This window comes from Xenopus laevis, chromosome 4L, assembly GCF_017654675.1.
Source record: "Xenopus laevis strain J_2021 chromosome 4L, Xenopus_laevis_v10.1, whole genome shotgun sequence".
In the NCBI taxonomy this organism is placed as follows: domain Eukaryota; kingdom Metazoa; phylum Chordata; class Amphibia; order Anura; family Pipidae; genus Xenopus; species Xenopus laevis.
The window spans coordinates 138,325,177-138,874,473 of NC_054377.1; the positions used below are offsets into that span (position 1 = coordinate 138,325,177).

At 41.0% G+C, this 549,297-nt stretch overlaps 9 protein-coding genes across 26 annotated transcripts; 5 read left to right on the forward strand and 4 right to left on the reverse strand.

Annotated features, from left to right (window-relative positions):
• Positions 1 to 37,735: 37,735 nt before the first annotated feature.
• ccdc71.L (coiled-coil domain containing 71 L homeolog) lies at positions 37,736 to 64,987 on the reverse strand. 6 transcript variants are annotated; one of them, XM_018259110.2, is made up of 3 exons: positions 64,885 to 64,987; positions 63,883 to 63,930; positions 37,736 to 38,955 (listed from the first exon to the last, which is right to left on the reverse strand). In XM_018259110.2, the coding sequence occupies exon 3, from the start codon at positions 38,895 to 38,897 to the stop codon at positions 37,779 to 37,781; it is 1,119 nt and encodes a 372-aa protein (XP_018114599.1). In that variant the 5' UTR covers positions 38,898 to 38,955; positions 63,883 to 63,930; positions 64,885 to 64,987; the 3' UTR covers positions 37,736 to 37,778. The 6 variants fall into 6 exon arrangements, with proteins under 6 accessions (XP_018114599.1, XP_018114598.1, XP_041446796.1 ...); XM_018259109.2 differs by lacking the exons at positions 63,883 to 63,930; positions 64,885 to 64,987 and adding an exon at positions 51,421 to 51,917; XM_041590862.1 differs by lacking the exons at positions 63,883 to 63,930; positions 64,885 to 64,987 and adding an exon at positions 51,201 to 51,363.
• A 34,702-nt stretch (positions 64,988 to 99,689) lies between these two features.
• On the reverse strand, positions 99,690 to 108,516 carry LOC108714685. 2 transcript variants are annotated; one of them, XM_018259114.2, is made up of 3 exons: positions 108,369 to 108,516; positions 105,418 to 105,541; positions 99,690 to 100,985 (listed from the first exon to the last, which is right to left on the reverse strand). In XM_018259114.2, exons 1-3 carry the CDS (start codon positions 108,420 to 108,422, stop codon positions 100,390 to 100,392), a joined length of 774 nt encoding a protein of 257 aa, XP_018114603.1. In that variant the 5' UTR covers positions 108,423 to 108,516; the 3' UTR covers positions 99,690 to 100,389. The 2 variants fall into 2 exon arrangements, with proteins under 2 accessions (XP_018114603.1, XP_018114605.1); XM_018259116.2 differs by having other exon boundaries at positions 99,690 to 100,982; positions 108,369 to 108,515.
• A 12,887-nt stretch (positions 108,517 to 121,403) lies between these two features.
• On the forward strand, positions 121,404 to 147,605 carry LOC108714686. Of its 2 annotated transcripts, XM_041590863.1 has the most exons (7): positions 121,404 to 121,516; positions 126,406 to 126,773; positions 131,760 to 132,145; positions 135,125 to 135,285; positions 135,547 to 135,679; positions 138,376 to 138,616; positions 146,957 to 147,605. In XM_041590863.1, exons 2-6 carry the CDS (start codon positions 126,536 to 126,538, stop codon positions 138,577 to 138,579), a joined length of 1,122 nt encoding a protein of 373 aa, XP_041446797.1. In that variant the 5' UTR covers positions 121,404 to 121,516; positions 126,406 to 126,535; the 3' UTR covers positions 138,580 to 138,616; positions 146,957 to 147,605. The 2 variants fall into 2 exon arrangements, with proteins under 2 accessions (XP_041446797.1, XP_018114606.1); XM_018259117.2 differs by lacking the exon at positions 146,957 to 147,605 and having other exon boundaries at positions 138,376 to 138,805.
• Positions 147,606 to 154,680: 7,075 nt separating this feature from the next.
• LOC108714687 (kelch domain-containing protein 8B) lies at positions 154,681 to 277,012 on the forward strand. Of its 2 annotated transcripts, XM_041590864.1 has the most exons (7): positions 154,681 to 156,005; positions 193,302 to 194,003; positions 234,648 to 234,812; positions 245,747 to 245,971; positions 254,938 to 255,039; positions 262,754 to 262,828; positions 275,836 to 277,012. In XM_041590864.1, exons 2-7 carry the CDS (start codon positions 193,613 to 193,615, stop codon positions 276,030 to 276,032), a joined length of 1,155 nt encoding a protein of 384 aa, XP_041446798.1. In that variant the 5' UTR covers positions 154,681 to 156,005; positions 193,302 to 193,612; the 3' UTR covers positions 276,033 to 277,012. The 2 variants fall into 2 exon arrangements, with proteins under 2 accessions (XP_041446798.1, XP_041446799.1); XM_041590865.1 differs by lacking the exon at positions 262,754 to 262,828 and having other exon boundaries at positions 154,942 to 156,005.
• A 6,979-nt stretch (positions 277,013 to 283,991) lies between these two features.
• LOC100049756 (uncharacterized protein C3orf84) lies at positions 283,992 to 305,237 on the reverse strand. Its single transcript, XM_018259120.1, has 4 exons — positions 305,143 to 305,237; positions 299,302 to 299,415; positions 286,293 to 286,370; positions 283,992 to 284,653 (listed from the first exon to the last, which is right to left on the reverse strand). Exons 1-4 carry the CDS (start codon positions 305,167 to 305,169, stop codon positions 284,210 to 284,212), a joined length of 663 nt encoding a protein of 220 aa, XP_018114609.1. The 5' UTR covers positions 305,170 to 305,237; the 3' UTR covers positions 283,992 to 284,209.
• Positions 290,737 to 336,480, forward strand: LOC108714688. The gene is made up of 12 exons (XM_018259119.2): positions 290,737 to 290,802; positions 292,309 to 292,376; positions 297,547 to 297,651; positions 301,197 to 301,318; positions 307,508 to 307,563; positions 315,003 to 315,059; positions 316,277 to 316,445; positions 323,475 to 323,635; positions 329,593 to 329,641; positions 331,422 to 331,509; positions 332,969 to 333,072; positions 334,908 to 336,480. The coding sequence occupies exons 6-12, from the start codon at positions 315,010 to 315,012 to the stop codon at positions 336,150 to 336,152; spliced, it is 1,866 nt and encodes a 621-aa protein (XP_018114608.1). The 5' UTR covers positions 290,737 to 290,802; positions 292,309 to 292,376; positions 297,547 to 297,651; positions 301,197 to 301,318; positions 307,508 to 307,563; positions 315,003 to 315,009; the 3' UTR covers positions 336,153 to 336,480.
• A 9,892-nt stretch (positions 336,481 to 346,372) lies between these two features.
• LOC108714690 (NUAK family SNF1-like kinase 1) lies at positions 346,373 to 377,936 on the reverse strand. Its single transcript, XM_018259122.2, has 8 exons — positions 377,781 to 377,936; positions 375,581 to 375,914; positions 361,907 to 362,027; positions 357,040 to 357,191; positions 352,905 to 352,970; positions 349,694 to 349,813; positions 348,009 to 348,141; positions 346,373 to 347,477 (listed from the first exon to the last, which is right to left on the reverse strand). The coding sequence occupies exons 2-8, from the start codon at positions 375,839 to 375,841 to the stop codon at positions 346,519 to 346,521; spliced, it is 1,812 nt and encodes a 603-aa protein (XP_018114611.1). The 5' UTR covers positions 375,842 to 375,914; positions 377,781 to 377,936; the 3' UTR covers positions 346,373 to 346,518.
• Positions 377,937 to 450,916: 72,980 nt separating this feature from the next.
• On the forward strand, positions 450,917 to 513,682 carry LOC108714692 (proline-rich transmembrane protein 3). 6 transcript variants are annotated; one of them, XR_005967073.1, is made up of 5 exons: positions 453,842 to 454,091; positions 482,648 to 484,207; positions 484,573 to 484,719; positions 507,398 to 512,910; positions 512,941 to 513,682. XR_005967073.1 is itself a non-coding variant. In XM_041590866.1 (4 exons), the coding sequence occupies exons 2-4, from the start codon at positions 482,722 to 482,724 to the stop codon at positions 509,446 to 509,448; spliced, it is 3,684 nt and encodes a 1,227-aa protein (XP_041446800.1). In that variant the 5' UTR covers positions 450,917 to 451,015; positions 482,648 to 482,721; the 3' UTR covers positions 509,449 to 513,682. The 6 variants fall into 6 exon arrangements, 5 of the variants coding, with proteins under 5 accessions (XP_041446800.1, XP_018114612.1, XP_018114613.1 ...); XM_041590866.1 differs by lacking the exon at positions 453,842 to 454,091 and adding an exon at positions 450,917 to 451,015 and having other exon boundaries at positions 507,398 to 513,682; XM_018259123.2 differs by having other exon boundaries at positions 507,398 to 513,682.
• Positions 513,683 to 521,238: 7,556 nt separating this feature from the next.
• On the forward strand, positions 521,239 to 542,936 carry LOC108714693. 5 transcript variants are annotated; one of them, XM_041590870.1, is made up of 8 exons: positions 521,239 to 521,319; positions 527,759 to 527,910; positions 530,358 to 530,403; positions 531,118 to 531,248; positions 534,094 to 534,239; positions 538,932 to 538,991; positions 539,089 to 539,278; positions 542,717 to 542,936. In XM_041590870.1, the coding sequence occupies exons 3-8, from the start codon at positions 530,394 to 530,396 to the stop codon at positions 542,825 to 542,827; spliced, it is 648 nt and encodes a 215-aa protein (XP_041446804.1). In that variant the 5' UTR covers positions 521,239 to 521,319; positions 527,759 to 527,910; positions 530,358 to 530,393; the 3' UTR covers positions 542,828 to 542,936. The 5 variants fall into 5 exon arrangements, with proteins under 5 accessions (XP_041446804.1, XP_041446803.1, XP_018114614.1 ...); XM_041590869.1 differs by lacking the exon at positions 521,239 to 521,319 and adding an exon at positions 522,980 to 523,336; XM_018259125.2 differs by lacking the exon at positions 521,239 to 521,319 and adding an exon at positions 526,079 to 526,179.
• Positions 542,937 to 549,297: the final 6,361 nt, after the last annotated feature.

A 549,297-nucleotide genomic window follows, 5' to 3' on the forward strand; every position in this document is an offset into this window, starting at 1 on the left:
TCTATAGTAACAGTGGATAATAGTCTCTGGGAAGGGAGTGTGACTGTGGGATAACAGGTATAGTAGGGAGAGATGGTGTCTATAGTAACAGTGGGATAATAGTCTCTGGGAAGGGAGTGTGACTGTGGGATAGCGGGTATAGTAGGGAGAGATGGTGCCTATAGTAACAGTGGATAATAGTCTCTGGGAAGGGAGTGTGACTGTGGGATAGCGGGTATAGTAGGGAGAGATGGTGCCTATAGTAACAGTGGGATAATAGTCTCTGGGAAGGGAGTGTGACTGTGGGATAGCAGGTATAGTAGGGAGAGATGGTGCCTATAGTAACAGTGGGATAATAGTCTCTGGGAAGGGAGAGTGGTCGTAGGATAGAAGGTATAGTAGGGAGAGATGGTGCCTATAGTAACAGTCAGATAATAGTCTCTGGGAAGGGAGTGTGACTGTGGGATTGCAGGTATAGTAGGGAGCGATGGTGTCTATAGTAACAGTCGGATAATAGTCTCTGGGAAGGGAGAGTGGTCGTAGGATAGAAGGTATAGTAGGGAGAGATGGTGCCTATAGTAACAGTCGGATAATATTCTCTGGGAAGGGAGAGTGGTCGTGGGATAGAAGGTATAGTAGGGAGACATGGGGGCAAATTCACTAAACGCCGAAACGCTAGTGTGAATTTGCCAGCGTTGGGCATTTTCGTTAATTCGCTGATTCACTAACGGACGCTGGCATAAATTCCCTAGTGTTACTTCACACCCTTACGCCTGGCGATTTTGCACAACGGACGTAGCTACGCAAATTCACTAACGCGCACATTGTTCTGAACGCTACCTTTTACACCAGACTTCCTTCGCCACCTCAGACCAGGCAAAGCGCAATAGAGTAGATAGGGATTGCTTCAAAAAAAGTTAAAAAAATTCTAAGTCCCAAAAATCGCTGGCGTTGTTTAGTTTTTATGGGTGATAGGCTGAAAAAGATCGAAATTTTTTTCACCCTCCTTCGCCCCTACATTTCCTATCTCATGGCAACTTAACTATACAGTGGGCACATGTGTAGGGCAAAATAAAAATGTTATTTGCTGTTTTGAAGGTTTCCCAGGCTTGTGTAGTGCTGCTACATATACATCCATTGTAACTTGAATTTGGCGCCGTATGCAAATTAACCATCGCTAGCGTAACTTCACTTTGCTTGGCGAATTAACGCTAGCGCAACTTTGCAACCTTACGCTACCCCTGAGCGTAACTTCAGATTTTAGTGAATTTGCGTAGCACTGGCGAAAATACGACTGGCGAAGTGCGGTGAAGCGGACGCTGGCGCAATAACGAATCTTAGTGAATGTCCCACATGGTGTCTATCGTAACAGCGGGATAATAGTCTCTGGGAAGGGAGTGTGACTGTGGGATAGCAGGTATAGTAGGGAGAGATGGTGTCTATAGTAACAGTGGATAATAGTCTCTGGGAAGGGAGTGTGACTGTGGGATAGCAGGTATAGTAGGGAGAGATGGTGTCTATAGTAACAGTGGATAATAGTCTCTGGGAAGGGAGTGTGACTGTGGGATAGCAGGTATAGTAGGGAGAGATGGTGCCTATAGTAACAGCGGGATAATAGTCTCTGGGAAGGGAGTGTGACTGTGGGATAGCAGGTATAGTAGGGAGAGATGGTGCCTATAGTAACAGTGGATAATAGTCTCTGGGAAGGGAGTGTGACTGTGGGATAGCAGGTATAGTAGGGAGAGATGGTGCCTATAGTAACAGTGGGATAATAGTCTCTGGGAAGGGAGTGTGACTGTGGGATAGCAGGTATAGTAGGGAGTGATGGTGCCTATAGTAACAGTGGATAATAGTCTCTGGGAAGGGAGTGTGACTGTGGGATAGCAGGTATAGTAGGGAGAGATGGTGCCTATACTAACAGTGTGGATAATAGTCTCTGGGAAGGGAGTGTGACTGTGGGATAGCAGGTATAGTAGGGAGAGATGGTGCCTATAGTAACAGTGGATAATAGTCTCTGGGAGGGGACTGTGACTATGGGATAGCAGGTATAGTAGGGAGAGATGGTGCCTATAGTAACAGGGGGATAATAGTCTCTGGGAAGGGAGTGTGGCTGTGGGATAGCAGGTATAGTAGGGAGAGATGGTGTCTATAGTAACAGTGGATAATAGTCTCTGGGAAGGGAGTGTGACTGTGGGATAGCAGGTATAGTAGGGAGAGATGGTGTCTATAGTAACAGTGGGATAATAGTCTCTGGGAAGGGAGTGTGACTGTGGGATAGTAGGTATAGTAGAGAGAGATGGTGCCTATAGTAACAGTGGGATAATAGTCTCTGGGAAGGGAGTGTGGCTGTGGGATAGCAGGTATAGTAGGGAGAGATGGTGTCTATAGTAACAGTGGATAATAGTCTCTGGGAAGGGAGTGTGACTGTGGGATAGTAGGTATAGTAGAGAGAGATGGTGCCTATAGTAACAGTGGGATAATAGTCTCTGGGAAGGGAGTGTGACTGTGGGATAGCAGGTATAGTAGGGAGAGATGGTGTCTATAGTAACAGTAGGATAATAGTCTCTGGAGTGGAAGCAACACTTATTTTGACCCCTAGGCAAAAGGATATGTAGTGTGACCTTCTGAAGGGTGAGGGAGTTAACCTGGGAATTGAACCCATGCTTCATCTGATGTAAGATTTATTGCAGAAGAAACCACACCAGCCTGAAATGTTTTATAGGATTGTTTGTGCTGAGCAACTTGTGCATTTATCTGATGATATCACTATGATTTATGCTGTCAGATTTCTTCTTTCTCTGTTCTTTCTGATCACTCTCATATCGTTAATATCTTTAATGTATGTGCAATTAAAGCAACAACACTACATAAATAGAAGCAGAGTCCCCGTCACATCTGTTCAGCTGCAAACTGACGGATAATTGTCATTTTTACAATGGTGCCCTCCCTGTAGCCAATTTCTCATGACAGATAAAGGTCAATTGGGTGATGCAAAAGAACCTCAGTGTCTGTCTTTCCTCACAATTTTAACATGGGGATTAATAAATATCATATATACCACCCCAGGCCTTGAAGTCATCTAAGGACACGTGGAATGTGATAGGCCGGGATCAAACATTTCACATTATCCAGATCTATAGCTAAAGCCCTGCAGGGCTGGTTATCAGATCTCTCCTCTAATTATGTTTAAAATAGAATTTCCCCCATGACTGTGATTTGCTCATTTAAAAAAAAGTAGGGGTCATGTAGGTATAATAACTGTATAAATGGGTAATATTATAAGAAGTGCAAAGTTTACCTGGCCCTGGTAACCCACAGCAACCAATCAATATTTTTGTTTTCATAGACTTGCTGCCTGCTAATTGTCTAGTACCAGTGGTGTAACTAACGTGCGCTGGGACCCCCCATAAAAAAGTATTCAGAAGGGCCTGGCCCATAGCAATCGCTACCTGACCCTCCTACTCGCTGCCCCCCTCCGGCATCTTCCACCTGTCTGGGTCCTCCCTTTCTTCTTGCAGGTAGGAGACCTAACACTTCTGGCTTCCAGAGCCAAAATTTATTCACTTGCACCCGCCCCTTTTGTGATGTCACTGTCGGGCAGGTTGGGTCTATAAATAGAGGGGCAGCAGTGGACTGGATGCGGATTGGGAGGGGGCGGGTTAGGGTCGGGTGCAGGTCAAGAAATTCTCGACCCACACATCACTAGTAGGAGAACAGATTGGGAGAATTGAGTTATTTACAGCTATAGAAGAAGAAGACTCAGAAGTCCAGGCCCCTCTGTCCCATGCCCATAGTTTGTTTTCTCTATACAGTGTTGGACTGGGGTTCAAGGCCCAATGGGGGCCACCACCTAAGGGCCCACCACCAGCATCCAATTCTCTAAATCTGCCTCCCCCCAATGCCCCACCATGTACCTCCTCTCTCTTCTTGGGACTCGCCAATTTCAGCAGTAGGCCCTCAGATCTCAGTAAGCGGGGGTGTGGGCCCACAGATCTTGGCCAGCAGGTGGGAATACAGCAGACCTAAATTGTGGGGCTCACCAGGTTTTTTTTCCAGTGCTTCGCTGACCCAGTCCAACCCTGTCTCTATAGTGAGCGCTACAAAGGCAAATGCAGGAATGGGCAACCATAAAGCACCCCCAGCACCCTAGAAAAGGAGTGTGGGATAAATCTAAATGTAGCCCACCCTTGAGTGCGCTTTAGCTGTGTATATGGCAGTGTGTGACCAGGCTAGGGCTGCTAGTACTGTGACACTGACCTACTGGTAACTCCCAGCAACTCCCAGTACCTTGGGTTGTTCCAGGTAGAAAGAATCCATTTACAGAAAAGGTTTTCTTGCAACAAAATTAACTAGGTTATTGACTTGCTGCCTGTTAATTGTCTAGTACCAGTGGTGTAACTAACGTGCGCTGGGACCCCCCATAAAAAAATGTTCAGAGGGGCCTGGCCCATAGCAATCGCTACCTGACCCTCCTACTCGCTGCCCCCTCCGGCATCTTCCACCTGCCTGGGTCCTCCCTTTCTTCTTGCAGGTAGGAGATAGTGATGTGCGGGCCTGGCCCAGGACCTACGGGTCGGGAGGTTTCGCGTTGGCGAGTCCCAAGAAGAGAGAGGAGGTACACGGTGGGGCAAGATAGAAGAAATATTCTCAGTCACTTTAGTCACAGCAAAGTCAAATGCAGAAACCACAATCCCTCTCAAGGGTAAATAAACAGCATACAAACAATCACACTCCTGGGTAATTCCCTCCTGAAATTTAAGGGCTGCTCATGAGGATTCTCAGCTTGGAGTCTTGTATCTTGGCAAACTGACTGTCCTCAACTCAACCACTGATGTCCCTGAGCTAGTGGTTCACATACCATGGGGCATTAACCCCACTAGTTCTCCTCGTTGGAGTGAAAGCTGCTCTCTAACTCTCCTGAGCTTTCCTCTCACTCCTAGAGCGACTGTAATTAATCTAATTACCACTATCTGGCTGTCAGGGCCCGAAGGCTCTGTTGTAGTGTGGACCAAGGAGGAGACAACAACACCAAGTTCGCGGTACAAAAGGATTTATCAGAAGAATAGTCGTAATCAGGCAAATGGTCAATACAGGCGGCAAGGATCAGAATCGATGAAACAGGCAAGAAGTCGGTACACGGTTTGCAGAATATCAAGAAATCACACCCAGGAACTATACAAGATAGACCTATAATTGGGCAAGGACAGAAAGGGCACTTGGAATTAAATAGTCCAAAAGTTGGCGCCAAACTTGACGCATTGACGTCATGACGCCGGCGTCCACACGTTGGCGTCCTGACGCCGGCGCACATTCTGACGCCGGCGTCCATTCCGTCGCCGGCGACCAATCCTGGGGCGACACGTTTCTGACGCAGTCATATTACGACCAGGAAGAGCCGCATGGTGGAGCAGGAGGTCGCCATCTTGGATGTCCCGTGGGGTAAGTTCTTTACTTTCCATTACACTGGCCTAATATAAACTTAAACAGCTGAACCCTGGACCTGTATCAAACGCACAGAGAGTTGAGGTCCCAGGGAAGACCCTTAGCACATGGGGCTAAATCCCTTTATACCTTTACATGCTGCCATCTGGTGGGCAAACCATATCCTAGACCAGGGATCCCCAACCTTTTGAAGCCGTGAGCAACATTCAGAAGTAAAAGGAGTTGGGGAGCAACACAAGCATGAATAATGTTCTCGGGGTGCCAAATAAGGGCTGTGATTGGTCATTTGGCAGCCCCTATGTGGCTTGTCAACCTACATTGAGACTCTGTTTGGCAGTACACCTGGTTTTTATGAAACCAAAACTTGCCTCCAAGCCTGGAATTAAAATATAAGCATCTGCTGTGAGGCCACTGGGAGCAACATCAAAGGGGTTGGAGAGCAACATGTTGCTCACGAGCTACTGGTTGGGGACCACTGTCCTAGACCTAGAGAATATACCGATGTATTCAGGAAGGGAGACATAGCTGGCTGACTATCCTAAAGGACCACCTAGGTGTCCAATTACAAAGGGGGGAACTGCCTGAGTAACTATACCTAAATCTTAGGGTCCCTACATAAAATATAAAAGGATTAAATTTTCCCATTTTTGGAAACTGGTTCAGTGAGCAAAGTGCAATTCCGAGTGCAATCGGCATGTTTTTCCTCCCACGGTGCAGTGTTTTTTCCCAGAATTTCAGTGCCATGTTGAATTACACCTGACACAATAGTATCTTATGTGTCAAAATGACAACAATTGCATGTGCACTTTGATGTGAATTGGGCACAATTGCTCTCTGTCATGCCCTGGACACCCAGCACCTGTAGGAAATATCCAACTAGCAATGATACATCTCCCTGATCACTCTATACAAGTGCGATTAGTTAGTAGCTGAATGACCCAGGCAAGATGTTGCATAATGGTTTATTTTAATTTTACACGAGTTCCAGATCTCTATTTAGAATCCTGTAAGCAGTTAGTAAACATCGAGGAGTAAACACCACGTTGTTGTCTGGCGAGTCCTGACGTAGGATTAAATTGACGTGAGATAGTTCTTGATTCATGGAGAATTATAAGTGTCCTGTGTCAATTAAACTATCACGACCATCAAAACAGACCCTGGCATTTCAGGTACACAGAGGCCCATACAGCCCCCACTAGCCCAATAAATAGTGACTTTCTACGGCATCTTACAGCAGCCCCTTTGGCATTTGCCAAAACCCACAGATTGCCAGTCCAAGCCTGATCACAAATAACTCCCAGCATCCTCTGAGTAGTCACAAAGAAAAAGGTTTGACTTTCATTCATCCCCAGGCTGATTCTACAAGGGATAAAGTAGCAGAATACATATGAACTATCCAGTTTTCCTATAGGGATGCTATAATGACACAAAAGGAATGATGGGAGCTGTAAATTGGTCCCCCAAATTCCTGACCCTTCAGTTGCCGGTACGATTCAAGCCTTAATTTTGCAATCTTGGCCCTTTTTTTTAGACTATCTCTTTTTCATTCTAGCCTTTGACTCTGGGCCATTTACAGGGCTCTATGTATTGTGCAGGGGTGTAACTATAGAGGATGTAGAGCCTGTGGCTGCCCAGGAGGTATAGGGGCCACATGAGGCCCTAATTCATATACAATAAATATTGGTAAAGCAAATTAACCTCTAGACATTTTAGGGGCCTGAAAAATAATTTGCTGTAGGGCCCAGTAATATCTAGTTACACCACTGGTATTGTGCCTGAACTGTGTGTTTACTGAACCTGTGTCTTCTACTTTGGCCACTAGCCTGCTTGCTAGACTCTTCTTTGTCTTGGTCTTTGGCCCCGTTCCACATGGGATACTGTAACACTCATTGGCACAATCCCAGGGACTCTGCAAGTGAATTGGAGTTATTAGACGCTCATGGTGGCTGCTGATTGGTCAGTGTTACTCGGGATACAGACAGAAGCCTTCCGGCACACAGGCACCCTGTAACTTTAGGGCCAATGAAGTAACCAAGAAAGCCCCACTAAGTAAATGGATATACAGATAGGAATCCAGTATGTACAATAATAATGGTTGGATGAACCCAAAGTCTGAGCCCGTACTTGCCTATACATGTTTTGTGGAGTCTCTTGTGATTGGTCTGTACAAATACTGTGCACTTCACTCTATCATTTACAACATATTTCAAGATCTGTCAAGTTCTGCAGTAGAAATGATGACCAGACAATGTTCTTTAGTAAAGCTGACAAGTCTCCCAGTCCCTACATATACCTTTAGGGCAGAGACGCACGCTCAGATTCGGGGAGAATTGTCTTCTAGGCGACTTATCTCCCTGAACTGCCTTCCCACGCGCTAGAATGAAAATTGCTGGTGGAGAGGAAACTTTGGGCGACTTCGGAAAACGAAGAGATCCAATTGCCAGGAACGCAGTTCGGGGAGATTAGTCTCCCGGAGAAGAGATTTGTTGCCAAATGTTGGTCCTGTAAGCAAAAAACTGCACCAGTCTGGGGCACTTGCAAACAAGTGATTTTCTTCTTCCCTTCTTCAAAATTCAGTGGCCAAAGCATGGACAGCATAGCCATAAAGCTGTTTTTTTCTTTGCACTTCCAAGTACCTTGGTCTTGTGCAGTTTTCTGCTAACAGGAGCACCATCCCAGGGTATCCAGTAAGTCATTACAATCCTTGGGGGTGCCATAACTTTTTTCACCCCTCTTGATTTGGAGCTTTGCTTCTCCTTTAGGGTAAGTCCACACATGGCATTTTGGGGAGATTTAGTCGCCTCGTTTTTGCGGCGACCAATCTCCCCAAACTCACCCTGGATTTATAAAAAATGCTCAGATGGAATGATTTTTATTGGTAGATAGGTATGTCTGTCTGTTGACAGTTAACCCTTGTATGGATCTCTCCAGGCAGATTGTGGGGTGCAGGAAGAGTGTGTAGGAAGGGTGGGTGCAATATAAATGAATATATTTATTACATGGGCATGGAAGTGAGGCAGGATTTGTGTCCCTGTTGGGATTAACTAAATCAGGACAAGATGTGATATGGAGCTGCATCTTTTGTAGAGTTTTTTTCTTTGGTATGCAGTGAGTACATAGTGTAAAATAAACACAGGCTCCCAAGGCTTGTACCAACATCTGCCTCAGATGTGCGTGCGATGCTTTCATCTGGGACAGCTTGTATATACAATGTGTGTGTACAGTGTGTGTACAGTGTGTGTGTACAGCGTGTGTGTACAATGTGTGTCTACATGTTATACACAAAACTCCCCCATGCACTTGGAGCACATTTGCAATTCACATTATTTTATTGTTCTTAGTTTTCTGGATAATAACAGTTTGTAAACCGATAAAATGAATTTAAAGCAACAGCGCCACCTGCTGTTCATTTCAGCTGACTACGGCACACAAAATGAATTTTCCTGAGAAATGGGAAAGGCTTGTGACGTCACTTTGCTTACAACGGACAGTAGAAATATTAAGATTTATTAAGGTTCGAGTTGTGTTGTCAACCAAAAAAATTTTTGAGGTTATCTAAAAAATAACTTGAATTTTTCTACTTTTTTTCTAAAAACTCTTTAGAGATTTTTAGAGATTTGTTATACCCCGACCCTGGAAATAGCTGAACCTGAAAATGCACCATCTAAAACCTGTCGAGGTCATGTAGAAGTCAATGGCGGAGGTCCCTTGAATCATTTGAAGATGTTAATAGCCTCCATGATGCCATACCTCCTAACATTTTGGAAACAGAAAGAGGGACAAAAAGATATGCCATGCTCAGCGTGGATTCAGGCAGAATCCCGATCCTTTATGAAAAGATCCGGCCGAATCCTGAAACAAATCCGAAACCCTAATTTGCATATACAAATTAGAGCCAAGAACAGGCCAGATTTGTGGGCAGGCCACAAAAGCCCGGGCCTAGGGGGCTTTTGAAACAACGGTTTAAATCTCCCGCCCACCCAGTCCCCAAAGGAAGCTATCGCACTGGGCCAGTAGCATCAGAGGTAAGACAATTGCGAGCGACAGGGGTAGGTTGAATACGAGCAGGGGGTGTCGGATCACGGGCGAACAATTGGGGGTGAACAGGGGAGGCGCCCTAGGGGTGCAGCAATTTAAAATCAGGCCCAGGCCAGGAAGGTTTATAGAGAACCAGTCAAAAATGTTCATTTGCTTATGTGGCAAAAAGTCATGTGATTCTAAGTATTCTTTTCAGCCAGGCACTTGGATTTAGATAACTCTGAAGAAGTGCCAGTACACGGGCACGAAACGCGTTAGTTAGCACCTTATCCCACTGCTGTATAATGTATTTGTGTGCACCAATAAAGCCACTTTAAAATTATCAAGCTTTCTCCGTTGGTTCAGCGCTCGTAAGCTACGAGGTAAATGATACAGGATACTAACCGGCTGAGAAGAAGCCGGGATCTCGCGGGAGCAGCGACCTGAGGAGAGTCAGCACAACAGGGTGAGCTCCGCCATTATTACGCAAGATTTGTTTTGCAGGCACTTGGATTTGGCTGATTCCTGTTGAAAAAGGCAGAATCCCAAACTGAATCCTGGATTTCATGCATCCCTAGAATAAACCATAAAGTCATGAGTGCATATTTTGTCCCAAATCAAAACGACTGATTTTGATGGCCATCATCTGGTGCAGCCGCAGCTGATATATAAGCCAAGTGCGATCATTCACAATGCCCTGAAAAGTGCAAAAAGCCTACTATTAGGCATTTTTTTCTTTTTGCACTTTGCTCAATTCGTGTGGCATTGTGTAAATATCTGCAGATCTCTACACTCCATATTGGTATAAAGTCCTGTCGCTGCGCCCTTCACTAAACGCAGGATTTTTTATCTGGCACTCCATGGGGCCACAGGTTCTCCTAGAATGAGCACTAGAGGGCGCTCTTGCTCTTGTCTACCCAAATTACCAGCCACAGGCCAGGCTCAAGTGTTTGAACCCCATACTTACTGCTGCCAGTGGGTGCAAAAAAGCAGGGGCAAGGCATTGTTAGTAAAAAAAATTGCTCTTTGTTCCTGTTTGTCTGCCGTTCCTATGTGAGCCCTTAACTGTTCCTCTTAAAAATAATGCTTTGTGTCAGAGGTTGAAACATGCTGCCACCTAGGGGTGACTTTGAAGAATTACATCAATGTAGAAGCTTGAAAGTACCGTTATGGGATCTGTTATCCAGAAAGCTCTGAATTGCAGAAAGGCCATCTCCTATAGACTTCATTTTAATCAAATAATTCACATTTTTAAAAATGATTTCCTTTTTCTGTGTAATAATAAAACAGTACCTTGTACTTGATCCCAACTAAGATATAATTAATCCTCTAGGTAGAGTTAGGGAGTGGTGAACTAAATTATGGAAAGACCCTTCAGCTGGAAAACCCTAAGTCCAGTGCATTTTGGATAACGGGTCCCATACCAGTATTAATGAATGCTAAATAAAAGGCTCTATTGTGCCGCAAAAAGTGGAAGTATGATATGTCTGAAAACTGTATTTCAGACATCTGTGAATTGTCGCTGAAGGTTTTCTGGCTTAAAGAAGAAGGAAAGGTAAAATTACTAGGGGGTGCCAAGTTGCTGGGCACCCCCCATTATTGATAATCTCTTACCAGTTACCAGGTGTCCCCTTTGGCAATACTACTTTACACATGAACCTGCCCAAACTTAAACAGACACCCGTAGATGTGGATGATGTTTTCAGAGTGGTGGTCAACAAGCCGTACCCCAAGCTGGTGTGTCTTCTTTAAGAAGAAGAGGATCGCTGGCCTGGAGTAACAGGTAAGCTGATTGAATTCCTAGGGGTGCCCAACAACTTGGAACCCCTAAATGTTTTTTTCTTTACTTTTCCGTTGAGGGGGTTTTTCACCTTTAAACTAACTTTTAATATAACGTAGAGAGCGATATTCTGAGACAATTTTCAATTGGTTTTTATTTTTTATTATTTGTGGTTTTTGAGTTATTTAACGTTTTATTCAGCAGCTCTCCAGTTTGCAGTTTCATCAGTTTGGTTGCTAGGGTCCAAATTACCCCAGCAACCATGCACTGATTCGAATAAGAGACTGGAATATGAACAGAAGAGGCCTGAATAGAAAGATGAGTAATAAAAACTAGAAATATAATATTTATAGCCTTGCAGAGCGTTTGTTTAAATGGGGTCAGTGACCCCTATTTGAAAGCTGGAAAGAGTCAGAACAATTCAAACTACACAAAAGAAAGCATGAAGACCAATTGAAAAGAATTGGCCATTCTATAACATAAAGGGGCACATTTACCTAGGGTCAAATATCGAGGGTTAATTAACCCTCGATATTCGACTGTCGAAGTAAAATCCTTTTGCGCTATTCCTATGATCGAACGATCGAAGGAATAATCGTTCGATTGAACGATTAAATCCTTCGAATCGAACGATTCGAAGGATTTTAATCCATCGATCGAAGGATATTGTTAGGAATATCAGCAATTGTTAGGAAGCCTATGGGGACCTTCCCCATAGGCTACCATTGGCCTCAGTAGGTTTTAAGTGGAGAACTAGGGGGTCGAAGAATTTTTTAAAGAGACAGTACTTCGACTATTGAATGGTCGAATAGTTGAACGATTTTTAGTTCGAAATGTTCGATTCGAAGTCGAAGGTCATAGTCGAAGTAGCCATATTCGACCATTCCAAATCCAAAATTTTTTTTCCTCTATTCCTTTACTCGAACTAAGTAAATGGGCCCCCAAACGTTCACTTGAAGGTGAACCACCCCTTTAAAGGAAAATTTTGCTCCTTCTTTGCTTTAGCCACTTTGTGAATCTGACTCCCAAGTATTGTATTATGTATTGCTATAAATCAGCTCTTCTCAAAACCAGTGTTACCCATTGGGAATCTTAAATATATATTAAGTATCGTTACGAAATATTGAATCACAATATTCTTCAACTGTAAAAGTTTAAACAAATAAAAAACCCTTGGAAAATCCAAGGCATACCCCTCAACTGATCATATAATGCAGATCCTAAAGTCATACTGGAAATGGGATGGGGTTTCAGGCAGCTCAGGGGCTGGGCTTAACTGGGGGAGTGGCTTGGTAGATCAGGGGTGTAACTTAGAAGAGGGAAGGAGAGGAAGAGAGAGTGTCCTCTGCCCTAAATCAAGAGCTAATGGATTATTTGGTAGGATGGTTTATTTAGCCTGGGTATATGATGGTATCTACTGATGGTTTAAGACTCCAGTGCCTGATGGTTGTATCCAGAGGAACCCAATTCTTGGCCAGGGCTTGAGTCAAGGATTGGTTTGTTGGCCAGCAAAAGGCTACTCATGTCTGTGTAAAAGTCCAACGCTTGTCTGATGTAACAAAGATGGTGCCGTTTCCTGGACACCTTCTGCATAACTGGCCGCTGGGCAAAGTTTTTCAGCACACTCTCCTTTAAAGCAACAACAGACAGATAGGAAAGAATGATATTTAATAAATTCATATATGCAGTATAACATTTTATATCATGGATGGGCCACCTGTAACCCTCAACCGGCAGCCAATTGGAACAGACCATCTACTTTAATAGTTATTAGTACTTTATTATTAGTTCCATTGAGTAACTACTACCAAAAAATGTGGCACCAAGAGACCACCCACACCATAGCATTGTTGTGAATGTAGATAAGCTTTCAGGGGCAGGAGCTAGGAACTCTGGGTAATAAATGATTATACCAACTATATGCAGGGCAGCCGTTGGGGGAGTACAGTTTAGTGTCCCCTATAATTCTGGGGGTCCTATGATGCAATTAATATCATTCTGCATTTTATATATTCCTGGCAGGCAGAACAATTGCAATTCACCAGTATTTACCCAGTATATATATATATATATATGTGTTAAAGTACTTTCATTACCAGGAAGGAAGAGATGAAACCATACAATTGTGCTGATCATCTCAGCTGAAAGCAATGGTTGTTCAGACATTAATCTTTAAATTGGCAATCCAAGCTAATGGCCCTGCCAGCTCAGCCAACAGAACATCTTTGTGTTTTTCTGTCCTCGAACCCCTCACCCTTCCCTTTCTCCAATTTCCTCTGCCATTTCTACGGCCAGGAAAGAGGCTCAGTTCTTGACGGCAATATTTTTAATTTGTACACAGAAGCGCGGAGGAAGCCAATGTTCAGGCCGGAACAAAGGTGCCTTCTGTGAAATGAATGTGACATTTCCAAGGCACGGGGCTAATTTTGGTGTGAGAAGTATAATGCACATGAGCTCTGCAGATCTTCTTCTTGCACACAATGTCTATGCTGTGTCCATGCTCTGCTAGTTGGCACATCTCTGCTTTACTCCACTTATTAACCCAATGGTCCCGCTGCAGCCACAGAGCCCCACATTGGAAAGTCCATGCTAAACAGTTTACTATACGGAAGCAATAAAAGGATACTCACATGCCCACTATCCTTTTTAGTAATGCATTGTGCTTTGTTTAAGCTATTATACATCAACGGCATCATGGTGTGATATAAATTGCTCACCATACATTTGTGTCCACAGACATCCCTTTAACCAAATGTGTTAGTTCATTTTACAGTTATTTTAAGGCCTATGGTTCAGCTTTACAGGTGACTGGCCAGACTGTCTCCTGTGTTCTTGTCAAATGTCTCCTTTTTAGTTTTTACTTAGGTATTGAAAAAAATTGTGCAATGAATAAAAAGCCTGTTAAAGGGCCCCCAGAAAATAAATTGAACTGAACTGAACTGAAAAGGAGTCCAGATGTAATAACATGAACTTAGTACTTATTTAAAGAGCACAAACTGCATAAAACTTTGTAACATTGGTGGGCACAAGCACTGGACTGGCATTGAAAATGGGCACTAGTATTTCAGGCACAACAAGGCCTAAACAACATCCCACCAGCCCACTAGATACTGGGCCTGGGCACAAGGAGTCCCTGTCTATACCACCTGCAGGAGCTAACACAGGGCTTCATTGTGGCCTGCTATATCTAATTGACACCCACGTTATGGCAATGAAAAGGCATCCAAGGCACAACCCCCTGCTGAGGTTGACTTACACCCCTTCCCCCTATGCTCAATAATCCACCCAAGAAACTCCCCCTCACTGATGCATTGATGTCCAGACGTCATAACACCCTTACCAGTTGACACCCTAGATCAGTGATCCCCAACCAGTGGCTCATGAGTAACATGTTTCTCACCAACCCCTTGGATGTTGCTCCCAGTGGCCTCAAAGCAGGTTCTTATTTTTGAATTCCAGGTTTGGAGACAAGTTTTGGTTGCATAAAAAACAGGTGTACTGCTAAACTGAGCCTCCTGTAGGTTGACAGCCCACATAGGGGCTACCAAGTGGACAGTCATAGCTCTTATTTGGCACCCAAAAACATTTATTATGCTTGTGTTGCTCCTCAACTCCTTTTACATCTGAATGTTGCTCACAGGCTTAAAATGTTGGGGACTCCTGCCCTATACACTTGTCTGTTCTGCCCTAATTCCAGCCCTATCTCTGTGCTCCATTTTGGATGCAGAGACTTATAGCAATCCTTCTATGTGCGCAGTAGGGGGTCAAAGTGCAAATTCATGGAGAATTGCGCCCAAGTTTACACTTTGCACCTTGCTCTGCACATAATAAATGACCCCAAACATGTGCACCATTTACAGCTGATCAACCTCCCCATTATGTCATGCCACTTGACACCAGCCCATGCCCTTAGCTTCTTGTGAATTAATTAAAAGTACAACAGGAGCTCTGGGAGATGTGAAATGGCGTTTGCCTATTAGGCAGCCTCACGTTAGAATTTTATATACTCACCGAGTATTCAGGGGTCTCTTCAGGGAAATCTTCATGTAAATGCTGTTGGGAGTTCTCCCTCAGAATGTGCCACATTTCTTGTGCTCCTGGTGAATCTGAAAGACACGGCCAGTGATCTTGGTTATGCCCAAATACACAGGAGGCAAGTGGGCAGCTTAATATGCAAATATGTATTTATATTCCGTTACACATTCCCATGTATCAATATATTTCCTGCATGTGTAAATTCCAGTTTTCTGTTACTAATGTATTATGCCACCAACCCATTACTAATATACCAACACCCAACAAAGGAAATGCTATATAAAGTTCCTATTTGCCTATGGCTTCCACACTATGGAATCTATTGCTCACTGGAAATGCAGCACAAAGACCAAGTAGGGTGAGATATGGGACAGTTGCTCATAAGATTTAGCTAAATAATGTGCAGGTTGACCCAAAACCTGTAGTGACCTGCGGGTTGACCACTGATTGGGCAGGTTTGGGTTGAAATTTACCCAACCATTTTGGGTTAGGGTTAGGTGGGGGTCAGATTGGGGAAGTACACTCCTCCCTGATCAGGAAGATTCTTGATCTTGGAGCCAGGGGTGCGAACAGAAGTATCATACAGAGCGAGAAAATGTGGTTACGGTTTTGGCACAGGTCCTACAGAGGCAATATTTTGTGGGTTAAGTTTGGGTGGGAATCAAGGCTTTGCAGCTTAGGGTCTAGTGTAAGTTGAGTTTTTCCTGACCTGCACATAACTAGTCTAGCTATTACTGGAAGTTCAGGCTGAAGGCTAGGGAAAGTGAGATTTGGGGTTTATGCTTAATTGCTGTCCTGGTAATTTATGAAAGTCTGGAGAACAATTAGAGTCTTATAGGGCAAATGCTTTTTTGCTGTTCTAGACGATAACAGAATATCTCAACATCTTCATCTCAAAACTATCTTCATTATTACATTCAGGTAAAAACATGCAGCATGACGCATTTTAGGCGCTTCCGCAATTAAAGGGCATGTAAAGTCTAAAATAGAATAAGGCTAGAAATGCTGTATTTTGTATACTAAATATAAACATGAACTTACTGCACCACAAGCCTAATCAAACAAATAATTTATGCTTTCAAAGTTGGCTACAGGGGGTCACCATCTTGTAACTTTGTTAAACATATTTGCAAGACTAAGACTGTGCACATGCTCAGTGTGGTCTGGGCTGCTTAGGGATCGTCATAAACAAAGCTGCTTGAGTTCTGCATGGCTGGGAAGTAAGGCGGGGGCTCCCCCTGCTGTTCATAAGTATGATTGTTTCCCTGCAGAGCAGTTAGGGACCGTCTGACAATTCCTATCCACAGCAGTAAATGAAGGGAGAATTTCACTGCATACAGTCCGGTTTCTTATAAAAACAGTGCACAGTTTTTTAATTAAAGTATATTGGAGATAGGTTTCTTTTTCATGAAAGAAAGTAAAAATGGGATTTTATTTTTTTGCCTTTACATGCCCTTTAATCATAGGAATAGCAGCAAGATCGATAGTAGACAAATATATAGACATAATAAACAGAGTCATCTGCTGGCACTTGCCAATAAACAACTGCTAATGAAATCAATAGAAAACCAGTTGACCAGTTGCCCACAGCAAAAAATATTTTTCTCACTGGCGCATGGAAGGGTACAAAGAAAGCCTTCCCCTTCCCAACTGTGGAGTCTGCTCACTATTCACTATACTTCATTGTCCAGCACCTGTCTCCCTGGACTCATTGTTTCTTGAGCAAGTACATTGTATTAATATGAAGTTTTGGAATGAAATGTAGGACAGGCAGGTGTCCATACTTTTGGCTATATAGATGAATAAAATAAAGCAGATGTTACACCAAAACAATAAGGAACACAACCAAACTGATCTTATTTCAAACCCTTATCCATGCGTCTAATGTTCTAAGAAACTTACCTTGTGCCCCATCCAAGATTCTCTGTAAGGCAGAGCTTATCTGGAAATCCAGCGGTGGCGGGTGTAAAAAATATTCAGCTTTTTCATAACCCAGTACACTTGGAAGAGATAGAGGCATAAGATTAGATCAGTCACATTGCTACTCATTAGGGCTTCATGTACAGAGACTAAAGGTGGCCATACACGGGCGATAAAAGCTGCCTCCCTGCAACCCTAAACCCAAATATAAACTTTTGCCTAATAAAAAGAAGGATTATTCTAAGCAAATTTCCAGTCTTCCTTGATTAAAGTTTAAGTGGGTTTGAGATAAGCTGGCCCTAGATGTAAAGATTTTTAAAAGATCTTTTCGTTATCGTGAGACCACGATTATCTCGTTTAAATGTACGATTTGTCCATCAACTAAATAGTGATATTGCCAAGGGAGCTGCCTGCTTGGCCCTACAATCATAGATAGATTGCACTGGGACCGATACATTTTTTTGATTAATTTTCTGAAAGACGTCGAACGAAAAATTGTGAGATGTACGATCATTCGATTCCCACTAACCTCACGATAATTTGACGGATTGGACAGGTTGCACTAAAATTGATCGTTCGCCAACAAAAATCTTTGCGTCTATGGGGACCTTTACTTGTAAATGCATTAAAAGCACATATATTTACAAATAACTTTAAAACCACTGAACATTTGTAATAATTGTACAATGGAAAGTTGCTCAGCACTACTCTTTCATTGGGGAGATTTTATTTTTGGTTTTACATCACCTTTAGATTGAAATAACTCACCTGTGCAGCTGCCGCACATAATCTGGCACGGGATTGGTGGGCTCCTCTTTCTGCCCATGTTCTTGCACTTTAGGGCACTTACTTGATTCCGGGAACGATTTGCACTTTCCAGTAAAGACTTTGTCGCTGTGGGGTCCTGTATCTGAACCGGTAGAGTCACCCAATTTTTTGTTCATGATTTTCTCAGCACTAAATTCACTGCTTCGGCAGATCTATTTCTAATAAAGACGTCCGTTTAAATCCTTTTTTTTTTTTTGTTCTTTCCAGAAATGAATACTGTACAAACAAAGCCAATGATGGTTGTAAGAAATGTCTTCCCGTTTGGCATTAAAAGTCTTATTCAGGGATTGGCAGTCTTAAATTAAAGGTACAGGGGATGGAGGAGGGTGACAGTTTTTGATGTACCCAAATTTGTTCCATTGTTCTCTAACAATGATAAAGCCTCAGGAGAATTAAGAGTTCCACTGGAAGCTTCAGCATCCACCTTTCTCCCCAGCAGAAACGTCTAATAGGTTTAACTTTCCCTTGTGTGTGTGTCTGTGTGTGTATCTGTGTGTGTGTCTGTGTGTATGTGTGTGTATCTGTGTGTGTGTCTGTGTGTATGTGTGTGTATCTGTGTGTGTGTGTGCCGATATAGAGTATAAAACATTACACAGCTCACCGCTCCACTTATCGTTAAGAATATTGTTGCCATGGGGATATCTTTGTCACGAAATTGTCCTCGTCGTCTCTGTGTAATTATTAATGACACAAAACCCATATCTACGAACCCTTTATGTTTCCAACTACGGCTCAACTGCACTGAAGGGCGTCTGTCTGCGTCAAGATCCGAGCAAACAACTCAGGGAACATTACACAGGGCAACAGTCCCATGCGTTATTAGTGTTAAAGGGAAAGCAAACATTGACTGTTATCGCCAACGGCAAATAAAAAAAAAAATGTAAGACTGGTATTTAAATGAAACATTTAGGGGGTTATTTATTAAGACTCAAATGTATCTAATTTTTTCTTAATTTCACCTTGAAATTAACTTTTATTATGTTATAGAATGGCTCATTCTAAGCAACTTTTCAATTGGCCTTCGTTATTTATTTTTTATCGTTTTTTAGTTATATGGCTTCCTCTTCTGACTCTTTCCAGCATTCAAATGGGGGTCACTGACCCATCTAAAAAAACAAATGCTCTGTAAGGCTACAAATGTATTGTTATTGTGACTTTTTATTACTCATATTTCTATTCAGGCCTCTCCTATTCATATTCAAATCAATGCATAGTTGCTAGGGGAAATTGAACCAGATGGCTAAAACTGCAAACTGGAGAGCTGCTGAATAAAAAGCTAAATAACTCAAAAACCACAAATAATAAAAAATGAAAACCAATTGAAAAAAATTGAATCAGAAAAAAATTGACTCAGAATATCACTCTCTACATCATACTGAAAGTTAATTTAAAGGTGAGCAACCACTTAAAAACAAAGACGACCTAACTCAGCTCATTGATCAATAATTCTTAGGGATGCATCGAATACACTATTTTGGATTCGGCCGAATCTTGAATTCATCGTTCGAATACCGAACCGAAGGGGAAAACATTTTTTAATTCCTTGTTTTGTGACAAAAAGTCACGAGATTTCCCTCCCCACCCATTATTTGCATATGCAAATTAGGATTCGGTTCGACCAAGCAGAAGGATTCGGCCGAATCCAAATCCTGCTGAAAAAGGCTGACTCCTGGCCGAATCCCGGATTTGGTGCATCCCTAATAATTCTTCTTGAAAAAGTCAGAGTGAAGAAATGTCGCAACAAATTCATGCATCAATTTGCTCTGAAAAATTGAATTATCGTCCGCGAAAGCCCCAACTTAATTGGATTATCCGGCGCAGATCACGGTGTGAAGAAGCAACTCCATGGACATCTACCATTGGCTTCTACATGACCTTTACATGTAAAGGTATGTGTTTTTAGCAGCTTTAAGGTGTAATAAATCTTTGAGGTGTAATAAATCTAAAAAGACAGTTTTTTGCTATAAAAATGTTCCCCTTTAAAAACTCGACCAGAAAATTCAAAGCTTAATAAATGGGCCCCTTCAAATACATTGCACCAGTTCCTTAAGGTTGCTCACCTTTAAATGAAATTTTAGTATGATGTAGACAATTTGCAATTGGTCATCATTTTTATGGGTTTTTTTCAGTTATCTAGCTTTCTGTTCGGCATCTCTCCAGTTTGGGATTTCAGCAGCTATCTGATTGCTAGGGTCTTATTTATCCTAGCAACCAGGCAGTGGTTTGAACAAGAGACTGGGATATGAAAAAGAGAGGGCCTGCACAGAAAGATAAGTAATGAGAAGTAGCGAAAGCAATAAAATTGTAGCCTTAGGGCCGGGACACACTGGGCGACCCCACGGGGTCTGCTTCCTCTATAGTTACGCGCCTGTTAAAGGTGAACCTCCCCTTTCATTTGGCAAAAGCGCCAAAGAGACTCCCCTGCCTATAAAAACAGATTAAAGTTCTCCGTGTATGGTCCTCTAAGGGCCACAATTTGGTACAGAGACCTGTTATCCAGAAAGCATAGGACCTGAGGTCTTTCTGAAATTTGGATCTTCACACCTTAAATCGACTAAAAAATCATGTAAACAATAGGTTGGTTTTGCTTCCAATAAGGATTAATTATATCTTAGTTGGGATCAAGTACAAGGTACGGTTTTATTATTACAGAGAAAAAGGAAATCATTTTTATAAAAATTAGAATTACTTGCTTATAAAGGAGTCTATGGGAGATAATAGAGCTTTCTGGATAATGGGTTTCCACATAAAGGATGCCATACCTGTACAGTCAGTAACCAATGACTTGAGGGGGGCCACATGGGTCATAACTGTTGCTTTTGAATCTGAGCTGAATGCTGAGGATTAATTGCAAACTCACTGAATAGTTATGTCCCATGTGGCCCCCCTTATAGTCGCTGACTGAAAAGCAGGAAGTAGTGTTCTGTTCTGTTCTGTTAGACATTCAGTCACTCCAGCCTTTATACATTTTTGGCTAACTAATTATATTAAAAATATTTTTTATTTTGCACAGCCCATCCATTTACCCAGTTTTTATTTGTACACTGAACTGTTTCTTTAAGGGTATGTTTTAAAGGAAAACTATACCCCCAAAATAAATACTTAAGCAACAGATAGTTTATAAAAAAATTAAGTGACATATTAAACAATCTTACCAAACTGGAATATATATCTAAGTAAATCTTTCCCTTTTACATCTCTTGCCTTGAGCCACCATTTTGTGATGGTCTGTGTGCTGCCTCAGAGATCACCTGACCAGAAATACTACAACACTAACTGTAACAGGAAGAAGTGAGGAAGCAAAAACAGAACTCTGTCTGTTAATTGGGTCATGTGACCTAACATGTATGGTTTGTTTGTGTGCACTGTGAATCGTACGATCCCAGGGGGCGGCCCTTATTTTTTAAAATGGCAATTTTCTATTTATGATTACCCAATGGCACATACTACTAGAAAAGTATATTATTATGAAAATGGTTTATTTACATGAAGCAGAGTTTTACACATGAGCTGTTTTATGCAATATCTTTTTATAGAGACCTACATTGTTTGGGGGGTATAGTTTTCCTTAAATATGACTTACTTTTTTCACATATGAGTGATGGTGACATCTCTGCAGTGAGCAGCAACCCTTTGTTTTTTTTAGTGTGCTACCTTGATTAATATGGACATGGTCTTGTGGTAATATGGGTGTGCCTTAAAGTGGGTGTGGTTTAAAAACAGGGAGTGGTCAACACTGGCTTCCATTATCGGCCCTCCACCATTTAGGCCCTCTGTACCACAGAAGTTGGACAGCACTGGTCTAGGCATAATCGGATGTGAACTGGTGGATTTGGGAAGTGGCCTATTTTCTCCCAATACTTAAATCGGGGGGTCATCCTAAGGTTAATGTTTAGTATGTTATAGAATGGCCAGTTCTAAGCAACTTTTCAATTGGTCTTCATCGTTTATTTTTTAGTTGTTTAATTATTTGCCCTTTCCTTCTGACTTTTTCCAGCTTTCAAATGGGGGGGGGGTCACTGACCCCATCCAAATAACAATTGCTTTGTAAGGCTAAATCTATTGTTATTGCTACTTTTTATTACTTGTCTTTCTATTCTGGTCCTTTCTTATAAATATTCCAGTCTCTTATTCACCTTAGAGCATGGTTGCTAGGGTCATTTGGACCCTAGCAACCAGGTGGCTGAAATTGCAAACTGGAGAGCCGCTGAATTAAAAGCTAAATAATTTAAAAACCACAAATAATAAAAAATTTAAAACAATTGCAAATTGTCTCAGAATATCACTCTCTACATCATACTAAAAGTTAATATAAAGTTGAACAACCCCTTTAATTTTACAATTCTGAAAGCTATTGCAGAACCAGATTTATATACAAGTATAGAATGTATTGCCCTGGACTAGACTATACATGCCCAATCTTTCCTGGGGTTTCTTCTGATTTTTTTCTGATTACACTCGAGTCCTTTGTTGGGATGTTTCTGCATGAGATGAGGCAAAGAACATTAAAGGGAAATTATAGGCCAATTATAAGCCGGGTTTGCATTCAAATTATTTTCAATAACTGTTCAGCAAAGCATGATAACATAGATTATTCTACTTAAGGAACCATAATGATCTGCCTGTCTGTGTTTATCTATATGACGGAGTTGCCATGATCACTGTGACGAGGAAACTTCATCTGAAGATTCTTATGCATCAGCGCTGTCCGGTAGCCAAATTATCATGAAATTCCAGTTCAATGCTTGTTTAGTCTTAGTAATGACTTTTAAATAAACATTTCTCAGACATTAGTTCTTATTACTCACAGTCATGCTTAGTTTCTTTTAATTACACCATAATAATAATAACACCATCTCACCATTATGTATCTACTATTCCAGGTCCCTTCCCAGAGACTATTATCCCACTGTTACTATAGGCACCATCTCTCGCTACTATACCTGCTATCCCACAGTCACACTCCCTTCCCACAGACTATTATTATCCCACTGTTACTATAGACACCATCTCTCCCTACTATACCTGCTATCCCACAGTCACACTCCCTTCCCAGAGACTATTATCCCACTGTTACTATAAGCACCATCTCTCCCTACTATACCTGCTATCCCACAGTCACACTCCCTTCCCAGAGACTATTATCCACTGTTACTATAGACACCATCTCTCCCTACTATACCTGCTATCCCACAGTCACACTCCCTTCCCACAGACTATTATTATCCACTGTTACTATAGACACCATCTCTCCCTACTATACCTGCTATCCCACAGTCACACTCCCTTCCCAGAGACTATTATCCACTGTTACTATAGGCACCATCTCTCCCTACTATACCTGCTATCCCACAGTCACACTCCCTTCCCAGAGACTATTATCCCACTGTTACTATAGGCACCATCTCTCCCTACTATACCTGCTATCCCACAGTCACACTCCCTTCCCAGAGACTATTATACACTGTTACTATAGACACCATCTCTCCCTACTATACCTGCTATCCCACAGTCACACTCCCTTCCCAGAGACTATTATCCCACTGTTACTATAGGCACCATCTCTCCCTACTATACCTGCTATCCCACAGTCAAACTCCCTTCCCAGAGACTATTATCCACTGTTACTATAGGCACCATCTCTCCCTACTATACCTTCTATCCCACAGTCACACTCCCTTCCCAGAGACTATTATCCCACTGGTACTATAGACACCATCTCTCCCTACTATACCTGCTATCCCACAGTCACACTCCCTTCCCACAGACTATTATCCCACTGTTACTATAGACACCATCTCTCCCTACTATACCTGCTATCCCACAGTCACACTCCCTTCCCAGAGACTATTATCCACTGTTACTATAGACACCATCTCTCCCTACTATACCTGCTATCCCACAGTCACAGTCCCTTCCCAGAGACTATTATCCATTGTTACTATAGGCACCATCTCTCCCTACTATACCTGCTATCCCACAGTCACACTCCCTTCCCAGAAACTATTATCCACTGTTACTATAGACACCATCTCTCCCTACTATACTTGCTATCCCACAGCCACACTCCCTTCCCAGAAACGATTGTCCCACTGTTACTATAGGCACCATCTCTCCCTACTATACCTGCTATCCCACAGTCACACTCCCTTCCCACAGACTATTATCTCACTGTTACTATAAGCACCATCTCTCCCTACTATACCTGCTATCCCACAGTAACACTCCCTTCCCAGAGACTATTATCCACTGTTACTATAGACACCATCTCTCCCTACTATACCTACTATCCCACAGTCACACTCCCTACCCAGAGACTATTATCCCACTGTTACTATAGACACCATCTCTCCCTACTATACCTGCTATCTCACAGTCACAGTCCCTTCCCAGATACTAGTATTCCACTGTTACTATAGACACTATCTCTCCCTACTATACCTGCTATCCCACAGTCACAGTCCCTTCCCAGAGACTAGTATTCCACTGTTACTATAGACACTATCTCTCCCTACTATACCAGCTATCTCACAGTCACAGTCCCTTCCTAAAAACAATTATCCCACTGTTATTATAGGCACCATCTCTCCCTGCTATACCTGCTATCCCACAGCCAAAGTCCCTTCCCAAAAACTATTATCCCCACTGTTACTATAGACACCATCTCTCCCTACTATACCTGCTATCCCAAAGTCACACTCCCTTCCCACAGACTATTATCCCACTGTTACTATAGGCACCATCTCTCCCTACTATACCTGCTATCCCACAGTCACACTCCCTTCCCAGAGACTATTATCCCACTGTTACTATAGGCACCATCTCTCCCTACTATACCTGCTATCCCACAGTCACACTCCCTTCCCAGAAACTATTATCCACTGTTACTAGACACCATCTCTCCCTACTATACTTGCTATCCCACAGTCACACTACCTACCCAGAGACTATTATCCCACTGTTACTATAGACACCATCTCTCCCTACTATACCTGCTATCCCACAGTCACACTCCCTTCCCAGAGACTATTATCCCACTGTTACTATAGGCACCATCTCTCCCTACTATACCTGCTATCCCACAGTCACACTCCCTTCCCAGAGACTATTATCCCACTGTTACTATAGGCACCATCTCTCCCTACTATACCTGCTAACCCACAGTCACACTCCCTTCCCAGAGACTATTATCCACTGTTACTATAGGTACCATCTCTCCCTACTATACCTGCTATCCCACAGTCACACTCCCTTCCCAGAGACTATTATCCCACTGTTACTATAGGCACCATCTCTCCTTACTATACCTGCTATCCCACAGTCACACTCCCTTCCCAGAGACTATTACCCACTGTTACTATAGGCACCATCTCTCCCTACTATACCTGCTATCCCACAGTCACACTCACTTCCCAGAGACTATTATCCCACTGTTACTATAGACACTATCTCTCCCTACTATACCTGCTATCCCACAGTCACACTCCCTTCCCAGAGACTATTATCCCACTGCTACGATAATGCTACTGTAATGTTCTCATCACCTGCCCATTCTCGTCTACAAGTCTTCTCTCAGGCTTCTGCTTTTCTCTGGAACTCTGTGCCTCGAGCGGTCAGACTTCCTCCTTCTTTCCAAACGCTCCTTAAAGTGGAACTCTGGCTTCCAAACCAAGATTTGATAGAGGCCCACAAAACACAGAAACCCCTAATATACCTACCACAGTTACCTGTTTCTTCAAAAAGTATGAATAAATTCAATTTTCTATGCTGAAATCCAGTTGTTTACCAGCTCTTTCTGCATCATTTGAAATCCTGGCAGGGAAGGAGGGACTAAACACTGATGTTACAAATTGTAACAACTTCTCCACAGCTTACAGACAGTATGCAGGAACTACATAACCCACAATGCATTGCACTGGGATGTACCTTTCCTTATTAAAATCATGTGTACAGGGAATTTGGAGGATGCAGGCTGAGGACAGATGGCTGTTGATACAAAGTAACAGTAGTCAGACAGGTCAGCAAAGTAGTCAGGAGAGCAGGGAACTAGGCTCCGGGAACTGTTCCAAACCATTAAAAATCATGAAAAGTCTGCATATTTTATAATTGATGTATATTGCAAAGTTGCTTGAAATTACGTTTACTTTTCATAAAGCATGTTTGTGTGGAGTTCCCTTTTAAAGATCCACCTGCTTGAAGAAGCTTAATCAATGTACCTTAATTAATCAATTCTTGCTGTATTATAAATCACAAAATTGTTTCTAAAATCCCAATGTCTCAATTGTACCCAAACCTTTAGTTTGTAAACTCTCACATGCAGGGCCCTCTAATCCCTTTGTTCTCTGCAAACCCTTGTTTGTTATTTGCCGTTTATTCCCCGTTTGTTATAAACAAAGGTAAAGCACTATATCACCTGATGACCCTATATAAATAAATGTGATTATGATGATGAATGTAATGGGGATATAATGTAATGATTTTGTGTATAATAAAGTCTTGTGTAGCAAGGAGTTTTGCCTTTATGGTATTATATAGAGAGGGTCCAGAATTTTCTTTTTTTTATTGTATCTTATCTACTGTTTCAGCATGATGCTACACTTTGCTGGGTTGTCCCAACTGTTCTCTGGATCCCTATTTACCTCTGTTCCAATCTCTGGTCAGTCTGGAGGTTGTTTAGTGAAAAAGGTTGTCAACAATTCCTTCCAACTTCAGGGCGGATGGATGGTTGCCTGTCCCCAAACAGAGTGTGTATAAACATAAGCAAAAAAGCAGACCATGTGGTTTGACAGTGGTTACCCCAGAGATACAACTGTAGTAGTAGTCCCTGCCTGTAGCCAATATGAACAGAAGAACATTTCAAGACAAGCAGTGAAAGTAAACAACGCTATTACTGTTGCTGTCTATGCTGCTCAACAGGAGTTATTTACAACACCTATTCACTTGTATGAAGCAGCTATAGCACAGTAGCAGCCACAAAGTTCAGCTCACTGATCAATGTTCTTTTATATTGATTTATGGTCCAAGGTTGTGCCCATGATACTGATTGCAATGGTTTGGGCCTACAAATATTACTTCAGGTAGATCATTGGGTCCACTACCAACCAAAAAGGAACTTGATGGACGAGTCTTCAACTAGAGTTCTGCGCGGGTCCATTTTTGGGAACCCGTACCTGCAACCTGGACCCGCATTCTTACCCGCTTTGACCCGTTACCCGACCCGCAAGTACCTTATTGCAACCCGGACCTGCTGACCATCAATAATCAGGAAGTGCTGTCATTGTAAACAGGAAGTGACATCATCGGAAGTAGGCGTGATCAGAAACAAGGAGTAAAAAATCGCTATTGAGATGACCAAAACCCGACCCGCAGAACTGTCAACCTGCGGAACTTCTACCCGCAACCCGCATGGTACCGCAGGTTTTTGCGGGTAACCCCAGGTACCTGACCCACTGCAGGACTCTATCTTCAACATCCTTCAACCTCACCTACAAGATTACGATTAGGGATGCACTGAATACACTATTTTAGGATTTAGTCAAATACAGACTCCAACTCCTAATTTACATATGCAAATTGGAGACATGGGGGTGAGAAGAAAACATTTTTTTTGCTTCCTTGTGTGAGGAAAAAGTCACATGGTTTGTAGGATTCGGTGAAGCCAGACATTTGGATTTGGCAGAATCTGAATCCTGCTGGAAAAGGTCAAATTCCGAAACAAATCCTTTTACTATATATTATCAGCTCTCTCTCTATATATACATATATTTTTTTTTTTTTCTCTTCTAAATGATGGTTGACTTTTCCGGTACACACGAAAATAAAGGACACAGACCTCTTGGAGAATTTAGAAAGCACCATTTTTATTAAAGAATGGCAAAAAAAAAAAAAAACTTGATGATTCGCTAAGTTTCAATAACAAAATAATTCACATATTAAAAAAGTGAAGATACTGAATCTGCCGTTAACAGAATACTAAAATTGTTTTTTTTCCCACTTAACCATGAAAGTTGAAAATCCACAACACTGAAAGTGTAGAAGAGAAGCTTCAGAGCAAACATTAAATAGCAATATATATTCTGAAACGTTATTTACAACAAAAAAATATATACAGTATAAAGTTCACTTTATGATTGTGTTTTATACAAGTCTTTTGCCTTGTTTAAAAAAAAAAAAAATCGACATTCATCCAAAAAAAACTTTTCAGACAAAAAAAATTGACTGATCAATTTTCACCTACATGGCACTGCTACTCCAGCATCGATTTAGCAAAGCCCTTGTTTGTTAATGTTGTTACCTACGTTTACAGGTCTTCTTTTCTAGAAAAATACAGATGCACCGCTCCCTCCCCGCCCCTAATTTGTATATGCAAATTAGGATTTGGTTAGGCCAGGTAGAAAGATTCACCCGAATCCTTCTGAAAAAGGCGGAATCCTGGATTCGGCACATCCCTAATTTAAATGAATGATGCCATCAACATGCTTCCTGGTTTCTGACAGTTATAATAACCTTTATGCAGACACTATTGTATAGCATATTCTAAGTAGGGATGCACTAAATCCAGGATTCGGTCAGGGTTCGGCCTTTTTCAGCAGGATTCGGATTCGGCAGGAATCCTTCTGCCCGGCTGAACCGTGGGGAGGAAAATTGCGTGACTTTTTGTCAGAAAACAAAGAAGTAAAAAATATTTTCCCTTTCCCACCACTAGTTTGCATATGCAAATTAGGGTTCGGATTCAGTATTCGGACGAATCTTTCCTGAAGGATTCGGGGGTTTGGCCGAATCCAAAAAAATGGATTCTTTGCATTCCTAATTCCAAGTAGTGGCCGATTTAGCAGGCAAAACACATGTTCATAGGTCAGATTAAATTTACCCTTTGCCTGCCAATATCTTTTGATCGTGCTGTGCCATATGCAGCCAATAAACACACGGCATTGCATAGGTCGAAAGCAAACTTGCAAAGGTAGCATCTACAGTGGTGACACTTTAAGAGCAGTAGTAAAAAGTATGTTCCCTGGCACATAAAGAGTTAAACTTCTATGTTTTGTTTCATCCACCAAAAAACGTTCTGACTCGCAGTATTTTTTTGTGCTGCACCTGGAAAGTGGATTTATGTAAGCGGCTGGAACACACATTAAACAATTACTAGCCTTAAAGTGGTTGTTCACCTTCCAAACACTTTTTTCAGTTCAGTTATCTTCAGATGTTTCCCCAGAAATAAAGACTTTTTTTTCAATTACTTTCCATTATTTATTTTTTACTGTTTTTCCAAAATCTAAATCTAAAGATGAATGTTCCTGTCTCTGGAGTCTGCACCTGAATTACCGAGCAGCCAGACTCAGACTCTAAACTGTTACAATTCATTTAGTTGACCCATTTCTCAGCAGCATCTCTGGAGTATTAGCAACTTTTGTATCAATTCTAACAGCGGTCTGTAATGAAACACAGAGATTCTGCTCAGCAGGGACAAAGATAAGAAATGTATCAACTAAATGTATCAATTTAGAACAGTTTACAGGGTCGGCGACCCCCTCCCCGAGCTGCTTTAGAAGGTTAGAAATGACACTTTACACTTCAATATTTGAAAAATGGTCGCACATAGAAAATATAAAGTTTTAGGAAAACGTCATTATTTCTAGTGATCTATTGGAAAGCAACTAGTTGTTTGAAGGTGAACAACCCCTTTAAAGGAGAATTCAACCCTTTAAGAAATAAACCCCTACCCCACGTAGACCCCCCTCCCTCCTTCCCCCAGCCTAACTGCCCCCCCCGGGGAAATGCCCCAACTTTATTCTTACCCCTCGGCGTAGATTCAGGGATTGCAGTTTACGACAGCCATCTTCCAGGTCTTGGGTAAGCAGAGACAGAGACCGGCGAAGCAGCGCATTCGCTGAAACTACCAAAAATTGCCAAAGCGCCGGAAGAAGACGAAGACCCGGAAGATGGCTGGATGGAACTTGGATGTCAGAAACAGCACCGAGGGGTAAGTATAAAGTATGGGGCATTTCCCCGGAGGCAGTTAGGCTGGGGGGAGGAGGGAGGTCTACGTGGGGTGGGGGGTATGGGTTTATTTCTTAAAGGGTTGAATTCTACTTTACAGGAGAACTAAACCCCCCTAATGTGAAAAGCCCCTTCCACTACCCTCCATAGTGGCTCCCTCGCTGCTTCTGTATAGTGCATTAGTGAAAAATGTGCCCCTAATTGTGAAACTCGCATATTTGTGCAGAGTAGCGCAGCGGAGCTCAAGGGCATCTTCTGCATCTTGGTTTTCTTCCAGAAGGGACCACCGACACAGAGATATTCGGCACATGCACAGTCTCCGCCGGAAACTCCGTACATGGCCGAGGGGGAAGAAAACAGATCAGAAGAAAAATGCGGAAAATGGCGCCCTTGAGCTCAGCTACTCTGCACAGATACAGGAGTTTCACTATGCTGGGCAGAATCAGGGAGGGGGCACAATGGAGGATAGTGGAAGGCCGGGTCAAACTACGGGTTTTTAGTTCTCCTTTAACTCTGATGGAGCATTAGCAACACTGAGGACAAGGGCACATCATTTTGTCACCTGCGATAATTCTGCACTGCCACAAGCAACAAAACGTTCCTAGATTCCTTGCCAGTGGGGAAAAGTTGCTTGAAGTTTCCTTCTGAGGCAACCTTGGAAAACAGAAATGCCGAACAGGTTTTCCCATTACTGCCGGTGCGAAGGAAACTAAGGGTGTTTTGTTGTATATGGCAGCTAAGGCAGTGACAAAATGTGCCATGGTCCCCTTGCCCTAAATGGTTTTAAAATGTAGGTGTGCTTTTTTTTCACTAATTAAACCATGTGGTGCACGCAAACAGAACGGCGGTATCAGAATCTTCCCTTTTCAGAGGGTAGGAATTGCCGCCGAAAAAAAAAACCAGTCACAAATAGAAAGTATTTGGAAAAAGTCTTTATTTCTGGCGAACTATCTGAAAACAACTGAACTGAAAAAAAAAATGTTGGAAGGTGAACAACCCCATTTAAATTTATATAAAAAAAAAATAATAATAATAAAACAATACTATGGGCTTTTGCACCCGCTCAGAATCCCAGAGAGCAACCAATAAAAGCCTTTATAAATCTGCTTTAGGAAAAATAGTTAAAGATCGATTTATTTGTTGGTCTTTATGGATGACTGCCCAGTCTCGTATTACCAAATAAACTCCAAGAACACGTGAAATGTACAAATACTTTTTTTTTTTTTTTTGTGTGTGTGTAAAATATTGAATTTGCAGATTTACTTGGCATACCAGTTAAACCTCAACATGACCACTGAAAATAAAGCTGCCCATACGCCTTAACATCAACTCATTTGGTAAGTTTGAGAAGATCTTGCCTGATTTGGTTACGGACACACTGACCCAAAGCAGGTTGATCTAATTATTGGCCAAGTGAGCACACTTTTGGCCTGTGGAACAGATGAGGACCACATTACTACTTCCCCCACCACTCAGGCCAAAGTAGAAGACACACAGCTAATGCTACCAGCTCCTGTAACTATTATTCAATTAATTTCCCCGATCAGTCCCGGGTATGCCCCCCTTGAGGTGGGTGATATCGGGCTAATCCGATCATGGGCCCTAGAGTCAATTATTGGATACAAACGAGAATAATACGGGCGGTTGGATCGAGGACCAGATGCAGTGCTCAATCTGACGGGATTTTTAAACCCGCCTAATATTGATCGGGGAAGGGCTCAATACACTGGTCAATAAACTGCCGACTTAATCTGTGGCAGCTTATATCGGTTTGTGTATGGGGAGCTTAAGCCATTTGTTGAAGGCATATTAGAATCCTTGCAGGATCAACCCCAGCAGGTTTACAATCCCTGTTCGGAATACAATTGCATTGTGGCACGCAATCTGGCAACATCAACTGACTTTTGTGTAACCTTAAAGGTGACCATCCAGGGGCAGATTTAAGATGCTAATTCAGCCCCTTAAAGGGGACCCGTCACCCAAAAAAATATTCAAAATCCTATTTTATCCCATTAGTCAAGCAAAATTAACTTTAATTACACAATAAAAAAATAATTGAATCTGGTTTCCTTCAGTCTGGGATTTCAAAATTACAGCAAGCAGGCAGCAGCCATTTTGTGCACACTGTTATTAAAGCAAGTCTTGTATCATCTCAGAATCTTGTTTGTGCACCAAAATGGCGGACCTGATGTCCATCACCATTTCCTGGCTACACAATTAAATAGTAAAGAAAACGGGGGAATGTGGGGAGAGCAGTGACATGTAGGAAGCGCTGAATGGAAAGTGAAAGTAATTGTCTGCCCCGCCTCTATGCCCAGGCTTTAGAGGAGTGGCAGACAATATTTGATTGACAGCTGAGATTTTTAAATGAGCTTACAACAGCTATGAATGCTTTAATAAAAAATAGAAATTGGATTTCATGTTTAATTTGAAAATGACTTTTATTATACAGATTTTTGTGTCTGGGTGACAGGTCCACTTTAAGACAGAGTCTGAACTTAATTGCCCTTGTATAGGGCCCTCAGATGGGCCAGTTATTGAGCAGGTATAAAGGTCTTGTTGGGACGAGGCCAACATCAGCTTGTTTAAGTGGTCTTCGACCAAACAGTCTGCATTTCCTGTTGTTTTGAACCAATGTTTTGCCCCCCAATATCACCCATCTCAAGGTGGGCGTATTACATTCATTCTTTCAATGTATGGCCAGCTTCAGAATAGCATTTAAACCTTTGCTTCTCACATCATATGAGAACATATGAGAAAAATGTGGATATGGTAGTAGGCAGTATATAAAATGGCACAAAAATACAGAAATTAACATTACTTAAGGCTATGTGTAAATGTAAATACAATAATATAAAAAATATAAGGACGAAGTCCATGTCATCTTTCAAAGCAACGGCTCTCAATAACCATAATGGAAACATTACAGGAATGCTCCAAGAATAACAAGTTCATTACACAAAAGTAGTCTGTGCAACTGCTCAAGAGAGAAATGTTTTGGAGGTCCCTCACAGAGGCTATGGAAACACCATAGAAAATGGGAACAGAAACACTCCAAAGTAGATTGTTACAGTCATCACAAAAAGTCCACAAATCAGAAAGTAATTTATGAGACAAAAGTTACAAACCTAAAGGCTGGACCAAATAATAAAAAAAAAAAAACTTTTATAGGTGCAATACTTTTTCAGGAACTTATTGGCAACAACAACAAAGAGAAATCTCCTAAATACAATAATGATCCCATAATGATCAATGCAAATTGAAAAAGTATGGGCTCAATAACCTCCTGAAAATGCCTTTACAAGTACCGGTATACCCCGGCCTCGGGGAGTTCCCATGAATTATAATGGCACACAATCTGCACAATCTTTTTCCTGAGAATGCTGTCAGAAGCATAACGGAATAGAGAAACGTGTGATATTACTTTAAGGCCAGATATTTACTTTTAGGGCCAGATGGAGCCAAAATCAGCCTGCTAAAATCTGCAGGCCAATCTCAGCCACTCCCACGAGCAGTATCGTCCTTCTTCATTCTGGTCCAGAACCCTCGAGTTGGCTCAGGCGCCAATACACTTGGCGGATTTAGGCACGAAGAACGACTTTGAGGCATCCATCTTCCGGGTCCTCGGTAATCTGACTGGAAGATCGGTATGTTGGCGCATGCGCAGTTGGAGCAATTTGCCGGTTTTCGACAACTGCGCATGCACCGAAGTTGACGGCGATTGCTGATCTCCCAGTCAGCTTATCGAGGACCCGGAGGATGGATGCCGTGAAGTCTGCTGCCAGGATCTGCGACGAGGGGTAAGTATAAAGTATGGGGCATTTCAATGGGGGGCAGTTAGCCTGGGGGGTGGAGGGACGGGGTTTTTTTCTACAGGACTTCCTTCTCCTTTAAAGAGAAACAAACCCTTAATAAAAAAAAAGACCCCCTGCCTCCTCCCCCAGCCTAGCTGCCCCCGGGCAAATGCCGTTAACTCTTTACTTACCCCTCCATGTAGATTCTGTCCAGCGGAGGTCACAGGCGCCATCTTCTCCTCTTCAGTAATCTTCGGAAAGAGACTGGCGAATCGGGGCATGCTCAGTTGGAGCAGTTTTCTGTTTCTCAAAAACTGCACATGCGGCGAAACTCACGGAAATTGCTGAAGCGCCAGTCTCATTCCAAAGATTACCAAAGCGGCTGAAAATGGCACCCGTGAACTTCGCTGAACAGAATCTGCATGGAGGGGTAAGTAAAGAGTAAGGGGCAATTGCCCAGGGAGGCAGCTAGGCTGGGGGGGTCTATGTAGGGTAGGGTTTTTTTTTTTTTTTAAGGGTTTGTTTCTCCTTTAATGGATGCTGTGGGCTGCCCCTCCTTCATTGTTCTTTCTATTCTGAGTGTGCATGTACAGAAAAGCCAAACTTAAAGCAAAAAAGCTTAACTTTTACTCTATTGCACATATGGACCCAGCCCAGGGCAGAAGTGAAGCACTAAGAAGAATTAAAAGATAGAGGCACGGTTCTCTTACAGGAGTGTCCGGACCAGTCCCGTTTTCATTGCACAGATGCAAGGACCCAGGTTATCAGGCAAGTGAGTAGAATCAATGAGGGGGGCAGTAGTTAGAACTTTCCTTCTCCTTCCTTCTTTATCAAAGGAACACAAACCACTGTCCTTTATCACCATTTATTTTACCATTGGAGATGATAAAATGTAATTAGCAAATAGAACACAAAACGTAGCATTTTTCTGCCGCTTAGAAGGCCAAAGCACCACAAATCCCCTGCCTCCATTCAAAGTGAACGGGAAGCTTTGTCCTGTCGAGTATCAGGTGTATATGGGCCAAAAATGCAGGGGAGCTACAAATATCTGCGTGTGCCATTAACCCAACCTCAAGCACGGTGTCGCCCAAACAGGTTAAAGAGCAAGTAAAAAGATGTAAGGACTACAAAAATAATCTGTTTAGTTTTAAGTAAAGAAAACATCCACACAATTTTGCTATATACATGTTCACTGTACATTTACTGCCCGTTACAGTTTTTCCAAAGCTCAAGTACAGACAGCGACTTAACAACGGTATAAAATATATTAACACAACTTTGAAACATTACAAGCCTTCACTTGGTTTACACTTTGTTTAAAAACACATTCCACATTTTTTGGGCTGTAGCTTAATAACTTAAGAGAGGACAACGTTTATTTTGAAATGCAATAAATGTACAACTGTGGCGGTGTCTAACAATGACAAACGAACAACAAACTGCCATGTCTGAACTGCCATACAGTAGGCATTAGTTCAGCAAAAGCAGTTCAGAAAATAAAAATTTGATCTCCCCATTTTATAAAATGTTCACAATTGGATTAGGGTTGTGGTCTGCTGGTGCCGTATATGGAATCAGCCAACTAAATTTATCAATTTTGGGGGGCGGGGGGGATGTTATATTCAATCATGTCAAGTCTTACAATCTAATACATCATTATGTTAAAATGAAAGTATAGTTTAGCAACAAATCTAAAGCCAACATACTGCATTAAGCAATCATTTTATCCACTTTTATATACAAACACTTTTAATCAGCATTTTCATCAAGAGATTTTTGTGAATAAAATCATTCATTCACCAAGGCACAAATCTGCATTTCCGTTTTTCTACATTCTTTCAAAGCTTATATGAGGAATGTTTTGGACCCCAACACGGACTCGTTTCTCTTACATTACAGTGCAGAGACATTTTTGATTACAGCGTTAGAGAACAAAGGCAACCACTTCCCATAATGGTGGAAGGGCAACGGCTCCTCTACGGCACAAACCAAATGGGTATGCCTCAAGAAAGCACTAGCGTTCCAAAGAGACGCCTACTTATTGAAAATGGGGTGGGACAAAGGACAAAAGCTTCTATCAAAGCGGATAGAATACAGCTTGAAGCAATGGTAAGCATTTTTATTCCTATAAATTAAAGACAGTTAGTAACCCAACATAAGAGAGATGCAACTGCCAGTACTCTCAGGTGAGACTAGGCCATTCTGCTCTATAGCGAAGCAAGATTTCCTGAAGGTGTTCGAGACGGTTGTAATGGTTTTGGCTAAAGGTGGCCATACACGGGCAGATTAAAGGAAACCTATACCCCCAAAATGAATACTTGAGCAACAGATAGAACTCTGTATTTTAATTAGCTCTTGTGACCTAACATGTATGGTTTGTTTGTGTGCACTGTGAATCCTAGGATCCCAAGGGGCAAACCTTATTTTTTTAAAATGGCAATTTTCTATTTATGATTTCCCAATGGCACATACTACTAAAAAAGTATATTATTATGAAAATGGTTTATTTATACGAAGCAGGGTTTTACATTTGAGCTTTTATGCAATATCTTTTTATAGAGACCTACAATTAGTTTAGTATAGTTTTCCTTTAAAGCTGCTGATATCCGTCCTTTAGACCGTTTCAGCAGTTTTTCTGCCCGTGTGGGGGTGTCAGACGGGTCACCCCAATTGATATCTTGCCAAAAATCATCCTTATATCGATCAGGCACGTTTGATATCAGATAGTTGATGCGGCCCCATGATCCGTCGGTGCCTATTTCCTTCATATAATCCAATCTTTTGGCCTTAGGGCTGAACGTTCGGATTAACCCGATATCGCTGGGCATATCGGAGAAAGATCCGCTCCTTTTGGCGGATCTTATCACGCATGGCCACCCTAACATTTTGTGGATAACTAGTAATGGATTCAAGGAAGGCACAACCCATCAGTAAAATAAATCAGATAAAGTGTGTAATTGGGACAGTAGTCTCTTCCTTCATATTACATCATATAAACAGGAAAGCAAAATGCTATTATAGGAATAGAATAGAGTAACAGGCATTGGCATATGTTCATGACAAATTTCACCTTCTGCCTAGAGTGTGGTGTTAGCCCAGAGCCCTCTATGTGCAGGAATTGAGGTCTATCAGAGCCCAATGTGCTGCACCTCTTGCCAATGAGATTTCACTAACAGAGGGGAACTGTACACTGTAATGTGCTTCAAGTGTGTTAGCAGTGGTCTCAAAGCCCTGAATGTGCTACAAAATGGGAGTGTACAATGCAGTCAAATGCTACATTGCAGGGTGGGAGGAAATTTATGTATATGCTACCCCCTGCAGACTCCTAGATCAATCTTGTATGCTGATCCCAAATATTCTGCACATGAAATAAGTAAAATAATGTGATTTCTATTTACAGAATGTAACCAGTGAACAAATCGAAATTGCACAGCTGGAACAGCTAAATGAACTCATTTAACAGTTAAACATACACATAAAAATAAAGTGCCACTAACAGTTCTTAGGTCATGGAGTTAAGCCACTCCTCCTCAAAAAAACAAAATTCAGCCATACCCTGCTGTGGCAGAACTTCAACTCCAAACAATCCCCCTAACCAGATACTGAGAGTTGCAGTCCCACAGTAGTGCTGAAAGTTGAGTATCCCTAGTATAAGACAATTTTGCAATTCAAGAGAAGCCAAAAAAAAAAAAAAAGTCACAGTGCATACACTTCAACAAACTGTTCTTTTCTATTGCACAAAATATACATACTGTCATGTATTAACAAACTTGACTAAAAGACTTGTTACCAGATTGTTTCCCCCCCCCTGCTCCAGCACCACCTTTTCCCTGGCTGTATGTTCTTTAGGTTTAGCAGTGCCAGGGATTCCGAAAACAAAATGCATTCCAAATATTGTTTGTCAGAGTCCCTCGTGGGATCATACGCTGTTCTCCAAAAACAGTTTAAAAGGAAAAAAATATTTATTTTAATGAAATGGACAGAATTTAAGAGATTGTTAGTGACAAGGGGTGGATTCTGATAACAGGGGAGAGGTCCACTTGGAGAATGTTTTGGGCTCTTCTCCTTAGCTCGTCATCAGAAAATGATCTGTCCACTTTTATGACTTTAGATCTGAGTGAATCCAGTTTTTCCTTGCTAAATGTGGCTTGTTTATCCAAAGAAGCAGAGTCATTTATTTTACTGGAGTGATGGTCCTGAATGTCATTGGCTAACTTTCTCTTTTTGCAGGTAGCACTGTGTAAGTTCTGGCCACCTAAAGGTTGGGCTTTACCAAAAAGATCTTTCTGTACTTTAGAGTTGTGTTTTGTCTGAACCAAACAATTGAAGTTCTTGGAAGAACTAATTACATTTTGCCCATTCAGTATCCCAGAGGCTTTGCTAGCATTGTTCTCTTTTAATACTTTGCCATTGGGTCCTTTCAGGGGTTTTCCATTTAGAGGGCCAATATGGTTTTCCAGATCTGTTGCATTTTTTAGCAAACACTGATAGGCTTTGGCATCTACCATTTCTGATGTACATTTGGAGACCATTCCCTTAGAGGCAACAACTATAGAGTGTTGATTAAATTTTGACTCCAAAGATGATGCAGTTTCGTTTAACGGTACAAGGGTTTCAAGGACAACAGACAATCTCATTGCAGGGTAAACACCAGGATGCATATTGGTTGTGGATGACACATTTGAGTTATCAGTCTTCTCCTGGTTTAAAGATTGCAACAAAAGATTTGTAGAGCTTTCAGAAGAATCTTTCGTGACTTTAGAAGAGTGTACAGAGATATTCACTGGTGTACTTGATGTTTTGCTTGTGCTTTTTGATTGAGCTTTAGAGGCATTCTTTGGTGGACATTTGGAGACAGATGGAGGAGCATCTGCAGTTGTGGAATTATAACCATATACATCCTTGCTGCTCAGGATGGTTGGCTGAAAGCCTTCTTCTCGAAGGCCTTGGAGGAAGGTCACCAACTGTGTCTCAGTGTCTGTCAAGTCTTTTGACACTGGGTTGAAAACTCTCAAGGCTTCTTCAAAAGCCCTTTTTCCTGCAGATGAAATTCTTGACCAAGAGTGCACTGCCTTTTCCTCCATATGGGCCACCTCAAGGTTCATGGCATTAGGTTGCAGGAAACTTCTGAAGTTTCACAATGTAAAGGCCTTTCTTGAAAACCTCAAAAAGAAAGGTGAAAGTACAGTTAAAAATTGCAAGAAGAAAATGACTAACCATTCAAGAATAGTACAGGAGTATACAATGACTGTTGTTGCATCAGCTCATGGTGTACTAAACCAGGGCCTTTCGTTTGAATAAAGGTACTTGTTTTTTCAGTCTTTGTTCAGTAATGCAATGAACTCCAGGGTTCTAGAATCTTCACCTGACTGTGTACCCAGAACAGAAGCAAACACAGCTGACGTAGCTGTTCTAAACATACAAAGGCTCCATGTAACATCCACAACTGCACCAGTAAATCTCTTCTCTGCAAAGTTGCAACCATATCAAACTGCTATGGTGGATTGTCAAACTGCACTACCTCGATAAAAGACAACAATTGTCTCATGGATTTTTGGGTAATTTATTATCCATAGCATGATACAAAGAAAAACAATAATTAATGACATGAATACAGTTTGAATCACAAATTCCCAACAATGAAAAAAAAAAAAAAACACATTATCAGTTATACCAGACATAAGAAAATATACAATTGTACCCTGTAAAGAGGCATAGAACGACAATTTAAAAGATTAACCCTGTATAACATGCGAAAATTGTATAACACAAGGTACCTTAAAATATAAAATGAATACCATAAATGAAAACCTAATATACATGTAAGCTTTATCATACTGAAAGAAACTTTCTAAATACAAGTTTATAGTCACTATTCCTCTTTTAGCATCTATTTGTCTTCATTTTGTCTTCATGCAGCAGTTGGGTGAGAGATATTCATTGACGGTTCAATCCAATATATCTTATAGGGGGCTCCCTTTCCTAGCAGATGAATTAAAGCTCCCTCAAATAACTGATTCCAGTACAAACAAAATCGAACAAAATAACTGCCTTTTGCACAAATCCTACATGTAGAGAGACATCATGTCCAATACATCTTCTAAGCAAAAGGAGCCCCCTATAAGATATATTGGATTTAACGGTCAATGAATATCTGACACCCAACTGCTGAATGAAGACAGAATGAAGAGAAACAGATGCTGAGAGAGGGATAGTGAACATAAACTTGATTATTTCAGAAACGGTACAGAATATTTAATTGCTTATATTTAGAAAACGTCTAATTTCAGGATGTTGAAGCCAATATTACATTTTCATTTTAAAGATTCAGGTATTTGTTGCTTAACTCCCTGTATCACTCATGTGAAAAATAAACTGATAACACAACCTATAGCAGCTATAATTGAAATCAAATTCTTCTAAGATTTGATATTTTTTTACATCACTTTTAAGCGATTAAGCTCATTTTCTCTCCAGAACTGCTTGAATTCAGAAACATTGGTAGAAAACCTTATTTGAGGTCCATAAGCTGGCCATAGACATGTAGCTATAATCATACACGTCTGTTTCGTACGAGTTTTAGACTGTGTGCAGGATTCGAATAATAGTCCTGACAATTTTCATACCCTAGAGGTCGTTTGGTCAGACAGGTTAGAAAATTTCGGAAACGATAATATTAAAATATATTGATCTATACGTGTATTGCCTATCTGATGAGATGCATGGGTGACCGTGACTACTATTTCCAGGAGATTGCAGTTTATCAATTAATGGCCAGAACATCATCTGCTTTGTTACTTTTCCTACTTAATCTTACAGTTGAAATCTGAATGGTTAGTCTCCAATATACTTTACTTAAAGGAAAACTATACCCCCAAAATGAACACTTAAGCAACAGATAGTTCATATCATATTAAGTGGCATATTAAAGAATCTTACCAAACTGTAATATATATTTAAGTAAATATTGCCCTTTTACATCTCTTGCCTTGAGCCACCATTTTGTGATGGTCTGTGTGCTGCCTCAGAGATCACCTGACTAGAAATATTACAACTCTAACTGTAACAGGAAGAAGTGTTGAAGCAAAAGACACAACTCTGTCTGTTAATTGGCTCATGTGACCTAACATGTATAGTTTGTTGGTTTGTTTGTGAGTACAGTGAATCCTACGATCCCAGGGGGCGGCCCTTATTTTTTAAAATGGCAATTTTCTATTTATGATTACCCAATGGCACATACTACTAGAAAAGTATATTATTATGAAAATGGTTTATTTACATGAAGCAGGATTTTACATATGAGCTGTTTTATGCAATATCTCTTTATAGAGACCTTCATTGTTTGGGGGGTATAGTTTTCCTTTAAAAAAATGTGTACCATTTTTATAAGAAACCTGACTGTATGCAGTGAAATTCTCCCTTCATTTACTGCTGTGGATAGGAATTGTCAGACGGCCCCTAACTGCTATGCAGGGAAACAATCATACTTATGAACAGCTGGGGGAACCCCCCCCACCTTAATTCCCAGCCATGCAGAACTCAAGCAGCTTTGTTTGTTTCCCTGTAGAGCAGTCGGCGACTGTGTAGAGATTTGTATTGGATTTTATTTTTGCCTTTACATCCCTTTTACTGTTTCCAACTCCAGCTGCAGGGACCAAGATCATGGAGCCAGATTTAAACAGATAAACTGGGATTCTATTTGGAGGATTATTTTGCTGCAGCCACTGGTTCTGCAGCATTGGAGAAAGTTTGTATTAAACAATACAAAAACTATAAAATTCACATTAGATTACATGACAACACAGGACCCAGTGCAGTCTGCATATTCTGATTATTAATCAGTAGTGATGGGAGAATCTCTCCCGTTTCGCTTCGCCGCAAAATTCGCTAATTTCCTGCAAAATTTGCGAAACTGCGAAAAATCTTGAAATTGGAAAGTTCACTAAAAAAATCGTGAAAAATCATGAAAATTTGTGCCAGGCGAATTTATTCACGCATCACTATTAAACAGTCTTGCTGTATCGGCTTCTGGCAGATATTATTTTATTTGTTTTGATAAGTTATGACGAACCCTAAGCACAGTCCTGGTGTTGCAAAGATGTTTAACAAATTTACAAGATGGTGACCCCCTGTACAAACTTTGAAAGCATAAATCATTTGTTTGATTAGGCTTGTGGTGCAGTAAGATCATGTTTAGTATACAAAATACAGCATTTCTAGCCTTATTCTATTTTAGACTTTACTTCACCTTTAAAAGGATATGGTTTTCAAAATGCATTAGTTAATAGTGCTGCTCCACAAAATATTGCAGCACTCCCAGATAATAAAACCGCCTTTATTAGCACTTTACATTGGCACAGCAACGTTTCGGACCTCCTGGTCCTTTCTCAAGCTGACAAAGTCAGCTTGAGAAAGGACCAGGAGGTCCGAAACGTTGCTGTGCCAATGTAAAGTGCTAATAAAGGCGGTTTTATTATCTGGGAGTGCTGCAATATTTTGTGGATTTCGTATGAAAAGATGTGGAGGTGAAAACATCATTTGCGTGCACCCCAAGAGAAAAAGTAAGCTCCATGTGAGATAAGTGCTGGATGATTGTTTATATAATAGTGCTGCTCCAGCAGAATTCTGCAATCTGACATGGGGCTAGACATATTGTCAGTTTCCCAGCTGCCCCCAGTCATGTGACTTGTGCTCTAATAATTGTTACTTTCAGCACATGCGTAAAGAACAGGAAGATTCCTCCAACTGCGCATGCATCAATACGGCGTTCAAGAAATGGAGAATACCGAAGCGACGAAAATGGCGCCCGTGAGCTTCGCTGACTCTGCATGTGTGGTCATTATTTCAAGAGGGGACACAATTCAGGGGTAACACTGTGCAGGGGGGAGGCAAGGAAGGGGGCCAGCGGAGGGGGCCAGTGGGGACTTTTGTCTAAAGGGGGGTTAGTTTTAAGTCATAATTCGGTCAAAACTGGTAATTTGTTCAGATCTTGAAATAGCAAAGCATGCTACATTACGCCAGACATAACAGAACCTGTGTTGTCCAAAGGCTTGTCTGTCCACAAAATGGTCTAAGGAACCATACAGGTTTTTTTTGCAAATGTGAACAAGCACCGGTGACACTATTGAATAGCAGTGGTCTCTTTCTTACTGTGGAGCCAAGAACAGGCCTAGGCTAAAGAGGCCTGCAGTTCATTTACTGAAGTCATTTTTCCAGACTGGATACACCCAGAAGATTCGCCACTGTTCCAAGTTGTATCCCTTTAGAGAAAACTGCCCTCATTGTGGTTTGATCGAGCCCCAAGGTCTTAAAAAAAAGGCTGTGTAACCCTTTCTAGACTGCTAGAACACATTTTTTCTAGAACTTCCTTTGAAATTCTTGCTGTGACTATATATATATATATATATAAACTTAGAAACAATCAAGCAGAGCTGTGGCCTCTGAGTTGTAATTAATTTAGGGTATCTGAAGTCGGAGTTGCCAAAAATGTACCGACTCAGACTCCAAATAACTTTATATACAAGCACTGAAAATAATCAAATTAGTTTCGAGAAGCCAATGAAGTAGTATATGGCAGAAGTAATTCTGTTTCTAAGAACACTACTTTAGTTGATTTTGGGTTGTATTTAACAGCTAATCTACAGCTATATGCCAGGTTCAATTAATATATAAGTTGTTTGAGGTTTTCCAATTGTTTTTGTTTTATGTAATTAAATACATTTAACTTTGGTAACCAAAGGGTGCTGTTTATATTTTTGAGCTTTGGCAGTGATAAAATGCCTATGTTGTGTACTTAACATGAAAAATAAATTAGTATATTAAAGGAATAGCATCACCAAAATATGAAAGCATTTCAAAGTAATTAACATAGAATATACTGTTCGCATGTACTGGTAAAAGCTGAATATTTGCACAGTTTACATAATAAATAACAGATAAAACACCATTGTATTGGACAGGGCTTATCTGTTATGTGATATGTAACCTGAAACTTTTCTCTGAATTGAAGAGCAGCCCCATGGCTACATAACAGCTTGTTTATATAAACAATAGTAGTCTTTCTGAAGCAAATGCACATCTTTTATCAGTGTAATTATATTTTGGTTAAAGGGATACTGTCATGGGAAAACATGTTTTTTTTCAAAATGCATCAGTTAATAGTGCTGCTCCAGCAGACTTCTGCACTGGAATCCGTTTTTCAAAAGAGCAAACAGATTCTTTCATATTAAATTTTGAAATCTGACACGGGGCTAGCTATATTGTCAGTTTCCCAGCTGCCCCAGTCACTAAATCAGTCTCAGTGGGACTTGGCTTTTACTATTGAGTGTTGTTTTTAGATCTACCAGGGAGCTGCTATCTTGTGTTAGGGAGCTGCTATCCGGTTACCTTCCAATTGATGCAATGGGCTGTTAAGGGTGGGGGGGGGGGAGGGGGTGATATCACTCCAACTTGCAGTACAGCAGTAAAGAGTGACTAAAGTTTATCAGAGCACAAGTCACATGACTGGGGGCAGCGGGAAATGACAAAATGTATAGCCCCATGTCAGATTTCAAAATTGAATATAAAAAAATCTGTTTGCTTTTTTGAAAAATGGATTTCAGTGCAGAATTCTGCTGGAGCAGCACTATTAACTGGTGTGTTTTGAAAGAAACACGCTTTCCCATGACAGTATCCCTTTAAAGGAGAAGGAAAGGTTAAAACTAAGTAAGCCTTATCAGAAAGGTCCATCTAAATATACCAGTAAACCCCCAAAGTAATGTTGCTCTGAGTCCCCTGTCAAAAGAAACACAGCATTTCTTTCCTTCTATTGTGTACTCATGGGCTTCTGTATCAGACTTCCTGCCTTCAGCTTAAACCTCATTGCTCTGGGCAAGAGCATGCTCAGTTTGTTCCTCTCCCCCCACGCCTCCCTTCTCTACTGTAATCTGAGCCCAGAGCAGGGAGAGACTCAGGCAGGAAGTGATGTCACACCACATTAATACTGCAGCTCCTATCCTAAACAAACAGAGAGTTTCTAGAGCTTTTTACTCAGGTATGGTAAAACATTCTACAGAATAAATCTAGCATTCTAGCTTGCACTATTGCAGCTAATCTATTGGCAATAAAATGCCTCCGTAGCTTTCCTTCTCCTTTAAATATTTTCGGTTTTTGGTGCTACGGTTCCTTTAAAAACAGAGTCGGAGGTACCATTAAAGAGTCGGAGGGGAAGGATTTATGCACTGACTGCACAGCCATGTAATCAAGCTTGGCTGCATAATATAGGTGTTGGACAGCTTTGTTTCTTAAATGATGAAAAGTAGTTTCCCAACTTATATTTTCCAAGGATCACGTCAAAAAACATACATTCTGGGAAAATGCAAAACCCGAGGTCATACAACCTGGTTTCTACTGTAGTTAGAATTTTAAAACGGTGTTCTGGACCAGTAACATCAAAAAATGAAATTGTTTTAAAGTAATAAAAATATAATACAGTGTTGCCCTGTACTCAGTGTGGCAACTTCGGGCGACTATAGAAAACGCATCGCCGTGTGTGCATTAGCGCAGGCGACTTTTCATTGTAGCCTATGGGGAAAAACGCTGAGGCAGTCGGGGAGATAGTCGCTCAAACGACGAGGCGATTAGTCGCCTGGCGACAAAATCTCCCCGAATCTCCTGCTTCACAAACACTACTATTGTTTATACAAATAAGCTGCTGTGTATCCATGGGGCAGCCATTCAAAGGAGAAAAGGCTCAAGTTACACAGCAGATAAGCTCTGTAGAACATAATGGTGTTATCTGTTATCCACAAATTATCCTGTGCCATATAGACTTTTTTCAGTTTCCACCATTGCTACTAAGCAGCTTGTTTATATGAACTATAGACATGTTTCTGAAGCAAACACATCAGTTTAACCAATGCAGGGCAACACCATGTTATTTGTATTACTTCAAAACACTTTGGTGTTACTGTTCTTTTAATTTCCCTTACACAACACTTGTATTGAAATATTAGAAACCATTCAGAGGGACACAAACTCAAAAACAGCAAAGGAGCAATGAGAAGGGGACAAACAACTTTTAAATTACTGAATGGAGAAAAAATTGGAATAGCCAGCCAACGTTTTACAGAAAAGAGGTTTTTTTTCTTGTGTATGAAAAGCTTATCCGAAATGGGGCATAGTTTAATAGACAAATATTGGAGCGATAGCAAAGTGTGACTCTATAACAACGAAATCAATTTGAATAAATATAAGAGTCCGACTTAGGTTAAAGTCGAATCTTTCTTCTGGAAGGCCGTTAATGAAAATCTCCTGACAATGACTCAGCATAGACCACTATATCAACAGCGCCACCCTAAATCAGAAAGGCTACATGAAGTACTCCATCCATCTCCACCCACATAGTGCTGTAAAATCCTGCTACACCGTAGATCTTGCAAATGGAAGCCTCTGGCATTAAGTGGAGATATTAAAAATTCTATAAGAGTCCCCTGTGTGCTTTAGGCTATTTGTAATAACTATTTAACTGCCAATAAAGGAGTTAACAAATGGAGGCAAATGCATTAGGATTCACCAAAAATGGTCTACTTAAACAAGGTCTTGCTGTTCAGATGCCATATCTTATGTTCTCTTTAAAAGGGCTCGAGGGAACAGGTTGGGTAAGTGCACTCCGGCAGACTAGCCATTTAAAACGAAAGTAAGGTTCTTAGAAGAAAAGCATTAGGGGTTAATGCTATGGTAATTATTTGGGCTGTGTATCACACTAAAAGGATGGACTGTCCACCCATTATCTGGTTAGGGATAAGGTTGCCACCTCCTCTGGAAAAAAATACCGGTCTTCCTATATTCCTACTGTTTTTTCCTATTAATTACATTGGCATCAAGCATCATTTTTACCGGCCAGGCCAGTAAAAAAAAACAGTCAGTGGCAACCCAAGTTGGGGAGCATCCAGGTTTGTAAATGATGTTTGGTAAGGACCTCATTAGGGCGTTTATGCAGTCCCCTCCCAATAGGTCTATATTGTACCTTACAGTGATCTGATCGCTTGCTTGAGAGCAAAATTATATGATTTGGCCACATCGGTGGCCAAATCGGACGTTGCCAAACAGACATGGCAATCGTAAATGAACCCTGCACCAAGGGGTTGATATATTTTCAGAGCAGGTATCAAGACCAGGGTCTGTTCATACCGCCACCCCTTCCACAACTGGTTTGTCTCCCGTCCCCACCCCCACGTCTAGCTTTCTGACTTCCTACCTGCCAGTTAAGCTGGCCATAGACGCAAAGATCCGATCGTACGAATCCTCGATTCGTATGATTTTCGGACCGGGTGTGGAGAGTCCCGTCATTTTTCGTCCCATGGTCGTTTGGACGTGTATTGCTGACGATTTTCAGTGGGAGACTATTAGCTTTTGTCGGACATAAACTTTCGTACGATTGCTGTAGGGGCAGAACATTGGTTGATCTGTTCTTTTACTACTTTATTTAAACTGAAGGTTAGTGGCAGGTCGGGAGGTGGGGAAGTCTGATCGTTCGAGGATTCGAATGTTCGGATCTTTGCCGGATCTATGGCCAGCTTTACTCGCTACCTCACTTCTCACTGTCCTCCTTCCCCATTTCTTTGGTTGAGCTATCAGTTCATCAGACTCCAGTCACATTGGGAGCTGCGCCCTAGGCACATGCCTTATTCTACCTATCCCTAGTTCTGACTCTGGTGTAAGAACCAGTTGTGTCCAGCTGTGACTAATATGCATAGACACAAGACGTGAATTGGAAATGCCCACACCCCAGCATGTAGACGTGTTGAAGTGCTACCAACCATTTCATATTTTGAATTATTTAGTCTGCCTCCTGAGATACGATTGTCAAGATCAGTTGGTTAAAACTAAGCAACCAAAAGCCAGATTTATTACAAGGCCAATGGCTACTATCAGCAGGTTTATTCAGAGGCTAGACCTTCCTTCATTAGTATAGTTTTTCAATATGAATCATTCTGTTCATGCACCACACATTTCAGCCCACCATTTGTTTGGTAGCTAGGGTAAGTGGAACCGTAGCAACCAAATAATCATTATACTTTATTTATATTGTGCTCACATGTTACAGTTCATCCTTCACAACTCTGCCCCTGTGGAGCTTACATTCTAACGCCCTCCTTACTTTCACACAACAAGATGGAAATACCTTGATAGACCATCATGGCCAACGATACAGCAGGCAAACAAACAAATGTTGGTGCAAGGCACTCTGGTAGGCCACATATAGATCAGACAAAAAGTTGGTGGATAAAAATAGAAAACCTTTATTTATACAAACATCTCTCGTCTTAACGATACAGTAGGCCAAATCTGGCTGATGCGATCATTTGGACCACATGGGCAATCATTGAAGCATAAGAAGGTTTATGCCCATCCTAAAAGAGTCAACTGCATCAATGCTCAGATGCTGTCCTCACCTAATTGGATTTTCAAACTTGTCCGATACCTTGCCAATTTTTTGCCAAATATTGGAAAGTACTGACTACAGGCCAAAAAGCTGCCAATTCAGTATGGAGAGCCAAGTTGGGAGCTTTTATTGGTCCATGTATAGCAAGCTGAAGGAAAACTTTACCCCCGAAAAATAAATTTTTAAGCAACAGACAGTTTATATCAAATTAAGTGGCATATTAAAGAATCTTACCAAATTGGAATATATATTTAAGTAAATATTGCCCTTTTACATCTTACCTCAAACCACAGTTTCGTGATGGTCTGCGTGTTGCCTCTGAGATCACCTGACCAGAAATACTACAACACTAACTGTAACAGGAAGAAGTGTGGGAACCAAAAGACACAACTGTCTTTTAATTGGCTCATGTGACCTAACATGTATGGTTTGTTTGTGTACACTGGAAATCCTAAGATCCCAGAGGGTGGCCCTTATTTTTTAAAATGGCAATTTTCTATTTATGATTACCCAATGGCACATACTACTAAAAAGGTACATTATGATGAAAATGGTTCGTTTACATGAAGCACGGATTCACATATGAGCTGTTTTATGCAATATATTTTTATAGATACCTACATTGTTCGGGCAGTTAGTTTTCCTTTAAGGCCAGTTTCATAAAGAGCCATCTAACCTGCCAGTATGTTTCTAGATTGTGGAAACAAACAAGAGCTCTTGTTCTGCTCAAATTCCTAATGAGCGAGTTACAGCACAGAAAGTACTACACAAATGAAGACCAACTGCAAAGGCACCTAGTATTCCATAGCTTGTAGCATACTGAAACTTAAAAAAGAGAGCTATATTTTAAGAATGTAATCAACCAACTGATAATTTATGTCCTAAAAAAAGTAGCTGGTCGCCGAACCTTTTCACACTGGCTTATTATGTATATTAAAAGAGAATAAAACCTTTGCTAATAAAAAAAACCTACCCTACAGTACATAAACCCCCTTCCTGCTCCCCCCAGCCTAGATGGTACCTTTGGTAAATGCCCCTAACGCTTTACTTACCCCTCGGTGAAGATTCAGGGCATCGATGTTACCGGGAGCCATCTTCTAGCTCTTCGGTAATCTTTGTGTCTTCTTCCAGTGCTTCGTGATTTTCCGGGACTTTCGGCGCATGCGCAGTTGTGGCGAAACAGAAGATTACTCCAACTGCATATGCGTCAATATGCTGATTTATTCACGAAGCTTATCGAAGAGAAGAAGATGGCGCCCGTGAACTTAGATGCCCTGAATCTGCACCGAGGGGTAAGTAAAGAGTTAAGGGCATTTACCAAAGGTACCAACTAGGCTGGGGGAGGGGGGGTCTATGTAAAGTAGGGATTTTTTATTAGCAAGGGTTTGCGTCTCCTTTAATGAATATTGTCACTCTACATCATTGCATTTAGCCGCCATTTTGGAAATTCAACTGATCAGAAATGCAGTTTAGGTCTAACCAGGAGTGCAATAAGCAGTAAGTGCAGGATAAGGTATAAAGAGAGGGTACAGAGAAGGGCAACTAAGCCGGTAAAATGTATGGAAAATCTTTGCTATGAGGAAAGACTGGGCAAATTGGGGTTGTTCACGCTGGAGAAGAGGCGCTTTAGGGGCGATATGATAACTAGGGATGCACCGAATCCACTATTTTGGATTCGGCCGAACCCCCGAATCCTTTGTGAAAGATTCAGCCAAATACTGAACCGAATCCTAATTTACATATGGGGTGGGAAGGGGAAAAACATTTTTTACTTCCTTGTTTTGTGACAAAATTTACATGATTTCCCTCCATGCCCCTAATTTGCATGTTTGAATATGCAAATTAGATTCAGATTCGGTTCAGATGGGCAGAAGGATTTGGCTGAATCCGATTCCTGCTGAAAAAGGCCGAATCCTGGATTCGGTGCATCCCTAATGATAACTATGTATAAATATATAAGGGGATCATATAATAATCTCTCTAATGATTTATTTACCAGTAGGTCTTTCCAACTGACACAAGGTCACCCATTCCCATTAGAAGGAAAGTGGTTCCTCCTAAATATTGGGAAGGGGTTTGTTACAGTGAGAGCTGTGAAGTTGTGGAATTGTCTCCCTGAATCAGTGGTACAGGCTGATACATTAGATAGATTTAAGAAGGGGTTGGATGGTGTTTAGCAGGTGAGGGAATACAGGGTTATGGGAGCTCATAGTACAAGTTGATCCAGGGACTGGTCCCATTGCCATTTTTGAATTTGGAGGGAATTTTTGCCCCTGAGGCAAATTGGAAAGAGTTCACATGGGTTTTTTTGCCTTCCTCTGGATCAACTGGCAGTTAGGCAGGTTAAAAAAAAGTTGATGGACGTGTGTGTTTTTTTCAACCTAACTTACTATGTATTAAGCTGGCCATAGATGTTGAGATTTTTAAAAGATCAGCTCCTGATCGTGAAACCACGATTTTCTCCGAACGATCGTACGAATTGACCATCAACTAAAAAATTTCGAAGGATTGGTAGGACTTCCCTAAAATCGGTCGTTCGGCAAGAAGAATCGTTGCGTCTATGGGGAGCTTTAGAGAGATGTGGGGCCAACATGCTTAGGACCTCAATGAGTCTTCTCTCCAGCGCATCACAGGGACCAATGTAAGTCTGAAGCAGGTTGGCACCACATTCATCTCTTTGACAAAGAATAACTTCTATTTAACAGTTAATTTAGCACACAAATGACTACAGATGAGGAAGCCCAGAGTGAGTGATAGAGCTCAGGGCTGACTATTTGAGCACTGGCCACTAGCACATCATAGATGAGGACGGAACTGATTCGCGAGGACTGGTATTGGTATCTGATCAGGGCTGATAACTGTCAATTCCAAAAAAAACAAAAAACTTTCCTGTCAGGAATAAGCTCCTGAGCCTAAACACGAGAGGACACACGCACTGTACGAGCCCCCCTCCCCTCTGTGTATAAACAAATACCTGACTAACCAGCAGCAGCCAGACACACAGACACACAGACACACAGTCCCCAGTCGCATCGTGACGCACGTGCGAGCGCTCCAGTCCCTGCGGAGGGGCAGTGCAGCTTTGCTGTGAGGAGTTAAACCGCATTCTAACGCTCGAGCACATTCCCCCCCCCGCCCATCTGGGGCCCTGGGAGGTAGCGAATCCCCCGGGGAGGTGCGAGTAAATCGCGCCGATTTCCTACCTGCACGGGGGCCGCTGCCTCACACTGCGATTCCTGGCGGCTACTGACAGCGTCTCCTCACGTTTCCCCCCTGCGTGTTGCTCACGCCCCAGGTCACTCCTGGGCTCGCCCTCCGACGCTCCGAAAAAATAAAAAAAATTAAAAATAAAAAAATAAAATAAAAAAAATGGCCGCCCCACGGAGCACCGGAAGTGGCGCATCGCTTCCGTCCGAACATCTAGCGCCCCCAGTTGTCTATGGTGAGTAACATTGACCCCGTTAGTTATTGGTGCAGAGGCCGCGGTGTGTGGGAGCGCCCTCTAGTGTTTTGTCTGACGCTTACATTGTTCTCTCTGTTAATGGTGTTGGGCAGCAGCCGGCCATAATGGAATCCAACAACTTTGCCACTTGCTCCTCCCAAACACTTAGAAATAAGACACCCTCCTTCTGTGACCAGCCAGTGTCCTCCTGGGCTGTGTGAGGGTTATTTCTCCTGGAATCATGGATTTTGGTGACAGAATTTTATGATCTAGTTTTCCATCAGATAGATCCAGTTTTCTGAGCAGAGATGGGGTTGCCACCTTTTCTGGAAAAAAAAATACCAGCCTTCCTATAGATTTAGCTTTTTTCCCTATTAATAACATTGGGATCAACCATCATTTTTACCTGCCAGGCCAGTAAAATAGAAGCCAGGTGGCAACCCTAAGCAGAGAAAGGCTTACTGTCTCTTGGCCAAATGCTTTTATACAGGTCCTTGAGCTACAAGCGGTTCCAGGAGTGTTCGAGAAGAGTCTGCTTGTGGTAGATATTAAAGGTGACCATACACAAGCAGATATTCTGTGTTTGTGTGGTGGGAGACGAGACGACCAATACCGGCAAAAAAAACATAGATATTGGTCGTCTCGTTTACCGCCCAAGACCAAAAAATATTATCGGGCGCCTTTGAAGGTGCAGAGGTAGGCTTACATTGAGCTACAAGAGTTCCAGGAGTGTTCAAGAAGAGTTTTAAAGGTAGATATTAAAGGTGGCCATACACAAGCAGATATTCTGTGTTTGTGTGGTGGGAGACGAGGGCAACCCCATATCGGCAAATAAGTTTGATATTGGACGTCTCGTTTACCGCCCAAGATGGAAAAATATTATCGGGCGACTTTCAAGGTGCAGAGGAAGGCTTATGTCTCTTGGCAAAATGCTTTTATACAGGTCATCGAGCTACAAAGCAGTTCCAGGAGTGTTCGAGAAGAATCTGCTTGTGGTAGTTCTTAAAGGAGGCCATACACAAGCAGATATTCTGTGTTTGTGTGGTGAGAGACGAGGTGACCAATACCTGCAAAAAAAACATAGATATTGGTCGTCTCGTTTACCGCCCAAGACCGAAAAATATTATCGGACGCCTTTGAAGGTGCAGAGGAAGGCTTGCATTGAGCTACAAGAGTTCCAGGAGTGTTCGAGAAGAGTCTGCTTGTGGTAGTTCTTCAAGGAGGCCATACGCAAGCAGATATTCTGTGTTTGTGTGGTGGAAAATGAGGCGACCAATACCAGCAAAAAAAAACCCGTATATATTGGTTGTCTCATTTACCGCCCAAGACCGAAAAATATTATTGGATGCCTTTGAAGGTGCAGAGGAAGGTTTACATCGAGCTACAAACGTTCCAGGACTGTTCAAGAAGAGTCGGCTTGTGGTAGATATTAACGGTGGCCATACAAAAGCAGATATTCTGTGTTTGTGTGGTGGGAGACGAGGCGACCGATATTGGCAAAAAGCTTCGATATTGGTCGTCTCGTTTACTGCCCAAGATGGAAAAATATTATCGAGCACCTTTGAAGGTGCCCGAACATTGGCAGATATTTAATGCTGAATTGTCAGATAGAGATGAAGTTCTATTGTTTGCATCCGCATATCTGATGATTCAGCTCTTTTTTTCCATAGTGGAAACGAGGGATCTTTTTGCAGGGAAGATCATAATCGCAACATGTATGGCTACGCTAGGGCAGTGGGTGGCTGACGGGGAGATTTGTCGTCTGCGATTATTTATGCACGAAAATTAGTCTCTATTGGCTGAAATTGCCGGCAGAAAAACCAAAATATCCCAAAGTCTTACGATTTCAATTATTTCCAATGGAGACGCATTTTCTCGGCCCTAGGCACACATAAACAGTGTCGGACTGGGATGCCAGGGGCCCACCAGAAAACCATAGACCGTGGGCCCATTTTCTAAACTATTATTCCTCCTCTCCTCTCTCGACCTCTTTATTCTTCTAGACTTTTATCTCTACTTACTATACTCTATTCTTCCATTATTAAGCCTCTTTTTCCCCATAAAGAAATATGGAATGACCATGAAATAGGACAAATGGTTAGAAGAAAGAAGCCCACTGACACCTGGGCCGACCGGGAGTTTTCCTGGTATCCCAGTGGGCCAGTCTGACACTGCGCATAAATAATTGAGGGAGACATATGTCCCTGTTGGCCACTGCCCTTAAAGGAGAAGGAAAGTCTCCTATCAGCAGAAAACTGCACCGGCCCGGGGTTATACCAGTGAGCACCACGGAGCGATCCTCTTTCAGATTCTTCAAATTTCCCAGGGCAGAAGCATGCGCAGTTAACCGAAATAGCCGACTTTTTAGTTAAACTGTTTGTAGAAATAGAGCAGGCACTGCTAGGAACCAATCTTCCAAGCCGACTTTTTCAATTACAAAGTAATTATTTAATGGAGAACACTAGGACACAGCCTAACGCGTTTCGTATTAACAGGATGCTTAAACACAGCCTTTGATTAAGTATCACGAAACGCGTTAGGCTTGGAAGATTGGTTCCTAGAAGTGCCTGCTCTATTTCTACAAAACGGTTTTCTGCTCCCTCAGCTGAAGGTTCAGGGTGGTGCACCTGGACCCCTTCCTTAGACTGGTGAGTGCTTTTCACTTTGAGGCCTGTTTTACTGCACATGCGCAGCCACGCGAAGAAAGAGAATGACGTAGTGCTCACTCGTATAACCCTGGGCCGGTGCAGTTTTCTGCTGATAGGCGCACCGGCCAGGGGTTTCAGGTAAGTCAATTCAATCACTTGGGGGTGACTAACATTTGGCCGTTATCTGGAATATGAGACTCTGGCCAGGTAAGAAATACCTAGAATTATTGGTTTTAGGGGAGCGCTTCATCCACCCTTCTGTTCCAGGTCATTGAAGTGAACTAACTATTAAAAGAAAAAACTTTCACTGGCACACAGGATTTTTAGCTGCAGGGCAAGCCCTTGCAATTTTTTAATGCAGTGCAGGTGCAACGTTTCGGGGCCACGCCCCTTTGCTTGACAAAAAAATTGCAAGGGCTTGCCCTGCAGCTAAAAATCCTGTGTGCCAGTGAAAGTTTTTTCTATGGAATTTTGAGGTGGCCGAAGCCTCTATTGTTGTGCACCAGGTGATTAATACTTGAAGGGTGGTGTTGGTGTGCGGTTAACCGAAATTCCTTGACTAACTATTAAAAGGACTGCAGATATGGGGCCTTTTTTCCTAATTAATGGGGACCCGTGCATTCCTAAATTATGTGTGTTTCCATAATGTTCTCCTATGGAGGACCTCCCTTCTGGAGACTTTAAGGAAGTCTCATATTGCACAATGTGAACAGGTAAGGGGAAAGCCAAATTTCACTAATCCATTCATCCAGCTAATGTGCTCAATGAGCAGATCTTTAAGGAAATGGGAAGGAGGTGTAGATGTGCCACTTCCTGGATAGCTTTTGTCCTCTCTATTTGCCAGGTGGAATCCATTAGTAGACTTGAAAGGTCATTTATGAATGCAGTGAGATGTGACAAGTGCAATTATTGATGCAAATTGCCATTGTTTCACCCAGTGTAATTACAGAGATGTTTTCCACAGTTGCGTTTAAAGTTGCCATACACTGGCAGATTAAAGATGCCGATATTGGTCCTTTAGACCGATTCGGCAGCTTATCTGCCCATGTGTGGGGGCTCCCGACGGGTCCACTCGATCGAGATCAGGCCAAAAATCATCCAGATATCAATCAGTGAAGTTTGATTTTTTTTTTGTACGATCCAGGACCGCATTGGAAAGAATTGCATTCGTAGAATTGTAATCCGATTGTTCGGCCCCAGGGCAGAACGTTCGGATTCATCCGATATCGCCCAGCCGTTTGTGGGTATATCGGGTTAAGATCCACTCGTTTGGCGACCTTGCAAAACGAGCAGATCTTATAGTGTATGCCCATCTTTATACGTCAAAACTTGTGTCTGATTCTTTCGCCGCAAGCAGGCCCAGGTTTCTAATTCAGGCAACCTTAGGCCAGAGGTTCCTGCGACTGCTCCTCGCACACAGGTTTCTGCTGGAGCACAGGGGATTAGGCACGCAGGAGATTTAAAGAGCACAGATTGTCCCCAGTGCTTCCCAAGTGCGGGAAGGGCTACATGCTGCCCTGGGCCTTTGTGGCCTTCCTACAAATCTGGGCCTGGCTGCAAGCCTGCAGCAGGAACCATGCCAAAACCACAATGTTTAGGGTGGCAGAAGCTTCATAGTGCCTTATTAACACCGCTCTCTAAAAGCATCATTTAAAAACACAGCTCAGTCTCAGCATGCAAATGAAAGCCTGGACTTAAAGAGGTTGTATATCTTTAACATTTAGGGTCAATTTTGCTGTGTCAAAAGAAATTTGCCACAAAATTTTGTAAAAATCTGTGTAAAATAAACAGGAATCTATCAAGGTGTGTGGAATTTTACGCCATGCGAACACCAGATTTACCACTACACACCATGCACTGATTTTAATGAGAGACTGGAACCTGAATAGGAGAGGCCTAAATAGAAAGATGAGTAATAAAGTAGCAATAACAATACATTTGTAGCCTTACAGAGCATTTGTTTTTTTATATAAGTGACCCCCATGTGAAAGCTGGAAAGTGTCAGAAGAAGAAGACAAATAATTCAAAAAGTATAAAAAAATAAATGCAAATGAAAAAGTTGTTTAGAACTGGCCATTCTATAACATAGTAAAAGTTAACTTAAAATCTGGCCAATGGCAGGTGTGCAGTAGAGGATTCCTTTATAGGTGCAAAAGCAATATTCTACGCCGTAGCAAGGTGCAGTTGCTTTCCTTATGACATTGTATAAGCACTAAATTGTGCCAGTAATGCAGGGTTCAGTGCATTGAACCCAGCATTACTTACATTATAAAAAGTGGACAAGTGGATCCATATAAAGAATCGGTGCTGCGAATTCGACCCTACCTTTAACCTGCGCAACGCTCAAACCTCCCTTTGCACTAAATTGTGCGAGCTTGTCACTGGACCTTTGTAAATTAAGTCCACAATGTATTTAGGTATAATAAAGGGAAAATCTCTAGTCTAAGTAATTCTAGAGCAGCTGGACTTACTGAGTAATCATTGAAGACCTTTCACTACTCATCCGATCGGCTTCTCCAGTTCAATTGACTGGTATGGGAAGTCCCTGGCATATAAACTCTAATCCAATCTCAATGGCGCATTGTAACATCAGAGAGGTGACAGCTGTCTTCTTTATGCAAAATTTGAATGAAGAAGATCGCTGGTTTGAACGAGGCGTGAAAGAGGCGATTCATGTCAAGGTGGAGAAACCATCCCTGAACAGAGGCGGGGGCCTTCTACACCACCTGTCTGCTACATACAATGCTGTTCTAACATCTGTACCCTGGCAGTTTTCAGAACACTTGTTTCTAGGAATTGCATGATACCTTGGTAATCCTATCACAGTAACAACACAGCATTCATATCTCTGTGAGTTTCAACTGTCGCCTCGCTGTAAAGTTACAATGGGCCATTGTGATCAGATTAGTGGATGAGTTTATATGCATGGGACTTCCCATACCACTTAATTGAAGAAGCTGCTGGGATGATTAGTGAAACATCTTCAATGATTACTCAGCAAGTCCAGTTGCTCTAGAATTACTTACACTAGATCTACCAGGAACTGGATGAATGAAAATCTGCATAGAGACATTTCTAAAGGGAAAACATGCTAAGGGCAGAGACACGCTCAGATTCGGGGAAATTAGTCGCCCAGCAATAAATCTCTTCTTCGGGGTGACTAATCCCCCGAACTGCCTCCAGCAGGATAGAACGTAAATCGCCGGCGGGATGGCAATCAGTGCGCTTTGTTTTCCGAAGTCTCCAGAAGTTGCCTCATGAGGAAAATCGGGCAACTTTGGAAAACAAAGGGCTCCGAGTGCCATCCCGCCGGCGATTTACATTGTAGCCGGCGGGAGGCAGTTCGGGGAGATTAGTCGTCCTGAAGAAGAGGTGATTTATCGCTGGGCGACTAAATCTCCCTGAATCTGAGCATGTGTCTCTACCCTTAAGTAAACTAACATCACCCTTGTTTGGCAAAATGCAATCGTACATGCTTGGCTTTACCAAAGTAGAAACTTTTAGACTTGTTTTTCTATGTATTATTAATTATTTTAAGAATAAATAGCCCCTTAAAATGGGTTAAAATCAAATATTATGCCAATTAAGCATATTCATTAACTTTAAAACATTTATCCGGTACAACAGGTGCTGTTCAACAGATTATAACTTTTTACATAGCATCTCTGTCATATACTTTTGGCAGCAGCTGTAACTAAAAGATTTGAATTCTAAAAGGTTACAGCAGGTCACTTTCCCCGATTCCAACTTTCTCCAACTTGGGCTTGGCACGTGTGCCAGCCAATTCAGTTTTGGCAAGCACGTGCACAAACATTTAAAATAAATTTTCTTCTAGAAGAGCTAGAGATGGTGATGTAAGCGCAGGTCAGTGGGCGCATGCACAGAATATAGGGAGCACACATAGCTAGAAACAAGATTGTGGCCTTATTCTCAGACTATTAAAAAATATATGGGGTGAAAAAAATGAAAGAGATAATTTACTGCGGGTAAGGCAAGGTGCAAAGTGCAAAAAACATGCACAATCAGGACTGGATTACCATTCAAAATTGTGGAGCGAATGTAGGTCATTCAAACACTCAATTTTATCAAGAAGCTAGAGACACAGGCCACAATGAGGACCAGTATTTGCATCTGCTCTATGGCAAACAGTAACAACAAGGCTGGTCTGCAACCACTGATGCAGCACTAGGGTTACCACCTGGCCGGTATTTTACCAGCCAAACTGGTCAAATACCAGCCGTGGCTGGTATGAGAAACTTGCCGGCAATGTACTTGCTGGTAAATTTGTAAAAGCTGGTCTTTCCTAGGGTTGCCACTGGTTTCCGGAATGGCTGCCCGGGTGAAAAGTTCCTGTCTGGATTTCCAAATTAAGAAATCCAGACAGGACATTGAAGTGAATAAGAGGTGATCGACTGACCCGTCACTCGCCCCGCCCACTGACGTGACCGGTGTGGTGTTCAAGTAAATGGCCTGTAGATGTCACTGTGCTCATACTTATACTGTGCATAATTCCTGGTAGCTTAAAAGTGAAAGCTTACTGTTGTGTAATGCCTCCATGACTCTACTAATAAAGCACTGTTATACTCTACTCATCCTCGGCTACCAAAACATAACAACCGGCTCACCCACTGCCTGTTTTCGGGGGAAAAGAAAGTGGCAACCCTAGTTCTTCTGCCTCACCCTCTTTACTCAGCACCAGGCTAACCCCATTTTCTTCTCCTAGCTCCCAGGTACTTACCAAATCCTCTCCCGATTAAATCCTTGAGGCCATTGTACCACCCCTTCATAAGCATAATTAGTGATAGACGAATACATTTGTCATGGATGGATTTGCGGGAAGTTTTGCGTTTTGCCGCCTGCGAATGTTTCTACAAAACTGAGTTGAAAATGAGCCAAAAAATTCCATGACAAAAGATTTTTTATTGCGCATCAACATTGCCGCAAAATTGTCTCGTGTCAAAATTATTCTGACTCCCATTGACTTTAATGCATTTGGACAAAATAGTCGCGCGCATAGAAATTGTCGTTCGCATTAAAAATTGTTGCATGTCTATAGTCAGCCAGAAAAGGTAGCAACCCTAATGAACACTAAGGGGTGTGCCCTTGCACCCCTTAGAGGCACAGCATTTGCATGTCCGGGGTCTTCTTAAATTAGCATAGCATTTCAGAAGCATCACCAAAGGGCTATCATAGGTAAATTATGGGTTGGGGGACTTTCCTTGACTTTTAAAGTTATTTGCAAAGGTAACTGCAATTGAAAAAAAGTTTCTATCTGCCCTTTGCTGTTCCCATCCTTGCTTGCCTGACTGCAGGAACAATATAGCATACATCAATTCTGGAGGAGAGCTGACTACCCAAACTGTGTTTCACCATAGCCAGTGGAGGGAAAAGAAAGAGACAGAGAGAAACAGCTTTCAATAAAAATCACATCTAGCAATACATTTGAAATCCCTATGTATTATTATTGCTAGTTGATGATTATTATTATTATTATTATTAACAATTTGGTGGTACTTACAATTTATGTAAGAGTGTATTTTATTCATTATGGCTAATTAAAATAAATCATATAAGTATGGATATTTTACACTAAGGTTTGCTCAATACAGGTTTTTGTATTTATGCCAGTGCTAATAGCTAATGGTCACTGTTGCACTGGGGGTGATAAAAGCATTTCATCCTTGCAAAAGCATTGCAAGAGGTCTTCAATGGGATTCTGTAGTATAACTGTGGAATATCACAGATTAGGATGTACTTGTAGTTGACAATGCGCAGGGGCGTAACTATAGAGGAAGCAGACCCTGCGGCTGCAGAGGGGCTCAGGAGGTATTGGGGCCCCATGAGACCCTAATTTATATACCATTTCAATAAATATTAGTAATACTAGTCAACCTCTAAACATTTTGGGGGCCTGAAAAATAATTTGTCGTGGGGCCCAGTAATATCTAGTTACGCCTTCCTATGGGACATCTGATGCCACACACCAAGTTTTGTCGTAAAGTTTTGGTCTCCAGCGCTGAAACAGACATTATTGAATTAGAGAGGGTACAGAGAAGCTGGTATAATGTATGTAAAATTTTAGCTATGAGGAAAGACTGGATAAATTGGGGATGTTCACAATGTAGAAGAGGCGTTTAAGGGGTGATATAACTATGTATAAATATATAAGGGGATCATATAATAATCTCTCTAATGTTTCATTTACCAGTAGGTCTTTCCAGCTGACACAAGGTCACCCATTCTGATTAGAAGAAAGGAGGTTCCGCCTAAATATTCGGAATTGGTTTGTTACAGTGAGAGCTGTGAAGATGTGGAATTGTCTCCCTGAATCAGTGGTACAGGCTGATACATTAGATAGCTTTAAGAAGGTGTTGGATGGTGTTTAGCAAGTGAGGGAATACAGGGTTATGGGAGATAGCTCATAGTACAAGTTGATCCAGGGACTAGTCCGATTGCCATTTAAGAGTCAGGACGGAATTTGTTTCTCCATCTAAGGCAAATTGAAGAGGCTTCAAATGGGGATTTTTGCCTTCCTCTGGATCATCTGGCAGTTAGGCAGGTTAAAATAGAGTTAAAAGGTTGAACTTGATGGTCATGTGTATTTTTTCAGCCTAACTTAAGGTGGCCATACACAGGCAGATTCGGCAGCTTATCTGCCCGTGTGTGGGGGCTCCCAATCGATAGGCCCAAAATCAGCCAGATATCAATGATTTTTGTTGTGATCCAGGACTGCATTAGCTAGTTGATGCAGTCCTGCAACCTGTTGGTGCCCAAACGAGCAGATCTAATAGTGTATGGCCTTTATTACGTTACTATGACAGGACATTGGCGGATAAGCTTTTCCACTTGGACAGACAGACTGAGATCTATTGAAACAAACCCCTCTGGGTCCCTTCGAAGCAGATGCTTTGTGTTTGGATCAGTATATGAACACAGATGCAGCACATTAACACAGATGCTGAAGTTTCCCCATGGACAGGAAACAATCAGATAAGACAGACACTTATACAAGACTTCAGTGCACTTGCTCCAGACTCCCCTCTTTTATTTTTATACATTCTCTACCCTAAAGCCAATTATCAATGTTATCATCCATATAGGCTAAAGGTTACTTTCCTGAGATCTCGCAGCCAATTAGAATACATTTCATTACTCGGAGGAACAGAAAATTCTGCACAGCGGAGATGCCGAGCAATAAAGCAAATGATTTAGTCTATTAGAACTTGGCTTTTAAACACTGCGCGTTCCTATATGCACGCCTGGAAATCAGATTACACCCTGCTGTTATTGCTGTCATAGGGAAAATCATCACAGCTGTAGTAAGGCTGGATTTTTAAATAATCTCATATATTTTCTCAAAGGCTACAGGTGATTTCACTCACATATCTAAATAAACGGCCTTCAGAGATATTTCCCTGTTCCATAAATACTCTTTATTCCAGCTAGAGCTGTAAGTCGGGGATGAACGCATGCTATTTATATACACGGGTGATAATACCTGTTGTGAAATGGGATTATTTGCATATGTGCTCTTCTCGCTGCTTTCTGATCACTAAATCAGTCATTGGTCATTTGAATATTTAAATGTCTTCTCTGCCTACACAGTGAGAGTAACCTTGACTGCCTGCCAGTATCTCACCCTATGCTTAATATTCCTCTTCATGGTAATTGTACTATGCAAACAAATGGAATTCTTTTTTTTTTGTCTCTAGTTTATGAACATTTTGTACATGGACATTCAATTCCATTTGTCACGTCACTGCTATTTTCTGTTCCACCCAACTCAAATGAAGTATAGTTTTTCCTATCTTGGCAAAGATAAAACAGGCAACATGGCAGTTGCCCAACAGATTAACCTGCAAGACAACTTAGATATTGTCTCACCCATTCACATGCTGAAAAGGGGTATTATTCCGTATTGGTCTGAAACCAGCCTCCTTCAAGGTGCTGTACATTCAGGCTGTATGGTTAATTCTGCCAAACTGCCCAATTCTTTCATCATGTATGGTGGCCAACTTAGAGCTTATAATGAAAGTTATGGAGATCCTAAATATGCAGATTTACATTGTAACATAGTAACTGAGGTTGAAATAGGACACGTCCATCAATGTCATCCTTTTATATCCATATAAAACCTGCATAACTGATGCAGAGGAAAGCAAAAATAAAACATCTGAAGCCCCTCCAATTTGCCTTATAGGGGGAAATAAAATCTTCCTGACTCCAGATCAACGTTTACTAACCAATAACCCTTTCACTAACCAATAACCCTTTATTTTCTCAGTTGCTTAAAAGCCAATTCCAACCCCTTCTTGAAGCTATCTACTACATCTGCCAGTACAACTGATTCAGGGAGAGAATTCCACAACTTCACAGTACTCACCGTAAAGAACCTTTTCTGAATATAAGATGGAACTCCTTTCTTCTAATTGGAATTTACTAAGATCTGAGCAAATAACAAAGGGTTATTCTATCATTTTTTGGATCTGGGTCAATACAATTTCAATAGCAGGAGGCTCGTGAATGCTTAGTGTTTTAAGAAGGCTTCTACTGTACTTTGTTGTACTTAAGGTGGCCATACATGGGCCAATAAAAGCTTCCAATAGACGAAGACGGCAGGTTATTGGCCCGTGTAGAGGGCCCTCTGACAGGCTTCCCCAAAAATCGGCCACATATAGGGGCGAGATCTGCTCATTTGGCGACCCAGCAGATCTTTGCATGTATAGCCAGCTTTAATCATCCTTCTACTTACATTGTAAATGGAAGATGGGCCATTCTAAAGCCCTCCATAGACATATCTATATTGTCATTAAACACACGTTTTTGTGTGATTTTTAGTATGTGTCCAAGGAACAATTGACACACACTTCCTTTGTAGAATGGACATTGATCATTATTTGGATTGGGCCGTTTTGGCAGAAATAAACAATATCTGTTAATGTATAGTCACAAGAATAGAATGATCATGGTAAAGGATGGCATTCCAAATTGGTCTACGACCAGTCGCATGCAATTTTATTTCCAAGATGACCCTTTTCATGTTAACGATTCATTGTTCTGTATACCAAGTTATGGGCTTTATGCCAGTTTGCCTTAAACATACTTGTTTTTTAACATTTTTATGAGAGCAAATCTTTATTTGTTTCTGTTTATTACATTTGTCTGTAAAATACTGCAAGCCGTGTGGGTTAGGTTTCCTGGGATCATAAGTCAATAACAAGCACCATATCTTCTTGGGATGCCCACCACCTGCTCTCCACTAGTGGTAACAAAGCCAAGTAGTAACATAAAAATTGTATTCCCAATGTCAGTATCAGCTGGCACCCCTACTTGTGTTAAAGCATTTCCAGCTATACTCCAACATTTCAAATAAACGAGACAGGCAAAGTGCTATGTCAAAGCTGTGATGTCAGCATTGGCATCCCATGGACTACTTGACTACCTATTGATGCTAAGATGCTCAGTAGGCCATGGTGCTTTGCAAAGACAGATTTCTTAACTAACTGCCCAGGGGACAAAAAAGCAAGCTTGGTGTGAATATCGATATTAGAGATAGAATATTGTAAGTTGCCTACCCTCTTGCAGTCTTGTTCATCATGCTTGATGGGTATCCATGACCTGGACTTTATAAAACAAAACAAAAAGATGGTGTGTGAGAGCAATATGGTGTCCATATAATTTCATTGTCTTGTCTGAGTTTAACAGACTCCTAAATGATTTATATGGCAAGATATACTTGTTTCGGTAGCTTGGCAAAGGAAAAATTGTGGGTTAGGATAGACTTGGCCAGTCATTTTGCTCTAAGATCAATTATTAGATTAATTATTGGATCACTGGGGGGGGGCTGTTCAGAGCTGCTGGACATAGACTTTGTTCACAAAACAGAGCAGTATGCAACTATACATCTTGCCAACATAAGAGCTGACTGAGGTCAGATCAGATATTTATTGGGGTGGGAAGAATACAAGCCAATCGGCTGCTGACTAGGTCAAGAATGTCAGCTACTAGTAAACCTGTAAGGGCACATTAGAAGTGACTAGAGATGGCCTGACCACCAGTAGATGGTTTGAACAGACAGATGTTGGGAATTATAGCTGGCCAAATGCAATATCATTTGCAACCTTAATTCGGCTGCCAAACAGAGCCAAAAGACCCGTAGATGCAGTTCTGCTTCAGCCCATCATGCACAACAGCTAAGATATTTAATTGTGTTGTTTCAGCATCTGCCAGATGAAAAAAAAACCCATCACCTCTAGAAATTAGCCGCCTGCCTGGGCCAATGAGCCTGCCTCATTATCCTGCCACCTGTAAGCCATTGCTCTGTAGAACACGCTCAGCTCTTTTCTCTTGTGTCTTTTACTCCAAGCCATTCTTCTCCCCCTATCTGCCCCTGTCATGGCAAAGCTATTAAATGGAGTAGTTGATCAATCAATACAGAAGAAGAAGGAAAAAAAGAAAATCCACCCCCAGCTTTTAAAGCTCATCCCCTTATTCTGTTGCATTCTTTATGTGTGACAAATGATCCCATCCTTCACCCCCATTTATACCCCTGGGATATCTCAAAGGCACAATCATACCTCTTCTTCTTTCCGGCAGAGCGAAGGGCACAATTGCTGAATGTTAATGTGCTGTCAGTTAGGGAATGTATCAAAGGAACAGCCACGGGGTTTCCGGTAGAGCAAGGATAGCACTGAATTCCCTTCCCCCACCTCATACTGCAGTTTCCCTCCCCCTCCCCCATGCACTAAGCTGTATTCACACAGCCTGGAGCTGCCTTTAACTATGTGCACTTGATTGGTGGCTGGTTCCTGGCTTCTCAACAGCCCCCTGAGCTCTCAGGGAGACATCACTCACCATATTTGGAACCACATTGCACAGAGGAGGATCTGTGGGTTTGACACAGATGTAAATTGCTTTTGCCAAAGCAACATTTGTTGCCTAAGAAGATTAGATGCTCATTAGAATGACCTCCATGGTAACACGCCATGCATTACAATGTTATGTCCACACACAAACCACACCCCAGTTGGAGGCCAATAATTTTTTAACTCTAGTTCTCGTCATAGAAGCCCAAGAACACACAACAAGAACACAAAGTTGTCTCAATGGTTTCTAAGACACAGCATAGGGTTAACCATATGCTTATAAGCGAATAGAAGGTCAAAATACGTTATACGGCACCGTTTCTTCACCTATCTCAGATGGGACCTCAAAATTTCCATGCATGGGCTGATGTTGATGTTATGAAGGTAGAGGCCCATCTGGCTTAAAGGAATACTGTCATGGGAAAACATGTTTTTTTTCCAAAACGCATCAGTTAATAGTGCTGCTCCAGAAGAATTCTGCATCGAAATCTGTTTCTCAAAAGAGCAAACTAATTTTTTTATATTTAATTTTGAAATCTGACATGGTGCTAGACATATTGTCAGTTTCCCAACTGCCCCCAGTCATGTAACTTGTGCTCTGATAAACTTCAGTCACTCTTTACTGCTTTACTGCAAGTTGGAGTGATATCACCCACTCCCCCCCCCAGCAGCCTAACAGCAGAACAGTGGGAAGGTAACCAGATAGCAGCTCCCTGATACAAAATAACAGCTCCCTGGTAGATCTAAGAACAGCACTGAATAGAAAAAAGGCAAGTCCCACTGAAACATATTCAGTTACATTGAGTAGGAGAAACAACAGCCTGCCAAAAAAGCAGTTCCATCCTAAAGTGCTGGCTCTTTCTGAAAACACATGACCAGGCAAAATGATCTGAGATGGTGCCTACACGTCAGTATTATAAATTAAAAAAAAATACACTTGCTGGTTCAGGAATGAAATGTTCCATGGTAAAGTGAAATATTTGCAGTGTATTTTAGAAATAAAAACTACACCATAAAAATCATGACAGAATCCCTTTAATGAGTTGATTTAACGGATCGGATTTAAGCTGGACGTAGACATTTTATTCCATTTATTCCTTTTATTCCATTTTATTTCCTCATATGATCAACGTTCAGATATTGATCGTTCGTTTTAATGCAGCGATCTAAAAGTAACCATTCAGATTTAAATTGTAGGATTAAAGTAGGAAAAATAATAAATCAGACAATGTTCTGGCCATTAATTGAAAGCAATTGTACTAAAGTTATGTCCAGGAAATAGTAGTAACGGTCACCCATGGATATAATCAGCTATTTATATACCAATATTTATATATATATATATATATATATATATATATATATATATATATATATATATATATATATATATATATATATATCGTGGGCTGACATAATCAGACACAAATTTTCTACCTGTCGGTTTGATTGAACGACCGATTACCATGGTACCAAAATTGCGGGGACGATTATTTGTAACCGAACAAGAGGGATCTGAATGTGGCAGAGAGCAGAGTTCTGGAAATGTGACTGCTTTATACATACTCCTGAGGGCCCATCTATCCACTGATGATTAGAAAGAAATGGCAAAATAGGGCACAGTACGACAGTCAAACCGTCCCATCATATTGGATGATAAACCTTTGTAATGCAAAATACAAACAAACATAAATGATGTATGTCCTTATAATACACAATAGCCATGAATATCCTGGAAATTACATCCGTAAATCATCTGTTGTAATCGGAGCTTAGTGATGTCATTTCTGTCACATGACTAACTGAGATGTGTATTATAATAAATAAAATACCCATGTTGCAAAATATGAGGATAGTAGAAGTCACCTCAGAGTTCCAAGACCTTCGGCCTCGTGTTTTTATATGGTCATGGTCATGCAACTCCTCAGTAACTTATAATATCCTTATATTGTACAAAAAGGGGTACTATATTCACTATATAATTATAACAATTCCCAAACAAATGTATTGCTATAAGAGGAAATTTCACTTTATTATAATGTATTATGCAGACTCACAGTAAACACCATAGAGACCCATTTTTGAGCCTAAGGGTGGTGGCAGGCGGGAAGATTAGTTGGCCAGCGACAAATCTTCTCTACTTCGGGCGACTAATATCCCCAAATGCCTTCCTGCCTGTGGTGAGATTATTCGCCCGAAGTAGAGATTTGTCGCTGGCCGACTAATCTCCCCGTCTGCCACCACCCTCAAGATTAATAGCTCAATATATGGAAGGGCCTGCCAAAAATACAGGTTTAAATTGTCCTTCATGATAAACCAGGAGATCTGCCTGTACAGAATAAGATAACCCGAGTGCTAGAGACCTGGGGATTTCTGGATCAGTATCACTTATGTTTTATAAGGCATAATGTACCCCCTACTTTAAATTATAAGGATATAAGAAGTCATTTAAGGTTTCTGTGACCATAAAAAGGCTCAAGGCTGCAGGTTGAATTATACAGGGAACTCTGAGTATCACTCGTATTATAAGGGATAATGTACCCCCTACTGTAAATAAGAAGGATATTAGAAGTCACTGAGGGGTTCTGTGACCATATAAAGGCACAAGGCTGCAGGCTGAGTTATATGGAGAACTCTGAGTATCACTCATGTATCATAAGGGATAATGCACCCCCTACTGTAAATGATAAGGATATTAGAAGTCACTGAGGGGTTCTGTGACCATATAAAGACACAAGGCTGCAGGCTGAGTTATATGGAGAACTCTGAGTATCACTCATGTATTATAAGGGATAATGCACCCCTACTGTAAATGATAAGGATATTAGAAGTCACTGAGGGGTTCTGTGACCATATAAAGACACAAGGCTGCAGGCGGAGTTATATGGAGAACTCTGATTATCACTCATGTTTTATAAGGGATTATGCACCCAATGTTGTAAATTAGAAGGATATCAGAAGTCACCTAGGAGATCCTTGACCATATAAAGGCAAGCAACCACAGCTAAAGTGCTTTTATATAGGTAATATAATATTATTAATAGGTGAATTTTGCTATCCTCATATTTTAAAGCAGGGGTCCATGATTTATTTATAATACACACGTTTCAGAAATATTTTAGATGAAATTCATAGCTCTTGTGTATTATATTGTTATGTATGTCAGTATATGTATATATTTACAATGGAGTGTGTTTAAAGTGATTGAACTTAATGGACTTTGTTTTTTTTAAAGGAAAAGGAAACCTATGGAGGCATTTTATTGCCAATAGATTAGCTGCAATAGTCCAAGCTAGAATGCTATATTTATTCTGTAGAATGTTTTACCATACCTGAGTAAACGGCTCTAGAAGCTCTCTGTTTGTTTAGGATAGCAGCTGCAGTATTAGCTTGGTGTGACATCACTTCCTGCCCGAGTCTCTCCCTGCTTACTTATAGCTCTGGGCTCAGATTACAGCAGAGAAGGGGGGGGAGAGGAGCAAACTGAGCATGCTCAAGCCCGGGGCAAGGAGGTTTAAGCTGAATGCAGGAAGTCTGATACAGAAACCCATGTGTACACAATAGAAGGAAAGAAATGCTGTGTTTCTTTTGAAAGAGGACTCAGAGCAGTGCTACTTTGAGGGTTTACTGGTATTTAGGTGGACCTTTCTGATAAGGCTTACTTAGTTTTAACCTTTCCTTCTCCTTTAACCCAAATTAACTATGTAACTATAGAACTTTATAAATGCTTAAAAATACACCATACAATTGCTTTGCCACTAGCATGGATTTTTGCTGTTTTTTTTTTAATGCTGAATACAAAGTAAGGATAAAAGGGAATCAGACAATAAAGAATAGTTTATTTAACCAGTATCCAGCCATAGATTGTAAAATATAGGGTGTCTGTTCCAGTTGCTTTAGATTCTACAGATCCTGGCTGTTTGTTATTCTATGTAAATTGCCGATGGGGTTTGACACTGTGGGTTTTCAGATGAAAGCGCTCATACCTGTATATATGGAATTGTGCTTGTCTATAACTTTCTTTCACTTTAACCACAATTAGAAGAATATGTCTGATGAGCAACCCCATTTAGGCTTAAAAGCTTGCAGTTTTATCTAACTTCCCACAAAATTCATAAAGGAAGTTGAGCAAAACTGCACAACCACCTGCTGCCAACACTTATTCACACATCTCCAATAATTGGCAAAGGGATATAGTACATTCAGCCCTATTGCATTGCTGCTCAATTTCAGCCTAAAAAAAATCAAACATTGGATATGGCATTACAATATGATCAGGGATGGGAACATCTGTGGCTTATACTAATCCCCCAGTTGGACTGCTCCCTGTCTTATATTAAATACAACCGCCACTGTGTGAATTGGAAATACTCCATTAAAAGCATTTAGAATATCCAGGCAGAACGTAAATCATCCTCTCTTAAATTCTTTATCTTGATTCAGTATCCATGTGTTCATTTATACCTGTACTTCAGTGTAGATAATTCTGGATAACCTATGGGAATCAGTAATAGCCCGTAGTTATCAATGGCCCCTCACCTAAAATATTAGCTGCTAGTTTTTTCGAGTTAGTTTGCTGTTTGGTGAACCAGTTGTTTTAGTATGATTAATCATGGCACATATTTTTTATACTTACCGTATATACTCGAGTATAAGCCGTCCCGAGTATAAGCCGAGGTACCTAAATTTACCTCCAAAAACTGGGAAAGCTTATTGACTCGAGTATAAGTCTAGGGTGAGAAATGCAGCAGCTTCTGGTAAGTTTCAATCAAAAAATTGAGGGTTTCTGCTCCCATTGGAGGTGCCGGCGTCTCATTTTTGGATGCCGGCGACCATTCTTGGACGCCGGCGACTATTCTTAAGCTGGCCATAGATGTTGAGATTTTTAAAAGATCAGATCCTGATCGTGAGACCACGATCTTCTCAGAACGATCGTACGATCGTACGAATCTACCATCAACTAAAAAGACCAATTTACCAGGAAAACAAAGGGGAGCTGCCTGCTTGGCCCTGCAAACATAGAGAAGATTGCACTGGGACCGACAAAGATTTTTGACCTGGCCGATCAATTTCCCGACAGATGTCGGCCGAAAAATCGTAAGATGTACGATCGTTCGAATACCACTAACCGCACGATAATTTCGAAGGATTGGTCGGGCTTCCCTAAAATCGGTCGTTCGGCAAGAAGAATCGTCGCGTCTATGGGGACCTTTAGAGTCGCGGGCGACTATTCTTAGACGCCGGCGACCGTTTTTGCGCTTGACCCGAGTATAAGCCGAGGTAGAGTTTTTCAGCATATTTTGGGGGCTGAAAAACTCGGCTTATACTCGAGTATATACGGTACTCCAAATTTCTGTTTATTGGTGTCACTACTTGTTCACAGCTTAGAGCAGGGGTGTCTAAACTTTTTACAACGAGGGCCAGATTTGGTGCGGTGAAAATGTGTGGGGGCCGACCATTGAGCCTGACATTAATTCGGAGGTAGCTAGCTTGTGATCAGGATCATTCACTCCTGGAGATGGATGTGTACACGGCGTTTAGGAAGTGGAGTCTGTTTGGACTTATTCTCCGCCCCTCATTTAAACAAGGAATCACGCAGCCATAATATTTGGGCACATTAGTGAAATGATCTGCCACTGGGTCTATACATTATTATTAATTTCATGACATAAGGCTGAGGGCCAGTGACTTTGGACATGCCTGGCTTAGAGCAAGGCTGACAAACAGAAGGCCCCATAGGCTGAAAGACTCCCCATTGTCTTTGTATGACATCATCACCTTGCCTTACAAGGAAACTCCTGGCAACTTCGGAGAGATGAAACAACTTCCACTTTTTCCCACTAGTGATGTAGAGAACATTGACCGTTCACCCCTGCACCATGCTGAGTTGAAAACATTTCGTATCATTAGTTTAGGTCAGTGGTGCTCAGTCTGGGACCATATACAAAGTAATAATTTCTAATCTTTGACTCACTTTTATAGAGGTTGAATCGTTTTTATTTAAGTGGGTTTGGCCACAGTTTCCACAGACCTCATATTGTGATATAACCCCTTACCAAACATGCCTTGGCCTCCAGTATGGTCCTTGTACACACTGATCATGGACTTATGACTTTCATCTTTCTCCAGACCCAGCAGCTGCAGATAGGGAAGAGCCGTTAATTGAATTATATCGGTATGTGGTCTTGGCTAAGAGGGATCGGATTGAGATGGTGTGGGGGCTGAAGGTATCAGGTATCTAGATTTATTGTGGTCTTGGGAAGAAACACATCTAATCAAAAAAATCCAATTAGTCACTGTTATTCATTTTAAAGATGAGAATCCTGTGTTTAAACAAGGAAGATTTCCTGACAAATGGTAGAGGGAGTCTTGCAACGGAAAGCCTGCAATGAAGAGCAGCTAGGGTATGAGCCGAAACAAAGGAAAATATTAGGTAAAGAAGAGGGGTTGGACTTGGCCTGGGGTAGTTGGGGGGAAGGGAACAATCTGCGTAGAGGAGATTTTATTGGGCGGGCAGAGAATTTGGAATGAAGCAAGGAAGGAGTCTGGAATGTGTAAATAAGAGGACAGATTTAGACACAAGGAGAATATTATAGGTGGAGCACAAATAAGAACGTATTTAGAGATGAGGACATAAACATAGATAGTTCTAAAGGGCCTTGTTATTGATTGATATTATTATGCATTTAAAGTTGGAGGAAACTGGGAGCCAGTCACGGAAATGAGAGATTGGAGCAGAGAATCAGTAAATATGACCTTCCTGTTTATAATGGTTTTGCAGTATTCAAACTATCTCTTCGCAGCCATAAACATGTGAAGTAAGAGCATATTTTACTGTATGCTTGTCTCTTCTCTGCATATTGCACTCATATAAACTGTATTGCCTGGCTAAGTATATATAAAACAGCAAAAAACAATGTTGTCTGCTTGTAAGTAATGTCAACCTGTCTGTAGACAATGTCTTCTGTGTCACAAGCAATTTACAAAAATACTGTGTTTTTCTAAAAAAAAAACTGACATATAAGATTCCATATTGCTTGCCACAGACATAACTATAAACATGTAAACTTACTGAGGGTGCTCCTCTGAGCACTTTTGCAATTCACACACATTTTTTATATTTAGCTTGTTCTGAAATATTAGCTGTTTTAGATTGAAAATATCATGTTTTTGCTGAACAACTTTCTTTGCAGAGCCAGAGTTTCAGCAGCCTTAGGGTTAACTGACTGTGCAGGCAGTTCCAAGTCTGATAGGGTTGCTGATTCTGTGCCACAGGCTGCATTTGTAATTATGAAATATTTTGTTGGAAAAAAAAGTTGCCTCTGTAGTTTTGGATTGAAAAACATAAACCTGAGAAATTATGAAAAAAAGACTTCAGGGGTCATTTATGACCACAAGTGCATCATCATCATTATCATTTATTTATATAGTGCCAACAAGTAACACATCCATTTACATCCAGTGTGCAAACTGCAATTTCAGATGCAAGTCGCCAGTTTTCCCTCAAAGTTCAGTGTTTTTGCCCCACAAGTCCAACATAATTGTGGCGGAGAGGTGATTGATTGGGGGGTTAAGCACCCGCAAGTGATTGTATCTACTTACCTGCACATACAGTAGTAGGAGAAAACTGCAACGGCCCAGGATTATTCCAGTGAGCGATACCTGATTCCTGCTTCTTCTTTCTTCACATGCGCAGTAGAACTAAATAGCCGGCTTTTTCGTTAAAATTCGGCTTTTCGCTCCACTGAGCATGCTCAGCCTCGAGAAGAAAGAAGAAGCAAGAAGACAATCGCTCCTGAGCAACATGTTCCTCACCAACCCCTTGGATGTTTCTCCCCAGTGGCTTCAAAGCAGGTGCTTTTTTTTTAATTCCAGGCTGGGAAGCAGGTTTTAATTGCATATAAAACAGGTATCCTGCCAACTAGAGCCTTCTGTATGCTGCTAGTCCACATAGGGGCTACCAAATAGGCAATCACAGCCCTTATTTGGCACCCTCAGGGGCTTTTTCATGCTTGTGTTGCTCCCCAACACTTTTTGCATTTGAATGTGGCTCACGATTAAAAATAGTTTGGGGACTACTGCGCTGGAAGAACCCCGGTCCTGTGCAGATGTCTCCTGATACGAGCTCTGGCCTGGGGTGTAAGGTAAGTAAATACAATCACTTGGGGGTGCCTAACTTTTGGCACCACCAAGTATAACATGCCTTTCCTTCTTATTTAATTAATGCAGGCCACTATGGGAACCCTACAGAGTCAATAAGTGAACTACTGTATGTGTGATTTGCAAGAGGGAGCGAGATAGAACCGAGCGTGTCTATGTGGAGGAGTCTATTTAGATGCAAGTTCCTTAAATGAATTGAGACATTCCCACAACAAATTCACCTAAAGTTGCACATGCAGATTGTAAATGAGTCCCCTTTGTACTGGAATGCTTAAAATAAGAATAACTATCATCTTCATTTTAGACAAGAAACTGCACCTTCTTACATATGTAAATAACTGTAACCCCCAACTTGCCTTTTGCTCAAATCATTCATAGCTCACATTGGATACACATCAAATGGAAACAATAGAGTTCACAATAATGGAAATCTAAGGTTTGGGTGTGGTTTTTCTTAATCATGGACTAAAGATGGCCATATACCTAAAGATCTGCTCATCTAGTGCCAAACAAGTGGATCTTTCTCTAAAATGTCCTCCTTGAGCTGGGTGATATCCGATTGTTTGGCTTTCAAAACACGTGATTGGATCGGAATCAGTGTCGGACTGGGACACCAGGGCTTGCAGGTTATTGGTTGGACAGCGCACTCCAAGGTCCTTTTCAAAAAGAATCGCTTGTTTCCAGAGTATAGTTTAAAACAAATTTCCTTTATTTAATTAAACATCTTGGTACACCATTAACATAGCGCCATGAGGTCTGACGCGTTTCGTGTCACTGCACTTCATCAGAGACCTGATGTGAGGGGAGTTTCTACCGCTCCGAATTTACTAGTGTGGGGTCCGGGGCATGAGGCACCCGGGCCACAGATTTTGAACGTTGAGCGAGTGTGAACCTGATGTGAGGGGAGTTTCTACCGCTCCGAATTTACTAGTGTGGGGTCCGGGGCATGAGGCACCCAGGCCACAGATTTTGAACGGTGAGCGAGTGTCAAAACTAGAAAATGTCTATACCAGGAACTGTTGACCATAGATTGTGAACTGGGAGTTTTCCTATTTCAACGCCAGCATTTGTGTTTGTCTAAGTTTGAACCTGGGACACCAGGAGCCCACCAAAAGTTTTTAGACCAGGGACCTCTAAAAACTATTTTCTTCCTCTCCTCACTCAACCTCTATTCACCTAGTCTCTTTTCTTTCAATACTATAATCTATTATTCCACCTATTCAGCCACTTTGTTCTCATAGAAAAAGGGAATGGCCATGAAATAAGCCAAAAGTTTAGCAGCCTGAGGGCCCACTGAAATCTGGGCCCACCGGGAGCTTTCCTGGTATCCCAGTGGGCCAGTCCGACACTGATCACAATGATGGGTGAGCCAATGTAGTCCTTCTCCAAACGTGATTTTTAAACCTGCCTAATTTATATCTTGTCAATTGTTGCCCAGATATTGGTCTACCAGGCATGTCAGAGAGTCACTCTCCAGTCTGGAAGGACCCAGTTGGAAGTTTTTTTCGGCACTGTGTATGGCCACCTTCAAGCTTGCTTCACATAACCTATCAGTATTAAAAGACTACAAAATATTCAGATGTAATTGTCCACCAGTGCAGGACCTAAACACTTAGGGGGTTATTTATCATAGGTCGAATTTCGAATTGATGTGAATTTTTTTTTACTCTTAATAAATTCGAATGTACTCACAACTCGAATGGGAGGTCTGTGAAAAAATTTGAATGTCTAAAATTCAATCGAATGGGAATTACCCGAATGAAACTCAAATCAAATTTTTCTCTGAAAAAAACTTGAATCTTCAAATGGGTTAACGGACCTCTGCCATTGACTTGTAAATGAATCCTGCAGGTTTTAGCTGGTGAAAATTTGAATTAGAACTGTTTCCGTGTGTAAGGAGTGCCCGTTGGCAAGATGGCGGCGCCCAGGTGACAGCCGTGGTACATTCTGATGCTAATGCAGCAAAACGTGTGCAGTGTCATGACACCTGCGTGTTATAACACACAGCGCCAACGCGCAACGTCAGCGCATGAAGCATGACGGCATCACGCTCGTTTGGCGCAAAAATCAGCCTATAAGGACCCTTACATACGGGCGTTTTGAGCTGCGCTCCCCTGTGTTCCGGTTTCATGCATTCAGCCACAGGGAAGCACAGGAGTTAGTGCACGTCATTACTGTCATGGAGGCTGTACTTACACAGACGCATGTAAGCTCCAAACGCAGGTTGAAATGCAGCATGTTGCATTTTACCTGCGTTTGGCGCATACATGCGTCTGTGTGAGTACAGCCCCCTTCAAAATAATCGAGTGCGTCTACTCCTGCGCTCCCCTGCGGCTGAATGGAAGAAAGAGGAACGCAGGGAAACGCAGGAAAAACCACCCGTGTGTTAGAGCCCTAAGACTCACATACTGAAAAAGTAGACTGAACATAATGCAATTCAAGGTCAAATTGCTGTTACGGGAAGTAACACGGCCTTTGACTAAGTGTCCCAGTGACATGAAACGCGTTAGGCATGAGATGTTTACATAAATAAGTCTTTCATACTTTTATCCACTATCAGTCTGATCTATGTGTGACCTATCAGAGTGCCTTGCTCCAACATTTTGTGTTTCTACATATAGACTGTCTGCTCCCTTGGGCTGAGGGCCTGGGGCAGGAGCACCTGGGCCACCTGTTCAACTTGGTGAGTTATTTCACTGGTGAAGTTTTTCTGCTTAAAAACATTTGGTTTGCAGTAACACGGCAACCACGGCCCATTTTTATGAAGCGGCCATGTTGTTTTTCTCCTTATCAGTGAGATATTGTTATTAACACTTGAGCAAAGTGAGTAGCGTGAGGATTAGGCCATTCAGGCTCACACTAATGTGCTACCTTCCATTAGATTAGACCAATCCTGTCAGAAACCATAGCAACAGGAAACAGGATGTTGTTGTCATTCATATTAGTACAGCTGGCAGGACAAGGAAAGCAAAAACAGTTGGGGTGCTATTTGTAATTTGTGATAGTAATTAGAAATCACTTACCTTTTATGTTTCTTCTTTAAAAAAAACACAGATGGGCCCAGGGTACTTTACTGCATTCCTCCCACTCCCAGGTTTCCCTTCTGCTTTTTTAGTCACCAGAGGTTGGATCCACCCACAGTATTTGTTACTTTGTTTAATTACGTTTTCTGTTTGCATACTTTTAGTCTCATTAGAAGTTTATGTATGAAAGCCTTCATCACTTTATTCCTGTCTGGCCAGCCGTATACACTCAATAAACAAGCTCCACTAGTTAATACAGTTAATTGCACTGGTATGTGTTTCATGGATTTACTAATTCAGAGAAGACAAAACACATCCAGACATGAGAAACACCTAATGGAAACTAAACCTTCCCAAGATTCACCCAGTGACCCTTCTTTGGGAATCAATATGTCACACGGTAGAAGATTATACCAGTTATCCTTCATTCTAAGTGAATGAGTAACATTTAACATAATTACAGGACGTGAGGAACAGATCTTATAAACAATTTTATAGGCCAAACCCATTTTATCATTCAGTTTCATTGGTTTCTTGGTTCAAGTCCACCTTTGAGCTACAACATTCCTTTGGGTTCACCCTCCCCTTATATCCTTTCAGCCATAGTTCTGAGGATATTCAGGACAGTATGTATTTACCCTGTCTCCAAAATGCAAGCACTTTGGGACCCAAAACCCTTTGGGGCACATTTACTAAAGAGCAAAGTGGCTAGCGCTAGCGTTGCCACCCGCAGGGACATCGCCAATTCGCTAGCGAACCAGACGATACTCCGCAAATTTACTAAAATGCGGATCTTACTGAACATTACCTCTTTCGACCAGGGTTGACTTCGCCTCACCTCAGACCAGGCGAAGTGCTATATAAAGCAGCTAGATTTTCCTCAATCCACTTACATCATATCCTGTGTGCCGAAAATGCACAAAAGTTCAAAAAACGCTGGCAACTTTTCCTTTTTTTAAGTGGGATTGGCTGCAAAAGTCCTTAAGGCTCCCTGGACATGTGTAATAAAAAGTGGTAACTTAAAGCGTTTGCAAAAACATTTATAATAAAGACATCCATACAACTTTAAATTTCCCGTCATATGCAAATTGACCTAAGAGAAAGATCACTAGTGAATTTTCACTAGGCACAAATGAGCGCTAGCGCATCTTCGCTATTAAATGCTCGCACAGCCGCAGTAACTCTAGCAAAAAGTCACCAGCGTTCGTACACCCGGGACAAAACTTTGAATTTTAGTGAATTAGTGTATTCGTAGCGCAATTGCGCCTGGTAAAGTGGTGCAAGGGGTTTCTAAGCTGACGCTGGTGAAAATTCGCCCGTTAATAAATCTGCCCCCATGTCTCCACTTTTGCTTTATTAACAATTTTTCATAACTAAAGCTGCTTTCTGACCCCTTGTTACTAGAAGAAATTCACATTATTCTGTTGGCTTACATCAATTATTCTGTGCAAGGAAGGATAATTGGTGTAGGGTCGGACTGAGCTAGCAGGACACCAGGAGAAAACCCAGTGGACCCCTGCCCTCTCCCCAGCCTATGCCACTGCATCAAAGATTAGAGTAAAGCTGGCCGTAGTCGCAAAGATCTGATCGTACAAATCGAGGATTCGTACCATTTTCGGGCCGTGTGTGGAGAGTCCCGGCATTTTTCGTCCGGCCGAGATCGTTCGTTTGGTCGATCGGACAGGTTAAAAGATTTCTGTCGGCTGCCGATAATATCTCTGCGTGTATTGCCGATCGGACGATTTTAAGAGGGAGACTGTCACCAGATTTGGTCAGACATAACTTTTGTACTATTGCTGTCAGGGGCAGAACATCGGCTGATCTGTTCTTTTGTACTTTATTTGATCGGAATGGTTAGTGGCAGGTCAGGAGATGGGGAAGGCCGATCGTACGATGATTCGTACGATCGAATCTTTGCGTCTATGGCCAGCTTTAGAAGGTAAGAGAAGCATGGGTGCTTATGTCAGGAAGGGGGCCCTGAAGATTGTGATGGGGGCCCTTCAAGTCACAGCCAGGCCTGGATTTACATAGCGGGCACCCCTAGGCCCGCTGCTGTTTGACGCCCCTGTCCACCTCCCTTTTATTCTTGCAAACTTTCACCATTGGGACCTGAGCAGTGGATTGCCATTGTATCTCCTACACATCCCCAGTGTTTCTGAACCAATGTGGGTGTGGTTGGGCAGCATGCCGCCCCCTAAAATTCTGCTGTCCTAGGCCTTTCCACAAATCCGGGCCTGGACAGCCCAGGCAGGCCACCACTGACTTAGAAAGACAACACCCATAGGCCAGAGTGTGAAATTTGCAAACAGACCCTCTGCAAGGCATTAACTCCTTACTGATATTGCATGCTGCTGCATGGTCCCAAGAGGGATCAGGGCATGGTGTAGTTGCACTCCCTGCAACCTGGTAGTTAGAGCACTCTTTTTCTATTCCTAATAAAGTATGTATTGCCCCAATATCAGCGTAACTGCAGTGGAAGCAGACCCTGCAGGGGGTCCAGGAGGTATAGGCGCCCCATGAGGCCCTGATTCATTTATCATTTCAATAAATATTGGTAAAACAGGTCAACCTCTAGACATTTTGGGGGCCTGAAAAATAATTTGCTGTGGGGCCCAGTAATATCTAGTTACGCCACTGCCCAATATCTCACCCTAAATTGCCAACGGGGTGTCCAGTTAGGATGCTGGAACTGCAATATGCATTTTCCCACAATCTTATCCTAATTATCCTTCTGGTTGGGCCCTCCACCACTGCTTCAAGCCCCCTTATGGGCCCCCAACCCCACAGTTTGGGAACTATGATTTCAAATTGTCACTTGACCAATACATCTGTAAATAAGGTACACCTTGTATGGTCTCCTTTTCCAAGATGTCATGTGGGGTAGTTTTCCATTTTTTTTAATATCATTAAAAATCTACTTTTCTTGGTGCAATAATTTGCATCCGTTGGTGCATGGGGTATCTGTTATTAACTAGCTGTGTGAGTCAGTTAGTTGCACAATAATAGTATGAGCGGCTTGCAGTAGGAAAAAGGTTAATTAAGCTAAGGGATCACAGTAACAACAACAACACTACACACATACAGAAGGAATATAACAATATCTCCATTTGTCTATAAAAAAAGGGAGAAAATATGTGTATGTAAATATTCAATACCTGTTATTCTGCAACTAAACACAGTTGTATAATAAAGCGTGTGTAATTTAGGATCTGGTGGGCACTTAAAATATAAACCAATAAAGGTATTAATGTCCAGATAATACTAACTGAGCAGTTTGTCTTTGACCTATAGCACAAATGGCGTGTTGTCCTTGTAGCAGAGGTAGGTGCTACTGGCTGACCAGATGAGTAGCCTCAAGTGGCTAATCAGGAGCCCTTAAACCCCAGGCTGGTCAGTCTCTGGAGATCTCTGACTGGGAGAGACACAAAGGGGCAAATTTACTTACCTCCGAAATTGCGGCAGCGACGCCTTTGATGACATTGCAACACTTCGCCAGGCGTAGATTCGCCAGGACAACATTAATTCACGAAAATCCGAAGTTGCATCCAGGGTTCCGAACGCTTGCAAAGTTGCGCTAGCGATAATACGATAAGCAGTTTGAAGTTACGCTAGCGATGCCTGATTAGCATACGGCGTGAAGTTAAAGTACAATGGATGTTGCAGTAACTACATTACACTACACAAGGCCAGGGAACCTTAATAAAATAAAATAGAGGTGTTATATTGCCCTACACATGTGCCCACTGTATAGTTTATGTGCCATATGTTAGGAAATGTAGAAGAGAACCCAAAAAAAATGTACGATCTTTTTCAGCCTATCACCCTGTATAAAGTAAAAGACGCCATCGTTTCTTGGGACTTAGAAAAATGTTTTACTTTTTTTTGAGGAAGTCCTATCTACTCAATTGCACTTCGCCTGGTCTGAGGTGGCGAAGGCAAGTCTGGTGCAAGAGGTAACGCTCAGTAAAATCCGCAACTTAGTGAATTTGGGTAGTTACACCTGCCGTTAGAGCAGTATCACTACAGTCTATCTCCTTCACTAGCAAATTTACACCAGCGCCCCTTAGTACATCGGCGAAGTTCTGAAATGAGGTCACGTTAGTAATTTCGCCCTTTAGTAAATTTGCCCCACAGAGAGGGTCTGGGATTCTGACCTTAAAGTTTCTATGTGCCTGTACACACAAGGACACTCATGGGAAGTTCTGTAATTTGAATGCCTTTTTGTTGTTATTGAAATGATGCTGCTGCAGAAAGCTATTTTTGTTGTTTGGAAAGAAAAACTGTCTTTATTTTGTACCTGTTTGCCTCTGGCTGAAATAAAAGCCATTTTTCTTTAAGAGACTTTTGCTGTCCTGACGCTTACTCTGTGGGAACCGTCCTAGTCCTTTCTCAGAGGAACATGACTTTTAAGACAGGATTCCCTTGTGCCACACACTGCCTTTGTGGAAGTACAAGATCCAGATGCATTGCATTTTGCATAGGATATGAATGAACAAGTATAAAGACAAACTAAAAGAGGCAGCTATTAATCTTCTTGTGAGATGGAAGTGGGTAAAGTTTCTAAATTTGGCCAGCACAATCAATTTAGACATCAACAATTTTTGTAATTGCTTTGGGTGATGGTTGAGTGGGTGCTTGATGGTGCATAGAGAGACCTCTGGGCTGTGGTTGGTTTTAGTGCACTTCAGATTGAAAGAAAATGCTGTGCTGACAGTTTTAGCAATTATTTGTTGCTTGAGTGTAAAAAGTCACTGGTGCTTGCAATTCTTCTTCTTGTCTCTACATGTCCTGTGCCTTGGGGACAATTGGATGAGAGAGACTAAAGTACCCTGGAAATAAAATATTAACAGATGGGTTGTTCAATCGATAACTTTAAAGGCTAACCATGTAAGGAATCACAGCAAGCGTCATTAACTCTGGAGCTGTCTTCTGGCAGATGATTGGAAAAGATTGAAGGGGCAAAATACCTTTACTTTAAATGTTTATGTTGAAGGGAATGCAAACGTAAAATTAGATATAGTAGATCTAAGAACAGCACTCAATAGTAAACTCCAGGTCCAACTGTGACACATTCAGTTACATTGAGTAGGAGAAACAACAGCCTGCCAGAAAGCAGTTCCATCCTAAAGTGCTGGCTCTTTCTGAAATCACATGACCAGGCAAAATGACCAAAGTTGGCTGCCCACACCAATATTACAACAATATTTTCTGCGGCTGAACGCAGAAAAACGGAACGCAGGGGAGCGCAGCTTCAACCGGTCGTCAGTAAGAGCCCTAAGAGCCCTTAAAACCAAATACACAGCCTGCACGGCTAATTAGCAATTCATATAGATGCATGATACATGGCTGCACATAATCAGTTCAGTCTGCAGCATGCATCTAAATGAATTGCTAATTAGACATGCAGGCTTTGGATTTCATGTGTTAGGTGAGGTGGCAACCCATCACCAGGGCTGATTTACAAAGGTAGCTGGCCAATTACGTCAAAGTCATGCCTGGTCTGGCCAGTCCTACAATAACTTTCATCATTAAAAATTCTTCTGCTTTACCCTTAACATCTACTGCTTAATTTTACATTTTTTCACAGATGGCTGCGTATTCCCAGTTTATCTCTTGAAGTAATTCAGGTCTGCTAATCAGATGGCTTTCTGCTACATTGTTTGAGGAGTCAGGACCAGCAAAGCAGAAAATGTAAGCAGCCAGGTAGATACTGCTTTCACTAGCAATTACATTAACGAAGAATGATGAAACCATTAATAAAAGTCCATGTATAGAGGAATATTCTGTTTATATACCTAAAACATTTTTGGTAGAGTTCTGCTTTATTATGAAAATAACAACAGTTTTTTTTTGCCCTAGAGCAGTATACATGGATTAATGTTGGAAACATCTGTTACATTAATTTTTAAAAGGCTGTAGCCACATTTTTGCTGGTTTATTCCTGAGAGAAGACCAGCACACTCAGACCAACTTCCATTCACATTCAAAGGTGCATTTATTAAGAGTGATAGTTTGAGCAAAGTTATACAAATGTATGCTTCTGTCTGCATCCTAAAATGAAGCTTTCTATGGAACTTTCAAGAGGCTTAAATACACAGATTAATAAATCCAGTATGGGGGGGGGGGGTTAAATGGCCAATGAGCTGACAGTATTTTCCAGTAAATGACCAGCATAACCAAGCAAACTTGTACATTTATTTGAAGTGTTGCTAATTTTGCCAAATTTGTAGAAATTATAACTTCAATTATTAGCACAAAGTGCCTTTTTTCACTTGCAATTATCACCCTTCCCCATGCTTTGCACCTTTAAACAGTCTTCAGAAAATTAATTAAGCTTCATCATAATGAAATAAGAAACTTTCTAAATTGATTCAATTAAAAATTCTGCATTGTAATAATCAAGTTTATAGTCATTATTCCTCTCTCAGTATCTGTTTCATTTCATTCTCTCTCCATGCAGCAGTTGGGTGTCAGATATTCATTGACAGTTAGATCCAATATATCTTATAGGGGGGCTTCTTTTCCTAGCAGATGAATTAGAGCTCACTCAAATAACTGATTCCAGTACAATTAAAATCTAACAAAATGACTGCATTTTGCACAAATTCTGCACGTAGAGAGACATGATGTCTGGTGATTTTAATAGAGTGAGCTCTAATACATCTTCTAGGCAAAAGGAACCCCCCTATAAGATATATTGGATCTAACTGTCAATGAATATCTGACACCCAACTCCTGAATGAAGAGAGAATGAAGAGAAACAGATGCTGAGAGAGGAATAGTGAAGATATACTTGATTATTTCAGAAACGATGCAGAATATTTAATTGATTGTATTTAGAAAGTTTCTTATTTTAGTATGCTGAAACGTATATTACATTTTATCAGTCGTTCCCCCTTTAAGATCATATGGGGTGCCGTTTGTCCCAAATACATTCTGTATACAAAACTATCCCTAATACACAGAATGAATGCCTCTCATGGTATATAAGTATTTGTGACTATATACACAAAAAATATATATACAAAAGACTTATTTCAATTAAAGAATGAGAACAAAATCTGGTTAGTGCACAAAAAGATGTCCAATTACAAACTCCATTCTGTACATCTTAACAATCAATCTGTCTCACAAATTGAAAAGACACAGTTATGTGCAAAGTAACTTACAGAATGAATTATGTAAAAAAAAAACTTGGACATAATACTGTATTTAACATACCTCCCAACTGTTCCATTTTCAGCAGGACAGTCACGATTTTTACAACTCAACCCGGAGTCCCGCGTTTGTACTGCAAAGTCCCAACTTTCTTTTCACTGAACAGCCAGTAAAAGAAACAAAGTTTCTAACTTAATTGGCTTTTGGCAGAGAGCCCAGAACAGCCACCAGGTGCAATGAAGATACTTTGTAACAATTTTGAGATAAGCAAATAAGTAATTAACAATATAAATAAGGAGGTCCCTTAGGAGAAGTTAGACTCACATCTTAAAGGGCAATTCACCTTCATTAGCAAAACTGTAATAACAACTGGAAAAAAAAAACCACAGAAATATGTTAAAACTTTCATAACCTGCTAAGTTTTGTAAAATGAAAATGGTAATTAGGGTGTGTGGCCTCCCTCTTCTTTTTATTTCCAAAAAGTTGGGAAGTATGTAATAGTGCAGGGGTGTCCAAACTACGGCCCGCGGGCCAAATGCGACCCAATATCCATTTTTAATTGGATTCAGCGGCGCAGGCGCAGTAGAGGCATTTGCCGGTACGGAGCTACTGCGAATTCGCCCATAAGTCTGGTGAATGACTGTTGTGCCACGAATAGGCTGCAAGAAAGGTTGCTACCGCGTATGAATTTGGAGGTTGAGGCGGTGGGTTTGGGCTGATAAAGGGAGGACAGAGAGAACAGTACAAGTGCGGGGATGCAATTTGCGTACAGTAAGGTAAGGACGCCAAATCTACGCAGTGGGCACTGAAACCAAGTTTGTTGATTCTCGCTTGAAACTACACTACCCGATAGACTTTGCACAGCGCGTCATGAGGCAGAAGTTATGTCAAATGTGTAGCCATCCTCCTAAACTAAGTTGATTGTTACCAATAGACAGGGTTGTGGGGGTTTATCAAGAATTAAAATATGCGCAGCGTTTGGCACGAGATATTTAGATCCTGCTTTAATCGTTTTCGTCTTTCATATATATTTCTGCTGTTGACTTGAGAAGGCAGAATAAGTACAACAGAAATTTGGTATAAACTGGGAGCTGTGCTTGTGCTTTCCCTCTGCAGATATATGCTCATTGTATATTCAATGGAAAGGACCTGCACGACATACATACGTACTTCACCTCGAGTGAGTGGCCCGGCTATTTGTGTATTTTACCTCATATGGCCCTTGGTGAAAAAAGTTTGGACACCCCTGTAATAGTGTAACTAATTAGTGCATGCCAAGCTAGATTTGAATGACAAAAAGCAAGACTTTATAGTATAGGATTCACTTTCAACAAAATTAAAGTTCAGTTTCATATAACATATCCAATACCGTCAGTCACATGACTGAACCAATAAGAACAAAGCTTATTGCCATATAACAAACAAGATGAGAAGTTGCCAGCTCTGCTCCACATGGCTGCATCATCCCTAAAGGTGGCCATAGACGCAAAGATCCGCTCGTTTGGCGACATCGCAAAACAAGCCCGATCTTTCCCCGATATGCCACTAACGGGCATGGCTATATCAGGGGTAATCTGAAGGTTCAGCCCTATGGCTGAACAATCGGATTACGATGAGAGCGCAATGGGCTCCGGCGCGACGGTCGGGACAAAATCAATCCTGTCCGATCGACCAATCTCCGCCGGACGAAAAATGTCGGGACTCTCCACTCACGGTCCGAAAATCGTACGAATCCTAGGATCTTTGCGTCTATGGCCACCTTAAGGCATAATGTCTGGCCTGCTATAGAGGGCGCCCTCTAATGTCCCCTGTGCTGCATAGTAATAAACATGAACAAACATTTCCTAAAAGGGCTGCTGTTAAACGCTACAGGTTCATAATTGGAAGTTCTTACAAATGAGAAATGTAATGCTGCGCTGATAATAATTCTAGAGAAAGAAAAGTATGCAAAACATAAATATGATACTTTTAGGTGATATGACTATTCTTATGGTAGTAACCTGCTTGTGTGGCCATTTTGGTTAAGGGCATTCCTGCTGTTTTGCCATTGTCTTATGATTCACATTCCTATTTCCCTCTTCCTGTCTAAGCTGAGAGCAATTATAGGGCAGGCCACACCTACCTGCCATGTTGTAATAAATGTACCAGAAATGATTGTTAGGCTCCAATATCTCCTCCTAGCTGTAATCTTGCACCAGTTAGCTTTTAGCACTCTCTTAATAATGTGCTTAGCCATACCTCCCCACTGTCCCATTTTTAGCAGGACAGTCCCACTTTTAACAGCTCAATCCGCAGTCCCTTGTTTGTAATGGAAAGTCCCGATTTTTCTCTTCACTGAACAGCTAAAAAAGATACAACTTTTCTTACTTAATTGGCTTTTGGCAGAGAGCCCAGAAAAGCCGCGAGGTGCAGATAAGATACTTCTGTAACAATTTTGAGATAAGCAAATAAGTAATTGTAACAATTTAGATAAGGAGGTCTCTTGGGAGAAGTTAGACTCACAGCTTAAAGGGCAATTCACCTTCATTAGCAAAACTGTAATAACTGAAAAAAAACACAAATATTCAAGTTGGGGGACTGTGACGACCATTCCAGAATATTGTACTTCTCCCTCTGCATAAATGATTTTGTGTGTAGATTTTCAAGTGTGTTTTTTGTCATTGTTGGAATATCCAAACCCTGCGTAACTTGAACTTTGTGACTGATGCTTGAACATTATCCTGAAGATTTTGTTAATATTGGGTTGAATTCGTCTGACCCTGGACTTTAACAAGGGCCCCAGTCCCTGAACTAGTCACACAGCCCCACAGCATGATGGAACCTCCCCCAAATTTGACAGTAGGTAGCAGGTGTTTTTCTTGGAAAGCGGTGTTCTTCTTCCGCCATGCAAAGTGCTTTTCGTTATGATCAAATAACTAAAATTTTGTCTCATCAGTCCAAAGCACTTTGTGCCAAAATGACTGTGACTTGTCTAAATGAGCTTTTGCATACAACAAGCGACTCTGTGGCGTGAGTGCAGAAAGGACTTCTTTCTCATCCCCTGCCATACAGATGTTCTTTATGCAAATTGTGCTGAATTGTAGAACAATGTACAGATAAACCATCTGCAGCAAGATGCTTTTGCAGGTCTTTGGAGGTGATCTTTGGGTTGTCTGTAACCATTCTCACAATCCTCCGCATATGCCACTCCAGACCTGGGTTTTACAGCAACTGTGCCTGTGGCCTTCCATTTCTTCATTACATTCCTTGCGTTGAAACTGACAGTTTAAACCTTTGTGATGGCTTTTTGTAGCCTTCCCCTAAACCATGATACTAAACAATCTTTGTTTTCAGATCTTTTAAGAGTTGCTTTGAGGATCCCATGTTGTCACTCTTCAGAGGAGAATCAAATAGAAGCACAACTTGCAATTGGCCCCCTTAAATACCTTTTCTCATGATTGGACACACCTGCCTATGAAGTTCAAGGCTTAATGAGCCAATCCAACCAATTGGGTGTTGCCAGTCATCAGTATTGAGCAGTTACATGCATTCAAATTAACCAAATTTTTGCACAGCCAGTTTTTCACATTTGATTTAATTTCATACAACTGAATATTGCTTCACTAAAAATCTTTGTTCAGGAAGCACCCCAGTACTCCCAGTGTTCCTGGGAAATGAAAGACATACCACTGTCAACTTGTTTGAAAGTGGAGTAAATTATTATGCAGGTTGAGAGGGGTTCCCAAACTTTTTTGACTGTGTGTGCATGTGTATATATATATATGTGTGTGTGTGTGTGTGTTTTGAAATTGTAGTTCTGTGTTTCTATTGACACCCAATCTAATCCGGTACTGTAATTTAAGGGTAAACTCAATATTCCCAGGTAGACAGCACCACACATCCAATCATGTTCCTTAAAAAGCCTTTATTGGCAAATAAATGCAACACCACATACAATACCACATTTCTCACCCACTTAATTCAATCTTGCCCACTCCCACACCTTGTGTATTACTCCCTTCCCTTTAGACTGTATGCCTATGCATAGGGCCTTCCTCACCTTTTTGTACCTGTATTGATTGTGATGTTTGTTACTCCATATATTCTATGTATGTAATTCATGTGATGTAGTTGTATAATCACATTTACTTTACAGTGCTACGCAATATGTTGGCGCTATATAAATACATGTTAATAATAATAATAATAAAAGGGCTTAAATCAGACAGAAATACAGCGACGTTTCAGGCCGACAACAGCCTTTCCTCCTGTAATTTAAGGGTAAGGTCACACTGAGCGTTTCGGGGAGATTTAGTCGCCTGGCGACTAATCTCCTCGTCTTTGTGGCGACCAATCTCCCCGAGCCCCTTCCCTCACTCTGCGCTGGCTAAAATGAAAAATTGCTGGCGCTAATCACATGCGCTAATTCTTTTTCCGAAGTCACCCGAAGTTTACACAACTTCAGGCCACTTTGGAAAATGAATCGCAATTTTTCATTTTCGCCAGCGCAGAGTGAGGGAAGGTGTTCAGGGAGATTGGTCGCCACAGGCGATTAGTCGCCTTGTGACTTTCTCCCCAAAACGCTCAGTGTGACCTTACCCTAAAAGAGAATAACCGTTAAAATCACAGCAGGGGTGCTGAGCTCTGAGACATGAAAAGGAAGAGAAGAATATGAGAAACTACAATGATGCGCTTTTTATTTTTCAGTTTGCATATCTGGTGCTCATGATAGTAGCTTCCTGCTAACTTATATATCTGTTCAATGATTTACTAAGCTGTAAAGCAGAAATGGAAATGATATGGCGCCTGGCATATAATAATCGGCTTAGGGCGTGACTGCGGTGATTACTGTAGGTGTGTACCCTGCAGTGGGGAAATCAGAAAGCATGTATTCATATTGCACAGAGTTTCTTTACTTTATCTCCTATAAAAAAAAGAAATAGCTCTCTTATCTATTGTGGCCATATGCTAGAGGAAGCCATACAGAAAGTCACAGAAGACGATCTCACTAGGGGATATAAGAACATTTTTCTGCATTAATCCATATTGGACTCCCAATATTTACCACGGTATCCACATGTGAAGTCTGTCTCTTTAGACTTCCATTAAAGGGCAAGTCAACCCCAAAATAAAAAAATTGCCTAATAAAAGAAAACATAATTCTAATCAACTTTCCAATTTGCATTTATTAAAGATTTCCAATGCTTTTAAAGTTATTTGTAAAAACAATTGTATTGAAAGCAGCATTCGCTTAACTCCTGGTTGTTACTTTTTAAACTATGTTGCAAAAGTCTTAGTTACCCAGCAGCAAAGACAGGTCTTTTAATCAGCTGCCTTGTCTTTCATTGCATCTGTAACGTTCTGTTACCTGGGATCCCGTAGGAAGATGGCTGGTCCACGGAGGACTGGTGGCAACGGGAACTCCTCTACGGTTCCGGTCTTCACCGACGCCCTTTTGGGGCCCCGGGCTTTCTGCGGCGGAGACAGCAAAGAAGCCAAGCGTGTTACCAAAGCGTAGTACAAGGGATCAGGCAAGAAGGTAGTCAAGTTCAGGCAAGGTCAGTTCCAGAAGTCAGAGAAGCGAGGTACCATAGGATCAAACAAAAGCATAGTCGAGTTTCAGGCAGAGGTCGGTTTCAGGCAGCGAAGGTTCGAAGGTCCAGGAAAACAGGAAGAGGGTCAAACAGGAACACAGACAACCAGGGCTTTAGTGGGAACAGTAGAAAACTGAAGCCAGCTTGGGCAATGAGAGGAGGAAGAGGAAGGTATTTAAGGGAGCAGGAACCAATCAGGAGCAGGTTGAGGAAGGACAGGCACATCAACAGCCAATAGGAGAATAGACGCACCATTATGAGGTCATTACACATAAGTGTTTTGGCGGGAGTGTCTGTGCGCCTAAATTGACGCACGCTAAGTTGATGCACACCAGCGTTTAGGCGATGGCACGCAGCGGATGTTACAGCATCAACACGAACACATAGGGGAGAGCACTCACCTACTTCCTCACCACAGAACGACCGGATTCCCTGTGCTAGCACGTGACCTTGCCCCTGGAACCACACGAATTTGTGTTATCAACTTGTACATTTTCACTGAGCACCAGGCGGCTTCAGCTCATAAACTCTTCATTTTATTAGATTAGCATTAAAACCAATCAACAATCCGCAGCAGTGTAACATACCCCACACATGCCGCGTTTCGTGGCTTCCCGCCACTTACTTAAAAGCATTGTGTCAACAGTCTGAGCCACCAGGATAGAGAATAGAAAGGGACAAACACTGCTTTCAATAGAAATACATATAGAAATACAGTAATGTAAAAATCATAAAAAAATTTATTGAATGTATATTGTTTTGTAAGTTGCTTTGAGTTATGTTTTCTTTCATTAGGTAACATTTTTTTGCATTGGCATTGGCATTCCATTGAAATAGAGACCAACACCAGACGTGAGTTCCTCAAAAAAATTTTAGGCAGCAAGTAAAAAAATACTAAAATTTATTAGGACATGTTAGGACCAGAGCCAAATTTGCTGGTTCAGCGCCCCTAGGCCGCAGGCGCAAGAGCTCTTCCGTCCCCAGTGCTCCCCATAGAGAGGCTGGGCGGCATTCTGCCCCGAAAAATGTGCTGCCCTTGGCCTGGGCCTATGTGGCCTCGCCGCAAATCCGGACCTGATAAGGACATGGCCTGATGCATTTCGTGCCTATTGGGGCACTTACTCATAGGCAGTGATTAAGTGAGTAAGTACCCCAAACAGGCACGAAACAAGTCAGGCCATGTCCTAATATGTCCTAAGAATTTTTTGTATTTTTTTTACTTGCTGCTAGGGATGCACCGAATCCACTCCTTCACGAAAATACAAATTAGGGATGGGAAGGGGAAAACATTTTTTACTTCCTTGTTTTGTGACAAAAAGTCTGCTGATTTCCCTCCCCACTCCTAATTTGCATATGCAAATTAAGATTCCGATTCGGTTCGGCCTGGCCGAAGGATTCGACCGAATCCGAATCCTGCTGAAAAAGGCCGAATCCTGGCCGAATCCCGGATTCGGTGCATCCCTACTTGCTGCCTAAACATTTTTGGAGGAACTCGCATATCTGGTGTTGGTCTCTATGTATATGCACCCTTGAACTGGGGTGAACTGGGAGTATGTCCCTCCAACCTATACTCTAATTTGTATTGATTTAGTAGTGCTTTCACAGGTTGGATGCATCATACTCTTTCTCTGCAATTCCTTTAAAATAGCCTGTGTGACGTGCAGTTTAGGAACGTGCTTACCTGGAAAGATAAGAGTTAATCATCTTGATTAGTTCCCACAGAGGAGCTGACTAATCAGCCATATTAGTGAGTGCCCTACACTAATGGCACAGCTGCATGCCCACGCCAGGCTGCCCTACCAGGAGGGATCTAATTAGCCCCTTCACGCCTTTGAGATGCCCAATTAAACCAAGCGCTTTCTATGCTCTTGTTTATTTAAATGGATTTCTCTGTTGGAATAGCACTGGCATTCTGCTAAGTGACTTGTGGCGGAACTGAACACCGCAGCCCATAAACAAGAGGGATTATTATGGTTTGTTTGCATGGGGATGCTGCTTCTATAAATAACAGAAATAAATGGTTCTCGCCTCACTTGTTTGCTTTTGCTGCTTTGGTTTGATCTTATAGGCCCTTAGTATAGGGGAAGCTGCATACAAAGATACCAGACAGCTCCGATTCCATTCCAAATGGAATAAAAATGAAAGGAAAAGTTTCCCAGAAATGTTGCCTTTTATCAAGGGTCCTTTCTTGTACTCGGAACAGGTTGAGGGGCCCACGTTATTATTTCAGAAAATGCAGCTGCTCAGCGCTATAAAAGCTGAATTTCTAAATGGAATTTTCCAAAACTCTTGTTAGCAACAGCCAGTCATTTTTTTTATTTTTTACTGGATTCCACTTTAAAGGAGAAGGAAAGTCATCCTGCACTTGTGGGTGCCAAGTAATTGTATTGACTTACCTGAAACCCCGGGCCGGTGCTCCTATCAGCAGAAAAGTGCACCGGCCTGGGGTTATACCAGTGAGCACCATGGAGCAATTCTCTTCCGGCTTCTTCTTTCTTCAAATTTCCTGGGGCAGACGCATGCGCAGTAGAGCAAAATAGCCGAATTTTTAGTTAAAGTTCAGCTTTTGATTATATTGCACATGCGCAGCCGCGCAAAGAAAGAGGAAGACGGAAACTCGAATTTTGACGCTTGCATCAATTTTGACCTTGGCAATGGGGTCCATATAGTGTTGACACACAACGGTTTTGATTGATTGACTTTTTATCCCATCCGGCGGCGAAGCTCGGAAATTGGCACTAATTTGCACCTTGTGAATTTATTCGCCCATCACTACTGGCCAATAAACTATTTACTTGGTTAAGAGTAGGGATCAGCAACTAATATTGGCCATGCATGACCTGCTTAAGGGCTCTTACTCACTGGCGTTTTGACCTGCGCTCCCCTGCGTTCCGTTTTTTGGCGTTCAGCCGCAGGGGAGCGCAGGAATAGACGCAAGTCATTATTTCAAATGGGGCTGTACTCACTCAGGCGTGTGTAGGCGCCGAACGCAGGAAAAATGCAGCATGTTTTGTCTGAACCTGCGTTCGGCGCCTACACGCGCCTGAGTGAGTACAGCCCCATGACTTGCGTCTATTCCTGCGCTCCCCTGCGGCTGAATGCCAAAAACGGAAGCAGGGGAGCGCAGGTCAAAACGCCAGTGAGTAAGAGCCCTAAAAAGGTCGTTCACCTTTAAATTAACTTTTAGTATGATCTAGAGAGTGATATTCTGAGACTATTTGCAATTGTTTTTCATTATTATTTGTGGTTTTTGAGTTATTTAGCTTTTTATTCAGCAGCTCTTCAGTTTCCTATTTCAGCAATCTGGTTACTAGGATCCAAATTACCCTAGCAACCATGCATTGATTTGAATAAGAGGCTGAAATATAATTAGGGGAGTGTGTGAATAGAAAGATGAATAATAAAAGTAGCAATAACAATACCTTTGTAGCCTTACAGATCATTTGTTTTTAGATGGGGTCAGTGACCCCAATTTGAAAGCTGGAGTCAGAAGCATTAGAAAAAATGCATGTTGCGTTTTAAAACCGTGCTGACGAGTGTAAATATGATATGAAACCACATGCACATAATATACATTTCAGCTTGTAGTTTTCTTTTCCAAACATGTATGTGGTTTTCTTCCCCCACAATTCCACTGTTACGTGTGTGTTTATAACACGCAATATGCTGTCATTTCCAGTGCCACTTCCCTTTTCCTTGTAGTGTCACATGCTCTGTACAGTGGTAACACTTTGCTGCGGATGATCTTTTATTCTGTGTATAAAAAAAATTAAAAAATAAAGCCTTGGAGGAAGACATCTCTGAAGAACTTTAGTAAACTTTCTGTGAAAAAAGCCAAGCGGAAAAAGCAATTTACATACAAAATGTTGCCAGTCTGATCGTCAATACGCAGCATAATTACGTCACCACATAGCTCCCAACTGTCCCTTTTTCGGAGGGACAGTCCCTCTTTTGACAGCTCAACCCGCAGTCCCTCATTTGTACTGGAAAGTCCCTCTTTTCTCTGCACTGAACAGCCAGAAAAAGAAACAAAGTTTCTCACTTAATTGGCTTTTAGCAGAGAGGCCAGAACAGCTAACAGGTGCAAATAAGATACTTTGTAACAATTTTGAGACACAAAAACACAGTTTAGATAAGGAGAAATATTTTCAAACTTTCATAACCTGTCAAATTTTGTAAAACAAACATGGTAATTAGGGGGTGTGGCCACAGAAAGTGGTGTGGTCAAAAAATTGGTGCGCTACGTGCGTAAATTTTTTTTTTGTCCCTCTTTTTACTTCCAAAATGTTGGGAGGTATGTCACCAGTATGCAATGCCGCAAATACATATATGACCAATCCATCTCGCGACAATTTGCCCGCCTTATTGAAATGTGTATTTCAGTGAAGTGTATTTCCAAACCTGCGGATCCCATAGAGTTGTATGACGGGGCAGATGTTGTCTTGCAAGCGCCGTGTGGGAATTGCTATAGTTCTAAATTCTGTTATTTTCATTAGGACTTTATTTTGTGTGTATTTATGCTCAATTACGTCGTTTAAAAAACGCAACATAAAAATGCCCTGTCTTACTTCGCCCTTAAAGGAGAATTCAACCCTTAAAGGATCAGTAACATAAAAAATGTTTTGGAAAAAATTAGTTTCGACTTAACGAAAAAAAAACACCAAGACAGTTTTAACTTTTAATTCTCAAAGTTTTTATTAAGAAATTTCTTACCGATTCTCTGCTTGCGCTCCTCGTCAGAAACGGCGACAGGGCGACGATCCATTGTGCGGCGGTCAATTTCTCCTCCCTGGCTTTCTCCTATAGAAGACAGGGAGGAGAAATCGAGTGCCGCACAATGGATCATCGCCCTGTCGCTGTTTAGTAAGTAATTTCTTGATAAAAACTTTGCAAATTAAAAGTTAAAACTGTCTTGGTGGTTTTTTTTTTTTTTAAAGTAGAAACATAAATTGATTTTACTGGTCTTTTAACTAAAAAAAACCCTACCCCCAACCCTACGTAGACCCCCCTCCTTGCTCCCCCCAGCCTAGCTGCTAACCCAGGGCAAATGCCCCTAACGTTTTACTTACCCCTCGGTGCAGATCCAGGGATCACAGTTCACTGCAGCCATCTTCTGGATCTTTGTGTCTTCTTCTGGCGCTTCGCAATTTCCATCTATTTCGGCGCATGCGCAGTTGACACAAACCGGGAAATTGCTCCAACTGCGCATGCGCCGGTACGCGGTCTCAGTCTCGGATTACCGAAGACTCGGAAGATGACTGCCGTCAACTGCGATCCCTGAATCTGCATGGAGGGGTAAGTAAAAAGTAAGGGGCATTTCCCACGAGGGGACAGCTAGGCTGGGGGGAGGACGGGGCCTACGTAGGGTAGGGGGGGCCTACGTAGGGTAGGGGGGGCCTACGTAGGGTATGGTTTTTTTTAGTAAAGGGTTGAATTCTCCTTTAAAGGAGAACTCAATCCCCCAATTCAGAAAAGCCCCTTCCTACCAACCTAGATAGTCCCCCCTCCCTGCCTCCTCCCCCTCAAGCTCATAAGCTCTGCTGCACTTACTCTGCACTGATAGGTGAGAAATATTTTAGGGACATTTTCAGAGCTATTGAAGTATGCGGGGGACTATCTAGGTTAATAGGAAGGGGCTTTTTTTAACTGGGGGGTTCTCTTTAGGGATGTAGCGAACGTCGGAAAAAATGTTCGCAAACATATTCGCGAACATGCGTCCAAAAATGCGAACGGTTCGCGAACGTCGCGAACCCCATAGACTTCAATGGGAAGGCGAATTTTAAAAGCTAGAAAAGACATTTCTGGCCAGAAAAATGATTTTAAAGTTGTTTAAAGGGTGCAACGACCTGGACAGTGGCATGCCAGAGGGGGATCAAGGGCAAAAATGTATCTGAAAAATACATTGTTGACACAGCGCTGCGTTTTGTGCTGTAAAGGGCAGAAATCACACTACGTCACTCAGGTGATGTTTCTGGACACGGAATGTGAAAAAGCTCACACAGCTAGGTGGCACTTGGTTAAAGACTGGGCAAACAATGCCTGCAAGGGCAACGTATACAGTAGTGGATACGGAATATATTATTGCTGCTGTAAAAACATCACTCAGGTGATGTTTACGGACACGGAATTATTATTGTTATTTAGACAGAATGTGAAAAAGCTCACACAGCTAGGTGGCACTTGCATACCTCCCAACTGTCCCTCTTTTGACCACTCAACCCCCTGTCCCTCTTTTGTACTGGAAAGTCCCTCTTTTCTCTGCACTGAACAGCCAGAAAAAAACCAGTTTCTAACTTAATTGGCTTTTGGCAGAGAGCTCAGAACAGCTAACAGGTGCAAATAAGATACTTTGTAACAATTTTGACTCTGGTTGGTGCTGGTAGTGGCGAACTACTAGGAGGAGCAGCACACCAGTCCCTCTTTTCTCTGCACTGAACAGCCAGAAAAAAACCAGTTTCTAACTTAATTAGCTTTTGGCAGAGAGCTCAGAACAGCTAACAGGTGCAAATAAGATACTTTGTAACAATTTTGACTCTGGTTGGTGCTGGTAGTGGTGAACTACTAGGAGGAGCAGCACACCAGTCCCACTCCCCAACACAGCTCGACTAATAGCACTGGGCTCTTATAGTAGCAAAGTAAAAAAACAAAAAAGAAAATAAAAGCAGTCCTTATAAGGACTATTGGGTTATTACAGCAGTCAGCAGATGAGATCAGAAGCAGTGCCCACAGCAGCTACATACAGAGCACTGCAGTAGAAGGTAGATTACTAGTCAGCAAAGCTAACTAACCTAAACTCACTGTCCCTCAAATCCCTGCAGAGTTCTGTCCCTACAATACAGAGCAGTATCAAGTAGATTACTAGCCAGCAAAGTTACAAATCAACTGTCCCTCAAATCACTAACAGCTCTCTCCCTACACTAGCTCTTGCAAGCACACACAGGCAGAATGAAAAAACGCTGCAGGGCTTCAGTTTATATATGGAAGGGGAGTGGTCCAGGGGGTGTGGGGGTGGTCCAGGAGGGAGAGCTTCCTGATTGGCTGCCATGTATCTGCTGGTCTGGGGTGAGAGGGCAAAAATAAGCGCCAGGTAAGGCGAACCCAAATTGGCGAACGTCGCGCGACGTTCGCGAACATTCGGCGGACGCGAACGGTCGATGTTCGCGCGAATTAGTTCGCGGGCGAACAGTCCGCGACATCCCTAGTTCTCTTTTAAAGGACAAGGAATAGCATTTTGCACTTGAAGGTGCCAAAAGTTAGGCACCCCCAAGTGACTACTTTTACTTACCTGACACAGAAAACCGAACCAGCCCGGGGTTCTTCTAGCGACCACCATGGAGAGATCCTCTTCCTGCTTCTTCGGCTCTTCTTACAGTTGAGCATACGCAGTGGAATGCCGACTTTAACGAAAAAGCCGTCTATTTCGCTTTACTGCGCATGCGTCTGCCCTAGGAGATTTGAAAACCGATGAAGCATGGAAAAAGATCTCTCCGTGGTGCTCCTTCCTGGAGTGTTGGGTAAGTAAAAGTAGTCACTTGGGGGTGCCTAACTTTTGGCACCCCAATTGTAAAATGCTATTCCTTCTCCTTTTAAGTTACCAGAGACTGAGAGGGTGGTGGTGTAATCCTTGGATAGGTTTAAGTACTTATCTTGAATTACAGAAGCAGCTCCTAAGCCTCAGCGGTGAGTCAGAAGGGTTAAGTACCTCTTGGTTGGGGGCAGCTCAAGGGCAGTTTTGTAACGACAGAAGATATCAGTCTTTCCTTTCTACTAATACTGACACATCCCTAAAGATTATAGGAAGGTGTCAGTATCACTGTCAGTATAATTACCACCTCCAGTTATCTGCTAAAATATCACTCTCTGTGTCAGGAGTGTCCTGGCTGCAAATTCAGGGAGTTGTATTTCCACAACAGCTGGAAAGCCACAGGCTGACTGCGCCCAGTTTAGATCAATCCCTTGCTAAATATAACCTTCCAGTGTCACATTTGACGATTCTATTTCACAGCAGGTACATTTCCGTGAATTGATCACTGTGCTCTGTTGTCGCAGCTTTTCAGTTTCTGTAGTGAGGCTTCTAAAGAAAAGTAATCATTTAATGTTCTAAGGGTAACGCTATTATAAGCTGGGCTTAGACATTTGTGTTTAGGGTAGGGAAATAATTATGCAGGTATTGTTTGTTAGGGTCTCGTTATATGTGGGCTGTTCCTGCAGAATTGTGCAAATATGATGTCATAGTGCTATGGTGTCTAGTGATGGGCGAATTTATTCGCCAGGCACGAATTTGAGGTGAATTCCAGCGATTTGCTGCGGGCAAATAAATTCGCGAAACCGCAGCGAAAATTCGCCGGCGTCAGAAAAAATGCCTGGCGTTTTTTGGCGATTCGAAACGCCCCAAATTTGCCCGTCACTAATGGTGTCTCTGTAGGGGCTATGGACAAACTAAGGGGTTTGCAATTAGGGAGGCACCAAATAGGGTTGCCACCTGACTTACAGTTTTTACCTGCCTGGTTTTTGGGAGGGCTGTTCGGGCAGGACTCCATTAGATTAACATGGCAATCACCACATCATAGCCCTGTCCCAACGTCACCTGCGCTGCCCACAACTTCACCTGCACCTCCCCAACTCATACCTCCCAACTGTTCCGTTTTGAGCGGGACAGTCCTGTTAACAGACCCTCGAAGAAGTGTGCAAACACGAAATGTGTCAGACCTCAGACGCTGTTTATAATTAATCATATGTTTAAATAAAGTATATTGATTTTACCTACGGTCTGGAGTTGAGCGATCTGTGAAAAAGACCCAGGAGTGCGCTGCTTCTTACTACAGTCCGGCTTTTGGCAACTCAACCTGCAGTCCCGGATTTGTGCTGATAATTCTCTTTGATCTGCTGCACTGAACAGCCAGAAAAAGATACAATGTTTCTAACTTAATTGGCTCTTGACAGAGAGCCCAAAATAGATACTTAAAGGTGTGGTTCACCTTCAGGTTAACGTTTAGTATGTTATAGAATGGCCAATTCTAAACAAATTCTCAATTGGTCTTCATTATTTATTTTTTATAGTTTATGAATTATTTGCCTTCTTCTCCTGACTCTTTCTATCATTCAAAAGGGGGGCACTGGCCCCATCTATAAACAAATCCTCTCTAAAGCTACGCATTTATTGTTATTGATACTTTTTATTGCTCATCTTTCTGTTCCGACCCTCCCCTGTTAATATTCCACATTCCCATTCGAATCAATGCATGGTTGCTAGGGTAACTTTGACCCTAGCAACCAGATTGCTGACACTGCAAACTGGGGAGCTGCTGAATAAAAAGCTAAATAACTCAAAAACCACAAATAATAATAAATGAAAACCAAATGCAAATTGTCTCAGAATATCACTCTCTACATCCTACTAAAAGTTAACTCAAAGGTGAGCAAGCCCTTTAAAATACTTTTCTAACAGTTTTAGATAAGATAAGAAGTTTAGACTTGCAGCTTAAAGGGCAATTCACCTTCATTAGCAAAACTGTAATAACACAGAAAAACCACAGAAATGTGTTCAAACTTTCATAACCTGCCAAGTTTTGTAAAACGGACATCTTAATTAGGGGGTGTGGCCACAAAACAGGCGTGGTCAAAAAAATTGCCACGATACACGCAACAAATCTTTTTTGTCCCTCTTTCTGTTTCCAAAATGTTGCCTCAGATTCAGTGCATACCCCCTATCTGCTAGAGTTTAAATTTTGGTCCTTTTCAGATAGCCACACCCATGGGTTGCTAGAACCCCTTATAACTAGACCAGAATTAGAAATATGTTCTAATGTAATGTAATTGCTATTCAAAGCAGAATATCCGGCTGCACTGCTGTTTTCCCTCCTGAAACAATGTAGCACAAGCTCGGGATTTAGAGACCTGAAGGAAACCACTAGCAGGAGCCAGACGCAGAGAACAGAAAGGGATAAACAAACACTGCTTTCAATTGCAATTGAATTTACAAAATGTTTTAAAACAATGATCATTTTTTTTTAGTGAATATGCAGAGGAAAGAATTACATTTTCTTTTGTTTTGCAATAAATATGTTTTTGAGTGGAAAACTCATTTAATGGAGAACTAAACCCTTTAGTAGCTAAAAATGCCATATTTTATATACTGAACTTATTGCACGAGGCTAAAGTTTCAGCTTGTCAATAGCAGCAATGATCCAGGACTTCAAACTTGTCACAGGGGGTCACCATCTTGGAAAGTGTCTGTGACACTCACATGCTCAGTGGGCTCTGATTGGCTGTTGAGAAGCTAAGCTTAGGGCTCGTCACTAATTTTCCAGCAGAAAATGTGGTTGGCTTGTAATATAAGTTGATGCTACAGGTTTGCTGATTATTAAATTCTGATGCTAATTGCACTGGTTTCTGTGCTGCCATGTAGTAATTATCTGTATTAATTACTAATCAGCCTTATATTGTGACATTTCTATTCTATGTGTACTGTATATTGTGAGTGGGTCCTTAAGCTCAGTAAGTGACAGCAGCACAGAGCATGTGCAGTGAATCAGCAGAAAAGAAGATGGGGAGCTACTGGGGCATCTTTGGAGACACAGATCTTTACTGCTAAAGGGCTGTGGTTGCCTTGGGCTGGTACAGAAGCACAAAACATAATGTACAACATTTCTAGCTACTTCTTTAATAAAGCTTTAGTTCTCCTTAAAGGATGACAGTCTACCTGCTAGGGACAGTCCGATATATGGCTTCCATCGACTGCCCATTTCGCAACTGAGTTCATGTCAGGGCCCCTAGACTGCTAAACCATATTACTCTCAGGCTTCTTATTATAAGAAACTGTAAAACAATAGAAGGGCAATGGGACGTGATACCAGTGTTAGACCAGAAAGCCTGAGGATCAATGGCAAGGGTAAAACTGCACGCCACAATCTCACCTCATATTGTTTTCATTAAAAAAAAATCCATAGAGACGCTAAAAATAAAGGTATATAAAGGTCCCATAAAGTTACCTGGAGTATAGCCACTACTTATAAATATACAGATATAAAAAATACAATAACCCACCCCCCTTCCAAAAAATACAGTCTGGCTGTAGTGAACATCAATTCCATCACGCTTCTCCTTCTAAAGTCTTCATGGGAATCATCTAATTGTATAATCATGATGCGTTTCCTATATTTAAATCCTCATTATGTGCTGTAGTTATGGGGAAGTCAGGCGTCGCTGGTTTTTAACTCTCCGCTTTGGTTTATAAATGTATGGCAGATCGATAATGACTTGTAGCCCTCGTGGGCAAGTGTCCAAGTCAATTCATTTAGAAGTTAAGGAGGCCAGCATCTGTCCATGTTTCCCGGCTTCCCAGATCTTTTCTCTAGAGGACCATTCCCTCCTTTGGAAGCAATTTGCTTAATCTCACCGTTTTGCGAGGCTAAGCTTTGTTCTGTGTGTTGATGGGGCTCGAGGGAGCTGCAAGCATTTGAATCTCTTTGTTTCCTTTTAAGCAGTCCCAACTTCTGCAAGGCCTCCTGCCTCGGAGATTTTGGATTCCAGGGGACGGGCGGCTGTTTGGCCCCTGCTGCTCCTGAACTCTTTGTATGATCTCCCATTGGTGAAGGCTCTTGCTCGCTAATGAAACGAGCCCGGAGTTCCTGCACGTTCACCCCCGATCTCATGATGGTATCGAACTTCCTCAAGTGGCTTGGGTGTGAGCTGGTTGACTTGTGTCCCCCGTCAGATGTGACAGTGATGGAACGTCCTGGAAAATCCTCTGAAAATGACTTTATAATCCGCATTTTAGACACAGATGGCTCATAATCTGTTTTATCTGCTGTCTTGGTGCTTTCACTCAACCCCCTTTGGTTTCTATCCAGGTTTCCTTCATGTTGTGCTGAGTTGGCAAAATCATCGATGGTATCTGCTGGGAGACAGGGATTAAATATCTATTGACCAATTTTGGATATAGAAAACAAAACAAATTGGTGGTTCACCTTTAAGATAACTTTTAGTATGGTTATATAATTTTTTATAGTTTTTTTTTATTATTGGCCTTTTTCTTCAGACTTTTTCTAGCTTTCAAATAGGGGTCTCTGACCCCATCTAAAAATGCTCTGTAAGGCTGTAGCAGCAGCAACACATTTATTGTTATTGCTACTTTTTATTACTCATCTTCCTATTAAGGACCTCTCTTATTCATAGTCCAGTCTCTTATTCAAACCAACGCATGGTTGCTGGGACATTTTGGGTCTTAGCAACCAGATTGCTGAAATGACAAACTGAAGAGCTGTTGAATAAAAAGTTAAATAACACAAAAACCACAAATAATAAAAAATTAAAACCAAATACAAATTGTCTCAGAATATCACTCTTCGCTAGCGAAGTGGACCTACTCTAGCGCTACTTCGTACCCTTACACCAGGCGAAGTTGCGCTATGGCGAAGGGACATAACTACGCTAATTCACTAACTTGCGCATTTTACTGAACGTTAGCTCTTGCGCCAGACTTGCCTTTGCCACCTCAGACCAGGCGAAGTGCAATAGAGTAGATAGGGATTGCTTCAAAAAAAGTTGAATACGCTGGCGTCTTTTCCTTTTTTAAGGGTGATAAAAGGCTGAAAAAGATCGTAATTTTTTGGGGGGTAACCTCCTTCCCCCCTACATTTCCTAACATATGGCACCTAAACTATACAGTGGGCACATGTGTAGGGCAATATAACAACTCTATTTTATTTTATGAAGCTTTCCCAGCTTGTCTAGTGTAATGTTTTTGCTGATACATATACGTCCATTGTACTTTAACTTGGCGCCGTATGCAAATTAGACATCTCTAGCGTAACTTTGCTTTCTTTGACGAATTAACGCTAGCGCAACTTCGCTACCTTTCGCCTCCCTAAGCGCAACTTCGGATTTTAGTGAATTAGCGGCGCCCTGACGAAACTTCACCTGGCGAAGTGTGGCGAAGCCTGCGCTAGCGCAACTCCACAGGTTAGTGAATTTGCCCCTAAGTATCTTGTAGTTTAGAAACTCTAGAATTAATCTGCACTGTTATTTTCATTTTTTTGCAGTTCAATATGCTATCTGGTTGCTTAGGTCTGGGTCCTCTACAACCATAAAGCACATTGTAAAGCTAGGTTTTTATTACTTTTTTTTTTTTACTACGTCTCCTACTCCTACTGTAAATTCACTGCCTGGTTTCTAGGGCTTTTTATTGACCATTTTTAGGTAAACTTTCCCTTTAATTTGCCTTACACCTTACAAAAAGAAAAGTTCCACTGGCACATTCATATTGTCAAGTAATACCTGTGCCATCTGCTGCCCTGGGTGGCTTGTCTCATGTTACCACAAAACAAACCACCGCCATTCCCTGTATATTCACGGACTATCAAAGTCATATTTTCTTTTTACTTTATTTTGTTGCTCCATCTGTGAAGGAGACAAATCTTTTTCATGGAAGAATCTCATTATCCAGAACATTAAGTCGGAAGGAGCTGCAATGCCTCAGTGAAGCCCTTCGTGTGGAAAACCCAGCTATCTCCTTCAGCCATCGGTTACTATGGATTTTGGCAGAGTTTCCCAGAATAAAGGGCTTAGTAAGGTCAGTGAGTGAATGCAAAGAAGGGAACATCAGATAGAGAAGTGGGTTCTCTTGACTTTACAGCAGATTGTTACCTAATACTCCTTTTTGCCCTATGATCTGTGAAGCAAGGAATTTAAAACACAGAACTTAATAGAGAAATAAACCATTTTAAACAGTGTGTCCCCTGCATAGGCCTCTCCTTCTCTAACCATTGCTCAGACTCCTAAAGGGGCCCAAGTAGGGTTGCCACTGGCCGGTATTTTACAGGCCTGGCTGGTAAAAATGATGGTTGATCCCAATAGGGAAGAAAAGATGAATATAGAAGAAGGCCGGTATTTTTTTTCATAGGAGGCTGAGTGCATTGACTACAAGCGACACCCAATAAGGGCTGTGTGCAGTAACATACCAGACGACACCAGTCTGAGTGGTTTTGTCCCTTTATATTCCAAAACTAATTATGTTGTCTGAGTGGTTATTTTGATTACTGTCTTATGGCAAAATTTGGTTTTGGGTTTTAGCTTTGAGTCAAAGGAGGCAGATTACACACTACAGACCTTATAGAAAAGGTGGCAACCATAGGCCCAAGTGACTCCATATCTCGGGGCCACAGCAGAGCTGCACAGTATCTACAGTATCTAGTCTGTACCTCTGCTTCTGAGCATATTCACTGAAAGCCAGGATGTGGTTGTGGTGGGGGCCTGTGCAGGAGTTTTAATGCATAAAAGGGGTTTAGTTCTCCCTTAAACCTATCTACTAAAGCACAGATATTTCATACAGATTTGCCTTTTTCTGAACACATAAGCAGGGTCAGAAGCCCAGAACTAGGGGTAGGAAGTTGCCTAGGGTGCAATTGAGTGGAGAAAATGGCACAGAGCATGTGGCATAAAGGAATGGCGCTGCAGCTAACAGTGGCCATGGGGAAGTAGGGTCGGCTCTAGCGGCTTGTTGGGAAAGGAGAATCAGGTCTAGCTGCTTGTTGTTGGGGCAAAGTGGTATTGGGTCTAGTGGCTGGTTGCAGGGAGATTAGGATCAGGTTTCTGGGGTCTGGTTGTGGGGGGAAGGGGAATTGGATATAACAGATGGATGCGGGGAAAAGATGATCAGGTCTGGAGGTTAGTTGCAGGGGAATGGGGGATCAGGTCTGGCCGTCGGTGGCTTCTAACAAGTGGATGAGGTGGGGACGGCAGGGGCAAAGCTGGGGGTTTGGGTGCCAGAATCTGTCAGCCCAGGCATAACCTGGCAAAGGAAACTCTGGCGAAAGGGATAACGTAATGGAAAATTTACACTTTAGTAATGGTCGTTCGTCTGAACGAAAATTCGTCTGGCAAAAGGGCACGAAACTTTGTTGTAATCTTTCGCTAGCGACTTGTCCTCTATGCCTGTTAGTAAATTGCCAATAGATTTCTGGTGAATTTTCTCTAACGACGGCCACTTCCCCCTTTGGTGAGTTTTCCCCATTATATTGATACAGGATACAGTAGATAAATGGTATTTTATACCATTTTTTGTTTTTGTTGTCATTGAAAATTATAAGGGTACTGTCATCGGAAAACATGTTTTTTTCAAAACACATCAGTTAATAGTGCTACTCCAGCAGAATTCTGCACTGAAATCCATTTCTCAAAAGAGCAAACAGATTTTTTTTATATTCAATTTTGAAATCCGACATGGGGCTAGACATTTTGTCAATTTCCCAGCTGCCCCTGGTCATGTGACTTGTGCCTGCACTTTAGGAGAGAAATGCTTTCTGGCAGGCTGCTGTTTTTCCTTCTCAATGTAACTGATCTACCAGGCTGCTGTTATCTTGTGTTAGGGAGCTGCTATCTGGTTACCTTCCCATTGTTCTTTTGTTTGGCTGCTGGGGGGGGGGAAAGGGAAGGGGATATCACTCCAACTTGCAGTACAGCAGTAAAGAGTGATTGAAGTTTATCAGAGCTCAAGTCACATGACTTGGGGCAGCTGGGAAATTGACAATATGTCTAGCCCCATATCAGATTTCAAAATTGAATATAAAAAAATCTGCTTGCTCTTTTGAGAAATGGATTTCAGTGCAGAATTCTGCTGGAGCAGCACTATTAACTGATTCATTTTGAAAACATTTTTTTCCCATGACAGTATCCCTTTAAGGTATTTGCCTCAAGCTTTCCTTGTACCCCAGCACTATTCAAACAGAGAGTTCTTTCAGGTTCTATGATGCCTGGTATTTAAAGGGCATGTAAAGTCTAAAATAGAATAAGGCTAGAAATGCTGTATTTTGTATACTAAATATAAACATGAACTTACTGCACCACAAGCCTAATCAAACAAATGATTTATGGTTTCAAAGTTGGCTACAGGGGGTCACCATCTTGTAACTTTGTTAAACATCTTTGCAAGACTAAGACTGTGCACATGCTCAGTGTGGTCTGGACTGCTTAGGGATCGTCATAAACAAAGCTGCTTGAGTTCTGCATGGCTGGGAAGTAAGGCGGGGGCTCCCCCTGCTGTTCATAAGTATGATTGTTTCCCTGCAGAGCAGTTAGGGACCGTCTGACAATTCCTATCCACAGCAGTAAATAAAAGGAGAATTTCACTGCATACAGTCAGGTTTCTTATAAAATCGGTACACATTTTTAAATTAAAGTATATTTAAGATATATGAGATAGTTTTCTTTTTCATTAAAGAAAGTAAAAATGGGATTTTATTTTTTTGCCTTTATATGCCCTTTAAAGAGTGTAATAATATCTGTACCTGTACTCTTCTACTTAATATAGTTCCCCCTTAAATATCTCATACCTTGATTTGTATTTGGATCTTTAGAGTCCTCTTGGTTATCATCTTCAAGCGAATCAATGGTTTTGAGCAGGTACTGGAGACATTCTCTTTCCTCCTCAGTGAGTGTTAGGAAGAAGTCTTCACTCTGCACACACAAAACATAAATTTAATGGTAAACTCTGCAATATTATCTCATGCTCTGCGAAATATGTTGCGGGATGATTTGTTGCCCAAGGCAACCACAGCCCTTTAGCAGTAAAGATCTGTGTCTCCAAAGATGCCCCAGTAGCTCCCCATCTTCTTTTCTGCTGATTCACTGCACATGCTCTGTGCTGCTGTCACTTACTGAGCTTAGGGACCCACTCACAATATACAGTACACATAGATTAGAAATGTCACAATATAAGGCTGATTAGTAATTACTACAGATAATTACTACATGGCAGCACAGAAACCAGTGCAATTAGCATCAGAATTTAATAATCAGCCCTGTAGCATCAGCTTATATTACAGACCAACCTCATTTTCTGCTGGATAATTAGTGACGAGCCCTAAGTTTAGCTTCTCAACAGCTGCTCAGAGCCCACTGAGCATGTGAGTGTCACAGACACTTTCCAAGATGGTGACCCCCTGTGACAAGTTTGAAGTCCTGGATCATTGCTGCTATTGACAAGCTCAAACTTTAGCCGTGTGCAACAAGGTCAGTATATAAAATATGGCATTTTAGCCACATTTATTTTTAGGGTTTAGTTTTTAGCTCCTTTAAGGTGTGAAAACTCTAGAACCCCTGTCACTATGCACTATATTTTGCACTTAGCACATTATCCTGCCCTTTTGAATAAGCCCTCATCTCTTCCAGTTCTGGAGAAGTCTTTCCATACTACAGTGGCTCATTGATGTGACACTACTTCCTTACTGTGGATTGACAGAGTCAGGGTCAGACTGGAGTATTGGGGGCCCACCAGGGCTCCAACACGAATAGGGTTGCCACCTGTCCGGTTTTGACCCGGACAGCACAGTATTTTGAAGGGCTGCCCGGGTCAAAACTTGGCGTCATGGCCTGCCCCCTGCCCGGTCTCCACCGGGAGAAAAGGTGGCAACCCTAAACACAAAGGGCCCTCTTGGCAGTCAACGGGGGACTTCTAAACCCACGTCTCATGCACGCGTGAAAGACACTCGGCAAGAGCTCTTTATTTATGGGGCAGCGATTGGGGGAGCAGGTCTGGGCCGGTGGGGGCCCATAAAGGCCAGGGCCCACAAAGGCCAGGGCCCACCAGGTTTTTTTCCTGTATCCCGCCAGCCCAGTCTGACCCTGGACAGCGTAGACCATCTAATCAGTTGACCATCAAGTCATTCAGTTCTAAATGTGACATATATTTGGCATCCATATCCCAATTAGCAAATTATGTGGTTGGACCTTCGGAGGGGCTTAAAATGGAATGTGCAAGCACAGGCTAACTGAGAGTTTTGGGGACAAGTACCAGGGGTGATTCTGAACCCTCTACCGCCCTTAGGCGGCTTTCCTACTGCTGCTTTTCTCTCACCACATTCATCTTTTTGGTGCTGGAGGGAATCCACAACGCTCGTGCAGAGAGCACAATTGCGCTTTATCCACCAAAAGAGACACATTTATGGCTTTATGCTGCTCCTGGTAATGTGGGGATGCTTCCGCCTGAGGCAAGTATCTAAACTCACCTCATTGGCGCAGCGCACTGCAATCTCTTTACATATAATGAATCATGGTTTAAGCTCATGATTCTTGACCAAAAAATAAAGGGGCTTCAAAATTGATGCCGGCGACAATTTCGACACCGGCAACATTTGACATGCATTAAATTCAATGGGCGTCCGTTTAATTGACGCTGGCATCAAAATTGTCGCCAGCATCGGAATTGTCAAAATTTGAAGCCTGGCAAATTTTTGTGAATTTATTTGCTAGCGGCGAAACACTCAAATTTGCCGCGGATTCGCCTGGCGAATAAATTCGCCCATCACTACCTGTCAGTTAAAGTTTCCAATGCTAACGGACTCCTGCTGCACAAATATGGCAGCTCCCTCATCCAAGAACATGGGGCATCAGACAGGTAATGTAAAAGCATTGTGCAAATACTTTATGACAAAGTTATAAGTAGCTTTCAAAGGCAATATTATGATAGATGTAAACAAGAGTTTAATTTCTGGTGTCAGTATCCAGTTCCAGTTTGTGAATATAAGATATGACGGTTGTCAAAAAGAATCAGTGGGCAGCTCAAGGGGAAATGATGGGGGTCTTTAACCAATAATGTTTTTAAAAACAAGGCAGTCTTGAAACTTGTAAAAGTAGAATTTAATATTACTTAATTCAGCAACAAATGCATTTACGGTATGTATACTATTCCTTTTAACAGAGGTACAGGTATGGTATCTGTTATCCGAAAACCTTTTATCCAGAAAGCTCCAAATTTTGGAAAGACCGTCTCGCATAGACTCCAATATAATAAAATAATCCAAATTTTTAAAAATGCCTTCCTTTTTCTCTATAATGATAAAACCGTATCTTGTACTTGATCCGAACTAAGACATAATTAATCCTTATAGTAAGCAATACCGGCTTACTGGGTTTATTTAATTTTTACATGATTTTCTAGTAGACCCGAGGTACGAAAGAGCCGTTATCTGGAAAACCCCAGGTCCCTAGCATTCTGGATAACAGGTCCCATACCTGTATAAAATTTAAGGCATGGGAGAATTGACTTAGAGGGTTGAAATATTTTAATTTTCTGTAGGAGCAACTTTTACAGAAAAACTGTATCAGGCAAAAACGGTTCATTCATGCCTACTGTCCATTTTGAGTAACTAGATGATCTGTACATGTGCTGACCCTGATCAGCTTGGTATAGACTGAGTGAACTAAACCTGCTGAACATGGTAGGTTGGGGTGAGGGAGACATACATTAGTCGGAGCCAAGGAGATTAAGGAAATAAATGCCTACCTCAAGATTGCTCTTCTCATCCGAGGCTTCATTCTGGTCTACTGCTTTATCCATAATTGTCTGTTAATGAGTGTAGATTGCCCAGAGACCTTATATATATATATATATATATATATATATATATATATATATATATATATATATATATATATATATATATATATGAATAGATTCTGGATTTGCCTGCTACTGATTGACTTCCAAGGAACCCTGCAAAGAATAACAAGCATTCAGCAAAACCACCAAATCTCTGCTTACACGCATTGTTCCCTCACCCATTGTATATTCTTTCTGCACAGACCTTATTACAGGCACACAATTGCTCTTTCAGTGTACCTTTTACTGCTGTTTTGTTTCATAATACTGACAGTATTTATAATAATAAAGAACCCTGGTACATTGTGGGCTGCATGTAAAACAAAGGAGTATGTATAGTGACGCACATGAGGTCACAATGAATACAGCACAAAGCAGTTATTAGGGCAATGATCCAATCTTTATTTTACAAGAATCTGCCCAGGCAAAGACAATTGGCCTCCTTTATTCATGGAAGAAGCAGGTGCATTACCAGCAAACTGCTACTTGCCTTGTTTATACAGTTGTATTGATTCCAGACCTAGAGAAAACTAGTTATGTGGTTACAGTACAAGCCTGCAAGTTCAGATTGATTTCTGCTGCCTTACTTCATCTCCACTCTTCTCTGCTTTACCCCTTTTTTGTTTCTTTTGTTCATCTATTCCCTCCTATCTATTTCATTTCCTACTCATTTTGCTCAAAGTAGGGATGCACCGAAACCACGATACGCCCAAGATTCTGCCTTTTTCAGCAGGATTCGCTGCCCGAACTGAATCTAAACCCTACAAATCAGGTGTCTTTTCAACATACAAAAAAGGAGTTATAAAATGTAAATTTTCTTTAAAGGAGAACTAAACCTCCTTCCTAAAGAGAGTCCCTTATCTACTAGCCCCCATTCGCACCCATAGTCCACTATTTCAAAAAGTAGCACAGACTTATCCATGTAGAGTAGCCCAACAGCTACAATGGAATAGTGGAAAATTTGGGTCTCACATCACTGGTTGCACCAAATCCATCATCAAAATGCTGAGTTTATATTCAAATATTAGAAAATATACTCATACTGTATGTTAACAAAAAAGATGTTGCTATCAGTAGACCACAGCTTTAATGTCATGTCATGTGACTTAATGGGTTCGGATTTGTTTTTGTTTAACACAAGGGATTCGTCCAAAATCCTTGCTGGGATATAGCCAAATCTTGGACCAAACCATGGTCCAAGATTTGGCTACATCCAACATAAACCTTAAAGTGGACCTGTCAGACATAAAAAGCTGCATAATAACAGTCATTTTCAAATTAAACACAAAACCCAAATGTTTTTTTTTTAATTAAAATATCCATACCTGTTATAAACGGATTTAAAAATCTCAGCTGTCAATCATACACTAAGGGGCAGGTTTACTAAGCTCGAGTGAATAGTTCGAATAAAAAAATATTCGAATTTCGAAGTAATTTTTTGGGTACTTCGACCATCGAATTGGTTAAATTCGATCGAATTCATTGAATAGAATGATTCGAACGATTCGAAGTAAAAATCGTTGACCATTCAATAATCGAAGTACTGTCTCTTTAAAAAAAACTTCGACTTCATACTTCCCCAAATTAAAGCTACCGAAGCTTCCCCAGCACTTTTCTTCTTCTTTTTTTGGTCGATCGCTTAAAATGGTTCGAATTCGTTCTTCGATCGAAGCTTTTGCGCTAAAATCCTTCGAATTCGATATTCGAATTCAAAGGATTTTACTTTGAGGGTCGAATTCGAGAGTTTTTTAACCTTCGAAATTGGTCCCTTGATAATAAATCTGCCCCTTAGTGTTCACAAAATGGCACCTGTGTGCTTGTTATGATTGTGTAATTCAAAGGCAGAAGGAATCACAATTAAAATAATGTATATATTGGAAGTAAGGTTTATTTTGTTTGACAAACCCTATAGAAAAAAAATTGGAATTATTTCTTAGGGCGACAGGTCCCCTTTAAGTCTATGCCAGTATAGGTGTCCTCTTTAGTAAGTACAATTCACCTGGAACATTTTAGTTTGAAGAGGGCCTTTCACATTATTTCACAAATCACTTAATCAATTCAGGATCAAATATAACTTATTATATTAATCCTAAAGCTGCAAGAGTGGAAATGTGATTTTGTCCAGCCATGATTGCCATTACCTCTGATTGCAGAAATGATTGGCCCTCTTTAACTGAGCACAAAAGAAGAGTTTGAATGTTTTTAAATAAATTTTTGATACAGGGATATCTGATTACCTTATTTACACTAATACGAATAGAAAGATGCACACCGATCTGGCACCCCAGGGGTGGCGGAATAAGAGAGGATTCTCATACAAAGTAGAAAATAATAACAATCAGGGCTCTTGTCCTATATCTGTAGGACACAATAAAGAAAGGGAAGGAGTGATGTATCCTGGGAACAGGTACCACAAACAGAGGAGTATTGAATGATGTTCTTCTTCCCCTTGGCTCACCTTCACTAAATGCCCTTCCCTTTTCAGAGAACTTTGCAACAACCACAGTATTGTTTTATGATTCCCAGTATCTGCCCCAGAGCTACAGTTCACTGATCACAACAAAGGCACATTCTTTTCCATGTCTGAAATAGAGAGAATGGAATACAGAAAGGGGTATTTGCCCCACAAACCCCCGGCAAGATTCTACCTACTATTTTTTAGGGATGTACCAAATCCACAATTTTGGATACAGCCGAACCCCCGAATCCTTTGCAAGAGATTCGGCCGAATACCAAACCGAATCCAAATCCTAATTTGCATATGCAAATTATTGGTGGGAAGGGGAAAAATTTTTTTACTTCCTTGTTTTGGGACAAAAAGTCACCAGATTTCCCTTTCCGGCGCTAATTTGCATATGCAAATTAAGATTCAGATTTGGTTCGGCCAGGCAGAAGGATTCGGCCGAATCCCAATCCTGCTGAAAAAGGCCGAATCCTGGCCGAATCCCGAACCGAATCCTGTATTCGGTGCATCCCTACTATTTTTGGGATGGAATGCATCTTTTTTTTTTCTTTTTTGAAGGTCTTATATTTTTCCAGGACTTTAAAGGGGGATCTGTAAAGTGCTGATTGTTTGGAAAAATATTATTACCACATTAGGGTGTATAGCATGTCACATTTGTTTTTTTTATATTTTTGTGGCACAACAACAACAGCATAATAAACAATGAATAAAATATATTAAGGTCATCAATTAAAAATTAGACCAAAAAAAAAAAAAAGAGAAAAAGAAGAGAGGGTGAAGAAAAAACAAAGCGGATATAAAATTAACCTGGGGAGGATCTAAAAATACTTATTAGGGGGCTAGACTTGTTATTTATACTGACTGAAGTTCTTCAACGTGACTATACCTTATATCTTGCTCCTCAAACCTATTTATCTCATTTCAAAGCAAATGCAAGAATTTCCAGTGCAAGTATATTAAAGTGCTGGTTCATCTGTAGATTAACTTTTATTATGATGTAGAGAGTGATATTCTGAAACAATTTGCAATTGGGTTTAATTTTTTATTATGTATGTTTTTTGAGTTATTTAACTTTTTATTCAGCAGCTCTGCAGTTTGCAATTTCAGCAATCTGGTTGCTAGGGTCCAAATGACCCTAGCAACCATGCATTGATTTGAATAAGAGACTGGAATATGAATAGGAGAGGTCTGAATAGAGAGATGAGTAATAAAAGTAGCAATAACAATAAATATGTAGCCTTACAGAGGACTTGTGGTTAGATGGGGTCAGTGACCCCCATTTGAAAACTGGAAAGCATCAGAAGAGAAAGGCAAATAATTAAAAAACTCTAAAAATAAATAATGAAGACCAATTGGAAAGTTGCTTAGAATGAACTACCCCTTTAAGTTAACTTTTAGTATGTTATATAATGGCTAATTCTAAGATATAAAACTTCAAAGTTCAATTGTCCTTAATTTTTATTATAGTTTTTCAATTATTTTGACTCTTTTCAGCTTTCAAATGGGGGTCACTGACCTCCATCTAAAAAACAAATGCTCTGTAAGGCTACAAATGTATTGTTATTGCTACTTTTTATTACCCATCTTTCTGTTCAGGCCTCTCCTATTCATTTTCCATTTTGCATGGTTGCTAGGGTAATTTGGACCCTAGAAACCAGATGAATGGAGCACTTGTCCAAAGCCGACCAGGATGGGGTACACTTCCAATATTAGTATTAGAACATATGTCCCCACAAAGTGGGGAACTTATACACCCAAATATAAAATGAATAATTAAAGTGGTGGTTTGCCTAAGCAAATGTTTAGTATGTTGTAGAAACTTTTCAATTACCTTTCAGGCCTCTCCTAGTCATATTCCAGTCTCTTATTCAAATCAGTGCATGGTTGCTAGGGTAATATGGGCCCTAGCAACCAGATTGCTGAAATTGCAAACTGGAGAGCTGCTGAATAAAAAGCTAAATAACTTTTTAAATAAGTTAAAAAATGAAAACCAATTGCAGATGGTCTCAGAATATCACTCTCTACATCATATTAAGGGGCATATTTATCAAGGGTCGAATTTCGAATTGAAAAAACTTACAAAAAGACCAACTGAAATTAAGTCGAAGTTTTTTTTTTTTGATCAAATAGGTCCGTGTTCGGCCAAATCAGCCGAATCTAATTAATAGTGCATTCGATCGAATTCGATTCAACGTTTTTCCCAAAAAAAACTTCGATTTTTCCAAGTCCACCAATTGACTCCAAGTAGGTTCTAGGAGGTCCCCCATAGGCTAAAACAGCAATTCGGCAGGTTATAGATGGCGAATGGTCGAATTTGAATTTTTAAAGAGACAGTACATGATAAATTTCAAAATTCAAATTTTTTAATTATTCGCAAATTCGAATCGAATTTGGACTATTCCCTAGTTGAGGCACACAAAAATAATTCAAAATGCTAATGTTTTTTCATTCGAAAATTCACCTCAACTTTTGATAAATCTGCTCCTAAAAGTTAATGCCAAGTTTAACAACCACTTTTATTAATTATATATCAAGGGGCAGATTTATCAAGGGTTGAATTTTGAAGTAGAAAAAGCTTCGAAATTCGACCATCGAATTGGAATACTTCGACTTCGAATATCGAAGTCGAAGTTTTTTTAAATCTAATTTGGCCATTTGCGGTCGAGGTAAAATCGCTCGATTTCATCCATCGATCGAACGATTTTTCTTCGGCTTCAAAAAACTTTGAAAAATGCTCTCGAGGGTCGCCATAGGCTAACATAGCACTTCGGCAGGTTTCATTTGGCGAAATAATGAAGTCAACGTTTTTTTAAAGAGACAGTATTTCAATTATCGAAGTCGAAGTCGTGGTATCCTATTCGATGGTCGAAGTATCCAAAAAAAATTACTTCGAATTTTGAATTCCCTCAAATTCACTTCAACCCTTGATAAATCTGCCCCTATGTATTTAATATACAATTAACTATATATTTTTTATCATATGGACACAACCAGTTACATCCATAATGTAATGCCATAAAAGGCACAGCTATTGATCCTCTTCTACTAACCCACAGCAACCAGGTAACACTTGGGGGCAAATTTACTTAAGGTCGAATATCGAGGGTTAATTAACCATCGATATTCAACTGTCGAAGTTAATAGATTTAACGCTATTCATTTGATCGAACTAATTTTAATCTATCGATCAAACGATTTTTGTTCGACCAAAAAATGCTTAGGAAGCCTATGGGGACCTTCCCCATAGGCTAACATTGACTTTGGTAGCTTTTAAGTGGTGAACTAGGGGGTAGAAGTTTTTTCTTAAAGAGACAGTACTTCGATTATCGAACGGTCAAATAGTCGAACGGTTTTTAGTTCGAATCGTTCTATTCGAAGTCGAAGGTCGAAAGTAGCCAAAAAAAAACGTTCGAAATTTGAAGTTTTTTTCCTCTATTCCTTCACTCAAACTAAGTAAATGGGCCCCTTGGTCTATTGTTTGAAATGAAACATCTGGCTCCTATGGGTTTAGCAGTTCAAAAGTTACTATAGAGTTCTGCACAAGTTCAAGCAGTATTTCCCACATCTATAAAAATATACTGTGCATGGCGGACTATATAAAAAAGTGTGACTTTTGCTCCTCTTAATAAACAGTAGAACCCATGAGACCACCCCAGGGAGCATGGATCTGCTGAAATATTAAGTAATGATGAGCTGACCTTTAATGTGCTTACATATCCAGATTGCTCGGGACCTGGGGTTTTCCGGATAAGGGATCTTTCTGTAATTTGGATCTTCATACCTTAACTCTACTAGAAAATCATGTAAACATTAAATAAACCCAATAGGCTGGTTTTGCTTCCAAATGGCCTTTCTGTAATTCAGACCTTTCTGGCGAATGGGTTTTTGGATAACAGATCCCATACCTGTATATCCAAAATGATTGCTCTCCAGTCCCCAAGTCTCCTGTAGGAATCACCTTGATTTCTTCCAGGCAGTTTAAACAGTAGGTTTGGGCTTTCACCTTAGTCTGTCTCTAAAAGGAAAGTTCCAAGGGGAAATTGGAGAGAATATGCAGTAGAGCAAACACATTGTATCCATAGCACCCGGGCTTTAAGCCAACTCACCAAGGTGTTTGCAGAAGTCTGACTCAGATTATCGCTAGGGTTCAACATTTGTAAGGAGGAAAGTTCCGATTTTTTTTTTCAGTTCAGAAAATATAGATGATTTGGGATTTTTATGAAATGTAATTAAATATATTTTGAAAGATTATTTGTTATTTAATTATGGTTCCCAATTGTTCCTCAGTAATTGTAACACTGAGGGGAAGTGGAAAATACTTCGTAATTCGACCATCGAATAGAATCCTCCGACATTAGAATCGTACTTCGAATCGTACCATTCGAACGATTTTATCGTACAATCGTACGATTTTCCTTCGAATACAAATAACGTAGAAAATTGCTCTAGAAGGTCCCCATAGGCTAACATAGCACTTCGGCAGGTTTAAGTTGGCGAAGTATTAAAGGCGAAGTTTTAAAAAAAGAGACAGTACTTTGATTATCGAATAGTCGATTTTTACTTCGAATCGAAGTAAATTCGAAGTCGTAGTATCCTATTCGATGGTCGAAGTATTCAAAAAATTCCTTTCGAATTTCGAATTTTTTTACTTCGAAAATGTTATCCAGAATACTTGGAACCTGGGGTTTTCTGGATAACGGATCTTTCTGTAATTTGGGTCTTCATACCTTAAAGGGGTTGTTCACCTTCCAAACGTTTTTTTCAGTTCCGTTGTGTTTAGATTGTTCCCCAGAAATAAAAAGTTTTTTTTAATTACTTGCTATTATCTATTTTTTACTGTTTTTTTCAAAATGTAAGTTTAAAGTTGAATGTTTGTGTCTCTGGTGTTTGAGTCTGGCAGCTCAGTAATTCAGGCGCAGATTCTGACCTGTTACAATTTTGCAACATTTAGGGGCAGGTTTACTAAGCTTGAGTGAATAGTTCGAATGCTAAAATATTCGAATTTGAAGTATTTTTTTGGGTACTTCGACCATCGAATTGGTCAAATTTGATAGAATTCGATCGAATCGAACGATTCGATAATCAAAGTACTGTCTCTTTAAAAAAAACTTCGACTTACATTAAAGCTACCGAAGTGCAATGTTAGCCTATGGGGACCTTCCAGAGCACTTTTCTAAGTTTTTTTGATCTAATAAAAATCATTCTATCGATCGCTTAAAATCGTTCGATTCGAAGGATTTTATTGTTGGATCGAACTATTTTTATTCAATTGTTCGATCGAACCTTTTGCGCTAAAATCCTTCGAATTCGACCCTTGATAAATCTGCCCCTTAGTTGATGCATTTCTGGAGTATTAGCAACTATTGTATCAATTCTATCAGCTGCCTGTAATGAAACCCAGAGATTCTGCTCAGCAGGGACAAAGATAAGAAATGTACGGTAATTTTAATTAATTTTTAAATTTATCAATTTAGAACAGTTTACAGGGTCGGCGACCCCCCCTTCCCAGAGCAGCTTTAGAAGGGGAAAAATGACACTTTACACAGGTTGTTCACTTTCAACTAGTTGTTTTCAGATGGATCACCAGCAATAAGGAATTTTTTCCAATTACTTTCTATTTTCTATGTGTCACTGTCACTCTGTTACTCTGATCTGAAATCCCTGAGCACCTCTGGGTGGATTCCTTTAAGCCAGGGATTTATAGACTTTGATCCTATTTAATAGTTTGTTTATCTCTAACTGTCAGGCTGGCCATAACTCTTGGACAAGCATAATATTACAAGCTGTTGTGATACAGGTAAGGAACCTGTTATCCAGAATGCTCGAGACCTGAAGTTTTCCGGATAACGGGTCTTTCCGTAATTTGAATCTTCATACCTTTAGTCTACTAGAAAAATAATGTAAACATTAAATAAAACCAGTTTTATTATTACAGAGAAAAGGGAAATCGTTTTTAAAAATGGGAGACAGCCGTAACTCTGAGCTTTCTGGATAACGGGTTTCCAGATAATGGAAAGTATCAGATAATGGACCAATTATTAGAGGTATTGGCCTATATAATTTCTGTTGGTTAATGGAGGGGTCAGTGTGAGTGGGTGTATGTATGGACCGTGGGTTTCATTTGGAAGGGTTGAACTTGATGGACTTTGGTCTTTTTTCAACCCAACTTAATTATGTAACTATGGCCGTTCACGGGCAGATTCATGATGCTGATTTGGCACCTTCAGATGGAGCTGGCAGCACATATGGGCCCTGCATAACGGACTCCCTGATAGATATCTGGATAAAAATCAGCCAGATATCTATCAAGCAGAATAGAAAGTCCTGTTAGAAGGGACAGTATTGGTACATTGTCCTCTCATAATAAGCCTGAATGGGTTCAAATTATGATCCGATCATTGACCCGGGGGCCAAATGATCAGTTTAGCCAGGGAGAACATCAGCTTGTTTGGTGGCCTCGCTAATGAGTTGGTCTTAATGTGTATAGTCAGCTTGAGGCAGGTGATTTGATGTAATGTACATGGGCTGGAACTATACCAAGGACTATGGTTCCTGGGTATTTTCATTGGCACTTCCCTCTGGCAGAGAACAGTCACAACACCCTGTTCAACATTCACCTTTGGGCCTTGGCACCAAAACATGGAAGTAAAAGGTTTCAATCATGCCAAGATTCTCCTGCCAATCCTCTGTAGATGGTGGTAACTTTTATCAGGAGAAAAAAGGAAATCATTTTTAAAAAATGGGAGACAGCCGTAACTCTGAGCAGACAGACCGAAATGTAAAAAAAAAATGTTAAAAATCGAAAACATATTCACACTTCACTTTCAATGTTAGCAAATCAGTACTTTCTGATATTTGTTGCTCTCTGGTAAATAAGGAAATGAGTTGCACTTTGCCTTATCTCTGTTTGTTAAGCATTCTGATCCGATTGCTGTGGCACACATAGCATTTTGGGGAGATTAGTTGCCCAGTGACAAATATCCTCTTCTTCGGGTGACTAATATTCCCGAAATGCCTTCCCACTGGGTAGAATGTAAATAGACGACGGGATGGCACTTGGATCGCTTCGGTTTTCCGAGTCGCCCGAAGTTTCCTTGTGATGCAAGTTTTGGGGAGATTAGTCGCCCAAAGAAGAGATTTGTCGCTGGGCGACTTATCTGCCCAAAGCATTACGTGTGCCACCACCCAAGCATATAGAACTTTTCTGGAGAAGCCTTATGTATTATAGCTAACTTTGCAGACTTGTAGAAATATTCCTGGGACACATTTATTACCCTGAAGGATTCCCAGCATCTATTTCACATTTTATCAGAACATTTCTGACCATCGGCAAAGCCTTTACCAAAGCGGATACCTGTATATCAGTCCATGTTCTGCTGCTTTGAGCAGTTGAATGCCATTCTGCCCTAAGGAGTGATAGAGGTCAACCGTGCTCAGCAACAGCACCGAGCGCTTTCACCCACCTGAATCCTCGTTCCCTGATGCAAATCGCATTCAGTGATAAAAGATTTGGACAATTATTTTCCCCATTGGTACATATTGTTACTATTGTTACTACTCAGTAGTAACTTATCAGCATTTCATAATTTCACACTCTATGTCACACATCATTTTTCCTGGCTTTATTTGTATTATCGTCCCTTTATAACTGCATATAGTTCCCCTGAATTTCCCTGGCTGTGGAGAACGTCCCTTGTTTCTCACCGGCACCTGCCTGACTTTGGAATGTTCCGTTTGTATTGTTGCCATGACTTTCAGTGGGGGAATACCTTGTGCCGCAGGCAATACCATGCAAGACAAACCATGCAGCATGCACAATATCCCTAAATTACTTCCTTTTTTTTCTACAGAATTTGCATTTTATCAATTTAATTAATATATTTACCTTTAATTCCTATAAGAGGTACATTACCTGGAATATCCCTGTTCTTCTCAGGGAGTCTGCATCTCCTCTACTCCCTTCTCCGACGCATTTGTTCTCCTTTTCATTCCAGTTCAGATATCAGACTTGTGTTGATGCAAATCCCCCGGGAAGTACAATCACAAGGAATCAAATGTCTCCCTTTATGAAGGATCTGGAAGCAAATGACAGAGATAGAGACTTATCTGCACCCACAGTCGGGCGGCTCAGCACATGGGAAGAGACTTTGCTTTGTGGCATTGGCAGACACTCCTGGTATCGTATTTATAGTGCAACTTTCATGCAAATAATACTCTTTTAAACAATGGCAGGGAAAAACATGTGCAAACATAGGCGTCACCTTCACAAATGTAATTGCTCAGCAACAGGCCTTACAAAGCTTGGGGACATTCAAAAAAAATCACCTGCCAGTGAGATAAAAAGGAATGTTTACAGGTGTATAAAACTACAGCTAAAAGCTACATTGTAGCTCAACTGGAAAGCCATAGCATTGGGAGCTAAAGTTAATGTAACTTGGTTCAAAGAATACAGGTATTAAATCGTGCTTATTTTCCTGCTGGACCATAGAAATACAATACGTTTCCTGGTGGTGTATCTAGAAGCTCCTGGGCACCATAACAGCATTTTAGGTCTCCCAAAAAGTTTAGAAAGATGGATCTCAAAGATATAGTGAAAATGTTGGGTACTCTGCAATTCGGAGCCACTCTGCTTCTGCAAAATATGCGGTCTGCATTGTTATGCCCATACCTACCAATGGTTCCTATATTGGACAGTCCCGAATAATGACCTCCAAAAGGGGTGTGGATTTTGGCAGGATTCCAGATTGATTTGGGTTGGACCTAAATTAAAAATGTTTTTATAAGAAATGTTGTGAGTTACTAATGGCCCCATCATAGTTTACTAGTGGGAGTATTGGTAAAAATCATTACATCGTTACACAACAAATATGCACAATACAAAAAAATTTACATTTGTGCAAATACCTGAAACACCAACCTGGATTTGTTTGATACCTGGGTGTATCTTGGCTAAGCCTGCCATTGCCACTAATGGCCCCACCATGTGACCGGGAAGTCCAGTCCACTCATAGTTTATTAGTGGGAGTATTGGGGGAGTGTAATAAAAGTAATTACATAGTTACACAACAAACATACACAATGCAAACAAATTTACTTTTGTGCAAATATCTGAGACACCAACCTGGATTTGTTGAATCCTGGGTGTATCTTGGCTAAGCCTGCCCATGTCACTCATATTCTTTCCAAGCCACTGTCCCACCCTGCCCAGGCCACACCTCAGACTGTGTGTCCTACGTTGTGTGGTTCTGAGGATTAATGAGGTTGGTTTTTGAAGCTTTACAGTGGAGGGGGTACACTCAATTTAGTGGAAATTTCTGCCAGCGGGTGACTGAGCTGTTACTGTAGGTGGAAAAGCCGGACCCGCACATCACTAACAGACGCCACTCGCATGGCAAAAAATGGAAATTATATCACACAGGCCTCCGTGCAATTGTGTTAATTTTGTTTAAAAATACATACACGGTTAATTTTGCAGAATTCAATGCGATTGTACTAGGTGCAGCACAACTGCGCAGTACGACCACAAAGACGCTGGAATTCTGGAGAAAAAGTGCTGCATTGTTGTATGTGGGGGGGATGGACATGGTAATTGGGCTTGATTAGGGGTTTTTTAGGGAAATTAGAGATTTCATGGGTGTGACACTGACATTGATCACCACACCTTTGGAAAACCAGGCAGGCAGTTTTGAGCCAGGCAGCCCTTTCGAAAACTGGGATGTCTTGGTCAAAACCAGACAGGTGGCAACCCTAGGCTTGATATTGCTCACTGCAATAAAGGTCTGCAAAGTATAGGGCAGAATAGGGACTATGCAGAATAGTCTATGCAGAATGCATTTCTGTGTTCATTGACGGGGACTACAAGGTTTGCTCTCTTGAGTGCACAGCCCTGCCCCTCTGCATTACACCCCCTCGCCTGGTCTCCACTGTGGGAAAAGGCGGCAACCCTATGCAGCACTTGCAGTGGTGTAACTACCAGGGGTGCAGGGGATGCAATTGCACCAATTCCCCCTGCTCCCTCTCCATGCCCGCCAGAGATCGCACCGCGGGAGGTAATAAGAACACGCGTCTATCGCGTCTAGAGGGGGGGACTGCTGTGAGTAAACCCTGTGAATGCTCAATAAACACTTTGTTTTGTTGTTTTCAAGAACCTTCTGGCGTCCAATTCTATTATTTAATCACACAGCACAAGTGAGGTGTAGTTTCACAACACCATTCCTTCACCCTTTCATGTAGCAAAGACCCATCCTGTGGAGAGAGGGTCAAATGTAACCGGTGCTCTACCTTTTTCCTTGGTTTAGCCTAGACGGGGTTACATGGGGGAAACAATTTTTAATTTGCACGTGTAATTAGTCCATGTGACCCCTGTAATTCATCCGTTTGCAGTGTTCTTTATATCTCCTTCATATAAAAGCAACTTGTCCTTTAGTATTACTGTGCCTTTAACTCTCATCCTCTTGTGTGCACCGCCAACTGCTTTCAATAAAGTTTGTTGACAAAAAAAAGCCTCCCAGTACACAGGTCCCTTGATTTGTGCATAGTAGGAAGCAGAGAGACGGAAGAGAGAAGCCGGCAGATGCAGAGCACATCAGTAAGTCTGTTATCCCTCCAACCCCCTCTGTGCGCTTCCCTGTGATTATACAGCAATGTTTGTATTTAAAGGATAAGTAAACCTTTAAAAGAAGTCAATGTAAAATTGAAGTGCCATTCCAAGCAGTGACTTAACTAGATATTGCTGGGCCCCACAGCAAATTATTTTTCAGGCCCTCAAAATGAGGTTGACTTGTTTTACATATATTTATTGAAATTGTATATGAATTAGGGTCTCATGGGGGCCCTATACCTCCTGGGCCCCCGGCAGCCGCAGGGTCTGCTTCTCTCTGTAGTTACAGCCCTGCTTCCAAGCAATTTACATTCATTATTTGTTTTTTTTTAAATTCCATTGGGGACATGAAAAAGAGTAGCCTAATAATACACTGGGGACGGTGCGGTGGTCAGAATACCCATGAGCCTTAGGTTCATGGCACACACAGATTCTCTGGGCATTTTTCTGCTTTCCCAGACTTAAAACGTGATGTTGAAATGCCTACAATCACCCCAAAAAGCAGCGATAATCTTGTCTGGAATGCCATTCCCTGTTTTTTTAGGTGTCGTTAGACCAGTGGGTCTTCAGTTGGTGATCACTGTACCCAGCGATGTCACAAACAAACCTTTTCTAGTCATTTCCATTATTGTTGTTAAGGACCAGTAACAGCAAAAGGATTTTTTTAAAAATTCGTTAGTATGCTACGAAAAAAAGACACCAACACATATTAAACTTTAAAGTCGCTAAGTCTTTATTATGAAATAACTTACAGAAACTCCGCTACCGCTCCTCTTCAGAAAAGGCGATCCATCATGCGGCGCTCCATTCCTCCTCCCTGCCTTCCTTATAGGAAATAGTCAGGAAGGAGAAATGAGCACCGCACGATGGATTGACGCCCTGTCGCCGTTTCTGAATATGAGCGCAGGCGCAGTTTCGGTAAGTTATTTCTTAATAAAGACTTAGCGATTTTAAAGTTTAATATGTGTTGGTGTCTTATTTTTGTACCATACCAACAAATTTTCTGGTCCTTTAATCGAGTCAAACACTTTCCATTTCTTTCCTTTTACTGCAATGAAGAAACGTTTGCCATGGCAGTGCAACATACCAGGGGGAAGACCCTGATGCCCTTATTTTACATTACAAAAAGTCATGGTATGATCTGGGCACCCCTGTATTAGAACGTCTAATTTTTTTTTTTTTAAGAAAATGTCTTTATTTTTTTAAAGGAAATATTTGCTTCCAGTCTTTATTGTGTCTAAACTATGGAATGGAATAAACTATTCTGTTTTATTACGAAAAGATTAAGGGGCAGATTTATATAATAATAAATAGAAACTCACCCATGTTCTATTTATTCCTATGGGATTTTTTTAGAATTGTATTTATCAATGGGTGAAAGTTCGAACTCACAATTTCATAAATACCGTTCTGAAACCCCCATGGCAATGAATTGAATATAGAATTTTTATTTATTAAGCTCTTCATTCACATTTTGATATATCAAATCACAAATCAAAAATTTTCTCTAAAAATTTGTGTTTTTTTTTTATATCTATAAAACTCTTCTCGTCAATGGGAGCTGCACTGATCCTATTGGACCTTTTTTTTTTTTTTTAGCCGTTAGGACTTTTAGAGGTTTGATTTTTTTTTTCGCTAGTAATTGTCCGAGAAGCTCAGATTTTTTAGAGGTTTTCATATTTTTCATGATTTTGATCATTTAATTCTTTTTTCGTTCATGCTTTTTATTTGGATCTTACAATAGATTACATGTAGGGATGCACTGAATCCAGGATTCGGTTCGGGATTCGGCCAGGATTCGGCCTTTTTCAGCAGGATTCAGATTAGACTGAATCCTTCTTCCCAGCCGAACCGAATCCTAATTTGCATATGCAAATTAGGGGCGTGGAGGAAAATTGAGTGGCTTTTTGTCACAAAACAAGGAAGTAAAAAATGTTTTCCCCTTCCCACCCCTAATTTGCAAATGCAAATTAGGATTCGGTTCGGTATTCAGCCGGATCTTTTGTGAAGGATTCGGGGGTTCGGCCGAATCCAAAATAGTGGATTCGGTACATCCCTAATTACATGACATTCACGTAGAAGTCAAGGGAAGATGCAGTTTTTCTGTTTGACAAGAATTCGAAATTTAGCTTGTTGAAAATGAAGGATAGAATGTGATTTCACTGCATTCTATTTTTGGTATTTTTACGTGGTGACGTTTTCAAGATTTAAATTTTTTAATAAAACAGTGTACATTCCAGACATTTAAGTATTTGATGTTTGCCAATATTTTTTAAATTTGAAAAAAAAAAACACTTGAGAATATTTGAATTAATTTTTTTGGTAAATATGCCTGTAATGGTTGCTTTGTAAAACTTGCACCAATTTTTTTTATAGGCCAAACTGGCAAATTATATATGATCTTTTAGTCAAGGAAGACGTAAATTCCGACGTGCATTATACTTGGTACATTAGTAACATTATATTTCCCATCGGTCTGAAACTGTTATTGTGTTATCAATAATAAGACCCCAAATTGGCTACAGCTAGGTCACATGACTATGGAGCATGTATAGGGTGGCCATGGAGAAACCAAAGAAATGTATATGACTGCAAGTAGTTTCTAGACAGGTAGAATTAGCACTCGCTATTTGTTATAGAGAGAACAAAGAAAGTACTTGCTTACATTGAAATGTCATTGTTATCAAGGCTTTAGCCATAGGTGGGATGCTGGGAGCTGTAGTGAACAGAATAATGAGTCCTTTGTGCTTGTGTCAACATTGTCCTACAAGGGGCCCCTGGTCATACTGGGGGCTCAGCACACCCCCTAAAATTGACACTGTTCACAAATCATTTGTCAATTCTCTGTGTTTTCCTGCTGCACGAGGACTTTTTAATTCCTTGCAACAAGCTAACGCCTCTTCAATAATTATAGAGAATTTTACCGTAATCAGACAAAATGCTCCAAGAATTTTAGAATCAAATGAGATTTCAGTTAGGGCAGAGACACACGCTGCGATTCGGGGAGATTAGTCGCCTGGCGACAAATCTCCTCTTCTTTGGGGCGACTAATCTCCCCAAACTGCCTTCCCGCAGGCTAGAATGGAAATTGCCGGGATTGCACTCGGAGTGCTTCGTTTTCCGAAGTCAGCTGATCTCCAATTTTCATTCTAGCCGGCGGGAAGGCAGTTCAGGGAGATTTTGTCGCCCTGAAGAGGAGATTTGACACCGGGTGACTAATCTCCGCGTGTCTCTGCCCTTATATAACTGTACAGAAACCAAAAGCCTTGCCTTCTCTTTTCCACTGTAATGATTTAATATATGATTTTATGAGATAGTAGGGTTCACTTACGTCCAAAATTGCAGTTGTGGTCCCCTTGATTTCCCTGCAGTCAGTTGCATATAAAACTACTTTTATTGAAGGTACTTGGGGCAAAATACACTCCTTGCACTTCTATATAGTTGCACTCTGTGCCACTCAGTTCTTACTGCCTTCCATTGCTTCCTATATTGGCGCAGGTAATGGATCCAGGGTCACCTTTGTGCCTAGTGTCTTAGGTGCAGCACACTTGCCGCTAAAAATTCGGCACAGATGTCACTCGCGTCCCAAACTCTGGAACTAATGTCAGCTGGACTTACGTGCACTTTGGTCTGATTTGTTACAAAATGCATGCACATTTGTGTTAATTCTGGCAAATCTGACCCAATTGTGTTAGGCGCAGCTGCGTCAAGAACTTCACCCCTCTTGCGACCACAATGATGCTGGAATTCTGGGAAGAACCACTGAATTGTGGGACATAACATGGCGATTGCACTTGATTTTGCACTTCACTCACTGCACATGCAGATTTATATGAACCCTAATATATATTAGTAAAAAAATACAAACAAAATAAATAAGTTATTTTTTTAAGAAACAAAAGCAGCATTCCTTTTGGACAATAAAAAAAAAATCTGAAAAAATAATTATAAAATAATTATATATAACATAGTTATTCAATTACTACAGGTATGGGATCCGTTATCCGGAAACCCGATATCCAGAAAGCTCTGAATTACAGAAATGGCTGTCTCCCATAGACTCCATTTTATCCAAATAATCCAAATTTTTAAAAATGATTTCCTTTTTCTCTGTAATAATAAAACAGTAGCTTGTACCTGATCCCAACTAAGATATAATTAATCCTTATTGGAAGCAAAACCAGCCTATTGGGTTTATTTAATATTTGTGATTTTCTAGTAGACTATTTGGCTTATTTATCATCTCAGTATTTTCTGCTACAAACTCAGATCTAATCCACTCTGGTTTTCTTCGCTTATATATTATTACATTTTCCCGAAACTTTGCTTTGTGGGAAAAAAATCCAATTTTCACGATTTTTTCCGATATTTCATCCAGTTTTCGGATTTTTTACCCGAAAACTTCGGGGTATTGCACGAAACCCAGCGCACATCAAAAAAATCATTGGTACTTCTCTCATTGACTTATATGCAACCTCGACATGTCTGAGATACCAGATTTTCTAATTCGGACTTCCATCCTCGAGGTTTAATGAATTCCTAAAAATTTGTGGTATTTTAAAAGTCCAATTTTATATAAAAAAAAATCACAAATTTTTTGGGATTTTTGCATTCGGAGTTTAGTAAATAACCCCCTAAAGGTACAAAGATCCAAATTACGGTAAGATCTGACCATTCTGGATAACAGGCCCCTACCTGTATATGGTTATATTAGTTATATAATTAGTTATAGTTAGTTATAAAATATACAGAATTCTATTTTATGTATACTGCCATTTTTTATGTATTTCAAAAGAAATTTTGCATGTGTATTTTTCCTTTTTTTGTTTTGTTTGTAATATGTATTTTATTTTTATTTTATTTTTTCCATTTTGCAGCCTGTACTGAGCCAAGTGGAAGTTCCTATAAGTCATCATATATCCTATATCTGAATCATATATTACACAAATCTCTATAAATATAAAAATTCCTGCTGCCATTAAAAGGACATTGTGACATTACTGAGCCATGACTGATTGCCGTTGTCAATTACAAAAAAATGGGGAAAAAGACGAGGAAGCGAATGTGGGATTACCTGTGCAACCGCCAAACCTGTCCCTACAGCAACCGAAGAAGCGCAAACTAGTTCTACATTTCGATTTGAATAATACCATCCTGGTCTCTGATGCTTCTACTGGCCAAGGGCCCAGAGCTGCTCTAAACTCTTACCTGAGCACCGTTACATGGGGACAGATCAGTGAAACAGGTAAGAAAAAATGATGCTAAACTCATTTTATTATCATATAAGGGTATGTGCATGTGAGATATAAAATGACTAAGGGGACCTTTTATTAAACCTCAAATTTATCTGCTCGAGTTTTCAAAGGAGAAGCAAAACCCCTACCCTACATAGACCCCTCCTCCCCCCAGCCTAGCTGCTACCCTGGGCAAATGCCCCTAAGTCTTTACTTAAAGGGCACCTATCACAGCCAAAATCAAACACATATTAACAATCTGACCAGTACAAGCTAAACACGTTTAATCAAACTACATATATAGTTTTTTGAAAAAACTGCAGGTTTTAAAAAAATCCCTTACTTTGTCAAATGGGTTCTTTCACTGAGGGAGGCCATACTGTGACTATAACAGAGACTCTAATATGCAAATTTCAGGAGCATGCTCAGATTGTAACACTGTTTTGAGTATTCTACCCAGAATGCCTTGTTTTAGTAAACTCCTCCACTAGAAGTATCAGGAGATTTCCCTATCTTGTCCCCTGCTGGTAAAGTCATTATGCAAATGAAGGGCACACAGTAACTTCCAGCAGGTGGCAGCACTACTGAACAGCAGCTAACACACAGGTTTGGCTGATTTGAAAATAGCTTAGAAGGGTTGATAAGCAACAGGGAATTTCAACTGAGCATGTGCGAGATTTCAGAGCTACAGTTGGCTGGGAAGATATAGGTAGGAGGAGCCAGTGAAATCCAAGATGGCTGCCTCAGCTAGAACTGCAGGGGAGATAGGGGAGATCTTGCAGAAGGAATAGTGAGCTGATCATTTACATTATACAAACAATTCTAACTGTTTTAAAAATCGGATTTCTTGAACTTTCACATAGTGTATTTACTTAGTAAATGATTTTGGCCATGATTGGTGCCCTTTAAATCTTTACCCCTCGGTGCAGATTCTGTCCAGCGGAGTTCACGGGCACCATCTTCTTCTCTTCGGGAAGTAAGTGCCGTATCGGTACATGCGCAGTTGGAGCAATTTTCTGTTTCGTGACAACTGTGCATGTGCCAAAACTCACGGAATTGCAGAATCGCCGGGAGAAGACCAGAAGATTACCGAAGCGGCTGAAGATGGCGTCCGTGAACTCCGCTGGACAGAATCTGCACCGAGGGGTAAGTAAAGACGTAGGGGGAATTTCCCCTAGGGTAACAGCTAGGCTGCGGGGAGAGGAGGGAGCGGGGGTCTATGTAGGGTAGGGGGTAGGGTTTTTTTAACTTTAGGGTTTGCTTCACCTTTAAAGGGAAAAACTCACATTTTTGTACTGAAAAAAAAACCTAAAATTGTTGGAGATTTATTATACCCGAAAGCTTCTAAAAATCCTAAAATACTTGATCTCAAACCTATCATGGTCATGTAGAAGTCAAAGGCAGATGTCCCTGAAGTTGTTGACGTGATCCGCGCCGGATATCCAATAAAGACTGGGTTTTTGTCCGATAATCCAATAAAGTCAAGTTTTTGTAGCGTCAATTTTATGATTCAAACCGACTCTTGATTTTTTGCAACGTATTTTTGCTCTGACTTTTTCGAGAATAATTATTAAAAAATGAGTTGCATTTGTGGATGGGAGTTTGGTAGGCCTTTTTTTAATTAAAAAATTAGATTCATTTGAGTTTTAGTAAATAACCCCCTAAATGTGTGCAAAAATAACCAAATAGATCTAGCTGATCTCCATTATTTTTTTGTCTTTTTAAAATGAACATTTTTATTTGGTTAAATATTGAATCCCCCACAAAAAGATTTAATTAAACTGATTCATTTTTTTTTTTTCACAATCTCTGTTTTTTTTCTTGATCGCATGCATATTTACAGGAAAAAAATCTATAATAGGAAAGCTTGATCGTGGGGAAAAAAACTTGAATGTCCAACATACATCTCCTATATTCTATAAAAGGTTAATAGGTTTTAGTTGGTGAATTTTTCCTTTAACAATTTTTGAAAGATTGATTGTGAAGAAAGAATTGATTGTTAGTTCAAGGAAAAATTGCGATTAGAAAATGTAAATTAGAAAAATTGCGGATTGCACAAGGAAAAACCTTGATCCCAAATTTTAAAATTAAATTTACCCCTTGAAATTCGAACAAATCTATATGTTGTCAAAAATGCTGCAATTTAGCCCAAATTCTGAAATTGCAAGCCTAAATTGTAGGATCCCTCTTCATCTATTCATCTCTTCATCTATTATATCTGTTATTGGCTGCTTTGTATATAATCCTGTATGTTTAATCTTTTTGTACATCGCTGCCGAATATGTTGGCGATTTATAAATATGTATTTTTATTATTATTATTATTACTACTACTATTAATAATATAAAGCCTTTATTTTAAAAAATATATAATATGCTGTAAAATCATTTTAACAGATCCACCAATTACAGTATAGACTGTGTGGATTTTAAGCCCTGGTTATGCTCTTTTAAGAGGGTGCTTTTGTAGATACCATTCGAAATTCCCAAGAAAGGTAAAGGCAATACACACACAGCGCAAGAGAAAGGTCAGACACTCCACAAACACAATGGCAGAATATACAGTAGATTAAGACACCTTTATTACATATATGGGTGTAACGCCATGAAGTGTAAATGTTTTATTTCTATTTAAAGGCTTTACCTATTTGTCCAGTGCCAGCAAATAAAATGTTTCTTGGCAGCAGAAGCCGTCTTACTTAAAGGGAAACTCCACAGTAATAACTTAAGCTTTTTGAAAAGTAAACATAATTTCAAGCAACTTTGCAATATACACCAATTATAAAATATGCAGACTTTTCATGATTTTTAAAGGTATGAAAAACAGTTCCCTAAGCCTAGCCCCTTGCTCTCCTGCTGATCTGTCTGACTACTTTGCTGAGCTGGCTGACTACTGTTACTTTTTTTTATCAACAGCCATCTGTCCTTAGCATAAACTCTCCAAACCTCACAATTCCCTGCACACATTATTTCAATAAGGAAAGGAACAGATCACAGTGCAATGCATTGTGGGTTATGTAGTTCCTGCATGCTGTCTGTAAGCTGTAGAGAAGTTATTACAATTTGTAACATCAGTGTTTAGTCCCTCCTTCCCTGCCAGGATTTCAAATGATGCAGAAAGAGAAGAACTGTTAAACAGCTGGATTTCAGCATAGAAAATGGCATTTATTCATGCTTTTTGAAGAAACCGGTAACTGTGATGGGTATATATAAGATGCACACAGATTTGGATTGGGGGCCTAGGGCCCACCTCCTGGGTCCTCCACATCCTTTGCCCAAACCCACCTCCACACCTTTGAGCCTAATTCTGTGGGCGCAATCGGAACTGCTCCGCCCCAACAACAAATTCCCTGGGCCCCCACCCCATCCGCAACCGCCCCCCTGCTGCAACCCCATTTTCAGGCAGTAAGCGGATCTGGGTCATCGGGTTTTTTCCTGGTGTCCCATCTGCCCAATCTTACCCGGAGCACACAAAATTGTGCATTGCCCATGATTTTATGTCCATCGCTGGTCAACCATGATTTTGTGGGGTGGGTCCAATTTTTTATTTTTTTTAAATTAATAATCGGAAACGGCTGTAGCACAAGTGACTTTTTGAGGTGCTTTAAATACTGCTTTTTTTTAGTAGCCCGACTAGTGCACAAAGCAGACCTCCCATTAATTTTATTGTATGTCACCTGACTAGCACTCTTCTATGCTCCTTAGACAATAGATTCAAACAAAGTAGGTGGAGACAGGGGAGGTGAAGAAGTGAGTGACAGCTTGGGGGGGGAGGCATCAGCCACAACGAAACAACAGTGGGGGAGGTTTTGGGTTCAACTGTACTGGGAGCAGGACTTCTGGCTTGGACAATTTTTGATCTGGTATTTATCCAAATCTGAATGGATTCAGTGCCTTCCTAGTTGGCTCATGTTTTTGTGATACTTATTTAATTCTCCGTGTTTTCCAATGGTGGATTAATGATATGTGGGGCCCAGGGCCGCCATCAGGGGGGTACAAGTGTTTTGGGCCCAGGCATGAAGGGGAGCCCGGCAGTGCTGAACTTTTCAAAAGAACCGGACCCCCCTTGACAGTGCCAAAGCCATACCGCCTCCTTCCGAAGTCCTGAACAGCCGAAATGCGGAAGTGCCGAAAAAGCCAAACAGCCGAAGTCCCGAAGCGGCAAATAGACTGAAGCCACGAAAATAGCTGAAGTTCCGAAGCGGCGAAAAGTCTCGAAAATAGCAGAAATTAAAGTCCTGCAGCGCTGAAAAGACCCAATTCACAAAAGAGGCGAAGTTGAAGTCCTTAAGCCACGAGTTCAATTCCTTTGAACAACAATGTTTTTTTAATCCCCTGGCAACCAATGTATTATTTTAATACTCTATAGGCCCCTGCCACCAATGTTTTTAAAAAAAATATTCTTTGGGGCCCCAATTTTTTTTGTAACTTGTAAGGGGGCCCTGGCACCAATGCTTTTTTAAAAAAAAAAATTTATGGTGGGCCCTGGTGCCAATATATTTTTTTAACTTATAGGGGGCCCTGGTCTTTTTATAACTTGTGTGTGGGGGGGTTACCTTTTTTTTTAGCGCTGATGTCTGTGTGATATTTTAACTGTGGAGTAGGTTGGATCTGGGGTGGGGCTTGGGTGGGCAGGGGCCCAGGGGGCCCCCAAAATTCTGTTGTAAGGGGCACCCGTGATTTCTATTGGTGGCCCTGGTGGGGCCCCCAGGCCACATCTACATAGAACCCCCACCACCACATTTAAGCTACTCCTGGGTCCAGGCATGTGTATATCTGAGCTTTCTACACTGGGTCCGGTTCAGCACCTAGCCTGCCGTCTCCCAACAGGTGCATCAAACCAGCCCCGATAAAGGAAATAAAAATAATAAAAGACAATAGAAATAATAATTGAAAATAAAGCTAGATGTGCCCCTGGTCGCACTGGGCAGGAAGACAGTCCATTAATCTGTCCCTGGTTTTCTCCTGGTAACTAAAACTCTGATGAATTTGTTTCAGGTGAATGGACCTGGCTGAGCGACAGTGTTTCAGTGACGGCTCCATGCAACAATGCAGTCAACTATTTTACACAGTTTGGTCGTAATACACAATTCACCGACTCCACAATGGGGAAGAGATTTAAAGAGATCTTCAACTGTCACATGCAGATGCTGGAGTGGCAAGGAGAAGCAAACACAACGTTCACGCAAAAAGAAGAGGACGGAACAGTCTATCACTGGATCCTCCCTTCCTTCTTCCACCTGTTAGAGAGTCTGTATGAGCAAGGGCGGGAGTTTTCTGTGATATTACGGACCTTTGGCGTTGACCTTCCGCTTGTATTGCCGGCAATTCACTCTGCATTAATGGGAGGGCATCCCTATTTCCCTCAGCTGAGCAAAGTGCCAGTAAGTTGAAAGACTGAAATGCAAAGTTCTTAGTTATATGGCGGTTTTGTGAGTTTAGTGAGACCATTATAAAAGCAGTGATTTATAATATTTAACTGTGTGAGTTGCTGCTTTTTGGGTGAGCAAGTTTCCCAAAGCACAAGCAGTCCATACACGTAGCATTTCTGCACACAAATAAGGAATATTAAGGATTACCAGACACTTAGCATGATATTCCATAGATACAATGGAGTATTTAAAAAATTGGGTTTTTCATAATCTGGTTGGCCCTTGATTTGCTCTCAGGAGCTGCAGCCCTGCTTAAAATTATAATGTATGATATGGGTAACCTCAGTTTACATGATTTGTGTCCAACCGAGGGGTAGGGATAAATACTTGTACTTCGCTGTGATGGAAAAGGTGGACAGCTGTCTTTGCATTTCCTACATGTGCCCAGTACTAGAGATGGGTGAATTTGACCCGTTTCGTTTTGCCAAAAATTCGCCGGCAGTGAAATGTCGCAGACGCCCATTAATGTCTATGGGCGTCAATTTTTTTGACGCGCGTCTTTTTTTTTTATTTATTTTTTTTTTTTACGCACGACGCCATACAAGTCTATGGGCATCATTTTTTCGGCAAAACGAGCCAAAAAAAATGTGCCTATCCCTATCCAGTACAATTAATCCTTAAAATTACTACTTAATAGATACATCAAAGGTCAGGGCTCAAACTAGGGTAGGCAGAAGAGGCTGAAATTGCTGTATTTGCTGTAGAAACACTACTATAGTTTATATAAATAAGCTGCTGTGTAGCAATGGGGGCAGCCATTCAAAGGAGAAAAGGCTCAGGTTACACAGCAGATAAGCTCTGTAGAACATAATGATATCTGTTATCCATTATTTATCCAGTGCCATATAGACTTTTTTCAGTTTCCACCATTGCTACTCAGCAGCTTGTTTATATGAACTATAGTAGTGTTTCTGAAGCAAACACATCAGTTGTAAGTGAAGGGCAACACTACATTAAATTTTCATTACTTTAAAACACTTTCATTTTTTGGTGTTTCTGTTCCTTTAAGTGTGCCATTTAATAGGGCACTATACAGTCACTGGGCCTTTAATCATGGGAGTCACTGGGTTTTTTAATGCTGTGAGTCACTGTGCCTTTTAATACTGGGAGTCACTGTGCCTTTTAATACTGGGAGTCACTGGGTTTTTTTAATGCTGGGAGTCACCGGGCCTTTTGATGCAGGGAGTCACCGGGCCTTTTGATGCAGGGAGTCACCGGGCCTTTTAATGCAGGTAGTCACTGGGCTTTTTAATGCTGGGAGGCACTGGGCCTTTTAATGCTGGGAGGCACTGGACCTTTTAATGCTGGGAGGCACTGGGCCTTTTAATGCTGGGAGGCACTGGGCCTTTTAATGCTGGGGGGCACTGGGCCTTTTAATGCTGGGAGGCACTGGGCCTTTTAATGCTGGGAGTCACCTGGCCTTTTAATGCAGGTAGTCACTGGGCCTTTTAATGCTGGGAGGCACTGGGCCTTTTAATGCTGGGAGGCACTGGGCCTTTTAATGCTGGGAGTCACTGGGCCTTTTAATGCTGGGAGTCGCCGTGCCTTTTAATGCTGGGAGTCACTGGGCCTTTTAATGCTGGGAGTCACTGGGCCTTTTAATGCTGGGAGTCACTGGGCCTTTTAATGCTTGGAGTCACCGTGCCTTTTAATGCTGGGAGTCACTGGGCCTTTTAATGCTGGGAGTCACTGGGCCTTTTAATGCTTGGAGTCGCCGTGCCTTTTAATGCTGGGAGTCACTGGGCCTTTTAATGCTGGGAGTCACTGGGCATTTTAATGCTGGGAGTCACTGGGCCTTTTAATGCTGGGAGTCACTGGGCCTTTTAATGCTGGGAGTCACTGGGCCTTTTAATGCTGGGAGTCACTGGGCCTTTTAATGCTGGGAGTCACTGGGCCTTTTAATGCTGGGAGTCACTGACTGCATTAGGACAAAAAAAGTCGCCATAAGAACAGGCATTGACTTTAATGCATTTGGACAAAAAAGTCGAAATTAAAAAAAACGCCCATTGACTTTAATGCATTTGGAGAAAAAAAGTCACCATAAGTAAAAACGCCCATCGACATTAATGAGTTTGGAGAAAAAACGCCCATTGACTTTAATGCATTTGGACAAAAAAGTCGCCATAAAAAAATGCCCATTGACAATGCATTTGGAGAAAAAACGGGCATTGACTTTAATGCATTTGGAGAAAAAAAAGTCGCCATAAGAAAAAACCCCATTGACTTTAATGCATTAGGACAAAAAAGTCACCATGAGAAAAAATGTCCTTTGACTTTAATGCATTTGGAGAAAAAACGCCCATTAACTTTAATGCATTAGGACAAAAAAGTCACCATAAGGAAAAACGCCAATTGACTTTAATACATTTGGAGAAAAAACGCCCATTAACTTTAATGCATTAGGACAAAAAATCGCCATAAGGAAAAACACCAATTGACTTTAATTCATTTGGAGAAAAAACGCCCATTGACTTTAATGCATTAGGACAAAAAAGTCGCCATAAGAAAAAACGCCCTTTGACTTAAATGCATCTGGAGAAAAAAGTCGCCATAAGAAAAACAGGCATTGACTTTAATGCATTTGGAGCAAAGTAAATTGTAGCGAGCGTAAAATTTGTCGCACGATAACTTCAGTGCTTATTGTGAAATGTCACCGTTTCGCAAACTTTTCACAGTTTTGCAAATTTTTCACTAAACTAATGTAGATTGAAGGAAATGTAAACCTGGGAAGCAGAGCAGCATCACAAGACTTTCCTCTGCTCACTAATTCAATTTTCTACCAAATGTGTCTGATATGGTAAAGGTATGTATGTAGTGTAATTAGCAGAGCATATAGAGCATAATTTGGCTTTTTTGCTAAAATGAATCTACTTTTAATTAAAATAAAGATGCGTGTGCCATTCATCATATTCATTGATTTCACTTCTCTAGTTGAAGGTGGATCTGACCCCAGGAAAGATTCGCTGCAGCGCAAGGGAGGTGGTGATGACCTGGGGCTCCGACCGTATCTCCACCAAGGAAAAGAAGGAGAGTATATATGAATACTTCAACACTATTACTGGAATAGGAGGGATTCAAGATCACTTTGATTGGTAAGGAGCAGGGTGGAGTTATAAAGCAATATCAGACTCAGCACTTGTTTGAACCCAGGATAATCCCATTCAGGCAAAGCACATTGTTTTGTACTCACAAAGGCTTCTGGGATACGGGAGCAGATAGGAAGGATCACACCCAAACTGGGCAGAAAGGATTATGAATGAAATGTTTGTCTCTCTGTAATACTTCTCTCAAAGGTTTATGGCTAAACTGCTTAGTATTTCCTTAAAGGGGCAATATCAACTTATGTTTCACAGGTGGGCGAGAAATCATTTCTCTGGCGATGGTGGGAAACCATTTTGGATTGAGCCCAATGACCGAGACGTTCATCATATATTTATAGATGACAACATAAGGCTAAATGAAGATGATACTATCGTCAATTGTCAGGTATGGCTCCCAGAATATATTATGTCACTGTTACTATAGGCACCATCTCTCCCTACTATACCTGCTATCCCACAGTCACACTCCCTTCCCAGAGACTATTATCCACTGTTACTATAGGCACCATCTCTCCCTACTATACCTGCTATCCCACAGTCACACTCCCTTCCCAGAGACTATTATCCCACTGTTACTATAGGCACCATCTCTCCCTACTATACCTGCTATCCCACAGTCACTCTCCCTTCCCAGAGACTATTATCCACTGTTACTATAGACACCATCTCTCCCTACTATACCTGCTATCCCACAGTCACACTCCCTTCCCAGAGACTATTATCCCACTGTTACTATAGACACCATCTCTCCCTACTATACCTGCTATCCCACAGTCACACTCCCTTCCCAGAGACTATTATCCACTGTTACTATAGACACCATCTCTCCCTACTATACCTGCTATCCCACAGTCACACTCCCTTCCCAGAGACTATTATCCACTGTTACTATAGGCACCATCTCTCCCTACTATACCTGCTATCCCACAGTCACACTCCCTTCCCAGAGACTATTATCCACTGTTACTATAGGCACCATCTCTCACTACTATACCTGCTATCCCACAGTCACACTCCCTTCCCAGAGACTATTATCCACTGTTACTATAGACACCATCTCTCCCTAATATAACTGCTATCCCACAGTCACACTCCCTTCCCAGAGACTATTATCCCACTGTTACTATAGGCACCATCTCTCCCTACTATACCGGCTATCCCACAGTCACACTCCCTTCCCAGAGACTATTATCCACTGTTACTATAGACACCATCTCTCCCTACTATACCGGCTATCCCACAGTCACACTCCCTTCCCAGAGACTATTATCCACTGTTACTATAGGCACCATCTCTCCCTACTATACCTGCTATCCCACAGTCACACTCCCTTCCCAGAGACTATTATCCCACTGTTACTATAGACACCATCTCTCCCTACTATACCTGCTATCCCACAGTCACACTCCCTTCCCAGAGACTATTATCCACTGTTACTATAGGCACCATCTCTCCCTACTATACCTGCTATCCCACAGTCACACTCCCTTCCCAGAGACTATTATCCCACTGTTACTATAGACACCATCTCTCCCTACTATACCTGCTATCCCACAGTCACACTCCCTTCCCAGAGACTATTATCCACTGTTACTATAGGCACCATCTCTCCCTACTATACCTGTTATCCCACAGTCACACTCCCTTCCCAGAGACTATTATCCACTGTTACTATAGACACCATCTCCCCCTACTATACCTTCTATCCCACAGTCACACTCCCTTCCCATAGACTATTATCCCACTGTTACTATAGGTACCATCTCTCCCTACTATACCTGCTATCCCACAGTCACACTCCCTTCCCAGAGACTATTATCCACTGTTACTATAGGCACCATCTCTCCCTACTATACCTGCTATCCCACAGTCACACTCCCTTCCCAGAGACTATTATCCACTGTTACTATAGACACCATCTCTCCCTACTATACCTGCTATCCCACAGTCACACTCCCTTCCCAGAGACTATTATCCACTGTTACTATAGGCACCATCTCTCCCTACTATACCTGCTATCCCACAGTCACACTCCCTTCCCAGAGACTATTATCCCACTGTTACTATAGGCACCATCTCTCCCTACTATACCTGCTATCCCACAGTCACACTCCCTTCCCAGAGACTATTATCCCCACTGTTACTATAGGCACCATCTCTCCCTACTATACCTGCTATCCCACATTCACACTCCCTTCCCAGAGACTATTATCCACTGTTACTATAGGCACCATCTCTCCCTACTATACCTGCTATCCCACAGTCACACTCCCTTCCCAGAGACTATTATCCACTGTTACTATAGGCACCATCTCTCCCTACTATACCTGCTATCCCACAGTCACACTCCCTTCCCAGAGACTATTATCCCACTGTTACTATAGGCACCATCTCTCCCTACTATACCTGCTATCCCACAGTCACACTCCCTTCCCAGAGACTATTATCCCACTGTTACTATAGGCACCATCTCTCCCTACTATACCTGCTATCCCACAGTCACACTCCCTTCCCAGAGACTATTATCCCCACTGTTACTATAGGCACCATCTCTCCCTACTATACCTGCTATCCCACATTCACACTCCCTTCCCAGAGACTATTATCCCACTGTTACTATAGGCACCATCTCTCCCTACTATACCTGCTATCCCACAGCCAAAGTCCCTTCCCAGAGACTATTATCCACTGTTACTATAGGCACCATCTCTCCCTACTATACCTGCTATCCCACAGTCACACTCCCTTCCCAGAGACTATTATCCACTGTTACTATAGACACCATCTCTCCCTACTATACCTGCTATCCCACAGTCACACTCCCTTCCCAGAGACTATTATCCCACTGTTACTATAGGCACCATCTCTCCCTACTATACCTGCTATCCCACAGTCACACTCCCTTCCCAGAGACTATTATCCCCACTGTTACTATAGGCACCATCTCTCCCTACTATACCTGCTATCCCACAGTCACACTCCCTTCCCAGAGACTATTATCCCCACTGTTACTATAGGCACCATCTCTCAAGACTCAAAAAGACAGAACTGATTCACTTCTTCCTTTCTCATACTTTCCAGGTGTTCAATAATCCACAACACAGATCCAAATCCAGGAAGGTTTCCACCTCTGAGCTGTATGACATCTGCTTGGTGCAGAACGACCTTCTCCGGGCGATTGCAGAAAAGGATTATTTTCTCGATTGTATCAGAGTTTGTGAAGAGAACTATGACCGTTATGTGGCCAACTTCCCGCTCCAGCCGACGCACGAGTCCCAGATGTGAAGTTGATTAATACAGTAGTTGTGCACTTAGCTGGGAAGTACGTTAATGCTGCGGTGTCCTTTTACATTACACTTACTCAGGGAGCCTAGTGATGGCATTAATGGGAGACTGTAGCTATAGTTTTGCTTGCACTTTGTCTTATTCTATTTAGGATTTTTTCATTTGAAAAAAAATGTATGTAGCTTGATAGAATTTAATTTTTAAACAGAAAAATAGAATTTTTTTGGACGCGACAGATTTTTCGCCGGCAAATAGTTGCCGCAGTTTTGCGAATGAATTTGCTTTTGGCAAAATGCAGAAATTTGCCACAAATTCATATCTGGCAAATGTATAAGCTAGTGATGTGTGGGTCGGGATTTCCCAGACCTGCACCGACCCTAATCTGCCCTCCCTTGGCCTGCGGCCGCCCACATCTGACTTCCACCTTACTTTTATAGACCCGCCCTGCAGATGACATCACAAAAGGGGCGGAGCAAGAAGGTGCAGCATCTATAAAAGACGAAGTAGGAAGCCGACTTTCGACGGCAGCGGGCGGGGAGAGCTCAATCCGCACCCACGAGGAAAAGTGCGAGGTCAGCCCAAACCCGTGGGTATCGGTCCGGCCCACACATCACTATGTTCACTATTATTCGCCCATCGCTATTCATTATTTATTTTTTCTAGTTTTTGAATTGTTTACCTTCTTCTTCTGACTCTTTCCAGCTTTCAAATGGGGGTCACTGACTGGCCCATCTAAGGCCACAAATGTATTGTTATTGCTTTTTATTACTCATCTTTCTATTCAGGCCTCTACTATTCATATTCCAGTCTCTTATTCAAATTAATGCATGGTTGCCAAGGTAATTTGGACCCTAGCAACCAGACTACAGAAACTGCAAACTGGAGAGCTGCTAAATAAAAAGCTAAATAACTCAAAAACCACGAATAATAAAACATGAAAACTAGTTGCAAATTATCTCAGAATATTACTCTCTACATCATACTAAAAGTTAATTTAAAGGTGAACAACACTTTTAAGGAAATGGTTGCTAAGGTCATTTGGACCCTAGCAATCAGATGGCTGAAAATGCAAACTGGAGAGCTGCTGAATAAAAAGCTAAATAAATCAAAAACCATAAATGATAAAAAATGAAAAACCAATTGCAAATTGTCTCAGAATATCACTCTCTACGTTCATTTAAAGGTGCAAAGGTAATGACACAATGGGCAAAACCAGAACATGGCTGAACACCCCTTGACGTGTTATAGACATGTAATTAGACATGGCTTATGATCAAAGACAGTTTAGCTTTTGCTGCTTGAGCCTGATGCTCCTTGAATCACCCGCCATGCCTAGGACCCCACCCAGGGGCGTAACTATAGAGGAAGCAGACCCTGCGGCTGCAGGGGGGCCCAGGAGGTATAGGGGCCCCATGAGGCCCTAATTCATATACAATTTCAATAAATATTGGAGAAACAAGTCAACCTCTAGACATTTTGGGGGCCTGAAAAATAATTTGCTGTGGGGCCCAGTAATATCTAGTTACGCCACTGACCCCACCTTCAACATATGCCACATTCTGCACCCTGGCATGCTGGGTAAACTGGGCTCATTTATAAACAGCTCAGAGCAGTGATGCTGGCAGAGAGTAGCACTTTAATTTTTCTCTATATACATGAACCTGTACATGTAGATCTAATTGCTAGGGATGGGCGAATTTCTCCCGTTTCGATTCGCCTAAAAATGTGCGAATTTCCCGGAAAAATCGTGAAATCGGAAAGTTCCTGAAAAAAACGTAAAATTTGAACGGTTTCATGAAAAAATCGTGAAAATCAGACGTTTTCATGCAAAAATCGTGAAATTAGGATTCCACTCAAAAATCGTGAAATGTGAAGGTTTTCACAATAAAATCGTGAAAATCAACGTTTCACTCAAAAAACGTAAAATGTAAAGGATTTCACTCAAAAATCATGACATTTGAAGGATTTCACTCAAAAATCGTGAAATTTGAAGGTTTTCACAAAAAAATCGTTAAAATTGTAATTTTCACGAAAAATTTGTGAAAATCGGAAATTAATGCCGGCGAATTTTCACGGGAGATTTGCAAATTTATTCGCTGGCGGCGAAACAAGGAAATTCACGGCAAATTAGTGCCAGGCGAAATTATTCGCCCATCACTGCTAATTGCAACTTCTAAACCCTCACTCTTAAAATTCTCTCTCTCCTTGAGTAGGAAGGCGTCAGAAGATGCCTCCTGCACCAGTCATTTCAGCTTTCGCTCTTCTACTTTCTAAGGTTTATTATTATTTATTATACATTCATGTATATTTATTTATTATACATTCGTGATATTAGCAGTATAAAAACTGATCCTTTATCTATTTATAAATCCCATCCCATATAATCCTGTGACTCCTTCAGTTTGTAGCATTGAGCTCGGAAGTGTCAAAGCCTTCTGCATTAGTAATTTAACTTTTGCTGTCCTGCTCGCTCAGGATACACATTCTTGATAATGGCATTAAAAAACCGCTAATATCATTACATCAAAAATAAAAAAATGAATGCAAATTCATTTTTTCAAAACTTTGAGAAATGTTTACATTGCAGTTGTCCTATTTAAAACTGAAGATTTATTTTTTTTTACCCCCCCCCCCACCCATAAAGTTCTAACACTCCTGCAGTGGAAGTATTGAGCTGGGAAGTATCAGGAGATGCCTCTTGCTCAGCAAGCTAAGCTTTTGTTGTTCTGCCCTCCGGTTACTCATTCATGATACTGGCAGTATAAAACTGCTAATATCAAATCTAAAAAAAAACCAAAACAAATGCAAATTGTAAAAATGCACTCTGAGCATTTTTTTACATTACTATATGGAAGGGTATGTGTCCCCTTTGAAACTTGAATTCAATTGTGGTTTTTCAACAAGAAAATATTGTTCATTTTTAAATTAATTTTTAGTATGATAGAGTGATAATCTAAGACAATTTACAGTTGGTTTTTGTTTTTTATTATTTGAGTTATTTAGCTTTTTATTCAGCAACTCTCCAGATTGCAGTTTCAGCAATATGGTTGCTAGGGGCCAAATTCCCCTAGCAACCATGCATTGATTTGAATAAGAGGCTGGAATATGAATAGGAGAGGCCTGAATAGGAAGAGGAGTAATAAAAAGTCACAATAACAATAAATGTGTAGCCTTACAGAGCGTTTTTTAGATGGGGTCAGTGACCCCTATGGAAAGATTCAGAAGAAGAAGGCAAATAATTCATAAAAAATGAAGCCATTCTATAACATACTAAGGGTAGGACTACAACAAAACGCCGGCGGAAAATTGCATGCAACGGAAATAAGGTAAGTGAATGCATTGTCGGATGGTGTCGCAGCGTCTGCATCCGACAGTCGTGTCGCGTCGCATCAACGCTCCGACCTCATCTGACATTTCCATTACTTACCTTATTTCCGTCGCATGCAATTTCCTGCCGGCGTTTTGTTGCAGCGCGTCGGATTGCCCCGAAAACGTCCATGTAGTCCTATCCTTTAAGTTAGCTTTAAGATGAGCAACCCCTTTAAAAAGAAAAAAAATATCACTCTTTTTATAATAAGAGAATCCCTTTAAATTCACAGTGGGGACAAAATGATGATAATTGAACATTTAGGGGCCCATTTACTTAGCTCGAGTGAAGGAATAGAGGAAAAAAAACTTCGAACTTCGAATGTTTCTTTTGGCTACTTCGTCTTCGACTTTGAATTGAACGTTTCGAACTAAAAATCGTTCGACTATTCGACCATTTGATATTCGATGTACTGTCTCTTTAAAAAAAACTTCGACCCCCTAGTTCACCACCTAAAACCTACCGATGTCAATGTTAGCCTATGGGGAAGGTCCCCATAGGCTTTGCTAGCTTTTTTTGGTCGAAGAAAAATCGTTCAATCAATGGATTAAAATCCTTCGAATCGAACGATTTTATCGAATTTAATCGATTTTTGCGGTAAATCCTTCGACTTCGATATTCGAAGTCGAAGGATTTCAATTCGGCAGTCAAATATCGAGGGTTAATTAACCCTCGATATTCGACCTTAAGTAAATTTGCCCCTTAGTGCTCCATTAAAGTGGCTGACTAGGGACTTTAATTCTTAGCACTGTTAAGGGTAAGGCCACACTGGGCGTTTTGGGGAGATTTGGTCACCTGGCGACTAATCGCCTCGTCGTTGCGGCGACCAAGCTCCCCAAACGCCTTCCCTCAATCAGCGCTGGCTAAAATGAAAAAACGCTGGCGCTAATCACACACGGCGGTTCGTTTTCCGCTTCGGGCGACTTCGGAAAACGAAAATCTCCCCAAAACACCCAGTGTGGCCTTACCCTAATATTACGGGTTTGTTGAGTTAATCCATAGAGAGTCATCCAGTACTTGAAGGCAGCTTAGAGGCCCGGCAGGGGGTTGTTCTACCAATGTATTGAGCCAGGAGAGAAATGTGTGAGTTCTCTGATCTGTCTTGTGTTGTAGAACAAGCAGGAGCTGCACCTTTATTCAAGTGATGGGTGAAGAGGTGGGTGATATTTTATTGATTGTGAAGACCGAGACATTGGGATCAAGGTCAGTTTATTATACAGGTATGGGACCTATTATCCAGAATGCTCAGGACCTGGGGTTTGCCGGATAACAGATCTTTCTGTATAGTTGGGATCAAGTACAAGCTACTGTTTTATTATTACAGAGAAAAAGGAAATCATTTTTAAAAATGTTGATTATTTGGATGAAATGGATTCTATGGGAGATGCAGGGCTTTCTAGATAACGGGTTTCCGGATCCCATACCTGTACAAAAATGAACAGTACTGTAAAACTAGCTCTATTTTACTTTATTTTAGCAACACTGGATTTCTAATGAAAGTTACTGAAACCTGTTTATTTAGAGATAATAAATTTGTATCTCCTCTTTTTTTATTTGTGGTTTTTGAAATATTTATTCATTTATTTATTTTTTGCAAGTCGCGATTCTTCTAACTTGAAGTTTCAACTGCATACCTCCCGACATTTTGGAATGAAAAAGAGAGACAAAAAAGTTTGCGCGCTAAGCTCACTGAAAATGGTTGACCACGCCCATTTTTGTGACCACACCCCCTAATTACCATGTTAATTTTACAAAATTTGGCAGGTTATGAAAGTTTGAACATTTTTTTCAGTTATTACAGTTTTGCTAATGAAGGTGATGTGAGTCTAACTTCTCCCAAGGGTCCTGTCATCTTATATTGTTACAATTACTTGTTTGCTTATCTCGAAATTATTACAAAAGTATCTCATGAAGCTGTGGCTAATCTGGGCTCTCTGCCAAAAACCAATTAAGTTTGAAACGTTGTTTCTTTTTCTGGCTGTTCAGTGCAGAGAAAAACAGGACTTTCCAGTACAAACGAGGGACTGCGAGTTAAGCTATCAAAAGAGGGACTGTCCCTCGAAAAACAGGACAGTCGGGAGGTCTGAAACTACTTCGGGCTGACCATGCGAGTCCTGGTTGAGCTCTTCTTCCTGCTCTCCCCACCCGCCACCTTACACTCCCGACTTCCTTTTTAATAGACTCGCACCTGATTGCCCTCCCCTTTTGTTATGTCACCTGCAGGTTTTACCCGACCCGCGCATCACTACCGATGACTAGGGTTTAGTTAGAAAATCAGAACGGAAAATCAAAGGGAGAAGGGCTAAAAAAGTAATTTTAGGTTACAATTCAAAATAGCAACAAGAATCTGAAGCCTCACACTCGATATGTTTTTGTTGGGGGTTGGTGACCCCCAACAAACGGATTTTATTTTTAGACTCAGATAGGAAGTAGCAATAGGAATACGTCACTGTCCAAAATGGCCTCACAGCCTAGGGTGTATTTATAGAGGTGTCCGGTGCATAACTATAACTCTCAGTAAGGTGTACATGGAGAAACCCAGATCAGCAACTCGTATTGTCACCCACTACTGCATCTGACCTGCAACTGTCACTTTCATAGCTTAAAGTAGGGTCAGACTGGGCTGGCGGGACACCGAGAAAAAACCTAGTGGAACTCGGGAACCCAGACCTGCACCTTGATGAAGACTCTGACCTCACCCAGTCACGCCCATTAAGGGCAGAAGTTAAAGTAATGAGAAGGGGAGAGTTGTGGTTCGGGTACTGCCTGGGGGCCCCCTGAGGGGGTGTGGGGGCTCCTGAGGTGGCAGCCCTGGACCCCCAGTCTGACCATGACATAGAGACCTATGAACCCACAGCAATTCCTGAATCCTGCAACCTGCAAAATACCCTCTTTACCAAAATCAGTGCAAAGCAATTCAGCTGCGAGGACATGCAAATTAAAGGGCACACATCACAGGTACATTGTGTCCCCCACCAGGCTAATAGCCCACACTTCAACTGTGGGGAAAACAATACTATTTGCCAAAAACTGCTTGGAAATGGACAATCCCATATGGGGACCCTCAGCCTTAAGGTGGCCATACACGGGCCGATAAAAGCTGCCGACATACCGAGTCTGCAGCTTATTGGCCCGTGTATGGGCCCCCGACGGGCTTCCCCGATCGATATCTGGCCGAAAGTCGGCCAGATGTCAATCGGACGGGAATAAAAATCCAGTCAGATCGCGGCCGTATCTGTTCGTTGATGCAGTCCCGCGATCCGACCGCCCGTTAGCCATCGTTGGGCCCTAGGGCCCATGATCGGATCAGCCCGATATTGCCCACCTCAAGCTGGGCATATCAGTGAGAGATCCGCTCGTTTGGCGACATGTAGAGCCACCTGTAGAGATCTCACTGATTTACTGTATGTGCATGCATGTGTTGTCACTCGGGTGCAAATAAGACTTAAGTAAGTAAATAAGACTCATTAACCAATAATGGACAGGAGCTCCCAGTGTGGGTGGCTGCCATGGGCATTTTCATGCAAATATAGTATTGTTTCCCCCAACTGGGGTTCAGACCCTATTAGCCGTATTAGTGATGTGCAGGTTGAGCACCCTCATACCTCCCAACTGTCCTGTTTTGAGCGGGACAGTCGCACATTTGACAGCTCAACCCGCAGTTCCGGATTTGTACTGATATTTCCAGAGTTTGATCTGCTGCACTGAACAGCCAGAAAAAGATACAAAGTTTCTAACTTAATTGGCTCTTGGCAGAGAGCCCAGAACACATACTTAAGATACAGTTTTAGATAAGATAAGAACGAAGACTCACAGCTTAAAGGGCAATTCACCTTCATTAGCAAAACTGTAATAACATATAAAAACCATAGAAATGTTTTCAAACTTTCATAACCTGCCAAATTTTGTAAAATGGACATGGTAATTAGGGGGTGTGGCCACCAAACTGGTTGTGGTCAAAAAATTTGCGTGGCAAATCTTTTTGTCCCTCTGTCTGTTTCCAAAATGTTGGGAGGTATGCAACCCTAACCCGCCATGGCCTCCCACTTATACGGATCCACAGGACCAGTGAAAATTAGTTATAAAAAAATATCTTTTATTTATACAAAGTTAAACATTTATATTTGCATCTCCATCCCCCCTACACGTTTTGCACCCACCTAGGGTGCTTAATCATGGGTTCTGAGCCCACAATCAGATCAGCCCGATATCACCAACCTTGAAGACGATTTCACCAAACGAGCACTTTTCTATGTGTATGGCGATCTTAAAGGGCATGTAAAGTCTAAAATAGAATAAGGCTAGAAATGCTGTATTTCGTATACTAAATATAAACATGAACTTACTGCGCCACAAGTCTAATCAAACAAATGATTTATGCTTTCAAAGTTGGCTACAGGGGGTCACCATCTTGTAACTTTGTTATACATCTTTTGCAAGACTAAGACTGTGCACATGCTCAGTGTGGTCTGGGCTGCTTAGGGATCGTCATAAACAAAGCTGCTTGAGTTCTGCATGGCTGGGAAGTAAGGCGGGGGCTCCCCCTGCTGTTCATAAGTATGATTGTTTCCCTGCAGAGCAGTTAGGGATCATCTGACAATTCCTATCCACAGCAGTAAATGAAGGGAGAATTTCACTGCATACAGTCAGGTTTCTTATAAAAACTGTACACATTTTTTAATTAAAGTATATTGGAGATAGGTTTCTTTTTCATTAAAGAAAGTAGAAATTGGATTATAATTTTTTTGCCTTTACATGCCCTTTAAGGCAACTGCATCTGTCCATTAACCCTTGAGTCAGCCCTTCTAGTCAGAGCAATCATGTCTGTTTCCACTGATATGATTAAACACAGATATGTAGATAAATAGCGGCGCATGAGCTATTATACCTGCATCATATATTACAGTACAATGTGGATAGATTCCATTACAGAGCAGGTGCCAGGAACAAATCACAATAGCCCAGCACTTTTCCATCAGCCGCTCTTTCTCCCACTTGATGTTTTTACAGGACTGACGGATTCTTTCATCGGCAGGAAGATAAAGCGGCGCTATTGTAGCTCACAGAATTAATGGCCGTTATGTCTTATCGACGGATCGTGCGCAAGTTTTACAGCCGTTTGCAACGAGCTTATCAAAACTGTTTCGATGGAAAGGTCAGAGAGAAATCAATAGCGATGTCATTTAACAGAAGCAGCAGAAATGGGCCGTACCCACCAGGGATAAAATCACACATCACATAAAAACTCATCGCTTTTAAAACTGTAACCTCTAGTAAAGAATCTAGTTATTGTCATGGCTTCATGTGCTGCCTGTGAGCACTGGCTTAGGGGTTGTCAACTGTGTATTTATAGACCCATGCCCGACCCACCCTGCTATGCAAGTCTATAAAAACACTCACCGGAGACAGAAGCCGGCACAGTAAGATCACGGGCAGGGAGACCCAGCAGCCCAACAATCGTGTGAGTAAGTCGGCCCAATCCCGCCTGATACCCGGGTCCCACAGGTTTCGGACCAGCCTGCACATCACTACTTAGGGGCACTTGCCTTGAGCCCTATCCTCACAAATGGCATCATACGTGTTACATGGTGTTGACTGGAGTAGCTTCTGATTCACTTGGCTCAATCAGTTGTGACTATAGACACAACCTTCTAAGGATCCATATGTTATTAAAGGGGAACTATTGCGAAAATGAAAATTTAATATAAGCATCCTCATACTAAAATAAGAAGCTTTCTAAATACAATCAATTAAAAATTCAGTACCGTTTCTGAAATAATCAAGTTTATGTTCACTATTCCTCTCTCTATGTTCTCCTCATTCTGTCTTTATGCAGCAGTTGGGTGTCAGATTAATGATCCAATATATCTTATAGGGGGGCTCATTTTGCCTAGAAGATGTATTAGAGCTCACGCTATTAAAATCCCCAGAAATCCTGTCTCTCTACATGCAGGATTTGTGCAAAAGGCAGTTATTTTATTAGATTTTGTTTGTACTGGGATCAGTTATTTGTGTGAGCTCTTAATACATCTGCTAGGAAAGGAAGCCCCCCTATAAGATATATTGGATCATTCATCTGACAGCCAATTGCTGCAGTTGGCGATATGACGTCACTTCCACTGAATACCTGCGTGCCGTCAGTGTGCATGATGTAGGGGTGTGTTGAGGTCCGATACCTAGGGCAGCATTGGACCTAAATACAGTCTACAAGAAGAAAGTTACCAGCACTCACGGTCAAGCATGCTTGATAAAGGGGCGTGGCCCCGAAACGTTGCATCACCACACTAAAATAAAGCAAGGTTTTCCTGCAAACTAAGACCGTGAGTGCTGGTAACTTTCTTCTTGTACATTGAATAGGAAGCTGCCGAAACTTCCATTACCAAGCACCAGGCTACTCTACAGGAGGGTGTCGTGGGTGTGCATCGGCTCACACTAATTTGTTTGACCTAAATACAGTCCACATAATATGGGTCCCATCTGATAAAGAGGGACAGTGATCAGATAGTTGTACAAAGCAGCCACATTGGTGAATGGCTGATTACATGTCTGTTCAGATTTGGGGGTGGATAGTGATTCCAAGCTTGGAAGACTTGTGGTCCCACACTTGCAGTGAAGATCATAGAGTTGGATCAGAGTTTTCTGGACCTTTGGTGCATTTGTACTTTCACATTCTGCTCTCTCTATCCCAAATGCATTGACTCTTAGATCCTCTGGGGTAGGAACTCAACTATTTCTAGCTGTATGATTGAATAAATGAGATGAAACTTCATGGACCCCTAACTATTTGTTCACCCCTCCATGAAGCATAACCGAGACATCTCTACTGTATGACTGCTTCATTATCTCATACCTCCCAACTCCTCCTGTGTAGTTTTTTGCGGGACAGTCCCAATTTTGACAGCTCAACCTGAATTGTTACTGAAATGTCCCGACTTTCTCTTTTATCTCCTGCACAGCCAGAAAAAGATCCAACGTTTCTAAAACTTAATTGGCTTTTGGCACAGAGCCCAGAATACATGGCAGGTGACCTTCGATACATTTGTTACAATATAAGATTATCAAAGAAACAATTGTAACAATTTAAGATAAGCAAGTTTCTTTGGGAAACTGTGACTTGCAGCTTAAAGGGCAATTCTCCTTCATTAGCAAAACTATAATAACATAAAAACTATAGAAATGTGTTCAAACTTTCATAACCTGCCAAATTAAACATAAAATGAACATGGTAATTAGAGGGCGTGGTCACAAAAATGGGCAAGTCCCTCTTTCTATTTCCAAAATGTTGGGAGGTATGTTATCTGCATATATATTTATATTGTTTTTATAGTAGCTTGGCCCCTGGGACAACCCTTCCTGCTGGATATCGCTGAGCTAGAAGAATACCTTCATTTATTTGCCTCTATTTTAACTTGTTTTATTTTTTAACTAGTTCCACACACAGAGCAGGGTGTAACAGTGATCAGTAATGATTGCTGTGCAGTTTTGCCCATTTTGGCCCATAAATGGCACTAGTAGTTGCCTATGATATTCTCCTGCCTACTTGTTCTCTCCATCAGGCCCGGACTGACAATCTGTGGGTTCTGGCAAATGCCAGAGGGGCTGCTGTAAGGTGCCATAGACAGTCACTATCTAGTGGGCTGGTGGGAGGCTGTTTGGGCCTCGGTGTATCTGAAATGCCAGGGCTTATTTTTTATTATTTCCTTACAAATAATCACATACATCAACAGTGAGATTGTACTTAAAATAACAGCACAGTATATAATAACAAGCACATAAAAAAATAAAGGGGGGGGTACCTGTTTCCCATTACTCTTCCCTAATTCTCTTGATGAGATTAGTCTACATCTAATCCTTCCTGTGTTAACCATGGCTCCCAAATCTTTGTAAATTTAGCCATGTTGCCCCTTTTTTCAAATGTTAGCTTATATAATGGAAGTACCGTATTTACCTGTCTCCTCCACTTTTTCATGGTGGGGTTATCCCTACCCATCCAGTGTGTAAGGATTGTTTTCCTACCATAGTGATGTAGAATTTTAATCAAAGTATGAGTGCCCTTACTTGTATTTGGGAGATCACCAATAGCATCCAGTAATACCTGCTTTGGTTCTGTCGTCGGATGTAGTCCCAGATCATTAACCATGTACCTAGCTATTTTATCCCAGTACTTTTTAATAAGTGGGCAATCCCACCACAAATGTATCCAGTGAGCAGGGGTCTGATTGCATCTATGACAAGCATCATTTTCCCTTTTTCCTATTTGATGTAATTTCTGAGGTGTTATATATATACTCTGTGCAGGAGTTTACATTGAATAAGTTTATCTCAGTCTTCCCAGTCTTCTTCAGTCAGATTAGGTATATCCGCCTGCCACTTTACATATAGTGTTGGGAATTTTGAGTCCTGACTCCATGTCTGCTCCTCAATTTTGTTGGGGTGGGAGGGCAAAGATAAAGTGCCGAATTGTTCCCTGAAGGCATGCCTTAACTGTAAATACAGATATTTACAGTTAAGGCATTTACAGTCAAAGGGGATTTTATTCCCCGAAACATTGCATTTGCAATCCGCTTTAAAATAAAAATTTGGAAGAATTCCTGTAGTCCTGTGTGCCATCGGATTTTGTTGAGTTGTATCCTGTCGTGAGGTGGCCGAGCCTCTACCCTTGTGCACCAGGCGTCTCTTATCTTCTACAGGGTGTGCGAGGTCTTGTACTGCTTTTCATCACCAGCTGCCATATTTTAATTGGGGTAGTTATAGAGAGAAGTTGAACTGGCATATTTACCCCTAACCTATATGTGTCGTTACGTAGGGATTCCCAGGATCCTACCGCTAGGGCTTGAAGGACCAATAGTGGACAATTCGTGTCTGGATTAAACCAAGCCTGTAGGTATGAGATCTGCAAGGCCACATAGTACTGATGTAGATTTGGGAGCGCCAGGCCGCCCATATCTTTAGGCAACGTGCCAGGGCTTATTTTTAATCCCAGTCCAGACCTGCTCGCCATTCTATGTTTTATTTGCAGACAATAAAATAGAGGCAGATTCACATTTGTTGTAAATCCCGATTCCTGGAGTAAGGACAATATAAAAAATAATCACTAGAGGGAGCAGGAGTGCTTAATGTAATTTATGGCCTCCTTCCGAGGACCGGTCAGTTCTCTCTGTGTCTATTTCACAACTCACGGCACATCTTACAAAGGTGAGAAGCCAAAGTGTTACACAATTTAAACATAAGGAAACAAGTACAAATAAATCTGATGCTTTTGCTGCAGGGTCCTGAGAAAGAGCAACTGTCGGAGGTGAACTTCTTTGGTCACAGTAAAATCCTCAGCCCTTAAACCTGCAGCTATAAGTTACTAGGCCCCACGTCAACATCCCCCCTAAAACTTTGGGAAGATGACATACATTAAATTACTTATGGTTCAAGGGGTCACTGGGGCACCTACATTCTTGCTTGGTCAAACCACACACTCCGTGCAGTTTAAACTGAATCAGTGATGTGCCACTTGCATTCTCTTTATTCTCTTCCCCAGTGGTATAACTAGATATTACTGGGCTCCAGAGCAAATTACTTTTCAGGCCCCCAAAATGTCTAGAGGTTGATCTGTTTTACCAATATTTATTGAAACTGAGTAATAATTAGGGTCTCCCCTAAATCTCCTGGGCTCCCCTGCTTTTCTGTTCTATTGTTCTTCCATTGAATAAGAGTCCGAATATGTGATCCAATACACTGACTGCTTCCCTTTTGTAGTTCTGGCCGGACTGTAGTTAAAGAAGTGCCCCCCATGGACATGGCAATACTAAAAGCTGGGGGATCTTATGAATAAAGGATGTTCAATTCCAGTTGCTGCTGAACTACAACTAATGTACATTATAAACACATCTGTAACAGTGTAATACATCTAGAGAAGTATATCCGTCTTCTTCGTTTCACGGGACCCTTCTGATGTTTGGGTCCAGGGCAAATGCCTTTTCTCCCCTGCCCTGAGTTACAGAGATTTATCTATAAATTCTCTTATCTCCTGCTTTATAGATTTCCGCCCTGTCAGTTGCAGGATGAGAGAAGATGAGACTCCAGAGAGGAGATGGGAGTTGGTACAAGTGTTTGATTACTTTAGGTTGAGAAACCTACGTAGCCTTGCTGCATTGCAGTGGTTTTATTCACATTGCCCTGCCCTGCCATGCTGATGAGATATCTCATTTCTTGCAGACAAAGGGGCTTTGTGGTTAAGCACTAAGCTAAAATAGATAAGCTGGATTTGACTCCTGCAAACTCCCTAGTTATAAATGGAGCTATATCACTGGTCAGCCTATGTGCCAACTGAAGGTCACACCAATCTGTACCAATCTAGTTATTTGTCCTCTGGGATTGTAAATGAGGTGACCTATCCTTACTTTAAACTGGTCAAGGTGCAAGTAGGGTCATCATGGTAGCCAATCAAATGTTTTGTTTGCACCATTATATCAAGAGTATGACCTTTCAGTACAGTGAGATAGGGATCCTAGACAGAGTACCAATGGGTTAGAAATGAATAAACCTCTGATTTGGTAACATGGAACATGACCTGTGCCTTGGGGCCTAATGCTGAGTTTGCTTTAAGGGGTCCCAGATCAATCTATATATTTGGAAAAGATTCTACACTTTTTATATCCCCAGCTGGCCAATAAGTTTTTATGTGATTTTATAAAGTCTTTATGTAGCTAGTGTAGCCAGCACTTATATGAGGATATTAGAAGTAACCTTAGAATTCCATGACCTGTATAAAAAAAACTCATCCTTCGGCCTTGTGTCTTTCTATGGTCATGAAACTCCTCAGTGACTTATAATATTCTTATAATTTACAATAGGGGGTATTTTATTCACTATATAAACTATAATATATATATATATATATATATATATATATATATATATATATATATGAATATAAAATGCTCATGGACCCTTCTATAGCACCTATTTCTGCTCTTAAGCAGCTCTTAAGATTGCAGCCTCACTCACAGTGCACCCCAAAGCACATCCTTGATGTATACATTGCACAGGGCATGGACCAAGCCACTCTCTGGAGTTAGCACTAAAGGGTAACCCGGAACCAACAGGAGCCGTAATAACTACAAACGTTGTACCAACACAAGTTTGTTTTCTCTTTATTGTAGAAAGTCATAATAAATCCCTCAATGAAGTAATCCCAAAATACATCTTTAAGTAGGTCAGTGTGATGATGGATTTTTAAAGGGACATTAATACGCCAACGGCCCTTATCAGATCTGCCCTAGGGGCTTGTTTTCATTTGAACTTTTATATGCTGGAGGTAAGAGCAGAATATTCAAGGTGAAGTAGTCACAAGGCACTGGGGTTAGGTGCTGCAACATCCCTACTGGGGAGTGAATAAAGGCCTTTGTCATCCCCAAACATAGACAACTATAGGGCAGGGGTGTAAGTTGCTGCATTGCTGCACTAGGGCTGCAGTGATCAATGTCATACTGCTGTATTTGCCTTTAAAAGTGTAAGCTAGTAAGTGTAAGCTAGTAAGTATAAGCTAGTAAGTGTAAGCTAGTAAGTATAAGCTAGTAAGTGTAAGCTAGTAAGTATAAGCTAGTAAGTGTAAGCTAGTAAGCATGCCATTGGTTATGATGCTAATTTTACTGCACCAGGGCCATGGAGAGTGGGGAAGGTCAGTGGTCACTGTACATTGCTGTATTACCCCTATAAAGTAAAGCAAATCTGTTAACATCTTTGATGCATGCCGTGAAGCTCATGGCTGACCCAAAAGAATAAATAAAATATTTACTACATATTCTTTGGATCCTGCAGAAAGCTGCATTTACTGCCTACAACTGCACAGCCAGAAGGGGATAAATAAAGGGATGTCTGTGGTTGAACCATAACAAGCCCAACCCTAACCCTAAAGTCCTTGAGCCGTGACACTAAACCCCTCGTTTTGATTGGTTCTACCCTTCTGATCAGTAATGTGCCTGATACACCCCAGTCATTGAATTACCTACCCCACAAACTGTCCATAACTACATGTGGAGAATACAGTGAGCACGGCTAGAGCAATATTTAAGTCCTATATAAGAGTATTTCATGGCTTGTTAAACTTCCATTTCTAATATCAGTTATATCGGGAGAGACAGCCGTCTGTGGGAAGCAATTCATCTTTATTCTCCGGCCCAGACGTCTCCTCTAATGTCTCCTGCCATCTATACTACTCTGGGGCTGAACGTCCCCCTGGGAGTTGACCTTGCGGGGAGTCAGTTGTATGTTCTCTAATGTTCTCTCATATACAGTTATACAGTACATCTATTCTAATTCTAGCTCCTGATTTAAAGGGGGCTTTACTAGTTACTTTTAGTATGTAATAAAATGGCCAATTCAAAGTAACTTTTCAATTGGTCTTCATTTTTTCTTTTTTTAAAGTTTTTGAATTATTTGCCTTCTTCTTTTGCAGCTTTCAAATGGGGGTCGCTGACCCCATATAAAACAAATACACTGTACGGCTACACATATATACAGTATATAGTGTATTTGCATCTTTCTATTCAGTCCCTCTCCTATTCAAATTCCAGTCTCTTATTCATATCATTGCATGGTTACTGGGGTAATTTGGGCCCTAGCAACCAGTTTGCTGAAATTGCAAACTGGAGAGCTGCTGAATAAAAAGCGAAATAAATCAAAAACCACAAATAATAAAAAATGAAAACCAATTGCAAATTGTCTGAGAATATTACTCTCTACATCATACTAAAAGTTAAATTAAGGGTGAACAACCCCTTTAGTTTTGTCACTTACTGTATGCCTAAGCCCAATTTAATTTCACAGTGCCCTATTATGAACTACTATCTGAAAGTGTTCTGCTCATATACCTTAAGATCTTTGACTATTTTTATTTAATATCTAAAGCCTACCATATTTGTTGACTTAATATCCATAACCATAAAAATTACGTGAAGCTGTCCCTGTAAATATAAGGCTGTGGGAGTATAAGGACGGACACTGGTTTCCAGTATGGGTTCCATTCTTCTTTAAATCTAGCCTGCTTAATATGGATGTAATACAATATGCAAAATGAAAAAAGAAGGCTCAATATACCTTCAATGTACTACATTTCCCTTAGCCATGAAAGTGGACATATCACTTGATACTGAGATGGTTTATGTAAAGCTTTTTAAAGATGACTTTGTAGCTTGTAGTACCAAGTATCACCATCACTGGCAGGAGATTACTTTCAACACAACAGCGCCACCATCCGTGCCAACCCAGCGGCCTATACAATAGCGATAGCTGCATGTTTCTTGCAGATCACTCATTTTTTATTAATCAGAGAGAGTTTACCAGTTTCTCCAGCGATGAGAATTTAAACTACAACAGAACAATTGATATAATAAATATTAGTTATTATATTATTGTTCAAGAGCTGTTCCAAAACCCAGCAATAATCTGAATGTACAGCCAAATAAGCACAGTAGGGTGGACACATTTTAACGTAATTGATTTGAGAACCCAGGGAAATAAGAAGAAGCCTCCTGTTCCCGCTGAGGTCATAGGATAATCAGGTAGAGAATCATTTATAAGAGAAATCCTACCCTGGAAAATTCAATTATAATCTGCAAAAAAAAAAAATTGTTTGCACAGTTGCATGAATTAAATATAGGGGGCCCCAAGGACAATAAGAGTTTTGTCATTTTTATTCTTTTTCTTTTTTTCTCTCCCCTCTCTCTTGCCTCTAATTCTGAGCTTGCAAAGGAGAGAAGCAGGGATTGGAGAGAATGAGAGAGAGAGCGAGAGGAAGAGTAAGGAGGGGGGAGAGGAGGGACAGAGAGCCGGATAAAACGGTATATACAGAAGAGAACGCATTACATGCACAAATCTCTCATCCCTTTCAACCTTCCAGGCATCACCGCAAACGACCGGACTGATTATTGGAAACCACTAAAGGCTCTTCCTCTGGGACTAAGAACTAAAACCCTTAAGGGGCATCATATTCCTCTCTGGACAAAAGTTCCGTCTCTCCAACTGGAACCCAAAAGTCTCCAGATACAGATGCAGGATTCACCCCCAGGTAAGTACTTTAGGGCTTTGAACTCCAATTTATCTGTTAATGGTAGAAGCAGACTAACATACAACGGTAATTATAATAGTACAGGAATGGGACCGGTTATCCAGAATGCTCGGGACCTGGGGCTTTACAGATAACAGATCTTCATGCCTTAAGTCTGCTAGAAAATCATGTAAACATTAAATAAACCCAATAGGCTGGTTTTGCTTCCAATAAGGATTAATTATTGTTTGGGATATAGTACAAGCTACTGTTTTATTACAGGATTTTTTTTTTTTCCCAAAATTGGATATTTAGATAAAACTGTGTCTAAAGGACAGCCTTTCCTGATTCGGAGCTTTCTGGATGATAGGTTTCCAGATAACAGATCCCATAGCCTTTATTATGGAACTCTTTGTACATAGGAGCTTACAATCTAATTTCCCTACAGTGAACAGTTTGGCTGGAAGCCAGATAAGCTGCTTGAATGTTTTTGGGGTCAATATTTTACTTATGATCCTGTACTTAATACAATGTTGCCCCGTGGGGAGAATTGGATGCAGTGGTTAGCTTGGCTGCCTGGGTTCAATTCCAGCCAAGGCTCCCTGTAAAGAATTGGTAATCTTTAATCTTGAACCCAGGCAGCCAAGCGTCCAATTCTCCCCACCGGGCACCATAGTGTTAAGTACACAATCAAAAGTAAACACTCCTGCTGGATTTAATAATATCAACGAATTAAACATCACTGGGGGCTTCATTATCGGGATGTGGTTGTTTTGCTGAATATATATATATATATATATAGGAATATATATATATATATATATATATATATATATATATATATATATATATATATATATAAAATGTAACAAGGGTTAAATAAGAATAACAAAGTAGTAGATATAAGTGTTGCTGAGAGTTTAGGCACAGGGATTGGCACCACCGTGCAGAATGATACTTGTAGTTCAACAACAGCTGCAGGCTGCTGATACCTGAATAAGCAGATAAATAATAGGCATGCTCCTAGTTATTATTACTCCAGGCATACTGTCATATATTCACTGTATATAGGAATTACACCTGAATGCCTCTTGCTGCAAAGAGCAGATAATATATTGTGTATTGACTATAAGGTCCCAGTGGTTTCTGGTCCCAGAGGTCAAGTTCTTAATCAGCTTCTGTTACTTTTCCCTTTCCCCACAATGGAGGTTCAGGGGTTATAGACTTGGAGAAGGTACAGTATAGGTGAATATAGACAGTATAAAGATAAAGCTGAGAATATGAGATCCCTGCAGCAGCTCTGAAACTTCCCGACATACAGTGATTGAATCGCCTTCTGCCTGTGCAATGGGCTGAAACCCAACCGCCCAGAGAGTTCAATGGCAGCCTCTCACGCTCGCTAAAAGTGCCAGTACCATCAGTTTCAATTAGAGATCTCCTGCCGGGAGCCAGATGGGGCCCTCTAAAGAATTTTCAAGAACCCAGCCTTCCCCAGTTTTTTATGACATCATCATTTTAATAGAATCCCAGGCATATGACGACATCATTTAATATAATCAAACCTATTTTAGGACATTGGAATCTTAAAGGGGTTGTTCACAGTTGCGTTAACTTTTAGTAGGATGTAGAGAGTGATATTCTGAGACAATTTGTAATTGGTTTTCATTTTTTATTATTCGTGGTTTTCAAGTTATTTGGCTTTTTATTCAGCAGCTCTCCAGTTTGCAATTTCAACAATCTGGTTGCTAGGGTCCAAATTTTCCTAGCAACCATGTACTGATTTGAATGAGAATATGGATTATGAATAGGAGAGGGTCTGAATAGAAAGATGAGTAATGAAAAGTAAAATCACAATAAACATGTAGCTCACAGAGCATTTTTTAGATGGGATCAGTGACCCCCTATATGAAAGCTGGAAAGAGTCAGAAGAAGAAGGTAAATCATTAAAAAAACTATAAAAGATAAATAATGAAGATCAATTGAAAAATGTTTACTTTAAACATTAATTAAACCCACTAGGATTATTTTGCCTCCAATAAGGATTAATTATATCTTAGTTGGGATCAAGTACAAGCTACTGTTTTATTATAACAGAGAAAAAGGAAATCATTTTAAAAAATTTGGATTATTTGAGCCCAATGATGTCGAAGGGAGATAATTTGAAAACTTATGGATAATGGGTTTCCGGATAACAGATTCTATACTTGTATAATATAGGGATTTCAAATCAGAGGCCCTGCAGATATTACAGGTCTACAAATCCTAGAACCATGGGACCTGAGATACCGGGATAAATAGGTAAATAAAAGCTGAGGGACAACAATAGGTAATAGCTGATTTGGCAGATCTAGGGGTACTCGCAGTAAGAAGGGGATATTGGCAGTATGTTTAAAAATATAGGAGGCGTATGACCATAAGTAGCCTTTTCTGGTTTCATACTATTATTTTTATTTCAGTTAAATGTTTGCAATATTGTCAGGGGCTCATTTACTGACTCTAAGAAAGTTGGTCCAGACACCATAACCCAGAGCAGCCTATCAGAGATTTGCTTTCATTGTTCTTGTTTTAGTACATTGATCAAAGCTAAATGCTGATTGGTCGCTATGTCCTACTGCACTGGGGGATGTTTATTATGAAGTCCTACTACACCTTGACATAGTCGGACTGGAGTAATAGAGGCCCACTGGGACTGGCACATGAAGGCCCCTCCAGGCAGTAAACGCTGGTTCAGATGCGCCTGCTCGAACTCTACTGCGGAGTGCACCTACTTGAACTTTGGTGTGGCGCGCGCCTGTGCGGATGCGCAGCATCGTAAGTGTTTTACAAGGGGGAGCCTGATGGGGGGGGCATGGCTGGGCCCCGGCCCACTGGGTTTTTTCCCGGTTTCCCGCCGGCCCAGTCCGACCCTGCACCTTGAGGTGTACCGATATTTTATGACATCAAGGGATGCACCGAATCTTCTATTTGGGATTCCTTCATGAAAGATTCGGCCAAATACCAAACCTAATCTGAATCCTATTTTTTCATATGCAAATTAGTCTCTGATGTGCATGTGTAAATAAGTTTCAGATTCGATTTGGTATTTGGCCGAATCTTTCAGTGAGTGAGAAAAAAGAGAGAAAAACATTTTTTACTTCCTTGTTTTGTGAAAAAAAAGTTAAGTGATTTTCCTTCACGCCCCTAATTTGCATATTAGGGGCAGGAAGGAAACTAAATCCCGTATTTGCATATGCAAATTAGAATTCAGAAAAGCCAGGCATGAGAATACAGCTGAATTCGAATCCTGCTGAAAAAGGCCCAATCCTGGCCAAATCCCGGACTGAATCCCGGATTCGGTGCATCCCTAATGACATCCCAAAGCCTGACATTGGAGCTGGCTCCATCCCATCTAACTTAAAGTTATTCTGAGCAATTAAGGAGACAGAAAGCACATTCCCTCATGGCAGACGCTTCCCTGAAACATTGCTAACTGTAGAGTTAAAAGTGTCAGTTTGTATCTGACAGTTGGTAGAGTCTGATGTAGATCAGGGGCATTTCTGCTCATAAATAGGCATAACCAGCTTATATGGGGTTCACAATGAAAAAGTAGAATTTCAGTGTTGCTGGAAATATATCATGAAAAAAAAGCCAAAGTTGAAATAACGGGTACAACTGTATACAATCAACTGCACGTTCCTCGCAATACTGCCTGCAGCACTTTATTTCTACTGGTGGGCGGCACATGGTCATCCACACAAAATCCCCCCAAGTTTGTGCGACATTCACAAGTTGCCATCCATCTTGCACTCCTTGTTGCTCTTGAATTTGCACATGGGCAATAATAAAAAACATATTTCCCTATCACAATTTTCCCTTTTTGCTGTCAGATTCCTTAATATTCAGAATTGTATTGACTCAATATGATACATGATGCCGATGCTATTGAGAGGCAGTAGAGAGAGAAGAATGTCGGATCCACGTCACTCCGTATAAAAAAACAAACATACAATGGTTGTACCCAATGCTTGAAAGGGGTTTTGATTCAAATATCGGCCTGTTCTGTTCCCATTTAATATATAGTTGCTCCGGAGAAGGGACACGTCACACACCAGCTGTGTTTATGCACCTTGTCTCTTTCTGATTTCTCACATGGTTGAACCCGCAGCGCTCCCTCCATTCTACATTCACATTGCCTGCGGTTATTATTTATCTGCTCAGTTGCTCTGTGTTTTTCATATTGTCTTGCGTTTTTCTTTTTATAGTTATATATAGTGTCAGCCTCCAGGGTTCTTAATCACTTACTATTGGGCTCTTAGCCCTAGTGCCTCCCCCGTATTAGGAATTCAATGCTCTTATGATAGACATAAGCACTAGCTTCTAGCATGGATCCTAAAGGGGAAGTAAAGTCTAAAATAGAATAAGGCTAGAAATGCTGTATTTTGTATACTAAATATAAACACAAACTTACTGCATCACAAGCCTAATCAAACAAATAATTTATTCTTTGCAAGACTAAGACTGTGCACATGCTCAGTGTGGTCTGGGCTGCTTAGGGATCATCATAAATTATCAAAACAGCACAAGTCAAATAATATCTGCCAGAAGCCGATACAGCAAGACTGATTAATAATCAGAATATACAGACTGCACTGGGTCCTGTGTTGTCATGTAATCTAATGTGGATTTTATACTTTTTGTATTGTTTAATACAAACTTTCTGCAACTCTGCAGAACCAGTGGCTGCAGCAAAATAATCCTCCAAATAGAATCCCAGTTTATCTGTTTAAATCTGGCTCCATGATCTTTGTCCCTGCAGCTGGAGTTGGAAACAGTAAAGGGGATGTAAAGGCAAAAATAAAATCCACTACAAATCTCTATACAGACGCCGACTGCTCTACAGGGAAACAAACAAAGCTGCTTGAGTTCTGCATGGCTGGGGAGTAAGGCGAGGGCTCCCCCTGCTGTTCATAAGTATGATTGTTTCCCTGCAGAGCAGTTAGGGACCGTCTGACAATTCCTATCCACAGCAGTAAATGAAGAGAGAATTTCACTGCATACAGTCAGGTTTCTTATAAAAATGGTACACATTTTTTAATTAAAGTAAATTGGTTTCTTTTTCATTATTTAATTTTTTTGCCTTTACATGCCCTTTAAAGTGACAGGACAGTTTGCTTTTGAGTTAAGCTCCTCTGAACTAGCTCACTCACTCTGAACATTAGTGCGAAAGGAGTACAAGGTTGGCTGCAAGGGCTTAGCTGCTTTCCGATGCTATGTACTTTGATTTTTGGGTTAATTTCTCTTGAAGTGCTGGAGTTATGAGAATGTTTGGGGTAAAGAGGACATCATGCACTTGCAGCTAAGACTAAGAAGAGTACCCAGTATTCATAGCACAAAATATTAGAATTAGAAAAAAATAGTTGGGTTTCAAAATTGGCACGCGCATAAATATTGCTGTGCGTCAAAGCTATTTTGACGCTCATTGACTTCAATGCGTTTTGTGAATTTTTCGCCGTTTCCCGAATATTTTTACTGGGACAGATTGATCCATCACTGTATACAAGCACTTTGTGTATGACATAAAAGCCCTTGTTTATTATTAAAAAACATGATTTAATTGGATCAGGGGAAAAACCCGAAATCGCTCGATTTTATCGTGCTCTTTCCTGAAAAGCCCAAATTTTTCTGATTTTTCCCATAAAAGCCCAAAATAGTCGGATTTTGGTGCTAATTCCAGTGTAAACTTGCAAATAGAATACAGACCTCTCCCATTTACTTATATACAACCTTGACAGGTCTGGGATGGCAGATTTTTGGATTCTGACTTTTTGCAGCTCCCAAATGTTTTCTGGAAACTGCGGCGAAAATTCACTGCGACAAAAAAAATAGTTGCGTGTCATAATTGGCACACGCATATAAATTGCTGCACGTCAAAGCTATTTGGACGCCCATTGACTTTAATGCATTTGGACAAAATAGTCACGCGTATTAAAATTGTCACTGGTGTCAAAATTGTTGCGCGTCAAATTATTTTGACGCTCATCGACTTCAATGCGTTTCGCAAATTTTTCACCATTTCCCGAATTTTTTCACTGGGACAGATTGACCCATCACTATATACAAGCACTTTGTGTATGACATAAAAGTTCTTATTTATTATAAAAAAAAAACATGATTTAATTGGATCAGGGGAAAAACTTGATCAAAAAGAGCGAAAATCCAAATTGTGCGATTTTTTTTTCCCAATCGCTCGATTTTTTTGGGGCTTTTTCCTGAAAAGTCTGAAAAGCCCAAATTTTTGGGATTTTTCCCATAAAAGCCCAAAATAATCCGATTTTGGGGCTTATTCCAGCGCAAACTTCCAAATAGGATAGGGACCTCTCCCATTGACTTATATACAACCCGGGAGGTCTGAGATGGTGGATTTTTGGATTCTGACTCTTTGCAGCCTTGAGGTATAATAAATATGGAAAAAAATACAGTATTTCCACTAAAAATTTGGATTTCATAGTAAAACAAAATCTAATTTTTTGAGTTTTTAGCATTTGGACTTTAATAAATAGATAAATGCACAAAAAAGCATGCACTTTTGCATCAGTTAGTAAGCGAGGCTCCAGCACTTTATTACCTATAGATTTTATCTAAAAGAAATGTGCACAATCTGCATCAATAAAGTTCTCCGCTCCATAAGGGCAGAGACACATGTGGAGATTCGGGGAGATTTAGTCGCCTCTACTGCGGGCAACTTCGGAAAACGAAGTGATCCGAGTGTCATCCTGCCAGCGATTTAGATTCTAGCAGATAGGAAGGCATTGCGGGGAGATTAGTCGCCTGAAGAAGAGGCGATTTGTCGCTGGGCGACTAATCTCCCCGAATCTCCAAGAGTGTCTCTGCCCTTAAGCATGGCCGGGGGGCCAGGGGGGGGGCAGGAATCCTCACCCAAGGGAATATTCAAGCCTGTTCACCTTTAAATTACCTTTTTGTATTGTGTAGAGAGTGATATTCTGAGATAATTTGTTGTTTTTGAGTTATTAAGCTTTTTGTTCAGAAGCTCTCCAGTTTGCAATAACAGCAATGTGGTTGCTAGTGTCCATATTTCTCTAGCAACCATGCATTGAATAAGAGACTGGGTTATGAATTGGAGAGGCCTGAGTAGAAAGATGAGTAATGAATTGTAGCGATAACAATACATTTGTTATGTAGATGGGGTCAGTGACCCTCATGTGAAAGCTGGAAAGAGTCAGAAGAAGAAGGAAAATAATTCAAAAACTATAAAAAATAAAGGTGAACTGAAAAGTTGCTTAGAATTAGCCATTCTGTAAGATACTAAAATTTTACTTAAAGTCGAACCACCCCTTTAACATAAACTTAAGTGATCTATTGCTCTCAAGTTTGGACTGACCCGCTGGGGCACCGCTGGCTGACCCTAGTCTTGATGGGTCCCACTGGCCCCAGCACATTGGCAGGTGAATGAGTGGTGAGGTGCAGTGTGGCTTGCAGGGCCCAAATTGTTTCGGACAGTAATTGGCAGCAGCGAGTGGTAATCATGGTGCAACAAAGGGGCCCTTGGAAAGGTTTTCTGGTGGACCCTGGCTACTCTACTTTGATGCTGGTTAAAGTCTTAATTTAAGGCTGCATTAGTTGATCACATTCCTTGCTGGAGAATCAGGTTGGAGAAAGTAAACTGATTTATCTTTTTATTTGCAATTGAAGTCATTTGAAAGTATGTCCCCTGGCTGCCAGGCCACACCGACGTGATATACTAGTGAAAAGTGAGCCTGAAAAGCTTGTAGTCTTTACAGCACTAGTTAGGGTAAGCCTTTGGAGAACTGTTATCCAGATTTTATTAAATATCTTATAAATAAATTCTATCTAATCAAACACACATTTATGTATGATGGGCAAGGACATATGGGGTTACTAAATTTCCTTCTGTGACCCCAAAGCCAAGGGAAAGCTCTATTTGCACACATTGAAAGATACAAGCATCCTAGTTTTTGTTTCTATAAGTGAGAATTTACAACTGTACAAAACAGAAAGGTCCAATAAGACAAGCACTTGTTTGTCCCTACAGTTCCATCTAGAGTCCTGCAGTGGGTCGGGTACCCTTGGGTTGCAGGTAGAAGTTTCAGGAGCGGTGGTCTCCAGGTTTGCGGGTCTTCTCAATAGAGAGTTTTACTCCTTTATTTCTTATCAAGCCTACTTCTAATGATGTCACTTCCGGTTTCCAATGACAATGTTTCTTGATGGTCAGCAGGTCGCGGATCGGGTTGTGGATAAGGTACTTGTGGGTCAGGGCTGGTAGCTGGTCCAAGCGGGTAAGTCCGGATGCAGGTTGCGAGTCACAGGTCGGGTTCAGGTTTAACATATTGGTTCCACGCAGGATTCTAGTCCTTAGTATGTGTATTATATGTGTATTATATACAGAGCCCAATAGATCAATCGATTAACCAATAACCATTGACACTTACCAAACTTACATCTTGAAGGGCGTCTGTGATTCAGATCCTTTCCCCTGGAATCCATCTAATACTTGTACTAGAGGAGATGCTTTTGCATTATATCCAGGTCCTTTCTGTGCCAATATGCTGGTCCGCATGGCTTGTTCCTCTGGCAGAGCAATATTTGCTCACAAAACATTACTGTTTGTTCTATGAAGCATTGTGGGCAAGTGACTGGTACGGAGCTCTCGGCCTGTGATGTACAGGTGTGACCAGGCATTGCATATGTTGATGTAACGTCAGATGTGATCACCCAAAGCAAACACTGATTGCATTAGTCGTGTCCAAGCCATTAGTCTCATGTTTTGCTGATGATGAACAGCAGTGAAAAAACAGAGGTTGGAAAGCGTTCTGAGCTGATTTACGAGACATGATAAGCATTCAAACGGATGTGCCGAGAGAATACTAATTGTGCCATTGGCATGGATTCTCTACAGACACATTCACTCAATTGAAGAGCCAGCCTTCCCGTATGGCATGAAATAAAGGTACTTTGGCCAAAGGCGCATGTGGCCAACATATTAGTTAGTCTCTCTCGTCCTCTTTAAGCACTAGAAAATGATAGACCAGAAAAAATTAATAAGCGTGTTCTATGGGCTGGTTTGAGTATGATATCAAGATCGGTACTGAGTTGCCAATGAAGTGGCACAGAGTTACTGAGTAGAGTAAATGTAAATAATTTGTGGTCATGATGTTAAAAATTATTACTAACTAACTTGTAGTTGCTCTAGGGAAGGACTGTCCAACTGGAGTCCCTCCAAGGTATTTCTGTGACCTTTATTCTACCAGCCTCTCTAGATTTCAATCAAATGTGACCCACAAATGTTTCTTCACTTAAGCTATTGGCCCAAAATACGCTGCACAATGCTGATATAAAGGAGAGGGGGGGGGAAAACCTCTGGAGGTGTCTTCTTAACTTGAAAATGGCCAGTCCCAGGATCAGTGATCAGTAATTTAGCCATTACAAACAACATTACTAAGACTGACAGACATTAGAAAGCAGTTGTTTGTCGGCCATTGTATCAAACACTTTTGATAAATCCATTGATCACATCTACTGCACCCCAACAGTTAACGTCTTACTAACCACTGTCAAGCTTCTTACAAACAAATACAAAGTATCATCTTCCAAGGTATCAGGTAAACCAGGGCCAGTTGTGGTGGGGTCCACTACAACCTGACTTTGTGGAGCTCCATTAGGGCTGTTCAATCTAGGCCCCCTCAGCAGTGGTTGAACTAAAACAACATCTAAAGAAGTGGTTGTCAGAAATTTTGAGCTCAAGCTCTCTTTGGAGATCCATCCTGGGGTCATGGACCCCCTTAGCTCGTAACAAGGTCACAGACATAGGAACATATTGGTGTGCCATTCATCCAGAGTTCCAAGACTATCTACAACAAGAAGTACATTTGGACCTTAAATCTCACTCTAACTGACCCTAAACTGGGCTTTTAGGTGTATTTAGTCTATCTCTCCAAGTCTTATGTTAACTGGCACACAGGCTAAGCCCCACTGCTAGTGATGAGCGAATTTGTCCCGTGTCTGTCCGCCTCAATGGGCGTCCGAATAATTTTGACGCGCTGCAATGTTTTGTATTTTTTGGAAGTAACGTTTTTTTCGCCGGTGAATTTTCGCTGCAGTTTTAGCTAATTTATTTACCAACGGCGAACCATGGAAATTCCCAGCGAATTCCCAGCGAGTTTATTCGCCCATCGCTACCTACTGCTACTGCTCCAATCCTCCCAAAGGGAGTCAGCCCCAAAGTTTGGGAACCACTGTTCTAGAGGGATGACATTTCTGCAATACTAATGTAAAGTGTTACTGTCCCAATCTTACCCAACTGTCACCATCTAGAGAAACCTGCTGTCCACCACCCTTCCTACTTACAACCTCCGCTCTTGTTAGTCTCACTAGGAAAGCTGCCCCTATTTTTACCCCTCGTAAAGACACGTGTGATTCAGGCCCGGATTTGTGGAAGCCCACCAAGGCTCGGGCCTAGGGCGGCAGGATTTTAGGGGGCGGCATGCTGCCCAACCACACCCACACTGGGGATGCGCTGGAGATACAATCATTTTTTAAATTTCCCATGTGCCAATCCCCATTGATCCAGTCCAGATGATGAAAATTTGCATGAATAAAGGGGAGGAGACAGGGGCGACGAACAGCAGTGGGCCTAGGGGCGCACACAATGTAAATCCAGCCCTGGTGTTATTTGTACAGCGGGATGTTTGCAGCCTTGTCTTTTCTTACTGTATGATACACACCTGCAGTGAATCACCTGAGGTGGCTTCATAAAACCTGCACAGATGGACAAAGATGGAGCATAAAAAGCCTATTAAAAAAAACACAAGTAGCTTCATTGACCAAATGGAGACAGTCATTGCTTTCACCCTGTTCCCTTTCAAACCGGAGGCTTATTAAATACAGTAGAAACCAACTCCAACTCTACATTATCCATTTCTCCCATATCTTACATTAAACTAGAGGTCGGGTGACCTTATCCGCATGATTCATATTACATTTTGCACTGCTAATAGCAGTGGGTTTTTTTTTAAAAAAATGAATCATACTTTGCCCAGACGTATATTTTTTTTGAAGTGAGTTACTTTTTGTTACTTGATGGAACAATACCCCTTTTCCGGCCTAAATGACTCCGACTGTGAAACTACGGAACTGCCGGCACAAGCAATTTTCCTTTGACCGGTCCCTCGGAATTTAAATGCAAAAGTAAATTGATTTCCTGAGGTGCTACACCTGCAATCTCATTCATATTAACTCCTGTCAAGGAAGGGAAGATGGTGTACACTTCTATAGCAGCAGTCTGTATTCTGTAAATCACGCTTCAGTAATGATTTGGTCATTATGTGACTCAAAAGTGATGAAGCATGGAAAGCAGTCATGAATTATTTTGGCTTTATGTTTGCATGGAACTTCTCCTGCTCTTAAAGGGCATGTAAAGTCTAAAATAGAATAAGGCTAGAAATGCTGTATTTTGTATACTAAATATAAACATGAACTTACTGCACCACAAGCCTAATAAAACAAATAATTTATGCTTTCAAAGTTGGCTACAGGGGGTCACCATCTTGTAACTTTGTTATACATCTTTGCAAGACTAAGACTGTGCACATGCTCAGTGTGGTCTGGGCTGCTTAGGGATCATCATAAACAAAGCTGCTTGAGTTCTGCATGGCTGGGAAGTAAGGCGGGGACTCCCCCTGCTGTTCATAAGTATGATTGTTTCTCTGCTCAGCAGTTAGGGACCATCTGACAATTCCTATCCACAGCAGTAAATGAAGGGAGAATTTCACTGCATACAGTCAGGGTTCTTATAAAAACTGTACACATTTTTAAATGAAAGTATATTGGAGATAGGTTTATTTTTCATTATAGAAAGTAAAAATGGGATTTTATTTGTTTTGCCTTTACATGCCCTTTAAGGCATAACGACTAGTACACAACACAACAGAGATTGTTCAATAACAATGGAGCTTACAGGTCCCAATGGCATGTATACAACACACTAAGTTCAATATCAGGAGAGTATTAACTAGGGATGCACAGAATTCAGGATTCGGTTCGGGATTCGGTCAGGATTCTGCCTTTTTCAGCAGGATTCGAATTTGGCCGAATCCTTCTGCCTGGCCGAACCAAATCCGAATCCTAATTTGCATATGTAAATTAGGGGTGGGAAGGGAAATCACATGAAAACAAACATTCCCTAATTTGCATTAGGATTTGGTTCGGGAATTCGGCCAAATCTTTTTGGGGGTTCGGCCGAATCCAAAACAGTGGATTCGGTGCATCACTAGTATTAACCCATGATGCATGTTTTTGGGGTGTGGAAAGAAACTGGACTTAGGCCCTTGGTTAGAGTCCTACATCATGTTGAGTACCCGCATGTTCCTGCTCCATACTTCTGTATCTCTGGTTCCAAGAGGGGCAATTTTCGGTAGCAGAGAATCAGAGTAGTTCCCTAGTCTGACACACACTAAAACCTGCAATGATCACCCAAATTTCAACCCAAAGCGAGTTTTGGGTCTACCCAGACATCACTAGTCTCCCGGCCTGCAAGGCATCCAAAAATTGGATTATTTTTATAAAATGGAGTCTATGGGAGACAGTCTTTCCAGAATTTGAAGCTTTCTGGATAATGGGTTTTCCAGATAACAGATCCCCTACCTTGATTGAGAATTTATAACGTTTTTATGTGCATTATACAATTTGTTGTGCCTGCTGACATCATAATCCCTGTGTGAGGTCACAGTTTAGAGGGAACAAATCCTGGTCTGTATCAGTGATAACAGTTAAAAACTAAAATACCAGAATAACTGTTCAAGAAATACAGCATTGAATTGATACATTGATCAAAGCTTTAATGCTTCAATAAATGTGTCGATTGGTTAAACAAAGTGTTAATAACTTGGGAAAAATATTGAACCTCTAGAAATCCCTCCTGATGCCTCCGTTCAATCAAATCTGCCCCTGAGTCTTCCCTTAAATATAGCCAAGAAATAACCAAGAAAGACGTAAGAGGAGATGAAGGTGTGTAAGTGAGAATTTGGGATTACAGATTAAATACAGCAGAATAGAGACCCTGAGGCGGAGCTCAGTCTGTATTTATTGCTGCTAAACTGTATCCAAACCCACACAAAGGCAAAAAAAAAAAAAATCCCATTTTTACTTTCTTTAATGAAAAAGAAACCTATCTCCAATATACTTTAATTAAAAAATGTGTACTGTTTTTATAAGAAACCTGACTGTATGCAGTGAAATGCTCCCTTCATTTACTGCTGTGGATAGTATACCTCCCAACTGTCCCTTTTTCGGAGGGACAGTCCCTCTTTTGACAGCTCAACCTGTAATCCCTCATTTGTACTGAAAAGTCTGTATTTTCTCTGCACTGAACAGCCAGAAAAAGAAACAAAGTTTCTCATTTAATTGGCTTTTAGCCGAGAGGCCAGAACAGGTAACAGGTGTAAATAAGATACTTTGTAACAATTTTGAGACACAAAAAAACAGTTTAGATAAGGAGAAATAATTTCAAACTTTCATAACCTGCCAAATTTTGTTAAATAAACATGGTAAGTAACACAGAAAGGGGCGTGGCCAAAAATGTGCTATTCTACGTGCGAAAAATTTTTTGTCCCTCTTTTTACTTCCAAAATGTTGGGAGGTATGGGATAGGAATTGTCAGATGGTCCCTAACTGCTGAGCAGGGAAACAATCATACTTATGAACAGCAGGGGGAGCCCCCGCCTTACTTCCCAGCCATGCAAAACTCAAGCAGCTTTGTTTATGATGATCCCTAAGCAGCCCAGACCACACTGAGCATGTGCACAGTCTTAGTCTTGCAAAGATATTTAACAAAGTTACAAGATGGTGACCCCCCTGTAGCCAACTTTGAAAGCATAAATTATTTGTTTGATTAGACTTGTGGTGCAGTAAGTTTATGTTTAAATTTAGTATACAAAATACAGCATTTCTAGCCTTATTCTATTTTAGACTTTACATGCCCTTTAAGCAATATAACTCAATAGACAGACAGACAGACAGACAGATAGATAGATAGATAGATAAATAGATAATAGATAGATTGATAAAAGAATATAGATAGACGATATAAGGATAGATAAATAATAGGTAGACAGATAGATAGATAGACAGACAGACAGACAGACAGACAGACAGACAGACAGATAGATAGATAGATAGATAGATGCTCTAATTTAATTTCCCTACAGAAATAAGGGTTGGTAGCACTAGATAGGTGCTTAATTCAAGAGGACAGAGACAAGGGGAAAAGTTGGAAGGGTATTTATTGGTACATGTGGCTCTAGATTTGTACTATATAAGGAGAGGCTAGAGCAAAGCAGTGCAGGGGTTACTGTCTTCTCTGCATTCTTTTCACCTACAGAAGGGAATGTGGATAAATGCCACCATGCCTATTTGCTCTTCTAGATACTCCTGAGAGCGCAGCTTGAGGATCCATTAGGGTAAGATTTTAGGTAAACAGTTATTTCCCACCATATTCTTGAAACTGAACTTGAACTAAATGGCTAATATAGTAGTGTTATCATGTGTCATCATGTTCATTTTGGGGTAAGGGGCGCCCTCAACAAATGTCAAATCTTCAATCAGGACATGAACTGACACCAGTAGCCTCGGCTAAATCACAAGAGCCATGTCCCTTGTCTGGTTCCATTAGCCCCGAAGCTTTGTCCCACCAGGAGCTCTACTAGTAACCTTGTAAGCCAGTCTGAACCACAACAAGAAAAACACTTTTTCATCCTCTTCCTTTTCATTTCACATTTGAATCTCCAAAGCACAAAGGACATAGTAGTGAAACATTATGGTAATTGTGAAAGAAACAGAAAATCCATTTAGCCAAAATGTTCAGCCGTCTGCGCACAGAACAGGAGAGAGCTGTCAGAAAACGCTGTCCGGTATTTGCAGAATCACTTCCAGCGTAAAGTGGTTGAACCTACAATATCGTTCTGACAGTTTGCTTATCTCTGCACATGGGTTTCCCTCCGAGATAAAGCCGCGACGCCTTCATTATCAAATCTTACCCAGTGGAAAGAAAGAAAAGAAGGCAATTCAACAGGGAGAAATATTGTTTTGGGCACAGTAAAAGGAACGTAGCACTATAGATACGGGACTACTAGGGCCTCCATGTGAACTCAAGGGCCCTCATCTTGGTGTCTGCCATTCCCCCTCTGCATGCCTCCCCTCCCTGTACCCCTTACCTATGTCCTGCTCAAAGGAGAACTGAACCATAAAGTTAAAAAAACCCTACCCTCCCTACCCTACATAGACCAACTCCCCCCCACCCTAAGTGTGCCCCTAACGTTTTACTTACCCACCCGTGCAGATTCAGGCATCGGAGTTCACGGGCGCCATCTTCAGCCGATTCGGTAATCTTCAGAATGAGACCGGCGCTTCTGCACTTTTCGTGAGTTTCGGGGCATGCGCAGTTGTTGCGAAACAGAAAATTGCTCCAACTGCGCATTCACCACCACGCTGGTCTCATTACGAAAATTCGAATATCGAAATTTATTATGTACTGTCTCTTTAAAAATTCGCCTTCAACCATTCACCATTTAAAACCTGCCGAATTGCTGTTTTAGCCTATGGGGGAACTTGGAGTCAATTGGTGGAATTTGAAGAATCAAAGTTTTTTTGGGAAAAAACTATGAATTGAATTCGTTCGAATGCGCTATTCCGACTCGTACGATTTGAATTTGGCTGAATACAGACCTACTCAATCAAAAACAGACACATTCGACAAAAAAACCCAAAAAACTTTACATCATTTTGGTTGTTTTTTCAATTCGAAATTCGACCCTTGATAAATATGCCCTTTAGGCTGGCAGGAGGAGGGGGGGTCTATGTAGGGTTAGGGAGGTAGGGTTTTTTTTTAACGTTAGGGTTGAATTCTCCTTTAATTTTCCACTTAACTGTCCAGGAGGTGGACCGAACCTTGGTCCGGTTGGGGTGTGTGGGCCCTGGGTTAGCTGGGCCCATGAAGTTCAGGGGCAACTGGGTTATTTCCTGGTGTGTCTAGTCCAACACTGGCCCTAGCAAAATAGTGGATGTAAAGGGCCTCCAAACTGAACTAGTCTATAACTTGGGTGTTAGTGGTTCCAGAACAGGGATAATTTTTTTTTTTACCAAAGAGAAAACATAGGCAAAGAAAGTACTTCACTTAGTAAACTGGCATAGTTTCATACATCTCACAAATATATCACACAAATAGCTCATTCACTCTCATTACAGTGGATATATATTACAGTTCCTTCAAAAAACTTATTTACACACTGAAGTCCCCGACTCTCTAACTACTAACTGAACCTACACTGTCCCTACTCTGTGAAAAATAGGACTGCTTATTCTAGCTGTTCCTGTCTACTTTAAACTTCTATCCTATCCTATTCAAGCCCTCATTCAAGGGGTTCCTTCCTACAACTTCCACTAAGTTGTCCTTTTTATCTTATCGTCCGACTGCTGACTTCTTCTTCACTGATGCCTCCCATCTCAAGATCTCCGGCAGTGCCCATCCTCATATAGGGACCCACAGAGTTAAATCTCCTACTAGTTTGGGAATTCTCCTACTGAATCTGGACAGGGGCAGAACAGCAAAAACCTGTGGTTAGAGGGGTGTAGAGGGTCCAATAAGGTCTTAATCAATGAGCAATTTCAATATATCGTGGTTGATCAGATGAACTTACCAATGTTTTGGGGCTCTAAATTGCATTTGTTGTGGGGGCTGGTAACATCTAGTTACACCACTGGCTCTGAAAACTTCCTAATGGCTAAGGAAGTCCTGGCCTGTGCAATCTCTGCCCCAGATTGCAATGTTTTTACCTAGTGGCCTATGATAATAAAATAGGTGGAGCACAAAGCTCCTACTCTTTGGCTTCTACCTGCTGCTGGAGAGCCTGGGACACAAGGCCTCAGTAAAGAAGGTTACCCTGAGAGAAGCAAGCCCTTAATCAGGGAGTCAGGGAACAGGGACCCTGTGAATGAGGTATCTAGACAGGGACAGATATATAATAGGGCATACTAGCAGGCAAGTTAGAAAGAGCAGCACTGAGCTCCATCGTAAAATTGATAGGTTGGAGGAAGTTCTCACAGGTGATAGGGATCAAAGTTGGAAAGGGACTTGGGCTAGAACTTTTTCCTGAGATTTCCATTGGAGAGAGGCAGATCACTACAGGTTATATCCATCTCCACAGTGGCGCCTTTTAAAAATGTAATTGTTCCAGCATATGAATTTGTTCACTCAAAGCAGTGGGTTATTCTTTGTATTGGAGAACATGTGGACCACCTGATTGGTTGGAAATGATGGGAGCCAAGAGTTGGACACTGCTCCTAACCACTAAATATTTTTACATTTGCACGAATAAAGGGGAGGGGACAAGGGAGACGGACGACAGCGGGCCTAGGGGTCGCCCACTATGTAAATCCGGCCCTGACGATGGACTTGTTCAACCTAACTTACTATGTTACTATGTAACAGTGGGACCTAAAAGGGGTTGAACAAGTGCAGCCATTTAAAGCTGTAAGGGTTTGTAAGTACCAAGACTGTGTTACTGCTCTACAATGTAGGACCTGGGATTATCTGTGATGAGGTTGAGGAAGAGTTCTTTATGGAGGCATTTGGGAATGGGATTGCAAAGATAGGAGTCAGGTTAAAGGTCAGAGACAGTAACTGACATGGTGTGAAAACGGGATGCAGAAGATGATGAATAGTGATGGGCAAATCTGTGGTGTTTCGCTTCATAGAATAATTCGTGAATTTGCATCGAAATTCGCAAAACGTCGAAAAATTCACAAAACGGTGCTGGCGTCTTGTTTTTGACGCCAGCGTCCGGTTTTTTGCCTGCCGGTGAATCGCGGCAATTCGCACCTGCCAAACAAATTCGCCCATCACTAATGATGAAGAATAGTTTATTCTATCCCACTATATCTCAGCATTCTATCCTAAATTCTTTCTGTTCCATGCAACACATTGTTTACACTCTACTGTAACCAACCTACCTGTCCCATTCTTTCTATTATCTTCAACTCCATGCTACTCTCTCACTCACGTTCTTATACATATGATCAAGTACACTGAGGTGATCAGTTATACTCTTAGATTTTGCCTGTACAGTTCCTCCCCTTATACATATGCAAGGGGAGTATATCATGTTATATATAACATATACAGTAGGTATGTTTGTTTAATTACAGTTTACAGTTTACAAAATATACATTTCTTAGCAGATATAGTTAAATCCTATTGTATTTTTCTGCCAGAACATAGGAGTGATACAATGAATAGTGTCTGCATAGTGTGTGTATATCTATTGATTCCCTAACAATGCACACCTCTTGTACAAAGAAATACAATTTGAGCATGATTGCTCCCCTGGTTCCAGGCTTCCAAATATTAATCAACGTTTTCAGCCCACTCTGTAAATCAATGTCATATAAAATAACAAGAGGATATATTATTTGCTGATTATGTCTCCCCTGCTGCCGCGATTTACACTGGTAACTACTTGTCTGGAACACTGATCTGAAAGTGACCTGTTTTCTCTGTAGCAGAAATGTAAAAGGGGAAGATATCTCTAAAGATAATTTTAATGAATATTCCCTATAGTTAGATTGACCCTGATAGCTACTGGTGCATCTCATATACAGGTACGGGATCTGTTATCCGGAAACCTGTTATCCAGAAAGTTCAGAATTACAGAAAGGCCTTCTGCATTAGACTCCATTTTATCCAAATAATTAACTATTTTAAAACTGATTTCCTTTTTCTCTGTAATAATAAAACAGTAGCTTGTACTTGATCCCAACTAAGATATCATTAATGCTTATTTGAAGCAAAATCAAAACCTATTTTGGTTTATTTAAATTATTTTCTAGTAGATCTAAGGCAGAAAGATCCAAATCACGGAAAGATCCCTTATCCGGAAAACCCCAGGTCCCGATCATTCTGGTTAACAGGCTATATACTTGTATATGGCTCACCTGCCACCAAAAGTGATTTTTTAAAATTTTTCTTTTAAGGAGAACTAAAGCTTAACCAAAGAAGCAGGGCAGAAATGTTGTACAGGTATGGGACCTGTTATCCAGAATGCTTAGGATCTGGAATTACCTTTCCATAATTTGGATCTCTATAACTTAAATCTATTAGAAAATCATGTAAACATGGAATAAACCCAATAGTCTGGTTCTGCTTCCAATAAGGATTAATTATATCTTAGTTGGGATCAAGTATAAGCAAAGTCGGGCCACACCGGGCAGGCACCCTAGGCACCCTAGGCAACCTGGGAGGACGCGGCACCGGCTGAGCGTGCGCATGTGCTAGTTGACGCCAGCGCGCATATGCAAGTTGATGCTGGCGCAGAAGCGCCAATCGCAGTGCAGGAAGACAGGGCGTGAGGATACTGGACATGGGGTAGGCGACAGAGCAGGTACATGCCTGGTGCCCCACCAGCTTTGAGCCCTAGGCACGTGCCAACTCTGCTTACCCCTAGTCCCAGGTAAGATCTGTGTCTCCAAAGATGCCCCAGTAGCTCCCCATCTTCTTTTCTGCTGATTTACTGCACATGCTCTGTGCTGCTTTCACTTACTGAGCTTAGGGACCAACTCACAATATACACACATATATATATATATAGAGAGAGAGAGAGAGAGAGAGAGAGAGAGAGAGAGAGAGAGAGAGAGAGAGAGAGAGTCACAATGGTAAGTCAAAACCCAGCACAATTATTATCAGAATTTAATAATCAGCCTTGTTGCATCAGCTTATATGACAAACCTAATTTTCAGCTTGATGATTTGCGGCGACCCCTAAGCTTAGCTTATTAATAGCTGCTCAGAGCCCACTGAGCATGTGCAGTGTCACACCCCTAAAAAAAATTCAAGATGGGAAACTCCTGTGATAACTTTGAAGGCCCAGATAATTACTACTATTGAGAGCCTGAACCTTTAGGCTGGTTTGATAAATTAAATTTATAAAATATGGCACACACATTAACTTTTAGAGTTTAGATTACCTTTAACCCTTTGAAAATGGCGGTACACTTCAACTGAATACATTTGTGGCGTAGACATTACTATGTTTTGGTATTGCAGAGAGTCCAGTCAGGTTTATATTTGGACACAAATACGGCAGACAGAGCATGATCAAGAATTCTCTCTCTCTTGATCCACTTAGGAGCCTGGAAAAGAGATTCTTGTGTTCTTTGAAAGACAAGAGATGGGGGAACTGTTGAAGAAAGATACTGGAGAAAGATAGACAGATTGGTGTTCCATTGATCAGGGTCAAGCTGAAATGTACATTATAGTGCAAAAATGTCTGTAGAAAGCCATTGCTGTTGTGTACGCTGTTTTATTGCAGTTGTGCCTGTCATTGCTCCATATTTCATTATAATTTGGCCACTAGGGGAGTTGTTCTAGAAGATGAGATTTTAGGTCTACAGAGGGACTCATAACACTAAACCCAATTATGCCAACAAATGAACGTAAACTTTATCCATAAAATATAACTGTACATAAATGTGCTATAGTAAGTACCAATAATCGGAATGTCCTATATTTGCCTTAACTGCACACCGCAGACACACTTCTCAACCGTCTACATGAATAATTAATGACGCCTCGTGGAACAGACAATATGTCTTCATTCTAGGAGCCATAGTAGCCAAATGTCTTTGTTGTACTCGTTGACTACAGTGTTCCTTCATTGGGATCTAATATCACAGTAAACGCTATGAGCTATTTCTAATTATCTCCCTTATGACCATCTGTGGTCTGAGAACGTGCTTGCCAAGGAAGCTTTATGTGTTTATGTTGTGTGATTGGAGGATGGCGGATAAACCGTCTCATACACATACAAAGTAGACAAAGGGAAAAACATAAAATAGCTAAGTATCTGCCCCCCTGGTGGGGAAAAAAGCTTGGATAAAAGAATGCAGTGAGTATAATATGTGTAGAGTTTGCCTCTTCCAGTTGTTAAAAAAGGACTCTAACCCCATTTCCATGAATCTTCTGCTGGAAAGGGTGTCTCAGCAAATGTTTGTGTGTTCAGCAGAGTTGCTGGTTGCCCAAAGTTAGTATATATGAAATCATATCATAGTAACATAGTAAGTTAGGCTGGAAAAAGACACACGTCTATCAAGCTCAAACTTTTAACTCTATTTTAACCTGCCTAACTGCTAGTTGATCCAGAGGAAGGCAAAAAACCCCATCCAAAGCCTCTCCAATTTGCCTCAGAGGGGGAAAAAATCCTTCCTGACTCCAAAATGGCAATGGGACCAGTCCCTGGATCAACTTGTACTATGAGCTCTCCCATAACCCTGTATTCCCTCACTTGCTAAACACCATCCAACCCCTTCTTAAATCTATCTAATGTATCAGCCTATACCACTGATTCAGGGAGACAATTCCACATCTTCACAGCTCTCACTGTAAAAATCCCCTTCCGAATATTTAGGCGGAACCTCTTTTCTTCTAATCAGAATGGGTGACCTTGTGTCAGCTGGAAAGACCTACTGGTAAATAAATCATTAGAGAGATTATTATATGATCCCCTTATATATTTATACATAGTTATCATATCTCCCCTTAAGTGCCTCTTCTCCAGTGTGAACATCCCCAATTTGGCCAGTGTTTCCTCATAGCTAAAGTTTCCATTACTTTTACCAGCTTGGTTGCCCTTCTCTGTACCCTCTCTAATACAATAATGTCCTGTTTGAGTGCTGAACTTTTATCAAGAAAATCTTCCAGGGTAAGACAGCAACTTGGTTTTTTTTCTACCCTTCCCTACTATCTACCACCACCCATGGTCAGACTCTGTAGTCTTTTGGTCCTTTATAAAGGGGACCATTTGACCAATAAGTGATATTTTTATTTAAAAGCACCAAAACTCATTTACACACTAGGTGCATTTCAGCCTGAAGTACTTCAGCCCCCTGAAAAATGCATATTATTGTTGTCCAACATTCACATGAATAGGAAAGTCTAGATGTCAGTGCTTTTTTTGGCACAAAGATCATCATGACAGAGTTTTCAGGCTGAGAAAAAGCTCACACCTTCTATGCGGGAGGTGATAATGGGCATTTTTCAGGAGGCTGAACTACACTATGTGTGGTATTAGCCTAAAAACATTCTCAATAAGTAAGTACAATACAAAAAATCTGTACAAAACAATATCCAAGTGTTTGGAGTGCTAGGGTACCTTTGGTTCAATTATGAGAAAGTGGAAACTAGAAAACTGCCTAGATCTCTTTGGGTGCAAACAAAGTGACTTGCAAGAGAAGCCACAAAAAAAAGTCAATACAAATCATGTTGAAGAAGATAAGGCTAGAGGGAAAGTGCACCAGTCAGTCATAAAGATCTCTGCACATCACTGCTCCGTGCTGGAGGGTGGCTCAAAAGAAGGCAATATTTAAATAGAGCCAAATAAAAGAAAGTTTGAAGTTTGCCAAACATGATAGTAGAAATAAACACCACGCAGAACTACAGTGATGTGGTGGTAGCACCATACTGTAGGCTGATTTTGATCCTCAGGGATAGGACACTTTGTTAAAAGAGAATGAAGAATCCATTATACAAGATACTTGGAAATGCTACAAGAGGATATATTTCAGGTTATTATGGTTAATCCTTCCATAGAACATTGACCCCAAACACAGGCCAAAGTAACACTGGAGTGGCATGGACAAAAGAGGTGAATGTCCTACAATGGCGCCTTAAAGACCTGATCTCAATCCCATTGAGAATCTGAAGACCTTTTTGAATATTGAAGTGGCCAGGTATCATCCAACCAACCTAAACAACCTCAAGAAAATCTGCCTGACAGTTTGGGCCTAAAGGTCAACTTGTGGATACAAATCTACCCCCCAAAAAGCTGTTATTGTCACAAAAGGGCTTTCTACATATATTAAAGTGCAGGGATTTGATACTTATGCAAACAGCATAGTTCAATGAATAAAATGTCAGTTTAAGATTTGTTATTCAGTAAAATGAGACAATTGGTGAAGGGTTTGAATACTTTTGCAAGGCATTGTGTAGATGACCACTTCTCAGTTCCATATAAATAGCTAATTTTTTTTATTAGAGGGGTTGTTTACCTTTAAATAAACTTTTGGTATGCTGTAGAGCAGGGATCCCCAACCTTTTGAACCCGTGAGCAACATTCAGAAGTAAAAGGAGTTGGGGAGCAACACTAGATTGAAAAATGTTCTTGAGGTGCCAAATAAGTGCTGTGATTGGCCATTTTTAGCCTCTATGTGGATTGTCAACCTAAATTGAGGCTCTGTTTGGCAGTACACCTGGTTTTTATACAACCAAAACTTGCCTCCAAGCCTGGAATTCAAAAATAAGCACCTGCTTTGAGGACACTGAGAGCTACATCCAAGGTGTTGGAGAGCAACATGTTGCTCACGAGCTACTGGTTGGGGATCACTGGTGTAGAGAGTGATATTCTGAGACAGTTTGCATTTGGGTTTTAATTCTTTTATTATTTTTAGTGATGGGCGAATTTATTCGCCAGGCGCGAATTTGCGCGAATTGCTGACAGCGAATAAATTTGCGAAACGCCCGCGAAAATTTGCGTAAATAAATTCGCCGGCGTCAAAAAAATTTTTTCTAAAAAACGGACGCCGGTGTCAAAAACGAGACGCCGGCGCCGTTTCGCGAATTTTGCGCGAAATTCGCACATTTTTCGGCGAAGCGAAACGGCGCAAATTTGACCATCACTAATTATTTTTATTATTTTTTGAGTTATTTAGCTTTTTATTCAGCAGCTCTCCAGTTTGTAATTCCAGCAATCTGGTTGCTAGGGTCCAAATTACCCTAGTAACCATGCGTTGATTTGAATAAGAGACTGAGACATGAATAGGAGATTCCTTTTATATCCACATTTGATTCTAATTCAGGGGCTTGTCGGAAAATTATCTTAAAATATTGGGACCTTCTCAGTGCAGATCCAAAGTATGGACAGTTGTTTCGTAGTCCCCCACTCTTTTCCTACAGAAAAGGGAAAAGTATAGGGGACTTGGTTAAAACTAGGTCTCCAATGGTAGGAGATAAATCTGGATTGACTTTGGAAAAAGGCACGTTCCCTTGCAGGAACTGTGGCCATTGTAACAGTATTGTGAAAGGAGATTATGTTACACATCCACTGCAAGGTTCTAAACATCATATTACAAGATTTTTTACCTGTGATAGCAAAAATGTTGTTTATTGTCTTGAATGCCCGTGTGGGCTGGCTTATGTGGGCCAGACTACCAGGCCTATAAAGACCAGACTAAATGAGCATAAATCTACTATCAGAAATTTCCAGCCGGTAAAATTGGAAACTATTCATAAAGAAGGGACAGTGACATGAAAGGATGAGAATAAGTATAACCGGGAAACGTTGCTGGCTAAATACTTTCATGCACATAACCATAGAGTGGCCCAGTTACGCTGGCAAATCTTGGAAGGGGTTAGGGACAGGATACAAAAAAGAAACTGTTGCAAAGAGAATGTTACTGGATTTGGTTATTGCAAACCAGGGCTCCCAGGGGACTTAATGAGGAATATAACTTGTCATGTTTCTTATGATAACTCTTTACTTAGGAGAAGGAAAGCTACAGAGGCATTTTATTACCAATAGATTAGCTGCAATAGTGCAAGCTAGAATGCTATATTTATTCTGTAGAATATTTTACCATACCTGAGTAAAAATCTCTAGAAACTCTCTGTTTGTTTAGAATAGGAGCTGCAGTATTAATGTGGTGTGACATCACTTCCTGCCTGAGTCTCTCCCTGCTCTGGGCTCAGATTACAGTAGAGAAGGGAGGGGTGGAGGGAGAGGAGCAAACTGAGCATGCTCTTGCCCAGGGCAATGAGGTTTAAGCTGAAGGCAGGAAGTCTGATACAGAAGCCCATGAGTACACAATAGAAGGAAAGAAATGCTGTGTTTCTTTTGACAGGGGACTCAGAGCAACATTACTTTGAGGGTTTACTGGTATATTTAGATGGACCTTTCTGATAAGGCTTACTTAGTTTTAACCTTTCCTTCTCCTTTGATACATATTTAATAGCAGATAATCTGATTTAAGTAATTGCCCCACAGGGACAGGTAATTTATTATGTTTCCCTTATGTCAATGCGGATAGGGCTCCTTGTTACTTAATCACAGTATTGGATACATTTTAACTTGATACTTTTTAACCTTTTAATCTTTTTAGGTATTTTGTGTGTTTCTTCTATTCACTCATACACAATCATGGACTTAATACAATGGACTTTATTGCACTTATGAGAGAGTGTTTTGGACCACAAGCAGTTACATAATTTTTTATAAATTGTGTTCTATTTATTATTCACTGTTTTAATATGGTTTATAGGTAAATTATTACACCATGCACTTTATGCTAATTAATTGATTGCCTTTATAAACCACCTTGCTTCACGTCTGTACTATGCTTGACAAAGGGGCGTGGCCCCGAAACGTTGCACCTTTAAAAAATTGCAAGGGCTTGCCCTGCAGCTAAAAATCCTGTGTGCCAGTGAAAATCTTTTCTATGGAATTTTGAGGTGGCCGAAGCCTCTATTGTTGCGCACCAGGTGATTAATAAATGAAAGGTGGTGTTGGTGTGCGGTTAACCGAAATTCCTTGATGAATAGGAGAGGCCTGTATAGAAAGATGAGTAATAAAAAGTAGTAATAACAATACATTTGTAGCCTTACAGAGCATTTGTTTTTTATATGGGGTCAGTGACCCCCATTTGAAAGCTTGAAAGAGTCAGAACAATAAGGCAAATAATTAAAAACTATAAGACATAAACAATGAAGACCAATTGAAAGATTGCTTAGAATTAGCCATTCTATAAAAAGGTGAGCCATCCCTTTAAAGGGCATGTTACGTCTAAAATAGAATAAGGCTAGAAATGCTGTATTTTGTATACTAAATATAAACATGAACTTACTGCACCACAAGCCTAATCAAACAAATAATTTATGCTTTCAAAGTTGGCTACAGGGGGTCACTATCTTGTAACTTTGTTAAACATCTTTGCAAGACTAAGACTGTGCACATGCTCAGTGTGGTCTGGGCTGCTTAGGGATCGTCATAAACAAAGCTGCTTGAGTTCTGCATGGCTGGGAAGTAAGGCGGGGGCTCCCCCTGCTGTACATAAATATGATTGTTTCCCTGCAGAGCAGTTAGGGACCGTCTGACAATTCCTATCCACAGCAGTAAACGAAGGCAGAATTTCACTGCATACAGTCAGGGTTCTTATAAAAACTATACACATTTTTTAATTAAAGTATATTAGAGATAGGTTTCTTCTTCATTAAAAAAAAGTAAAAATTGGATTTCATTTTTTTGCCTTTACATGCCCTTTTAGGGAAGCCATGCCACAATTAATCACGATAATAGCGGGTCATAATTCTCTAATTATATCCTAGGATATCACATTGGGATGACTACTATATTGGTGTATCCCAGTACCATTTCTCATTATATACATTTCAATGGGAAAATATTTGCTAAAGGGCCACGAGCGAGTCTGCTTGTATTGATATCAAAAGACATGTAGTAGTTCTGGGTAATAAAGTTTTAATTACATTATAGAAACAGGATAAGAGCAGAGAAAGAGGGCTCCCTCCTCTAAGCGCATGGTTATTTGAGAAGGATGGAGACGGCCGTGAGTTCCAATTCTTGCTTGGCCCACAGCAGATTCATGACACATTCATGCGAATCTGAGAATATCAAGGGTCGGATAGACTGAACCAGAGCGGGGGGGGGGGGGTTCCTTGCTTTCCTAGTAGAGAATTCAGAGGGATGATACAGCTGGAGGCAGGGAGAAGCTGTCCTGGTTTCACTGACAGCCCAATCACACTTTCTCGTCAGTGGAAAAACCTCCAATCCGCCCCAGGGCTCCCACTAATCCTCTTTAATAACGGAAAGAATCCTGTGCATTTCATTCTGCTTTAATTGATAACTGAACCTTCCTCCTCCTTCTCATGGGGCAGTTCCTTCAGCTCAGAAATAGTGCAGCCACCCAGACTTTTCGGTTCCATCTTTATACAGATTCATAATGAAGAGGCTTGAAACAGAGCAGCTCGGCTCATTGCGTAGGGAAATCTTGGGCCTGTAAAGATAATTGGTAGCAATTTCCGGCAAGACTAATGTCATTGTGTTCCTGTGCATTAAAGCAGGCTCGGCATGAGATGATCTTTCTTGTTATTTTGTCTCTTATGCTCAAAGCCCCAGTGAAATCAGCCAATGCTTCACAGGCAGGTTGGCTAAGGGTCAGAGTATGTCTCAGGCGCTTAGTGATTAAGCCGTAATATAAAATCGTTGGCTTAACATATGGGTTTTTTCCATTATAAATCTCTTGCGTTGAGGGATTTTTTTTGTAGGCCTTAGACTTTTTGTTTTATCATTGTTATATAATACATAAGCTCCCCCGACTATGGTTTGCTCCTTGTTGAGTCCTGAGAGTTGTTCTTGAACAACAAATGAACGGTTACAGGTTGGGGAAGTTGATGGATCCATCTAGAGCTGCTATTTCTGCTATCCAGAACCCTTTCAACTTGTTGCTTGGGGCCCAGGGCACATACCTTTATTAGGACCCCTACAAAACACTATGGCTATAGTTCTAGGATTAAACATGACACCTGCAATCAACCCAAATCCTGCTCCTCCATCCATTGATTAGAGACAGCTCCACAGGTTGGAGACCTATTATCTAAATCTATTGGCCTCATCAAGAAGTCGCAGCCATGATGGTGCACTAAGTATCCCAGGAGATTAAGTGATTTGTCCAGGGTCACAAGGGGTTACTACAGGGAATCAATCCAGGTCTCTGTCAAGAGATCCATCACTTAACCTCTAGGCCAATAGGGTTCATTTATTAAGTGGAAGTCACGGTGCAAAGTGCAAGAAAAAGGGACAATCGGAAAAATTGAAGGAGCTAAATGCAGAGTTCTGCCTTCCTCCCATGAATACAGTGCGGCCTGCATGCAGCAGTGCTGTATTCATAAGCAGCAAATAAAGGTATATAGGTGCCCCACCTCCCACTCTTCTCATTCAGGCATACAGCTAAAACTTAGGGAGCTAACAGTCGGTGGTAAGGACAGTCTGCCATGCATCTATAGGTGCTGCCAAATCTCAAATCCTAAGGCTACGTGGAGATTAGAGCCAGACCCCAGATGCAAGTGTCCTGTGAATGAGCACTAAGGGGCGCAGATTTGCACATCATAATGCTCTTGCACTTGCATATGGGGTTTGACCTCCTAGTATGAACTTGCTTCCCTGTCCTAGCTAACTTCCCAAGCCTGTTTAACCCGAGCATCTGATACATCTCACGGTAATGATTTTATTGGCATCTCAGTAGCACCGTGCACTCAGGCTGAGGATTGCTGATGTGTATCGGAAAGACACGGCTATCTGTCAGAAGGAGCTCAGTATGGAGCCGGATCTCTTGGAATCTGGAACTAGTCACAGAAATATCAGAGAAGGAGGAGGAAAAGAGAACATTTTTATTATAATGTGACAAAATCCCATGGACTATTGGAATTGTCCTTACCCATCCACTCCAGCCCCCCTCTTGCACTTCTGCCCAGGACCACGGTAAATGCCTCCTTAGTTGTTTCAGGAGTAAGAACCAGTAGTGCACATCTTGTTGTTTTTTTATAGAAAATATCTTCCCCAAGGTTTAGGGGGAACAGACCATTTTTACTGGGGGGTAGGTGTAACTAGTTGCCCGTGGAAATCTTTAGATGTAAAATGACAGTAAAACATTCCTCTGTATGCCTTGATTTTTCTATGATTTCACAGAACATAATGAGATATAGGGAGCACGTACTTACATTTTTAGCAGGGATCAAAAAAGCCAGAAAAAGTATCTTTGCTAGTTGTCAAAAATAATAGTTTCTTCTTATCTCAAGTTCACGATGTAACAAACACATCATTATTTTGCTAAATGTATACAACCCAGATGCCGCCCCCCTCTCCCGATACACTCGTCTGCCAAGGTCACATGGGCAGATCTTTGCCTGATCTACCCAATCACATGCTCCAAATTGGGATAATTTCATTGTTCTGCCCCAAGACATTTTCTACACAAAATTCCCTCATAGTATCCCAGGGCCAGTTCCATGTATAATACAGGTATGGAACCTGTTATCTAGAAGGCTGGGGTTTTCCGGCTGAGAGATTTTTCCAAAATATAGATTTTCATACCTTAAGTCTACAAGAATATCATGTAAACATTAAATAAACTCAATAGGCTGGTTTTGCTTCCAATACGGATTAATTACGGTATATATTAGTTTTGGTCAAATACAAGCTACTGAGAAAAAATAAATAATTTTTACAAATTTGAATTATTTGGATTAAATGGAGTCTACGGGAGATGGCCTTCCTGTAATTTGGAGATTTCTGGATAATGGGTTTCCATATAACGGAACCCATACCTGTACCCCAGATCACATGGCAGGATAAATGTAGTGTTATATTCATGTAAGAAAAAAACACAGAACGCACAAGGTGCATAAGGTTCCAACTTAATACAGTGCTAATTTCACATAAAATGCCCCCAGAACACACAGTAGTATAAAAACAGTGCTACATTTATTGTAATACCCCAAAAACACAACACGTTTAAAGCAGTGCCAGCTGCATATATAATAACCCCAAAATGTATTACTAGTTAAATATAGTGGCAACTTCAAGTATAATAACCCTAGAACACATAGCAAGATGACTGTAGTGCCAACTTTATGTATAATGCCTCCATCCTGATTGTTGATACTGAAAATGAATTGGCATTGGTTTGGAGAGGTTTAGCCACTCTAAGCCTTCATGCCATAGTTGGAAACTGCTTTAAATGTCAGTAAAACGAATTAACATTTTATCCTGAATAGTAAGAGAAGCCAAGGCAGTGATTGGTGTAGCAGGGGGCGCTTGGTGAGGTGTAGGAGCATAACAGTGGCATTCATTATAGAGTGTTGACAAACCTATGGAGGGGAAGGTCAATCAATAGACAGTTGCAGAAGTCAATATGTGACATGGAATGGCAGTCAATCAGAATTTTGTTGGTATTTTGTGTGAGTAATGGTTGTATTTTAGAATTATTCCATAGGTGAAAGTGACATGATTTAGTTATTGATTGGATAAGAGGAGAAGGAAGAAGAGAGTAGAATCAATAATAACACCATTAAATGGAGCGGGGAGAGATAGTGGAGCTGGTTACTGTAATTTATTTACTGGACAAGGGAGGAAGTATACAATGAAATATAAGAAGGGATGAGGGGCAGAGCCTTGAGGAACTGGGTTGTGTTGGTATGGAATGTACAGGTATGGGATCAGTTTTATGGGATCGGTTTTTATGGCTGTCTCTCATGTCTCCCATAGACTCCATTTTTTCCAAATAATCCAATTTGTAAGAAAATGCTTTCCTTTTTCCAAACAAAAATATAATGAATGCTTATTGGGAGCAAAACCAGCCTATGGGGTTTACTTAATGTTTACATGTTATTCTAGTAGACTTAAGGTATAAAGATCCAAATTACGGAAATATACTTTATCTAGAAAACCCCATACCTGTACTGAGATGATTTTGCCAATAATTAAATTCGTTTTCACAGGTCTATTTCAGACACAAATAAACCAGCCATCCAGGCACTTCAGGGGGGTCGGAGGGGGCCCTGGACATTAGTCCCGTTGGGTCCCAGGCCCCCCAGTCCGACCCTGGGGTTGTCCAACTTCCCACACCAATGTCACACCTCTCTTTTATGCTGTTTTAGGAGTCAGAACCAGCAGTGCCAAGAATACAAATAGTCAGATAGGTACAGTACTTCCTTAAGACCATTAAAATGTTTAACACATATTGGAATGACATTTTCTTTCATTAGGAAGAAACATTTTTTTAGGAGGAGTTTATATTAAAACAGGAATTAAATACAGTCCAGCTCTGCATGGGAGATAAAGTAAACACACTTCAATGCAAGAAGAGTTGAAAGTTGTATAAAAGAAAACGTCTCAATTAACCCCAGGTCTCTAAGTGATCCGCAGGAGGGAAGTACTCGAGGAGGGTTTGTAATGAAATTAAAATTATCCCTCTCCAAAACATGCCGTCGCTCCGATTCATTTACCTGCAGCAAATTGTTTCCAAGTCTAATTGGGAAACAATAGCGCAAAGGGGAAGTCTACCCTGTCTGCCCCCTCCATGCTGTTTACTTGGACTTGGTGGGGCTCCACGATCTGCAATCCGTCATGTATATTTTATGGACTCCTCTTGTAAATAATATATCTCTGGGCTTTTAAGCTGTTAGAGCTCCTAATTTGGAGTTGCTCGAGACAAATGAGATGGAAAATCCGTACACAAGCCAATTATCCATGATTTATACAGGTGTTTTTTCAAATGCGCTTCTCTGGCTGCCTCCCTCCCAGGTTCTCATGCACAGACTCCCAATGACTGAATGTAATGCCTCTAACTGCGGACCAGGACCAGGAGGTTTCTGGGTCGTGAGAAGGAACAACATGCATTCATGTGAATAAGAGACTGGAATATGAATAGGAGAGGCTTGAATAGAAAGATGAGTAATAAAAAACAATAGCAATAACAATACATTTGTAGCCTAACAGAGCATTTGTGTTTTAAATGGGGTCAGTGACCCCCATTTGAAAGCTGGAAACAGTGAGAAGAAGAAGAAGGCAAATAATTCAAAAACTATAAAAAATAAATAAAATAAAGATCAATTAAAAAGTTGCTTAGAATTGGTCATTCTATAACATACGAAAAAGGGTTATTTACTAAAGCTCAAATTTATCTCATATTTTTATTAAACCAAGCTCGACCAGACTCCAATCCACGATTTTTATCTTATTTATCAATTAAATAACTTGAAAAAGTTGGGTCGGGAAAAGAGTTGATAAAATAGACCAAATCGTACACATTTTTTAGATGTGACTCCGGAATCACTTGATTTTTTTCAGGTTATAGACCAAAAACCCGAAATATTTTGGTTGATCAGACGAAACCCAACGAGATTACGATATCTTAAAATCGTAAAAGGGCCATCTGGCAATTGTACATAAACTAGGCAGGTTTGGTGGATTTTTGGATTCAGATCTTTAGCAGCTTCGGGGTATAATAAATCTATAAAAATTCGAGTTTTTGCCTACAAAACACCAACCAGAAAAAAAATCGAGGTTTAGTAAATAACCCCCTAAAGTTAACTTAAAGATGAACCACCCCTTTAATGTGGCTGTCTGATGTAGGTCTCAGCAGATAAATAGAATTTAGCAAATGTATGTCTCTATAATGGCCCACGCACAAGGCCTGCACAACTGATATCTGGGCACGGATTGGCCACATAACTATAGGCCACGTCTGAATCAGGTTCCTCACCTGATAGGCCCATTTTATGATCTGATTGTTGGCTTTGGATTTTAAACGATTGCATATGCCTGATTAGCCCTCCACTTGGGTGGCCAAATTGGGGAAATATTGGTTCCTTTTGTGGCTTAAGCAAACAAGCAGTTTTAGAGCAGAGACACACATTCGGGGAGATTTAGTCAACCGGCGACAAATCGCCTCTTCCTCGGGCAACTAATCTCCCCAAACTGCTAGAATCTAAAGATTCCTCGTAAAGGGAACTTCGGGCGACTTCGGAAAACGAAGTGCTCTGAGTGCCATCCCACCGGTGAGATGCTAGCCGGTGGGAAGGTAGTTCAGGAAGATTAGTCGCCCGAAGAAGAGCCGATTTGTCGCCGGGCGACTAATCTCCACTTGCGTCTCTGCCGTTCGGTTTCTGGTCAGCTGAATTAGAACAGCATAGGAGTCATGTCACCTGTCACCTCTATGGACATGGAGACGGCTAAGCTGCATTAAAACACTCTGGAACTCTGGGAAGAAAACCAATCTCCTTTAAACAGATTTTCCTTGCACGGAGGAGAATTGATTTCTCTACAAATAGCTCTACATGCTAAAGACACAGCAGGGGGGCTTTTAAACAGAAACCATCCTTGGTACATTTAGAAATTACACATTATTGCACTGAGTAATTGAGATATTTTTAGCATTTACGTCAGGGATACCCCTCCTTGCGCCCCCTGGATGTTATTGAATTGCCATTCCCAGCACCCTGGCTATTGTAAAAATACAACTCCCAGCTGAAATTTAACAACCATCGATGGCAGGTTTGGCACCTCACTCCTTTAAAACTGGAAACCAACGTCCTGCATGGCTGGACTTATTTCTCTACAGTCTGCAGCATGCAAATTCATCAACGAATTGGTCATTTAGCAAGTGGAAGGTATATGTGCCTAAGGGCTCTTATACACGGGCGCTCCCTTGCATTGCGCTTTCTTCCGTTCAGCTGCAGGGGAGCACAGGAGTAGACGCACTCAATTATTGTAAAGGGGGCTGTAGGTACGCATTTCACCTGCGTTTGGCGCATACATACGTCTGTGTGAATACAGCCCCCTTCACAATAATTGAATGCGTCTACTCCTGCGCTCCGTTGCGGCTGAACAGAAGAAAGCGCAATGCAGGGGAGCGCAGAAATAAAACCGCCGTTTGTAAGAGAAAGGTAGGGGGGAGAGAGTGAGCGTTTGCTTCAGTATAACTATGCAGCTTGTACTGATATTAACGGCTATGCAGAAAGTGGATTTTATAGATATTTTGTTTTAAATTAAGCAAAATTCCAACAGTGGCTGGAGAGACACAGGTTAAACATCCTTCATTTGTATCATTCTTTCCATTTCAAGTATGGCCCCAGCATTTCTGCATAGCCATACCCACCTCCATTCTAATTAAAGTTAGTACAGGTATGGGACCTGTTATCCAGAATGCTCAATCAAGACCTGGAGGGTTTTCGGATAATGGATATTTCTGTAATTTGGATCTTCATACCTTAATTCTACTAGAAAATCATGTTAACATTAAATAAACCCAATAGGCTGGTTTTGCTTCCAATAAGGATTAATTATATCTTAGTTGGGATCAAGTACAAGCTACTGTTTTATTATTACAAAGAAAAAGGAAATCATTTTGAAAAATTTGGATAATTTGGATTAAATGGAATTTATGGGAGACGGCCTTTCCATAATTCTGGATAAGGGGTTTCCGGATATCTGATCTTTCTGTAATTTGGATCTTTATACCTGAGGTCAACTAGAAAATCATGTAAACATTAAATAAACCCAATAGACTGCTTTTGCCTCCAATAAGGATTAATTATATCTTAGTTGGGATCAAGTGCAAGACAAGAAAATCATTTTAAAAAATTTGGATTATTTGGATAAAATGGAGTCGATAGTTCCATAGTTCTGGATAAGGGGTTTCCGGATAACGGATCCCATTCCTGTATAGGTAATGCAATAAAAATTGCAACTGTCTCACCTGGTGTAGTAACCCATAGTAACCAATAACCCGACAGTTGTTGGTCACCTTTTAAAAGCAAATAGCTGATAGGTTGTTCTAACTTGCTAGACTTGGTGCAAAGTTTCTGACTTTTACAATGTTTCCCTTATACAGATAAGTGGTTCAGTTAGTCTTGTACAGTAGATGCCATGCTCCCATCACTTTAACACTTCCACACTCAGCGGCTGGCTCCATCTCCCCTTACCTTCCAGTTGGTATTCCCCCAATTCCCTCGGAAGCCCGACAATTTTTTTCTGGGATCTTGTAACCATTAACACTTCTGCCCGAGTCTCGACACATTGTGAAACCAGAGAGATCATAGGACGGCATTCAGCAAGGAGCATGGCTGGGCGATTAATTATTCAACAAGGAACCAGGGCCCGAGAAGTGGAGACATTTGTGTCACTTAAATTATGTACCAAGAAAACAATTTAGACAAAGTGCTCCAGTAAAACCTGGAGACAACATATGAGACGGATTCATTCCCATGAGCCAGTTGGGCATGAATTGGGGCGATTATACACCGTGGCTGTTAACTTAACATCAATGGCACAAATGGGGGAGATGGAATGATGTTCACTGATACAATGGGCTGGAGTTGTTTATTGTCTTAAAGGGAAACTACAGCTAAAATGCAAAGCTCCATGCAAACTGAACATCATCCATGCACATACTTCACACTATACATGTACAGCCCATGCATGAAACATTCAAACTCTATATAGTATGTGTGAGTGTGATAGGGACTTTAGATTGTAAGCTCCATTGGGGCTGATGGCACCAGCACTGGGCCGGCCACCATGCTCCCCCTCGACTGACTGTACACGGATGCGCTGGAGGGGAGAGAGCATCAGAAGGTGCGCGCGCATGCACAGAAGGGAGTGTTGGAGGGCAGAGAACGTCGTGAGGGGAGTGAGCATTGGAAGGGAGGGAAGGGGAGAGAGTGCCGAAGGGGAGCGAAAGCAGCGAACATGGACTAGGGTAGGCATACCTCCCAACATTTTGGAAATAAAAAGAGGGCCAAAAAAGTTGGCTCACATAGCGCGGGAATTTCTTTTGCCCATACCCCTTTTTGGGACCACCCCCTAATTACCATGTAAATTTTACAAAATTTGGTAGGTTATGAAAGTTTGAACATATTTCTGTTTTTTTTTTATAATTATTACAGTTTTACTAATGAAGGTGAAAGGACAGGTACCTGCCCAGCGCCCCCGTTTTGTTGCGCCCTAGGCAGGTGCCTCTTCTGCCTACTTCTAGTTCCGGCCCTGGATGGGACTGATGTATAATCTCTGTACAGAAAATGTCAAGATTATAAATAAATAATAATAATATCAGGGTTTACATTATTACATAATACACAAGGTCAGACTCATGTCCATCAGGTCCAACCTTTTCTCCTAGTAAAATCTGTCTTACTTCTAGAGACTATATACTATGTTCCATGTTCCACATGACACAAATTAAGTTGTGGAATTACCTGTATGACCCAAAAACTGGCTTAGAACAAGTTCTGAGCCACCTTTTAATTATAATTTATTATAGGGAGAAATTCCCACCCTAAACAAAATGGTAGTCTTATATTGAGTCTCAACTCTGGTTGGACTCAGTTGCTACATTTGGTAGCTAGAGATGATGACAATTATTATTGTAGCGCTATAGTAAATTGACACTACTGTGGTCAATTGTAGCTACTTTTCATGTGATGTGGTACCACAAATGAGACCCTCTTTCCTCAGGGGTAAGCCCTCGCAACGGGGTGGAGGCAGGGTGTAGTGTTACTGTAACTGTGTGCTAATGCACAAGAATTGGGTGCCAGAAGTTCTTTTATGCTTAACCAAGAACAGTATTTATTTACAGTAGCACAGATCCACAATGGAGCATAAAGCACAGATAGCATAAAGGTAGCATATACTCACAGTACCATTATAGGCTGGATCCCTACAGGCAAGGGACACATCAGCAGAGGGTTACGCAGCTTGAGAGGAGGTATTCCCAGTTTTCAGGATCACCTTAAGTGGAATCTAGGGGAATCCTATCATCCCTAGTCTCAACACTTGGTCCCTACTCTGGGTTGTTAATACCCAGGGATCTTAATCCCTCTAATATCTTCGTCTGAGCCTTGAGCTGCTCAACTACATAACCTGTCTATCACTCCTAGAGTGATTTATAAAAGAGTATGCTATCACTTTACTAGGGCCAATGCTCCTAGGATCCACTACCCATTCCCTTCCAGCCTGCTTGGTTGGGCTGAAGTAATGGACCCAGACCGCATGGTTTCCAGGACCTTTATACTATGCAACAGTGCCATCTTGCGTACACTGTGAGAACTACAGTGGTTTCATAAGCAGAGCTAAAACACAAGGTCCCCATTAGGACCCATTTAGGCGTCCATATTACTAGGGATGTGCCTGTCAATAATATGTGAGGGTGTCTAAATTTTCACATCCCTACATTATGATATTTATTCTGTATGATATTATGTTATTTTACCATAGCATTTTTTTTCTTCTTGTAATAAAAGTGTCTATTTTTCCCTAATTCCCTCCATGCAAAACGAGGCTACAAAACCCCTGGAGATGCCACCAACCACCCCGATTGCTGGGAAAACTTCAGCCAAGAATTGCATAAAAACTCCCTGGTTATGGAATTTTTATGGGTTTATTTATTATTTGAAATGGAGCCTCTGGTGATTTGGGGCATTTTGATGATGCATTTTGAGCAGGGCAAGGGGCTACAGGCTTTAAGCAGGTGAAATATTCATATTTGTAAATATTGACCATTTTGTTATGAGTAAGTATTCTTTATAGTGTATAATGAAGATCTAACGCATTACTACTTTTTACTTTAGTATTCACATTGCACTTTATTTTATCTTGATTACTACACACCACTCCCTTTCCTTGTGTCTCCGTAGGGAAAGTCAGCGGCCAAGAGCAGATGCCCAGCCACCTGTCCCACATCCCATCCTGGCTCGGTTGGATTCAGAGCACGTAACTCAGAGAAATGTACCTGTCACTGCTCATTTGCAGCTTGTTCTAAACGATGATTCTCAAGGATCCATATGGTGACAGAAAATAGAGGACAATACTGCAAACACTGCAAGTGTCATGTTGCCTTGAGGCCCAGTTAACTGAAACAGATGTGGAGGACTATACTTAACTCCTTGGGAACTACAGCTGGACATAGATGGGAGATCTGCCCCTGGTTCCTCTCTACTGACAGACAATGCCGGTTTCCATCATGGCCTCTGGTAGCGTCATGTCCCTCTACTGGGAAGTCTTCCCTCCAATGCCCACTTGCCGTGTCTACTGTACTCCAGCCTACCAAGATGGGCACCTCTATGTCATGGGAGGCTGCAGCAAGTCAGGCCTTCCCTTGGATGCAGTGGAAATGTTGGATGTGGTCTCACAAACCTGGACTGTGCTGCCACCACTGCCCACTGCCCTGGCAGGAGCTGCTGCAATTTCTCTTGGAAAGCAGGTCATGGTAATTGGTGGTATGAACTCGGAGCAGTGTCCTCTGGCAACAGTAGAAATTTACAACAGTGACGAAGGCAAATGGGAAAAGAAAGACTCGCTCTGCCAGCCATCCATGGGAATCAGTGTGATAGAGAATGGTAAGACTTTTATGTGTCTTCTTGTAGGCCACATTTACACCTTGGTGTGAATATATATTTGTTGTCCTAGATATTCTTGAAAATATGTTTGACTGATACACCAATATGTTCCTATATCTACTCATTTCACAAGTTCCTTGACCAAAGGTTGGACCTTTAAGTGGAGGCTTGAAATGAAAAAGGGTTGACAGCCATAAACCTAATTTCCTTAGGGTTACATTGTCATGTAGCCTTGAGCTTTGCTCTCTGAAAGGACACTCTACTCCCAAACTATCTATAAGAGCTGATCTTCTTTCCAGCTGAGACAATACTGTAATGAGCATAAAATTCAATCAAAGGAATGGGAGACGCCATTTATGAAGACAGATTAGTCACAATGGGATTGTTTATGCTAAATTGATGCTATGAGCACAATATTTCCCATTTTGGATTCCTTTTTACCCTTCACAGACTCCTGAATGAACAAGGATGAATTTATTAGAGGAAAAGACTGAACGTCAAAGATGCATGTCCTCTTTCAGCCTCATCTACTAGGTAGCTATGGCGACTGATGAATAAAATCGAGTCCTGATTTATAACAGGGTCTAGGGTCTCCATCTTCTCAAATCTCAGTACCAATGCTAATGGCTGGATATTGATTGGGCTACATGAGCCTCTTGCATCTGGCTTCTATTGTTTCCAATGGAGAAAGCTATTGCTTATAGTTACATACAAATGCCCTTAAAGGGATACTGTCATGGGAAAAAATTTTTTTTCAAAACACATCAGTTAGTGCTGCACCAGCAGAATTCTGCACTGAAATCCATTTCTCAAAAGAGCAAACAGATTTTTTTATATTCAATTTTGAAATCTGACATGGGGCTAGATATTTTGTCAATTTCCCAGCTGCCCCTGGTCATGTGACTTGTGCCTGCACTTTAGGAGAGAAATGCTTTCTGGCAGGCTGCTGTTTTTCCTTCTCAATGTAACTGAATGTGTCTCAGTGGGACATGGGTTTTTACTATTGTGTGCTGTTCTTAGATCTACCAGGCAGCTGTTATCTTGTGTTAGGGAGCTGTTATCTGGTTACCTTCCCATTGTTCTTTTGTTTGGCTGCTGGGGGGGGGTAAAAGGGAGGGGGGTGAAATCACTCCAACTTGCAGTACAGCAGTAAAGAGTGATTGAAGTTTATCAGAGCACAAGTCACATGACATGGGGCAGCTGGGAAATTGACAATATGTCTAGCCCCATGTCAGATTTCAAAATTGAATATCAAAAAATCTGTTTGCTCTTTTGAGAAATGGATTTCAGTGCAGAATTCTGCTGGAGCAGCACTATTAACTGATCTATTTTGAAAAAAAATTTTTTTTCCCATGACAGTATCCCTTTAATTAATAGGCCTTTTATAGTGATTGGTATAAAATAGATATTTTTGTGGTTAAAACTCTATTACTGACATTGTTTCCTAAATAATAGCAAACATATTTAGAGTCTCAGCTCACATAATAAAAAAGTGTTTTTTTTATAGCTTATACTTTTGGACGGAAACAACTCACCACTAGGCTTTATAAAAAAAAAACCTACATGTTCTTACAATTATTAATTTGATACTGTGGAACGTGAATTTTCTGTTCATTGTTGCTAGAGACAGGCAGAAAGATTTCTACCTAAGGGCCTTTTAAATTGCTTTTGACATGCGTTGGATTTTAATGCATAGAACTTAATGGCAATACAAATGTAGGGTTAGAGGCTGCCCCTGCCCTCCAGACATGCGAATGCAAAAAACCCCTCTGTTCCACCTGAGGTATGTCTGTATCATGGCTCCAGTGGGCTCCAAGGTGAGATGGGCCTGGGTGCCATCCCCTGTACCCCTGGTAGTTATACCAATTATCCACATCACTAACACAATTAGAGTGTTTGCTTTCCTGTCACATACTTCTGATGCGCTTAGCAGAAATGTATGGAAGGCAGATTTATAAAAAGGGCATTTTTTAAAATCTAAACTGTTATGTAGTGTTGCTTAGTAACAGGTGGTTTAGCAGTCACGCCAAGGACATGTGTTAAGAATTTTAGCAATCATATAAATATCTTTCCATTTCCAAACAGAAACGGGAAACGTGGGGATTTTTTGTATCTTAACCTTGCCACCATGGGTGTGTTTATGTGTGGGGGCCCTATAATACCCTTTAAATCTCTTTACATTGATCACAATGCTAAACAAAGGAGAATAGGAATTGGAGTGGGATCAAGACTAGATTTACTGGGTAATAGTCTCTAGTTTTTTAACCCATGAGTCACATTCAAATGTAAAAAGAGATGGGGAGCAAAACAAATATAGGGGACTGATAAAAGTATTCCTCGTTTATATTGCATTCCCCTAAAGTGTAGCCACAGAAGGGCCAATCGTCGGACTGGGGGGGCCTGGGGCCCACTGGTGCTGCTGTCTCAGGGGACCCCCTCCGGACCCCATGCTCCAGATGGAAAATGATTCAGGGAGTGGGTCGGTGGGGCTCACAAGCCGGGGCCCACTGGGTTTTCCCGGTGTCCCGCCGGCCTAGACCAACCCTGAAAGAGCCCCTTAGTTATACAGGAGCAAGGCTCTTCGTTCCTGGGTCAAAACATGACCCCTAGCTTTCCCCAGTTTAGCCACTAGATGGCATAGTGTTATAATATATAAGTTGAGCACGCATGCTCATTGCCAGACCTCTTACCTGAGCAGGTAGGAAAGGTTTGCACTTGGAACCTAAACAAGGTCAGTTCTAGTAAATGATAGGCTACTTACTTTAATAGATCACTTTAGGAGTGATAGATAGGCAGGGCTATTTATCTGAGCAACACAGGCTCCCCCAAGGAGTGTTGAGTGGGCCTAGGATCCCGGATACTAATTGCCCAGAGTAGGGACTATGGGGCACATTTACTTAGCTCGAGTGAAGGATTCGAATGAAAAATACTTCAAATTTCGAAGTATTTTTTTGGCTACTTCGAACATCGAATTGGCTTCTTCGACCTTCGACTACGACTTCGAATCGACCGAGCACCAATGTTTGCCTATGGGGAAGGTCCCCATAGGCTTTCTAGGCAATTTGGGGTCGAAGGAAAATCGTTCAATCGATGGATTAAAATCCTTCGAAACATTCAATTCGAAGGATTTAATCGATCGAAGGAATTGCACTAAATCCTTCGACTTCGATATTCGAAGTCGAATGATTTAACTTCGAGGGTCGAATATCGAGGGTTAATTAACCCTCGATATTCGACCAATAGTAAATGTGCCCCTAAGTGTCAGCACTAGCTCCACTTAGGGAAAAGGCTGGGAGTACTCCTATGTATGCTGTGTATTTTCTCTTTTACCCTGGTGCTGTGAGTATATGCCTGTCAGGTTTGGGTGCTGATGAATGGAGCCTATATGCTGGATAACCCAGGTGATACACATTTACTGCAGGTTTAACAGCAAAAGCCATGTTATGATAAAGGAGTTTTTAATGGAGATAAATGAAATATCAATAACAGTATAAACTGAAAGATACAACCTGGGTAAAGGCAAAGCAAGTCCAATAAACAGGCGGAGAAGGTCTGGGCAGGCGGCAGGCAAGCAAGGTCCAAAGAGAAGGCAAGGTCAAAGGCAGGCAGAGTTCAAGCAGGGTCGAGATAACAGGCCGAAGGTCAAACCAGGGAATCCACAGAGAAAGGAATCAGGAACCAGGTAGGAACAGGAATCAGGAGACAAGGCAGGGAACACAGGAACCAGGCAGGGGACACAGGAGTCAGGAGTCGCAAGTAAGGGGCTGGATCGAGTTCAGGAGCTCAGATAATCAAGCCAGGATCTTAGGGCAGGGTCAGGCTTATAAAGGGTCATTAATTGGGAATGGAAGACACTTGTGGATAATGAGGCAGGGGAGAAAGAATATATTTCAAGTCTGTCCAGAGCAGTGTCTAACATGAGGACCGAGATCCTCCAGTGGCTCACCCTGGTAATGCAGACCTCCCAACAACAGAGACCAGGGTTCGATTCCTGGCTGTTCCTGACATGTGCCTATCCACTGATGTTCCCTGTTTCTGCGAATCTCTAATAGAACTCCTATGTGGAAAACATTCTTTAATAAATAAGTGGCATGGTTATTTTATAAGAACCACTGGCACCAGTGATGGGCAAAAAATTTGTGAAACGCGCCAATTCCGAGGCCGCGACAATTTGACACGAGCCTGGTACATTGTCGCCGGCGTCAGAATTGTCGCTGACGTCTGAACTTTCTCTGCAATTTCTCAAATTTATTCACCAACAGCGAAACGTGAAAATTTGCCGCAATTTCACGCCTGCCGAGTAAATTCGCCCATCACTAGTGATGGGCGAATTTATTCGCCAGGCGCGAATTCGCGGCGAATTTGCGCGATTCGCGCCCAGCGAATAAATTCGCGAAACGCCCGCAAAAATTTGCGGTAAAAATTCGCCGGCGTCAAAAAAAATTTTTTCGTCAAAAACGGGCGCCGGCGGCGGAAAAAACGGGCGCCGGCGTCAAAAACGGGCGCCGGCGTCAAAAACGAGACGCCGGCGCCGTTTCGCAAATTTTTCGCGCAAATTCGCCCATCACTACCCATCACTAACTGGCATCCATTTTATATTGATACCACTGATTACAGTGTGTTACACCCTGCCTCCACACCATTGCAAGGGCTCATTCCCTTAGTATATGAGGTCTCGTTCGGAGCAAATATTGGGGTAAAGCTACTAGTTACAGTAATGGTGCCGCTCAAGTTACTATAGCCTTGCATGAGCATGAAAATAATTTCTATGAGTGCTAAATATGGATTGTGATTGGCTATTTCATAGCTTCTGGTTTTTATGCAACTAATGCTTAACTTCAAGAAAGGAATTCAAAATTAAGCACCTGCTTCAAGGCCACTGGGAGCAGCATCCATGGGGTTGGTGAGCAACTGAGCCATGGTTGGGGATCACTGTTCCAGGGAACCTAAAGCAGTGTCTTATGGCAGGTCTACAGGTCTATGTTGCTCCTGTTGGTGCTACACTCTACTAGATTTTTTTTATTCAAAGCAAGGTGCAGAGTGCAGCTAGACCCCAAGCACAAGTGTTGCTTGAATGAGCACTAAGGGCCCTTAGTCCTCTTGTACTTGTGTCCATAGTCTCTGTAAATAAGAGGCTTCCCAGATGGTGGGGCTGGCCTCACTAGGGTAGCTTGAAGCTGTGGAGAGGGGACGAGTCTGAAGGTGAAACTTGGGGTACATGTTCATTTACTCTAGTGGATACTCTTGGAACTATAAGTTCCAAGAGTATTCACAAGAGCAAATCAATATGTACCCAAAATTTCACTTTCAGACTCTTCCCATCGGGAGATGATCACTATAATGCTTCAACATATCTGTAATCTTGTACCACCAAGATTCCTCATACCACACTAGGTATGAACACCATTCCGTGGAGAGCTCCTACACTCAAATTCCAATATACTCCTAGTGATCATCACTACAACGCAACTCAACAAACCATACACTGATATCGTGTTCGGCAACACATTTCTGATTACTTTTACTTTTATCCAAACAGATTGCTAGATTACTAATGCTCCAACATCTGTGGTTTTCTCACTTGGATGCAAAATACAATCTAATTTATGTACTGACACTGATAGTTACATAAAAAGTGATGGAGGTGGCAGGAGCAAGGAAGCCATGAAGGTATGCAAAGGGCACATGATGATTATATCAAAATATAAACAGGCCTGGGGTGGTCTCCATGGCAACATAATTGATGGTTGCTATGGTGATTTCAGCACTGAATTACACTGACCCTGGCTCACAGTATAATTATTCTGGGTGTCAGGTGTCTTATTAACCTCCCAGAAGAGCTACGGATGGGTCAATCTTGTAGGTTCTGCAGCTTCTTCCATTATACGCATGAGTCAGATGGTATTATATTAGTTCTGCTCTGACTTTCACTCAGATGGTACATTTTATGGAAACGCAGTTGTGTTTGGTCAAATCCTATAAAGCAGGGGTCCCCAAACTTTTTTACCCATGAGCAACAACCATAAAATACTATAATTTTAATAGTAGAACCCCTGGTTTGTTCATAAGTAGAGCTATTGGTAAGTCTCATGACCACAACTACCTCTATTAATGGCACTTACTACATGAGTGCAGCTATCAGTAGATGGAGCCAACCTTGAACCTACTAATGCATATGTGACTAACACACACCCGATGCCCCCATGGGAATCCAATTCTGACACTCAGTCAATGAAGCCAACAGTTTTGACGTTCAAAATTTTATTACAAATGTCTACCGAATATAAACCACAGGCCAAGGAGCAAACCCAGCCAACCAATAACATTTCTGTTTCAATTTTTCTCAAAATAAATATGACTTTAATTGGACAAAATAAGACACGCTAAGACTTTTTTTAAAGGGAATGTAAACCTAAACATAAAATTCTATCTGGAGCCAATTAACCTGCTTTTATAGAATCCTGAATAGAATAGGCTTTGTAACAAAATGTGTCCCAGCCGCACACTGATCTCACTAAGGAAAGGAAGGTTTATATGGTCTTCTAGTAGAATTAAGGTATGAAGATCCAAATTAGAGAAAGATCAGTTGTCTGGAAAACCCCAGGTCCCAAGCATTCTGGATAACATCTCTGGATACATATATATCAGTTACCATTTCCTACATTAAAGGGAATCTAAAGGCCATCAATATTTAGGATTTTCAGAGTGCTCTTCTGAGCTGTGAATAAATATCTATAGACTCCAATATATTCTGAGCAGAAAAAGGTTGTCACAAAGAAAACCCATAGACGCCAATTTTTTTTGCCCTGAAAAAGTCACCGGGAATAAATGCCCTTTGACAACGCATCTCGTAAATTGTCCCCGTTTGCCAGATTGAAGATGAACAGGACAGAATCGGTCATCACTACTGCCAATCTAACCATTTGATAAGAAGGGCGATACCAGTGTAGAGTGGTAACCCTCTGGTGACCAGCTGGGACAAAAGCTCAGAGCTGCTCTGCCAGAAGCAAGGTACTAGCAGTGTAAAACTGCAAATATATTACCCAATGAAAGAAATTATTTAGAAAATAACATCAATTGCAAAAGAGCTCAGAAGAGCACGTTGAACAATTCTATATTTTTAACCAAATGTGCTTTATAGAATTGACCACATATGTCAATAAACAGTATAGCAAAAATAAAGAAAATGTTTGCGGATTCAATAGAGTACAATTCAGCTAGGTTATATGCCATCAATTTTGGTTACTAGGCTAGGGTGTGAGGAGTCTGAGTTGGCAGTTGTTGTGTACCTCTGGATCTAGCCATAAAATGCTGCCACGGCATCCATATGAGGTCATGAGCTACTCATTTGTTTTTCTCTTTTCTCTTCTATATGTTCATGACTGGTGATTAATGCGAGTAGCTCCTGTAAAGAGTAGGTAGTGTTTAGCTTACACTTTCGTGATATAATTGTGACAGCTGCTGTAAATATTTGGAACAACAATTTCCGCTGTGGTGGTTTTACAGAAGGTGGAAGAACATTAAGTAGAGCTACTTGTGGTTCAAAGGGTATAGTTCAGTCTAGCTCAGTTTGTAGGAATGCAAATACAGACTTCCAAAATTCAGACACTTGAGGACAGTCCAACCACATTTCATCACCTTCATCATTTATTTATATATTGCCGACAAGATACGCAGTGCTTTACCTTAGTTATAACAAACAGGGAATAAATGGTGGATAGTGGCGTAACTACCGGGGGAGCAGTGGTGCAGTTGCACCGGGGGTTCGCTCCCCACCGGAGCCACTGACTTTTTTTTTTAGGGTTTTTTTTTACCTTCCTTTTTTTGTGCTGGATGGGCGGGATCCCTCCGTTTGTTTCTTTGTGCTGGCTGAATCCTCCCCCTGCTGTTGGGCAATTTTATGTCCAGTTTCTGTGGAGCTGCTCCGCTGGAAGGTGTGGGGGGTTCAGGGGCCCCGAATGCAGTCTGCCGATTTCTCCTTATGATAGCAATAGCTAAATCTTCCTCCACCCCAGCTATGCCCCTTAAACTTGACATAATGAAAACTTTTGATACATGATACCTTATATAATATGCAATACCTGTTACCACTAGCATTAATAGTTCTGGATGCTGCGTGGCTATTATGGATAAATAAATCTGCGTCAGTTCAGTTAATACTCTGATTCTGCTCACAACATGTATAAAATATATATAGCGAGCCACAAGCCCTAACACTGATAACAATTCCTTTACCTTCACAATGCAGTGATATAATATACATATCTGAGAAGACTTAAACTGTGACTGTGGGATAGCAGGTATAGTAGGGAGAGATGGTGCCTATAGTAACAGTGGGATAATAGTCTCTGGGAAGGGAGTTTGACTGTGGGATAGCAGGTATAGTAGGGAGAGATGGTGTCTATAGTAACAGTGGATAAAAGTCTCTGGGAAGGGAGTGTGACTGTGGGATAGCAGGTATAGTAGGGAGAGATGGTGCCTATAGTAACAGTGGGATAATAGTCTCTGGGAAGGGACTGTGACTGTGGGATAGCAGGTATAGTAGGGAGAGATGGTGCCTATAGTAACAGAGGGATAATAGTCTCTGGGAATGGAGTGTGACTGTGGGATAGCAGGTATAGTAGGGAGAGATGGTGTCTATAGTAACAGAGGGATAATAGTCTCTGGGAAGGGACTGTGACTGTGGGATAGCAGGTATAGTAGGGAGAGATGGTGCCTATAGTAACAGAGGGATAATAGTCTCTGGGAATGGAGTGTGACTGTGGGATAGCAGGTATAGTAGGGAGAGATGGTGCCTATAGTAACAGTGGGATAATAGTCTCTGGGAAGGGAGTTTGACTGTGGGATAGCAGGTATAGTAGGGAGAGATGGTGTCTATAGTAACAGTGGATAAAAGTCTCTGGGAAGGGAGTGTGACTGTGGGATAGCAGGTATAGTAGGGAGAGATGGTGCCTATAGTAACAGTGGGATAATAGTCTCTGGGAAGGGACTGTGACTGTGGGATAGCAGGTATAGTAGGGAGAGATGGTGCCTATAGTAACAGAGGGATAATAGTCTCTGGGAATGGAGTGTGACTGTGGGATAGCAGGTATAGTAGGGAGAGATGGTGTCTATAGTAACAGAGGGATAATAGTCTCTGGGAAGGGACTGTGACTGTGGGATAGCAGGTATAGTAGGGAGAGATGGTGCCTATAGTAACAGAGGGATAATAGTCTCTGGGAATGGAGTGTGACTGTGGGATAGCAGGTATAGTAGGGAGAGATGGTGTCTATAGTAACAGAGGGATAATAGTCTCTGGGAAGGGACTGTGACTGTGGGATAGCAGGTATAGTAGGGAGAGATGGTGCCTATAGTAACAGAGGGATAATAGTCTCTGGGAATGGAGCGTGACTGTGGGATAGCAGGTATAGTAGGGAGAGATGGTGCCTATAGTAACAGAGGGATAATAGTCTCTGGGAATGGAGTGTGACTGTGGGATAGCAGGTATAGTAGGGAGAGATGGTGCCTATAGTAACAGTGGATAATAGTCTCTGGGAAGGGAGTGTGACTGTGGGATAGCAGGTATAGTAGGGAGAGATGGTGCATATAGTAACAGTGGGATAATAGTCTCTGGGAAGGGAGTGTGACTGTGGGATAGCAGGTATAGTAGGGAGAGATGGTGCCTATAGTAACAGTGGGATAATAGTCTCTGTGAAGGAAGTGTGACTGTGGGATAGCAGGTATAGTAGGGAGAGATGGTGCCTATAGTAACAGTGGGATAATAGTCTCTGGGAAGGAAGTGTGATTGTGGGATAGCAGGTATAGTAGGGAGAGATGGTGTATATAGTAACAGTGGATAATAGTCTCTGGGAAGGGAGTGTGACTGTGGGATAGCAGGTATAGTAGGGAGAGATGGTGCCTATAGTAACAGTGGATAATAGTCTCTGGGAAGGGAGTGTGACTGTGGGATAGCAGGTATAGTAGGGAGAGATGGTGTCTATAGTAACAGTGGGATAAAAGTCTCTGGGAAGGGAGTGTGACTGTGGGATAGCAGGAATAGTAGGGAGAAAAAGGAGGTATCACATCCTCTCCAGCATTTGTTGGCGTAGTTGGGATTAATACTATGTATTTTAGTGGGCGTGAGGTGCCAACGGACCAGCACCTTTTTGTTAATTTCTATTTGATTTGTGCATCTCGTGGCTCCTTTAGGCACTATGGATACTCTGTCCCCTTGTTGGGGTGAATAATTCTAGATTTTGATGGCCTTAAGATCCACTTTAACCTTGGAAATTGATATTTTGCACAGTCCACAGTGCTTGATAGGGATCTTTTCTTAGAAAAAATACTATTGTTTCCCCCATCCAGAGTATACCTCTAGTAGGAGAAACACTTTTAACATGATAGGCTAATAGTATGGCTACATGAGCGCTATCTCTCTCTCTATACCTATTCAATGTATATACATATATGACATGGAAGAATAACTGCAGCACCTGCTTCTATATAAAATCCAGTAACAGCAGAGATAAAATAAACTTCTAGTTTAGTGTATAAGATCCCTGATAACATAATACATGCCAGAAATCAATTTTGTGAACCAGTGGCGTAACTAGAGTGCGCCGGGCCCCTCTGCAAAAAAATCTTCAGAAGGGCCCAGACGCACTTTGATCCCCATCCTCCCACCTGCCTCTGCCCCACCCACATCCCACCTCTGTCCCACCCACTCCCCATCCTGACTCCGCCTACTCCCACCAGACTTGCGTCCCAGGTAAAAGAGCGGCTGGGGAGGAGGGGAGTTTTATTAGCTATAGAGAAAGCAGACCCCACAGCCCGGGCCCCCTGTTCCCCCAGGCCCCCTCCCCTGCGACTGCGGGGTCTGCTGCCTCTATAGTTACGCCGCTGTTGTGAACCTAGTAGAAGCCATAACTTTAGAAAATATATTTTCCCCAAAATATAAAGTTAAGTGCATAAAACAAACAGATAGAGACATAGGCCGGGCTCTTAAAAATAGACACACACACAGCGTTTCCATGGCACTGCTTCCCTCACCTTCCACCTCCCTGTACTCTATGTTTTGCCATCAGGATTCCATTGTGACAATTTGACATTTTGGCACTTCAGTCAAGGATGGAAGGGGTAAAACAGAGGCAAGCTGACACAGATTAATAAATTCTGACCATGGGATAAAGGGAGCTGCAAATAGATGTCACACACACACACACACCAAAATCACTTTTTATATGACACTCAGAGTGTCCCTTCTAATTGCCTAGGACTCTGAATAGAACTAAGGGAAATATATATATATATATATATATATATATATATATATATATATATATATATATATATATATATATATAACTACTTGGGATCACTCACTGTAGTCCTATAGACAGCTGTACATGGTGGGTAAGCATGATACTTCTTCCTAGGAAATCAGCTCTGAGCTCATCCGATATTCAGTGCGTGTATGGTGGGTGACAAGCAGGGCCAGAACTAGGGGTAGGCAGAAGAAGCAGCTGCCTAGGATGCAACGATTGAGGGGGCACTGGGCAGTTACCCCTTCTGCCTACCCCTAGACCGGACTCATCTTAATTATGCGAGTTTCATTTCCGTGCATGCATGTTTCCGTGCATGCGTGCTGTGCTAACTTACTGCGAATGCGTGTCCAAGCCAAGTTACCGCACATGCGCACGACGGGGAAAGGGAGGGAGCAAGCTGGCTGGCTGGCTGGGCTGCCTAGGGCGCCCGGCCGCCTCTGGAGACGAGCCGACACATATTTGTAGAAGACTTGGATATCGGTCGGCTCGTAGATCAGGCTGGCCAGAAAATTTTGATTGGGCACTTGTGAAGGCACCAGAACATCGGCCATTGTTAGTGCTGAATCAGCTCTACTCGTGTGTATTGAAATGAACAATCTTTCCTGGAAATATCTTTTCCAGGAAAGATCTTAATTGTAACATCTATGGCCACTGCTTTCTATTAAATAATGTAAAAGTTTGAATCTGACTGTTGTTCCCCTTGTTTTAAGGAAACTTACTCTGCTGGTTTGCAGAGACTTTGCCTCCCCAAGCCTTCATTAAAATCAGCACATGAACCCAATTATTTTTTTCGCTAATCTAAAAACAGTTTTTTTCCCTGATGCCCACATTAGTGTCCTGTGCACGCAAGGGCCTTGGTCTAAATCCCAGAGCTCATCAGGAGACATCATTTCCATTGAGATGGACGTTAAACAATAGCCTAATTATATCAGTGATTCTGGGACATTATCTGTACAGAAACACCACACGCCGGGATCATATTGGCCTCTGCTTTTAGCACAAAATTAGAAAATGAGTTTGAATGGGGCTCATTAAGAGATCTGAGGAAGAAATCCTCATTTTTAACAGACACAGGATCAGAAGGAAAGACAGAAGACTGCGAGTAATTTATGTGCAGACAAAAAAAATTAAAAACAAATGAGGGTAAGTAATTGGGCTTGACACATCCACATGCAAAAAGATGATCTCAGGGCAACAATAAAGTTCAAATTGATATTTTGCACAGTCCACAGTGCTTGATAGGGATCTTTTCTTAGAAAAAATACTATTGTTTCCCCCATCCAGAGTATACCTCTAGTAGGAGAAACACTTTTAACATGATAGGCTAATAGTATGGCTACATGAACGCTATCTCTCTCTCTATACCTATTCAATGTATATACACATAAGACATGGAAGAATAACTGCAGCACCTGCTTCTATATAAAATCCAGTAACAGCAGAGATAAAATAAACTTCCAGTGTAGTGTATAAGATCCCTGATAACATAATAAACGGCAGAGATCAATTTTGTGAACCAGTGGCGTAACTAGAGTGCGCCGGGCCCCCCTGCAAAAAAATTTTCAGAAGGGCCCAGACTCACTTTGATCCTCATCCTCCCGCCTGCCTCTGCCCCGCCCACATCCCATCTCTGTCCCACCCACTCCCCATCCTGACTCCGCCCACTCCCACCCGAATTGCGTCCCAGGTAAAAGAGCGGCTGGGCAGGAGGGGAGTTTTATTAGCTATGGAGAAAGCAGACCCCACAGCCCGGGCCCCCTGTTCCCACAGGCCCCCTCCCCATTCAACTGCGGGGTCTGCTGCCTATCACATTGGCTGGCCACAATTGCTGCTAACTTTATTATGTTTAATGAATTATCCCTCTGCAGACTGCTGGCCATCAAGATAATTATGTCTCTAGATAATCTTTCTAGGCTTTCCCCTGTTACAGTATTCTGTATATATCTCTTCCAGGCCAGAGAGGCATTTTGCCTTGTGCATGTCAGGGAGAATATAGGGCACTTTCATTTCTCCGCGAGCAAAATGTCAGAATAAATAAAGGACAGTGTGGGGTGGGCAGGCGGGCGTCAGTTAGTAAGCATCCGCTGGTAAGAAGGCAGTCACGCCTCTGTCTGAGAGTCTAGCGCTGTCTCTTGGAATATGTGTCTGCTTGTTACATTGTAGCAGGAGTCAGAATTCTGCGTTTGCAATAAAAAGTCAGTGCCTCCGGCATCACATTGACATGCTGCACGCTGAATAATGTCATCAAAACAAATGTCTTAGGAAGGCTCAAATAACCCAAAGATACTAAGACAGGCAGATGGCATCAGCTAACGATGTTGCTAATTAGATTTCCTGCATTATTATTAGTAGTAGTCCCTATGTAGCCCCATTATAATACAACTCTGGCAGCCACGGGAAAGTGATGATGTTAATTTTAGTCCAACACAGGTTTTGTTTATGTCATGTTAATCCCGGCATCTTTCTTTCCTCTTACAGAACAATAATAAATAGAAGTATGGTGTTCTGCATTGTAGGTAACTAGTCATCTACTGACAGATTTCTACATCTTTACTCTAGGTTGTGTTTTTCAGTAGCTGCTTCAAGGGGTTGTTCACCTTAAAATAGTCAATAAACATCCCATTGTTGCTGTGGGTTCCTAAATCCAATGCAAACATGATGATTTCTATTGCATAACCCCAAATGTGCCCTGGAGTAAGCACACTGATCATGCTGAATATTTCATTAATTGAGCCATATTAAATTGTGCAGGTTTTATAGGTCTTATAGTCACTTTCACAGCCGGGTCACATGCAGGCCCAGATTTGTGGTGAGACCCGGGCCTAGGGCAGCAAAATTTCAGGGGCGGCATGCCACCCAGTAGGGTTGCCACCTCACCCCCTTAAAACCGAACAAATATGTAATCCACAGCCTGCATGGCTAATTAGCAATTCATTTAGATGCATGATGCAGACTGAACTAATTTATGTGCAGCCGTGTATCATGCATCTGAGGGCTCTTACAGACGAGCGTTTTTAGCTGCGCTCCCCTGCTTTCCGGTTTCATGGGACGTTTCAGGGGAGCGCAGGAGTAGACTCACTGAATTCTTTTTAATGGGGCTGTACTCACACAGATGCAGGTAAGCGCCGAACGCAGGTTGGGACACAGCTTGTTGCATTTTTCTTGCGTTCGGCGCTTACATGCGTCTGTGTGAGTACAGCCAGTGTCGGACTGGGGGGCCTGGGGCTCCTGTATGAATGGCGCTGCGGAACGCAGGGGAGCGCAGCTAAAAACGCTCATCTGCAAGAGCCTTAAATGAACTGCTAATTAACCAGGCTGTGGACTACATATGTGTTCAGTTTTAAAGGGGTGAGGTTGCAACCCTACCACAGAGCCACATTATAGAGAGCTCCAGCTCCAGAATGATCAGGCGTATGTGCGCATGCTCGCTTGCGCGGGGGTGGTAGGAGCAGGGGCGCTCCACCAATGAGGTGAGTTGAGACACTCGCCTCAGGCGGCAGCGCCCCCCTGGTTGCCAGGGGAGGCAAAAATGCCGCTCCTGGTAACGAAGAGCCGAATTTCCGGTTTTCAAACTGGAAATTTGGCTCTTCTAGTGCAGAGAGCACAATCGCGCTCTCTGCACTAAGCGTTGCGGACCGCCCCTGCCCTCTCCGGCGCTGTAAAGGTTAGTGCCGTGGGGAGGGGTGGGGGCTGCAAAATAAGGCCGCCTCAGGCGGCATAATAACAAGAATCACCCCTGGGTGGGAGCATGCAAAATTGGGTGAGTGCTAGGACCTGCAGGCCTAGAGGCGCTTAAAGGGCATGCAAAGTCTAAAATAGAATAAGGCTAGAAATGCTGTATTTTATATACTAAATATAAACATGAACTTACTGCACCACAAGCCTAATCAAACAAATAATTTATGCTTTCAAAGTTGGCTACAGGGGGTCACTATCTTGTAACTTTGTTATACATCTTTGCAAGACTAAGACTATGCACATGCTCAGTGTGGTCTGGGCTGTTCAGGGATCATCATAAACAAAGCTGCTTGAGTTCTGCATGGCTGGGAAGTAAGGCGGGGGCTCCCCCTGCTGTTCATAAGTATGATTGTTTCCCTGCAGAGCAGTTAGGGACCATCTGACAATTCCTATCCACAGCAGTAAATGAAGGGAGAATTTCACTGCATACAGTCAGGTTTCTTATAAAAACGATACACATTTTTTAATTAAAGTATATTGGTGATTGCCCTTTACGAAGGAAATCTGGGCCTAGTCACATATGAGTTCTATGCCTATCCAGTCTATACAGCTAGCATCCATTCCTTCCAAGCTCCAAGCATTTTCGATTAGGTTCTAAGTGCAATTAAGTTATGTGGGCTCAGCTGGAATCTCCGAATCTAAACCTTTTGCAGAAAGAAAGTCATTATGTGAGGCAGGAGCAATAACATCACTCTGTTCAGAGAATAATAACACAGAACAATGGGATTCCAGCCAAAACCCCATCATCATTTCAGTATACATATATATATATATATCTGACTGTAAAATAAACTCAGCAGAAGTCTGCGACTTCGCTGCAATGGCGAGATTAATCAGGGCCGAGAAGCGCAGATCAATGGCAGTCGTGCTTCTTTTGAAACTGCGCTGATTTGCAGGATCAAATGTTCGTGGCTCTTCTTACAGTACAAACTGTCGTACAAACATGTAAGAATCGGGGGGCTGCGTGTCTGCAGTTTAACATAAATTCTCGAAAGGATTCGCTTCCTGTAGTCGTGAGAATTAATTGTGAGAAGAATAAAGCCCGATGCCTACAAAGTGCAGAAACAGCAGTGCATCATTACGATGTGCAAAAACTCATCATACATTCTGTTGTTTCTTTTAAAGGTTAATATGTTATACAAGTATGGAACCTGTTATCTAGAATGCTCAGGACCTGGGGTACTACGTACAAGAAGTCTTTCTGTATTTTGGATCCCAATACCATGCTAAAACATTTAGGGGCACATTTACTTAGCTCGAGTGAAGGATTAGAATAAAAAATACTTTGAATTTCAAAGTATTTTTTTGGCTACTTCGACCATTGAATTGGCTACTTCGACCTTCGACTACGACTTCATCTTCGAATCGAACGATTTGAACTAAAAATCGTTCGACCATTCGATAGTCGGAGTACTGTTTCTTTAAAAAAAACTTTGACCACCTACTTCGCCACCTAAAACCTACCGAGTACCAATATTAGCCTATGGGGAAGGCCCCCATAGGCTTTCTAAGCAATTTGGGAATTTGGTAAGGAAAATCGTTCGATTGATGGATTAAAATCCTTTGGATCGTTCGATTGAAGGATTTAATCGTTTTGATCGAACGATTTTTCCTTCGATCGAACAAATTGATATTCGAAGACGAAAGATTTAACTTCGATGGTCGAATATCGAGGGTTAATTAATCGACCCATAGTAAATGTGCCCCTTAATCATTAGAAACAATATAATAGTTGGGATCAAGTACAAGGTAATGTTTTATTATTACAGAGAAAAAGGAAATTGTTTTTAAAAATGTGAATTATTTGATTTCAATAGTGTCTATGGGAAATAGTCTTCCTGTTGTTCTGAGCTTTCTGGATAATGGGTTTCTGGATAATGGGTTTCTGGATAACAGATCTCATACCTGTACTTACCCACTTAGTAAGTTTCAGTAAAAAACAAACCATCATTTGGATCTAAATTTTTTTTACAAAAAAAAAACACAAAACAATTTAAACTTTAATTAAACCAAATATGATTGATTTTCTTCCAATAAGGATTAATTATATCTTTGTTGGGATCAAGTACAAGCTAATGTTTTATTATTACAAGAGAAAAGGAAATCATTTTTAAAAATTTTAATTATTTGATTAAAATAGAGTCTATGGGAGATGGTCTTCCCCTTATTCAGAGCTTTTCGGATAACAGGTTTTTGGATAAATGATCCCAAGTACGGCCAAGGAAAGCATGTGAACTAGCCCATGGTGAGGTTTCCAGCCTGTGAATATATGTACCTGCCAGCACTCCTTCATGACTGTGACTAACAGAGGATTCTGGGAGTTGCAGTTCTGCCCCAAACTGCCTATTTTATAGATTCATCACAAATCATTATTTGCCTCTGTTCAGTCTAGGGCCCTGTAGCTGTGATTTGGGCAAGGTCCTTGGCTCACAATAAAGAGAATTAGCCCACTATAAACACTCCAAGGTAACAAGACAATCACTCCCGGCAATCCTGTTTAATGCATAGTAGTCACGTTGCTATGGAGTCTCCAGGGAGACAAGTGATTAAAATTAGATCCGATCTTCTTCTGTTCTGTTTGTAGTATTTACATGGGGGCTCGGAGTAGAGAAAAGAGGGAGAGGGTTCCACTCCTTGTAGTGCCTGATTAATTCTGATCTTCTGACTGTAACAGTGAAATTATTATTTACTCACACATACACACAAACTACTCTGTATTGTTACGTTCAGGGAAGTCTCACGCTAATGTTACACTGTACAGACGTATTCATTCGTTTTCTTTACCTGAGCAATGTCTTCTCAAAGGTATTTTTTTGTATTCTAAACAGTAAGATTTATATTGGAGGGATTCTCTAACTTCTATAAAGGTGTAACTTGCTCTTTGTGCTGGGGTTCACGTCATTGTCCCGGATATTTCTTAATCCGGATTAATTACTCCCAATTGTGACACTGTCACAATTAAAGGGAATCTAAGGATTAGAAGTCACTGAGGGGTTCTGTGACCATATAAAGGCACAAGGCTGCAGGCTGAGTTATACAGGGAACTCTGAGAATCACTCATGTATTATAAGGGATAATGTACCCCCTACTGTAAATGATAAGGATAGTAGAAGTCACTGAGGGGTTGTTCTGTGACCATATAAAGGCACAAGGATGCAGGCTGAGTTATACAGTGAACTCTGAGTATCACTCATGTATTATAAGGGATAATGTACCCCTACTGTAAATGATAAGGATATTAGAAGTCACTGAGGGGTTCTGTGACCATAAAAAGGCACAAGGCTGCAGGCTGTGTTATACAGTGAACTCTGTGTATCACTCATGTATTATAAGGGATAATGTACCCCCTACTTAAATAAGGATATTAGAAGTCACTGAGGGGTTCTGTGACCATATAAAGACACAAGGCTGCAGGCTGAGTTATACAGGGAACTCTGAGTATCACTCGTGTATTATAAGGGATAATGTACCCCCTACTGCAATGATAAGGATATTAGAAGTCACGGAGGGGTTCTGTGACCATATAAAGGCACAAGGCTGCAGGCTGAGTTATACAGGGAACTCTGAGAATCACTCATGTATTATAAGGGATAATGTACCCCCTACTGTAAATTATAAGGATATTAGAAGTCACTGAGGGGTTCTGTGACCATATAAAGGCACAAGGCTGCAGGCTGAGTTATACAGGGAACTCTGAGAATCACTCATGTATTATAAAGGATAATGTACCCCCTACTTAAATGATAAGGATATTAGAAGTCACTGGGGGATTCTGTGACCATATAAAGGCACAAGGCTGCAGGCTGAGTTACACAGGGAACTCTGAGTATCACTCATGTATTATAAGGGATAATGTACCCCCTACTGTAAATGATAAGGATATTAGAAGTCACTGAGGGGTTGTTCTGTGACCATATAAAGACACAAGGCTGCAGGCTGAGTTATACAGGGAACTCTGAGTATCACTCATGTATTATAAGGGATAATGTACCCCCTACTGTAAATGATAAGGATATTAGAAGTCACTGAGGGGTTCTGTGACCATATAAAGGCACAAGGCTGCAGGCTGAGTTATACAGTGAACTCTGAGTATCACTCATGTATTATAAGGGATAATGTACCCCTACTGTAAATTATAAGGATATTAGAAGTCACTGAGGGGTTCTGTGACGATAAAAAGGCACAAGGCTGCAGGCTGTGTTATACAGTGAACTCTGTGTATCACTCATGTATTATAAGGGATAATGTACCCCCTACTTAAATAAGGATATTAGAAGTCACTGAGGGGTTCTGTGACCATATAAAGACACAAGGCTGCAGGCTGAGTTATACAGGGAACTCTGAGTATCACTCATGTATTATAAGGGATAATGTACCCCCTACTGTAAATTATAAGGATATTGGAAATCACAGAGGAGTTATGTGACCAATTAGCACAGGGTTACAGGAACAGTTAAACATGTTTGCCAGGGAAGGTTAATTAGCTCCTGACATAAATGATTATACTGTGTGTGAATGTGATAGATTGTAAGCTCCCTTGGGGCAGGGGCTGGTATGAATACTATATCATCTCTGTAAAGCTCTGCAGAATATGTTGAAGCTATATAAAAAAGGATAATAACAATAACAGTATGAATCAAATATTATTGCCAGCAGAATTGTTAGGTTCGTTTTTAGCGGCTGCCATTACACTGTACATTGTGGAAAAAAGAAGTAATTTCAGGTGCACAATACATGTGAAAGGGGCATTGGTTTTAGGAGCAGTGAGTGACAGATTCCTATTCTTTCCCATTGGCAGAATCAATAAGACAGCGGGTTTCTGTAATTAGTCACTAGGGCTGACACCTCCTTTCATTTGTAGGATTAGCTGCTTACGGTCAAGGTCCGGGTAATGGAGTAAAGAGATAATAAAACCTATACCTGTAAGCAGAATTTAATTTGTTACCTGTGCCCCCTTAGCTCTTATTGTCAGAGCAGATTACAATGGGCCCCTCTGTGGCCCCTATCACACACTAGGGTCAGTTTATCAGGCGGCAGTTGCAATCATTCACTAGTGCTTTGTAAGAGAATAAAATAAATAGCAACGCACCGAATCCAGGATTTGGTTCGAGATTCGACCTTTTTCAACCAGATTTGGATTCGGCCGAACCGAATTTGCATATGCAAATTAGGGACAGGGAGGGAAATCGCAAGGCAACAAGGAAGTAAAAAATTTTTTCCCCTTCCCACCCCTAATTTGCATATGCAGATACAGATTCGGTATTCAGACTAATCTTTCGCAATGGATTTGGGGGTTCGGCTGAATCTTTCGCGATGGATTCGGTGGTTCGGCCGATCCAAAATAGTGGATTTGGTGCATCCCTAAAAATAAAGATACCTGATTTAATTAAAATAATAGGCAGAATATATTTCCAAAGACTTGTGCTCTTGTTGAATGACACATATAAGATGCTACTGCCCACGGGGTTTGTTTTAGGGCCTAGCAGAGAGTGCCTGTCTGGAAAATGTCACAAAGTATACAAATAATATATCATGAGACTATACTGTATAATAGCTGCTGATATTATTACTATAGATCATGGGTACACAACTTGTGAGCCTCCGGCTGAGGATAAACTACAACTACCATCAACCCCTAACCACCTCTTGGCAGCCTTATGGGCAGGAACAGCTGGTACAGGTATAGGATCCATTATCCAGAAACCCATTATCCAGAAGGCTCCGAATTACGGAAAGGTTGTCTCCCATAGACTCCATTTTATCCAAATAATCCAAATTTTTAAAAATGATTTCCTTTTTCTCTGTAATAATAAAACAGGAGCTTGTACTTGATCCCAACTAAGATATAATTAATCCTTATTGGAAGCAAAACCAGCCTATTGGGTTTATTTAATGTTTACATGATTTTCTAGTAGAGTTAAGGTATGAAGATCCAAATTACGGAAAGATCCATTATCCAGAAACCCCCAGGTCCCGAGCATTCTGTATAACAGATCCCATACCTGTACTGAGTTTGGTTTCCCTATAATGCACAGTAGGTGGGGTAATGCCAACATGTTACTGTAGAGGCAAGTCATTAACATCTAACTAAATAGGCCCCTCGGGAGCCATTTCCAATTAAAATGAGCTGCACTGAATGTTACACCCAGCATGAGAAAAAAAAAGTCTTCTCTCTCTGAATGTCCGTTTATTTATTCAAACCCTAGATGGGAGCTTGTGGCAGGGCACAAATATCTTGTATGGGGGAAGTAGGTTACACAGTAACACACTGACAATATGTGACTCAGTATTAGGAGTTGGTTTAAATGTTTTATTATTTGTGGTTTTTGAGTTATTTAGCTTTTTATTCAGCAGCTCTCCAGTTTGCAGTTTCAGTGATCTGGTTACCAGGGTCTAAATTACCCTAGCAACCATGCATTGATTTGAAAAAGAGACTGGAAGATGAACAGGAGAGGCCTGAATAGAAAGTAATAAAAAGTAGAAATAATAATACATTTGCAGCCACACAGAGCTTTTGTATTTTTTTTAAGATGGGGTCAGTGACCCCCATTTGAAAGTGTCAGAAGAAGAAGGCAAATAAATCAAAAACTATAAGAAATAAAAAAATGAAGGCCAATTGGAAAGTTGCTTATAACTGGCCACTGTATAATGTAGCACACCTGTAGGTGGGGCTAAGATAGGTGTTAATAATAATAATATGGCTTGCTGACAGTGTACCCCGGCTACCTTTAGGCTGTGGGCAACTCCCTGCTCTTTATGGCCGCTTATGCACTTTGCCCTCTGGTGGGTCCTGGTTTGTCTCCTAGTACATAGATCAACCCACTTGGAAATAAGCAGTCCAGGGGGTGCTTCAACCCAAATGAACTTCTTTATTGAACAGAACATGCAGTTTAGCTATATCACAGGGGTCCCATAGCAGACATTTCGATCACATTCAGTTCACTCAGTAGAAAACCTTCACACTTTGAGATAGATTCAGATCTGTAGAGACTTGTGCAACGTGTCTTGGAGATTTTCCGCAATACTAGAGATCCCACGGGGTAACTTGCTCCTTGGCACTTTCCCTGCTCCTGAGCTCACACTCGTGCCCCTGTCTGGTGGCTTGATCACCGCAAGGGTACTAATCCCAACTACTGTACTTGTTGGAGCGAATAGCTGCTCACTAAATACACTGCCTCTAACTTTCACTCCAAGAATGACTATGACATAAACTCCTATCACTAAATAGAACTGTCTCTAACTTGGGCCTGACACAAACTCAGACCCAGTCCTGTACTCACCTCCCTGTAAGGTTGGATCCAGGAAAAAAGCCTTGAACAAGTCTGCTTTCCCTTTTATCTCTTTAAACACTGCCACCTACTGGGCAAGCAATGAACCAGATCAAGTTACTGATATCCCTAGTCAAAGGAAATAGCTGCCTATGGTGAACCAAAGGACCAGCTTAGGTGGACAAACTACAGGGGAAATACAGGTAAAATACACTTAACCTTCAGGGTCTCTACAATAATATTCTAAGCATTAGCTTAAAGGTAATCCACCCCTTTAAGCACAGAAAAGCTTGGCTTTAGGGTTGGATAGAGAAAGCTTTTGGTCTGGGTGTCCAGCATTAGAAGAACTCCTTGGTCAAGACTTCCAAAGACATATATGTGATGTAACATTTGTTAAATCATTTCATTAAAAACATTAGTCATGTCCAAGTCCAGCCTGCAGCTCTTCGGGTAAACTGGAACCCCCAGCATCCTACTATTCCCCCATCATCACTATTTAATTGCTAGGACCCCTTCTTTATTAACTGGGGCACTGAGCACAGTGTGACACTGGTAGACCTTTAATTGCCGCCGGCTTTTCCCCTTAATGGGGAATCAATCACATCGCAACACTATTGTTCATAAAGAAATGCCGGTGCCCATTGCATTTGTACCCCCAATATGAACAGAGAGGGGTGCTGTATGCACTGCCGGCAGGAGATGACACTTCATAGGGCCCAACGGCTCCATTATGTGTTTGTGCTGCTTAGTTTAGAGAGAGAGAGAGCTGCGGCCAATGTCAAATCAAATGTTGTTCAGTCCATTTAAGGGGCAGGGGATTTAAAAGCAACAAAAGGTCAATTACTGACTCTACTCAGAACAGTTTAATCAATCTTTTTCCCATTTCTGCTGAGCTATCTACTGGAGAGCAATAGGGCCTGGCACACAGTCAAACACCCACAGCACAAACCTTAATGGAAATGAACAGAGGTTTCTTTCTTGCCTCCGAAACTGTACACTCTGCACAATCGCCAGTACCCGTTGTGCCTTTCGTGCGGTTGTTTGACATTTAAAAGATCCTACTCTTAAGGGGAACTATCATGCTCTGTACCTCGTTGTAACAAGGGATTATAAATCACTCATTTTATTGTACATCAGTTTGTAAATTGTTTTGTTATTGTGTTGGCATGACAGTAAACCAACAGGGTGCAGCATGCTTTCATTTTAAAGGAACAGTTCATTGTAAAAATAAAAACTGGGTAAATAGACAGGCTGTGCAAAATAACAAATGTTTCTAATATAGTTCATTAGCCAAAAATGTAATGTATAAAGGCTGGAGTGTCTGGAACATAATAGCCAGAACACTACTTCCTGCTTTTCAGCTCTCTAAGGGGGGCCACATGGGACATAACTAGTGATGGGCAAATTTATGTGCAAAAAAATTTATGTGCGCAGCTATTCTGACTCAAAATTCACCTCAAATTTTCAGTCAGAATAGCTGCGCACATAAATTTTTATGCACATAAAAATTATTCGGACTCCCGTTGACTTTAATGCTTGGACTAATAGGCGCGCCTATAAAAAATTGTCGCAGGTGTCGAAATTGCTGCATGTCAAAATAATTTTGATGGACATTGACTGCAACTCTTTTTGCTAATTTTTCGCTGTTTTGTTGGAAATTCACGCATTTTTCGTCGAAACCGGACAAATTCGCCCATCATTAAACATAACTGATGAGTGAATTTTCAATTGATCCTCAGCATTCAGCTCAGATTCAAAAGCAACAGTTATGACCCATGTGCCCCCCTCAAGTCACTGATTGGTTACTGCCTGGTAACCAGGGTAACCAATCAGTGGAAACCAAGAGAGCTGCAAAGCAGGAAGTAGTGTTCTGGCTATTATGTTACACATCCAGTCACTCCAGCCTTTATACATTACATTTTTGGCAAACTAACTATATTAGAAACATTTTTTATTTTGCACAGCCTATCTATTTACCCAGTTTTTATTTTTACACTGAACCATTCTTTAAAGGGGTGGTTCACCTTTAAGTTAACTTTTAGTATGTTATACAATGGACAATTTTAAGCAATTTTTCAATTGGTCTTTATTATTTATAATTGTTTTTAATTATTTGCCTTCTTCTCACTCTTTCCAGCTTTGAAATGGGGGTGGGGGGGTGCAAGGGAAAATACTTGGCTCCCTCTCTGCCCCTGTGTGTGTGTCTGAGAAGCACTTCATCACTGGAATCAACTCCACCTGCTGAACATTTCATTTCAGATTTTTTTATTCGATTTGGCTGCATATTGTAAGATATCTCTTTTTTATTAACATGCAACGTGTGATTGAAGCTGCAACTCTGGCTGCTGTGCCATGTAATTAGCTTTTAATATGAGGATTTTAATTGCTGTCTTCCAGGTATAAGCCTCAAACCACTGACACGCTCTGGGCTCTAATCTAATGCTTGAATTATAAAGATGTAATGGGGACATATCCGCAGTGTTATTGCAAGCTGTTGCATATGATCAAAATAAATAGTGCCCCATTTGCCTTCATTTTGAAAACCTATAGACACTTTTTTTGCTTTTACCTTCCATGTTCACATATCACGCGATTCTTGAGAAGTGACTGAATTGTAGGGAATATGGTAAAATATAAAAGAACACTCGACATTATTAAATAGTCCTAAGGGAACTCTGAATATTACTTGTATATTATATAGAATTATATAGAATAATATATCCCCAAATGATAAGGATATTAGAAGTCACTGAGGGGTTCTGTGACCATATAAAGGCACAAGGCTGCAGGCTGAGTTATACAGGGAACTCTGAGTATCACTCATGTATTATAAGGGATAATGTACCCCCTACTGTAAATGATAAGGATATTAGAAGTCACTGAGGGGTTGTTCTGTGACCATATAAAGGCACAAGGCTGCAGGCTGAGTTATACAGGGAACTCTGAGTATCACTTATGTATTATAAGGGATAATGTACCCCCTACTGTAAATGATAAGGATATAAGAAGTCACTGAGGGGTTGTTCTGTGACCATATAAAGGCACAAGGCTGCAGGCTGAGTTATACAGGGAACTCTGAGTATCACTCATGTATTATAAGGGATAATGTACCCCCTACTGTAAATGATAAGGATATTAGAAGTCACTGAGGGGTTCTGTGAATATATCAAGGCACAAGGCTACAGGCTGAGTTATACAGGGAACTCCGGTCTGTATTAAATCACTTGGCAACCTTTATATGGTATGGTATATACTAAAATAAGTATATTTTACAGCAGGGGGTATGTTATACCCTTTCTAATCTTCACATGGTCATGTGACATAAATGATATCACTAAGATAAAATAAAGATATATTTTCCAGTGTATTGATGTTGTGTATTATAAAAACATAAACACTCATTACACCAAGGACAACTGCCTGGGTTTTCTCATCGCCTGTACAGAGAGATAACGTAAGTCTAAGATAACTGGATTATATAATGGTTGATGAAGGAACGTGGAGTGTAGTGCAGAGGTTACTGGTTACTGGGGAGGATTGTTTGAAACCCATTCAGAACAACAACTGCCAGAATCCAGAATAATTTAACAAATATGTCCTGTTACTATGTGGGAAAGAGAATATTCATCATGAGTGTAATAAAATCACTTGTCTTTTATTTATATTACCTGAGAGCTATAGATTTCCAGGCCATCAAGCAGCTGATGACCCCAAATAATAGAGAGAAAGAGAAATGGAAGAGCCTGGGTATTGTTGGGATATACCAGTGTAACCAGGGGTTTCCCAGACTCATTTCTGAGATTTAACCAGATTATTAATGTATTACCTGTGTCCTTAGGTATAATCAGACTTCTGTAAATAAATTAAAAATGTTTGTTGTTACATTAAAGGTCACAAGCAGAGCCGTTTTAATACTTTGGTGGTCCCTGGGCAAAGAGCCAACTGGTGGGCCCACATTACTGTGCTGCACTTTTTGGCCACAACCCTAAATACAACACTCATTTTACTACAACACAACCCACATAGGGCAATATAGTTACTATGCAAAATTAATAATGAAGACATTAACCCCCAGAAGTGCCAATTTAGTCCCTATGTAAAATGGATGACGGCATTTTAACCCTACAGGTGCCAATATAATACTAGAGAAAATGAATAGTCGTCATATTAACCCCAGGCATGCCAGTATTTATACAACAGAAAATAAATAACAAGTATAATTACCCCAGACGTGTTAGTTCAATTACTGTAGAGAATGGATAATCAGCATATTAACCCCAGCCGTGCCAGTATAATCACTGTAGAAATGTCCAGTAAGCAATCTGCAATCTGCCAGTAAGATCAATGAAAAATGTCCAATTAAGCACTCCATTAACCCCCCACATGCCAGTAAGATCACTGAAAAATGGTCAATGAGCATTCCATTAACTCCATACATGCCAGTGAGATCAGTGGATTGATTGAAAGCATTACTGTCTGTCTGCCTAACTGCTGAGTACGCTGCAGGAAAATCCAAGATGGCCGTGCGTTCCACAGTGGAACAAATGGCCCTTTGTGAAAGCCAGAAAGTGTCAGGAGTAAAGAGGGCAGAGGGAGGCAAATAAATTAAATTAAAAAACCTTCTGGCACAGTAGCCCCCCTAAAATCAGTGGGCCCTGGGCAAATGCCCAGTTGGCCTTCGGGTAAAAGTGGCCCTGCTCACAAGAAATAATGTAACGTCATTCTTAAACCAAATAAGGCCAGTTCTTTATGCCAATAGAATTTTATCCAGCAATTAAGTACTGGCATTGTATCTGTATAATAAAAGTCCTTTTCAAATTAAACATGAAATCCAATTTCTATTTTTTATTAATACATTCATAGCTGTTGTAAACTCATTTAAAAATCTCAGCTGTCAATCAAATATTGTCTGCCCCTCCTCTATGCCTTAGGCAATTACTGTCACTTTACATTCAGCACTTCCTACATGTCACTGCTCTCCATGGGGATGGACATCAGGTCCCCCATTCTGGTGCACTAAAAAGATTCTGAGATGATGCAAGGCTTGTCTTAATAACAGTGTCCACAAAATGGCTCCTGCCTGCTTGTTATAATTATGAATTCCCCGACTGAAGGAAACAAGATTCATATAATTTATATTGTGTAATTAAAGTTCATTTTGCTTGACTAATGTGATAAAATAGGATTTTTATAATTTCTTTGGGATGACAGGTTCCCTTTAAAGGAAAACTAAACCCTAAAAATGAATATGGTTAGAAATGCCATATTTCACATACTAAACTTATTGCACCAGAATAAAGTTTCAGCTTGTCAATAGCAGCAATGATCCAGGACTTCAAACTTGTCACAGGGGGTCACCATCTTGGAAAGTGTCTGTGACACTCACATGCTCAGTGGGCTCTGAGCAGCTGTTGAGAAGCTAAGCTTAGGGCTCGTCACTAATTATCCAGCAGAAAATGAGCTTCCCCTGTAATATAAGCTGATGCTACAGGGCTGATTATTAAATTCTGATGCTGATTGCACTGGTTTCTGTGCTGCCATGTAGTAATTATCTGTATTAATTACTAATCAGCCTTATATTGTGACATTTCTATTCTATGTGTACTGTATATTGTGAGTGGGTCCCTAAGCTCAGTAAGTGACAGCAGCACAGAGCATGTGCAGTGAATCAGCAAAAAAGAAGATGGGGAGCTACTGGGGCATCTTTGGAGACACAGATCTTTACTGCTAAAGGGCTGTGGATGCCTTGGGCTGGTACAGAAGCACAAAACATAAAGTACAACATTTCTACCTGCTTCTTTAGTTAGGCTTTAGTTCTCCTTTAAAAGGACCCCACCATATAAAATGCATTGTGCTTTTCACCTGAGCTGGGACTGGAAAATCATTTCTAATTAGTGCTTCCCTTTCATATCAGCTTGACAAGATTTCCGTGAGATCTGAGCGGAGGATAAAGGCTCATATTCTGCATATTTCCCACAGGTTCAAAAAAAGCATCAAAATCATTGACAGCGGAATAAAAGATTTACACTTAATTAGTCTGAAGATCGACATATTTGCCAGCAGATCGTTTAATAAATGAGGGGCCAATCATAAAGCCATTGCTGGAAATCGATATCTCGCTATAGTCCAGCGGCCTGTCACTGCAAATGAGCAAAATGAGCAAACCCCAGCGGGATCTCATCTAAACCTAAAACGCCTTTTAATTGCGTTCGATCTGAAAAGCGTTACTTTATTAGCAAGATAAAAGGACAAGAGGTCCTGGGAAACAGCGACGGAGTTAAGTTTCTGCGTCACAGCGGCCAGAAGGTTCTCCCTTTTAAAAAGGAAAGTAACATCAGAAGGAATTTGTGCTCTTTTTAAAAATGTGCCATTACCCTGCACTGGTGTTTCACAAAACTGCAATTTATGTAAATAAGCTGCTGTGTGGGCATGGGGGCAAACTTTCAAGTCTCAGTTAGGCTGTAAGGCTCCCATTTGAATACCAGATTAAGGATAAACTATGTAGAATCAAATAGCTTTAGGACTGTGGCACACTTTTCTTTCTTTAGTGTTAAGATATGTATTAACATATTAATATGTGTGTGCTCTCATACAGATCCCATACTAAACTAATACTGACATGTGAAATGTTCTTAGTCTGCTAATGCAGAAGTGTTAATACAGTTATGTCTTCTTAAAGCAAGAGAAGCATGGTGTCTGTTTCTCCTCTGTTTAAAAGAAAGCTGTAGGCTCACGTGAGTTTGAGCTACCAATTATCCCATCTCTTAAAGGAGAAGGAAAGACTTTGTGCACTCTGGGGTGCCAAATGTTAGACACCTCCCCAAGTGCTTGTATTGACTTACCTGAAACCCCGGGCTGGTGCTCCTATCAGCAGAAAACTGCACCGGCCTGGGGTTATACCAGTGAGCACCACGGAGTGATCCTCTTCCTCTTTCCTTTGTGCGGCTGCACATGCCCATAAGAAAGAAAAGCCGAACTTTAAAAAGTCGGCTATTTCGTTCAACTACGCCCTGGGAAATTCTACGAAAGAAGAAGACGGAAGAGGATCGCTCCGTGGTGCTCACTGGTATAACCCCAGGCCGGTGCAGTTTTCTGCTGATAGGAGCAGCAGCCTGGGGTTTCAGGTAAGTCATACAATCAAGTGCAAGAAGCCTTTCCTTCTCCTTTAAGCAAAATGGCAACATTTAGGGAAGAAAAAAGCCAGTGGAGAAAAGGTAATGCGCCAGGTTTGGGGTTGAAGAGCTTGGCAGATCAGAGATTAGAGTCCTGCGGGGGTCCATTTTTTGAAACCCGTACCCTACCCGCAACCCGCAATTTGACCCACATGTTCCTGCTACCCAACCAGCAATAGGCCAACGAACCTTGCAACCCGGGGGACACGCAAAACCAGAAGCGATGTCACATTTGCCCAGAAGTAACATCACTCCGGTACCAAATCTTCCCCAAAAAAATGTAAAACTTGAAGAACCACAAGGATGGGTGGGAGGTATCAAGCCTGCATCTTTGCTGGGTACCCAGCCAGGTTACCTGCGGACTGCATGGCCAAAGAATCGGGACAACTCCTTTTTGTTTCCTGCTTTAACGGAGAAGGAAAGGTTAAAATTAAGTAAGCCTTATCAGAAAGGTCTATATAAATACACCAGTAAACCCCCAAAGTAATGCTGCTCTGAGTCCTCTGTCAAAAGAAACACAGCATTTCTTTCCTTCTATTGTGTACACATGGGCTTCTGTATCAGACTTCCTGTTTTCAGCATAAACCTCCTTGCCCCGGGCGTGAGCATGCTCAGTTTGCTCTGCTTCCCCCTCCTTTCTCTGCTGTAATCTGAGCCCAGAGCTATAAGTGATCAGGGAGAGACTCAGTCAGGAAGTGATATCACACCAAGCTAATATGACAGCTGCTATCCTAAACAAACAGAGAGCTTCTAGAGCAATAAAATGCCTCTGTAGCTCTCCCTTCTCCTTTAATGCTATAGTAAAGGAGGCCACCAAGGCTCCCAGATCACCATGAGCTTTACTAATAAATTCCTGACTGTCACAGGCGTGCCCAGAACCTGGCTGTGGACAGTCCTGAACTGGGCTGCCGAGTCTTGCCCTCAATTAACACCGGCGCTCCCCAATTGGACATGCAGTTGCCGCTGCATCCCCCGACCCCCTCCTGACCCCTCCCGGCCACTATGACCCCCTCCTGACCCCTCCCGACCCCAGCCCTGGTCCTTGCAAAAAATATTTTCCTTTACACCGGTCCCTGAGCCAAAAAAGGTTGGGGACCCCTGGTGTATGGCATCTTACATCCACACATTGTCAGTCTGGGCCTGATGTGATAGCCGCTCATACAGTAAATTTAAGTTTTTGGTTGGGTGCACCCCCTTATATCCTAGTCATAACCCAGCCTCTGAAATCCCTTTGGGTTATAGACTTTTCTATGTACTTTCATACCATGCTATACATTGTTATTTGGGATTCTGTGTTTGTTGTACGGAGTCTTAAAACTTTAATTAAAAAATGTGTTTAAGGGCAGGCCGATTCAGCCACGATCCGATGCGCTGCGCAAAATCGCAGGCGTCAAATGACGGAAATAAGATAAGTAATTCAAACTACTTGTGTTGCAGCGTTGATGCGACGCGACACGTCTGTCGGATGCAGACGCTGCACGCTGCGTCTGCACCCAGCAGTCGTGTCGCGTCACATCAACAATGCGACACGTTCCGACTCTGGCATTACTTACTTATTTCCGTTGCAACCGACGTGACGCCTGCGATTTCGTATTTATTACCTTATTTTAAATGTAGCAACCATTTAACTTTTAAGGCCCTCTGTTGCCAATGCATCAGCTTCAGCTTGACCTCTAGATAACCAGTTCAGCTCATGAACACATTAAATATGTTAAAATATAACCTTTAATTTAAATCACTTAAAGGGGGCATAAGTTTAGATACTACCACTGAACATGTGGCTGGGAGTTATAGTCCAACACCCTCTTGTAATCAATGTTACTCTCTAGCTACTTTTTAACAACTTAATTGTGGCTAGCTGTTCACACCACCTGTCCACTCCATGGGGCAAATTCACTAAGATTCGTAGTTGCGCACAGGGGTAGCGTAAGGTTGCGAAGTTGCGCTAGCGTTGATTCGCTAAGTGAATCGAAGTTACGCTAGCGAAGGTTAATTTGCATACGGCGCCAAATTCAAATTTAAATGGAGGAATACGTAGAATCACTACAAATGCCTGGGAAACCTTCAAAACATCAAATAATTTTTTTTTTTGCCCTACACATGTGCCCACTGTATAGTTAAGTTGCCATGAGTCAGGAAATGTAGGGGGGAAGGAGGGGAGCCCCAAAAAAATTTTTGATCTTTTTCAGCCTATCACCCATAATATAGAAAACACGCCAGCGTTTTTTGGGACTTAGAAAAAATTGTAACTTTTTTTGAAGTAATCCCTATCTACTCTATTGCGCTTCGCCTGGTCTGAGGTGGCGAAGGAAGTCTAGCGTAAAAGGTAGCGTTCAGTACACTGCGCGCGTTAATGAATTTGCGTAGTTGCGTCCGTAGCGAAAAATTCGCCAGGCGTAAGGGTGCGAAGTAACACTAGCGAATCTACGCCAGCGTTCGTTAGTGAATTTGCGAAGTGACGAAAATGCCCAACGCTAGCGAATTGACGCTAGCGCTCGGCGCTTCGGCGCTTAGTGAATTTGCCCCTATGTGTTTTTAATTGTGTGTTTTTTATGGACATTGTCCAACACTACTCACAAAGGCTGTGTGTAGTGAATCGTTTGTTATAGGGCAGCATATGTTTTAAGTAAATTAAAGGTTATATTTTAACATACTTAATGTATTCATGAGCTGAACTGGTTATCTGGAGCTGATGCATTGGCAACATTGCTTGTAGCCACTGAGGGCCTTAAGGGCTGTTACTGACAAGCGGTTGTAGCTGCGCTCCCCTGCGTTCCGTTTTTCAGCGTTCAGCCGCAGGGGAGCGCAGGAATAGACGCATTTAGCTTTTTTCAATGGGGCTGTACTCACACAGGCGCATGTAGGCGCAGAACGCAGGTTGAGAAGCAACATGCTGCATTTTTCCTGCGTTCGGCGCCTACACGCACCTGTGTGAGTACAGCCCCATTGAAAAAAGCTAAATGCGTCTATTCCTGCGCTCCCCTGCGGCTGAACGCAGAAAAACAGAATGCAGGGGAGCGCAGCTTCAACCGCTCGTCAGTTAGAGCCCTAATTGTTATATGGTTGTTACATTATAATTCACCTGTGGCTTCTGACACACTAACTGAATTCTTATGCTCTCTCGTCGTTGACTTATTTTAAATGTACCAAGTTCTGCTTTTAATAAACAATTTGTGCCGACTCAATTAAAAAAGAAATAATAAGAAAAGCCATAGGGGGAAAAAACAGAAAAGAACAGTTAATTACAGGAATAAAACTAGAGAAATGGGACATTAATGCAAAATAATGCACCTGGGACATAAAAATGCAGGCATTGAATGTACCTTAGTTAGAACTTTAGTGGAAATAAGAGAAGTAAAAAAAGAAACATGAGACATATTATAAAATAAATTTAAAAAAAACTCAAATGCAAAAAAAATGTTTGTTTCATCTTTTTCATCGTTATCTGGAAACCCATTATTCAGAAAGCTCAGAATCTGTGTCTCCCACAAACTCCATTTTATCCAAATAATAATCCTAATATATAAAATACAATTAATCCTCATTGGAAGCAAAACTGTAGATTTAAGGTACACAGGTCCAAATTATGGAAAGATCTGTTAACCGGAAAACCCCATTCTGGATAACAGGTCCCATACCTGTACTAGCATATTTACTAAAATGCAGCACTAAAAGCGGGAAAAACACATTAAGGGCTCTTACTCACTGGCGTTTTGACCTGCGCTCCCCTGCGTTCCGTTTTTTGGCGTTCAGCCGCAGGGGAGCGCAGGAATAGACGCAAGTCATTATTTCAAATGGGGCTGTACTCACTCAGGCGCGTGTAGGCGCCGAACGCAGGAAAAATGCAGCATGTTGCGTCTGAACCTGCGTTCGGCGCCTACACGCGCCTGAGTGAGTACAGCCCCATTTGAAATAATGACTTGCGTCTATTCCTGCGCTCCCCTGCGGCTGAACGCCAAAAAACGGAACGCAGGGGAGCGCAGGTCAAAACGCCAGTGAGTAAGAGCCCTTAATCATCTTGATTGCAGCAAAAACCTTGCTGTTCCATTCATTTTAATACGAATGCTTAAGAATAAAACTCGACAAACCGCATATCTTGAATGCTGAAAACACACCTCCGATTGACTTCTATAGTAGCTTGCCTTGGTTTTAGCCAAATATTTTCATTTGAATGTTCTTGATGTTTTTTCATCTGAACATCAACATCTGAAAACCTGAATAAAAAAATATATTGTTTTTTTATATAATACACAAGAGCCATCAGTATCGTGTAAATTATTTCCTTCTAAACGGTGCTTAGTGATGTCATTGGTTATAATTGGAGCTTAGTGATTTCATTTCTGTCACATGACTCACTGAAACTTGTGTATTATAATAAATAAAGTAGCCCCTGTTGCAAAATCTGAGGATATTAGTCACCTCAGAGTTCCATGACCTGTATAAAAATACTCTGCCTTCAGCCTCATGCTCATGGTCATGAAACTCCACTGTAACTTAGAATATTCTTATATTTTACAAGAGGGGATAGTTTATTCACAATATAATAAGCAACAGGATCACAAAAGAGCTGAGGACAGTTTGCCCTTCTGAAAATTATGCTCAGAGAAGCACAGTTCAGATAACCCATGTGAAGCAATTGTTTGGCTTATGGAGCAGTTGATAAGATCAATACACTATGCTCCCCCACAGCCAAATGGCACATGGTACAAGAAGCTTTAAAAGTCTAAACATAGAAATATAGATTTCCAGTACATAAGAGAAGATTAGCCCATCTAATTTGTACTTAAAGGGCATGTAAAGGCAAAAAAATAAAATCCCATTTTTACTTTCTTTAATGAAAAATAAACCTATCTCCAATATACTTTAATTAATAAGTGTATATTTTATAAGAAACCTGACTGTATGCAGTGAAATTGACTCTTCATTTACTGCTGTGGATAGGAATTGTCAGACGGTCCCTAACTGCTCTGCAGGGAAACAATCATACTTATGAACAGCAGGGGGAGCCCCCGCCTTACTTCCCAGCCATGCAGAACTCAAGCAGCTTTGTTTGTTTCCCTGTAGAGCAGTCGGCGACTGTGTAGAGATTTGTATTGGATTTTATTTTTGCCTTTACATCCCCTTTGTCAGGGAGCCCGGATGCTCCCACCAGGGAGGTTGTCAGGATCAAGGAGGAAGCCCACAAGGGAATCAAGGTCGCGGTGTCCAAAAGGGGTTAACCAGAAGATTTATCAGAGTCCAGGCAAGAGTTCAAGGGCAGGCAGAATAATAAGCAAAGTCCAAAGTCCAGGCAAGAGGTCAGGCAACAAACGGGAACAAGATTTGGTCACAAATTAGCAGACAGGAAACCCAGGAAACACACTGTAATGAATCCTATACTTGGACGCCATTCTGGCGTCTTTGTAGGGTTTTTATATTTGAATTTGGCGCCATAGTGACGTCATCGGCGTCCTTGCGCCGACGTCGACACGCTGACGTCATCGCGCCAGCGCCGCTACCCACGTGGCGGCCATGGGCGCCGCCATTTTGGGAGCGACGCCGGCAGGGGAGGACATGCCGCCCGGAGCTCCTGGAAATGCTCCGGGCGGCGATCGTGACACCCTTTACTGTTTCCAACTCCAGCTGCAGGGACAAAGATCATGGAGTCAGATTTAAACAGATAAACTGGGATTCTATTTGGAGGATTATTTTGCTGCACCCACTGGTTCTGCAGAGTTGGAGAAAGTTTGTATTAAACAATACAAAAACTATAAAATCCACATTAGATTACATGACAACACAGGACCCAGTGCAGTCTGTATATTCTGATTATTAATCAGTCTTGCTGTATTGGCTTCTGGCAGATATTATTTGACTTGTGCTGTTTTGATAATTTATGACGATCCCTAAGCAGCCCAGACCACAGAGCATGTGCTTTTTGTGGGCATCTGCCACCCTGGCTGCTGCCGTCAATAGTGATGAGTGAATTTTTTTCGCCAGCCATTGCTTTGCGATGAAATTCTGCATGTCCCATGTGCAAATTATTTCTCAAAACTGCGGCAATTCGCCATACAAAAAAATGCCCATAAGAAAAAACGCCCATTGACTTTAATGCATTTGTAGCGAGAAAAATTGTGGCACTCGTAACAAATTGTCGCACGTAAAAAGAATTTTGACGCCTATTCGTTTCAATGTGTTTCCCAAACAGCTCATCTCATGGAAGCAGCTCCCCTGATCTTTTGCCAGCTAAAGTCTGTTGTTTCCAAGACTAATTTTGGTGCTTTAATCTTATCCAGCACAGTTCAGCTATCCCATGCGATTCAATTGTTGGCTCATGGATCAGCTGATCGAGGGCAACACACTAAACTCAACCACAGCCAAATGGCACATGGAACAATCAACTTTAGAAGTCTAAATACAGAGATATAAATCATTTGAGGACACAAAAGATCCATTAAGCCCATCTAATCTGTTCTTGATCAATTTTTCTCGTTTTAGTTTGAAGTTCTAACTTTGGACTGATATTGTCCCTACAGCTTGGTCTGGAAGGCTATTCTTTGTATTTATCACCCTATTTGTAAAAAAATTCCTTATCAGTTTTCTGTTCTCTATCTCTATGCCATGTTGTTTGGTCCCATCCATCTTCTGCCAGCTGAATTCTGCTATTTCAACTCTTATGCCATCTCTCTTCTGCTTGCTACATTAGAATGTTGTAAGGGCAGAGACACATGTGGAGAGTCAGGGAGATTAGTTGCCCAGCGACAAATCGCCTCTTCTTCGGGCGACTAATCTCCCCAAACTGCCTCCCTGCATTGCATTTGGAGCGCTTCATTTTCTGAATTCACACGAAGTTTCCTTGTTACAACTTTGAGAAAACAAATTGCTCCAAGTGCCTTTCCGCCGGCGATTTACATTCTAGCCAGCAGGGAGGCACTCGAAGAAGAGACGATTTGTCACCGGATGATTACATTTCCCCGAATATTCTTGTCTATCTCTGCCCTAAAGTGACTTAAGTCACCCTTGTTGACTTTTTCTGGACTTCTTTTTAAATGTATATTTATCTTTCTGTAGAATATTCTACTTGAGGTTTTACCTTACAGTTTCTGAGATTTATCAATCAAAAACTATCTGGAAAATTTGAAAGAAAAAATTTGTCAAGCTTCTATAGAATGTAGAATTTGGTAATACAGTTATGGGATCCATTATCTGGAAACCCGTTATCCAGAAAGCTCCGGATTACGGGAAGGCTCCCATAGAATCCATTTTATCCAAATAATGAAACAGAACCTTGTTCTTGATCCCTATATAATTAATCCTTATTGGAGGAAAAACCAGTCTATTGGGTTTATTTCATTTTAAATGATTTTCTAGTAGACTTAAAGGGCACCAATCATGACCAAAATTATTTACTAAGTAAATACACTATGTGAAAGTTCAAGAAATCCGATTTTTTAAACAGTAAAATTGTTTGTATAATGTAAATGATCAGCTCACTATTCCTTCTGCAAGATCTCCACTATCTCCACTGCAGTTCTAGCTGAGGCAGCCATCTTGGATTTCACTGGCTCCTCCTACCTATATCTTCCCAGCCAACTGTAGCTCTGAAATCTCGCACATGCTCAGTTGAAATTCCTTGCTTACTTATCAACCCTTCTAAGCTATTTTCAAATCAGCCAAACCTGTGTGTTAGCTGCTGTTCAGTAGTGCTGCCACCTGCTGGAAGTTACTGTGTGCCCTTCATTTGCATAATGACTTTACCAGCAGGGGACAAGATAGGGAAATCTCCTGATACTTCTAGTGGAGGAGTTTACTTAAACAAGGCATTCTGGATAGAATACTCAAAGCAGTGTTACAATCTGAGCATGCTCCTGAAATTTGCATATTAGAGTCTCTGTTATAGTCACAGTATGGCCTCCCTCAGTGAAAGAACCCATTTGACAAAGTAAGGGATTTTTTTTAAACCTGCAGTTTTTTCAAAAAACTATATATGTAGTTTGATTAAATGTGTTTAGATTGTACTGGTCAGATTGTTAATATGTGTTTGATTTTGGCTGTTATAGGTGCCCTTTAAGGTATAAAGATCCAAATTATGGAAAGATCTGTTATCAGGAAAGCCTCAGGTCTCAAGTATTCTGGATAACAGATCCCATACCTGTAATCAGTGCAACAAAATGACAGTATCAGCCACAGCTTTTCTTTCTGCCACTCACAGCCTTCTTCTACCACCCAGTATTTTTCAGCCATTTTACTGCATTAATTGCTGCCTTTTAAGTCAGAATGTGAGATCATAATTAATTGTGTTACACTGTTATCTGTATTGTGCATTAGGGTTTCTATGCTAATTTTTTTTTGCATTATGTCTTGATAAATTTAAGATCCCAAACTCTTGTTTGTTCCTCCTTCCTCTATAAATTATTTAAGGCATTAAATGGACTCTAAAAAAAATGAAGGCCCAAATAATATCCATGTTCAGGTTTAGCTCATACAGTATTAAAGGCAACTGAAGAGCTCAAATGTTAACTGGAGTGCGAGGAAGTCAAGTGCATCGGGTATTTTTGGATGAGGCTGATGTAAAAGCCTGTCAGTTTGTTCCTGGATCTATTGACGTGTTCCGTAGATAGAACACCGAGTGGAAGAGCAGTAAATGCTAATTACTTGTGCTTGCATGATTTTAGTAATTAAATCTAAATAAGATAGTTCAGCCAAGCTGATTTCGCTATTGCTTTTCATACTCAGCGCTTTAATTACAAGCAGGAAACAACAATGACTTGTCTTCTCCGCATTTTGTAAGCAAAATTGAAATGCTCCTCATTTTTCTTGAAGTTTTGGTAAACATGCAAATCATGTAGTTATACATAAACATCATTTTCTGATCCTGTATTTTGCATGTACAGCAATGAATGCTTTGATCTAGCTTTAATTTGGGGGGGGGGCTAATATTCATGTAATTCTACTGGAGACAGGGGGCCTACAAATTCACATGAAGCTAACATTAGCTAGAGCAGACCCTTTTGCACTCTGGGCAGGCCTGGACCATTGCATACAGTAACATATGTGTTGGACAGTTTGGTGCATACCTAACTCCAACAGTACATACTTACTGGGTGATAGTGGTTCTTAAAGGGATACTGTCATGATTTTTATGGTCTAGTTTTTATTTCTAAATTACACTGTTTACACTGTAAATAAATCACTCTACCATATACATTTTTATTCCTGAACCTACATGAGTATTTTTTTAGCTGTAATATTGGTGTGCAGGTGCATCTCAGGTCATTTGTGCTTTCAGAAAGAGCCAGCACTTTAGGAGAGAAATGCTTTCTGGCAGGCTGTTGTTTCTCCTACTCAATGTAACTGAATGTGTCTCAGTGGGACATGGGTTTTTACTATTGAGTGTTGTTCTTAGTTCTACCAGGCAGTTGTTATCTTGTGTTAGGGAGCTGCTATCTGGTTACCTTCCCATTGTTCTGTTGTTAGGTGTCGCGGCCGGCACCCGATACCAGAACAAATGCCAAGCACCCTGGTCTCGGCTCGGCTTCACCAGTAGTGTGACCACCGTTGGGCTTCGGGAGGGGCCCTCAGCTTACTTGGGTGCCACCTGGACTTAAGGTCACAGTACAAAGGTCAAGGCAAGCGGATCGTCAGACAGGCTGGGTCAAAACCGGGAATCAATCAGGCAGAAGGGATCAGGCAAAGAGTGGTCAAAGTTCAGGCTGGGTCAATATTCAGAATTTAGAGTAGTCAGTATACAGGCAGGGTCAAACACGGAATAGCAAACAAGATCAAGGTTCAGGAACAAAAGCACAAGGCTGCAAAGCACCAGGATAACAATCCTATCACGGGCACAGTATAAAACTAGAGATCCCTTTAAACACTGTTTGAATTTCGCGCCACTGCGCGCTGACGTCATCACGTCAGCGCGCATGCGCATAAAATCCAGGAAGAGGCGCCTGCCCTAACTTACCAGGCGCCTGCAAAGGATGTAGATCGGTGCAGCGTCCCCGTCGAGGGGGCGGCAGGCGTCCCTGCCGTCCCCCCACTAGACCACCAGGGTAAGATTCTCACACATTAGGCTGCTAGGGGATGAAAGGGAGGGAGATGACATCACTCCAACTTGCAGCGCAGCAGTAAAGAGTGACAGAAATTTATAAGAGCACAAGTCACATGACTGAGGGCACCTGGAAAACTAACATCATGTCTAGCCCCAGGTCAGATTTTAAAATTTAATATAAAAAAAAATCTGTTTTCTCTTTTGACAAAATGGATTTCAGTGCAGAATTCTGCTGGAGCAGCACTATTAACTGATATTTGTCCCTTTGATGTTTTCCCTTGACAGATACCATATAATGTCTCTTTATCAACAAACAGACATATCAGTATAGTGCATAGTGCATCAATATCATGGTATGAACAAGAGAAGCCAACTCTTCAGCAATCTAGAACTAACTACCTGGTACCTAAAGCAAAACTGAAATCTTTAACTGCACTGGGTAATCTGTACTCAAATGGCACCTACCCCAACTTCAGCTGTGCCTGGGGCCTACCTGCCTCTGGAACACATATCCATATTAACATTGGGATGCCAGAAAATATCTAGTCCAATCCCTTCCTATAATTCACTTTGCCACCTTATTCTTGCTGACCACCAACTCCTTGTTGATTAATCTCATCTGTGCAGTTCGGACCAAGCTGGCCCAATGCAGATGGCTTTAAAAAATTTATAGATCAACCATCATCATCAACCAACCAATCTCACCATGTATGTTCAGCCTCAGGACAATCATAGGATTTCACTACTGCCTTTCACCATTGTGTTTTCTTATTTTTTGTAATGACTGACTTCAATAAAACGTTCAATGGCATAGCTCATTTTAAAAATGGGCAAATTCATACTTTTATTGGAGCAGCGGCAGCCATATTGGTAGTCTTGTACAAATCATAGGCATCAATAAAACAAAAATGCTCTACAAATCAAGCAGGTCCCCTGTGGTCACAGAAAGCTTCATCTATACCCACATAACGCTTGTCTACACAACTGAATAAAGGATAAACTCTTATTTCTTATAAGGTATAGTCTTTGTTGTTTAGTAAAGAAGTTCATTAGTGCGTGTCCACCAAGGTAGTTGATGCCTATTTTAAGCAACTGTCAGATTCTGTTTATCCGTATGCTTTGCTCACTTGCAGAAGGGAAGATTTATGCACTCGGAGGAATGGCTGCCGACACGTCCCCTCAGGCTTTGGTTAGAGTCTATGAACCAGCAAAAGACATATGGCTGCAGCTCCCTTCGATGCCTACGCCGCGCTATGGGGCCTCCACCTTCTTGAGTGAGAATAAAATCTATGTCTTGGGTAAGTTACCACATCATGGAAGAATAGGACGCACAAAGAGAAAAAAATGTTAAAAATAAGCTGGTATTAGAATCAACTGACAGTTTTTTTCTTATCCCTATCACCTTTAATTATTTTACTCCCTTATATTTTTGATCTGGTGCAGCCAACTCACATACAGTATGCTACTGATCAGGGAGAAACAGCATGGTACAAAGGAATGAGCTGGTTAGAAGGAACTGCAGTCAGAGATCCATGCTGTTATCTTTCACGAAGAACTGAGACAGCTCGTTTTATCAGCAAAATCAATGACTCAGAGCAATGTTAGTGATTGTTAGTTTCACTGTTCCTCTTTATGTCTCATTCTCATTTTCTCCAGAAGTGATAAGACAGGACCAGATTTTACATCAGCTGTCTCCAAAATTAAGCCTTAAATAGAGTCCTATAATGTCCGACACATTGGGCAAGTGAAAGGTTTGAATTGGAGGTCACCCATCTGAGTCTTCCCAGCTGCAATTGAGAGGCAAGGGTGCCAGTTGTTGTTAATTATCAAATGGGTTTATTAACAGGTAGCAGTAGGCACTGCCTTGAGTACTACATATGATGAGGCAACATTCAGTATATAAATTACAAAGGACTGGTCTTTATCTCCTCCAGTGGAAGCTTCTCTGGGATTTAAATATAGCCTGAGTTCCTCTCCAGCTGAGTGTCCCATCACTTTAGGCAAGGGATAGCCCAGGAGAAAGTATTTCCAAACCACTTCTGCGTGGAACTGATGATGCTCTTGCACACTACTCTAACTAACTCCTCGACTAATTCCTAGAGCAGTGATCCCCAAAAAGTGGTTCATGAGTAACATGTTGCTCACCAACTCCTTGGATGTTGCTCCCAGTGGCCTTCAAGCAGGTGCTTATTTTTGAATTCCAGGCAATTATTGGGTGCATAAAAATTAGGGATGCACCGAATCCAGGATTCGGTTTGGAATTCGGGCAGGATTCGGCCTTTTTCAGCAGGATTCGGATTCGGCCGAATCCTTCTGCCCGGCCGAACCGAATTTTAATTTGCATATGCAAATTAGGGGCGGGGAGGGAAATCGCGTGACTTTTTGTCACAAAACAAGGAAGTAAAAAATGTTTTCCCCTTCCAACCCCTAATTTGCATATGCAAATTAGGATTCGGTTCGGTATTCAGCCGAATCTTCCGCGAAGGATTCGGGGGTTCGGCCGAATCCAAAATTGTGGATTCTGTGCATCCCTAATAAAAATCAGGTGTAGTGCCAAACAGAGCCTCCTGTAGGCTGCCAGTCGACAGAGGCTACCAAATGGCCAATCACAGCCCTTATTTTGCACCACCCAGGAACATTTTTCATGCTTGTGTTGCTTCCCAACTCTTTTTACATCTGAATATTGTAAAAAGAACGGGTAAAAAAAAGTTGGGGATCCCTGTCCTAGAGCGTGCTAGACAGAAATGCTATCCACTTTTTACACTTTATTCACAGGGTCCCTGTTCCCTGACTCCACCAAGGGGTTGACTTTCTTTAGGGCTCAAGTCTTCTTACTTGGTCCTCATGCTTGAAGCTTCCCAACATATCCACCCCGGCACCAAGTGGAGTCCAAAAATGAAGAGTCACATGCTCCCTCCCTTTATATAAACTATGGATGGAATCTACTCAGTCTACCTCTGGCCTATGGGAACAAACCCCTCTCCAGGGCATAGATTGCAGACATTGGGAATTCATAAGTCATTAGAGAATTAACAGTTTGGATAATCTACAAGTATAATCGTTTTTCCTGCACTCACATTGGTTAACATTGACAGCATATGTTAGAGAATATGCAGAGTTTCTTTATTAAATAAATACATCACTTATATATAACTTAATTATAATTAGGGAGAAGTAAATGAGAAACATGGTATCACCTAAATTAAAAGATTGTAAATAGGCCACCCCATCTAGCCCCAAGATTCCTCATTGACTTTCCATTTAAGACAATCCGCATCCTCAAACAGGATTTCCATATAAGAGCCAAAGACATTCTGTAACTTCCGCTTTATTCATATAGATTTACACAGAATCCCGCTGAGTTAACATCTATGCTCATTGCTATGGGATTGCTACTTCTATTAAAATTTCTAGTCACAGATCAATTCACGTATAATCTTTGGCGAATTACATATCCAAGCTGGAGGCAATGATTATGTTGTCATGATGTAGAATGTCTGAAAAAATTTGAATTGTAAGTGGTTTTCAAGCCTATTTTGCTTTTATGGCATAACTTGTAGGCCTCCTGTAATTTCATTTGATTAATGGGAGAATTAAGAATGGAAGAGAGCAGACGGAGAAGCCGGGGAAATGGAGGTGGGTCTTTGATGCTAGATGAAGAAGTCCTTTGAGAGGGGGATATCGTGTATTAATGGATTAGGTTAATAGGGAAAATCTATATTAAAATGACATATTCTTAAAGGATAGTCTATCCATAAGCAGATATAATTGACCCCTTTTCAGTAAATAAGAGGGTATAGATGGGGAGCAGTTTCCCACTGCTTACTCTTGTCAGTGTTGGAGATCTTCAATGAATACAATATTTAAATCTGTGAATATTTGATTCCTTTCATTGTTACAAAGAATAGCTGAGGTTCAAGACACGTCCATCAAGTTTTTACTAAAAGTATAATCTTAATAGCTTTCAGTTGGGCCAGAAGAAATTTAAACTCCTCCCCCCCAGTTTACTTCAAAAGCAGAAATGTATTTTCGATTCCAAAACTACATCAGATCAATCCATTATTCACCCTTGTACTTTGAGTACTAATATACCTGAAGGCTCACTTTTAATTATATGGCCACAAGCGTTGAGTGCTAAAAAGATTTTATCTCTTTGGGCTTCAGTCCTTAAAAAAGTAATTGTTTTGCTGAAGAGAGGGCAGAGACTGGCTTCTAGACTAGAAAAAAAGAATGGAAAAATTAAAATATGAGGAAAGACCGGTGGGCCCGGCTCTTGTGGGCCCTGCCGGCCCATGTCCGTACAAATATCTGCCTCTTAATGCCGCAACCCCCTTTATCGGAGGTAACGGCAAAAAAAAATTTCATGCACACAACCAAGGTGCCGGTCGCATGCACATAAACGCGGTGCCGCGCGCATGCGCAGGGATGCAGGGCACATGCCAGCGCTGAGACGCGGCTAACACGCCGGCCCGGCCCCCAGTCCGACCCTGGGAAAGACTGAAGAAAAGGTGCTTGTGAGGGGACATGATTGCTCTTTTTAAATACATTAGAAGACCTTTTCGACAGTGATCAATTATAACAAGTACTCTGGAGTAAGCCATCTGTGAACACTGCCCTAGAACCTAAATAAAGAATATAATACTACAAGCAGGGTCCAAATACATTAAAGTCAACAGACAATTTTTCATATGGTGAATTTTTTGTCCAAATGCATTAAAGGAGAACTAAACCCTAAAAATTTATGTGGCTAAAAATGCAATTATATATATATATATATATATATATATATATATATATATATATATATATATATATTCTATTCTATGTGTACTGTATATTGTGAGTGGGTCCCTAAGCTCAGTAAGTGACAGCAGCACAGAGCATGTGCAGTGAATGAGCAGAAAAGAAGATGGGGAGCTACTGGGGCATCTTTGGAGACACAGATATTTACTGCTAAAGGGCTGTGGTTGCCTTGGGCTGGTACAGAAGCCCAAAACATAATGTACAACATTTCTAGCTACTTCTTTAGTTTAACTTTCCTTGTCCTTTATAGTCAACGGGCATTTTTTCTTATGGCGACTTTTTTGCCCAAAAGTTTTAAAGTCAATGGGCGCTTTTTCTTATGGGGACTCTTTTGTCTCGGCAACATTTTTGTCTCAACGACCTTTTTGCCGTGGCAAATTTTTCCGCTGCGAATATTTCCCACATTTTCGCAAGAAATTTGCAGATGGCAAACTGTGGAATGCGGAATTCATGGCTGGCGAAAAAATTCACACATCACTATTCATGATCTTAGTTCCAAATAAATATCTCATGTGTGACACTGCCTACTCAGAGAGATAGAGAGGAGTCTTTTCTCCCTTAGAGAAGATCAAAGAATGAGAGGCCAACCCTTTTAACTTCAGCAACTGTAGTTTCATTTGAAGGAATATAGGTGGTTCTTTACGGTGAGGAGAGTGAGGTTGGGGAATGCTTTGCTGGGTGGTGTTCTCTTGATAGAATCTCTTAATGCATTTAAGAGAGGATTGGATGGCTTCTCAAACAAACAAAATATCCAAGGCTAGAGCGATATAGTGGTTAGTTTAGTACAGATTTTGGGTCAGGGTCTGCCTTAACCTTCCTTGGGTTTCTATACACTGGTTTTAGACCCGGGCAATGGGTCCAACTCCCAGCAACTCCCGGTAGGCCCAATTTAATTAGACTCTTTATCTTCAGGTGGGGTCCCGCTTATGGTATGGAGGAAGGGATTACCACTCTGGTATAAACACACAAAATTCACTCTTGATCAAAATAACTTTGGGCCCCAGTGGTTCTTTAAAACAGCAGAACAATTTATTGAACAGATGGTGCACTTCTCAATGGTCAATAACATATTCTGGTGCATGTTTAGATAGTTCACTCCACAAACAAGTAGTGGCAGCTGGTCATTTACACAAATATATTACTCACAGATACTGTCTGATCCTTTGTTAGTCATAGTTCTGAATTGAGTAACCTTGCCTGCCTTTGGTGCACAATCCTCATTGAAGGTAAATCTCACAGCTGGTCTTGCGCTCCAAGTATCTCTCTATCCTTGAGCCTAACCACTTAACCTGGCGGCCTTGTCACCACAGGGTGCTAACCCTTCACTAAACTCCTCTTGGAGCCTTAGCTGCTCACTAACTTTCCTGACCCTATCTGTCACTCCTATAGGGACTTATTACAGTTTCTGACCTGTCACTAAACTACCATCTGAATACTTTCACATAGGAATAAGGAAACAGCTTCCCTTCTAGAACTGAGGACTAGTGATGGGCGAATTTATTCGCCAGGCACGAATTTGCGGCGACTTTTTGCGTGATTCGCTGCCAGTGAATAAATTTGTGAAACACCCGCGAAAATTCGCCCGAAAAAATTCGCCGGCGTAAAAAAAACGGACGCCGGCGTAAAAAAACGGCCGCCGGCATCAAAAAAACGGGCGCCGGCGTCAAAAACGAGACGCCGGCGCCGTTTCGCGAATTTTTCGCCGTTTCGTGAATTTCGTGAAATTCGCCCATCACTACTGAGGACCCAATCTATCTGACTAAATTATCTAGTGGACCAAATATAACCCCCGTACTATACAAAATGAATAATGAAGATATTAACCCCAGACGTACCAATTTAATCCATAAGTAAAATGGATATCAGGCATATAGTGCTACAGAAAATGCATAATTATTATATAAGCCCCAGCTGTGGCAGTATAATCACTATAGTAATGGCCAATACACAATCCATCTATCCCAGACAAGGCAATGAGCAGAGTCGGATGGGGTCGGCAGGACACCGGGAAAAAACCTGGTGGTCCTCTGGCTGTAGTGGGCCCAGATCCGCACCCTGCACTTCTTCCTGACGCTTGCACAAGCAGAATACCAGTAGCTTTCTTCTTCTCTTGTGCTCCCACAGCGTGTTTTCTCTCTGCTGAAAAATCCAAAATGGCCGTGCATACCACAGTGGAACACACAGGCTTTGTGAACAACAGAAGAGCGGTGGGCAGCGGGAGAAGGAGGGAAGCAGAGCAGCGGCAGCAATGGTCCGCAATAAATTCAGTGAACCCTGAGCAGATGCCCAATCAGCCCTATAGATAAAGCCGCCCTGTTATAGATAGGTCTGTTAATGTATGTGATACATGTGCACTGGGGTTCAGTTGGAGGATTTTAACTTTTGTCTTTTTTTCAACCCAAATTGACTCCGAAACCCCTTCCTTACATTGCATGAATCAAACTTGCAAGGGGATATCCATATAAATCCTGTATGATTGCAATGTAAGTTTTCAAACACTGTTTTTTTTAAATTTTATTTGCACGTAACCAAACTATTTACATTTTTAACAGACCACATTAGGAACCCTCATCATTTTATTGCTGACAATAATTTTTGGGGATGGGTGTTAGCATGTGCAGCAATCAGTTCCTTGTTTCTGCCTTGATTGTTGTTTTAAACATATCTCCAGTTTTTAATAATATTTTAAAAAAACAACCATTCCCGTTCAGTGGGTTTATCTGAAAATGAATCAACATTATTTATGTCTTCCATATATATTAAATTATATTAGCTTACAGACACTTATGTCCTTCTTTAACCAGCAGTGATACTGCAGGCTAATAGCGTATCTCTCATTTGAGAGCAGGTGATGGAACATTTTAAATTAAAAATATAAATAATGCAAAACACTGTTTTTAACTTAGCCATCAAAGAGGGTTGGTACTGATGTTGCAAAGCTAATAATAAGCCTGCGTATTTGCTCACAATAAGATTATCTTGTTCCATGTTTCCCACTGGGTACAATAAAGTTGATTAGAGCTGTATAGATTTTATATTTAGAAATGATGATGCTGCCTCTCTGACTTTGTAACACAACATACTGTTATTGTATGGAGAAGTATTATTAAAGTGCTCACAGAATATTATGTAAATGACCCACTCTTTCTCTAGTAGAAATGAAAGAAGAGGCAATAGGATTCCTTCCAGTACTTTAACCCTATCTCTATTCCTGGAATTCAGTGGTTGGGGACTTTTTTACACTACAAGTTTTTCTTTTTGACCTCTGACCAGAAATCCTTCATAGGTCATGTATCTGTTATTCAGACATAGTTTTGAGGACAGCAAAGATTTCACCCCAAATCTCACCCTAGTTGTCCTTCAAGCTGAGCTTTCAGGTATATCTAGAAGGGCAGATTCGCCACAAATGATTGCCTAACTATCCTCCAGACTGAACCCTCTCAATTGCTGAAGTCACTGCCCCAAGCATCCACCCTACATTTGGGAACCACAGTTCTAATTGAGAAACCTACCATGTCTAGTCTTTTCAACCCTTAAGCTGGCCATAGATGCAAAGATCCGATCGTACGAATCATCGTACGATCGGACTTTCCCATCTCCCGACCCGCCACTAACTATTCAGATCAAAGACTTACCAGTCAGATTAGTTAAAGAACAGATCAGCAATGTTCTGCCCCTGACAGCAATCGTACGATATCTATGTCCAACCAAAGCTGGTGACAGTCTCCCACTGAAAATCCTACGATCGGCAATACACGCAGAGATATTATCGGCAGCAAAATGTCGGGACTCTCCACACACGGTCCGAAAATCGTACGAATCCTCGATTCGTACGATCAGATCTTTGCGTCTATGGCCAGCTTAATTTGAGTATTGAAGATGAAAGAGAGGAGGCAGTAGCCCTTCCAAGATTTTTTCTCTCTTGTCACCTATTTACTCCTAACTAACAATCTCTGTTTGTATAAGGGAGATGAAAGCAGAGCAGGCAGTAACTTTTCCACCCCTTTTTTCTTATCCTAGTCACTGTGAATTAAGGACCTTGCTAATGGTATCCTATTTCTGTAGAATAAATTAAAGCAGAATAGGCGATAACCCTTCCATTTTTTGCCCTCTTATTTCAGTATAATAGAAGATCTGGAAGATTCTTGCAAATAAGCAGCTTGTGTTTACATGCCTCTGAGCAGTTATGCAAAACTATTTATAAAGTATATATATATATTTATATATATATATTTTTATATATATATATATATATATATATATATATATATATATATATATATATATATATATATATACTGTTTACTGTACAATTAAATCCCATTGAAAAAAAAAACATGCTACAGCTGAATTCTAAAAATAATTCTAGTAGTACCTAGCCTTATTCTTGCACTTGAAAGAAGAGCAGGCAGTAACCCCTTTCTTCACTCTGGTCTCTGTCTCGATGCATTGGTGCTACCAATCTCTTTTTGAAAATCGAATGACTAGCAGGTAGTAACCCTTCCCTTACAGTATATCTCAGCCTACATAATTAAGGATGCTTGTAAGGAGACAAAATGGGAATTGTTAAATAGTGAATGTATAATTATTTTGGCCTCTAGATGGCAGTGCTTCCTAAGTTGAACTGTGAAAGTTGTTGGTACTGAAAAGTAAATAAAGCATACAGGAACAGGAAATATGGTGGCCATTCTGGCAGTGATACAGGAAGGGACAGCAGTCTTTGTTAGGGAGAGGTGAGAAGAAAAGGTTAAGTAGCAGTCTACCTGTTATGAAAGAGTCACCGCAATAAACTACAACTGCTTAAGAGAAAGTCTTCCATAACTTGTGTCTTACAGTTATATGCTTTTACTATCCATTACTATTTCTGCAGGGGAAATTAAAGCAGAGCAGGCAGTGACCCTCCATTCTTTCCTATTAGGTACCTATCTAGGGTCTAACCGGGGGGCCCGAAGCCCACTGGCACTGCCACCTCAGGGCCCCCTTTGACCCTCCTCCCTGCACCGTCTGTGTGCGTACTTCTGCGCGCACGTCTGCTCACGCCGTGTTCTTCTTGCCCGAGGCCCATCGCAGCTACCACCTCAGGGCCCACGCCACCCCCCTGCACCGTCCATGTTCTTTGGGCCCTTCTTTGAGCTGGTATTGGCAGTCCAGGAGAGCAGGGTGCAGATCTGGGCAGACGGCTCCACAAGAGCAGGGAGCCCACCAGGTTTTTTCCCAGTGTCCCACTGGCCCAGTCCGACCCTTTACCTATCTCAGACTACTAATCCCTATCAGCCTTCATTTTGTTACTAAGCTACACTAGCCCTATCATTTTATCCCATGCAGCAACTTTCTCATAAGTGTGACGCAGGACTGTTTAATAAAACGTATCTACAGTGTGGAAGTATAATATGTCTTCTGCCATTGCTGATTAAGATATGATGCCAACTTTCATGTCATTAAAATGGCAAATATATAGTTATGTTGTTCCTATGGGGTTAATTAAGGCTAAGTACTTTAAGTGCTGATTAACAGATTGGAAATTTAGATTTAAACACAAGCCTTGACTCCACTCTGCCTGAAGCTCAGACACATTTCATTATTTAATAGTGAATCCTGATTCCCCTTGTTCCAGTTCCTTGCGCTATTCTGCTGAAGGCAATTTTCACCCCAAGCCCCACAGGGCACTCAGGGCTGCCAAGAAAAGCTTCACCAATTAAAGTTTAACTTTTGAGTTAGAATTAAGGAGTCTCCAGGGTGAATGTGCTAATCCACTGAACAGCAGGGCCTGTAAGATCCTTTTCAGCAAAGAGGAGATGCAAAACTGGGTTTAATGGTTATAGCACACAGGGTAAATTCTTGGCCAAAACTTTATGGGACTTGGGATTTAGGGTCCATTGACACAATATGGTTTTCCGGAATAACATCATCTAGGGTGCTTTGAGTGCTATAACAGAAATAATAAGGTTTAGAGTAGACTGTTAACTGCTAACAGGCAAATATATTATTAGAACATCCCTAATAAAAACTTTTTTTGATAAGATTGTTAACCAACGGCTATTAAAGGAACAGTAACACAAAAAAATTAAAGTGTTTTAAAGGAATGACAATATAAAGTACTGTTGACCTGCACTGGTAAAAGTGGTTTGCTTACTACAGAAACACTGCTATAGTTTATATAAACATACTGCTGTGTAGCCATGGGGCAGCCATTTAAGCACAGGATACTCAATAAATTACAGATAAGTTCTGAAGAATCCCATTGTATACTACAGAGATTATCTGTTATCTGCTGTGTATCCTGTGCCTTTTCTCCTTTTTCAGCCTTGAAGCCTGCCCCCATGGCTACACAGCAGCTTGTTTATATAAACGCTAGCAGTATTTCTGAAGACTACACACATGTTTTACAAGTGCAGGACAACAGTACATTATATTGTCATTACTTTAAAACTTTTTCATTTTTTAGTGTTACTGTTTCTTTAAATACAGCTCTGCAACTGACTAGCTGTGTACTGACTAGTTCCTTATTCCTGCTGTGCTGGAGACACTGGTCATCCCCCTGTATGCTATAGAATGGTTAATTGTAAGCAACTTTTCAACTGGCCAGTGGCCTCCATTTTTTTCTTTTTTTTATACTTTTTGACTTATTTGGCTTCTTCTGCCTTTTTCTAGTTCACTGACCCCCATCTAAAAAAAACAAATGCTCTGTAAGGCTACACATTTATTGTTATTGCTACTTTTTATTACTCATCTTTTTATTCATGCCTCACCTATTCATATTCCAGTCTCTTCAAATCAATGCATAGTTACTAGGGTAATTTGGGCCCTAGCAACCGGATTTCTGAAATTGCAAACTTGAGAGCTGCTGAATAAAAACAAAATAACACAAAAACCACAAATAATAAAAAATTAAAACCAATTGCAAATTGTCTCAGAATATCACTCTGCGCATCATACTAAAAGTTAATTTAAATCCCCTTAAAATAAAGGCAAGTCAACTTTAACATCTTCTTTTAATGTTACTTTTGTCAGGGTAAGTTTCCATCTCTGCCCTGTCCTAAAATCCTTCACTACTATCCATTGCACTTTTTGCTAGGGATGCACCAAATCCAGGATTCGGTTCGGGATTCGGCCTTTTTCAGCAGGATTCTGATTTGTCCAAATCCTTTGCATATGCAAATTAGGGGCAGGGAGGGAAATCGTGTGACGGAAGTAAAACATTTTTTAACCTTCCCACCCCTAATTTACATATGCAAATTAGGATTCGGATTCTCTTCGGAATTCGGTTGAATCTTTCGCGAAGGATTCGGGCGAATCCAAAATAGTGGATACGGTGCATCCCTACTTTTGCAGGTAAATGTTTATCTGTAGGATTTAATTTGTAAAAAGATGTTGCACAATGTCTCTAAGTATCTCAGCTGAACTATACACATGTTCCTTCCCTTGGCAGGAGGACGTCAGGGAAAGCTTCCGGTAACAGCGTTTGAAGCCTTGGACCTGGAGATGAAGAGCTGGACTCGATATCCCAGCATCCCAAGCCGGCGTGCCTTTGCCAGCTGCACTATGACTGACAACTGTTTTTTCAGCCTTGGTGGACTGCAACAGCCCGGACCCCATAATTTTTACTCCCGACCTCATTTTGTCAGCACGGTAGAGATGTTCGACTCAGAGCAGAGTAAGTTTCTGAAACCCATGATGTGCAAAAAGCCTGATGCCATTGCCTTTATAGAATAATGGTAGAGGTGACATTTCATAGCCACATTGAGAAATATCTCAAGTTGTTCCACTTAAAAACAGAATAATCAACCTCTTTTGGTAATTGTTGCTTAACGGTTCCACAAGTCATATCTGAAATGGGAACAATAATAAGACAATTCCTGGTATTATATTGATTTCAGAGGAAAATAGTCTTACCAATTGAATAAGAAAAACAGCTCAGACTTGCCGTAGGTAACTGTCCCCTTCCCCTAATACTAGTGTTGGCTCGTGAAATGGATCCTGTGGAAGGAAAAGTCTTGCAGGCCCTGTATGGACCCTCACATTCCTAAGCCCCCCTCCATGGTGGACTAAGCAGTTTCAAAGTGCCCCCGGGGCCCTTCTAGGAACTGTTTCAAGACTACCCAGGAGACAGTGTGCCATCCGAGAAGGTTCTTATCAGTAGTCTGTTATGTTATCCTTTTGCTTCTACCAGGTGCCCTGGCCTTGAAGCTCTCCCACTGTGTTACTCCCTTCTCGTTCACATAACTAGCTAACACTAGATAATTGCACACTGAGACACTATGACAGATACCTGTTATTCCCTAACAATCCTTTTACTCCCATGTAAGAACAGGAATAAAAAGATTTGGCAACTCAAGGGTTTTATCATCTGCCCATGATAACACCACATCTGCCACCTTCATTTAATTCACCGGTTTGTAGTGAGAGCCTCTTGCATAATATTTGGCAAGGTCCAACCAACTGCATTAGGAATCACATCCCCATTCAGCTCTAAGGTCTTGCATGCAAATCAATTTCTATATGCCCAGGTGATCAGTAAAGTGTGGAAAGTATGTTTCCTTTTAGTGATGGGCGAATAAATTCGCCTGGCAAATCTCCCGTGAAAATTCGCCAGCGTCAAATTTTTTTGGACACACGTCCGAAAAGTAGATTGCATCAAAATTGGCGCGCATCAACACTATTCGGACGCCCATTGACTTTAACGCCAGTATCAGCTTGGACGCCGGAGTCAATTTCAGATTTTTACAATTTTTTCGTGAAAATGTTTGAATTTCATGATTTTTTCGTGAAAATGTACTAATTTCACAGTTTTTTCATGAAACTTTCCGATTTCATGATTTTCCCGAATATTTTTCGATTTCACTGATTTCGCCTTTTTTTGCGTGAAATTCACACATTTTTCGGCGAAACAGAAGAAATTTGCCCATCACTATTTCCTTTTAGTTGTAGATGCATCAATTGTTTGGTGGTAAAAATGGAGCAGAAGACCAAACACCCAACATTTTACAAATGTAGAATGTGCTGCGGAATCACACAAGAGTAAAAACATTCCTAGTACATTCCTAGCAATGGCTCTGATTGGCCATTTGTTATTCATAGGTGGACTACCAGCCTGTAGTCACCTCTGTTGACAATATTGTTATGCCTTTGTCCCTGCAAGACTTATCTCCAAGCAAAATAATTAAAAAATGGCCAAGAAGAAAACAGCTTCATATCAAGCCCTTTAAATGCATTTTATCCTGGTTCATATTCATCACTATATTTTTTTGCTCCTGCAAAATTGATGAGGTTTTCCATAATCAATTAGAGGGATTGGGGGGGTTGAGGTGTGCTTAGGGATTGCACTTTATTGAAACCTGCCATTTAATAAGCTTATTAAAAACAAGTGCAACACTTTTATTTCACTCTACAAATGTACTCAATGGTACTAAAGTTTCATATATATATACACATAAAGATGTTCCATTAAAGTGAAATATTGACATCATCTTATACATGTGAGCTATAACATTACAGTAGAGTTACACATGTTATTTATGCAGAGTGGATCCCTTTGTTGCCCAGGGCGACTATGTAATTGGCATGTAATTCTGTTAGTGCCACCAAAGTTGATTTTTATTCTGAGTAAAGAAGAAAAGATTATTTTTCAGTACATGCCACTGAGCGTAGAACTTGCCTGGGGGCAAACGTCTCCCTTCGCTACATTATTTATAGCAACAATCATATGAAATCATAGTTCAATCAGCATCAACATAACATTTAATCAGAAGAACACAGCCATTAATCAGCCTAATGCCCTGACTGCCAGTTGGAGGCAGCTATTGGGGAAGAAATTTATAGAGATTCTTCATGTTCCAGTTTATACTCTCAGCTATTTTACCTGTTGTATTTCTATATAGCAGGTAAAATAGCTGAGAGTATAAACTGGGACATGTATGTAGAATATATCTGTTGCTTAAAGGACAAGTTATAATTACAGGGTGGTGCCAAATGTTAGGTACCCCCTTGTGATTATAATCACTTACCTAATACCCCAGACCATCCTCTTTTAGCAGAAAATTACATTGGTCAAGGGTACCCCTGTAGGAGCACCACATTGCCATCTCCTTCTACTTCTAAGATTTTCTCTTCATCCCCAGGCTAGTGAGCATGCTCAGTAGAGTGAAAAGGCCGATTTTTTCAACCTTCTATGTAGGGTATCAGGTATGCAATCATAATCACTTGGTGGTACCTAACATTTTGGGTTACTGGGGACATTTTGTCTTCCCCACTGATTTTCCCTTTCCTTCTCCTTTAAAGGAATAGCTTACTTATGCAAACTCTATAGTAGTGATGCAGTCAGTTTCATGACCCATACCATAACAGCACCGAATGTCAAATTGATGCAGCCCCTAGGCTGCCGATTGTGCTCCCCACACATGCATGCATGCACATGTACTGGAACCACTCAGGCTCACCTTTACACCCATCAACCCATGCATGAGCCCCCATCGCCCTCTACCTAAAAAAACAGGAGCAGTTTGGGAGGAAATTCTAAAGTTGGCGCAGTCCCCAGTGAATTCTATCAATGTGGCAAGTGGTTAGCATACCCCCCCTAAAACTTTGATGCCCTAGGCCTGGGCCTTCGTAGCCTTACTTTGGGCCTGATGCCCAACCCTAACCCATCCTCTCCTAGCCCACATCCAACTTGACCTAAAGTTCCCCACCCACCTCTGTTGACAGATTTAGGCAGAGTAGCACCTTCTTCTGGAAGGGTTGGTGCAGGGACACACAACTGGAAGAACTAGTAAAGGAGTCTGACACCACCAGAGGGGGAGGCCCCTGCAACAAGCCTCCTTCCGCTTCCTGTAGAGAATGGATCTCTATGCATACAAAAAACCTTCATATACTTTCATGCAATAATATTGCTTATGGAGCCCATGTTGTACATGGTCCAACCTGTGATCAACCCATAGTGTCATAGAATGTAATGAAAACAGACCTGGGGAAGAACTATGTTATTTAGATATGCATCTCGGAATGTTGGGTTTTTATCTCACAGTCAGGTCAGGCCTCTCAGCTGGTTAAGGGCTCTTGCATGAGTAGTGAGGAGACAAGGTACCAATTAAATGTTAAATTTACATGTGACTGGTTTCCATGCAATTCAGTTGAGGGTGGGTTATCCACCAGCCATAAACACTGGGCCTCCTTTATAAACAGTGGGCAAATTTGTACCTGGGCAGTACTCCATATCAACCAATCAGTGATTAGCTTTTCTTTCAAACAGCTGCAGGTTGAGCACTGAAATCAGTCATATGATTGGTTGCCATGGGTTACTGCCCAGTTGTAAATTTGCCCATTGTTTATAAATGAGCCCTAGATGAAAATATGAGATTATGGGGTGCACCTAACAAGAGCCCCCATGAGAAACTTGCATGTTTCCGGGTGTTTGGAAACGGGAAATCAGAATTTTGAGGGAGATACCTGTTTGTTAATGCAAAAAGTATAAAACTGATAAAATAAGTGATAAGTGGCAGTCCCACCCTATTGTAATAGTTTTACAAGCTTTGTGTGTCCTTGTGTAGACAAATTCATGAAATTGTGGCAATGTTTGAAACATTTTCATTTTCACTCCAAATGCATTGAAGAAAAAGGATGATTTTGTTCCCAGATCTGACTGTGATGCCCGTTCCCACAGGGTTGTTTCTCAGGCCTTTGCCCTTCCTATATCAACAAGCTGCTTTCAACCTGCATTTGGCAGTAGCCTTAGAATCCAAAGTCCCTGTCTTATATGGTTTTTGGAATGCAGGAGGAAACCAATGCAAACACACATTGGCACAGTAAAACATACAAACTGCTTGCAAATATTGTCCTGGCTGAGATTAAAGCTAGAACCTTAGTAATGGTAACCACTGTGCCTCCATGCCAACAGCAACAATTGCCAAATGAAATCGGAGTAGCAAAATCTGTACAAAACCTCTCTATGTCAACCATAATTCTACTCTCACACATAATTTATACAGACAGTACAAGATTGGTGTGCTTCATGCAGGAGACACCATACAGACTCTCATCCAAGGCTTCCTCCAAAGAACCTATTTATTTTCTGATGATTGGCTTCCCATGATAAACTCAGAAAAATAGGTAATTTACCAGCACCGTTTCCGATCCCTTCATCCCGCTGCTTCATCAGTTTATTGGCTTTGCCACTACAGGGGGAAAAAAAATTACATGGAAGCAGAATTTGTTTTGTAAGTCATCTATTTCATCTTCTATTATCAGAATTATATTGCGCAGCATTTCTATTAGAAAGCAAAACTGTTGTTCCTTAATAACAAGTTCTGGGCTTGCAAGCTCTCCGTGTAATTTGATGTTGCGAGACCCAGGGCAGCGCGGGAAATAGCAATTATCTCTCTGGCTGTGAGACCTCAAATGTGCAGATCAATCACTGACAGTGACTGAGCTATCAGATATACTGGATGTGTGAGGCTATGGCAATCTAGGAAGAAAGTCACACCGCAGAAAGATTTTCATAATTGCTGGTGTTGGACGCTGGACATGACGAAAGCAACCAACGTAGTCAAGGGATTGGCATGAGGAGATGTACGTAAATCCTAAACGACTTTTTAGATCCGTCAATATACAACTGAATATACTATATATAACAGATGCTATGGGGTAGTCATGTAGGTGTGCAATGTTTCCCAGCAGCCTCAGGCCCTAACCTTTTCCCCCAAATTAGCCAGAGCCTGTAGGGCAGTGATCCCCAACCAGCAGCTCAGGAGCAACATGTTACTCTCCAACCCCTTTAATGTTTCTCAAAGTGGCCTCAAAGCAGGTGTGTCGTTTTGAAATCTAGGCTTGGAGGCAATTTTTGGTCGCTTAAAAAACAGGTGCCTCTTGTAGGCTGCCAGTCTATTTAGGGGCCAATCACCTAATTTTGCACCACCCAGGAATATTTTTCATGCTTGCGTTGCTTCCCAACTTTTTTTACATCTGAATGTTGCTCACAGGTATAAAAGGTTGGGGACCCCTGCTGTAGGGAAATCCTGTTTCTTGAGTGGTCAGTACAGGCAGCAGATAATGAAGTCAGGGGCAGGCAAGGGTCAAAAGCAAGGATCAGACAATCTAGAAAGCATGCAGCAACTATGGAAAATAACTTTTGTGGTCAATTGGACATATGTGCCTTTAAATATTTGAATTTCAAGTCAACTGAGATTAAGTCACGCGGTGCACAGAAGAAGAAGAAGGCGGCAACCTCAAAGTGAGCGTCCCTGCCGCCTCACTAGACAACCAGGTATTCTTATAGGCAGGTGCTGTTTTTTTTGTGGTGGGGGCAGTGCCAGGTTGCACCCTCTATAGCGCAGCTATAAAAGGCAGAAAGAGCATATGCCCTGGACCCTTGGTGACCCTTGGGGGAGGAACTGTGACACTAGGTTCCTATTGTATTATGTAACCATTATAATGTGCTTTCAGTAGTAGTATTTGAGAAGGGTTGAAGGTTAGATATCAGTAGTGTAACTATAGAAGAAGCAGACCTGCAGCCACAAGGGTCGGACAATGGGGTCTGCTTTCTGTATAGTTTTTATAAACTCCCCAGCTGGTCTCTTACCATCCCCGGAACATGTATAATCAGGAGCATAGGACTTGACCATTGAGACAGGTGGAGGACTGTTCTCGACAAGCCCCTCCAAAGGGCCTTACCAGTGCTCTATACAGTGGAAGAATGACCCCCTCCTCCCGTGACTCTATGCCCCTTTTATATATATATATGTGTCCTTGTTAAGGGGGGGGATAAAGAGGTGCTGAGCAGAAAGGGGGTGCTTGTTATCAGGATCATTCTCTCATGCTGTTTACTCCCCACTAATTCCTTCAATGGCAAGAAATTATGGTTGCACCCTAATCCATCTCCTGTGCTCTCACTCTTGCACCCATTGTACCTGGGGTAGCCAGACATCAAATACAAAGATCCCGGTCACCTTCTTTTTTGGGGTCAAGGTGCATTATATGCAACTGTTTTTACCCCATTCACAAATGAGCCTTTATATGCATGGCATTAGCATGTGTGCTGGGGAAGTTAGAGTGTTAGCTCTGCTAGGAAAGGGATATGAAAGAATAATAAAGACATAAAGCTCAGGTTGAACAGCTATACCCTACACTGTCTCCTTCTAAGTGCCAAACAAAACTTTTCTAAAGTTATTATGACATTTATCATCTTTGCTGTTGAATTATTACAGCTGCAAATCATCTCCAGGAGGACACTGGATTCTGATTGATTCTGTGATAATAAGCTAACATTTGAATATCATTTCCATATTTCTCCCCCGTTCTCGCTGCCATTCACCAGCTGTCAGCTCCTCGCCGCCTCTCTGAATAAATGTTATGGACAGAATCCATCTTCAAAGTCGATCGGTGCTGTACAGGGCGCAGGACAGTACTTTGTGCCGATACAGAGGAAGAAGTAAACATCTGTGATTTATATCAGACGGATCATGATGATGTGCCGGGTTTAGCAATATTTTCAGAGGAAGAGATTTATATCTTTACAAAAAGTTACTGCGAATCAATAAAAATCACACTCAATCATCTAAAGTAGAGGGCACCAGGGAATTAAAGGGAACGCATACACTATTAATAAGTATACTTTACTTTCACTTTATCTTTGCTAGATGTAGGGTATAAGTTGGTACTGGTTATTAGTGATGGGCGAATCTGTGCCATAAAATTTGTGAATTTACCGCGAAATTGGTGAAACGGCAAAAAATTTGCAAAACGCATTAAAGGCAATAAGCGTCAAAATAATTTTGATGCGTATCAATTTTGACGTGAGTGACAATTTTTATACGCGTGACTATTTGGTCTAAATGCATTAAAGTCAACGGGCTTCCAATTTTTTTTTTTACGTGGCGGATTTTTTGCTGGCAAATTGTGTCAGCAGTTTTGCAATTTAATTTGCTTGCGTCAAAATGTGGAAATTTGCTGCAAATTCGTGTCTTGCAAATTTATTTAGCCCATCACTACTGGTTATGTTTCCCTTGAAATAAATAAAGGTGGGTTGTCCAGTTTATGCTAGCTAGAACTGTGTTCCTCTATTATCCTTCCTTATATTATCACAAACGCATTGCAGTGTGCATAGTACAAATTCAGGGACTTGCAGCTGTTAAAGTTACTGAAACAAACATGGTGGTGGTGGTAGCTCCAGGGTTCCCCAGCGTTAATAGGCACACTTGTAGAGATGGGCGAATAAATTCGACAGGCACGAATTTGCGTCGAATTTCCATGTCATCGAATAAATTGCCCAGCGAAAAATCCATAGTATCAAAAAAAAAATTGGCACAAGCATTAAAATTGACGCTGGTCAAAATTATTCGTACACCCATTGGCTTTAATTGGCTTTATTGCATTTGGACAAAATAGTTGCACGCATAAAAACAGTTGCTTGCGCGTCAAAATTATTTTGACACCCATTGACTTCAATGTGTTTCGCTTGCACACATTTCAGTATAGAGGTATATACTATACTAAAGTACAATGACAATGAACATGGTCATCCCTCTCTCTGTCATCGACAATCATACTCGTGATGGCCGAATTTCTCCCATTTCGCTTCGCTGAAAAATTTGCGAATTGCTCACAAAATGGCGAAAAATTCACGAAACTTGAAAATTGATGCTTGCGTCAATTTTTGGCGCCAGGGTTAAAGTCAATAGGAGTCTGAATAGTGTTGACACGTGCCGGTTTTGACGCAATCTTCTTTTCAGACGCTCGTCCAAAATGTTTTGACGCTGGTGAATTTTCGCAGGAGATTCGCAAATTTTGTAGCAAAATTAGTAGCAATTAGTTCTCCTTCAGGTTTATTAATCAGCTGGTTTCTGCTACATTTAGTGCAATACTTACAATGACATTTTAATCATGCCTAAAACACTTTTCGGGTGAATGACGGGCTGCGTAACAATGAATAAATACAGTTCAATACAATACAATGGCAGATGTTCACCATATTGTCATTGTGTCAGAAAAGGGACGAGTGAAACATTTTTAAGCTTCCATTTCCAATCTGGCAGACAGTTTATTGGTGTCATTCATTTTCTGTCTGCAGCCGGGGTGATAACAATAAAGCTGCATGGCAATTTCTGGGAGTGATTCAAAGAGACATGAGTCCAGATGCCACCGCCCTTCCTTCTCCATATTTTTATGACCCCCAAAGCCTCAGGGTAGCGTTCTGAACCCTGAAGTTAGGAAGTAGGAGGGAGGGAGGGATTAAGCCAATTTTAACAGCTGGTAGAAAGCGATTGCTGCCATTACCATGACAACTGAGAGGAGGACATCATAGTCCAAAGAAGATGATTGAATTGGACTCACTGCAGAAAAGATTACAGCTGGTTCTTCCCAGGGGCCCTTGAGATAAACACACTCTGCTATTGATGTCTTGACATATCTCTCCCACCGCTTGGTAGGGCATTTATGGAACTCATTGATCTTTCAGAACCGAAAGACTATTTGGAAGGGGCTTGAGATTAATAGCGGCAGCCCAGTCATCTGAGTTACCTCTGGATCAAGGGAATCAGAACCTGGCCCAGATAAGGAGATCAATGTCTAACACTTCTCTGTTGCTCTAGCAAAGCAGACCATAGAATATAAACATTATCCTTTTTCTTTCAGGTATCTGGAGCAAGTCGGCTCGCTCTATGAGAATGAGAGAAAAGAGAGCTGACTTTGTAAGCGGGTACTTGGGTGGACGAGTGGTGGCAGCCGGAGGACTAGGTACTGTCTCATATTTTATTAAAAAAAACACAACCAAACTTCCATGCTTGATTTGACCTTATTTATTAATAAAATAACAGCATTAATCGGATTGAAGAAACACTAGATAAAATCTAGCGAAAACACGAATTGCACAAATTTCTCAGTCTTTTTTTCCAAAATCACACAATTTTTTGAATTTTGATTGGTATCTCTTCCATTGACTTATAAAGGACTTCGACAGGTCTGAGATGGTGGATTTTTGGATTCTGGCTTTTTGCAGCATCATTGTATAATAAATCTCGAAAAAAAAAAAATTCCACAAAAATTTTTTGCCGCAAGAAGCCCAATCAGATAAACTCGAGGTTTAGTAAATAACTCCCTTAAAGTATGGAGATCCAAATTACGGAAAGATCCGGAAAGCCCCAGGTCCTGAGCATTTTGGATAACAGTTCCCATACATGTACAGTGTTCATTATCCCAACATGCAGGAAGAGGTCGGGGGAGCACGGTAAGTGCACAAAGTCTTTGGGGGGGTGCGGGTCTGGGTCGATGCGTCCCACAAAGACCCAGTCCTACCCTGTCATAATATAGCCTAAAACAGGAGTGCCCGCACTTTACTAATGCAAGGTCTACTTTTAGTGATGTTGTCCCATTATGATCTACATCCATAAAAGCAGTGTTATCATTCCGTTCCATGGAAAATATTACTTAATTATTATATTGATTTATGAGAATTTATTCTATTAATTCTATTTCTTATGTATTTCTTAAAGTAATAAATGTCTTAATGAAAAGCATGAAACAGGAGGGTGATTTTGACAAGCTGTTTGTTGACAGTATCTTGAGATCTACTGATCACCAGCTAAAGGTCTACTGGTAGATCCCGATCTACCTTTTGGGCACTACTGGCCTAAAATATTTGGAGGTGTGGGCTTGTGCCATCTCTGTGTGTCAACAATGGGTGTTGATGATTGGAGCACAAGTAAAAGTTTAGGTCCCAACATGTACTCAGATTTTTTAGGTAACAACATAAAACTTGCAGAATTTCTAGTAACTAACAGCAACCAATCAGATGTTTGCTTTCAATAGATCAGTAAATGCCACCTGCTAATTGGTTACTATCGGTTACAATAACTGGAGAAAATGTTGTGCCTATGAATTAAAACTTTGCAACGTTCTGCACCCCTCAAGGACCTCTATATTACTTCAGCCACCCCTGAATATTGGGTGATATGTTACAAGAGCATTTTTTTGTTATGGCTAGACAAATAGAAGGAATATTTCACAAACAACACAGATCGGTTCTAAAACCCCAACTGAAACCCAAATTATTCAGCAGCATTGCTGGGCCTGTCGGAGTGCTCTGGGCTTACTAAATGGCATAATGAATACTTGTCTGGTGGATAAAAATAACAGTGCATCAGATTTAATTTAAGCAATTATCTTCTAATTTATCATGGGACCAACATATCCATTTTTAACTTGCATGTTGCATTTAATGACATTTATTAAACACATCTCCCCTTCTGGGCTTTTAATCTTTATCGAGATTGTGTCTGCGTAAAGCGCCTTGAAGGGGTCACGCTTGCCATGTCGCGGGCTCCAGCACAAAAGAGAGAGTGAAAATAAGTGACAAGAAATATTAATGCTGCACAAATGCAACTGAGAACAGATTGCAATAGGTTGCCCAAGGAAGCCCAATGGAAGCCATTTCCGGGCCTTTTGTAAATGGTGGTTTAATAAGGAGGAACCTATGGACCCGGCTCAAACTTTGCAACTCTGAACTCCCCACAGTCTGTTTAAACAAGCATCTTTCCCCTGCACCCCAGATATTTTCCCCCAGCCTCCACATCACCACCAGATTCTCAGTCCCACCATCCTCTGAAGTAGTGATGGGCGAATAAATTTGGCAGACGTGAATTGGAAATTCGCCGGCGTCCAAAAAATCAACAATATTCGGATGCCCATTGACTTTAACGCCAGCATCAAAATTAACGCAAGCAACTTTTCGGACGTGTGTCGAAAATTGACGCGAGTTTCGCAATTTTTCTGCTAAGCGAAACGGGAGAAATTCGCCCATCACTACTCTCAAGCATCATTTATACCAGCTAAATGACAACCTTATCCTCTCATATGCCTTACAGAAACATCACTCTCCCAGATCTGAAACAAGGTTATTTTTGCCATATTCCTCTTCTGCCCTGACCATGTCCCATTTCACCGTGACTGCTCCCCCTTTCCTAAATATTGATCCCATCAACCTCCTGGTAAAAAGACCCCCTCTTTAATCAACATCATTTTAATTTCTTTTGTTTCTTCACTTTCATTTTTTTGGTAAAAAAATAATTTTTTTGTTGTTATTAAAGTTCAACAACTTTTATAACTGTTGGTCCAGGGTTTTGCACGTGGATCTCACATGTTAATTAGTAAGCACAGACTGTTTCTTTATTGCCTGCCTTATTATATTTAAGTTCACCTGATTGAGGTTAGTTCTATCACAAATTTCTTGAGCCTCTGTGGCCCACAAATGAGATCTTTAATCTGGGCCCACTGGTACCTTAATAAGGGGTTGGTTGTGACCAGATACCACCACCACCACAATCCAACAGAAGCTCCAGCCAGTTTTGGCTTTTGAGTGTATTCTGCCATCTGAAAGTAGAGATTGTAATCACTGGGAGGGAGTATTAGCAACTTGTCACCCCCCCCCCCCAGTAATGAACCCTTTCATTGTTCTTTAAATTAGTTTAGTTTGGGATTCTGTTCCTTTTATTAGACCCTGCCATTGCCTTATAAATGATTTACATAATCCTGTAGGCACTCTCTAAATGTCTTTCCAATGACCTCCCTCAATATAGATGTCAGATTTACTGGCTGATAATTCTGTGATATTGATTAGTTTTTTTAATAACCTATCTACATCCACTCTACCGCATTCCCTGCTTCTGAAACTTGGGCATATTTAGTCTACAAATAGAAGAAAAAAGATTTACTATACGGGGGTTTGTCTAAAACATACTTGGGCTAATTTACAGTAAGCAGGGGGGGCAAGCACTTAAGCGCAGCACTGTCAGGTGCAAGGCCAAGGATGTCTGTACTTTGAAATTGAAATGATGCTCCAGGTATCTAATAGGGTAAAGTCTGAAGCAACTGGACTTTCTGAGTTTTTTTTAAAACATTTCACCACTCATCCAAGTATCCTTGAACTGAAGAAGCCCACCAGGTCTGCCTCCTGGGACCCCACGCCCCAGTTGCCTGCTGCAGTTCTTCTAATTGGCACCAGCCTCCCCCTTCCCGCAGCTGCCACCTCGGCTAAACAGAGGCAGCGATCAGGCTGGGTGGTGGGCCTGGGTTGTCAGGGGCCGCAAGGGTTTTTTCCGGGGTCCCGACCAGTCCAACCCTGAAACAGTTAATCCTACAGAGAGAGAGATAGGCAAAAAGAGCACTTCTAATCCATTCAATTGAAAAATTTCAAATGTTTTTAGGTGCAAATACATTTTTATATCTATAATAGTGTCCATTTAACAGGACTGGAAACATTTCTGTCTTGCTAAAACCTGATTGGAATTCTATATTCAGGCATCAGTAGTATAAGAATGTGTCACACACATTCAACTTCCACGAGTAAGAACGAATCATCTGAAATAAATGCCTTAATCCTTTGATTTAACTACTTCCATAAAAATGCTAATCTGTGGGCTAAATCCTTCACGATTAATTAATACCTTTAAAGGGAATGTATTATCAGGACTGCAATATGTAGCATGTTCTGGAGCATAAATAATACTAAAACCAATCTATTTTTAACATTTCCATTGCTCGCAATTCTGACAAATCTTTATTGTGAAAGCCAATGTTTCTTGCCGTAGTTGGTGAGTGCAAGCACAATAGTCTCACAGACCATCTCCTAATGTAAATACGATGCTCCTGATACTCACAACCCTATCGAAAATAGATCTGAGATTTTGAATGACGACACCACATGGAAAGAGGTGATCTCTGCCCCATCTCAATATCTTCTGTAGTCAATGACATACTTAGAAATAGCTTATGTTTTGTAGAGATTATGGATTCCCTGTAAAAATTCATTTTATGAATGTTTTTCATTTTATCACTGTAATTCCTCATTTTGTGACAAGGAAATAGCCTAGAGTAAGGCTTTCTAAACCTAACGATTTAGTTTATGCATGCATTAAAACTAGCAGTGGTGTTGGCTGAGTTTATTTCAAAATAAAGAAGATGAAGGGAGCCACAGAAACTGCAGAGTTGTGCTAATACTTTTTATGGCACATTTTGTAGTGCGATAAAAAAGTAGCAGCACCGCTCTGCAATTTGTATGACTCACTTCATCTTCTTTATTTTGATGTACTGTATGCCTGGTCTTTCCAGTGTGACCATGTGGAGGTTGAAGCATTTTGAGCTACTACAGTTTTATGCTGGGGTTATTGTTGCCCACAGGCAGCCATTGACCTTGTGTTTCAGGAAGCACTTACTTGAGGATGTTGGGATGCAAAAAGGCAAAAGAATAGGTCTAGTGGTACACAGTCATTGGCTTCTTTGGGTCTATTGAGTGTCAAGTTTAAAAGGTTCATTAAGAATTTTAGCTTCAATTGCTTAAGACTCACACTGACTCCATTCATTAAAGGTCCAAAGACATTCCTTATATTCCCTATAATTGTGCTTGACACCAGTGTATTCATCCTGCCTACTCATCTAAATCATGCGCAAGTGCACCTATTGACACCTTGGAGCTACTGCCACCTTCAAGCTGACAGTAATTCCAAAGTGTCCTCTACAGGCTGCATCAATTGGCGCAGCAGACTTCCACCCATGTAATTATGTGCAACCGTAATAATGCCAAGCATAGAATATGACGCATTTTAACAAACTTTGTCAAAATGTGCATCTTTATTATTTATTTATTGCTGTTTATATAGCACTGGCACATTTCCACAGCTCATTATAGAGATCATACACAAGTCTCTGCCCCCAGAGGATCTTAATCTAAGACCAAGCAAGACACTTACAATCACCATTTAAATCAATGAGAAATCATCTGGACTAGTATAAATGAACTGTTTATGCAAACTATATGATCCCAATGCCAGAAGCATCTTACAAAGGGTCCTGTGGCCCTAATATATCATCATGTTGGCAGTTGTGTAACAGAAAGGACATAAGTCCGCAAGTAGCTTTGCTTCCTTCTGCATATCCACCCTACTGCAATCTTCTCTTCATTTTGCTCTACAAATTAACCCTTTTAAACACAATAACACTAACATTCCTTCCTAAAAAATATAGGTAATAAGTCATAAAAACATGCAGAAAGAGATTGGAAGAAAGAACTTCTATCCCCAAACCCACAAAAGAGTAGTAAAAACACAAAGACTTTGTAGACCATTTTCCATACTTGCTTTGCTCTATACTCAACTCTCTTCTCATTCTACTATGGAAGGGATCCCCAACCTTTTTTACCCATTAGCCACTTTCAATTTTAAAAAGAGTTGGGGAGCAACACAAGCATGAAAATAGTTCCAGGGAGTGCCAAGTAAGGAATGTGATTGGCTGTGTGGTAGCCCCTATGTGGACTGACAGCCTACAGGAAGCTCTGTTTGGCAGTACATCTGGTTTTTATCCAACCAAAACTTGACTACAAGTCAATAGCTGAAAAATAAGCACCTGCTTTGCGGCCACTGTGAGCAAAATCCACAGGTTTGGTGAGTAGCATTTTGCTTCTGAGCAACTGGATGGGGATCACTGTGCTATCTCCTTAGTATAGCTCACTGTATCTCCTTCCTTGGGCCACAGTGGTATATTTAGGGAGTCTGAATTTAGGCAACTGCCCAGGGTCCTGAATATTATAGCTTCCTGTGCAAAATCAGTTAGGCAGGTTTCATTTAGAAAAGAAGGGTGAACTCAATGGCTGTGTCATTTTTTCAAACTAAATTACAATGTTACCGTGTAAGTTGAACATAGAAATAGTGAGGAATAACAGAAATTGTAGATTCAGTTTACACCTTAAGGGCAAAATGATGGCAAAATGGCAATATTGCAACAGAAGAACAAGATGCTCAGGGATGGATTTGATATTGTCATGGTCAGACTGGGCCAATAGAACCTGGTGGTCCCAGTCCGATGCTGGATGTTGTACTCCCCACTGCTCACACCTTTCTCCCCAATCTGCTGCTTGTACCTTGCACCTGACCAGCAGTACTTTAGACATAGCCTGGACAGCACGTCACCCATATCATCCTAATGCTATAGACCTGGGCTTTTGTGGCTTTCCCACAAATCTGGTACTGAAGATGGAGGCAGTAATATTTTCTTTACACACTAACAACAGTGAAAGGGGTATATAATAGTCCTAATTTATAGAAATACATTTCTGTTGCCCAGGTCTGGGCCCCTTTTCTTCAGCACATTTCAGAACTGCAACTAACCCTAATGCTCCTTACAAAACATGGAACACAGTGGGAGAAGGCCATTTATGAATATTAATAGTTGAATTTATCTCTATAATTTGATGTATTTCACCCTTTGTTCTGAAAAGCCACCCGATCCTGACCTGATTTGTCCTGTTGATTTGCCAGGGTGCCATGCTGACATACATGTCATTGATTGACTGTCTTAAAAATAGATTAGTTACCGGTAAGGAGGAAATGCCTGTGGCTGCTTCTGATTTTGCATATTTACAGACATAACCTACATGGGTAAATGATCAAGCTGCACTATGCCCACTGATTCAGGAAATGAGATGTATATATGCAGGATTTGGAGCGACCTCAAATGCCTGATTTCTTATTTTCTCAGCACAGCACAGTTTGTGCAGGTGTTCAAAGCAGGTCCTCTATCAATCACCAGCGTTAAATGAGTCTTGTTTTTTAGTGTGAGCAAAGCGAATGGCTTTATTTTGAAGTAGATGAGAAAGACAATCTCTTTTTCATGTAGATTCCAGTTCTGAATAAGAAGAATCAATTGCCTTTGTAGGTTTGGAGCTGGTAAATTTGAGAAGATTATTTTGTGGCATGAAAAGTGGCTCGCTAACAAAAAAAAGGGACTGATTTACAAATGATAGATAATTCATTCATTTCAGATTTAACAATTATGTTCCAGGGAAGGAAAAAATTATCTGAATTCTTAATCCCAATTTGCACTGGTTTGTTAGGGCTCAGGCCTGTGGCTACATTTGAACATCCCATAGAGAATAATTTAGGATTCCCCAGTAGTAAATAGAAGACGAACCAGACATCAGGGCTGCCATCAGGGGAGAAGAGAAGGGACAGTTGTCCTGAGCCCAGAGAAAGATTCCAGTGAAGAGGGGCCTGGCAGAGCTGCAAAAGTTGCACAATATATCAAGCAATGACATGGCAGAGCAGTCTGACGGCAGATAAGTCTAAACTTAGGGCAAACTCTGCTGACCCCCAATGAACTAATAAGGAAGCAAAATATGAATCATTGTTAATGGTTAATGTATAATTAGTTTGGCCACTAGGTGGCAGTGAGTCCTAAGTAAAACTGTGAAGAATAAAGTTAGGGTCAGTGAAAGGTAAATAAAGCAAAGAAGAACAGGGAATAAGGTGGTCATTTTGGACAGTGATAGAGCACGGGCCGCAGTCTATGTCAGGGAAAGGTGAGGAAACAGATTGTGCCACAACTGAGCTGTTAAAAGGGAAAATAAGTCACCCAATAAAATGGAACTGGTTATAAGAAAGTCTTCCATATCTTCTGCTTTAAGGTTTAATTTGGCGTAGTCGGCAGGATGGAAGACTCTGGAGCAGTGAATTCACTGGCATTGATGCTTTTCCTATTGGTGAGTGCAACATTGGCCAGTATACCTAAGTTTGATGGAAGGAATCAGACGGTTGTGGACTGGGCTGAGTGACTGCAAGGGGTGGTCCGCTTGTACAAGGTGCCCACTGAGCATGAGGCTGACTTGGCACTCTGCTTACTAGAGGATGATGCCAGAAAGGCAGTGCTTCTGCTACCAGTGGCAGAAAGAGATGAGATAGTGAAATATTTTTTCTATAGAAAGAAAAAGAAAAAGTACCTCGCAAAACACCGTTTATTTAATATCAGTCACTAATTAGTTACCTCACTACTAATCTGATACAGGTACTAATTTTTATGGTCAGTGATCAGTGATTGATGCAATACCACTGTGTTGATTGAACCAGCAATCATATACCTTATGTATACTTCTGATTGGCTGGTCTGTGAAACAACAAACATCCTTATTTATTAAATTAGGGAAATTGTTCATTCTAAATAAAATATCAATTATTGCTTCGTATACTCAATTGGAGAATTAATTAATTAATTTTAAAGTGAATAAATTATTTCATTTCCATCAATTGATTATGAATTCAATCAGCTAAAGTGCAGTGCAACCAATTATCGAGGAATCAATCCACAATTAATTTTAATAAATATGTAAAATAAATGAAATAGCTCTTAATATAAGCTTAGTTCACCACAATGAAATAGAAATAAATCAGTCTAAAGTGCAATGCAATAAATATAGCTACGATTCCAATCCCCAATTAAAAAGTAGGTAGGTAGAATGCAACCACTTCGCTCAAGGTCATAGGAAAATAGTAGGAAATGGAAGTGAAGGACGGTGAAGTTGTCCCAAAACTTACTACCTAATATTTTTCTATCCCTGTGACATCACAAAGTAAAGGCAGGCAATGTAACCGTGACTGTGGTCTTGTAAATTAGCTTGTACTATGCTTCAAAGAGGCTAGCTTGCCCTATAAAACCACAAATCATCTGCCTCTTGAGTATAAGGTAGTGAGAATTAAGAGTGTTATGAGCTGAGCTGTGAGTTGTAAAAAGCCAACCCTCTAGGACCAATTACGGACTGAGTTTAAAAGTATTCTGATTGCTCCGTAGCTAAATTAAAACCAAACTGGACAATAAGCGTAAAGATGGCTGATGCGCGTTTCGCAAATATGCTAAGAATATTTGCAAAATGTGCGTCTGTGTTTCTTTACTCTTATTGTCTGGCTTGGTTTTAATTTAGCTATATAGACTTTTCAGCAGTGGAATGACTGGTTATTGGGCCCCGAGACTTTGGGAACAGGACATTTTCCATGAACATATATCACAGCTACTTATCAGTCCCTCTATAGTTCCTGTCCCACAGCAGTTGCAGAGTCTGTACCCCTACCCCTTGCTTTGGGAATGAGTTGTTGGATTGGAAGGGTAATCTGAAGCACTTCTTGTCTAGAAACTGTCATAGGCAGTTTTCATCTTCAGTTACACAAAGAGATGGCTACTTTTTGGTAAATATTTGGGAATACAAGAGTAAATAATTAATACGCATTCAGATGTCATTTGCTTTTATGTACTGCATGAATCTGTTATGTGCAGGACAATTAGAAAGAGGATTTAGAGAGGATTACAGAGCGCATATCCTTGTTCCTTATTGGGTGGGTATCCTCTTTGATCGATGTCACGCCGTTTGTGTACACTCATTGTGCCTGCTAAAGACTTTTTTGCTATTCCAACAATGTGGTGTTCTATGAATAGCATGGTGCTTGGTGTAGTCCATTATTCAGTATAGCACACTTATATTTATTATACATTTATAATACACAAAAGCCATGAATATCCTGTAAATTATATCCTTATAAACGGTGAGTAGTGATGTCATCAGTTATAAACGGTGAGTAGTGATGTAATTTCTGTCACATGACTAACTAAAATTTGTGTATTATAATTAATAAAGTACCCCCAGTTGTAAAATATGAGGATATTATAAGTTACCTCGGAGTTCCATGACCTGTATAAAAACACTCGGCCTTCGGCCTCGTGTTTATATATGGTCATGAAACTCCTCGGTAACTTATAATATCCTTATATTTTACAAGAGGGGGTACTTTATTCACTATATATTCCTTCAACAAAACTTTTACTTTGGAATTATCTGCCTTCTGGTTTTGTTTTCCCTATCTGGTATTAAGGTGTTTTTGACTCAATTGTTGGGGGCTCTGTGGCCAGAGACTTCTTTACCACTTCTGGTAGTAAAATAATTGGGTTAGACCAACATGAGTGTAACCCTAGACTTCAAGAATTCCAAACCCACCCATTAGTGCAGGATCCCTAACCTTATTTATCAGTTAGCCACATTACAATGTTAAAAAAAAGTTGAAGAGCAATACAAGCATGAAAAAGTTCCTGGGAGTGCAAATTATGGGCTGTGATTCGCTATTGGTAGTCCCTATGTGGACTGGCAGCCTACATGGGGCTCTGTTTGGCAGTACACCTGGTTTTATACAACCAAAACTTGCCTCCAAGCCTGGAATTCAAAAATAAGCACCTGCTTTGAGGCCACTGGGAGCAACATTCAAGGGGTTGGGGAGCAACACATTGCTCACGAACCACTGGTTGGGGGATCACTGAAATCGTGGGTGTAATTTACATTTTAAGACAGAAGATATCTACACAAATGTGAAGGAATCCAATGGGTAAACGTCTTTATGATTGCATTGTATTATGCTGCAAAAATCTGAAGTCAGGAGCAAGAGTTGTACATGGGTCATCATGTGCCATCAAGGTAGAACATGTTCAGTAGACATAATAGATTTATGTACTTTAGATGCAATCCAGTGGGACTCATTTAACAACACTGGGCAAATTCGCACCTGAACAGCAACCTATAGTGACCAATCAGTGATTCGCTTTTTTTTCAGCTAGCTGCAGGAAGAACAGGAACAGACAAAATTTGATTGACAACCAACCAGGCTTAAAGGGGTGGTTAACCTTTAAGTTAACTTTTGCTATCTTATAGAATGGCCAATTCTGAGCAACTTTTCAATTGGTCTTCATTATTTATGTTGTATAGTTGTTTAATTATTTATAACCTTTTTCTGACTCATTCCAGCTTTCAAATGCGGACCCCATCTAAAAACAAATGCTTTGTAAGGCTACACATGTATAGTGACACAGTTTTAAATAAAATAAAAGGTCTAGTGTATAAATAATATATGACTAGGAGCTGTTCTGCATACATCACGCTCATTTCATTTAAAAAAAACACATTGTGACACAAGCTCTTTGATAAAATAAAAAGGTAAATTCCTGGAAACTTCAATGCAGAAATCTATTTATAAAATGTCCTTTCTCACTTTGTCATTGAAGGCTCCAGCATCTGCCAATTTGCAGCACTCCTGCTACCCAAGAAAGGGAAATGTTTTTATCATCACCATCAATAATACATAAAGTGCTGACAGCTAAATATACATTAGGGGAGGACATCTTCCCTGTGAGCTAAATGTCAGGCACTTGTGCCAAATGCCAATGAGGGTCAGCTCTGAAACAAGGGACGTTTATGGGAAACCTCATATCAATTTTGCAGGAGGAGAACAATATACTGTAGTGATGAATATGAACCAGGATAAAATGCACTTAAAGGGCTTGGTGTGAAGCTGTTTTCTTCATGGCCACATGCACCAATATTGTAGAAATGTAAATGTTGCCTTTTTTTAATTTAACTAATTTTCCTATTTCTAAAGGGAGTCCTTGGGGCCAAATGTCAATAGATACTTGTTCTGCAGTGCTATCATTATTAAAGGAACAGTAAAACCAAAACATTTAAGTGTTTGGAAGCAATTCAAACATAATATACTAATGTGCTGCACTGGTAAAACTGGTGTGTTTACTTAAGAAACTCTACAATAGTATATATAAACAAGCTGCTGTGTAGCCATATGGGCAGCCATTCAAGCACAGGATACACAGTAGATAAACAGATAAGTACTACTATAGTTTATATAAACAAGCTGCGGTGTAGCCATATGGGCAGCCATTCAAGCACAGGATACACAGTAAATAAACAGATAAGTACTACTATAGTTTATATAAACAAGCTGCTGTGTAGCAATGGAGGCAGCCATTCAAGAACAGGATACACAGTAGATAACAGATAAGTTCTACTATAGTTTATATAAACAATCTGCTGTGTAGCCATGGGGGCAGCCATTCAAAGCTGAAAAAAGAGAAAAGGCACAGGATACACAGCTGAAAACAGATAAGCTCTGTAGTATACAATGAAATTCTTAAGAATGTATCTGTTATCTACTAAGTATCCTGTGTTTGAATGGCTATAGTAGTGTTTCTGAAGCAAAATCACCAGTATTACCAGTGCAGGGCAACAGTACATTATATTTTCATTACTTACAAACATTTTCATTTTTTGATGTTACTGTTTCTTTAAACACTAGTGTTTTTCAGGAGGGGGTGCTGCCTGTTTTTTTACGGGAAAGGGTGCAACAGGGTGTGAGTAATTACAGAGAGGAAAGGGCTGAAAGGCTTAGTCTGTTTGCTTTCACTTTATGTATTAAATGAGTTGTACACTTTTGAGTTTAACTTTTAGTATGACATAGAGAATGATATTCTTTCACCCGTGTGTTCTCTCAGATTGGAATCCACAAAGTAACTTGTTAAAGGGGTAGTTCACCTTTAAATTAACTTTAAGTATGATGTAGAGAGTGATATTCTGAGACAATTTGCAATTGGTTTTCATTATTTATTATTTGTGTTTATTTTTGTTATTTAGCTTTTTATTCAGCATCTCTCCAGTTTGCAAATTTAGCAATCTGGTTGCTAGGGTCCAAACCCTAGCAACCATGCATTGATTTGAATAAGAGACTGGACTATGAATAGGAGAGGTTCTGAAAGATGAGTAATAAAAAGTAGCAATATTTGTTTTGAGCATTTGTTTTTAGATGGGGTCAGAGACCCCCTTTTGAAAGCCTGACAGAGTTTGAAGAAGAAGATAAATAAATTAAAAATGACAAAAAAAAAATCCAGGCTATAGTATTGCTAATTGCAATTAACCCATTTTCATTCTGTTTTAACCGCAAATGGATACTTCCTTCATTGTTCTTAATTTTCTGTAAATTTGGAATTGTAATAAAAATATTTAAAAAAAGAAAACAACAACAAAAAGAAATCCATACATTTTAGCAAATTCCAGAGGGGCTGCTGCTGCACGGTGCCATAGAACATGCCTTATATTGGGTTGCTGATTGGGCACTTGATATGCCAGGCCCTATTAGCAATCTTAAATCAGACATGAAGGTAAGATGTGCTGCTTGCAGTTTTTTTGCACAATCCATAGAGCCTTTGGTAATTCATCGGATGAAGAAGCCTGGAGTTTGGAATGGTTCTCTACATCTATGTGTCTATGTTAGCTACTATTTTCTATTTACTCAGCACTGGCATGTGGCAGAATGTTTACCAGTTTAATTTCATATGCCTGGAGCTCCCTGGTCAGCTTGCTGTCAGTCGGATTTATGGTGAAGCCTTTGCTAAGGGTTTCAGTTTGGATCCCACCGAAGCAGCCCTAATCATAATTCTGACACTAATCTGCTGCACTGCCAATAACCCTTTGTTTAAAGGACAAGGAAAGTCTAAAATAGAATAAGGCTAGAAATGCTGTATTTTGTATACTAAACATAAACATGAACTTACTGCACCACAAGCCTAATCAAACAAATGATTTATGCTTTCAAAGTTGGCCACCGGGGGCTGTCATCTTGTAACTTTGTTAAACATCTTGGCCTGACCCTGCACATGCTCAGTGTGGTCTGGGCTGCTTAGGGATCGTCATAAACAAAGCTGCTTGAGTTCTGCATGGCTGGTAAGTAAGCATACCTCCCAACTGTCCCTTTTTCGGAGGGACAGTCCCTCTTTTGACAGCTCAACCCGCAGTCCCTCATTTGTACTGGAAAGTCCCTCTTTTCTCTGCACTGAACAGCCAGAAAAAGAAACAAAGTTTCTCACTTAATTGGCTTTTAGCAGAGAGCCCAGAACAGCTAACAGGTGCAAATAAGATACTTTGTAACAATTTTGAGACACAAAAACACAGTTTAGATAAGGAGAAATATTTTCAAACTTTCATAACCTGCCAAATTTTGTAAAACAAACATGGTAATTAGGAGGTGTGGCCACAGAAAGGGGTGTGGTCAAAAAATTGCTGCGCTACGTGCGGAAAAAAAAATTGTTCCCTCTTTCTACTTCCAAAATGTTGGGAGGTATGAGTAAGGCGGGGGCTCCCCCTGCTGTTCATAAGTATGGTTGTTTCCCTGCTCAACAGTTAGGGACCATCTGACAATTCCTATCCACAGTAGCAAATGAAGGGAGAATTTCACTGCATACAGTCAGGTTTCTTATAAAAACTGTACACATTTTTTAATTAAAGTATATTGGAGAAAGGTTTATTTTTCATTAAAGAATGTAAAAATGGGATTTTACTGTTTTGCCTTTCCTTGTCCTTAAAGGGTAACACTAGGAGGGTTGTTTGCTAAAATCCAAATGTATCAAATTTTTTTATTAAAGGAAAACTAAACCCCCAGAACAATGTAGGTCTCTATATATAAAACAGCTAATGTGCAAAACCCTGCTTCATGTAAATAAACCATTTTCATAATAATATCATTTTTAGTAATATGTGCCATTGGGTAATCCTAAATAGAAAATTGCCATTTTAAAATATAAGGACAGCCCCCTGGGATCGTATGATTCACGGTGCACACAAAGATGCCAAACAAACCATACATCTTAGATCACATGAGCCAATTAACAGAGAGAGTTGTGTCTTTTTCTTCCCACACTTCCTGTTACAGTTAGAGCTGCAGTTTTTCTGGTCAGGTGATCTCTGAGGCAGCGCACAGACCATCACCAAATGGGGGTTCAATGTAAGAGATGTAAAAGAGCAATATTTACTTAAATATATATATACCAGTTTGGTAAGATTCTTTAATATGCCACTTAATGCGATATATATATATATATATATATATATATATATATATATATATATATATATATATATATATTGTGAATGAGAGTTTCTTCGACCTTTGTTTAAAGGAAAACTTTACCCCCAAAATGAATATTTAAGCAAACGATAGTTTTATTGCTTAAATATTCATTCAAGGGGATAAAGTTTTCCGTTAAACAAAGGTCGATGAAACTCCCATTCACGATTTTGCCTTATTTATCATTAAAATAAATCAGATCGGGAAATAAACTAGAGAAAATTAGTGAAAAAAACTGAATTGTATGTTTTTTGGACTTTTTTTCCAAATCGCTAGATTTTTTCGGGTAATTGCCCAAAAACACGAATTGTATTATTTTTTCTGACTTTTCTCCCGAATCGCTTGATTTTTTTATTTTTCAGATTGTCGGACTAAACCCAGCACAAACCACATCATCTTCAAATTGGGATAGGGACATCTGCCACTGACTTATACATGACCTTGACATGTTTGAGATGGTGGATTTTCAGATTCGGGCGAGTTTTTTTTTTCCATTTTTGCCCCAAAAAGCCCGACCAGAAAAGTTTTAGTAAATAGACCCCCTAGGTCTGTAGTTCAATATTCTCTTTTGCTCCTGTAGTTCTTCATCTGCGGATTTACTTGCCTGGATCCCATTAATTCCTTTAGCTTGAGCCAAACCACTGCTCAGCCCATTGTTCAAGAGCATCTGCAATCAGCTCTAGAGCAACAACCCCTTGGACCCTAACCACAGCTACAACATATATTCTATTTCCAAAGGCAAAGAATGCAGAAAGTTCTGTTGTGTGCATTTTTTAAAAAAAACTATAACCCATAACATTAGCACATTGAGTGGGGCAGAGCAAGAACTTATTTGTGTATGATGATTTTTAGTTGGGGTATGGAGCACCGTGGAACAGAGGGGATTCAAAAGAGGCTGCCATGCCACCTTGCTATGCCCCTGAATTACTCGTTTGGACATTAGATTTTCCAGTGTATGACTAAAAGCTGATCACAAGAGACTATATTTAATAACATTTAGTTGCTTGTGTCCTTACATTGTCAAATTGTCAATTTCTCCAACCCAGTATCTAGGGCAGATCTTTTGTGATGACAGGTTTGTGGAACATCATATTATTATTTTTTTCTTTTCAACTTCTGAATGACATAATACATTGCAGGCAGACAATTTAGATCAGGGTCGAACAACCCTCTGCTCAGATTAAGATGATATGCAGCCTAGCAATGTGGGAAGTCAATTTAAAAAAGAAGATAAGCTCATGTTGTATAACCTATACAGCATAGGCTTATCTTCGTAATTACGTCAGGTACTGTTCATTTCAGCATATATATATACCTGTTGTCCTAAAGCCACAGTCTCTTCCAAGAAAAGCTATAACCCCCACTGCTACTATAGGCACCATCTCTCCCTACTATACCTGCTATCCTACAGCCACACTCCCTTCCCAGAGACTATTATCCCACTGTTACTATAGGCACCATCTCTCCCTACTATACCTGCTATCCCACAGTCACACTCCCTTCCCAGAGACTATTATCCACTGTTACTATAGGCACCATCTCTCCCTACTATACCTGCTATCCCACAGTCACACTCCCTTCCCAGAGACTATTATCCGACTGTTACTATAGATACCATCTCTCCCTACTATACCTGCTATCCCACAGTCACACTCCCTTCCCAGAGACTATTATCCACTGTTACTATAGACACCATCTCTCCCTACTATTCCTGCTATCCTACAGCCACACTCCCTTCCCAGAGACTATTATCCACTGTTACTATAGGCACCATCTCTCCCTACTATTCCTGCTATCCTACAGCCACACTCCCTTCCCAGAGACTATTATCCCACTGTTACTATAGGCACCATCTCTCCCTACTATTCCTGCTATCCTACAGCCACACTCCCTTCCCAGAGACTATTATCCCACTGTTACTATAGACACCATCTCTCCCTACTATACCTGCTATCCCACAGTCACACTCCCTTCCCAGAGACTATTATCCCACTGTTACTATAGACACCATCTCTCCCTACTATACCTGCTATCCCACAGCCACACTCCCTTCCCAGAGACTATTATCCCACTGTTACTATAGGCACCATCTCTCCCGACTATACCTGCTATCCCACAGCCACAGTCCCTTCCCAGGGGAAACTATAACCCTGTGCTGGTGTTTGCACAAACAAGAGGCTACTATTCCCATGACTGCTGGGGAAACAAATATAAGTGGGCGATGCATGGTGCTATACTGGCTTCTCTGCTATTTCCCAACCAGTAACTAATGTCCAAGGCAGAGGCACCTGCTGTGGACAGTCGTTCAAAGACCCCCAAAAGACAATTCTGCAATCTGTGAGTTCAACAGAAGCCACAGGGACAACACTGCAATGATCCTTTTATCTCTGTTACGAGTGATCTCCAGAACTGTGCCAGGGAAAGGTTACTGGTGTGTACAGCTGCTGGTAGAAATGTGCTGGAAATACAACAATAAAAGGCATATTGTTATTTGTCAACCTTTTTCACCAAGATAAAAATAGGAATACAAATATGCTATTCTAACATACTGACGTTGGTAGAAATTCATTTAAAGCCTCTCAACTGAGCATCATCAGGGAAAACATGAATTAAATTGGATTATTGAATAATAAACGCTGGCCCTATGGATTTCCATAGCAACAGTGATTGTCTGAAAAGCTACCTGGGGGGGGGGGTGAGTCAGTGCATCATGAGAGCGAGGGAGAGGGCCCCATTTATACACTAAAAGATGTGACCTTTTTCATACAATGAACATTTCGTTCTGTTGGTGAGCTGCTTTTACTTCTGAAGCTCAATACACTGGGGATGCATATTATTGAAAGGATTTTCAATCCTTTGAAGGTTGAAATATGTCTAGATTTTTTAACTAACACATTTTTTAATTGTTAATGAACACCACTAGAATATATTCTTGTATTGCCCAATCTAGTTCCTGGAGCGGATTATAACACAATAGTAGGGTTATGGAAGGTAATAAGGAAAATTGCTACCATCCCGAGACCATGCAGCTTGTACAAAACTTAAATTGCAAGGTTGGCTGGTATCACCTTCACAGATGCCAGGGGGACCTCTTTATAGTTCCAACAGATGTCCAAGGCTTAGATAAGAGTCATTGGAAGGAATGATATGCCTCAGTCAGTTCAGTTCTAAAGCAGGGATCCCCAGCCAATGACTCATGAGCAACATGTTGCTCACCAACCCCTTGGATGTTGCTCCAAGTTGCCTCAAAGCAGGTGCTTATTTTTAAATTAATGGATTGGAGACAAGTTTTGGTTACATAAAAACCAGGTGTACTGCCAAACAGAGTCTCCTGTAGGCTGTCATGCTTGCGTTGCTCTCCAAATCTTTTTACATCTGAATGATGCTCATGGGTAAAAACGGTTGGGGGCCCCCGGTCTAGAGCCTAGAGTTTCCAAGACAACCTTGACACAGGGATATTTATCTTCTTCCAGAAGACCAACAACTATTAAACACTGAGCAAATCTCTGCATTAAGATCTTTCCCTTTCCCAAGGCATTATAAACTGTTATTTTATCCATTATCTTGGGACATTGTGGGTACCCCTCCACAGTCCTAAAACCAGGCCCGGATTTAGGGAAAGGCCCCCTAGGCCCGGGCCTAGGGCGGCAAGATGTTAGGGGCGGCAAGAAGGCGCTCCCTAACATCTTGTGTAAGTCGGCTGCTCCTGATAGATCTGGCTGGCTTTAGGACCGCTCTTCCAGCCTACCTCCCGCTGTGGCTCCGCCCACTCCTCTCTGTGCTCGTGATGCTGCTGCCTCTGCTGCGTGTCCCAGCAAGGTGATATGTTCCTGGTATGTACATTTAATATTCCCCCTGCAGATCTGCTGTATATCGGCCAGATTTGCTGGAGGTGCAGAATCACAAGTGTTCTAACTTCTAAACCTGTTACAGATTTTTTTATGTCCCTTTCCTGCTTCCTACAAAATGAAAACCATTTCAGTTCTTGTATTATAAGGGATAATGTACCCCCTACTGTAAATGATAAGGATATTAGAAGTCACTGAGGGGGTTCTATGGCCATATAAAGGCACAAGGCTGCAGGCTGAGTTATACAGGGAACTCTGAGTATCACTTATGTATTATAATGGATAATGTACCCCCTACTGTAAATGATAAGGATATTAGAAGTCACTGAGGGGTTCTGTGACCATATAAAGGCACAAGGCTGCAGGCTGAGTTATACAGGGAACTCTGAGTATCACTTATGTATTATAATGGATAATGTACCCCCTACTGTAAATGATAAGGATATTAGATGTCACTGAGGGGTTGTTCTGTGACCATATAAAGGCACAAGGCTGCAGGCTGAGTTATACAGGGAACTCGGAGTATCATCATGTATTATAAGGGATAATGTACCCCCTACTGTAAATGATAAGGATATTAGAAGTCACTGAGGGGTCCAGTAACCATATAAAGGCACAAGGCTGCAGGCTGAGTTATACAGGGAACTCTGAGTATCACTCATGTATTATAAGGGATAATGTACCCCCTACTGTAAATGATAAGGATATTAGGAGTCACTGAGGGGTTGTTCTGTGACCATATAAAGGCACAAGGCTGCAGGCTGAGTTATACAGGGAACTCGGAGTATCACTCATGTATTATAAGGGATAATGTACCCCTACTGTAAATGATAAGGATATTAGGAGTCACTGAGGGGTTGTTCTGTGACCATATAAAGGCACAAGGCTGCAGGCTGAGTTATACAGGGAACTCGGAGTATCACTCATGTATTATAAGGGATAATGTACCCCCTACTGTAAATGATAAGGATATTAGGAATCACTGAGGGGTTGTTCTGTGACCATATAAAGGCACAAGGCTGCAGGCTGAGTTATACAGGGAACTCGGAGTATCACTCATGTATTATAAGGGATAATGTCTGCTGAGAAATAGGAACTACAAAGATTATGATGCTGCCAAGATTTGACTTTTTTATTTTATAATAAATATTTAACTGATGCTGCGGCTTTCACTGTAGCACAATTGACAAACTTATCAAAACAAGGGACACATCTCTCTCTGCATCTATGTATAAAAAGGTGTCTATATATAGAGAATATATATAGATATATCTCAAACAAGCCTAACTGCTAGTTGATCCATCTGATCCACTTTTGCATAAATATCCTGATTGGAAAAAGATTCACATCCAGAAAATGCGAATGCGTGCGGGGGGGGGGGCGGCACAGTAGCTGGGCCTAGGGGGGCAAGGAGGGTAAATCCGGCCCTGCCTAAAACATGAACCCATTATCTGCACTGCTTCTTTTGAGGCACACCAGAAAGAAATAGAAAGGCCATTCTAAATGGTCATCTGATGTTTTAAGGTCAGAACTCTTACCTCAATGAAGCAGCTCAAAGCAACCAATCAAGTATTTCTTTCATAATAGTAAGAGGGTTAGTTACTAAAATCCAAATTGTTCAGATTCTTTAAAGAAAAAAAGTTAGACCAAACTAGAATCCATGATTTGACCTTATTTATTATTAAAAAAGCTGCTTGATTTAATCAGTTCGGGTAAAAACGCGATTAAACCAATTGAAACCCCGAATATTACAATTTTTCTGAGGTTTTTCCCCCGAATGGCTCGATTTTTTTTTTTTTTGGGAAAAAGCCCTAATTTTTCAGATTTTTGCCCTAAACCCCTGAAAATCCGGGCTAATTCCAGCACAGACCACAGAAACTTCAAAATAGGATAGGGACCTCTGCCACTGACTTATACATAACCTTGGCAGGTCTGAGATGGCAGATTTTTGGATTCTGTTTTTTTGCTGCTTTGGGCTTTAATAAATCTCAAAAAAAAAAGTTAAAAAAAAATCTTTTTTGCCCCCTAAATGACCTACACAAATCAAATATGTGTTATTTGGATGCTATGGCTTATGGTGCACTTGCAAAGTTGCAGCTAACTAAATTAGTCTGATGTATCATATTTTGTTTTACTTTTTTCAGGAAACCAGCCATCTCCTTTGAGCTCAGTTGAAGGTTACAACCCAGAGAAGAAAAGATGGGAGACTTTGCCATCCATGCCAACAGGCCGCTGTTCATGTTCAAGTCTTCAGTCGAACAATATGCTTTTTGTGATTGGAGGTGTAGCACAGGGACCCAGCAGTGCAGTGGAAGCTCTGTGTGTTTTAGAAGATGTCTGAGGGACTTATCTCCTAATATGAAGTGACAAAAATGTGGCCCTGGCTATAAGATAAGTGCCTGAGCATCTCTTGTTAAGCAGACGGCCGGCCGAGATGCTGGAGAACGTCAAGACCTACAATAGATCGCTGGGCGCATCGTGATAGCATTTCAGAATTTAGTTCCATTGTTCTACAATGGTACTTGTAAGGAAGCTCAATGCGAAATATGAGGTTTCTTACTAGGTAGTCAATTGGTCAAAAACGATATTATGTCTGTATAATATACTTGACTTCATATATAATTTAACCAACAATGGTTAAATCTTATGGTTTCATGTGCAGAAAGTGCACTTGGCAATGGTGGTGTAGTATTTATTCACCACAAAATGTTTCCGCCATGATTTTTATGCTGTTCAAACAGGCAAATCTCTCAAGGGAACAGTTTTTTCTAAATGTACCTCGTGCTGTATGGTACAGTGTACCCTCCAGGTCCAGATCAGAATTCCTAAGAGCAGTAAATGGAAATTACTACTTAGAGCTCTATCACATGCCAAGAAAATGGCCTTGGGTGAACTATAAAGGACAACTTATTACATTGTGTATTAGCTGTTAGATAATTCTGTGCTCATGTCCAAATGCGGGCCCCCAACTGTTGTCAAAATACATCTCCCATCATCCAACCTAGAGTTGGTTAAACTGCAACTTCCAGACCGAATCCCCTAGTGCATGGAGTTCATCAGCAACCAGAAGGCCACGATATGACTATCCCTTAAACTAAATGGGAAAGGTGGAAATAGTTTAGCTCTCAGTAGTTGTTAATTAAAAACTATTTATTCATAGAGGCTGCCAGAGTTTTGAACATTTTGAGTCCCTCTCTTCCCTGTCTTTAGATAAATCTGCCTGAGCATGATGTATATGGCAGTATCGTACAGGTATATGATCCGTTAGCCGGAGACCCATTATCCAGAAAGCTCCGAATTAAGGAAAGGCCGTCTCCCATAGACTCCATTTTATCCAAATAATCCAAACTTTTAAAAATTATTTCCTTTTTCTCCACAATAATAAAACAGTAGCTTGTACTTGATCCCAACTAAGATATAATTAACCCTTATTGGAAGCAATAATAATTTATTCATAGAGGCTGCCAGAGTTTTGAACATTTTGAGTCCCTCTCTTCCCTGTCTTTAGATAAATCTGCCTGAGCATGATGTATATGGCAGTATCGTACAGATATATGATCCGTTAGCCGGAGACCCATTATCCAGAAAGCTCCGAATTAAGGAAAGGCCGTCTCCCATAGACTCCATTTTATCCAAATAATCCAAACTTTTAAAAATTATTTCCTTTTTCTCCACAATAATAAAACAGTAGCTTGTACTTGATCCCAACTAAGATATAATTAACCCTTATTGGAAGCAAAACCAGCCTATTGGGTTTATTTAATGTTTATATGATTTTCTAGTAGAGTTAAGGTATGAAAATCCTCAGTATCATCAGTTAATGGTAATGTATAGAATATACACTGTCCCTCTGCTCCCAGGCAGTGAATAAGTAAAGTACACTTTCTAGCAGCAGGAATCTCCCCTTGGTCAGCAGCAATAATGTAATTTTCAAACATACGGATCCAAGCAGTAAAATGTATGGTAGGCTCACCAGGGTTTGGAAGAAAAGGTGCAGGCTGATGCAGAGGTAGAAGATCCATCTCGTTGTCATTTTGTTATGTTTTGGGTTGCCAAGGATGAGTAGAGTATACCAGTGATTTATTAGCAGAGTCATGCAGCCATTACACAACAGTAACTTTCACTTTTAAGCTGCCCAGGAAGTATGCACATTATGTCTGAGCACAGTGACATCTACAGGCCATTTTTATAAACACCACACCAGGCATTCTGGATAACAGATCCCATACCTGTACTGTGCCATTTCTATGTTGCATAGAATTAGGATTAGACTATCTGCATCTAAAATGTTGCAACTGTCATTTTAACACTACCCCCCCCTCCCCATATATCATAAAATGCACTGCTTTTTGCCCAGGAGCAGAAACCAATAGCAACCAATTAGATGCAGGTGATCAGTAAATGCCAGCTGCTGGTTGGTTGCTATGGGTTTTTGCCCCTGGGCAAACTTAATGTATTTTATTACATTACCCCCAATTATGTTCAGAAGTCTGCAAGGTCCCTCTCAAAGCCTGCATATATTCAAATGTGCCCCCCCATTCTGCAAATCCATGACATTACATGAGCATGGTCATATTGTTCTCTATGTAAATAGACAATATAATGTAATGTTCACTAGGAGCCATATAAATAGAATGCCTGTTTATGCTGTTAATTATCAGTAGTTAAACTATCCATGAAGGGCAAGTAAACCCTCAAAACAACTTAATCAGGAGCAAAGATTGGTTTCAATTTATAAGCAAAACAACAGTAGTGCATTTATTACAATTCTTTTGAATATTTTTACATGGTGAGATTTTTTCCTCCTATGGCATTTAATGGCGCTTTGCTTCAAGTATAAGCTATGTTGAAGCCCTTGGGTATAGCCTCATATATTGAGAGACTACAATAGCATTTAAAAATAAGTAATGAATAATACATCAGAAAGCAAAAAAATCATGTTGTTGCTCATCAATCTGTCTCTCAGCTGATCTGTGTTGACATGATAGCTCTGTCTTTCTAAGTGACGGGTTACTTCTTAACAAGGATAATGGATTGAAGGAGTTAGTAGTGCCTTCAGAAAGATATTACTGTATTAGAAAAATCTCTTCTAAAAAAAACCCTGACATTCTGAAAAGCAGACTAACTGCCAACTGCGACGCAACCTTGCCTCTAGGAAAGAAAACAAACTTTTAAACAGCCCTTGGGGAATTCATTCTGGCTGAGGTTTCTTAATGCAGAAGGTTTGAGAAGTCACGTTATAGAGTGTTTTCAGATGTGAACAAGGTTTGTTAATGCTGGCGGTTTCAGAAGTCATGTTGAAATGTTTTCAACTGTCACTAATGCTCAAGGCCAAATTGAGTTCTACAGCAGAATGGCACGATGGACCTCTAATATAGTGCCAAAAATAAACCGTTCTGCTCAGATCAGCTGGTTCCACGCAGGCAATTACATCGGTAAAGCAAAATGGACTGGTAGGTCAGAAGCTATTGTGTCTTACTGTAGCTAAAGGGATAATATAACTGATGTATCACATATATTTATAGACGCTGCAGAAAAGAGCTCCCCTGAAGCCTTACAGACTTTTTGGCACTGTGCTAAGATGGATTATTCTGCCAAAAAAAGCCACAAGACCTTCTAACACGTACAGTACCACTGTTGACATCAAACCAGAAATGAGCAACAACTTCAGATTTGCACCTTAATTGCTAATTAGGCAGCGCCATTCGCCATCTCTACGGTTCTGCATTATTTGTTAGGGTGGGGAAGATCTGTCAAGCAAATGTTTTTGAAACACAACCACCCACCTGATTTTGTACAAGGGGCATCAAATACGCACACACACACATATATATAAATATATATATATATATATACTGTATAGTATATTGCCCCAATGGTTAAAGAGTTTCCAAGCAATGATGCAGGTGATTCTGTAGGAGTAACTGAGTTGTTTAGTTCCAGTCTGTCTGTGCTCACTTGTGGCTGTGTTCTACGATTCAACGAGCAGTAGCTGTGAAACCAAGTGCTAGTTTATTTCAGTGGGTGCCCTGTGCTTGAGTGCCTATGAGGTTAACAAAAGACCTCATTCAATAATTAAAGTGTTTTATTCTCTTGCCTTTGTCTGCTTGCCTTATTTACAGTTCTGTAGAGCTCAGAGAGCTCAAACAATAGCAATTTTGCATACACACCATATTCAAAGTGTTTCAAACGACCAAACAGGTAATTTGCCCCATGTTCCACCGTACACCGAAATGGAGCAACTGTTCTGGCCCTTCTCGATCCAAATGGTTTTTAAAGGAAGAAGTGTGTCTGAAATGGACAGTTGTCAGGATTTGATGGTGAAGAGAAAACTGATTGCCTCCAATTTTCTGTATGCTGGGAATGAAGTGGAAATGAGAAATCAACAACAGAGGGTTTCTAAAAATAGACAACATGATGGGCAAACATGAAGAACTGTGGTCAATAATGGTACCCAGGTGGTGGACCAAACTAGCCAGTAAAGGTTTGTGGATGTTTCTCCGTGAGGCAACTTTGTGTTTGGGTTGCCATTCCGTTATTTACATTCTAGGCATTTAGGGGAGATAAGTCGCCCTGAAGAAGAGGCGATTTGTCACTGGGTGACTATTCTCCCCCAGTAGCAACATGTGCCACTGCCCTTTAAGAACTATAGCTTTAAAACCTATAGCTATATCTACTGTAAAGAGGAATGAGAATAATCCAGAATTAATAGGAGCCTAGGGTTTTCCACATAAGGGATCTCTCCATAATTTAAAGGGATACTGTCATGGGAAAAAACATTTTTCAAAATGAATCAGTTAATAGTGCTGCTCCACCAGAATTCTGCACTGAAATCCAAACATATTTTTTTATATTCAATTTTGAAATCTGACATGGGGCTAGATATATTGTCAATTTCCCAGCTGTCATGTGACTTGTGCTCTGATATCAATCACTCTTTACTGCTGTACTGCAAGTTGGAGTGATATCACTCCCCTCCCTTCCCCCCCCAGCAGCCACACAAAAGAACAATGGGAAGGTAATGAGATAGCAGCTCCCTAACACAAAATAACAGCTGCCTGGTAGATCAATAGTAAAAACCCATGTCCCACTGAGACACATTCAGTTACATTGAGAAGTAAAAAACAGCAGCCTGCCAGAAAGCATTTCTCTCCTAAAGTGCAGGCACAAGTCACATGACCTGGGGCAGCTGGGAAATTGACAAAATGTCTAGCCCCATTTCAGATTTTAAAATTGAATATAAAAAAATCTGTTTGCTCTTTTGAGAAATGGATTTCAGTGCAGAATTCTGCTGGAGTAGTACTATTAACTGATGCGTTTTTAAAAAAACATGTTTTCCGATGACAGGATCCTTTTAAGTCTCTTTAAAATCATATAAACATTAAATAAACACAATATGATTGTTTTACCTCCATTAAAGGGGACACTTCACCTTAAGAAATAGTTCCAAATCATTTTCTAATGTGTAAGTTGAGCAAAGTAAACTTTATTTACTCTATATAAAATGTTTTCCTTTTTTCAGTCTTGGAACACAGCAAGTAGGTGCTATTTTTTGGAGACTATTATTTTGTATCATCCAAAAATGGGGTCCTAATAGCTATGTCCATGCACAGGCTACAAAATTATAGATGGCAAGCAGTATGGGAGAATGTCAGGAGTGCAGCGACATCTAGAAAGTGCTAAATGGAAAGTATGCCTCAGGCATAGAGGAGGGGCAGGCAATATATGATTGACAGCTAGGGTTTCCACCTTCTGTGCCATGAAACTCTGGACAGGGGGTGGAGCTATGACCTAATGGGGGCAGGCTTGTGACATGGTGGGGGCGGGTCATGACATCAGGGGCAGATCGATTGGCTGATCGCCATGTCAATTTGGTTTTCCTAATTTGGAGAACCTGGCAGGCAGTTTTGACCCAGACAGCCCTTCAAAAAAAAACAGGCTGTTTGGGTCAAAACCAAAGAGGTGGGAACCCTATTGACAGCTTCGATTTGTAAATACATTTATAACAGGTATGGTTTTTTTAATGAAAAAAAGGGGTTTCATGTTTAACTTACAAAGGACTTTTATTATACAGCTTTTTATGAATGGGTGACAGTTCCCCTTTAAGGATTCACTATATCTTAGTTAGGATCTAGGACGAGCAACTGTTTTATTATTAAAAAGAAAAATATATCATTTTAAAAAAATTTAAATTATTTAATTAAAATTGAGCCTATGGGAGATTCTTCCCATAATTCTGAGCTTTTTTGATACAGAAGTTCCAGACTACAGATCCCTTACCTGTATATATAACTTCTTGAAAGATTGTCTGATAGCTTTCAGACAATCTAAGTTGAAGACATCAGTACATAGATATATAGACCCATGCACAGTACATAAACATCTGAATGGTTCACCATCTTGACTCCTACTGTGCGATCAGCACACCAGTAATTTCAGCAGAAAAAAAAAGGGTTTTGTCAAAGGTCAAACTAAAGTGTTCTGTATCCATTCCTTAACATCAAAACAATGTTTTCTATTGGTGCTTTTAGAATAATTGTAAATGTAAAATTATATTTCTAACAAGAGAGAAAATCAACGATAGGTGCAGAGTACTTTTATTGTAGATTCTGAAAAATAATTAGAGGTATTTTTTATGAAATTTTGCTTTCATGTCACAAAGAACACTGTCAAGCCAGCACTTAGATAATTGTATACCGCAGCAGCACAATTACTTGCCTTGGTGCATCTACAAGTGTGAAAATCCAGCAGTCATTTCAAAATCATAATGAGCAGTGTTTGGTCAGGCATAAACCATATGTTCCTTCTCTTCAGTTTCTACTTTCTCCTTTATAAGACAAGCTTAAAAAAAAGTCTAACACAGGTAAATGTGGTCATAACAAAACGTTAAATGGAAATATGCTATACTGAAGCGATACCAGTTTATCAGAGAGAATGCTTTAAACTTTAAGAATAAAGGAACAACATCTAACCTATACACTAATTATGTCTATACAAAAATGTCACTAATTATAACATACAAAAATAGGTGTAAAGATTTCAGAAAGGTTGCCAGAAGCAGTTAAAAGTTTTGCCTTTAAAAATGTAGACTGTATTCAGTTTCTACAAACTAGACACTGTTTTGGACTGCAAACATATACAGGTATAGGACTGTTAGAATGCTAGGAACTGGGGTTTTCCTGCTAACGGATCTTTCTGTAATTTGGATCTACATACCTTAAAGGAGAAGGAAAGTCCTGTTATACTAAGGGGGTGACCAAAGTTAGGCACCCCCAAGTAATTGCATTTACTTACCTGATACCCTGGGTCGGTGCTCCTATCTGGAGAAACCTGCACCGGCCCAGGGATCTTCCAATGAGCACCACAGAGCGACAGGTTTCCGGCTTCTTCTTCTTCGAACTTTAATTAAAAAGTTGGCTATTTCGTTCTACTGCGCTTTTGTCTGCCCTGGTAAATTTGAAGAACAAAGAAGCAGGAAAATAATCGATCTGTGGTGCTTGCCGGAAGAATACCGGGCTGGTGCAGTTTTCTCCTACTAGGTGCTCCGGCTTGGGGTGTCAGGTAAGTAAATGTGATCACTTGGGGGTGCGTAACTTTTGGCACCCCCAATTAAAAAGACATTTCCTTCTCCTATAAGTCTACTAGAAAATCCATGTAAACATTAAAGTAGAAGCTACTGTTTCAATATTATTACAGAGAAAAAGGAAATAATTAAAAAAAAATCTGTTTAAAATTGGTTTAAATGGAGTCTGTAATTTGGCACTTTCTAAATAATTGGTTTCCGGATAACAGATCCCATACCTGTATACCTGCATACCTGGCTCTGGTAAGTTTCCACCAAAAAATGTGTATGATAACAGCCGCATGTGTCATCAGCATTAATATCATTCATAAAACCAGAAAACACATTCAGCAGAAAAATATATGTTTTCCAATGGATAATACATGAAATCTGTATATACAGTAAAAACCTATAAAAATAATTTCAGCAGATATATTATGAGATTGAACATATTTCAGTCTTCAAACACTATATAATTAGCTTGTGTAGGGTATTGAAGGGGAACTATTGCAAAAATTTTAAATTTAATATACGCTTCCTCATACTGAAGTAAGAAACTTTCCAAATACAATCAATTAAAAATTCTGCATTGTTTCTGAAATAATCAAGTTTATATTCACTATTCCTCTCTTAGCATCTGTTTCTCCTCATTCTGTCTTCATTCAGGAGTTGGGTGTCAGATGAATGATCCAATATATTTCATTTTCACATATTTTCTAATTTACTGTATCTAGAAAGTTTCTTATTTCAGTATGCTGAAGCGTATATTAAATTTTCATTTTCGCAATTGCTCCCCTTTAAAAAAGGCCACAAACAAACAGTAAACCCAGAGGATACATGAAGGTTTCAGAAAAACAAACGGTCAAGTGTGGACCCTGACTAGTTAGCAGTTTCAAAACCATTTGCAAAACAGAGTGTTCTTCCCTGAGAGCAGAGACACACAAAAATATTATCTTCTACTTCTTTTCTATATTTTTTATGCTATTCTGATGCATATTTTCTTGCCAAGTAAGGCAGTCAGACACAGTCAGTCTTCTACAAGGAGCAGACAAAGTTCTCTGCAGTGGAGAGCTTGATATCCCAGGATGGCCAGTCACCTTCAGTGATGTCTGTTCAGGAACTCTGCTATGAGCATGTTCTATGGTGAGGTTCTGTCTCGGCTGTGGACTTGGAAATAGCTGTGTGTGGGTTGTTGCCCCAGCATAAGAGGCAGATGACATTCCATTCAACCTTGGCACAAAGAGCTGAGGAATCTTCTCTGTTCTGTTGCCATGTTCCCAGAAGTCCATCCTGTAGGTGCTAAGGAGAGGTCTCTGCTTCTCCAGTTCCTTCTCCAGAGGCACCCAACGGAAAATATTGTACGACTCCCTAGCTTTAAGGATTTTCTTTTTGCCCATGCCCTTAATGACAAACAAATACACTGTCTTTAGACGCATCCGTTTGCTACATTATATTTACAGTAAATTAACCACCCATGCATGAAAATCCTTTCTTTTCTAAAGCTGAATATAATCATTATAGTAATTATCATCTCATCTCACAAATAATTTGCAAGAAGCTGCTATTCCTTTTCTCCAAAACCCTTATTATTTCTACACTCTTAAAACATACAGTTTCTAACAGTAGTAAAACCTAATTATCATATGAATCATTTCAGAAGCAAAAAAAATCCCTCATTGCGCCACCCATAATCATTCCTTTTTTTTTTTTGTATGGGGTAATTCAGTCTTTTTTTTTGGTTTATAGTAAGAACGAATGTAATGGATTCTTACTAGAATTATAAAAAATTGGAGATAATTGGAAGTTCAGCCGCTGCCAGATTCTAATTTTATATCAGTTTAATGTCACACAAAAAACAGATATTTAAAGTTTCTACAGTCAAGAACCCATTTAAAGGAGAAGGAAAGCTACCACGGCAGTTTACTGCCAATAGATCAGCCACAACAGTGCAAGCTAAAACACCCTTTTTATCTTTGGAATGCTTTTCCATACCTGAGTTAGAGTCCTGCGCGGGTCCATTTTTTTGGAACCCGTACCCGACCCGTATCTGCAACCTGTATTCTTACCCGCTTGGACCCACTACCCGATCCAACCCACAAGTACCTTATCCACAACCCAGACCCGCGACCCGCTTACCATCAAGAATCAGGAAGTGCTGTCATTGTAAACCGGAAGTGACTTCATCAGAAGTAGACGTGATCAGAAAAAAGGAGTAAAAATCGCTATTGAGAAGACCTGCGGCCCGACCCGCGACCCACAAACCCGCAGAACCGCATCTATACCCGGAACTTCTACCCACAACCCGGGGCGTACCGCAGGTTTTTGCGGTAATCAGCGGGTACCTGACCCGCTGCAGTACTCTAACCTTGCAGTACTCTAACCTGAGTAAACAGCTTTAGACACTGTCTCTGTTTGTTTAGGATAGCAGCTTCAATATTACCTTGCTGTGACATCACTTCCTGAGTCTCTCCCTGCTCGCTCATAGCTCTAAACTCAGATTACATCAGGGGAGGAGGGAGGGGGAGAGGAGCAAACTGAGCATGCTCAAGCCCAAGCCCTGGAGGTTTAAGCTGAAAACAGGAAGTCTGATACAGAAGCCCATGGGTACACAATAGAAGGAAAGAAATGCTGTGTTTGTTTTGACAGAGGACTCTGAGCAGCATTACATTGAGGGTTTACTAGTGTATTTATATAGATCTTGCTGATAAAGCTTACTTAGTTTTAACCTTTCCTTCTACTTTAATATTGATCCAGCCCTAGAAATAAAACTAGACGTAGTTTAAAATACAAATTCTATGTTTGTGAAACCACACCCTTATCCACCAGGACCATGCTCATATTTACCTATAGCCCATTTTCACTTTCCTGTAAGCTCTACTCATTTAGATTCCTAAATTTTAGGACTGCCCTTAAAAAACAGTATACCGTAGATGACAAATGTGCCTAAAGATGTAAGCTGCTCACATCTAGATAAGTAATTGAGAATACCCAAAGAAGAATCTTAATGATGAAGGTTCAGTGCATACGAATAATACTTACATTTCCAAAAACATCGACTGAACTTGGAAAGATATGGCGATTATCATGCTCTGAAAATATATGGTTTGTTGAATGCTCCTGGAAGAAAATAACATCTTGTTTTAGAAGAAATTTTTTGATGTGACTCCAACTGTAGTTGGGTAAAATATGTTAAATCAACATTACTGTAGGCAGAAAATCTATATGCTTAGCTCTACTTTTATAAATGGCAGTGGCACATACTGTAGGGGTGATTCCAATGTCACTTGGGCGATAAGTATATTCTTGGGTAGGAAAAAAATGCATAAATTACTACCGTTCACAAGTACGGAAATGCTTACACATGCTAGTATGCTTGCTTGTCAGGCAATTGTCATTCTGAAACATAAGCAACATGGCAGAGGGACAATTGTCTGACACATGAGTGCACTTGAAATTCCAGGTAATTACTGCTCAAATATCCCCTTCTCAGACTATCAGTTAGCAGTTCTAATTCTAAAGGACTGCTACTACTGCACTAATATATCAGTCCCTTATAGAGGAACATGAGGATCTGATAGGTAGTGTAAAAGCATCAGGTAAATACTTTATGCCAAAATTATTAACAGCATGCAAAGACAATGTAATTCTAGATGTTAAAAAAACATTTAAATTAATGGTGTCAGTATTTCTTTAAGGACTTCTTAATGTTAAGTAAAATATTCACCCAATGAATATTTCCCTTTAGTTAAACATCTAGAAAAAGATTAAGCGGTCACAGATAATGATGATCGATGGAGCCATTAATGTAGCAGAGTTTCAGCTCCTTCAGCCAGATCTAAATGTTACAAAGTGCAGTTTCCAATAGAAAGTTCTATGATACTAAATCTTTCTTCTTTGACCTTTGCAGTAACTTTTATTATGATGTAGAGCAGTGCTGTCCAACTATTGTGGTACCGAAGGCCGAAATTTTTCCATCTTAAATACTGGAGGGCCGATAATGGAAGCCAGTGTTGACCACTCCCTGTTTTTAAATCACACCCACTTTAAACCGCACCCATGTTACCATATGACCATATCCACATTATTTGTGGTAGCACACAAAAAACCCAAATGGTTGGTGCTCACTGCAGGGATATCACTTATCACTCATCAAGTTGTCATATTAAGACATACCCTTAAATCCATATGCTTCATCTTCCCCTTGGATAACACAGCACCCCTAGCACATGATTAAACACCTTAGGGGCCCCTAGCAATAATTTATTTTCAAATGCTAACAAACCCCAAGAACAAATACCAGGCTTATGTTCCACAGGCAGAGCAGGACACACAGGCAGAGCAGGGCACACACAGGCAGAGCAGGGCACACACAGGGAGCATATGGAAGGTAGAACAGAGCAAGGGACAGGTAAACATATCAGGACCACTCTAATATGTACTACATGCAGTGCTGGTGCCCCATTAGCATTTTGTATAAAGTGTGAACAGGTGAACAATGTGTCTGGGTCTCAGTGTGAACAATGTAGGGGGATTACAGGTGTGAATAATACATGATATTAGTTTGAATTTGAGGTTTAAACAATGCAGGGTCCAATTAATCTCTGTAGTGATACCATTTAAATTTTACACATCGTAAGCAAACATAGTAGGTAGGTGGGGGGGCCACAGAAGGGGAGGTCCACCAGTTGGACAGCCCTGATGTAGAGAGTGATATTCTGAGATAATATGCAAATTGGTTTATGTTTTTTTTATTATTTGTGGTTTTTGATTTATTTATCTTTTATTCAGCAGCTCTCCAGTTTACAATTTACCCTAGCATGCACTGATTTGAATAAGAGACTGGAATATGAATAGGAGAGGCCTGAAAAGAAAGATAAGATATTTAAAAGTAGCATTAACAACAGTAACGTAACTACATGCTACCGGGATGTGCACCCGGGCGCAGGATGTGATCCCGGGCCCCCCCCCCCGCCTCCGGCTAGATGCGCTATATTCACGTTTTTCTTACATCGATGTGGTGCGATCTCCAGTGGGCCCCTAGGGGGAGCAGGGGACAGCTTAACTTTGAACTTAAAGTTGAACCACCCCTTTAACCCTGCTACTGCACTAGAGTTGCCACTTGTCCGGTTTTGACCTGTATAGCCTGGATTTGTGAAGGGTCAAAGTTGGCTGCCCGGTTTTCCAAATTAGGAAAACTGGGCAGGATATCTTGAGATTGATGCGGCGATCGACCAATCGCCACGTCATAGCCCTGCCCCCTATGCCGCAGTCCCGCCCCCGACACAGCACGACCCCTCCCCGATATATATCACGACCCCATCCCCTGCTGTATCACGACCCCGTTTCGCCCCAGAGTTCGTCGGGGGAAAGGTGGCAACCCTATACTGCACATATTCAAAGTGTAACTAAATGTTACTGGGTCCCACAGCAAATTCAGTTCAGGGCCACAAGTTGATAAGTTCTATTCTATCAAGGTTTATTGAAAACGCTCAATAATTAGGGCACTACAGGGCCCACTACACTCCTGGCCTCCCTGCGACTGCTGAGTCTACTTCCTCTGTAGTTACACCCAGGCCCAGATTTGTGGAAATTTTAGGGGCAGCATGTCACCCAGTCTCATTCTAGTTTTATCAGGAGCACTGGAGATGACAGCCCTTTAACGCTGCTGCACGCGTTATCCCCAGTGCTCCATCGCAAACTGGAGCATGGGATTCCGAGGGATTGACGCGCTTGCATGGGGGTGGGAGCTAGACTCACAGGAACGAAGAAAACAGGTACCGGCACACAGGTGCAATTCAAGTAGGGGACTTAACCCTTACGTGTTTATTAAGTCGACACAACGTTTCGGGGGCAACTCCCCCTTCGTCAGGTGATACAGCCATGCATGTGAAACAGGTTTAAATACCCAACAGAAACTCCCCCCCAGGATCCCGTTGTCCAATGTCCAGAAGGGAATTCAAAATTATCCAATCCTGGGGAACTCCCAATTAGAATGTTCAACACCGTATGTGAAAAATCCTACTTCCCAAACGAAAAAACCTATTTCCCAAACAAAAAACAGAGTACAAAAAATAAAAAATATAAGCAGAACAAAAATTTCCAAAAACAGTTATAAATATATCAAAAAAAATTGTTTTTTTCAATTTTTTTTGATATATTTATAACTGTTTTTGGAAATTTTTGTTCTGCTTATATTTTTTATTTTTTGTACTCTGTTTTTTGTTTGGGAAATAGGTTTTTTCGTTTGGGAAGTAGGATTTTTCACATACGGTGTTGAACATTCTAATTGGGAGTTCCCCAGGATTGGATAATTTTGAATTCCCTTCTGGACATTGGACAACGGGATCCTGGGGGGGAGTTTCTGTTGGGTATTTAAACCTGTTTCACATGCATGGCTGTATCACCTGACGAAGGGGGAGTTGCCCCCGAAACGTTGTGTCGACTTAATAAACACGTAAGTGTTAAGTCCCCTACTTGAATTGCACCTGTGTGCCGGTACCTGTTTTCTTCGTTCCTGTCGTATTGTGGAAGTGCCGACTTCCTAGGGTCCGAGCACCGGGTCTACCACTTCATAGGGCTCGGGTGTGCACGTGATTGTGTTTCTATATCCAGCTAGACTCACAGGCCCAGTTAGAAATCTGGGCTTGATTACACCCTTGTACTCTATGTTACAAAGTACTCAAGTAACCTGGCAAAATAAGCAGCCCCTCCATACTGATTTGACAGCTTATTATGGCAAACTGTCGGCCAGTCTGACTGATACTTTGTTGTAGATTGGTCAGATATCTCCCTGGTGTTTTCCTCCCAAGGGTCCTGCATAAACCTGTTATGATCATATTTTCGCTACACACAGAAGGTCACAAAATGGTCGCTTAAAGTAAAATATGTAAAATGGAAATATTTATTGATTCATTTGCCGGTCACTGATTAGGGCCTATATCTACAAAGTCTACTTTTAGTTTGTTATACTAATGACCAATTCTAAGACACTTTTCAATTGGCCTTCATTATTTATTTATTTATTTTTATAGTTTCGGATTTATTTGCCTTCTTCTTCTGACTTCTTCCAACTTGGGGTCACTGACCCCATCTAAAAACAAATGCTCTGTAAAATCTACAAATGTCTTGTTATTGCTACTTTTTATTACTCATCTTTCTATTCAGGCCTCTCCTATTCATATTCCAGTCTCTTATGCAAACCGATGCACGGTTGCTAGGGTCATTTGGACCCTAGCAACCAGATTGCTGCAACTGTAAACTGGAGAGCTGCTGAATAAAAAGCGAAATAACTGAAAAACTATAACTAAAAAATTAAAGCCAATTGCAAATTTCCTCAGAATATCACAACCTCATTAATGTAAACACAGAGCTGGGTCATTTCTCTCTGACTGAAAATTGACCAGCTCCCTGTTTCCTGCATTGAGCTGACTGACCAATCTGAAGCCGGGAGAGCTGGTCACATGGCTTCCCTGCAGGGGGGGCGGAACATAATGCTGTGCTGAGAGACAAGAGGGAAAAGAGAGGGAAGGTGTGACTGAGAGGGAAGCTTGTGAGATTTACTCTTATTATGTTTAGTTTAAAGCAACGTTTTATTAACAACAAACAGTCAATGCGTATAGTTATCTAAAGATTATTATTGGAATCGCAGGCCTATAAATTCTGCCCCCTCCCATCTAGCTCTGTACTCTTGTACAATAAACCTTGCAATCAGCATAAGGGTCAGGGCACACAGGCAGATGTGAGGAGATTAGTCGCACGGCAACCCCTCGTCTTCGGGGCGACTAATCTCCCCGAACTGCCTTCACGCCGGCTAAAATGTAAATCGCTGGCGGGATGGCACAATTCGTTTTCCGAAGTCGACTGAAGTTGCCTCACGAGGAGGTTCAAAAACCAGTTTTTTTACACTTTGTGCTCAAAGCCGCAGGTCATTGTTCACTAAAATGGAGCACAATGACCTGCATTTCCCAGATGAGTACAGCTCTGTTTGTTTTTAGCAGTGCCATAGTAATGAGGGGTGGGCAAGGGGAAGATGTAGATGTAGATATCTCTCACACTCCTTACCCGTCTCCAAATTTTCGCCCTGTTATTACTAGGGATGCATCGAATCCAGGATTCGGTTCAGGATTCGGCCAGGATTCGGCTTTTTTCAGAAGGATTCGGATTCGGCCCAATCCTTCTGCCCAGCCGAACCGAATCCGAATCCTAATTTGCATATGCAAATTAGGGAGGGAAATAGCGTGACTTTTAGTCACAAAACAAGGTAGTTAAAAATGTTTTCCCATTCCCACCACTAATTAGCATATGCAAATTAGGGTATGGGTTCGGTATTCAGCAGAATCTTTCGTGAAGGATTCAGGGGTTCGGCCGAATCCAAAGTAGTGGATTCGGTGCATCCCTAGTTATTACCCTAAACCCTGTTTAGGGTGCATTTCGCTGCATCTTAAATTCTGTAAAGGAGCATGAAGCCCCATACTCTCAGTCGTGCATTTTTTTCCTGACCATGCAATACAGACTGAAGATAGGCTTGCCACCTTTTCTGGAAAAAAATACCGGCCTTTCTATATTCTTACCGTTTTTTCCTATTAACAACATTGGCATAAAGCTTTATTTTTACCGGCCAGGCTGGTAAAATACCGGCCAGGTGGCAGCCCTAACTGCAGATGTAGGGCCTGTTCCGAGTTATTTGTTATTTGTCTCTGATTTGAAAATCAAAAAGAGGGATAAAACGTTCTGACTATATTATGACCACACCCCCTAAATACCATGTTCAATTTACAAAATTTGCCAGGCAAATATGGAAAGTTTGAACACATTTATAGCGATTTTAAAATGTTATTACATTTTTGCTAATAGCTGAATTGCCATTAAAGCTGTAAGTCTCAATTCTCCCAAGAGACCTGCTTATCTTAAATAGTTACAATTGTATCTTTGCTTATCGAAATATTGTTACAAATGTCTCTAAGTGCACGTGCTGAGTATTTTGGGCTCTATGCCAAAAAGTCTCTATTTTAATTAAATTTTAGAAACATTTTATATTTTTCTGGTATCACTGCAGATCAAACAGAAGGTCGGGACCTTTCAGTAACAATCCAGGACTACGGGCTGAACTGGCACAGTTGAGAGGTAAGTTTTATAAGAAGGAGATAAAAATACAGCAGTAAAACACTTCTTTATCTTTTTAGAAAAAAAAATTCTGGAATTTCAGCTGTACAATTCTTAAAGTATTGTTCCTCGTGCTGCAGAGTGCGGTGATACCATCAATACATGAGAAGCATGAGGCTGAATCAATAGGAGAGGTCACACGAAATCTGCTCCTATTGAAGAAAGGAATTGTTACCTTAGCTGCAACAAAATTGTCCCTTTCAACTGAGATGAATACCTGATGGAATACAGTATTTCTATGGCCATCAAAATTGTGTGCAAACAATATTATAATTTACGGGCCTTATGTATCATTTGGATTTCTATCTCCTAATAGTTTTTACCTTAGTTCATTTTGTAGGGGGGGGGGTATTGTAAAGTTGTTCTTATACTTAAAAAAGACTTTTGCCTCATGTTTAGATAACAGCAAGAACTCTAAACATTACTTACTCCCAAGCATGCAGATATAATGGAAAACTCCATTTATCATCTATAAAGCAGGACAGGCAAATAGAAGTAGACTAATAGGCATATTACTTATTACTTGGAATAAGTAAGTAGTAATGGCCAAAGAAAAACCTAATTTGAAGGTGAATGAGTAGAAACCATAAATAATAATAACAATAATAATAACTAGCATTTCTTAAAAACGCAGCTTAGTGCTTGTGCATGGCAATAAAATCTCTCTACTAGCAGTCGTTTCACTTTCTCTTTCTTGCAAAAGCACAGCAACGCTGTCTTGCTTTATGGCAAGGGTATGATGCAATCAACAATAGAATAGTCTAAAGCTAGACTAAGTCAGGAAAGTATTGGCCTGTGCACAGGGCTAAAATTACAACCTGCTCAGCTGATACCTAGTCAGGGATTAACCAGATATTTCTGGGCAGATTTGAAAAACTAGGGGTAGGCAGAAATGAGGAGGGTGCTGGGCATGTAGCACTTCAGCCTGCATTTCCCAAGTATCAGCTCCTCTATAATGGTGGCAGCAGATTAACTGCAGTTGTGGGTGAGTGGCACAGTTATCTCGTGAGTCACATTTAGATGAAATAAGAGCAAAATAAGTTCTGTGATTGGCCATTTGGTAGCATCTATGTGGACTGGGAGCCTAAGGAGACTTTGTTTGGCAGTACATCCTAAACTTGGCTCCAAAACAGGAATTAAAAAATAAGCACCTGCTTTGAGGCCACTGGGAGCAACATCCAAAGGGTTGGTGAGCAAAATGCTGCTCACGAGTCTATGGTTGAGGATTACTGCATTAAAGTAGAACTAAAGCTTAACTAAAGAAGTAGCTAGAAATGTTGTACATTATGTTTTGGGTTCCTGTACCAGCCCAAGGCAACCACAGCCCTTTAGCAGGGAAGATCTGAGTCTCCAAAGATGCCCCAGTAGCTCACCGTGTTCTTTTTTGCTGATTCACTGTACATGCTCTGTGCTGCTGTCACTTACTGAGCTTAGGGACCCACTCACAATATACAGTACACATAGAATAGAAAGTCACAATATCAGGCTGACTAGTAATTAATACACATAATTACTACATGGCAGCACAGAAACCAGTGCAATTAGCATCAGAATTTAATAATCAGCCCTGTAGCATCAGCTTATATTACAGACCAACCTCATTTTCTGCTGGATAATTAGTGACGAGCCCTAAGCTTAGCTTCTCAACAGCTGCTCAGAGCCCACTGAGAATGTGAGTGTCACAGACACTTTCCAAGATGGTGACCCCCTGTGACAAGTTTGAAGTCCTGGATCATTGCTGCTATTGGGAAGCAGACATTTTAGACTGATGCAATAAGGTCATTATTTAAAATACAGGATTTTTAGCCATATTAATTTTTAGGGTTTAGTTCTCCTTTAAGTTGTATGCACATTAAAGAAAAGTAACTGACTAACTCAACCAAAACATAGAGCAGCCTCCTTTTACTGAAATGTATTCCTTGATTTTCTTCAAATAACCACATACTCACTGAGCCAACGTGTGTACTAATATCTAGAAAGTGGGATACAGCTTAAAATTATTAGTGCTATCATCAAGACATATGCACCAACAAATGAGCCTGTAGGGGAAAGGGATATGAACAGTAATAAATTCCCAAAACCCTACTCTGGGGACACCAGTAAAAAAAAATCCACAAGATAATAATATACTAATTAGGAAGCAACAATGGCAGTAGCACATACATGGAACAATCCAATCCCAGAGTGTTCAATTCTGACCCACCATGCTTTTCCAACTATAACAGCTGTCCTTAGTCTTGGTCCTTCGGTTTTGGATATGGCCATTAGCTATTTCTGCTATATAGTTTTAATGGACTAGATTTTCAGTGCACCCACAAGGGCAGACATGTTTACAAAGCCTATAGTTGGAAATAAAAATATATTTCTATTCAAGGTTGTTTACAGGGTCAGACTGGGCCAACGGGACACCAGGAAAAAATCCAGTGGCCCCGGCCCAGACCACCTGCCCAGTTTTGCGGGCCCACCCCTCCAAAAAAACAACTGCGGTAGCACACGTCGGACTGTGCGCATGCACGGCTGCATTTGCAAATGCATGCTGGCGTTCACGCACGTGTGCAAGGGGCAGAGTCGGACTGGACCCTTGGGGGCCCACCAGGGCTGCAAAACAAGGGCCCTCCTGGCAGTCCCGGAGGCAGTCCCGGTGGCCACCTCCTACCTGTAAACCTGTCGGCACCGGCACTCTCATCTGCGAATGTGCGGCATGCATGCGAAAAAGAAGTGCGGCGAGCATGCACAGAAAACGCGCCGTGCCTACACCGCCGCGGCTAAATATTTTTTGGGGCAGCCAAAGGAGCAGATCTGGGCTGGTGGGGGGCACATGAGGGCCGAGCCCACCGGGTTTTTTCCTGGTGTCCCGCTGGCCCAGTTTGACACATGCTGGCAGGGGGGCCCCAGAGGTTTGGAACCCGGTGGGCCCCACAATGTCCAGTCTGACCCTGGCTGTATAAGCCAAATCATGGGGAAAGACAGGGAGGTTATAGACTTGCCATAGTGACTGTAGGTGACAGATAGTCAAAGGTCAGCTCTGGTCTTAGTGAACTTACCTCCTTGGGCACTGGTCACCTATGAGGCACATTCTCTCTTCACATATATATCTACATTAGTCACAACCCTACTCAGGGTAGAATAGAATAGGCCAATTTATCAATATATTGGGGCCCTAAATTGAATTAGCTGTGGGGCCCAGTAACATCTAGCTACACCACTGACCCTACTAGACCACCTGTCCTTGGGTCTACATATTCCACTTTCCCCCCTTTTATCCCTAAATTTTAAAGAACAGTGCAACCGTCGGCATATATTAGTCAGGCAATAAACTATATGATGTACTTACAATAGATGCTAATGTATTGTAAATGTAATAAAAAAAATCATTGATAATGCAACAGAGCATTCAAACGTAAGCTCTGGGCAAGGTAGGAAATTTAAGAACACTCACAAATCTAATCCCTTTGAGAGTATTACTTGATGCATGATTTCATAGACTGCAGGTTAATGAATGAGGCAACATTGTCTATTTAATCAAACAGCCCCAAAGAACATTCTTATATAGAATGTTTTATTTTTTACAGGTTGGTTAATCAGCAGAAATCACAAAGCCTTTATGAAACTGACAGATTCTAAAACCCCTTGTTTACTAAGGAAACAGATGCTGCTGTAGCTTGCTAATTGTGAAAATGAAAATTTAATATAAGCTTCATCATATTGAAATAAGAAACTTTTTAAATACAATCAATTAAACATTCTGCATCATTTTTGAAATAATCAAGTTTATCTTAACTATCCCTCTTTCAGTATCTGTTTCTCTTCATTCTCTCTTCATGCAGGAGTTGGGTGTCAGATATTCATTGACAGTTAGATCCAATATATCTTATAGGGGAGCTTCCTTTTCTAGCAGATGAATTAGAGCTCACTCAAATAACTGATTCCAGTACAAACATAATCTAACAAAATAACTGCCTCTTGCAAAAATTCTGCATGTAGAGAGACAGGATTTCTGGCGATTTTAATTGAGTGAGCTCTAATACATCTTCTAGGCAAAAAGAGCCCCCCTATAAGAAATATTGGATCTAACTTCTAATGAATATCTGACACCCAACTCCTGCATGAAGAGAGAATGAAGAGAAACAGATGCTGAAAAAGGGATAGTGAAGATAAACTTGATTATTTCAGAAATGGTACAGAATTAATTGATTGTATTTCGTTCAGTATGCTGAAGCTTATATAAAATTTTAATTTTCACGATAGTTCCCCTTTAATAGAATGTGTAGCCTTTCCTCATTCAACTCTTGCTTATTAAAGGGCATGTAAAGGCAAAAAAAATAAAATCCCATTTTTACTTTCTTTAATGAAAAAGAAACCTATCTCCAATATACTTTAATTAAAAAATGTGTACTGTTTTTATAAGAAACCTGACTTTATGCAGTGAAATTCTCCCTTCATTTATTGCTGTGAATAGGAATTGTGCCTAACTGCTCTGCAGGGAAACAATCATACTTATGAACAGCAGGGGGAGCCCCCGCCTTACTTCCCAGCCATACAGAACTCAAGCAGCTTTGTTTGTTTCCCTGTAGAGTAGTTGGAAACTGTATAGAGATTTGTATTGGATTTTATTTTTGCCTTTACATCACCTTTACTGTTTCCAACTCCAGCTGCAGGGACAAAGATCATGGAGTCAGATTAAGATGATAAACTGGGATTCTATTTGGAGGATTATTTTGCTGCAGCCACTGGTTCTGCACAGTTGGAGAAAGTTTGTAAACAATACAAAAACTATAAAGTTCCCATTAGATTACATGACAACACAGGAACCAGTGCAGTCTGCATCTTCTAATTATTAATCAGTCTTGCTGTATCGGCTTCTGGAAGATGTTATTTGACTTGTGCGTTTTTGATAATTTATGACGATCCCTAAGCAGCCCAGACCACACTGAGCATGTGCACAGTCTTGGTCTTGCAAACATGTTGAACAAAGTTACAAGATGGTGACCCCATTGTCGCCAACTTTGAAAGCATAAATCATTTGTTTGATTAGACTTGTGGTGCAGTAAGTTTATGTTTAGTATACAAAATACAGCATTTCTAGCCTTATTCTATTTTAGACTTTAATTCCCCTTTAATGCATTTGCAGGTGGAACCTGCTAATGAACATTTTGAAATACATGGGTGGAAAAATGAATTTTCAAGAGTAAAGAAACACAAGTCAACTCAATATTAAACACAGGAAAAGCCACAGGTAGCTATGAGTTACAGTAGCATACACAGTAGTTGTCGTGATCTATGAACCCATTTTGGAACGAGAATCTGCCAACCAAGACACCATCTAAAAAAACAAATGCTCTGTAAGGCTACAAATGTTTTGTTATTGCTACTTTTTATGACTCATCTTTCTATTCAGGCCTCTCCTATTCATATCTCAGTCTCCTATTCAAATCAATGCATGGTTGCTAGGGTAATGTAAACCCCAGCAACAAGATTGCTGAAATTGCAAACTGGAGAGCTGCTTAATAAAAAGCTAAATAACTCAAAAATTACAAATAATAAAAAATGAAAACCAATTGCAAATTGTCTCAGAATATCACTCTCTACGTCATGCTAAAAGCTAATGCAAAGGTGAACATCCCCTTTAAGATATTTTTTCTTCTTGCAGTGTCCCATATACAGATGGGCTGTAAGATTCTGCTTTTTTTCCAAGTGTTAATAAAATACTGTATTTTTACACTTCCAGTATGGTTATCTTCCATTTTTTATAGTCTACGATGACACATCTGGGCATCACACCTACTTTATTAGACAATGTAGTTCAGCCTTATTATAGTCTAGTTCACCTGATTGTGGACAGTTTCAACATAAAATTATTGTGGTAATCTTTCCTTGGTCTTAACAGTTGCCCTTAACATATCACTGTTGTGTGTACGATGGTGTTTAGAAGTAAATCCAACCACTGTAAGCCTTCCTGTAATGTAAGTTATGGTAGGGACTAACCTTTCCTATCAAACCCAAGTTACTAAAGCTAACTATAATGTAGAAGATCATAACCGGAGCTATCTATACCATAGGGCAGGGGTCCCCAACCTTTTTTATTCGTGAGCCACATTTAAATGTAAAAAGAGTTGGAGAGCAACACAAGCATGAGAAAGTCCACGGGGATGTCAAATAAGGCCTTTGATTGGCTGTTTGGTAGCCCCTATATGGACTGACAGCCTACAGGAGAGTCTGTTTGGCAGTACATCTGGTTTTTATACAACCAAAACTTGCCTCCAAGCCTGGAATTCAAAAATAAGCTCCTGCTTTGAGGCCACTGAGAGCAACATCCAAGGGGTTGGAGAGCAACATGTTGCTCGCGAGCTACTGGTTGGGGACCACTGCCATAGGGTGACAAATATGACCCTAGCCTTACTCAGGTTACGAATTACAGGTATAGGATCCGTTATTCGCTCAGAATTCCGGAAAGGCCATCTCCCATAGACTCCATTATAATCAAATGATCCAAAATTTTAAAAATTATTTCCTTTTTCTCTGTAATAATAAAACTGTCCCTTGTACTTGATCCAAACTAAAATATAATTAATCCTTACTAGGAGCAAAACTAGCCTATTGGAATTTATTTAATGTTTCCATGTTTTTCTAGAAGACTTTATGAAGATCCAAATTATGGAAAGATTTCCGTTATCTGGAAAACCTCAGGTCCTGAGCATTCTGGATAACAGGTCCCATATCTGTACTAGTAGTTGGCAAGGCAAACAGTCAGTGCCTAAGATACAATGTTCTAAACATCTAGTGTATTCTGCCTGTGACAGAGAGTACATTAACATTTAAGTAGCAATATTTCTTTTAGCTTGGTGAACAAGATGTTCTTTAAATTAGCATTTGCAACACCACTCACTTTTATCCTTTTCTGAAAAACATGCGGCGGCTCAGGCCTGGCTTCTCTGCGATATTCTTGATAAATGTCATTTCGCATGTGACTTCTGAAGTGTCCATGAAAGCCAGTAGGGAACTGAGGGAAGAGAATAAAATGGATTATATTAAACTATAAGTAGAAATTCAACTCTGCTTTGGTCACATCAAAATGCTTCTTTTATACTGCCTAATCTGAAAATGTTTACATACACTGATAGGAATTTTAATCAATAGGATCCTCTAATGCAAAAGCCCTTTATGTCCTTTGATGTCAAAAGCAAAAGAGCCATTGGCCTTTGAGCAGTCAGATATATGAAGGGTTGGTGAGGTGTCTGACATAGTGGACTTCCACAACAGGGCAGGGATAATATAAGGAAGAGCCTATAGTGAGTGACACCTATGTGTGACACCTATATGAGCAGATAGAAAAGCTCTAACATATAGGGGTATATTTATCAAAAAGTGTATTCAGAGATGGCCACAATCCTCTAGAGTGAAATTCCACCACTCTCCATTGATTTCTATGGGATTTTGAAAGGCATATTTATCAAAGGATATCACCCGTTGATAAATACTCTTTTAAAAATCCCATAGAAATAAATGGAGAGTGACGGAATTTCACTCTAGAGGACTGTGGCCATCTCTAACTTTTTGATAAATATACCCAATTGTCTGCAGGACATGGAAAAGCTCTAAAATATTGTCTGTAGGACATGAAAAAGCTCTAAAATATTGTCTGTAGGACATGAAAAAGCTCTAAATTATAGTCTGCAGGACATGGGCCAGGTTGATAATTTTTTGGCCCATACCGACCCTAACCTGACACTGTAGGCATACCTCCCAACATTTGAGAAATAAAAAGAGAACAAAACAATTAGCTGCACGTAGCGTGGCAAATTAATTTTGACCCCACCCATTTTTGCGGCCACACCCCTAATTACCATGTTCATTTTACAAAATTTGGCAGGTTATCAACGTTTGAACATATTTCTGTGTTTTTTTTCCCCAGTTATTACAGTTTTGCTAATGAACTTGAATTGCCCTTTAAAACGTATTTGCTTATCTCAAAATTGTTACAAAGTATCTTATTTGCACCTGGGGGCTGTTCTGGGCTCTCTGCCAAAAGATAATTAAGTTAAAAACTTTGTTTCTTTTTTTTGGCTGTTCAGTGCAGAGAATTTTCTGAAAACAGGACAGTTGGGAGGTATGCTGTAGGACCTGCACCCAACCTGGCCTGCCACGTGTCTCCTTATATATCTGTGCCTGACCAGTCCCCGACTCTGATGCCATGGAGGGAGCAGGGCAGGCACTTAAGTGGACATGGGGCACAGTTAGATCAGTTAGACCCTAATAGTTTGTGCCAGTATCGGCCGGAACCCGGCTGATCTGTGGGTTAACACACTGGTGACACAGGCTTTTGGATGTCCCGCACATCACTATTCCTAGGAAAGTAGAATAGTTAGGTCAACAGAAGTTCAGATACATTTTGTATACTGTTCCATGGTGCAGGTTAAAATTATATATATGGTGTATATATACACAAAAAGGACACTGAAATAGAGAATTAAAAAGGGGCAATTAATTTACTTAAAGGAGGATCTGTTATGAAGTTATATTGGCTTAGTTACTTCAGGGGAAATCAATAAAGCTCACCCTTCTTTATATTCCTGGATTTCTCATTTTCCTGGAATTTACAGCAACAACCCAACAAAAATGATTTTATTAATTTACTTTTTCCCCAATATCATGTCTTCCATCGTAGCCTGAAAAGTCAAGAAACAACATTGTTCTGCAATGTCAGCACTTTTCTACCGTGTTATGTCTTGTATTATTTACAGTGGAACTCTTTTTTTAAAAAATTCTGTTCTCCTTTTCCAGTCTTTCTTCGACCATTATCTCATTTAAGTAAATGAATTGCAACACAAAAGAATATCTACTCAAGAAATACTTGGCAATGGCATTCTAGAGTCCTTCCTGTAAGCCCAAAGAAGGAATTGAAAGTAAGTATACAGACAGACTCCAGAGTTATTCTATGATAGGATCAAGGGTGCTTAGCAACTTCAAGAGGGTAGTATGGGGATTTTTATCAACCTGGCATTCATTATCTAGAATGACCTGGCAGGAGGGGTGGTCTTCAGGGCAATTAACTATTCCACTACCATCGATTACATTGGTCCCTCTTGAGTTTGTTAGTCAAAAACGAGACCTGTTAGCAATCATATAATTCAAGGCTACAAGTGTCTCATTAAGGCTGGAGTTTTGCTACGAGCAAGAAACTCAATCTCTAGAATTTTGTTTCTAGGAAACAACAGAAAGATGCCTCTTAGAAGCTATTCATGGGGGGAGACATTTTTTCAGTGGGCAGTTGTTGGTAAAGAATACACCAGAAAGAAAAAGAAAAGCAATGGAAATTCTCATTAAACAGATGAGCCTTCCGTGACATCCTATTTCTTGATTTTTATTATCTAATAAGTGAAAACGCATTTCGCTCGCTTGTGCCATTTTATACGTAAGGCAAAAGGAAACAGCTTAATGCCTCTGAGCAACAACTGTTCATTTATTCTTTACAAAATTATTATTAGAACTCTGTGTTGTGCAATTCACTGACTTAATTCCCAAAGGAGATTAAAATTGATTATTCATGTAACTGTAATTGCAGTGGTTCAAGGTTTGCTGAAGCGGAGTGCACACACAGATAAAAGCTACACTACCAATGCACTAGCACAGCCTTTTAATATGTAGTATTATTTCTATAAAATTTCTCTCTAGTTTGTGATATTTACAAGCCCAGAATTCATTACTTAAAGGGGAACAAATACCCCCCTTTTTGACATGACTTTATTAAGATGGGCATATGTAAAAATATTACATAAATACTCTCTGAACGTCCAAAAATAAATATAGATTTATTTTTTGGACAGACATATCTGATTACACAAACTGAAAGGAAACCATGATTGTCTGTCTGTGGTTTGCAGGGACCATTTCCCCACCCCCTAATCCTTACGCGTCATTCAACCATTCTGAGCCAGGCAACGTGATCAATGTTGAAGTGATGAAGTCTGGGACTTGAAGTCCCTTTGCTTTCCAAAGAATCTGTGCACCATCCACCATGGAAAGCAGAGGCAGTCTAAATGCCAGAATCCAACAACTGGAAAGAGGTGAGGGAGAGGCTGTCAGCCATTGGGAAAGGGGTAGAAATGGTCCCAGCAAGTTGAAGGCACACTACCTGGAATCCTTTTGAGTGGGGAATCACCTCTATTTAAAATAAATATTTATTTATTTATTTATGTTTGGCATAAATATGACATATGCCAATTGCAGTTGTTGGGCACATCGGGCACAATTGTGGCGGACGCAGTCATCATTGAGCTGGAATTCTGGGAAAATCACTGACCCATGAGAAAAAAACATGACTTTTGTGTCTGAAAATGTAACTTTCCTGTGCAATTTATAGGGTTAAATCTCAATAACTATTAGATTCTAGTTCCCTTTATTATAGAGCATTCAGACAAGAGCGGTTTCTGATCCGATGTTCTCACTGGGGAATCTTATAACTGAATATTGGAGGATTTTCTGCTGCTCGAGAAAGCTTCCACTTAACCACATGGCTGGGTCCAATAGTGATTTCTAGATTCCGCTGCAAGCATTCCGTTGGAGGCCACAGAAATAAAATGCAAAGACAGCTGATCCTTTGTACGTAGCTCTGGAACCCAGCTGTGTGTGACCGCTCTCTACTAATTGCCTCTTTGTTCATGGCCACTGGGCCCGAGGTATCTCATATTGAGCAGCCAGTCATATTCTATGGATATGTTATCTTCAACTGTGCCTGGAGCTCTATTTTTGTATAACATAGGCAGAAGCTTTATACCATACTCCCCCCGCCTAGGTCTGATGCTTTCAATAACACATGGAATAATTTGGGGCGCAGTTGGGTATTTGCTCCTAGTAAATCAGGCCATATAACAGCTATCACTGGTTGCAAACCTGTGTCGGCAGCTTTTGGGGCCATGTGTGTGGCCAAAATAATGACCTTTGTGAGGCATACAGTATTTTATTGGAAGGGTGATCAGAAAGGGTGTCATTTTTTTTTTTTATAAATACTGTATATAACCCTTATTAACAGAATGACCTTTAACCTTGAGCTCTAAATTCCTTTAACACAGCAGATCTGTACCCAGGGTCGGACTGGGGGGCCCGGGGCCCACCGGGACTAAAGTCCAGGGCCCCCTCCTACCCCCCGGCCTCCCTACTGTGACGCGCTGAGCACGCTCGCGTGAAGGCGCTGCTCGGCGCGCCTGCGTGTAGGCGCCGCGTGTATGCACAAATGTCGCTGCGTGGCACATAGAAAAACCTTTTTTTCTTTGAAGTATGATCGGGACGGGGGACTGGCCCGGCGGGGGCCCATTAGGGGTCGGGGCCCACCGGGTTTTTTCCCGGTATCCCGCTGGCCCAGTCCGACACTGTCTGTACCAGTGTACTGTTCTGTAATCTTTGTCATTTGAATATAACCACTAATAAGGCTTAAATCTTAAACCTTGATATCTACAAAGGGAAAAAAACACATTTTGTGATCATTGGTCCAGGGTTCAAATAATCTTTGCGCCCACTTTGTCCCACCACCTGGTCATTCACTTGTTTGGTTGCACCTGCATATGTATTCAAGTTCCAGTTTTTCCCCATAGACTTCAATAGAGCTTTCACGTGACAAACCGTGAGATACGTTTCTCTGAATCAAATTGCATCTCAAATTGAATCTCGTCCATGACTTTTTACTTGATAAACCCTTTTCCCATTAAATTGAATCTGGCCCTATGTGTGGTTTTTGAGATTTAGCTTTTTTTTAGCATCTCTTGAGTTTGCAATTCTAGTTGCTAGGGTCCAAATTACCCCGGCAACCATATATAGATTTTAATAAGAGTCCTGAATATGGCATAAATAGTCTTGAAATTGCCATAAATAGTGAGATGAGTAATAAAAAGTAGCAATAACAATAAATGTGTAGCCTTACAGAGCATTTGTTTTTAGATGGGGTCAGTGACTCTCATTTTCAGAAGAGTCAGAAGAAGGCAAATAATTCATAAACAATAAAAAAAAAAAAGTAGCCGTTCTATAACATACTTAAAGGTGGGCATCCTTTTAAGATGAATAGGGTAGGGTCTGAGAAGATAGATAAGTAATAATAAACCTTAAAGGTGGGCATCCTTTTAAGATGAATAGGGTAGGGTCTGAGAAGATAGATAAGTAATAATAAATAATACAAATATAACCTTTTATGGTGGGTATCACTGAACCCAGGAGCCAGAAAGCCTTTTAAATGTGGAAGAACAGAAAGGCAAATTACTATATTTTAATAAAATGTGTTTCTAATGTCCCCATAACTCTTTAAGGCACTCTTAGCATTTAAGTGTGCGATTTTAAGCTACATTTTCATAAATGAACAGTGTTTTCCTTGCTTGTCCTCACATTTAAACAGGAACTCCACCCAAAAGAAATTTTTTCCATAATCAAAGAGAATGTAATTCTAAGCAACTTTCCAATAAACATTACAATAGTTATTTGTGTTGAAAACAGTACTTGCTTATCCAGTTCTGTCCTCTGGTTCTGACTCCTGAAACAATGTAGCAGACGCCAGTTCTTCTCCAGGTCTTTAAAGTCACCTGGCTTCTGCTACATTGTTACAGGAGTCGGAACCAGTAATGCAGGGAATGCAAACAGCTAGAGCGATAATTCTGAATTGATTTAATTAATATATATTGAAAAGCGCCATAGAAAGTATCATGGCTTTAGGAGGTAGTGCATAATGTTGGAACATCGGGCTTACCCAGGATCCAGAAGCAATCCCTGGCATAACTCTTATGTCCAAACCACCATTCAGTCCTTAACGGAGATCCCTCTGGCTTTTTGTTTTTTTTTTTACATTTGTGACATGTTGCCAGGGTGCTGTTGACTCAGTTGCCAAGTGATCAAGCTACAAGGGTGTAGACACTCAAATCCTATTCAGAATGCCATTCACTAGAATAAATGCTCTTTTTATTCCAGCAGCAACGATGTCCAAACATGTATTTAACCCCAGCAGATGGATTGGCATGTGTTAATATTTCACTGAAATTTTTTAAAAAAACAAACAAATCAGTATAACTTAAACACTGACTGTTAAGTGACTGTTAAATGAATTTTTTTAAAAAAAACAAACAAATCAGTATAACTTAAAGGGATACTGTCATGGAAAATCAAAAAAAAAATCAAAATGAATCAGTGAATAGTGCTGCTCCAGCAGAATTCTGCAATGAAATCCATTTCTCAAAAGAGCAAACTGATTTTTTTATATTCAATTTTGAAATCTGACATGGGGCTAGATATTTTGTCAATTTCCCAGTAGCCCCAGGTCATGTGACTTGTGCTCTGATAAACGTCAATCACTCTTTACTGCTGTACTGCAATTTGGAGTGATATCACCCCCTCCCTTTCCCCCCCCAGCAGCCAAACAAAAGAACAATGGGAAGGTAACCAGATAGCAGCTCCCTAACACAAGATAACAGCTGCCTGGTAGATCTAAGAACAGCACTCAATAGTAAAATCCAGGTCCCACTGAGACACATTGAGTTACATTGAGAAGGAAAAACAGCAGCCTGCCAGAAAGCATTTCTCTCCTAAAGTGCAGGCACAAGTCACATGACCAGGGGCAGCTGGGAAATTGACAATATGTCTAGCCCCATGTCAGATTTCAAAATTGAATATAAAAAAATCTGTTTGTTTTTTTGAGAAATGGATTTCAGTGCAGAGTTCTGCTGGAGCAGCACTATTAACTGATTCATTTTGAAATTTTTTTTTCCCATGACAGTATCCCTTTAAACACTGACTTGTTAAATGACTGTTCACATAGATGTGAGTCTCAGCTAAACCTGCTGCAAGTCAGTAAACAAGGCATGTCATTAAAGGGGATCTAAACACTGTATATAGTGGTTTCTACAGATATTGTATCTGTTATCCAGAATGCTCAGGACCTGGGGCTTCCAGGATAATGGATCTTTCCGTAACTTGGATCTTATTCCTCATACTTTAAATCTACTAGAAAATCATGTAATAAACACAATAGGCTGGTTTTGCTTCCAATAAAGAATAATTATATTTTAGTTTGGATCAAGTACAAGGTACTGATTAATTATTACATAGAAAAAGGAAATCATTTTTAAAAATGTGGATTATTTGGATAAAAGGAAGTCTATAGGAGACGGCCTTTCCGTAATTCAGACCTTTCTGGATAACGGGTTTCCAGATAACTGATCCCATACCTGTATTTTGTAACTTATGCATTCTCTATGGCAGAACTTATTTCTGTGCAGTCTGTGTCCTATTAAAGTGGACCTGTCACCCAGACATAAAAAGCTGTATAATAAAAGTCCTTTTCAAATTAAACATGAAATCCAAATTCCTTTTTTATTGAAGCATTCATAGCTGTTGTAAACTCATTTACAAATCTCAGCTGTCAATCAAATATTGTCTGCCCCTCCTCTATGCCTTAGGCAATTACTTTCATTTTCCATTCAAAAAAAAAAATACCAGTTAATGCCGGTATACATTAGAATCCTCATTTTACATTTTTCAGGAGACCAGAAAAAAAATAGTCTAAAAGCCAGGGGAAAAGTAAAATCAGGGAAATGCACTAAGCATTTTGGGACCACAAAAAATTATGTAAAATCAGAGCAACTGTATTGCCCTCAATCTATATGAAATTAAAATTATTACCCCCTCGCATCTAAACTCTTTAAGGGGAAGTTCATCTTTAAATGAGCTTTCAACAAGTTAGAGATAGATCTATTTCAAGCAACTTTTCACTTGGTTTTCATTAAAAAATACTGTGGGGGTCATTTATCAACACTAAGCAAATTTGTCCTGGGCAGTAACCCATAGCAACCAATCGGTTATTAACTTTTTAAAGCCAGCTGCAAGTAGAAGAATGAACGCAGCAATTTCATTGGTTGCCATGGGTTACTGCCCATGGGCAAATTTGCCCAGTGTTGATAAATGATCCCTACTGTATTTTTATGTTTTAAGTGTTACTATTTCCTGCCTGCAACTGAAAATACTATGGGTTGTCGAGGTAACTAAGCAACCAAAATCAGAAATACCATGAGGCTTCAATTGTATTATCATTTTTATTTTTAGTTGCTTCTTTTTCTTTTCAGGCCTTCTACTATTTCATTTTCAATCCTGACTTCCAAACAGCTGCCTGGCTGCTAAGGTAAGGTAACTCAGTGTATAAATGTAGGGGCTTGTACTTCCTCCTAATGATCCAACTGACCTCTTGGATCAGTGCAATTGGACTATATACTTGCGTGCCCTAATTGCATTAATATACAGACATATATGTGCCTGTGTTAAGCCAGCATAAAGGAGAATGCTGGCTACCGAAGCAGTTTTTTGCCAATAGATTAGCCACAATAGTGCAAGCTATATTTATTCTGCAGAATGCTTTACCATACCTGAGTAAACAGCTCTAGAAGTGCTCTCTGTTTGTTTAGGATAGCAGCTGCCAAATTAGCTTGGTGTGACATCACTTCCTGCCTGAGTCTTTCCCTGCTCACTTATAGCTCTGGGCTCAGATTACAGCAGGGAGGGGTGAAGGGAGGGGTAAGGGAGAGGTTAGGGAGAGTGGGAGGAGCAAACTGAGCATGCTCAAGCCCTAGCCCTGGAGGTTTAAGCTGAAAACAGGAAGTCTGATACAGAAGCCCATGAGTACACAATAGAAGGAAAGAAATTTGATGTTTCTTTTTGACAAGCAGCATTACTCTGAGGGTTTACTGGTAACATACATAGTATCATAAATAGTAAGTAAGGTTGAAGAAACACACACGTCCATCAAGTTCAATCTTTTAACTTTTTTTAACCTGCCTAACTGCCAGTTCATCCAGAGGAAGGCAAAAGACCCCATCTGAAGCCTCTCCAATTTGCCTCAGAGGGGGAAAGAAATTCCTTCCTGACACCAAAATGGCAATCGGCAATCTCTAGCGTGAACATCCCCAATTTGGCCAGTCTTTCCTCATAGCTAATATTTTCCATACATTTTACCAGCTTAGTTGCCCTTCTCTGTACCCTCTAATACAATAATGTCCTGTTTGGGTGATGGAGACCAAAACTGTATGGCATATTCTAGATGGGGCCTTATCAGTACTCTATACAGTGGAAGAATGACCCCCCTCCTCCCGTGACTCTATGCCCCTTTTAATACAGCTCAAGACCTTATTTGCCCTTGATGCTGCTGACTGGCATTGCTTGCTACAGCCAAGTTTATTATCTACAAGGACTCCAAGGTCCTTTTCCATTATGGATTTGCCTAGTGCAGTCCCATTAAGGATTTAAGTGGATAAAGTTACATCCCAGGTGCATGACTTTACATTTATCAACATTGAATCTCATTTGCCACTTAGCTGCCCAGATTGCCAGTTTGTCAAGTTCCTGCTACAAGGATGCCACATCCTGGATGGAATTAATTGGGCAACACTGTTAAATTATTTACAATACCCTCCCTAAGTCATTAATAAACAAGTTTAATAAAAGTGGACCCAATACTAAGCCCTGAGTGACCCCATTAAGAACCTTACTGATGTATTTATATAGACCTTTCTGATAAAGATTACTTAATTTTAGCCTTTCCTTCTCCTATAACACTAACAGAAAGTTACACTGGAGGGCAATCAGGGATGCTAGCTATTTCTTATCATATTATTACAATAATTCACACATCCATTGCTTATGTGTTTGTATATGCATTTTGTCTTGGTGCAACATGAATAATTGCCAGTGTTCAGCAACAAATATATGGAGTAGGCAACATAAGGATTGTCAGCATTCTCAGAGCTGAAATACAGATTAATGGTTTAATTTTAAAGATACATTTTCTGTTCAGTTTTCTAACGAGGCCTCTAGATATTGCAATATGTCTCCAGAAATCCAAAGCATTCATTTTAATCAAAGTTGATTTTCAGAACGGTTGTGCAGAAATGCTGGCCTAGCTCCTTTGTTTTATTTTTTTTTATATCAGTTTATTAAGCCTTTGTTTATATAAAATGACATTGTATATTCTGACTGATTATGGTCATTTGAAACACTATAGATTGTACCCTGTTTCCCTAATAAATGGTTTGGGTGACAAATGAACGTACAAGTACATTTAAGAATTAAACCAAAAAAATAACAATTGAAATGGAAACGGAAATCGAACGGAACACTCTGTGAGGAATTACCCAACTACGAAATTCCAGCAAATAATATATCAAATTGTAACAATTGCTTTCTAACAGACAAGTTAAAGGGGTTGTTCACCTTTAAATTAACTTTTAGTATGAGAAGTGAAGAGAAGAGTAGAGAGTGATATTTTGAGACAATTTTCAATTGGTTATCATTTTTCATTATTTGTGGTTTTGGTTTTTTGAAAGAGGCGTAATAAAAAGTAGCAATGGCAATGCATTTGTAGCCTTACAGAGTATTTGTTTTTTAGATGGGGTCAGTGACCCCCGTTTAGAAGCTGTAAAGAGTCAGAAGAATAACGCAAATTATTCAACTATAAAAAATAAATAATGAAGAGCAATTGAAAAGTTGCTTAGAACTGGCCATTCTATAACCCACTAAACGTTAACGTAAAGGTGAACCACCCCCTTTAAAGGGATGGTTCCTCTTTAAGATAACTTTTAGCAGGGTCGGACTGGGGGGCCTGGGTCCCACTGGGACTGCTTTCCAGGCCCTCCTCGGCCCCCCCGCCTCACCTTGCTGCGACTCCCGCGCCGCACGCTCCCTTGTTGGTTCCCCCACGCTGCCGCGCATGCACAGATGGCGCCTATGCCGACGCATATGCGCAGACAGCGCAGCTCACCGGCTACGTTTTATTTAAAAAATATCACAATTGGGGGTCTGGCCCGGTGGGGCCCCTTGAGGGTCGGGGCCCACCAGGTTTTTTCCAGGTATCCCGCCAGGCCAGTCCGACCCTGACTTTTCAATAGGTTTTCATTATTTATTTATTTTAATAATTTTTTTAATTATTTTCCTTGTTCTTTCCAGCTTTCAAATGGTGGTCACTGACCCTATCTAAAACAAATGCTCTGTAAGGCTACACTGTAAGGCTTCTTCTCTTTTTATTCAGGCCTCTCCTATTAATATTCCAGTATCTTATTCAGATCAATGCATGGTTTAGAGTCCTGTGCGGGTCCATTTTTTGGAACCTGTACCCGACTCATACCCGCAACCTGTAATCCACAACCTGGACCCACAACCCGAATTCTTACCCGCTACCCGCCCCGCAAGTACCTTATCCGCAACCCGGACCCGCGACCTGCTGACTATCAAGTATCAAGAAGTGCTGTCATTCTAAACCAGAAGTGACATCATCAGAAGTAGGCATGATCAGAAAAAAAGGAGTAAAACAGGAAGTGCTGTCATTGTAAACCGGAAGTGACTTCATCAGAAGTAGATGTGATAAAAAAAAAAGAGTAAAAATCGCTATTGAGAAGACCTGCAACCACAAACTCGCAGAACCGCCGACCAGCGTCTATACCCGCACCCTGAACTTCTACCCCCAACCTGCAGGGTACCGCATGTTTTTGCGGGTACCCGACCAGCTGCAGGACTCTAGCATGGTTACTAGGGCAATTTGGACCCTAGCAACCAGATTGCTGAAATTGCTAACTGGTGAGCTGCTGAATAAAAAGCTAAATAATGCAAAAACTAATAACAAATAATAAAAAATTAAAAGCAATTGCAAATTGTCTCAGAATAGCACTCTCTACACCATACAAAAAGTTAATTTAAAGGGGACGTAAAGTCTAAAATAGAATAAGGCTAGAAATGCTATATTTTGTATACTAAACATAAAACTTACTGCACCACAAGCCTAATCAAATAAATGATTTATTCTTTCAAAGTTGGCCACATGCTCTACAGGGAAACAAACAAAGCTGCTTGAGTTCTGCATGGCTGGGAAGTAAGACAGGGGCTCCCCCTGCTGTTCATAAGTATGATTGTTTCCCTGCTCAGCAGTTAGGGACCGTCTGACAATTCCTATCCACAGCAGTAAATGAAGGTAGAATTTCACTGCATACAGTCAGGTTTCTTATAAATACGGTACACAATTTTTAATTAAAAGTATATTGGAGATAGGTTTCTTTAGTAAAAATGGGATTTTATTTTTTTGCCTTTACACGCCCTTTAATAAATGCTGAAAAATTTTAGATTTAAAAAGAAAATTGAGTTTTGCACCAAAAAGCCCGACCGGACCAAAAAACCCAACCCTTTGTGTAAAAACCCTTGCCAGCCACAGACAACTAAAGACACATATACTAATATATATGAATCAGTCAGTGGGTTACACCCCATCTGGGTGCATCTCTGGACAGGACATTTGGTTATTAAAGCACCACACAACTCATTATTTGGTTTGTTTTTCATTAAAGAAAGTAAAAATGGGATTTTATTTTTTTGCCTTTACATGCCCTTTAAATGTAAACAAACCATTTAAAGCTTCAAGTTAGGGAGCATTCTTAGTAGTGTATGTATTGGAAGCTGCAGAGAAATGCAAGCAACTAAAATATCAAATTGTAACATTTGCTCTGTAAAAGATGGAAGTTTAAGATGTTGCTGAGAAATGGCCAGTATCAGCCTGGGGTGGTGGGGGCCCACCAGGGCTGCAACCTCAGGGACAGGGTCCCCCACCCCAGATATAAACTTCTCCATCTGTTGGTGTGCCTCCTCCACCACCCCAATAGCATGTATGCTGTGTCAACTGTGTAGTGTTCCTTTTACATGCAGCTGTCTTATGGAACTCATGGAAGTCCCTCTTTTGACAGCTCAACCCGCAGTCCCTCGTTTGTACTGGAAAGTCCCGTTTTGTACTCTGCCCTGAACATCCAGAAAAAGAAACAAGTTTCTAACTTAATTGGCTTTTGGCAGAGAGCCCAGAACAGCCACAGGAGCAGATAAGATACTTTTGCAACAATTTCGAAATAAGGAAATAAGTAATTGTAACTAAAATAAGATAACATGTGCCTTGGGAAAAGTTAGACTCACAGTTTGAAGAGCAATTCACCTTCATTAGCAAAACTGTAATAAATGAATGAAAAAATAAGAAATATGTTCAAACTTTCATACAAGGTAATTAGGGAGTGTAGCCACAAAAATGGGTGTGGTCAAAAAATGTTGCCCCGTTATGCACGCCAACTTTTTTGTCCCTCTTTTTATTTCCAAAATGTTGGGAGGTATGGAGCAGGTTCTGGGTCAGCAGGGCCCAACGTTTTCTTCCTGGCCCAATCCAACCCTGGAAATGCCGCAACTATATGCGTCATATTTATGAAGCCTCAATAACTCAAATTTTTCAAAGGAAACAATACATGAATTTATAGAGATTTTTTTATACCCCAAAGCTGCTAAAAATCCGAATCCAAAAATATTTCATTTTAAGTCTTTCGAGGTCATATAGAAGTCAATGGCAGATGTCCCTGAAGTTGTTTCTTGACACCGTGATCTGCACTGGATAATCCGATAAAGTCTGGGTTTCCGGGAGACAACTCGAAAAGATCATTAATTTCCGGCGACAATACGTAGGATTCGAATTGTCACTTGATTTTATCGCAACTTTTTCCCACACCACTTTTTGTAATTGATTTCTTGATAATTTAGTTACATTTGAGGATGGGAGTTAGGTCGGCCTTGTTTTAATAAAAAAAAAAGATTAATTTGAGTTTTAGTAAATACCTCCCGCTAAATGTATTGAATTAAAAGTGATTTGAGCTGATGGGAAACTCCAACATTTGTTTTAAAATGTAACTTTAAGATTGAACTGTAAAAAATAAAAAGTGTAATTGAAAAAGTCATTATTTATGGTGAACCATAAGTCTCCTGACAGTGAACTACTCTTTACTGTTCATCATACAGTGGCATATTTGATTGACACTGTTTCCCACTCCAATATGTCGCTCCACATGAGCAGAATGATATATTGCCTGTCACATCTTGATGTATAATAACTAAACATAGCAGGGTAGGATTTGTGTAACACTCCAGATGCAAGCAACATACTGCTTGGAATAATTCATTATTTAAAAGATGGAAGTGAAAATAAGATTTTATAGAGTGAAATTAGGAGAAAACTAAAGCAGCTGTTGCTTTGGGGCGTTGGCTTCTCTTTTCTCATTTTTAATACTTGTGCAATTTATTAGATATGCTGTGACTATATATTTACTGTTAGGAGGAAGAAATATAGAGGGATTTGGTGGACATTTTTACTCCCAGACCCACAATGGAATAATGTTTCTAGTCTCACATCAGAAGCCAGAGACTAAACAGTAGTTGACTAGCTGCAAATAATAAAAATCATGTAGGGGTTGTAAATACAGGTATGGGATCCATTATCCGGAAACCCTGTTATCCAGAAAGTTAAAATTACGGAAAGGCTGTCTCCCATAGACTCTATTTTATCCAAATAATCCACATTTTTAAAAATGATTTCCTTTTTCTCTGTGATAATAAAACAGTAGCTTGTACTTGATCCCAACTAAGATATAATTAATCCTTATTGGAGGTGTATCACTATAGTAAATTGAGTGCACCATTCTCTACTATAAGCTTCACCCCAATACTGTGCTCCGGATGAGACCTTAATTATTCAGGGGTTAACTGCAAATAATAAAAATGAGCATGAAAAAAACAGCCGTAAATAATTTTGGGGTTGTAAATACAGGGATGGGATCTATTATCCAGAAACCCGTTATCCAAAAAGTTTCCGAATTGAGGAAAGGCCATCTCTCATAGACTCAATTTTTTCCAAATATTCAAATTTTTTTTAAAATTATTTCCTTTTTCTCTGTAATAATAAAACAGTAGCTTGTTCTTGATTCCAACTAAGATACAATTAATCCTTATTGGAAGCAAAACCAGCTTGTTGGGTTTATTTAATATGTAAATTATTTTCAAGTAGACTTAAGGTATGAAGATCCAAATTACAGAAAGATCCCCTTATCCATAAAGCCCCAGGTCCCAAGCATTCTGGATAGAACAGAGTAACCACCTGCAGGTATTCTCCTGTGTTTCAGTTACAGCAGGGTTTTCCTTTTTACAAAAGAAATTTAGTTTTGCACAGCATATGTGAATTAAATAAAATTCAGGGTTGTTCTTCTGAAACCAGAACAGACTGTTGCACTAGGTAACTTGCTTTTGGATATAACCACTATTAGGGCAAATTAATTCAGGAAAATTACAAATAATTTTTTTTTTCTCAACTCTCTGCAAGTCCTCAATTACTGGTTCCCACATTATGGCCAGAGACCTCACTTACAAGCCCTACCCTTTTCCACAAGTAGTGACTGAGCACTAGGATTGCCACCTTTTCTGGAAAAAAAATACCGGCCTTCCTATATCCTTGCAGTTTTTTCCTATTAATAACATTAATCGTAAAATACCGGCTAGGTGGCAACCCTACTCAGCACCTGCACTGGCTTTTCCAACCTTGGTGAAGACATTCCCTGTTATTATCTCATAGAGCATTTTCAGAAAGATAAATTTGTCGTTTTTTCCATTTTCTCTTTCCAGCTTCCCGCCAGCTGCTGTGCCTCAATATATATATATATATATATATATATATATATATATATATATATATATATATATATATATATATATATATTGTTTTTCCCTTAGCCTAAAGATGAACCTCAATGTTTGGAACCTCAAGGATATGTTCAGTGTTCCTCCAGGGTATGTTTTTCAAATTCTCATTATTTTTATGTGTTTTGACTTTTTTGCTTTTCTATTCTGCCCCTTTTCAGCCTGTAGCCGAATATATGTTTGTCAGGGTCACTGACCCTAGCAACCAGAAATAGACTGCTTGTAAGGATTCACTTTTTTATTGTTATTATTTGTTGTATCCCTTATCATTCTCTTCAGGCCCTTTACTATTTACCTTTTGTTTTAACCTTTCTATTGTGTACCCCTATTACTGATAATAGGTTATCTATTACTGACAAATAGATATGGCACAAACTGTAGCGATTTCAGAGGGTATGGCACATTGAGAGGAGGAATTATTAGAATTATTAGTACACCAGAACACAGCACCACACTCAACAGGAACTGTCCAGGGTGATTCACTGCAAAGAAAAATGTCCAACGTTTCAATCACAAACTGTGATCTTCCTCAGACATAAGTGTGAATCAAACAAACACTTAGGGGCCGATTCACTAACTTCGAGCGAAGGATTCGAAGGTAAAAAACTTAGAATTTCAAAGTTTTTTTTGGGCTACTTCGACCATCGAATGGGCTATTTCGACCTTCGACTACGACTACGACTTCGAATCGAAGGATTCGAAGTAAAAATCGTTTGACTATTCGACCATTCGATAGTCGAAGTACTGTCTCTTTCAAAAAAACTTCGACCCCCTAGTTCGGCAGCTAAAACCTACCGAAGTCAATGTTAGCCTATGGGGAAGGTCCCCATAGGCTTTCCTAAGTTTTTTTGATCGAAGGATATTCCTTCGATCGTTGGATTAAAATCCTTTGATCGTACAATCGCAGTATTTGCGCTAAATCCTTCGACTTCGATATTCGAAGTCAAAGGATTTTAATTCCTAGTCAAATATCGAGGGTTAATTAACCCTCGATATTCGACCCTTAGTGAATCAGCCCCTTAGAAACTCTCCTCAGTGAAATGGGGGCCAAAATGAGGCGGAGGGAATGAGAAAAGTTGGAACATGGAAAGAAAGAAGGAAGAGAAAAAGGGTAGCATGGAGAAATCTCAAAGTCATTTTCTGACAAAAAGACACAATTGAGTAAAGATGGAATGAAGAAAAATTAAACAAAGGAAACACAGAAGCTAAATAATTTTGAGAATGTAAAGTAATTGGCAGAAAAGAATTGTTAAACCTTTATAACTCTTAAGATTTGCTTTTAGTATTTTTATATGTCTCTTTTGCAGAGCAAACAGGGCTTCTACCAAAAGTACCCAATCCAGTGACCACTCGAGTCAGACAGACTCACAGTTTTTGTTCAGTTCACAGTTTGGCCTGGAACCATCACAGAGAGCATCCCAGGAATACACCATACCATCCAAACAGCAAAGGAATTCACAATGTAACTCCCAGGATGTAAGTGGTTTTTTTTATCTGTGTCTATGGTGGATATGTAATTATAACTTCTTATATATTTCTAAAAGCCACAGAATGTGTTACAGGTATGGGATCCGTTATCCAGAAAACCATTGTTCAGAAAGCTCCAAATTACAGAAAGGCTGTCTGTCTACTTGATCCAAACTATAATTAATCCTTATTGGAAGCAAAACAATCCTATTGGGTTTATTCAATGTTTAATTTAATTTTAAGTAGACTTAGTATGAAGATCCAAATTACGCAAAGTCCCCAGTATTCTGGATAACAGGTCCCATACCTGTGTATAATTGTGCACTCAGGTATTATTTTGTAGGCATATGTACATTAGAGATCAGTACATATGATACAATAAATATAAGCACAATTTAACACAAATAATGTGAGCATCCCATGAGATGGGAAAAGGATAGAGGAAAAATAGAAATATAAGAACATCACTTTAGTAAACTTCTATCTCTGTCTTATTGCTCAGAATGCCTTCCATTGTCTTTTAAGATAGCTAGGAATATCACTTTATAATACACAAAAGCCATGAATATCTTGTAAATTATCCTTATAAACGCCGAGTATTGATGTCATCAGTTATAAACGGTAATTAATGATGTCATTTCTGTCACATGACTCACTGAAACATGTGTAGTATAATAAAAAAGTACCCCCTCTTGTAAATTATAAGGATATTATAAGTTACCGAGGAGTTCCATGACCTGTATAAAAACACTCGGCCTTCGGCCTCGTGTTTTTATATGGTCATGAAACTCCTCTGTAACTTATAATATCCTTATAATTTACAAGAGGGGGTACTTAATCACTATATAATATACAAGAGCCATGAATATCCTGCAATTTATATCCTTATAAACGGTGCTTAGTGATGTAATTTCTGTCACATGACTCACTGAAACTATTAATAAATAAATAAAGTACCCCCTGTTGCAAAATTTGAGGATATTAGAAGTCACCTCAGAGTTCCATGACCTGTACAAATGTTTTATATGGACCCAGAACATCTTGGTAACTTATATCCTTATGTTTTACAAGATTATTCACTATATTACAACACGTCCCTATCTTTCTGCCATTGCTATGCTAGGATCATTTGGGTTGATGGTCTGCCCAGCATAACCCTACACTTTCTAGCCAGCTCAATATTTTAGCTCTAAGCTCAGGTGATGGGCACTTTGGATGGAAGGAAACTTGTTCACCCATTTAGTCACTGATATACTTTAGCATATGAAATATAATTCTCAACATTAATAATCATTACCCTAATATTAGGGTCCCAAACTCCCTAACCATTCTGTAGACCCTCAGATATAGTGGTCATACAACTCCTTTAATATGGGGCACCTATGAAAAAAATGCAAATAAAAAAGATCTTGAGGGTACACTTTATTTATTTCCCTTTGTTTTGACTAATGGTATTACAGGTATAAGAGTTGAATGTATGATTATCTACCTGGCGCTTTTTCCCTCTAGCTAGGTGCTTCCCAGACTCTGGTGCTTGCCCCCCTTATGGGATGCCTGTAGTAGTGGGACAGTCAACAACGCTAATTTGTGCTTGTGGATAATAAATATATGTGTGCACAACAATAAAGAACTTACAGAGCTGCTAGAAACCCTAAACAAACTTTGGGTAAAAAATGAAAGTGTTAAACATAAATATAAGTAAAGGAAAACAGCACTCAAATTCTTAGATCCTATCCACTCTTATTAACCACGCTACTCATAGAAGATTGGAACCATGATGAGCTTAAAGGACAAGGAAAGGCAAAACAGTAAAATCCCATTTTTACATTCTTTAATGAAAAATAAACCTTTCTCCAATATACTTTAATTAAAAAATGTGTATAGTTTTTATAAGAAACCTGACTGTATGCAGTGAAATTCTCCCTTCATTTACTGCTGTGGATAGGAATTGTCAGATGGTCCCTAACTGCTGAGCAGGGAAACAATCATACTTATGAACAGCAGGGTGAGCCCCCGCCTTACTTACCAGCCATGCAGAACTCAAGCAGCTTTGTCTATGACGATCCCTAAGCAGCCCAGACCACACTGAGCATGTGCAGGGTCAGGGTCAGGCCAAGATGTTTAACAAAGTTACAAGATGACAGCCCCCGGTGGCGAACTTTGAAAGCATAAATTATTTGTTTGATTAGGCTTGTGGTGCAGTAAATTCATGTTTATATTTAGTTTACAAAATACAGCATTTCTAGCCTTATTCTATTTTAGACTTTCCTTGTCCTTTAAATACTGTTGGAGCTTGCGTTCCAACCTTCTATGAGTAGCACGGCTAATAAGTGTGGCTATGATCTAATAATTCTGTTTTATTTCCTTTACTTATGTAGCACACCCTTGAGTGCACTTTAGCTGTGTGTATTATAGTGTATGAGCAGGACTATGTCTGCTTGTATTGTGCTACTGATCCAAGTGTAACTGAGCAGTTCCCTGTAATTCCCAGTACCTTGGATGCTCCTCTTGGCAAAATGGAATCCAGACTATGCAGCAATAACTTGTTTATTAACAGTATAACAGTCCAATAAATGAAAAAAGCTGCCCCTCTTTCAAGGCAACGTGCACAAAGACTGACAAATCTCTCCGAGAGCTGAAGCAATAGGTATTAATTACTCTCCTGAGGCAATTCCTCCTGGAGGGCAGAACATAGGGATCCTCAGCCTTGGGTCTGGTATCTTGACACCCTACCTGGTCCTTAACTCACCCACTGATATCCCTGCACTAGTGGTTCACACACCACAGGGTCTAACCCCACTATTCCTCCTCGTTGGAAAAGAAGCTGCTCATCTTCCCTGAGCCTGCCTCTTGCTCCTAGAGCAACTATGACAAAACTTACTAGCACTAGATAACTCTATCTAACTTTTACCAAAACTAACACTTCCCAGAGAGGTGAGGTTCCAGGAAAAACCCTGAGCACATGGGGTTATACCCCTTTATACTTTTAAATGCTGCCATCTACTGGGCAAACCTTGAAATAATATGGACCCAGGAAAAGGGATATAGCTGCCTAGGTAGATCAAAGGATCACTTATATGATCCCCTTATATATTTATACATAGTTATCATATCACCCCCTCCAATCTGGCAACAATTCTTATTTGCTATCCAACACACTTCTAAAATCCCATCATGAAAGTTATTAGACATTAGATTTGAGTTACACTTAAGGGGCAGATTTATCAAGGGTTGAAGTGAATTCGAGGGAATTTTCGAAGTAAAAAAATTCGAAGTAATTTTTTGGATAATCGACCATCGAATAGGATACTATGACTTCAATTCGAAGTAAAAATCGTTTGAATATTTGACCATTCGATAATCTAAGTACTGTCTCTTTAAAAAAAACTTCGACTTCAATACTTCGCCAAATTAAACCTGCCGAAGTGCTATGTTAGCCTATGGGGACCTTCTAGACCATTTTTCTAAGTCTTCACACATCGAAGTAAAATTGTTCGATCGTACACTAAAATCATTCGATTCGAACAATTTAATCGTACGATCGAACTATTTTACTTCGATCGTTCGATGGCCAAATTCGATGAAAAATACTTCGATATTCGAAGTCGAAGTATTTCAATTCGATGGTCAAATTTCGAAGTATTTTACACTTTGAAATTCGACCCTTGATAAATCTGCCCCTTACAGTATTTGCTATACTACAGTAGATATTCTTGGAATAATCACTGAATTGCTGATAAAGCTGATGGGGCTTAAAGGGATCCTGTCATCGGAAAACATGTTTTTTTTCAAAACGCATCAGTTAAAAGTGCTACTCCAGCAGAATTCTGCACTGAAATCCATTTCTCAAAAGAGCAAACACATTGTTTTATATTCAATTTTGAAATCTGACATGGGGCTAGACATATTGTCAATTTCCCAGCTGCCCCAGTCATGTAACTTGTGCCTGCACTTTAGGAGAGAAATGTTTTCTGGCAGGCTGCTGTTTTTCCTTCTCAATGTAACTGAATGTGTCTTAGTGGGACATGGGTTTTTTACTATTGAGTGTTGTTCTTAGATCTACCAGGCAGCTGTTATCTTGTGTTAGGGAGCTGCTATCTGGTTACCTTCCCATTGTTCTTTTGTTTGGCTGCTGGGTGGGAAAAGGGAGGGGGGTGATATCACTCCAACTTGCAGTACAGCAGTAAAGAGTGATTGAAGTTTATCAGAGCACAAGTCACATGACTTGGGGCAGTTGGGAAATTGACAATATGTCTAGCGCCATGTCAGATTTCAAAATTGAATATAAAAAAATCTGTTTGCTGTTTTGAGAAATGGATTTCAGTGCAGAATTCTGCTGGAGCAGCACTATTAACTATTTCATTTTGAAAAGTTTTTTTTTCCCATGACAGTATCCCTTTAATAAACAAAGAAACCAAATGCACACAATATAATATTATACCAGAGTAGGTATGGCCTCATAGTAAACACAACTGTACAGGAAAAATGTATAGTTGCCCTTAGAAAGATTTCTTGAAATAAAAGATTATTGGAAATAAGGATTCTACCATTTGAATTTCTGAGTTTTGCTTTCAAATAAGTTAATGGTCTGTTTACGTATGTGTATGGATAGACGTTGTTTGTGCTTTTATTGCAAACTTTCAGGTCTGCTTCAACTTCATTCTAATATGAATTTAGTTTACTTTCGTGTTTCTTTAGTTCACCAATTCTCTAACCAAACATTAAGTCCCTCAGAAATAGAATGTACCACCTCAGCAGTCTGTGTAATTAGACTCATAACCAGAGAGCAGCGTCTGCTTCTCAGTGTGTAGCTTTATAGCTCCATCTGCAGTTTATTGTTGTTTATTATATGTTTCTGACTTATTCCCAGCAGTTCTAATGTTAATTTATTAACAGTTTTTTGACTGGATAATGTTTTAACAAATTATCAAATGTATTAAAGCCTCTGGCCTTTTTTCAAATGTGCTAATTCGTTAAAATGTATTAGACTACAGGTATTATTTTCTCTTGGAACTAATACACCTAATAAAGACATTAAAGGGTGGTTCACCTTTAAATTAACTTTTAGCATGTTATAGAATGGCCAATTCTAAGTAACGTTTCAATTGGTCTTCATTATTTCTTTTTTTATAGTTTTTTTACATTATCTGCCTTCTTCTTCTTCTGACCGTTTCCAACTTTTAAATGGGGGTCACTGACCCCATCTACAATCAAATGCTCTGTAAGGATACAAATGTATGTTTATTGCTACTTTTTATTACTCATCTTTCTATTCAGGGACTCTCCTATTCATAATTGAGTCTCTTGTTCAAATCAATGCATTATTGCTAGGGTAATTTGGGCCCTAGCAACCAAATTTCTGACATTGCAAACTGGAGAGCTGCTGAATAAAAAGCTAAATAGATCAAAAACCACAAATAATAAAAAATGAAAACCATTTGCAAATTGTCTCAGAACATCACTCTCTACATCATACTAGGGGGCAGATTTACATATGGTCGAATATCGAGGGTTAATTAACCCTCGATATTCGACTGCCGAATGTAAATCCTTTGACTTTGAATATCAAAGTCGAAGGATTTACCGCAAATAGTTCGATAGTTCGATTTTAATCCATCGATCGAACGATTTTTCTTTGACGAAAAAAACATTTATAAAGCCTATGGGGACCTTCCCCATAGGCTAACATTGCACCTCGGTAGGTTTTAGGTGGCGAAGTAGGGGGTCGAAGTTTTTTTAAAGAGACAGTACTTCGACTATCGAATGGTCGAATATTCGAACTATTTTTAGTTCGAAACCTTCGATTCAAAGTCGTAGTCGAAGGTCGAAGTAGTCAATTCGATGGTCGAAATAGCCCAAAAATTTTTCGAAATTCAAAGTTTTTTTTATTCTATTCCTTCACTCGAGTTAAGTAAATGGGTGTATTTATTGACACTGGAGACAAACATCACCAGTGATGTTGCCAATGGTAACCAATAAGCAATTAAATTTGAACAGTCGCCTACAAGTTGGAAAAGCAAATGCAAAGATCTAATTAGTTGCTTTAAGCCATATAACTGGTGATGTTTATCTCCAGTGTTAAAAAAATGCCCTTAATTCCCATAGAAGTTGAACATTTCTGTATGAATTTGAATGCATTGCAAGTCAATTTAAGTGGTACAAATCATTTTCCGTGGTGCAAGGAATTCACTGTCCTGCAGAAAATGATTTGTAAATCTGAACTGACTGGTATTGGAAAAAAATGATATTTTATTTATATCTATATTTTCTAAATACGCAAGTCAAAGATGATGCAAGAGCACTCTCAGGATTTACATGAAAAAGTAAAAAGCACTTTATCGACTCTTCAGACCCCCCCCCCCAGGGACATCATGCACATAAACGTCTTTTTATGTACAAATCCTGAGAATGCTGTTGCTTTGTCCTTCCGGTTATTTTCACTCCTGCTCTGGCACACAGGTATTCTGTATCTATACACCAATGTATATTTAATTGTAAATCTGTACTTAAAGGGGTTGTTCACCTTGGAGTTAACTTTAAGTATGATGTAGAGAGTAATATTCTGAGACAAAGGTTTTCATTTATTATTATTTGTGGTTTTTGAGTTATTTTGCCTTCTAGGAACAGCTCTTCAGATTGTTATTTAAGCAATCTGTTGCTAAGATCCAAATTACCCTAGCAACCATGCACTGATTTGAATAAGAGACTGGAATATGAATAGGAGAGGCCTGAATAGAAAGATGATAATAAAAAGTAGCAATAACAATACATTTGTAGCCTTACAGAGCATTTGTTTTTTGAGATGGGGGGGTCAGTGACCCCCATTTGAAAGCTGGAAAGAGTCAGAAGAATAAAGAGAATAATTCAAAAACTATAAAAGATAAATAATGAAGGCCAAATGAAAAGTTTCTCAGAATGGGCCATTCTATAACATACTAAAAGTTAACTTCAAGGCAAACCACCCCTTTTCTCATCATTTTTAATGGTATGGATTTTGTAAGCTTTTCATTCTCTTTTTCTCTCTTAATCCAAAACCAGAGTGACCCTAGCATTTCAGCAAAATACCAAAGTAAACCTCCTTTATATAATAGCGACTACAAAGACAGGAGTTCATTTCAGACGTATGGCATTGGAAAACCCAGAGGGATTCTGGATCAGTTTGAAGAAAGCAAGAGAAAAGCAAAAGAAAAATATGACAAGTATGCCGATTATAAGCCTTAGAATAAGTAATGTGCTCACTTGTTCATTTTTAGTTAGTTAAGGTGGGGAACAAATTAATGTTGTGTTTCAGCGGCAATGTTACAATTAGGGATGCACTGAATCCAGGATTCGGTTCGGGATTCGGCCAGGATTCAGGCTTTTTCAGCAGGATTCGGATTTGGGCGAATCCTTGTGCCAGGCCGAACTTAATCCGAATCCTAATTGTATATGCAAATTAGGGGCAGGATGGGAAATCACCTGACTTGTCACAAATCAAGGAAGTAAATATGTTTTCCCCTTCCCACCCCTGATTTGCATATGCAAATTAGGATTCGGATTCTATTTGGTATTCGACCGAATGTTTCGTAAAGGATTTGTGGGTTCGGCCGAATCCAAAATAGTGGATTCGGTGCATCCCTAGTTACAATGAATATCTGGCATCAATACCCACTGCATCACACTACATATAGGGGCAGATTTATCAAGGGTTGAATTTTGAATTCGTGGGAGTTTTTTGAAAACTCCCATAAACTCCCATGAACTCGAATTTCGACCAATTGAAATTTATTAAAATAATGAAATTTTCTAAATCAGGTTAATATGATCGATCCGAAAACTCAAATCGAATTCGATTCGAGTTTTAAAAACTCGATTCGATGTTTTTTTCTCTGAAAAAAACTTGAATGTCAGGAAGGCTACAAACAATTCCAAATTTATCCCAGGATGTCTCAGCCCATTTAGGCATGAAACTCATTAGGCTTCTTGTATGTCCTAATAAAGTCTTTTTATTAGCTACTGATTTACTAGCAAGTGGACCTCACCCCAACTTGAATTCTACAGACTGAAAAATTATTTGACAACCCTTGGACTGGAGGCTGTCCCGGTGAGGAACCAGTTATTATGATTTCTCTTTTCCCCCTCTACTCCTGATTTATAACTTTTTTCAAGCACAGAGGCATACACCGCTACTTGTATGTTTACTCCCAGGATGTCATTTTTTAAAGTACCAGAGTATGATAAAGCTCGAAAATCAAATTGAATTTTAACAATTGCCTAGTCGAGTTTTGGCCATAAAGAAACTCAAAAATTCAAAATTCGAATTTTAAATTTGACTGTTGATAAATCGACCCTTTTGCAAATATAGACTGCATCTCACTGCATATAGGGTTGTCGCCTTTTCTGGAAAAAAATACTGACCTTCTTATATGTTTAACCTTTTCCCCTATTAATAACATTGGTATTAGAGATCATTTTTACTCTGGCAACTCTACCTGCATATAATGTGCCTGGGGAGCCAGTACTTCCTCTCTATAAAACTAAAACACATGTAAAGGGGCTGTTCATCTTCCAAACACTTTTTCCAGTCCAGTTGTTTTCAGATTGTTCACCATAAACAAAGACTTTTTTCAATTGCTTTCCATCTTTTATTTTTTATCGTTCTCACAAAATTGAAGTTTAATGTTCCTGTCTCTGGTTTATCAGTCTGACAGCTCAGGGATCCAGTTGGAGATTCTGAACTGTTACAATTTGATACATTTAGTTGAAACATTTCTCCGTATCTGAACAGTATTAGCAACTATTGTATCTATTCTAAGGACTGCCTTTAATGAAACCCAGAGATTCTACAGTACATAGCAATGCGTGGACAGGCGCGCTCCAGGTTGTTTTGCCGCCTGAGGCAGCGTTTAAAATGCCGCCCCCCCTTCCCGTCGTACTTACCTTAAAATCGCCAACAAGGGTCCAGGGGGGGCCGCATTGCCAGCGCAGAGAGCGAAATTGCGCTCTCTGCGCTAGAAAAGCCGAATTTCCGGTTTAGAAACCGGAAATTCGGATCTTAAAGTTACAAGGAGAGGCTTTTTGCCGCCCCTTGTAACTGCTGGGGAGATGCCGCTTGAGGCAAGGTACTCACCTTGCCTCATGGCAGAAACGCCCCTGTGCGTGGAAACATTTTGTTAAACCCAAACCCGACCAGCGACCCGCAATGCGGACCCGCAACCCACATACTTACCCGCTTGGACCCGCTACCCGACCCGCACGTACCTTATCCACAACCTGATCCGCGACCAGCTGACCATCAAGAAACAAGAAATTATGTCATTGTAAACTGGAAGTGACATCATTAGAAGCAGGCGTGATCGGGACAAAAGGAGTAAACAGGAAGTGCTGTCATTGTAAACCGGAAGTGACATCATTAGAAGTAGGTGTGATTAGAAAATAAAGGAGTAAAACTCGCTATCGCATCCCGCAACACGCAAACCCGCAGAGAACAACCGACCCGCGTCTATACCCGCTCCCGAAACTTCTACCTGCAACCCGCAGGGTACCGCAAGTTTTTACCCGCTGCAGGAATGTATCAACTAAATGTATCAATTTATAACAGTTAAAGAGTCAGCGACCCCCATCCTAGAGCTACTTTAGAAGGTGAAAAATGAAAGTTTACACTTAAATATTAAAAAAACAGTCACAAATAGAAAACCTGACTTGAATAATAAAAATAGCAATAACAATAAATGAGCATTGGTTTTAGATGGAGTCACTAACCCCTATTTGAAATCTGGAAAGAATCTGAAGAAGAAGGCAAATAATAAAAAAAACTATAAAAAAATAAATAATGAAGACCAATTGAAAAGTTGCTTAGAATTGTCCATTCTATAGTATACTAAAAGTTAACTTGATGGTGAACCACCCCTTTAAAGTTAATGGGCGTTTTTTTTTCTCTGCGAATTTTCTCTTCAGTTTCGCAAAAAGATTTGCAAATGAAAAAATGTGTGAATCCATGGCTGGCAAATAAATTCGCTCATCAATATTCAGCATTGCTGTAATTATAAGGAGCAAGTATATGTTCCCTCTCACTCCCTAATCATCCCTTAACTTTTACATCATAGGTGCTCAAGTCTAGGATAACCTGTAAAGGTGGCCATAAACATACAGATAATATCATACAAAATGGATTTTGGTACGATATTCAGTGCGTGTATGGTGGGGAAAAGAGCCGACCGATATTGGCAGAAGACTTGGATATCGGTCGGCTCGCCGATCGGGCTGGACGCCAAATTTTGATCGGGTGCCTTTGAAGGCAACCAAACATTGGCCATTGTTAGTGCTGAATCGTCAGATAGATGTAGAATTATATTATTTCTATCGGTATATCTGATGATTCAGCTCTACACGTGTGTATTGAAACGAACAATCTTTCTTTCTTTTCCAAGAAAGATCGTAATTGTTACGTCTTTGGCCACCTTAAGTGCAATCTGCAATCAGATCCTGTAATTACTACAGTAAAGGGGGCACTTTTGCAGCCTTTAACAATCCTGCTCTTACATCAGGGGTGGCTATAAATAAACACTTGTGGTGATTTCAGTAAAACTGCAATCAAAATGCTCTTTATCCCAGACACCTTTCACCACTTTTTTGGGTGGAAAACACTGCGTCTGTGTTAGATAATAGTACTGGTAGGCATCTATACCTTGGAAACACTTTGAGGATCCAAAGTTAAACCTGTCTACTTGCACAATTATGTGCCATAAAGAGCTTTCATGTGTATGACTTAAATACTTTTTTGGAATACAGCATGAATCATACTTGGCATGAATCTTAAAATTTAGAAAAACATTTTTTTTAAAGCTTCAAATTCAGTCGACACGAATAACCAGAAGGTAGGAGTTTGTTTGAATGCAGGAAACGTGTGTCTATTCTGCTCCAGTAGAAAGAATAGGGGTGGGGGGATCACATGGAAAGTAAGGGACTTCAAAAATGAGAATGAGTAAGCACAGGATATAAAAGGTAAGAAGTGTATCACGGGTTTAAATTGCTCAGTGGGGCAAGAAGAAAATCATAACAATAAATTAGATTGTGTGGAAGAAACATGAAGGGAAGTTGACAGAATAGGAAGAAAAAGAATGAGGGTGAAATAGAAATTTAAAGGAACAATTCAGCGCAAAAATAATGGGTAAATAGACAGGCTGTGCAAAATAAAAAATGTTTCTAATATAGTTAGTTAGCCAAAAATGTAATGTATAAAAACTGGAGTGACTGGATGTGTAACATAATAGCCAGAACACTACTTCCTGCATTTCAGCTCTCTAACTCTGAGTTAGTCAGTGACTTGAATGGGGGGGGGCACATGGGACATAACTGTTCAGTGAGTTTGCAATTGATCCTCAGCATTCAGCTCAGATTCAAAAGCAACTGATATGACCCATGTGCCCCCCCCCTCAAGTCACTGATTGGTTACTGCCTGGTACCAATCACTGGAAACCAAGAGAGCTGCAAAGCAGGAGTAAAGTTCTGGCTATTATGTTAGACATCCAGTCACTCCAGCCTTTATACATTACATTTTTGGCTAACTAACTATATTAGAAACATTTTTTATTTTGCACAGCCTATCTATTTACCCAGTTTTTATTTTTATACTGAACTATTCCTTTAAAGGGAAATGGCCCAGTTTAGCTTGACAATAGTGGTAGCGGTGGGTATTGGATATGGATATATAAGTCAACAGACAGAGCATGAATTCAGGGGCTATGGTGCTACACTAGGTGGCAACTATATTGAAGGAAGAACAATATACATAGGGGAGTAAATGGGTCATTTAAATAGATTTAACAATGGACACTAGTGTGCTCTTACATTGCCCCTTTGATATTACAAAGGACTTAATTTTGATTGATTTCTTTGATTCAACCCTTTCTTGCTCCTAGTTTTTAACAATTAGGGAGTGTTTCTGTAGAACGCTGACAGATAAAAGGCCAGGCTTTACAAAAGCAAATTACAATAATGAATTGGAATTAACGCCCCTGCCACTGCCATTACGATAAAGTAAAATAAAATACATTAACAAGGTGATTGGGAAACAAATCAATATCTTGACATGATGAAACCCGTTGTCAGTGGTACTTCCTGTGTAGACAAAAGGGTTATTAATGCACACAGTACTGGCAGAACAACTGTAAGCTTCCCAATATAACATGGGGGCTTATTTCTCAGACTTTCAGCTTGAGGAGGGAGTCAGAAATTCATTACAAGGTACTCACTCACAAATCTCAATGATATGCATTTTTTTTATACAAATGCCTGTTATAGTGAGTGAGCAGTGTCGGATTGGGATGCCAGGGGCCCACCAGAAAACCTTAGACAGTGGGCCCACTTTCCAAACTATTATTCCTCCTCTCCTCTCTCAACCTCATTATTCTTCTAGTCTTTTAAATCTACTTACTATATTTTTCCATTATTAAGCATTTTTCCCCATAAAGTAAAAGGTAAGGATCATGAAATATGCTAAATGGTTAGAAGCAAGAGGGCCCATTGACACCTGGGCCCACCGGGAGTTTTCCTGGTATCCCGGTGGGCCAGTCCGATACTGTGAGTGAGCCTGGAGCCTCAAAAATCAGAAAGTTTTAAGTAATGTTACTTAAAGGTTCTTTTAGTTTTCTCCTTACTTTTTCCTTCAATATAATTGCCTTGGGGGCAAAATGTGTAAAGCTTTTGTGTATATTTATTAAGTCTTTAAATATATTTTAATATATAATTATGATAATAACATTGCAATCTTCTAATGAATATAGAATGTCATGTTGGAGCATGGAAAACAGATAAATGTCTGTATATGTATATCTATATGGTCAATGGTGTAACTATAGAGGAAGGTCTTTTTCCTCTATAGCTAATAAATAACTCCCTCCTCCCCAGCCACTCTCTTACCTGCGGCAGGGAAGCAGATTGTCTTGTACAGGGCAAAGAGTGGGTGGAGTCTGGGTGGGGTCTGGGCAGGGAGTGGGCGGAGGCAGGGAGTGGATCGGAGTGTGCAGGGTCCCTCTGAAGATTTTTTTTGCAGGGGGGCCTGGCACACTCTAGTTACGCCACTGTATTATAGTATTATATGATAATTAATAAAAAGAAATGCACTTCATTCTGCTAAAAATATTGCAGTGTTTTTATTCGTTTTTCTTTGTTTTAGTGACCAGCTAAATGCTGTGATTTGCAACATTCAAGTTACCATTCAAGAGGTAAGTATCCAATGCATCGTAGGTAGCAATGTGTGAGTTCATGACAATGACATGCAGATACAAGTTACAGGAATCTGGTAATATTTTATTAAATATATAGGGGATTATGTGTGCAACAGAGCTATAACATCAGCAAGTTTGATATAAGGACTTAACATAGCCATATACACTGAGATCCACTCATTTAGCGAGGTTGCCAAACGAGTGGATCTCTGTCCACTTTTCCTACCTATATTCCAAACTGGGCTGATCAGGGCCAACAATCTGATCATACAGCGACCCTATAGAGACCCATTGGACATAGACCACATTAACAGGATTATCAAACCAGCTCAATAAACACCTGCCCAATTATTGGCCTGACTGGCCTTCCCAAGGGCACCATAAATGAGCCAATAAGCGGTCGATATAAATGCCTGGCCATCAGGTCTGGACTGGGACTCAAAATAGGCCCTGGCATTTCAAGTACACAAGGGCCCAACCAGTCCCTTAGCAGCATTAGATGCATTTTGCTTCAGGGCTCCAGTAATACTGGTTTGGCAGGAGGTTTCTCTGCTTTTGAGGATTTCTGTAACTATGCAGGGATTTACGTAAGCATGCAGGGTTGCCATATGTGGCCTCAATAGGTATAGTCTAAACATGATTATCATGCTACTTTTATGGAGAAAGAGGTGGAAACAAAAACTAAATTTTAAAGTACAGGTATGAGACTCTATATCGGAAATATGTTATCAAGAAAGCTCCAAATTATGTGATGGCTTTCTCCAGTAGAATTTATTCAAAATTTGAAAAAACATTTCCTTTTTCTCTGTACCTTGTACTTGATCCCAACTAAGATATAGGGGGTTATTAAAGTCCGAATGCCAAAAACACTAAAAATTTTAGTTATTTTTACTATAAAATCCAAATTTTTAGTGGAAAAAAAACTCAAATTTGTCATGTTTTATTATACCCCGAGGATGGAAAATGTCAGAATCTGAAAATCCGGCATCTCAGACTTGCCAAGATTGTATATACTGTAAGTCAATGGGAGAAGTCCCAAAGATATCTTGATCTGTGCTGAGTTTCGTGCAATAATCCAAAATTTTCATTGTTTCCAGGCAATAATCCAAAAAACTCGTCGTTTTAGGCGAGAAATCTGAAAAATTCATACAATTCGAATTTTCATTGTTTTTCACAATTTTTTGAGTTTTTTCCTGAACTGGACATTTTTGGGGAAAATGTATTGACCCATGCAGATTTGGTTGGCGAATATTTCATAAAATAATGAGATAAATAACCCCCATAATTAATCATTATTGGAGGTAAAAATATCCTATTGGGTTTAATCAATGTTTAAATAATTTTTTTTGAAGACTTAAGGTATGGAGATCCAACTTACAGAAATATCCCTTATCAGGAAAACCCCAGGTTCCAAGCATTCTGGATAACAGGTCCCATACCTGTACACAGAAATTAAAAGCAATGATGTAGAAACTTTAGCCTTTCTATCAAGTAATGTCCTTTCTAGTTATGTGCACTACTTACCTGATTATAATAAAATGATGTAAATACAAAGTGGTCTGCGGATCTTTAGAGCTGGCTAAGGACTATAAAAATCCCATGGAGGGCCTCCAGTTGGCAGCAATATTTTAGATCATGAACTGAGCAATAACTGTACTTTTTTCCTGTACTTTATAAGGAATGTTTCAAGTTTCCTTCACTTAGTTTTCATCTGTGTTGATCTATTGTTGCCTTTTTTCTGTAGCGTTTGTAACATTGTATTACTATTTTTTTCTAGCTGAAAAAGTTAATTGGTCAAGTTGATGAGAACACGAATCTGAGTTACAAATCTATATTGGAGGCAGTGGAAACGGCTTCTAATGCACGTGAGTGTGATACAGCTGTTGCCAGTAGGATTTGTGTATTCTTGCCAGAAGAGGGCATCTGGAAACTGCAATTTGTATAATGCAGCTCTCATGTTGTTAAATAGGAAAAGAGCCCAGTAATAAATCTGCTTCTTTATTTTAGGATGAGCATCTTCTTGAGGATATTCTATTTTAATGTTATTCTTATACTTTTTATAAGTAGGGCTGACTTATTCCACAGAGCTTTACAGAGAGTCTACATCATTCTCATCATTCCTTGCCCCAGTAGAGAATACAATATAACGACCCTATCACATTCATGCACACTAATGCATTTGATTAAAAAACATTAGGGAAGCGAATCCACTATTTGGGATTTGGCCGAATCCCTGAATACTTCATAAAAGATTCGGGCGAATCCGGATCCTAAAATTATGTTCCGTTCCCACCCATAATTTGCATATGCCAGGCACGAGGATTAGACCGAATCCTGGATATATATAATATAATATATATATATATATATATATATATATATATATATATATACACACTCTAACAGGCAGAGCCGGGCCAACCCTAGGCAGCCTGGCGGGCCAAGGCGCCGGCTCTGTGCACGCTCGACTGCGCATGCGCGAAAGTTCGCTCAAACGCACATGCGCGAAATATGTGCGCAGAAGCGAATTTACACGGAAGAAGCCAGTGGCAGTCGGGGAGAGATGGGACCGGACGCAGGGTAGGCGACAGAGCAGGTACGTGCCTACTCTGCCTACCCCTAGTTCCAGTCCTGCTAACAGGTCTTCATTTCTTTGTGGGAGCAGGGTCAAATTGTAATATAAAATAGTTCAGAAGGACCCGCACTCCTTATCTGTGAATCAAACTTCTTTATTCAAACATGTGTATCCAACAGGCTGAAACATTGGATACGCATGTTTGAATAAAGAAGGAAATCTGGCATGAAAAATTTTGCCACAACAAAAATGTTGCAGAGACCATGCAAAAAACGCCCATTGACTTTAATGCATTTGGACAAAAAAGTTGCCGAGACAAAATTGCTGCCACAAGAAAAACCCCCATTGACTTTAATGCATTTGGAGTGAGAAAAAAATGTTGCATGTAAAAATTTATTGGACAGAAAAAAAATTGATGCTGGCAACTTCATTCCGTTTCATTAATTTTTTTGCAGTTTCGCTTATTTTTCAGCGAAGTGAAATGGGACAGATTTCCTCATTACTAGTAAACACAACTTTCATGTGATTTGCCAATGTGAATGCTAAATTGGTTGTGTACATATGCTGTATTCATCCAGGGTCCCTGCATTTGCTGTAGATTTTGCCCAATATCTGCAATACTGGCAGTTTGGAAAGGAGTGAACTTCTATAAATCCCATATAAAGAAATCCCAAGTAGCCACAACTAAAATCACAATCTTCCAACAGGAGAAAACGAGGCAAAGTATAATTATAATTTTCTCTTCTCAGTGCAGGGCAGGGCTGCGTCACAACATGAGTCCATTATAAAAGCCCTATCAGATACAAGCAGCATGGAACAATTCATAGAGAACATAGAGAAAAAAATTGAGATTGTAAGTACAAAAACAAGTCACATGAACACTGTTATAGACAGGAATGAAACCCACATGCAGCACTAAAGGTGGCCATACACGGGCCGATAAAAGCTGCCGACAGACCGTGTCGGCAGCTTATTGGCCCGTGTATGGGGGCCCCCGACTGGCTTCCCCGATCGAGATCTGGCCGAAAGTCGGCCAGATCTCGATCGGATGGGATTAAAAATCCCGTCGGATCGCGGCCGCATCTGTTAGTTGATGCGGTCCCGCGATCCGACCGCCCGTTTGGCGAACGCTAGGATCCGATCGTTGGGCCCTAGGGCCCACGATCGGATCAGCCCGATATTGCCCACCTCAAGGTGGGCATATCAGAGGGAGATCCGCTCGTTTGGCGACATCGCCAAACGAGCGGATCTATCCGTGTATGGCCACCTTTAGTGCACCAAACAGCTGCTGGTTAAAAATCATTATTAACAAAAAAAACATTTTTGCTTTTAGACCACAGTTAGACTGCAGATGAAAGAGGCTTAACCGATGCACTTAAAACATTTTCCCATTGAAATTAAAGGAAAATATAATTCCCTTTTTTCATGAGCCTATTTGGCTGGACTTATGTAACAAAGGTGCATAAATAATGATCTGCCAAAAAATAAATGTATTTTTTAAACAGATATGCTTTATTTCCACAGATTGGAAGTAAGCTATGTTGATGAACCATTTCCATTCCTTAAGGGCTCTTCGAGACGAGCGCTTATACCTGCGCTCCCCTGCATTCCAGTTTCATGCATTCAGCCGCAGGGGAGCGCAACAGTAGACACACTGAATTCTTTTCAATGTGGCTGTACTCACACAGATGCATGTAAACACTGAACGCAGGTTGGGACGCAGCATGTTGCATTTTACCAGCGTTCGGCGCTTACATGCATCTGTGTGAGTACAGCCACATTGAAAAGAATTCAGTGCGTCTACTCCTGTGCTCCCCTGCGGCTGAACGCATGAAACCGGAATGCAGGGGAGCGCAGGTAAAAACGCTTGTCTGTAAGAGCCCTTAAGCTGAGGGACTTCAAGTTCCAGAATCAATCAGGGAGGTATTACATGTGAGCCTAAGGGGGGGGGGGGGCTGGTCCCTGTGAACAGAGATAGACTATCATGGTCCCCTTTCAATCTGTGATAGGTATCTCTGTGTAAAATAAAAATTATATTGAGTGTTTATGCAGCGCCTTTTCTACATAAGTCTAACTGGTGTGCCCTGTGTGAATCAGATGAGAAGAGAAGAGAGAGCTGATTAGTAATTAATACAGATAATTATTACATGGCAGCACAGAAACCAGTGCAATTAGCATCAGAGTTTAATAATCAGCAAACCTGTAGCATCATCTTATATTACAGATCAACCTCATTTTCTGCTGGATAATTAGTGACGAGCCCTAAGCTTAGCTTCTCAACAGCTGCTCAGAGCCCACTGAGCATGTGAGTGTCACAGACACTTTCCAAGATGGTGACCCCCTGTGACAAGTTTGAAGTCCTGGATCATTGCTGCTATTGACAAGCTGAAACTTTAGGCTGGTGCAATAAGTTTAGTAAAATATGGCATTTTTAGCTACATTCATTTGTAGGGTTTAGTTCTACTTTAATCATGGGCCTGATCTTTTGACCATGTTGAGGTTGCCACAAGGCCATTCTAAACAATTATATTCCAGTCTGATTATTTGTAATTATTCTAAACAATACCAACCAAATCCAACTGTTGAGCAGATTGCTTATTTAGGATTATTTTTGTCCTTTTTATCTTATTCTACTGATTCAAAAATGAAACTATTGTTAATCAAAACTATGTCATCTTTTTTCTGCAGAATGCTGGAGAAACAGCTCAGCTAAAATCCGACGTGCAGTTACTTCTAACATGCCTCGATGCATTAAAAGCACGGCAATGTGAGCACTGTGTGGAAACGTCGAAAAAGTTAACATGGTTCTCAGATTACGTGAAGTCAATGGAAAACAATATACTAAGCGAACTCCAGAAATTGAGTTCAGCTCCTAAGTTATCACTTCACTTAAAAGACAACAGTTCCCAAACCTATCCAGAAAGTGTTCCAGATAAATCTCTCGGAGAATCTTCCAAATCCCAGTTGAGAGCATTAAAAACGTATGAAGGTGATTCACTCTTGCATCAGTCTAACTTACCAATGAGATCTGATTTAACAAATGATAGATTTGCTAGAAAAGGCTGTGCAAGTTGCCATGTTAAGGAAAATACGTGTATGGAATGTTCTCATGGAGCACGCAAGGATTGCTTTAGGGCTCCATTACGTGGTTTGGAATCTAGAATGTTTCACAAGTTTCCCGAGACATCAGATTCTCACACCTTTCAAAGGACTTTAGTAGAGAAACCACCCATCTTAGAAAACCCATCATTACAGTTTACACAGATTTCACAAATCAGGCAATTACCAATAAATGGTAATTGCCAGGAAACGTACTTACCTGGAGTAGCGGAGAAATTCAGCGGCCGTGAAAATGTTGTTGGAAATGTGTCTGGAAGAAAAGGTAAAAATGTCAAAGGGAAGAAAGCCAAAAAGCGAAAAAAACCAGCAAAAAGAAAAAGAACCCATTGTCCTTTAGAAAATAATACAGTTAAAGTTTCCAGAACTCTAGCTGAAAGTTCACAAAATGAATCAGAAAATATCTCCTGGGGATTTGGCTGCTCAGTCAAAGAGTCGGCAGAGGATTATCCCACTCTTCATAGTGAGAGCAGTGTGCCTTCATTACCTGTGCCAGAAAGAAAGACAAGGCGAAAAAATGTGAAGAAGCTTCCACTTCTGTGTTCCAATGAGAGACAGGAACAACTGTCATCTACAAAGCATGATGTGTGTGTAGGGGAGAGGGTTGGAGTCTCTATGGCAGAACAAAAACTTATGTGCTGGGATTTTGCCTCGGAGGACAGCAATCACCTACATTATAGTATTACAAGGGAAAACCACATGGCCTGGGTTCCCCCTTCAAGACCCTTGTTTGAGAATGGGTTAACTCAACCCCTTTTACTTACAGAACAAAAGACATTTTCTCTGTTCTTTGATAGTAGTGATGATTCTAATTAACCACTTCAATTCACCTTTAAATTAACTTTTAGTATGATGTAGAGAGGCATACTCTGAGACAATTTGCAACTGGTTTTCATTTTTTATTATTTATGTTCTTGAGTTATTGAACTTTTTATTCAGCAGCTTGCAGTTTCAGCGATATGGGTGCTAGGGCCCAAATTACCCTAGCAACATTGAATTAAGTCAAAATAGACAAAATAAAGATAGAAGGCACACACCCTAAAGTTAAACTACAGGGTGCTAAGTCCATAGATGACTCCCCATGAGGGTCTCCATATAAATTACAAATATAAAAATAATGGATAGCACACCTGATTTAAAAAAAACGATGAATTTATTAGAAAAAAGAAAATTATACAAAAATAATGTTCAAAAAATTAAATAATAAAGTGAGCTCACTTTATTATTTAATTTTTTTGTACATTATTTTTGTATAATTTTCTTTTTTGTAATAAATTCATTGCTTTTTCAAATCGGGTGTGCTATCCATTATTTTTATATTTTTAAGTCAAAATAGAAACTGGAATATGTATAGGAGAGAGCCTACATAGAAAAATGAGTCATAAAAAGTAGCAATAACAATAACTTGGTAGCTTTACAGAGAATCCCCATTTAAAGGTTGGAAAGAGTCAAAAGAAAAAGTAAATAATTCAGAAACTATAAAAAATGAAGGCCAATTGAAAAATCGCTTCGAATTGGGCATTCTACAACATACTAAAAGTTAACTTAAAGGTGAACCGCCCCATACTCAAGTTTAAAGTTCTAAAGTTGTAGTGCTTTTTCGGCAGGGCTAAAACCAACTGCCTGTTAGACATTTGGCCTGTTTTCGTACAGATATCATTCGTGTGGCTGTCAGGAGGGTCCTCTGTATAGAACAATGAGCTCCAAACTCCTTCTAGAGGGGCAGATGACAACTTTTATTGGCCCATCTATAGAGTCAGGCCCAGTAGCATTTGTACAATACTTCTTGGGCTGACCCCCTCACTGCCAACACTTGCCCCCACTCTACCCACCCTGTGCCAATTGTTTTGTCTCTCTTCCATCCCTTCTCCCACCACCATTTGGCAGTTCTTATTCTAGCAAACTGATATATGCCTAGGATCCTAGGACCACCACCACCATTGCACTGGATTCATGTGCCTCTTCTCTCTATAAAGGATACTGCTCATCTTTCCCCCAGCCTCTCTATTAAGGAATTGCCTGTGCTGTTTAGAGAGGTTGGCACTGTTATGTTTTGGGTACCTCTCCCAATAAACTACACAATAAATAACACTGAGGCAAGTGAAGCGGGGAGATCCAATGTACGTTTATTCTGTCATTCAATGTAACATTTCGGGGGCGGGCCCCTTCATCAGACTTCTGTCTATCCTTAGTTCTGGGCCTGGTGTCCATGCATATTTGTCCTGCAGGTCCAACATTCCTATTTGTAGCGCTATTTCTTAGGGTTAAAGTCAGCTGCCTGATATATATCTGGTCAATTTTAGTATAGATTTCATTCTGCAGTTGCCAACTTTTGTTGGTCCACATATTGGTGCCCATACACGATCATCAAATGGACTGACACCATATGAGGACTATGCACATGTATCGCCACTCTTCTATTATCCTGTTTGTTGGGTCCAAATGACTGGAACAGCCAGAACTAAAGGAGAACCTTTCAGATAACTAAATCATCCATCCACTAAACGGCCCCCCAACTTGCTATACAGGCCCAGATGGTTTGGAAGTATGGGCAAAATCAGCCAAACTGCCTGACCAAATCTGGACAATCGTTAGTTTAAAATAAACTTCAAATTCAACACTGCTATTGTTATTGATATTGTAAACAAACAGGCATGTTAAACACATGGGTATTTTGCCTTTAAAATTTCATGTTTGTTTACCAGCTTGAGCTGAAGAGTATTATAGTTGGTCAGTTGTTGGCATCTGTCTTGGCAACTCTAAATAGCCTAGGTTTCCATTTTTAGGTTGAAAATATTAATGATTCTTGATATTTTTAGGCACCGGTTCTGCAGAATATAAGCTAAAAGCAGTTCCCTGACCACATGCTCATCTATGTTTATTTTTGGCCATTCCCTTTTTGTTAGAGAAAATAATTTTATGTGTAATGTATTTGTGTAGTGGAATGGCATTGCATTAGCTTAATAAAATCATATGTGCCCTTTGAAACTACTTATATTTGTGATCTGTGACAGAGTTTACATAACCGAAAATATATGATCCATGTAGTGTGTGCCCTGTCTCTTTTTTCTCCTCTCTTTTGCCAGGTATTGGGAAGAAGCAACAGAATACCTGCCTATTTGACAATAAAGGCCCCCATACATGAGCAGATATAAACTGTCGACAGATTAAGAATATGTACGGCCATATTCTCAAAATTGTAATCCAATCATTTGACTGTAGTGCCTAACGATCGGATTAGCCCGATATTGCCCACCTTTTGGTGGGCATATCGGGGGATCCACTTGTTTGGCAACTTGCGTTTTTATATAGAATGATTAAAGATAGAGACTGATATTCTAAAACAGGGCTGTACAACTGGCGGCCCGCGGTTCGACTCTCCCTTCTGTGGCCCCACACATGCTGTGTCTGTTTACCATATGTAAACTTTAAAAGGTATCACTACAGAGATTAACTGGCCCCTGCATTGTCAAAACCTCAAATTTAGACTGTAATCCCCTGTATTGTTCACACCTGTGATCCCTCAGTATTGTTCACATACCAAAGGCCTGTTCTGTTCACACCTGAGACCCAGACTGAAACTGCCACATTGTTCACCTCTTCACACTTTATACAAAATGCTAGTGGAGCACCAGCACTGTGTCACTGTATGTAGTACATATTAGATTGATTGCTTTCCCTGTCTCCTGCTCTGTTCTGCCTTCCCACGCTGTGTGTGCCATTCTCTGCTTGCCCATTGCTGCTTGTGTGTGCCATTCTCTGCTTGCCCATTGCTGCTTGTGTGTGCCATTCTCTGCTTGCCCATTGCTGCTTGTGTGTGCCGTTCTCAGCTTGCCCAGTGCTGCTTGTGTGTGCCATTCTCTGCTTGCCCAGTGCTGCTTGTGTGTGCCGTTCTCTGCTTGCCCATTGCTGCTTGTGTGTGCCATTCTCTGCTTGCCCAGTGCTGCTTGTGTGTGCCATTCTCTGCTTGCCCATTGCTGCTTGTGTGTGCCATTCTCTGCTTGCCCATTGCTGCTTGTGTGTGCCATTCTCTGCTTGCCCAGTGCTGCTTGTGTGTGCCATTCTCTGCTTGCCCATTGCTGCTTGTGTGTGCCGTTCTCTGCTTGCCCAGTGCTGCTTGTGTGTGCCATTCTCTGCTTACTCAGTGCTGCTTGTGTGTGCCATTCTCTGCTTACTCAGTGCTGCTTGTGTGTGCCATTCTCTGCTTGTCCTACGCTACCTGTGGGATGTAATCCTGTTAGGGGTTTGTTCTTTGGGTTTTTTAGCATTTGGAAATTGTTGTTAAGGGCCCCTAAGGTGTTTAATCGTGTGTTGGGGGTTTTTTGTATTATCCACAGGGGAGGATGAGGCATATGGATTTAAGGGTATATTTTAACATATACATAAATAATTTGTATAGTGCTTCAAGCTCCAAATTGTAAATTTTTTGAGGGTTTAACTTACCCAATGCATTGGGGGATCCAGGTGCTCACACCTTAAGCCTTTAGCTCAGGAAGGCACTGTGACAGAATATCAAATGAAAAAGGTTGGCACAAACTGGATCACTCTCAACGATGTAGTTAAAAAATGTATTTATTTAGAACAACAACATCCCAAATGCCTTACGCGCTTCGTGCATTTTGGGCACTTAATCATAGGCTAGCTAGTTTATAGTGGGCATGGTTTAAAAGGGGGAGTGGCCAACACTGACTTCCATTATGGCCCTCTACCACATATGCCAGTAAAATTTTGGCCCTCAGTACCACATAATTTGGACAGCACAGTTCTAAGACAACTTGCAACTGGTCTTCATTTTTCATTTTGTTGTGTTTGTAGAATTAGTTAACATAATGTTCTGCTTGCCCCCACAGTAAAACTTAAAAGCGCATAAGTGCAGTTGGGGTCCCTGCAGTCCGTTGCACATAGCACCACTTTCATGAAAGGTACTTGCAAGCCAATTTATTGTAGATTTCTGCCCACATTTCTTAAACTGGCCATACACAGGCCGATAAAAGCTGAAGACAGACCGAGTCGGCAGTTTATCGGCCCGTGTGTCAGGCCCTCTGACACGCTTCCCCAATCGATATATGGCCGAAAGTCGGGCAGATGTCGATCAGGGGTTAAAAATCCCGTTGGTTCGTGGCCGCATCTGTTCGTTGATGTGGTCCTGCAATCCGACCACCCATTTTTCCCTAGAACCCACGATCGGATCAGCCCGATAACGCCCCACCTTAATGTGCTCATATCGGGAAGAGATCTGCTTGTTTGGCGAAATCGCCAAACAATCGGTTCTCTATGGGGCAGATTTATGAAAGGTCGAGGTGAATTTTCGAATGAAAAAAATTCAAATTTCAAGCTATTTTTTGTGTACATAGAATAGGGAATAGTCCAAATTCGATTTGAATTTGAAAAAAATTAGAAAATTAGAATATTGAAATTTATCAGGTCGACTTTGACCATTCGCCATCTAAAACCTGCCAAATTGCTGTTTTAGCCTATGGGGGACCGCCTAGAACCTATATGAAGTCAATTGGTGGACAAAACTTTGAATCGAATTCGATCGAATGCGGACCTATTCGATCATCGAAAACAGACCTATTCAACGCAAGTGTTATAACAAAACATGTCTGCCCTGTGGGACTGTACATGAGATGCAAATAAAAATCGAAGCGATCCACTGCGGGTGAGGCTGGGTTTCATCAATATGTTCCATTTTAAGAATATAGGCTCATGTATTACTATTTATAGAAGCGGTTCTCTTTGTATAGACTCAAGGTGGCATCTCAAAGCTGAAGTGCTGACAGTATTTTTACTGCATGTATGAGTATTTTCCTCCTCAACCTGTTTATGCATTGGCACAGGGGGTGCAGACTGGCAATCTGTGGGGGTGCTGTAAGATGCCATAGATAGTCATTATGTAGTGGGCTGGTGAGGGGCTCATTGGTAGAAATGCCAGGGCCTATTCTGAATCCCAGTCCAGACATGAGGGGGGCCAAACCCCAGTAACTCATGGCAACAGGGGTTTGACTACAGAGGAAACAGACCCTGCCACTGCCGGGGCACCCAGGAGTGTAGGGGCCTAGTAAGACCCTTATTAATATTAATCTTGGTAGAATAGGCCAATTTATCAATATTGTGGGGCTCTATATTGGTTTTGGGACCCAGTTACATCTAGCTACGCCAATGCATGGCAACACATAGGGGCACATTTACTTAGCTCGTGTGAAGGATTAGAATGAAAAATACTTTGAATTTCTAAGTATTTTTTTGGCTACTTCGACCATCGAATTGGCTACTTCGACCTTCCACTGCGACTTCGAATCGAACGATTCGAACTAAAAATCGTTCGACCATTCGATAGTCGAAGTACTGTCTCTTTAAAAAAACTTCGACCACCTACTTCGCCACCTAAAACCTACCGAGCACCAATGTTAGCCTATGGGGAAGGTCCCCACAGGCTTTCCTAGCAATTTCTGATCGAAGAAAAATCGTTCGATTTAATCGATCGAACGAATTGCGGTAAATCCTTCGACTTCGATGTCGAAGGATTTAACTTCGATGGTCGAACATCGAGGGTTAATTAACCCTCGATATTCGACCCATAGTAAATGTGCCCCATAGACTGTAGAGTTGAGTCTTTACATACACTATATAGCATGTCAGAATAAAAACAAATACACACACGTATTTCTTTAAAAACCTTCATCTGTATTTCCTTTGACGAAAGCTGCACAGCTATTTATCCATAGCCATTTGTCAACAAAGCAAATCCAATGGAAATTATTCGTCAGGTTTATTATAGAACGTGTCGCCCGCTTCTGGAATTGTTTCGGAAGTTCGTTTTAATGGCACACAGTTTTGTAAGTAATCACAGCATCCATTGTCTGCACGACACCAAAGAGCTGAAGGTTCAGACATTAGTAAACCCATATCATAAATATTCTAGCAGCACAACCTTGTAAATGTTTGCTGGGTTTCACAGACTTAATTCATATTTTAGCTTGTAGGTTCTCCGTTTTTTTTTTTTAAACCCATGTTTAAAAATGGTCAGCGGCATTGATCGGAAGAGTCCGTGGGAACTGGAAGATAATGGAACGGTTCAGCTGAATAATGAAGAAAGTCTGCTGCTCGTAGAAGGTGCTACAGAAGGTAAGATTCTTATACATTCATAAAAAGTATGTTTGGGATTCCTTCGTAACACCCTTGTCTTGTCAGGGGAGGGGGCAACAAACATAGAACAATAAGATTAATGTCACATGGGGCAGTTTTTCTGCTGAAGGAGAAACATCCTAAATCATCATTGACTTTAACTGAATCTGCTTGATTCCATTGGCACCGACAGTGCTCTAAAGTGCATTTTCAGGGCTAAAAGGGTAATGGGCCATGGGAGATTTGTCACCCTCAATAAATTTGCTCTACTGCAGGTGACAAATCGCCACCGGCAATTATTGAAATCAATGGTAGTAAAACCTACACATCACAAAATCATCCAAAGTTTCCTCGCGAGGCAACTTCAGGTAATTTAGGCCTTGCCAAAAAATCCGGGCCTGTTTGCCACAGTTGATTTCAATTATTGCTGGTGGAGAAGCATTTTTGGGAAATCTGTCACCAGCAGTCATGCAAATTTATCATAGGCACTCAATAAATTTGCTCTATTGCGGGCAAAAAATCTCCCAAAAATGCTTCTCCAGCAGCAATAATTGTAATTGATGGCGGTAAAACATACTCATCTCGAAGTCACCCAAAATTTCCCTCGCAAAACAACTTCGGTAAAATGAAGCAACGTGTAGGTTTTGCCACAGCTGATTTCAATCATTGCTGATGGAGAAGCATTTTTGGGCGACTTGTCACCCAAATTTATCGCGGGCAACACAATCTCCCCGTCGGCTATTACCCTTAAAGTTAGTGGAGATGGTACAGCCATTTTCCTTTGCCCAAAAACCGCCCTGCCTGACATCAGCCTCTCAGCTGTTGAATCAAGGATAATTTTTTTGGACATTCCGAAAAATAAAACAACGCTCTTCCCATACCTTCAAAAATATAGTACGATTCTGCATTTACATTTCACATTAGCTGTAGAAAGAAATGATATCCTTTTGCAAAGATAGTTTTGGTTTCACTTTTTGGAGCTCAGGGGCTCAGGTTTTGAATCGCTTTGTTACTGTAACTAATCCCTTTATTACCAATCATGTATAAAATCTTCCTGCTACTTTATCTACGAATCAGAGTTTAAACGCACGCTGTTTATTGCCGTTGTTTCTAAGCAGTCTCCATCATGGAAAAAAAAAGCTTGATGCTGGTCTGGGCAACATCTGCAAGGGGTTATATGAATGTTCTTACCATGTCTGCTTGGGTTAATTAGCTTCTGATATAATAGACCCTACTGCATGTGATAGTAAAAGCCACTGGGGCAGAGACTGATTTAAATGATGTATAATTTCTGTAAAGCAATAATCCTGAGACCAGACTGGAGGCACAAGTGAGAGGTAGAAAGGAATTCATGACAGATTTAGTGGCGACATGCAATTTTAGAGGCTTCTTAAAGGGCACCTATCATAGCCAAAATCAAACACATATTAACAATCTGACCAGTACAAGCTAAACACGTTTAATCAAACTATATATATAGTTTTTTGAAGGTTTTAAAAAAATCCCTTACTTTGTCAAATGGGTTCTTTCACTGAGGGAGGCCATACTGTGACTATAACAGAGACTCTAATATGCAAATTTCAGGAGCATGCTCAGATTGTAACACTGCTTTGAGTATTCTACCCAGAATGCCTTGTTTTAGTAAACTCCTCCACTAGAAGTATCAGGAGATTTCCCTATCTTGTCCCCTGCTGGTAAAGTCATTATGCAAATGAAGGGCACACAGTAACTTCCAGCAGGTGGCAGCACTACTGAACAGCAGCTAATACACAGGTTTGGCTGATTTGAAAATAGCTTAGAAGGGTTGATAAGCAACAAGGAATTTCAACTGAGCATGTGCGAGATTTCAGAGCTACAGTTGGCTGGGAAGATATAGGTAGGAGGAGCCAGTGAAATCCAAGATGGCTGCCTCAGCTAGAACTGCAGGGGAGATAGGGGAGATCTTGCAGAAGGAATAGTGAGCTGATCATTTACATTATACAAACAATTCTAACTGTTTTAAAAATCAGATTTCTTGAACTTTCACATAGTGTATTTACTGAGTAAATGATTTTGGTCATGATTGGTGCCCTTTAATGAAGTATCAGAACCTCAGTTAAATGAATATGATATACTGCCTTTAGTGATTTCTCTTCATTAGATTCATCCCAAAAACAATATCCCCTCGGAAGGGCTGTTAATGTTTCCTGGCAATAATCCCAGTATGCATTACACAGTGTATACAGCAAGACTGGATAGAGCAGACGCTACTGTAAATAAAAATAAAAAAAAGATGACTTTCCTAAAATCCCAAGGAACTGACATGGGAATGGAAGAGAGTTCAGTAGCAGCCAGGCAGCCCTTTGTCTGAGTTCACCGAGCCAATCCCTCCTCTACAGAATTCTCTGGCATTTCCACATTTTCTTACAATACTTATTGGCTCTGAATAAATGTAATTAAATACCGTCTCTGGTATTTCCTTCACAGCAGAGACTTTTTTTTTCTGCTTTTGTTTCTGGTATTTTAGTTATTTGTACCCATATCACAATCTTATGGGACATGTTATACCTTATAATGAAAAGGGGATGAAAACCAAACTGATCCTTAGAATGAAAGCTATATAATATGCATTTTTAGAAGATCGAGCAGCTGCTGGTGATTGTTTCAATACATTTTTGATAATCAAGGTTAATAGGGATTGACATCTTAAAAATATTACAAAGAAGCAAAATAACTTCCGCCTATACCACTGTTTCGTTTATGGGCTTATTTCGGGTGCTACATCTACACACCCAACTAAATTGCATCTAACTAAATGCGTAACAGCTAGCATTATTGCTCCAAAAATGACTTTGCAAGCTCTACTGAGGTGTGTGTGTGTGTGATATTTCAATTGGATAAATCACATTTGTACCAATTACTCTACGAGAGCCCCAAATAATCCTGGAATTTGGAGAAATTTTGCCCCCTGCATTTTTCTTTGGAAATGAACCCCCATATCACCTGGAGTGCATTCATAAAACAGATATAGTTTAAAAATAAATTAAAAAAAAAAGAAAGATTATAGGACAGAGGGTATGGGTAACTGACTGGTGGAAATTGAGTCTACAATCAGAGATGATGGTCTGCTATGTATTGTGGAATTCCAAGTGATGGTTGAAGAGCATTTTTATGAAAAGATCAGGTATGAACAAAGTGAAGGGATCCCTATGCACCTAAGGTGGGACGGCCAACATCTACCAACATCCTTTCAACTACCTAAAAAAATTCCGGTTCCTCACCCATGAGTGAATTATGAGCTTTTCAAAGTTGTACTAGAATCTAAAGTTATGTTGGACTCTTCGTTGTCATACATTCTTGCCTTTAAAGGGATCCTGTCATTGGAAAACATGTTTTTTTCAAAACGCACCAGTTAATAGTGCTACCCCAGCAGAATTCTGCACTGAAATCCATTTCTCAAAAGAGCAAACAGATTTTTTTATATTCAATTTAGAAATCTGACATGGGGCTAGACATATTGTCAATTTCCCAGCTGCCCCTGGTCATGTGACTTGTGCCTGCACTTTAGGAGAGAAATGCTTTCTGGCAGGCTGCTGTTTTTCCTTCTCAATGTAACTGAATGTGTCTCAGTGAGGCATAGGTTTTTACTATTGAGTGTTGTTCTTAGATCTACCAGGCAGCTGTTATCTTGTGTTAGGGGGCTGCTATCTGGTTACCTTCCCATTGTTCTTTTGTTTGGCTGCTGGGGGGGAAAGGGAGGGGGGTGATATCACTCTAACTTGCAATACAGCAGTAAAGAGTGATTGAAGTTTATAAGAGCACAAGTCACATGACTTGGGACAGCTGGGAAATTGACAATATGTCTAGCCCCATGTCAGATTTCAAAATTGAATATAAAAAAATCTGTTTGCTCTTTTGAGAAATGGATTTCAGTGCAGAATTCTGCTGGAGCAGCACTATTAATTGATTCATTTTGAAAAAAAAAATTTTTTCCCATGACAGTATCCCTTTAAGGTCATTGTCCACCAAATATCTACACAAGATTTCCGCTTTTCATAAGACACTTATATAGATATTATAAAACAAAAGTCTTTTTCGTTAACGAACCCCCAGTGAGCTTTCTTGACAAACCATCTTCTTCCTCAGAACTGGAAAAGTTTTTTGGGGGACTGTAAGAAAACAACGTACTCTTTTTCTCAGAAGCCACATCAACCAGGTCAAATGAGTCGCTAGAAAGAAAACTGTCATCACTAATGACACTCGATGGCCGACTTGGGTCTTTTGCGGATCCTCCAGGAGAAAGGAACAAGTCTTCCAAGGAACCAGAAAGGCTAGTCGCAGAACTGTCACCTGCTGTATCCGAAGTGCCCGAAAACCGCCCAGTTGTTTTCAGAATACCCTTTTTTCTACTAAACTCTTTCTCCGACCTCCTTTTATCTTGCGGAACTTGGAGAGATGTTTTTGGGCATTCTGTTGACATGATCCTTTCCGGGGAAGATGAGTAACCAGATTCCCTTTCGTATGATGTTTTTTTGAGAATTCCTTTCTTTGGCATCTTGAGAATACATTCAGTATTTATGGCACTGAGTGCGCTGTACAGGGATGAGTCCTGTGAGTCCTTTTTAACCTGCGGCCGCTCTTCTGACAGATTTGAAGCAGGCAAAAACGAGCTGTCAAAACTGCTTCTTTTCTTAAGGATTCCTTTGGGTATTTGGATTGTACTATTTAATTCAATCTCTTGCTGGGACTGATTAATATCATTTTCCTTCTTTGATTTCCTAAGGCAAACTTCATACTCCTCTTCTTTCCTTAGTTCATCTTGACGATGGTCAATCTTTGTTATTTGGAAAGCGGGAGTGTTCTGACATTCGATATAGCGGGCTAACAGAGGGGACTGACATTCCGGCACCAATTCACAGTCACACACCGCAGTGTCATATCCCCAGTTAACCCACCAGTGGTTGGCAATATCTTCTATGGTGGCTCTGCTTGTAGTATTTACTGTGAGCATCCAGTCAACCAGCCCAAAGGCACCTGATACAAATGGAAACAATCGAATATTACGGTCATCAGATATTACCGGTGTCACTTTACTTCTGTGTAATAATATTTAATAGTAAAAAACGAAAAAGGAAGGGTTTTAATAATTTCCATCAATCCTTTTCCTTGCCATTTCTCCCCAATGCAAATCATTATAGAGACTTCCAATGTTATTAGGGATGCACTGAATCCAGGATTCGGCATATTTCAGCAGGATTCAGCCAAACCTAATCCAAAAAAAGAACTGTATGCACAGTCCCCTTTCCTTCTTGTTCCCCTAATTTACATATGCAAATTCGGGTTCAGATTCAGTTCAGTATTCAGCCGAATCCTAAAATAGTGGATTCAGTGGATCCCTATTTATTATAGAATCACTTTTGCCTCTCTAGTTCCTGTCAATGTTGCCATTGCCTATTCCTAATAAGTTAGACATTAAAAAGGCGACAATACAGTATAGTAATATAGTAATAATATATCATATTTAAAATAGTACAAATGTAGAGATAAATGAGAAAACTTAATAACCTGAGAGATGAGGAGGATCCCTGTACCGGCCATAGCTAATCTGTTCAGCAAGGGACTTGTAGTTATTGTTTTCAAATGGCATGATTCCATACACCAGAGCATAAAGTAGTACACCCAGAGCCCAGCAATCAACCTGTAACAGAGTAGAATAAAAAGATGAGTACATTCTTTGCCCAAATATAAAACAAATTGGTAGTACAGGTATAGGACCTGTTATCCAGAATGCTCAAGACCTTCATACCTCCTAAAAAATCATTTAAACATTAAACCCAATAGGCTGGTTTTGCTTCCAATAAGGATTAATTATATCTTAGTTGGGATCAAGTACAAGATATAGTGAATAAAGTACCCCTTCTTGTAAAATATAAGGATATTATAAGTTACCGAGGCGTTTCATGACCATATAAAAACATGAGGCCGAAGGCCGAGTGTTTTTATACAGGTCATGGAACTCCGAGGTAACTTCTAATATCCTCATATTTTGCAACTGGGGGTACTTCATTTATTATAATACACAAATTTCAGTGAGTCATGTGACAGAAATGACATCAGAACTCACCGTTTATAACTGATGACATCAGAACTCACCGTTTATAAGGATATAATTTAGAGGATATGCATGGCTTTTGTGTATTATACTGGTTTATTATTACAGAGGGAAAAAAATTTAAATTTGAATTATGAAGTCTATGGAAGATGGCCATGCTGTAATCTGGAGATTTATGGATAACGGGTTTGGTTCATGTGAGACACAAGTTGGGTGTACAGTATGGGAACTATTATCCAGAATGCTCGGGACCTGGGGTTTTCCGAACAATGGATCTTTACGTACTTTGAATCTTCATACCTTAAGTCTACTAGAAAATCATGTAAACATAAAATAAACCCAATAGGCTGGTTTTGCTTCCAATAAGGATTAATTATATCTTAGTTGGGATCAAGTACAAGCTACTGTTTTATTATTACAAAGAAAAAGGAAATAATTTTTTAAAATTTAAATTATTTGGATAAAATGGAGTCTATGGGAGCCAGCCTTATTGACATTTGGAGCTTTCTGGAAAAACGGATCCCATACCTGTATAATCTTATACCAAGTGTGAAACAAGTTGATTGCCTTGACCCAAGCAAGTTAGTTATCCAGTATGCGTTTAACAGAGGACCTAGATGTTGCCTAGAAGACCACTAGTCTTGTTGCCTTATTGAACAAAGATCATTGAGTTCATATGATTAGAGCTGAGAAACGCACTCAATAAATTCTCACACAAGCTGAAAACCAACTCAAAAGAACCAACAGTGCATGAACGGGTTCCCCCTTGGGGAGGTCACATGTCAAAATTTGATTTTCCTGCTGTTCATCCAGGCATGGAACCTGACCATTAATTAAATCCCACTGTTACATATTTCCATGGAAGGCAAGTTCTGAATCCCCAAGTGAAAATATACAGTACATACTTGCACCCATTCGCGCATAAAAGCTCATTTGGGCATGTCTGCATGCACATGAGTGGGTGAGAGCATCATGGCCAACTGGGTTGCGTAGGGCACCTGGCTGGCCTGGCCTTACACTGTCTGGCACCATACACAGTCCTACTGGGCCAAGTTGCAGCATATTGGCTGTTTTAATGAATCAGTGAATGGCCACCTTCATAAGATAAATGGAAAGTATTAAGAGAGAGAATACTCACTTCTGGCCCATGGTAGGGCAATCCTTTAACGATCTCCGGCGATGCATACAGAGGACTGCCACAGTACGTTTCCAACACTTGGTTCTTTTGGAAATGATTTGAAAGCCCAAAATCTGCAAGCTAAAAGAAAACATTATATAAACAATATAGGACTCATTTAGCTTTGCAAAGGGCAAGTACCATTAATGGGTTAAATTTTACTAACTGCTAAGGTACTACTTGCCCTACCTGTGATAATCTGTATCCTTGAGCATATCGTGCTAAATGCATGGTCAGGGTCGGACTGGGGTGTGCAAAGCCCACTGAGACTGCTACCCTAGGAGCCCCCATATATCCTCTAGGACCCCGGCCACCCATCTACAGCAAATGGCTAGAGGAGAACCGGTTGGCCCAGTCTGGCCCAATGTATTTAATATTTACTACTTATCCATGTCCATTTTGCAGTATGGTGGGGTAGAGCCACAGATGGAGCAACCTAAACTTGAATAATATGGCAAACAAACAGCAATAACCTCTCTCCCACTGAAATTAAGGTTCTGCCATGTGTATTGTGTGCACCATCAGTACAGTCTGCTCCATCTGTATGAGTACAAGGGCACAGCACCAGATACAATCTGCCTCCATTCAAGTTCATTTCAAGCACAATTAAGAAACATACTTGACATCCCATTCTCTGAGATGCTCTTTCCATCTTGCATGAGGAAACCTGAAGATGTTCTGTGTAGAAGTCAAGACCAGTGTTTAGGGGGGCTCCCAAGCATTGCAGAAAGCGGGAGCCCCAAACTAAGGGAAAATGTAAGTAATTCAGGGTTGTCCTCCTTGCAACCCTGCACAGGTCAGACATTCTTCATGTATATAACTAAAAAGAACCCTGGGTTCCCAGCAACACAGGATTCCTTTGGGGAACATTTTTAATAAAAGTTCAAAAGACACATTAGAATGCATGCTAAATGTTAGCATTTTATATTCATTTGTGAATAAATCTTTTGAGCTTTTATCAATATTTTCCCCCGGAGAAACCCTGTGATGCTGAGGTCCCAGGGAAATGGCCCTCTCTGCCTGACCCTGAAACCAGTCCTGTCTATGGAATTCTCTGGAATGATCCCATGCCTTTTTATTCTGCAAAATCAAAAAATCTACAAGTAACTGCCAAAGTGCCTTTTTTTTTCTCCAGCGGTTTTTGAGGTCGCCCATCCCATGTTCTACATACACCTTTCTGGAGGGAAATATTCCAAGAATGTTAATGCATCCTGCCAGTTGTTGGGAATTCAATGTATCGCCGGAGAAAGATCCAATTAAAAAACAAAAAAGTGTTTGTTTTTTTTGGTGTGATACCAAAATACAGACATTCCCAGCATTCCTCTGCACAATGCCAGACCTGTGGTGCCCTCCTTAAATGGCAAAGGGAATGGCAGGAGACTGCTCAATCATGGCTTGGGGCTATTTTTAGAAATCCAATGAATCTCAGGGCTATTTCTGCCCTGCTGCACTTCAGCTGGTGGATACATGACGTGATGCTGAGAGTTGGCTCGGGTTTGTTGAACTGTTCCCACACTCTATTACTGAGACTGCACATGTGTCTCATGCAGCTGGAAAAATGTCTGTCCCAAAAGCCATTTTCTTGCTGCCAAGTCACACAGCCAACTGCGAAAAGCAACATTTGGGCACAGACTAATGCCCCCATTAGTTGCATGACACCGGGGAGACAGTTTGGCACCAAATAGCAAAGGCAGCTGATACTCCTGCCACCTGCTGCTGATCCCTTCAAATTGACATCAATAGGAAGAGCCACAAGTAAAGCTCCCCATAGACGCGACGATTCTTCTTGCTGAACGACTGATTTTAGCGAAGTCCGACCAATCCTTCAAAATTATCGTGCGGTTAGTGGGATTCGAACGATCGTACATCTTACGATTTTTCGGCCGACATCTGTCAGGAAATTGATCGGCCAGGTTAAAAAATCTTCAGTCCCAGTGCAATCTATCTATGTTTGCAGGGCCAAGCAGGCAGCTCCCCTTTGTTTTCCTGGAAAATTGGTCTTTTTAGCTGAAGGTCAATTCATACGATCGTACGATCGTACGATCGTACGATCGTTCCGAGAAAATCGTGGTCTCACGATGAGGATCGGATCTTTTAAAAATCTGAAAATCTATGGCCAGCTTAACTCGGGAAAAGCTGATTCATCTTGGGATAAGAGCAGGGTCGGACTGGGCCGGCAGGACATCAGGAAAAAACCTGGAGGGCCCCAGTCCTCATGGGTCCCCGCCGGCCCAGACCCGCTCCCCTATTGGGCTAAACGGAAAAAAAAATGTGTGGCGCGGTGCACGGTGCAATCCATTTCTTGCTCATGCACACACTGAGCCTTTTTTTGCGATTGTGTGTGATGCACCATTTTTTGTGCTTGCGCAACCAGTGTCACATCTCATTGAGCAGTTTTGACTGACATACCTGAAGCACCCAAGTGTCATTGCCAGTGTAACTAAGGTACTAAATCACATGTAAATAACTAATTTCACATGATTTCACATTGAACTTCCTCATCAGGGTTGGACAGAGAAAACCTAGTGGGCCTCAGCCCTCATAGATCACTATCAGTGCAGGATTGGGGGATCAGCTGGGGGAATCAGCTTTCAGAGGTATATGGAGGGATGGGGAGGTTGAGGTTCACAAAGGGTGGAGGTCCTCTCCAGCTGGGGTAGTGGGCCATGGACACCCCAGTCCAACACTGTTCTTTAGATGAACTAAGTCTACTACATTGGACCCTTACACAGTTACATAGTTACATAGTTAAATCAGGTTGGAAAAAGACAAAGTCCATCAAGTTCAACCCCTCCAAATGAAACCCAGCATCCATACACACACCCTTCCCTACTTTCACATAAATTCTATATACCCATACCTATACTAACTATAGAGTTTAGTATCACAATAGCCTTTGATATTATGTCTGTCCAAGAAATCAACCAAGCCCCTCTTAAAAGCATTTGAACATTTTTAAAGATAAAATACCACCTTTAAAGTTCAGGCTTTATCTATTTCCTTAGAATAACAATGAAACAGAGGCCTCTAGTCGACATATGGATATATATATATATATATATATATATATATATATATATATCCATACATGCACACAGATGCATATACTTACATATACATGCACAAAAATTACTGTATCCCTGGATATTATGTTTGTCTGGGTGCTCCTCACCTTTACATTCAAGTTGCCGTCCAAAAGAATGTTCTCAAGTTTGATATCCCGGTGTACAATCCCTTTCTAGAAAAAAAGACAGAAACACAATTTTAGGAGAAGTGTTAAAAACAAAAAGAACAGAAACTGAATGCCCAATGAAGATCTCAGACGAGCAGCGCTATTTTGGAGGGCACCCTGTTGGTTATGGGATCTAAGTAAAAATATTATTGAAATAAAACCTTCTGTGATCTTTCCAATTCTTTATTTTTCATTTGTCAGCTCATATTTCCAAGTGGCAGCGTGACATCCTTGGCTCTTCATGAATAACCAATGATCTAGTGTAAATTGAAGCAAACCAGGGCTAAGGAGTTCATCCAAAAATAGTGATCCTAGAGGACTCTGTATTTTTAGAACTATGGGGAAAATGCCCTGTGGCAATCCCTACAGTTAGAGCTAAGATTAGCAGTGGGATATTCTTGTCATTTTGTAATCAACGTTGCTTATATAGGTATGGGACCTATTATCCAGAATGCTCGGGACCTGGGGTTTTATGGTAGAGGGTAGTTGAAGCTGGGGCTCGGAGGGTAGTTGCCGCTGGGGCAGGGGAGTGACCCTCCAGTCCAACTCTGTATTCCAATGGGATTTTTGGCCAGATATTGTTCAAACAGGCCATTGAGAGGGCCCCAATATGCTGCCAGCTTAGTCTGGAGGTGCTAAGTGGCAGCTTTTATCATGTATGGCCATCTCAGCGTCACACAGGTATTGCCGTCACAAAGTAAAACAATGACTGCTTCATGGGTATCTATGATGGTTCTACTATAGGCCGTGATGTACACCACTAACAACCAATCACTGCTAGGAAAAGTAACAACAGGCTGAGCAGATAAGCGTTTAAGCGGACACTCTTACATCCCTGAATAACGAAGAGTAGGGCTATCCGGCACTCATAGGAATCCACAGGGCCAAAATATAGTTTAAAAAAAATCTTTATCAATCAAAGTTAAAAATAAATTTGCATCTCTATATGCCCTAAGCATTTCGTACCTACAGGGGTACTTAGTCCTATTCTTCATTGCATATTCTGGTTTGCCGCTCCCTAAAGCTGGGGGTCTGGGGCTGGAGCACCTGGACCACATCAACTATCCGGTGAGCGATGTACATTATGTTCTATTGTTCTCTTATTATTGTGAGTCTTATGTGCCCCACAGAGCTAACAGTTTGCTTCTCAATGTGACACTCCCATCTGTGGTGCAAACTGGACTTTACTGACAGGTGTGGTTTTAGGGTGGAGATTGATGCTGGCAGTTATACAATGTAGGGATGCACTGAATCCAGGATTCGGTTTGGGATTCGGCTGAATCCTTGTGCCTGGCCGAACCCGAATGCTAATTTGCATAAGTAACTTAGGGGCGGGTAGGGAAATTTTTCGTCACAAAAGAAGAATTCTTTCCACTTTTTCCTTTCCTGCCCATAATTTGCATATGCAAATTAGGATTTGGTTCGGTATTCGAATAAATCTTTCACCAAGGATTCGGGGATTCAGCCGAATCCCAAATAGTGGATTCGGTGCATCCCTAATACAATGTATGTTATAGAATGACCAATTCTAAGCAACTTTTCAGCTTGCCTTCATATTTATTTTTTATAGTCTTTGAATTATTTGCCTTATTCTTCTGACTCTTTCCAGCTTTCAAATTAGGGTCACTGACCCCATCAAAAAAACAAAACTCTGTAAGGCTACAAATTTATTGCTATCACTTCTTTTTATTACTCATCTTTCTATTCAGGCCTCCCTATTCATATTCCAGTCTCTTATTCAAATGAATGCATGGTTGCTAGGGTAATTTGGACCCTATCTACCAGACTGATGCAAACTGGAGAGCTGCTGAATAAAAAGCTAAATAACTCAAAAACCACAAATCATAAAAAAATGAAAACCAATTGCAAATTATCTCAAAATCTCACGCTCTCTTACTAATGGTTAATTTAAAGATGAATGCCCCCTTTAGTGAAAGGTTGAATGTATTAAACAGAGCTCTTGTTAACGGGTCACAGAGTGATTAATGGGCAGAATTAGGGTTGCATTGTTTTCAGTAGTCGTTTCCAGCAGCCCCTGCCAGTAATAACAGTTTATTGATTGGAAAGAGAGGTCTGAAGTGTCTCAACAGAGACATAAACAGAGCGATATTGTGCGCTACGAGTTGCCCAGGAAACCAAAATAATGTTTCCCAGAGATCCCAACAAGCAGGAGGTAGAGACTGCCGTTAATAAGCCTGAGGGAATGTGGCACAGAGTCAGAAACACTGGACAACTACTAAATCTTTCTTTGATTAAACTCCTTGAGCCAAGGGACTAACACAACAGCCACGCCATTCATTGGGACACAAGTGCAATGCTGAGATAGAATGAATGTATATAAACATTGGTCCATTATCAGTTTATTGTTGTCCAGGTATGGGACCTGTTATGCAGAATGCTCAAGATCTTTGGCTTACAGGATAATAGATCTCGCTGTAATTTCGATCTTCATACCTTAAAGCTGGCCATAGATGTTGAGATTTTTAAAAGATCAGATCCTGATCGTGAGACCACGATCTTCTCAGAACGATCGTACGATGGTACGAATTTACCATCAACTAAAAAGACCAATTTTCCAGGAAAACAAAGGGGAGCTGCCTGCTTGGCCCTGCAAACATAGATAGATTGCACTGGGACCGACAAAGATTTTTTGACCTGGCCGATCAATTTCCTGACAGATGTCGGCCGAAAAATCGTAAGATGTACGATCGTTCGAATCCCACTAACCGCACGATAATTTTGAAGGATTGGTCGGACTTCCCTAAAATCGGTCGTTCGGCAAGAAGAATCGTCACGTCTAATCATGTAAACATTAAATAAAATCAATAGGCTGGTTTTGCTTCCAATAAGGATTAATTATATCTTAGTTGGGATCAAGTACAAGCTCCGGTTTTATTATTACAGAGAGAAAAAAGGAAATCATCTTTTCAAAATTTGGATTATTTGGATAAAATGGAGTCTATGGGAGCCATTTCATAATTTGGAGCTTTCTGGATAACAGGTTTCCGGATAACAGATTCCACACCTTTACCTTATATTCTCTAATGCTTAACATATCGCACATACATTGTGCCTGAATAACAGTCTAAACTTTTATAAGTAGTTATGGGTGAGCACAAAGCAATACCCCAAAGCAACCAATCAGAATTGTGCTCTAATTGCATGAGGCAACAATGGCTGCTGTCTGGGATATTCCAGACCTGTAACCAATATCTGGTCAGATACCTATAGGGCAGGCTGAATAGTAATGCTATGGAATAGTTTGGACCGAAGCGGTGCACCTAAATTGCTGGATATCTGCAGTCCGTCCCTCCGACAATTGTTGGTGGGTTAGTATTGTACCGACCCTCCTACACTTGGGTGACCATAATGGGTGGGTCAAGCATGAGTATAAAAGTCCTTTCACAACCTTGGGTCAGTTTAGGCACAGGTTGAGGTGGAAAGGTTTAGTACAAGTTTTCCGAACCCCCATTGCACTAAACTGTTCCTCCTCAACCTGTGCCTTAACTTACACAAGGTTGTGAAAGGACTTTTATACTCGTTTTTGACCCACTCATTATGGTCAACCAAGAGGAGGTTTGGCCAACACTAACAATTGCCCACACCTCACAAGCCATACTAGCTGAGGCATATCTTTCTAGGAACCCATGAGTGGGTTTAGCGGCTGACACTTGGGCATAGGCCTCTCCCATAGAGGGGAAGTTACATTTTGGAGTCTGTTTAGAATAGTGACTAAATTTGGTTGTACAAGGGTTGAGTTTATCTAACTGGAGAAGTGATGCAGCAGAATAGTGTTTTGTATATCATTGTATTTGCACCTTTGCACACTTGCACTGGATTATCTGCTCACAGGTTAAAGGGAAACAATAACTGGAAAACAAGGCAAAACATACCCCGAAGGATCAATGTGTCAGAGAAGAGAAATGTCCAAACTGTTACTATAGACCTTTGATGTACAGGTGGATTATGATAATGAGGAGTCCCCACTGACACAAATCCATCTCAGTAACAACAATGTGGCTTTTTCACAAGTGGCTTTAACGTGTCCCCTATTGCCCAGTTTTGGTTCCGGTACCTTGTGACAGTGGTGCACGGCGGACACAATCTGTCGAAAGAATCTCCGAGCGTCATTTTCGGGAATCTGATTCTTATTATTGATGAAGTCGTAGAGCTCCCCGTTGCTGGCGTACTCCATGACCATGATGATCTTATCTCTGCTCTCGAACACTGCCAACGAGAAGATGAGATAGAGTCGAGGTTAGTATACGGTGTAACCAACAAGGCTGAAGGTCATTTAGTTACATATAGAAACGTGCGCTTACATTTTCCCTGCAAATTATACAGGTCCCACTCCCTCATCCATCCAACACAAAACCCACTTTTCTTTAAGCATCTCCACTTCTGGGGCTGTTCTCCATGAATAGGATCCATCTGGAGGCAAGTTATATTTTTTATGGCGTAGATATATTAGCCATAAATTATACTTTTGCTCATTATTTGTTTTAAGACATGAGTTGCTCAGTTGCTTTATGGGCTGAGGAATTTTCCATAGTCACCAATGCAACACCGCCATCTAATGGGCATTAATCTTGCAATAAAATTACATTTGCAAAACAATTACATGTGATTCTTTTGACACTGTGACTGTGGATACAGCCTGCTGTAGGAACCCTGGAATTACCACTACATTTGGGGTGGCGGTAGCTCCCCGTGCAACCAAGGGCACCCTTCTGCTCCGCCTCAGCAGAAGAGACAAGTAGAATCAAATGGCGCTTGGCACTAGAACCCTGTGCAGAACCAATTTTTGAAACCAGGACCTGAACCAGACCCACGATCCACAACCTGCTTAAACCCAACCTTATCTGCAACCCGTTCCACAAACCATTGGCGTAACTATAGAGGAAGCAGACCCCACAAGTCATAGGGGGGCCAGGGGAATAGGGGGTCTGCTTCCTCTATAGCTAATAACAAAGCCCCCTCCTCCCCAACCGTTGTGTTACCGGAAGGGGACACAACTGGGACGGGACGTGGGCGGGAGAATGGTGAATGGAGTGCGCTGGGCCTGACTGTAGGTTTTTTTGCAGGGGGCAGGCGCACTGTAGTTACGCTACTGCCGCAAACTAGAGTCCTGCAGCAGGTCGGGTACCAGCGGGTTACCTGTAAAGTCCTGCGGTACCCTGCGGGTAGAAGTTCCGGGTGCAGGTATAGACGCGGTTCTTTGGGTTGGGCCTTCTCAATAGTGATTTTTACTCCTTTTTTGTGATCACACCTACTTCCGATGATGTCACTTTCTGTTTACAATGACAGCACTGGGGATTGCGGATTGCAGGTTGCGGGTACGGTATGGGTTCCAAAAAATGGACCCGTGCAGGACTCTACCGCAAACAACTGACCAATGAACAGGAAGCGCTGTGCTTGCAAACTGGAAGTGGCGTCCTCAGAATTGGGCCAGGGCAGAAGGACATTTTTAAAACATTTTTAAAGGAGTAAAATATTGACAATATAGATTTTATTGTATATCAATTCTTGTCACTGCTGATTTTAAAAATGCCAATAAATATAATTTGAATAGAAAGTTAGATAATATAACATAATGAATATAGACAAACCCCCATCTAAACCCACAACCCAAAAATCCAACCCACATGACCCGCTACAGGACACAACTATACAGAAGTGCAAGGAACATGTTTGGATTCAAACCTAATTGTGTCCGTATTAGCACAACCGCATCCAAAAAGAAATAGAAAGAGACAATATAAATAAAAAACTGTCGTCATACACAAGCATCTCTGTCCCTGCGGGAAGGGGGAGGGGCTCCAATTTTACTGTAACTGTTACTTTTTATTATTGTTACTTTACTGTTTGGATGCCGGGGTCAGTGACCCCTATATGAAAGACTTCTGCTACACAGTTTCAAGAGTGAGACAGGGCAGAAGAGGATAAACAGACACTGATTTCAACTGAAATTCCATTTACACTTAATTTACCATTGATAGTGTGTAATTAATGTATATTGGGAAGTTTCTTATTATATTTTCTTTCATTAAAGAAAAAAAAAAAAGGTGGGGGTGGAAACGTTAAACAGCATTATCCCATGTGTATAATATATATAATTAATTTCACTGGGTAATAATGTAATAAAAGTCGATAACGGAAAAACTAAAAGAAAAGTTATGCCTTTGCACAAACAAATTTAATATAGCTTTTGCGAACCCGGAAACTGTTTAGCAACCACTTCCGATAATGGAAGACTGTTTGCGAATTTTATCGTTTGCTCCAATGCGCAGTCAATGTAATAAAACTTCTTACTGTAAAAGTCGCTCCAAAAGATTACGACACCTTCAAGAATAACTTAAGCGTGCGCAATTAAAATTCACAATGCAATAACAGTTTAAGGAACAATATTACATTGCGAGATGTGGATTTTTATTCTTATTGGTGCGAATTGATTTTCTCTTTGCGACTTTAATTACATTCCCCCCTGAGAGAACTAATGTGCAACTGTCAGTTAATGACACACACAGACGTCCATGTTTATCTCTGGCAGCCACTGATATTCTTCAGAATGTTGTTCCCTTCCCTGGCTAATCCGGCATTGCGTAGAAAATCTCTCATCACCTTCGTCTGTTTACAGGGACATCTTCAGCCCCCCAGGGAGCGGATATTCTCCTATCTGTCCCATTACAAGTTAGTGCTCCACTGATAACAACGGAAAGGCGAAGCTTGTTAATAAGCCGGTTTATCTTTGTCCTGAGAGTTTACATGGAACCATTAGCAATATCTAGTAGGCTTCAGCGGGGAGATAGCTGCTTGAACTGTAACTGCCAGCGTGCCAGAGTTGTGCAGACAAATAAAACTGCCAGCATGCTCCCATGGAAATGAAAATATTATGGCAAGCAGTGGGCTGGGCAGGAGGTTTTATCAGCAGGTTTAAATGCCCCTGAAGGTTCCTGCTAAGGTTGAAGAGAGATGTGTCCTATAGGAACCTATAGGGCTGGGGATCAGTGTGGCCCTATGAGTTGTGCACATACACACAACAAGGCAGCAGCACTTTATGGCTTTTCATTAGCTGTCAGAGCTGTCTGAGTAGTGAGGTCAGTAACGCCTCTGGTTATTTCCCTATAATTATATATTGCAGTAACAGGTTTAGCTTGCATATAGTATGACTGATAGAGCCCTAAATAATATCCCTTTAACCAGTGAAAGTGAGATTTATCATTGGACATGGCAAATGAAGAATTTTGTCCCTGGGAACATAAGCCCTTGAGCAGCCCCTCTGTACCTTGTACTTTCTCCTTCTAAAAACTTGCAGCCACTGGTCATGGTGGGGGGAAAGCAGGCTCATCGGGGCTTCTGCCAGAGGGGCCCCCACACATTCCCCAGGTGCCCCACCGCAACCCCTCTCTGGGCCCCTTTCCCAATTGCAACCCCCCCTCCAATTTCCCCAATACCTGATCTCTTGCTAAGATCAAGGCCTGGTTGTTTTGAATCATTTTTTTCTTTATGAAACAACAATAACAAGAAAATAGTTTTTGGGTGGAGTTCGCCTTTTTTAAGTGCCATTCATTCCAACAGAACCGGACCTGCTATGTGTGGAATTCAGAGCATTAATTCACTTTCAGGAATATTCAGGGAAAGAGGAGAGAGAGAGAGAGAGAGAGAGAGAGAGAGAGAGAGAGAGAGAGAGAGAGAGAGAGAGAGAGAGTGACAGAGGAGGTTGTTTTTGGCTGAGGTGCCTAATGCTTTCGGAGAGTTTGGACTTAACAAGACACACAGAACATAATCCATAAGCACACGCTGTTGATCCGGCCAGAAATGTGTTGTTATTTAAAGGCAGAAATGAAGTCCCACCCCAGCACCCGGGGTTAAAATTCCAACAAATGGGGTTTTGCAGTTTATCACTAGGAACATATAATTCTGTTCCCAAATATTTCACTTACAAAAGGAGTGTCCTGTTGCTTTGGCCCTTTCCTTTTCCATTTACCATATTTTTGTTAAACTTTAATTACAATTAATGTAATTAATATGATACACCCAATATCAAACCAAGGTGCCCTTGGTGAGTGAACTCTTGAGTATCACTCATGTATTATAAGGGATAATGTACCCCCTACTGTAAAAGATAAGGATATTAGAAGTCACTGAGGGGTTCTGTGACCATATAAAGGCACAAGGCTGCAGGCTGAGTTATACAGGGAACTCTGAGTATCACTCATGTATTATAAGGGATAATGTACCCCCTACTGTAAATGATAAGGATATTAGAAGTCACTGAGGGTTTGTTCTGTGACCATATAAAGGCACAAGGCTGCAGGCTGAGTTATACAGGGAACTCTGAGTATCACTCATGTATTATAAGGGATAATGTACCCCCTACTGTAAATGATAAGGATATTAGAAGTCACTGAGAGGTTATGTGACCATATAAGGGCACAAGGCTGCAGGCTGAGTTATACAGGGAACTCTGAGTATCAATCAAGTATTATAAGAGATAATGTAACCCCTACTGTAAATGATAAGGATATTAGAAGTCACTGACAGTAAGTCCACACGGGGCGTTTTGGGGAGTTTCGGTCGCCTGGCGACTAAACGCCTCGTTTTTGCGGCAACCAATTTCCCCAAACGCCTTCCCTGAATCTGCGCCGGCTAAAATGAAAAAACGCCGGCGCTAATCACAAGCGGCGGTTCATTTTCCGAAGTCGCCCAAAATTGCCTCACGAGGAAACTTCTGGCGACTTCGGAAAACGAATCGCCGCATGTGATTAGCACCGGCAGTTTTTTTCATTTTAGCCGGCGCTGATTCAGGGAAGGCATTTGGGGAGATTGGCCGCTGCAAAAACAAGGCGATTAGTCGCCAGGCGACCAAATCTCCCCAAAACGCCCTGTGTGGCCTGACCCTTCTACAAACAAGTAGTGTGCCATTCAGCCTGGTCACTGACCTTCAAAGACCCGTATAATGTGTTCATGTTCCAGCAGTGCCGTTATCTCAATCTCTCGCTGAAGGTGCACTCTGTCCAGCTTATCCGTGATCTTATCTTTTTGAATTGATTTCACAGCCACCTAAACAAGAGGATAGAAATTCAGCATGAAGTAAAGGTAAGTGAGTAAAGTGAGCTCCTGGTCTCTGCAAAGAGTGTCAGAACACACAAGCCGATATCAATGTTACATTTCTAAGGGCTAGTCCACACGGGGAGATAGCGACGCGTTTGCGGTCGCGGCGACAAAGCGCCGCGACAGTCGCCGCGACCGGCGCAGGCGACAGTTTTGTATGGGCGCCTATGTAAAAACGCCTGTGCTAACCACACGAGGCGATGCGCTTTTCAACAGTCGCCTGAAAAAGCCTGGCGAGGCATTTTCAGGCGACTGTTGAAAAGCGCATCGCCTCGTGTGGTTAGCACAGGCGTTTTTACATAGGCGCCCATACAAAACTGTCGCCTGCGCCGGTCGCGGCGACGCGTCGCTATCTCCCCGTGTGGAATAGCCCTAAGGGACTGGATAGAGAAATGGTTGCTGAGTTATTACAGTGCAAGTCCTTCTTATATATACAGCTTTTGTCCAGGGCCCTCCTTAGGGCAGAGACACACGGTCAGATTCGGGGAGATTAGTCGCCAGGCGACAAATCTCCTCTTCTTCAGGGCAACTAATCTCCCCAAACTGCCTTCCGCCAGCTAGAATGTAAATCGCCAGCAGGATGGCACTGGGAGCGCTTCGTTTTCCAAAAGTCGGGCAACTTCGGAAAACGAAGCAATCCGAGTGCAATTTACATTCTAGCCAGCGGAAGGCAGTTTGGGGAGTGTCTTTGCCCTTAGAGTCAGTTCACACGAGCAGATTCGGGGAGATAAGTCGCCCCAGCAACAAATTGCCTCTTCTTCGCGGGCGCTTCGTTTTCCGAAGTTGTCTCACGAGAAAACTTCAGGCAACTTCGGAAAACGAAGTGCCACATGTGCATTGCCGCAGGCGATTTTCATTTTAGCCAGCGGAGGACAGGGGGAAGGCAGTTCAGCGAGATTGTTGGCCCGAAGAAGAGGTTTGTCACTGGGGCGACTATCTCCCCGAATCTGCTTGTGCGGACTGACCCTAAAAGGGGTGGTTCACCTTTTAGTTAACTTTTTGCATGTTATAGAATGGGTAATTGTAAGCAATTTGGTTTTCATTTTTTCTTATTAGTAGTTTTTGAATAATTTGCCTTCTTCTGACTCATTCCAGCTTTCAAATGGGGGTCACTGACCCCATCTAAAAAAACAAATGCTACAAATTTATTGTTATTGCTACTTTTTATTACTCTTCTTTCTATTCAGGCCTCTCCTATTCATACTCCAGTCTCTTATTCAAATCAATGCATGGTTGCTAGGGGAATTTGGACCCTAGCAACCAGATTACTGAAATTGCAAACGTGAGAGCTGCTGAATAAAAAAGCTAAATAACTCAAAACCCACAAATAATAATGAAAACCAATTGCAAATTGTCTCAGAATATCACTCTCTACATCATACTAAAAGTTAATTTAAAGGTGAACAACCTGTTTGATTCCTTTATTGAGTGAATGTATTAAACAGAGCTCTTGTTATCGGGGTCACAGAGTGATTAATGGGCAGCATTATTATAACCTTCAGCGCTGGACAAACATTGTCAGTATGAGGGCAGGTTCTACTGTTCTTTAATCGTATCTGGGACGTTGCCCAATGTGTCATTAGATCTGAATTCCAGCTCGAGCCTCTAAGTGATGATACATAACATAAACCGCACTTTATTTTCTGTTCCATACACTGAAATAGCCGCTTGTTATTCCCGCATGTAACGGGAGATTTCGCAGCAGCACATTCCTTAATCTAAATTGGGAAACTAGAGCACGCCGGCATCACCGCGCCAGACTATATGTTGTTTTTGTAACCGGAACACAAACCCACCAAGGAACATTGACTAATGTGCAGACGGATATGAAGAAACGAGCAAGGTCACAAGCGGGTGACACTCATTAGGGCTCGTTTATCAACACTGGGCAAATTTGCCCATGGGCTGTTACATATAGCAACCAATCAGTGATTTGCTTTATAAAGCCAGCTGCAAGAAGAACAATGAATACAGCAATCTGATTGGTTGCTATAGGTAACAGCCCATGGGCAAATTTGCCCAGTGTGAGTGTTGATAAATGAGCCCCAATTGTGAGGAAGACTATGGGCAGATTTAGCAATTAACATAACAGGGAGGTCGGTTGCACCAGCCCCACATATGCTTCATATTAACCACTCTGAGCAGGACAAGGAGAATTAATTCCAATATAAAGATTATTTCCAACTCTCTAAGGTGAATAGTTTGAATACAGAACAATCCAAGAATAGATCTGCTACAGAACTACAAATCCCAGAATGCCACTGCTTTGTTTTTCGGATTAGGCTCTAAGAAGGTGTTAGTGACTTCGCTTGCAGTTTCAGGCTTGCTTACCAACCATCGTTCTCACTCCGGCCACAACTTTCATTATTAGTAGTGATGGGCGAATCTGACTTGCTTCCCTTCGCCGAAAATTCGCGAAACATCGAAAATTCAACCCAAATGCATTAAAGTCTATGGGTGAATTTTTTTTTTTTGACGCACGACAAATTGCGTGAAAAGTTTTTGCCTCAACAACGTTTTTCACCCATTAGAGTCTATGGGTGTCATTTCCGTGGCTAAACTTGGCGAAAAACTTCGCTCATCACTAATTATTTCCACCCATATAGGGTTGCCACCTTTGACATAACAGAGCCGGGCTTTGACGTTGTGGGCTGAGTAGTGACACTAAGGGGCAGATTTATCAAGGGTCGAAATGAAAATTCGAATTTTTAAATTCAAATTTCGAGTTTATTTTAATGTAATTCAACTAGGAAATAGTCCAAATTCGATTCGAGTTTCAAATTTCAAAATTTATCATGTACTGTCCCTTAAAGAATTCAAATTCGACTATTCACCATCTAAAACTTGCCGAATTGGTGTTTTGCCTATGGAGGACCTCCTACAATCAATTTGTAGTTGTTTGGTACACTTTTGAAATTCGAATTTTTAAAAAATAGTTTTTTGGTATTTTTGGTGAAAAAACTCTAATCGAATACGAGTTTGCAGGTCAATCCTATTCACCAGAATTTTTTTTTTGTAGTTTTTGAGTTATTTTAATGCTTTTTATTCAGCAGCTCTCCAGTTAGTAATTTCATTAGAATTCATAAAAATTCATAAAAATCCAAATGACCCTAGCAACCATGCATTGATCTGAATAAGAGACTGGAATATAAATAGGAGAGGTCTAAATAGAAAGAGGAGTAATAAAAAGCAGCAATAACAATAAATCTGTATTCTTAACAAAGTATTTGTGTTTTGATCGGGTCAGCGACCCCCCATTTGAAAGCTGGAAAGATTCAGAAGAAGAAGGCAAATAATTCGAAAACCATAAAAAAAAAAAAAAATGAAGGCCAATTGAAACGTTGCTTAGAATAAGGCATTCTAGAACATACTAAAACTTAACTCAAAGGTGAGGTTAATTGTGCTTTAACTCCTTACAAGGTGCAGCAGGATCACCCCCACAGCCTGCACATAAGGATCCCATTAAAACTAAATTTAAACATTGACCAGCAATAAGGACAAGGCAGCAGAAATGTTTCACTCAACAGAGACCCTTTAAAATATTAGACAGTCTTGTTTCATCACTTTTTATATGGGGTAATTTAATAAAAGATTAAAATATCTATTAAATGCGAACAGCTGCCTGGTTGCTAAGGGTTACTAGAAATGTTATAGGATTAGACCCAATATCTGACTTTGGTTTCCATCACTCAGACATCCATTTAAATACTCGGGTTATCAGCCCCCGCGTGACTGTGACTATGGCTGTTATTTAGCTGCTCATTAGCTGAACCATAATAACCTGCACCTTCTTCTCCACAATGAGGATTCTGTGATCAGATAACACATTCCTCACTAACCACACAGGATTAGTGCTAAGTACAGGGTAGCTCTCTCCCATTATATCACCCAGTGACACCGGGAGCAAATGTGAGTGTAATGCTACTGTGAGTGTAATGCTACATTGCGGGTATTTTTAAGATGGCCATAGACTCAAAGATTCGCTCGTTTGGCGACATCGCCAAACGAGCGGATCTTTACCCGATATGCCACTAATGGCAGGGCTATATCGGGGGTAATTCATAATGGCCGAACGATCGAATTACGATACGCCAAGGGGCTCTGACGGGTCGGTCGGTTAATAATCAAACCTTGCCGATCGATATAGTGGCCAGATATCGATCGGGAAGACCCATCGGAGCCCCCATACACGGGCAGATAAGCTGTCAAATTGGTCTAAACGACCGATATCAGCAGTTTTATCTGCCCGTGTATGGCCACCATTACTCTTTGCCCCATTTCTGCCTCTTCACATCCACTGGGGAAAATACCAATATATAAGGTGAATATATAAGGTGAATATATAAGATTAATATATAAGGGGAATAGATAAGGTGAATATATGAGGGGAATATATAAGGGGAATATATAAGGGGAATATATAAGGGGAATATATAAGATGAATATATAAGATGAATATATAAGGGGAATAGATAAGGTGAATATATGAGGGGAATATATAAGGGGAATATATAAGGGGAATATATAAGATGAATATATAAGGGGAATAGATAAGGTGAATATATGAGGGGAATACAGTGGTGTGAAAAACTATTTGCCCCCTTCCTGATTTCTTATTCTTTTGCATGTTTGTCACACAAAATGTTTCTGATCATCAAACACATTTAACTATTAATCAAAGATAACACAAGTAAACACAAAATGCAGTTTTTAAATGAGGGTTTTTATTATTTAGGGAGAAAAGAAATCCAAACCTGTGTGAAAAAGTAATTGCCCCCTGAACCTAATAACTGGTTGGGCCACCCTTAGCAGCAATAACTGCAATCAAGCGTTTGCAATAACTTGCAACGAGTCTTTTACATCGCTCTGGAGGAATTTTGGCCCACTCATCTTTGCAGAATTGTTGTAATTCAGCTTTATTTGAGGGTTTTCTAGCATTAACCGCCTTTTTAAGGTCATGCCACAACATCTCAATAGGATTCAGGTCAGGACTTTGACTAGGCCACTCCAAAGTCTTCATTTTGTTTTTCTTCAGCCATTCAGAGGTGGATTTGCTGGTGTGTTTTGGGTCATTGTCCTGCTGCAGCACCCAAGATCGCTTCAGCTTGAGTTGACGAACAGATGGCCGGACATTCTCCTTCAGGATTTTTTGGTAGACAGTAGAATTCATGGTTCCATCTATCACAGCAAGTCTTCCAGGTCCTGAAGCAGCAAAACAACCCCAGACCATCACACTACCACCACCATATTTTACTGTTGGTATGATGTTCTTTTTCTGAAATGCTGTGTTACTTTTACGCCAGATGTAACGGGACGCCCCCTGAACCTAATAACTGGTTGGGCCACCCTTAGCAGCAATAACTGCAATCAAGCGTTTGCAATAACTTGCAACGAGTCTTTTACATCGCTCTGGAGGAATTTTGGCCCACTCATCTTTGCAGAATTGTTGTAATTCAGCTTTATTTGAGGGTTTTCTAGCATTAACCGCCTTTTTAAGGTCATGCCACAACATCTCAATAGGATTCAGGTCAGGACTTTGACTAGGCCACTCCAAAGTCTTCATTTTGTTTTTCTTCAGCCATTCAGAGGTGGATTTGCTGGTGTGTTTTGGGTCATTGTCCTGCTGCAGCACCCAAGATCGCTTCAGCTTGAGTTGACGAACAGATGGCCGGACATTCTCCTTCAGGATTTTTTGGTAGACAGTAGAATTCATGGTTCCATCTATCACAGCAAGTCTTCCAGGTCCTGAAGCAGCAAAACAACCCCAGACCATCACACTACCACCACCATATTTTACTGTTGGTATGATGTTCTTTTTCTGAAATGCTGTGTTACTTTTACGCCAGATGTAACGGGACGCGCACCTTCCAAAAAGTTCAACTTTTGTCTCGTCGGTCCACAAGGTATTTCCCCAAAAGTCTTGGCAATCATTGAGATGTTTTTTAGCAAAATTGAGACGAGCCTTAATGTTCTTTTTGCTTAAAAGTGGTTTGCGCCTTGGAAATCTGCCATGCAGGCCGTTTTTGCCCAGTCTCTTTCTTATGGTGGAGTCGTGAACACTGATCTTAATTGAGGCAAGTGAGGCCTGCAGTTCTTTAGATGTTGTCCTGGGGTCTTTTGTGGCCTCTCGGATGAGTTATCTCTGCGCTCTTGGGGTAATTTTGGTCGGCCGGCCACTCCTGGGAAGGTTCACCACTGTTCCATGTTTTTGCCATTTGTGGATAATGGCTCTCACTGTGGTTCGCTGGAGTCCCAAAGCTTTAGAAATGGCTTTATAACCTTTGAAATTGAACTCAGGTGTGATAAACCACAGTTAAGTTATTTTTTAACAAGGGGGGCAATCACTTTTTCACACAGGCCCATGTAGATTTGGAGTTTTTTTTCTCCCTTAATAACGTAAACCTTCATTTAAAAACTGCATTTTGTGTTCAATTATGTTATCTTTGACTAATAGTTAACGGTTTTTGATGAGCAGAAACATTTAAGTGTGACAAACATGCAAAAGAATAAGAAATCAGGAAGGGGGCAAATAGTTTTTCACACCACTGGGTATATAAGGGGAATATATAAGGGGAATAGATAAGGTGAATATATGAGGGGAATATATAAGGGGAATATATAAGGTGAATATAAAAGATGAATATATAAGGGGAATATATAAGGGGAATATATAAGGGGAATATATAAGGGGAATATATAAGATGAATATATAAGATGAATATATAAGGGGAATATATAAGGGGAATATATAAGGTGAATATATAAGGGGAATATATAAGGGGAATATATAAGGGGAATATATAAGGGGAATATATAAGGGGAATATATAAGGGGAATATATAAGGGGAATATATAAGATGCAAATAAATGCTGCTGGATAACATTCTTCCCAGTTGATTACCAGTTACTTCTGTGACTTCTCTCCAGCCTCCAGGCTTTAGTAACAGTAGGGCTCATTTATCAACACCGGCCAAATTTGCCTGTGGGCAATCACCCATAGCAACGTATTAAGCAGGATTTTTCAGCCGGCTGCAGGTAGAACAACAATTAGATCGGTTGCAGTGGGTTCCTGCCCATGGGCAAATTTGTCCAGTGATGATAAATGACCTCCCCCCAGTGTCTTTATGATATCGCAAGCGGATTTATGTGCACATGTCATAACTCTCTATTTATAGACCCGCACCCACCCAGCATGACATCACAAAAGGGGTGGGTCGAGGGTGGTCCATAAATTTAGGCGCTGGCAGTGCTAGCGTGACCAGAAGATTTTGTGCTGGAGCTGGCCTGATCCTGCAGGTTTTGGGCTGGCCCTTACACCACTAGTAACCAGGGCTGGACTTGCTCTACATTCAGAGTAACTGTAGGGTAACAAGGGACAGGTTTAGGTTTCTTCTTACGTTAGGGCAGAGATAAATCGCCTCTTCTTCGGGCAGCTAATCTCCCTGAACTGCCTCCCCGCCAGCTAGAATATAAATCACCGCGGTGGGATGGCACTCTTCGTTTTCCAAAGTTGCCCCAAGTTTCCTCATGAGGCAACTTCGCAAAATGAATCACTCCGAGTACCACCCCGCCACGGTGATTTATATTCTAGCCGGCGGGAGGCAGTTCGGGAGCTTAGTTGTCCGAAGAAGAAGCGATTTGTCACTGGGCGACTAAATCTTCCCGAATCTTCTCGTCTGTCTCTGCCCTTAAGAGATAAAACTGGAAACCAATGAAGAACTGAGGAGACCCCAAGCTTCTCTGCAACTTCCTATACCTGTCACCCCAAATATTTGCCTATAACTGCATATGGCCACCTTTACTTTGCTTTATAACGTACTGTTCTGTATCTCTGCATTTAAAAGGGCACAATCACTATTTATAATGTTTATACAAGGTCCTTAGACATTATCTTTTTCTTGCCCCACCCATTTTTTCCCTGTTATTCTTGTAAACCATATTAAAGGGGAGGTTCACCTTTAAGTTAACTTTTAGTATGTTATAGAATGGCTAATTCAAAGCAACTTTTCAATTGGTCTTCAATATTTATTTTTTTATAGTTTCAATTATTTGCCTTATTCTTCTGACTCTTTCCAGTTTTCAAATTATGGTCACTGACCCCATCAAAAAAAACAAAACTCCACTAAATTATCTGAACTTTGATCTTAGGCCATATATCCTCTCGCAGAGATACTGTTTTGTGGATTGACTCTGCATATTTTACTAATTCGTGAAAAGAGTGAATTATTCTTAATTCTCAGCAACTGATTCAAAAAGGACACTGTTATTTGTAGTTGTAGTTGTTTTGTTACAATAAAAGTATATTTCCCCCACCATTGGGGTGTAATACAGATATATACTTATAATACTTTATTACCTTAAAAAATTATAGCTTTTCTAGAAAAATTTCCTTGACTTACTATTAATAGAGGTATTTAGTCAAACAATAAGGTTTGTTATAACAATGTTTTGAAATATAAGTTTATTACTAGAATACTGTATAAACATATTGTCTGTGACCAATTCTATACAAATGTTAATAATTAATGTGATTATTAATGTCACTATGTGTTAATGTAAAAACTTTTACTTAAAGTATATATTAGGCTTTTACCAAAAGCTGTAATTTAACTTGAAAAAACACCAATAAAAACTTATTGAAATTAAAAAAACAAAACTCTGTTAAGGCTACAAATTTATTGCTATTGCTACTTTTTATTACTCATCTTTCTATTCAGGCCTCTCCTATTCCAGTCTCTTATTCAAATCAATGCATGGTTGCTAGGGGAATTTGGACCCTAATTACCAGATTGCTTAAGATGCAAATTGCAGAGCTGCTGAATAAAAAGCTAAATAACTCAAAAACCACAAATAATAAAAAATTAAAACCAATTGCAAATTGTCTCAGAATATCACTCTCTACATCATACTAAAAGTTAATTTAAAGGTGAGCAACCCCTTTAACATAATGTGAGAAGAAGGGCAGCACTATCTGGGCACCATCACCTGCAGTAAGAAATACTGATATAAAGCTGCATTTCTTGTGCTAAAGTTGGCTTTATTAGGGTCTGGCGCGTGTATTCTTTCTAGAAGCCGTGCCATAACCTCAGTGGTCTCAGCTGTTTCCGGATACTTTTACCACATCCTCCGGCTGTTGCTCATGTCGCTGACATATAACAAAGTACAGAGAGGAAGGGCTGACATTGCAATTCAAAGTGCAGACCAATGGGATTTTAAAAGAGAAGTAACCCCTCAAAAACAATGGAAAAAAACATCAAACCCCAATAACTGTTAAGGGGGGTTATCAATATGTTAAGCACCTCCCAACAGATTGAATCACTTTTTTTTTCCCCCAGGCACATGCTCCTTTCGTAAAAAATGTACCCTACCCCAGGGGTTTCCTTGTCCTTTATTCATTGTTTATTTCTAATTTTCCCTTACTCCCCTGTCCTACAGTTACACCACGGTTTCATGTGTTGATTGTTCTGAGCAGTTGATCACCATTCTGATATATGAGGAAGTAGTGCTCAGGGATCATCACCAGCAGCACTGAGCACTAACACCTTTGTCTTAGAACTTGCTCCCTATGTGTATACCATGCACTGGGACTAATACACTGTTAAATCCTAAATAGTGATGGCCGAATAAATTCGAAAAATTTGCTGCAGCAAAAAAATTTGGTGCGCGCATAAAATGGTCATGCATCAAAATTATTCGGTCCACATTGACTTTAATGCATTTGGACAAAATAGTCGTATATTATTTTGACGCCCATTGAATTCAATGCGTTTCTCAAATTTTTCACATTTTCGCAATTTTTTTTGCCGTTTCTAATCATTAATCCTTAAGGGGGTTATTTACTAAACTCCAAATGCAAAAATCACGAAAAAAATTGTGATTTTTTTAAATAAAATCGGACTTTTTAAAAAAAAAATTCAGAATTTATTAAACCCCAAGGATGGTCCGAATCTGAAAATCCGACATCTCAGACCTGTCGAGGCTGCATATAATTCAATGGAAGAAGTCCCAATGATTTTTTGATGTGCGCTGGGTTTTTGGGAATCCCCCAGTTTTTGGGAAAAATACGTGAAAAACGGGTGAAAAATCAGATTTTTTCTCGCAAGCAAAATTTTCAGGAAAGCATATTAATAAATAAGCCCAAAAAACCCGTGCGGATTTGGTCAGAGTTTTTTTCAGAAAAGATTGAGATAAATTCGGACTTTGATAAATATGTTGGACCTTATACTGGCATTTGGTGTGTTATAGACAGTCACTCCTAAGCACCTCTTCAGTTGGTCCTCGTTATTTGTTTTGCATCGGTTGTGAAGGCACGCCAGTCTGCAGATTAAAGTGCTATCTTGTTGTTGACTGCGAGGCTTCACTTTATCGCAATTCTTATCTGTTTTTCCAAGTCCTGTTATTTGTCTTCTTTTTTAATGTGAAAGCTGCTGCCTGGTTGCTAAAATAATTGACCCCTGGCAACAAGATAAGCTGCATACAAAATAAGGGAAATAATTTGAAAACCAAAAATGAAGACCAACTGCAAACTGTCTTTGACTTTAATACCTTGCTAAAAGTAAACCGCATTTATCATTATTCTGTGGATAGAGAATGATTTTGCCCATGGAGCCTGGATGTGGCTGCAGCCCCTGTGCTTCTTGTAGCTCCAGCCCTGGATCACGACTAGGGATGCACCGAATCCACTATTTTGGATTCGGCCGAAACCCCGAATCCTTTGTGAAAGATTCGGCCTAATACCGAACCGAATCCGAACCCTAATTTGCATATGCAAATTAAGAGTGGGAAGGGGAAAAAAATTGTACTTCCTTGTTTTGTGACAAAAATTCACGCGATTTCCCTCCCCACTTCTAATTTGCATATGCAAATTAGGGTTCGGATTCGGTTCGGCCAGGCAGAAGGATTCGGCCGAATCCAAATCCTGCTGAAAAAGGCCGAATCCTGGCCGAATCCCAAACCGAATCCTGGATTCGGTGCATCCCTAATCACGACCCACCATGACTCAATGACAGCTGATATGAGGCACTCAAGGCAGTAATGGAGTACAAATGTCATTGCATAAGGCTGTAAGTGATATGTCCTGTTGTATAACAGCATCTTTTGTTCCCCAGAGCCGGAAGTATTGGGAATGAATGGCAGAATGTGCTTAGAACAAAGTAGGAATGGATTCCGTTACTGAGGAACTGGGTGTAACTGCTGCTTATGTAATTCGCACCATAAATAGATCCATCCCACCCACTGATCAGGAGAGAGTTAGTGGCTGGGATATCACACCATGAATTACAACTTAAAGCTCCTTGCTGCCAGAGCATGCTGGGAGTTGTAGTTGTGTTCCCATTCGTGCTTGTGATAGAAAAGAGCCTGGAGATCAGGATCAGGGTGTAAACAAGACAAGAGACAGACCCCGTGTGTTAATTATATTTACAATCAATTTGGTGCCCCTGATCGCTTTTGCACTTGAGTCCAGGGCACTGATAATATATGTGCCTACCCTTTAAAGGGATTTTTCACCTTTGAGTTAACTTTTAGTATGATGTAGAGAGTGATATTCTGAGACAATTTGCAACTGGTTTTCATTTTTTTAATATTTGTGGTTTTTGAGTTATTTAGCAGCTCTCTCTGATTTGAATAAGAGACTGAAATGTGAATAGGAGAGGCCTGAATAGAAAGATGAGTAATAAAAAGAAGCAGTAACAATAAGGGGCACATTTACTTAGGGTCGAATATCGAGGGTTAATTAACCCTCGATATTCGACTGTCAAAGTTAAATCCTTCGACTTCGAATATCGATCGATTTACCGCAATTCGTTCGATCGAAAGAAAATTGTTCGATCGAACGATTAAATCCTTCGAATCGAACGATTCGAAGGATTTTAATCCATCGACCAAACGATTTTTCTTCTACCATAAAATTGTAAGAAAGCCTATGGGGACCTTCCCCATAGCCTAACATTGCACCTCGGTAGGTTTTACTTGCCGAAGTAGGGGGTTGAAGTTTTTTTTAAAGAGACAGTACTTCGACTTTCGAATGGTCGAATAGTTGAATGATTTTTAGTTTGAATCGTTCGATTCAAAGTCGTAGTCGAAGGTCGAAGTAGCCAATTCGATGGTCGAAGAAGCCAAAAAAATCATTCGAAATTCGAACTTTTTTCTATTCTATTCCTTCACTCGAACTAAGTAAATGTGCCCCTAAATGTATAACTTTACAGAGCATTTGTTTTTAGATCGGGTCAGTGCCCCCCCCCATTTGAAAGCTGAGAAGAATCCAAAGAAAAAGGCAAATTACTAAAAAAAAACTATAAAAAATAAATAATGAAGACCAATTACAAAGCAGTAGAATTGGGCATTCTATAAGATACTAAAAGTTACTTTAAAGGTGAACCATCCCTTTAATGGGAAAAAAAATGAGAATGTTTTTCAAATCAGATATGAAAGGGTTAAGACTCACGGTACAAGGGTTTTTTATCAAACTGACGGGGGGGGGGGGGGCGCTTGCCCTTTCCCTCTCATTAAATAACTCTTCTGGTCACTTGTGGGCATGGACTTGTCTCATTGGTACCTATTACATGAGGCCTTTATAAGTCGGGTCAAACAGATTCATGATGCACTGGCAGGACTGACCCGTGGCTTTCATAAAGGATAAGAATACAGGGGGAGATGGGAGACCTGATTCCGGACAGAACAGAATGTGCCGGAGAATTCCCAGGAGCTGCGGTTGTTTGGTGGGATTAGTCACCCTATGGATCACCTTCCCTTTGTGCATTCCATTCCAGCCTCTAACTGGAGCTATAGTGCTGAATAATATCCCTATCAGGTTGTCCCTAGGGCCCCCTGGTGTAAGGAATCTGCCCCTAAAAGTAACCTGTTTGTTTTGGTTGGCAGGGGGAATGTCTCACGTGCGTGTGCTAATTTGGGACTTGATGTTCCTCACTCTGCTCTCTTCCCTGTTGCTTCCTGTGTAAGTCAGAGGGGAAGGGAGATGTAGCAATCAGGGGAGATGATGTAGCAATCAGGGAAGATACAGCCGAGCAGCTAGATAGCAAAGCAAACATGGGCAGACATGCAGTGATTTGGCAGGGGTGTTTGCCACTCCTCATTGCAGGTATGGAGCATCTGCATGTGTGGAATAGAAAGGGGCCACAGCTCCCTCTCATCTGCAAAACATGAGGATCCATTGGCCAATTAGAACTGATCCTCAAGGGCTGCAGACGGCCTGAAAGACTTGCTCCATATAGAAGCACGAGGGAGCTGTGACCCCTTTCCCTGAGGCTACAGAGGGAGGATATAACTTAATATGTGCACCCAACAGAGAAAGCTCTATAACCCTAATGTGGTTACTGTCTCTTTAAATATCAATTAACCCTTGGCAATCCAAGTATGAAAAGTACAGTGCAGTGCCTCCACCTAGGGAACACTCAGGAGATTTCCACTAGGAAAACTACAACAAACAGTTTGCAATAAAACAAATATCAACTGTATGTAAAACTTTCTGTAAGTACACTCACCATATTTCCAGTGGCCTTCTCCGTGGCTCTTTTCACTTTGCCGTACGTCCCCCGACCCAGTGTCTCCAGCAGCTCATATCTGTGTTTGATGCTGTGCTTGTGATGGTGCTTCTTCACCCCCGTCCCTGGATCTGACATGTGCGACCCATCAGCTGTGTGCCATGCAGGGGGGCCGCCTGCTCCTGTGCCATGCTCTTTCCTGCGCCCTGGGTGGCTCTTTATAACGCCATGATCCTCTCTGGAGCAAGTCACGCCTGTCATGATACCAGTCTATTGCACTGTCCCAAACTGGGGGGGTATTAACTCATTCAGAGCCACTTGAAAATCCACTTTACTGAGGGACATTGAAAAAGATAATGCAATGAATAACAATAACAATTAGACCTATGACATATAAGCTTCTGTTTATTTAAGAGCTGGGCAAAATGTTCCCCTGCAGTCAGTAGTAAAGGGGGTTGTTCACCTTTAAATTAACTTTTAGTATGATGTAGAGAGTGATATTCTGAGACAATTTGCAATTGGTTTTCATTTTTTATTATTTGTGTTTTTTGAGTTATTTAGCTTTTTGTTCAGAAGCTCTCCAGTTTGTAATTTAGTCATCAGGCTGCTAGGGTCCAAATTACCCTAGCAACCATGCATTGATTTAAATAAGAGACTGGAATATGAATAGGAGAGGGCCCAAATAAAAAGTAGCAATAAATTTGCAACCTTACCGAGCACTTACAGAAGGCAGAATAAGGCAAATAATTCAAAAACTATACAAAATAAAAATAATGAAGGTCAATTGAAACTCTGCCCATTCTCGTCTACAAGACTTCTCTCGGGCTTCTGCTTTTCTCTGGAACTCTCTGCCACAAGCTGTCAGACTTTCTCCTTCCTTCCAAACTTTCAAGCGCTCCTTAGAGACCCATCTGTTTAAAAAGGCCTATTCGATGTACCTTAATTAATCATTGCTGTATCAAAAATGACAAAGTGTTTATATAATCCTAATGTCTCAATTGTAACCTAACCTTTTAGTTTGTAAACCCTATTGTACTCTGTAATCCTTGTTTGTTATCCACCATTTATTCCCTGTTTGCTATAACTGCAGTAAAGCAGTGCGTATCTTGACAGCGCTATATAAATAAATGATGATGATGATGATGATGAACTTTGCTTAGAATTAGCCATTCTATATTGTACCTAAAGATAACTTAAAGGAACAGTAACACCAAAAAATGAAATTGTTTATAAAAATATAATACAGTGTTGCCCTGCACTGGTAAAACTGGTGTGTTTGCTTCAGAAACACTACTATAGTTTATATAAATAAGCTGCTGTGTAGCCATGGGGGCAGCCATTCAAAGGAGAAAAGGCTCAAGTTACACAGCAGATAAGCTCTGTAGAACATAATGGTGTTATCTGTTATCCACTATTTAACCTGTGCCATATAGACTTTTTTCAATTTCAACCATTGCTACACAGCAGCTTGTTTATATAAACAATAGTAGTGTTTCTGAAGCAAACACATCAGTTTTACCAGTGCAGGGCAACACTACATTATATTTTTATTACTTTAAAGCACTTTCATTTTTTGGTGTTACTGTTCCTTTAAAGGTGAACCGCTCTTTTAAACTAAAATGAGCCATTTGATTATGAGAGAGTTGGTGGGAGTTGCAGCACAACAAATGGAGGGCTGAACTACAACTCCCAGCCCAGGATCCTCACAATCCTATATGGAGTCAAGAAGCAAAATGTTCCATGTGCATTTAATGTAGGTGCTCACTGGAGGCCTGTGCAGAAACCAGTCTGCAGCTTATATGTAAATAAGATTGTCATGAGCCGTCATTCAGCCCCATTGTAAAGGGCAACTGGAGCCACTACACCCCCAACCGGCAGTTATTATATAATGTATTAATAATATTTTATTATATAATGGCCCATACTATCAGGAATTATACAGTTATTATACTAATATCAGGAATTATACAGTTATTATAATAATATCAGGAATTATACACTGTTATTATACTAATATCAGGAATTATACACTATTATTATAATAATATCAGGAATTATACACTGTTATTATATAATACAATATCAAGAATATCTGCATAAGGACAAGGCACATAATAAGTGAAAGGCAAGATGCCCCCTGGCTCCATCATTTCCTCTGCGCAGCCTCCCCTGATAGAAAATAAAGGAATTTGCCTCTCACCTTTAGAACATGAGGTCCGGGCTATTTAATGAAGCTGCAGTTGGAGTGTAAGTGAGAGAGAGTTCAGTAGTCACAAGACACAAGCCCAGCTCTCAGCGGCTCTTCTGTCTCCCAAGCTCAGTCTGCCTTGTGTTTCCCCAGTTGGAGGGGGCGGAGCACCATTTGGGAAGTGGGCGGAGCTGTGTGTGGCTGGTACTTGGCCAGTCCCTGCTGTGCATCTTTCTCTACCTGTCTGTCCTGTTGGGGAGGAGCCATTAGAGCTGCACTTTCTCTTTGTTTTCTTTGTCTGATTGTTTATAATTGAGTTGCATTCTTAGCAATTCTTACATTGCACTGTGGGTTCAGACACACGAATGTGCACATGGCTGCATTATGCAGGGAGTATTGCACAAGGGACATTGCACAACGGTGCAGAACACAGGGATAACGTGCACAGGGGTGTATTATTTAGGGGTGCATTTAGCAGGGGTGTATTGTTCTGGGGTGCATTTAGCAGGGGTGTATTGTTCAGGGGTGCATTTAGCAGGGGTGTATTGTTCTGGAGTGCATTTAGCAGGGATGTATTGTTCTGGGGTGCATTTTGCAGGGGTGTATTATTTAGGGGTGCATTTAGCAGGGGCACATTGTTTTGGGGTGCATTTTGCAGGGATGTATTGCTCTGGGGTGTAGAGCACAGGGGGTGTATTGCACAGCAAATTCATTCATCATATCACTTTTTTGCATTGGAAACTGTAATTTATAAGAAAATCCCAACAATACACACAGGGGGCTAAAGGGATATAAGGGCTTTAGAATTAAGAATCTAACGGTGACATTAAAGGTGGTGGTGGCGTGGCAGTTGGGAGATCCATAAAATTATATAATGTGGGGGGAGGTTGAATGTCTAAAAATCTATTGTTTTATTTTTGCAGACATAAAAAACACCAAAAAACACTAAACACCAAAACAATATCTCTTGGATGTTCCTTGAGTAGAATGATTGTACCTTCCACTTTTTCAAAAGGGGCAGTTCCCTATAAATATTGAATTATTTAGCTTTTTGTTCCAGTTTTCAATTCAGCAGCCATGTGGTTGCTAGGGACCATTAACCCTAGCAACCACACAGTGGTGTGAATAACAGCCTGGAAGATGAATAGGAGATTACCCGAACATCACTCTGATAGACTATAATTTCATTGTTATTGTTACTTTTTTATTATTGTTACATTGATATTTGAAAACTGGAAAGAGGCAGACTTTTGCTACATTATTTCAAGAGTCAAAACCACAGAAGAGAAAAAGGATAAATAAACACTGTGGCAATTACATTTACAAATAACGTTCAAACCATTGGAAATGTGCAATGAATGTATATTGGGAGTTACATTTTGTACATTGGGGGTGTAGATCCCCTTTTAATTTAAAGGCAAACTACTCCTATTTACCAATATTCAGAATAAGCCTGGATAATCCAGGGGAATTTTCTGGATGACTTTGTGCATTCGGCCTTGTGCTCCCCTACAAAGAGCTGTGGGTCGGTGCGTGTGCCATTTGTGCGCAGCTGCAGGACAGACACAAGGTGAGACACAGAGAGAGCGATGTCTATTGAGTCACACAGCTGGGTGCCAAACACCGTCTGTAGCCTGAGGCTTAACTCACATTCCAACCTCTTTTCTCAGCGCAGAAGAAAGTGACTATAGTGACCCACAGTCACAGCTGCTAATACCAGCCCTTAGGGAACGCCATGCTCTGCTCTAAAATCTACAACAATGGCTTTAATTCCACTCCTGCCTGGGTCACAGCAGTTTGGAATGGTGAGGTTTTTGGCCAAGGACCATTAGGGTAAGGTCACACTGGGTGTTTTGGGCGACTAATCGTCTCTTCTTTGCAGCGACCAATCTCCCCAAACACCTTCCCTCACTCTGCGCTGGCTAAACTGAAAAATCGCTGGCGCTAATCACACGCGGCGATTCATTTCAATCTCCCCAAAATGCCCAGTGTGACCTTACCCTTATTGTCAGAGTTAAGAGGTTTGTGCCAGCAATATTTTAGAATGACAAATCTAGAGTATATTTCAAAGTTACATTTACTCGGGGAGGAATCTGTTGGGGGACACACCCCCAGTGAATAAAATCGCTTTCTATTAACCCTAGACTGGCGCTCTTCTTTGGTGCCTGGGCAGGGCTGTCATCAGTGGGGTAAAGGGTCTGGGGGTAGGGTTGCCACCTTTTTTGGAAAAAAATACCGGCCTTCCTGTATATTTAGATTTTTTTCCCTATTAATAACATTGGGTTCAAGCATAATTTTTACTGGTCAGGTCGGTAAAATACTAGCCAGGTGGCAGCCCTATCTGGGGGTTCAATAACAGAGGGGGTCCCCTAGAGATTTGTGGATCACAAATGTGCTTGTGAAGTAGTGGGTGAGAGTTGGGTATAATTTGGGCATGACCAGGGCAGATGTGAGGGCATTTTATTTTTCATTGGGGCTAGTGATGGTCAAATAAATTTGAAAGGTGCAAACTCGCAGGGAAAGATTACACGTGCATCAGAAAAGTCGCTCACGTCAAAACTGATGGGCGATAACACTATTCGGATGCCCATTGACTATAACTTTGACGCGAGCATCAAAATTGATGTGGGCGTCAAAATTGGAGTTTTGGTTATTTTTCGCCATCAACACTATTCGGATGCCCATTGACTTTAACTTTGATGCAAGCATCAAAATGTATGTGGGCGTCAAAATTTAAGTTTTGCTAATTTTTCTCCATTTCGCGAATTTTGCGGGAAATTCGCTTATTTTTCTGTGAAGGGAAACAGGAGAAATTCGCCCATCACTAATTGGGGCCCATTTCCACTTGATGGCAGAGCCACTACCAAGAAGATTTGTGGGCTAATAATAGGGCCCTAGGGGAAGAGCCCTGCTAACTGCCCTGAGCTTGGAGTAACTGTTACAGGACAGCTGCACCACATAACTTAAAGGGATACTGTCATGGGAAAAAAAAAATCAAAATGAATCAGTTAATAGTGCTGCTCCAGCAGAATTCTGCACTCAAATCCATTTCTCAAAAGAGTAAACAGATTTTTTTATATTCAATTTTGAAATCTGACATGGGGCTAGACATATTGTCAATTTCCCAGCTGCCCCAAGTCATGTGACTTGTGCTCTGATAAACTTCAATCACTCTTTACTGCTGTACTGCAAGTTGGTGTGATATCACCCCCTCCCTTTCCCCCCCCCCCAGCAGCCAAACAAAAGAACAATGGGAAGGTAACCAGATAGCAGCTCCCTAACACAAGATAACAGCTGCCTGGTAGATCTAAGAACAACACTCAAAAACCCATGTCCCATTGAGACACATTCAGTTACATTGAGAAGGAAAAACAGCAGCCTGCCAGAAAGCATTTCTCTCTTAAAGTGCATTCACAAGTCACATGACCAGGGGCAGCTGGGAAATTGACAAAATGTCTAGCCCCATGTCAGATTTCAAAATGGAATATAAAAAAATCTCTTTGCTCTTTTGAAAAATGGATTTCAGTGCATAATTCTGCTGGAGCAGCACTATTAACTGATGCGTTTTGAAAAAAAACATGTTTTCCGATGACAGGATCCCTTTAACTTAGCTGCTCTTCAGGGGAGGAGTGTGGATTTTGATAATATTGGGTCAACAGACAGTTTGCCATAAGACCATCTAATACAAGTGACCAGAGCTGTAGAGGTGAACTGTCAGTTACCCCTTAGAATAACCCGCAGGCTTCTGGGCAACAAGAGTTCAAGAGATTATGGCTGAGATCCTGCATGAGATGCAGAGAGTGAGATATTCCCAGGGCACAGGTCTGTCCTATAGGAGTACAGTTATCTCTCTAAAAAGTGTGTGTTCTGCTTCAAACAAAAGCTGCACTTTGATGCCTCTGCATGACCTTGGGGCACAGTATTGGTGGTCACAAAGTAACCCCTGCAGCTGTGTTACTCACTACATACTAATAGTTAGCCTTGGCCGACACTAGGAGCTCACTATATATACCAGCTGGTCACTTGCTGTCTGAGTTGGAACTGTTGCACCTGGAGTGTTCAAAGAAAACTCCTGCCAAAAAAATAAATAAATAAATAAATATATATTATAATTAGGGATGCACCGAATCCAGGATTCGGTTTGGCCAGGATTCGGCCTTTTTCAGCAGGATTCAGATTCCGCCCAATCCTTCTGCCTGTCTGAACCGAACCTGAATCCTAATTTGCGTATGCAAATTAGGGATGGGGAGGGAAATCACGTGACTTTTTGTCACAAAACAAGGAAGTAAAAATGTTTTCCCCTTCCCACCCCTAATTTTGATATGCAAATTAGGATTCGGTACGGTATTCGGCCAAATCTTTAGCGAAGGATTTGGGGGTTCGGCCGAATCCAAAATAGTGGATTCGGTGCATCCCTAATTATAAGAATAATATATGTAAAATACCCAAAAGTTCAGCAATGTCCAGGCTGCCTGCTCAATATGGAAGAGTTGCTCCCAGTAATAAAAGCTAAACTTCTTTTGTATAATCGTGTTGTTGTCCTTTAAATTTACAGAAGTCCATGCAACCCCTACTGCTGGCAGCTTGGTACAGAATAGGGGCAATAATGGCATCGCTGCAACTCTAACGCCTATGGAACACAGGCATATTGTCTCCCACACATCATCACTATGCCCCCCATATGTCATCCCAACTACCCCCCTCCATGTCATCACTCCGTCTCTTACATTCTACTGGTATGATATTTTTTTAAAAAGTAGCAACCCTCAGTCTGGTGTCATTTAGATGCTTCTCTGAATGGAGCAATATTACTGAGCAGAGTAGCATCCGCAGATGCCCCCTGTGAATTAAGATTTTTGCATTCCTCTCTTTCCTGTATTCAGACAGAACTGAAGGTGACAGTCATGTTAGACATTCTAAATCTAAAAGAAAAAAAAATATTACAGGTGCTCAGAAGAGCATTTTTTCATGAAATTTTATACGTGGCCATATGTCCCCTTTAAGGGGTTGTTCCCCTTTAAATTAAATTTTAGTATGATGTAGAGAGTGATATTCTGAGACAGTTTTCAATTGGTTTTAATTTGTTATTATTTGTGGGGGGTTTTTATTCAGCAGCTCTTCAGTTTGCAATTTCAGCTATCTGGTCGCTATGGTCCAAATGACCCTAGCAACCATATATTGATTTGAAAAGGAGGCTGGCATATGAATAGGAGAGGACTGAATAGAAAGAAGAGTAATAAAAAGTAGCAATAACAACAAATTTGTAGCCTTACAGAGCATTTGTTTTTAGATGGGGTCAGTGACCCCCATTTGAAAGCTGGAAAGAGTCAGAAGAAAAAGGCAAATCATTAAAACACTATAAAAAAATAAACAATGAAGACCAATTGGAAAGTTGCTTAGAATTGTCCATTCTATAACACACTAAAATATAACTTTAAGGTGAACCACCCCTTTAAGCAAATACAAAAGTGTTGACTTTTCAAGGTTAAGAACATCATTTTGCTCTAAAACAGAATAATAAACAAATGATTTCCAGGCAAAAGCTTTATTTTTGTAATAGTGTCCCCTTAAATGTGACGTCAGCTGCATCTGCTGATACATTATCCCAGTGCCAGGATACCCACCCTGCTGCCTTATAATGGAAAGAACTGGGACATGATTCAAGGCTGATGGGGAAACCCTTGGCGAGTAACATCATTTCAAATTGCCCCTGGGGGAACATTCTTGGAATTTTTTGTGTTGTTAAGAAGCGCCCATTGTTCTGCATTGCTGTGTATTTGTTTGTCTTGGGAACCAGTATGAACAAGAACATTGGGGAGCGTTTTATCTTCGCACCCGTGATCAAGGGCCTGATATTTAGGGGGTTATTTATCAAGGTCCGAATTTATCTCAGTATTTCTAATATCAAACTTCGAGCAATTCCGAATTCCCGGGTGGACCTTATTTTTGAAGAGTCGGGCAAAACTCCAAAAAACTTCGGAGCTTTCCCCAAAAACTCTGAATTGTTCGGAGTTTTCCGCAAAAAACGATTTTTTCGTAGTTTTCGAAGTTTTTTGCTCCTGATTTCAGAAATCATCGGATATCGGTACAGACATCAGCTCAGACATTGGGACCTTCCCCATTGACTTATACAGAACCTAGAGAGCTTTTAGATGCCGGACTTTTGGATTCTGAGTTTTCATACCATCGGACTTTAATAAATCCTGAAAAATTCAGATTTTTTTAAAAGCCTGAAAAATCAGAATTTTTTGGATTTCAGGTATTTGGAGCTTGATAAATAGCCCCCTAAGGGCAGGACTACACGGCCGATTCCGCCGCGATCCAACGTGCTGCGCAAAATCGCAGGCGCCCCGTCGGATGCGAGACGGAAATAAGGTAAATAATTCAATTGTCGCATTGTGTCGCTGCATTGATGCGAAGCGACAAAAATGTAAATTCTATACTGTCTCGCACATAAAGAAAGTTATTTACTAAAATTTTAATTTTTCTGTTTAAATTAAAAAAGTCAGGCCAAACTAGAATCCACGAATGGACCTTATGTATTATTAAAAAAGCACAATTTAATCGGATTGGGAAAAACTCAATAAAACTGAGCGAAAACCAAAATTGTATGATTTTTTCTGAGGTTTTTCCAGAATCATATGATTTTTACGGACTTTTTCCGAGAAAGCCGGATTTTTTGGGATTTTTGTCCGAAAAGCCCAAAATAGCTGAATTTTTGGGCTAATTCCAGTGCAGACCACAGAAACTTCCAAAAAGGATAGGGACCTCTGACCTTGACTTATATACAACCTCGGCAGGTCTGAGATGGCAGGTTTTCCGATTGGGACTTTTTGCAGCTTGGGATTTAATAAATGCTGAAAATTTTGAAGAAAAAAAAAATTGAGTTTTGCACCAAAAAGCCCGACTTAGTAAAAAAAAACCCCAACCCTATGTGTAAAAACCAGAGCCAGCCAAAGACAACTAAAGACACATATACTAATATATACTGATCAGTCAGTGGGTTCCACCCCATCCGAGTGCATCTCTGGACAGGACATTTGGTTATTAAAGCACCAAGAACACATTATTTAGAATTGTCAGCCTTGATTTATTGCATCTTTACTAAATGTCCCTTTATCCATTGTTTCACTTGTCGGTCACCGTTCCCTCCATGGTCACAGAACACTAATTCCCTTCTGCCATTGGGCTTGATGAGAGTTTAGGAAACAACTACAAGGACACTGAAGCTCTTTTTAATTGCAATAATGATGCCTCCTCCCAAACTAACGTGCCATTGCTTTTTGGGCAAGGCAGCTGAGGGGCCAATTCTAAACAACTTTTCAATTGGTCTTCATTATTTCTTTTTTTATAATAATTTAATTATTTGCTTTCTTCTTCTATCTCTTTCCAGAATTCAAATGGGGGTGACTGACCCCCCAAATCTACAAAACAAATGCTTTGTAAAGCTACAAAATAATTGTTATTGCTACTTTTTATTAATCATTTTCCTATGCAGGCCTCTCCCCTTCATATTCCAGTCTTTTATTCAAATCAATGCATGGTTGCTAGGGTAATTTAGACCCTAGCAACCAGATGGCTGAAATTGCAAACTGCTGAATAAAAAGCTAAATAACTCAAAAACCACAAATAATAAAAATGAAAACCAATTGCAAATTGTCTCAGAATATCACTCTCTACATCATACTACAATTTAAAGGGAACTACCCCTTTAATACGACATTTGGAAATGGGCAGGAAAGTGGTGAAACATGCAGGGGTGCCACTTTTCTTTGTGATTGAATGATTCACAGTTTTGCCCTGCACAGGTATCGTGGCCTAGGGCGGCACATTTTAGGAGTGCATTCCACCCAGCCACGTCTATATTTCTGGACACTGGGATCAAATTTATAGAGGGAGCGATAAAGCCAACTACAATAGGTGATATATTAAGTGTGTGCGCTTGCAGGGGTCGGGGGCACAGGAGGGCCTAGGGGCACCTTATTTGCAAATCCAACATTACCCTGCTCCCTACACTATTGAGGGTAATTTACTTAAATCCCGCCGGCGATTTACATTCCAGCCGACAGGAGGCAGTCGTGGGGGGTTTGTCGTCCCGAAGAAGAGGAAATTTGTGCCGGGCAACTAATCTCCCCGAATCTGAGCGTGTGCCCTGACCCTTTAAATACTAAGCAGATGTATATTTTGCCCTGGTTCTGCCTGTAAATGGTCAATTGCAATGAGTCTGGCCCTTATACAGTCCTGCACCAATCACTTATTGCTTTAGGTTGTGTATGTGACAGAGAGTCTTGCACATGTCCCCCATAGTGTAACATTAACACTGCAATGTTTAACCCTCGTTATTAACACACTAAATATTGTATCTCAAAGGAAAACGGACTCCTGTGCTTATATCCTTTCTGTACTTGAAGAAAAAGTCACTTTAACACATTTCCCTGATTTTACTTTTTCTCAGATTTTATCAAATCTTTTCCTGGTCCCCTGAAAAACGTAAAAAGGGGGTTCTACTGTACTTCTGTATGTACTTGCCAATTCGTCTGGCTCATTTATGAACATAGATAATAGGGATGCAGCAAATCCACTGTTCCACTGAATCCCGAGTCCTTCATTAAAGGGATCCTGTCATCGGAAAACATGTTTTTTCAAAACGCATCAGTTAATAGTGCTACTCCAGCAGAATTCTGCACTGAAATCCATTTCTCAAAAGAGCAAACAGATTTTTTTATATTCAATTTTGAAATCTGACATGGGGCTAGACATTTTGTCAATTTCCCAGCTGCCCCTGGTCATGTGACTTGTGCCTGCACTTTAGGAGAGAAATGCTTTCTGGCAGGCTGCTGTTTTTTCCTTCTCAATGTAACTGAATGTGTCTCAGTGAGACATGGGTTTTTACTATTGAGTGTTGTTCTTAGATCTAACAGGCAGCTGTTATCTTGTGTTAAGGTGGCCATACACGGGCCGATAATTATTGGCCCGTGTATGGGGCCCCCCGACAGCCGAAAGTTGGCCAGATCTCGATTGGATGGGACGAAAAATCCCGTCGGATCACGGCCGCATCTATTCGTTGATGCGGTCCCGCGATCCGACCACCCATTACTATTCGTTAGGATCCGATCCTTGGGCACTAAGGCCCACGATCAGATCAGCCCAATATTGCCCACCTCAAGGTGCCAAACGAGCGGATCTCTCCATGTATGGCCACATTAAGGGAGCTGCTATCTGGTTACCTTCCCATTGTTCTTTTGTTTGGCTGCTGGGGGGGAGTAAGGGGGTGATAACCCTCCAACTTGCAGTACAGCAGTAAAGAGTGATTGCAGATTATCAGAGCACAAGTCATATGACATGGGGCAGCTGGGAAATTGACAATATGTCAAGCCCCATGTCAGATTTCAAAATTGAATATAAAAAAATCTGTTTGTTCTTTTGAGAAATGGATTTCAGAGCAGAATTCTCCTGGAGCAGCACTATTAACTGATTCATTTTGAAAAAAATGTTTTTTCCCATGACAGTATCCCTTTAAAGATTAGTCCAAATGATGAACTAAACACGAATCATAATATGCAAATTAAGTCCACGAAAGGAAAAAGTGGGGAAAAAATGTTTTTACTTCCTTGTTTTGTGATGAAAAGTCCTGATTTCCCTTCCTGTCCTTAATTTGCATATGCAAATTAGGATTTGGTTTGGCCAGGCACAAGGATTCGGCCGAATCAGAATACTGCTGAAAAAGGCTGAATCCTGGCCGAATTCCAAACCAAATCCTGAATTCAGTGAATCCCTAATAGATAATAAATTGAACAAGAACAGTTGTTGGCTGCAACCAACCAGAAAGCAGTTTAGAACAGTCTACTGCTACTTGGAAGATTAAACAAAGACCTAATTGGATATTACAGCACCTAATGGTACCAGCATCCACAATGCAGTCAGCACAACACTGGTGGAGTAACCGAAGGGGATCCAAAGGGGTCCTGACCGTGGGGTCTACTTCCTCTATAGCCACTGTACTGCTGGAATAAGTTAGTGCTGTAGGTGCAAGTAGGTTGCAGCGGGCAGTTGCATGTATATTGAGGGAGGGTTCAGGTGCAGGAGAGGTCTCTCTGCATCCCGGGCCCCTCTCTGAGATTATTTTGCAGGGGCCCCGGGCACCCACTGGTTATGCTACTGGCCGATACAAAAAAAAAAAAACGTGAACACCACTTGTGTACAATATATCCATCTCGACAGAATTTCATAAATCACATCATTGGTAAAATGTCTCTTGTTTAGTAAATGAGCCCTCCTCCTGTGTATATGTCTCACTAAAGGATGAAGAAATAAATGAATGGCCAGGTGGTGAATACCTGTCCCTACATAATAAATATCACACGGAACAAAACAACGATTGCGCTCGATAAATCCCATATGAAATGCTGAGACGACACAGTTGTCGCTGTATTGTGCGACCTTCAAAGCAAATACTTTATGAATGGCATCAAGTGATCAACAACTGACAGTCTAGAACACGTCTGGGAGGTGGAAAATTGCCTTTCTCTTTGCCTTCACATGTCCAACATGAGACAGTCTGCCACAAGCCTCTGTCCCAGCTCACAGCTACAAATGCATGGAATTTGCTCAGAATAATTGCTCAGCCCACATATTTCTATGGCATTTCTCTCTGTATCTGCAAGAACAGCTCCGTCCTCTGCAGCAGAATTCCCAGTGGAGGAGATTGTGCAAGCCAAGGAATGTTGGGAGGGATCACCCCTACATATTTAGGGGAATAGTGTTTGGGAAGGTTAGTAATCACTAATTAATACATTGTTCTCTGGCTGGATTCCCATCATTGCTCTTCCCAGAAATTCCATCCCTTTCCTATGAGGAGGAAGAGAAGGGATTCTTTCTTGCATAAGAAATTTGCCTTGGTAAATACAAGGAAATACCTTTGTACAATACACAGGCCCTGGCAGAATGTTTAGTTAGAGGCTGGGGAGTGGACAGACAAGAAGGAGACTATTGCAGGAAGGCTGGGACACCCCCACCCTGGGACAAGAGAAGAGCCAGTTATATAAATCAGAGGAGCAAATCTCTATCCCCACTGCTGTTATTGACATGGACCCCCAGCATCCAGCCGACGGCTGAAGGCTATTGTTTTAGCTGAAATTTTTATACAGGGAAATCCATGGAACAATCGTATCGATAACAATGAATTATGGTATTTATATGGTGGGTATTCTGGCTCTCGGTACTGTCTCTGGTGGTCACACACGAGCAGATTTAAGCTGCTGATTCAACCCCTTTAGATCGAGTTTGCAGTTTGCCCTCCAACAGGCCTGCCCAATTGATATGTTGCAGAATATTGGGCAGGTTTAAGAATGCCATAGGGGTAAAACTGGCCATACAAGGTTGCCAAACAGGTGAATCTCTCCCCGATATGCACAACTCGAGGTGGGCAATATCGGACTAATCCAATCGTGGGCCCAAGGGCCATTGGATCACAACGAGGAGCATACGGACGGTCGATAAAGGACTACATCAACAAAGTGATACAGTCCTCGATCCAAGGGGATGTTTAACCTCGCCTAATTGACATCTTGCCAACTTTCGGCCAGATATCAATTGGGGAAACCCATTGGGGAAGCCCTTCAGAGGGCCCCATACACTGCCCTCAATAAGCTGCCAACTTTATCTATTAGCAGTTTATATCTACCAATGTACGGCGACCTTAAGGGCCACATTGGCGTGTTGATGTGGTCCTCATCCCAAAGGCTCATCCTATCATTGTGATAGGGCCAAACGATCTGATCAGCCAGATATCATCCATCTAAATGTGGCCATATTGGGGAAAGAGCCCCTCCTGTCTCAACATCACCAAATGAGCAAATCGTTCAGTGTTTAGTCACCTTTAGGGATTTTGGGTTTTTGCTGCTTTGATCTTTGCCATGGAGACATATCAACTCCATGTTAAATCAAAAATTTTTCATTAGTTTCCCCAGATTTGCCGGCGGAACACAGAGAAATAAATCTATTTTCTGGCCCTGTCAGCCCAATCCTGCTCCCCTACCCGGACCCCAAACTCGCTCCCTCATCCGGACCCCAAGCTGGTACCATGCCCGGACTGTCACAAGTAAAGTTAAGGGGGAATTCAGCCTTGGTGGGCCTCAGCCCAACTCTGCCCCCTCACCTTGTAACACAGTAACAGCCCAGTCACCAAATATGATAATCTGCATCTGAATCTTACTTACTGACACCACTGAAAATCACTGAAATGCTCCGAAAATCTTCCAAAACAGGCAGAGTAGGAAGTTTGTTTGGGAAAGGGGTCTGGGCAGAATGGGGTGTGTCTGGGGGCAGAATAGCTGAGCTTGGGCAGAATAGGGACATGGTTAAGGTGTTTATAATGCGACCAGGATGGCATCTCTGGTTTTCCTTGTGCCATTGACAACTAAAGGACTCTCTCTCATTTGGTTTCCTCTTCCTCTTTAGGATGGGATAATGGGGTTTATGAGAACAACCAAACTATCCTTGAAGAAGTGCCACTAACAACATTGTGAAAGACGGAAAAACAAAACTAGTAAGAGTGGAAAAGTGGCCAAGGACCATGACCCTAAACAAGTGTCTTTGATATCTGCTTCATCTCACTGATGTCACATGTCCCAAGATGGTCTTGCAGATCTCTTTCTCCCATATTAAGAGGCTGACATGGAAACAAAACTGGAGGCTACATCTCATATTATAGGTTTCTGTTAGACCATCATGGATATTACATGAAGCAGCTAGTAAGGAAGATGCCTATGACTCTTCCATTACACTTTAAAGCTAATGTTGACCTGTGAGTTTCTTTATAAAAAATACCATGGAGTAGTGACATGGAGAATGCCAGTTGGAGAGGGGTGATTTGTCCTCCATGTGTGCCATAGCTCTTAGAGGTTTTCAGTATTGCTTAAAACTGGATTGTGTGCCACGTTTTGTAGTCGTATGCCATGGCTTAGTCCATTCTTGCACTTGTGTTCCTTCTGATACATGGTGACACCAAAACACAATTACACATTGACCCAATATCTTTGTTATTATTTGACACCATATCAGATATTGTCTCCAAGCTAATGTGCTATTCTCTTTGGTCTTGTATTGGCCAAAATAATACTTTCACTGGTGCCCAAAAGATGGAGGCTCAGAGATTCCTCTTGGTGGGACAGACATAACCCTACACATTTTAATAACTAAGTGGAAGGAAAACCCACATTAGCATTAACATTGCCTGTTTTTTCAATCACTCAGCTAATAAAACATGTAGGGCTCTGTCTGGCCAACCAAGAGGAATTTGTGTTCCTCCATTGTCGACACGCAACCATATATATGTTGTGTTCATATGGTCAAATACACAGCTGGGATAGAGCCACTACAGAACTGTAGAAGTCCCCATCTCACTCCCACTCTCAGGTTTAAATTAGGAATCTGCAACCTGTAGCTTATCTTAAGGTGTTCCCAGACTTCAACACTCAACCTCAACAGGCAACATTAATAGGCGCCCGGGAAACCTCATATCACAGACCCCCATCTCCTACACATTTTTCTTTACAATTCTAAATCACTTTCCTCATTTTGGGTATGTAGTTGCTATAATTGGGAAGTACCCTGCCCATACACGTCCTTTCACATAGTTTTCTTCCCACGTTCTGCTTTAAATTTCAGAGCTTTTTCAACCTTTTTTACCCCCCATGTATGTAATTCTTTATCTGAGCTTCCTCAGCCTAATGGGCCCTTTGTAACAGGGCTCGTGTGATCCATAACACACCACATATGGGGGCAGCCCTTTTATTAATTACACGTTGTTTCTCGTTTTGTGGTTTTTGTTAAACCTTTCATTCAGTACAATCACCAGTGTAGGTTGGGCCCCTAAGTGCACTGCTTTTAGTTAGGGAACCAGACAAATGGAGTATCTGGATGCACACAGGCACTCCAAACAGACCCAACCTAGATTGGCACAGGGGTATAGGAGTGAGTTTGCTTGGGTATGATGTGGCCCTCTGAAGCTTGGGGCCCAAGGCATCTGCTTCAGTCACCTTACCCTTAAAGGGCATGTAAAAGTAAATAAATAAAATCCCATTTTTACTTTCTCTAATGAAAAAGAAGCCTATCTCTAATATACTTTAATTAAAAAATGTGTACTGTTTTTATAAGACACCTTACTATATACAGTGGAATTCTCCCTTCATTTACTGCTGTGGATAGGAATTGTCAGATGATCCCTAACTGCTCTGAAGGGAAACAATCATACTTATGAACAGCAGGGGGAGCCCCCGCCTTACTTCCCAGCCATGCAGAACTCAAGCAGCTTTGTTTGTTTCCCTGTAGAGCAGTCGGCGACTGTGTAGAGATTTGTATTGGATTTTATTTTTGCCTTTACATCCCCTTTACTGTTTCCAACTCCAGCTGCAGGGACAAAGATCATGGAGCCAGATTTAAACAGATAAACTGGGATTCTATTTGGAGGATTATTTTGCTGCAGCCACTGGTTCTGCAGAATTGGAGGATGTTTGTATTAAATAAAACAAAAACCAGAAATAAAATCCACATTAGATTACATGACAACACAGGACCCAGTGCAGTCTGTATATTCTGATTATTAATCAGTCTTGCTGTATCGGCTTCTGGTAAATATTATTTGACTTGTGCTGTTTTGATAATTTATGACGATCCCTAACCAGCCCAGACCACACTGAGCATGTGCATAGTCTTGGTCTTGCAAAGATGTTTAACAGAGTTACAAGATGGTGACCCCCTGTAGCCAACTTTGAAGCATAAATCATTTGTTTGATTAGGCTTGTGGTGCCGTAAGTTCATGTTAATGTTTAGTATACAAAATACAGCATTTCTAGCCTTATTCTATTTTAGACTTTACATGCCCTTTAAACCAAGTCATCATCACAAAATCAGGCTTATGAAATCAAAGGTACTTTATTGTTATTAATGTATCAGCAGTTCAGCCTGACTAATTTCCAGCCAAGCTGTGTGTCTGTGCTTTGCCTTTATCCATTATGGTGGTCTTCTGAACAATATGGAAGGAGGTCAAGGCAGGTCTCATAATGTCTATGACTGTGTACTTGTGTTTAGACAATGCTTATCTCTTCACACCCACAGTCTCACTCAGCACCCCGTGTGAGTCTGACAGCTGGCTGATGACAGATGCACCATGTTCCCAGACAGCTGGCAGTTAAGTGTAACATTCCAGCTCATGCAGAGTCTGGCTGGAACCTTGAACTGGGGTCTCCCACTGCCTGACTTGCCACACGTGGACTTGTGTCTGTCAATAAGTTCTACAGGCACTGGGAGCAGCTGAAAGCAACACAATGCCATTCTGTCAGACCATATGCATTTCACCCCCATAGTCTTCACGTGTCCTAAGAAGTCCAGGGTCCGGCCAGGGAGACTATTTCACTGGGTGCTCATATTCAGCTCAGCACAAATGTGCAGCTATAACACATTTCATGCACATGGCAAATTAAAGGGGTACTCAACCCACAAACTGTTTTTTTTCTGCATAAATGTAATTTCCAATATTCATTCATTACAAATTTTAATTGGGTTTAAAGTTATTTGAGACATGTGTCTCACTGCTCACATTCTCTGCATTGCTGGTTCAAATTCAAGAAACCTGCCATTGGCCAGGCATTAAGTACAGGACCCTGTTTCAGGCTCTTCCTATACTGCACATTTAAATGCCATACAAGAGGGCGCGAGGGCAAGAGCCTATGAGTAAGTGCCCGCTTGGCACGAAAGGCATTATCCTAATAAATAATTTTTTCCTTTACAATTATTTTTGCTACTGCATTTATTACCACCAGGTCTCTTACCCGCATGTGGGGTCTTGGCACCAGGCAGATACCTATATGCGCCCCCATAAGCCCATATGAATCCAGTTATGCTGAACACAGGCCTGAGACCAAGGCAGATCTATAGACCAGTTGTCAGAATATGAGAGCTCTGTTAGTCACACTGAATCAGTAACAGTGGCTGTGTGTGAGCCTGTGGAATTTGTAGGGAATATGTACTGAGTGTGTCACGCATGTTTCTGTTCTCTCACCCTCTCTATGGATGTGTCGAAACTTCAGTTGGAAAACTACTAGTGTTGCTCAATGAACATCTGTTAAATGGAATATTTAGGCTACGGAATCATGACAAGTGGGACAGGGGTTACTTGAAGGCAAAAGTCAGCTGCCTACTGGCACTGGTATCGGCACTGGTACTGGTACTAGCACTGGTACTGGTATTGGCACTGGTACTAGCACTGGTACTGGAACTGGTACTAGCACTGGTACTGGTACTGGCTCTGGTAATGGCACAGGTTCTTTTACTGGTTCTGGTGCTGGTACTGGCACTGGTATTGGTACTGGCACTGGTGCAGGCACTAGTTCTGGCACTGGCTCTGGTTCTGATAATGGCTCTGGTACTGGCCCAGGTACTGGCTCTGGTACTGTCATTGGCACTAGTACTGGCACTGGCTCTGGTTCTGGTACTGCCACTGGTTCTGCCACTGGTACTGGCTCTGGTACTGGCACTGGTACTGATACTGGCGCTGGTTCTGGTACTGGCACTGGTACTGGCACTGGCAAGGGTGATCCTGGCCCCTCCGCCGCCTGAGGCAGCAGCAGTTGCTGCTGCCCCCCCTCCTCCGGAAATTCGCACTAAAAGTACCAGGAGCAGCATTTTTGCTGCCCCTGGTACCTAGTAAGGCGCTGCGGCCTGAGGCGACAGCCTCAACTCGCCTCATTGGCGAAGCACCCCTGGGCACTGGTACTTGCTCTGGTAATGGCACAGGTTCTGTTACTGGTTCTGGTACTGGCACTGGTACATGACTTGATACTCAGGGCAGTTTTTTGCTGCTAGTAAGACAAACCCAAGGACAAGTGTGTATTTGCCTTCTTTTTCTGACTATTTCTAGCTTTCAAATGGGGGTCACTGACCCCATCTAAAAACAAATGCTTTAAAAGTGTATATACGAATTTGGGAATCACACACTGTGAGCAGAATAACTGCAAACTAGGCTTTTATTGTGCGTCCACACGACATGTTTCAGGCATCAAGGCCCTTTTTCAAGTAGTGAACCACTACTATTAACTACTGAAAGCATGGCTAATATGTGCAACATTTCTGTTGGGATAAAAAAAAATGCTCTGTAAGGCTATAAATGCATTGTCATTGCTACTTTTTATTACTCATCTTTCTATTCAGACCTCTCCTATACCAGTGTCTTATTCAAATCAATGCATGGTTGCTAGGGTAATTGGGACCCTAGCTACCAAATTGCCAAAAACTGCAAACTGAGAGCTGCTAAATAACTCAAAAACCACAAATAATAAAAAATACAAACCAACTGCAAATTGTCTCAGAATATCTCTCTCTACATCATATAACAGTTAACTCAAAGGTGAGCAACCCCTGTAAAAATCAGCAGGTAAATGCCCTGAGAAGTGCCCAGAAGACACATAGATACAGTAGACTGTAAATGGATGGATAATAGACAGACAGACAGATAGATGGATAGATGAGAGACAGGGATGGATAGACATGGATAGAAGATTACAAATACAGATGGACAGAAGAATGTCCTGTTTATTTTGTGTATTCAGCCTCAGGGGAGACATTAAAACAATGAAGAGATAGAAGTGCTGTGAGTGCCTGAATAATATAACATTGAACTGATGTTTTAATATGCAACAGCGCCACCTGCTGTTAATTTAGTTTCACACTCTACATCAGAGCAGTACTCAGTCAGTACTATACAAGAGCCGGCAGTTCCCCCAGAACACAAATAGCTTATTCAAAAGACCCATTCACCAGGGGAGGAGAGTGTACCAAGTGGAGACCAAAGAAGAAGAGCCATGTGCTCCCTCCCTTTATATAATCTAAAGACAGGAGCTGGCCATTTTATCCCTATGCCCTTGTCCTGATGAGCACAATCCCAGAGTTTAAAGGGCATGTAAAGTCTAAAATAGAATAAGGCTAGAAATGCTGTATTTTGTATACTAAATATAAACATGAACTTACTGCACCACAAGTCTAATCAAACAAATAATTTATGCTTTCAAAGTTGGCTACAGGGGGTCACCATCTTGTAACTTTGCTAAACATCTTTGCAAGACTAAGACTGTGCACATGCTCAGTGAGGTCTGGGCTGCTTAGGGATCGTCATAAACAAAGCTGCTTGAGTTCTGCATGGCTGGGAAGTAAGGCGGGGGCTCCCCCTGCTGTTCATAAGTATGATTGTTTCCCTGCTCAGCAGTAAGGGACCATCTGACAATTCCTATCCACAGCAGTAAATGAAGGCAGAATTTCACTGCATACAGTCAGGGTTCTTATAAAAATGGTACACATTTTTTAATTAAAGTATATTAGAGATAGGTTTCTTTTTCATTAAAAAAAGTAAAAATGGGATTTTATTTTTTTGCCTTTACATGCCCTTTAATTAAAGGCACACCCTATCCATTGCCACTAAATGGAAATCTGCTACTCCATTAAAATATCATGTACTGCTGCACTGCACTGTTAAAACTGACATGTTCAGTGTCAGACTGGCACTGTGGGACCCGGTGGGCCCCCGTCGGATCAGACCCCTCTCCCGATCGATTGTACAAAAAAAATGTTTTTTTAGGCGCCACGCAGCGTCATCTGCACATGCACGCAGCGCCATACATGCTGAGCGGTGCCTTCACAGTAGGGGGCACAGGGGCCGGAGGGGGCCCTGGACAGTTGTCCCGGTGGGCCCCGGGCCCCCCAGTCGAACCCTGGACATGTTTGCTTCAGAGACACTACTATAGTTTATATAAATGAGCTACTGTGTAGCCATGGGGGCAGCCATTCAAGCTGAAAAATGAGAAAAAGGCACAGGATACACAGTAGATAACAGATAAGTACTACTATAGTTTATATAAACAAGCTGCTGTGTAGCCATGGGGGCAGCCATTCAAGCACAGGATACACAGTAGATAACAGATAAGTACTACTATAGTTTATATAAATGAGCTACTGTGTAGCCATGGGGGCAGCCATTCAAGCTGAAAAATGAGAAAAAGGCACAGGATACACAGCAGATAAAAGATGAGCTCTGTAGCATACAATGGAATTCATCAAAACTTATCTGTTATCTACTGTGTATCCAGTGCTTGAATGGCTGCCCCCATGGCTACACAGCAGCTTGTTTATATGAACTATAGTAGTGTTTCTGAAGCAAACACATCAGTTTTACCAGTGCAGGGCAACACTACACATTTATTTTTTGCTGTTACTGTTTCTTTAAGGACACTGGCGTCCTGGAAGTTGAGCTATAGGGATGTAGCGAACCGCCGATAATGTGTTCGCGAACGCCGTTCGCGAACACCGGCAAAAAATGCGAACAGTTCGCGAACTTCGAACATCCGAAAATCGTTCGATTCGAACGATCGAAGGATTTTAATCGTTCGATCGAACGATTTTCGTTCGAATCGAACGAAAATCGTTAGATTTTAGCGACCGAATGGTCGAAGGGTCGAACGATTTTGACGCGAACGCCTATTGGCGAACGTCGCGCGACATTCGCGAACTTGCGGCGGACGCGAACAGCCGATGTTCGCGCGAACAAGTTCGCCGCAGAACAGTCCGCGACATCCCTATTGAGCTACTACTGCGCATCTGCTATTTGCTGCTTTGTAACAATTGCATTTATATATCTTACTCAATGTAAAACAACACTGTTATAACTAATAAAGTTTAAAGTTGGCTTCCAAACCAAAATTTGATAGAGGCCCACATAACACAGAAACCCCAATTATTCCCATCACAGTTACCTGTTTTTTTAAAAAGTATGAATAAATGTCATTTTTTTTATGTTGAAATCCAGCTGTTTAACAGTTCTTCTCTTTCTGCATCATTTGAAATCCTGGCAGGGAAGGAGGGACTAAACACTGATGTTAAAAATTGTAACAACTTCTCCACAGCTTACAGACAGTATGCAGGAACTACATAACCCACAATGCATTGCACTGGGATCTGTTCCTTTCCTTATTGAAATCACGTGTGCAGGGAATTGTGCGGTTTGGAGGAGGCAGGCTGAGGACAGATGGCTGTTGATACAAAGTAACAGTAGTCAGACAGCTCAGCAAAATAGTCAGACAGATCAGCAGGAGAGCAGGGGCTAGGCTTAGGGAACTGTCAGAAATCATGAAAAGTCTGCATATTTTTTAATTGATGTATATTGCAAAGTTGCTTGAAATTATGTTTACTTTTCAAAAAACGTAAGTTGTGTTTTTGTGGTGTTCCCCTTCAAGTTACCAAAAAAAAAAAAAGAATTGATACAATAGTTGCTAATATTCCTCAGATGCTGCTGGGAAATGTATCAACTAATGGAACAAATTGTAACAGAATCTGCACTTGGATCACTGAGCTGCCAGACTGAAACACCAGAAACACGAACATTATACTTTATACTTGAATTTTGGGAAATTTTTGTCAAAAATTAAACATGGGAAGCAAAAAAAAAAAACTATATTTCTGGTGATCTATCTGCAAACAACTAAACTGAAAATAAAAATGCCATATTTTATATACTGAACTTATTGCACCAGCCTAAAGTTTCAGCTTGTCAATAGCAGCAATGATCCAGGACTTCAAACTTGTCACAGGGGGTCACCATCTTGGAAAGTGTCTGTGACACTCACATGCTCAGTGGGCTCTGATTGGCTGTTGAGAAGCTAAGCTTAGGGCTCGTCACTAATTATCCAGCAGAAAATGAGCTTCCCCTGTAATATAAGCTGATGCTACAGGTTTGCTGATTATTAAACTCTGATGCTAATTGCACTGGTTTCTGTGCTGCCATGTAGTAATTATCTGTATTAATTACTAATCAGCCTTATATTGTGACATTTCTATTCTATGTGTACTGTATATTGTGAGTGGGTCCCTAAGCTCAGTAAGTGACAGCAGCACAGAGCATGTGCAGTGAATCAGCAGAAAAGAAGATGGGGAGCTACTTGGGCATCTTTGGAGTTCTCCTTTAAAAGAAATGGGTGTCCGGGCTGTTATACTAGAGACAAGGAGAGGGTAAACATATGGGTGACACCTGACAAACACCTGGAAACCTGGCACATGAAATAGTTGGCATCCCCCTATTGGGACTTTCAGCAGTGCTACCATCCATCCAAGTCACGCCCACCCCAATCTGCCCACACCCTACCATGAATCTCCTTCTCCTCTTCTCTTGCTTCCCAATGACATTTGACTTTATTTCATCAACATCCCAGGACAAAAAATTAAAGGTTCTGCTCTATGCTGTGCATCCCAGGCATGGTCGAACTTACCATTGTTTCTACTCAGCAAGAACAACTGTATAACATGTATATTATTTCCATTATTCATAAGTGGTGAGTATAATCTGCATCCCCACAGACACAATCTGGCAGCCTGAAGTGCAGGTCAGTAGGAAATTGCTGATTAACATAATAATCATATGTTCAACGGCCCCTTGTGCCTCCCGTACAGCCCCCCAGAGATCTCTATATAAGGAGCTTGTCAATAGCAACCGCCACTCTGTTTCCCGTAATTGCCGCGACAATAAAACCTAATAAATTATCCAGGCTATAAAATGCAATGAATTATCTATTGTGGCATCACTCATTAATAATTAGTGAGGTTAAATTATGCACCATCCGTTTCATTAAAGATTTAGAGGTACCAGTGGATCATTTTGGCAATGTAAATCATTCAGGAAGATACAAGATAGTTGTGTGATAGTTAGAGGACCCCCTGCCCTCACTGGAGCAAAGGAACTGGGGCTAAAGCTGGCCATAGACGCAAAGAACCTATCGTACGAATCGAGGATTCGTACGATTTTCGGACCGTGTGTGGAGAGTCCCGACATTTTTCGTCCAGCGGAGATCGGTCGTTTGGTTGATCGGACAGGTTTGATTTTGTCCTGACTGATCCCGCCGGAGCCCATTGCGCTCTCATTGTAATCTGATCGTTCGGCCATAGGGCCGAACGTTCAGATTACCCCCGATATAGCCATGTCGGTTAGTGGCATATCAGGGAAAGGCAATGTCGCCAAACGAGCGGATCTTTTCATCTATGGCCACCTTTAGTGCTAAGCAGGGAGAGTTACTGTGTTCAATACCATAGAGAGATAAGCCCTGTCCTATCTGTCATTAGATCACAAAGGAAATATTGATGGTACCTATAAGCTGGAGGTTGGAGTTCCAATGCTCTTTGTGATTTACACCATAGGTCTCTATATGACACCAGTTACATGAAGCACTATCTATATTTAATGGTTGTGAGACTGGGCTCTCTGAGCAGAATATTTCATTGCCCAAAAATCACATCAGGTTCTACATTCAGACCCCTAGTATGATCCAGTAATTTACCCAAGAGCTGAACATATAGATCAGCCTGGTTTTGTCCACCATTGGTATGGTCCAGTAAGCCAATGAGCAACTCCTTTGGCAACCTGGGAAAATAGTGTTTTGCCAGTTTGAAGGACGCCATGTTTATTAAGTCCCTCTTATGGCTTAGTGTTGCTACTCCCCGTGCCCAGTCTATTCCCATGATCCCAACCAACTGAGATTTTAAAACGGAGATGTCACCCAACTGATCTGAACAACCTGGAGTTGCACCATATTGAGAATTCATGAGAAATTGCCGCCTCTCCCTGTCAGCATTGACCATAGGCAGAACATTTCCCTTTACTTTTAATGGGCCTCTATTCCTTTTCCTTTATTTTTGTTCACTCAACTGTTTTGAAACAGTTGTGTGCCACATCGACAAGGCCAAGTTTCTCAGCCTGTAAAGACATCAACCTGGCACCGACCCCTAAACAAAATTATCAAACAGAGATGGAAAAAAACCATTGTAGCGTCACCACATGTTCATTCTCATGTACTTTAATCCGTATAGCAACATTTAATCACACTTTTCATTCTTGCCGTGGAGCAGCCTGTGTTTAACCAACAGCCAAGGTTCTAAGCATATTTGGCATCAGCCTTTGTTTTCTGCTAAAATGACCCAAATTCTTTATTTTTTTAATTTGAAATTCCAACACACAATGTTCCCAAGAATTTTGCTGGTTTGGGAAAACAAGAGAGGGAAGAGGACTCATTGCAGGTGGAGAGTGAGACTGGAATGTTTTCTAATCACTGAGGTCATCAGACAGGTCTTGTAGGTCACAGTTCCAACCATGGGATCCTGCTGCCCCAGCCCCAGGCTCAACAATGAGCAGAATCCTCATCAATCCGGCCAGGTGGCTTCTTCATTGAGGTAGAATTCTCAAACATTCCATTTTTCACACTTAGAAAAACAAAAAAAACAAAATGTAAATTGTGCTCTGTATCTGTGGAGTCATTATGATAACCTTGTGCCACTCAGTGACACCAGAGAATGGAGCACAATACCTCAAAACCCCATGAGAAGTCAATGTTCTCCATATATCTGAGTTATGCTTCTAGGGTAGGTCAGAGATGGCCCCAACCTCAAAGTGATCTCCTGCTGGGAACAAAAGATAAATAAACATAAAGAAGGACCCATTGGCCTTTAATTTCTAAAGGAGCCTAAGGGAAAAGGAAACTTTCGTGCTATCACCATGTTTTTTTTCAAGCCTATGCCTGAATCACAGTTTATTTGTGTGTTTCGGGCCACCCATAGCAGACACACATTACAGTCATAAGGCCTTTGTTGCAATATGTAGACTTGGTACACAGCAGCGATGAACCAGGGCAGACTTTTATTGATATCAGTTTCTTGCAGGGGCAGATGACAGATCGAGGCTCTGGTTGCTGACTCAGAATTATTAGTTCATTGTTTCTCTACAATTCTCTCTCACACTCATTGTTGCTCTCACAAAACCTCCAATGTCACTGTCATGTAGATGAACACTAGCAGAGGGCCATTAGCCTGTCCAGGGACCATTCTCCTTTGTTCTTTCTAGGCTTCCTCTCTTCTCTGTTGTGTCTACATACACACAAGCTTCTCCTGGCTGTCTCACTACAGCTTCCATAGGCTCCCTCTAACCTACACCTGAACTTTTTCAATTCCCAAACTGGCGCACAATCGCCAGGGGCTCTACCCTAATCTACTCACTCCTGGTAGGGACAACAGACCCTGTCCTTGCTAACTAGCCTCTCTATCTCTTATCCTAGATTGAACTCACACCTAACTACTAGCCACTTACTCGTCCTAAAGGAAATAGCCTCCCACCTGATCTGGCCACAACCAGCCTACTTGATGTTCCTAGGCCAAAGAGAAGAAGTGCACAACTGCTGCATTTCCTTATATAGGCTCCTGTAGGAGAATTTCCCTATATGCCAACCTGCTGAGTGGGCTATAATATTGAATCTACATGTTTGCACACTCAAAACAAAAACGAAAACAATTTAACACGTGGGTGGTTTGAAAAAATAATTTTTACTATTGTTCAAAAAACATTTTACATAGACAATGCCAGAAAAATGAGAATGGCCCCAACGTTTCCCCTTGACAAAGGCCTTGGTGCCGAAACGTTGGGGCCATTCTCATTTTTCTGGTAGGTGTATCCGCTCCCTTGCTGATTTCTTGCTTGCTGCATATAACTAATGGGTGGTTAATTTTCTATGCTACTTTCTTAACATTGTATAAATTATGTCATGTATTGTATGGCATTGTCTATGTAAAATGTTTTTTGAACAATAGTAAGAATTATTTTTTCAAACCACCCACGTGTTAAATTGTTTTCGTTTTTGTTTTTAGTGTGCAAACATGTAGATTGAGTATTGACATTAGTTACCTTTGGTAGGGGTAACATTTGTTTTTGCACCTCTCGCTAATTTTTGAAAGTTTTGGTGTGCCCTCCATCCACTATTAATTGTATGGGCTATAATATTGCCCAACTATTTATTGTACATATGAAAAATAAAAGTTAGTGTAGGGACCCTGAGATTTGGGTTAAATTACTGCAGTTTCCATTTAGTATTTGGACACCTATGTGGTCCTTTAGTATGCCCAGCCAGCTATGTCTCCCTTCCTGGGTCCACTGGGATTATTCTATACAGAGTTTGTCCACTAGGTGGCACTGTTTGACAATATTAAGGGGTTTAGCAAATTAGCACCATGTGGTCTGGGTCTTTTCCCTGGCATCATGCCTCCCAGTGAGGTGTTACAGGACCATGGCTCTGGTTCCTCAATAGCTACGTTTAGACAGTTGTAGTAGTTACTGTGATAGTCGCTCTAGATCAGGGACACCAGTGGGTGGGTTGAGGACCAGATAGGGTACCAAGACCCCAGGCTGAATACAGTGGGTGAGATGAGGACCAAATCGGGTGCCAATAAACAAGACCCCAGGCTGGAAAATCCAGGACCTAGTGCCATCCACCTGAGAAGGGATATTACCTAGTGAGAGGGTAACTATCCTTTGAATGTGTGAATCATTGCTGCTGGCTGTTTGGTGCAAGAGAAGTGCACTTTCAGCCTTTAGTCAGAATTAAGAAACCAGGAATACTGAAACAAGGACAATCTAAATTTAATACACCACTTGAAGTGAGACGCCAGCGAGGACCATACACATATGAACTGTCTAATGGTCACATATGGAATGCAAGTCGTCTTGCTCCTGTTAGATATGACTTTGGAGAAGCTCCATTTGATGAAGGACATTTTCCTAATCCTGTTGCTAACTGCAATAGGCGTACTGAGAGAATCAGAAAACTACCTGCATGGACCAAGGACTATGTGATGTGAATAATGTATATTATTGCTTTAAGATGCATTGTTGTTGTTTATTACATTTGCCCAAATGCTTTCCTACAATAGGGGGAAGATGTTGTGTTTATACAAATGGCCTGTAGATGTCACTGTGCCCAGACTTATACTGTGCATACTTCATACAGCTTAAAAATTAAAGTGAAAGTTACTGTTGTGTAATGCCTGAATGAGCCTGCTAATAAAGCAATGTTATTCTCTACTCATCCTAGGCTACTCAAAACATAACACATATCTATTGAGCAGCTTAAAAAATCCTATTGGTTTCATTGGTGCCTTGCTGTGGCCCTCTCCCAATAGCTTTGCATGGCCTGCAATAAGGTCCAATTGTGAATAAAAATTATTGAATCATCCTGATTTGGTCCAGAACATTGGTGCCCAAATCAGGCTAAAGCTCCCCATAGACACGACAATTCTTCTTGCCAAACGACCAATTTTAGGGAAGTCCGACCAATCCTTCGAAATTATCATGCGGTTAGTGGGATTCGAACGATCGTACATCTTACGATTTTTCGTCCGACATCTGTCAGGTCAAAAAATCTTTGTCGGTCCCAGTGCAATCTATCTATGTTTGCACGGCCAAGCAGGCAGCTCCCCTTTGTTTTTCTGGCAAATTGGTCTTTTTAGTTGATGGTAAATTCGTACGATCGTACGATCGGTCTGAGAAGATCGTGGTCTCACGATGAGGATCTGATCTTTTAAAAACGTCTCAACGTCTATGGCCAGCTTAAGATCCATTTGTCTAGCCAACTTTCCAAGTAGCCTGTAAGGGAAAGGAACATAGAAATAGAAAACCACTCGGGTGTAATGTGAGGATGATCTGTGACATCACAGAAGTATCATAGAAGACATATAATATCCAGTTGCCTTTGACTTAAAGGGGTTGGTCACTTTTGTGTTAACTGTTAGTATGATGTAGAGAGTGATATTCTGAGATAATTTGCAATTGGTTTTCAATATTTATTATTTGTGGGTTTTGCGTTATTTAGCTTTTTATTCAGCATCTCTCCAATATGCAATTTCAACAGTCTGGTAGCTAGGGTCAAATTACCCTAGCAACCATGCAGTAAATGAATAAGATACTGGGATACAGTATAAATAGGAGAGGCCTTAATAAAAATATGAGTAGTAAAAAGTAGCAATAACACATTTGGAGCTTTACAGTTCACTTGTTTTTGGATGGAGTCAGTGACCCCCCATTTTAAAGCTGGAAAGAGCCAGAAGAAGAATGCAAATCATTTAAAAACTGTAAAAAAATAAATAATGAAGATCGACTGAAGAGTTGCTTAGAATTGATCATTCTATAACAAATAGTGAACCTAAAGTTGAACCACCCCTTTAATTCTACTAGATACTGTATATTACTTGTGTTCTATTACAGCACCACTAGGTGTCAGTGCAGGAGCACAAAATATTGCAAAGCTCACGCAGTATGGACACAAAAATCAAAGTAAAAGACTGCAGTGTAACATTCCTTGTTTTGTCATTATTCCACAGATTTACATAATTTGTATTACATTCCAAGAGCCCAATATTAATTCCTATATTTACACTTTCATTCAGACTCCTTCATATTCGTAGCACACCCTTGGGTGCACTTTAGCTGTGGAGTTGTGTCTATGTGTGACCAGGCTAAGACCCCATATTTATCCTGCTCCTGCATTATACTTCTACTCTAATACAAACCAGCCACATACCTAGGGGCCTGGCTGAACTAATGGCTTCTCTGTATTACGTTCAGTCCGTGTAACCTTGACTATAGCAATGGAGTCTCTGTAGTCTTTGTAGTCTCAGGGCTGCCACACACAGCAGTCCCAATACACAGAGAGCGGCCATGAAGATTGAGGAGAGGAAGGTCCGGACATTCCAGTTGGGGTTCCCTCCTACAAAGGATAAAAACAAAAGGAGGCTGTAATTGAATGAAGTATTGTTATTAGCATGACAAGTCCCTACAATCAGTGGGTGCCTCCTATAATAAAGCTCCCAATGATGTAAAAAGCTTTAATAAGTAATGAGGCCATATTGGCATTTTCTGCACCGGTGGAGAGAGTATGTGACATTAGGAATGTGGCCTCTTACTCTGCCCCCCACCCATCAGATGGCATAAACCATTTAGAGAGTCAGAGTAAAGGAAGGAGGTAGGGCAGGACCACCATCAGAAATAATGGAGTCTTATACTAATAAGTTAGCAGGGCCCTCCCCAAAGCATGACACAATTAATAGCCCACTACCCACTGGGTCATGCCTCTGATACACCAAGATGCACACAGCACACCATTATAACAAACCTCTGCCCATGATCCACCAAACTCCACCCACTGCCAATAAGCATTTCCCCTTTAGACACATAAATCTCTTGGGCCCCCGACTGGAGTACCCCAGTACCCATAGTACAAGTTGATCCAGGGACTGGTCCGATTGCCATTTTTCCCCCTCTGAGGCAAAGTGGAGAGGCTTAAGATGCGTTTTTTTGCCTTCCTCTGGATCAACTGGCAGTTAGACAGGTTATATATAGACTTAAGGTTGAACTTGATGGACGTGTGTCTTTTTTCAACCTAACTTACTATGTTACCCCACCAGATGTCAACCCTTGAAGTAGTGAGGGGAGTATAAGGTGTGTAATCTGCTCCTTTAAATAGATGATCAGAGGAGCAGAGAATTAATACAGAAAATTGATTATTTGGGTTAATGAGCAGTAGTTCTGTTTTCATAAGCATAAAAGCATGACAAGGGGTTTTATACAGTAATTGCAATTCGAGTGTCTGTTGGTGGGGTTCAAAATAGGTTGGAGGCCTCTAGCAAAGACATTATTGACTGTGACTTATTGTAACTGATCCTGGAAGCAAAGCACCTGCTATTTCTGGAGTTGAAAAAGCATAGATTTTTCCTTTAAGAGGCTGTAAATGGCAGCAGGGGGATATTCTTGCTTTTCTATGGATCAGCCTATAGAGCTCTAAACAGGGGCGCTCCGCCAATGAGGCGAGTTGAGGCACTTGCCTCAGGCGGTAGCGCCCCCCTGGTTGCCAGGGGCGGCAAAAATGCCTCTCCTGGTAACTAAGAGCCGAATTTCCAGTTTTCCAGGCAGGGTCAGACTGACTTGCCTGGTGCTGGAGGATCTTCCAGTTGACACAGCCATAGTGGGACCCAGCCAATAACAATTCCCATCAGCCCTTTCTTATTTCCACAATAGGTCTATAAACCGAGAGCATTCTCTACATATCATAGCTGTATACAGAGGAATACAGACAATATCAGGCTCTCCCCAGTCCTGTTTCCACAGCTCCTAGTCTCATAGGCCCATCACACCTACAGTAAATCAGTTGTTCCCCCAGATTGTTCCAAGTCTAAGCTGTATTATAACAAATGAATATGAAGAATGAACTGCAGTTACCGTGTTTGAATACAACAGGGCCCTGGGAAAGCCTCGCTGAATCCATTTGGACTTTAGAAACGAAAACATCCCGTTTGTGCCTGTGGCCGGCACAGCCCTGAGTGCAGGTTGAGGTAAGTGCTGTTATGGCAGGTGACAACGTTACAGGCCACAAACATCTCCACAAACTTGTCCAATTTAAAGTTGTGGAAACTAAATCTTTGCTTTCTCTGGTTTGCTGCTGGGTACTCCTGCACTGTGGAGTCCTGGAACCAGCTGGAAGTGTAATTGGGTTGCAATGAGTGAATGAAACTGAACAGAACCAGAACTAAGTCTTTGAGGAACTGGACCAGAGTCAAGGTTCCGTCAGATCATGATTTACTGTTAGTGGGTGTGGGGTGAATGAATATCTCACTATATTTTCCTTTCTCATTCTATGTGCATTGTAGGTCCCAAATTTAAGGGGCTTTTATAATCTTTATTAAGTTCCTATAAGCGTGTAGTTTCAGATTTCAGTGTCTAGTCACATCCTTATCTCCTTCAATAAAGGGCTGATATTAGGGTAGGACTGAGAGATTATTGGTCTTGGACCTCCAAAGAGGCCCCTTAAGGGGGAAAGTCATCAATAAGCACACAGGACAGGACCTGCATCAGTGGGCACCAGCTTTACTGGACTCATTAAAAGACTGTATGCAAGGCTAAGAAAATCTTTATATACACAGCTTTATCTCTCATTCTGTTCCTATTGTGTTTGCCCAACAGATCAAGCAGAGTAACCCTCCAACATTAGTATAAAATATGACCCTAATGTGGTTTTAGCGGGTGACAAGGGAATGTGGCAGGTGTAGAACAGGTGAAATTGAACAACAATAATGTTTCAATTTGGTGCAGTATTAATCTGGATGTCACATTGTAGAAATGTCTGGCCTTTTCTCAGTTTCCACTTTAAAGGGCATGTAAAGGCAAAAAAATTTTTACTTTCCTTAATGAAAAAGAAACCTATCTCCAATATACTTTAATTAAAAAAATGTGTATCGTTTTTATAAGAAACCTGACTGTATGCAGTGAAATTGTCCCTTCATTTACTGCTGTGGATAGGAATTGTCAGACGGTCCCTAACTGCTCTGCAGGGAAACAATCATACTTATGAACAGCAGGGGGAGCCCCCGCCTTACTTCCCAGCCATGCAGAACTCAAGCAGCTTTGTTTATGACGATCCCTAAGCAGCCCAGACCACACTGAGCATGTGCACAGTCTTAGTCTTGCAAAGATGTTTAACAAAGTTACAAGATGGTGACCCCCTGTAGCCAACTTTGAAAGCATAAATCATTTGTTTGATTAGACTTGTGGTGCAGTAAGTTCATGTTTATATTTAGTATACAAAATACAGCATTTCTAACCTTATTCTATTTTAGACTTTACATGCCCTTTAACTCAGGATCTAGCCCTAAATGGAATAATTTTCATCCAGTTTGAAGGGACAAGCTGCTGTGGCTCCAGACTTCTCTTTTATGGTTCCAACTCCATGAAGTGCACTATTTATTCACCATGCAATGTTGCAAGAGCCTCAGTAATTTTTAGGGATGCACCGAATCCACTATTTTCGTGAAAGATTCGGCCGAATACCGAACTGAATCTGAATCCTAATTTGCATATGCAAATTAGGGGTGGGAAGGGAAAAACATCTGAGACATCTGTGTTTTACGACAAAAAGTCACGCGATTTCCCTCCCTGTCCCTAATTTGCATATGCAAATTAGAATTCAGATTCAGCCGGGAAGAAGGATTCAGCCGAATCCGAATCATGCTGAAAAAGGCCGAACCGAATCCTGGATTCGGTGCATCCCTTGTAATTTTAGAGAAGTTTCCAAGGCTAATGGGATTAACTGACAAAATTTTAATTAATGTGGTTCCGTTGGCCAAAAATAGCATGAGTGGACTGGACACCGTCTGAACATCTGCAGGTTGTCTGTGTCTGCTCTGGGTTACAAATTAAGGGGACATGAAACTCCAAACAAGAAGGTGAATGGATGGACTTATTGAAGTCCAAATCCCTCATTGTATAAAGTTAATAACATGAAAATGAACATGTGTGGAAAAGTCATGGGTCTCCCACTTTCTTTTTTCTTTTTCTTTTTTATAAATTCTTTATTTATGCAAGTTTTTCCAAGGGATACAGAAAAAAAAAAACAGGGCTAAGGGAAATAAGGGAGGAAGGGAAAACTTTTACTACATATTATTCTCCTTCCATGTATATTCCATAGGCAAACTTTTCAATTAACCTCATAAAAAATAAAACAAAGAAGAATGAAAAAAAAATAGAGAGCGTATTGTATGATTTCAACACTAATATTAAAATTTCCTGTTAGATATAAGAATTTTTATTTTAAGCCCACGACACATCTAATTTTCACTAGATTTACCCAAATTTGGAAACTATGACTTCTTTATCTTAAGGTGTTCTATCCGCGGAGCCCAGGTCTGTCAGTACTTGAAATTTTTATGACGGATCATTGCAGTTATTTCTTCAATTTTCGAGTTTCTTCCATAAGAAGAAACCAGTCTTGAATCGTGGGAGGATTCCTATCTTTCCATTTTTGCAGTATCATAGCTTTTGCAGCTTGTAACATGAAAAGTATCAATTTTTTTTTATCTTAGTATCCTTATGAGGATCAAAGTGAAGTATTCATTTCAATAGGAAATCATTTGAGATCCCACTTTCAGATCTCCCTAAAGGGGGACAAATCACCCTGAAAATCAATTCTCTGTGATTATAGAAGGCAAAATATTTTTGACAGCTGAGATTTTTAATGGGTTTAATATAAATAAAGGATAATAATAATGATCTTTCTTGTTCTTTGGCTCTGAGCGTCACAAAGAAATCAGCAGTAAATATTAACTCCACATGGGGGCAGCACAGTGTAACTTACTGATCATGGTTGATGTTGGACCCCCAATGATTTTGGACTTTGATGTTGCACAAGATACTGAAGGTTGGAGGTTTCCATAACAAATAGACTTGATTATTTCATCACTGAGATCAAAAGGCTGTGTAAAGATTTCAAAGGTGGCCATACACGGAGAGATCCTCTCGTTTGGCGAAGTCGCCAAACAAGCGTATTTCTCCCCGATATGCCCACCTTGAGGTGGGCAATATCGGGCTGATCCAATTGTGGGCCCTAGGGCCCAACAATCGGATCCTAATGGTGGCTTTACGGGCGGTCGGACCACGGGGCCGCATCAACGAACAGCGGCCGCGATCCGACGGGAATTTTAGTCCCATCCGATCAAGATCTGGCCGAAAGTCTCTATCGGGGAAGCCCGTCGGGGGCCCCCATACACGGGCCAATAAGCTGCCGACTCTGTCTGTCAGCAGCTTTTATCGGCCCGTGTATGGCCACCTTAAATCAGGAGCAAACAAGAAATACTCTACATTCCCTGAACTGCTTATCTGTGATTTTAAAGCTACAGTTAAGTTGAATAGCATCTGTCTTTTGCTATTTTCTTCACTGCTTGTTCTATAATGTAGCAGAAATCAGTCCTCTTCCAGCCAAGACAACGTTTCCCACAAGGCTTTACCTGCTTCTTTATTCCTTTTCATCTGCAAATCTCAGATTATTCAAAGTACTGTGGGAACTGAGGATTGGTTGTAGGAGAGATGATTACCAACACAAAGGGTCATTACTATGGTTTTTGCACATATGATACCTGCCCTGTACTCTTCCCAATTGCTGCAGGTCTCTGCACCCATGAATTCAGTGCTGTCTACACTCAGCAGTGATGTTTTCATGAGGGGTGTTGGGGGGGGTGGAAAGAATGTAGTCTTTGGTTATCATGTGGATCGACACCAGAGTTATCCTTAAAAGGTGCTCAGAAGGGCAACTGCCCAGACCTTGCAAAGCAGCAGTAGATGGGAAGAGCCTGGAACCTATGTTGGGCAACTTAATTTGTTTTTGAAGTACAACTTTCATTTGTTATTGTATAATGTTAGTTATATTTTATCAACAACTTAAAGGAGAAGGAAAGTCGTCTTGCACTTGGGGATGCCAAATGTTAGGCACCTCCAAGTGATTGCAGTTGTTTACCTGAAACCCCAGGCCGGTGCTTCTATCAGCAGAAAACTGCATCATCCTGGGGTTATTCCAGCGAGCACCACGGAACGATTCTCTTCCGTCTTCCTCTTTCTTCGTGCGGCTGCACATGCACAGTAGAACGAAAAGTTGAACTTTAACTAAAAAGTTGGCTATTTCGTTCTACTGTGCATGCGTCTGCCCCGGGAAATTTGAAGAAAGAGAATCGCTCCGTGGTGCTCGCTGGAATAACCCCGGGATGATGCAGTTTTCTGCTGATCGGAGCACCGGGCCGGGGTTTCAGGTAAATAAATACATTCACTTGGGGGTGCCTAACATTTGGTAACCTCAAGTGCAAGACGACTTTCCTTCTCCTTTAAGGGCCACCAGTTGGAAACTTCAACTATATATTAATATATTTAAATAATGGATCCCCTGAAAAATAACCCTTTTCTCTTGAACTAAGTTACAGCCAATGATAGTCCTTTAAGCTCAGACACTTTACTGTAGGCCTCAGAGGTCTATGTTCTTATTCTAGATCCACTAGGCTATGCAAAGTTAATTGCTGTTGTAAGTTAGTTGTTAAAAGTGAAGTTGGCCATATACAGGTCAATAAAAGCTGCCGACTCAGCCCCTCCAAACCAAGTCAGTAGCCCAATGACCCTGGTATGGGGCCTCAGCAGGTACTGCCAGGCTGATATCTGGGTGAAAACTCTGGGTGAAAACTGGGCAGATATCTGTATCAGGTCCTCATCTCATGGTTCCCTAAAGGCCTGTTTTCACCCTTCCAAAGGTGTCTCTTTATGCAACTGACCAGTTGGACCAGCTGTCTCAGCCCCCCCTCCCAAAAAAAAATACTGAATTGTCAGAGATCTTATTGGTTATTGCCTTGTCCATCATGGGCTGCCAGCAGCATCTGATTCACTGTAAATGTGTCGCTTTGTGCCTTTTCCATCATGAATACCAATAATTGAGAGATACCCCCTATTGCTAAGCTGTTTGGAGCAACATTTCAGGCCAAAACATGCAGGACGTTGTTCATGATCCAGTGGTTGGGTTTAGGACTCTCGCTGCAGTTAAAAAAAGTCCAAAAACGTTACGTTTTGTGCTAATGTTCAGTACTGAAAGCATTTTCTAACTATTTCTGACCTTAAGAACTGGCTTGGCTGATCCAAAATAAAAATGGCACAAAGCTCCCAATTAAAGCTGTTTTCTCATGAATGGCTGCCAGCAAAGCATGATGGGAAAACCCAGTTCCCTCCTGCAACACGTTTCCCAGATGTGTCAGCATTTGGTTACGATTTTGTCTTTCATATTAGTGGCACCATCATAACGGAAACTTTTTTTTTTGTTTGTTTATTATTCCCCAGCCGCTATCCATATGGAAATATTCAGCAAGGATAATGGAGCTTTGTAATTGGAAACTAATGACAATAGAGAGAGCAAATATCATATTGCTGGGGTTTGCAGTCCCGGCTTGGGGTTTTACAAAGTCCTCTGTGGTTTCCACAAATCCCACGTCGACCAAGATCAAAAATGGGGAAGGGGGGGAAATCTTTTTCTAATAAATCCCCCCCATTCTCCACTTCCTTCTCAAAATACGACCCCAAGGAGAAGAACAAACTACAAGGCGGTTCTATAAACACAACAGACTCTGTTTCAGATCTGGAGAGTGTGGGCTTTGCAAATATAGACTATTATGGTGGATAGAATATATTTGGCTATATGAATAGTCTGGGTGGACATTGCTGGTTAAGATAGAGGCACCCTGAGCAGATACATATATAAGGAGAACATTGTAGGAGAACTTGATAGGGCACCAGGGAAGTCACATCTTGGTTGAAGAGCTCAATACCTCTTAGAAAGAAACACCCTCCAGATGCTGTACTGGAGGACCCACGCCTACCACGGGGCCATATCCATGTATATAAACAGTGTGAGTTGTAGTTGTGTAAAACAGATTTATATAACATATGTTTTTGGGCTGAATAAATCTGTTTTTCTCAACTACAACTCACACAGTGTGCTGCTGGTAAGTCTTTTTGACCTTGGTTAGTACTTGGCGAATGCTCAAAGAATGTAACAATTCTTACCATATGATATACCAAGCCAAGTCTCTAACTCCAAAGAATGTTGTAGGTTTCAGTCTGATGGGCAGGTCACGTATTCCATCATTATTGACTTAACCTTTGTATTTATCCAATGGGAATTTTATTCTTGCTATGTTTTGCTTTAGCTTCTATGAAGGCGTTACTAAAGTTCACGGTCTTGTCTCAGGCTTCTACAACCTCCCAAAGACCTCATGTGCTTTTATAATAAATTACCTATAAGGAGACAGCAGGTGGGCAAGGTTCAACAACCCATGAGTGTAAGTTGGAATCACTGTTCGGATAAGAATGACGGATAATGGAATATTCAACAAACAAGGCCATACCCTAGTAACCAATGGACATTGTACAGGTTTGGGAACTGTTATCCAGAATGCCCTGGACCTGGGGTTTTCCTTATGATAGATCTTTCCATAATTTGGATCTTCATACCTTAAGTCTACTAGTACATCATGTTAACATTAAATAAACCCAATAAACTGCTTTTGCAGGATTAATTACATCTCAATTTGGATCAAGTACAAGGTACTGTTTTATTATTACAGAGAAAAAGGAAATCATTTTTAAAAATTTGGATTATTTTGACAAAATGGTGTCTAAGGGAGATGACCTTTCCATAATTCTGAGCTTTCTGGATAAGGGGTTTCTAGGTGATGGATCCCATACCCGTATAACCTTTATAATGTTTATTCATTGTCAATCTTGAGCTTGACCTACATCTAGTAATGACTGACCATTGGATAAAATGGAGTCTATAGGAGATGGCCTTTCCATTATTGGGAGCTTTCTGGGTAAAGTTTTTTCTAGATAATGGATCCCTTACCTGTACATTGTTCTGTACATCAGAAACATTAGCCCTTCTGTTCTAAAAACAGCACAGGCAATGCAAAATCAGAGATGGATAATATATAATACAGGTATGTGCAAATGTCAACATTTTGTGCAAAAACGGCTTGTCAATATGTAAGAAGACTTGAGCACGAGGAGAAGCCAGAAGAAGGCAACAACTATAGCACCTGTCACACAATCATAGTGAAAGGGCATGTAAAGGCAAAAAAAATAAAGTCCCCTTTCTACTTTCTTTAATGAAAAAGAAACCTATCTCCAATATACTTTAATTAAAAAATGTGTACCGTTTTTATAAGAAACCTGACTGTATGCAGTGACATTCTCCCTTCATTTACTGCTGTGGATAGGAATTGTCAGACGGTCCCTAACTGCTCTGCAGGGAAACAATCATATTTATGAACAGCAGGGGGAGCCCCCGCCTTACTTCCCAGCCATGCAGAACTCAAGCAGCTTTGTTTATGACGATCCCTAAGCAGCCCAGACCACACTGAGCATGTGCACAGTCTTAGTCTTGCAAAGATGTTTAACAAAGTTACAAGATGGTGACCCCCTGTAGCCAACTTTAAAAGCATAAATCATTTGTTTGATTAGGCTTGTGGTGCAGTAAGTTCATGTTTATATTTAGTATACAAAATACAGCATTTCTAGCCTTATTCTATTTTAGACTTTACATGCCCTTTAAATAATGGGTGCAAAAGTAAATAAATAACCCTTTATACTTACATAACTTAAAATTAAATTTTTTCTCTGGTCTGACTTTTTTTCATGGAAAAAAAAACCTAATTATTTTTAGATGTATTATACCCCGATTCTGCAAAAAGACAAAAAAGCTTCTCAAACCTGTTGAGGTCATGTATAAGTCAATGGGATGTTCCTGTCCCAATTTGAAGATTTTGTGGTCTGCACTGGATTTAGCCTGATAATCTGAAAAATTTGGAGTTTTCGGGCGATAACACAAACAAATAGAGCGATTCAGGAGTAAAGTCAGAAAAATCTGTATGATTTGAGTTTTCTCTCATTTTTATTGAGATTTTTCCTGACATTGGCGTAATTACAAAGGAAGCAGACCCTGTGGCTGCACTGGGACCCAGGAAGTATAGGGGCCCCAATGAGGCCCTAATTAATGAGCAATTTCAACATATATTGGTAAAAAATAACAATCTCTGGATGTGTTGGGTTCTCTAAAATTAATTAGCTGGGCTGAGGGGCCCAGTAACATCTAGTTATGCCACTGTTTCCCAACCTGACTTTTTTAGTTATTTTATTGATTAATTGATAAAATATATTGATAAAATTGTGGATGGTATTTTGGTCGAGCTTGGTTTAATAAAATGATGAGATAAATGTGAGTTTTAGTAAACAACCTCCTGAATGTAATATATTCTTTGTAGGGGTGTTTCCTTTCCAAGGTTTACTGGTCCAATGTGGTCCCTGTCGTGCCCTAAAACTGCCCGTGCTGGGTAATAAAACTGCTTCCATGTAATGACAATACTTATGTATGTTTCATTGTTTATTAAAGAGTAATAAATGAATTACACATGACTTTCTGTGATTTATTTCTATCTACAAATAATGTCATGAAGCTTATAAGAAAGGGACAGAGCACTAAACAGAGTGCAGATAATTCCAAAACATTTGTCTTGTTCCCACATGGTAAAAAGTAAGCTCAGGGGCATGAAAAGAATCGTTAGGCAGAGAATTAAAGTGATTAATTCAGTATTCAGATTTCAGCAGGGCCGGATTTCATAGTGTGGCACCACGATGGTCCAGGCACCGAACTGATTATCGTGCACAACCCCTCCTATGCGCGCTCTCTGAAGCACAGGGCCACTAGGGATCTTTAAGTCCCCAGTGATCCTTAGGATGCAGCTAGGTGGCATGCCGCCCCCAAAATGTTGACGCCCTAGGCCCAGGCCTTTGTGGCCTCGCCACAAATCAAGGCCTGGATGTCAGTCAAAATTGAAAATTGTCATGGAATACACATTATAAAGGTTATACTGGTATAGGATCCATCATCTGGAAACCCGTTACCCACACAGCTCAAAATTACGTAGAGGCCATCTCCCATAGACTCTATTTTATCCAAATAATCCATATCTTTCAAAATAATTTCCTTTTGTGTAGGCAATAGAAGGACAGAAATGTTGTGTTTCTTTTGACAGAGGACTTAGAGCAGCATTACTGAGGATTTACTGGTGTATTTATATAGATCCTTCTGATAAAGCTTACTTAATTTTAGCCTAAACATAAACATGAACTTACTGCATCACAAGCCTAATAAAACAAATGATTTATGCTTTCAAAGTTGGCCACAGGGGGTCACCATCTTGTAACTTTGTTAAACATCTTTGCAAGACCAAGACTGTGCACATGCTCAGTGTGTTCTGGGCTGCTTAGGGATCGTCATAAATGATCAAAACAGCACAAGTCAAATAATATCTGCCAGAAGCCGATACAGCAAGACTGATTAATAATCAGAATATGCAGACTGCACTGGGTCCTGTGTTATCATGTAATCTAATGTGGATTTTATAGTTTTTGTATTGTTTAATACAAACTTTCTCCAATTCTGCAGAACCAGTGGCTGCAGCAAAATAATCCTCCAAATAGAATCCCAGTTTATCAGTTTAAATCTGGCTCCATGATCTTTGTCCCTGCAGCTGGAGTTGGAAACAGTAAAGGGGATGTAAAGGTAAAAATAAAATCCAATACAAATCTCTACACAGTCGCCGACTGCTCTACAGGGAAACAAACAAAGCTGCTTGAGTTCTGCATGGCTGGGAAGTAAGGCGAGGGCTCCCCCTGCTGTTCATAAGTATGATTGTTTCCCTGCAGAACAGTTAGGGACTATCTGACAATTCCTATCCACAGCAGTAAAAGGAAGGGAGAATTTCACTGCATAAAGTTTCTTAAAATGGTACACATGTTTTAAGTAAAGTATATTGGAGATAGGTTTGTTTTTCATTAAAGAAAGTACAAATGGGATTTTATTTTTTTGCCTTTCCATGCCCTTTAAGGTATGAAGATCGGAAAGATCCGTTATCCAGAAAAACCAAGGTCCCAAGCATTCTGGATAACAGTTCCCATACCTGTATATGTGTCAATGTACATTTTAGTTCGTTAGAACAAGAGCACGCACAGTCCTCGTATTTCTGAGATTAAAGCTGTTATAATGTTTTTAATTCAGGGACGTCTAACTCTCAGCGCGCCATGTGGTTCAGACATTAAGTCATATTATTGTAATGAACTGATTCTCTCCTGGACAATTTGTACAATTGGATTACTTTGTTAACATGTTTCTATATTTAACTTTAATCCAATAAGTAACATTTGCTCTGCAATTCCATTTTTTACTTATAAGGTGAATTTTAGGGCATTTCCACCATTTATGGTAAAAACATTCTGCTCTATATTTTGAGGCAGTTCCTTTCAGTGTGGAGGCCCATTTATTAAAGGTTCAATCTTAGTGGTGTTAGAGCTTTTTTGAACCACGATTAAACTCTGTTTATTTCGAATGCCATTGAAAGATCTAATTAGAAAAGCACAAAGAAAAAAAATGCTGAACGATCTGAAAAAAATACAAATATCTCTAAAAACCCTCTAAAAATTTGAGTTCTTTGGACAATAACTAACGAAAAAATATGAAAACCTCTAAAAGTCTTAATGGTTGAAAAAAAGGTCCAATAGAGTCAGCACAGCTACTACTGACTTTTATAGGAGCCTGACAGCTTTTACTTGGAGACGTTTTGTATTACAGTTTTTTATGTTTTTTTTACACTTAAATGGGTGGTTCACCTTTAAGTTAACTTTTAGTTTTCAATTGGCCTTCATTTTTTCTTTTTTATAGTCTTTCCAGGTTTCAAATCCTCTGTAAGGCTACAAATGTATTGTTATTGCTACTTTTTATTACTCATCTTTCTATTCAGGCCTCTTCTATTCATATTCCAGTCTCTTATTTAAATCAATTTAATGGTTGTTAAGGTAATTTGGACCCTAGCAAACAGATTGCTGAATTAACAAACTGGAGAGCTGCTGAATAAAAAACAAAATAACTCAAAAACCAAAAATAATAAAAAATGAAACCCAATTGCAAATTCTCAGAATATCCCTCTCTACATCATACTGAAAAAATGTGAAGAAACCCTTTAATACACCTTGAATTTTTAGAGTTTTAGGGACAGATTTATCAAAATCCGAGTTCGTGAAAAAAAATAATCTCATGACAGTGAGAATATAATTATCCCATTCGTTTTCAATGAGGCTGAACATCTCGAATGCTTTAATAAACTGCGAAAATTAATAAAGAAATAAAGTTGACAGACAACCTATATAAAACCTCACCAGCTTTTACTCGCTGAGCTTTTTCTGTTGACTTTTCGTGGAATTATTCTTTAATGAATGGTGACTATTTAAGGTTACAAAAAATATTCTCAAGTATATTCGTACAGGTATAGGACCTGTTATCCAGAATGCTTGGGACCTAGGGTTTTCAAAATAATGGATCATAATGTAATTTGGATCTTCATACGTGAAGTCTACTAGAAAATCATATAAACATTAAATAAACCCAATAGGCTGGTTCTGCTTCCAATAAGGATCAATTATATCTTAGTTGGGATCAAGTACAAGGTACTGTTTTATTATTACAGAGAAAAAGGCAATAATTATTAAACATTTGGGTAAAATCGAGTCTTTGGGTAATGGCCATCTTGTAATACAGAGTTTTCTGGATAACGGGTTTCCGGATAATGTTTTATTACTGCATTTTTTCTCGATTTGTGAGAAAACTAACACTCGATTTTTGATAAATCGGCCCTAAGAGACATTTTAAAATACATGAACATTTAGAGAAAAAAAAGAGTTGTGAAAAAAAAGAAAATCCAAATTTTAGTAAACCGGCCCCATGATTTAATAAAACGGGAATTTCCTGGCAGTTTCTTTCTAAACCAGATCCCTTGGTGCCCCAGAGCCAATTATGGCATCAGTTTGCCCATGGCTGCTGCCCATTCATGACTCACAGGCAACTAAACCAGCTGCTTCCATTCCAGTGAAATGTGCCCCCAAAAGCAAACTATAATAAATCTAGTGTATGACCTTCTGAAATCACTGAACTATACTTGTATTTTATTATATGTTTTTTCTCTTTTGTTTTTTTTAAATAATTATATAAAAAAAAAGAAATGAGGAAAGCAAGAGAAAATCCATTCCCCTAGTGTCTTAAACCATGCACTCAGCTCACTGTTTCTGTTATGGAAATAGCTGCGTATATTGCTGGAAGTTACTTGTTAAAACAAACAATATAAGGTTAAATAAATAGACTATAGCTTGTTTATTAGCTGTGTTTATCTTCCATCTATTTTCCATTAAAGGGGTTGTTCACCTTAAAATAAATTTTTTGTATGATGTAGAAAATGATATTCCGAGACAATTGGCAAAAATCTTTAGTTTTTATACTTGGTTTTAATAATTATTATTATTATTATTTAGCAGCTCTCCTGGAATTTCAGCAGGTATCTGGTTGTTGAGGTCCAAATTACCCTAGTAACCAGGCAGTGGTTTGAACGAGAGGCAAGAATATGAATAGGAGTGGGAAAAAAAAGTATAAGTGACTTTTGTAGCCTCATAGAGCAAAAGTTTTTGGATGCTGGAGTCCGTGAACTCCGATGCCTGAATCTGCACCGAGGGGTAAGTAAAATGTTAGGAGCTTTTGCCTGGGGTAACACTTAAGCAGGAGGGAGGGGGGTCTATGTAGGGCAGGGGGTAGGGTTTTAAGTTTAAGGTTGAATTCTTCTTTGATCACTTAGAATTCCTTTTGCTTCTCTAACCCATTAGGCCCCCTCCCTAAGGAATTTACTTTGGCTGTTGGCTCATGAGCATGCTCAGTTCTTCTCAGCTCAGACTACTAAACACACCCTCCAGTCTAACAGCCAATAAAGAGATAGCATTGCTGGTTCCCATAGAAACTCTAGCTCTCTGATCCTGTTTTTTTCTCCTAACTACCTCTCCTGAGCTCAGCTTAACCATTACCCCTCTCAACCCAGGCAGAATTTTTTATCAGAGTATTTTGTGTTGTTTTAGGAAAATGTGATGGCGCTGGCAAATGGAGGGGGAACATGCAGTACAAATAATGTGGCTTGGGTGGGGAGATATTCCCAACTTATATACTGTACATTGTAGGCTTTACAAGTCCTTTAAATATGACTATGGATTCCTTGTAAATGCTACAGAATTTACTTTACTGCTGTCAGGGTGGGCTGGTGTTGGAAGATGGATCCCTGAATTACATAGATTAGCACCCAAGTCTTTCTCCCTGTGGCCCCATGTCTACTTTGTTCATCAAGTATCTTTGCACTGATTCTTTCATTAAATGCTCATTACTCTTATAATGAAATATGTTTTCTAAACAATGCCTCCCGTGCTTCATATTTCCAGCTAATTGTTTCTACAGTTGTTATAAATAGTTCCCCTCTGTGCCGAGATGTTGAGGCTGCTGAGCACATTCCCAGTGGTGCGGCCCAATCTCCAAACAATTATTGTCTTTCCAATGTTTATAGCAACTTCACAAGCGCAATATTTTCCGCGGGACTCATCATCTGCTCTTTGTTTGTTGGCTCTGTGAGATGCTGCTCTGCCAGTTCTTTAGTTTCCTAAAGTGTAAAGATCCCCTAAGAATCCAATGTGCTATCCTAAAATAAAAAAAATTTGATTGAAAACTCAAACAGGGCAATTCTGTAAATATCCCTAAAACCACAGATGATCACAAAGTTGAAGTATAGTATAACTAATATCTATATTTATTTATATAGCCAGTGTCGGGCCAAGTAGTAATTACACCCAAGGCAATGGTACTTGGTTCCTCCTCTCAATATCTACAACCCCCCAACCCGCAGTTCCCACTAGATTCTGCAAACTCACTTTCTCCCTTCAACAACACCCCTTACCCCCTGCCACCTCCTCAGGTCATTCATTCGCTCCCACCACCGCTTCCACATTTCAGATACTAACATGTCCTTAGTCCTCAGAAAACACCCCTTCCCTCTTACCTTAGGCAACTACCTCTGCTGCTGACCAGGGCTTTATTTACCATGTAGAAACCGAAGGTTTATATGATAAACATGGCCCAGAAGAGGGATCTGCAGGGGGTGGCCTTTGGGTGCCAATATGATAAATACAATTTGCTTGAAAACAAATTTAAAAATGCCTCCACAGTCCTCCAGCGGATACTTCCCAGCTAAATCCGATAACAGAAGTGATGATTGGGTGGTGGTGTGCATATCTCTGTGCATAAGTGATATTTGTGTTTGGGAGGCTAATTAAGACATTCTCTAGACCAGTGATCCCCAACCAGTAGCTCGCGAGCAACATGTTGTTCACCAACCCCTTGGATGTTGTTTCCAGTGGTCACAAAGCAGATGCTTATTTTGAATTCCTGGCTTGGAGGCAAGTTTTAGTTGCATAAAAACGAAGAGTACTACAAAAGAGAGCCTCTTATAGGCTGCCAGTCCACATAGGGGCTACCAAATAGCCAATCACAGCCCTTATTTGGCTCACCAGGAAGTTTTTGCATGCCTGTGTTGCTCCCCAACTTTTTCCAATTTTTCTGTTGCTCACGGGTAACAAAGGTTGGGGACCCCTGCTCTATACAGATTCCTTCATAGTGTCCCAGGCCCAATTCTACATCTAACATCCTATAGGAGGATAAATGCAGAGGCAACTTCATGTATAATCCCTTCATCCTGTTTGTTGAAAGAAATTAATTGGTGTTGGTTTGGGGAGCCTTTAACCTAAGGTTTAAAGAATTAATGACCAACAGATTAGCCCATTGCACCTTCGGTGTTGTCAGCATTTCCTATGAAACACCTTGTTGCTGTGGCTTCTGGAGGCAAAGGCTGATACTAAGATTGTGGGAAGAGAAACCACTGTTGTTTCTGGCACTTGAGAATGTCTATTAAATTGTGTTTTCTAGAGGCGGCAGGGCCGGGAGGATCAACAGATACACCCTTTGCAGATAATTATTGCTACTCGCTACTTTGGCTTTCTGCTACTGCACCGACGAGAAGAGAGAGCACTTAAAAACCCTTATTAGGGAAGGTAATGGTTACCATATATCAAGGGGAATTTCTGTAATAACAGCTAAAACAGATCATAATTTATACACAGAAACTGAGAAATGGAACAAGTGTTTTTAAAGTGTTGTCCAACTCACTGGCTTAAAGGGACCCAGTAGAAGTTTTAGAACCGCACAGCAAAATATTCTTGGACCACTGGTAAATATTTGACTGGGGCTCATTGCCCCCAAGAGATGTTGTTGGGTCTCCTTCCTCTGTTGGCATGCCCATGTTAAGAGGTGGCATTGGCATCATATGAGGAGAAGCCAGTGTCAGTTGGGTGCAAGGGGAAGGGATGGGCTTATATTTGGGTTTTCTATAGGACTTATATCTTTTTCTTTTACAGGTAGAAGAGAAGCTAAAGGAGGACATGGAGATGAGCAAGTAGGAAGGTGAAAACCATAGAACAGGTCTATCACAACTTCCCCATTACCAAGGTCCAGAATCCAATAGATCTGGAGGGTACAGGTAAGAGATGTTAGGGGCACACTCCATCATGATGCACCTGCCCTGCAGCTTGCGCAACTGTCACGTGTAAACCTTTGTATCCAGCCTGAGATGCAGAAAGCATGTTCGGTGGTGTTCCGTGCTCCCTTGGAATACTTAGTCAAGTAACACACACCACGGTCCCTGATTAGGGAAACCTGTACCACGCTGTAGCAATGAATGAACTGGAGGTTCACAACATGCCTGCAATGAACTTAAGAACAGATTTATTATCAGCCACCAGTGTGATTCAACACAGACACTTAACAAATCATTCTTCTCACCAGTTTTGACTAATGGGGTTCCCCCCTCCACCCCGACAACCAGGCCCCAATCTTCTGCCTACTTCCCCAAAGTTAGTGGCAGAATAGAGAGACAAGCAGCCGAGGTTCTAAGTGTAGGACCAATGTCTCGGTAACTTCCACAGTTGCCTTGCCTGTTAGGGATGCTGCTCCTTGTTGCAGACTTTCAACTGAGGGGTCAGTCTTTCCAGTCATTCCAGGCACACTAGGCCCTATGTACTCTTGTCCCTATATGTCTGGGTCCCTAGCTGCAGAAGTCCCTTGGGACAATGATCCCTCCCTTTCTTCTTGTTGGAGTCTCTCTATCCTGCCACTAAATCTGACCGCCTGCAATGAGCTCCAACAACTGTTCTCCTACCACTACCTCACCTAACTATTCCTATCCATCTCTCCTCGGAAGTGGCCTGCCTCAGGCTCCCAAGCGTTATGTGATATCCCTTTCTTCATCAGCCAAAGTGGAAGTGACTCACCTTACTCTCGCTTACATAGCTTCTCCCAGGGCATTCCCCTTCCAAAATATCACAATAATTGCAATAAAGGCATTTTTCCACTGCTTACAAGCAGCCAGACCCCAGACAGTAGTGCTTTTTGAATGAGCAGCTTGGGGTCTAAGTAAATGACTCCTATTACGTGCACCAGGATAAAGCTGCCAAGACTATGGATTTCTTGTTCTTGATGTTGGCTGGACAATATGCCCTGTTTGAAAACAACCCCTCTGTCCCCCAGCAGCTTTTAGCTCTATTGTATATATTGCTACACGCCTAAACAACCTAAACCAATGGAAGGGGCCGGTGCAATCCCTAAACTACAAACATTACTATTATTACTTCCCTATTTACAGTCAAGTTCTCCTTTTCCAATTCAAGGGTTAAATCCAGAAATAGTTCCTTATTTGTGGAATACACAACATTTATTAAATTCCACTTCTTCACAGTGGGTAGGCAAAAATCCCTTTTATATTGATTTTGAGATTCCATGCTGGTCACCTGTGGGTGCTTTGCTCCCAAATCCCATTCAGAGGCAGAGGACTTACATTCAGATTGGTATTAAAATTTAATCCCGGCTTGAGCTGAACTGACAGGACAGAAACCACCTGCTTCCAATCAGCACTGGAACATGGCACAGAGTCAGCCCCCCACCCAGGTCTCTGGAATTCAGCAGGGTGGGTGCTTGATAGTGTAGAGCGGATCACTCCATGGTGCTCACTGAGAGGTACCCCAGGCTTTTGCTGGTTTCTGCTAACAAGAGCACCATCCTGCGACCCCAGTATTCATTGTTTGTTTGTTTTTTACCACCAAAGTACCTTGCTAACACAAGGCAACAGTGAGACCCAGAGTGTCAGCTGCATAGCCAAGTCTGATGCAGATAATGGTTTCTAAAACACATTGGGGGCTGCTACCAGCTGACATCCATGAACCTTGCTGTAATGCTTTTTAGGATACTTGGCTTGCTCTTGGTTTGGATACACTGCCCTTTCCCTCAGCCCATTACAGTGAAACCTCAATTTTAAGTACCCTGAATGTAAGTTTTCCCGCATTTTACATTTTTTATTTGTGGTCCCACCAATTTATAATTAATTTCAATGGGTGCATTTCCCTGATTTTAAGTAATGTTCTCCTGGATTTTACAACAATATTTTGTCCTGATGTTCCCAAAAACTGCTTTTATCCTCTGTAAATGTTATTATTTGTTAAATTAAATAGGATTAAAATACTAACCAGATGTATATTTGGTTCTGGTTCTGGTTTGGTTCATGGTTCTGCCTGTAAATGGTCAATTGCAATGAGTCTGGCCCTTATACAGTCCTGCCCCTCTGTTTTTGTATGTAGCGTACGTGTATCCATTGCCAGAATCTCTCTACGCCAGGGTCCACAGTCTGTTTTTCCAGTTGCTCTGGGGACACAGGCTGAATCCAGTCAAAAGGGGGATAACGTACCTGCAGCGGAAGGAGGGTGGTTTGGGCATGTTGTGCCCAGTGGCTTTCTTTGGGTCACTTTTCCTAAAGTTTAATTTTGGGGGTTTGGCCCAAAGAAATGATTCCCTGTGGGAAGTCTGTATCAGGAACTGGGTATCGCTTTTTGTAGGGACATGGTTTCAAGGCGGTAGAATGAAGAGATTTCGGATAGTACAGGGATCCCTCCCATCACACCTAGTTCTCGCTCTGAAGATTCTGAAGAGGTGGGATGTCAGGGTGGGTGAGCTGGCCACATCTAGGGATGTCGCGGACTGTTCGCCGGCGAACTTGTTCGCGCGAACATCGACCGTTCGCGTCTGCCGAATGTTCGCGAACGTAACGCAACGTTCGCCAATTTGGGTTCGCCTTAGCTGGCGCTTTTTTTTGCCATTTCTCCCCCAGACCAGCAGATACATGGCAGCCAATCAGGAAGCTCTCCCTCCTGGACCACCCCCACACCCCCTGGACCACTCCCCTTCCATATATAAACTGAAGCCCTGCAGCGTTTTTTCATTCTGCCTGTGTGTGCTTGGAAGAGCTAGTGTAGGGAGAGAGCTGCTAGTGATTTCACTGATTTGAGGGACAGTTGATAGTAAGTTTGCTGGCTAGTAATCTACTTGATACTGCTCTGTATTGTAGGGACAGAACTCTGCAGGGATTTGAGGGACAGTGAGTTTAGGTTAGTAAGCTTTGCTGACTAGTAATCTACCTTCTACTGCAGTGCTCTGTATGTAGCTGCTGTGGGCAGCTGTCTGTCCTGCTGCTGATCTCTCATCTGCATCTGTTCTTCAAACCACTGCCACCTAGCTGTGTGAGCTTTTTCACATTCTGTCTAAATATCAATAATAATACCGTCTCCAGAAACACCACCTGAGTGACGTAGTGTGATTTCTGCCCTTTACAGCACAAAACGCAGCGCTGTGTCAACAATGGATTTTTTAGAAATATATTTGCCCTTGATCCCCCTCTGGCATGCCACTGTCCAGGTCGTTGCACCCTTTAAACAACTTTAAAATCATTTTTCTGGCCAGAAATGTCTTTTCTAGCTTTTAAAATTCGCCTTCCCATTGAAGTCTATGGGGTTCGCAACGTTCGCGAACCGTTCGCATTTTTGTCCGGACGTTCGCGAACATTTTTTCCGACGTTCGCTACATCCCTAGCCACATCTTCCCGAAGGCAGTTGTATCACAGGGTGATCAGGGACTATTTTGCTGCTCCTCTTGCTCTGAGAGACTGTGTGGGTAACATCCTTCAGGAAAGCCTTCACTTTCTTAATGGCAAGAGACTCCCCCCTAAGTTTTTTGACAACTGTTGGCTTTCACTCCAAGGGAAACTTTATGTCCGGGGCAACTTAAATTATCTTAGTATTGGCAGCAAAAATTTCCCCTGGGAATGTGAAGAGGAAGAGACCCAGGATCACTTTCTGGTCAGTTGCCCTGTGACTAGAGACGTGTATGGTCAGTTAGCCACAGCTCTTAAAGTTCCCGCCCTGAAAAACTTGACCTATACAGAGTCAGCCTATGGGGTTTCTGCCAGGCAACATCTACTGGACCGTGAGACCCTTTACATTATCATTGCCTGCACACGATACCAGATCTGGCAGCATGGGTGCAGGAGATCCTTTGGCTTTGCTGGTGCTACTCCTGGTAACATTGTTATGGCAACTCTGGCTCAGTTGAGTTTCCTGAAGGAAAATGAGATTAGAAGGTCAGAGGCTAATGAAAAGCGATGGCGATGGGTGCACATTCCTCCGTAAACTTGCATCTTGTTATACGCTGTATGGAAACTGTTGTATTGGTATTGTCTCCCACACTCTGATACTGCTCTTCTTTTATCCTCAGGGTGATGGCAGAGATATTGCACAGCACAATGTACGAGCAGAGAAATGTCCTGAGATTGTTCTTCATGCATTTCTGGAAGGGTGGGGGAGTTTAGTTATTGTTTTTGTGTTGGGGTGGTACAAAGGCCATATGGACAGAAACAAGACTTTGCAAGTTTGGCCTTGTGAATTGGTGGTTTGGACTATTGCCTATGGACAGAGGGATGGACTCTGCGGGCAGGAGGGTGTATGGGTGGGTTTGTTGTTTTTTTTTTTTGATTTTCTGATATGTCAACGTTTTGAATTAATGTAAGTGTATTTTTATAATAAAAATCCTTATACAGTCCTGCACCAATCGCTTATTGCTTTAGGTTGTGTATGTGACAGAGAGTCTTGCACATGTCCCCCATAGTGTAACATTAACACTGCAATGTTTAACCCTTGTTATTAACACACTAAATATTGTATCTCAAAGGAAAACAGACTCCTGTGCTTATATCCTTTCTGTACTTGAAGAAAAAGTCACTTTAACACATTTCCTTGAGTTTACATTTTCCAGGATTTTAGATAATTTTTTACTGTAGCTTATTTCACAGGCCAGATGAACTGCAATTATCTGCAAATCTCAGTTGAGCATGTTACTGACAACTCTGACACTCAGGTTTAATTAAGTAAATAGTATGAACCATTTGGCCCTCTAAAACAAATCTATATTTCCAAGACAAAGTCATTTTATTAGCCCTATCCAGGTTGTGTCAAGAACCGTTAAAATTAAACTATATAAAAACAATCCTGTTGCTGGGTAACAAGATCTGGGTAGAGGCAATAAAACTACCACTTCTACACAATATACCATCTTCCCCTCTAACTCACTCCTCCCATGATTGTGTTCCTCTACTCTAACTCCATCTCCATGCTCTCCTCCAACCACTCCATCTTCAATGTGTGCTCCTCTCAACCTCTGCTTCCCACTCCTCCCATTCTCCTGCTTCCACCTCTGAATGTCTCCTCTGTATCCCATACCTCCATGTCTCCAGTCCTTGCAAGGACTCTACCCTGACCCATACCGCTTCTAATGATCCAGTAAATGTGTCGGCTCTTTCCATTTTCTGCCTCTTAACCTCACACCTCCACACTCGCTTCCCCTCCAGCCCACTCCTTCCTTGATTTCCCTACTCTCCCCCCTCTCATCCATGATCAGTAATACACTTTGATCCTAGCATCCAAAGAGCAGTCTAAATGGCAGGTTTACAAGGGGTGGGCTAATAAACTCATAATCCATAACATTTTATTTAAAAAAAACAATAATAACAAAGAATGATAAATGTGCTTTGGTATTATTCCTGTCTACAGTACATTAAAAGTCATCTTTCTGGAGTGAGCTCCCTTTTTAAGTTGAATTTTCTGCAGAGTTCAGAGTTTCCAGTAATTACAAATCCCATCCCTTCCCCATGCTCCGAATGGGCGAGATTAATGAGGTGAAGTGAAAATTCCATAGCTGGAAAAAGAATCCCAGTTTCCATTGTTATTTTTTGGATCTATATAAAAACAGTACAAGACACTTTTGAAATTCTACATTATATTTGGATTTTAAAAGCACTTACTGGCATCAGAAGGACCAAGATCACATTAGTGGAACCATAGGATTTATATATATACTCGAATATAAGCCGAGTTTTTCAGCCCCCAAAATATGCTGAAAAACTCTACCTCGGCTTATACTCGGGTCAAGCGCAAAAACGGTCGCCGGCGTCTAAGAATAGTCGCCGGCGTCCAAGAATAGTCGCCGGCGTCCAAGAATAGTCTCCAAGAATATTCGCTGACGTCCAAGAATGGTCGCAGGCATCCAAAAACGAGACGCCGGCACCTCCAATGGGAGCAGAAACCCTCAATTTTTTGATTGAAACTTACCAGAAGCTGCTGCATTTATCACCCTAGGCTTATACTCGAGTCAATAAGCTTTCCCAGTTTTTGGAGGTAAAAATAGGTACCTCGGCTTATACTCGGGACGGCTTATACTCGAGTATATATGGTAGTTTGATGTCACAGTTAGATTGTTTGGAGTTCAGCTTTATCTATTGGTTTACAAGTGTCACAGCCAGAAACCCTTTCATGGGAGGAAATGATCCCCTTTCCCAGCTGACTGTAGTCTGCATTGGCCCATATTTTCTTTTGACTGCAGAGGTCCTTGTGTGATTTTATTGTAGGCCAGAGTGCCCCCTGTGTTATGGGATTGAACCTACTCGCTAGAGTAGTGGGTTGATAAATGTAAAAATGATTTAGTTATTGGTTAAGATCCAGTGGCACCCATCTCAATGATTCTGCAAGCAGTTGAGAAGAGGTTCCTCGGCACTGCTGTGTTTGTAGAAGCGGTCTGTTCTAATAATGAGTCCCAGTTCATGCTTACCTGTACTACATGAGGCGATGGGACAAACTGGGTACCAGTGCTGGTAGTATTGGATTAATGTACCTGGGTCCCACCAGAAGACATGAGTCAAGGTCCCCATACTACTCTGCTGCACTTCTGGAACTCCTCAGTCTTTTAAAGTGCAACTCTTTAGTCTTCTAAGCTGGAACTTCTCAGTCTTCTTAAAGGAAACACCTCAGTCTTCTATGTTCCAACTTCTCATTGTTCCCAACTAAAACTCATCAACTGGAACTCCTCAGTCTTCTAAGCCAGAACTTTTCCATCTTTTTAACTGAAACCTGTCAGTCTTCTTTGAGCAAATTACTTAGGGGCCTATTTATCATGCTGTGCAGAAAGTGGAGTGAATCATTACCGGTGATGTTGCCCATAGCAGCCGATAAGCATTTCGATTTCAACAGTTAGAAAACAAAAGCTAAGATCTGATATGAGCAACATCACCAGTAATGTTTTGCACCACTTTTTACACAGCTTGATAAATAGACCTCCATGCCTTCTCAACAGAAACTCCTCAGTCTTCTATATTCTAATTCATCTGTCTTCTCAACTGGAACTACCCAGTCTTCTATGTTCAAACTCCTCAGTTTTCTCAGCTGTAACTCCTCAGTCTTCTATGTTCTAATTCCACGGTCTTCTCAACTGGAACTCCTCAATCTTCTCTGTTCTTATAGCTTACAGCAGACACAGTTCTATTTAACCGGTTTCATAAACCCTATATGTCAGTAAGCCTACCTGACTATAAGCCAGCAATGAAGCTTCCTTTGCAGCTTTGATTGTCAATGTTTTCAAATAGAACTCCATAGTCTTTTATAATGTAACTCCTCAGTCTTCTCAATTGGAACTTTTTACCTGAAACTTCACAGTTTTCTCTGTTCAAACTCCTCAGCCCTCTCAACTGGAACTTCTCAGACTTCTAAGCTGGAACTTCTCAATCTTCTCAACTGGAACTCTTCAGTCTTCTCTTCTCTTACTGTTCACTGCAGAAACAGTGCTCTTTTACCTGATTCATAACCCCTATATATTAGTAAGGCTACATGACTATGAGCCAGCAATGGAAGTAAGTACTTTCCTTTGCATCTTTGCTTCTCAGTCTTCTCAAATGGAGCTTTGCAGTATTCCTAAGTGAATCTGTTCAATCTTAGATATTCAAACTTGTCAGACTTCTAAGCTAGAACTTCTCTGTCTTCTTAACTGAAACATCTTAAGCTGGTCATAGACGTGCAGATATACCTGCAATATCGGACCAACGGTCGGACGTCCCAATCTCCCGACCTGCCACTAACCTTTCAGATTAAAAAAAATCAGGTGACAGTCTCCCGCTGGTATTGGCAGATTGGCAATACGTGCAGAGATATTATCGATAGCCGAGAGAGATCTCATTGGATGCTCCACACACGGTCCGAAAATTGTATTAAACAAAAATTCATATCTGATCAGCTTTAGTCTTCTATGTTCAAAGTCCTACATTTTCTCCACTGGAACTTCTTAATCTTCTCTTAATGCTCACAGGAGAAACAGTTCTATTTTATCTATTCCATAACCCCTATATGTCAGTAAGCCTACCTGGTTATGGGCCACAAATGGAGGTAAATAGTTTCCTTTGCACTTCAACAAAAATCAGCAGGACCAATGGTTTGGCAATACTCAGACAAGTTAACTTTGCAAAGTGAAAAGAGTACATAATTAAACCTATTGCTAATTTACATCTGAGACCAATAAATGCTAGCTCATAAGTAGTGATGGGCGAATTTGCGCCGTTTCGCTTTGCCGAAAAGTTTCGTTTCGTTTCGTTTTTGACGCTTTGAATTTTTGCCGAATCGCTCAAATTCGCCCATCACTACTCATAAGTAGCTGCTAGACTTGAAGCACATTTTTCATTGTACTTTTTAACTTTTCATTATAAATATCACCCAGTATTTTTAATCTGCAGGTTATTTGGGATTTGGTGTAAAAGTGTCTTTGCAGGATGGGACATATCTGGGGTACATAATCCTACAATATACTCTTTCTCAAAGTAGCATGGTGTCATTTAGTAGTTGTAGATTTTTATTAATATTATAAAGAATAAAGGACAGTTAATTAGAGTGAATGTACATAAGTTATAGCTTCAGAGACCAAGAAATGTCACTGTGATATTTAGTTATGTACATATAAATACAGAGCCCCGAACATAAAATGTTCTAATTCTACATCCACAAGAGACACAAAGATGTATGAAATGATTGAGTCTGACCTTCCCCGTGGCACTAACTAACCTATATTTGTGTATCACTAGGCACAATGTACAATTATCTGGGACAGAAATCATTTCATGTAGCAGAAGAACTGGCAGCTCAGTATATGCTGAAAGCAATGGGAATAATACAGTGTCTTTATTTTATGTCGTTAAGCACAGTTCTTATAATGGCTGTGAGCCGTAAGACAAATAGGGGTGACTGTTCGGGGGTCCCTGTCACAGGGGGGCTGGGCAGAGCAGCAGTTGTAGGGGGCTACATACATGGTAAGGCAAGATGACAACAGTAGGACATGATAGAAACATGATAGAGACATGATAGAGACATGATAGAGACATGATAGAGACATGGTAGAGTAGCACAATAAGGAGGCATCATTAATATCAGTGTTACTCAACTTGCAGTCTTTTACCTGTTGTTAAAGTGCAACTCCCATCACCTTCCAAACGCCAAAGGGCCATAGATTGGGTGCTACTACCTCACTATTTGATGGGCTCTTTCCATACTCGAATTGTCTATATATTGCAAAACTGATTGGTAAACCCTAGGACTGGGGGTTATCCTGGTAAAAGACCACCTTATAAACTATATCATTATTTTTCCTTTTTCTTTTGATTTTTGTTCAAGAATGTAGCCACACACCAATGTCTGTGTAGCCATAGAATGGGCGCCCCGCCTTTATAATATGAGGTCCCACAAATTCTGTTTTGCCTCCGACCTCAGCACCACGAGAAACCAAGTAAACCAAATACCAAGCTGATGTGACTCCCTGACCAATATAAACACTTGGTGGTGCTTCACCATTAAATTAACTTGCAGTATGTTATAGAATGGCTAATTCTAAGCAACTTTTCTTTTTTTATAGATTTTGTATTATTTTCCCTCTTCTTCAGACTCTTTCCAGCTTTCAAATGGGGCTCACTGACTCCATCTAAAAATCAAATGCTCTGTAAGGCCAAACATTTCTTGTTATTGTGACGTTTTATTACTGATCTTTCTATTCAGGCCTCTCCTATTCATATTCCAGTCTCTTATTCACATCAATGCATGGTTGCTAGGGGAATTTGGCCTATCAACCAGATTACTAAAATTACAAACCAGAGAGCTGCTGATTAAAAAGCGAACTAACTCAAAAAACACAAATAATAAAAAATGAAAACCAACTGCAAACTGTCTCAGAATATCACTCTCTACAACATATTAAAAGTTAATTTAAAGTACACATGCAAAAACATGTACACATTTGGCAAGTATACACTATCCCGCAGTGTGATATTTACTCTATGGTATTTTATAGATCTGAGCCACTTTAATGCGTTTTTATCTCTATATTATTGTTGATTATTTGTTTATACCCAACCCACTGACGTTGCACAGGGTAACCAGTTGATCAGGTATTTTAACCCCTAATGACACTATGTGATTTTCAAGGTCAAGGTCTGCATTTTTGGTTGTTATTTGTTTTTACCAGTAAAACTGGTTACTAATTGCACAGGCAGGGGTGTAACTATAGAGGAAGCAGACCCTGCAGAGGAGCCCAGGAGGTATAGGGGTCGCATGAGACCCTAATTTATGAACAATTTCAATAAATATTGGTAAAACAAGTCAACCTCTAGACATTTTGGCGGCCTAAAAATAATTTGCTGTGAGGCCCAGTAATATCTAGTTATGCCACTGTGCACGGATTAATCATCTGATCAAGTATGTTAACCACTAATCTCACTCTGGGATCAATTTTTTACCAATAAAACTGCTATTACATAATAACATTGGATAAAATGTTCTGCACACTGATTCCACTACTGCTTTCTATTATTTATCATTTTAGCACATTTTTTGGTTACATACCTCCCAACTGTACCATTTTTCGCAGGACAGTCCCGATTTGGAGAGCTCAGCCCACAGTCCCGAATTTGTTACTGAAATGTCCCGACTTTCTGTTTGATCTCCTGCACTGAACAGCCAGAAAAAGATACAAAGTTTCTTTTGGCAGAGAGCCCAGAATAGATACTTAGATACTTTTGTTACAGTTTAAGATAAGCAGGTCTCTTGGGAGAACTGTCTTAGACTTAACGCTTAAAGGGCAATTCACCTTCATTTGCAAAACTGTAATAACACATAAAAACCGCAAAATGTGTTCAGACTTTCATTACCTGCCAAATTTTGTAAGATTGGCATGGTAATTAGGGGGTGTGGCCACAAAAAATGGGCCTGGTCGAAACATTTTTGTCCCTCTTTCTGTTTACAAAATGTTGGGAGGTACTATATGTATGTATGTATTGTGTATTCTAGTGCCTGGTCATAACATGTAATTGTTTTTTATTTTATTTGATTGGTTTAGGTTATTGCCCATTTAACAATCATTACACAGTGTTACCCGTGGATAAGGTATTTTGATCACTTAAAGGAGTTGTTCACCTTTAAATGGACTTTCAGCACAATGTAGAGACTGATATTCTGATACAATTTGCAGCTGGTTTTTATTTTCTATTATTTGTGGTTTTTGAGTTATTTAGCTTTTTATTCAGCAGCTCTCCAATTTACAGTTTCAGCAACCTGGTTGCTAGGGTCCAAATAACCCTAGCAACCATGCATTGATTTGAATAAGAGACTGGAATATGAATAGGAGAGGCCTGAATTGAAAGATGAGTAATAAAAAGTAACAATAACAATACATGTGCAGCCTCAATGACCCCCATATGAATGAATCAGAAGAAAAAGGCAAATAATTCAAAAACTATAAACTGGACAAAATGAAGGCCAATTGAAAAGTTACTTAGAATTAGCCATTTTATAACATACTAAAAGTTAACTTCTGCCTACTTCTTACTGTGACATCACTGATTACTTATGAATGATTTGTACAGGTATAGGATCTGTTATCCAGAAACCCATTATCCAGAAAGCTTTGAATTACAGAGAGGCCGTCTCCCATGGACTTTTTATCCAAATAGTCCAAATTTATAAAAACTATTTAATTTTTTCTATAATAATAATACAGTATCTTGTACTTGATTCCAACTAAGATATAATTAATCCTTATTGGAAGCAAAACCAGTCTATTGGGTTTATTTAATGTTTACATGATTTTCTAGCAGACTTAAAGCATAAGTAACCCTTTACAATAAGTGAATGTAAAATTGATGACGGTGCCATTCTAAGCACTTTTGTAATTTACATTCATTATTTATTTCCTTTTTAATTCCAAAATATTAAAGGATACATGTACCTTAGCATACATTAGACTTAAGGTACGAAGATCCAAATTACAGAAAGATCCCTTATCCAGAAAACCCCAGGTCCCGAGCATTCTGCATAACAGGTCCCATACCTGTATTATAGTTCATTGTTAGTATAAGTGTACATAGGCTATATAGTTGTATAGCTCATGGGTCACACATACACTTGAGTTCAAGAAAGGTCCAGGGAGTTACAGAGAGTTCAATAGTTCTATAGAGGTTGAGGGGTCAGGCTCAGGTTTAAATCTGTTTTCATCCAGATTTATTTTAATTCACGGGATTTTTAGCTAATTTAGTACATCAAAAGGTTATAGAGTTGTTTCATCCAGTTTTTGGTTTTCTATGTGTTTGTATAGTTTTCCAAGTAAGCTTTGCTGACTGTGCTACAGCTGCCAAATTTTTCGGGCAACTGATAACATTGTGTGGCCACTTATCTGTTGGTTTTATAGCTAGCTAGTCAGCTAGTCAACTAGTGTATATATATATATATATATAATACACAAAAGCCATGAATATCCTGTAAATTATATCCTTATAAAAGGTGAGTTCTGATGTCATCAGTTATAAATGGTGAGTTCTGATGTCATTTCTGTCACATGACTCACTGAAACTTGTGTATTATAATAAATAAAGAACCCCCTGTTGCAAAATATGAGAATATTAGAAGTTACCTTAGAGTTCCATGACCTGTATAAAAACACTCGGCCTTCGGCCTTGTGTTTTTATATGGTCATGAAACTCCTCGATGACTTATAATATCCTTATATTTTACAAGAGGGGTTACTTTATTCACTATATATATATATATATATATATATATATATATATATATATATATATAATCCAAAATTACAAACCGCACTCCCGAGTTGGTGGGCCGAAACGTTGAAATAAACTTTTCACTTTTTTCACCATTTCAAGACCTTGGAGTGCGGTTTGTAATTTTGGACCCAGGCGGTTGCCTATATTGTGAGTGCACCACTATAGACTGTCTATATATATATATATATATATATATATATATATATATATATATATATATATATATATATATATATATATATATATATATATATATGTGTGTGTGTGTGTGTGTGTGTGTGTACGGCTATAGTAAAACCTTTTCTCCTGAGTTATGAGCTTTACCATCAATATGCCAGGATGATATTCAAGACACTCAGGTGTGGCCTTTCGCATCAGTGTGGAGGTAGGGTGTTGTTGAACTACAACTGTATACAGTACACAAGAATTGGGCACCGGTGGTTCTTATAATGTAACCATAGAATTGGTTTATTAAAGAAAACATTTCATATAGAGTTTACCAATGCCGAGCAGAAACTAGGAACATTTGTATATAGGCATATACTCACAGCACCGATGGTCAGTATACACAGAGGCACTCCCAGCTTCCAGCCTTTACCCTAAGCTTGAGCTCCTGGGTGTCTCCCTAAACCCTGGCTTTAACACTTAGTCCCTACTCCTCCTGGGCAATTAGTACCCGGGATCCTAGTCCCACTCAACACTAAATAGCCCTGACTATCTGTTATGTTTTGGGTAGCTATCGCTCCTAGAGTGACCTATGAAAGTGAGTAGCCTATCCTGACCTAGGGGTCATGTTTTGACCCAGGAAGAGGCATCTAGCTCCTCTTTAATTAAAGGAGAAGGAAAGCTACGGAGGCATTTTATTGCCAATAGATTAGCTGCAATAGTGCCAGCTAGAATGCTATATTTGTTCTGTAGAATGTTTTACCATACCTGAGTAAACAGCTCTAGAAACTCTCTTGTTTGTTTAGAATAGGAGCTGCAGTATTAATGTGGTGTGACATCACTTCCTGCATGAGTCTCTCCCTGCTCTGGGCTCAGATTACAGTAGAGAAGGGAGGGGTGGGGGAAGAGGAGCAAACTGAGCATGCTCTTGCCCAGGGCAATGAGGTTTAAGCTGAAGGCAGGAAGTCTGATACAGAAGCCCATGAGTACACAATAGAAGGAAAGAAATGCAGTGTTTCTTTTGACAGGGGACTCAGAGCAACATTACTTTGGGGGTTTATTGGTAAATTTAGATGGACCTTTCTGATAAGGCTTACTTAGTTTTAACCTTTCCTTCTCCTTTAAGGGGTCCTTGTAGTCAAACTTAAAGGGAATACATGAAAAAAGGGGAAACTATTTATCAGTCCCCTACATGTGTATCTTTAGTCATTCTGGAACATACCCTCTGGATCAGAAAGTCACCTATCTATTGGCTAGCCCAGGCTAGGGGCCTCTGTTTTTGAAGGCTGTCATGAACGGGCTCATCCTTGAGAAATAGCCATATTATCATAACCCTAGTTACTTTTATGATTTAAGCAAAGGATCCTCCAGGCTGCCCTCTGGAGCTCACCATTGGTGGTAAAATCGTATGGGAGTTATCTTTCCACTGATTGCAAAAGTTACCACTTAGACATGGATAACAGTTGTACAAGTATCCAATCTGTGGCCCAATCAGTAGTAAGACCTTCCCCAAGGAACATGTAATAATGTAGGAGAAAGGAAAGAACTATAGTGTTGCCTAAAGTATCTTGAGTCAGACATTATATACTATTCAGTATGGTGTAGTTTGGGGTAAAAGTATTTGAGTTGAATGACACGTGGAACATGCAGTTCACCCGCACCCTGTACAACCTGGGGTATTAGATGACTGTGCCCCTAATTCTGGAGCTACCACCATCCTGAAAGTGGTAACTCCAGGCTTCCTACAGTGGATTGTGCCAACAGGTGGAGCAGACCTGCATCACAATTATCCCAACTGTAGTCCATTTTATAGTGAACCAGTAGCCTGTCTTTATATTTATGGAAGGAGACCAGTGTAAACCCATACCGACTCAGGAATAACATATCGACACAATAGGATGCAGGACCAAAATGTAAGCTTTTATTGCCAATGTGTATAGTTGCCCTTTAATAGATGGCCATAATAGGCAATGGGAGGCTTCTGCATCTCTCCTGAGCCCAGCACAGCAATGCCTGGAGACGGAGCTAATGTATGGAGAGGGAATGAACCACTGCCCACCGGTACTGCTGAGATCAGATCCTTCATTGCTACAGGACCTTTCAGGAGTTATAAAATATAAAATATCTAGAAAACAGCTGAAAAAACACATAGTTACTGTTAACTGCAAAACTTCTGAGAAGGGCAATTTGAACGCATTTACTTTAATTTTGTCTTTGTGGTTATATCCCCTTTATCCTGAAAAAATTCCTTTAATGCCGCTAATGAATGGGGGATATGTGCATAAGTGGATTGGCACTGAGATTCCCTCGATGTTTACTTATTAAATCTGATGCTGGAGCTGGGCAGGAGCTGGTAGGATGCAAGGGAAGCAAAGGCCTTGTAACATCAAACACATTCGTCATTCAAAGCCTCTAATTTAGAACAGGTTCCCAGAACAAAGCAATCTTATATTATAGATCATCGTAAAATGAATAGCAAATGTGTAGGTAAAGCAACGCTCTTTTCCAGGAGGTCAGGGGCGAGACCTTGGGAAGCAGAAGCAGATAATTGTGTTTATGGGGAGGGGGGTTGGTTATCCTTGCACCTCAGGTCATATTTATGGCTCCTGTGAGAAAGAGAACCTTCATACCTACAGCTATAATTCCAGTCAGTGTCAGACTGTGGTGTGTGTGTGGGGCCCACTGGGGCTACCCAATGGCCTGCACCCCATTCACGGGCAACCCCACCACACATACAAGCTCCAGCCGAAATCAAACCCAATGCCAACCTATCTGCTTACACCCACCAATTTATGTTTTCCCTTCTCCTTTGCTGTGATCAGGAGTGGGGGGTACCCACTATATCCATCATGGAGCGGGCTTGGGTTGCTGGGCCCATTGGCTTTTTCTGGCTCAGTCAGACCCTGGTCCCAGTAACAAGAAACTTTTATCCCAGTACACTTATCCTCTTAGCTGTGCCACTGATCAGACTGGCTTTTTCTCTGGTTGATATCTATGGACCATTAAGCATATCAAATTTTTACAGCCACAAGGTGACAATTGTGCCATGGTTCTCACCGTGGCCTTCATCAATAGACGCAGTATACTTCCACCTAAATAATTGGGCGCAGGCTTCTTTTTGATTGGCGAAAATGCACTTCTGCCCATAGGGTTGCCACCTGTCCAAGGGTGCCGCAGATGGGGCTATTATTACAAATATACCAGCAATGTACTCGCCTTTAAATTTGTAATAACTACTGAATCTGCCCCGGCTCACCTTCAAACTGCCCCTTTTTCAACTAATTATTAACCTAATCCCCAGCCAATTCCAAGCTTGATAACACTCTACAGCCCTTCAACGTCATGTGCCCCCTCAATGTCATGACTCCGTCCCCTCAAAGTCACAACTTTGACCTCACAATCCCGCCACTTGTGGACACCCCCCACCCAGGCTGGTATACTTCTGCTTAAAAGGTGGCAACCCTACAAATAAATGAGCCCTTATGACTCACCCAGAGTCATTTTAATGGTTGTTGGGATTAGCACTTAGAGGGGCGCTCTTGCACCCCAGGGGATAGAAAATAACCCCTAAAGTGTTTTACATCCACAATCTCAATTCTTCTGGGCTAAAATGTTGTTTTGGGCACTTTGTCACCTGCAATAGAGTCAATCTCCAATGGGTGACAAAGCACTACTTCTGTCATTGCCCTATATGCTCACTGTTGGTATAAAGCAAACAGAAGGGCTGTTTCACAATACGGGGGGCAAAAACTGTGAGCTCCCATTAACTGAGGTTATTTACTAAAATCCAAATTCATCTCATAATGTTAATGAAAAAAAGCTTGGCCAAACTCCCATGCCCGATCTTAGCTTATTAATTAATTTAAAAAACTCGATGTAGGGTAAAACTACATGGACGTTTTCGGAATGATCCGATGCGCTGCAACAAAACGGCTGCGAAAAGTCGCATGCGACAGAGATAAGGTAAGAGATCGAAATGCCGGATGAAGTTGCACCGTTGATCCAACGCAACACGACTGTCGGATGCAGTGAGCCTTTGTAGCAATTACACTCGTAGTGCTTTGTCACATTATGTCGGATCGCGCCAAAAATCCATGTAGTCCTACCATTAATTGGATTGTAAAAATACTTGATAAAACCCCACAAAAACCCGAATCAGGTCAAATTTTCGGACTAAAGCCACCACAGACCACAATAACTTTAATTTGGCAAAGGTGACTCTCCCATTGACTTATACAGGACCTTGACAGGTCAGATTTTCAGATTTTCGGATTCTGGCTTTTTGCAGCATCAGGGTATAATAAATCTCAAAAATGTAAATTTTTTTTCTTTTCACGAAAAATTCGAGTTTTTGCCAAAAAAAAAAAAAAAAAAAAAGCTTGATCGGAAAAATGTAATTTTAGTAAATAACTCCCTTAGTAAGGGATGTACAGCCTCTAATGACGGCATTGAGCTCAATGAAAAATCACTTTGCACAGGCAGAGTAACTGATTGCACATGGCTCTTTTTGCACAAGGAGCACTGGAAGGAAGAAGCATATGTAACTATACATACAAACACCATTCCTTGGGTGTGGTAGGAAACCAAACCATTTCCTTTAACCAAATTCCACAGCTTTCAAACTAATGGAGAAAATGTGCAGCGAGAATATCGGGTTGTGTGAATCAGAGGCGCGGGTAGCTCCGGGAATGTTACAGGGATCCGAGAAGTTAGATCATCTGATAAAAAAAACTGGATTTTAGTATTATATGACTGTCGATGTGCCGCTCTTCTGTTTTTAGTGCTGTGATGATACTTGTGCTCTTAATCAGGTATTTTCTTCATTGTAAGTAAATCTATTTATACAGTAGAAAAGGAGGAGACATTAATGGGGCTCATTTATCAACACTGGGCAATTTAGCCCATGGGCAGTAACCAACAGCAACTAATCAGTGATTGGCCTTTTTCAGGCAGCTGGAGAGAGAACAATGAATGCAATGATTTGATTGGTTGCTCTGGGTTACTGACCACAGGCAAATTTGCCCAGTGTTGATAAATGAGGCCGTTGGCCATAAAAACTGTTTCTTTGCTATTTATTAAGGTCTGATTTGTTTGCATTGTGTTTGTGTAGGGGGGGGAATGGGAAGGCCTTTCCCAGCCTTCTAGCCATCCTTTGTGGGTCCATAGCAGGAGGTGACATGATGAGCAGTGGAGCAGAGAGAGTAGTAGTTGCACACCCCCAGCTCTCAGTCCCTATGACACACACAAACCCATTGGTTACTCACTCACATACTCATACACCCTCTGCACTCTCTCTGTCACAACTATATCTCTAATCTCTTGCACCTAGGCAGCTGCCTTTTCTACCTACCCTTAGTTCCTACTAGCAGTGTACCTAGACCATGGTGGGTACTCAGCAAAAGAACTTCAGAAGCGCCCGGCGTGCACTTCACCTTATGGACACCACCCCAGCCACCCATCCTTCCTCACTCACACAAAGGGTCGGACTGGGCCGGCGGGACACTGGGAAAGAACCCGGTGGGCCCCCAGCTCTTGTGGGCCCCACTGTCTCAGATCCGCACCCTGCACTTCTTCGTCAAGCCGTAAAATCGTTTATTCAGGCCAGTCAGCGTCCTTAGATAGTAGCCCCGGTGGGCCCCGGGCCCCCCAGTCAGATCCTCTCACACATTCCATGTACACAGCTGCTCATTGCTCACAGTGCTTCTGCTGAGTGAGGATTTCATTAAAACTAGTAGATAGGATTCAATACACTCACAGGCGAATGAAAAACCAATATATTCCTTGTTGGTGCTATCCTCTTACAGTCATGTGACTAGGCATGAGCGGTATCCAGAAGAAGAAAAAAAAGGATGCACTCTTACAACATGATGCAGGGTACACTATACTATAACACTGACGAAGGGGCGTGAGGCCCCTGAAACGTTTGATTTGTACTCCACATGATAAACATTTGCAGGTACTTTGGGTACAAAGCATCATTTTGTAAGAGTGCATCCTTTTTTTTCTTTTTCGGGATTTATTTAAAGCTATAGAAGAAGCAGAAAACTGAAGTCCAGCCACACCATGACCTTGGGCTTTGCTTTCTCTAAAGTTACACCACTGGTTTGTGCCCTGCAATGGCTCAACTGTATACTCACTGTTTTCCAGTGTATTCCATTAGTACCACCAAAAGTAACCTGACCTCCAGGTTTGCCCCTTCAGATACTTGGAGTGTAAATCCACGAAGAACAGATAGTCAATAAAAACTACACTTGATTATGTGCTTTCTTGGGGCAGACATCATCTTCAGGCCTGGTCTAATCCTCTCAGTCTTAAAATTCTCTCAGTTGGTTTTGGACAATGTTCTTCTAGAGCGCTGGCTACAGGTTGGTCTGGCCCAGTATAGATTCTAATGGCTTGATTTGCTTAACAGTTGGTTCAACTTTGTAAATGTTGCTCTTCATCTAAAGCTTTGACTGGCATGGGTTGTTGTAGTTCTGTTAGTTGGTTGGGTTAGCCTAGTCGACAATAATGCTTTGAATGCCTCATCATAGACTCATACAGACTTTACAAAAAGGCCTTCTCAGTACAGGTATGGGACCTGTTAACCAGAATTATTTCTGTAATTTGGATCTCCATACCTTAAGTCTACTAAAACATAATTTAAACATTAATTAAACCCAACTGATTTGTTTTGCCTCCAATAAGGATTAGTTATATCTTAGTTTAGATCAAGTACAAGGTACTGTTTTATCACTATAGAGAAAAAGAAAATCATTATTAAAAATGTAAATAATTTGATTAAAATGGACTCTATGGATGGTCACACCATCTATTGGACATTTTTGGATAATGGGCTTCCATATAATGGATCTCATACCTATACCAAGTACTTACCCTCTCTATCCCTAAAGCTGAGAGTATACAAGATTCAGTTAGAGCTTTGACCTGGGTTGGACTGGGCCGGCGGGACACCAGGAAAAAATCCAGTGGGCCCCAGCCCTCATGGGCCCCCGTCAGGCTAGACCTGCTCCCCCGATGAGCTACACCCTAGACTATAACGTAACTAGGTGGGGGCGGGCCCAGTGCAGGCCGTGCAGCCGGGCCCTGGTCCAATCACACCCCTGCTCCCCCGGTAGTTTGGCCACTGCACCTAGAAAAAAATCTTCTACTGGGGCTAGGGTTGCCACCTTTTTATAAAAAAATTACCGGCTATGGTGGGGGGGCAGAAAAGAAAGGGGTGGGGCGTGACGCAAAAAGGGGTGGAGACGATGAGGGGCACCGACAAAGGGGCGGAGCCATGGGGAGTAGAGTCAAAAAGGGGCGGGGTCATGGGGAGTAGCGTCACAAAAGGGGCTGGGCCACCACCCGTAGCCAACGAAAATGTAAGTTTTCATCGGCGGGCAGGGGATTTTTAAATGGTATTACAAATTACCGGCAGCTACATTGCTGGTAAATTTGTAATACCGGCCTCGGCCCTGGCAGGTGTTTTACCGGATAGGCCGGTAAAATACCGGCCGGGTGGCAACCCTAGCTGGGGCATGTCATGTCGCAGCCCCGGTAGGCCCCCAATGCTCCAGTCTGACCCTGGCTTTGACCCTACCTTCTACTGATCTCCAAAGATCAAGCTCCTCACTGGACTCTTTGCTTTAAAACTTACAGGTTTGACCTTGTCCGACCTTAGACTACAACATTTCTGTCTGAACTCGTCCCCTCCAATATGAGCAGGCAACTTATCAGTATGTGTATGGGGTTATTGGGATTCTACCCAACCAATACTCGACAGAAAATCATCCAGATAAAAGTCCCATTGAGCATGGACCATATTATCACTTTGATTCGGTCGTCAACCAATGGGTCCCTGTATGCCTTTGGAGTGATCCAGCCGTCAGTCAGCTTTATAGTGACTTTCTTTGAACACCAACATTCGGGCCCCATTCAACTGACTATACCCCATTTACATGACAGGAGCCTATTGTTGGCAGCATGGAAACTTGTAGCGATCACATTGGGCAAAATGCCAGAAATTCATAGAAAAAAACGTAAAATATAAGTGTAGTAGCAGCCAGTTATAACTGCTACTGGCCAAGGGACTTAAAGTCCTGGTATAGACATACATGGAGTGTAATTTAGCAATATAAACTAATGTAGTTGTATTTTATTCTCAAATAGTGAATTTACTTCTTCTTATGGGCTTTATTGTGTAGTTAATCTCCAAGCTTCTACACCAGGACGTCTTGGCCAGCAGAACATGGCGGCAGTGAGGAGCCACCACGACAGAACTGCCTTTAATGTAGACAGAACAAACATATCGAGAGTGCCTCTTATTTACTCTCTGATACTGTTCCAAGGAAAGAACCTTCAAACATCCTCACAACAATGACTGGGTTGAAGTAAAGCCAAGAGAGGTGCTGGCACAGGCTGATCAGGTTTCCCATTGGGCAACACGTACCGGTGACTGTTGGTGCATCACCCTTTTGTTATTCTAATAGACTGAGAGAGCTGGGATAGTAAAGCCAAAGAGAAATTTCTCCAGTTACCTTTTTTTCTCTGATTTTTGTGTGTGTTTCATACTGCTCATTACATCTATTAAGAGGGAATAATTATCCCACACATTCCTTCTGAAGCGCAGCTGCCTCCCAACCCACCAGCATCTCGGCGCAGATTAAAGCCTGAGGTCCAAAGTACATTGAGCAGAGAACACCCATCCTTTAAAAGGCATCAAGTTGCTCATGCTCTGACTGTAATTGCAGCTTTCAGCCTTCAGAACCCATTGAGTGGGAGGACAATAAAGACGCCTCATAGGATAGAATGATAGGGTCCTGCAGATGCAAATAGGAATGGCACCATCCACACAGAATTAGTCAGTGGTTTTAACTTACTCTTAAAGGGACACTGTCACCCTATAACTGCCCTCTTTATAATCTTATACACCTGCACCCTCTGTCCCACCGATGATGTCAGCTATAGGTAAATTGGTAGGTGATATATAAGAGATCCAGATCTGGGCATGGATGGCAAGCTAAGCTTTAGAAATGTAATGAGTAGTACATAGGGTTGCCACCTGTCTAGTGATTGGCACATTATACAAGTCGCTCTTGGAAAAATTGTTGCGCGTAAAAACAATTTTGAGACCCATTAATGCATTTAGACAAAAAAGACGCACATGTAAAAATTGTCGAGCACATAAAAATTCTTGCACATCAAAATGAATTTGACGCCCATTGACTTTTGTAATTTTTTCGCCAAAAATCACTACACCTGTCCAGGTTTCTCCCAGACAGGCCGGTTTATGGAAGGGCAGTCTGGGTTAAAACTGCGTGACCAGATTTCCAAATTAGCAAATCCGGACAAGACATTGAAGTTAATGGCATTCAGCCAATTGCTGATTGCCACATCAACAGTCCCTCCACTGACATCATCAGTCCCGTCCCCATGTTACCCGCCCCACCTCTGACATCACCCGCCTCTCCCTCTCTCCGGAGTTGGGCAAACAAAAAGGTGGCAACCCTAGTCGTACATATGAAATTGTAATGGCTCCTTTTTTGTGTATTATATTATGTATTTGCTCCTAAACAGATCTGACTTTTGTAACAATATATACATCAGGGATGTCCAACCTTCTGTCCTCCAGCTGTTGTTAAACTGTAACCCCCTCCATCCCTTCAGCAGCCAAATACACTTCGTTGTTACTCAAAAGTGACCCCACAATTTTCCAATTTTCCAATGAATTCATTATAGAACTTCCTTTTACCTTTCCATAAAGTTATAAGTGCCCATACTTGTCACATGGTTTATACATTGTTGTTTGATACAGCCAGGCAGGTATTTTACAACTTGATGATTGTTTTGGCCAATAAGGTGCAGTGATTTTTTTTTTATTTTCATACAACAAATAAAGCCATATGGCAGCTCCCTTGTTAATTAACAGTGTGTGTGTGTGAGATAGCCTGTGTGTGTATAATATTCTTCTATCTCACTGATTATTTATAGAAAAAGGAAAGTAAACCCATTTGGGAGCAAGCAATGGGAAATTAATTTGTATAATATGGCAATTTCTCCCCCTCTGTTACAAATCTCATCCGGTGAGGAAAGTGACGTCCGGCCAATACAAATAATAGCACCTGCTGCAGCCTCTCGGAGACAATGTTTAGTCCTGGTGTAGATGCAAAATACAAGAAAACAGCTGAGGCATATTTACTAACACAGGCCAAATTCAGAAAAACAAAAGTCTGTAGCCTGACAGGTGTGCGTCACGGAACAAAGAGCCCCCCCCCAAATTAATTCTTCTTTAACTTTTATATTTATTTTCCCAGATGTTATCTGCAAAGGGAAAGTAAAAATACTCCATTGCACACCCATCCCTGTGATTTTTTTCCTTAAAAAAAAGTGTTTTTACTATGGAACAGTGTGTATAGTAAGGCAAGATAGGGGTTAGGGACATTTTCAAACCCACCCAGTTTATGAACCAAGGAAAAATTAATTAGGTTACTATTGGTACCTGGTACCTATATTAGTAAATCATAGCGCCTATTTAAAGGGGTTGTTCATCTTCAACTTAACTTTTAGTATGAGAGCAATATTTTTAGTTTCCAATTGGTTTTCATTTTATATTATTTGTTTTTTTTTTAGTTATTTGGCTTTTTATTCAGCAGCTCTCCAGTCTGCAATTTGAGTAATCTGGTTGCTAGGGTCCAAATGACCCTAGCAACCATGCATTGATTTGAATAAGAGACTGGAATATGAATAGGAGAGGACTGAATAGAAAGATGAGTAATAAAAAGTAGCAATAACAATACATTTGTAGCCTTACAGAGCATTTGTTTTTAGATGGGGTCAGTGACCCACTTTTGACAGCTGGAAATAGTCAGAAGAAGAAGGCAAATAATTAAAAAACTATAAAAAAGAAAAAATGAAGACCAAATGAAATGTAGATTAGAATCAGCAATTCTATAACATACTAAAAGTTAACGTAAAGGTGAACCACCCCTTTAGATAAAAGGTAAACAATTAAAACCAATTAAATAGTAAAAAAATGAAGACCTATTGAAAAGTTGCTTAGAATTAGCCATTCTATAACATACTAAAAATTAACGTAAAGGTGAACCACCAGTGAGGGTTAGTAACATTCTCTGAACATCAGGTTTATTTCACATGATGTGTTTTCTCCAGTATCTCCAATATAACTCTAAACTGCAAGGACAGACAGCCATTGGCTTTAATGGAATCTGCAAGTCTCTATATACAGAGCTGCCATGGGGGGGGCAAGGTTGAGCAGCTCAAGGACCTGTGCAATAAAGGGAGCTCCAGTTGAAGGTCCAGTTCATGATTTGTAAAGGGATTTGTAAAATGTGTGTGCTTGGGGCATAATGGGGCACAGTCAGGGCTAGGGTTGCCACCTGGCCGGTAAAAATGATGGTAGATTCCAGTGTTAGTAATAGGAAAAAAAGAAAAATATATAGGAAGGACGGTATTTTTTTCCAGAAAAGGTGGCAACCCTGGTCAGGTCATATCAAAGGTGTCACCTGACATGCAATTTAGTTGGGCATTTTCATTTCATTTCTTTGAGGCCCTGTTCAACTTAGATGGCAGAGTCCAGAGTTCCCCAGTGGGAGGTCAGCAAATACATGGGACCCCTGGGGAGGAGAGGCTGATAAGTAACACGGGGCTCTATGATTTCCAGTAGAGGCCCTGAGTCTGCACAAACAGGTCTTATATCACCTTCAGTGTGAATTCTCAGCCTACATTCACCCCAAATTCACAGGCTGTCTGTACTGACGTTCCAGTATCTTGAGGCTACGGCCACACCAGGGTGTTCCTCGGCCTGTGTATAAATGCGGAAACTGCTCACCCGTCTGGTCCTGTGTTTACACAGATATCAGGTTCATTTATAAACACTGGGCAAATTGGCTCCTGGGCAGTAACCCATAGCAACCAATCAAGGATTAGCTTTTTTCAGCCAAATGGAGATTGAATACTGAAAGCAATCATCTAATTGGTTACCATGAGTTACTGCCCAGGTGCAAATTTGCTAGGGGCGTTTACTGCGTGAGCTCATATGTAGAAGCACAGAGCAGACCTGGAAGTATAGGAATAGGAATACAGCCAGAAATCATACTCACAGCAACATAAATGGTCCAGTAAAGGCCCAAGTCAACTTTTTATATAAGTAGTAGTGTGTAGGACTATCATGCTACTCCCTATGGAATATTATATTATACGCTGGACTTAGTGGGGTATGCACACTGGACTACCATAGGCACAGAAGAATAAGGCTTGGGGTGTCCTGAAAATGAAACAATGGCCATATATAAGATATACAATTATAAAGTCAACCTAGGAAAGCCTTCCTGGCTAATCTCACTCTAACAATAACACCAAAAAATGAAAGTGTGTTAGAGTAATGAAAATATAATGTAGTGTTGCCCTGCACTGGTAAAACTGATGTGTTTGCTTCAGAAACACTACTATAGTTCATATAAACAAGCTGCTGTGTAGCAATGGCGGAAATTGAAAAAAGTCTATATGGCACAGGTTAAATAGTGGATAACAGATAACACCATTATGTTCTACAGAGGTTGTCTGCTGTGTAACCTGAGCCTTTTCTCCTTTGAATGGCTGCCCCCATTGCTACACAGCAGCTTATTTATATAAAAAATATTAGTGTTTCTGAAGCAAACAGCAGTTTTACCAGGGCAGGGCAACACTGCATTATATTTTTATTACTTTAAAACAATTACATTTTTTGATGTTACTGTTCCTTTAAGGCTGAACATTAGAAGGAGTGCTGCTGTGCCAAAAGAAACCAGAACGTTACACAAAAAAACAGAGAACTGAAAACATTGAAACTGCAAAAGTCCTCAGACGAGCACTAAGCATATTCCCTTATATCAGGGCTGTCCCACTGGCGGCTCGCGACCCCCCCCCCTTCTGTGGCCCCCCACATGCTGTGTCTGTTTACCATATGTAGGATTTAAAAGGTATCACTTCAGGCCCCTGCATTGTTTAAACCTCAAATTCCTCAAATTCAAACTAATCCCCTCTATTTTTCACACTTGTGACACCTCTATTGTTTATATCCTAAGGGCTCTTACACACGGGCGTTCCGACCTGCGCTCCCCTGCGTTCCGTTTTTTGGCGTTCAGCCGCAGGGGAGCGCAGGAATAGACGCAAGTCATTATTTGAAATGGGGCTGTACTCACTCAGGCGCGTGTAGGCGCCGAACGCAGGTTCAGACACAACATGCTGCATTTTTCCTGCGTTCGGCGCCTACACGCGCCTGAGTGAGTACAGCCCCATTTCAAATAATGACTTGCGTCTATTCCTGCGCTCCCCTGCGGCTGAACGCCAAAAAACGGAACGCAGGGGAGCGCAGGTCGGAACGCCCGTGTGTAAGAGCCCTAAAGCCTGTTCTGTTCCACCTGAGACCCAGACTGAAACTGCCCACATTGTTCACCAGCACTGTGTCACTGTATGTAGCACATATTAGACTGAGAGCTTTCCCTGTCTCCTGCTCTGTTCTGCCTTCCCTCCCTGTGTGTCATTCTCTGCTTGCCCAGTGCTGCTTGTGTGTGCCATTCTCTGCTTGCCCAGTGCTGCTTGTGTGTGCCATTCTCTGCTTGCCCAGTGCTGCTTGTGTGTGCCATTCTCTGCTTGCCCAGTGCTGCTTGTGTGTGTCATTCTCTGCTTGCCCAGTGCTGCTTGTGTGTGCCATTCTCTGCTTGCCCAGTGCTGCATGTGTGTGCCATTCTCTGCTTGCCCAGTGCTGCTTGTGTGTGCCATTCTCTGCTTGCCCAGTGCTGCTTGTGTGTGCCATCCTCTGCTTGCCTAGTGCTACTTGAGTGTGCCATTCTCTGCTACAGATTTATTTACACACAATAAAGTGAACAATTTGGATTACATGGACAGATGGCAGTGGCAACAGGATATATTGTTTACATCTGTACCATTTTATAATATTGGAAACTTTGTGTGTACTGTTTTAAATTGACCATGTTTTGTATCTAACGTAAAGGAAAACTATACCCCCCAAACAATGTAGGTCTCTATTAAAAGATACTGAGTAAAAAAGCTCATGTGTAAAACCCTGCTTCATGTAAATGAACCATTATCATAATAATATACTTTTTTTATATGATAAATGTATCAGTTAGTTTGACAAAGAGACAGGATGTGGCTCGAAACGTTACTGTATCGTTGGTCGTAGCCATGTAACAATAAAGGCTTTTTATTCACATAAAAAGGTGCTGTCCATTATCGAGATTTTTGCTGCCATTTTCTGCTTGCCCAGTGCTGCTTTTGTCTGCCATTTGTGCTGCTTGTGTGTGCCATTCTCTGCTTGCCCAGTGCTGCTTGTGTGTGCCATTCTCTGCTTGCCCAGTGCTGCTTGTGTGTGCTATTCTCTGCTTGCCCAGTGCGGCATGTCTGTGCCATTCTCTGCTTGCCCTACGCTACCTGTGGGATGTAATCCTGTTAGGGGTTTGTTCTTGGGGTTTTTTAGCATTTGGAAATTGTTGTTAAGGGCCCCTAAGGTGTTTAATCATGTGTTGGGGGGGGGGTTGTTGTATTATCCACAGGGGAGGATGAGGCATATGGATTCAAGGGTATATTTTTAACATAACTTCAATTTTTCACATATGAGTGATGAGGGATTTCCCTGCAGTGAGCACCAACCATTTGGTTTTTTGGTGTGCTACCACGGTACCACCGTTAATGTGGAATGAGCTTAAAAATTCTTGTGGTAATATGGGTGTGGTTTACAGTGGGTGTGGTTTAAAAGGAGGCGTGACCAACATTGACTTCTATTATCGGCCCTCCACCACATAGGCCAGTAAAATTTTGACCCTCGGTACCACAGAATTTGGACAGCCATGCCTTACTGTATATCCTCTTCAGCAATGGCTGCAACTGATCTGCGCCTGTCTCTGATTGGTGCTACAGACACAGATTACAGACTGCAGCCCCCAGGCACCCACTGACTCGTTACCCTGTTTGTACTCAATTCTTTCTGAAAATAAATGAAAACAAACAAATGCAAAAAGTATTGTAGAAGTGATGCCTATATTGATTAACAATAAGAATACATTGCAAGCTTTCGGAGCACGTCAGGTATTTTGCCTGATGAAGGGCCCTTGGTGTTCCGAAAGCTTGCAATATGTTTTATTATTTTTTTATTTGTTATTTTTGCTACTGGCTAACACTGTACCACAGTTTTTGTTTTGTGCTGAAAATACATGGACATTCTATACATTCTAGAAGGAAAGGTGGGGATTTTGTTTTGCTCCATAAACCGATTGTTTGGCTGCAGGATGTGTGCGAGGGAGACAATATGAGTGGCGAGGCCTGGGAAGCAGCAGGAGGGTCAGACGTTGCGTTGAGTAATTCTCTCTGGCTCCATCCCATGTGGCCCCCCTTTAATCTCTCAACAGGGGGCTGTCCCTCCACACTGCCAGGGGCTGCTCCGCTCACAACATGCTCATCCCATAGCCACTCAGACTGGCAACGGCTGTGCATATCAGCTGCAGACAAGGGTGACATTCACTGGGACACATCAAACTCCTGGGGATCAGAAGATGCCTGTGTACCATGTATGTACTCTATAAGTCTTTATTTATAAGGCTGATAGGGAAATGATAATAATAATAATAAAAAATGCATTTGTAAGAGATAATTGTATTCCTAGCAATAAGATGCTAGTAAGTGGAGTAAGGGCTTGATGGGGGTGTGTTGTTTTTCAGTCCTAGCTATGATGGTGTTATTATTATTATTATTATTATTATTAGGTTTGTTGTTATAGAGAAACATAATAAGTAACTATCTATGGCATTGCTAAAATTCTTTCAGGTGATACAATGAGTTGCAAGGTGGAGCATGCTGAGCTGTGATTGGGCAAGTCTGTGTGCATGTATAATTATAAGGCTCAGGGAAAGAGGGACAGAGGCTGAAATAAAACCTCACACCATCTGTAATTTCTGAACAGGCCAGAAAGCAACTAGGTTAATATAGGGGTACCATTGTTATTAGCAGCATAAAAGTCTCATAAATTACTCTGAGGGGTCGCCCCTTCCCCCCAGGGTCTCTCCATGGCTGCTGTCTAATGAGGGGTCGCTTTATACGTAGCCAGTGAGCGACAGACTGCAGCGTTATTCTGTGCTGTGAGGCCCATTACATTAAAGGGTTGTTCACCTTTGAGTTAACTTAAAGCCAGACGAGGAGATTCGGGGAGGTTTTGTCGCCTGGCGACTAATCGCCACGTCTTTTGCGCGACTATCTCCCCGAACTGCCTCAGCGTTTTTTCCCCATAGGCTACAACGCAAAATCACCTGCGCTAATGCACACGTGGCGATGCGTTTTCAATAGTTGCCCAGCCACAAAAGCTCCCCGAATCTCCTCGTCTGGCCTTACCCTTAGTATGGTTTTGTTGCTATGGTTCTAATTTACCCTAGCAACCAGGCAGCAGTGTGAAAGAGAAACAAGATGATGAAAAGAAGAGGGAGTGCACAGACACATACATCATAAAATGTAAAAGTAACAAAAAAAAGGTGTTAAAATGTTTTGGTCGCTGGGGTCAGAGACCCCCATTTGAAAGCTGGAAAGAGGCAGAAGAGGAAAGAGAATCATTAAAAAAATTATTTAAAAAATGAAGATCAATTGAAAGTTGCTAAGAATAGGATATATTCTAACATAATGAAAGGTAAAGGAATTTTTCACCTTTAAATTAACTTTTAGTGATTTTTGATTTATTTGGCTTTCTATTCAGTAGCTCTCCAGTCTGCAATTTCAGCAATCCGGTTGCTATGGTCCAAATTGCCCTAGCAACCATACATTGATATGAATAAGAGACAGGAATATGGATAGGAGAGGGACTGAATAGAAAGACGAGTAACAAAAAGTAGCAATAACAATATATTTGTAGCCGTACAGGAAATTTGTTTTTTTTAGATGGGGTCAATGACCCTCCTATTTGAAAGCTGGAAAGAGTCAGAAGAAGACGGCAAATACTTCGAAAACTACAAAAAATAAAAAATGAAGGCCAGTTGAAAAGTGATTTAGAATTAGTCTATCATACACTAAAGTTAACTTGAAGGTGAACCATCTATTACATAACTTTGTTTCATGTATCCAAAATAAAATCTGAAATCCATACCAAGATTGCCCATAACAGCTGTAAAATTCCTTCAAGACTTCCCGCATGTACTTGCACATTGATCAACATTTACTAGGGCAATGAGAGGTCACCACAAATATTTGCTCTATCACTCACATTACATTGCCCCCAATGAGATTATAAGATTTTTTAAATAAAAAACATAATTTGTTTTTAAAAAAAAAAATCTGCCGGGCTGTAGGGTCCCCTTGTGTCAATGAGAGAAGAAGTAGTATGGCAGCTCCTACATATGTTAAAAAATGATCAATTGTCCAGATACTGAAAGATTTGAGTGCCTCATTGCTTATGATTTAATGAACATTTGCAAAATAATTACTTACTTAGAACTACTGATAGATTTCATTATTATTAAAGGGGTGGTTTATCAGTAACTTTATGTATGTCCTAGAATGGTTAATTCTTCATTTTTTGTTTTTTTTATAGTTTTTGAATTATTTTCTTCTTCTTCTGACTCTTTCCAGTTTTCAAATGGGGGTCACTGACCCCATCTAAAAAAACAAATGCTCTGTAAGACTACAAAGGTATTGTTATTGTTACTTTTTATCACTCCTCTTTCTATTCAGTCCCTCTCCTATTCATATTCCAGTCTCTTATTCAAATCAGCGCATGGTTGCTAGGGTTATTTAGACTCTAGGAACCAGAATGCTGAAACTGCAAACTGGAGAGCTGCTGAATAAAAAGCTAAATAACCACAAATAATAAAAAATGAAAACCAATTGCAAATTGTCTCTCTCTACATCCTACTAAAAGTTTATTTAAAAGTGAACTGCCTTTTTAAAGAAGAATAGTCAAGTACAGGTATAGGACCTGTTATCCAGAATGCTCGGGACCTGGGGTTTTCCGAATAACGGATCTTTCCGTAATTTGGGTCTGTATGCCTTAAATCTACTAGAAATTAATTTAAACATGAAATAAACCCAATAGGCTGGTTTTGCTTCCAATAAGGATTAATTATATCTTAGTTGGGATCAAGTACAAGCTACTGTTTTATTATTACAGAGAAAAAGGAAATCATTTTTAAAAATGTGGATTATTTGGATAAAATGGAGTCTATGGGAGACAGCCAATCCGTAATTCGGAGCTTTATGGATATCGGGTTTCCGGATAAGGGATCCTATACCTGTAGTTGGTTGCTCTGTCCTCCAATGGGCAGGCTTTGTGTTAATCCTGCTTCCTGGTATGGAAAATACAGAGGTTACAAAGTGACGGGGAGAGGGAATACGTAAGCTCCCTTCTCACTGAGTGAGTGTAATTTGGAGGTGTAGCCCTGGGCTCTGCTATGCTGTGGGCAGAGTATAGAGCTGAGAGCAGGCAGCACACACACAGGCAGCACTAGAGAGAGAGAAGCCATACGCTGCCCAGCAGGATCTATTCATTATCTGCCCCAGGGAATGTGCATCTGGCTGCCTCTGTACAACACTGAGCATGGGGCAGGACTACATTGTATGTGCTCCGGAGGAACTATAAGTCTGATGCACTACAAGCTATAGCAGCTGGTGAGTGATTAGTCTTCTATAATCCAATGTCTCACTGATGGTGGATACAAGATCTGAAGGGAGATTTGTGATGCATGTAATCTCAGGGGCAGACAGCTGTCTCACCTCTCAGTGCCACTCATTATTAGTATTATTAGTATTAGTATTATTAGCTCTCTGGGGTCTCAAGTGATAATCTGCAGGTATAGTGCAATGCTAATATGCTATTAGGGTATTAGGAGGAGTGTTGTTATTCTGACAATCTGTAACACTATTAGTATGCTGAATGCTATAATGCTGGAGAAACGAGTGGATCTCTCCCCCATTTGCCTACCTTGGGGGTCATTTATCAACACTGGGCAAATTTGCCCATGGGCAGTAACCAACAGCAACCAATCAAATTGCTGCATTCATTGTTCTACTAGCAGCTGCCTTTAAAAAGCGAATCACTGATTGGTTGCCATAGGTAACTGCCCATGGGCAAATTTGCCCAGTGTTGATAAATGATCCCCAAAAGTTGGGAGCAATATCAGGCAAAAAATCTGGCAGATATCGATCAGGCAAGTTTGATTTTTTTACTACGATCCAGGACCGCATCGGCTAGTTGACCATTTGTAACATTATTAGTCTAGATATGACTGTTGTTATGGTTACATAGATAATCTGGAACAGTATAAGAATGCCGATTATTGCTTAAATGAGTTTTAGTCACCTTTATATTAACATTTAGTATGACGCAGTGATATTTTGAGACATTTTGCAATTGGTTTTCATTTTTTATTATTTGTGGTTTTTGAGTTATTTATCTTATTCAGCCACTCTCCAGTTTGTCATTTTAGCAATCTGGTTGCTAGGGTACAATTTACCCCAGCAACCATGCACTGACTTAAATAAGAGACTGGAATATGAATAGGAGAGGCCTGAATAGAAAGATGAGTAATAAAAAATACATTTGTAGCCTTACAGAGAATTTGGTTTTTTAGATGGGGTCAGTGACCCCCATTTGAAAGCTGGAAAGAGTCAGAAGAAGAAGTATATATAAAAAAAAAAGAAAAAATGAAGAATGGATGAATTAAAAAGTTAAAAAAATAGTTAACATACTAAAAGTTAACTTAATGGTGACCCATCCCTTTAAATTGACTATTTGGAAGGTTATATGAATACTGAGGGTTTTCACAAATGATCTGTAGGGTATTTCAATGCTGAGTTGTTGTTGTTAAACTGATAATCTGTAACAGTATTAGGATGCTGAGTATTCTGAGTGTGATAATCTGTAACAGTATAAACCTGGATGTGAGTGTTGTTATGGCTACACTGATAATTTGTAACAGTATTAGAAAGTTGTTACACTCATTATTTGTATTGGGATGTGAATGCTGAGTGTTGTTACACTAATAATCTGTAATGGTTGTTACAATGCTGAGTAATGGCAAGTCACAGTAATAATATGAAGTGGAATTATAAACAGGGCATATGCATAAAGGGGTATATGGTAGGGACAGGCGTAATTTCACGGGAGAGTTGCAAATTCAGCGGTGAAACGTGGAAATTAGCCGGAAATTTGTGCCAGCCGAATTTCCTCGCCCTTCACTACTCATGACATTACACTTATAGTTTTGTCACTTACAATTAGTTGCAGTATCACCAGTTCTAACAGGAGCTCATTACTTTCTGCTCAATTTTTTGCATTTCGTTGCCTATACATTTAATAGTGACAGAACAGGCACAAGTGCTCCCCATTGGCAACTACACAGGAGAATTGAACGGGCAATGGAATTGGACAACCCTATGGGCTATGGGTGGTTTGGCTTTGTACTATAGCCAGTTGTGTGATGTAAGCATTGTCCATATTCATAGGTGTTTTTCACAGGGGCAGACTAGGTCAGTGCCCACTGCTTAATATCATAGTGCAGAACTGGGAGCTGTTGTTTTAGTTGCACTCCAGGAACAGTGCCATGTTTGCTTCCGGAAATTGATTTTATTTAAAGCTTCCTTATCTGCGCAGCTCTGAGAGACAAGTATGGGCTCTGCTTGGTATTGCCAAGGACATATGTGTATGATAACATTATGTTACACAATGTTCTGGATACAGACCTCTATTTATCTGCTAATGCTGTTTCCTTCCTTTTATTTGTATCTATTTATTTTGCCATCTTCTGTTGTTACTTTGTCTATACTAACAGCTGGCATTGTTTTGCCTGGATCCTAGACCCAAAAAGGGGTTTTATTTTACTATAAAATGGACAGGGTTTGAGGGGTCATGGCACAAAGGCCAAGATGCCCGTGCATGTCCAGATTTTGGCTGGGATGTGTAGCCATTTTCAACATGTGTGCATGCAAGTCAGATCAGGGGTTGGGTCCTTACCATGTGGTAACACAAGGCACACTGATATAGAATATAACTGGCCCAAGTCCCGGTGTCCCTGCTTTCCTTGGGAATCTGGCAGCATACGAGTATTTGCAGCTAATACCTTGTGTGCACCTAGGGCTGCATTCCTTCCCTTTGTTTACGGAGTTGGTACTTTTGTATCCTTTCATGTCTAAGCCTGATCAAAAAGGGGATTGAAGTCTGACACCAGCCATGGGCTGACTCTGATCCAGCACCTCTTAAAGGGGAATTGTTATGGTTACACCGTAAAATGCAGTCAGGCTGTTGCTGAAGCGTCACTAATGTTAGGCACCCCCAAGTGATTGTTTTGACTTACTTGAAACCCCGGGCTGGTGCTCCTATCAGCAGAAAACTGCACCAGCCCGGGGTTATTCCAGTGAGCACCACGGAGCGATCCTCTTCCTTCTTCTGCTTCTTTCTTCAAATTTCCCAGGGCAGACACATGCGCAGTTGAACGAAATAGCTGACAAAAAATAAGCTGGATATGCCACTCCATTTAACATTCCCCATCAGTTTATATATGAGAAATTCAACAGGTATCAGAGACGTAACTAGAGGGGGGCAGGCCCTGGCGCGGAGCCCCCTCCGTTACAGGCCCTGGCCCAATCGCACCCCCTGCTCCCCCGGTAGTTACGCCACTGGCAGGTATTAGTATTTACTATGAAAATGTGAGAAAGGACGTATTACGGAACAGGATTACAGTAATACTGCATGTGAGGGTGTAAAGTATATATGTTACCATTGTGTAATCGGTCCTGAAATATTATATTAACCTTTTTTACTGGATATTGTATTGGCATTCACACCACTCCTGTATTGCAATGTCAACCTCACAGAACTATAAAGCTCCTCCTGTAGCTCAGTGCCACTTTGCTATAAATATATATATATATATATATATATATATATATATATATATATATATATATATATATATATATATATACAGGTATATATAAAATTAAAAAACTGGATTTGCCAAGCAAATGGACAGGGTAGGACTGGCCTGTGGGGAAACAAGGGAATCTCCAGGTGAGCCCTACTGTATTACGAATTTGAATGAATTTAGAGCCCAGCCAACTGGTAGGAGAAGTCAAGGGGGTTGTGGGTGCAAATGGGTAGATAACCTGGGAGGAGGCTCAGTCGAGTAGTATTAGCTTGGGTGGTCTTGGCCCATCTCTGAACCTGTATATAGCCACCTAAATATTGTTGCAAAAAATCTCAAGATTTCTAAATCCATCCTTCTCTTATTTTGCACGGGAATTATTATTTACCTCTTTTCACATTCCCTTTGTCTATTCCTTCCCACGCTCATCAGCTGTTATAAAGTCATTGCAACAGACCGGCTACACTTCCATATGTTCATTCTAAATAATGACTGTGAAATCGAACATGAAAACCATAAGTCTGCCCGGTGTTCTGTTGACTGCAGATATGTGACCATATGCTCTCTCTTCTTCTGACGATGGTGGGCTAAAGGCCCACACATTAACTGTAGCATCTCTCCAGTTACTCTGGTTGATTTGGTTGCCCACATCTTTATCTTCTAAATAGATGTGTTGTAGGGGTTTGCATATGATAGGGGAGGCCGCTGGCTTAGTTGGACTGGGGAAGCAGCGATTGTACGACCCTACTGGGCTCTTCTAACCCTCAGCTCAGGGTGTACAACTCCTATATTTATAGCATATGCATATTTATGTATGTATGTATATTTATATGTGTGTGTGTGTGCTTTAGAAAATAGACTTCTTCAGTATACTCACTCCAGTTTACAGCCCTGCAATACTGCACAAGTTCCCACCAGAATAAACCCTTGATAGTAGCCACCTTATCCAGTGTCAGACTGGGCTAATGGGGCACCAGGAAAAAACATGGGCCCCACCGACCAAGGCCTGCCCCCTGCGCCAGGACCAGCAGCCCCAAGTTTTTAGGAGGAGATGGCGGCATTACAAGGTATGGAGGGGTGGTGGGAGGTGCTTGGTGTGGGCGGGGCATTGGGAGGGCAGGTGGAGCAATAGGAGCAGGTGAGTGGACATGCACAGGGGAGATTGCCCTGGTGGTAGGAAAAGTGGGTCCTTATGGGTCGAAGTGCAAAAGTACTGAGAGGGTGAAAGAACACGTCCCCTTTTGTTTATGCAAAGAGAACCTCTGCCCTGGGAGCTCTGCAGATTTAAAAAATGGTGCAAGGTGCAGAGCGTAGCATTACACAGGGCCCTGTAGTGGCCGACATCAGCCACCCCTCCCTAAATTGCACATATGAATGATGCACAAGTTAAGGGACTGGTAGGGGGAAAGGGAAGGGGGGACACCAATGTGCCTCCTGACGCTTTAAAATACTGCTGTGCAGAATTCAGATTGGACAGGGCAGCCACAGGTCTCTGAGCTCTAAAATATAGTGCAGAAATTTGCAATAATTCATTTGGGTTGGAAGGAAGGGTTCAAAATGCCAAAAAAATGGCAAACTTCATAAATGACTCCTTATGAAAAGACATAATTTAGCACCAAAATTGGTGTTCAAACTGAGCGGCGTCTCGCTCATGACAGCAGGGAGGGTCGTATGGGGTGATAAAGTCACGTGTGGTGCCCTTGCCTATAAGTTGTGTGTTTGTCTCTCTTCCCGATCTATTGTTGACAATGGGTACTTTGTGTTCCACGTTTTCCATAATCAAAGTCGTCTTTGTTGCACTCAGATGTGTTTCCCAAGTGCTTTTTATCTTTGCCACTTAACATAAACTCGTCCGTGCTGTTAATTGCCAAGTGTGAATGGCTGAGACAATGAAGGGTGTCGGAAGGTGATTCATACGCCTATAGACTGGGTGGGGGCACCGAGAACTCCCAGACTTTCCTCCGACTCATGTAACATATTGCACCGCACGCCCAAGCCTTTCTGCATTGATCACATGGACGTACACTGCAGTTATATCATTAGCTTTAATTATTTTAGAATAATGCTAATTACTGTCTTGCCTTCTGTGTCTCTTGAAATTGTTATGTAATGGCTTAAGCCATAGAAATTGCTACTAATCTGTCAGTGAATTGTACAACCAATGTGTCAAGGCAGCACTAAACTAAAATACTTCAACTCTATTTCACCCTTCTTTAAATATGCCTGTACAAGGGAATCAAGTGTTGGGATGTTTCCCTTGCTGAACTCTTATTTTCTCTCTTTGATATCCAGGCCCATATTCCTATAATATGTTACATGTAAGGTAACCCATAGTACATGGATATCGGTTTGGAAAACTGGCAGCTTTGTTGTAAATTTAATTTGCCGCTATAGCCAGTTCACAGACAGATGAGAACCTTGACAATAGAAAGGTGGCCATGCCACGTGTGGCCCCTCCTGCACTCTCAGTAGACTGTAATAAATCAGCCCATGTATAGCCATTTAAATAGTCACGACTAAAACAGATTTGGTCATATCTGTCAGATGAAGGGTTGGACTGGCATGTCAGGGCCTTCATAGGAACTGTTGGGTCCTTCTCCTAATGCCCAACCTAACACCTCTTCCAACATACCCCCCACCTCCACACAGGGCCTTCATCAAGGGCACAGGTGCCACTCTTGTACCGGGCCCAGGCTAAAAGGGGAGCCTTGCTGTGCTGCACTTTTCTAATAGCCAGGCCCCCCTTCACAGCACTAAACCACTGCCTCACCTTCCAATGTCCCGAAGAGACAAAGTCTCAAAGTCTCGAAGAGCCAAAGTCCCGAAGAGCCAAAGTTCAGAAGAGTTAAAGTCCCGAAGAGTTGAAGTCCCAAAGAGTTGAAGTCCCAAAGAGCCGAAGTCCCGAAGCCACTAAAAGACCCAAAGCTACAAAAGGAGCCGAAATTGAAGTTCTGAGTTTTTTTTAATTTTATTTAAACCCCCCGGCATCCAATGTAATATTTTAATACTCTATAGGCCCCTGCCACCAATGTTTTTACAAAAAAATATTCTCTGGGGCCCCAACGTTTTTTTTAACTTATGGGGGCCCTGACCACCAATGATTTTTTAAAAACTTTTATGGTGGGCCCTGGCACCAATGTTTTTTTTAAAAAAAACCTTTTATTGTCGGTCCTGGCGCCACAGTTTTCTTTTAACTTATAAGGGGGGCCTCACCATCAATGGATTTTTATAACTTATGTGGGGGGGTTCTGTTTTTAGCGCTGATTTCCGTGTGGTCTTTTAACTGTGGTATAGGCTGGGCGGGATCTGGGGTGGGCTTGGGGTAGGCGGAGCTAGGGCCCCCAGAAAGTTTTGTTGTATGGGGCCCCATGATTTCTGATGGTGGCCCTGCCTCCACACATGCTAATACACCAACACCGCAGACTTCTGAGCTTGCATCTGTTTGTGGGAGAGGAGCCAGTGCGGGCAAATGAGTGGAACTGGGTAGGTGGGACCCAAGAAGGTTGAAGCCAACCCGTTTTTTTTCCTGTGTTCTGCCGGCCCAGTCCAACACTGGTCAGATGTATGTATGGGTGGTACAGTGGAAAACTTTTCTCTCTTCCAACCTTGTGGTTCAATTCCAACCTCGGGACCAGTGGTGTAACTCTAAATCCCCCCATCAAAAAAATTTTTTGCGTCATGTCTCCCTTGAAATCAAGGGTCACCAACAACTAAAGTTTCCATCTTGTTTGCAGTGTTATGCTGGCCTTCAGTGACATCACTGGGGCAGACAAGCCCCTGGGCCCTCCCCACAGCCCACTTTATAGTAACACCTCTGCTTAACAGGACCAGACTGAGAATTAAAATAGGCCCTGGCATTTCAGGTACATAGAGGCCCAAACAGCCCCCACCAGCCCACTAAATACTGACTTTCTATGGCACCTTATAGCAGCGCCTCTGGCATTTGCCAGAACCCACAGATTGCCAGTCCGGGCCTGCTGCTTAGCACAGTTTTACCCTGTGTTTGAGTGAGTTTACTTTCTATGGTCTGATTCATTCTCAAACCTACCAGTTGTCCCCAAAAGGGACAAGTAGTTCCCAAAAGTGATGGGGCCTTACCCAAAAGCTTGTGTGATAAAGGGGTGGGAAAGGACCATGGCATAGGTGGGTCAGTACAGCTGAAACTATCTAGTTAGGTATGCATTCTTTAACTGGAGTCTGATGGAATCATCTTGTTTATTTGTGGTAGGTGAAATTAGATTGTTAACTCCTCTGGGGAACTGATGTGAGTGACAGAACCTCTCAGTAACGTGCTGTATTTAAAGGGAAGGGGCACTTTGCCTTCTTTTTCTTTCTGTCTTTTTTTGCTTGTGAAAAGGTGAATTTGCGTATCTTTTGGCGATTCCTGCGCTTGTTATTTCACCCTGCGGCATTCTGCCAGGTAGCACAAAAACGACCTTAGTAACTTTAGTCTTTGAACAGCTGCTGATGTGCCCAAGTGATAAGGGCCGAGGAGTTGTTTTCTATTGCTGTTCCTGGAGCCAAACACAGAGCTTAAAGGTCAGAGATGTGGAGATGAAAGCAAAGGCTGATTGTCTTGGATTATATAGAAACATTCCTCAGGGAAAGTGAGATAATACCTTCATTTACTGGAAATGGTTTTCTAAGCAACCGTCTATTAGCGTTAATATTGCATTCTCCTCTTTCATTCAATAAAGGGATTTTTTTTATTTCAAGCTCCATCTACTCCCTCCTGTACTTGCTCATACTTTTCTACTCCTGTTAGTGCTTGTAGTAACAGCCATGCAACAGGGGGCCATGAATACTGTTCTGCCGGTGTACCCCCGACCCCTACCAAACTATATAGATACAAGTGTTTCATATATGACCCCTGTATTCGGGTGAATGTTGATTAAATGAATACAAAACTCAGCCTTATGATGGCAGGAGGTGAGCCCCGGGTACTCCAATCCAACACTGATTTTTTTCTGCTGGGTCCCTCTTTATCTCATTCCTGAGTGGACACAGCAATACCCAACATTTAATTCAATTGCACCCACTACCCCAATGACCACCATTCTATCGGGATGTCTCACTCACCGGGAATAATTACCAAAGGGCAACTATACTGAGTAGGCAGGTGAATTGGTTACTTTGTTCCAATTTGCAAATGACTTGTTGGGTTGGTATTTGGGTTGGGTGCTTGTGTGGATATGAAGCCATGTTGATCTCTCAAAGCTATACCCCTTGTACAACTGCTGGTTGGGTTACAGCAACAGGATTGTATTCATGTTTGCCGGATGTGTCACTGGCAATTAGCTGGGCAATGGCATCAGGTCAGAATTCTAATCCCTGTGTGATTCCAAGCTTGGCTGGCAGGGCCATTTAATGGGATGAGGCCAGTGAAGCAAATCCTTCCTGCGTTCTGCTTATTTGTAACCTAACCACAAATGTTCATCTGTTCTACTGGCATTGCAACTGGTGGTGCCACATGGGACTATTTGTGGAAGTAGGTTCTTCTGTAGGACTAAAAGCTAATCTGTGGCACCCCAGCAGTAACTGAACTACAGCTTTCATTGCAACACTCAGCAGGAGAATAGGCAGACGTGAACTGTTCTGTAGGAGGAACAGGGAGAGACTAGACCGCAAAAGTCACATGAAACTGTATATTGTTGCAGGGGGCACAAGAAACTGTGTTATATATTTGTAGAGCAGTGACTCCTACTCTCCATTAAATGAGGCTGTATAGAGGGCATGTTGGTGCAGGGGGGAGACCTCTCTGGGGTTCTACAATTAATACTCACCTCTTGTGCCCCAATTGCCCACGATTTTACAGGCACAAAAAAGAGATCATAAGTATGGTATACAGAATGAACCTTGTATTTCACCTGTCTATGCCCTATGGCTAGGGTTGCCACCTTTTCTGTGAAAAAATACAGGCCTTCCTATATTTTGCTACTTCTTCCCTATAAATAACATGGCCGGGCCGGTAAAATACTGACCAGGTGGCAACCCTACCTATGGCAAGTATAAAACTCAGGGACACATTAAAACAGCTCCGTACACAGAGGCCCAAACAGCCACCCACCAGCCCAATAAATAGAGTCTATGGCAACTTACAACAGCCCCTCTGGCATTTGCCAGAATTCACAGATTGTAAGTCCGGGCCTGCCTTGAATTTCAGAGTGCAAGCAATCTGTATTGTAAATTGTATTTTAAATTACAATAGTGTTAGTGTCCCCTTAATGAAGCCCTTTTCTATGGATAAATAACACATTTATTAGTTAATTTAGCCACACAGAATGTAACTAATAGGCTATATATAATGAGACTTATAAAGATCAGGACTTGGACTTAACCTGAAAGTATCCATCTGATTCTCCTCTCCCACATTTTCCTGCATAAGCCCAGCATTTTCCATAAAAGATTGCTATTTGGTTACTTTCCTTACTTTCTTCTGTTCTAGGTCTCCTGTCCTGCTTTATCTCCCAAATCCTGCTCCCTTCCCTTCTTTTCTATCATTTTCCATCATGACAGATACAGATTGGAATATTCTTAAATAATTGTTCCTAGTGCAGGAGAATGCTTATGCTGACATAGATTTATGTTAAAGGGCATGTAAAGTCTAAAATAGAATAAGGCTAGAAATGCTGTATTTTGTATACTAAATATAAACATGAACTTACTGCACCACAAGCCTAATCAAACAAATGATTTATGCTTTTAAAGTTGGCTACAGGGGGTCACCATCTTGTAACTTTGTTATATATCTTTGCAAGAGACTGTGCACATGCTCAGTGTGGTCTGGGCTGCTTAGGGATCGTCATAAACAAAGCTGCTTGAGTTCTGCATGGCTGGGAAGTAAGGTTGGGGCTCCCCCTGCTGTTCATAAGTATGATTGTTTCCCTGCAGAGCAGTTAGGGACCGTCTGACAATTCCTATCCACAGCAGTAAATGAAGGCAGAATTTCACTGCATATAGTCAGGTTTCTTATAAAAACGGTACACATTTTTTAATTAAAGTATATTAGAGATAGGTTCTTTTTCATTAAAAAAAGTAAAAATGGGATTTTATTTTTTTGCCTTTACATGCCCTTTAAAGGTCTATAAAGAATATGAGCAAAATATAAAAAATAAGGGGGCTGTTCCTGCTGAACTGAGATACAGGGGGTAGATGGCTTAGATTTATATTAATAATGCACGGGTCTGAAAATCTACGACTTGTACATGACTCTATGCATAAAAATAAAAAGGCCTCAAAAGGTTTAACCCACAAGGTATGGGAGGAGGTTTAGCACTGCTGTGAACTTTCAGCTGAGGAAGAGGAATCAAACCGTATAAGTAGTATGAACAGGCACTCAGGGACAAATACTCCACACAGACGTGTAAATTAAATCAGTGTTTTATTCAGTATTTACAGCATAGCCTAACGCGTTTCGTATCTCCACAGACACTTAATCATAGCCTTTGAGTATCTGTGATCCCATAGCCCAAGCCTCAGCCCCTGCTGGATTCTTATAATGGATTACAACATAATGGAGGCAAAAGGGAAACTTATCTGCCAAAGAGACAACAGAACCTTTGACAAGGCTTAAGCTTCAAGCTGAGCCAGTGTGGAATAAACCCTGAATTTCTTCTACTGCCTAAGACCCATGGCACACCAGCTGTTTGCTTCATGGGTGTGTTTTGGCTGGCACAGAAATACCCGTGCCTCCACATTTGCCTGACACTGTCACCATTTAATTCTATGACATATCTGGTGTGCAGTGATGTGCAGCCTTTCCAACATAGTAACAGTAAGTTAGGTTGACAAAAGACACACGTCCATCAAATTCAACCTTTTAACTCTATTTTAACCTTCCTAACTGCCAGTTGATCCAGAGGAAGGCAAAAATCCCCATTTGAAGCCTCTTCAATTTGCCTCAGAGGGAGGAAAATTCCTTCCTGACTCCAAAATGGCAATGGGACCAGTCCCTGGATCAACTTGTACTATGAGCTATCTCCCATAACCCTGTATTCCCTCACTTGCTAAACACCATCCAACCCCTTCTTAAAGCTATCTAATGTATCAGCCTGTACCACTGATTCAGGGAGAGAATTCCATATCTTCACAGCTCTCACTGTAACAAAACCCTTCCCAATATTTAGGCGGAACCTCTTTACTTCTAATCGGAATAAGTGACCTTGTGTCAGCTGGAAAGACTTACTGGTAAATAAAGCATTAGCGAGATTATTATATGATCCCCTTTCCCTCTCAATCTTTCCCTCTCAATCTTATCAATATCTGAATGAGCCCCACAAAAATATCTCAGAAAAGCTCTACACATTCCACCACCCATGTACAAGGATTGGGCCCTCTCTCTCCCCTGTCCAAACTGGCTCAGAGCGCAATAAATATATGAGGCTGTCTGGGTGCCCTTATAGAAAGCTAATTGGAAATGATTAATGGTGCTGCGCATGAATGGAGGCAATTCCTGCTGTTGCTTGCCCGCATCTTCTGTGAATCCCCCAACTTTAAACTAAACAATCATTGAATAGATGGTGAGTGCTGTTATGGTATGGCTGCTAAATATCATATGGAAATGCACTTGCTCCAGGTCAGGCCATAGACACAAACTGCTAATTGGTTGTTTGGAGTTATTGGACAATAGGTATAACTTCTGAGGTGGCAAAAATGTACGTAAAATCAACAAATGATAGACTCCCATTAACATGAACTTTGCCTTTAATCTTCACTGATGTCAGTCGGAGACTTAGCTCTAAGGGGCATCGACTTACCAATGTGCGTTTTTGGACACAAATCACCATGTTTTTACCCATAACACAGGGTATTTTCCAAGAATTCCAGTGCTGATTTGTGCCCACAGAACTTACATCCAATAACATCCAAAAACACGATTGTTTTTTTGATTTTTTTTTTGCGAGACAGGTGCAAGTTGCAGCTGGTAGTGCAGTGTTTCCAGGTGGGATTTTGTTGGTACAAATCTAATGACCCTTTTGATACAGCCTGCTGTGGAACTACCTCCACATTTGGGGTGCTGACAGGTTCTGGGTTGCCCAGCATCAGCAGATAACACTTACTTATAATTGATGAGAAAAGGCAGGACAGGCACAATAGTGCTCAGCATCAATAACAGTGCAAGGAGCTTATTTGGATACAAATACTTTTAATGAATGGTGCAAGATTTGTATATCTGTTAGCTCAGCCACATTTTCACCACTTTATCCTACAAATCTCCTTCCTGCTCTCTGATCCTGAACCCAAACTAGTCTGCCCAGAACTCCCCCAAAGGCATAACTAGTAACTAGTTACTGGACCCCACAGCAAATTCATTTTAGGGTCCCCAACATATCCAGAAAATGTCCTGTTTTTTTTTTATTAAACTGTATTTTTTATTTTTAATTACATGAAAAAGTAAGTGGTACATTTCCATTTCAACACAATATCGAATACATGACATGGGTTATGAGGTATACAAAATAAGATCAATCCATACAATATCATTGTCTGGTAACAACAGTCATTTTCAACTTTTTATCCCAAGTAGCTTACAGCATATACATTTCTGGATATTCACCGGGGGAGGGGAACCTGATGAAGCCCTATTCCCTATGTATTAGTTAGGTATATTTCTAATCCCAATTCCTCTACTACTTATCATATTGTATTATTGAGGTTCTTGCAGCTCCCGGTAGTAACTGTTCCACATAAACCAGTCTTCTTCAGATTCCAACAACGTATCATGGGCCAAGGCTGTTAAATATTCCATTCTTCTAACATGCTCTATCCTATTAACTAATTCCCACAAGGATGGAGGGGATGGATCTTTCCTTTTTTCCAAATGTCCTGTTTTAAAAATATATGTGGAATTTGCTCATTAATTAGAGCCTCATGGAGGCCCTATACCTCTTGGGCCCCTCTGCAGCTGCAAGGTCTGCTTCCTCTGTAGTTACACCCCTAAACTCCCCCATTACCATGCCCAAGGCCCTTTAATACTTTCTACCCCTGCACCCGGCCCCTACCCCCCCCTTTTGATGTGGGTGAGCAGCAGACCCCATACTGCCCCCTTGTCTCTTGCCAGGGCCGGAACTAGGATTAGGCAGAAGAGGCACCTGCCTAGGGCAAAAAATAGAGGGGCTCTGGGCAGGTACCTATTAAAGGGTATTCCACATACCCCTAGTCTATGTACACTCCCCTCAGCTACTCACCTCTGACACCGGGGCCCCCACATTACATCATGGCAGTGGCATAACTAGCTATTACAGGGCCCCACAGCAAATTATTTTTCAGGCCGGGAAAATATCTAGAGGTTGACCCGTTTTACCAAACTTTATTAAAATAGTATTTGAATTAGGACCTCATGGGGCCCCTATACTTCTTGGGCCCCCCAGCAGCTTCCTCTGTAGTTACAACCCCTTGCATCATGGCACATGCAAACGCACACACACACCTAGGGGTAGGGGGTAGAGAGGTGGCCGGCTGGGTTGCCTAGGGTCCCCAGTCGGCTTGGCTCAGTCCTGTGTCCTGCACTCAAACAAACTGCACTCTCTGCCCTAAAAGAGCTGATTTGGCCCTACAAAGTTACTATTTGTAGGATCACACCTCATAACAAGCCATAGTCAGACGGGGCTCCAGCTGATCACTGCCAAATCTGTCTGATTACTGCACCAGGCGCTGGCAAGTATGGTTTCACCCATACAACAAATCAGTGGTATATTCATTCATCTCCCAGTGCAATTACTGCCATGTGCTTGTTCTCTCTCCTATACCTTCGCATGAATAGTCCCAGGGAAAGGGGGGGGAAGGACTCGGATCATTACATCACTTTTCCCTGAGATGGGAACGACGTGCGGGAGGATTTGGCTCTGGGAAAGCAATCACAGGGAAGCAGAAGGGATCACATCCCAATAAACTCTGCTGCGCTGGGCTCTATTTGCTGAGTCTGAGCATCCTCCGCAGCCGCATGCTTTTAGCTCAGAGGAAGATGCTGTGTCGCAGGAATTGCAGAGACGCTGCCAAGGTGAGCTCACTATCAAACGACTGCTGCAGGCCTTGGGGCAGGAGAGAGACGTGTGCCCGACACAGGTAGAAAGACAGTCGTGTTACACATATGTAAGATTGTGCGGCCTCTCACTTTAACTAATTCAGAGCTAGGGATATTCCTAGGGCTTTAACCAATGAAATCTTTGGGGTCTCCACTCTCTCTATTGGTGGCAATATTTGCATGGATGTGTATCTGCACATTGCAGTCTCCACTTGATGCAGCTGGGGGAATACAAGCTGGATGTATATTATTGTAACTGGTTTAAATGATGCATGTGTAAAAGCTCCACTGGTTTATCCGAGATCTTCTGTAGGACTAAAATGGTTAATAGACAGGCAGAAAAGCCAGGGGCTGAGGGGATGACAGTCAATAATATGCCATGCACAGTCAGGATTCCCAAACTGCAGAGAGAGGACAAATTACCCAGGCAATGCAGTGCTGCAGCATGCAGGGAGATGGGCAAGGAGATACCAAAGTACATAATAATTAGGGGTCGGTCAATCAGAGAGCATAGGGATTACAGCAGTTATCACCTTAATCCTACTACACCCCTGCTCCTTGCATTGCTGTAGACTGTGGGACTCCAGCATGGGCGACCAATTAGAGATGCACCGAATCCAGCCTTTTTCAGCATGATTCGCCCAAATCCTTCTGCCCAGCCGATCCAAATCCTAATTTGAATATGCAAATTAGGGACTGGGGGGAAAATCACGTGATTTTTTGAAACAAAACAAGAAAGTAAAAATGTTTTCCCCTTCCCAACCCTAATTTGCATACGCAAATTAGGATTTGGTTTCGGTATTCGGCTGAATCTTTCACAGAGGATTTGGGGGTTCGGCCAAATCCAAAATAGTGTATTCGGTGCATGCCTACAACCAATGACACCCCAGATTGGGTGAACTACAATTCCCAGCATCCGAATGATATCCTTATGCACATTTTGCAAAAGCAGCACTTGCACCAGGGATGAGCATATGTAGGCTGGTGGCAATGGGAACTGGAGCTCAAGAGTATTTATTACTGTTCAGTATATTTTTGCATTGACAATTTGAGTGTCATACATACCTAAAGACAGACGGGTTTCCTATGGTGGCCTCTAGAGGTTTTAAGGTTGCTTGTGCTTTACAGGCACCTATTATCCTTTACTTGTCCTGCAAAGAACTGGTCTATTGAGTGTAGAGAATGGTGCAGTTGTAGAACAACACCTGCTGTTGCTATAACAGTTTATTTACTCTCATATTAACCACTGTCATATTAACCAGACCAGGCTTCCGGTTGGTTCTTGCTTAAGGCTGGGGGGTCCAGGTGCCTATAATCACCGGAGAGTCATTAAAGCAATGACAGCGGCCAAGAGATTTTGGACAGTCATTCAATTCAGCAGCTTTGCATCTGGTTGGCACGGAGCAGTGATCATGCTGTACAATTTCTCTGGCTGGGATGCGGAGCCGTATGCTCCATCTGTATCCAGTTAAGCGAAGGAATTTTGTTTTTCCCCATTTGAGGCAGAAACTGGAAGTGGATCCAGTGATCTTGTTTGTTTATTTATGTTTGCCTTTCAATGGGTCAGTAGCAGGGTAATAGCCACAAGCTGAACTTCATGCATCGATGAGTCTCGTCAACCTTCATTATTGCGTTACTGAGTCATCCTGGGGATATTTGGGGTTTTCTGGGTAAAGCGAATGACTCTATCTCTCTCGCCATTGTATCACAATAGATACTTATCTGCTTGTTTGTCAGATGTTTCAGCAGGGCCGGATTTACATTGTGTGCGCCCCTAGGCCCACTGCCGTTCATTGCCCCTGTGCCCTTCCCTTTATTAATGAAAATGTTCATCATCTGGACTGGAGCAATGGAGAATGTAATACATGATTTGTATCTCCAGCGCATCCCCTGTGTTTTTGAACCAATGTGGGTTGGGCAGCGTGCTGCCCCCCTAAAGTCCTGCCGTCCTAGGCCCATGCCTAGGTGGCCTTTCCACAAATCCGGGCCTGTGTTTCAGAGGCAATCCGGAATATGTTTGGCATGCATGGAACTCATTAATCACATTTACATGTTAAAATGGTCCTCTGTAAAGGACAACAAAAGCCTAAAGACTGAGTTGGCCATCAGGAGCTGCTCAGTGTGAATGTATATGGCCCAAAGTGACGGCATTAAATAAAATTCAAACAGAGGCCCGTGCAGATTCATTGGTAGAGAACAACAATGGGCCAATGTGATACTTGCCTCTCAAGTTTAGCTCTATATACTGTCCAATAAACTACTCATTTAATTTAAGTTGCCAGATCAATTTGGACCATGGGTAGCTTAAAGGGGTGGTTTACCTTTAAGTAATGCTATAGAATGGCTAATTCTAAGCAACGTTTCAATTGGCCTTCTTTTTTTATAGTTTTTAATTATTTGCTTTCTTCTTCTGACTCTTTCCAGCTTTTAAATTGGGGTCATTGACCCCATCTAAAAACAAATGCTCTGTAAGGCTACACATGTATTGTTATTACTACTTGTTATTGCTCATCTTTCTATTCAGGCCTCTCTAAGGGCAAGGCCCTTATGTTGCGTTTTTAAAAACGATCCGTCGGGCATAAATACGCCAATTAAACCACATGTGACCATCAACATGCGCTTTTCAAGACGTAGGTTTCTTTTCCCAATATGTACTTCTCATTGTTCTCGTTCCCCATAATTCCGCTTGCTAGGAATAGAAAAGCTACTTAAAAATAGAAAAGCTATTTACATGCAAAATGGAGCAGGAATGATCGTCAATGCACAACGTAATTACGTCACCGGCCTAATACGCCTGTAAAAACGTATATGCGTCACCTCGCGAGAATTTGGATGCCATATTTAAAATATGCTGCATATTAGCGTAAAGTGTGGTTTCAAACGTGCTCCCATAGATTTCGTCGTTTCTTGACTTTTTGGCGTTTCTGCTGAAAAAACGCCAATACTGGCATCCCATGGCGGATTTTGGCTTGCAAGTGCCCTGTGAGAATTGCCATAGTGCGTTTTCCATTCGTTTTAGTGGTAGTGCAGTTTATGTGTATTTACACCCGGCAGAGATTTTTTAAAAACGGAATGTAAAAATGCCACGTCTGGCCTTGCCCTTATTCATATTCCAGTCTCTTATTCAAATCAATGCATGGTTGCTAGGGGAATTTGGAGACAAGCAATCAGATTACTGAAATTGCAAACTGGAGAGCTGCTGAATTTAAAAACTCAAAATCTCAAAATATCACTCTTTACATCATAGAAAATGTTAATTTAAAGGTAAACAACCCCTTTAATATGTGGCCAGATCTGAACCCCAATATTCCAAAGGAGCGGGGGTGGGGGTGTGCCTGGCATGGACATCCATCCCTCTGTGTGCACCTATGGCAATTTTTACTTGCATCTGTCAGCTTGTTTCCCAGGGATCCCTTGCACTGCCCATGGGCTGATCACCCTCTCCTGCATGCTCATGCTCATTTTTCCAAACGGTTCAGCCTTTCTAACTGTATATGATGAAATATTATCCTGGGAGTGGACACGGTATGCTCTATGAGTGGTTGCTAAGGCTAGGCATCCAAGCAACCAGTGTGTATCTACAATAAAATAATAATCATTCAAAACAAACAATAGTTAATGTAAGTTCTCCTTGCATTGGTTACCGTAAAAATATCACCCCACCCATCCACTTTTATTTTCCATCTAGTTTTATTTGTGTGAATGGAAATAATATTTGCATACCTCCCAACAGTCCCGTTTTTAGAGGGACAGTCCCTCTTTTGACAGCTCAAAGTGCAGTCCCTTATTTGTACTGAACAGCCAGAAAAAGAAACAACGTTTCTAACTTAATTGGCTTTTGCCAGAGAGCCCAGAACAGTCACAGCAGCAGATAAGATCCTTTTGTAACAATTTTGAGATAAGTAAATAAGTAATTGTAACAATATAAGATAACAGGTGCCTTAGGAAAAGTTAGACTCGCAGCTTAAGGGTCTGGTCACACGGGAAGATTCTGGGAGATTAGTCGCGCGGCAACTGATCTCCCCGATCTGCCTTCCGCCGGCTAAAAGGAAAATCACCTGGGGGCAGGCACACAGAGAGCTTTGTTTTCCGAAGTCTACATAATTGCCTCACGAGGAAACTTCGGGCGACTTTTTTGTCCCTCTTTTTATTTCCAAAATGTTGGGAGGTATGTAGTTTGCTTTTCAACATCAGTGTGCACAGAGTGGTGGGTGAACATCACTAGTGAATTATGAGTGCATACGGCATGCTCTGGGTGCTCTGGGCTCAGCTTAGAGGGGACAGTTGTACAATATTTTATTTTTTTGCTAAAAAAGAAAACTCTTGTCCTTGCCAAACTGTATCTGCATTTGCTTCACACTAACTTCACCCATGATCTCAAACCAGGGAGCCCCCAATCCATCCCCCCACTCACACACGCTGCTCCCCCGTTAGAGATGGCGGGGGGTAGGAACTGAAAGGTAATGTAGCATAAAGGCTTGTGTATACTGAATCCATCTGGTAGAGCAACTTCACAGCAATGTTTTCTTAGAGAATGAGGCCCTGGTTCAATAAAGGGAGAGCTCCCAGCTGCCAACAGGCCTGGATTTCCAGCTTGGGTACCCCTAGGCCGCTGGGTCTTAGCGCCTGCACAACCTCCTTGGGCACATTCCCCCCATGTGTCAGTGAGCTTCTTCGATTGCGGCTGGGTGGCATGCCGCCCCTAAAATCTTGCCCCCTAGATCCCGGCCTCACCATAAATCCGGGCCTGGCTCCGAACCTTTAAAGGAGAACTAAACCCTCCAAATGAATATAGTTAAAAATGCCATATTTTATATAATGAACTTATTGCACCAGCCTAAAGTTTCAGCTTGTCAATAGCAGCAATGATCCAGGATTTCAAACTTGTCACAGGGGGGTCACCATCTTGGAAAGTGTCTGTGACACTCACATGCTCAGTGGGCTCTGAGCAGCTGTTGAGAAGCTAAGCTTAGGGCTCGTCACTAATTATCCAGCAGAAAATGAGGTTGGTCTGTAATATAAGCTGATGCTACAGGTTTGCTGATTATTAAATTCTGATGCTAATTGCACTGGTTTCTGTGCTGCCATGTAGTAATTATCTGTATTAATTACTAATCAGCCTTATATTGTGACATTTCTATTCTATATGTACTGTATATTGTGAGTGGCTCCCTCTTTTTTGTCCCTCTTTTTATTTCCAAAATGTTGGGAGGTATGCATGAGCTGAAGGGGTACAAGGCTAAACCAATTAAATAACAAAGCCAGTTGAACCAACTTAATGAAGCAGCGGTTGAATCCAGCCCATTCTAACTTCTGTTCCTGCTTTTCTCTGACCTCAGCGCTGCGCTATTGAATTGCATAAATCAGATTTATAGTTGGCGTTGGCCAAGAGTAACACTAGAACAGACGAGGCCGAAGTTGCGGTGATTTCAGGGAAAGCTTTCCAATAAAGCTCCTTTTAGTTAAACACAATCACACATTATATTTCACTTCGGCTAATAATGCTGCCCGCACTTTATTCATCGCACTGATGTCAGCCTTCTAATAAAAGGCAAAATCCTCTGCAAATCCCAAAAAATAACAGATTATAAAACCTTTTAGAGCTCCCACTTTTCTCTTTTGAAAACTGCAGCCGTTTCCTATTAACCATCTGCATGCCTGGCATTTTCTCACATTAAATATTAGCCCCAATGGGCCGGTCAGTTCCTTTGTTGTACTGCCTGATCGCATTTCCATTATTTGCCATGATGTTATGCATGGTGCTTCTCAGCCCAGTCCCAAAACATGCTCCTGCCGATGCTCCAGGGCCGTATTTATATATAGGCCCCCGAGGGCCTGTGCCTAGGACGGCACAGTTTTCGGGGTGCCTATTTTTTTATTTTTTTTTTAAAAAACCTCCCCACCCTCCGCTACGGATTTCCATAGGAAATCCGGTGTCGGGGCTGATGGGGTCCAAGGAACACTGCGGAAGTGATGTCACACTCACATCGGGCTGACGTCACTTACGCTGAGCGCATCTCATGACATCAGCGCGTACAGCACGTGACATCATCAAGTATGACATAGGGGCGTGTTTAGGTCCAATGCCTAGGGCGCCATCGGAGCCCTGCGATGCTCCAATTTATTTGAATTGGAAACAGCTAGAACAGTTATGGGGCTGGTACCATTGGTACCTTGGGACTTCTGGATAATGGAGCTTTCTGTAATGTGTATCTTCATATTTTGTCTACTAGAAAATCATGTAAACATTAAATAAACCCAATAAGCTGGTTTTGCTTCCAATAAGGATTAATTATATCTTAGTTGGGATCAAGTACAAGCTACTATTTTATTATTACAGAAAAAAAGGAAATTGTTAAAAATTTTGATTATTTGGATAAAATGGAGTCTATGGGAGACGGCCTTCCTGTAATTTGGAGCTTTCTGAATGGGTTTCCAGATAATGGATCCCATACAAAGGCATTTGAACCAAAAATGCTCTATTGATAGGGTTGGAGAGAGAGAGGGTTGGACTGACCTGTCAGGATCCCAGGGGATCTCTAAGCTGGCCTGGGTCAACCTGGCTTCCCTGGTTTCCTAAAACAGATTATATATAGTGAGTGTCAGTATAGGTTTTTATACAGGTTGATTCTGGACATAAGTATGGGCTGATGGGAGTTTTCCTAGTCTTTAGCCCACTAAGACCCCTGAAACTCTGGCAGTTCAGTCCCACCCAGTTTATGCCAATACTGTTAATAGTAAAGACAATATAACAATTCATACTTTAACCAAGGGCATAAAGTCTAGAGGCCACAAAACAAATTATCCGCCTTACTTTAAAACCACCTGTAAAACTGTAACCCTAAATGCCAGCACCCTGTGCCCTAAATATCAGATTCCTTTCCAGGCACAGGCATAGCCTAACCCTAATATAATAATAGACAAGACAAAGCTGGTGCCCATATCTCTAGCCAGGACTAAAGGGGTTAACTGTGAATGTAGGAAGGCGTGCATGTTATTTTAGCTCCCAGTGTAACTGTGCCCTGCTATGGGAGCCATGTGGGTGCAAGCATGGAGCACTCAGCCATTGGCTGAATCACAAGCAGAAGATCCCACACAAAGAAGCTCTTTATCTCCAGTAGCCTCTTTCCCTAACCATAGTGATCCGGCTACAGAGAAAAGAAAATAGCAGGCAGACTTCTCTAATGGAGCTGTGGGCAGATGAAATCATCCTGAACTGTAAGTTTTAACAGAACGAGTATCCCCAGGCCGGATATCAGGGCAGTTCCCACTTGCAGTCTCTCTTTCCTGCTCTGTTGCTGTAAATTAAGTCTTTGGGTCACATGAGTCTCTGACATATTGGCGACTCATTGTTCTTCCAGGTCAGTTGAGGGTAGATCGGTGCTGATGAATCCAGCCCAACGACCGTGGTAATCAGTAGTATAACTAGATATTACTGGGTCACAGCAAATTATTTTTCAGGCCACCAAAATGTCTTGATGTTGACCTGTTTTACCAATATCTATTGAAATTGTACATGAATTAGGATCTCCAAACGTCCCGGGCAGCCGCAGGGTCTGCTTCCTTTGTAGTTACACCCTGCAGTGATGTTTATGTTCAGTCGGCATGTAGTAGATATGAATTATCCGTGGGATGCATTTTAAAAGGAAGTTTCCATTTAATAACCACTGGGATTGAATAAATTCTAATTCTGTACAGTATTATTTATACGCACTTCCTTTGTTTCACTGATTAGCAATTATGAGCATCTTTCTAGTAAGTTTTTGCTTCTGGGGGTTGCCATTTTGTTTTCCTGAAATGCGTGTTCCTGAAAGACTGGCGCTGATGTAAAGTTGTCTCTGTTTCAGGAAGTTGCTTTATTGGCACCTGAGAGTCCCTGTAGTGTAACAGAACCACTAGCACTCCTGCTATAGTACCCCTACTACTCCCAGCTCTACTCTTGATGTTAGGGGATGTTGGGAGTTACAGTTCTGCTGCTACAACCCCTAGGGGGGTACATGTGTCTCATTCTTGCAATTTAACCCAAGGATCAAGTCCTAAAGGAATTCTGTCATGATTTTTATTTTGTCGTTTTTGTTTTTAAATTACACTATGTATACCGCAAATAATTTCCTCTACCAAATACATTTTTATTCCTGAACCAACAAGGGTATTTTTTTTGTTGTTGTTATATTGGTGTGTAGGTGCATCTCAGTTCATTTTGCCTTGTCATGTGCTTTCAGAAAGAGACAGTGCTGCACTATGGAACTGCTTTCTGGCAGGCTGTTGTTTCTCCTACAAGATGTAACTGAAGGTGTCACAGTGGGACCTGGATTTTTATTATTGAGTGTTGTTCTAAGGTCTAGAAGGAAGCTGCAATCTGGTTACCTTCCCATTGTTCTGCTGATGGGCTGCTGGGGGGATAAGAGAGGAAGATCATATCACTCCAACTTGCAGTAAAGAGTGACTGAAGTTTAGCAGAGCACAAGTCACATGACTGGGGGCACCTGGGAAAGTGACAATATTTCTAGCCCCATGTCATATTTCTAAATGATATATTTAAAAAATGGATTTCAGAAGTCTGCTGGAGCAGCACTTTTAACTGATGTGTTTTGAAAATAACATGTTTTCCCATGACAGTATCCCTTTAAAGGAGAAGGAAAGGCTTCATACACTTGGGGGTGCCAAATGTTAGGCACCCCCAAGTGATTGTATTGACTTACCTGAAACCCCAGGCTGGTGCTCCTATCAGCAGAAAACTGCAGTTGCCCGGGGTTATACCAGTGAGCACCACGGAGTGATCCTCTTCTGTCTTTCCTTTCTTTGCTCGGCTGCACATGCGCAATAGAACGAAAGGCCAAACTTTAACTAAAAAGTCGGCTATTTCATTCAACTGCGCATGCTTCTGCCACGGGAAATTTAAAGAGAGAAGAAGGCGCAAGAGGATGGCTCCGTGGTGCTCACTGGTATAACCCCAGGCCGGTGCAGTTTTCTGCTGATAGGAGCAGCGACCCGGGGTTTCAGCTAAGTCAATACAATCACTTGGGGTGCCTAACATTTGACACCCCGAATGTACAAAGACTTTCCTTCTCCTTTAAGGACTAGCTACAGGACTTGTTGACCCTACTCTAAAGTTAGCAATGCTTTGTGCCAGTTTTTTTTACACTTTGCAACCTGGCAGTCAGAGGAACTTCTTACCCAAAACACATCCTTTTAGCCCTGAGTATCTAATGATTCTGATACCAGTGTGGGGCCCAGGCATATCAACCTTACTAGCCTGAACATTCCATGACTTCCCTCCTCTCACAATGAAGAGTCATTTATATTTCTGAAGGTGAAAATGCCTTTCTGCTAAAGAGGTGACCTCTTGTTCTGTGTATATTATTGCCAGCAAAGAGCCCCCCTGAGACTTGCCCCCGTGACCTCTAACATATTTGGAAAGAGTCGCCCTCTCCCCTCACAAGCACCTAGAGAAAACAAACCCACATCTGACAGGCTTTCCTTGTGGCTTAAATCTCCTGCATTTATCTCACTCGCCCTGTAGGTGCCAAATCCCACAAAAGTACAGGGTTATTAGACAGCGTTGATTAATACATTTTCTGCAAATATGATGATGTCATAATACTTTGTAGAACTAAGACTAAAACGCTAAATTCTTCTGTTCCTTGCAAATTATGCAACGCTATAATAACAACAACAACAACAACAAAATAAATACAGGGTTACCTGCTCAAGAGCTTACACTCTAAAGGGTGGAGAATTATTGGCATTCTTCTTCTGCCTAATTCTTTTTCTTTTTCTTTCTTTTTCATTTGAAAGCTGGAAGGACGAAGAAGAAAAGGGCAAGTAATTCAAAAGCTATAAAAAATGAAGACCAGTTTAAAAGTTGCTTTGAATTTTCTGTAACTTACTAAACCTTAACTTAAAGGTGAACAACCCCTTTAAACGTGCCGAAATTACAAATTGCTATTTCAAAGGAAATGCAGTGAGAAGGATTCTGGTTAGTTCTAAACAATACCATAAGGGGTAGATTTATCAAGGGTCGAATTTCGAGGTGATGGGAGTTACATCAAGCTCCCATCACCTCGAAATTCGAATAAAAAAAGAGGAACCGAAAATTATTAAAAAAATCTAATTTTCTAACTTTGGGTGAATAGGCTGTATTCTATCGTTCGATTCAAATTCGGATCGTATTCAATGGAATTAGATTTGAAGTTTTTCCCCAAAAAACTTGGATTATTCAAAGTCCACCAAATGACTCCAAGTTGGTTCTAGGAGGTCCCCCATTGGCTAAAACAGCAATTCGGCAGGTTTTAGATGGTGACTAGTCGAAGTACATTAAAGTTACCTCGGAGTTCGAATTTAAAAATTCCATTTTTACATTTTGACCCTTGATAAATCTGCCCCTAAGAGTTTTCTTGTTCATTACCGGTTGCGTCCAATCAAAAGCAACTGCTTATATCTTGAAAACTAGAGAAAAAAATATAATTTATGTAATATTCTCTAGTTGCATTTGTTTTGAGTCAATATGGTTGTTTTTTGGAAGCTTCTGTGAGTAATATATCTGCTTTCCCTGCACAAATGACCTGGCTATGAAATGCTCACTGTTCCAAAGCCCGAGTATATTTATTTGTACAAGATCACAATTCCCAGAAACAGGAAAAGACTTTAGCAAAACAAAACGGCTCTTGAAGCCTTGGTCGCCCTCCAGTTCGTCAGCTTCGGATTGTTTGAAGTCCCATCACATTGTTTTTCCGGCTCAGTCTGGGACTAGGAGGAGGTTTGGGTTATGGAAAAGAGCCGTCTCTCTCACACATCGTTCTCTCTCTGACTATCTTGTCTTGGGAATAATCCCACTTTGTCTTGTTGCTGGAGCCCTATTGATGGAATGTAACCCAAAGTGAGTGAAGGGCAGCAAGAGCCTCCTGACTGATGAGCAGCTAATGAGATACTTGTGTCTGATCTCAGAACTGTCCCAGGGAAACAACTGGCAGTGGCTGAGCAAGTCATTGAGCAATGGGGTCGGAGCAGCCACTGAATTGAATGTGACTGTGGGTGAGAAGGACATTATACGACCATCACCAGTTATACACAATGTTTTGTGAGGATGTCCTTCTTAACTTACATTCAGAGGTTATTTCCTTGCAATGCTAAGCATGTGTTCCACCGGTTTTCATGTTTTTTTGCCCGCTAGGGAGCACAGTTTCATTACAGCCTGTGGATAAATGTTCGTATATATTTGTTCTTTTGGTAAAGGCATACTGTCATGGGAAAACATGTTCTTTTCAAAACACATCAGTTAATAGTGCTGCTCCAGCAGACTTCTGAACTAAAATCCATTTTTCAAAAGAGCAAACAGACTTTTTTATATTTCATTTTGAAATCTGGCATGGGGCTAGATATAATGTTAGTTTCCCAGGAGCCCCCAGTCATGTGCTCTGATAAACTTCATTCACTCTTTACTGCTTTACTGCAAGTTGGAGTAATTTCACCCCCTCAGCAGCCAAACAACAGAACAATGGGAAGGTAACCAGATAGCAGCGACTTAACACAAGATAACAACTGTCTGGTAGATCTAAGAACAGCACTCAATAAATCAGTAAAATCCAGATCCCACTGCGACACATTCAGTTACATTGAGTAGGAGAAACAACAGCCTGCCAGAAAGCAGTTCCATCGTGCTGGCTCTTTCTGAAATCACATGACCAGGCAAAATGACCTGAGATGCACCTACACATCAATATTACTAAAAAAAAGTACACTTGCTGGTTCAGGAATTACATTTTATATGGTAGACAGGTAGAGTAAATTATTTGCAGTGTAAAGAGAGTCATTTAGAAATAAAAACTACACCATAAAAATCATGACAGAATCCCTTTTTCGCTATCTTTATAAAAGAGCATTATATTTAGAAATAAACAGCAATGTTTAAATAGGGGGAATTCTAGAAAAAGTAAAACATAATTACTATTGGTATTACTGTTGCAGGGAAGCAAATTTAATTCTAGAAATAAAATAATGATATATAGGCGGTAACTTGAGCAGTTGAATTATGTATTTTGAAATGTATTTGTTAGTTTTCTCTCAAATGACTAATTAGGTGAATTTTTACCAAGTGTTATTATTAACATAAGCTCTTATAATGAACTTGTCATAGCAATAGTTTAGCCCAGAACTCCTCAAGCTTGCCAGAGACACATTCTTTTTCCATGGGGTAAGAAAAAGGGATTTTTCTTTCTAACGATTGTGCTGTATCCAGTAAATGGAAAAATTATTATTTTTAAAGGGCAATGTTCCAACACAAGTGTCGCTCATTTCATTTATGGTAATGCTTTGGGGGGGGGGGGTTTGTGCTGAAACCTAAGATATAAGCGGCTGCTGTCCACACAAAGCAATACAGCAACTTACAGTATGTGGAGCAATATGAAGAATGCTTGTGTTGGGGCTTAAGTTGAAATTAAATGGGTATTTATTAAAACTCGTTTTTTCTCATTTTTTTTCAAAAGAAATTGACCAAACTCCCAACCATGAATGGCCTTAAAGGAGAAGGAAAGCTCCAAGACAGTTTATTGCCAACAGATTAGCCACAATCGTGCAAGCTAGAATGCTATATTTATTCTGCAGAATGATTTACCATACCTGAGTAAACAGCTCTGTCTCTGTTTGTTTAGGATAGAAGTTGCCATATTAGCTTGGAGCGATATCACTTCCTGCCTGAGTCTCTCCCTGCTCACTTACAGCTCTGAGCTCAGATTACAGCAGGGATGGGAGGAGGGAGGGGGAGAGAAGCAAACTGAGCATGCTCAAGCCCTGCCCTGGAGGTTTATGCTGAAAACAGCAAGTCTGATACAGAAGCCCATGAGTACACAATATAAGGAAAGAAATGCTGTATTTCTTTTAACAGAGGACTTAGAGCAGCATTACTTTGAGGGTTTACTGGTGTATTTATATAGACCTTTCTGATAAAGCTTACTTAATTTTAGCCTTTACTTCTCCTTTAAAGGAGACATATTATGTAACATGAGACATGTGCCCATGCATTAAAGGGATGGTTCACCTTTAAGTTAACTTTTAGTTAATGGTCAATTCTAAGAAACTCTTCAATTGGTCTTCATTATTTTTTTTTCATAGTTTTTTTTAAAATTATTTACCTTCTTTTCTTTGAAATAGGTGTCACTGACCCCATCTAATAACAAATGCTCTTTAAAGCTACACGTTTATTGTTACTGCTACTTTTTATTACTCATTTTTCAATTCAGGCCTCTCCTATTCATATTCCAGTCTCTTATTCAAATCAATGCATGGTTGTTAGGGTAAGTTGAGCGCTAGCAACCAGATTGCTGAAATTGCAAACGGAAGAGCTGCTGAATAAAATGCTAAATAACTCAAACAATATAAGATTAAAACCAATTGCAAGTTGTCTCAGAATATCACTCTCTCCATCATACTAAAAGTTAATTTAAGGTGAACATCCCCTTGCTTTAAAAAGTGCTATAAAAAGTTGTGTTCTGGTTACTAGGCTGACCTGATAGGGAACTGAAGCCCGTCTCCTGGCCTTGATCGGGAACTGGAGCCTATCTTTGCTTGTGTGACTGCAGGGTTGTGATTGGCTATCCCCCCTCCTACTGTGCTTTTGGCAGGGACCGTTAGGACATGCCCACCCCGCCTTCATTTGAAACACAGACAGGGACCAGTGAAGATCTATAGGGAGCTCCAGTAAAGGCTCCGTTTTTAAAGACAATATTAGTTTACACCCAAAAGTAAAACCAGCACCATATAGTATACATCATTGCCTACAAAATTATTTTTTATATCTATCCTATATGTCTACTTTAATTTAATTAAAAAAAACAGAATGAAAAAAGTTATGACAAAATCGTGCAAAAATTCGAATTGTCACTAGAAAACCACAACTTTTTTGGATTGTCGCACAGAAACCAGTGTCAGAATGCCTGAAACCATCAAAGATCACGAAGGCAAGAAACATCTTCCAGTTGTAAAAAGGGACATCTGCCATTGACTTCTACAGGTTTTAGCTGGAATATTTTTGGATTTGTTGCAGTTTTGTCGTATTTTTTCCTGCGACTTTTTCAGATTTATTGAGACAAATGGTGCATCTTAATGATGCCCAAGTTAAGAGGCAAATGGGGTTGCCTAGATGCCTCTCGCCTCCCCTGGTAAATTCAAGGGCTGATATTTTGATTTTTAAATTGTAATTTTATCTCTTTTAGTGTAAAGGACTCCTGAATTGCTTTGTACTTGCAGCTATACCAATTTAAAATATTTATTTTCATTTACAGGCCTTGTGGACACACCTCCTATATGTGTGATGAGTCAATTTAAACAACTAGACAACCAATGAGAATTTTCTTCCATGCACCAAACCATGGCTGAACCTTCGATTGCCCTCATGTGGATATACCTGGCTACCTTAGTTTTTTTTGAACCTTCAGTTGCTTTTTCTAAAGTTGACAATATCACAAGTGCAAAACCTATCAATGATCTAATTGGGGAAAATCAAATGAAGAACTACTCTGGGAAACCTTCTAAGTTTGAAGTCCCGCAGGTTTTGAATCTGAAGGAAAGTGGAGGAGATCTGTCACATACCAGAATGTCTGGAGAAAGGTTTGGCAGTTACCTCCCAACATCTGTACTTGGTCATGGTGAGGAGCCAGTGGAAAAAACAGAGGATCACATAGAAAATAGCTTCAATGAATTCTTGACTCAGGATAAAAAAAATATGCTGAGTGCAGCTTCTAATAAAGTTAGCCAAATGGGCTCAGGGACTACTGTCAGGCCTGGTGCTGAGGAAGCACTAGTGGAACACACTCTTCTAAAGAGTCAACCAAGTAAATCTGAAATGTTGCAGCTCATCTCGAATTCTGAGAACTTCAACTTAGCCAGAGAGAGTTCTGATAGAAGCAAACTCCCATCAATCAAGGAGAAGTTGTCACCTCACAGTCACGAAGAGTCCTTGCAAATAGAGAATGACATTGAGCATGACAAAGTACAAGAGCAGGGGAAAGAACTCCTTAGTACTGTCCACCCAACTGTTTCAACCATAGCCTTATCCAAGACCACACTGCCATCAGGGCACATCACTCAGATACAGAAATTGCAGATTGAGAGCGGGGAAGACCATTTAAGAAAAGCCCTACAAAAGAACACTTTTGAAGCTCAAGATGACTATCATAGCCGTACCCTCCAGGTCACTTCGGAGGTCGTTAGACAAACCGTTCAAAATAATTTCCTGGATAATAATTTAATTCCAAGAGAGCAAGGTGTGCATCCTTCAGAGAAATATGATGCTGCATACAGAACCACAGAGGGCTACACATCCTTGCAGTTGGACATTGGGCCAGGAGGCAATGAGGTTGTCTCTGCAGATAAAGAATTAAATTACAAAAGCATGGAATATCACAAGGGTGGAAACACTATCCTTGAGGAATCCAAGTCAGAAAATAAAACCGACTTTCCTCATTTTTCTCCTGTTTTTCAAGAGAAACAAATTACAGGTCATGTTCCCCATGGTAGTGATATTCCAACTTCAACCCCTGGAACTTCAGGTCATCTTGTACCATTAAGCCCATCTTTTAAGAATGAATCATCCACACTGAGGCCTTCTCTTAACAAGACCTCCCCATTTGTTGCCTTTGATCCAAGAAGCCATTTTACTCTAGAAGCGAAATCAAGAACCCAGACAGAACAGATTCAGCCTACTTCCACTTTACCAAAAACCTCCAGGACTGAGAATAATAATGAAGCAACCAATGGATTGATTTCTTCTTCACAAGACATACAACCATCTTCTATGCAACCTCATGAAACTCCAACACCAGCAATGCAAACGTTTGGCAAAAGTAAGTGTTTTATACATTTCTTTTCTAACAAAGGGCCAGATTCAATTTGATGAGAAAACTTTTCTTCTAGTTCAATTCTGATAGAGCCAGATGCAGTTCAATGAGAATATGAATATGAAAATTATATTGGTCTATGGACCTTAATTTGGAGAAAAGTTTTCTCTTTTCAAACTGAATCTTGTTGACGTGATAAACCATAAAATAATATTTTCTCTTCAAACTGAATCCAAAGTTTTAGATTCTTTGTGTCTGTCTATGCCATTGCTGTCCAACTGGAGTAAACTGGAGACATATGGGCTGATTATGACCTTCCAAGGGATTTTTATGGCCTCCATAAAATGCTGATATTTATTTTCTTGTATCAGATTCTGAAAAATCTCAAGAGGGAAATGGAAGCTCGTCACAGCCTGCCAAAGGATCTGCAAGTACACAGAAAAGCCCTATGGCAAGCAGTGCACCCCCTGGACTTCTAATGTCTACTACTTGGAAGATGTCAGTGACAAGGCAAAAAGGTACCATTGTTCTTGCGTTCATTAAATTCAAATGTCATTGTTATTACAATGTGTGAGCTTGAAAAACAACAGAAATGGAGGAATGGAACCTGCTGTTTGATGATTCTGTAACTCTGAAGGAATTTCAGTGTTTGGGGGTAATTGGTGCAGAAATGTGTGGTGTATGCTGTTTTACTGGGTTTGTCCATTAATTAAAGTCCTGGTAATAATTAAGGCAGAGAGATCAGTGATTATCAAGAAATATTTCCCCTTTGGGCAACAAAAGTTGCCAATAGCACTGTCAACAGCTTATTGGCCCATGTATTGGGCCCTCCAACGGGCTTGCCCGACCAATATCTGGCCGAAAATACGTTAGATATTAATCAGAAAAGTTTAAAAATCCCGTTGGAGTGAGGACTTCATCTGGACGATAATGTCCTTGCCCCTACAGCCTGTATTTCTTTTGTTGTAATCAGCCCAATATCACCCAACTCAAGGTGGGCATGTCGGCAAAATTGCCACTCATTTGGCGACCTCTTCGAGTGTATGGCCAGCTATAGAATCTGGTATATCCATTAGAATCACATCACTGGGAAGAAGAGGCCAAGATTCAACAGGAATCATAGGGAGAAAGTTGGCTGAATCATTATGACATTAAAGGAGAACTAAAACTCAACCATGAAGTAGGCTAGAAATACACAGTATATGTTGGGGTTTTGTACCAGTCCAAGGCTACACAGCCATATAGTAGGGAATATCCGTGCCCCTGAATATTGCCCCAGTAGCGCCCCATCTTCGTTACTGCTGATCCACAGCACATGCTCTGGGACCATCTCAGACAATATACAATATACATAAAATATAAAGGTCTCAATACAATAATAAATAGTAATTTATTCATCTTAATATAGCAGCTCTGCTTCATAATGTAATAATTAGCTCTGTTGCATCCCTTTCTATAACACACAAACCTAATTTTCTACTTTATTTCCAAAGACCCCTCACCTTAGCTTCCTAACAGCTGCTCAGAGCACACTGAGCATGTGCAGTGCCACTGACACTCATGAGATAGCCTAACAAGATCCAAGATGGCAATCTCACAGGGACAATTTAAGAGGCCTGGATCATCACAGTTATAGATTCTGGCTGGTACAGTATTTATTTCTGTACCAGCCCAGAGGGTCAGCAGCCCTATAACTTTAATGATCCAGGCCTCTTAAATTGTCCATGTTCAGTATATAAAATATAACATTTCTAGCCACGTTTCTTTTTAGGCTTTAGTGATCCTTTTATAATACTACTCTCATTCGCTCATCTCGGTTTTTTTTCCTGGCTAAAGACTTTTTATTACCTTTTTTAGTCCCTTTAACACAAAGTAACTCTTGCAATAACTGTACATAAAAAGAATAGAACAAATTCAAAGAAATTCAATCTGAAAGTCAGAGAGGGAAAAAAAAACATGCGCACGTGTTTTTCTTTTGCCTATAAAATCAAGTTCTACATTTCATAACTCGAATGACTAATGAAGCATGAAAGCATATAGCTGGAAGCATAGAAACACTGGCACGTTATGGGTCTTATACCTGGAGCTTTCCGTTCCCCATTCATGGCAAGTAGAAATGGTTTAAAGAAGTCGAAATAAGCAGAAACAGATGCAAAGAGAAAAGAAGATTAACCCTTTCACATGTCACTGCTGAGTGGAGACTTCTGGAAAGGTTATGGGTTTATTGTACTGACCTTTGAACTGGCCTTCCCATAATACCCCTAATCGTGCCTATTCAATCAGCTTCAAAGGAATAAGGTTTGTATCTAAGATGGGTCTAAACTCCCTGTTAATCAGGTTTTACTTATTGCTTTTCATCAAGGGCAATTTAAGCAAAGAGGTCTATTTTGCCCTGGGCCTTCCACCAAAGAGGGACCTCATAGGCTGAAAATATAAGGGGTCATATACATCTACAAGTGCAGTGAGCAATTTTGATCACAATCACCATATTTGTTTTCATGGATTTCCAACATCATTGCTGTTGCAAGGGAGCATTTTGCCTAATGCAGATGCCAGTCCACCTGGCATTATTTCATGTGTTTGAATCGGGTGATGTCCCATCTCTTTAGGCGCAAGTGTACTGTGCCTATTGGCTCCGGGCATGAAGGGAACCCTGGAGCTACACCTGGTCAGGAGGTGGCAGTAGATCCTGGATTCCCCTTGCGTCAATAGGTGCAGCAGCACTCAATTCGGAACAGAAGGCAGAAAGCAGAGCGCAACTATATAGAAGTGCAAACAGCACATTTTGACTCAAGTACCTTTAAGGAACAGGGGAACTGTGGAGGAAAAGTGTGGGAATGCAAATGGAGCTGTTAGTGGAGGAGCTGTGCATTATCCAGTGTGGAATTAGCCATTGGTCTAAACCCAGTATCCCATTAAAATGAGACATTGCTTATGCCTTTGGCACATTTGAGCACATTTTGAGCTTAATTGTGGCAAGCAGGGTCGGACAGGGGGTCCAGGGCCCACCAGGCCGCAACCTTAAGGGCCCGTTCTTCCTACCTCCGCGGCAAACTCCACTGTGCATGCCCGCCCGCATACCCAGTGCAACAACCCAATGTGCTGCCTGCCCCCTTCCAATGCGCCCCTCGACCATCGCCCACCAACCACTCTGCACCTTGTAATTCCTCCTCCTCCTAAAAACTTGCAGCTGCTGGTCCTGGCAAGGGGCAGCCCTGGGTCTATAGGGCCCACTGGGTTTTCTTCTGGTTTCCCGCTGGCCCCTTCCAACCGTGGAGGTGAGTATACTTACACTGAAATTCTGGGAAACAATATTGTGTTGCAGATATAAAATATGGCAAATCGTGCTGATTTTTTGTATTCAACGGTTTTCTCTCCGTTTTCACAGCAAATCAGTCCCCAGTCTGAACCACAGCCTAAGGGCCAGTGGAACATTTAGCCCCATGGCCAATCAAGTTTATTAAAAATCTTTCCTGTTTAATGTAATGGTGGTGTTACCTTTTCTTAAGCCTGGGGCCACATAAGTTAGGAGGCAGCTACAGCAGCACCAGGTGCCCACAACGAGGACCAGCAATGAAACTAATATCACTCAAGGTCATTGCTGAAATATGGTTTTTGGCTGCTCCCTTGACAAGATCAGCCCAATTTGGCACACCAGCGGGGTGGCGATCCAATTGTTTGGGGCCTCACCTAAAGAATCTTGGCATGTATTGTTGGCTTAAGTTTTTAGAAGTAAAGAATATTTTTTAAACTATACTTGACATGGGACATTATTGGGCATCTAAAGGCTTGTTATTTTGATGACAGAATGAAAACAGCTGCAGGATCTTTAGACCACTCACCTCCTATGCATTCTGTACATGCTGCAGGCATTACAAAGGAGGTCTTATTGAATACAGATTTTCTTGAGATCACAAATACTTCTGCGTCTTCTGTGGCCAGTACCAGGACTACCTTCTTTATACATTTCTCCAATGCTTGATGCTTGGCTTTCTTGTAACAATGCACATGGGCAGGTGGAAAGGGAAATGAAAGGGTAAATGATATTCCTGCTTTATGGATTTAAGAAAAAAACTATCATCTCTCCCTCCCCTCTCCCCAGCGCAGCTCCTTTAATATGTCAGGCTGTATTAGAAAAATAATGAAACTCTGTTTCCTGAATGCTGTCCCAGATCTGCTGTCTCCAGAGCAAACAAATCATGGAAACTTAGAAGAGACAATTGAAAGAACACAGAGACACTGTGTTACTGTAGGAGCCGGGCAGGTGTCTGTGAGCCCAAACTCCTGAGTCTCTTAAATAGGAAATGACTCACCGAGTCTGGATAAGGGGCCAGGGCTCAGGGGAGCACTAGGGGCCCCCCAGCTGCCAAAAAATGCATTCACAGTTTGGAGAGAGGCAGATTTCTCCTCTGTTCTAACCCTGGCTGTTATCATTATATTCACTTGAGCAATAACTTCAATGTGTTCCTGACACAGTGGAAACCTGAAAGTCTGGCAAGTAAATAAATGGTTAGGCAGGCATCGGCCATTGGGTTCAAGTGCCACTCAAGGTGCTAGAACTGAACACGCTCCCCTCTGGGCTATGGGGCAGTTAATTTGAATGGCATGGCATGTACTCACCCATATAGAGACTTGATTCAGGTTTTCCTTGATCTCTACCCAAAGGTTCAACTGCTCTGCCACCCCAACATACTTTTATTGGTCCAGACCTCTCCCATAGTTCTCTTCTAGGTTTGAGAGTCTTGTACATAGGTAGTATCAGGGAAGGGTGGGTTGGGTTCCTTTGTGCTTATCATACCAGTCCCCCCATTAGTTACATCCTTTGTAAATGCAGAACTCCACTGACCCAACCCTGCTCCCTGCCAGGACCAGCAGACACAAGTTTAAAGGAGGTACATGGTATAGAGGAGCTGGTAGATGGTACATTGGGGGGCAGGTTGGTGGTGCATTGGAAGCGGGTGGGTGGCACATTGGGAGTGGGTGGATGGCACATTGGTTTGGTGCATTGTGAAGGCGGGTGGACATGCACAGGGGAGTTTGCCATGGGGCAATGTTCCCTTGAAGTTGTGTGCGCGCAAAAAGTTTTGAGGCTAGTAAACACAACAAATTGTGGTGCACACAAAGAATTTTGTGTGACAACACAAAATTTTGTATTCATTTTTAAAAACTGTGCACACAAGTTTAAAATGTGCACACAAGAATTTCTTTGCACACATAACCAAGCAGGAGCTAGTGGAAACATTGCATGGGGGTAGGAGGAGTGGGCCCTTAAAAGAGAATCCCTCCCCTGTTTTTCCCTCCCCTCCCTCCCGACCTACCTCCCCCCCTATCTTGTTACTGACCCCTCCGTGCAATTTCCTCTCCTGTTGAGTTCACGGCAGCCATGTTCGCCAGTGCGCTCTTCTTCCTGTATTCGCCGGCATTTGGTGGCGCATGCGCAGTAGAGGGTTTTACCGGTAAGGATCTACTGCGCATGCGCCCGAAAGTCACGAAGTTTCCGATTTCTTTTTTCGCATGCACAGTAGATCCTTACCGATAAATCCCTCTATCTGAAAAAGTTGTAATTTTTGTGCAACAATCCGGAATAGTTGTGGTTTTTGTCGATCCAATTTTTTCCTAGTTATTTAAATGATAAATAAGGGTAAATCGTGGATTCTAGTTTGGTCTGCCTTTTTTTATTTAAAAAATTATAACAATTCGGATTTTGATAAATAACCCCCTTAATGTATAAATAATTCTGTGAGCGGTACACATGCCCTTCTGTAGGGGGATTACCATTACACGGGGGGAATGTCACAATAATGACTCATTCATGAGTAGTATCCCTGCGAATGAATGAAGCATCTGGAAATAGTTGGGGCACCACTCAGGCTGACCATACACCAAATGTCTGTAATGGAAGGACCTTCACCTGCTGCCTGGGTTTGGAGTATATATTCTAACCCTATTAGTTATCCGAGGCATGGAGATGTATCCCTGTATTGGTATAACACATGTTACATTGGATTACAATATGACAAATTTGGATGATGACCAAAGTAACCTCAACACAAGGCATAAGGTCTCACCCTGCAATGGAATGGCTTTTTAGAGATCACTTGGAGATTGGTGGTGTTCAACAGACGTGTAACTATATATATATGACATTTTATTAAATCCAGTTCAGTTATAGTTTATGTAGTGAGTCAGGGCCCATGCAGAATAACTGGTGCTACTACTGACACACCTGCACACCACACTCAGACCTTAATAAGCACGTGGACTCCACAATAAAACAAAACATTCACAGTTCAATTGAAAATACATCTTTTGATCTAATCCTTTAGAGACCCCACCCCAAAAGAACAGCTCTACTCAAACTATTGCTGAACCTCAGGAGCCCCTCAACAGTCTTCTGCCAGTGCTTTGAGAAGATAGGGCTGTTGTGTTGCATCTCATGGGTGGTACAGTAGACCTTTTAGACATACAGGAGTCCCATAGTTATGGAAACATAATATGGGTTTTGATGTTAACATTTTTGTCTAGAATGACTGAGGGTTGGATATCACTGTCATAAATGCAAAAAAAGTCTACAAATAAATATTTAGTGATATGTACTATAGAAGACTGAACACATCAAGGGATTTATTTATTAAAATCCAAATGTTAAAATCTTGAAAAGAAAATAGTTTTTTTAAATTTTAGAGGGGGAAAAAAACTCAAATTTTTCAAGATTTATTTTACCCCAATGCTGCAAAAAGCCCAAATCTGAAAATCTGCCATGTCAGACCTGTTGAGGGTCTGTATAAGTCAATGGGAGTGACTCCTATCTCAGTGTGAAGTTTTGTAGTCTGCGCTGGGTTTAGCCCGAAAATCCAACTTTTTTGGGGGGTTTTGGGCAAAAACTGGTAGTAAGTAATTCGGAAAGAAAAGCCTGAGCAATTCAAGAAAAAGCATGAAAAATTTGAGCCATTCTGGTTTTCGCTGGTTTTTCCATGATCCGATTAAATCAAGTTTTTTTTTATCAATAAATAAGCTAAAATCGGACATGAGAGTTTGGTCATGGTTTGGCGATGAGAAAAACAATTCGCACCAATAAGAATAAAAATCCACATCTCGCAATGTAATATTGTTCCTTAAACTGTTATTGCATTGCGAATTTTAATTGGGCATTGTGAATTTTAATTGCGCACTCTTTAGAAGTGCTTGACGGTGTCGTAATCTTTTGGAGCAAACATAATATTGGGGGTCATTTATCAACACTGGGCAAATTTGCCCAAAGGGCAGTTACCCATGGCAACCAATCAAATTGCTGCATTTATTGTTCTACTTGCAGTTGGCTTTAAAAAGCTAATCACTGATTGGTTGCTATAGGTAACTGCCCATGGGCAAATCTGCCCTGTGTTGATAAATGAGCCCCAATGACTTTTTCAGTAAGAAGTTTTATTACATTTACTGCGCATTGGCGCAAACCATAAAGTTCGCAAACGGTCTTGCACTGTGGTCGCTAAACAGTTTCCGGGTTCGCAAAAGCTATATTAAATGCAAAGCAAAATTTGTTTGCGCAAAGGCATAACTTTCGCATTGCGAATAGTTTTTCCGTTACCGACTTTTATAACATTCCCCCGTAAGTATGCCCAGGTGCAGTAACCCATAGTAACCAGGTAAATTTACTGGGCAAACATTGTATTGGCTGCTATGGGTTACTGCTCCTGTGCAAACCTAATGCCTTTATTACATATAGGGGTATATTTCTTACCAATCACTTCTGCGGGTAAAATTGTGGCCCCACGCTTCACTGGAGTTAAACTAAAAAAAAAGAGTTAAACTAAAAAAAAAAAGAGTTAAACTACAGCCAGTTAGACTGATGGAATTTGGCTTTTCTAATGGAAGTTTAATGGCTCTGAAATGTCGAGTTTCTGTGTCCCTGAGGATGCCATTTCTGTCAGTGCAGCATTTGGCAGTAATTGAGTTAGATCGGAGGGACTGATTGCCATTAGCACTACTGGCCAAATGAACTTACATCATATACATAGAACCTGCGAGGAAAGCTTTTAAATATGAACCAGATGGGGAAGTTCAGGATGTGAACGGCTGGATTCATTAACCATTCAGCTCCCCAAATCCCTAGTCTGTGCACTTCTAAAGCCGGCCCTATACCGTGTCATATGATTGGCCAATTCGGTCTTTTTCATTTAAACTGCATTAGGTGACCATTATTTCATGTGTGAGGTCAAACCAACTGGATTGAACTAATATTGACCGAGTAAAGCAGAAAATCTGTTTAATAATAAATGTTTAGTGTTCATATGGTCATAAATGGGCCAAACAGACAGACAGAGAGTATACAAGGAGTCACACATAGGGGCAGATTCACTAAGCGCCGAATTTGCGCTAGCTTCCGCTTCGCTCACATCGCAACACTTCACCAGGCGTAGATTCACCAGGACAATGCTAATTCACTAAAATCCGAAGTTGCGTCCCGGGGGTGGCGAACGCTGACGAATTTGCGCTAGCATTACTGCGGCTGCCTAATTTGCATACGGCGCCAAGTTAAAGTGGAATGGACGTATATGTTGCAGCCAATACATTACACTACACAAGTCCAGGAAACCGTCATAAAATAAAATAGAGGTGTTATATTGCCCTACACATGAGCCCAGTGTAAAGTTTATGGGCAATATATTAGGAAATGTAGGGGGGAAGCCAGTTACCCCAGAAAAAATTTACAATCTTTTGCAGCCTATCACCCTGAAAAATGTCGCCAGGACATAGAAAAATTGTCAACTATTTTTTGAGGTAGTCCTATCTACTCTATTCACCTGGTTTGAGGTGGCGAAGGCAAGTCTGGCGCAAGAGGTAACGTTCAGTAAAATCCACATCTTAGTGAATTTGCTTAGTTATGTCCCTTCACCAGAGCGCAACTTCACCAGGGGGTAAGGGAGCATAAGGGAGCAAATTACCTTCGCTAGTGAAGTTGCGCCAGCGCCTATTAGTAAATCGGCGAAGTAACGAAATGACGCTAACATTAGTCACTTCGCCCTTTAGTAAATCTTCCCCTTAGTCACCTATTGTTCTGATTTGCCAAGCAAAGAGCTCACTGAAATAGAATGGCATCCAGTGCATTGGATGGATGTTTCTAACCTGTCTGACTCCTAAAACCGACCGATATCCATGGCTAGTATATGGCTAACAGTAAGGATTAGCAAACCTCACATATATATACTGACCTCATATATATACTGATAATCTTGCAGTTTTCGACTTCAACATTTTTACTTTATGTATACAAGAGAAAAAACATCTTCCTTCCTGACTCCAAACTGATCCAAGCAAGTGCCTGGATTAATATTGTATTCGAGTTATTGTTAACTAGCCTTGTATTGTCTTCCTTGCTAGAAAGGCATCCAACCCTTAAAACTGCCAGTATAACCACTTCAGCAAGAGAATCCCAGAAGCCTACTGTCCTCACTGGGCAAAAATAATTTTCCTTGTGTATTTATATATAGTGATCACATCCAACACCCCATATGTTCTTCTCCAATGCGATTACTCCAGACTTGGCCAGCCTGTTATTATGAACCAAGGCTTATGACCATCTATTGCTCTCTAGTACTTTATATAGCAGCGATCCCCAACCAGTGGCTCATGAGCAACCCCTTGGATGTTGCACCCAGTGTCCTCAAAGCCGGGTATAATTAATCAGTCTTGCTGTATCAACTTTTTTTAGACATTATTTGACTTGTGCCGTTTTAATAATTTATGACGATCCCTAAGCAGCCCAGACCAGGGCCGGAACTAGGGGTAGGCAGAAGAGGCACGTGCCTAGATAGCAAAAGTAGAGGGGAGCCAGGCAGGTACCTCTTCTGCCACTTTCCCCCTAGCTCAGACCCTGTCTCTCATCTTGGCAGCTCCTGTCTCTTCAGCGCGCGCCAGCGCTTTTCTGCGCATACGCATGCGCACCTGTGCATGTGCTCGCACTCCCCGGCAGCAACTACTATATCCTCGGTGCAAGCACTGGCCCAGACCACACTGCGCATGTGCACAGTCTTGGTCTTGCAAAGATATTTAGAACAGCTACCTTCAGGTTTGTTAGTTGCTACAAATAGGAATCAATGCCTTACTGCACTGTCCATCCATATTCATCCTGATTCCTATTATGTAGCTAAGTAGCCTACCAATCCATTGGGTTATTACTTGCTCAAATGGGTGGCTGAGTGTGTGACCCTGGGGATTTAGAAGGCTGCTCATTGACTCTAATAACAATAGTATAATACATGTACAGTACAACATAAATTATCTTATTAGTAGAGAAAAAGGCTATACATGAAAATTATAATTAGGGTATATTTTCCCTTTAATAATAATCTTTTGCTGCAGAGGTTGGCCCAAGCCAACAGCTTATAGAGGTACTTTCTCTCTCTTTGACAATTAAAGCCCCAATTAGATTTATATCTCACAAATATCTTGGAGTAGTCCTCAGACATATATACATTGACTTGCCACAAATGGGTGGGGTTTTGGCCACAAGAGGGTATGGCTGCTTGTAATCAGGGTGTATTAGAGGCATGGTCTAAATTTTTTAGATTTTTAATGTAGTGGTTTGACTTGGGTCTATTTTTATTAGGGATGCACCGGATCCAGGATTCGGTTCGAGATTTGGCCAGGATTCGGCCTTTTTCAGCAGGATTCAGATTCGGCCGAATCCTTGTGCCCGGCTGAACAGAATCCGAATCCTAATTTCCATATGCAAATTAGGATGGGGATGAAAATTGTGTGACTTTTTGTCAGAAAACAAGGAAGTAAAAAATGCTTTCCCCTTCCCACCCCTAATTTGCATATAAATTTGCATATGCAAATTAGGATTCGGTTCAGTATTCAGCCGAATCTTTCGTGAAGGATTCGGGGGTTCGGACGAATCCAAAATAGTGGATTCGGTGCATCCCTAATTTTTATGACGAGCAATGAATCACCCATGATACATTTGGTTCGGAGATACTTAGTCTGTTGGGGTTGCTGGCATATGAAAGCATTTTATTTTATTTTCTATTGGTGCGAGAAGCAAGGGATGGCATTGACTGTTCAAAACAATTACCAATGTTACTGACTTGTACTGATTGATTCATTCACCATGGCATTGGGTTAAAATTTGATACAAATGTTGATAATTTAAAAGGAATGTAAAGCCAAAACTAAAATGCTGCTTTGAATTACATTCTCTTTCATTAGGCCAAATATTATTTTTGGGTTTACCTCCCCTTATAATGAATCAATCAAGTGTTGTTAGTTTATTCAGTATTTAGCGCCTCATTCTCACATATATTCCTTTTTATTCTCTTTCTTTCCACCATTCCTATAAACGATGTCTGCTTTTCGATGACTCACCCATCGCACTGAGCGTCTGCATATGTTTATCCGAATATTTTTTGACCGATTGCCACTCTTGGAACAAGATTATGTCACATTTAAATGGAAAACAGACCCAGAGAGCTCTGAAATGAGAGCAGAACCACATTTGCTTTCTGAATTATATAAGAAAAGCAGCCAAATTAAAACAAAGGCCTGCTGAATTAATTACTGGCTCCGATCATTTTACCCCTGTGAGGCTTTTGTACACACAAACATATACTTAAAGGGGAAGCTCGGTTTTAAATTAAATTTTAGGATGAAAGAGTATTTTAATTAATTTTGTGTGAGTGTAAATTTAAATTGTTTCCTTTCCATCCTACCTTTCAGCAAAGTGAAATATTGAGTGTACTGTGGCTCCTGGGGTCAGTGACCCCGGCAACCAGAAAGCATACTGATATGCTAGACATTTTTTTTAATATTTATCTTTCCATTTGCTTCCTCCCTTATTTACTCTGACATTTAAACAAATGGTTACTGAGCCTGGCAACTAGATAGTTTAAATGCCAAGTTGTTCAGCTGCAGAACCAAAAATGATTGAAAAAATATTTTAAAAAAAGACCAGATTGTCTTAGAACATCATTTTAAACATCATGTTTATAGTTTCTTAAAGGAGAAGTAAAGGTGAAAACACTGAGGATGCCAATATGTTGCTCCCCTCCTTGTGACTCAAATTGGTAATATTTTGGCCCAGGCCAATGCATGTATTCTATAAAAATCACATCAGCCTGCGGTACTTTCTTGAAGTTACAGTGACATGTTGGATCCATTTACTGAAGCATCAACTGTGGCCACTGGTCAGTTACATGAGCATTATTGCACTTTTGCTAAATTTACTATACTGCACATGCACCTGCCTAACTGGGTGAAAGGGATACTTAAGTAATTGTATCCAACATGGTGGTGTGATTCTTGGAAAGTACCCCAAGGCTGGGTGATTTGACTTACGGGGTATACTGCGCATGTGCAGCCACAGGAAAACGAAGCCAGAAGACGATGGCTCCATGGTGCTCGCTGGAAGAATCCTGGGCTGGTGCAGTTTTCTTCTGATAGGAGCACCGGCCCAGGCAGGGTCCCCCTCGCAACACATACCTACTTCATGCTCATCTGTATCTGAGCTAGTAAGCAGGTGGAGCGGGCTGAGCAGGTGGGTGGAATGGGCAGGGCAAGTGGAGGTCAGGAGTGGAGGGGAAGGTGGTCAGACTGTGTGGAGCGAGTTTGGGCCGGCGTGGCGTCCCGCCGGCCCAGTCTGACGTTGGGCCCGTGGTTTCAGATACGTACACGCGATCACTTAGTGGTGCCTAAGTTTTGGCAAAAAAGTTAAAAGACCTTTCCTTTTCCTTTAATGCACTATCCCCTGAAGCACATTAGCACAATTGCAGGTAAGCCTATAGACAATATATATACTTGTTCTGGCATTTTTTCAGGAGTAGGGTAAGCGGGGGTCAGTACCATGACAACAGGACCAAATGCCACACCAGAACTGACAGTGGGTCTCTCTGGGTAAACATTGTGCCTTATATTACATAACCCCATATACTGTATGTCCTTTTTTAATTGCCCGGACAGCTTGTAAAAATGTTGCATATGAATGCCAATTTAGAAGAACAAAGTAACTACAGGCAGACTATGTGTTAGCAGACCAAGGAGTGCTAGTAGTTGTAGTAGTAGGACAGTCAGAAGGCAGCAGGTTTAACATCTCTGCTTTTATTTCTTATGAAAGTAAATAAAGCCAATATGTGTATACCCTGATCCCAGCTTTCCCCGCCAGCACAGTCCCTTTCTGTGCAGCCTACTTGCTGCTACATTCCAAGCCTCCAGTACCATTGTCATTACATGATTTGACTGTACTCTCTGTACACAGCTACCCGCGCCCTGGGCAAGTTGGAACAAACACTTGAAAAACAATAAACAAAACATAAAAAAATGGAATATTTCAATGTGAGCAGCTTGCAGCTGTTTAATTTCAGGATGAAGCAGGCCCATCAGCACTAAGGATTACATTACATCAATGGGGTGAACTTTTGGTGGGACCAACCTGAAGAAGCCTGTTACCAGCCAGATAATATAGTGGCACATAAGTAGTAACCTTTATGGCTCTACAGTGTTGGCTTCGACTCCAGCCAAGAAACTATCTCTTTGAAGTTAATATAGCTTCCCTGTTAGCTTGGGTTAGTAGACTCATTGGGTAGATTTACCGGTCTAATGTTTTTAAGCAAACATTTGATTTAGGTTGTTAGACCTGGATCATATATTGCTCTGTTATAAATGAGGATAATTATAATAATCCTGTAATGATATCTTTGCTTCTCACTGCTATATAAACTCACTGATAGGGGTCATTTCCACAACTTGTTTTACTTTTTTATTTGGGAATTGCACGTCTAACAGCCTTAAAAAGGGCACCTATCACAGCCAAAATCAAACACATATTAACAATCTGGCCAGTACAAGCTAAACACGTTTACTCAAACTACATATATAGTTTTTTGAAAAAACTGCATGTTTTAAAAAAATCCCTTACTTTGTCCAATGGGTCCTTTCACTGAGGGAGGCCATACTGTGACTATAACAGAGACTCTAATATGCAAATTTCAGGAGCATGCTCAGATTGTAACACTGCTTTGAGTATTCTACCCAGAATGCCTTGTTTTAGTAAACTCCTCCACTAGAAGTATCAGGAGATTTCCCTATCTTGTCCCCTGCTGGTAAAGTCATTATGCAAATGAACTACTGAACAGCAGCTAACACACAGGTTTGGCTGATTTGAAAATAGCTTAGAAGGGTTGATAAGCAACAGGGAATTTCAACTGAGCATGTGCGAGATTTCAGAGCTACAGTTGGCTGGGAAGATCTAGGTAGGAGGAGCCAGTGAAATCCAAGATGGCTGCCTCAGCTAGAACTGCAGGGGAGATAGGGGAGATCTTGCAGAAGGAATAGTGAGCTGATCATTTACATTATACAAACAATTCTAACTGTTTTAAAAATCAGATTTCTTGAACTTTCACATAGTGTATTTACTTAGGAAATGATTTTGGTCATGATTGGTGCCCTTTAAGATATATTTACATTCCTTTGATCATGCCTAAAATGTCTACATCTACCCGCTCAGCGTTCTAGGGGCTCTTCTTCCAGTATCAAAGATGGCCGATGTGGATAATGATGTACCCAACTAAATTTATCACTTTTGAACATTATTTGGGTTTGTCAGGTCTCCACATTTATATAAATCTCTCTACTGGCTGAAACCATCCAACATGAATCTTATTAGCCCAAATAAACAGGGGCCATCTGCAATTAATGAAGTTCAACTTTCATTGCCAACATAAGGTTGAATACATTATAAAAAAAAGGTGCCCAAGGACAGAGCCCTGAGTTAATCAAAAGCCTCGTCCAACTAAAATATATTTCCTTAACCATAGCTCTCGGCAGTCTGTCTTTCAGTCCGTTTTCCGTTAAAATGCAAATAGTTGGCTGTAGAAAATCTGAAATAGTTGGCTGATACGTTAAACAGAAACCTCCTGTTTGGAACCAACTCAAAAGTGTTAGGTACATCTAACATGGTACAATGGTTTCACGAGCAGCCAGTGGGCTCTACCTTGACTTCCACCTCCAAAACTCTCATATCCACAGTCACCAGCGCTCCCACCGGAGGCGATTGTCTCAACTCACCTCATTGGTGGAGCGCCCCTGTGTTTAACAGAAATAAAGCAGAAACAAGGCACATTCTGGAATAGTCATATACTCACAGAACCAATGGTCAGTATATATTCCTGCAGGGTAAGAGAGAAAAAGCACAGCACAGACAGAGGCATCCCCAGCTTTCAGGTATTATCCTAAGGGAACCCCAAGGGTATATGTCTAAACCTTGGTTCTAAACACTTAGGAGGTTATGTAATAAAAGGCACTAAGTTTTCCCAGGAGCAGTAACCCATAGCAACCAATCAGCAGGAAGCATTTACTGGTCACCTGTAGCAAACATCGTATTGGTTGCTATGGGTTACTGCTCCTGGGCAAATGTAGGGCCTTTTATTGCATATGGTGTGGTGTTTATACAAATGGCCTGTAGCTGTCACTGTGCTCAGACATAATGTGCATACTTCCTGGACAGCTTAAAAAGTGAAAGTGAAAGTTACTGTTGTGTAATGGCTGCATGAGAGCCTGCTAATAAAGCACTGTTATTCTCTACTCATCCTCGGCTACCCAAAACATAACAAATGGGGAATAGTCCCTACTTCTGGGCAATTAGTACAGCTAAATAGCCCGACTATCTATCACTCATAGAATCTATTAAAGTGAGTAACCTATCCTGACTAGACCTGACCTGTCTATGTTCCTCTGCAAACCCTTCCTGCCTGCTCAGATCAGGGGACTGGCAAAATGGACCCCGAGCATGTGTGCTCAGATTATATAGCATGCTGCCACCTAGTGGCCAAACTAGAACTCATGGGGTTGTGCTTTGACCCATGAAACAAGGGCTTACTTCCCGTATGGGGCTAATGACCTGGCATTAATTAGGCCCATATTGCTGGACAGATACTCTGGAACAATTCTCTTAATGGGGATGCTAATCTATCAGTCCCCTACACAAGCATAATTTTTACCAGTCTAGCTGGTAAACTACCAGCCAGGTGGCAACCTTTCCCCCAGGTCCCATTAGCCACATTCCAATGTCAGTAGTTAATCCTATATGATGTCCATCTTGTGGGGGAAAATATACCCTTTATGCTGTGGTGCACGACTGGGATCTACACATCAAGGGCTCTGTAACCCACTAGCTCAACAAATACTTCCAGAAGTTCTCAAATCTTGACCTATCAAAATTCCTAATGGAGAATTCTAAACATTTTTTACCTCTGAACTATCTATCTAACTCCCAGATTTCCCATAATCCACTCCAAAATGGGATATTGGCAGGTATTACTGATACTCACCAACAAGATATGGTGCATTATTCATTATGGGTGTCCTAATGTTCTTCCACATGGCAGCATAACCTTACTCCAATATTCTTACTTCGCACAGTATTCAAAATATTATTAAACTACAACTCCCATCATCCTATCGACAGCCAACGCTATTGTACTTCAACAACATCTGGTGTATCTAAATTCAACCCCCGTGAGAACCTTGAAGAGAAACTGTGGGAAACCCATTTGCCTACAGACGTAAGAAACATTAAGGTACCTGCAATAAAACAGATCCATTCTGTTCTTCTATGATGTCAGCGTCTAGAAACCGTTTTGATGAACAGAATGAACAAAAACAGTAACTTCATATATCAACGATTTGCTTTCCAACTGTACCAGGCGCTTGCCTTTTGATTAACTGAGGCCTTCATGCTGGAGGATGTATGGCTCATACTGTATGCTTAATGTGTTTTCCCATATATCCCAGCTCCCACTCCCTTTATTTTCTCATAAGGACTTTATTGTTTGGCTTCGCTGATATTACTGAATGGTGTTTTTAATAACATTTGTTGCATAACTGGTAAAACTAAACTCTTGGATAATCTCCAGCCAAACAATCCCAAGGCAGTTCGGTAGGCCTGAGACTCAAGTGTATCACTGATAAAAAGCACAACTCTACATGTGTGACATATTTATGTAGCTTTATATGGATAACATTCAGATGGCTAAATATTGCCTGGTGTGTGTGTTTGTATATATATATATATATATATATATATATATATATATATATATATATATATAACGAAATCACAAATGATACCCGCACTCCTTCACATCTCGTTTTGCCGGGTGCTAGGTCAAAATTAGGTATATAGAATTGTAGAAAGGACCAGCACTCCGTTTTCCAAAGAATTCAATGATTTATTCAAAACTCACAGTGTCTCCAACGTTTCGGCCCACTTTGACAAAGGCCCCAAAGTGGGCCGAAACGTTGGAGACACTGTGAGTTTTGAATAAATCATTGAATTCTTTGGAAAACGGAGTGCTGGTCCTTTCTACAATTCTATATATATATATATATATATATATATATATATATATATATATATATATATATATATATATATATATATATATAAATATATATATATATATTTATATATATACAAAACAGTACAGATCCGCACACCGTCCGTTGTAGGATAAATTAAATACCCGGGGTGCTGTCCCAAGGAAAATGCATAAAAGTGCCGGATAAGGAGACGCACTCCTGGGAATTTTGCAAAATCACACTGTTTATTCCATGTTTGTTAAAGAATCAACATTTCGGCTCGCATCTAGAGCCAAAGCCAAACAAACATGGAATAAACAGTGTGATTTTTCAAAATTCCCAGGAGTGCGTCTCCTTATCCTGCACATATATATGTGTATATATATATATATATATATATATATATATATATATATATATATATATATATATATATATGTATAAACAGCACCAAGGGTCTTAAGGTGAAAAAAACTTATATTGATACATAGTATGTAAAACCGATATTTCAGTTCAGTCCTCATTGGGACCTTTTTCAAGGTAATAATTCATACACAACTGTTTCATTAAATAACCTCCACCCACATCACATGCTGAGGTTGGAGGTTATTTAATGAAACAATTGTTACATAGTCCAATGGGGACTATGTGACAATATACGTTTTTTTCACCTTAAGACCCTGGGGGCTGGCTTTTTGTTCTTTTTGTATATGAATCCCACTCCAAGCACAGGGGCATCTACAAGGTAGCTTTTTTGGAGAGAGGTACCCTCCACTAATGAATATATATATATATTACATTTTATATGACTTAACCAGAACTACTATAAGCATGTGCATGTTCTAGTTCTTTGGTCAGCTTTATCTTTGTTCCAGACCTGCACATTTAAAAGTGGTGGTTGACCTTTAAGTTCACTTTTAGTATGTTATAAAAGATCAATTATTAGCAACTTTGCAATTGGTCTTCATTAATTGATTTTTCATAGTTCTTAAATTAATATCAGACTCTTTCTAGCGTTCAAATAGGGGGCATTGACCCCATCTAAAAACAAAGCAACACATGTATTGGCATTGCTTCTTTTTATTACTCATTTTTCTATTCAGGCCTCTCCTATTCATATTCCAGTCTTTTATTCAAATCAGTGCATGGTTGCTAGTGGAAAATTATACCCTAGCGACCAGATTGCTGAAACTGCAAACTGGAGAGCTGATGAATAAAAAAGCTAAATAATTTAAAAAACACATAATAACATGAAAACCAATTGACAGGTGCTCACATACACCCCAACCTCGAAATCCTAAATATGTTCACCCAGCAGCCAGATATTTGAGCCATTGTTTTTGAGCACAATTAAGTGTTTAAAGTCCATTAAAGGCACAGATGTGGTGGAGCAGCTGTACATTTTGGCTGGATACCTGCTAGGACTCTACAAGTGTCTGTATTGAAAGGCAAACTGAGCTGGCACCTCATCCTAAACCACTTGAGAGCTCATTTACCAACCACTCACATTATACATCACATAGTCATGTACTCCTGAGGATTTCGTCAGACCATTATAGGCTTACACTTGCACGGAGCTGCTCTGCGGTTCATTTTGTTTGCTTTAACTCTTTGCAAAAATCTTTTTCGTTAAGTCGATCTTCATTGTGCTTTATGGAAAGGTTTAGTCTGCCTTGGCCCACCCAAGTGAAGAGGTAACAGAAAGCAAACAGTTGCCAGATTTCTTCAGAATGTTTAAGGAATGGGGGAGTCGATGCAAATGCTGGAAATGAGCAGATGACTGGTTTCACAATTTCAGACTCCAAACAGATGTGTGGGGATGGTGAATTTTAACTTAGAGTCCAGAGTTCTGTGGACAGAGTTGAGGTTCCTAGACTTTTTTGGTTAAGGCCCCCACTTTATGATCAAATAGTTGCTTTAATTCACTCATAACAAAGTTTCAGATACAGTTATGGGATCCGTTATCCAGAAACTCATAGGTCCCATACATGTATATGAAAAAGAGTTCCTTAAAGGGCACCTATCACGGCCAAAATCAAACACATCTGACCAGTAAAAGCTAAACACGTTTAATCAAACTACATATATAGTTTTTTGAAAAAACTGCAGGTTTTAAAAAAATCCCTTGCTTTGTCAAATGGGTTCTTTCACTGAGGGAGGCCATACTGTGACTATAACAGAGACTCTAATATGCAAATTTCAGGAGCATGCTCAGATTGTAACACTGCTTTGAGTATTCTACCCAGAATGCCTTGTTTTAGTAAACTCCTCCACTAGAAGTATCAGGAGATTTCCCTATCTTGTCCCCTGCTGGTAAAGTCATTATGCAAATGAAGGGCACACAGTAACTTCCAGCAGGTGGCAGCACTACTGATCAGCAACTAACACACAGGTTTGGCTGATTTGAAAATAGCTTAGAAGGGTTGATAAGCAAGCAAGGAATTTCAACTGAGCATGTGCGAGATTTCAGAGCTACAGTTGGCTGGGAAGATATAGGTAGGAGGAGCCAGTGAAATCCAAGATGGCTGCCTCAGCTAGAACTGCAGGGGAGATAGGGGAGATCTTGCAGAAGGAATAGTGATCATTTACATTATACAAACAATTCTAACTGTTTTAAAAATCGGATTTCTTGAACTTTCACATAGTGTATTTACTTAGTAAATGATTTTGGTCATGATTGGTGCCCTTTAATAGCAATAATCTTAAAGTTACATATATTGAGAAGATTGTAATTATGCAATCAGCTCCCTCAAGTCATGGGAAATGAGTGAGGACCCCACTGGAGGCCAAAGCTGCTAAAAATCCAAAAAGACTCCATCTCAAACCTGTCGAGGTCATGTAGAAGTCAATGGCAGATGTCCCTGAAGTTGTTTCTTGACATCATGATCTGCGCTGGATAATCCAATAAAGTCTGGGTTTTCGTCCGATGATCCGATAAAGTTGAGTTTTTACGGCGACAATTCGATAAAGTCGAGTTTTCAGAGGATCAGTCGTATTGATGCTTGACTTTTTCTAGAAGAATTATTGATAAACGAGTTAAAATCATGGATGGGAGTTAGGTCGACTTTGTTTTAATAAAAAAATTAGATTAAGTAAATAACTTCCTAAATATTGGGAAGCACTCTGGCCTTGAAGTGATTTAAAATACTTTATTATAAATTGTCTTGTGCTAGATTTACTATAGTTTACTTATGTAAGTACTGTAATGGGAAGCCTAGAAAGCTGGTCCCATGTGACTCTATAAGAATCTTTATTATCTTTTACTTGTAACTAATCAAGTGACTGTGGTTAAAATACATATTCCTTGCCGTGTGGACATAAATAGAGCTCCTTGATGAAGCCCATGATTCAACTGCAAGAGTGCTAAGGGGGGCAAATTAAGTGGCTATCTGTATATATTCCCTTTAATGCTATGACTACATTTCACTTTTTGACCATGGCGAGAAACCATATACAGTTGGCTGCACATGTGCGGATCATAACTCTTTCTATAATATTCTCTTAGGGCTTCAGTTTTTGTCTCTCCTGTCAAATCCTGGAGTTGAGTCCCAATTTAACTAGTAGCACCCTCGGCTATCTGTGCTCTTCTCTGCCCTTCAAATAAGCTGAGCTGATCTCATGTGCACTGATGTAGAAATATGGAGTCCTGCAGCCATGCAAACCAGACATGTCCGATAATGTGAGAGCTAGTGACTCACTATCTGTTCTTTGTATGGGTTTTGGAATGAATATGTTATTTAAAGCAGCTGGAAAATGGTCTTTGCACCAACAAATTTTATTTCTAGATTGTGCAACTAAGTGATTTAATTCTCCAGTTCTACTAGAAGTAGATATATAAGCCATCAGGTATAAGCTTACAGAATTTAAACATTATGTCCATATCCATGGCAGTTTTAAAAATCCCATTGGACAAGATCCCATTGTTACAGTTCTCTCCCATAAATGTCTGTACAGGTCACCATGATCGGATTTTTGGCCTGGGGGGAAAATGATTGGATCTGGTTAATTTATTCCATTACCTAAATGGTAAAGCTGGGAAAAATGTGCTTGTTTGGCAACCTTGCCATGCTTGATTGAATCACCTATTGTTTCAACACTGTATAATTTTGCCTTGTTAAACTTTCCTTATCTCAAGTTTCTTACCCTGGAACCCCAGAAGTTGCAGAACTAAAATACCCAGAATGCCATGACACTAGGTTCTATTGGAAGAAGATAAGAACTGTAGTTCCCTTTGGGGACGCAAGGTTAAGAAACATAATAATAGTAATGGGTTGTCATTTTGTCTCTGGTGACAGTTGAATAAGAAGGCAGCAGTAATACTTTATCAGTGCTGCCCAACCTGCAGACCATAACTTGCTGATGAAGTACAATAATGAAAGAAGTTTGACAATTTAACAGCAGGTGTTGGGCCACTGGTTGGACAGATAAATAATGGGTTATCTTCTACGCCTGCTTTGCCCTTCAATTTGCCACCAATAAATATGGCTCAACCAAACTCCACATAATCTCATTGATGTCTTAAAATGCTCCTGGGTATATAATACATGTTTCATAACATCCATGTCTGAAGTTTCATAACATCCATGTCTAAAATGATTTTCTGTTTATCTCCACCATGTGAATAAACAGACCTTGAAACGTTTGTAATCCATCTGACCGGGCTTTTCTGGAACTGAAAAACCTTCCTGCATAAACTGTTGGCAACTTGATCTTTCAGCTTTGTTTCTTGAAATCATACCTGCAGCAGGATATTTTTCTAATACCACCATAACTGCATTTTTCTGCTTCCAACTAACATTTGCTGACTCTTCCCTTCCTCCGTTTAGCATACCATCACTCATTAACAAAAGCTCTAACTGGTAATTAAAGATACATTGTAAACAAGACAACTCAGAAAAATACTAATTACATTGATTTTAGTTCATACTAGAATCTTTTCTTTGACTTTCGAATTTTTCAACTAATGAAGCTAACTGCAGACTAATAGAGTGTTTCAAGGTATTCCCACTACAATCTAAATGGACTGAGTCCATAAACCAGCAATTTGGCCCCTCCAACCTAAAACCTTTGATAATATCTTGTTATTATTGATATTATATAGTACAGTTCTGACCTACCAGAGGCCTCTATTGGGTCTGCTAACTGGATTATATAACTTCCATATTCTTTAAAAGCGCTATAGACTTTTAGGAAATTCATCATCAATATAACATATCATTATTATACAGATCCAGGCCTGGATATACAAAGTTATGTAATAACAGGTGCAAAGATTGCTACAATCCTAGAAACCCATAGCAAATAATCAGCACAAAATATTTACTGGTCTGCTTATATCCTTGAAGCAATAATACACTCAATGTATGTATTTTGTTTGGCTTTTTGTGTTAGGCAAAGAAGTAATTTTCCTCTTAGATCCCTTTATCTGTTAACGCTTTTTATTACAATGGTTTCATTGTGCTGTCATAATGCGCCTTTATATAATGATTAGCCCGTGAAATTTAACTTTGAGAGCTATTTGCTGTACATATATCAGACATACTGTCATAGAGAAGAGGAAATTCTATAAATAAAGAGTCACAGAATAGATCCATTCTGCTCACTCTGGGGTTAAAAGTTGTGCATTCAATTTGCAATTATCTTTTAGTATGATGTAGAAATTGATATTTGCAACTGGACTTTAGTTTTTATTCCTTGTGATGTCATTTGGTTGGTTGGTTCCCACTAACAGGCTTTGGGGTGAAATGAGTAGGGGAAGGTTTGGGAAGAAAGTGTCTGAAATGTAAAACACTGATATATATAAAGTAGATGTAGTAACATTAACTCACATCTTTTATTTTGATTTAGCAGATCTGGTGCCACAGACCCTTCAACCACAGAAAGGAGATACCACTACACCACATACTATCATGAATGTTTCAAGAAGAACAGGGCGTCGTGGGGAAATCATTGTCACTACTCAACGGGCTGTTCAAAGACCACGCATGATGGAAATTCCTACAAGTTCTCCACCTAAAAAGCCTACACTGGACACGCCATTATGCACCAAAACAGGAGGAGCATGTGAATATCTAGGATCCAACAAGACACTTCTAAATTGGGATGACTTGCAACGTACTCTGAGTTTTGCCTGGGATATGCACGTTTATGGAACAGGAGCCCTCTTCATTTTATTATCTATCATTGCCATGGTCAATCTCATTGGATCTTCAATTGTTTGTGTGCCCTACCTTCCATATATCATAGCTTCGAATGCACTCCTGTTTGTGATTGGTATCCTTAGAAGCGTGTTCTTTCTTTTAGATCCTTACGGAACAAAATCAAAGATTTCTCATGGACTTGCTTTGGTCCTTTACAATGTAACATTTCCTCTTATGCTTTCTACATTTGCCACCTTAGTCCTGCTGGTTATAAAGATTGCGTCCCTTCAGCTACTCCCCTCCAAGCTCCAAACCCTCCCTTTGCTTGGTTTTATTGGAGTTATTCATTTTATTATTCTTTTGAGTGCAGACCTTCTTACTCACTTGTTGAACCCCTCTGTAAATATTGTCTTGCAGATACTTTCAATCTCCTGGGGCATTTTCTTGATGGTGGGAAATTTTGTGGCTTATTATCGACTCAGAAGAAGTAGCAAAGATATAATGAATGAGAATCAGAGAGTATCACCAACATGTGAAGACATTGTGTCTATGCAAACCCAAGAAAGGAATATGAGGTGCCTCTTCACATCATCTAGAGTCCTGCTAGTTAGCAGCATTTTTGGGTTGCTATGCTGTGGTTTGCAAGTATATGCTGTACTATGGCTATATGGGTTACTTGGAAAAAAGAATGAATTCTCTTGGTCTTGGTGGTTTCTGCAGTTTTGGTTCCGGATCTTCGAACTGGGCTTGTGTTTTTCATTGCTCTTTGTGGCTTCACACAGCTTCTGCCAGCAGTGCAGTAGAAGTGACCATACCTGCTGGTCCAAAATAATCAGCTATTTCTGTACCTACAAAAAAACAGAGGTTGCAGAGTATCCAAACAACTGCTATGACTGGACAAACAGCATTCAAGAAAGGGTAGTCAATAACAACATCTCTAAGAGCCTTATCCGCAATGAGCCAGAGAATGTCCCTCTTAAAATGCTGAAGGAAAACAATGAAACCAAGTCTGGCTCTGTACTGTGCAACAACAGCGGCTCTGCTTCTCCTCTTTTCAAGCCAAAACCAGACGTTGTCTTCAGTCCAAAACACCAAAACATGATTATTGGACGATCATACACAAGTATTGGCTTTGAAAAGGAATCTATGCTATCACTGACTGATCTGGGATTTCGCCCTCCTTCACCCATAAATCTGAGCAGAAGCATAGATGAGGCTTTATTCAGGGAGCATCTGGTCAGAGACAGCATATTTCTAGATTCAAGTCTTCAGTATCCAAGTTACCTAACCAGACAAGAATCGTGTGCTTCTTTAAAGGAATGCTCTGCTTTGAACCAGACAGTTGACCCACTGATCTCATCAGATTTAAAAATGAGAAGGTGCAGCAACCCTGATTATATGTACAGCCTGGCCAGATGTAGCTCGATGACTGAAGTTGACTCACCAAGTGAGAGTGTACAGGAAAGTAAAGACCTTCCACGTGACATAACAACAGAGAATGTTGTCTCAGGTAGTTCCATGGATAGCGTCTCTAAAGGGTCAATCAAAATTAGCTGGAACCCATGGCGCCATGGGCTGTCCTCGGTGGAGAGTCTTCCGCTGGAGGAAGCACCAAGCACCCAGCTTCTAAAGCAAGGATCCCAGCCCAGCATCCGGTCAAAGGGCAGTGAACCTGAGAAGACAATTGGAAAGAGGTTCATTGAGAGAAGCCAGACAATTGACTCAAATAGTCTTGCTAGTGATACCATTGAACTATGAATAGTCCAGACTGTAGCAATGGAAACCAGTGTAGACATGACACTTTGCCAATTTATAGTTGAGGTTTCTCCCACTGAATTCAAGTGTTGGCTGTGTTTTGTAGGTTTATAAGTAAGCCAGTTTTATAATAACCACAGGTACAGGTTTAACCCTCCCTTCAGCTCTATGGATATACAGACGTATTAAGTAACAAGCACACCTTATCTACAGTAGTAGGAGACAACACGTCCTTGTGTCTTTTTTTTTTTTACTGGACTCTTTGATTTTCTATGTATATTTTTTAAAACAGACTCCTATTGCCAGATGCAGGGCATAGCAGCTGATGCCTTTCTCTAAAGGATAAACTCCATGGCCAGACACATTTCTCTGGTTGTATTATGGTGGGACATTGCCTTGAAAACAAATGCACTTCCAGGCAGACCAGTTATAGACTGCTGCCTCCCCAGACATTGTGGACTTCTAATCTCCTATAAGGCTAATGTATCAAAAAGCCTAAAAAACTGCAAGTGGTACTTTTATAAATAAGGTACGTGTTTCGCAAGTAAAGAAGAGCAGATGCACTGGATGTGTGCCGGTAGTTTCCTTGGCAACCACACGAGGCCTAATGCATCTTACTGCAATGCAGACTCCGAGGCCAAAAAAGAAAGGTGTTTAACGTTGAACTGTGCTCCTTGACAATCAGGCAAGGAAAAAAAGCGATAAAGGCGCTAAAGCACACAGGCAGCATAGATATATGGAAAACAGGATGCAGTCAGTGTGTTTGTATGTATGTATGTAAATGTGTATATATTGCTTTAAAGGAGAACTAAACCCTCTTGCTAATAAAAACCCCTACCCCAATAGTCCCCCCTCCCTGCTCCCCCCGCACTGGTGTTAACACAAGTTAATGCCCCTCAGCCGGTATTTACCCCTCGTTGCAGAGGAGCTCATGGACACCATCTTCGGTAATCTTCTGGTCTTCTCCTGTCGCTTCAGTAATTTTCGTCAATTTCAGTGCATGCGCAGTTGTAACGAACCGAAAAAATTCTCCAACTGCGCATGCGCTGATACAGTGCTTACTTACTGAAGATTACAGAAGCACCGGAACATGGCACTCGTTAGCTCTACTACGCTGACTTTGCAACGAGGGGTAATTACCGGCTAGGGGTATTTACTTGTGTTAACACCTTTGCGGGGGAGCAGGGAGTGGGGACTATGGAAGGTAGGGTTTTTTTTATTAGCAATGGGGTTTAGTTCTCCTTTAAGAGTGGGGATGCATCATGATAATCATCTATGTATATTCTAGGTTGTTTAATAAATCTAAAAAGTATAAATATGCGGAATTTGACAAGACAATAAGCACTTCAGGAGCTACGCACTGGGACGGTGGATACGGCACCTTATTTGGGTAATGCAATAAAAGTCACAACCTCGGGCCAGTAACCTGCAGCAAACACCAGCAAGGTAGCAATTAGTGGCCACTTGTTTGAAAACAAACATCTGCTATGGGTTACTAGACCTGGTGACTTTGATCACATGAGCCCTTCTGTTCCCGAAATAACAACTGGTAAAGCAAAGCAGCTATGATGCCCAGTAAAGAGCTCCATGGTAAAGCAATACAAACATAAAGTGGCTTTATTCAGCATTCATTCCGGTGACATAGGGTGCCAAATTTTTTCCAGATGCGGCAGCTGACTGTTCTCATTACAATTTGTATGGCTAAGGTGCAATTTAAAAGGAAGGAAGTGATAAGCGGCATCTAAAGGCCCAGGAGCAATATTTAGTAGCCTGCCTGCAAACTGTTCAATGGACACAGCCTGCTGCATATTTAGAAACACTACAAAAAAATAAAAAAGATCTTGACTGTTCGATTGCACTTACGGGATCCTACATCTCTGCAAAATGTATTTCAAATATTTTTATTTGTGCTGTTTTGCTTCTGTAATATATTGATAAGAACTCTCACGTTGCTGGCTTATGACTCCATTTACAAAGAAACATGCCCTACAGGGTTGACAAAAATATAATATTCCTGATATAAAAGTGCTGGCCTGCTCTGGATTTATATAATACATATATATAGGCCTGTTAAAATTGTAAGCATGCTTAATAGAATATTGCCAGTTACCAAAGACAGGTTTATATCAGCACAGAACAATAAAGTATGTAGTGATATGTGGGTCGAGAAAGCCTCAACCCACACCCAGCCCTAATCCGACCCCCGAGAACCCGCACCTGACCCTAAACCACAGCGAGCTCCTACTTATATACCTTCACCCATACCACCCCGCTGTGACATCACCAAAGGGGGCGGGGCACACTGGCGAGCGAGTATATAAAAAGGAAGAAGTGGGGCACTAGGACGCCGCGGTCTGCAAACATTGTGTAACAATCGCCCCAAACCCACCAAAACCGCAGGTCCCGTTGGCTTCGGGTCAGCCCACACATCACTATAAGTGTTATTTACTAAAGTCTGAATTTTTCTGATTTATTAAATATAAAAAGTCTGACCAAACTAGCATCCGCAATTTGCCCATTTATATGAATAAAAAAAAACTACAGAAAAAAATCGGGAAAAACTGCAACTCTTTGGGGTTGTCGCGTGAAGAACCCGAATTTTTCGTGTTTGACGCCCAAAAACCACGGAAAAATTCAAGCTTTCACTGAAAACCCAGAAACCCAGGTTAAAACATCTTCAAATTGTTAAGGGGACATCTGCCTCTTACGTTTACATGAACTCAGCAGGTTTTAGAAGGAGTTTTCCCGGTTTTTGACGCGGCAAAACCCCACATTTTTCGTGTTTGATGCCCGAAAAAGTTTTCACTGAAACCGAGCGTCAAACCCCGGTAACTCTGAACATTTCATGAGGGTTAAAAACATCTTCAAAAGGTTAAGGGGACATCTGCCTCTGACTTTAGAGTTTTTTCAGTTTTGGACACGGAGCAGATTCGGGGCATAATAAATCGAGAAAAAAACGCATCTTTTTGGACTGTAATTTTTCCAGGTACACAGACACATTTTAAAAAATCACAACTTAATAAATAACACCCTAAAAGTATGATGACAGTATAGTAAAATCTCTAAACATGATTATTAAAAATACAAGAAAAGCGCATACTTTGCGCACTAGACATGTGCCTACTCTGCCCCTTGTTCCGGCCCTGATTCCACAATCCGATCAAAAATAAGCAGATCTTCATTAAGAGCACTTTTCCTTTTTAAATAAGGTTCTCAACCATTGCCACAGGTATGGGAGTCATTTATCAACATTGGCTAAATGGCCAGTAACCCATGGCAACCAATCAAATTGTTTCATTCATTGTTTTACCTGCAGCTGGCTCAGAAAAAGCCACTGATTGGTTGCTGTGGGTTACTGCCCATAAGCAAATTTGCCCAGATAAATGAGCCCCATTAGTGTAGCACTCTTGGGGGACAGTTATGATGTAGCAATATGTAGATGCCTCCCATTTACACATGTGGTAGGTTCCCAACTACAGCATAAACATGTGGTAGGTTCCCAACTACAGCATAAACTGGCAGATAGGTAGTTAATAAAAAAATAAAAAAAAAGGTTGAACTCGATGGACATGTGTCTTTTTTCAACCTTACTTACTATGTTACTATGTTACTATGTATAAGGGACATGGGCCATACCCACTTCCTGCTTTCCAGTCATCTGATCAGTATTTGGCAAGTCCCTCCTCATTACAGTAGTGGCCCTAAGCAGCTTTAGTTTTTTAGGGCTATTGAGTAATACCACAAAATGGCACCTGAGCTGGTGTGTTACAAACAGTCCCTAATCTACTGTCTCCCCCCACTCTTATAAAAATGTGAAATATTCCATTTTTTCTGACATGCTTATAAATGTGAGGGATTTATCACCACTCCAGCCTGTATATATTGTCTGTGTATTACTGTGTATATAAGTATGTATACGTGCTCTTTTATTGCACCAGCAATCATTCTGAGACAAGTTGGTATCATGGACATTATTGCTGAGTATATAAATCCCTCCTCTGTTGGAGAGCCTGGTGCGGGAGCTGAAGGCAGCTGAAATATTAGGTCACATGGCACAGGCCTCTGTGTGAATCGTAGGGTTAAAGCTGTGACAATCTGACAGAGCAGCCATTTTGTGTGTGTGAATGTAAGAACCTGCTCTTTTGAACGTGTACATAACCCAGTGCTGAGGCCTGGTTGGTCAGCCATACTGTGTGCCAAATTACACGTGTAAATAAAATATGACTCTAAAACACAAGAAGACTTGTTGTTTCTGTTTTTTTTTGTTTTGTCTGACATAAAATAGCTTCATTTCAAAGTGGATTAAAGGAAAACTTTACCCCCAAAATGAATACTTAAGCAATAGATGATAGTTTATATCGTATTAAGTGGCCTATTAAAGGGGTTGTTCACTTTTAAATTATCTTTTAGCAGGGCTGATCCTATCAAATGTGGGGCCCAATTGGGACCATGTTGGTGGGGCCCCTAGACAAAGTGTTGCTGGCTACTGACACACCAAGTATTTAGGAAAATAAGGGCATACAGGCACAAAATAGAAAGGAAGGGGGCAGACAAGGTAAGAGAGTGAGAGGGATGAAATAGGGGCACATAATAGGGGCAGACAGGGTAAGAGAGAGGGAGGAAATAGAAGAGTGGACTGGGCCAATTAGTTTGGGGCAGGCTGGGCTGATTCAGTTTGGGAGCAGGCTTGGTTGGATTGGGGGCAGGCAGGGCCTATCAAGGTTGGAGGAAAGCTGGCCTATGAGAGTTGGGGGCAGGCTAGACCTATGGAGTTGGGGGATAGGCTGGCTTATCAGAGTTGGGGGCAGGCTAGACCTATGGATTTGGGGATGGGCTGGACTCTCAAAGTTGGGGGCAGGCCAGGCAGCATCATGTGCTGAGGGAAATATTATCTGTGCTGCCCTGTGGTGCGGGACCCCCAGAGGTGCGGGGCCCTATTGGGCCCAATTGGTCCAATAGGCCTAAGGCCGGCCTTGTCTTTTAGTATGATGTAGAGAGTGATATTCTGAGACAATTTGCAATTAGTTTACATTTTTTTTTGTGGTTTTTGAGTTATTTAGCTTTTTATTCAGCAGATGTCCAGTTTGCCATTTCAGCAATCTGGTTGCTAGAGTCCAAACTACCCTAGCAACCATGCATTGATTTGAATGAGAGACTGTGATATGAAGAGGAGAAGCCTGATGTCACGATCGGCACCCAGAATCCAGAACCAATGCTATGCTCCCAGGTCTCAGCTCTTACTTCTGCCTTTAACGGCCGCCTTTCACCTCTGTTCTTTGAACTGTGACTTTCTGCCCAAAAGACTTTGCTTAACGATCGTGCCCCTCTTCTCGTCTAGAACCCTCGCTTGGCTCCTCTCTTTATAAGACCTGGCGCCATCGAATTAGCTCCTCGGCTAATTCGATGGCGCCAGGTCTTATAAAGAGAGGAGCCAAGCGAGGGTTATAGACGAGCAGAGGGGCACGATCGTTAAGCAAAGTCTTTTGGGCAGAAAGTCACAGTTCAAAGAACAGACTAAAGCATAGTCAAACAGGCCGGGTCGGTGCGGGCAGAATTCAAGCGGAGTCAGATAGGCAAGGGTTAAAACCGGGAGTTCAATCAGAATGGTCAAACAGGACCGGGTCGGGATAACAGAGTTCAGAATAGTCGTACAGGCAAAGGTCAGGATCACAGACTGTAGAATAGTCAGGCAGGCAGGAGTCAAACACTGGAATCAGATTATCAGAAATAGCACCCAGTAAACTACGAATAAAACCAAACAACGGGCAATGATCACAACACAAAAGTCCCTTTAAATATGCCATTGCACAATGACGTAATCACTCTAGCATTGGTTTGCGCATATACTCAGGAAGTGCACGCCATAGAACAGCCAGCCAACAACGGGGAAAGATCAACGCGGCGGGCGTCCCCGCCAAGAGTGCAGCCGGCATCCCTGCTGGCCCACTAGACCACCAGGGTGAGTTCTCACACCTGTATAATAAAAAGTAGCAATAATAATACATTTGCAGCCTTGCAGAGCATTTGTTTTTAGATGAGGCCAATGACCCCCCCCCCATTTGAAAACTAGAAAGAGTTAGAAGAATATGGCAAATAATTGAAAAAATATAAAAAAATATATATAATGAAGACCAACTGAAAAGATGCTTAGAATTGGCCATCCTATAACATAAAAGTTGACCTAAAGGTGAAACACCCCTTTAAAGAATCTTACCAAACTGTAATATATAGTTAAATGAATATTGCCCTTTTACATCTCTTGCCTTGAGCCACCAATTTCTGATGGTCCATGAATAGTAGGATCCCATGGGGCGGCCCTTATGTCTTAAAATGGCAATTTTCTATTTAGAATTACCCAATGGCACATACTACTAGAATAGTCTGTTATTAAGAAAGTCGATTACAATCAGTGGGGATTGCATTTTATGTGTGCCACCAGTTCTGAATCGGACCTGAATGCTGGGTCGGACTGGCCCACCTGGGCACCAGGGGAAACTCTCTGCCAGTACTGAGGGGTAACTGCCCCCGCAGGGTGTGGTGATGTACTGCTGCTGGTGAGCCTTTTACTTGGGACTTCTGGTGTGCCCTGGGTATGCTGTGAGTGCTGTTCAGATAACTACAAATCAATTTTTAATTATAAGGGTTTTATACACGTAATCGATTTGCAATTAAACATTAATAGTGTCCCTTTAAGCACTAATTTGGCCATTTTAGGTAATGGAATACCATTGTTAAAATCAATGTACAGCACAGTCAGTCATACAGTACATAATGTACAGATTTTATCAAAGGTACAGAAACATTAAAAAAAACATTTTTTTCTGAAGAACAGGGAGTTTCTGTCATTTTTGTGTTGCTGCAGCCAAAGATAAAACATTTGTATAATTTGTAAGGATAAAAGATACATGAAATTGCATATATATATATATATATATATATAATATATATATTATATATATATACACTTTTTAGTGCTAATTTTGCAAGTTTCATGATTAAGGGTAGAGCTACAGATACATCTATGGAGTCAGGAGGGGTGGGTGTAGGGTTAATGTTTAAAATGAAATCCCTGGTGCAAGGTGCTCCACTGTAGGAATGCTCAGCAGTCTGGATAGCACTATAATTGTGTATTTAAACTTGCACTGCCACCCAGTGGTGCAGCATACAATAGATTTATAATTACTGCTGGAGACGTCAGTTGTGAAAGGGATTGTGAAGCGGCCAGTAAACAATGTCTAATTTTAAATGTTTGTGAGTCATGTCTGGGCCTCAATAAAACTTTCACTGGGCTATTAAAGGGGTTTTTCACCTTTGAGTTAACTTTAAATATGAAGTAGAGAGAGATATTCTGAGACAATTTGCAATTGGTTTTCATTTTTTATTATTTGTGGTAGGGTTGCACCGGATCCACTATTTTCAATTTGGCCGAACCCCCAAATCATTCGCAAAAGATTCAGCCGTATACCGAACCTAATCTGAATCCTAATTTGCATATTCAAATTAGGGGTGGGAAGGGCAAAACTTTTTTTACTTCCTTTTTTTGTGCCAAAAAGTCACGGTATTTCCCTCCCTGTCCCTAATTTGCATATGCAAAATAGGATTCGGATTCGGTTCAGCCTGGCAGAAGGATTCGGCCGAACCCGAATCCTGCTGAAAAAGGCAGAATCCCGAACCGAATCCTGCATTCAGTGCATCCCTAATATGTGGTATTTGAGTTATTTAGGTTTTTATTCAGCAGCTCTCCAGTTTCAGCAGTCTGTTTGCTAGGGTCTAAATTCCCCTAGCAACCATGCATTGATTTGAATAAGAGACTGGAATATGAATAGGAGAGGCCTGAATAGAAATAGGAGTAATAAAAAGTAGCAATAACAATAAATGTGAAGTCTTACCTTGCATTTGTTTTAAGATGGGACCAGTGACCCCCATTTGATAGCTGGAAAAAGTCAGAAGAAGAAGGCAAATAATTAAAAAAAAAACTATAAAAAATAAATAATGAAGACCAACTGAAAAGTTGCTTAGAATTGGTCATTCTATAATACATTAACAGCTACCTTAAAGGTGAACCACCCCTTTAATGTCTAATTACACCACTGGGTGCAGAGCCACCTCCACTGGTACATTGCGTTTTATTTTTACAGTAAATCAATAAGATCGCCCCTTCATGTTTGCACTGAACATGATATTATATTAGCCGGCTGCACCAATTATTCAGCCTCCAGGGAGGAAAAGGTTAATATGACCACAAGTTGTCAACAAGCAGCACCCGGACCTCACACTGTGAAATAAAATAACTTCCTAACTGCTGAAGAAATAGATGTTTAACATGTTGTTCTATTCCTTTTTCTATTTATTTAACTGAGATGAAAGAGGGGCCTGAGGGGTGGTCTTATCTGGGGTGGTCTTGGCAGGATATCAACAGCCATTTCCATTTCCACAAGCTGCTCCTCAGATGAACTAGACCTGGTGCTGGGTGACTGGGGCCTTTCCTGGTCATACATTCATATATAATGATGTCTCTGATATGGTAAAGCTGCAAAACTGATTAATCAACTTGACACTCAATTGCCCTTATGGTTCAGCCTGAGAAGTCTCTGCACAGCAAGGGAGCTGATTCAGCATAGGACCCCGTTGTTTATATAAAGCAGGAATTACCGAGCTATTGTCCTTCATCTGTTGATCCACAAGACTTTGGCTATCAGTGGGTGGTGTTCTTAGGATTGTCACCTGCCTGGTATTTAACCGGCCTGACCAGTAAAAATTAAGCTTGATCCCAATGTTATTAATAGGGAAAATGCATAAAAATATAGGAAGGACGGTATTTTTTTTTTCAAGAAAAGGTGGCAACCTTAGCTGTGGGGTGTACTTTAATATCAAGTGACACTGATATAAACTGTTACTGTTACCAACTCTCCCTACTATACCTGCTATCCCACAGTCACACTCCCTTCCCAGAGACTATTATCCACTGTTACTACAGGCACCATCTCTCCCTACTATACCTGCTATCCCACAGTCACACTCCCTTCCCAGAGACTATTATCCCACTGTTACTATAGGCACCATCTCTCCCTACTATACCTGCTATCCCACAGTCACACTCCCTTCCCAGAGACTATTATCCCACTGTTACTATAGCACCATCTCTCCCTACTATACCTGCTATCCCACAGCACACTCCCTTCCCAGAGACTATTATCCACTGTTACTATAGGTACCATCTCTCCCTACTATACCTGCTATCCCACAGTCACACTCCCTTCCCAGAGACTATTATCCCACTGTTACTATAGACACCATCTCTCCCTACTATACCTGCTATCCCACAGTCACACTCCCTTCCCAGAGACTATTATCCACTGTTACTATAGACACCATCTCTCCCTACTATTACCTGCTATCCCACAGTCACACTCCCTTCCAGAGACCTATTATCCCACTGTTACTATAGACACCATCTCTCCCTACTATACCTGCTATCCCACATCACACTCCCTTCCCAGAGACTATTATCCACTGTTACTATAGGCACCATCTCTCCCTACTATACCTGCTATCCACAGTCACACTCCCTTCCAGAGACTATTATCCCACTGTTACTATAGACACCATCTCTCCCTACTATACCTGCTATCCCACAGTCACACTCCCTTCCCAGAGACTATTATCCACTGTTAGTATAGGCACCATCTCTCCCTACTATAACTGCTATCCCACAGCCACACTCCCTTCCCAGAGACTATTATCCACTGTTACTATAGGCACCATCTCTCCCTACTATACCTGCTATCCCACAGTCACACTCCCTTCCCAGAGACTATTATCCCACTGTTATTATAGACACCATCTCTCCCTACTATACCTGCTATCCCACAGTCACACTCCCTTCCCAGAGACTATTATCCACTGTTACTATAGGCACCATCTCTCCCTACTATACCTGCTATCCCACAGTCACACTCCCTTCCCAGAGACTATTATCCTCTGTTACTATAGACACCATCTCTCCCTACTATACCTGCTATCCCACAGTCACACTCCCTTCCCAGAGACTATTATCCACTGTTAGTATAGGCACCATCTCTCCCTACTATACCTGCTATCCCACAGTCACACTCCCTTCCCAGAGACTATTATCCCACTGTTACTATAGACACCATCTCTCCCTACTATACCTGCTATCCCACAGTCACACTCCCTTCCCAGAGACTATTATCCACTGTTAGTATAGGCACCATCTCTCCCTACTATACCTGCTATCCCACAGTCACACTCCCTTCCCAGAGACTATTATCCACTGTTACTATAGGCACCATCTCTCCCTACTATAACTGCTATCCCACAGCCACACTCCCTTCCCAGAGACTATTATCCACTGTTACTATAGGCACCATCTCTCCCTACTATACCTGCTATCCCACAGCCACACTCCCTTCCCAGAGACTATTATCCCACTGTTACTATAGGCACCATCTCTCCCTACTATACCTGCTATCCCACAGTCACACTCCCTTCCCAGTGACTACTATCCCACTGTTAAGGTGGCCATACACGGGCTCATAGGAGGAGCACATTTTGATAAAAATATCAAAATAAAATAGACAGTAATAAACATGTTGTCAAGTTGTTAACATTCTCTGCACTGCTGGTTCTGATGGGAAAAAAAATGTAGCACAAGTTTGGCAGTTTAACAGACCTTGATGAGAATGGACTTTACATTGTTTACATTGTTTCAAGAGGCATTCAAAGCAATGCAAACAATACAATCGGTATGACAGAAGAGCATAATCTGCTGATATGATGATTCTATATGAGAGTGCAAATTTTGCTTATAAATAACATTTAAAATTACTGTCTAATGCAATACTATTCAAATACTCGCCAGTGCTGTTTTAATGATATTTAAATACAATGTAAGTCAGATTGGCCACACTGGAGGGATCCCAGACACGTATTGTATTGTTGGCTGCAGGGAAGCACACACAGGGCTGGCCTCTTGTCTCAGGCGCCTGTTACTGCAAATATATGAAAACAAATATATGAGGTCATCATGGAGCAGGACTAAACAATAGTAGGAGCCTATTTTCTTGGCTTGATAAAAATGGACTCCAGGGGCCACTGGGCACCTGAACAGGCCCCTAAGACATTTTAATGAAATGGAGCTTGGAGCCTTGTTCATGTTAGTTGCCAAACTCTTATTTTACCTTATTTATACAATGTATTCCAAAGCACACATATATATATATATATATATATATATATATATATATATATATATAATATTATATATATATATATATATATATATATATATATTTATATATATTTTATCAGCATCCAATTAATCTTCCAGTATGTTTTGGGGGGGATTGGGGAAACCCAAGAAAGCACAGGGAGAACATTCAATCTCTATGCAGATAGTGCTCTGGAATCAATACAGGACCCCAGCAGTACAAAGCAACAATATTAACCCCTGCATCACTGTTTGCTGTGTGACCAAATACACTGGGAAGGCAAAAGTAACGAGTCACTGAATCGTTAGTTCACCCATGTGGCACTGAGATAAAGTAGCATTTATCCACCTATTAAATAACTAATTAAATGTTATATTTATTCTGGGCTTTATTGTTCTGCAGTGTGTACTGTAAATCACTTCCACGGCAACATATTCTACTGTAGCCATTTATCACTGAAACAAGTTTATCCCAGTAACAGCCCGACAATAGCAGCCACTGGTTTCAGCTCGTGCAGGTCACTGGCACACAAAGTACTGAATTGTTCTGGGTCGGTTGACTTACAGGATACTGGCAGCCAGACAGCTGATTCAGTCAGAGCCAAGGCTAAGGAAGAGTGGGGCTGGGGCTCCTGGCAACACAGGTAGGTTGGGGCCCACATATGATTTAGGAATTACATACATTACCAATGCTTAACCCTCAAATTGTTCTTAAATTTCCAGCATGTCCCTACTTTCAGCTGTGTGGATAATAATAGTCTCTGGGAAGGGACTGTAGCGTAGCAGGTATAGTAGGGAGAGATGGTGCCTATAGTAACAGTGGGATAATAGTCTCTGGGAAGGGAGTGTGACTGTGGGATAGCAGGTATAGTAGGGAGAGATGGTGCCTATAGTAACAGTGGGATAATAGTCTCTGGGAAGGGAGTGTGACTGTGGGATAGCCGGTATAGTAGGGAGAGATGGTGCCTATAGTAACAGTGGGATAATAGTCTCTGGGAAGGGAGTGTGACTGTAGGATAGCAGGTATAGTAAGGAGAGATGGTGCCTATAGTAACAGTGGGATAATAGTCTCTGGGAAGGGAGTGTGACTGTGGGATAGCAGCTATAGTAGGGAGAGATGGTGCCTATAGTAACAGTGGGATAATAGTCTCTGGGAAGGGAGTGTGGCTGTAGGATAGCAGGTATAGTAGGGAGAGATGGTGCCTATAGTAACAGTGGATAATAGTCTCTGGGAAGGGAGTGTGACTGTGGGATAGCAGGTATAGTAGGGAGAGATGGTGCCTATAGTAACAGTGGGATAATAGTCTCTGGGAAGGGAGTGTGGACTGTGGGATAGCCGGTATAAGTAGGGAGAGATGGTGCCTATAGTAACAGTGGGATAATAGTCTCTGGGAAGGGAGTGTGACTGTGGGATAGCAGGTATAGTAGGGAGAGATGGTGCCTATAGTAACAGTGGATAATAGTCTCTGGGAAGGGAGTGTGACTGTGGATAGCAGGTATAGTAGGGAGAGATGGTGCCTATAGTAACAGTGGGATAATAGTCTCTGGGAAGGGAGTGTGACTGTGGGATAGCCGGTATAGTAGGGAGAGATGGTGCCCTAAAGTAACAGTAGGATAATAGTCTCTGGAAGGGAGTGTGACTGTTAGGATAGCAGTATAAGTAGGGAGAGATGGTGCCTATAGTAACAGTGGGATAATAGTCTCTGGGAAGGGAGTGTGACTGTGGGATAGCAGCTATAGTAGGGAGAGATGGTGCCTATAGTAACAGTGGGATAATAATCTCTGGGAAGGGAGTGTGGCTGTAGGATAGCCTATAGTAGGAGGATGGTGCCTATAGTAACAGTGATAATAGTCTCTGGAAGGGAGTGTGACTTAGCATTATAGTAGGGAAGATGTGTTAACAGTGGATATAGTCTTGGAAGGAGTGAACTGGGATAGCCGTATAGTAGGAGAGAGGTCCCTATAATATAATAGTCTCTGGGAAGGGGTACTGTGGGATAGCAGTATATATAGGAGAGATGGTGCTATATACAGTGAGATAATAGTCTCGGGGTGAGATAGCACCTATAGTACAGATAGTCTTGTGGATAGCTCTATAGTACAATATCTCTGGGGATGTGACTGTCAGGTGCCTATAGTAACAGTGGATAATAGTCTCTGGGAAGGGAGTGTGACTGTGGGATAGCAGGTATAGTAGGGAGAGTTGTCAAAGAAACTGGTGTAATATCGCCCTTTGTCGAATGAATTTCAGGTATCTTACACCCTTGCTCCCATCCAGAGCTTAAATCAGGAAAAAAGAATTGTGTAGGTGTAATGATACCAAGAAGCACAGAAAAACTGCTGCTCAAGTGTCCTTTAATCACCACACGACATGTTTCGAGCTTAAAGGCTCTTTTTCAAGTGTAACAAGCAATCACAGTGATACAGAATTTAAATACAACACACTCCTCCCACCAACAACATGATTGGTTTGTGGCCATTGCTAAGAGGTTTTGTAGCCTGGTCACGCCCACCATTATCAAACAACTAGAAAAGGCTGTGTGTGAACACCAAGAAAGTTCAGGATCCACAGTGTTATAATTTACATTGAATGTTCATTTGTGTCAAGGAAAGTCCAATATAAAAGTCCAGAAAACGTCACTTGACCTCTGCACTGCCAAAGTAAGGCCTGCATAAGAGTATTTCAGCTCCAATGTTCATAATTTTCATAATGTAGATACATTAATTTTAAACATTCCTTCTGCCCGTATTATAGGTTATCAGTAGCTAAGATAGCACATTTATAATATTTTATCTTACCAAGGGTAGAGATCTATTCAAATCTGTTCAAAAGGGCAGCACTATCTGTTAAAAAAAAGGAAAATAGTTAGTAAATGAATCTACAAAAAACTAGCCACACTCCATTGGTCATTTAGACCCAAAGGTTCCAAGGCACTTAACTTTTTTATCCACAGGGCTTCTCTCTGTAGAAGCAGTTTTTTTCTATCACCACCCCTTTGTGGAACTTCCATTACTTCGAGCACTAGCCATTTTAGCTGTGACATGTTATGTCTACAGGTATTGAAGTGGCGTGAAACTGGAGTATCTGTATAAGTATTCGCTTTGAAGTTTTTAATGTCACCCCTGTGTTCTTTGATACGGGTTTTCACCTGTCTACCCGTTTGTCCCACATATACTTTCCCACAGGGGCATTTGAGCATATACACAACGCATCCTGTATCACAGGTGGCATAGTGTTTCAATTGAATGCTATTGCCTTTTGTGGGGTGTTGTACGACTGCCCCTTTAATGATGGAGGAACAACAAACACAATTAAGGCATGGAAAGGTCCCAATGCTAGGTTTGCTTTTGAAAATTCTGTCTATTCTTTTAGAACGGTGCGGTTCTGCTGGACAAAGAATATCTCTTAGTGTGGAACCTCTTTTGTAGCTAAACATGGGGGGTTGTGGGCAGGTTTTACTTAATTGTTTATCCCCATTAAGGATGGGCCAAAATCTTTTAATGATTTTTTCAACAGAGCCACTATGGGTGGAGTATTTACTAACGAAGGGAGATGGTGCCTATAGTAACAGTGGATAATAGTCTCTGGGAAGGGAGTGTGACTGTGGGATAGCAGGTATAGTAGGGAGAGATGGTGCCTATAGTAACAGTGGATAATAGTCTCTGGGAAGGGAGTGTGACTGTGGGATAGCAGGTATAGTAGGGAGAGATGGTGCCTATACTAACAGTGGATAATAGTCTCTGGGAAGGGAGTGTGACTGTGGGATAGCAGGTATAGTAGGGAGAGATGGTGTCTATAGTAACAGTGGGATAATAGTCTCTGGGAAGGGAGTGTGACTGTGGGATAGCAGGTATAGTAGGGAGAGATGGTGTCTATAGTAACAGTGGATAATAGTCTCTGGGAAGGGAGTGTGACTGTGGGATAGCAGGTATAGTAGGGAGAGATGGTGTCTATAGTAACAGTGGGATATTAGTCTCTGGGAAGGGACTGTGACTGTGGGATAGCAGGTATAGTAGGGAGAGATGGTGACTATAGTAACAGTGGGATAATAGTCTCTGGGAAGGGAGTGTGACTGTGGGATAGCAGGTATAGTAGGGAGAGATGGTGTCTATAGTAACAGTGGATAATAGTCTCTGGGAAGGGAGTGTGACTGTGGGATAGCAGGTATAGTGGGGAGAGATGGTGCCTATAGTAACAGTGGATAATAGTCTCTGGGAAGGGAGTGTGACTGTGGGATAGCAGGTATAGTAGGGAGAGATGGTGTCTATAGTAACAGTGGATAATAGTCTCTGGGAAGGGAGTGTGACTGTGGGATAGCAGGTATAGTAGGGGAGAGATGGTGCCTATAGTAACAATGGGATAATAGTCTCTGGGAAGGGAGTGTGACTGTGGGATTGCAGGTATAGTAGGGAGAAATGGTGCCTATAGTAACAATGGGATAATAGTCTCTGGGAAGGGAGTGTGACTGTGGGATAGCAGGTATAGTAGGGAGAGATGGTGCCTATAGTAACAGTGGGATAATAGTCTCTGGGAAGGGAGTGTGACTGTGGGATAGCAGGTATAGTAGGGAGAGATGGTGACTATAGTAACAGTGGGATAATAGTTTATGGGAATAATTCATTGCATGCATGGTGGGAACATTTGACAGTCATCTTTTTTATAAACAAGGGGAGCCCTCAAAGTCCCTTTTCCCTGTGATAAATGAAACCAGTAAAACAGCTTCATTTTACCCGTCACCCATAACAGAGTGAATTATTCATTCATTGAAAACCAATGTCCCCAACAGGAAAAATCATCTGTTTTTCAGTTTGTGCTGTTCTTTGATGTCTCATGGTACCATTACACAGTGCGCCTCTTGTCATCACTTTCCGAGAGGTATGAATAGTCTGGTTACATGAGACGCAGCACAAAGCGATCAGAGCCACAGAGCAGAACTTTGTCAGTCGGTATCACTCACTCTCAAATAACACAGAACTCAAATAGCAGATTCTAATCTGCCCCTCGGAGGTAGGTTTGTAGCTATTGTTCATGGGGTAACTATGGCAAGAAATAGTCACCCACTTATTGCCTACAGTCTGGACCCCCAAATCTCATCCTGACTGGCCTCCCAGGAATATCAAACAAGCAGGACTGTTTGGGTGGATCAGGGGCACAGATTGGCAGCAACAATGTCTATAATAGTAATAAACACTGACTTCCAACCTATTTGTCCTTCAGTTTGGGCCCCCATCCAATGCCTTGGACTGCTCTAGGGAACCAGCACCACATTTTGGGAACATTTGTATGAAACGAAAGCAGAATTCTGTTTACATCGCTTCTTCGGATAGTGACCAGATGTGTAATAATGTCTGTGCTTATAACTGGATTCAGTCCCACATACACCGGCCCAGCTAGATTCTCAGCCATGGAATGAGAACCTGCATGTCACCTGCGGAATACACCAGATGGGTGACAGTTTAGCGGTTAGAAGATCAGTTAGACCAGTCACCTGAAGATAATGATTGTAGGTATTAAGGTATGGTTAATATTTATGTGTGACTTGAAGCAAGTGGAAGTTTTTGAGGTGAATCAGCAGCAATATTAGTCCAAGATGGCTGCCATTGTGTTAGTCATAACGTAGCCTAGCAACAGCAGGGGAGCCACAGGTTGACGCTCACTCTCTGAGACCTTAACGTGAGTTAAGATTGTATTGGCTAAGGCATGGATGCTTGAGTCTGGCATCACTTTATGACAGGCCCGGGCTGGCAATCTGTGGCTTCTGGCAAATGCTAGAGGGGCTGCTGTAAATTGCCATAGAAAGTCACTATTTAGTGGGCTGGTGAGGGGCTGTTTTGGCCTCTCTGTACTTGGAATCCCAGGGCCTATTTTGACTCCCAGTCCTGCTTTGTGACTGGGTGTTGTGCCGTATGACATACATTTTTCATAAGAAGCTATATTTTGTTCCTCCCTCCCCCCCACCTGGTCATCCGATCACCCATAGCCCAGTCTCTTGCTCCCTAATATTTGTACCAAAATTAAGCCCAGTCTCCCACTACTTAAAATGCCTATAACCACCCTAAATTACCTCAAATACAGGCAGAGCCAGGGGCATAATTAAGGGGTGTTCAGTGTGCGGTTGGGCAGTAAAAAAGTAAAAATACCCCTTAAAATGTTGGGGTTTGTTTTTATGACATAATTCTGTGTAATGCTCCGCAAATTCCATAGATGATATAATAACTGCATTTGTGCAGATTTTATAGTGACAGCAGACATGGAGAACTGGTTTCAGAGATAATGATATACTTCTGTGCAGTTGGTCAGTTTAATTATTAATTCATATAAAATAAGGTGCATTTCCAAGTCAAATGCAGGGGCTGCCCATTGAACTAAGGAGGACTGGCAACAATAGAGACCTGGTAACTGATACCTAAAGGTGGCCATACACAATAAGATCCGCTCATTTGGCAAGGTCGCCAAACAAGTGGATCTTTCCCCAATATGTACGTCAGGGCGATATCGGGTTAACCTGAACATTCGGCCGTAGGGCCAAACGATAGCATTCTGCAAAGGAAATGGGCGCTGACAGATCAAAGGACCGCATCCACTATCTGATGCGGTCCTTAATCGCAGGAAAAATCGGCCTGACATAGATCGAGTATACAAAGGAAATGGGCGCAGACAGATCGTAGGGGTGCATCAACTATCTGATGCAGTCCTTGATTGCAAGAAAAATCAAACCTGCCGATCTATATCAGGCAGTTTTTTGGCCAGATGACGATTGGGGAGACCCATCAGATGCCCCCCACACACTGGCAGATAAACTGCCGAACTGGTCTAAAGGACCGATATTGGCAGTTTTAATCTGCCCGTGTACCTTAAAACAGTGGTAACAAAGACCCTTATTTTAATGACAGTTTTCCTTTGCTCCAAACTACATTCCAGAGTCTGCCCAGAAGGCCTAATGAGTCAGAGTCTGACCCACACATTCAGTTCCTATAGATGGCGGCATTATTATACCCCTCAGTGGAAGTCCCCAGGCCAAGCCTTCTCTCTGGGAAGCTGCCATTTGACAGGTCTATTGTCACTTTGCCTCTGGTTTCCAGGAGCAGCCGGAGATCACATGACGCAAACAGTGGGGCCAGAGACAGACAGATCAGAGAATTAAAGAGGCAAAGCGCATGGATTGACAAAGAGAAGAAGCAAATGAATTTGCTGCATAGGGAATAGCAGCAGCAAATCCGTAGGGAAATACAAGGTGAGCTCCTTCTCTCATTTACTTTATATTGCTGATTTTTCTCCAAAAAATTTAATGAATCAGTGTGTAGTGACTTTGGACTTTATAGACAAACACACTGCTAAATGGTTGCTAAGCAGGGTTTAGTTTAATAAGCAGTTGCATGCCTTTGTACTTGCCCCCCACTGGGAGGATTTTCCCTCTGAAACAGTAATCTGAAGAGCAGGCAAGTGATGCTGAACTACAAATTAAACACAAGACTCTCCTAGCAGTGTTGTAGAAAGACTCCTCTTTGAGAGTTGCAGTTTTACAGCAGCTGGAGCAATTTAGGAGCGCTACAGATTGGATATAATATATAGCTGGCTTAATATAATGATCACTTGAGTGTTTCACGTACCAGCAACTCCCTGCATAGGTACCCATGAATAATAATAATAATAACTAGTAGATCAAGATGTTGGCTTTTTCAAAGCCAACATAATAATAACACTTTAATACTGTCAATAACAATAATATTTTTAGTATAAATATCAGGGATGTGCTGCTTGAAATCCTTCCGATTGTTGACTGAAACTCACAGTAGTTGTCGTTAAAAGGGGTGGTTCACCTTTAAGTTAACTTTTAGTATGTTTCTAAGGAACCTTTCAGTTGTCTTCCTATTTATTTTTTTATAGATTTTGAATTATTTAAACTCTTTCCAGCTTTCACATGGGGGTTAGTGACCCCATCTAAAAAAAACAAATGCTCTGTAAGGCTACACATTTATTGTTATTGCTACTTTTTATCACTCATTTTCTATTCCGACCCTCTCCTATTTATATTCCAGTCTCTTATTCAAATCGGTGCATGGGTGCTAGTGAAATTTGTCACCTAGCAGCCGGATTGCTGAAACTGGAACCTGGAGAGATGATGAATAAACAAGCTAAATAACTCAAAAAACACAAATAATAAAAATCGAAAACCGATTGCAGTTTGTCTCAGAATATCACTCTCTGCACAATACTAAAAGTTAACTCAAAGGTGAACAAACCCTTTAACAAGAGGTGAAGGGGTATGGTTTGGGCATCCCTAATTTAAGGGATATATTTTATAGGGATATAAAATAGGAACCTGGTCATCCTGCATTGCCCACGCTCCCCTCTTTTATAATTCCTACCTGGCATAAATTAAAAAAGCTTATGGGGAGACAGTTGAGACACCTGTTTGGGTATTGAGGACAGTTGTGTATCTTCTAGAGTAGTGATCCCCAACCAGTTGATCGTGAGCAACGTTGCTCTCAGTTTCCTCAAACCAGGCGCTTATTTTTGAATTCCAGGCTTAGAAGCAAGTTTTAATTGCATAAAAACGAAGTATAGTGCCAAGCAGAGCCTCCTGTAGGCTGCCAGTCCACATAGGGGCTATCAAATAACCAATCACATCCCTTATTTGGCACCCACAGGACTTTTTATGCTTGTGTTGCTCCCCAACTCTTTTTACATTTGAATGTGGCTCACAGGTAAAAAAGGTTGGGGACCCCTGTTCAGTGTCGGACTGGCCCCCCGGGATACCAGGAAAACTCCCGGTGGGCCCAGATGTCAATGGGCCCTTTTGCTTCTAAGCATTTGGCCTATTTCACAGTCATTCCCTATTTCTTTATGGTGAAAAAAGAGGCTTAATAGTGGAAGAATAAAGTATACAGTAGTAAGTAGATATAAAAGTCTAGGAGAATAAAGGTTGCTGACTGAGGAGAGGAGGAATAATGGTTTGGAAAGTGGGCCCACGGTCTAAGGTTTTCTGGTGGGACCCTGGCATCCCAGTCCGACACTGCCCCTGTTCAAGAGAAATGTGACATTGTCCTTAGCATCTACTATTCTGTCTCAGCGTGTGCCCAGTGTAACAGAATTGCCACTAATCCAGATTAGTTACCAGTGATTACACAGTAGCTGAGGTTAAAAAAATATAGCAGTGTACTGGGTTACAATTCTTGCTTTTACCCTCCCAAACTATATATTAAAAACCACCGAGCCTGCCCATATATTACATTTTACACATCCCAAAGTTTCTCCCATTCCTTTCTGCAGAACTAGTCTATCTGTTCAATCATAGGAAGGGGGGAACAAGCAATAAAGGTCTTCTAAGGGGCTGGGAGGAGGGACATTTACAATGTCTTCTGCATATTTAGAGGCATTTTAGTGGTATTTCTGGAATGTACAGTGAAGCTCTGTCTGAACTCACCCCATTTTATGATGGTAGGCACTTTGGATAAGGTGGAAAATACCCTCTGTAGATGAACAGCAGGACACAAATTTTTTTTTTTTTCATTTGCTCACAAAATGGCATTCCTTCAGAGCCAGTGTTAGAGATGTGGAAGCCCAGTCTAAAGTAGAATAATAATATAATTTAGCCCTACCCTATCCTTTTTTTATATTAACCACAACTCATGGCGTGGACTGGAGAAGGCATGTAGCTAACAACTTTTGTCATTTCAGGTCCATTTATTCAGCTGGACGAGTGAGAGCTAAAGAATGAGCCTGAGTAAGTACAAATTACTTATAAAGAGTTATAAACAGCTATAAACAGGAAAAGTAAACCTTTGAAATAAGTGAATAGAAAATTGAAAAGATTGAGTGTTATTCTAAGCACATTTGCAATTTGCATTCAAAATAAGTACTTGAAATATAATTAATTTTGCTAGTTTTAAGGGTTTTATCAATTTCTACACTGCTCATATAATGAATTTGACTCAATAGTGCCACCTGCAGTTCCATTTAGCCCACCTGCAACAGAAAATGAAAATAGTGAGAAAAGTCTTGTGATGTTGCTCTGCTCGGAAAATAAAGTTAGTGAGCAGAGAAGAGTCGTGTGAAATTTCTCTGGTCAGTGAGACATCACAAGACTTTCCTCAGTTCACTAACTGAATTTTCTGCTGACTATGAGCGGTCAGCCAACTGAACAGCAATGGACACTGTTATTTTAAATGTATTATATTAGTGTAAAAAACTGCTAATATCTTGAAAACTAGAATAAAAGAAATTTTGGAAGAGGCGCAGTTTTATCTGAGGGTTTACATGGCGTCTAAGGAAGACAATGACTTCAGTCTTTAATGATTATAATCTTGGCATCACTGTGGGTACAAATAGTATTGAAGTATAAACATCTCCTTATCTAAACTGGTGTTTTATTAGGATAAAACCTCAAAAATAGGGAAGAGTTTCCATTGAAGCTGAGTGGTTGGTTTCTTTATTTTAGAAGGGGTATCGCTGCCCAGCACTCCTATTGTCTCACTGCAAAATTTCAGTTCCGCTAAAAGAAGATGCCCAATTACACCTTTTTGCCTTCCCGCGGTGTCCACTGCAGAAGCACCACCAACTGCCAGTATGGTAAGTAGAATCATCCCACGAGTGCTATGATGGTGTTAGCAATACATCCAGTGTAGGTGTATATGAATTTCTCAGTATTACAAACTTAAAAAAAATGGAGACATTATCGGCCAAGTGCTTTTGCTTTCTAAGACGAACGAGTGGATAAGATCTGAAAAGAAGTGGTAGAGAGTTGTAGTTTGATAATTCCTTGGGCTGCTTCATGGGAGTCATTTTCTGTTCAGAGAGACCCAATGGAATTGTAAGACAGTCGTGCATTGAAACCATTTTACAGTGGCACTAAACATACTGAGATTTTCAGGCTTTTAAAGGCTTTATATTGTGTAACCTGGGCTGTTACTAGAGATAGAAAGAATAGGCAAATGCCTTGGGCGCTGCTGGGAGGTGCAGTTTAAAAAATAAAATCTTGAATGCCAAGTTTGTGTAAGGGAGATTAGGAGGGGGGTAGGGTTGGCAAGAGGAAGGGGGAGTAGGTGGGGTGATAGGTAGGGTTGCTATTTCATCGGCCTAGCTTTTAAATTACTAGCCAAGGCTGGGGCCAGTATTGTATTTGCGGGTAAATTTGTAATCAGCTGCTGTTTCGTCTACAATTCCTGCTCCCAGGTTGGCCCTATCTACTCCTGCACCTTCCAACCCCATAGTCTTAAACGGCTGGTTCACCTTTTAGTAGGGATGCAGCGAATCCACTATTTTGGATTCGGCCAAACCCCCGAATCCTTTGCCGAATACCGAACCCTAATTTGCATATGCAAATTAGGATTCGGATTGGGTTCGACCGGGAAGAAGGATTCGGCTGAATCCAAATCCTGCTGAAAAAGGCCGAATCCTGGATTCGGTGCATCCCTACCTTTGAGTTAACTTTTAGTATGTTATAGAATGGCCAATTCTAAGCACCTTTTCAATTGGTCTTCATTACTTATAATTTTAGCTTTTTTTGATTAATTGTCTTCTTCTGACTCTTTCCAGCTTCCAAATGAGGGTCACTGACCCCAACTAAAAAAACAAATGTTCTGTAAGGCTACACATGTATTGTTATTACTCAACTTTTTATTCAGTCCCTCTCCTATTCATAGTCCAGTCTCTTATTCAACTCAATGCATGGTTGCTTGTGTACAGGCACGTTTCAGGGGCTGCAGCCGCCTGAGGCAGCAGCCCCAATGCCGCCCCTCCTTCTGCTCCGCTCTTCTAACTACCAGCGTCGGAGCGGGTGGAGGAGGGGCCGCATCGCTAGTGCAGTGAGCGCTATTGCGCTCGCTGCACTAGAAGAGCCGAATTTCCGGAAATTCGGCTCTTAAAGTTACCAGAGGCGGCTTTTTGCCGCCCCTGGTAACTGGCCGCTCCGTGCAGCCTGAGGCAAGATTCTCACCTTGCCTCATGGCCGGAGCGGCCCTGCTTGTGTAATTTGGGCCCTAGCAACCAGATTGCTAAAATTGCAAACTGGAGAGCTGCTGAATAAAAAAGCTAAATAACTCAAATCACAAATAATAAAAATTGAAAACAAATTGCGCGTTATCTCAGAATATCACTCTCTACATCATATTAAAAGTTAATTTAAAGGGGAACAACCCCTTTAATAGGTCTTATTATAATTTACCTCTTTAGAAGAATGACATGGCCTTGCATGTGACAGGGTTATTCCACCATGTCTGCCCCAGGGCTAATTTCCAGTTTGCACCACTAATTAGATTGTTATGACAATAATAGCAGCCCTTTTCGGGTGTTTGGTGTCTACCAGCTGATTATCTTATCCAGTTGCTATGACAAAGTACGGCATGGTTACCCTAACTACGACCTCAATGAGAAGGTGACACACTCAGCCACCTGCAGACTCTATTCAGCCTTTTCTTTCTCTGCCTCTATAGACGTGACTTCGACTGTAACATACATTTTGCTCTGAGAGTCTGAACAATGGCATTATAAAGTAAACATCTATATTAGATGTTAGGTTTGCATTTACCTTTCCACTTCACTGATACCGACAACAATTCATCAATGAAGAAACATTTAAGCCTATGGCACACTTTGCAGTTCCAAAACAACCCCAAATGGGCACGTACCTGTATAAGATGTAGGGTTAGGCTCGAAATGATAAACCACACGCAAATACCTCTCTTTTAAACACACTTTTCAGAGGAAGTTCCATAACTGCTCTGCCCTTATAGTAAAAAACCCCTTCCTATGCTGATGGCGAAATCTTCGTTCCTGCAGGCTTAGAAGGGGTTGTTCACCTTTGAATTAATTTTTAGTACAGGAAGGGACCTGTTATCCAGAATGCTCGGGGCCTGGGGTTTTCTGGATAAGGGATCTTTCCTTAATTTGGATCTTCATCCCTTAAGTCTACTAGAAAATCATGTAAACATTAAATAAACCCAATAGGTTGGTTTTGCTTCCAATAAGGATTAAATTTAGTTGGGATCAAGTACAGGGTAATGTTTTATTATTACAGAGAAAAAGGAAATTATTTTGAAAAATTTGGATTATTTGATTATAATGGAGACGGGCTTTCCGTAATTCGGAGCTATCTGTATAACAGGTTTCCGAATAACGGATCCCATACCTGTATAATGTTGAGATTGATATTCTGTTGGTTTTAAATTTTTTTATTATTTGCTGTATTTAGCTTTTTATTCAATAGCTCTCCAGTTTGCGATTTTAGCAATCTGGTTGCTAGGGCCCAAGTTACCCTAGCAACCATGCACTGATTTGAATAAGAGACTGGAATATGAATAGGAGAGGCCTGAATAGAGAGATGAGTAATAAAAGAAAAAAAAAAGCGTGCCTTATTGATGATGAGTGCTGCATTGTTCTTCATGATCTGAGCTTTTTTCCTTGTGCTTTTTTCTAGCGTTGCGTTTCTTCTCAGTTCCTCCCTCGGCTGAACCCCTTGCACCCCCCTGGAGTTAAGAGGAGAACCGTAAGCTTGGAAACAGTGGCAGCACATCACCACAACCAACAGCGCTCTCTAACAATGCAGCAAAGAGAGTACAGCAGGTACAGTGTACAGTATTATGGCTGAGCAAGCTGCAACACTGCAGATGTTTTCAGACTACAACTCCCTGCATCCCACTGACAAATGAAGGCTGTCAAATGAACCCCCCCCCCACTCCCAACTTCTCCCACGTCTTCCCTTCCCATGACTGCATATTAATTTAAAGGGGGCGTTTTCCTTTGAGTTAACTTTTAGTATGTTTTAGAGTAGCCAACTTTTCCATTGGTCTTCGTTATTTACTGTATTTATTTTCGTTTATTCATTATTTGCCCTTTTCTGCTGACTCTATTCAGCTTTCAAATGGAGGGCCACTGACCCCATCTAAAAACAAATGCTCTGTAAGGCTACAAATGAATTGCTATTGCTACTTTTTATTACTCCTCTTTCTATAAATATTCCAGTCTCTTATTCAAATCAGATTGCTAGGGTTATTTGGACCATAACAACCAAATTGCAAACTGGAGATCTGCTGAATACAAAGATAAATAAGTCAAAAACCCCAAATAATTAGAAATGGAAACCAATTGCAAACTGTCAATCTCGACATTATACTAAAAATTAATTTAAAGAGATACTGACAGGGACATAACAGAGCAACTGCGTCACTTTGGAGGCTCTCCCCCAAGTGGATTTGTAATCCAGCTGTGGCAGAAAGATACGCCCCATCCCTAGAACGCTATTGGCAGGAAAATTCAGGGACTGCTCCGGAGAATGTAGTATGGGACGCAGGGAAGGCTCACACAAGGGGAGAGTATGTATCACTAATCTCGGCCAAACATAAGGAGACTGAGGCCGACATTGAGGGAGCCAGAGTGGAATTGACCACTCTGGAGCGAGAGCTAGTCTCTTCTCCCACGGATGAGGCTAAACGAAAACTGGCAGCAGCGCAGAGGCATATCGACCTGTTGCTGATTGATAAATTCTCCCAGAGTGAACTATATAAGAAAGCTGCGTGGTATGATAAGGGGGATAAAAACGGGAAGCTGTTGGCCCTTCTAGCTAAGGGGGAAGTCCCACATACAGTGATACACAGTATTACTGATGTGGGAGGAGATCTACTAGTGGAGAAACAGCAGTTGGTTGATCGGTTTAGGCAATACTTTCAAGATACATACGCTGCTCTTCCCCCGACTCCCACAGAACACTTAGTAGCTTACCTGGCCCGAATTGATCTTCCTCGCCTCTCGGGTCCTCTGAGGGATGCTTTAGAAGGGGACATAACAACTGATGAGATAGAGAGTGCCATTGTAGATATGCCTGCAGGACGCTCCCCGGGTCCAGATGGCCTTCCGGCTGAGTGGTACAAGGCCCACGCTAAAATTCTTACTCCTAGACTATCTACATTGTTTAATAATGTTTTACACAGTAAGTCCCTCCCAGAGTCCTGTTATATGGCCCACATTGTCCTGATTCCAAAAGAGGGGAAGCCGCCAGAGTTCTGTGACTCATACCGTCCTATCTCGTTGCTGAACTGTGATGCCAAGATTTTTGCTAAGGTCCTAGCTAATAGGGTTAAGACAGTGATCGCAGAATTAGTGCATCCGGACCAAACTGGCTTCATGCCAAGCAAAGCTACGGACATTAATATTCGGAGACTGTATAACAACCTGGCTCTTGGCCACAGCAATAAAGGCAGCAGAATAGTGGTGTCTATCGACACGGCTAAAGCGTTCGATACCATCTCGTGGGCTTATTTATGGGAGGTCTTGACTAAATTTGGATTTGGGCAGCGCTTTCTGGAGTGGGTCCGGGCCCTGTACTTCAAACCCAAGGCTAAGGTTCTGGTGAATGGTTTGCTGTCAGACGAGGTGCAGTTGGGGAGGGGGACTCGACAGGGATGCCCGCTCTCCCCACTACTGTTTGCCCTAGCCATAGAGCCTTTAGCGACAATGATTCGGGACTCCCCGGACATAGAGGGTCTGAGCATTGGCAGAATTGTGGAGAAAATATCCTTGTATGCCGATGACATGCTTCTATATTTGGCCAATCCCCACGGGGCCTTAACTAAGACTTTGGAATGTATTGAGGAATTTGGGAGATTTTCTGGATTGCGCATTAACCAGTCGAAGTCAGTTGTTTTTCCGCTCGACCCTCTACCCCCAGGGACACCGGAGCGACTGGGGCAATTGAGGGTGGTACAATCCTTTAAATATCTTGGGGTTGTAATACAGGCAGATTTAAAAAAATTTGAAGAGTGTAATTTAACCCCAGTTGTCAAGGCTCTTAGTACAAAAACGGAGGTCTGGCAGAATCTACCTCTTTCTCTCCCGGGGAGGGTTAACTTATTCAAAATGGTTTTCCTCCCCAAGTTTTTATATTTATTTCACAACTCGCCCATAATTCCCCGGAACCAGTGGTTTAAGTATGTCGATTCCATTTTGCGTACCTTCCTTTGCGCAGGTGAACACCCTCGGATGAACTTTAGAACCCTACAGGCTCCCACTACTGGGGGAGGCCTTGCTTTGCCCAATCTTAGGTCATACTTTTTTGCGAGCCAACTTGTCTATGCGCAGTGGTGGATTGTTCCACAGTCCGACAACCCTTCTACCATGCTCGAAGCTGTGCACATGGGCTCCTTAGAGGCTCTGGCTAAGTTACTATATAGAGGTACCTCCTTGCAGTGTTCAATTACTGTGCCAATGGCCACAGTGGTGGGGGTGTTCCAGAGAGCACTGAAGCTGGTCCATAGGGGTAGACCTGTGTAGTCCTGTTGGACGCCTTTATGGGGGAATGGTAATCTCCCGCACCTCAGGGATATACCGGAAGTGAATTGTTGGGCTAGTCGGGGTGTCAAAACCTTGGCCGATGTCAGTGAGCATGGGGATTTGCAACAATTCCAGAGCCTTCAGCATACTTTCCGACTGCCACATTCCATGTTTTTCCGCTACCTCCAGCTCAGGCATGCCTTTCAAACCCAATTTCCCAGTCGGCCCATTGAAATTGTGGAGACTACCCTAGAAGTCTATTTGAGGAAAGAGGGCATTAGGAAACCCACCTCCTGGTTCTACGCCATTCTGGAAAGGGCTGGTCCCGATCCACTAGACAGGGTACAACATAAATGGTCTAGGGATATTCCAGGTCTGGATGAGGAGATGTGGACGGATGCACTGAAACAGGTCCCAGTCATTACCATGTCTGTTAGAGACAGGTATATCCAAACTAAGTTTCTGAACAGAGTATACCTTACGCCTTCTAGACTTGCAAAAATATATCCTACGGTTTCAGACCAATGCACCAAATGTAATCAGGAGGTGGGCACGGTTATGCATGTATTCTGGGACTGCCCGAGAATCCAGGGGTTCTGGGGTGAGGTCCTGCACCATACTTCTCTGGTCTTGGATGTCCCTAGTTTTAGAACCCCGTTAGTTTGTCTTTTGGGAATAATGGATAATTTAGGGCTGAAGCCTGCAGTTAAGCTTTGCTACCTACAACTGTTATATTATGCTAAAAAATCTATTCTTTTGCATTGGAAGTCAATTGAACCCCCGACCATTACCTTCTGGAAAAGTCAGGTTAACAACGTCCTTCCTTACCAAAAATTGGTTTATATCACGAGAGGGTGCCCCAAGAAGTTCGAGGGCGTCTGGGGAGCGTGGTTGGAATATGAAGCCGCTCATTAAGATTGGGGTCTATTTGTGATGATATTCTGTCTGCTGGTTCCACGTCCATTATGTATGATGTGTCTTTTTTGTATTTTTTGGCTATGTGTATGTGATGTGTTGTTGAAAATTGCAAAAATAAAAACTTTTAAAAAAAAAAAAAAGATACTGACACCAGAAATTAAACCTTTTTTTTTTTTTACATCTATCATAATATTGTCTTCACATGCTATCTATAATTTTGCCATAAAAGTATTTACAGATGCTTTTACATTACTCATATGATCCCCCCCATGTTGCTCTATGAGGGGGCTGCCATATTTGAACTTTAGCAGTCTGTTAGCATTAGAAACTCTAACTGACATGAAGGTCTCTATGAAAAGATATTGCATAAAACAGCTCATATGTAAAACCCTGCTTCGGTAAATAAACCATTTTCACAATAATATACATTTCTAGTAGTATGTGCCATTGGGTAATCATAAATAGAAAATTGCCATTTTAAAAAATAAGGGCCGCCCCCTGGGATCGTACGATTCACTGTGCACACAAACATACCAAACAAACTACACTTGTCACATGAGCCAATTAACAGACAGAGTTGTGTCTTTTGCTTCCACACGTCTTCCTGTTACAGTTAGAGCTGCAGTATTTCTGGTCAGGTGATCTCTGTAAAAGGGCAATATTTACTTAAATATATAGACCAGTTTGGTAAGATTCTTTAATATGCCACTTAATATGATAAAACTGTTGCTTAAGTATTCATTTGGGGGGTAATGTTTTCCTTTAAGCCTGCAGGAACGAAGATTTCACCATCAGCATAGGAAGGGGTTTCTTTACTATAAGGGCAGAGCAGTTATGAAATTTCCTCTAAAAAGTTGTGATTATAAGTTGTCACTGGTGAGTTTAAAAGACAGGTATATGCATAAGGTTTATAATTTCTAGCCTAGAAATGAAAACCAATTGCAAATTGTCTCAGACTATCGCTCTCTATATCATACTTAAAGTTAATTTAAAGGGGAACAACCATTTAAAGGATATGAAGGTGTATAAAGCAGGTCAGCTGATACTGTGATGTCTCTTTTTCATTGGCAGGTATCACCAGGGTTGGAGGCGGCCATTTTATGGCACAGCAACAGAAAAGGAAGAATACAGGTAACAGGAGGAGGTTCAAGTTTTGTGCATGTATTAAATGGAGGGTGTAGTGGAATGCCGCATTTGCTGAACTACAGTTTCTCTCATTCGGCCTCAGAAAAGATATCCGGCAGCTGCTAAAAAAGCAAATGAGTGAGAAATGGGCCCTTCAGCGGGAGATGCTGAGCAGCCAGAGCAAAGAGCTGGAGACCCTGATGGAGGTGGACCGCACGGCCCTGATGCAAGACATTGAGCAGCAGAGGACACAAGCCTCGTTCCTGACAAAATACAGGGATGAGAATAAGAGGGTAAGAAGCCAAAATGTATGGAATAAACCAGGTTCATTTATAAACACTGGGCAAATTTGCACCTGGGCAGTAACCCATGGCAACCAATCAGATGATTGCTTTCAGTGTTCAACCTGCATCTGGCTGCAAAAAAGAGAATTACTGATTGGTTGCTATGGGTTACTGCCCAGGTGCAATTGTACCCAGTGTTTATTAATGAGCCCCACTGAGACTTGACAAAGCATTCTTGATACCTCTTGTATAAGTCTACACGGATGTATTATAATGTGCAGAAATATCATTCAAGAGCCGTGAAATATCCTGTAAATGATATTCTGATAAACATCATCAGTTATAACGGCTGCTTAGTGATAAAATTGGTCACGTTACTCACTATAACTTGTGTATTATAGAGGGGAATAATGTGCCCCTGTTGTAAAATATAAACATACAAGAAGTCCCCATGTCCCTTTATATGGAACTACTCATTCATATATCATATCCTTAGAATTTACAATAGGGGATACAATATTCCCATTTATTATACACAAGTTACAGTGAAGAGTGTACAGGATTTGTTGCAATACACACACTTTAGTGAATCATGTGACACATTAAATCACTAAGCAACAATTATAAATGAGAACATCGGCATTTATATAATGAATAATGGACCCCCTATTTTAAAATATAAGGATATTATAAGTCACAGAGGAGTTCCATGACCATATACAAGCACAAAGCCAATAGCGGTGTCCTTTTTCAAAGGACATGGAACTCTGAGGTGACTTCTGTATACAGGTATGGGATCCATTATCCGGAAACCCTTTACCCAGAAAGCTCCGAATTACGGAAAGACTGTCTTCCGTAGACTCCATTTTATCCAAAAAATATTTCTCTGTAATACTAAAACAGTACCTTGTACTTGATATAATTAATCCTTATTGAAAGCAAAATCAGCCTATTGGGTTTTTTAATGTTTACATGATTTTCTAGTAGACTTAAGGTATGAAGATCCAAATTACGGAAAATACGGAAAAATCCGTTATCCGAAAACCACCAGGTCCCATGCATTCTGGATAACCGGTCCCATACCTGGATAATGGTTTGAGAGCTGTTATACAGAATGCTCGGTACCTGGGGGGATCTCCCGGAATTTGGTTCTTCATACCTTAAGTCTACTAGAAAATCATGTAAACATTAAATAAACCCAGTAGGCTGCTTTTGCCTCCAATAAGGATCGACCTTTACTCCCTATATAAATACTTGATCATGTTCTACTACATCGCCCTGCACTCCCTTGACAGCAGCTTAAAGGAAAACTATACCTCCCAAACAATGTAGGTCTCTATAAAAAGATATTGCATAAAACAGCTCATAAATAAAACCCTGCTTCATGTAAATAAACCATTTTCATAATAATATACTTTTCTAGTAGTATGTGCCATTGGGTAATCCTAAATAGAAAATTGCCATTTTAAAAAAAAAGGGCCGCCCCCTGGGATCGTACTCGTACTGTACTCACAAACATACCAACAAACTAACCAAAAAACTCAGTAAGACCGAGAGAGAGCACACGATGCAGATTAACTGCTAAGTGCTAAGAATAAACCACTTAGCAGTTAATCTGCATCGTGTGCTCTCTCTCGGTCTTACTGAGTTTTTTGGTTCATTTGCTGCACCTGGAGCGGAGGTGTCTGACTGAGATAGAGAGTTTGAGTTACCCCATTACCCAGTCAATCTCAATTTCTTTTATACCAACAAACTATACTTGTTAGGTCACATGAGCCAATTAACAGACAGAGTTGTGTCTTTTGCTTCCTCACTTCTTCCTGTTACAGTTAGAGCTGCAGTATTTCTGGTCAGGTGATCTCTGAGGCAGCACACAGACCATCACAAAATGGTGGCTCAAGGCAAGAGATGTAAAAGGGCAATATTTACTTAAATATATATTCCAGTTTGGTAAGATTCTTTAATATGCCACTTAATATGATATGAACTATCTGTTGCTTAAAGGAAAACTATACCCCCCAAACAATGTAGGTCTACTGTGTAAAACAGCTCATATGTAAAACCCTGCTTCATGTAAATAAACCATTATCATAATAATAATATACTTTTTTAGTAGTATGTGCCATTGGGTAATCATAAATAGAAAATTGCCATTTTAAAAAATAAGGGCCGCCCCCTGAGATCGTACGATTCACTGTGCATACATACAAACCACATGTAAGGTCACATGAGCCAATTAACAGACAGAGTTCTGCCTTTTGCTTCCTCACTTCTTCCTGTTACAGTTAGGGGCCGATTCACTAAGCTCGAGTGAAGTATTTGAATGAAAAAAATTCGAATTTCGAAGTATTTTTTGGGTACTTCGACCATCGAATTGTTAAATTCGTTCGAATTCGAACGAAATCGAACGAATCGAACGAAAAATCGTTCGACTATTCGACCATTCGATAGTCAAAGTACTTTCCCTTTAAAAAAAACTTCGACCCCCTACTTCGGCAGATAAAACCTACCGAAGTCAATGTTAGCCTATGGGGAAGGTCCCCATAGGTTTGCTAACCTTTTTTTGATTGAAGGATTTTCCTTCGATCGTTGGATTAAAATCCTTCGAAACGAACGAAAAATCCTTCGATCGATCGATCGCAGGATTAGCGCTAAATCCTTCGACTTCGATATTCGAAGTCGAAGGATTTCAATTCGAGGGTCGAATTTCGAAGTATTTTTAACTTCGAAATTCGACCCTTAATGAATCTGCCCCTTAGTGTTGTAGTATTTCTGGTCAGGTGATCTCTGAGGCAGCACAGATAGAGTCACGAAATGGTGGTTCAAGGCAAGAGATGTAAAAGGGCAATATTTATGTAAATATATATTCCAGTTTGGTAAGATTCTTTAATATGTCATTCAATTTGATATAAACTATCTGTTGCTTAAGTATTCATTTTGGGGGTATAGTTTTCCTTTAAGTGTTCATTTTGGGGGTATAGTTTTCCTTTAAGGCTCCTGGAGGGTTGCTCTATACCAGGGATCCCCAACCTTTTGGACCCATGAGCAACATTCAGAAGTAAAAGGAGTTGGGGAGCAACACTAGCATGAAAAATGTTCTTGGGGTGCCAAATAAGTGCTGTGATTGGCCATTTGGTAGCCCTATGTGGATTGTCAACCTACATTGAGGCTCTGTGGCTCTGTTTGGCAATGCACCTGGTTTTTATACAACTAAAACTTGCCTCCAAGCCTGGAATTCAAAAATAAGCCCCTGCTTTGAGACCACTGGGAGCAACATCCAAGGGGTTGGAGAGCAACATGTTGCTCACGAGCTACTGGTTGGGGACCACTGCTCTATACTAAAAAATGCAAGGTTCCTGTGACTTCTAGTTCAGCCAATGAGGCCTCAGGCTTTACTTTAGCTTCTGCATATATGATTGGAAGTAAATGGATGCGCTTCCCTTACAGTTAATGGAGACAAAATGGCAAGAAAACCGCTTGACTCGATCTCAGGAGACCCTGAGGGAACGTGAGCTGCTACATTTCAACCCCATTAACTGGAGCGGGACATTAAAGTGATGCAAATGTTTACACAGTCAGAAATGGCCGACAATCAGCAAACAGCCATGTTGTTGTTATTATTAGTCTCTAGGTATGATACGGACACAATAAACGGTGCTACAATTCAGTGGCCATCTTGGTTTTTGATCAACAGAACTGGAATAAGTAGCAGTAAAAAGTAAAAGGACAGGACCACAAACGAGCTTAGATGCATTTTGGACCAATATGTCTGAAAATGCATGAGGTCCCGTTGCTAGTCAGGTTCATTCTAGAGCGCTAATGCGTGAAATGAATTTTAAGAACTCATATCTTTTCTCTGTTTCTCCCACACCTCAAAAAAAACAACTTAATTTTGGATCAAGTTTAAACATTTTTATTCTCCTGAGACCAATAAATAAAGACAATCTACAGTTCTGGTTACAGTATGTATTTTTATAGTTTTATCAAAGGGCAATATAGTTTCCCAGCATGCACAGAGCTAGTAATGCTGTCCCCACCCTCTTAATGAGTGCAATAACCACATAACAGCTATGGGTAAAAGCATATGAAGAAAAAAAATGTTTTCATCTACCCAATTTAGGAATCTATTTCCAACTGTCACCTAAAGCAGCTGGGCATGCTGGCAGTTGAAGTGTTTGGAAAGCTCAAGCTGTTGCTCAGTTTCAGTTCCCAACTTCCCTTAAAGTGGAAATATCACAAAAATGAACATGTATAGGCTTCATCTCTTAAAAAAATGTTTTGTTTTTTTTTTAAATATAATAGAGTTTAAATTCTGTCCAGTTTCTAAAACATTCCAGTAACACTTCATTACTTACCTCTCAGCAATGTCTCTTTTTTATTATCTCTTAATGCAGAAGTCAGGTTCAGATTTTGATGGCTAGTAGATCTGATAGAGGGGCTCCCATTCCTGGCAGATGTATTACGCTAATGTCACTCTGGGTGTAGCCCCTACACTCACACCCGTCTTCTGTGTCTGCACCCGGAGCCGCTGCATCTGGCCAGGAGCTGCAATATATATACTCAAGCTTATATACAGGCCAAGGAACAACCCATTGTGGAATTAGCCTTAAAGGGATACTATCATGAGAAAACATGTTTTTTTCAAAACGCATCAGTTAATGCTCCAGCAGAATTCTGCACTGAAATCCATTTTTCTACAGAGCAAACAGATTTTGTTATATTCAATTTTTAAATCTGACATGGGTAAGGTTGCCACCTTTTAAAAAAACAAAATCACCGGCCACTGGTGGGGGCCGAAAATAAATGGGCGGAGCGTGATGCAAAAAGGGGCGGGTCGAGGAGGGGGCGCAACAAAATGGGCGGAACCACGGGGAGTAGCGTCACAAAAGGGGCGGGGCCACCGCCCAAAGCTGACGAAAATTTAAGTTTTCATTGGCAGGCAGGGGATTTTGTAAATGGTATTACAAATTACCGGCAGCTACATTGCCGGTAAATTTGTAATACCGGCCCTGGCAGGTGTTTTACCGGCTAGGCCGGTAAAATACCGGCCTGGTGGCAACCCTAGACATGGGGCTAGACATATTGTCAGTTTCCCAGCTGCCTCAGTCATGTGACTTGTACTCTGATAAACTTTAATCACTCTTTACTGCAAGTTGGAGTGATATCACCCCCCCCCAGCAGCCTAACAACAGAACAATGGGACGGTAACGAGATAACAGCTCCCTGACACAAGATAACAGCTGCCTGGTAGATCTAAGAACAGCACTCAAAACCCATGTCCCACTGAGACACATTCAGTTACATTAAGTAGGAGAAATAACGGCCTGTCAGAAAGTAGTTCCATCCTAAAGTGCAGGTATAAGTCAAATGACCAGGGGCAGCTGGCAAATTGACAAAATGTCTAGCCCCATGTCAAATTTAAAAATTGAATATAAAAAAATCTGTTTGCTCTTTTGAGAAATGGATTCAGTGCAGAATTCTGCTGGAGTAGCTCTATTAACTGATTTGGTTAATAGCCAAATCATATAACGGACTCCAGCACAAACAACAAATCAAACAAAATAACTCTTGCACAAACCCTGCTTGTAGAGAGAGTATTTTTTGGTTTTGGTATTTTTGGTTCTTTTGAAAGAAAGAGCTCCAATATATATTTTAGGAAAAGAAGCACCAACAATGGCTGCATTAGATCTAATCTGATTCCAACTCCTGCATGAAGAGACAATGATGAAGAGACAAAGATAGAATAGTAAAGAGTTATTTCAGAAACAGGACAGAATTTTTAATTGTTAATATTTTAAGAAGTTTCTTATTTTATTGAGATGAAGCTTATATTATATTTTTTCATTTTAGCCATAATTCCCCCATTTCGGAGCCAAAGCTGGGAGTTTTGACTTGGTCAACAGCTTCTGTCCAGAACAGAATTTTGGACAGCTTGGTCAACTCAGCATGCTCAATGGACATACTATATTGCATAACAATAGTTATATACATTTGTTAAAGGTATAGGATCAATTATCTGTAATGCTCGAGATCTGAGGGATTTTTGGATAAGGGGGCCTTTCTGTAAATCAGAGTATACCATACGAAACTAAGGTGCACATTAATCAACGGTCTAGACCACAAGAAAAAAAGTAAAATCACAAGGTATATGCAAGGTTGACGGTTCCACGAAAAACAGACTTTCACCGGCGATTAACTCACTGACATTTTTCACGTTCAGGAAAAATCGAAATTTTAATTCGGATGGTTGTCATGGATATTAATTTTTTTTTGTACAATGTATATGCATGGTGGCATGACAATCCCAACCATTATCCATGTGGCATGGATAAAAATGTAAATAATTCAGTGTATGGTGCCCGGGCCAAAGAGGAGCTGCAGCTCAGTCACCCTACATGACTGCTGTCACAAAATTAATTTTGTGAGAAAAGGTAAGTCTTGCGATGTTGCACAGACAATGAAGTTAGAGCAAAAACCCCACACATTTCTTTTATTAGGAAATCATATTTTCAGATGGCTGCAACAGGATTGTTTGATAAGCAACCTGGATTTGTGCAGCTTAGTTACCAACAAGTACAAGGGACCGTTTTATCAGGACATAGAAAAAAAAAGGAAACCCATCAAAAAAGAGTCATAATTTGGAGTGGTCTGTTTCCATTAGGGATGCACCAAATCAAAACAATATGGTTCGGGATTTGACAAAGATTCAGCCTTTTTCAGCAGGATTCAGATTCAGACGAACCTGATCCAAAAATTTCTTAACCAAATGTTGCAAACGAGAGTCTCTTTCCTCCCTAATTTACATATGCAAATTAGGGTTTGGATTCAGCCGAATCTTTCACAAAGGATTCGGCTGAATCCTAAAATAGTGGCTATCTAGTTTCCATACAATAAATCCCAAACCTGTACATAAGGGATGTTAAATCAGCTGCAGCACCCAGACAAAATGATGGAGGTTGTTGGAAGGTTGGATGCCCCTGAGGTTCCTGCATTTTGCCTGGAACAACTGCATCTGTTCACGGAGCAGAAACGGGACTCCCCTCCGAAGCAACACAATCCCGTACTACTGAGAAATTCTGAGACAAAACGATGACTCTGTATTGATTTGAATAGAAAATAAATTTAGAATAAAAATTTCGATACGTGGCTCTAAAGGATAAATATGAATTGTGTACTTGATGGTAACTATAATAATAATCCATACTGGTGGCAAAACAATCCCATTGGGTTTATTAATGGCTAAATGGTTTTTAGTAGACTTAAAGGGCACTAATCATCACTTATTATTTACTAAGTAAATACACAGGGGCTCATTTATCAACACTGAGCAAATTTGCCCATGGGCAGTAACCTATAGCAACCAATCAGTGCTTAGCTTTTTGAAGCCAGCTGCAAGTAGAACAATGAATTCAGCAATCTGATTGGTCGCCATGGGTTACTGCCCATGGGCAAATTTGCCCAGTGTTGAAAATGGCCCCCACTGTGTGAACGTTCAAGAAATCTGATTTTTAAAACAGTTAGAATTGTTTGTATAACGTAAATGATCAGCTCACTATTCCTTCTGCAAGATCTCCCCTGCAGTTCTAGCTGAGGCAGCCATCTTGGATTTCACTGGCTCCTCCTACCTATATCTTCCCAGCCAACTGTAGCTCTGAAATTTCGCACATGCTCAGTTGAAATTCCTTGCTTGCTTTTCAACCCTTCTAAGCTATTTTCAAATCAGCCAAACCTGAGTGTTAGCTGCTGTTCAGTAGTGCTGCCACCTGCTGGAAGTTACTGTGTGCCCTTCATTTGCATAATGACTTTACCAGCAGGGGACAAGATAGGGAAATCTCCTGATACTTCTAGTGGAGGAGTTTACTTAAACAAGGCATTCTGGGTAGAATACTCAAAGCAGTGTTACAATCTGAGCATGCTCCTGAAATTTGCATATTAGAGTCTCTGTTATAGTCACAGTATGGCCTCCCTCAGTGAAAGAACCCATTTGACAAAATAAGGGATTTTTTAAAACCTGCAGTTTTTTTTCAAAAAACTATAAATGTAGTTTGATTAAACGTGTTTAGCTTGTACTGGTCAGATTGTTAATATGTGTTTGATTTTGGCTGTGCCCTTTAATTACAGAAAGATCTCGTATCCAGAAAACCCCATGTCCCGAGCATTCCTTATAACAGAATCGATACCTGTATTGCCTTGTGATTTGCGTCTCTAACAGATGCGTTGTAGAGCAACTGCACAACACTTCTGGCAAGAGTTTCAGCCTATTGCTGTTTAATAGCTTTGTCACTTGCAGTAGTAGAAGTCCTCAATAGAAGCGCACTATATTAGTACGGTATTCTTTTAATAAACACAAACAAGAGGGCTGGCTGTATTTTAGAGAAGGGATCTACAAATCATTGAAGAGATTAAATAATAAATAACAGCATTATTACATAAAGTGAGCACAGTAGCTCAAGTGACTTTCCTTCCATAATATTTAGCTTATTGTGAAGTCTGTAAATAAAGCCAGTGAGGGACATGCAGCACATACACTATCATTTAAGAACTCAGATTCCCAGCATTCCATTCCATCACAAACCAATGGATCATGAGATATGTAGTTCAGCTACCAATGAGCGTTACAGCCCATGCTAACAGTAAAGCGAAATCGACTGCAACGCTGTAATTCCATTGTTAAATATATTATCATTCATATATATATATATATATATATATATATATACACATACACACACACACACATATATATATATATATATATATAAAATAATTGCTCTAAAATCTGATCTTTAAAGGGCAAGTAAAGGTAAATATGTATCATTACACAGAGTAATCTGCATCCATCAGAAGTTTGTTTGGATGTTTATTTGCCCTTTAAAGGAACAGTTCAGTGTAAAAATAAAAATTGGGTAAATAAATAGGCTGTGCAAAATAAATAATATTTCTAATATAGTTAGTTAGCCAAAAACGTAATGTATAAAGGCTGGAGTGACTGGATGTCTAACATAACAGAACACTACTTCCTGCTTTTCAGCTCTCTTGGTTTCCACTGATGACTTGAGGGGAGGCACATGGACCATAACTATTGATTTTGCATCTGAGCTGAATGCTGAGGATCAATTGCAAACTCACTGAACAGTTACAGTAAGTTCCATTTGGGCGCCCTTAAAATAGCTGACTAGCACAGTTAGAGAGCTGAAAAGCAGGAAGTAGTGTTCTGGCTATTATGTTACACATCCAGTCACTCCAGCCTTTATATATTACATTTTTGGCCAACTAAAGGTGGCCATACACGGAGAGATCCACTCGTTTGGCAATGTCGCCAAACGAGCGTCTCTCTCTCCGATATGCCCACCTTGATCGCGGGACCGCATCAACGAACAGATGCGGCCGCAATCCGACAGGATTTTTAGTCCCATCTGATCGAGATCTGGCCGATCGGGGAAGCCCGTCGGGGCCCCCATACACGGGCTAATAAACTGCCGACTCGGTCTGTCTGCAACTTTTATCGGCCCGTGTATGGCCACCTTAACTATATTAGAAACATTTTTTTATTTTGCACAGCCTATTTATCTATTTACCCAGTTTTTATTTTTACATTGAACTGTTCCTTTAAGCGGCCAGATATCGGAAACAACCTGCAGAACGACCTCTTCTGTTTAAATATTGGTTCGGATGCAGCAGATGAGCCAGATACTTAAAAATAAACACACTTAAAGACTGCACAGGGCAAGGGGCTGATCTTCTCCGATGGACACATTATTATGTTTTCCACATCAGCTATTTGAAGTTGACGTTCCCTATATTGTTTATCAAGTTCAAGTTGGCTTAAATTATTAATAGTAGCTAAAGGGCCCAAGCTTCCATAGTTACAGGCCAACAACACAATAGTGCAAGTTCAAGTCCATATAAATGGGAAATACCCATGATAATCCTTACGTCCATCACACCCCAAGGCAGATTCCAAGCTTTTCAAGGGTATGGCTCAATAACAGAAGTCTTGATTGCCGCTGGGTTCCACATTTTTGTAT

Coding starts and splice junctions, on each gene's coding strand:
- LOC108714686 (XM_041590863.1), top strand. CDS start 126,536: ATGACTGATTGCCGTTGTCAATTACAAAAAAATGGGGAAAAAGACGAG. Junction 126,774..131,759: donor GGGACAGATCAGTGAAACAG/GTAAGAAAAAAT, acceptor AATTTGTTTCAG/GTGAATGGACCTGGCTGAGC. Junction 135,680..138,375: donor ATACTATCGTCAATTGTCAG/GTATGGCTCCCA, acceptor CATACTTTCCAG/GTGTTCAATAATCCACAACA.
- LOC108714693 (XM_041590870.1), top strand. Junction 538,992..539,088: donor ACAGAAAAGGAAGAATACAG/GTAACAGGAGGA, acceptor ATTCGGCCTCAG/AAAAGATATCCGGCAGCTGC. Junction 539,279..542,716: donor ACAGGGATGAGAATAAGAGG/GTAAGAAGCCAA, acceptor CTTCCCTTACAG/TTAATGGAGACAAAATGGCA.
- LOC108714692 (XM_041590866.1), top strand. CDS start 482,722: ATGCACCAAACCATGGCTGAACCTTCGATTGCCCTCATGTGGATATAC. Junction 484,208..484,572: donor AATGCAAACGTTTGGCAAAA/GTAAGTGTTTTA, acceptor TTCTTGTATCAG/ATTCTGAAAAATCTCAAGAG. Junction 484,720..507,397: donor GTCAGTGACAAGGCAAAAAG/GTACCATTGTTC, acceptor ATTTTGATTTAG/CAGATCTGGTGCCACAGACC.
- LOC108714690 (XM_018259122.2), bottom strand. CDS start 375,841: ATGACAGGCGTGACTTGCTCCAGAGAGGATCATGGCGTTATAAAGAGC. Junction 357,192..361,906: donor CATTATACGGGTCTTTGAAG/GTCAGTGACCAG, acceptor TCTCGTTGGCAG/TGTTCGAGAGCAGAGATAAG. Junction 352,971..357,039: donor CCGTGCACCACTGTCACAAG/GTACCGGAACCA, acceptor CTTTTTTTCTAG/AAAGGGATTGTACACCGGGA.
- ccdc71.L (XM_018259110.2), bottom strand. CDS start 38,897: ATGAACCTTGAGGTGGCCCATATGGAGGAAAAGGCAGTGCACTCTTGG.
- LOC108714687 (XM_041590864.1), top strand. CDS start 193,613: ATGCCGGTTTCCATCATGGCCTCTGGTAGCGTCATGTCCCTCTACTGG. Junction 234,813..245,746: donor GAATAAAATCTATGTCTTGG/GTAAGTTACCAC, acceptor TTCCCTTGGCAG/GAGGACGTCAGGGAAAGCTT. Junction 255,040..262,753: donor GGTGGCAGCCGGAGGACTAG/GTACTGTCTCAT, acceptor TTCTGCTTTAAG/GTTTAATTTGGCGTAGTCGG.
- LOC108714685 (XM_018259114.2), bottom strand. CDS start 108,422: ATGGATAAAGCAGTAGACCAGAATGAAGCCTCGGATGAGAAGAGCAAT. Junction 105,542..108,368: donor ATGAGAAGAGCAATCTTGAG/GTAGGCATTTAT, acceptor TTGTGTGTGCAG/AGTGAAGACTTCTTCCTAAC. Junction 100,986..105,417: donor AGATCCAAATACAAATCAAG/GTATGAGATATT, acceptor CCTGTCTCCCAG/CAGATACCATCGATGATTTT.
- LOC108714688 (XM_018259119.2), top strand. CDS start 315,010: ATGAACCTCAATGTTTGGAACCTCAAGGATATGTTCAGTGTTCCTCCA. Junction 315,060..316,276: donor ATGTTCAGTGTTCCTCCAGG/GTATGTTTTTCA, acceptor TCTCTTTTGCAG/AGCAAACAGGGCTTCTACCA. Junction 329,642..331,421: donor TTCAAGTTACCATTCAAGAG/GTAAGTATCCAA, acceptor ATTTTTTTCTAG/CTGAAAAAGTTAATTGGTCA.
- LOC100049756 (XM_018259120.1), bottom strand. CDS start 305,169: ATGCCAGGGATTGCTTCTGGATCCTGG. Junction 299,416..305,142: donor GGATTGCTTCTGGATCCTGG/GTAAGCCCGATG, acceptor CTCTTCCCTCAG/TTCCCTACTGGCTTTCATGG. Junction 286,371..299,301: donor TTTTTCAGAAAAGGATAAAA/GTGAGTGGTGTT, acceptor ATTTTCTTCCAG/GAGCATTCAACAAACCATAT.